General features: G+C 43.7%; 3 long non-coding RNA genes across 4 annotated transcripts; 2 read left to right on the top strand and 1 right to left on the bottom strand.

Moving 5' to 3' along the window:
- The first annotated feature begins 78,476 nt into the window (after positions 1-78,476).
- On the top strand, positions 78,477-450,953 carry LOC138669637 (uncharacterized). 2 transcript variants are annotated; one of them, XR_011319206.1, is made up of 7 exons: positions 78,477-78,518; positions 146,850-147,204; positions 294,918-295,013; positions 299,448-299,534; positions 387,471-387,557; positions 423,060-423,268; positions 449,383-450,953. It is a non-coding gene; the product is annotated as an uncharacterized lncRNA (long non-coding RNA). The 2 variants fall into 2 exon arrangements; XR_011319205.1 differs by lacking the exons at positions 78,477-78,518; positions 146,850-147,204; positions 294,918-295,013; positions 299,448-299,534 and adding an exon at positions 380,696-381,198.
- LOC138669638 (uncharacterized) lies at positions 199,665-381,787 on the bottom strand. The gene is made up of 4 exons (XR_011319207.1): positions 381,730-381,787; positions 286,784-286,887; positions 202,606-202,739; positions 199,665-200,291 (listed from the first exon to the last, which is right to left on the bottom strand). It is a non-coding gene; the product is annotated as an uncharacterized lncRNA (long non-coding RNA).
- Positions 450,954-472,200: 21,247 nt separating the features above from the next.
- Positions 472,201-475,343, top strand: LOC138669639 (uncharacterized). The gene is made up of 3 exons (XR_011319208.1): positions 472,201-472,778; positions 473,244-473,429; positions 475,285-475,343. It is a non-coding gene; the product is annotated as an uncharacterized lncRNA (long non-coding RNA).
- Positions 475,344-539,545: the final 64,202 nt, after the last annotated feature.

Here is a 539,545-nt window from a genome sequence, read left to right as displayed (position 1 = left end):
GAGCACCCAAGTGCTTCACAGAAGTTTATAACGTAGGGCCGTAAAAATAAAAAATCATATTTTTTTCCACAAAAATTATCTTTTCGCCCCCAATTTTTTATTTTTTCATGGGTAACAGAAGAAATTGGACCCCAAGAGCTATTGTACAATTTGTCCTGAATACGCTGATACCCCATATGTGAGGCTAAACTACTATATGGGCACATGGCAGAGCTCAGAAAGGAAGGAGCGCCAGATTTTTCTTTTATGGTTTGCAGGTGCTATGACCCACTGGGAGAGCCCATGAGGTGCCAAAACAACAAAAAAAAACAAATTGACCCCATTTTACGAATTACACCACTCAATTAATTCATCTAGGGGTGCAGTGATCATATTGACACCATAGGTGTGTCATAGAATTTTATACCATTGGACAGCCATGCAGAGAGAGTTGGGAGGAATGGAGCGCTATTTGCCTATTCAAGCAGAAGGTTCTGTGCACATGTCAGTGTGTGTCCACGGACCATGTGTCCGTGGGCAAAACACGGTCACATGTCCATTTTTGAGTGTCAGCAGGGGCCACAAAACATCTAGCACACGTGCATACGCATAACACACTTGGATTTTTTCCAAGTGACACGCATCGGCACCGGGGAAGATGCGTTACAGTAAGCGCTGTTCCGCAACGCCAGGTGCTGAACATGGCTCTCATCATTCTCCCCTGCTCTGCCAGTGATCAGCACAAGCAGGGGAGAATGCCGATACAGATGAAAAGCAATAATGGAGGAGAGGCATCAGATGACACTCCCTCCCCCAACATTTCCCTCTGCCTTTGAAACAGACGGTACGTGATGACTTAACTTCATCATGCACAATGCTGTGTCAGGCAGACAATAGTACAGTAATAGCTGCTGAGATTGGATCAGGGGGAACGAGGAAGAGAGGAGGAGTGCATATACAGTATATATATGTGAGTGGTGAGTACTGGTGGCCATAATACTGTAGGACTATAGGGAGGGGTTATATTCTATAGAGGGGCCTACATTATTACATTATTCTATGTGTGGCTGCATACTCTGTGGGGAGCTGCATTATACCCTATGATGGTGCTACATTATATTCTGTGGGGGGCTGCGTTATACCCTATGAGTGAGCTACATTACATTCTTTGGGGGACTGCATGATACTATATGAGGGGGGATGCATTATATCCTATGAGGGGGCTACATTATATTCTGTGGAGGGCTGCATTAAACCTTATAAGGGGGCTCCATTACACCCTCTGAGGGGGCTGCATTATATTCTATGGGGAGGCTGCATTATACCATATGAGGAGGCAGCATTAAATTCTATGGGGGGACTGCATTATACCCTATGAGGGGGCTGCATTATACTATGAGGGGCTGCATTATACTCTATGAAGGGGCTAAATTATATTATATGGGAGGCTGCATTATACTCTATGAAGGGGCTATATTATATTATATAGGGGGCTGCATTATACTCTGTGAGGAGGCTACATTATATTCTATGGGGGGTGCATTATACCCTATGAGGGAGCTAATTATATTCTACGGGGAAGGCTGCATTATACCAATGAGGGGGATATATTATATTCTATGGAGGTGCTGCATTATACCCTATGAGGGGGCTGCATTACACACTGAGAGGCTACATTATATTCTATGGGGGGCTGCATTATACCCTATGAGGCTGCATTATACTCTGAGGGGCTACATTATATTCTATGGGGGCTGTATTATACTCTATGAGGGGGCTACATTATATTCTATGTGAGGTTGCATTATACTCTATGAGAGAGCTACATTATATTCTATGGTGGGCTGAATTATACCCTAGGAGGGGGCTGCATTATACCCTATGAAGGGCTCCATTTTATTCTGAGGGGGCTACATTATTCTATGGGGGACTGCTTTATATCCTATGAGTGAGCTGCATTATACCCTATAAGGGGGCTATGCTATATTCTATGGGGGGCTGCATTCTACCCTATGAAGGGGCTGAATTATACTCTATGAGAGGGGCTACATTATATTCTACAGGGGGCTGCATTATACTATTTGAGGGGGCTACATTATATTATATGGGGGCTGCATTATACCCTATGAGGGGGCTGCATTATACCATATGAGAGGGCTACATTATATTTTATGTGGGGGCTGCATTATACTCTGAGAGGGCTGCGTTATATTCTGTGAAGGAGTGCTGCATTATACCTTGTGAGGGGGCTGCATTATACTCTATGAGGGGCTGTATTACATTCTATGGGGGCTGCTTTACTCTATATTACGGGGGCTGCATTATATTCTATGGGGAGTGGTACATTATACCCAATGAGGGAGCCGCATTATACCCTATGAGGGGGTTGCATTGTACTCTATGAGGGGGCTACATTGTATTCTATGGAGGCCTGCATTATACCCTATGAGGGGGCTGCATTGTACTCTATGAGGGGGGCTGCATTATATATTATGAGGACTGCATTATATTCTATTATATTCTGTGAGGGGGCTACATAATATTCTCTGAGAGGGCTACATTACATTCTATGAGGGGGACTATCCTAACCCCTGCTATATCATTAAAACATGTACTACCTTACAATATATCCTGATATTACCATGTTTTACCTCACAATTGGTGGTCTTGTATTTATTTCTATGTAGTTACATAGTGGGCCCCAAGAATGATTTTCTTTGGTGGGCCCAAGGTGCTCCAGTCCATAACTAATTTCACCTGTTATCTCACACCACCAGGCTGGTTGTTTAATCCCCAACCACAGCTCCTGAGTGGGGTGGAATTTTTCCCACAAACATATGATTTGAAAAACAGCCTGCTGTAGTTTCCCCCTAACTGTGTTGAAGTAGGTCATGCAGGTGTTACATTGACTGCAGGATGAGACGGTGGAGTAAGAGGAGGCAACATGGACAGAAAAACATCCAACAATCCTCGGTGATGGTAGGACAGATATGCGCAAAAATACTTTCCGCCTAAGGTCCAGTCACCACTACCTTTTTCACAGTGGATAGTTAGGAAGATATTATATCCCTTATGAAACAGTTTGATGACTTATCTGTTTTATCCTCTGCAAGACTAACTTACAGCACAAGTCTTGCAGAGATTAGACAGCACCCCTTTCAATTCCTCCAATTCATATTTATTAGGAATAGCAATCACCCATTGGCACCCATGAAACATGTAAATCATTTCTACTTGTTTTAACTAAAATGGATTGATATGTACCATTTTTCTTCTGAACTATTTGATAATACTCAAATGTGTAGGTGCAATATGGCTCCGCATAGCAATACCAGATTACTGTTTATAAAAAGCTCCACCATGACCTTCTGCAGCTCGCACAGTCTCTCCAGCATATGCAAGGTGGAGTTCCACCTTGTGGCCTTGACTCCATGTTGGGTCTAGAACCTCATCATCCCCTATGGCATCATCACACCTCTCCAGTCTGTCCGTAACTATGTTTCACTACTAATCCACTTTTGTCCTCATTACTCCTCCGCTTCTTCCGTTGTCAAATCCCTTCATTGTCTCCCAATTCCAAAAATGTTTCCACTTCAAGCTAATAACACTGACCTATAAAGCCATCCATAATCTTTCTCCCCAATATATCTATGAACTTATCTCCCAATATCTCCAACAGCGTAATCGATGGTCCTCCCAAGATCTCCTTCTCTCCTCCACAATCGTAGTTTCTTCATCCAATCGCCTGCAAGACTTCCGATTATCCAATACATTCGGAACGTTCAAGTGGAACTTGAAAACCCATGTCTTCAGAACAGCTTACAGCCTGCAATGACCCCGCTGCCTCCTTACCAAGATCAGAGCTGCTGCAACCCCTGAACCTCCTGTCTCCTTCCCCATTATCCTGTAGCATGTAAGGAAGGGTCCTCTTCCCTCTTTACCTGTCTGTCACTATTACCGTATATACTCGAGTATAAGCCGAGATTTTCAGTCCATTTTTTGGGGCTGAAAGTCCCCCTCTCGGCTTATACTCGAGTCATATACCCGGGTGTCGGCAGGGGAGGGGGAGCGGGGGCTGTGTAGTCATACTTACCTGCTGCGGCGCGGTCCCTGCAGTCCCTGGCTTCTCCGGCGCTGCAGATTCTTCCTGTACTGAGCGGTCACATGGCACCGCTCATTACAGAAATGAATAGGCGGCTCCACCCCCATAGGGGAGGAGCCGCATATTCATTGCTGTAAATGATCGGTGCCATGTAACCGCTCAATTACAGGAAGAAGCTGCAGCGCCGGAGAAGCCAGGGACTGCAGGGACCGCGCCACAGCAGGTAAGGGGAGCGCAGCGCTATAATTACCTGCTCCTCGCTCCGGTGCGGCTCCGTCTGCAGCGTCCTCTAGCAGTGACGCTCAGGTTAGAGGGCGCTGTGACGTAGTCAGTGCGCGCCCTCTGCTGAGCGTCAGTGCTGGAGACGGAGCCGCAGAGGAGCAGGTAATTATTGAAAGCGCTGGCGTCCTGAGAAGAGAGGTGAGTATGTGATTTTTTTTTTTATTGCAGCCGCATTCTATATGGCACAGCATTATAAGGAACACCTATGGGGCCATAATCAAAGGTGCAGAGCATATATGGCACAGCATTATAAGGAGCACCTATGGGGCCATAATCAAAGGTGCAGAGCATATATGGCACAGCATTATAAGGGGCATCTATGGGGCCATAATCAAAGGTGCAGAGCATATATGGCACAGCATTATAAGGAGCACCTATTGGGCCATAATCAAAGGTGCAGAGCATATATGGCACAGCATTATAAGGAGCATCTATGGGGCCATAATCAAAGGTGCAGAGCATATATGGCACAGCATTATAAGGAGCACCTATGGGGCCATAATCAAAGGTGCAGAGCATTCTATATGGCACAGCATTATAAGGAGCACCTATGGGGCCATAATCAAAGGTGCAGAGAATATAATGCACAGCATTATAAGGGGCATCTATGGGGCCATAATCAAAGGTGCAGAGCATATATGGCACAGCATTATAAGGAGCACCTATGGGGCCATAATCAAAGGTGCAGAGCATATATGGCACAGCATTATAAGGAGCATCTATGGGGCCATAATCAAAGGTGCAGAGCATATATGGCACAGCATTATAAGGAGCACCTATGGGGCCATAATCAAAGGTGCAGAGCATATATGGCACAGCATTATAAGGGGCATCTATGGGGCCATAATCAAAGGTGCAGAGCATATATGGCACAGCATTATAAGGGGCATCTATGGGGCCATAATCAAAGGTGCAGAGCATATATGGCACAGCATTATAAGGAGCATCTATGGAGCCATAATCAAAGGTGCAGAGCATATATGGCACAGCATTATAAGGGGCATCTATGGGGCCATAATCAAAGGTGCAGAGCAGATATGGCACAGCATTATAAGGAGCATTTATGGGGCCATAATCAAAGGTGCAGAGCATATATGGCACAGCATTATAAGGAGCATCTATGGGGCCATAATCAAAGGTGCAGAGCATTATATATGGCACAGCATTATAAGGAGCATCTATGGGGCCATAATCAACGGTGCAGAGCATTCTATATGGCACAGCTTTATAAGGAGCATCTATGGGGCAATAATGAACGGTGCAGAGCATTCTATATAGCACAGTTGTATATGGAGCATCTATGGGGCAATAATGAACGGTATGGAGCATCTATTTTTATTTTTGAAATTCACCGATAGCTGCTGCATTTTCTACCCTAGGCTTATACTCGAGTCAATAAGTTTTCCCAGTTTTTTGTGGCAAAATTAGGGGGGTCGGCTTATACTCGGGTCGGCTTATACTCGAGTATATACGGTAGTTTGTTCACTGTAATTTCTATTTATGTTTTGTATGCAACCACTTTTCATTTATAGCACCATGGAATGCTCTAAAAATAAATAATAATAGCCCGCATGATGTTCCACCCAGTCTTCACACCTTCCATCCTTGTCGGTGTACATGTAAGAGGAAGCAGTGATACAACTGACCGTTCCTGCCTTGTGTTATCTGTGCATTGCATTAGATACACACAGCAGAAAGCTGCAGCAGTTGGCATCTGTGTTTCATCATCAGCATCTTGAGAGATGTGCTGCGGTGGTCCGCTGACCTGTTTGCACTACACCTCCCACGCACTCATCCACCAACAGAACAAATGACTGGGCATCAGTGCACTCAATCTCTTCAAATTCTGGGGCAGGGACAGGTGGATTGCCCTGAACCACAGCCAGCAATGTCATCAAAAAGCAGAAGTGAATGATCAGTGGCTTGGGGCTCAGACTGCTTGCCTAATTTGCAAGGAGGTGAGGTGGAAGAGAGATGCCTATGAACTTCAGGTTCCAAATCTGCGCTTTCAGCAGGGAATGGAGCAGAAAACAAAGCAAAGGAACTGAAGGCACTTTCAACCAACCAATCTAAAACCACCTCTACTTGCTATGGTCTCATCATTCATCCAAAGGTACTCAGGCCTACAAAATTACACAGAACATCCTATCGCCTGTCTGCAGCAGAGGAAGGTGTTTCATTTGGGCGCATAGCAGGCACAGATCGATCATGCCCTGTCTCTCCTTGAAGCAGCTACATCACCTACTAGCAACATGGTCACATCTCCTATTTGATGCTCTTGTAAGGAGGAGAGCCAGACTCGGCGTGCTTTATCCGGGACGAATCCGGAACCACTGGTGCTGTCACCCGAGTTCAGGGGGAAGAGTTTAGTTCCCCAGACTGACTCTTGAACCCAGAACGATGGGAAGTGGATAGGACAAAAGGGCGGCAGTGTGTGGGAATGCGGGCAGTTACGCGGGAAGTTGCAGAGCGCAGAAGCTAAGTGTTAGGCTCCTTGCACTGCAGTGTCAGGAGAAAGCAGGCCCAAGCCATAGGGGCCCACAGGTGGCTGCCACAGATGGGGACGCATCCAGATATCGCTGTCCCTGCCTACTTCTGTGACATCGCTTAGCTTGAGTGACTTTCCCCCACAACCGGGCCCTGATTTGTGGATTCCCAAACGGGGAAACCAGGCTGCACGCAGAGTGTGGCTGTCTTATCTACCTGCTCCCAGACACTTGCGGCCAGTGCCAGTTGTGAACAAGAAGAACTGCTCTCCTCCCGGATTTTCTTCTTCTGAATGCAAGGACTGTGACTGGACATCAGAGGACCACCAACAATGCCGGAACCCCAGACCCCTTCCTCAGCGGGACGACTCCGGATCCTTCAAGCATCCAGGCCGGGATGCCACCATCATCATCTCAGACACTGCTCCTCTGCATCGTCGGACTGATAAGTTTGATTCCTTTGAACTCTACCCTCCCTCCGTTTACACTTGTTGCCCCTAAGTTTCAAATTCTTAGTTTTACCACACTGTCTATCTCACACCTCCTTCCTGTGCGGAGTATACCTGTTATATTAAATCCCCACGTTAACCCTTGCTCTGCCTCTGACCGTTACTGCATTTCTGTGCCTGTTTTCACTTGGCGTAGTTGGCAGGATAAAGTCTTCTAGTGCAGAGGGGGCAGACCAAGCGTCTGTGAGTACCCCAGGTCTAACATCTCCTTGGGGGCCATGTTAACCAACCTACCAAAGTTCAATGGGGGGCGTGGCTATGTAACTGAGGAAGAAAGACGCACCTTATGTGAGCTCCAGCAATCCTGAACCTATCCTGCCACTTGGACCCTTAATTAACACACTGTGCCGGCTGGTACTGATACCGCATAGTCTCAGGAACCCAGCGAGCCCTCCGGACGGCTGCGGTGTGGATCTGAGACGAAGGAGCGGCGGTGGCCTGGACGGGCGGCAGACTCCACATGCAGCGGCGGCCATCTTGTGAGTGCACGCGCTGAGGAGACCAGACACAGCGCCGGCTCTTCCTGGTGCCGAGCGTCCTCCCTTTTGGAAGCGGCGCTCCCCGAGCACAGCGGTGATCGCTGGAGTGTACCGGTGTAGCGGGGACGGAAGGACCGGAGGTGGACGGCAGTGTCCGCGGGGGGGCACATCAATATAGCGCGTGCCCTGACAGTGGGGGAAGCGGCGCTCTCAGCCTCATCTGCGGCGCAACTCAGGAGGTGAAAGATTAGCCTGACACAGCAAGGAGGTGGCACGGTGTGTGTGCCCTGAAAGATTGGGCCCCGTGCCCCCTGCCATACAAGCACTCCTCCTGCCAGCGCCATAATTTTAGAGGGGTTAACCCTCCCCCCCCTCGCTCTGCTGTTCCCCCTGTGGAGCCTGTGGATCTGCTCTAACATACAGAGCCTGGGTGCATATTAAAACTGCTGCATATAACACTCTCAATATCCCAGATGCCCATCTAGTGGTCTCTCTGGAATACAATTCTACATTTAACCCTGCTGTGACTGGATCTGGAGAGTGCACTGTATACACATATAACTGTAATTAACCAGTGGAGCCCTCTAGCTGCCTGCCATGCATCACTCTAAGGGAACAGGGGCTGCTGATAAACTAAGGAAGTATGCCAGGGAGGATCCTTCTGATAGTACACGCACTCTCAGAAATAACCCTGCACAAACCCAACGTAAAAATCGTCTTTCTGATAGTAATGAGGAGGGAGAACAAGATGAACTGACTCTTAAACAGGCGTCAGAGCAGCTAATGCAAGCTATATCCCTCACTAGATCATCTCTCACAGAAAAAATTGAGGACGTACATACTGAGGTGGGTCGACTGCGGCATGATATGCAAGCTATGAGAGGGCGTATTTCGGAGGTTGAAACAAGAGTGTCTCATATAGAGGATACCATCACCCCTATGGAGGCTAAGCTGACAAAAGCCGCTGGCTCAGTAAACGCCTGGAAACAAAAGGCAGATGACTTGGAAAACAGACTGCGTCGTAATAATATCCGAATTATTGGTCTGCCGGAGCGTTCGGAGGGTCAGCAACCCGAACAATTTCTAGAGGACTGGCTTAAGGCCTCCCTGGGGGAAGAATTTTCTTCAACTTTTGCAGTGGAGAGAGCCCATAGGGTCCCAACAAGACCTCTTCCCACTGGAACTCCACCCCGACCCTTCCTGGCACGTCTTCTCAACTGTAGAGACAGAGATGCTATTCTTCGTCTGGCGCGGCAGAAGGGCCCTATTAAATTCAACAATGCTACCATATCGATTTTTCCGGATTTTTCCATGGAACTCCAAAAGCAGCGAGCGCGGTTCATGGACATCAAGAAACAACTTAGAGATAAGAGTATCATTTACTCCATGCTTTATCCGGCTCGACTGCGCATTGTTCATGATGGCTCCACCTTATTCTTCACGGATCCAGCGGAGGCGGCCAAATGGTTGCGGTCTCACAGGGTGTCTAATGTGAAAGACTCCTAATTTATGCTCCTTGTCCAATGGTAACATAAATGGAGCTCTCTAAGTGGGTGCTAAGGTTGTTAACAATACCGGACGCTGGATTCAGTGAGGGTATCCCCTTTTATATTTGACTGTAGGAGTACAGGATCTTACTCCTCTACTGTTCAATTTTTGTTAAATTGTTTTTTTCTTCTGTTAAATTTAATTAGTTTTAGTAGGTATTTGGGTAAGAACCGCCTCCAAAGCCATTATGACTTCCCATGCGTAATCAGCGGACTTTTCTCACCATCAATGCATACCATGTTTTTAATGGCTAGATATGGGGTCTGAGTTGATATGTATGACATGGAACATTCGGGGTATTAAATCACCCCGGAAGAAAATCAAGGTGTTCTCTCAAATTAGATGATATCATCCTCATATTGTGGCCCTGGTAGAGACACATCTAACTAGAGATACAGCCAGAGGTGTACAGAAACCATGGGTACAGTGGTATGCTCACGCGTTTCACACTAGTTACTCGAGAGGGGTGTCACTATTAATACACAAAGACGTCCAATGGGAGGCCCGGACGACTCGGCGAGATCTAGAGGGACGTTTTGTTTTTGTTCATGCATTAATTAATTTCCGCGAATACGTCATACTATGTATATATAACCCCCCCCAGCTAATACTTCAGTACTTAAGATGGCAATGAACTTTGCGTTAAGCTACCCGGACGCACATGTTATTTGTATGGGTGACTTCAACTTAGTTATGGACAGTGACTTAGATAGGATGCGATTGGGAGATGGGTCGCTTGGGGAATCTTTGTCCTCTTCCTCTTCTTCGACCCCGACTCAGTTAACATTGTTCATGGAAGGTAGCGGCTGGATAGATCTATGGAGGATGCATCACCCCGGAGAGAAGGGATATACCTGCCACTCATCCACTAGAAGTTCCCTTTCTCGCATAGATTATATCTTCGGATCCGGTGACCTGGTGCGGTGGGTGGATAGTGTGGAACTCGGTAATAGAGGGGCCTCGGATCATAGTCCGATTATTCTTAAACTTGTGTTTGGGACGTTAAATAATGGCAGAGTATGGAAATTGAATCCCTTTTGGCTTAAACTAATAGATTCGGATGATAGGACAGTTGACCAGCTGAACTGCTTTATTCAGTCCCACTCAGAACTTCAGAACATTAACTTATTTTGGGATACACTTAAGGCATATCTGAGGGGTTGTCTGTCTTCTACGATCTCATACATTAAAAGGGTAACATCGAGGGAGGATGATGAGATTGAACAACGTTTGAAAGATGCTGAGGCAACATATACAGCTGACCAGACTAATGATAATAGGGTTGAGTGGTTGAATCTACAAAGAATATACACCCAACACATAGACACCAAGTCTAAACGTAAGTTATTTTTTACGTGACAATCGTACTTCGAAATGGGGAATCAAGCGGGGAAATTTCTGGCCTACTTGGTGCGTCAACATAATACATCTAACATGATATTGCAAATTCGCTCGCCGGACGGCTCATTGAATTCCACTACTGAGGGAATACTACAATGTTTTTATAACTATTATAAGGGGCTGTATGAATCTAAGAGCGGTTTTGATGTTTCCGATTGTCTGGGATATTTGTCCGATATAACACTCCCTGTGCTGAGTTCCGCCCAGCAGACCTTTATGGACGCTGAATTTACCCTGGAGGAAGTGGAGCAAGCTATAGCAGACATGGCCTCTGGAAGGGCTCCTGGGCCAGATGGCTTCCCTGTAGAGTTGTATAGGAAATACCGGGGGATACTGGCTCCGCTTCTACTGAAAGTATTTAAAGAGATATGGAAGGGAGGGTGTCTACCAGATACTTTTTACGAGGCACATATCATTGTACTTAAGAAGGAGGGGAAAGATCCTTTGGAATGCGGATCCTATCGTCCTATATCCTTGGTTAATGTGGATTATAAGATCCTTGCCAAGATACTGGCTACCAGGTTGAACTCCATTATACTGGATATTATACATCCAGATCAAACTGGCTTTATGCTCGGTAAGAGCACCTCTATAAATATTAGACGGGTCCAGTCGGTGATTCAGTACAGTTCTTTGTTACTAGACAGTACCTGGGCATTGGCGTCACTGGACGCAGCCAAGGCGTTCGACTCACTTGAATGGCCCTTTTTGTCCGCTTGTCTGCAGAAATATGGCTTTGGGGAGAAATTTTTGAAATGGGTTGGTGTGTTATATCTGAAACCCAAAGCCTGTATAGTTATTAACGGCTCTATGTCTGAACCTTTTTCACTATATAGGGGAACTCGTCAAGGGTGCCCCCTCTCTCCGGCCCTATTTGCTTTAGCAATAGAGGCATTAGCTGTGCGCTTGCGTTCAACTCCTGGTATTGATGGTATTAAGATAGCGGACCGCACTGACATCATTGGTTTGTATGCTGATGATATGATAATATTTATGGATAGGGCAGAAGAAACGTTGCCAAAAATAATTGCTACCATAGATAAATTTAGTGGGTTCTCGGGCCTATATATTAATTGGGATAAATCTGCCCTATTACCTTTATCTCAACACCCAGCACCCAGTCTTAGTACTCTTTCTTTACTGCCCATAGTGTCCAAATTTAAGTACCTGGGCATCTACATGTCCCAATGCAGTGGGTTGGACCTACAGCTCAATGTTCTCCCCCTGTTGGAATACACTAAATTGAAATTTGCATCATGGAGTAAGCTTCCATTGTCCGTAGCAGGCCGCATTAATCTTATAAAAATGATTTTGCTCCCTAAATTCAACTATTGTCTTCAACATAGTGCAGTAACCATACCAAAATTCTTTTTTACCAGTTTAAATTCTCACGTTACTTCATTTGTGTGGGGGAAAGGCAGGCCCAAGCTCAAACTGACTACTCTGCAAAGACCTAAACAGGAGGGAGGAGCGGCACTGCCAGACTTCTTTTTATATTATTTGGCGGGACAGGTTGTCTTCTCGTTTTGTTCCTATGAAGGTCTCTTCTCCTAAGTTCAAGCCTCGGTTCATCGGTCCCTATAGGATCTTGGAAATTCTTAACCCTGTGTCGTTTCGTTTGGATCTCCCGGCATCGTTTGCTATTCATAATGTGTTCCATCGGTCGTTGTTGCGGAAGTATGAGGTACCTGTCGTTCCTTCGCTTGAGCCTCCTGCTCCGGTGCTGGTGGAGGGTGAATTGGAGTATGTTGTGGAGAAGATCTTGGATTCTCGTGTTTCCAGATGGAAACTCCAGTATTTGGTCAAGTGGAAGGGTTATGGTCAGGAGGATAATTCTTGGGTGATTGCCTCTGATGTTCATGCTGCCGATTTGGTCCGTGCTTTTCATAGGGCTCATCCTGGTCGCCCTGGTGGTTCTCGTGAGGGTTCGGTGACCCCTCCTCAAGGGGGGGGTACTGTTGTGAGTTCTGTTTTTGGGCTCCCTCTGGTGGTTACTGATGGTACTGGGTGACTTGTGTTCTCTGCGGTCTCTGGTGTCCACCTGTTCCATCAGGTTATGGGAGTTTCCTATTTAACCTGGCTTTTTTGTCATTTCCTCGCTGGCTATCAATGTAATCAGCGTGTCTTTTTACCTCTGCTCCCTGCGTCTGTTATCTTCAGGACAAGCTAAGTTTTGATTTTCCTGTTCCACGTTTTGCTTAATTTTTGTCTTAGTCCAGCTTGCAGATATGTGATTCCTTGCTGCTGGTTGCTCTAGTGGGCTGAAATTACTCCTCATGTTCCATGAGTTGGCACATGAGTTCAAGTAATTTCAGGATGTTTTTTTTGAAGGGTTTTTCGCTGACCGCGCAGTTCACTTTTGTATCCTCTGCTATCTAGCTTTAGCGGGCCTCATTTTTGCTGATTCTATTTTCATAACTACGTATGTGCTTTCCTCTCATTTCACCGTTATTACATGTGGGGGGCTGCTATTTCTGTGGGGTGTTTCTCTGGAGGCAAGTGAGGTCTGTGTTTCTTCTTATAGGGGAAGTTAATCCTTCGGCTGGCGCGAGACGTCTAGGAATCATCGTAGGCACGTTCCCCGGCTACTGCTAGTTGTGTGTTAGGTTCAGGATCGCGGTCAGCTCAGGTTCCATCACCCTAGAGCTTGTTTTGTTTTTGTGCTTGTCCTTTTGTGATCCCCTGCCATTGGGATCATGACAGGTATCAATGCATTGTATAAATCTGAGAGAAGAACAGTTCACCTTGTACCCCATGAATGAGATAGGACATCGGCATGCCAGAGGAGTTGATGCTGCCGCAAAAAGGCCAACTGACCACAAAAAAAAAGGAGGATCCTTGGACTACAGCCGTAGAAGCACTTTCTGCGTCAGAACCGCTGCAGCAAAAAGAAGGGTGGAGTATCCTGGATCAAATGCGGGCTGAACTTACAGGGCTTACACCATGACAGATACAACAGGTGGAAGCCCTACTTGGACGCTATCAGGATGTGTTCACACGGCATGAGGACAATTTTGGCTGCACCACCGCAATCACTCACGAGATTCCAACAGGACAGGCAGCACCCATAAAAGGACTCTATCATCAATTTCCTCCACAATTATACTAAGAGATGAAGGGGATGCTCTCCCAGATGTTACAGAACAGTGTCATACGGGAAAGCCAGAGCCCGTGGACTGATCCTAATGTCCTAGTAAAAAAAAATGGGGCTCTTCGATTCTGCGTAGATTACCGCAAGTTGAACACCTGCACTGTCCGAGATTAGTATCCGCTGCCCCGAGTTGAGGAGTGTCTATCTGCTCTGGGACATGCAAAGTATTTCTCCACACTAGACTTGGTGAGTGGCTATTGGCAGGTACCAATGTCGGAGCAGGACCGAGCGAAGATGGCCTTTATACTACCCATGGGGCTGTTTGAATTTAATCGCATGCCGTTCGGCCTCGCAAATGCTCTGGGAACTTTTCAACGACTCATGGAGAAGTGCCTGGGAGACCTGAATTTTGAAGCCACACTGATCTATCTGGATGACATAATTGTCTTTGCTGGCACATTCGATGAACACTTGCAGCGCTTACAGCAAATACTGATCCGGCTCCAAGGACACGGCTTGAAGGTAAAGCCTTTTAAATGTCACCTGTTCCACACCCAGATCAAATACTTAGGACATTTGGTTTCAGCTGAAGGAGTGAGGCCATCGGAAGACAGTAAAAGATGTTAGAACTTTCCTGGGATTGACTGGATATTACCGTCAGTTCGTGAAGAATTTCACTCACATCGTGAATCCGATACTGGAGCTGTTGAGAGGAGTCCCGTATGGAGCAAGGAACAGAGAGATTCAGTGGGGAGTACAACAGGAGCAAGTATTTCAAGCTCTAAAAATGGCTCTGATGGAGGCTTCGGTGCTGGCCTACGCTGAATTCACGCAACCCTTCATCCTCCATACGGATGGTAGCTTGCAAGCATTAGGAGCAGTGTTGTCACAAATTCAGGATGGAAGAGAGCTGGTGATTTCATATGCAAGTCGCTCCCTCTATGATTCTGAACAAAATCCGGACAACTACAGTTCCTTCAAGTTGGAGCTAATGGCACTATTGTGGGCTATGACGGAGAAGTTTGCGGAATATTTGGTGGGGTCTGAAGTATTGGTACGTACCAACAATAACCCCTTGGCCCATCTGAAAAATGTGAAACTAGGGGCCCTGGAACAACACTGGGTGGCCAGAATGGCAAAGTATCAGTATAAAATCGCCTACCGTCGATGAGCCGAAAATACTCATGCGGACGAGTGACACATGAGAAGATGAGGAAATCCCTGGCTTCCAGAGTACTGTCAGGACTATGAGAGCAACGCAGGATCGATTACAGATGGACACTTCGGGAAGCATTCTGAGGAAATCTCGTGATGAATAGGTACGAATCCAGCAGGAAGATGGGGAACTTCCACAGATCTGGCTTTGGCCCAAAAACAGCTGCCCAGCAAGATTGAGAGGGGGGCCCTGGCCATCAGGGCCTTACAGATACTACAGCAATGGGAAAGACTACACATGAGAAATGGACTCTTGTATCGGAAGATCCAGCCACAGACAGCTTTATCTGTCACCTGGCAAGTGGTGATTCCTGAAGTACTTTTACACGAAGTGGCCAAGGAAGCCCATGAGAAAGGAGCACACTTTGGCGCAGGGAAGACCCTACAATGGTTACATAGGACAGTCTATCACCCCCTGCTGAAAACAGCGGTCAAAGAAGTATGCCGACAATGCAGGAGCTGTGAATTGTCCAAACCTCTGGAACAGAGGGCTCCTACACAGACTATTGTGACCTCGGCTCCGCTGGAAGTTTTGATGATTGACTATTTGACAGTTGGACCAGAATATCAGGGATATGAAGATTGCCTGGTAATGGTGGATCATTTCACCAAATCTGCGGTAGTGACCCTGACCCGAGACCAAACTGCTGAGTCCGCAGCTCACGCCATCTGTAAAAATTTTATTCAAGTATATGGCTGCCCGAAAATGATACACTCAGACCAGGGAGCCTGTTTTCTGAGAAAAGTGATGGAAGAACTGCATCGGTTATAGCAGATCGAGAAGTCTCTGATGACTCCCTGCCAACCTCAGGGCAACAGGGCCTGCGAACATTTCAAGCGAACCCTCATCCAAATGTTGAGAACCCTGGAAAAAGATTGCAAGGGCCGCTGCTGTCACCAGCAACGCTATGTGGGAAAATTCTCAAGCAGCGGTCCTGTATAGTGAGACAACGAACTCCGGTGACCTCTTCAGTGATGCACTGCAGGAACCATTGTCTCCTGTCAATGCATCGCCGGAGATCATCGTTATTAAATGGATTACATCGGAACAGGGAGTATACTGTTGGCTTATTATTTTATTCTTTTTGCTGGAGATCGAGGGTGTCGCATGGATTAGCTGTATAATAAATATGGGAAACTGAGTAGTGTTTTATTTCATTAAAGGGAACCTGTCACCCCAAAATCGAAGGTGAGCTAAGCCCACCGGCATTAGGGGCTTATCTACAGCATTCTGTAATGCATTCCAGAATTCTGTTGATAAGCCCCTGATGCCGGTGGGCTAAGCTCACCTTCGATTTTGGGAGTGACAGGTTCCCTTTAAAATACTTTATTCTTGCTGTGTCTTTATTAAAACTTCAACAACTATAGGATTAGTAATGGATAGGTGTCTTATTGATGCCTCTCCATTACTAAGCCGGCTTGATGTTACCTTACAATACAAAGGTGACATCAACCCCACAACTATTACCCCACTTGCTACCACTACAGGACAAGTGAGAAGAGAGAGGCTAAGTGTCAGAATTGGCGCATCTTAGATATGCGCCATTTCTGGGGTAGCTGAGAGCTGTTTTTTGTAGCCGGGGGGGCAATATCCATGGCTCCTTCCTAGGCTATTAATATCAGCCCACAGCTGTCTGCATAATCTTTTCTGGTTATTAATTATAGGGGGACCCCACATCATTTTTTTGGGGGGGCTCTATTTTAATAGCCAGTAAAGGCTAAATATACAGCTGTGAGCTGATACTAATAGCCTGGGAAGCTCCATCAGTATTACCCCCTTCTCAGGCTATAAACATCGGTCCCAAGTCGCTGGTTTTCCCTCTCTGGTTTGGAAAATTGCACGGGAGCCTACGCCATTTTTTTCCTTTTTTTAATTAAACAGATATTGCATTTAAGGCTGGGATCACACTGGCGAGAAATTTGCACGAGTCTCAGACCTCAGTACCCGACACTGCCATCGGCACTTGGGACCGGAGTGTGCAGCTACATGTATTTCTATGCAGTTGAATGCTCTGGTCCTGAGTGCCAGTGGCAGTGACGGGTATTGAGGTATGAGACTCGTGCGAGTTTCTCGCAAGTGTGATCCCGGCCTAACGCAAATTTTGGGTGTGTGCGTATTTACCTCTTTATGTACCATTTTATTATGTTTATTACTAAACAATCGGGCTTGGCATTATCTATCTATCAATCGATAGATATATCAATCTATCTACCTATAGATCTATCTATCTATCTATCTATCTATAGATATATCTATCTCTATCGATCTATCTATCTATAGCTATATCTATCTATCTAGATAAATCTATCGATCTAGATCTTTCTATCTATCTATATATCTATCTTTCGATTTATCCATCTATAGATATATCTATCGATCTAATTATATATCTATCTGTGTGTAAACATTATTCTTCAATGGAGTATATAAAGAGGTTGGACAAAGAAATGACATCACAATTCTTTTTTTTTGTTGTTAAATAATAGATCTTTATTTAGCTTACAAAAATGCATACAAATCCTCATGAAAAAAACGCATGAAAATCTGCATCAAAAACACAACAAATCCGCGCGGATTTTCAACTGCGTTTTCTATCAAGCGAGGAAGAATCTGTGCAGAAAATTCCTCAGGCAAATCAGCAACGTGTGCACATACCCTAACAATGCAGGGAGACAAATGCAAATATTTTATAAACTAAATTGTACATAGTGTAATAAAAATCCAACATAAGAGCTCTAGTGCCATCTAGGGATGACAGATTAAAATATACCTAGTACTAATAGCTTGCATAGGTTTGTATATTTTTTATAATGATCATATTTCGAAAATTACATATTTACTCATAGACTGATATTTACAGTTTATCTTTTGAACATCAGCATTGGGGCAAATATATGGTTGCATAAAGAAAAATATTTTACTTAATAGTTGAGGCTAAACAACAAAATTACCAAAAATGGGTAGTCAAAGTACATTTGTTTCTTTGCTTTTAGTTGTGTGGGCAAAATAATTCTGTATAGAAATGAGTGGATCATTTGAAATTAGAATTAGCTTGCTTTGACACATTTTCTCCAAAAATTCACAGGGAATCTCATAAATACAAGCCTCTAACTGCCTGTTTATAACACGCAGAGTTCCAATTGGAGAGTATTCAACCAACTTTGAGCTTTGTAATGCAATTACAGCCTTTTTAATGCCCAAGTGACAGCAACCCATTTGTATAAAGGAAAACGGATGGTAAGCGGTGTTAACTAGCAGCCTATTTTACAAATACAGCTATTTCAGACTATGTACGCTACTTAAATTGCATAAACAACCCAAAAATTATTCCTTATTGAGGGCGGATGCCCTGCTGTTGTTTATAACCGTTTAATGCAAGCGGACAGTTTTTGCACAAGCAGTAGAAAAATTACCTCTTTTACTTGGGAGATTCAACAGGTGTTATGTTTTGAATATCAAGACATCAAGTAGGATTGGAAAATTATCCCTTTTGGGGATCTGCAACTGGATACGTATTCACAAAATGATTAGGCAATTATAAAGCAGGAACAACACATTGCAAAGCTTGGATGAGACAGTCAAAATGTGTGGCATTTTAGGGCCAGCAATGGTGGCCCTGGCTGCAGCAATACTAGAGCATACATGACATGATGGACAGGACGTAAATGTCAAACTGAGCATGGCCCTTTGGCACTAGTGTTAGCGGTTGCAGCAGAACAGTGCAGAAGACACAAGAGACAGGCAGACAAGCAAGGGGTACAGCCGATTTAAGGATTGGCAACAGCCATAGTTTGGCAACTATTAGGTTTTCTGCTCTTGTAGTGAATAATCTGCTGTTTTTGAGTGTGACAAAGACACTGGACCAGTTCTTGTCACTAGTCCAATCTGATTACCTAGACATCGATGGTATACAAGTACAGGATATCTGCTGGAGAAAGAACACAGAGCAAGTAAGCCTGGACCTGGCTGTTTAGGTGTTGCAACTGTATTTGCTGATGTACATCAGTTTGCTGTATTGGCAGATAAACCTTTTGGTCCATCATGTCTTATACAGTTATGCTCAAAACTTTACATACCCCAGCAGAATTTTGGCTTTCTTGTCCTTTTTCCAGAGAATATGAATAATACATGTATAACACCAAAACTTTTTCTCCACTTATAGTTAGTGGTTGGGTGAAGCCATTTATTGTCAAACTACAGTGTTTTCTCTTTTTAAATCACAATGACAACCCAAAATATCCAAATGACCCTGCTCAAAAGTTCACATACCCCATTTCTTAATACCGTGTATTGCTCCCTCTAACATCAATCACAGCTTGAAATCTTTTGTGGTAGTTGTGAATGAGGTTCTTTATTTTATTTCACTTTGTTCTGCTGTAGTCAATGACAGGTCGAATTGGCTCGCCACACAGCCGGCGGCAGGACAGTGGGAGCCAGGAGACCAGAGCGCAGCATTTCCACTTCTATTAGGCACCAACAGAGCGGGACAGCAGAGCGCTGTGTGTGTCACCGCCCACATAGTATGTTAGGGTCCTTATCGTGTGGTGACAGTGAGGGAGCCAGTGTCGCCGTTGTCAGAGCTATGGTACGTGCGCACAACACTGCAAAAACTTCAGACGTGCTTTTAAAGGGCCCATGCTTTTAAAGGGCCCCCCGCGACCTATTCTCTCATTGGGGCCCACCGGGCATTTACCCGCTACCCCGCCAGGCCAGTCCGACCCTGGTGTTTTCTCTGCATGACTGATCTTACATATCCCCATGAAGGTAAAGAAATTATCTCTCATCTCTGGTTTACTATGGAAGCTGTGCCTGAGGGAGACAAATTGTTTGTAAATTGTTTGTTCTTTGTTGTTAGGCAAGCGTTGTCTTTGAGGCTTCAAGTGTAGAGGTGTAATACAGCTCCTTGTTTTGTCCTGCACCATTCCTTGCTCCATCATCTCTAGGAACAGTCTATCTTCAAATGACATTGCTGCACGATTATCCTCCCTCTTCTTGCGGAAGACTGTACACCCAAGGTGATCTTGGTCTCCATTCAGGATGCAATCATCGTAGGCATGACTTGCTAAGATACTTGGTGCTGAAGTGCTGTGTGGCAACTCCTTTATGAAGTAGTGATTTTCACATGGTTCAAGGAGAGATGGATGTCCATTCTCGAGCGTACTGGTAAGCATGTTGTTAACCATTGTGGGTTTCTGCGCTCCTCCTGAACAGTCCTCTTCTACAATGACCACCCAAGGTCGAGTCTCTGGGCATACGGAGCATTGTGAGAGCCATTGATATGCTATCTAATCTTGTGGATTTGTAGAATATCTCTCCCAAGGAGCAAGACTATTTGACCCTCTGGGTCAAGGCTGGAAATCAGACATTCTATGCGCTTCAGATGATTATGATGGGATGTCACTTCAGGCGTTGGTATCTCTGAGCTCTTGTCAGGAATCTGATTACATTCCGATATGGATGGTAAGGGCAGACACATTTGGCCATCTGTAGACTCGACTACGTAGCCTGTTGCTCTTCTAAAGGTACCTTCACACATAACGATTTCATTAACGATATCATTGCTTTTTGTGACCTAGCAACAATATCGTTAACTAAATCGTTATGCGTGACAGCGACCAACGATCAGGCCCCTGCTGGGAGATCGTTGGTCGCTGGGAATGATCAGGACCTTTTTTGGTCGCTGATCACCCACTGTCATCGCTGAATCGGCGTGTGTGACGCCAATCCAGCGATGTGTTCACTGGTAACCAGGGTAAATATCGGGTTACTAAGCGAAGGGCCGCGCTTAGTAACCCGATATTTACCCTGGTTACCATTGTAAAAGTTAAAAAAACAAACAGGACATACTCACATTCCGATGTCTGTCACGTCCCCCGGCGTGAGCTTCCCACACTGACTGTGTCAGCGCCGGCCGGCCGTAAAGCAGAGCACAGCGGTGACGTCACCGCTCTGCTTTATGGCCGGCGCTTACACAGTGCAGGGAAGCTGACGCCGGGGGACGTGACAGACACCGGAATGTGAGTATGTAGTGTTTTTTTTTTTTTACATTTACAATGGTAACCAGGGTAAACATCGGGTTACTAAGCGCGGCCCTGTGCTTAGTAACCCGATGTTTACCCTTGTTACCCAGGGACTTCGGCATCGTTGGTCGCTGGAGAGCTATCTGTGTGACAGCTCTCCAGCGACATATAGAAAACAAGTGACTAGCACACTCCTAGGGATTGTGATGCAAAATGGAGGGGTTTATTTACATACAAAGTCACAAACGTTTCGGTCAACTCTAGACCTTCATCAGTGTGCTAAGTACACCTGTATGTAAGGTTGAGCCCCAAATGGAATGTAAATAAATGGCATCAAAAAATATAACTGGTAAACTCGAACCAGGACAAACAAATTGGAGATGTCTAATGGAAAGGGTTAAGCCAAGGGGAGGGGAGAAAACCCCGGAGTTTGGTCTCTCCTGTGCGCTGATTTGCATCATAGCTCTTTAGCTATAAGGGTTTTCTCCCCTCCCCTTGGCTTAACCCTTTCCATTAGACATCTCCAATTTGTTTGTCCTGGTTCGAGTTTACCAGTTATATTTTTTGATGCCATTTATTTACATTCCATTTGGGGCTCAACCTTACATACAGGTGTACTTAGCACACTGATGAAGGTCTAGAGTTGACCGAAACGTTTGTGACTTTGTATGTAAATAAACCCCTCCATTTTGCATCACAATCCCTAGGAGTGTGCTAGTCACTTGTTTTCTATATATCAAGGTTTGGGCACCTATCGACTGTGCACCTCCCCCCTCGGCTGTGCTTTGCATTTTCTATATCAGCTCTCCAGCGACCACACAACGACTTACCAACGATCACGGCTAGGTCGTATCGCTGGTCGTGATCGTTGGTAAATCGTTTAGTGTAACGGTACCTTAACAGTTGTCTCTACTTTACCGGCACAAGTTTTTAAAGAGTAGGGGGCACTGGTTCCTCTGACATTAAAGCTTTCAATGGGGCTGCAGTACCTCAGACTACAGGTCCCTTCAGACCTTCTGACACTCTATGTCGGTCTGCTCTCTTCTGTGTCTCTCACTTTCTGAACTGAAATTGAAACTGAACTTCTTTCCCTCCAGAATAGAATGTCTTTTTTAGGGGAGTTCACTTTAAACAAGTTTAGAGCTCCCCCTTCTGGCCTGGATTGTGAACATGTTGTATGCATTGTGGTTACCTGATAAAAGATCTCCTTCATCGCTTCCAAACGTAACATCACTCTCCCCGTGAGGAAAGCAATGCTACTGTGATGACCAGGACACTGAGACGCCACTGAGATTTGCTGTGTCTACATATGACTCTGGTGGCACAGCTTTTTCATGTTCACTGCCTCAGCAATAAGGATTCGGGCTGCTGTTATTGCAGTCGAGTTCTTTTTTATCCTTTATAGGGCTCACTAGTCTCTATGGACCATCACGTTACATGGTAGAGACATAGCCGTTTTTCTGGTTTATTTTTCACTTGGGTGATGTGTGTTTTTTACTTTTTAGTATTAAAAGTTACGTTTTATTATTCCTTTCTGCTGTATTGGGATTATTGTTTATAGGATTATTTATATGATTGTATTTATTACACAGATTTTGCTTTGTTATTATTGAATCTGTTGGTGTAAAGTCTCTTCTGCTTCAGGATGGTTCTGAGTCACTTCTTCTTGTATTTCCGGCTGGGGAAAGGTCAAGACAGGTATCACTATGGCTGATGTACTTGAGTCCAAGACTGGGGAAAATCTCCAAGAACGGTGTGAATTTTCTTCTCTTCATCTTCCATGGGTGGAGATGTTCTTGGGTCTGTTTCTCAATTTATCAGGGCATACTTTGAGATGGTCTCTGGATACTGAAGTTGAAGTTTCTCCTCCATCTTTACTGATAAGGCAGACTTTCGTGTTGTCAAAGTTTGAAGGTAGGATAGTATATGGTTATGCTTCCCACTGGTCGTCAAGTTTGTGCAGTCTTCTTTTATGTTTTAGCACTTGTTCGCCTGGTGACAAGGGAATTGCAGGTGCTCGTAGGTTATAGTCTCTCTCTTGTTTCTGTCTCACCTGTGATAGACTTCTTTCAACGCACTCTTGTACTTGGCGGTACCTTTGTTGTCTCTCGGTATCCCAATCTGCATCAGATGAGGTATTTTCTGTGGTTAGGACTCCCATGTCTAGATCAACAGGTAGTTTGCTGGATCTTCCTCTCATCAGGTATGCTGGAGTCCAGTTGGTGGAATTCACTGGAATGTGGTTGCACAAGTCTACTAAGGGTATGTTCACACGTTCAGGATTTCCATCCTTTTTTTTCAGGACAGTTTTTTTAAAAAACTGCAGCTCTTGACAAAAAACGCAGGTCCTTTTTTTGGTCCTTTTTTTGTCCTTTTTTGATGCGTTTTTTGATGCGTTTTTTTATCTTTTTTTTATGCAGTTTTCTATGCAGAGACTGTGTGTTTCCTAGGAAGCTTTTTAGGGCTAAAATGGCTGAAAATACCCTAACCCTACCCCTAACCCTAACCCTACCCCTAACCCTACCCCTAACCCTACCCCTAACCCTAACCCTAACCCTAACCCTAACCCTACCCCTAACCCTACCCCTAACCCTAACCCTACCCCTAACCCTACCCCTACCCCTATTCTAACCTTAGTGAAAAAAAAAAAAAAATTCTTAATTTTTTTATTGTCCCTACCAATGGGGGTGACAAAGTGGGGGGGGGGTGTAATTTACTATTTTTTTATTTTGATCACTGAGATAGGTTATATCTCAGTGATCAAAATGCACTTTGGAGCGAATCTGCCGGCCGGCAGATTCGGCGGGCGCACTGCGCATGCGCCCGCCATTTTGCAAGATGGCGGCGCCCAGGGAGAAGACGGCCGGACGGACACCGGGACGCCGGGTAAGTATAAGGGGGGGAGATTAGGGCACGGGGGGGCATCGGAGCACTGGGGGGGGCATCGGAGCACGGGGGGGGCATCGGAGCACGGGGGGGCGGGATCGGAGCACGGGGGGGCAGCCACACTCCGCCCACGCACTTCCGCCCGCTCCCCCGCACTTCCTGCTGCAGCGGTTCTGCACATCAAATCGCAGTAAAACCCGCAGATATATTTTTGATCTGCGGGTTTTACTGCGATTTTGACCTCACAATGGAGGTCTATGGGTGCAGAACCGCTGCGGTTCAGGAAAAAGAAGTGACATGCTCCTTCTTTTTTGCCGCAGCTATTCTGCGCGGCTTTTTAAACGAAATTACGGACCATGTGCACAGCAGTGACTGTTTTCCATAGGGTTACATTGTTATGTACCCTGCATGGAAAACTGCTGCGGAACCGCAGCGGCAATACCGCTGCGGTTCCGCAGTAAAAAACGCACTGTGTGAACAAGGCCTAAGTCTGGTAACTTTTCTGGCCATAAGTATCTTTCATGTAAAGGCAAGGTCTTCAGCAAGTCAATCACTACTTGGTTCATCTTTTCACACATGCCGTCGGTTTGTGGGTGGTACGGTGTGGTTCTGATCTTTTTACATCCGTAGAAGTTGCAAAACTCTTGAAACACTTCCGCTTTGAAGGCTGGTCCTTGATCAGTGAGTACTTTTTCAAGATAACCATGTGGTCTACAGAAGTGTTGTTGGAAGACTCTGGCTGCCGCCTTTGCTGTCTGATCCTTGACAGGTACAACTACCAGGAATCTGGAGTAGTGATCCACAATAGTCAAAGCGCAGACATAGCCAGACCAGCTTGGAATTAGCTTCACGTCGTCTAAGGCCACTAGTTCAAGTGGCTGTTTGGTGACTATGGGCTGTAGGGGAGCCCTCCGGCTGTCACGGTCCTTTCTGCGCAAGCTACATGGCCACACTCTCGGCACCACTTTTTTTTGGCTTTCCTCATGCCAACCCATTAGAACCTTCCATGAAGTAGGGTCTCTAACTTCTTCCATCCGAAGTGTCCTGCTCCATCGTGGTATGCTTCCAGAACCATTGGCGCATCTTGTCTTGGGACCACTATCTGCCAGACCAGCTCATGAGTGCGTGGGTCAATACTCCTCCGACACAGCTTACCATCGTACATAAACAGTTTGCCTTTCTCTCTCCACAGCTGTTGAGTCTCTTGTGGAGCATCCGGACAAGGGTGCGAATTGGCTTGCGTCAGCAACTCTTTGACCAGATGGACTGCGGGGTCACTGTCCTGCATCTCTGCCCATCCATGGTGGGGCAATGGGTTCAGCGTGGCATCTTGCTTGTTTCTGTGCCTCTTCCTCACATGATGGGAATACTGAGCAGCCTTAGGGCGATGGAAAGCTGGCAACTCTATTTCTTCGAGTGTTTCTGAATCTTCTCCCAACTCTGGCAAGTTGGGCATCCTAGAAAAGGCATCGGCACTTGCATTCTTGTGCCCCGCACGGTACTTGATGGTGAACTCGTAATTGGACAACCGAGCCATCCATCGCTGCTCCAAAGCACCTAGTTTTGCTGTCTCCAGGTGTGTTAGTGGGCTGTTGTCCGTGAAGACAGTAAACCTTGCCATGGCCAGATAGTGTTTGAACCTCTCTGTCACCGCCCAGATGATAGCGAGGAACTCCAGCTTAAAGGAACTGTAGTTCTCGGGGTTCCTTTCAGTGGGGCGAAGTTTCCTGCTGGCGTAGGCAATTACTCTTTCTTTGCCTTTCTGTACCTGGGACAGCATGGCTCCCAGTCCCATGTTGCTGGCGTCTGTGTACAGCACAAATGGTTGGTCATATTCGGGGTAAGCCAATACCTCATCTCCTGTGAGAGCCAACTTCAATCGAGTGAAGGACCTCTCAAGCCCGTCGTCCCAGTCAAATGGGGTATTCTTACCCTTGGTCTTCTTGGATTGACCCACTAGCAGGTCTTGTAGTGGTGCGGCTATCTTGGTGAAGTCTTTGATAAATCTTCTGTAGTAGCCTACCAACCCGAGGAACTGCCGGACTTCATTGAAGTTGCTGGGCTTTGACCAGTTCTTGATCGCAGTGACCTTGTCAGGGTCTGGAGCTACTCCTTCGGGCTCACCACATGGCCCAGGTACTGCACTTTGGGCTTTAACAGATGGCATTTGAATGGTTTTACCTTTAAGCCAAAGTTGGACAAGGACAGAGCTTCGAACACCTCGGCTAGGTGCTTCAGATGATCCTCATAAGTCTTGGAGAAGATGATGACATCGTCCAGGTACAGTAAGACGGTCTCGAAGTTCTTGTGCCCGAGACAGCACTCCATCATCCTCTGAAATGTTCCTGGGGCGTTGCACAGTCCGAACGGCATGTAATTGAATTCACTGAGACCCATCAGTGGGGTGAAGAACGTCTTTTCCTTATCCGCCTCTGCTACGGGAACCTGCCAGTACCCACTGGTGAGATCCAAGGTGGAAAAGTAGTTAACAGATTTTAAAGCAGCTAATGACTCTTCTATTCTAGGCAATGGGTATGCATCTTTGTGTGTAATGCGGTTTATCTGCCTATAATCTACACACATTCTCATGGTGCCATCCTTTTTCCTGACGAGGACTAACGGAGCTGCCCGGGGCTACAACTATCTCTGATTACCCCAGCCTCTTTCATCTCTCGTACCATGTCTTTGGCACACTGATAATGAGCTGGAGGTACAGGTCGGTATCTCTCCTTAATGGACGGATGATCTCCCGTGGGGATATGATATTGAATCCCTTTACCTGCCCAAAATCTAGTGGGTGTTTGCTGAATACTCGCTCATACTCATGGACCATTCGGTAAGCCCCTTGTTTTTGGTGTGATGGTGTAGAGTCAGTGCCCACGTGTAATTTCTGGAACCAATCTTCCATTTGTCCTGCAGAGCCATTGTCCTTCGCCTGGTTGGATGGGACCAAGGGTTCTGTTGCCTGTATTGCATTATTATCAACAGTAAACAGTTTGGCAAGTGTGGTATATTTGGTTAGGTGGACCTCCTTCTCCCCACAGTTAGGGACACGTACTGGTACCCTCCCCTTGCTGACTTCGACCACCCCTCTGGCTGTCAGGATTGTGGGCCTACTATCTGAATACACAGGTTCTACTAGGGCCTGGTAGTCTTTACCTCTGAGGCCTATTTGTGCCTGACACCATATTTACATTTTACTCCTGGGAAGTATTGCGATGGGGATTGAATCACTCACTGTGGCACGGCCAATTTCTCCACCAGATAGTTCTACCTGCTGTCTCTGCACCAGAGCTCTGATTTCTTTCTGCAGTACATATTGTTCACTGGAACTAGAAGTTTCGGCCACCTGTTGCAATAAGACCTCTGCAAGACAATTTTCTATGACATTAGTACCAATGGTCATCATGGGGTTACGTTCACGTCGGTCAATATCAACAATCACCATTCCTTGGGACTTTAATTCTACCCGCCCCACCTTAATGGTGACCTCTTTGTACCCTACCTGTGACAACGGCTGACCGTTACTGGCTACTATGTCAAATCATCATCTGGGCCTCGATTAATGTCTGTGTCAGCCCAATAACGCTTATAAAGAATGAAAGGCATAGTTGTCACCTGAGAACCGGTGTCCAATAAAGCATTCATCGGGATGACGTCGATCACAATGGGGAGGGCAGGTCGTCCTCCGACGCACTTGGCTCGCCAATTTTGTGGGCCTGGTCATCCTATTCCTAGGGGTTGGCCCTCTGCCCCAGGGGTCGCTCATTTAAATGACAGTACCTTGCAATGTGTGCTCCCTGGTCGCAGCGGCAGCAGATGGGTCGTCCGTCCTTATGATATCGTCGTCTCTCCCTCTGGTCGGCGGGATCCTCTTCTGTCATCGCCAGGGGACGTCCACAGGTCTGGAAGCCAGCTTGATCTTTTCTTTCATGCAGGGACTACATGGTTTTAGCTAGTGCAGCTACGCTTTTAGTCAGTTCCTGGATCTGGAGGCGTAGTCCTGTGGGAGAATCATCATCCAGGATCTGTGCGTCAGCCTCAACTGGGACCTGAAGATATGATGCCACCTATGGTGGTACATGAGAGCTCGACGCCTGTGGTGCACTATGCGGCTGGGCTGAGGTTCGTGCAGCACCCGAATGGCTCTGTCCTTAAATTGCGCAAAGTCCAGATCAGGGTTTTGCAAGGCCAGGATGCGCAGCTGTGTCCTATGGTTGCTGGACAGGAGACCCTCAATGAACTATTCCTTTAAGAGTTTGTCTCCATCCTGCATGCTGTTAGGGTCAACCTGTCTGACAGCCCGCAGTGCCTCCTGGAGATTAAGGGCATAGTCTAGTATGCTATCCTGTGCTCTCTGCTTGCACCCAAAGAACTTCATTTTGATTTCTGCAGCGGTGCGGGTGTCAAAGGTGGTCTTAAGTTTAGCAAATATCTGCTGCACAGTTCCTTCTTCCATATTTGGCCAGGATTTCACTTCTCTTAGAGCTGCACCTATCAATTGTCCAATTAAGATGCTGACCTTTTGATGCTCGGTCAGGGGATATACCTCAAATAGGCTGCAGAGTCTTTCCTTAAAGTCACTTAATGTATGGGACTCCCCAGAATACTGTGGAAGCCAGGCCGCTCCAGGAATATAGGGCATGGACAGCGGCATGATGGGCACTGTAGCTGCAGCGGGGCCTGTTGGTAGAAGCTGCGGGGCCCGGGGGTGCCAGGAGTCTGGCGGCTGAGTCCACCCCGTGTTCTTGGGGCATCACAGGGGCTGCGGCAGCATCTGCTGCCATTTCCCCTCCTGGTCTGACATAGCTCCTCCCCCTTGCTAACCTTATAGGGACCGGTCTCTCTCCTCCGGAGTCTGTAGCGGTTCCCGATCCTCAGCACTTCTGGCGTTCCTCTCGCAGTGCGGCAGTTTTGGCGACAATTCTCAATGCACAGTCTCAATAAATCACAGCTAGGCACAGTCTCTTAGGCGCACATGACCCGATTTGCTGGGTCAGTCCATCCTGTTCGTGATGCCGATATGAGTCGCCTGCCAGGGCCGTGTGGTACTCGGTACCAGGTCCGGTGTTCACAGGGGGATGTCACGGTGGCGGTGACCCAGTGCGTGGCCCTGGGCACCCATGTAAAAGGGAACTGTCTTTAAAGGGAATAAAGTTTATGTTCATGACGCCACCTGTGGTATTCGGTCAGTGGGGACCGACGCTGCTTTAAGGGGTCCTGTCACGATTCACACCGTGACTGTCTCCAATATGTCGCAGATCCGGGTGGATCTTTGGCCAACACACGGCTATCACATGTGCAGGGGCTTATCTTAGTTACCCCTCCACTGCTACACTGTGATGAAAACATACACAAGGCTAATGACCTCTTACTTTACCGCAGGGGCTTATTTTAGTTATCCCACTGCTCTACAATATAACACGAACTGCAGGGATTTATGTATATCCCGCTTTACAGTTCCGCTTGAAAACCTGCAGCTCTCTGGCGCCCCACTTACCCGCAGGTCAGATTAGGTACTGCACCTAGGGTAATTAGTCGTCAGAAAGGCTGCCTACTATGTACTGGCTATTAGGCACGCTGCAGCGAGGCGATATAACTACTCCAACTCAGGCAGGAATAATTATCAATGCCGCTGTCGCTACAACGACTCCCAAAGGCACAGAACAAGGTATGCTGCCACCAGCTTCGATTAACAGGTCTGTAGCTAACCCAAAACAGTAGCGTAATTCCCTTCCAGAGACTTAGGGTATGTTTTAGAGCAGGAGAACAAAACTAGTAATTGAAATATTTTACTCCGAAAGATTAGGCAGTGTTTATAAAAATATTAAAAGGATGTTACAATAAGAGACAATTGAAAGTATGTACAAAGCAATTATAAAGTAATAGGGATTAAATGAGAAAGTAACACTTACATGTGCTCAGTTTATTTCAGGCAAAACCATGCTGGTAGGCGGAGCCAAATATCCCAATTCATGAGATAGTCTTTCTATAGTGAGATCCATGGCAAAAACTGAAGGCTGGGTGAAGTGCAGAGACTTATACCTGGTCGGCTGTATTATCACTAAAAAGGCTGATTTCCCTGGACCGTCCCCTCTCCTCAGACTACAACTTTTAACCCCTTTCTGCCATTGGACGTACTATTCCGTCCATGTGGGGTGGGCCCTACTTCCCAAGGACGGAATAATACCTCCAGAGCGATCAGCCGTGCTCACGGGGGGAGCGTGGCCGATTGCGGCCGGGTGTCAGCTGACTATCGCAGCTGACATCCGGCACTATGTGCCAGGAGCGGTAACGGACCGCCCATGGCACATTAACCCCAGGCACACTGCGATCAAACATGATCGCAGTGTTCCGGCGGTATAGGGAAGCATCACACAGGGAGGCGGCTCCCTGAGTGGTTCCCTGAGACCCTCGGAGCAACGCGATGTGATCGCATTGCTGCGAGGGTCTCTCCCTCCTCCTCCTCCCTGCAGGCCCGGATCCAAAATGGCTGCGGGGCTGCATCCGGGTCCTGCAGGGAAGTGGCTTACCAGCGCCTGCTCAGAGCAAGCGCTGGTAAGCGTCCCTGCTGTGCCTGTGTGATCGCTGATCTGACACAGTGCACAGCAAAGTGTCAGATCAGCGATCTGTCAATAAAATGTGATACTTCCCCCCCGGGACAAAGAAAAAAGTAAAAAAAAAATGTTTACATTTGTGAAAAAAAAACAAATTCCTAAATAAATAGTAATAATAAAAAAAAAATATTGTTCCAATAAATACATCCCTTTATCTGTATTAAAAAAAAACCAATAAAATTACACATATTTAGTATCGCCGCGTCCGTAACGACCCGACCTATAAAACTGTCCCACTAGTTAACCTCTTCAGTGAACACCGTAGAAAGAAAAAAAACAAGGCAAAAAACAACGCTTTATTATCATACCGCCGAACAAAAAGTGGAATAACACGCGATCAAAAAACGGATATAAATAAGCATGGTACCATTGAAAACGTCATCTTGTCCCACAAAAAACAAGCTACGATACAGCATCATGAGCGAAAAAATAAAAAAGTTATAGTTCTCAGAATAAAGCGATGCAAAAATAATTATTTTTTATATAAAATAGTTTTTATTGTATAAAAGCGCCAAAACATAAAAAATGATATAAATGACGTATCGCTGTAATTGTACTGACTCGAAGAATAAAACAGCTTCATCCATTTTACCAAACGCGGAACGGTATAAACGCCCCCCCAAAAGAAATTCATGAATAGCTGGTTTTTGGTCATTCTGCTTCACAAAAATCAGAATTAAAAGCGATCAAAAAATGTCACGTGCCTGAAAATGTTACCAATAAATACATCAACTCGTCCCGCAAAACACAAGACCTCACATGACTCTGTGGACCAAAATATGGAAAAATTATAGCTCTCAAAATGTGGTAACTAGTGTTGAGCGATACCTTCCGATATTCGGAAGTATCGGTATCGGATCGGATCGGCCGATATAGACAAAATATCGGATATCGCCGATACCGATACCCGATACCAATGCAAGTCAATGGGACAAAAATATCGGAATTAAAATAAACCCTTTCTTTCCTTGTGGTTAATTCCACATGAAGGAAAACAACAAAGAATAACGTAGAATGTATCGGGGGAGGTGGAGGAGACATTAAAGGCATAGAGGTTTAGCCCAAATGAAATGGAAGAGCAGGAATTTTTTTTTTTTAAGACGTTCGGAGTTACAAAGATATTGACTATGTTTAGATTTTTTATATTTTGTCAGATATTTATGTTTCACTACTTCCATGCTCTGCACCTTTTTTTACTTCTCCCACACTTTCCTTTTCATCATCCTCAGCAGCAGCATCTTTTTCATCAACATCTTCTTCACCTTATTCATCTTCTTCTTCAGCTTCTTCCTATTATTCTTTTTGTAAAAATTCTCGATATTCTTCTTATTCAACTCTTATTCTTCTTCATATTCTACTTCTTCATGTTCTTCATACTCTTCTTCTTCATAATATTCTTATTTGTGACAGGCATTCCTGTAGTTGTTATCTATAAAAGTTTGAAGATTACACCTTCCATTCTGCCTGTCACAAAAGATTTACAACAGTATTTGCCCGCGTTCAGTTTTGCCTGCAGCAGCAGGTATTTTCCAGGGGCACCACGAGAAGGAACGGACTCACCCCCATACACTGCTTAGTCTTCCTCTGCTTATAATTTAGATAATATCTTTTGCACTGATTTTTAGTCTTATGCTTAATGTTCTTCTGCTTTTTGTTCTGCAGCTTCTTTTGCTTCTCTGTCTTTAGGGTCGTCATCTTTAGGGTGTTGAACTTGGAACTGTAGCAGGAGGTACAAGAAGGCTGAGGAAATGCCGAGAACCAGCTGACAGTACTGGAACCTGGATGGCTACCCGAAGGTAGAAGAGCCAATGGCACGTCTGAGGACCAGCTGATGGTACTGGAACCCGGTTACTAAGCAGGAGGTACCCGTGCCTGAAAGCACTACCAAGGACCACCTGACGTTGGTGGAACTCGGATACCCAGAAGGAGGCACCTAAGCCAAAGGCTCTGCTCTGAACCAGCTGACGGTGCTGGAACCAGGATGGGGAGCAGAAGGCAGAAGAGCAAAAGACACTGCCGAGAACCAGCTGACGGTACTGGAACCCGGATGGCGACCCGAAGGTAGAAGAGCCAATGGCACGACCGAGGACCAGCTGACGGTACTGGAACCCGGTTACTAAGCAGGAGGTACCCGTGCCTGAAAGCACTACAAAGGACCACCTGATGTTGGTGGCACTCGGATACCCAGAAGGAGGCACCTAAGCCAAAGGCTCTGCCCGGAACCAGCTGACGGTACTGGAACCCGGATGGCGACCCAAAGGTAGAAGAGCTAATGACACGACCGAGGACCAGCTGACGGTACTGGAACCCGGTTACTAAGCAGGAGGTACCCGTGCCTGAAAGCACTACCAAGGACCACCTGACGTTGGTGGAACTATGACACCCAGAAGTGGGCACCTAAGCCAAAGGCTCTGCCCGGAACCAGCTGACTGTGCTGGAACCAGGATGGGGAGCAGAACGCAGAAGAGCAAAAGACACTGCCGAGAACCAGCTGACGGTACTGGAACCCGGATGGCGACCCAAGGGTAGAAGAGCTAATGGCATGACCGAGGACCAGCTGACGGTACTGGAACCCGGTTACTAAGCAGGAGATACCCGTGCCTGAAAGCACTACCAAGGACCACCTGAAGTTGGTGGAACTCAGATACCCAGAAGGAGGCACCTAAGCCAAAGGCTCTGCCCAGAACCAGCTGATGGTGCTGGAACCAGGATGGGGAGCAGAACGCAGAAGAGCAAAAGACACTGCCGAGAACCAGCTGACGGTACTGGAACCCGGATGGCGACCCAAGGGTAGAAGAGCTAATGGCATGACCGAGGACCAGCTGACGGTACTGGAACCCGGTTACTAAGCAGGAGATACCCGTGCCTGAAAGCACTACCAAGGACCACCTGAAGTTGGTGGAACTCAGATACCCAGAAGGAGGCACCTAAGCCAAAGGCTCTGCCCAGAACCAGCTGATGGTGCTGGAACCAGGGTGACCTAGTCAAGATTGTCTTCCCAAGAACCAGCTAATGGTGCTGGAACTCAGATAGGCAGCAGAAGGTCCACAGGAAAAGAAACAATAGCTAGGCCGCGAGCTGGCCACAGTTACCAAAAAACCACAGTCCTACAGGGGGAGCTTGTCCTATTGGCACTACTGAACCAGCCTTGATTGCCACTTCCTGCAGCCCACATAGGAAGCACCTAAACTGCAGGCACCATGGAGTCGGCTAACCCGACCGAAACACGACAGGACAATGTTTTGGAGTCTAAGTGACCTTGACACAACCCAGAAACAGCAGGCGTGCTGGAACCAGGCTGGACAGGAGGGAGTACCCGTGCCAAAGACACTGCTGAGAACCAGCTGACAGTACTGGAATCCAGATGCGTTGCCCAAGGTGCAAGAGCCAATGGCAGGACCGAGGACCAGCTGACGGTACTGGAACCCGGATGGCGACCCGAAGGTAGAAGAGCCAATGGCACGACCGAGGACCAGCTGACGGTACTGGAACCCGGTTACTAAGCAGGAGGTACCCGTGCCTGAAAGCACTACAAAGGACCACCTGATGTTGGTGGAACTCGGATACCCAGAAGGATGCACCTAAGCCAAAGGCTCTGCCCGGAACCAGCTGACGGTGCTGGAACCAGGATGGGGAGCAGAAGGCAGAAGAGCAAAAGACACTGCCGAGAACCAGCTGACGGTACTGGAACCCGGATGGCGACCTGAGGGTAGAAGAGCCAATGGCACGACTGAGGACCAGCTGACGGTCCTGGAACCCGGTTACTAAGCAGGAGGTACCTGTGCCTGAAAGCACTACAAAGGACCACTTGATGTTGGTGGCACTCGGATACCCAGAAGGAGGCACCTAAGCCAAAGGCTCTGCCCGGAACCAGTTGACGGTGCTGGAACCAGGATGGGGAGCAGAAGGCAGAAGCGCAAAAGACACTGCCGAGAACCAGCTGATGGTACTGGAACCCGGATGGCGAACCGAAGGTAGAAAAGCCAATGGCATGACCGAGGACCAGCTGACGGTACTGGAACCCGGTTACTAACCCGTGCCTGAAAGCACTACCAAGGACCACCTGACATTGGTGGAACTCGGATACCCAGACGGAGGCACCTAAGCCAAAGGCTCTGACCGGAACCAGCTGACGGTGCGGGAACCAGGGGGACCTAGTCAAGATTGTCTTCCCAAGAACCAATTAACGGTGCTGGAACTCAGATAGGCAGCAGAAGGTCCACAGGAAAAGAAACAATAGCTAGGCCGCGAACCGGCCGCAGTTACCGAAAAACCACAGTCCTACAGGGGGAGCTTGTCCTATTGGCACTACTGAACCAGCCTTAATTGCCACTTCCCGCAGCCCACATAGGAAGCACCTAAACTGCAGGCACCATGGAGTCGGCTAACCCAACCGCAACACGACAGGACAACGTTTTGGAGTCTAAGTGACCTTGACACTACCCGGAAACAGCAGGCGTGCTGGAACCAGACTGGGCAGGAGGGAGTACCCGTGCAAAAGACACTTCTGAGCAGCAACTGGCGGTGTTGGAGCCCAGGGTCATAGCTAGAAACTGACTGTAATAATTGCCGCCCACACAGCTGGGGATCAGCTGACGCTACTGAACCCCAATAACAGAGGAGCAGCTGTTAACTGTGCAGACAGCACTTCCGAGCACGAACTGGCAATGTAAGTGCCCAGGGACAGCAGGAGGAGCAGAGTGTAGGCCGAAGCCTGCACTGGAGGGAGTTTAATATCTGATGTTGTGCCAGCGTGGCTGTCGCATGACACATTGCCGAGAGGGTTACCTACATCTGTACCCTGGGTCCTCCGGCCCCTGGTAAGCCTTGCCTTTCTGTTGATCTCTGTCTGATGGCACTAATGATTTAAATACGGATTTACAATGGCAATCTTACCATGGTAATTAAAACGTATGCATAGTCACTTTATCTATGGATTTTTGTACCTACTTATATGGGCATGTGCAATGGTGGACTTTTTGGATATATCTGTGTCTATCCTGTATCTGTACTTTATTTAATATTCTGGTGTTATGTGTCGATTTATATTTTTTTATATTATCTTCAATAAAAAATGAACTTTTTACCTAGTTGCTCTGGTTTCTCCTTCTATGACTTTTGGAGCAGGTATTTGGGGAGTTGCTCTTTACCCCCATTTCTATGACATGTAAAATGTCGTGAGGTTTTGTTATGCATTATGTGTTAACTGTGTAGACAGCACTTCCGAGCACGAACTGGCGGTGTAAGTGCCCAGGGACAGCAGGAGGAGCAGAGTGTAGGCCGAAGCCTGCACTGGAGGCAGTTTAATATGTGATGTTGTGCCAGCGTGGCAGTCGCATGACACATTGCCGCACACACAGCTAGGGATAAGCTGACGCTACTGAACCCCAATAACACGGCAGCAAATGTTGACTGTGCAGACAGCACTTCCGAGCACGAACTGGCAGTCTAAGTGCCCAGGGACATCAGAAGGAGCAGAGTGTAGGCCGAAGCCTGCACTGGAGGCAGTTTAATATGTGATGTTGTGCCAGCGTGGTGGTCGCATGACACATTGCCGGATACACAGCTGGGGATCAGCTGATGTTACTGAACCCCAATAACAGAGGAGCAGCTGTTAACTGTGCAGACAGCACTTCTGAGCACCAACTGGCGGTGTAAGTGCCCAGCGACAGCAGGAGGAGCAGAGTGTAGGCTGAAGGGAGTTTAATATCTGATGTTGTGCCATCGTGGCGGTCGAATGACACATTGCTGCACACACAGCTGGGGATCAGCTGACGTTACTGAACCCCAATAACACGGCAGCAATTGTTGACTGTGCAGACAGCACTTCCAAGCACGAACTGGCGGTGTAAGTGCCCAGGGACAGCAGGAGGAGCAGAGTGTAGGCCGAAGCCTGCACTGGAGGCAGTTTAATATGTGATGTTGTGCCAGCGTGGCGGTCACATGACACATTGCCGGATACACAGCTGGGGATCAGCTGACGTTACTGAACCCCAATAACAGAGGAGCAGCTGTTAACTGTGCAGACAGCACTTCCGAGCACCAACTGGCGGTGTAAGTGCCCAGGGACAGCAGGAGGAGCAGAGTGTAGGCCGAAGCCTGCACTGGAGGGAGTTTAATATCTGATGTTGTGCCAGCGTGGCGGTCGCATGACACATTGCTGCACACACAGCTGGGAATCAGCTGACATTACTGAACCCCAATAACACGGCAGCAAGTGTTGACTGTGCAGACAGCACTTCAGAGCACAAACTGGCGGTGTAAGTGCCCAGGGACAGCAGGAGGAGCAGAGTGTAGGCCGAAGCCTGCACTGGAGGCAGTTTAATATGTGATGTTGTGCCAGCGTGGCGGTCGCATGACACATTGCCGGATACACAGCTGGGGATCAGTTGATGTTACTGAACCCCAATAACAGAGGAGCAGCTGTTAACTGTGCAGACAGCACTTCCGAGCACCAACTGGCGGTGTAAGTGCCCAGGGACAGCAGGAGAAGCAGAGTGTAGGCTGAAGCATGCACTGGAGGGAGTTTAATATCTGATGTTGTGCCAGCGTGGCGGTCGAATGACACATTGCCGCAAACACAGCTGGGAATCAGCTGACGTTACTGAACCCCAATAACACGGCAGCAACTGTTGACTGTGCAGACAGCACTTCCAATCACGAACTGGCGGTGCAAGTGCCCAGGGACAGCAGGAGGAGCAGAGTGTAGGCCGAAGCCTGCACTGTAGGCAGTTTAACATGTGATGTTGTGCCAGCGTGGCGGTCGCATGACACCTTGCCGGATACACAGCTGGGGATCAGCTGACGTTACTGAACCCCAATAACAGAGGAGCAGCTGTTAACTGTGCAGACAGCACTTCCGAGCACCAACTGGCGGTGTAAGTGCCCAGGGACAGCAGGAGGAGCAGAGTGTAGGCCGAAGCCTGCACTGGAGGGAGTTTAATATCTGATGTTGTGCCAGCGTAGCGGTCGAATGACACATTGCCGCACACACAGCTGGGGATCAGCTGCCGTTACTGAACCCCAATAACACGGCAGCAATTGTTGACTGTGCAGACAGCACTTCCAAGCACAAACTGGCGGTGTAAGTGCCCAGGGACAGCAGGAGGAGCAGAGTGTAGGCCGAAGCCTGCACTGGAGGCAGTTTAACATGTGATGTTGTGCCAGCGTGGCGGTCGCATGACACATTGCCGGATACACAGCTGGGGATCAGCTGACGTTACTGAACCCCAATAACAGAGGAGCAGCTGTTAACTGTGCAGACAGCACTTCCGAGCACCAACTGGCGGTGTAAGTGCGCAGGGACAGCAGGAGGAGCAGAGTGTAGGCCAAAGCCTGCACTGGAGGGAGTTTAATATCTGATGTTGTGCCAGCGTGGCAGTCGCATGACACATTGCCGCACACACAGCTGGGGATCAGCTGACGTTACTGAACCCCAATAACACGGCAGCAAGTGTTGACTGTGCAGACAGCACTTCAGAGCACAAACTGGCGGTGTAAGTGCCCAGGGACAGCAGGAGGAGAAAAGTGTAGGCCGAGGCCTGCAATGGAGGCAGGTTAATGTCTGTTGTGTCTGCATGGCGGGCGCAGGACACGCTGCTGGCTATACAGCAGGGGAACAGTTGGCGTTACTGAACCCCACTGACACGAGCGAGTGTTTTTCTCTGTGCAGCCTGCACTTTCGAGTACCAACTTGTTGTGAATTCTGTGGCTGAGTTCACTTCTGTGGTCACAAGTGGTATTGCAGTCTCTGGGCTTCCTCCCTCAGGTGTTTTGGTGAGCTCGTTGGCTGCCTTGCTATTTAGCTCCACCTGAGTCTGTCTTCCTTGCTCCTTGTCAATGTTCCAGTGTTGGATCTGAGCTACTGCATCTTTCCTTGGGCCTGCTGCTCTGCTAGATAAGTGCTTCTAGTTTGTTTTCTGTTTTTTCTGTCCAGCTTGTTATTATCTTTTGCTGGAAGCTCTGAGAAGCAAAGGGGTGCACCGCCGTGCTGTTAGTTCGGCACGGTGGGTCTTTTTGCCCCTTTGCGTGGTTTTCGTTTTAGGGTTTTTTGTAGACTGCATAGTTCTCTTTGCTATCCTCGCTCTGTCTAGAATATCGGGCCTCACTTTGCTGAATCTATTTCATTCCTACGTTTGTCTTTTCATCTTGCTAACAGTCATTATATGTGGGGGCTGCCTATTCCTTTGGGGTATTTCTCTGAGGTAAGTCAGGCTTGTATTTCTATCTTCAGGCTAGTCAGCTCCTCAGGCAGTGCCGAGTTGCATAGGTAGTTGATAGGCGCAATCCACTGCTGCTTCCAGTTGTGTGAGGATAGATCAGGTACTGCAGTCTACAGAGATTCCACGTCTCAGAGCTCGTCCTATTGTTTTGGGTTATTGCCAGATCTCTGTATGTGCGCTGATTACTGCACGCTGTGTTGCCTGATTGCCAGCCTTAACAGTACAAGGAGCCTTTCAATGATTTCCAATAGAGGGAAAAAAGAAATCCTGACATCATTTTTTTTTCTTAGCTCTGTCTTCAGTCTTTTTTTTCCCCTAGACATTAGAGTGCTTCAGGACACAGCTGTGGACATGGATATTCAGGCTCTGTGCTCCTCAATGGATAATCTCGTTGTAAATGTACAAAAGATTCAAGATACTATTGATCAGAAATCGATGCTAGAACCAAGAATTCCGATTCCTGATTTGTTTTTTGGTGACAGAACTAAGTTCCTGAGCTTCAGAAATAATTGTAAGCTATTTTTGGCCTTGAAACCTCATTCTTCTGGTAATCCTATTCAACAGGTTTTGATTATTATTTCTTTTTTGCGCGGCGACCCACAGGACTGGGCGTTTTCTCTTGCACCAGGAGATTCTGCATTGAGTAATGTTGATGCATTTTTCCAGGCGCTGGGATTGCTTTACGATGAGCCTAATTCAGTGGATCAAGCTGAGAAAAATCTGCTGGCTTTATGCCAGGGTCAGGATGATGTAGAAGTATATTGTCAGAAATTTAGAAAATGGTCAGTACTCACTCTGTGGAATGAATCTGCACTAGCGGCTTTGTTCAGAAAGGGTCTCTCTGAAGCTCTTAAGGATGTAATGGTGGGATTTCCTATGCCTGCTGGTTTGAATGAGTCTATGTCCTTGGCCATTCAGATCGGTCGTCGCTTGCGCGAGCGTAAATCTGTGCACCATCTGGCGGTATTGTCTGAGAGTAAGCCTGAGCCTATGCAGTGCGACAGGACTATGACTAAAGTAGAACGGCACGAACACAGACGTCTGAACAGACTGTGTTTCTATTGTGGTGATTCTACTCATGCTATTTCTAATTGTCCTAAACGCACTAGGCGGTTCGATAGCTCTGCCGTTATTGGTACTGTACAGTCCAAATTCCTTTTGTCCATTACCTTAATGTGCTCTTTGTCATCATATTCTGTCATGGCGTTTGTGGATTCAGGCGCTGCCCTGAATCTGATGGATTTGGATTATGCTAAACGTTGTGGATTTTTCTTGGAGCCTTTGCGGTGTCCTATTCCGTTGAGAGGAATTGATGCTACACCTCTGGCCAAGAATAAGCCTCAGTACTGGGCCCAGCTGACCATGTGCATGGCTCCTGCACATCAGGAAGTTATTCGCTTTTTGGTACTGCATAATTTGCATGATGTGGTCGTGTTGGGGTTGCCATGGCTACAAACCCATAATCCAGTATTGGATTGGAACTCTATGTCGGTAACCAGCTGGGGTTGTCAGGGAGTACATGGTGATGTTCCATTTTTGTCTATTTCGTCATCCATTCCTTCTGACATCCCAGAGTTCTTGTCGGACTTTCAGGATGTATTTGAAGAGTCCAAGTCTGATGCCCTTCCTCCGCATAGGAATTGTGATTGTGCTATCGATTTGATTCCTGGTAGTAAATTCCCTAAGGGTCGTTTATTTAATTTGTCCGTACCTGAACACACCGCTATGCGCAGTTATGTGAAGGAGTCCCTGGAGAAGGGACATATTCGCCCATCGTCGTCACCATTGGGAGCAGGGTTCTTTTTTGTAGCCAAGAAGGATGGTTCGCTAAGACCGTGTATTGATTACCGCCTTCTTAATAAGATCACTGTTAAGTTTCAGTATCCCTTGCCATTGATTTCTGACTTGTTTGCTCGGATTAAGGGGGCTAGTTGGTTTACTAAGATTGATCTTCGTGGTGCGTATAATCTGGTGAGAATCAGGCAGGGAGATGAATGGAAAACGGCATTTAATACGCCCGAGGGTCATTTTGAGTATCTGGTGATGCCGTTCGGACTTGCCAATGCTCCATCTGTTTTTCAGTCTTTTATGCATGACATTTTCCGTGAGTATCTGGATAAATTCTTGATTGTTTACTTGGATGACATTTTGATCTTCTCAGATGATTGGGAGTCTCATGTGAAGCAAGTCAGAATGGTTTTCCAGGTACTGCGTGCTAATTCCTTGTTCGTGAAGGGATCAAAGTGTCTCTTCGGTGTGCAGAAAGTTTCATTTTTGGGGTTCATCTTTTCCCCTTCTACTATCGAGATGGATCCGGTTAAGGTTCAGGCCATCCAGGATTGGACTCAGCCGACATCTCTAAAAAGTTTGCAGAAATTCCTGGGCTTTGCTAATTTTTATCGTCGCTTCATCTGTAATTTTTCTAGCATTGCCAGACCATTGACCGATTTGACCAAGAAGGGTGCTGATTTGGTTAATTGGTCTTCTGCTGCCGTCGAAGCTTTTCAGGAGTTGAAGCGTCGTTTTTGCTGTGCCCCTGTGTTGTGTCAACCTGATGTTTCTCTTCCGTTCCAGGTCGAGGTTGATGCTTCTGAGATTGGTGCAGGGGCGGTTTTGTCACAGAGAGGTTCTGGTTGCTCAGTGTTCAAACCATGTGCTTTCTTTTCCAGGAAATTTTCTGCTGCTGAGCGTAATTATGATGTGGGCAACCGAGAGTTGCTGGCCATGAAGTGGGCATTCGAGGAGTGGCGTCATTGGCTTGAGGGTGCTAAGCATCGCGTGGTGGTTTTGACTGATCATAAGAACCTTACTTATCTTGAGTCTGCCAAGCGCTTGAATCCTAGACAGGCCCGTTGGTCGTTATTTTTTGCTCGTTTTGATTTTGTGATTTCATACCTTCCGGGCTCTAAAAATGTGAAGGCGGATGCTCTGTCTAGGAGTTTTGTGCCCGACTTTCCGGGGTTATCTGAGCCGGCGAGTATCCTCAAGGAAGGAGTCATTGTGTCTGCCATCTCCCCTGATTTGCGGAGAGTGTTGCAGAAATTTCAGGCTAATAAACCTGATCGTTGTCCGGCCGAGAAACTGTTCGTCCCTGATAGGTGGACTAGTAAAGTTATCTCTGAACTTCATTGTTCGGTGCTGGCCGGTCATCCAGGAATCTTTGGTACCAGGGAGTTGGTTGCTAGATCCTTCTGGTGGCCATCTCTGTCACGGGATGTGCGTGCTTTTGTGCAGTCCTGTGGAATTTGTGCTAGGGCTAAGCCCTGCTGTTCACGTGCCAGTGGGTTGCTTTTGCCCTTGCCGGTCCCGAAGAGGCCTTGGACACATATTTCGATGGATTTCATTTCTGACCTTCCCGTTTCTCAAAAGATGTCTGTCATTTGGGTGGTCTGTGATCGCTTTTCTAAAATGGTCCATCTGGTGCCCTTGGTTAAATTGCCTTCCTCCTCTGATTTGGTGCCTTTGTTCTTCCAGCATGTGGTTCGTTTACATGGCATTCCTGAGAATATTGTTTCTGACAGAGGTTCCCAGTTTGTCTCGAGGTTCTGGCGAGCCTTTTGTGGTAGGATGGGCATTGACCTATCTTTTTCCTCGGCCTTCCATCCTCAGACTAATGGCCAGACCGAACGAACCAATCAGACCTTGGAAACATATCTGAGATGTTTTGTTTCCGCTGACCAGGATGATTGGGTGTCATTTTTGCCGTTGGCTGAGTTCGCCCTTAATAATCGGGCCAGCTCGGCTACCTTGGTCTCTCCATTTTTCTGCAATTCTGGGTTCCATCCTCGTTTCTCTTCAGGACAGGTTGAGTCTTCGGACTGTCCTGGTGTGGATTATGTGGTGGACAGGTTGCAGCAGATCTGGACTCAGGTAGTGGACAATTTGACCTTGTCCCAGGAGAAGGCTCAGCTTTTCGCTAATCGCAGACGCCGTGTGGGACCCCGACTTCGTGTTGGGAATCTGGTTTGGTTATCTTCTCGTCATATACCTATGAAGGTTTCCTCTCCTAAATTTAAACCTCGTTTTATTGGTCCGTATAGGATTTCTGAGATTCTCAATCCGGTGTCTTTTCGTCTGACCCTCCCAGACTCCTTTTCCATACATAATGTATTCCATAGGTCGTTGTTGAGGAGATACGTGGCACCTATGGTTCCATCTGTGGAGCCTCCTGCCCCTGTTTTGGTGGAGGGGGAATTGGAGTATATTGTGGAGAAGATTTTGGATTCTCGTGTCTCTAGACGGAAACTCCAGTATCTGGTCAAATGGAAGGGTTATGCTCAGGAAGATAATTCCTGGGTTTTTGCCTCTGATGTCCATGCCCCAGATCTTGTTCGTGCCTTTCATGTGGCTCATCCTGGTCGGCCTGGGGGTTCTGGTGAGGGTTCGGTGACCCCTCCTCAAGGGGGGGGTACTGTTGTGAATTCTGTGGCTGAGTTCACTTCTGTGGTCACAAGTGGTATTGCAGTCTCTGGGCTTCCTCCCTCAGGTGTTTTGGTGAGCTCGTTGGCTGCCTTGCTATTTAGCTCCACCTGAGTCTGTCTTCCTTGCTCCTTGTCAATGTTCCAGTGTTGGATCTGAGCTACTGCATCTTTCCTTGGGCCTGCTGCTCTGCTAGATAAGTGCTTCTAGTTTGTTTTCTGTTTTTTCTGTCCAGCTTGTTATTATCTTTTGCTGGAAGCTCTGAGAAGCAAAGGGGTGCACCGCCGTGCTGTTAGTTCGGCACGGTGGGTCTTTTTGCCCCTTTGCGTGGTTTTCGTTTTAGGGTTTTTTGTAGACTGCATAGTTCTCTTTGCTATCCTCGCTCTGTCTAGAATATCGGGCCTCACTTTGCTGAATCTATTTCATTCCTACGTTTGTCTTTTCATCTTGCTAACAGTCATTATATGTGGGGGCTGCCTATTCCTTTGGGGTATTTCTCTGAGGTAAGTCAGGCTTGTATTTCTATCTTCAGGCTAGTCAGCTCCTCAGGCAGTGCCGAGTTGCATAGGTAGTTGATAGGCGCAATCCACTGCTGCTTCCAGTTGTGTGAGGATAGATCAGGTACTGCAGTCTACAGAGATTCCACGTCTCAGAGCTCGTCCTATTGTTTTGGGTTATTGCCAGATCTCTGTATGTGCGCTGATTACTGCACGCTGTGTTGCCTGATTGCCAGCCTTAACACCAACTGGCGGTATTGGAGCCCAGTGAATCTAGGAGGAGCAGAGTGTAGGCCGAGGCCTGCACGGGAGGCAGTTAAATGTCTGTTGTGTCTGCGTGGCGGTCGCAGGACACGTTGCTGGCTACACAGCAGGGGAACAGTTGGCGTTACTGAACCCCACTGAGACATGAGCGAGTGTTTTTCTCTGTGCAGCCTGCACTTCCGAGCACCAACTGGCGGTATTGGAGCCCAGGGAATCCAGGAGGAGCAGGATGGAGGCAGGTTAATGTCTGTTGTTGTGCCAGCGTGGCGGTCGCATGACACATTGCCGGATACACAGCTGGGGATCAGCTGACGTTACTGAACCCCAATAACAGAGGAGCAGCTGTTAACTGTGCAGACAGCACTTCCGAGCACCAACTGGCGGTGTAAGTGCGCAGGGACAGCAGGAGGAGCAGAGTGTAGGCCGAAGCCTGCACTGGAGGGAGTTTAATATCTGATGTTGTGCCAGCGTGGCAGTCGCATGACACATTGCCGCACACACAGCTGGGGATCAGCTGACGTTACTGAACCCCAATAACACGGCAGCAAGTGTTGACTGTGCAGACAGCACTTCAGAGCACAAACTGGCGGTGTAAGTGCCCAGGGACAGCAGGAGGAGAAAAGTGTAGGCCGAGGCCTGCAATGGAGGCAGGTTAATGTCTGTTGTGTCTGCATGGCTGAACCCCATTGACACATGAGCGAGTGTTTTTCTCTGTGTAGCCAGCACTTCCGGGCACCAACTGGCGGTATTCGAGCCCAGGGAATCCAGGAGGAGCAGAATGGAGGCAGATTAATGTCTGTTGTTGTGCCAGTGTGGCGGTAGCTGGACACGTTGCCGGATACACAGCAGGGGAGCAGCTGGCGTTACTGATCCCCATTGACACATGAGCAAGTGTTTTTCTCTGTGCAGCCAGCACTTCCGGGCACCAATTGGCGGTATTGGAGCCCAGGGAATCCAGCAAGAGCAGAGTGTAGGCCGAGGCCTGCAATGGAGGCAGGTTAATGTCTGTTGTTTTGCCAGCGTGGCGGTCGCTGGACACGTTGCCGGATACACAGCAGGGGAGCAGCTGGCATTACTGAACCCCAATAACACTGGGTCATGTGTTGACTGTGCAGCCGGCACTTCTGAGCAGCAACTGGCGGTGTTGGAGCCCAGGGATTAAAGTTCAGGTGGTAGAAACACAACAGGAGACCTGGATACTGTTGCCAACCAAGTAGTTAATCTGGAGGAGTGGCAAATTCCTATGAGATCCAGGCCTTGTTCATTTTCAGAAAAGTAAGCCGGTCGACGTTATCGGAGGATAGTCACATGCGACGGTCTGTTAGGACACCACCTGCGGCACTAAAGACACGTTCCAATAATACACTAACAGCAAGGCAAGCCAGCACCTCCAATGCATACTGGCTAAGCTCTGGCCATGTATCCAGCTTAGAGACCCAAAATTTGAAGGGGGAAGAGCCGTCTGGGAGTACACTGAGAGTGCAAGACATGTAGTCTGTCACCATCTGACAAAAACGTGGCCTCCTGCTGAGTGGACCCGTCTTTGATGGTGTAGACATTTGTGGCGGGCACACAAAACTTTGCCACTGCTGGGCCAGACTGGTCTTGCCTTGTGCTGAGGCACTGCTTCTGCTCCATCTTTGTGCAGAACTTCCTCCACTGCCTCGATGCACTGAGCTGCTTTGTAAAGCACTAGCAGCACTTCTCGATTGGACTGGCGAAGATGATGGACTGCACCAGTGTGTCTTGGTTCTCCTGCATTTTATGCTCCCGCTGCAACGGTGTTATGAGGGTTTGTTAGTTGTCCCAGTAGCGCGGATCTAGGAGGGTGTACACCCAATAATCAGCCGTGGTAAGAATGTGGGCGATGCGGCGGTCCTTTCTCAGGAACTGCAGCATCAACTCAACCATGTGCTGCAGACTGCCAACTGGCCAAGAAACGCTGTCCCCTGCTTGAGGCGTGATCTCTGCCTGCTCTGCATCACCCCACCCTCGCTCTACATACTGACTACTGGAGATTTGTGTAACTCCCTCCTCTGGACAGATCTCTTCCTCCTACATTGACTCCTCCTCATCCTCCTCACAGAGTGTCCCCTGCCTAGGCCTTTGTGAGGAACCATGTGGCGCAGACTGTCCAGAAGCAGATGGCATTTCTAACTCCTCATCCTCCACCTCTTCCACCATCCCTTAGCGCTTGCAGTGTTCTTTCAAGCAGGCAGATAAGGGGGACAGTCATGCTGACTAGTGCATCATCTGCACTCGCTATCCGTGTGGAATCATCAAAGGCACGCAAAACCTGGCAGACGTCCTTCATAGTGTCCCACTCAGTGGTTGTGAAGTCTGAACGGCGCGCAATGCGACTTTTTTGCGCCTGATGCAGCTGGTACTCCATTACTGCTGGCTGCTGCTCACACAACCGCTCCAACATAAGTAATGTTGAATTCCACCTGGTGGGTAGGTCACATATGATGCGATGTTCCAGAAGGCGGAATCGGCACTTCAGAGTTGCAATGTGCGATCTTGCCATGCTGGAACGCCGCAAGTGAGCACACTCTAGGCGGACATGGGGCAGCAGTGCATCAAGATCCGGATAGTCCCTCAAAAAACTCGGAACGACCAAGTTGAGCACATGTGCCAGACATGGAATGTGAGTGAGGTTGCCTAGGCCCAGAGCTGCCAACAGATTTCGGCCATTGTGACACACTACCATGCCTGGCTGGAGATTCGATGGCACAAACCACACGTCGCTCTCCTGCTTGATGGCATTCCAGAGCTCCTGCGCTGTGTGGCTTCAATTCCCCAAAGAAATTAATTTCAATACGGCCTGTTGACGTTTGGCCACAGCTGTGCTCATATCGGTCAGATCAGGTAAGCATTCACGGGTCCATGTGGTGGTGGACCGTGACGGCTCCTGCAGCGATGATTCTGAGGAACTGGAGTATGAGGAGTATGAGGAGGAGTCAATATGCACAGACTGGATTCCTGCAATCCTAAGAGTTGGCAGAACACGTAGAGCGCCACTCTCACGATCTGTACCCGGCTCCACAACATTAACCCAATGGGCGGTGAGGGAAAGGTATCGTCCCTGTCCATGGTGACTGGTCCAGCATCGGTGGTGAGGTGGACCTTGCTACTGACGGCGTTTAGTAGCGCATGTTTAATGTTTCCCTCCACATGCTTTTGCAGGGCAGGGACGGCTTGCCTGCTGAAATAAAAGCGGCTGGGCACATTGTATTGTGAGACTGCCAATGCCATCAAGTTACAGAAGCTGTCAGTCTCCACCAGCCTGAATGAGAGCATTTCAAGGGACAGTAGTTTTGCAATGCTTGCATTCGAGAATAGCCGCCTTTTCTCCCATGCCTGTGCTACCGATGGCTGTAGAGTGAGCTGGGAGTGTGAAGATGACTGGGAACGTGGTGCTGTGGGTGGAATTACACTGGATCTCTGGACAACGGTGCCAGAGGTTCTTCCATGGCGATCCTGTGAGCAGGAGGAAGAAGCTACAACACGAGCTGAAGAGGTGGTAGCTGCAGCTGTAGGTTACTTCAAGTCAAAGGTATAGACCGGTTACATTTGGGCAATAGAAGGGGGGATGTCAGCAAGAGACTTGCACAAAAAGAATGTAAGTGGATCACCCTGCTACAAAGCATGAATCCCTTAGGCCTTAATGAACAATGGGGTTTTTCTAGGTTTTTATAGACCTGGCTGCCTTCCCGCTATCTGTTTTGCGCTTCTTTGTGTAGGAATAAAGGAAAACATTTTTTTATTCAGTGAGTTATGATATATCACAGTGCATTCTGCACATTGTGGCTACTTGACACCTCTGTAGGCTTTCATAAATAGTTCTCTTGCTTTATTGATTTTTCTCCTGTAGGGATTAATTTCCTTCTTCTGTTTTTCTTATCATTATTATTCTTTATTTATTTTTATTTTTTTATTTCTCTGTTTCTATTCACATTACATTTTTTGCAACACCATTAAATTTAATTATTGATCACCTTGGTTACATTTTTCATTATATTATTTCCTCTTATTTTTTATTTATCTATTAATTTCATACTTTATTACACTTTTTTTATTTTATTTATTTATTTTTTTATTATTTATACATATACTTATACATCGTTATTTTTTCTATTTTCCCTGTATTATTTGTTTTTTATTTTTTTATTTTTATTTTTTATTTTTTGTTTCATTTTTCATTTTTCATATTTTGCGTTTTTAACTGTTTAATCGAAATATTCTTCCCATACAGTCTAGTCTTTATGAATAAATAAATAAATAAATAATTTTTTTGTGTTCCTCCTATAGTTGTAGATTCCCTTTGTCCGCATTTATAATATATAAATAAACTTTTTTTCAGTAGGTGTAATTGCATCTGGATTACTTTATTATTTTCATGAGCTCTTTATATGCTTAATCTACATTTCTTATTTTTATTTTTTATTATTTTTTGCATTTAATAAATATTTTTCTTATATTTGGTTTCTTTGGGCTGGACCTTATTTTTGTATATTATTTTTTATATTTTTTTCATTCATTTATTAATATTTTTTATGTATAATAAAAACATTCTCTTCATTTTCAAGTTATAATTATCATATTCTTTCCCCCTTGTTTAATGTATTTTTTATGCATTTTCCCAATAATAAAATTCTCTTGGATAAATTAAATCCTTACTTATATATATATTTCATATGACTTTCATGCTGTATATGTGGTAAATTTTATTCCAGGTTATTGTATACAAGTGGGGTATTAGTATTTCGGTAGCTGGTATACTAATTGCTATGATCAGTTATAATTCGTCTTATGCCCTTAGTTGCTCCCTTAATTAATATGGCTGTGGGTACGCTGAGCGCCGATCTGCGCGTGCGTGCGCTCCGTCCTGTTGCTGGGAACCCAGTGCGCCGCTGACTGTGACCTTTGGCCGCACTCGGTGACGTACTTCCGGTTTTCGGCTCCGGGGACGGAGGCGGATGCGTGCCCTGCTTCGGCGCCATGTAATCATAGCGTCCCGGTTTGCTTGATAGCTTACAGATGTTTGGATGCTATATTATGCGGTCGCGCCCTACACACGCCACTCCCTGACGAAGCGGTTGCGAAACGTGCGTTGGAGTGGTGTGTGAGGGGGCTGTGACACGCATATGCTGGTTGGTATACACGGCTTACATATTATTGTTGTTTCATTTGTGTTCATTTTTTACTCAGACCACTTATATGTCTACCTCGTGCAGGACTTTTTATGAGATCGAATTTCATCAGATGTCATTTCCATACTTTTGATATACTACTGGTTACTTATTAAATTATATATTATTTTTATATTATTTTTTCCTTATTTACTTATTATTGTTACATCATTGGATTGACAGTATATTATTTTCACTTCATTTTAATCATATAGCACTAACGCTATAATCATACATATTATATTACTCAACACTTTCATAGTCACATATCATTTATTACATATATCTTTTTATCACTTTATTATTTATATTTACATTGGATATATTTATACATGATATATATTTATATATTCATAAGATTTATTATCACGTACACTCTTTTATTAAATTCTATTTTTGTATGATTTATAGCATTTTTTGTATATAGCTGTTTTTCACTTATTTCATTTTTACACTGTTTTTTGTGTACATTATTCATACACATATATTGCCATACTGCCAATGATGTATCAATTATAGGCTTTTCGAGTGTGGATGTACATTTGATTATTATTGTATCTCATTGAAATACTTTTAGATTTGGTTTATGTGCACATATTGAATTGCAAAAAAATTTTTTATTGTATAACATGAAATATTATTTATTGAATGTTATTTTTATTTACATTTTGTATATTTCATTGTAAATAATTTTATATATATGTCAGCCGTGATATCATTTAATTTAATATATTTTTATATGATCATATTTGTATCCACTTGGTATATATTATTGGTCTTTGTATCAATCGGTTTTTGTGTGTCGTAGCCCCCCCACATACTGGTTTATATTTTATATATTATTTTCTGTCTATGTGTATTTTATTCTAGATTAATTATATATATATATATATATATATATATATATATATATATATATATATATATACAGTTTAATAAAAATGTTATTAATTGTGCTATGTCTTTCTTAAATAATAAAATTTATTAATGAAATTTCTGAACTTGTTGTCAGTAAATATTTTCTTTGGGGTATTTGCCGCTGTAGGTTGGCCTAGGTCTTCAGTGTGTTTTTGTAACTCCACCGCGTGCTTGGTCCGCACATGTTTCCACATATTTGTGGTATTGAGGTTGCTGACACTTTTCCCTCGTTTGATTTTCTGATGACACAGCTTGCATTTGACAAAGCAAATGTCAGCTGCAACTGTGTCAAAAAAGGACCAGGCACTGCAAGTCTTGGGAGCGCCCACTTTGGCTTTCGGAAGAGGCATGCTCCTAAAGGGTGCCGAAGTGGAGGCTACAGGCACCGCAGTCTTCCCCCTCCCTCTTTGGGCCGTTCGGGGAATCTCTTCCTCAGAGCTGCTCCCACCACCTTCCTGTACCTCACGCAATGATGGGTCAAGGACCTCATCATCTACGCTAACCTCTTTCACCAACTGCTTCTCCTGGGTAGTCTCGGCAGCAGAGTACGCACCAGAAAGTGGCACCTGAGTCTCATCATCAGATGGATACTGAGGTGTGCTGACCAGAGTCACTGTCCCACCCGCCTCTTCAGATTCAGAGAGACAAAGCTGTTGGGCATCACTGCATACTGCCTCTTTTTCACATTCTAGAATGCTGCTTGGCTGGCCCCCTATTTCCAAGCCAAGAGATTCAGAGAACAGAAGTAGAGATGGCTCCTGTCCTGGGCTCTCTGACTGCCTGGGAAATTTGGCAGGTGGTGAAGAGACAGATGGTTGCTCTTCAGTGCTCTGTACCTAAGAGGATGTGGCACTAATTGAAGTCGATGCGTTAGCTGCCATCCATCCGACAACGGCTTCAATTTGATCGTCCCGCAGCAGCGGGGTACGGCGAGCTCCTACAAAGCTGCGTATGGAGGTCTGTTCCCTGCTAAAACTGGGGGATGATGAGTCACCGGTGCCCGCAGCAGGCACAGAATCCCCACGTCCTCTCCCTGCTCCACGACCACGTGCCTAACTGTTGTGAATTCTGTTGTCGAACTCCCTCCTGTGGTCGTGAATGGTACTTCGGCGAGTTCTGTCTATGGGCTCCCTCTGGTGGCTATGAGTGAAGCTGCTGCTTCTGAGGTTCCTTACACAGGTGACGTGGTTTATCCTTTGGTTGGCTTCTCTATTTAACTCCACTCAGATCGTTACTCCATGCCAGCTGTCAATGTTTTAGCATTGGTTCAGTTCGCTCCTGGATCTGCCTGGTGACCTGTCTTCTCCTGCAGAAGCTAAGTTCCTTATTGTTATTTTTGCTCATTGTTTCTTTGTCCAGCTGGTTTTCCTGATTTTGTCTTGCTAGCTGGAAGCTCTGGGATGCAGAGTGGCACCCCGCACCGTGAGTCGGTGCGGAGGACCCTTTTGCACACTCTGCGTGGTCTTTTGTAGGTTTTTGTGCTGACCGCAAAGATTCCTTTCCTATCCTCTGTCTATTTAGTAAGTATGGCCTCCCTTTGCTGAAACCTATTTCATTTCTGCGTTTGTGACTTTCATCTTTACTCACAGTGATTATATGTGGGGGGCTGCCTATTCCTTTGGGGAATTTCTCTCGGGCAAGGTAGGCTTTATTTTCTATCTCTAGGGCTAGCTAGCTCTGAGGCTGTGACGAGGCGCCTAGGGAGCGTCAGGAGCGCTCCACGGCTATTTTTAGTGTGTGCGATAGGATTAGGGCTTGCGGTCAGCAGAGCTCCCACATCCCAGAGCTTGTCCTGTATGAGTTTAACTATCAGGTCGGGTGCTCCTAACCACCAGGTCATAACACCTTACTCCCTGCCTTCTTCATCTTGGTACACTGATAAAGATAGGCAGAAAAGTACTAAGGGCTTAGTGTGCTTATTCCTGAACAGCTGCTAATAGGGTATAAGAAACACTAATTTTATAAAGTGTGGACTACACTTTAATATGAGCTAATGTGGCCTACACAACTGTAAAGTGGTGTGTTTGGTGAACTTTATTATTATTTTTTTTTTTTTGCAGAACAGACTACAGAGTGAGCTGCACTTACACACAGACCGTGTAGACAGCCGTGAACGGTGCTGCAAGGCCAAAACAAGCTCCTCTATGTAATCCTATATAGTGTTTTTCCACAAACTAGCTGGATACGGAGGGAAAGCCACTAATAGGATTAATTTGAAAAACTGTGCAGCAGGCTGCACTAATTGAGAAACGGACAATGGAACGGTATGAGGCAGTGACGCACCCTGAGCTGACTACAATCGGCTGTGGCGGTAGAATAGACTACAGAGTGAGCTGCACTCACACACAGACCATGCAGACAGCCGTGAACGGCGCTGCAAGGCCAAAACAAGCTCCTCTACGTAATCCTATATAGTGTTTTTCCACAATCTAGCAGGATATGGAGGGAAAGCCATTAATAGGATACATTTGAAAAAATGTGCAGCAGGCTGCACTAATTGCAAAAAGAACAATGGTTTGAGCAGTATGAGGCAGTGATGCACCCTGAGCTGACCAAGACCGGCTGTGGCTGTGGACAGACTACAGAGCTGCACTCACACACACAGAGACCTTGCAGACAGCTGTGAACAGCGCTGCAAGGCAAAAGCAAGGTTCTCAGACAGCGGTTGCTAAATTAGCCTGGGTAAAGCACAATGAAGCAAATCGCTATCTCAAAACTGGCCCTCAGTCACAACACAGCGTCCTGTCCCTAACTGAATTCACAGCAGAGTGAACCCAAAATGGCGGCAGCGACTTTTATAGGGCATCGTGACATCATTTGAGCAGCCAATCACAGCCATGCCAGTAGTTACATGCCCACCATGCAGAACAGGATGTGCCCACACTTGTAATCATTCCTCATTGGCTGAATTAAATAAACTTAGCATTATGGGAACTTCCAATTCCAGTATCCGATATACTAAAAGTATCGGAACTCGGTATCGGAATGCTCAACACTAGTGGTAACGCAAAAAATATTTTTTGCAATAAAAAGCGTCTTTTAGTGTGTGACGGCTGCCAGTCATAAAAATCAGATAAAAACCAGCTATAAATAGTAAATCAAACCCCCTTCATCACCCCCTTAGTTAGGGAAAAATTAAATAATTAAAAAAATGTATTTATTTCCATTTTAACATTAGGGTAAGGGTTAGGGCTGGGGTTAGGGCTGGGGTTAGGGTTAGGGCTGGGGTTAGGGCTAGGGTTAAGGTTAGGGCTACAGTTAGGGTTGGGGCTAAAGTTAGGGTTAGGGTTGGGGCTAGGGTTAGGGTTGGGGCTAAAGTTAGGGTTTGGATTATATCTACGGTTGGCAATAGGGTTGGGATTAGGGTTAGGGGTTTGTCAGGGTTAGGGGTGTGGTTAGGGTTACCATTGAGATTAGGGTTAGGGGTGTGTTTGGATTAGGGTTTCAGTTATAATTGGGGGTTTCCACTGTTTAGGCACATCAGGGGCTCTCCAAACGCGACATGTCGTCTGACCTCAATTCCAGCCAATTCTGCGTTGGAAAAGTAAAACAGTGCTCCTTCCCTTTCGAGCTCTCCCATGCGCCCAAACAGGGGTTTACCCCAACATATGGGGTATCAGCGTACTCAGTACACATTGGACAACAACTTTTGGCATCCAATTTCTCCTGTTTCCCTTGGAAAAATACAAAACTGGGGGCTAAATAATAATTTTTGTGGAAAAAAAAAGGATTTTTTATTTTCACGGCTCTGCGTTATAAACTGTAGTGAAACACTTGGGGGTTCAAAGTTCTCACAACACATCTAGATAAGTTCCTTGGGGGGTCTAGTTTCCAATATGGGGTCAACTGTGGGGGGTTTCTACTGTTTAGTTACATCAGGGGCTCTGCAAATGCAATGTGATGCCTGCAGACCAATCTATCTGAGTCTGCATTACAAATGGCGCTCCTTCCCTTCTGAGCTCTGCCATGCGCCCAAACAGTGGTTCCCCCCCCCCACATATTGGGTATCAGCGTACTCAGGACAAATTGGACAACAACTTTTGGGGTCCAATTTCTTCTCTTACCCTTGGGAAAATACAAAACGGGCTAAAATATAATTTTTGTGGAAAAAAAGATTTTTTATTTTCACGGCTCTGCGTTATACACTGTAGTGAAACACTTGAGGGTTCAAAGTTCTCACAACACATCTAGATAAGTTCCTTTGGGAGTCTAGTTTCCAATATGGGGTCACTTGTGGGGGGTTTCTACTGTTTAGGTACATCAGGGGCTCTGCAAACGCAATGTGATGCCTGCAGACCATTCCATCTAAGTCTGCATTCCAAACAGAGCTCCTTCCCTTCCAAGCTCTGCCATGCGCCCAAACGGTGGTTCCCCCCACATATGGGGTATGAGCGTACTCAGGACAAATTGGAAAACAACTTTTGGCATCCAGTTTCTCCTGTTACCCTTGGGAAAATACAAAACTGGGGGCTAAAATATAATTTTTGTGGAAAAAAAAAAAGAATTGTTATTTTCACGGCTGTGCATTATAAACTGCAGTAAAACACTTGGGGTTCAAAGTTCTCACAACACATCTTGATAAGTTCCTTGGGGGTCTAGTTTCCAATATGGGGTCACTTGTGGGGGTTTTATTCTGTTTAGGTACATCAGGGGCTCTGCAAACGCAATGTGACGCCTGCAGACCATTCCATCACAGTGTGCATTCCAAACGGCTCTTCTTCCCTTCCGAGCTCTGCCATGTGCCCAAACAGTAGTTTTCTCCCATATTTGGGGTATCAGCGTACTCAGGACAAGTTGTACAACAACTTTTGGGGTCCAATTTCTCCTGTTACCCTTGGGAAAATACAAAACTGGGAGCTAAAACATAATTTTTGTGGAAAAAAAATAATTTTTATTTTCACGGCTCTGCGTTATAAACTGTAGTGAAACACTTAGGGGTTCAAAGTGCTCACCACACATCTAGATAAGTTCCTTAGGGGTCTACTTTACAAAATGGAGTCACTTGTGGGGGGGTTTCAATGTTTAGGCACATCAGGGGCTCTCCAAACGCGACATGGCGACCATCTCAACTCCAGTCAATTTTGCATTGAAAAGTCAAACAGCGCTCCTTCCCTTCCAAACTCTTCCATGAGCCCAAACAGTGGTTTACCCCACATATGGGGTATCAGCGTACTCAGGACAAATTGCACAACAACTTTTGGGGTCCAAATTCTTCTGTTACCCTTGGGAAAATAAAACATTGGGGGCGAAAATATTATTTTTGTGAAAAAATATGATTTTTTATTTTTACAGCTCTACATTATGAACTTCTGTGAAGCACTTGGTGGCTGAAAGTGCTCACCACACATCTAGATAATTTCCTTAGGGGGTCTACTTTCCAAAATGGTGTCACTTGTGGGGATTTCAATGTTTAGGCCTATCAGGGGTTCTCCAAACACGACATGGCGTCCCATCTCAAATCCCGTCAATTTTGCAATGGAAAGTCAAATGGCGCTCCTTCCCTTCCGAGCTCTGCCATACGCCCAAACAGTGGTTTACCCGCACATATGGGGCATCAGCATACTCAGAACAAATTGTACAACAACTTTTGGGGTCCAATTTCAACTGTTAATCTTGGTAAAATAAAACAAATTGGAGCTAAATTATAATTTTTTGTGAAAAAAAATTAAATGTTCATTTTTTTAAACCTTCTGAAAATTCCTGTGAAATACCTGAAGGGTTAATAAACTTCTTGAATGTGGTTTTGAGCACCTTGAGAGGTGCAGTTTTTAGAATGGTGTAACACTTGCGTATTTTCTATCATATAGACCCCTGAAAGTGACTTCAAATGTGATGTAGTCCCTAAAAAAATGGTGTTGTAAAAATGAGAAATTGCTGGTCAACTTTTAACCATTATAACTCCCAAACTAAAAAAAATTGGTTCCAAAATTGTGCTGATGTAAAGTAGACACGTGGGAAATGTTGCTTATTAAGTATTTTGTGTGACATATCTCTGTGATTTAAGGGCATACAAATTCAAAGTTGGAATATTGCGAAATTTTCAAAATTTTAGCCAAATTCCTGTTTTTTTCACAAATATACGCAGATAATATCAAAGAAATTTTACAACTAACATGAAGTACAATATGTCACGAGAAAACAGTGTCAAAATTACTGGGATCCGTTGAAGCGTTCCAGAGTTATAACCGCATAAAGGGACAGTGGTCAGAATTGTAAAAATTGGCCCAGTCATTAACGTGCAAACCACCCTTTAGAGTAAAGGGGTTAATAATGGATGTAGTTTATATTTTGAAATCTGAAATAATTTTCACTTTAAATATTAAAAAAAGTACTTTTATAATGTACTTAATAAACCTGCTTCACGTTTGTCTTATTTTACTATTTTACATGAGATCAAATAATTTCTCCAAATGTAATATGTACACATGACCAGCAGAGGGCCCTTCTGTTTTTTTTTTCGGTTTTGTCCAGCTTGCATTTGTACAGTTGAGGGTCAGTAGAGATGGCAGGTTCACAGGATATAATAGGTGCAAGATGTGAACATTGCCTAAAATACATAATCCAGACAGACATAGTGCTAAACACACTCATCACATTCATAACATTAATGTTGCAGTGCAGATGTATGAGGCTCACAGTGGAGGGCCTATGACCTACACTAGTGTGATTCACTGCTAAATGCATTTATAAATGCATTTATTTCCTATGTAGCTTATCCCCACATATGACACTATACAGGATTTTGACATGTACTTGCATACTGCACGGGCGGTACATATACAGGTGCTTCTCACAAAATTAGAATATCATCAAAAAGTTTATTTCAGTTCTTCAATACAAAAAGTGAAACTCATATACAGTATTTTATAGGGACATTACAAACAGAGTGATATATTTCAAGTGTTTATTTCTGTTAATGTTGATGATTATAGCTTACAGTCAATATAAATCCAAAAGTCATTAACTCAGTAAATTACAATAATTACCAAAAAAAACCTGCAACAGCTTCCTAAGCATTTAAAAAGGTCCCTTAGTCTGTTTCAGTAGGCTCCACAATCATGGGGAAGACTACTGACAGATGTCCAGAAGGCAGTCATTGACACACTCCACAAGGAGGTCATTGCTAAACAAGCTGGCTGTTCACAGAGTGCTGCATCCAAGCATATTAACCCCTTTCTGACCTAAGACGTACTATCCCGCCGAGGTGCCCTGGGTGTTATGATTTGGTGGTTTAGGAACAACATGAGACAAGCTCTGAAGGAGGTGGTATCTGTACTGACCGCAAACCCTGAACCTAGCAGCGCAACTAGAAATAGCCGTGGGGGGTACCTGACGCTCCCTAGACCCCTCGGCACAGCCTAAGATCTAACTTCCCCTAAAGATGGAAACAGGAAACCTATCTTGCCTCAGAGAAAATCCCCAAAGGAAAGATAGCCCCCCACAAATATTGATGGTGAGAGGAGGGGAAAATAACATACGCAGAAATGAAATCAGATTTTAGCATAGGAGGCCAGTCTAGCTCGATAGATAGGACAGGAAAGGATACTGTGCGGTCAGTATAAAAACTACAAAACAATCCACACAGAGTTTACAAAATCTCCACACCTGACTAAAGGTGTGGAGGGTAAATCTGCTTCCCAGAGCTTCCAGCTAACAGAAAAAATCCATACTGACAAGCTGGACAAATATAGAATGCACAGAACAATAAGTCCACAACATGTGGACTGAAATGAGCAAAGCCAGAACTTATCTTTGCAGAACTGGTCAGGAAACCAGGAGAATCCAATCAGAGATGTGAATCCAGCCAGGAACATAGACAAGTGGCACAGGATGAAGAAAGAGCCAGACTTAAATAGCGGACAATAAGTGGATGCAGCTGATGACAGCTAACTCCAAGGAGCAGCCATACCACTAGAAACCACAAGAGGGAGCCCAAGAGCAGAACTCACAAAAGTGCCACTTACAACCACCGGAGGGAGCCCAAGAGTGGAATTCACAACACCTGGGCCTATCTGACCCTCGACGGGATAGTACGTCATATGCGATCGGCAGCGCTCACGGGGGAAGCGCCGCCGATTGCGGCCGGGTGTCAGCTGCTTATCGCAGCTCACATCCGGCACTATGTGCCAGGAGCGGTCACGGACCGCCCCCGGCAGATTAACCCCCGGCACACCGCGATCAAAGATGATCGCGATGTGCCGGCGGTGCAGAGAAGCATCGCGCAGGGAGGGGGCTCCTTGCGGGATTCCCTGAGCCCCCCACAGCAACGCAATATGATCACGTTGCTGCGAGGGTCTTACCTCCCTCCCTGCTTGCTCCAGGCCCGGATCCAAGATGGCCGCGGATCCGGGTCCTGCAGGGAGGGAGGTGGCTTCACAGAGCCTGCTCAGAGCAGGCACTGTGAAGCCTGCAGCACTGTAAGTCAGATCAGTGATCTGACAGAGTGCTATGCAAACTGTCAGATCACCGATCTGTGATGTCCCCACCTGGGACAAAATAAAAAAGTTAAAAAAATTTTTTCCAAATGTGTAAAAAAAAAATAAAAAAAAATATTCCTAAATAATGAAAAAAAAAAAATTATTCCCATAAATACATTTCTTCATCTAAATAAAAAAAAACCCAATAAAAATACACATATTTAGTATCGCCACGTCCGTAACGACCCGACCTATAAAACTGGCCCACTAGTTAACCCCTTCAGTAAACACCGTAAGAAAAAAAAAAAACGAGGCAAAAAACAACACTTTATTATCATACTGCCGAACAAAAAGTGGAATAACATGCGATCAATAAGACAGATATAAATAACCATGGTACCTCGAAAAACGTCATCTTGTCCCGCAAAAAACGAGCCACCATACAGCATCATCAGCAAAAAAATAAAAAAGTTACAGTCCTGAGAATAAAGCAATGAAAAAATAATTATTTTTTCTGTAAAATAGTTATCGTATAAAAGCGCCAAAACATAAAAAAATGATATAAATGAGGTGTCGCTGTAATCGTACTGACCCGAAGAATAAAACTGCTTTATCAATTTTACCAAACGCGGAACGGTATAAACGCCTCCCCCAAAAGAAATTCATGAATAGCTGGTTTTTGGTCATTCTTCCTCACAAAAATCGGAATAAAAAGCGATCAAAAAATGTGACGTGCCTGAAAATGTTAACAATAAAAACCTCAACTCGTCCCGCAAAAAAAAAGACCTCACATGGCTCTGTGGACCAAAATATGGAAAAATTATAGCTCTCAAAATGTGGTAACGCAAAAAATATTTTTTGCAATAAAAAGCGTCTTTCAGTGTGTGACGGCCCCCAATCATAAAAATCCGCTAAAAAACTTGCTATAAAAGTAAATTAAACCCCCCTTCATTACCCCCTTAGTTAGGGAAAAATTAAAAAAAATTATTTATTTCCATTTTCCCATTAGGGCTAGGGTTAGGGCTAGGGTTAGGGCTAGGGTTAGGGTTAGGGCAAGGGTTAGGGCTAGGGTTAGGGCTAGGGTTAGGGCTATGGTTAGGGCTAAGGTTAGGGTTGGGGCTACAGTTAGGGTTGGGGCTAAAGTTAGGGTTAGGGTTTAGATTACATTTACAGTTGGGAATAGGGTTGGGATTAGGGTTAGGGGTGTGTCAGGGTTAGAGGTGTGGTTAGGGTTACCGTTGGAATTAGGGTTAGGGGTGTGTTTGGATTAGGGGTTTCAGTTATAATTGGGGGGTTTCCACTGTTTAGGCACATCAGGGGCTCTCCAAACGCGACATGGCATCCGATCTCAATTCCAGCCAATTGAAAAAGTAAAACAGTGCTCCTTCCTTTCCGAGCTCTCCCGTGTGCCCAAACAGGGGTTTACCCCAACATATGGGGTATCAGCATATTCAGGACAAAATGGACAACAACTTTTGGGGTCCAATTTCTCCTGTTACCCTTGGGAAAATACAAAACTGGGGGCTAAAAAATAATTTTTTGGGGAAAGTTTTTTTTTTTATTTTCACGGCTCTGCGTTACAAACTGTAGTGAAACACTTGGGGGTTCAAAGCTCTCACAACACATCTAGATGAGTTCCTTAGGGTGTCTAGTTTCCAAAATGGTGTCACTTGTGGGGGGTTTCTACTGTTTAGGTACATTAGGGGCTCTGCAAACGCAATGTGACACCTGCAGACCATTCCATCTAAGTCTGCATTCCAAATGGAGCTCCTTCCCTTCCGAGCCCTCCCATGCGCCCAAACAGTGGTTCCCCCCAACTTATGGGGTATCAGCGCACTCAGGACAAATTGGACAACAAATTTTGGGGTCCAATTTCTCCTGTTACCCTCGGGAAAATACAAAACTGAGGGCTAAAAAAATAATTTTTGTGGGAAAAAATTTTTGTTTTATTTTTACGGCTCTGCATTATAAACTTCTGTGAAGCCCTTGGTGGGTCAAAGTGCTCACCACACATCTAGATAAGTTCCTTAGGGGGTTTACTTTCCAAAATGGTGTCACTTGTGGGGGGTTTCAATGTTTAGGCACATCAGTGGCTCTCTAAACGCAACATGGCGTCCCATCTTAATTCCTGTCAATTTTGCATTGAAAAATCAAACGGCGCTCCTTCCCTTCCGATCTCTCCCATGCGCCCAAACAGTGGTTTACCCCCACATATGGGGTATCAGCGTACTCAGGACAAATTGTACAACAAGTTTTATGGTCCAATTTCTTCTCTTACCCTTGGGAAAATAAAAAATTGGGGGCAAAAAGATAATTTTTGTGAAAAAATATGATTTTTCATTTTTACGGTTCTGCATTATAAACTTCTGTGAAGCACTTGGTGGGTCAAAGTGCTCACCACACATCTAGATAAGTTCCTTAGGGGGTCTACATTCCAAAATGGTGTCACTTGTGGGGGGTTTCAATGTTTAGGCACATCAGTGGCTCTCCAAACGCAACATAGCGTCCCATCTCAATTCCTGTCAATTTTGCATTGAAAAGTCAAACGGCGCTCCTTCCCTTCAGAGCTCTCCCATGCGCCCAAACAGTGGTTTACCCGCACATATGGGGTATCAGCGTACTCAGGACAAATTGTACAACAAGTTTTGGCATCCAATTTCTTCTCTTACCCTTGGGAAAATAAAAAATTGGGGGCGAAAAGATAATTTTTGTGAAAAAATATGATTTTTTATTTTTACGGTTCTGCATTATAAACTTCTGTGAAGCACTTGGTGGGTCAAAGCGCTCACCACCCCTCTAGATAAGTTCCTTAGGGGGTCTACTTTCCAAAATGGTGTCACTTGTGGGGGGTTTCAATGTTTATGCACATCAGTGGCTCTCCAAACGCAACATGGTGTCCCATCTCGATTCCAGTCAATTTTGCATTGAAAAGTCAAATGGCGCTCCTTCGGTTCCGAGCTCTGTCATGCGCCCAAACAGTGGTTTACCCCCACATATGGGGTATCGGTGTACTCAGGACAAATTGTACAACAACTTTTGGGGTCCATTTTCTCCTGTTACCCTTAGTAAAATAAAACAAATTGGAGCTGAAGTAATTTTTTTGTGGAAAAAAGTTAAATGTTCATTTTTATTTAAACATTCCAAAAATTCCTGTGAAGCACCAGAAGGGTTAATAAACTTCTTGAATATGGTTTTGAGCACCATGAGGGGTGCAGTTTTTAGAATGGTGTCACACTTGGGTATTTTCTATCAAATAGACCCCTCAAAAGGACTTCAAATGAGATGTGGTCCCTAAAAAAAATGGTGTTGTAAAAATGAGAAATTGCTGGTCAACTTTTAACCCTTATAACTCCCTAACAAAAAAAAATTTTGGTTCCAAAATTGTGCTGATGTAAAGTAGACATGTGAGAAATGTTACTTATTAAGTATTTTGTGTGACATATCTCTGTGATTTAATTGCATAAAAATTCAAAGTTGTAAAATTGCAAAATTTTCATAATTTTCGCCAAATTTCCATTTTTTTCACAAATAAACACAGGTACTATCAAAGAATTTTTACCACTATCATAAAGTACAATATGTCACGAGAAAACAGTGTCAGAATCACTGGGATCCGTTGAAGCGTTCCAGAGTTATAACCTCATAAAGGGACAGTGGTCAGAATTGCAAAAATTAGCCCGGTCATTAACGTGCAAACCACCCTTGGGGGTAAAGGGGTTAATGGAAAGTTGAGTGGAAGGAAAAAGTGTGGTAGAATAATGTGCACAAGCAACAGGGATAACTGCAGCCTTGAAAGGATTGTTAAGAAAAGGCCATTCAAAAATTTGGGGAAGATTCACAAGGAGTGGACTGTTGCTGGAGTCATTGCTTCAAGAGCCACCACACACAGACGTATCCAAGACATGGCCTACAAGTCTTGCATTGCTTGTGTCAAGTCACTCATGACCAATAGACAACGCCAGAAGCGACTTACCTGGGCCAAGGAGAAAAAGAACTGGACTGTTGCTCAGTGGTTAAATGCGTTGTTTTCAGATTAAAGTAAATTTTGCATTTCATTTGGAAATCAAGGTCCCAGAGTCTGGAGGAAAAGCGGAGAGGCCTCAATCCAAGCTGATTGAGGACTAGTGTGAAGTTTCCACAATCAGTGATGGTTTGGGGAGCCATGTCATTTGCTGGTGTAGGTTCACTGTGTTTTATCAAGACCAAAGTCAGCGCAGCCGTCTACATGGAAATTTTAGAGCACCTCATGCTTCCCTCTGCCGACAAGCTTTTTGAGGATGGAAATTTCATTCACCAGCAGGACTTGGCACCTGTCCATACTGCCAAAAGTACCAATACCTGGTTTAAAAACACCAGTATCTCTGTGCTTGATTGGCCAGCAAACTCTCCAGACCTTAACAATATAGAGAATCTATGGGGTATTGTCAAGAGGAAGATGAGAGACATCAGACCCAACAATGCAGACAAGCTTAAGGCTGCTATCAAAGTAACCTGGGCTTCCATAACACCTCAGGAGTGCCACAGGCTGATCGCCTCCATGCTATGCCACATTGATGCAGTAATTGATGCAAAAGGAGCCCCGACCAAGTATTGAGTGCATTTACTGAACATACATTTCAGTAGGCCAACATTTCGGATTTTAAAATCATTTTTCAAGCTGGTGTTAAAAAGTATTCTAATTTACTGAGATAATGACTTTTGGGCTTTTCATTGGCTGTAAGTCATAATCACCAACATTAACAGAAATAAACACATGAAATAGATCACTCTGTAATGACTTTATATAATATGAGTTTCACTTTTTATATTGAAGAACTGAAATAAATTAACTTTTTGATGATATTCTAATTTTGTGAGAAGCACCTATACTTCTCTGAGATTGAGAAGGGGTAATGCACTTTCATGATTTGATGCCTTTTTAATGTAATCATTATTTGGCCTATCCTTTGGGCATTCATCTGCTCACACCCTGGTGCATGAAGGTCACAATAACAAAGAACCACAGGTTGGCTTTAGGGGTTATCAAGGACTTTTGGCATTTTTGCATATGGAGCTAATAACTACCGGCCCATTTTGCCCAATGAGTGCTTTCTGTCTGCTCAGTGTAGTCACGAACCATTCCCACTGGCCACTCAGTGGCTTCCGCTGATATCACATCGACAGACCTTCGTCTTCTCTTTCACTTTGCTCTGTTGACTGGGTGCCTCTTCCGATGTCATCTTGATTGACAGCTGCATCCGCCCTGCCTAGCTGCATTGAAATAGCTGTCAATCAGCATGATACCTGCAGAGGTGCGCCGTCGACAGAGAAAAGACCAAGAGGAAGAGCGCCTCTATTGACGAGAGGTGAAATGAAGCAGGAGACTTGCCAGCTGAGATCATCCTCACATAGGACAGCCACAATATACAGATTGGAGTGCTTCTTTAATGCTAATTTGCTGTACCATGCTAGGCCACCCTACTCAAACCATACTCGCTTTTCAAAAAGTTGCAGAAAAGATAAAAAATTTACCAAAATATTACAAATATATGGTATGAACCATAATTGGCAACTTTTTAAAGATTTAAAGGGAAGATGCAAATTATCCCAATGATCTATTATAATTGGTAAATGTCTCAAAAAATGGCAAAATATGTGTTTAACTTTCCATTTCCTCAATAAAAGTTAACATATATTAACCCCTTAGTGACAGAGCCAATTTGGTACTTAATGACCGAGCCAATTTTTGCAATTCTGACCACTGTCACTTTATGAGGTTATAACTCTGGAACGCTTCAACGGATCCCGCTGATTCTGAGATTGTTTTTTCGTGACATATTGTACTTCATGTTAGTGGTAACATTTCTTCGATATTACTTGCGATTATTTATGAAAAAAACGGAAATATGGCGAAAATTTTTAAAATTTTGCAATTTTCAAACTTTGTATTTTTATGCCCTTAAATCAGAGAGATATGTCACGAAAAATAGTTAATAAATAACATTTCCCACATGTCTACTTTACATCAGCACAATTTTGGAAACAAAATTTTTTTTTGTTAGGGAGTTATAAGGGTTAAAAGTTGACCAGCAATTTCTCATTTTTACAACACCATTTTTTTTTAGGGACCACATCACATTTGAAGTCATTTTGAGGGGTCTATATGATAGAAAATAATGAAGTGTGACACCATTCTAAAAACTACACCCCTCAAGGTTCTCAAAACCACATTCAAGAAGTTTATTAACCCTTTACGTGCTTCACAGGAACTGAAACAATGTGGAAGGAAAAAATGAACATTTAACTTTTTTTTGCAAACATCTTAATTCAGAACCATTTTTTTTATTTTCACAAGTGTAAAAACAGAAATGTAACCATAAATTTTGTTATGCAATTTCTCCTGAATACTCCAATACCCCATATGTGGGGGTAAACCACTGTTAGGGCGCACCGCAGAACTTAGAAGTGAAGGAGCGCCGTTTTACTTTTTCAATGTTGAATTGGCTGGAATTGAGATTGGATGCCATGTCGCGTTTGGAGAGCCCCTGATGTGCCTAAACAGTGGAAACCCCCCACAAGTGACACCATTTTGGAAACTAGACCCCTTAAGGAACTTATCTAGATGTGTGGTGAGCACTTTGAACCCCCAAGTGCTTCACAGAAGTTTATAACGTAGAGCCGTGAAAATAAAAAAATCGCTTTTGTTTACACAAAAATGATCTTTTTGCCCACAAATTCTTATTTTCACAAGGGTAACAGGAGAAATTAGACCACAAAAGTTGTTGTGCGATTTCTCCTGAATACGTCGATACCCCATATGTGAGGGTAAACCACTGTTTGGGCGCACCGCAGAGCTTGGAAGTGAAGGAGCGCCGTTTTACTTTTTCAATGTAGAATTGGCTGGAATTGAGATTGGACGCCATGTCGCGTTTGGAGAGCCCCTGATGTGCCTAAACAGTGGAAACCCCCCACAAGTGACACCATTTTGGAAACTAGACCCCTTAAGGAACTTATCTAGATGTGTGGCGAGCACTTTGAACCCCCATGTGCTTCACAGAAGTTTATAACGTAGAGCCGTGAAAAAAAAAAATCGCATTTTTTCTACAAAAATGATCTTTTTGCCCACAAATTTTTATTTTCACAAGGGTAACAGGAGAAATTAGACCACAAAAGTTGTTGTGCAATTTCTCCTGAGTACGCTGATACCCAATATGTGGGGGTAAACCACTGTTAGGGCGCACCGCAGAGCTTGGAAGAGAAGGAGTGCCGTTTTACTTTTTCAATGTAGAATTGGCTGGAATTGAGATCGGACGCCATGTCGCGTTTGGAGAGCCCCTGATGTGCCTAAACAGTAGAAATCCCCCACAAGTGACCCCATTTTGGAAACTAGACCCCCCATGGAACTTATCTAGATGTGTGGTGAGAACCTTGAATGCCCAAGTGCTTCACAGAAGTTTATAATGCAGAGCCGTGAAAATAAAAAATATTTTTTTTTTCCACAAAAAAGATATTGTAGCCCCCAAGTTTTTATTTTTACAAGGGTAACAAGAGAAATTGGACCCCAAAAGTTGTTGTCCAATTTGTCTTGAGTATGCTGGTACCCCATATGTGGGGGTAAACCACTGTTTGGGCGCACGGCAGAGCTCGGAAGGAAGGAGCGCCGTTTTGGAATGCAGACTTTGATAGAATGGTCTGCGGGTATTATGTTGCATTTGCAGAGCCTCTGATGTACCTAACCAGTAGAAACCCTCCACAAGTGACCCCATTTTGGAAACTAGACCCCCAAGGAACTTATCTAGATGTGTGGTGAGAACTTTGAATGCCCAAGTGCTTCACAGAAGTTTAGAATGCAGAGTCGTGAAAATAAAAAATATTTTTTTTTTCACAAAAAAGATTTTGTAGCCCCCAAGTTTTTATTTTCACAAGGGTAACAGGAGAAATTGGACTGCAATAGTTGTTGTCCAATTTATCCCGAGTACGCTAATGTGCCATATGTGGGGGTAAACCACTGTTTGGGCGCACGGCAGAGCTCGGAAGGGAAGGAGCGCCTTTTTGGAATGCAGACTTTGATAGAATGGTCTGTGGGCATTATGTTGCGATTGCAGAGCCCCTGATATACCTAAACTGTAGTAACCCCCCACAAGTGACCCCATTTTGGAAACTAGACCCCCCAAGGAACTTATCTAGATGTGTGGTGAGAACTTTGAATGCCCAAGTGCTTCACAGAAGTTTAGAATGCAGAGTCGTGAAAATAAAAAATATTTTTTTTTTTCACAAAAAAGATTTTGTAGCCCCCAAGTTTTTATTTTCACAAGGGTAACAAGAGAAATTGGACCCCAGAAGTTGTTGTCCAATTTATCCCGAGTACGCTGATGCCCCATATGTGGGGGTAACCCACTGTTTGGGCGCACGGCAGAGCTCAGAAGGGAGGGAGCACCATTTGACTTTTTGAGCGCAAAATTGGCTGTCGTGTTTGGAGACCCCCTGATGTACCTAAACAGTGGAAACCCCCCAATTCTAGCTCCAACCCCTAACCCTAATCCCAACCTGATCCATAATCCTAATCACTAACCCTAACCATAATCACAACCCTTACCCCAAAACAACCCTAATGTCAACCCTAACCATAACCCTAATCAAAACCCTAAATCCAACACACCCCTAATCCTAATCTCAACCCTAACCTCAAACCTAACCCTAATCCCAATACACCCCTAATCACAACCCTAACCTTAACCCTAATCCCAAACCTAACCCTAATCCCAAGCGTAACCCTAATGCCAACCCTAACCCTAATACCAACCCTAATCCAAACCCTAAACCTAATCCCAGCTCTAACCCTAACTTTAGCCCCAACCCTAGCCCTAACTTTAGCCCCAACCCTAACCCTAGCCCTAAGGCTACTTTCACACTTGCGTTGTTTGGCATTCCGTCGCAATCCGTCGTTTTGGACAAGAAACGGATCCTGCAAATGTGCCCGCAAGATGCGTTTTTTGCCCATAGTATTGCCGACGGATCGTGACGGATGGCCACACGTCGCGTCCGTCGTGCACTGGATCAGTTGTGTTTTGGCGGAGCGTCGGCACAAAAAAAGTTCAATGAAACGTTTTTTTGTACGTCGCATCCGCCATTTCTGACCGCGCATGCGTGGCCGTAACTCCGCCCCCTCCTCCCCAGGACATAGATTGGGCAGCGGATGCGTTGAAAAACTACAGCTGCTGCCCACGTTGTGCACAATTTTCACAACGTGCGTCGGTATGTCGGGCCGACGCATTGCGACGGCCCCGTACCGACGTAAGTGTGAAAGAAGCCTAACCCTAAATTTAGCCCCAACCCTAACCCTAAATTTAGCCCCAACCCTAACCCTAAATTTAGCCCCAACCCTAGCCCTAACCCTACCCCTAGCCCTACCCCTAACCTAACCCTACCCCTAACCTAACCCTACCCCTAACCCTACCCCTAACCCTAACCTAACCCTAACCTAACCCTACCCCTAACCTAACCCTAGCCGTAACCCTACCCCTAACCTAACCCTACCCCTAACCTAACCCTAGCCGTAACCCTACCCCTAACCTAACCCTAGCCCTACCCTACCCCTAACCCTACCCCTAACCCTAACCCTACCCCTAACCCTACCCCTAACCTAACCCTAGCCCTAACCCTACCCCTAACCCTACCCCTAACCCTACCCCTAACCCTACCCCTAACCCTACCCCTAACCCTACCCCTAACCCTACCCCTAACCCTAATTTTAGCCCTAACGGCTGTTCTCCTGCCGGCCGGCAGATGGAGACAGATGGCGGGCGCACTGGGCATGCGTCCGCCATGTTCTTCTGCCGGCGGCCAGGAGGAGCAGCAAGAGGATCCAGGGACCTAGGTGAGTATGCTAGGGTCCCCGAATCCCCCTATTTCTCTGTCCTCTGATGTGCGATCACATCAGAGGACAGAGAATTACACTTTACTTTTTTTTTTTTTTTTTTTGCGGTCGCCGGTAAACAGTTAATTACCGGCGATCGCAAAACAGGGGTCGCTAAAACCGACCCCCGATCATGCTCTTTGGGGTCTCGGCTACCCCCGGCAGCCGAGACCCCAAAGATTCTCCCGGTGCCGGCCGGCGGGCGCACTGCGCATGCGCCCGCCATTTTGAAGATGGCGGCGCCCACCGGGAGACACGAGGAGCATCGGGGGAGCTAGGTGAGTATTGGGGGACCACCTGGGACCCCTTTTCTCTGTCCTCCGATGTGCGATCACATCGGAGGACAGAGAAATTAAAAAGAGATCGCTTTTTTTTTTTTTTTTTTTTTTTTTTTGCGATCGCCGGTAAACGGTTAATTACCGGCGATCGCAAATGCGGGGAGGGTTAAAAACCCCCCGAATCATGTTCTCTGGGGTCTCGGCTACCCTCGGCAGCCGAGACCCCGGAGAAAATCGGCCTGTGGGGGGCGCTATACACTTTTTCCACAGCGCCGTTAATTAACGGCGCTGTGGTTTAAGTACCCTTAGCGGCCGCCGTTAAAAGGCGTATCGGCGGTCGCTAAGGGGTTAAACATTAAAGTATATGTATGACAAAATGTCAACTGAAAAACTTCCCACTCTTAAAAAACATGACCTGATATACAGTTATATGAAAAAGTTTGGGCACCCCTATTAATCTTTAACTTAATGTTTTATAAAAAAAAAAAAAAATTTGCAACAGCTATTTCAGTTTCATATATCTAATAACTGTTGGACACAGTAATGTTTCTGCCTTGAAATGAGGTTTATTGTACTAACAGAAAATGTGCAATCTGCATTCAAACAAAATTTGACAGGTGCATAAGTATGGGCACCCTTATCATTTTCTTGTTTTAAATACTCCTACCTACTTTTTACTGACTTACCAACGTACTTTTTTGGGTTTTCTAACCTCATTGAGCTTTGAACTTCATAGCCAGGTGTATGCAATCATGAGAAAAGCTACTTAAAGTGGCCACTTGCAAGTTGTTCTCCTGTTTGAATCTCCTCTGAAGAGTGGCATCATGGACTCCTCAAAACAACTGGCTAATGATCTGAAAACAAAGATTATTCAACATAGTTGTTCAGGGGAAGGATAAAAGCTGTCTCAGAGATTTAACCTGTCAATTTCCACTGTGAGGAACATAGTAAGGAAATGGAAGAACACAGGTTCAGTTCTTGTTAAGGCCAGAAGTGGCAGGCCAAGAAAAACATCAGAAAGGCAGAGAAGAAGAATGGTGAGATCAGTCAAGGACAATCCTCAGACCACCCCAAGCCATTCTTTACTATTCCTTCATGGTCTCTTGTGGAGGATATATTTAGGTGTTGTTAGTATATAGTATAAGCGTGAAAAACCACCAGTCACAATAATGCGGAATCCCAGAGAAAAATATAAACCAAAACCAAGAGACAGAGATCCCTAAAAAATAACTTTTAATAATACGATTAAAAAGACTATATTTATCCACAATATAAGTAAAACAGTATTAAATGTACCTAGTAGACCCTATGTCGAACTACAATGAGTCCTGCCTGGCAGTGGAGGTTGGCACCCTACTTTTCTGCGGTAGGCGCCCCCACTCCTCGACGGCTTGCCCTTACAGGCCCTAAAAAGACCTACAATCAGAAAAGGCTAATAAGCCCTACTAAACAGACCTATAATGGTCACCTGCCTAACAGTGGAGGTAGACACCCTAATTTACTGCGGTAGGTGCCCCCACTCAATGGCGGCTAGCCCTAGGGTCCCTAACAGTCCCTATATTTCGGGATAGACAAAAGATATTGTCCCACAAACACCACCGATACCCGTAAGAGAGAAAAAAAAAATTAGAAAAAGTAACCTAAGCAAAAAAATAAAAACAACAAAAAATGTATACTAACACTGTACTCAACCAGTGTACCAAAGGGAGCACAACAAGATGCTGTGATGGAGAAAAAATGCTCCCCTACAGGTAATGTACCGTCAAATGACTTAACCCTGATACGGGTATACAGAGTGCAATAATATTTTTGTCCACAAACAGATACCCAGCACTCAAATAAGGTCCAATCTTGTTTCACTATATAGTATGTCAGTGCTTGATGTAAAATGACAAGTAATGTATGTCCATAAATGTGACATAATAACAAGAGAAGGACAAAAAATAGGAAAAACCTCCAGGTAGCAAAAACAGGACCACAACCACCACTCCGTAATGATATGAGGAGGGCTCCCCAGAATATATATAATGAGGATTCAGGGACTCAGTCGTCCTATTAATGCAAATAGACAATCAAATTATTTATCACCAGTGTACTCATCTATTTGCTGAATTTCCATGGTGTGGATCCGGCTGCTACCAAGCAAACAAAGCGGTTTCATATAGATGAATGTAACCAGCATCTGTCAAATAATCCCCAAGCAATTCTTTATAAAACATTAAGCTTAAGATTAATAGGGGTGCCCAAACTTTTTCATATAAGTGTATGTAAGGCTGCGTTCATGTTTCGTTTTTCCTATACGTCAGTGGCCCTGAAAAATGGGATTTGGGCAGAAGCCCAACTGGGCCATTAGAGTCCTCTTAGTTCTCTAATTAGAGAATTAGATTCCATGAAATCGAAGCGGCTTCTATGTGGTTTATTATCAACACATTTCAAAGTCATCTGAATTCTTCATCAGAACAAACCAAATTTACACCTTCTTTATGCGGCACAACATCAAAGAGCAGGATAATGTAGGGAAAGAGACCCTTAATCCAATGATGTATCACTTATTTTACTGGGTGCAGCAGTTGTGATACAATCACAGTTTTTAGATGTAGCAGAGCACAGAAAGTTAACTCTTCCCACACCACTGATAAGCAGCTTTGTGTGTACACAGTATAGTGATAGTAAGATGCTAATCAGTGCAGGGGGTGGAGTTGGACCAGGATGCACATGTGACCTGGCCCGGACAGTGATAATCTCCTGCTAATAAAACACTCATTTTATTGAAACTACAGCACACAGCTGAATACGTGACACATACCTGAAATCAGTGTCTCAGCCCCTACCTCATGCTATCCTCAAATTACATAGCAAAAACCTGTTGACAGATTCCATTTAACATGAAAAGAATAAAATGTTACGGCTTAGAACATGAGATAAAAATCATGAAGAAATTCACCAGCCAAATTTTTGACACAAAAGATTGAAGGGGCTGTCTGCAGTCATTCCATAAACTGAGGGCTTGTTTTTTGCTTGGTGAGCTGAAGATTTATTGAAACCAATTTGAGGCATATAAGATGTTTTTGAATTTTTATTGATTTTTTCATTTAGGAAGAAGTGGTGATCAAAATTTGCAATTCTGGTGTTTTTTTCTTGTTACTTTATTTTATATTTTGATAGATATGACATTTATCGCCGAGGAGATACCAAATCCATTTATTTTTTAAATCTCTTTATATTTAATTGGGAATTTAGTCCGATTTTTATATTTAAAAAGAAAATATCATTATTTTATTTTTAGCCCATTTTACCTGCATTTGTCTGATTGCTTATACTATATACTAACAATACCTAATTATATCCTCCACAAGAGACCATGAAGGAATAGTAAACAAATCACCAAAGAAACCTTCACACCAGGCCAGTAAAATTACAAATCAACTTTATTAACCAAAATAGAAGTAATAGTCAGTAAAGGGTATCTACCCATAGCACAGGAAACAAAGTGGGCAACCCAGGACAGGGCTCCATAAGTAATGGTATCACAATACAAGTCATAATGTAACAATGCAAATTACAATTGTGGAAGTGACCATGTACAAGCATGCAACAAATAAATAAATAAATGAAATAATGATAATACAAGTGTATACAATATAATGATATAGTTACCAAATGGAGCGCTCCTGGGGGCCCACCACACCCGACACGTGTTTCGCACCGAAATGCTTCGTCTGAGGGTGGTTACATACTGGCCACTCGATACGCCCGTAATCCACGTGGACAGACAGCTGCCATATACCCAGACGATAACTGGAACTGCACACGCCGCACATAGCTGATGTAATATCCGGTGCGTCCTTTCAGGTAGTCATAGCAACCACCAGAAACATACGGTATCCTGCTTGACACGCTCTAAATTGGTGAATGTACCGCGCAGGTCCGAAAGTCGCTAGAAATTCCATACAGCAACAATGATAACAGTTGCTGAGGACAAACAGCAATCCATAATTATGCTACCTATGGTACTCGATAGAAAGATTGCCGCCATGCCTATCAAAACAATGAACAATATAAATAACTGAAGAGTGCGAAGTGAAATAATAAGTGCGCAGTGAAACCGAATAAGACCATAATCAAATGCTGTAAAGTAAAATAGTATTATTAGAAACAATCAAAATATACAAAACTAGATAACCCCAGTAATAAGGATGTATAAATATATATATATATATATTTATTTATATATATATATATATATATATATATATATATATATATATATATGAAAATCACATAAAATGCTCGTGTATAAAGAGGCATATATAAGACCTAAAAGTATGCCACACATTAAATTTATCGTTATAATAGATGAAATGTGGATTATATCCGCGCTGCTGCGACAAATAATAGACCCAGATATACTTGTAAGATGTTCGGGTGGTTTATTCAACGCGTTTCGAAGCTCATGGCTCCTTCTTCAGGAAGTTTCCACACAAAGATATAAGTTATATCTTTGTGTGGAAACTTCCTGAAGAAGAAGCCATGAGCTTCGAAACGCGTTGAATAAACCACCCGAACATCTTACAAGTATATCTGGATCTATTATTTGTCGCAGCAGCGCGGATGTAATCCACATTTCATCTATTATAACGGTTCTGAGAGGTCGCAGCGCCGACCTGTGGATCTGCAGCAGCTGACAAACTACACGCTTGTACTGTGTACCACCAGGTGAGCAGTTCTCTCACTATTGATTAGAAACAATCCTGGGGATAAGACCCTATTTGCGCTTTTTTTGTCTCCTATTTTTCTATACACATTAAATTTAAGAACAATAAATATTCATAATATAACTTCATACAACCCATATGTCATAATACAACAATATAAATATGCACATTTCTATTGGTTTCTATTTGATATATGATCATTGGCCAGTATGTAACCACCCCCAGACGAAGCATTTCGGTGTGAAACGCGCGTCGGGTGTGGTGGGCCCCCAGGAGCGCTTCATTTGGTAACTATATCATTATATTGTATACACTTGTATTATCATTATTTTATTAATTTATTTGTTGCATGCTTGTACATGGTCACTTCCACAATTGTAATTTGCATTGTTACATTATGACTTGTATTGTGATACCATTACTTATGGAGCCCTGTCCTGGGTTGCCCAGCTTGTTTCCTGTGCTATGGGTAGCTACCCTTTACTGACTATTACTTCTATTTTGGTTAATAAAGTTGATTTGTAATTTTACTGGCCTGGTGTGAAGGTAGTTTCTTTGGTGATTTATATACTGACTATACTACAGTATATACGGTACTTACATTAACACAGTATTGCAGTATTAACATCAACACAATTTTTTAACCCCTTCATGACCGGGGGATTTTTCATTTTTCCGTGTTCGTTTTTCACTCCCCTCCTTCCCAGGGCCATAACTTTTTTATTTTTCCGTCAATTTGGCCATGTGAGGGCTTATTTTTTGCGGGACGAGTTGTACTTTTGAACGACATCATTGGTTTTAGCATGTCGTGTACTAGAAAACGGGAAAAAAATTCCAAGTGCGGTGAAATTGCAAAAAAAGTGCAATCCCACATTGGTTTTTTGTTTGGCTTTTTTGCTAGGTTCACTAAATGCTAAAAATGACCTGCCATTATGATTCTCCAGGTCAGTACGAGTTCATAGACACCAAAAATGACTAGGTTATTTTTTATCTAAGTGGTGAAAAAAAATTCCAAACTTTGCTAAAAAAAAAAAAAAAAAAAAATTGCGCCATTTTCCGATACTCGTAGCGTCTCCATTTTTCGTGCTCTGGGGTCGGTTGAGGGCTTATTTTTTGCGTGCCGAGATAACGTTTTTAATGATAGCATTTCGGTGCAGATACGTTCTTTTGATCGCCCGTTATTGCATTTTAATGCAATGTCGCGGCGACCAAAAAAAACGTAATTCTGGCGTTTCGAGTTTTTTTCCCGCTACGCTGTTTAGCGATCAGGTTAATACTTTTTTTTATTTGATAGATCGGGCGATTCTGAGCGCGGCGATACCAAATATGCGTAGATTTGATATTTTTTTTATTGATTTATTTTGATTGGGGCGAAAGGGGGGTGATTTAAACTTTTATGTTTTTTTTATTTTTTTCACATTTTTTTAAACTTTTTTTTTTAACTTTTGCCATGCTTCAATAGCCTCCATGAGAGGCTAGAAGCAGGCACAACCCGATCGGCTCTGCTACATTGCAGCGATCTGCTGATCGCTGCTATGTAGCAGAATTGCACGTGTGCTGTGAGCGCCGACCACAGGGTGGCGCTCACAGCGACGGGCAATCACTAACCATAGAGGTCTCAAGGACCTCTATGGTTACAATATACAAGCATCGCCGACCCCCGATCATGTGACGGGGGTCGGCGATGATGTCATTTCCGGCGGCCCGGCCGGAAGCGGTAGTTAAATGCCGCTGTCTGCGTTTGACAGCGGCATTTAACTAGTTAATAGGTGCGGGCAGATCGCGATTCTGCCCGCGCCTATTACGGGCACATGTCAGCTGTTCAAAACAGCTGACATGTCCCGGCTTTGGTGCGGGCTCACCGCGGAGCCCTGCATCAAAGCAGGGGAGCCGGCATCGGACGGTATAGTACGTCCGATGCCGGTAAGGGGTTAAACAATTTTTTTGTTAGGAAGTTATAAGGGTTAAAAGTTGACCAGCGATTTCTCATTTTTACAACAAAATTTACAAAACCATTTTTTAGGGACCACCTCACATTTGAAATCACTTTGAGGGGTCTACATGACAGAAAATACCGAAACTGACACCATTCTAAAAACTGCACCCCTCAAGTTGCTCAAAACCACATTCAAGAAGTTTATTAACCCTTCACGTGCTTCACAGAAATTGAAGCAACATGGAAGGAAAAAATTAACATTTAACTTTTTTCACAAACATTTTACTTTAAAACCTATTTTTTTATTTTCACAAGTGTAAAAGGAGAAAATGAACCACAAAATTTGTTGTGCAATTTCTCCCGAGTACGCTGATACCTGGTATGTGGGGGAAAGCCACTGTTTGGGCGCATGGCAGAGCTCAGAAGGGAGGGAGCACCATTTGACTTTTAAAGCAAAATTGGCTGGAATCAATGGTGGCACCGTGTCACGTTTGGAGACCCCCCAATGTACCTAAACAGTGGAAACCCCCCAATTCTAACTCCAAACCTATCCCCAACACACCCCTAACCCCAAACTTAACCCCAACACACCCGTCACCCTAATCCCAACCCTAACCATAACCCTAATCTCAACCCTAACCGTAATCCCAACCATAACCTTAACCACAACCCTAACCACAACACAACACTAACCCCAACCCTAGCCCAATCTTAACACTAGCTCCAACAATAACCCAATCCAAGCACCAACCCTAGCCCAACCCTAACTCTAACCCAAACCTTAACCCTAGCTCTGGCCCCAACCCTAACAGTAGACCTAGCCCAACCCTAACCCAAATGGAAAAATGGAAATACTTTTATTAATTTTATTATTTTTACCTAAGGGGGGTGATAAAAAAAATTGTAAATCAAACACCACTTTATTTTGATCACTGTTTCAAGGTCTATTACAGGAATCAAAATGAACCAATAGGAAAAACTTCCTATTGTTGCCTGGTGCCGGCCACCAGGTCTCGGTGGGCGCACTGCACATGTGCCCGCCATTTTCTTCCCAGAATAAGACACCGGGGGACATGACCAGGGATGGCAGGAGGGTCCAAGGACACCGAAGGTACTGGGGGGCTTGGGGGACCCCATTTCTCTCAACTCTGATGTGCTAGATCACATCAGAAGAGAAATTAAATGTGAAATCGGATTTAATTTTTTGTGGTAGCTGTTATTCCATGAATAATGGTGAGCGCAATACTGGGGTCGGTATAAACCGACATGAATCATGTTCTCCGAGGTCTCGGCCACCCCTGGTAGCCGAGACCCCAGAGAATTTCCGATACTGGGGGGTGCTATACACTTAAACCTCAGCGCCGTTAAAAAGCGCGCTGAGAAATAAGTACCCTTAACTACCTCCGTTAAAAGGTGTATCATTGTAATCAGTAGAACAGCACTGACCTGACACTGTCTGTAGGTTACTGTGCACAATCCTGCTGACATGCTCCCTTTAAAGGGAACCTGTCACCCCCCAAAATCGATGGTGAGGTAAGCTCACTGTCATCAGGGGCTTGTCTACAGCATTCCGTAATGTTACCTGAAAGAGGAGAAAAAGAGGTTAGATTATACTCACCCAGAGGCGGTCCTGCTCTGATGGGTATCTCAGGTCCGGAACAGCGCCTCCCATCTTCATTCCATGACGTCCTCTTCTGGTCTTCACGCTGCGGCGCAGGCGTACTTTGTGTGCCCTGTTGAGGGCAGAGGAAAGTACTGCAGTGCGCAGGCGCCGGAAAGGTCAGAGAGGCCCGGCGCCTGCGCACTGCAGTACTTTGCTCTGCCCTCAACAGGGCAAAGTACGCCTGCGCCACAGCCGTGAAGCCCAGAAGAGGACGTCATGGAATGAAGATAGGAGGCGCCGGAGCGGACCTGAGTCACCCATTTGACCGGACCGCAGCGGGACCGCCCCTGGGTGAGTATAATCTAACCTCTTTTTCTCCTCTTTCAGGTAACATCGGGGGCTTATCTACAGAATGCTGTAGATAAGCCCCTGATGACGGTGAGCTTACCTCACCATCGATTTTGGGGGTGACAGGTTTCCTTTAAGGGGTTACAAGTATGTGAATAAGGTGTGCAGTTAGTCTCTTTGGGCATAGTATTCTGGCGATGCTCAAACTTTGGCCACTTTATTTTTAAAGGATTGTCCCTTTAAAACTGTTATCATAAAATAGTACTGCATAGCTTTAAAATATTGATCTCCCTGGGCACAGTGCCGCTCCAGTATTTCTTGATCGTCTGCAGCGGTGACTTCATGTCTATAGAGTACGTGACTGCTGTGGCAAATTTCCGGATTCAGTGGTTGTACAAATGCAGACGGGCAAGTTGCTGAGCCAGGTGACTGGCTGAAGTTACCGCTGCAGCCCATCACCAAATAAGCAAAGCAGCTAGGGAAGAGACAGCTGTGACCCTGGGGGGAGGGCATTTTACAGATGTGCGACCCTACGCTGTAACAGGAACAACCTGTTCAACTTTCCAAAAATTGCAATAACCCGTTCTGTGCTAAGAGCTGAGAAAGGTATTATCATTTACACTTTTACTTCATAAAATACCATTTTACCAATAAAAGCCATAGAAGGGTAAAGGGTTAAAAAAAATGCAGATAACGTATTACAAACAATGGTATTTAAAGTGTTAACACACGAGCAGAACACAGCGATAACCGTGCGATCAGGTAATGTAACACCCAGGACCGGAGACTGTGTACTCCTCCACACTGATACCCAATCACGTGTGACCGCACAGAAGTCTCGGCTATCACGTGCTGACCCCTGCGCGCCACGTGCAGCACCACGTGACCCAGGCTGTAATGTTTGTAAACAAGTGTCACAGGGCCACGTGAGTTTCAGGGCAAAATCTACAGCTGCTATGCCCAATCAGAAGGGCGAGTCTGATGACCGGCACCTAGAACAACCAATTAGGTAGCAGAATCACTAAGACGACGAACAGGAAGCGAAGCCGTGGTGAAAATGATTGATGCTTAAATAAACCAATCACAAGATCCGTAGAAGCGTGAGAGGCGGTACCGCCGCATGCTCGAGCCAATAACAGGAGGCATTGACTGTACACTGCAAAGTCAAGGATGAGAGAGGGCTGGCGATACGTGTGAGGTAAAGCATGACGTGCTGGTGACTGTGCTGGACACGTGACCGCTTGCGTTGTTATTAATGTGGGACTCCTCAATGACGGCTCAGGGTGAGGTGGACGACGGCGTGTGAAAACAACGCCATAATAGTCTCCTCACCACACAGCTGCAGATATATGTGTGCCATAGGAGGAAAGTATTTGTGCATATATCTTATTCAGCTTTACAGCAGTGTGGGTATGAAGATATATATCTACTATATAATTGTCTAAGGGTCACTTAAGTCTGTCCTCTCTATCTGTCACGGATATTCATTGGTCACAGCCTCTGTCTGTCATGAAAATGCAGGTCGCTGATTGGTCTCACCAGCTGCCTGTCATGGCTGCTGCGACCAATCAGTGAAGGCCACAGTCCGATTAGTCCCTCCCTACTCCCCTGTAGTCAGTGCCTGGCGCCCGCTCTATACTCCCCGCAGTCAGTGCCCGGCGCCCGCTCCATACTCCCCTCCAGTCACCGCTCACACAGGGTTAATGCCAGCGATAATGGACCGTGTTATGCCGCGGGTAACTCACTCCGTTACCGCCGCTATTAACCCAGTGTGACCAAGTTTTTACTATTGATGCTGTGTGTGCGTACACACGCACGCACGCACGCACGCACACACACACACACACGTAGCCCGATTCTAACGCATCGGGTATTCTAGAATATGCATGCCCACGTCGTATATTGCCCAGTTACGTAGTATATTGCCCAGTTACGTAGTATACAGCACAGAGCCACGTAGTATATTGCCCAGTTACGTAGTATACAGCACAGAGCCACGTAGTATATTGCCCAGTTACATAGTATATTGCACAGCCACGTAGTATATTGCACAGCGACCTAGTATACAGCACAGAGCCACGTAGTATATTGCACAGCTACGTAGTATATTGCCCAGTCACGTAGTATATTGCCCAGCCACGTATGTCACAGGATAAAAAATAAACATACTTACCTAATGATCCGAGGGCCCCTTGTAGTTGAACATACTCACCATTCTGGTCGCTGCTTCTCAGCGTCCCGTCTCTCGGCCTCCTGGGATCCAACGGCGCTGTGTCGATGGGCGCGCGGCTGCCACCATCTTCCGTTCCCAGGATGCTTTGCGAAATTACCCAGATGACTTAGCGGTCGCACTTGGTCTTCTGGGTAATTTCGCAAAGCATCGCTGGAAAAGGAAGATGGCGGCAGGCGCTAGCGCCTCAGCGGACAACGGAGGGTGAGTATAGCAGGTTTTTTGTTTTATTTTAACATTACTTTTTATTCTATTGATGCCGCATAGGCAGCATCAATAGTAAAAGGTTGGGGACACACAGGGTTAATAGCGGAGGTAATGGAGTGCGTTACCCGCGGCATAACGCGGTCCGTTACCGCCGGCATTAACCATGTGTTAGCGGTGACCGGAGGGGAGTATGGAGCGGGCGCCGGGGATAGTGACTGCGGGGAGCGGAGAGTATGGACCGAGCATCGGGGACACTGCGGGGAGTATGGAGCGGGCGCCAGCCACTGACTGCGGGGAGTAAGGAGCGGCCATTTTCTTCTGGACTGTGGCTGTCGCTAATTTGTTGTGGCTGTTTTGCGGCGACCAATTAGCGACTTGGATTTCCATGATAGACAGAGGCCACGACCAATGAATATCCGTGACAGACAGAGGAACAGATGGAAGTACCCCTTAGACAATTATATAGTGTGTGTGTGTGTGTGTGTCTCGCTGTACGGATTACATACGGAGGATGACATGCGCAAAATACGCTGCCACACCCTGCCTACGAATGACATACGGATCACTATTTTGGGAACATTTCTGCGTATTACGGCCGTAAAAAACAGACCGTATTTCCCTATGCTGAGTGTGACGCCGGCCTGAGGCTAGTTTCACATTTGCGTTAGAATCCGCAGCGTTTAATCCGCATCCGCAAGTGCAGGAAAAAACGCATATAAACACGTACAAATGTGGCATTTTTTAGATGCATGCAGTTAAAAAAACCGCTGCGTTTGCATGCTTTTCCATGCGTTTTTTTCTGCGTTTGTGTTTTTGGTGCGCATGGTGACAAATTTTACAGGAGAAAAATCTAGATAACCAGACACCGCCAATGTGACTACAGAGGGCGTGTATTTGGGGATATCTTTATATAGACCCTTGAACAGCTGAAATCAGATTTTGCGCCTGTGTCATGATGGATCTTCACATGGAGAGCTTTTATTTCAACCTGGATTTAAGCATCAAGCTGTTTCTTGCCTGTGCGTGTGCTTGGAAGCAAGACCGAAATCGCGAAAGATGGAGAAGGAGACAACGTAGACGTTTTTGGAGACACCCCATTATTGAACTACGTGAGAGCCGTGGAGCCTATCACACGCTGTATGGCGAGCTTAATGCCAACCCGGACAAATTCCCGGAATATACAAGGATGTCGCAAGAGTCTTTCCGGGATTTGATTGCTCGTGTCCAAGGAGCCATACGGAGACAGGGCACCCAGCTCCGTCGAGCGATTCCACCAGAGGAACGTCTGCTGGTTACATTAAGGTACGTAACAAATCTAAACAAATGGCAGTGCTAATTTTGGTTATTCTGACATGTATTTTCCTTTATGTCTTTAGCATAACAACACCACACATAGAATTGATTTATTTATTTATTTTTTTTCTTCCAGATTTCTGGCAACCGGAGAGAGTTTATCATCCCTCCACTTCCAATATCGGCTTGGAATTTCCACCCTGTCTGGATTAGTTGCGGACACCTGCCGGGTTTTGTGGAATGTTCTCCGGGATGAGTTTATACCCCTACCCACCTTGGACATGTGGGTGGCAGTTGCTGACAGCGGTGGATAGAAAGCACATCCGCATTATCAAACCAGCCAGAACAGGATCGGAGTACTTCAATTATAAAAAATATTTTTCTGTTGTCCTCATGGCAATAGCCGATACGGACTGTTGCTTCATCGTCGTGGCAACGATTCCCAGACTTTTTAAAAACTCTGATATGGGCCGCCATTTGTATGGCAAAAATTTTAATTTGCCACGACCTCTCCCCAACACTCAAGGTCCCCCGATGCCATTTGTTATGATTGGGGATGAGGCCTTTCAGATGTGTGAAAACCTATTGAAGCCATATTCCAGTCGGGACTTGAACCGCACTAAAAGGATCTTTAACTACAGACTGACCAGGGCCCAAAGAACTGTAGAGTGTACCTTTGGGATTCTAGTCTCAAAATGGCGCATTCTTGCATCAGCCATTAATCTAAAAATGGAGACAGTCGACCAGGTGGTCAAAGCCTGTGTGGTTCTGCACAATTACATAATGGCTAAGAAGCGGCCCAACATTGAACTGGATGAACCAGTTGCACACTCATTGCCCGATTACCAGCATCACCCGCTGCGGTCAACTGCTGAAGTTGGCCACATGCGGGACCAATTTGCTGCCTTTTTTGAATCAGATATTGGATGTGTGTCATGGCAGGACAATGTTATGTAAATGTCCTGTTGGGATTTTATCTGTACCAGTTATATTCTTAAATGTTACTAATATTTCTTGTTAATAAACTTAATTTTCTCGGTCTCCCAGGACAGCACTACGGAGAGAGGGGATCCGCCCTTCAGGGACAGGAAACCTACAGATAAAAGGGCGGTACCTCTCCCTCGCATCATTTGGTTTCCTGTCCCTGAACAGGGAACCTCTTTCCGGTGCTTTGGCGAGGTGGATAAAGGAGGCGATAGGCTTGGCATATTCATCCTCGGGGAATGAGATCCCAGATGGTATAAGAGCACATTCCACAAGAGCAGTAGCTACCTCATGGGCTGAGAGGTCAGAGGTATCAATAGAGCAAATCTGTAAAGCGGCCACCTGGTCATCACCATCGACCTTTTTTAGACACTACAGATTAAATCTAGCCTCTGTGTCTGACTTAACCTTCGGACGAAGGGTTCTCGAGGCGGTGGTCCCTCCCTAAGCTTAGTCTCTGCAATTCTCTCCGTAGTGCTGTCATGGGAGACCGAGAAAGTCGTAGTTACTCACCGATAACGGTGTTTCTCGGAGCCCATGACAGCACTCGCTTATTCCCTCCCATCACGTGTGCGGTGAGCACCTTTAATTACATATAATTTATATACTGTATATAGTTTGAGTATAGGCACGGGGTTCCTCTTTTAAGAAATGTTGTAATATGATTTTTTCTCTGTTGTAAACTAACCTGGAGGTCCTCCGATGCTCTGTAAACCAACTGATGCGAGGGAGAGGTACCGCCCTTTTATCTGTAGGTTTCCTGTCCCTGAAGGGCGGATCCCCTCTCTCCACACCGTTATCGGTGAGTAACTACGACTTTTTGGTATCTTGACCGTGTCTCCTATGTATTTCCTCTACAAACCAAGGCTCCCGTCACACTAGCAGTATTTGGTCAGTATTTAATATCAGTATTTGTAAAGCCAAAACCAGGAGTGGGTGATAAATGCTGAGGTGCTAAATGTTAATATTATACTTTTCCTCTAATTGTTCCACTCGTTGTTTTGGCTTACAAATACTGATATAAAATACTGACCACATACTGCTAGTGTGACGGCAGCCATGTTGTTTTAGTGGTAAGGTTGTTGACATAATTGCGTCCTGATTCTGTTCTGCAGTATCCATTGGACGCAGACTGAAGAGACAATGGCTGTAATACAAAACCGATCTATACTCATCAAGTCAGGTGTCAGAAATAATGAATTCATGATGCACATATAACAGCCTCATGAATTCACTATTTCTGACACATGTCCAGGTGAGCATAGATATGCCTTGTATGACCGCCATCGTCCCTTCACTTTGTGTGAAATAGATTACGTACACAGAAGAGAAAATGGAGGTTATACAAGGCAGTTCTCTACTCACCAGGTCAGGTGTCCTAACTAATTAGTTTTTGGACACCTGACCTGTTGAGTATAGTTCTGCATTGTATTGCCACCATTTTCTCTTCAGTCTGCAACACTAGTCACAGACTAAGCAGAACGAAGAGATATGGAGAAAATACAAGTCTTAATTTTTTTGGCCAACCTCATATATCTATACTAAAGACACAGAAAGCTGCAGTTTTTTACTTGCTAAGTACAGGAGCTATGATGTGGCCAAAAATTTTGGTGTGCGGCGAACGGTGTGCATTGCCGGCGGCAACAGACACAGTTGAACCGCACATAATTGGGGGCAAAAAACAATATTATTTATTTTTCATAGAAACCAAACTTTATTCGGACTCCCATGACAGCACACGAGAGAGGGGATCCGCCCTTAAGGAACAGGAAACCTACAGATACAAAAGGGCGGCACCTCTCCCCATGCATCAGTTGGTTTCCTGTTCCTGAAGGGACTGGATGCCTATAGAAACTACAGGAGTCCAGGCCGGCCGGACCGATTCTGGTGGCGAGAGGGTCTCCCACTTCGGCCGGTGCGGGTACCTGAAGTAGTCACGGTGGCCCTGGCAGGGCGGCACGGCGGTGACTAGGCAGCGAGGAGCGGTCGCCAGGGGGTGTCCGGTCTCCGGGGCCAGCATCTGGTAAGTCGCCCTTCCCGTGGGCTGTGGGTCTCTCTGGAGCAGGGGGGAGCGCGGCGGCATCTGGGGGGCGCCGATCGGATCGTAGCTGGCCGGCCTCGGCGTTCCACGAGAGCTGCAGCGCTGACAGGAAGCGCTGTAAGCTGTGGTGACGTCGGGGGGCGGAGCCGGCGACGTCTTCCGGATCGGTGAGCTCCTGCGCATGCGCGGGGGCTCCAAGATGGCGGCGCCCACCGGAGATCATGCCGCAATCCCTCCGGAGCGACGATTGATTCCCCACAGCTGCGGGGGGGCGGGAAAATTAAACAAACAAGCTGGGCAAGGTGCGCTGACCGAAGGAGGGGCCTTATAAGGCGGCTCCAGCAGCATGTTCCCGGGTTCTGGCTCCAATTTACTGAAAATGGATTCAGATCAGGATCAGCAGGTTGTGCTGCTGGAACAAGCATCCCAGAAACCCAAGGAGAAGGAACATGAAAAAAGGAGCGATGGTTCGGGCCGCAGAAGCTCCTCCAGACAGGGGTCTGGAGGGTCAGTCAAAAAGGATCCCCCTCGTGCTTCGGTATTTCTGGGTGTGAGCAGCCACTGGTAAGTGATCTTCGAGAAAGTTCACTTAGTGACTAGTCTCCCCTCATGTGTTTTATGCAGGGAAGGAAAAACGTCAGTAAGGCGAAGCATAGGGAATGTGCCATCTGCGGGGTTCCCTTGCCTGACTCACACCCTAAAAAACTATGTGACCCCTGTATCCAGCAGACGGTGAGGTTCTGGAAGGAGGGGAGGGGGTATAGCATGTAGATTTTACACTCTAGTCTACCTTACTTATCCCCGTAGGTAGCCGAAGAATCCTCCTCTATTACGGCCAGTCTCAAGGAGATGATTAGAATGGAGGTTAAAGAGTCCTTTAAAAACCTTTCACAGTCAGGAGGTTCTAGGCAGAGAACTGAGTGGGCATCTGATTCGTCTGTGGAAAAGGACAAGTCCGAAGAATCAGACAATTCAGCAGCATCATCCTCCTCTTCGGAAGAAGACGCTGCTCGGTTTTGCCTACCCCTAGAAAGGATAGACAAATTGGTAAAGGCGGTCAGAGGCACAATGGGTATATCGGAACCCAAGCCTCAACTATCCAAAGAACAAATGATGTTCAGTGGATTGGAGCAAAAGAAGCGCGGAGTGTTTCCTTTAAATGAGAAAATACAAGATCTTATTAATAGGGAATGGAGGAAACCTGAGAGAAAAGGCTCCTTACCACCTGCGCAAAAACGCCGATACCCTTTTGATGACCCAGCAGTAGGTAACTGGGAGAAAGCACCCAAGCTGGATGCAGCAATTGCCAAGGTAGCTAAACGATCTTCTCTCCCATTTGAAGATATGGGAACACTTAAAGACCCCCTGGATAGGAAAGTGGATACCTTCCTGAAGGGAACCTGGGAGATGGCAGCTGGCTCCTTAAGACCTGCGGTAGCTTCAACCTGCACGGCAAGGTCAATGATGGTCTGGCTGGACCAGTTGGAGACCCAATTAAAACAAGGGGCCTCTAGAGAGTCCATTCTCTCAGCATTACCTGTAATCCAGGAGGGGGCGGCTTTTTTATCAGACGCCTCAATTGACTCCGTAAAGTTGGCAGCTAGAGCAGCAGGACTTTCTAATGCTGCAAGGAGAGCCCTATGGCTGAAATGCTGGCCGGGGGATATGCAGGCAAAAGCGAAGCTCTGCGCTATCCCTTGTAAAGGCGAATATTTATTTGGGCCTACCCTGGATGAACTCCTGGAGAAAGCAGGAGATGATAAGAAAAAGTTTCCCAACCTGTTCAATCCATACCGTCGTCCCTTCAACAAAAGAAGGTTCAACCGGGGAGGAAAGCGAGCTTTTTCACCAGGGAGAGATCGTCCTAGATGGGAGGATAGGCGAAAGCGAGGTACAGGTCTCATGTTTCGCCGTAACCAGACGGAAAATAAAAAACAAGACCAATGACTGGCAATTCCAGTGGGAGGGAGACTATTGCATTTCTCGGCAGAGTGGTCGAAAATCACAAACAGCGTTTGGATAAAAGACACTGTTTCCCATGGTCTCAAGCTGGAATTTGTTCATATTCCACAGGACAAATTTAGGTTAACACCCTGGCGCTCATCTCCCACTGAACAATTCGCCCTAGAAGAGGAAGTGAGGACTCTCTGTTCCAAAAATGTTTTGGTAGAAGTGCCGTATTCTCAGGCAGGGGAAGGGTTTTACTCTCCCCTGTTCCTAATCCAGAAGCCTGATAAATCTTACAGGACCATTATAAATCTTAAGGGTCTCAATAAGTTTTTGGTGAAACATACTTTCAAAATGGAGTCCATCAATTCGGCAATAAAAATGCTTTTCAACAACTGTTTCATGGTAGTAGTGGATTTGAAAGATGCCTACTATCATGTACCCATTCATGCGGATTTCCAACGATACCTGAGGGTAGCGATACTAATGGGGGGTAGGATTCGACATTTTCAATTCAGAGCGCTCCCCTTTGGGATCACCTCGGCACCTAGGGTGTTTACTAAAATAATTGCGGAAGTTATGGCGCATTTAAGAGAGTCAAATATCCTTATAGTCCCCTACTTAGACGATTTCCTCATTGTAGGTAACTCGGTAGATCATTGTCTGTCACAATGGGAGATTGCTAAAACCAAACTAGAACGGTTGGGTTGGATCATAAACTTTGAAAAATCTAAATTACAGCCCCTAAATGTTCAAAAATTCCTGGGGTTAATGTTGAATTCAGTGACACAGCAGTGTCTCCTCCCTATAGAGAAAATGGACCAAATTCAGAGTTTTGTATTAAGAGCAATCAATACACCTTCCATGACACTTAGGCAAGCAATGTCTCTACTTGGGTCACTCACATCTTGCATCCCAGCAGTTAAGTGGGCTCAGTTCCACACCAGGTCCCTACAAAATGAAGTCCTGTTCCATGACAGAGCCTTAGGAGGCGCATTGAATGGAAAATTGACATTGAGGCCGATAACATTGAATTCCCTTAGATGGTGGCTAGATAAACAAAATTTATCAGCAGGGGTTCCCTGGATGATAGATGTCACCCACGTGATAACCACGGATGCCAGCTCTTCAGGGTGGGGAGCCTATATGGGGGACATGGTGGTCCAGGGACAGTGGGAACCCTTCACAACATTTTCATCAAATCAAAGAGAGTTGTTGGCGGTTGAACTGGCTGTTAAAAAATTCCTCGTATATCTGCAGGGCCAGCACGTCAGAATTCTGTCGGACAACAGAGTGGCGGTCGCTTACATAAACCGGCAAGGGGGAACTCGTTCCGAAACTTTAATGCAGATCACGGATCGGTTGTTCCAGGTGGCAGAGCTCAATTTTCTATCTTTGACAGCTCTTCACATCAAAGGAAAAGAAAATGTGGCAGCAGATTTCCTCAGCCGAAATGTGTTAAAACAGGGAGAGTGGTCTCTCAACGAGGACATTTTCAATCTTGTCGTCCGCAGATGGGGTCAACCAGTGGTGGATCTATTCGCCACCAGAAACAACAGAAAAGTAAAACTTTTTTGCTCCCTAAATCCCAGGGAGAATCCCCTGGCGGTAGACGCGTTTCTCATGAAATGGGATTTTCCACTAGCCTATGCTTTCCCACCACTGAACCTGATACCTCTAGTGGTGAGGAAAATCAGGGAGGATCGAGCGAAAGTCATCCTTATCGCCCCCTTTTGGCCCAGAAGAACCTGGTTTGCCTGGCTCAAGACAATGTCTGTAGCGGTCCCCTGGGTACTGCCAGAGATCCCGAACTTGCTTTCGCAGGGACCGATCTCCCATCCACAAGTGACGGGGCTCCATTTGACGGCATGGTGTTTGAACGGTCACTATTAGTGGGAAAAGGCTTCTCTCCAAACTTGGTGGAGACGCTCCTAAAGAGTAGAAAGCAAGTAACTACGAAAATCTACTCTAGGACTTGGAGAAAGTTCTTGTCTTGTTCAAAGTTTAATATCCAAGACGGGGTGCCAGTACAACAAATCCTAGAGTTCCTACAGAAGGGGTTCGAGTTGAAACTCTCTCCTAGTACCCTTAGGGTACAGGTCTCAGCTTTAGGTGCCCTGTTTTCCTGTAATATAGCGAATAACTACTGGATAGCGAGGTTTATGAAGGCAGTTAGTAGATCTACACCACTGCATAAAGACAGAACAGTTCCATGGGATTTAAATTTAGTTCTGTCCTCTCTAACTAAACCCCCCTTTGAACCTCTGCAGGAGGCCTCGATCAAAATGTTGACACTTAAGACAGCCTTCCTGATCGCCATAACCTCAGCTCGCAGGATAGGGGATATACAGGCACTTTCCAGAGCTCCTCCATACACTGAAATCTTGTCAGACAGAGTAGTCCTTAGACCAGACCCAGCATATCTGCCAAAGGTGGCGACACGGTTCCATAGATCACAGGAGATAGTTTTGCCGTCCTTTATTCCTAATCCCTCTAATCCTAAAGAGCAGGAGCTTCATACGTTAGACGTCAGGAGATCTCTTCTTCAGTATATTTCAGCTACTGATAATTGGAAGAAGGATGGGGCACTGCTTCTTTCCTTCCAAGGTCCAAAGAAAGGATTTAGAGTATCGAAATATTTACTGGCTAAATGGATTAGGGAAACTATCTCTCTAGCTTATACAGCAGGTGGGGGGCCAGCTCCGCAGAACCTAAAGGCACATTCCACCCGGGCCATGGCGTCATCCTGGGCAGAAAGATCTGGAGTGTCAGTGGAGCAGATATGTAAGGCGGCCACATGGTCATCCCCTTCCACTTTCTTTAAACACTATCGGTTGGATTTGGGGTCCTCCTCTGATCTTTCCTTTGGGTTAAGGGTGCTACAATCTATAGTCCCTCCCTAAGGTAGCTTACATCTCTGTAAATCTCTCGTGTGCTGTCATGGGAGTCCGAATAAAGCATTAAGCTACTTACTGGTAGCGGCATTTTTCGGAGGCCCATGACAGCACCCTTAGTTCCCTCCCTATTCACGTGGGGGTAGCACTTCCTGATATGTATATAGCGTAATATGTAAATCTCACGTATGGTGTCTTATTACAATAATGGGTTATTTTGTTTCAAATGTATATAATGTATATATGGTATATTTGTGTACCACTAACCGCGGCAGTCCTCTCAGGCTCTGAAATACAACTGATGCATGGGGAGAGGTGCCGCCCTTTTGTATCTGTAGGTTTCCTGTTCCTTAAGGGCGGATCCCCTCTCTCGTGTGCTGTCATGGGCCTCCGAAAAATGCCGCTACCAGTAAGTAGCTTAATGCTTTTTTAATTGCGCCTGCTTGGGGTACAGTGATGGAAATTGGGGGGGGGGGGGGGGGGAGGGGGAAGGTGTGAAGCTGTGAGGCCTGGCTAAGTGTGGACGATGCAGGGGTGGCAGGAGAAGGGGCAATTAAACTATTGGGGTCTGGTAGTTCGGGGATAGGACTTGACACATGAAAGGCCTGAGACGCACTGGAAGGGTGAGACAAACCTGATATTTCAGACACACTGGGAGGTGAGGGGGGAGGAATACTGATAGTACGCTGTTTTTTATTTTTTCTCCCTTTCTGGGATCGCCAGGTTCTGGGAAGCCTCGGTGGGCTCATATGTCGTAGCATGGTCGTGGTGGGTGACCTGTCAGGGTCCGGCTGCATTGTGCTCGTGGAGCCATGCCAGAGTCCATAGTTCTCGTAGAGCATGCAGTCATGCCAGTCCATAGTGCTCGTAGAGCGGAAAGCCGTGCTAGGGTCCTGCTGCTGCATCATGGTGTCAGTGAAGGAGGTCCAAGCAGGAGTAGCGGTTGTCATGGCGGTGGGCTGTCCTACAGCACTCGGCATGGTGGTGGTGTGGTGCTGTACTGGTGTCCGACAGTGCTAGGAATAGAGGTGGCCATGCAGTGGTATGCAGCGAGGTCGACATTGAGGTCAATCATGACAGTGTTGGCACAGGTGGATATGCCGCCACTGTCTGCTGAAAATACCGACTCCGCTGCATAGCCTGCACGTAAGCAGCATTGCAGGCCTGCATGACACTAAGCTGGAGATCAGGAGTAAGGTGTTCCGACATGCCCTGTTCAATTTGGTTAAAAAAATGATGTGCTGGCCTCTGGAGGTCAGCTTTTACTTGGTCAAGGCTTCTTGTGACCTCCTGGATACGTGTACTCATGTGGCTAATGGCAATATCCATTCGGTCACCCAAAGCCTTGAGTCCATCGTGAAAAACCGAGCTCAAGTGCAAAAACTCGGGCATGAGGGACCTGTCCGATGCCCTCTGCCACTGCCGAGGGGAGCCCCCCCCCCAAAAAAAAAGGGGCAGAGGACTGGGAAGGGGGAACACCTGATGGACCAGCTTCCTTGTCTCCAGTTAGTGTGGCAGGCCCACTTGCTGCAGCGCTGCTGGATGGCTGTAACGGGTCTGTGGCTGTCTGATGAAGCATATAACCAACAAAGATGCACCCCCGCACCGCTGCGATCAGCTGGCCCTTGAAAAAATCCAACCTTTTGTGCTATTGCCAAGAATATCCCTTATTCAAACCAATAGGGTGCTGCATCCAGAAAAAAGTGCACAATGTTCATAGAAAAAATGAAAAGGAATGGAGCACACTTACCTAGCTAAAATAGTCACCACTTTATTAGGACATGTATAAAAAGACACCAGGGAGGGATGTGAACAAGGAAGGACGACGGCCGTTTTGAGCCCACGGCACTTCAATGGGTCCTGACACTGAGCGAGAGCAGGGAGGGCTTTTTAACTAATACAAGCCAATTAACTCCTCCCTTCACTAAGCGTCGCGATGAACATAACCACCGTATATCAGGACGTGAGTAAAAATAAGTGAAGAAATACAGGGGTGGTCTGATACCATAGTACGCGCTGCGGACAAAGGAGGCAATACGGTCTTGCTGTCAAGGGAGTACTATGAAAGGGAGGCACTAAGGCAGTTGTCGGATGAAAGCACGTATAAAAAATTAAAGGGAGATCCTACATCTAAATTTAAGAATATATTTCGTTCCCTTCTAAGGCAGTATGTTGAAAAGAGTTCTTTCTAATAAACAGGCAGCTAAGCTTTTGCCAGAATTTCCAAGAAAGCCTCACTGGTACCATATACCAAAGTTGCACAAGTCTATGGTAGAACCCCCAGGACGCCCCATAGTGTCGGGGGTGGGCTCCCTTATGGAGCCCTTATCCTCCTACTTGGATTGGTTACTACGCCCACTTCTGCAAGACATTCCGTCTTTCATAAAAGATACAGGGATTTTCTGAAAATTATTAAGGATTCTGTTTGGCAGGATAATTTCTGTCTTACTTCCATAGACATCGAAGTCTTTATACTAGAATCCCACAGAAATTGGGGGTGGATACAATCAGAAAGATTTTGGAAAACACACCCACCGGGGCGGATACCACTGATTTCATCTGTGAGGGTCTCTCTTTCATCCAGGAACATAATGCCTTTCAATTTGATAATTCCTGGTACATGCAAACAGTGGGTACCGCAATGGGTACCCCCGTTGCATGTACTTTGGCCAATTTATTTTTGGCCAGATTTGAGGAGGAATATATTTACTCCACAAAAAATCCTTTTCTCAAACACATAAAATTATACGCCAGGTATGTGGATGACCTATTCATGGTGTGGGACGGGCACCAGGATACCTTCATGAATTTTGTGAAGTACCTGGGGACGTCCAACACCATGAATATGAAGTTCACTTCGCAGTTTGGAGGAGAGAATTTGGTGTTCCTGGACGTTGGGTTACAAGTAAGGGAGGGTGAGATCCATACAGAGGTTTACCGAAAACCATCGGCATCGAACTCTTTGCTACACTTTAGCAGCGCTCATCCCACATACACTAAACAATCTCTTCCCTACAGCCAATTTTTAAGGGTAAAGAGAATTAATAGCAGTCTTGAAGGGTTTAAACAGCAGTCGGTAGACGTTTTTGACAGATTAATTAAATGGGGGTATCCAGAAACGGTTTTGAACCATGCTTATGACAGGGCGGTTACAGCAGATGTCAGATCGAAAAAGAGGAGGAATGAGGAGAAAAAATTCACGTTTTGCTTTAAATTTGGACCGCTAGATAGCCAAATCCGGGCTGCCATTCAAAAAAACTGGCAGATCCTAGGTCAAGATAGTGATCTGAGGGAGATGGTCGATAGAGGTCCATTATTTGCCAGCCAACGCAGTAAAAATATCAGGGACTGTCTGGTTCATAACCGATATGTCTCTGTTCAGGAAAATTGGCTGGCGGATAATGCTCCAAAAGGAAATTTTAAATGTGGCCGGTGTAATTTTTGCGTTTATCATCTCACGGGTAATAAAATTAAAATTGGTTCAATACAGCACAGAGTACAAGATTTTATATCTTGCAGAACCACCTACATTGTGTATGTTATTTTTTGCCCGTGTGGCTTCTTTAATATCGGCAAAACAATCCGGCCTTTATTTGTTAGAATTAGGGAGCACTTCAACTCCGTACGGACAGGCAAGGGAGTGCCCAGGTTAATCAATCATGTCAAAGATCACCATGAAGGTAATGTTCAGACGCTGCGCTTTGCAGGATTAGAAAAAATTTCCTTACCACGAGAAGGAGGAGACTTGCATTGTCTCCTGTTGCAATGGGAGGCGAGGTGGATACTTCGCGCAGGCGCGTTGGGACCTCTCGGACTTAACGAGAGAAATGACATGTCGTTTTTTTTGTAAGTAGTTTATGGTTATGTATAATTCATGTATAACTCTTGTCACACATGGTGCGCTATGCAGAATGTTTTTATATGTATGTCGTTTGATTTTTTTTCACTTGTTTTTACTCACGTCCTGATATATGGTGGTTATGTTCACTGCGACGCTTAGTGAAGGGAGGAGTTAATTGGCTTGTATTGGTTAAAAAGCCCTCCCTGCTCTCGCTCAGTGTCAGGACCCGTTGAAGTGCCGTGGGCACGAAACGGCCGTCGTCCTTCCTTGTTCACATCCCTCCCTGCTGTCTTTTTATATATGTCCTAATAAAGTGGTGACTATTTTACCTAAGTAAGTGCGCTCCATTCCTTTTTCATTTTTTTTTTTCTATGAACGCTGTCTGATGAAGGACCGCTCCAGAACCTGGGCCAACAGTGCTGCTCCATGTGCTGTGAAAAAAGGGGAAAAAAATGAATACAAAAAATTTACCAAACGCCAACTCCTGTTGACTAGAAACATACAGATTATGGCAATACAACACAACCTAATGCACAGGAGAAGTACGTTCTCTGGGCAAGGACCGGTCTTAAAAATGCCAGAATGCGATGGTATTTATACTTTTCTCTTCGCCACGACAGCACCCACTTGAGAGAGGGGATCCGCCCCTAGGAACAGGAAACCCTATGGAGAGAATAAAAGGGGCGGTCCCCCTCGCTCCCACAGTTGGTTTCCTGTTCCTACGGGAGACCTGGAGAGAAGAGGATTCCCAGCCTGGACGCCGCTTGCGCGGTTTACCTGAATAGGGACGGCAAGGGCTCCAGAGCTGGAAGCAGCGTCGGGGGTCCTGTCTCAGCTTCCCCCCTCTGCTGGCAGGTACCGTGAGGCCAGGATCGGGGAGTCGCTTGGCTCACGGAGAGGCATCCAGCAGACCTGCGGGCCGGACCGCTGGGGTAAGATCCTGTGACGCCAGCCTCGGGTGGCGCACAGGCAGCATGGGGCCCAGTAATTCTCCCCCGGAAGTATTACTACAACTTCCGGGGTGATAGAGGAGGAGGACGGCGCCTGCTCGATCGCTGGGTGGGAGTGCATGCGCGCACAGCAGAGCCGCAACCCGGATGTAGTGGTCACTTCCGGGTGCGGCAGGAAGAAGATGGTGGCCCCCATAACAAAAGGACGCCGGCGCTGATTCCCGGCGTCCATCATGGCATCTCCTCAAGAGACAACGTTGCCTTCTGAGGTTAACGCTGTCACACCAGGAAGCCGGACTAGCAGCCGCAGATCATCCTCCAAGAGCACCAGGGAAAAGAGATCGGACCGGTCGGTTCCTCCATCTGTGCCTCCGTCTCCTCCTCTCCAGCCAGTATTATGACAGCTTCAGGGGTGAGTGTATGTCTACCCTATTCTAAGCTGATTATACTCCCTCTTTCGTCTAATTCCCTATGTTAAAAGAACAGGGAAATCAAAACATAAGCAATGTGCCTTATGCTCTCAGCCGCTCCTGGATACCTACTTAAAAAAGTTATGCCAGTCTTGCATCGAATCCACCTTACGAGAGGAGTCTTCAGTAAGGTCGGATGATATACGTAGTATGATAAGAGAGGAGTTGCGAGCCTTTCGAAACTCGGATAAAATTCCTGGAAGTAGGAAGAAATACAGCTCTCCTATATCTGAACAGTCATCTGAGGTTGAGGATAAAGAGTCGGACAGTTCCCAAGAGGTTATATCCTCGGAGGGTGAACAGGATACATGTTTCCCTACAGAAAGCATTGACAATTTAGTCAGATCAGTACGTAACTCCATGGGTATAGAAGATACTAAGACCCTTAAAACACCACAGGACGTGATGTTTGCTGGCCTGTCCGAGAAAAAGAGACCTTCATTTCCTATTATTCCAGCAATAAAGGAGTTAGTTAAAAAAGAGTGGGAAAGCCAGGGGCAAAGAGGGTTGCCGTCTTCCTCAAAACGTCGCTATCCCTTTAATGACGAGGATTTCTCCAAATGGGTAAAAGCCCCAAAAGTAGATGCGGCAGTGGCATCCACTTCTAAGAAATCTTTATTGCCTGTTGAAGATTCAGGATCCCTGCAAGACCCGCTCGATCGGAAAGCAGATTACCTTTTAAAAAGAGCTTGGGAATCCTGTACAGGAGCCTTTAGACCAGCTATCTCGGCCACATGTACTGCTAGGTCCCTGATGGTTTGGTTGAATGATCTGGAAGAAGGCTTAAAAGGTGGCCTTTCCCGCAATAAACTCGTGTCCTCCATTCCGTTAATTAGAGGAGCTACTGCCTTTTTGGCAGATTCTTTGGCTGATTCCATCCGACTAGCAGCCAAATCAGCAGGCCTAACCAACGCGGCTCGCCGCGCCTTCTGGCTAAAGGGGTGGAAAGGCGATCCACAAACAAAATCCAAGTTATGTGGTCTGCCCTGCCAAGGTGAGTACCTATTTGGTGCTCAGTTGGATGACATTCTTACCAAAGCGGGTGAGAGGAAGAAAGGGTTCCCCAATAACTCTTATCTTCCATCTTATAGGAGAGCATTCCGAAAGCCCATGTTCAACAGAAGACGGGACTATAAAAACCAGGACCGTTGGGCTAATAAGGACTTTAAGCAGAAGGGAGCCTTCTTCGGAAAACGCCCCTTCAAACCTGAAGATAAACCCCGCTAGGACAGATCTACCTGTTGGTGGTAGGTTGTCCTTCTTCTCCACACAATGGCTGGCAATAACCTCTAATTCATGGGCAACTAGCCTTATAACTACAGGCCTAAAACTAAGATTTTCTCAAGTTCCGCCGGACTCGTTTTGTTTGACTTCCTTAGGTTCACCTTCACAACAAGAGGCCTTGGAACAGGAAATAATAACTCTCCTGTCCAAAGGAGTATTAGTGGAAGTCCCTTTTCATCAAAAAGGAAGGGGATTTTATTCCCCTTTATTTTTGATTTCAAAACCTGACGGATCATATAGAACAATAATTAACCTCAAAAGACTAAACGTCTTCTTAGAGAACCAAACGTTTAAAATGGAATCCATTCGGTCAGCTGTCAAGCTTCTGTTTCCCCATTGCTTCATGGCAGTTCTTGACCTTAAAGATGCATACTATCATCTGCCAATCTTCAGAGAGCATCAACAATATCTACGGGTGGCAGTTATGGTCAAAGGTCAGATACGGCATTATCAATACACATCAATGCCCTTTGGACTATCAATAGCCCCTAGAGTTTTCACAAAACTGATGTCAGAGGTAATGTCATATTTGAGGTTAAAAGATACACTCATAATACCTTATTTGGATGACCTATTGATAGTCGGGAACTCTTTCTCAATGTCATCAACGCGTGTCTGATTCAATTTCATCCTTACAGGGGTTAGGGTGGTTAGTGAATTGGGAAAAATCTAGATTGTCCCCCACAACTGAGCAAAGATTATTAGGAATTATTCTAGACTCTACAAATCAAATGTGCTTTCTTCCCGAGTCAAAACAAATAGCAATCATAAAGTACAATCAGTGATTAACCACCCTCTAATTTCCCTAAGAGAAGGTATGTCCCTTCTTGGTTCCTTCACTTCCTGTATTCCAGCTGTTCCGTGGGCCCAATTCCATAGTAGGAAATTGCAGTATACAATACTTCGTGAGGAAGAAAGGTTACTTGGCCGATTAGATTCTCGTATTTCCTTAACGACAGACGTGATCCAATCTCTCACTTGGTGGTTAAATCCGAACCATCTTTCCAGTGGGGTCCCCTGGGTGGTAAAACCATCAAAAACTGTTTTCACTGACGCCAGTCCTAGTGGGTGGGGAGCATATTTAGAAGATCAAATAGTGCAAGGTCTGTGGTCTCCTACAGAATCAGATGATTCTTCTAATAAAAAAGAGCTGAAGGCTGTTTATCATGCCTTATCTGAATTTCTTCCGCAGCTACACGGAACACATACAAGAGTCTTCTCAGACAACATGACAGCAGTAGCCTATATAAACCACCAAGGAGGAACAAGATCGGAAGGACTCATGTCTATAGCCAACGATATTCTAGCCATGGCAGAGGAACACCTCCTGTCCATATCAGCGCTACATGTAAGAGGAATCGACAATTCGAGAGCAGATTTCCTCAGTCGCCACACTCTCCATCAAGGAGAGTGGGTTCTAAATCATCGTATCTTTTGTATGATAATAAAAAAGTGGGGCACTCCCGAAATAGATCTCTTTGCGACAAGACAAAACAGGCAAGTCAAAAAATTCGCATCATTGTTCCGATCTGACAATCCAGATATCTTCGACGCCCTACAGGTACCATGGGTATTCAAGAAGGCTTATGCCTTTCCCCCGCTGATACTACTTTCGACAGTGATCAGGAAGATAAGGGAGGACAGAGCAAACGTGATCCTAATTGCTCCATTCTGGCCCAAGAGGCCATGGTTTTCCTGGCTGAGAGCCATGTCAATCTCAGACCCTTGGATCCTCCCGGAGGATCGGGATCTTCTCTTCCAGGGCCCCTTCAACCACCCTCGGGTGAAGGGTCTACGGTTAACAGCCTGGAACTTGAGAGGCAGCTGCTAAAGATGAGGGGGTTCTCAAACAAAGTGATTGATAGGGTTGAGCGAAACGGGTCGAACATTTTCAAAAGTCGCCGACTTTTGGCTAAGTCGGGGTTTCATGAAACCCGATCCGACCCCTGTGCGGGGTCGGCCATGCGGTACGCGACTTTCGCGCCAAAGTCGCGTTTCAATGACGCGAAAAGCGCCTTTTCTCAGCCAATGAAGGTAAACGCAGAGTGTGGGCAGCGTGATGACATAGGTCCTGGTCCCCACCATCTTAGAGAAGGGCATTGCAGTGATTGGCTTGCTGTCTGCGACGTCACAGGGGCTATAAAGAGGCGTTCCCGCCGACCGCCATCTTACTGCTGCTGATCTGAGCTTAGGGAGAGGTTGCTGCCGCTTTGTCAGAAGCAGGGATAGCGTTAGGCAGGGTCCATTAACCACAAAACCGCTTGTGCTGCAGCGATTTGCACTGTCCAACACCACCCTCGGTGTGCAGGGACAGTGGAAGTTTTTTTTTTTTTTTTTTTCCCCTCAGCGCTGTAGCTCATTGGGCTGCCCTAGAAGGCTCCCTGATAGCTGCATTGCTGTGTGTACGCCGCTGTGCAAACCAACTGCTTTTTTCAAAGCACAAATCCTCTTGTTCCTTCCTTTCTGCACAGCTATCTTTTTTGTTTGTCCACACTTTTTATTTCATTTGTGCATCAGTCCACTCCTTATTGCTGCCTGCCATACCTGGCTGAGATTACTGCAGGCAGGGAGATAGTAGCTGCCTGCCATACCTGGCTGAGATTACTGCAGGCAGGGAGATAGTAATTGTAGGACATTCCCTGTTTTTTTTTTTTGTTTTTTTTTTGGTGGGAGATTAAGATTGGCAATTTGGCATTTCTGCTAGAGTGCCATCCCTGTGTGTGCCATCTCTCTCACATAGTGGGCCATAGAAAGCCTTTTCATTTTTCTGTATTTTTTTTTGTGGGGTGTATAAATTCTCCCTGATAAAAATACAGTGGGAGATTAATATTGGCCTTTGGGCTTGTGTGCCAGTCCTGAGTGTGCCATCTCTCTCACAAATAGTGGGCCATAGAAAGCCTATTTTATTTTTTTTTGGGTTTTATAAATTCTCCCTGAAAAAAAGGGAGATTAATATTGGCCTCTGGGCTTGTGTGCCAGTCCTGAGCGTGCCATCTGTGCCAGCCCTGAGCGTGCCATCTCTCTCACAAATAGTGGGCCATAGAAAGCCTATTTATTTTTTTTTTTGGTTTTATAAATTCTCCCTGAAAAAAAGGGAGATTAATATTGGCCTCTGGGCTTGTGTGCCAGTCCTGAGCGTGCCATCTGTGCCAGCCCTGAGCGTGCCATCTCTCTCACAAATAGTGGGCCATAGAAAGCCTATTTAATTTTTTTTTTGTTTTATAAATTTTCCCTGAAAAAAGGGAGATTAATATTGGCCTCTGGGCTTGTGTGCCAGTTGTGAGCGTGCCATCTGTGCCAGTCCTGAGCGTGCCATCTCTCTCACAAATAGTGGGCCATAGAAAGCCTATTTAAATATTTTTTTGGTTTTATAAATTCTCCCAGAAAAAAAGGGAGATTAATATTGGCCTCTGGGCTTCTGTGCCAGTCCTGAGCGTGCCATCTGTGCCAGTCCTGAGCGTCCCATCTCTCTCACAAATAGTGGGCCATAGAAAGCCTATTTTTTTTTTTTTTTGGGTTTTAGAAATTCTCCCTGGAAAAAAAAAGGGAGATTAATATTGCCCTTTGGGCTTGTGTGCCAGTACTAAGCGTTCCATCTCTCTCTCTCTCTGTCAGTGGGCCATAGAACGCCTATTTTTGGTTTTATTTGTTTTCTAAATTCTCCCTGAAAAAATCATTTTATTTTATTTGGTTTCTAAATTCTTCCTGATAAAATCATATTTTTTTTATTATTTTTTTTTCTAAAGTCTCCCTGAAAAAAAAAAAAAAACAACCAAAAAAAACAGTGGGAGATTAATATTGGCCTTTCTGCTTGTGTGCCAGTCTTGACTCCTGGGTGCGTCATCTCTCAGTCAGTGGGCCATAGAACGCCTATTTTTGGTTTTGTTTTCTAAATTCTCCCTGAAAAAATCATTTTATTTTATTTGGTTTCTAAATTCTTCCTGATAAAATCATATTTTTTTTATTATTTTTTTTTCTAAAGTCTCCCTGAAAAAAAAAAAAAAACAACCAAAAAAAACAGTGGGAGATTAATATTGGCCTTTCTGCTTGTGTGCCAGTCTTGACTCCTGGGTGTGCCATCTCTCTCTCTCTCTCTCTCTCTCTCTCCAATTGTGGTCCATAGAAAGCCTATATTTTTTTTCCTTGATTTGGGTTCCAAAATCTACCAGAGAAAATAACTACATCAATCATTGGTAGAAAAATATTGGCCTCTGGGCTTGTGTGCCACTCCTGACTCCTGTGTGCGTCATCTCTCAGTCAGTGGGCCATAGAACGCCTATTTTTGTTTTTATTTGTTTTATAAATTCTCCCTGGAAAAATCATTTTATTTTATTTGGTTTCTAAATTCTTCCTGATAAAATCATATTTTTTTTATTATTTTTTTTTCTAAAGTCTCCCTGAAAAAAAAAAAAAAACAAAAAAAAAAAACAAAACCCCCCAAAAAATGGGAGATTAATATTGGCCTTTCTGCTTGTGTGCCAGTCTTGACTCCTGGGTGTGCCATCTCTCTCTCTCTCTCTCTTTCTCTCTCCAATTGTGGTCCATAGAAAGCCTACATTTTTTTTCCTTGATTTGGGTTCCAAAATCTACCAGAGAAAATAACTCCATCAATCATTGGTAGAAAAATATTGGCCTCTGGGCTTGTGTGCCACTCCTGATTCCTGTGTGCGTCATCTCTCACTCAGTGGCCCATAGAAAGCATATAGTTTGTTACATTTGTTTTCTAAATTCTCCCTGCAAAAATCTATTTTTTTTTTTTGGGGGGTTTCTAAAGTGTTCCTGAAAAAAAAAAAAATAAAAAAAAAATAATAGTGTGACATTAATATTAACATTTGTGCTTCAGTGACAGTCCTGCGTGTGGGGCATCTCTCTAATTTGCAGCCACCAAAAAAAGAGTGTGTAACATTGGGCCTGATTTTCGCTGTGGTCTCACCAACCTGTAAAGGGGTAGCTAAATCATACTGAAGTTATAGCTCACCGTGTAAGTTGTGTGACTGCAACAAATAACGTTAGTTTGGTTACGTTTTTAAAACAATGAGGAAGTCTAGTGGAAGAGGTCGTGGCCGGGGGCGTTCATTGTCAGCTGGTAATGAGGGTAGTGGTAGTGGTGGAGCATCAGGTGGTCGTGGGGAAAAAAATATTGCACCTAAGTCTGGAGCTGTGGAGCCAGGTTCGTCGTCCGGCTACACAAGGCCTCGAACGCTCCCTTTTCTGGGATTAGGAAAACCGCTTTTAAAGCCGGAGCAGCAAGAGCAAGTTTTGGCTTATCTTGCTGACTCAGCCTCTAGCTCTTTTGCCTCCTCTCGTGAAACTGGTAAAAGTAAAAGCAGCGCGTCGTTAGTGGATGTTCACGGTCAGGGACAAGTCACTTCCTTGTCCTCTTCAGCAAAAACAACAACAGAGAAGAATGCAGCAGGCGACACAATGGGTTACTCCATGGAGCTCTTTACACATACCGTCCCTGGCTTAGAAAGTGAAGCAGTTAACAGTCCATGCCCATTACAAGTTGAATCTGACATGGAGTGCACTGACGCACAGCCACAGCCAGACTACTATGCTGGTCCTTTGACTCAGACCACAACATTGCCCTCGCAGGGTGCTGATCAAGAATCAGACCCTGATGAGACTATGTTGCCCCATCACGAACGCTATACCACCGAACGACACGGTGACACAGACGAAGTTGCGCAGGAGGTACAAGAAGAGTTATTAGATGACCCAGTTCTTGACCCCGATTGGCAGCCATTGGGGGAACAGGGTGCAGGCGGCAGCAGTTCTGAAGCAGAGGAGGAGGAGGGGCCGCAGCAGGCATCAACATCGCCACAGGTTCCATCTGCCGGGCCCGTATCTTGCCCAAAACGCGTGGCAAAGCCAAAACCTGGTGGAGGACAGCGTGGCCATCCGGTTAAAGCTCAGTCTGCAATGCCTGAAAAGGTATCCGATGCTAGAAAGAGTGCAGTCTGGCATTTTTTTAAACATCCAATTGATCAGCGCAAGGTCATCTGTCAAAAATGTTCTACTTCCTTAAGCAGAGGTCAGAATCTGAAAAGTCTCAATACTAGTTGCATGCATAGACATTTAACCACCATGCATTTGAAAGCTTGGACTAACTACCAAACGTCCCTTAAGGTTGTTGCACCCTCGGCCAATGAAGCTAGTCATCAACGCAACATCCCTTCCGGCAGTGTAGGACCACCATTTAGCGCACCACCTGCTGTATCTGTGCAGGTATCTTTGCCAGGCCAAAGCAGTCAGGGTCAGGGAATCACCAGTTTCGTAGTAGGAAACACTGCATCTAGGGCACCGGCGGCAACAATACCATCTCCCACCGTCTCTCAGTCTGCCATGTCCACCGGCACCCCCGCTAGTTCCACGATCTCCAGCTCTCCAGTCCAGCTCACCCTACATGAGACTATGGTTAGAAAAAGGAAATACTTAGCCTCGCATCCGCGTACACAGGGTTTGAACGCCCACATAGCTAGACTAATCTCGTTAGAGATGATGCCCTACCGGTTAGTTGAAAGCGAAGCTTTCAAAGACCTGATGGACTACGCTGTACCACGCTACGAGCTACCCAGTCGACACTTTTTTTCCAGAAAAGCCATCCCAGCCCTCCACCAGCATGTTAAAGAGCGCATCGTCCATGCACTCAGGCAATCTGTGAGCACAAAGGTGCACCTGACAACAGATGCATGGACCAGTAGGCATGGCCAGGGACGTTACGTGTCCATCACGGCACACTGGGTAAATGTGGTGGATTCAGGGTCCACAGGGGACAGCAAGTTTGGGACAGTTCTGCCTAGCCCACGGTCTAGTAAACAGTTGTCTGTAGCCGTTCGCACCCCCTCCTCCTCCTCCTCCTCCTCGTCCTCCTGCAGAAGCAAGAGCTCGTCCACAGACCGCAGTCGCACAAACACTCCATCCGCACCTGCCACTGTTGCACACCAGGTCTCCCATTATGGGGCAGCTACTGGCATACGTCAGCAGGCTGTATTGGCTATGAAGTGTTTGGGCGACAATAGACACACCGCGGAAGTTCTGTCCGAGTTCTTGCAGCAAGAAACGCAGTCGTGGCTGGGCACTGTAGATCTTGAGGCAGGCAAGGTAGTGAGTGATAACGGAAGGAATTTCATGGCTGCCATCTCCCTTTCCCAACTGAAACACATTCCTTGCCTGGCTCACACCTTAAACCTGGTGGTGCAGTGCTTCCTGAAAAGTTATCCGGGGTTATCCGACCTGCTCCTCAAAGTGCGTGGACTTTGCGCACATATCCGCCGTTCGCCTGTACACTCCAGCCGTATGCAGACCTATCAGCGTTCTTTGAACCTTCCCCAGCATCGCCTAATCATAGACGTTGCAACAAGGTGGAACTCAACACTGCACATGCTTCAGAGACTGTGCGAACAGAGGCGGGCTGTTATGTGTTTGTGGGAGGATACACATACACGGGCAGGCAGTAGGATGGCAGACATGGAGTTGTCAGGTGTGCAGTGGTCGAAGATTCAAGACATGTGTCAAGTCCTTCAGTGTTTTGAGGAATGCACACGGCTGGTTAGTGCAGACAACGCCATAATAAGCATGAGCATCCCCCTAATGCGTCTGCTGATGCAAAGTTTGACGCACATAAAGGATCAGGCGTCTGCACCAGAGGAAGAGGAAAGCCTTGATGACAGTCAGCGATTGTCTGGTCAGGGCAGTGTACATGACGAGGTACCGGGCGAAGAGGAGGTGGAGGATGAGGAGGATGATGGGGATGAGTATATTTTTAATGAGGAAGCTTTCCCGGGGGCACGGGAAATTGGTGGCGTGGCAAGGCCGGGTTCTGGTTTTTTGAGGGACACAAGTGACGTAGATTTGCCTGCAACTGCCCCTCAACCAAGCACAACCGCAGATTTGACAACGGGAACTTTGGCCCACATGGCGGATTATGCCTTGCGTATCCTCAAAAGGGACACACGCATTACAAAAATGATGAACGATGACGATTACTGGTTGGCCTGCCTCCTTGATCCTCGCTATAAAGGCAAATTGCAAAATATTATGCCACATGAGAACTTGGAACTAATATTAGCAACAAAACAATCAACTCTTGTTGACCGTTTGCTTCTGGCATTCCCTGCACACAGCGCCCGTGATCGTTCTCACACGAGCTCCAGGGGCCAGCAGACCAGAGGTGTTAGAGGGGCAGAAATCAGAAGTGGCGTTGGCCAGAGGGGTTTTCTGACCAGGTTGTGGAGTGATTTTTCTATGACCGCAGACAGGACAGGTACTGCAGCATCAATTCAAAGTGACAGGAGACAACATTTGTCCAGTATGGTTACAAACTATTTTTCATCCCTTATCGACGTTCTCCCTCAACCGTCATTCCCATTTGATTACTGGGCATCCAAATTAGACACCTGGCCAGAATTGGCAGAATATGCATTGCAGGAGCTTGCTTGCCCGGCAGCTAGTGTCCTATCAGAAAGAGTATTCAGTGCTGCAGGTTCAATACTAACAGAAAAAAGGACTCGTCTGGCTACCCAAAATGTAGATGATCTAACCTTCATTAAAATGAACCACAACTGGATTTCAAAATCTTTTGCCCCACCCTGCCCGGCTGACACCTAGCTTTCCTATGAAAAGGTCTTGCCTGTGGACTATTCTGAATGACTTTTCCAATCTCGTAATTTTCTTCACCTGATTGTCCAGCATACGACATGTTTCCACCTCACGAAATGGCCAAACTCCCCACACGGGGCCGTGCTATCGCCACTTTGCGCTTGGACCCTTGAGAGTGCTGTTTGTCTGAAGAGGTGGGTGTGGCCGCTTTTGGTCGACGGCACTGCCACTGGGTCCCTCATAGTACAATAAAGTGTCTCTGGCGGTGGTGGTGCGCACCCAACGTCAGACACACCGTTGTAATATGAGGGGCCCTGTGCCTGTACCGCCGGCCACAAGACAGTTCCCCCCCCCAGCTCAAACAGTGCTCTACCACTAGCAAAATTATCTCTCACAGCTTCACCAATGTGTAGTCTAGGCGCTGACATCCTTCAATGCCTGGCACTGACAATACCATTGTTTTGACATTTTTGTTATGTTAGGCCTTCGAAGCCTGTCTGCGGTCCCTTCTTTCTACAACTACTACACTGACCAGGCCACTGCTGGCCGTGTTACCCTGGAACCAATTTAAAAGTGCCTACAGTCAGCCCAATTTTGTTATGTTAGGCCTTCGAAGACTGTCTGCCGTCACTCCTTCCACTAGACTTCCACTGACCAGACCACTGCTGCCCGTGTACCCCTGCAACCAATTTAAAAGTGCCTACAGCCAGCCCAAGTTTATGTTAGGCCTTGGAAGCCTGTCTGCGGTCACTCCTTCCACTAGACTTCCACAGACCAGACCACTGCTGCCCGTGTACCCCTGGAACCAATTTAAAAGTGCCTACAGCCAGCCCAAGTTTGTTATGTTAGGCCTTGGAAGCCTGTCTGCGGTCACTCCTTCCACTAGACTTCCACTGACCAGACCACTGCTGCCCGTGTACCCCTGGAACCAATTTAAAAGTGCCTACAGCCAGCCCAAGTTTGTTATGTTAGGCCTTCGAAGCCTGTCTGCGGTCACTCCTTCCACTAGACTTCCACAGACCAGACCACTGCTGCCCGTGTACCCCTGGAACCAATTTAAAAGTGCCTACAGCCAGCCCAAGTTTGTTATGTTAGGCCTTGGAAGCCTGTCTGCGGTCACTCCTTCCACTAGACTTCCACTGACCAGACCACTGCTGCCCGTGTACCCCTGGAACCAATTTAAAAGTGCCTACAGCCAGCCCAAGTTTGTTATGTTAGGCCTTCGAAGCCTGTCTGCGGTCACTCCTTCCACTAGACTTCCACAGACCAGACCACTGCTGCCCGTGTACCCCTGGAACCAATTTAAAAGTGCCTACAGCCAGCCCAAGTTTGTTATGTTAGGCCTTCGAAGCCTGTCTGCGTCCCGTTCTTTCAACTACAACTACACTGACCAGGCCACTGATGGCCGTGTTCCCCTGGAACCAATTTTAACTTGCCTACAGCCAGCCCAATGTTAGGCCTTTGATGCCTGTCTGCCGTCACTCCTTCCACTAGGCCTCCACTGACCTGTCTATTGCTGCCCGTGTACCCCTTGAACCAACATCATTAAATATAAAAAAAATTAATTTGATTATAAAAAATAAGATCGTGTTGAGATCTCAAATGCAGACATTTTAACAATCAAAACAAACACACAACAAATATCTGGAACTGTACTACAAAGGTCCAACAGCTACAATTTCTTTCTCCTGCAAGAAGTTAACTGAAAGTTTTTTGGAGTTGTTAACACAGATATGGCATCCACAGAGTGTTGTCCTGTCGCGTCTCCTTTAAATTATTTCCAATAAGATGTTAAACTATTAATTTAATAAAATCAATAATTAAAAAAATAATTGAGTAAGTCAAAAGCACATTGCAAATAAACATTAATTACAAATCAAGAAGCATGGCGCGTCCGAGGGTGAGTAGATACCGAATAAGAATATAATCACCCTCGGACGCGCAATGCTTATTTACAACAGCCTTCCTTCCTAAGAATCAGCCCTTTCGTGGTGTAGAGAGAGGTTGTGTTACACTCCAAGGTGTTCCCCGGGTTGCCTTTCATGAGCTTCGATCTTCCGGCTCTCGTTTAGTAGTTGTAGAAAAGTACACTGCATTAGGCCTAAAAAATGGGTATGGGGTGGAGAGAGATGGTGTGTTACACTCCAAGGTGTTCCCCAGGTTGCCTTTCCTGAGCTTCGATCTTCATGCTCTCGTTTAGTAGGTGTCGGAAAGTAGGCTGCATTAGGCCTACAAATTGGGTATGGGGTGGAGAGAGATGGTGTGTTACACTCCAAGGTGTTCCCCAGGTTTCCTTGCCATTGCTTCGGTCTTCCGACTCTCGTTTAGTAGTTGTAGAAAAGTACACAGCATTAGGCCTACAAAATGGGTATGGGGTGGAGAGAGATGGTGTGTTACACTCCAAGGTGTTCCCCAGGTTGCCTTTCCTGAGCTTCGATCTTCATGCTCTCGTTTAGTAGGTGTCGGAAAGTAGGCTGCATTAGGCCTAAAAAATGGGGAATGGGGTGGAGAGAGATGGTGTGTTACACTCCAAGGTGTTCCCCAGGTTTCCTTGCCATTGCTTCGGTCTTCCGACTCTCGTTTAGTAGTTGTAGAAAAGTACACTGCATTAGGCCTAAAAAATGGGTATGGGGTGGAGAGAGATGGTGTGTTACACTCCAAGGTGTTCCCCAGGTTGCCTTTCCTGAGCTTCGATCTTCATGCTCTCGTTTAGTAGGTGTCGGAAAGTAGGCTGCATTAGGCCTAAAAAATGGGGAATGGGGTGGAGAGAGATGGTGTGTTACACTCCAAGGTGTTCCCCAGGTTTCCTTGCCATTGCTTCGGTCTTCCGACTCTCGTTTAGTAGTTGTAGAAAAGTACACTGCATTAGGCCTAAAAAATGGGTATGGGGTGGAGAGAGATGGTGTGTTACACTCCAAGGTGTTCCCCAGGTTGCCTTTCCTGAGCTTCGATCTTCATGCTCTCGTTTAGTAGGTGTCGGAAAGTAGGCTGCATTAGGCCTACAAATTGGGTATGGGGTGGAGAGAGATGGTGTGTTACACTCCAAGGTGTTCCCCAGGTTTCCTTGCCATTGCTTCGGTCTTCCGACTCTCGTTTAGTAGTTGTAGAAAAGTACACAGCATTAGGCCTACAAAATGGGTATGGGGTGGAGAGAGATGGTGTGTTACACTCCAAGGTGTTCCCCAGGTTGCCTTTCCTGAGCTTCTATCTTCAGGCTCTCATTAAATTGTGGTTAAATGGAACAACTGCATTTGGCGTACTAGTTGGTTTGGGGCCTACTATCGGTGTCTGCCACTCCTTGCTGTTCTCCTCCACTGAACAAAGCTGTGCCGCCTGTTTACTACGGTTGCCAATTTTGAACTGCATTTCGACTACTTACTGATTTGGCCCTACTCTCTGTGTCAGCCTCTCATTCCAGTTGTCCTCCACTGCAATGCCCCCTGGTTATTCCTGTGTTACCAATTTTGAACTGCATTTAGCCCACTTTCTTCTTTGGGCCTATATCTGTGTTTCCACTTCATCGTGCCCATTGCCCAGCCAGTGATAGATGAGTCTGCTGGTACATTGACCCATAACGCAACATTCCCCGTGCACGCTACACAACAACATTGTGACCCTGCTGAAAGTCAGGTTGCTCTTCCCGCATACCATACCACCTTACACGGGGACAAAGAGGAAGGTGCAGATGAAAGTGCAGGTTCCTTCATCAGGTGGGGGGAGGAATACTAGTTGGCGACGTCACTGGCACAGGGCCTCTCATAGTACGCAAAAGTGTTGCTGCCGGTGGGAGGCGCCCCCGCCGTGCAAACACACCGCTGTACTTTGAGGGGCCCTGTGCCAGTGCCAATGCCAACGAGTGGGCCCCCCCTGCTTGCTCAGGTTCACAGCACTTGCAAAGTTGAAATACTTACCTCTCCCTGCTCCACTGCCGTGACGTGGTCCAGATTTCCTGGGCCCACTAATTACTTGAACCAGCCCTACCCCCCACAACTTTAGCCAAATGACCCCCAATTTCAAATGCCTTCCAATTATTATAAGGTAAATTACGCTTGACAAGCTTCATTAAGAAGAATGGATGGTTTTGACATTAAAATGGGCACTCTAGGTGTTTTCCTGGCCCCCACTCACTGCCGACTATGCTGCCCCATTGACTTGCATTGGGTTTCGTGTTTCGGTCGATCCCGACTTTACGTCATAATCGGCCGATTTCACTCGACCCGACTTTGGACATAGTCGGGTTTCGCAAAACCCGGCTCGACTCTAAAAAGGTCAAGGTCGCTCAACTCTAGTGATTGACACTCTACTACTAAGTAGGAAAAAGTCCACTACCTCCATCTATGCAAGAGTGTGGAAAAAATTTCTAAACCTCTACCCAACGGCCCTGTCAAACGAAATTCACATTCCCATGATTCTAGAATTTCTTCAAAAAGGGCGCGATCTAGGTCTGGCAGTCAGTACCTTTAAAAGTACACATCTCTGCGCTGGGGGCTTTATATGGTCTTGATATCGCAGGTAATAAGTGGGTAGCCAGATTTGTTGCAGCATGCCAGAGGTCAGAAACAGTTCGAACTCCCCATGTACCACCTTGGGATGTTAATTTAGTTCTCGAAGCTCTTACAGATCACCCCTTTGAGCCTCTACATTCAGCTCACATAAAACATGTCTCCCTCAAGACGGCTCTTCTCGTCGCCTTAGTGTCAGCAAGAAGAGTAAGTGACATACAGGCACTATCGATAGATCCTCCCTTTATGTCAGTCTTCCCAGACAGAGTTGTCCTCAAAACAGACCCTTCATACTTACCCAAAGTATGCACTAAATTTCATAGAACACAAGAAATTTACCTTCCCTCCTTCTATGATAACCCTACAAGTCAGGAAGAACAAAGATACCACACATTAGATGTGAGGAGAGCCATATTAGCCTATTTGGATAGGACTAGCGCCTGGAGGAAGAGCAGGGCTCTCTTTGTTTCGTTCCAGGGTCATAGAAAAGGAGCTGGAATTACGAAGGGTACTTTGTCTCGGTGGATTCGAGATGCAATATGTCTGGCCTATTCATCCAAAGGGGAGAATCCGCCTGAGACCGTAAGAGCACATTCCACCCGGGCGATTGCATCATCCTGGGCTGAACGAGCGGAGGTTCCGTTAGAACAGATATGTAAGGCCGCAACCTGGTCTTCACCTACTACCTTCTATAATCACTATAGATTAGATCTATCTGCCTCATCTGACTTGTCCTTCGGTAGATCAGTCCTTAACACTGTGATCCCTCCCAAATGACTATCTCTGAAAGTCTCTCAAGTGGGTGCTGTCGTGGCGAAGAGAAAACACCGGATTACGTACCGGTAATGCTCTTTTATAGAGCCACGACAGCACCCCTTCACTTCCCACCCTTATAGGTTTTTATTTATAAGCACGGTTAAGGGTGTTTGGTTCTTATAGTTAGCCATGCTTAAGTTAACTAATTATAAATGATGATATTGAATGACCTACTAAAGTCTGGTGGGCGGTTCCTCGCAATCTCTGTAAACCCAACTGTGGGAGCGAGGGGGACCGCCCCTTTTATTCTCTCCATAGGGTTTCCTGTTCCTAGGGGCGGATCCCCTCTCTCAAGTGGGTGCTGTCGTGGCTCTATAAAAGAGCATTACTGGTACGTAATCCGTTGTTTCAGATCCTTGCACCTGAACTACTAGGAACACTGCTCTCTTGACGCAGGTCCTTGTTGAAGCGGTCCTTCATCGAACGCCAACGTGTTTTGACTATGAGCACTGGTGAAAAAACAAAACATAATGGTTAGACCATGGACTTTTGGCCGTGCTCACACAACTGTGTGTGATGAGAAAAACTCCTGAGCGTTTCTCTCATCACACACAGTTGTGTTGTGTGAGCACGGCCAAGGTCTCTGCTGCTTCACACTGCATTTTAATACTTACAAAATGCATTTCGGACCCGAGTCGGGGCGTTGTCCCAGCCATCCCACATCACTTTGTCCACCTCATTCCATAGGCGCTGGATCGTCACGTCGTCCGAGTGCTGTGGAACCTGGGTGTCCCACAACGGGACTCGCTCATGGACCAGGGAGATGAGGATATTGTTGTCAATGAGGTCCTCCTCCCTTCCTGGAACCTAAAACATAAATGAAGACATTAAATGTTGTATACATTAACATAAGGAAAAGAAAGAAAACAGAGGCTGAGAAATGGCATGAATAAGGAAAGTCAAGATAAAAAAGGAGTCCAGAAGAAAATTGTAAAGAAATAGTAAAGTAAAGAAAGGAAGATTCAAGAATACTAAAGTGAGGATACAGTAAACAATCAGCCTTGTATACTTACACGTTGCCGCCTTGACACTCGACCATGACCCCGCTGCTCCTGCCCAGCCTCTGCCGCAGTAGAAGTGCTCTAAAAAAAAAAAAATGAAGAAAAAAATTGTCATGTGTAGATGTGACAGTGAATACTTACCAATCTGAGGAGGTGAGTACTCCACTGACATGTTCGGCTTCAGAAGGCCCAGGACGTTGCTCCTCATCAAAAGAAGACATTCTGATGCTTGCAGAAAGAAATGGAAGAAATTAGGACATGTAGAGACAGAAAATTAGAAAATAAAGGCATTGGCTAGGATATACTCACATTGTTCTGAGTGTAGATTCCTTCCTGTGTTTGCTCTGCTGCGTCTGGAAAGCTTCTCTGTCTGCTGCGTAGTGACCTGCAACTGTCCACTCCCTCCCTTTATCACCTTGTATGTGGGGGTGGCAAATCAGTGTCTAGACATGTTTTTCTCTGGTGCAACGCATGCGTTCACGAACGCAAGCGAACGCATGTGCTTGCGGCCGCATGCGGTCACATAGACAGCAATGCGTTTTTTGGCGCATTTCTTCCGCTAACAACCGCATACGTTTCTATTCAGGAAATTGACACCTAAAATTACTACATATAGCGTTTACCGCACCAAACTGCAGACAACGAAACGACACATGCGGCGTCAAACGCGGGAAAACGCAATCAACCGCAGACACTTGCGTTCCTAATGTTAAATATAAGAATACACAACGCATACGGATTATTGCGGAAGAAACGCTGCGGACACAACCGCAAATGTGAAACCGGCCTAAGTCTGTAATTGTTTGTTTGCTTACTGTAAGTTATATCTGTAATTTGTATGTAACCCCTTATCATGTTCAGCACCATGGAATCAATGGTGCTATATAAATAAATAAAAATAATTCTGGTGCTTTGCCCGACTCTTTCCACTTGCCCGGTAGTGGTGGCAAGTGGGGTAATATTTGTGGGGTTGATGTTACCTTTGTATTGTCAGGTGACATCAAGCCCACGGCTTAGTAATGGAGAAGCGTCTATAAGACACCTATCCATTACTAATCCTATAGTTATATGGTAAATAAAGACACAGCAAGAATAAAATCCTTTATTAGAAATAAACAAAACACCAGTTTCCATTTTTATTTAAAAATAACAAACAGTTATACTCACCTAATGCCTAATTCCACTGATTCCATCGTCTTCTGTAAGAGAAACAAAACAAAAAAAACCCAACCATATCCCGCACCTGTCCGTTCTGTACCATTACGTAATCCATTTCTGGGGGATAAATAGTTTTCCACCTGGACGGTGCCATCCAGGCTGAGAACTGGTGAATGAGCTGCTGCCAGTGCAACATCATTGACCAGATGTGACATCGTGTTCCCAGCAGGGCTGTACTTCGGTGGCCTCAGCACCTTGGGAAAAAGTCAGTGATGAGGTCACCACGGTTCAGCTCAGTGACGTCACCGCAGATAACTATGAGAAATTCTCACCCAAAAAAGTTTCATCCAAAGTTCTGTTTTTTTTTTTTTTTTTCTTTTCTTCACAAACTTAAATCCTATTGAAGAGATCTTACCACTAGCATGAAGTACAGTACAATATGTCATGAAAAAAGTCTCCGAATCAGTGGGGTCCGTTAAAGCGTTCCAGAGTTATAACCTCATAAAGTGACACCGGTCACAATTGTAAAATTTAGCTTGGTCATTAAAGGGAACTGGTCAGTAGGATTGTACACAGTAACCTACACACAGTGTCATGTTGATGCCGTTTTACGGATTAAAATTATACATTGGTTGATGAAATCCGTCTTGTGGTTGTTGTTTAAATTTTATTTTCGGTTAATGAGATCCCCAGGGCGGCTTGTGGGGTGGGGGGCTTTTTATGAGGTGCTCTGCTTACATATGCAACTGTATGGCTTATTACAGGTCACTGACCTGCCCTCTATTTTACATACTGTATGTAATATGTATTAAAAAAAAAAAATCACAGCAGGGAGGCGCCGGCGCTGCAGCATGATCGCATGTATAATGTGCATTAAATTATCTTATTTAGTGATATACATTTATTCTGAAAAAAAAAATTGAGACCAATTTTTATTTTCAAAATAAATGTATATCACTAAATAAAATAAAATATAATTTAATGCACATTATACGTGCGATCATGCTGCAGCGCAGGCGACGCCACTGGCAGTATATTCTTTAAGTAAAATAGGATTGCAGGTCACTGGGAGGGGGGGGGATAAGTGGCTTGTCATAAGCCCATACAGATGCATATCTAAGCAGAGCATCACATATGACGTACTATCCCGTCGAGGTGACCTGGGACTCAATTCCCAGGGACGGGATGGTACGTCACTGGGGGAGCGCGGCCGATCGCCGCCGGGTGTCAGCTGATTATTACAGCTGACATCCGGCACTATGTGCCAGGAGCAGTCACATTGCCTCCCAGAACACTGCGATCAAGCATGATCGCAGCATTCCGGCGGCATAGGGAAGCATCGCGCAGGGAGGGGGCTCCCTGCATGCTTCCCTGAGACCCTCGGAACAATGCAATGTGATCGCGTTGTTCAGAGGGTCTCCTATGTCCTCCTCCCTGCAGGCCCTGGAGCCAAAATGGCCGCGGGGCTCCTTCCAGGTCCTGCAGGGAGGTGGCTTGCAAGCACCTGTTCAGAGCAGGCGCCGAGAAGCCTGGAGCACTGCCTGTCAGATTGCTGATCTGACACAGTGCTTAGCAAAGTGTCAGATCAGCGATCTGACACTATACTGTGATGTCCCACACTGGGACAAAGTTAAAAAAAAAATATATATATATATACCGTATATACTCGAGTATAAGCCGACCCCCCCCTAATTTTGCCACAAAAAACTGGGAAAACTTAGACTCGAGTATAAGCCTAGGGTGGAAAATGCAGCAGCTACCGGTGAATTTCAAAAATAAAAATAGATGCTCCATACCGTTCATTATTGCCCCATAGATGCTCCATATACAACTGTGCTATATAGAATGCTCTGCACCTTTGATTATGGCCCCATAAATGCTCCTTATAATGTTGTGCCATATATGCTCTGCACCTTTATGGCCCCGTAGATGCTCCTTATAATGCTGTGCCCCATATATGCTCTGCACCTTTATGGCCCCATAGATGCTCCTTAGAATGCTGTGCCCCATATATGCTCTGCACCTTTATGGCCCCATAGGTGCTCCTTAGAATGCTGCTGGTGCTGCCATAAAAAAAAAAAAATCACATACTCACCTCTTCTCAGGACGCCGGCGCTTTCAATAATTACCTGCTCCTCATGCGGCTCCGTCTCCAGCACTGACGCTCAGCAGAGGGCGCGCACTGACTACGTCACAGCGCCCTCTAACCTGAGCGTCATTGCTAGAGGACGCTGCAGACGGAGCCGGAGCGAGGAGCAGGTAATTATAGCGCTGCGCTCCCCTTACCTGCTGCGGCGCGGTCCCTGCAGTCCCTGGCTTCTCCGGCGCTGCAGCTTCTTCCTGTAATTGAGCGGTCACATGGCACCGATCATTACAGAAATGAATATGCGGCTCCTCCCCTATGGGGGTGGAGCTGCCTATTCATTTCTGTAATGAGCGGTGCCATGTGACCGCTCAGTACAGGAAGAATCTGCAGCGCCGGAGAAGCCAGGGACTGCAGGGACCGCGCCGCAGCAGGTAAGTATGATTACACGGCCCCCTCTCTCCCTCCCCTGCTGACACCCGGGTATATGACTCGAGTATAAGCCGAGAGGGGGACTTTCAGCCCAAAAAAATGGGCTGAAAATCTCGGCTTATACTCGAGTATATACGGTAATCTATATAATATAACGCTGGGAGCGTCACTGTCCGAAGCCTTTATAGACTGCGCAGGCGCAAGCGCCGGCGCAGTCTGGGCCTCAGTGACGCTCCCGGGAGATCGCGGTATGCATTCACACTGAACGCACACCACGATCTCCAACAGAGAAGCAGGGACCGCAGGAGGGTGAGTATTGGCCATATTCACCTGTCCCGTTCCACCGCTGAGCGCCGCCATCTTCCCGGTCTTCGGCCTGTGACCTTCAGTTCAGAGGGCGCGATGACGCACTTAATGCGTGCCGGCGCCGCCCTCTGACTGACCAGTCACAGCCAGGAGACTGGGAAGATGGCGCCCAGCGGTGGAACGGAGGACAGGTGAATATAGTAAGTGCTGGGGGGCCTGAGCTGGCGGCGATACCGGCACCTGACCCCCACAGTGCGCCGGTGTCCCCGCCTGTTCAGGCCCCCGGATGGGTGCAGCACATGACAGGATGGGGACGCAGGATGGGTTCAGCACATGACAGGATGGGGGCGCAGGATGGGGGCGCAGGATGGGTGCAGCACATGACAGGATGGGTGCAGCACATGACAGGATGGGGACGCAGGATGGGTGCAGCACATACCTGGATGGGGGCGCAGGATGGGTGCAGCACATACCTGGATGGGGACGTAGGATGGGTGCAGCACATGACAAGATGGGGACGCAGGATGGGTGCAGCACATGACAGGATGGGGACGCAGGATGGGTGCAGCACATACCTGGATGGGGACGCAGGATGGGTGCAGCACATGACAGGATGGGGACGTAGGATGGGTGCAGCACATGACAGGATGGGGACGCAGGATGGGTGCAGCACATGACAGGATGGGGACGCAGGATGGGTGCAGCACATGCCAGGATGGGGGCGCAGGATGGGTGCAGCACATGCCAGGATGGGGGCGCAGGATGGGTGCAGCACATGACAGGATGGGGGCGCAGGATGGGGACGCAGGATGGGTGCAGCACATGACAGGATGGGGACGCAGGATGGGTGCAGCACATGACAGGATGGGGACGCAGGATTGGTGCAGCACATACCAGGATGGAGACCATATACCAATATAAATGCTCACCACCCGGGCGTAGAACGGGTTCAATAGCCAGTATGTATGTATGTATGTATGTATGTATGTATGTATGTATGTGTATATGTATATATATATATATATATATATATATATATATATATATATATACAAAAAAAACCACCTAAATAATGGGGGAAAAGAATAATAAAATATTACCGTATATACTAGAGTAAGAGCGGACCCGAGCATAAGCCAGCCCCCCCCCCCCTCTTTTAATTTTGCCTCAAAACACTGGGAAAACTTAATGACTTGAGTATAAGCCTAGGCTGCGTAATGCAGCAGCTACCGGTAAATGTCAAAAGTAAAAACTGATACCAATAAAAGTAAAATTAATTGAGACATCAGTAGGTTAAGTGTTTTTGAATATCCATATTGAATCAGGAGCCTCATATAATGTTTATGATGGCCCCATAAGATGCTCCATAGACACATTTGCCCAATATAATGCTGCACAAATGTTGATTATGGCCCCATAAGATGCTCCATACAGACACTTGCCCCATTTGCTGTTGCTGCGACTAAAAAAAAAAAAAAATCTCAGGCCCCCGGCACTTTCAATATTCACCTGACTTCGTTCTGGCGCTGCTCCATCTTCAACGTCTTCTGCACTGACGTTCAGGCAGAGGGCACGGACTAACCACGTCACCGTGCCTTCTGACCTGATCGTCACTGCAGAAGATGCTGAAGCCGGAGCGGCGCCCGGAACAAAGAGCAGGTGAATATCGTGCAGCTCTGCGCACCACTCCCCATTATACTCACCTGCTCCTGGCGCTGTCCAGTCCCTGCTTCCCCTGCGCCGCAACTTCTTCCTGTACTGAGCGGTCACCGTTACCGCTCATTACAGTAATGAATATGTGGCTCCACCCCTATGAGAGGTGGAGCAGCATATTCATTACTGTAATGAGCAGTACCATGTGACCGCTCAGTACAGAAAGAAGCTGGGGACCTGCTGGGACCGCGCCAGGAGCAGTTGAGTATAATTAGACAGCCCCTGCTCCCCCTCCCCTGCCGACCCCTGGGAATGACTCGAGTATAAGCTGAGAGGGGGACTTTCAGCCCAAAAAAATGGGCTGAAAGGGACTCTGTCACCCCCTCCAGCTGTTCTAAACTAAAAGAGCCACCTTGTGCAGCAGTAATGATGCATTCTAACAAGGTGGCTCTTTTAGTTTTTGGTGCAGTTATTGCCAAAATAAAGCGTTTTATAATTTCGCCAAAATACCTTTCTTTAGACAGGGAGGCAGGTCTTAACCCCCCTGCTGGAAACCCACCTTGCCGTCACTCAAACCTTCTGGGGCTCCGCCCCCTCCGCGCTGTTTTCCCATGAAATCCGTTGCCTGCGCTGTTTAGTACTGGCTGGTGCAGTACTGGCGGCCTCGACCAATCAGACGCGGGATTTCCAGGACAGACAGACAGACAGAAAAACCCTTAGACAATTATATATATATATATATATATAGATAACTTCAGTTGCTGCTTGTTTGTGGGTCTTTCTGCCTAAAGTTGTGTCTTAAACATGTGAAATGCATGCTCAATGTGTTTGAGATCTGGTGATTGACTTGAACATTTCAGAATATTCCATTTCTTTGCCTTAAAAAAACTTCTGAGTTGCTTTTTCAGTATGTTTTGGGTCATTGGACTGTGCTTAAAAGTACAGATGGTCAGTCAAGCTTACTTGGTTGAATCTGAGCAGAAAGTATAGCCTTGAACACTTTTGAATTCATCCGGCTGCTTCTGTCCATCACACTAATAAACGTTAGTGACCCAGTGCCATTGGAAGCCTTGCATGCCCATGGTAGCACACTGCCTCCACCATGTTTTAAGGAGGATGTGGTTTGCTTTGATTCTCAAGCTGTTCCAAGCCTTCACTGTACTTCTTCCCATCATTCTGGAACAGGTTGATCTTGGTTTCATCTGTCCAAAAAATGCTTTTCTAGCACTGGACTGGCTTGTTCTGATGTGTTTTTTTTTTTTTTTTTTCATTTATTTATTGAAATCAAATTTAATCCAGCCACACTAAGCATGGAGAACAGAGGGGGAGAAGAGAACTGTCTGAGGACTTCAGAACCAAAATTGTTGAACAATTTCAACAATCTCAATGTTAAAGTCCATCTCCAGGGATCTTGATGTTACTTTGTCCAGTGTGCAACATAATCAACAAGTTTACAACACATAGCACTGTAGTTAATCTCCTGGACGGCAGAGGAAAACTGATGAAAGGTTGCAGCGCATGGTAGTCCGGATGGTGGATAATCAGCATCAATCAAGTTCCTTAGAAATTCAAGCTGTCCTGCAGTCTCACGATGCATCAGTGTCAGCGCGATCTATAAGTTGATAATTAAATTACAGTAAATGAAACGCTATAGCAGGAGCATCAAGAGGACCTCACTGCTCACACAGACATAAAAAGCTAGACTGCAGTTTGCTAAAATGTACGAGAGTAAACCAAAATCCTTTTGGTAAAGCATCTTGTGGACAGATGATACCAAGATAGAGCTTTTTGGTAAACCACATCATTCTACTTTTTACCAAAAATGGAATGAGGCCTACAAAGAAAAGAAAACCGTACCGACAGTCTATTATTGTACAGCTTCAAAAATGTTTTGGGGTTTGCTTTGCTGCCTCTGGCACTGAGTGCCTTGACTGTGTGCATTTTGAAATCTGAAGATTACCAAAGGATTTTTGGTCGCAACGTAGTGCCCAGTGTCAGAAAGCTGGGTTGGGGTCATTGGTCATTAGCAGGACAATGGCCTCAAACACACTTCAAGAAGTACCGTATATACTCGAGTATAAGTCTACCCGAGTATAAGCCGACCCCCCCCCCCCAATTTTGCCACAAAAAACTGGGAAAACTTAATGACTCGAGTATAAGCCTAGGGTGGAAAATGCAGCAGCTACCGGTAAATGTCAAAAATAAAAATAGATACCAATAAAAGTAAAATTATTTGAGACATCAGTAGGTTAAGTGTTTTTGAATATCCATATTGAATCAGGAGCCCCATATAATGCTCCATACAGTTCATGATGGGCCCCATAAGATGCTCCATACAAAACACGCCCCATATAATGCTGCACAAAGGCTAATAAAGGCCCCATAAGATGCTCCATAGAAACATTTGCCCCATACAATGCTGCATAAAGGTTGATGGCCCCATAAGATGCTACACACATTATGGCCCCATCAGATGCTCCATACATTATGGCCCCATGAGATGCTCGATACATTGTGGCTCCATATGATGCTCCACACATTTGCCCCATTTGCTGTTGCTGCGATTAAAATTAAAATCATACTCCCCTCTCCATCGCTCAAGCCTCCGGCACTTGCGATAGTCACCTTCCTCGTTCCACCGCTCCACTAATCGTGTCATCGCGCCCTCTGACCTGAAAAGTGCAGAGGATGGAAGACAGAGCGGCGCGCAGCGGTAGAACGAGGAAGGTGACTATCGCGCAATGGTCACCTCCCACGATATACTCACCTGCTCCCGGCGCTGTCCCTGGCAGCGTCTCTCTGTCAGATGGTCTCCGGGAGCCGGCGGCATCTTCCTATGTTCAGCGGTCACGTACCGCTCATTACAGTAATGAATATGCGTCCATACTCATTACTTTAATGAGCGGTACCACGTGACCGCTGAACACAGGAAGAGCTGCCCGGAGACCATCGGACATGCAGGGACAGCGCAAGGAGCAGGTGAGTATGTCACCGCGCCGCTCCCCCGCCTCGATGACAATGTATAAGCCGAGAGGGTCACTTTCAGCCCAAAAAAGTGGGCTGAAAATCTCGGCTTATACTCGAATATATACGGTACCTAGAAAGAAAGCACTGGAGAGTTTTGAAGTGGCCAGCAATGAGTCCAGATCTAAATTCTATTGAACACCTGTGACAAGATCTTAAAATTGCTGTTGGAAGAAGGCACCTTTCTATGTGAGGCCTGGAGCAGTTTGCAAAAGAAGAGTGGTCAAAAATTGCAGAGAGGTGTAGGAAGCTTGTTGATGGTTATAGGAAGCGATTCATTTCAGTTGTTTATTCCAGAGGGTGTGCAGCCAAATATTAAGTTACTAGATGGCAGCCCGATTCTAAAGAATCGGGAGTCTAGAATCCATATATACTTTATTTATTCAAATGTAAGAATAATACAATTAATAAATAATAGTAAGAAAGAACAAAAAATGGCTGCACTCACCAGCTCTTGACAATTCTTGTTATTTAAGGTACAGTTACACAGGATCCATGAACATGCTTATGAGGGGAGGGATGAAAGACATCAGACGACAACTTCTCCTCTGTACTCTTGTTAGCACGCTGTTTGCGCTTACGTGCGGCATTGGTGGCTTTTCGCTCTGCATCATTACCATACTTTATATCAGACCTGATCTTACGTGCGCCATCGTAAGCTTTGGACTCTGTGTCATTAGTATACTTAACAGTGTCCATGCGCTTGCATCTATCCTCTGTACTCTTGTTAGCACGCTGTTTGCGCTTATGTGCGGCATCGGTGTCTTTTTGCTCTGCATTATTAGTATACTTTCTATCAGACCTAATCTTACGTGCGCCATCAGCAGCTTTGGGCTCTGTGTCATTAGTATCCTTACTATTAGAGCTCATGTTGGCTAAGCTAAACAGCTTTAAGCGTGGTGGTGGCAAACAGGTTAATAAGAGGCAGTGTCAGGTAGTAGGAAAATAGCCAGTTAATAATAGGCAATAGTTCTTTGCAGGAATGCAGATATTAATAAATAGGCAGTTTATATTGCAGAGAAATTGCTGGGCAATAATGAACAATGTCCTTATGTGGCAAATAATAGAGCAATGTACCCAATGTGGCAAAGAAGAGGTTAATAAACGGCAGTCTCTCAGTATAACAGTCAGTGAATAATAGGCAGTATATGGAGAAAACACCAAACAAAAGTTCAAAATTGGTGTGAAAATGTCACTGAACCACTTCACAACTAAATATATATAGTTTTGGTAAATGGTATTATCATTTTTTTGACGAAATTCGGCAGGAGCTTGAAGAGCAACGTCACTGGGCCCGCCTCCACGCAGTAGAAACTTGCTGTGAGGTAAAAATTCAAAAATCACACCAAAATGGCGGGCGGAGTGTGTCACAGTACGGCACGTTTCTGATTGGTTGCCGCCTGCTGCGAGCGACCAATCAGACACTGGACACTGTTGACGTCACTTATCTCCGGACATTAGCTCCGGACATTAGCTCCGGACAAAGCCACGGAAGTTGGCACAAATTGCAAGTAGTATTCTAGGCAATTATATATTAGAAGAGTGCCAACAATTTTGTCCTATTCATTTTGGGGTTTTATAGTGAAATGATGTCCAATTTGCCTTTTTTCTGTCTTTTTTTTTTTTTCTGTTTCAATACACTCAAATGAAATCAACATGTGTAATTCTAATAATGTGAGAAACACTTTATTTTCTGGAACAATTTCAAGGGTGTCAACAGTTTTGGCCATGACTGTATATACTAAGACACCTTCTTCCTGGTGGTTCTCACCTGGGTGGATGTTATGGAGGGGTTTTTCTTCACCTTGGAAACGATTTTGCGATTATCCACTACTGTTGTCTTTCGTGGACGTCAAGGCCTTTTTGAGTTCCCAAATTCACTAGTGCATTTTTTTTTTTTTTTTTTTTTTTTTGCAGAATGTATGAAACTGTTTTGGCCACTCCTAACATTTCATATGCTTAACCCCTTAATGACCGCCGATACGCCTTTTAACGGCGGCAGTAAAGGGTACTTAAACCACAGCGCCGTTAATTAATGGCGCTGTGGAAAAAGTGAATAGCGCCCCCCAGAGTCGGATTTTCTCTGGGGTTTCGGTTGCCGGGGGTAGCCGAGACCCCAGAGAACATGATTCGTTTTTTTTTTTTTTTTTTTTTTTTTTTTACAGACCCCTGGGTTGCAATCGCTGGTAATTAACCGTTTACCGGCAGTCGCAAAAAACCCCGGGATTTCCCATTTAATTTCTCTGTCCTCTGATGTGATCGCAGATCAGAGGACAGAGAAATGGGGTCCCCGATAGCCCCCCGATACTCACCTGTCTCCCCCGGGGCTCCTCATGGCTCCCGATGGGCGCCGCCATCTTGTTCCGGACAAAAAATGGCGGGCGCATGTGCAGTGCACCCGCCGCCCGGAAAATCTTTGGGGTCTCGGCTGCCAGGGGTAGCTGAGACCCCAAAGAACATGATCGGGGTCAGTTTTCAACTGCGGCCGCAAAAAAACCCCAAACTGTCATTCTGTCCTCTGATGTGATCGCACATCAGAGGACAGAGAAATAGGGGGAATTCGGGGACCCTGCTATACTTACTGGTGTCCCTGGGTCCTCCTGCGTCCGCTTCTGCCCACCGGCTTCTTCATCCGGTAAGAAAATGGCGGGCGCATGCGCAGTGCGCCCGCCATGATCTGCCGGCCCGCAGCTAGAGCAGTTGGGGCTAAATTTAGGGTTAGGGCTAAATTTAGGGCTAGGGTTAGGCGTCTTTCACACTTGCGTCGGTACGGGGCCGTCGCAATGCGTCAGCCCGACGTACCGACACACGTTGTGAAAATTGTGCACAACGTGGGCAGCGGGTGCAGTTTTTCAATGCATCTGCTGCCCAGTCTGTCCTGGGAAGGAGGGGGCGGAGTTACGGCCACGCATGCGCGGTCGGAAATGGCGGACGCGACGTACAAAAAAAAACGTTACATTGAACGCTTTTTTGTGACAATGGTCCACCAAAACACAACGGATCCAGTACACGACGGATACGTGTGGCCATCCGTCGCGATCCGTCGGCAAAACAAGTCTATGGGCAAAAAACGCATCCTGCGGGCACATTTGCAGGATCCATTTTTTATCCAAAACGGCGGATTGCGACGGATGCCACATGACGCAAGTGTGAAAGTAGCCCAAGGGTTAGGGTTGGGCTAGGGTTAGGGTTGGGGCTAAAGTTAGGGTTAGGGTTGCGGCTGAAGTTAGGGTTAGAGTTGGGGTTAGGGTTTGGATTAGGGTTGGCATTAGGGTTACGCTTGGGATTAGGGTTAAGGTTAGGGTTGGGATTAGGGTTAAGGTTAGGGTTGGGATTAGGGTTAGGAGTGTATTGGGATTAGGGTTAGGGTTGAGATTAGGGGTGTGTTGGATTTAGGGTTTTGATTAGGGTTAGGGTTGAGATTAGGGTTGTTTTGGGGTTAGGGTTGTGATTAGGATTATGGATCGGGTTGGGATTAGGGTTGGAGCTAGAATTGGGGGGTTTCCACAGTTTAGGTACATCAAACACAACAGCCAATTTTGCGCTCAAAAAGTCAAATGGTGCTCCCTCCCTTCTGAGCTCTGTCGTGCACCCAAACAGTGGTTTACCCCCACATATGGGGCATCAGCGTACTCGGGATAAATTGGACAACAACTTTTGGGGTCCAATTTCTCCTGTTACCCTTGTGAAAATAAAAACTTGGGGGCTAAAAAATCTTTTGTGGAGAGAATTTTTTATTTTTATTTTCACGACTCTGCAATATAAACTTCTGTGAAGCACTTGGGCATTCAAAGTTCTCACCACACATCTAGATAAGTTCCTTGGGGGGTCTAGTTTCCAAAATGGGGTCACTTGTGGGGGGTTTCTACTGTTTAGGTACATCAAGGGCTCTGCAAACGCAACATAACGCCCACAGACCATTCTATCAAAGTCTGCATTCCAAAACGGCGCTCCTTCCCTTCCGAGCTCTGCCATGCGCCGAAACAGTGGTCTCCCCACATATGGGGTATCGGCCTACTCAGCATAAATTTCATAATAAATTTTGGGGTCCAATTTCTCCTGTTACCCTTGTGAAAGTAAAAATTTGGGGGTGAAAAGATCATTTTTGTGGGAAAAAATGATTTTTTTTTTTTATTTTCATGGGTCTACATTATAAACTTCTGTGAAGCAGTTGGGGGTTCATAGTGCTCACCACACATCTAGATATGCTCCTTGGGGGGGGGGGGTCTAGTTTCCAAAATGGGGTCACTTGGGGGTTTATAGTGTTTTTAGGTACATCAGGAGCTCTGCAAATGCAACATGACGCCCGCAGACCATCTCATCAGTCTGCATTCCAAGTGGCACGCCTTCCCTTCCGAGCCTCGATGGGTGCCCAAACAGTGCCCTCCCCCACATATGGGGTATCCGCATACTCAGGACAAACTGGTCAACAGATTTTGGCGTCCAATGTCTCCTGTTACCCTTGAGAAAATAAAAAATTGCAGGCTAAAAAATCATTTTTGAGGGAAAAAAAGATTTTTATTTTCACGTCTTTATAAATTTCTGTGAAGCACTTGGGGGTTTAAACTGCTCACCACACATCTAGTTAAATTCCTTAAGGGGTCTAGTTTCCAAAATGGTGTCACTTGTGGAGCGTTTCCACTGTTTAGGCACATCAGGGGCTCTATAAACATGACATGGCATCCGATCTCAATTCCAGCCAATTCTGCATTGAAAAAGTCAAACGGCGCTCCTTGTCTTCCAAGCTCTGCGGTGCACCCAAACAGTGGTTTACACATATGGGGTATCGGCGTATTCAGGAGAAATTTCACGACACAATTTATGGTTAAATTTCTGTTTTTACACTTGTGAAAATAAATAAAAAATGGTTCTGAAGTAAAATGTTTGCAAAAAAAAGTTAAATGTTCACTTTTTTTCCTTCCACATTTTCAGTTCCTGTGAAGCACGTAAAGGGTTAATAAACTTCTTGAATGTGGTTTTGAGCACCTTGAGGGGTGCAGTTTTTAGAATGGTGTCACACTTGGTTATTTTATACCATATAGACCCCTCAAAATGACTTCAAATGTGATGTGGTCCCTATAAAAGAAAAAAAAAAAAAAAAAAAAAAAAATTGTTGTAAAAATGAGAAATTGCTGGTCAACTCTTAACCCTTATAACTCCCTAACAAAAACAAATTTTGTTTCCAAAATTGTGCTGATGTAAAGTAGACATGTGGGAAATGTTATTTATTAACTATTTTTTTGTGACATCTCTCTGATTTAAGGGCATAAGAATACAAAGTTTGAAAATTGCAAAGTTTTAAACATTTTCACCATATTTCCGTTTTTTTCATAATCGCAAGTAATATCGGAGAAATGTTACCACTATCATGAAGTACAATATGTCACGAAAAAACATTCTCTGAATCAGCAGGATCTGTTAGTGTTCCAGAGCTATAACCTCATAAAGTGACAGTGGTCAGAATTGTAAAAATTGGCTCGGTCACTAAGAGGTTAACTGATGATGAATGAAGGAGGGAAAAGCTCATGCAGCCCACTAATCCCATCATGACCTTTTAAAGACCTATACGTCATGTTGTGAAGGGGTTCCCGACCTATGACGTACAATACGATCCTGCAGCTTAAGGGTATGTTTCCACGTTCAGGAAACGCTGCGTTTTTGACGCTGCGTTGAGCCGCAGCGTCAAAAACGCAGCATCCAGATGTTACAGCATAGTGGAGGGGATTTCATGAAATCCCATCTCCACTATGCATTAAGACGCATGCGGCATACCTGTGAAAACGCACATACGGCGCGTCTTTTAAGAACGCAGCATGTCCTTACATTGCAGAAAAAATGCAAGGACCGCGCAGGTGACCTGCCAGTGACCTCAGGTGCAGATTTGGTCAGGATTTTACCTACATAAAATCCTGACCAAATCCTGATGCAATCCTGATCGTGGACACATACCCTAAGGCACGGTGATTGCATGAAGGTGGTGGCTGTTTCTAACAGCAGGGCACCAAGACTCATTGCCACTGGAGGTTTCGTCATCCCCCTGCAATTACGATCGCTGTAATTGGCTGTTTAATTCTGAAATGGGCAGCACGGTGGCGCAGTGGTTAGCACAGCTGCCTTGCAGCGCTGGAGTCCTGGGTTCAAACCCCACCAAGGACAACATTTGCAAAGAGTTTGTATGTTCTCTCCGTGTTTGCGTGGGTTTCCTCCGGGTACTCCGGTTTCCTCCCACATTCCAAAGACATACTGATGGGGCTCACAATCTAAATTCCCTAACGGGGACAGCGTTGATAATGTGTGCAACCTGTAAAGCGCTGCGGAATATGTTAGCGCTATATAAAAATAAAGATTATTATGTCTAGCTATGATCAGTTTTTTATCACCGATCATAGGCTGGTGCTAGGGAACAGCAGCCCTTGTGCTGATTGGTGTGAACGGACAATATCGTTCAATTGCACCAATCAGTGAGTGAGGGCAGTCTAACCTCTCAATGACCGCTCTGCACTGCCTCATTTCAGCTTGGAAATGTATACAGGTCTTGGTCTTCTGCTAATCTGTTTGAGATGATCTGATCTCTGATCTGTTTGTGATGCCACAGACAATTTTATCCTGTGCCACCACATCTGCTAGTGGTTGAAGAGCTGAAGATCAGAAGATAGAAGACCTTCCTGACCTGTTCTTGTCCCCTGCTTTTTTTTTTCTAATCCACCCTAATCCCTCTTTCCCTAACTTCTTTCCCAGCCCCCCTTTGCTGCCGAGCCCTGATCAGTACTTGAGCGCTCAATTTTTGGCAATTTTTTTTCTGCACTACCTCCGTGCATGCATCCTGCAGCCGGTGAGTTCTCATCAGTCATGCACATCACTGATTGGCATTTGTGCCCACTTTTGACCAGGACAATTTTTTTTTTTTTCTGTCCATCCCCCCCCCCACCCATTTGTACCACATCCGTGAGTACGTCCTGCAACCACTGAACAGTAAACAATGATGCACATCACTGAACGGCATCAGTGTTCACTTTTGGCCTGGACTTTTTTTCTTTTTCCCCTTTGCACCACCTTCTTTTGTACATCCTGTAGCCATTGAGGATTGATCAGTGACTCACATCAGTAATCGGCATCCTTAGCACTGTACCTACTAGGATCCAAAGAAGCAGCCTCCTGGACTAGAAACAGAGGGAGGGTAACAGGATGCCTCTTATGGTCACATACAACCTACACATGAGCATCCTAAGGAAGATTAGTGCTGATCTTCAACCCATATTCCAAAGACCACAGACTGAAAGTAATATTTCCACATTTGCCACTTTTCTCTTACAAACCGCCTCCTATTACAAACCAGGGATTCAAGCTTGAGGAGGCTAATTTGCATATTCCAGGTGCCTTCTGGGAAAAGCGAAGAGTCTCCCTAAGCTAGAAGATCGTTGGGTACAGCCGGGACCAGCTGCTTGGAAAGAATCACCAAACCAGGGATTCAAGCTTGAGGAGGCTAATTTGCATATTCCAGGTGCCTTCTGGGAAAAGCGAAGAGTCTCCCTAAGCTAGAAGATCGTTGGGTACAGCCGGGACCAGCTGCTTGGAAAGAATCACCAAACCAGGGATTCAAGCTTGAGGAGGCTAATTTGCATATTCCAGGTGCCTTCTGGGAAAAGCGAAGAGTCTCCCTAAGCTAGAAGATCGTTGGGTACAGCCGGGACCAGCTGCTTGGAAAGAATCACCAAACCGCGCGCCTTATGGCGCGCGAATTTTTGCATGTAGGACATTATTGCAAGAGAGCTTGGCTGAGTAGATTACACAAGAAGGAAAACACACAGCAAGTCAGCAGGATCTAGGAGCAACATGGCAGATGTGACAACCTACATGGTGAGCTGCAGCATGTGCTACATGTTCACAGATCGACCAGAAGAAGAATTAAATTTCACCTGTCAGAAGTGTAGACTAGTGGCCCTTTTAGAAGAAAAGGTGCGGGGTCTGGAAGAAAGAATAGCAACTTTGAAACTCATCAAAGAGAATGAAGACTTTCTAGACAGAACAGAAGCATCTCTACTGGTCACAGAAGGTGAAAAAAGTGTCAGAGAACCTCCAAAAGCAGATGAGTGGAAGCATGTGACCAAAAGAAGCAAGAAGACCATGGAGAAATCACCAACCACACAACTGAAGAACCGATATCAAATCTTTGTAGAGGATGAAGATGGCACACCTAAGGATGAAGCAATACCAGCAAGCAAAAAAGAAAAGGGCACACAGCAACAAGTGACAGCAAAAAGTACAGCCAACAAGCAACGAAGAGTGGTGGTGGTGGGAGACTCACTACTGAGAGGCACAGAAGCAGCCATCTGCAGACCGGACATAACTGCAAGAGAAGTATGCTGCCTTCCAGGTGCGATGATCAAGGATGTGACCGATAGGATACCAAAGCTCTTCAACTCCAAGGACGTCCACCCATTTCTTCTGATACATGTTGGCACCAATGACACGGCAAGGAAGGACCTACCGACAATCTGCAAAGACTTTGAAGAGTTGGGGAAGAAAGTAAAGGAACTGGATGCACAGGTAGTTTTTTCTTCTATCCTTCCAGTAGACGGGCATGGCACCAGGAGATGGAACAGGATCCTTGATGCAAACAACTGGCTAAGACGATGGTGCAGACAACAAGGATTCGGATTCCTGGACCACGGTGTGAATTACTTGTACGATGGACTCCTCGCCAGAGACGGACTACACCTCAACAAACCTGGGAAACACACATTCGCCAGAAGACTCGCTACACTCATCAGGAGGGCGTTAAACTAGAAGAAGAGGGGACGGGAAGAAAAACATTAGACTTGAACAAAGAAGATCCAGGAAAACATACTCAGAAGGGAGGTAAGAACATTTCTAAAACAATCCACAGCGAGGAGATTGGAACAAAACAAAATCCTCTAAACTGCATGCTCGCAAACGCCAGAAGCCTGACAAACAAGATGGAAGAACTAGAAGCAGAAATATCTACAGGTAACTTTGACATAGTGGGAATAACCGAGACATGGTTAGATGAAAGCTATGACTGGGCAGTTAACTTACAGGGTTACAGTCTGTTTAGAAAGGATCGTAAAAATCGGAGAGGAGGAGGGGTTTGTCTCTATGTAAAGTCTTGTCTAAAGTCCACTTTAAGGGAGGATATTAGCGTAGGAAATGAGGATGTCGAGTCCATATGGGTCGAAATTCATGGAGGGAAAAATGGTAACAAAATTCTCATTGGGGTCTGTTACAAACCCCCAAATAACAGAAACCATGGAAAGTCTACTTCTAAAGCAGATAGATGAAGCTGCAACCCATAATGAGGTCCTGGTTATGGGGGACTTTAACTACCCGGATATTAACTGGGAAACAGAAACCTGTGAAACCCATAAAGGCAACAGGTTTCTGCTAATAACCAAGAAATATTATCTTTCACAATTGGTGCAGAATCCAACCAGAGGAGCAGCACTTTTAGACCTAATACTATCTAATAGACCTGACAGAATAACAAATCTGCAGGTGGTCGGGCATCTAGGAAATAGCGACCACAATATTGTACAGTTTCACCTGTCTTTCACTAGGGGGACTTGTCAGGGAGTCACAAAAACACTGAACTTTAGGAAGGCAAAGTTTGACCAGCTTAGAGATGCCCTTAATCTGGTAGACTGGGACAATATCCTCAGAAATAAGAATACAGATAATAAATGGGAAATGTTTAAGAACATCCTAAATAGGCAGTGTAAGCGGTTTATACCTTGTGGGAATAAAAGGACTAGAAATAGGAAAAACCCAATGTGGCTAAACAAAGAAGTAAGACAGGCAATTAACAGTAAAAAGAAAGCATTTGCACTACTAAAGCAGGATGGCACCATTGAAGCTCTAAAAAACTATAGGGAGAAAAATACTTTATCTAAAAAACTAATTAAAGCTGCCAAAAAGGAAACAGAGAAGCACATTGCTAAGGAGAGTAAAACTAATACCAAACTGTTCTTCAACTATATCAATAGTAAAAGAATAAAAACTGAAAATGTAGGCCCCTTAAAAAATAGTGAGGAAAGAATGGTTGTAGATGACGAGGAAAAAGCTAACATATTAAACACCTTCTTCTCCACGGTATTCACGGTGGAAAATGAAATGCTAGGTGAAATCCCAAGAAACAATGAAAACCCTATATTAAGGGTCACCAATCTAACCCAAGAAGAGGTGCGAAACCGGCTAAATAAGATTAAAATAGATAAATCTCCGTGTCCGGATGGCATACACCCACGAGTACTAAGAGAACTAAGTAATGTAATAGATAAACCATTATTTCTTATTTTTAGGGACTCTATAGCGACAGGGTCTGTTCCGCAGGATTGGCGCATAGCAAATGTGGTGCCAATATTCAAAAAGGGCTCTAAAAGTGAACCTGGAAATTATAGGCCAGTAAGTCTAACCTCTATTGTTGGTAAAATATTTGAAGGGTTTCTGAGGGATGTTATTCTGGATTATCTCAATGAGAATAACTGTTTAACTCCATATCAGCATGGGTTTATGAGAAATCGCTCCTGTCAAACCAATCTAATCAGTTTTTATGAAGAGGTAAGCTATAGGCTGGACCACGGTGAGTCATTGGACGTGGTATATCTCGATTTTTCCAAAGCGTTTGATACCGTGCCGCACAAGAGGTTGGTACACAAAATGAGAATGCTTGGTCTGGGGGAAATTGTGTGTAAATGGGTTAGTAACTGGCTTAGTGATAGAAAGCAGAGGGTGGTTATAAATGGTATAGTCTCTAACTGGGTCGCTGTGACCAGTGGGGTACCGCAGGGGTCAGTATTGGGACCTGTTCTCTTCAACATATTCATTAATGATCTGGTAGAAGGTTTACACAGTAAAATATCGATATTTGCAGATGATACAAAACTATGTAAAGCAGTTAATACAAGAGAAGATAGTATTCTGCTACAGATGGATCTGGATAAGTTGGAAACTTGGGCTGAAAGGTGGCAGATGAGGTTTAACAATGATAAATGTAAGGTTATACACATGGGAAGAAGGAATCAATGTCACCATTACACACTGAATGGGAAACCACTGGGTAAATCTGACAGGGAGAAGGACTTGGGGATCCTAGTTAATGATAAACTTACCTGGAGCAGCCAGTGCCAGGCAGCAGCTGCCAAGGCAAACAGGATCATGGGGTGCATTAAAAGAGGTCTGGATACACATGATGAGAGCATTATACTGCCTCTGTACAAATCCCTAGTTAGACCGCACATGGAGTACTGTGTCCAGTTTTGGGCACCGGTGCTCAGGAAGGATATAATGGAACTAGAGAGAGTACAAAGGAGGGCAACAAAATTAATAAAGGGGATGGGAGAACTACAATACCCAGATAGATTAGCGAAATTAGGATTATTTAGTCTAGAAAAAAGACGACTGAGGGGCGATCTAATAACCATGTATAAGTATATAAGGGGACAATACAAATATCTCGCTGAGGATCTGTTTATACCAAGGAAGGTGACGGGCACAATGGGGCATTCTTTGCGTCTGGAGGAGAGAAGGTTTTTCCACCAACATAGAAGAGGATTCTTTACTGTTAGGGCAGTGAGAATCTGGAATTGCTTGCCTGAGGAGGTGGTGATGGCGAACTCAGTCGAGGGGTTCAAGAGAGGCCTGGATGTCTTCCTGGAGCAGAACAATATTGTATCATACAATTATTAGGTTCTGTAGAAGGACGTAGATCTGGGGATTTATTATGATGGAATATAGGCTGAACTGGATGGACAAATGTCTTTTTTCGGCCTTACTAACTATGTTACTATGTTATTTTAAAGTAGTCCCACTATTTGGACAGCCGCTTCTCATACCCCATGCTTGGCCTTGCTAAAATAAGATAGCTTATACTCCCCTCCCGTACCAGTGCTGTTCCAGCATTGTTGGCACTCGCGTTCCCGGGGCCCTCATGTGGTTAAGACACATGAGCCCGGCACCCAATCAGTGCTGGTGTCACTGGCCCCGCCTTCGGACAAAAATGAACAGTCAGGACTGTGGCTGGATCATGGTTATCCACCCCTCAATGTGCTCAAAACCAGATTCAAGAATATTAACCCTTTAGGGGCTTCACAGGAATTGAAAGCATTGTGGAAGGAGAAAATTAAATGTTACTTTTTCAGACAAAAATATTGTTTTAGTCTGAAATTCTTTATTTTCACAAGCGTTAACAGAAAAAAAAATGGACCCCCAAAACTTGCTATGCAATTTGTACGCTAATACTTCATATGTGGTGGAAAACTACTTTTTGGGCGCACGGCATGGCTTGGAAGGGAAGGTGTGCCATTTGCCTTTTTAGAATGAAAAATCATCTGGAATCAATAGCGGATGCCATGTCACGTTTGGAGAACCCTTGATGTGCCTAAACAGTGGAAACTCCCACAAGTGACACCATTTTGGAAACTAGACAACTCAAGGAATTTATCTAGATGCATGGTGATCACCTTGAACCCAAGGGTGCTACGCAGAATTTTACGACACTGAACCGTGAAAATGAGAAATTAATTTTTCTTTTCCACAAAAGTGTTGCGTTATCCCAAAATTTTTTGATTTTCATAAGGACACCAGGAGAAAATAGACCCCACAATTTGTTGTGCAATTTCTCTTGATTACGTTGTTACCCAGTATGTGGGAGCAAAGTACTGTTTTGGCAGACTGCCGAGATTCAAAAGGAAGGAGTGACGTTTTGGAATGCAACTTCGATGGAATGGCCTGTGGGTGTCATGTTGCATTTGGAGAGCCCTTGATTTGCCTATACAGTGGAAGTGATCTTGTGTTTCTCTGGTATGTGAATATTATAATGTGTTGGCATACATGAGTTGTGTAGAAAATAATTTAATAGTCCATGGATGAGTGATAGACTTTGAAACATTCTTTTATGAATAGGCCAGGTTTGTGGGGTAGGTGTCACATTGTGCCCTTTCATCTACCCCTTCTGTAACACACTGGGAACTTTTTTTGTGACCTTCCTCTCTTTGCAGCTTGAGGGGCCTCCTCTGGAAAATATTGTCCTGGTACAACATGGGCACTTTCAGTCCCATAGCCCACTCCTTCCTGACTTTCAAACATTTGGGCCTTGATCGCTACCTCTTTGAATCTCAAGGAATGTGCCGATCTGATCTGCACAATGTGATTGCACGAAAGTGTTATATATATATATATATATATATATATATATAGTGCCATCTGTACGATCTGCACAGCCAGATTTTTGTACCACACTTTTGTTTTAGGCATGGCACTGTAGGGCTAGAGGACTTGATCAGAGAGATCAACTCTCCTCATGACATGACCCAAGGACAGTCTGTTTTGTGAAACTGTGTAGAGGTACCTCATACAGCGAGTGGGGGTACTTCCATCACCATGTATTGTAGTCAATAAAAAGACATCCCTCTTGTCCTTCTACTTGACCACCAACACGTAGTTCTGGCAGAGAGGGTTATGACGAGTGGGATGCTGGGGGGTGGGATGAGTGGGGTGTAAAAGTTATCTACATAGAGGTGACAATCCTTATCCAGCAGTGGGTGCACCAAGTCCCGCACAATTTTCCCACTCACTCCCAGGACAGGGGGGCATTCTGAGGGTCGAATTCAGGTGTCCCTTCCTTCATTAACCCTAAACTTGTGGTAGTAGTTAGGGGTCGAGTTCCTGCCTCTGCACAGGGGGAATCTCAAGCCATCTCCTCTGCAGTCTTCCATTCCTCTCCAGCCGCAGTGGAGCCTGCTCAGCTGAGACATCTGTCCCAGCGTCTGGCTCCGCCTGATACTGTGCGGATGGTTTCTGCTGCTTTCTCAAGTTCAGCCATTGTAGCCAGTACTGGTCAGCGGCGAGCAGATGTCTCTGGGACTAAGTCGTGCTTTTTCCCTTCTGAGCATGCCCAGGGTAAGACCTCTCATTGGAGGTCAGGGGTCACATGCTCAGGTACTGCTGCAGCTCCCATTGGTCCTCTAGGAAGGTCCTGAAGCTGCTGCAGCTATAATAGGTTTGCATGGCTGCACGGCCATGCGCTAATATCACTTCATGTTATGAGCTTGCTAATTGTGGTCATGCCTGAATGATTGTATTCAGGGACCCGGCTGAAATAAGCCCCTAGAATACCGCCACCTCTGGTGAGGAGTTTGTGTGCTTCTGTGTGCGTGACCACTGACTGCCATCAGCCCAGCAGTTAGCTGTGTTCCCCTGTAACGCTAACAGGGCACAGCGTGTTCTTTTCTGTGTGACTCAGTGAAGTAACTGAGTTCACTTTTACTGCCATATAGTGCCGTCCTTTTCCAGCAGCAGGTTGTCTCCTGCACGGTAGACCCCAGGCTGCGAACACACCAATTATAACATCCATATTAACTCGGTGCGTTCCGCCAGTCCTCACAGTAGTACCCTGAGGTATTTTCGCATAGCTTGTACAGTTTAATTCTGTACCTGGCCCTCTAACTTTTCAGGTATTGCTAAATTAGGGACTCATCCACTCAGATATCCATTTGAGGAATGTACACATCAGCAAATTTGTTGCTGAAGTGATCAATGACCAGCGTAACTTTGAAAAGTCGACCAAAGTTGGGGTCATCTCTGGGTGGACACTGTACATTATCGTTGTAATGCAAAAACTTGAGAATGGTCTCAAAATATGTCCGGGCATAGACCTGCACAAAACTGGAGGGTTATATAAAATATCAGCTCTCCGATATTGCTGAAATTCTGGCTTTTTCCACTATCTCCATGTGAAGAACAAGGTCTCCAAAACTTCATCATTTCTATTGCATGTACAGGAGTCCAATTAGCATACGATGAACAGGGGTTTCATTATTGGGATTACAAATTTGTCTGGACCATGAGATTTACAAAATCCTCAGAGAAAAAGACTTTTAAAAAGTTTGGTGGTATTAAATTGGATTCCTGATTGGGCCACAATCAGGAATCTGTGGCTCATAATTTTCAAGGACAGAGGTCCACAAGGATCCATTAAGTCAGAAAAAAACTTTTTTGGATTAGAAGAGAAAAGGATAAAAAAAAGATAAAGAATAGAAAAATATATGAAAGGAACAGAATAGAAAAATTAAATAAGAATATGAAAATTTTAAAATAATAAATATACTAAGCAAACGTCAGTAAAATCAATTACTGAGCATCCACAAATAACTTGCACTAACTGGAATTACATATTAGTAAAAAATTCTGTAGTATATGCTAATTGCTATAGTATATTTTACTAGATTCTGCTGTCCCTATATCTAACCCTATGAGCTAATTATTTTTTTCACTAAAAAAAAAGCGACAAAAATTGAGCACAGGTACCGTCACTGATCAGTGCTCAGCTCACACACCGAAGTGGTGCGAGAGTGAAAAGTAACAGAACGAAAACGGTTGTCTTTAAAAAAAAAAATTGCACACTGGCCGATCAGTGCTTAGCTTCCACACTGCACACACCGAAGTGGTGTGAGCGTAAAATGTAACAGAACAAAAATGGCTCTGGTCAAAAAAAAGAGCACAGATGCCATTCAGTGATGTACGTCACTGATCAGCACTCGGGTCATAAAACGCACACACTGAATTGGTGCGGAAAAAAAAATTGCCTCCCTAAAGAGTAACCCCTCCACAGAGAGAGAGAATTTTAGTCTTAAGAAGAGGTTTCACAGGTACCCATTCAGATGGAGACGTTTATTCTCAGCGAGGAATGGCAAGTGTAGGACCTGGTATAAGAGAGATGCCGTAAAGTGGCTACCAGGTACACATAAAATTGGCCATTTTTATGCGCTAAATGCTCTCATGTTTCATATTTCTAGTGCAGTAATGCAGTTCAATTTTCGTGTTTCATGTTTGCATGTTTTAGCACTGCAGTGTGCTGCCTTATTTACTTGACTATATACGAGTTGGTTACTCTAGGTTCAGCACCTGTTCATACTTAGTCTATGTTTGGATGTGACGGTCAGTTTTTTTTTAAATGGATTAGGTACTTACACTAAAGCTAGTACTCATCAGAGTACTGAAGGTGACCCTGATGATCATGAAGATCAACGATGAGGAAACAGTTGTTTTGCTTTTTTGTATTTACTGGCATGATATATGTTCATAGGCACTTTGTCATGGCACTGTGTGAGGGCAGTGGGATACAACTGCTTCTCACTAAATTAGAATATCATCAAAAAGTTAATTTATTTGTTTTTCAATACAGAGTGAAATAGGAAGGGGTGGGCAATTAATTTTCTTGAGGGGCCACATGAGAGACCATGACTCTTGTCGAGGGCCAAACCAATAGACTGAAATGAATTACCGTATATACTCGAGTATAAGCCGACCCGAGTATAAGCCGACCCCCCTAATTTTGCCACAAAAAACTGGGAAAACTTATTGACTCGAGTATAAGCCTAGGGTGGAAATGCAGCATTTACCGGTGAATTTCAAAAATAAAAATAGATCATTATTTCCCCATAGCTGTGCCATATAGTGCTCTACACCATTCATATTTCCCCATAGCTGTGCCCCATATAGTGCTCTGCACCGTTCACTGTGCCCCCTAGCTGTGCCATATACAGTGCTCTGCACCGTTCACTGTGCCCCATAGCTGTGCCATATACGGTGCTCTGCACCGTTCATTGTGCCCCCTAGCTGTGCCATATACGGTGCTCTGCACCGTTCACTGTGCCCCCTAGCTGTGCCTTATACGGTGCTCTGCACCGTTCATTGTGCCCCCTAGCTGTGCCTTATACGGTGCTCTGCACCGTTCATTGTGCCCCCTAGCTGTGCCTTATACGGTGCTCTGCACCGTTCATTGTGCCCCCTAGCTGTGCCTTATACGGTGCTCTGCACCGTTCACTGTGCCCCATAGATGCTCCACATTAATCTGTGCTGCCGCTGCTACTGCTGCAATAAAAAAAAAAAAACACATACTCACCTCCCTTGATTGCAGCTCCCAGCGTCTCGTTCCGGCGCCTCCATCTTCCCGGCGTCTCTGCTCTGACTGATCAGTCAGAGAGCGCAGACGCCGGGAAGATGGAGGCGCCGGCCGGGAAGATGGATCGGCGCCTGGCGGCTGGAACGAGGACAGGTGAATATAACATACTCACCTAGTCCTGGCGATCCTCGCGCTGTCCCCTCCTGTCTTCGGCGCTGCAGCTTCTTTCTCTATCAGCGGTCACCGGCACCGCTGATTAGAGAAATGAATAAGCAGCTCCGCCCCTATGGGAGGTGGAGCCGCTTATTCATTTCTGTAATGAGCGGTCCCACGTGACCGCTGAAGAGAGGAAGAAGCTGCAGCGCCGAAGCCCGTGGGACGGCAGGGACAGCGCGAGGATCGCTGGGACTAGGTAAGTATACCCCAGCGCCCTCAGCCCCTCACCTGCCGACCCCACCGCTACCGTGACTCGAGTATAAGCCGAGGGGGGCACTTTCAGCCCTAAAATTTGGGCTGAAAATCTCGGCTTATACTCGAGTATATACGGTAAGCTCAATATTAATATCAATTATAATTATTAATCTAATGTTTATAATATTTAATAATCACTCAATATTGAGCCTAATTAAGTATGCCAAAATTACCCTATATACTGTTTGAACCCGAATACAGCCTCTTCTATATATCGTATGAGCCCCATACAGCCTCCCCATATCCAGAATGAGGCCCAAACAGCCTCCCCATGTCCAGCGCATGAGCCCCACACGGCCTCCCCATGTCCAGCGCATGAGGCCCACACGGCCTCCCCATGTCCAGCGCATGAGGCCCACACGGCCTCCCCATGTTCTTAGTAAGACCTCCATAGCCTCCCTATATGCAGCCAAACATATATACATAAATAACTAAAAAAAAACAGTCACCTCGGTCTCATTCCCCAGCACTCTGCTCTTGCTCCTGTCTAAGTGTCTCTGGTGCGCTGACTCACTGCAGTACACAGCTGACGCGATGAAATGTTATCGCATCAGCTGTTTCACACGCAGATTGGTGGAGGAAGTGGGCGGAGGCCCTCCTCCACCAATGCAGTCAGCGTGGATATAGAATGTAGAGACAGCGAGTGGGCACAGTGTTGACAGTGGTCCATTGTTTTCAGCCCCTCAGCTCTCTCAGTCCGTGGGCCAGATTGAGACAGCCAGAGGGCTGGATGTGGCCCTTGGGCTGCACTTTGCCCAGGTCTGAGATAGAGTGATTACAAACACAGTGATCTATTTCGAGAGCTTATTTCTGTTAATGTTGATGACACTGGTCAACGCAATTTTTCTGGCAAAAGGTTTGAAAACATATATTTTAAGTCCATTTTGGCTGCTGATTACGAAGATGAACTCCGTTTTTGGCTATCACATCAGGATTTCGAGATTATCAATTTTTGATAAATTACTCCTAATGTTTTATGATAAAAACACATGATTTTTGGTACTACATTTTGTATATTTTTAATCAAGGAATAACAAAGATGACAAAGGCTATGTGCAGCAAATCAAATATACTTACAGAATTAAACTACAAAATATAAAACACATATACCGTATATACCCGAGTATAAGCCGACCCCCCCCCCCCTAATTTTGCCACAAAAAACTGGGAAAACTTAATGACTCGAGTATAAGCCTAGGGTGGAAAATGCAGCAGCTACCGGTAAATGTCAAAAATAAAAATAGATACCAATAAAAGTAAAATTGAGACATCAGTAGGTTGTGTTTTTGAATATCCATATTGAATCAGGAGCCCCATATAATGCTCCATACAGTTTATGATGGGCTCCATAAGATGCTCCATATTAAAATATGCCCCATATAATGCTGCACAAATGTTGATTATGACCCCATAAGATGCTCCATAGAGACATTTGCCCCGTATAATGCTGCACATGGCCACATAAGATGCTCCGTACAGACATTTGCCCCCGGATAATGCTGCACATGGCCACATAAGATGCTCCATACAGATATTTGCCCCGTATAATGCTCCACAAATGTTGATTATGACCCCATAAGATGCTCCATACAGATATTTGCCCCTATATCATGCTGCTCATGGCCCCATACAGATATTTGCCCCCATATAATGCTGCACATGGCCACATAAGATGCCCCATACAGATATTTGCCCCATATAATGCTGCACATGGCCACATAAGATGCCCCATACAGATATTTGCCCCATATAATGCTGCACATGGCCTCATAAGATGCCCCATACAGATATTTGCCCCCATATAATGCTGCACATGGCCACATAAGATGCTCCATACAGATATTTGCTCCATATGCTGTTGCTGCGATTAAAAAAAATGACATACTCACCTCTCAGGCCCCCGGCACTTGCTATACTCACCTTTCCCGTTCCACCGCTGACCGCCGCTGTGTCTTTCCATCCTCTGTGCTGACGTTCAGGAAGAGGGCGGCGCGCACTAATCACGTCACCGTGCCCTCTGACCTGAGCGTCACTGCGGAAGACACAGCGGCGCCGACTGTGGAACGAGGAGCAGGTGAGTATCGTGCACTGCCCCCATCATACTTGCCTGCTCCTGGCGCCGTCGCTGCCCGTCTGTTCCCCGGCGCCGCATTTTCTTCCTGTAGTGAGCGGTCACCGTTACCGCTCATTACAGTAATGAATATGCGGCTCCACCTCTATGGGACCTCTCACTACAGGAAGAAGCTGCAGCGTTGGAAGAAGCAGGGACCGTGCCAGGAGTAGGTGAGTATAATTAGACAGCCCCCGCTCCCCCTCCCCTGCTGACCCCTGGGTAAGACTTGAGTATAAGCTGAGAGGGGGATTTTCAGCCCAAAAAAGTGAGCTGAAAATCTCGGCTTATACTCGAGTATATACGGTATATGGAACACAGATGAATGGCAAATGGCAGTTATTTGAACTTTCTTTTCTTGGCTGATCTGTGATGTACAGCTTCTGGGTTGTCTCTCATCAAGCTCCAGCAATAGTCAGCCATCATATGTGAGTCCCCCCTGGCCTGGATACCGTTCTTCCATTGTTTTAATGTCCTGATGAAAACGCTCCCCTTGTTCCTCGCTCACATCCCCAAGGTTCTCTGGAGAAAAGTCCAAATGGCTGTGTAAATAGTGAATCTTGATATTCATTCTACATCCAAGATTTCGCAGACTCATTAGTAGCTCTTCCACAATCTCTTCATAGTTGTCTGCTTTCTTATTCCCTAGAAAATTCTGCACCACATTACAAAATGCATTCCAAGCTCTTTCTTCTGTCTCATTCATTGATGTGATAAAATTTGGGTCTCTCATAAGTGTTCTTATTTGAGGTCCATCAAATATTCCAGCCTTTTTCTTCTCTTCACTAAGACCAGGAAAACTTGAATATATATATATATATATATATATATATCTATCTAAAGCATTCTCCACTGTGATTGAGCGCTTTGACGAACTGCTTCATCAATCCAAGTTTTATGTGTAAGGGAGGAAAGACAATGTCCTTTCTATCCACTAGAAGATCATGGATGACATTCTTATCGCCAGATGCCAAACTCTGTCGCTGAGGCCATGCAGTTTTCACCCAATGCTCTGCTGTAGCTCTACTGTCCCAGTAGCACAGAAAACAAGGGTGTTATCATAACAAATGGGAATTATGCATGTTCAAAGAAAACAAAGATATTCTCACATTTATTGGGAGACTAAATGAAAACTAAATTTACCTTAGTGAACCGTATAAACCGGCACTTTTCATACACTATCTATATTTATCATGGAATTCATGATTATGGGCTATATACCTATAGCGCAAAAACGTGATGTGATAGAGAAATTATAAGATCAGATTTGAATTTAGCACCCTCAAATTAGTCTAAAACTGTTCTTAAACTCCATGCCGGAATTTTTTTTTTTTGTAGACCAGTGTAATGGCTTACAGCCAATGAAAATCCAAAAGTAATTAGTAACATAGTAACATAGTTAGTAAGGCCGAAAAAAGACATTTGTCCATCCAGTTCAGCCTATATTCCATCATAATAAATCCCCAGATCTACGTCCTTCTACAGAACCTAATAATTGTATGATACAATATTGTTCTGCTCCAGGAAGACATCCAGGCCTCTCTTGAACCGCTCGACTGAGTTCGCCATCACCACCTCCTCAGGCAAGCAATTCCAGATTCTCACTGCCCTAACAGTAAAGAATCCTCTTCTATGTTGGTGGAAAAACCTTCTCTCCTCCAGACGCAAAGAATGCCCCCTTGTGCCCATCACCTTCCTTGGTATAAACAGATCCTCAGCGAGATATTTGTATTGTACCCTTATATACTTATACATGGTTATTAGATCGCCCCTCAGTCGCCTTTTTTCTAGACTAAATAATCCTAGTTTCGCTAATCTATCTGGGTATTGTAGTTCTCCCATCCCCTTTATTAATTTTGTAGCCCTCCTTTGTACTCTCTCTAGTTCCATTATATCCTTCCTGAGCATCGGTGCCCAAAACTGGACACAGTACTCCATGTGCGGTCTAACTAGGGATTTGTACAGAGGCAGTATAATGCTCTCATCATGTGTATCCAGACCTCTTTTAATGCACCCCATGATCCTGTTTGCCTTGGCAGCTGCTGCCTGGCACTGGCTGCTCCAGGTAAGTTTATCATTAACTAGGATCCCCAAGTCCTTCTCCCTGTCAGATTTACCCAGTGGTTTCCGTTCAGTGTGTAATGGTGACATTGATTCCTTCTTCCCATGTGTATAACCTTACATTTATCATTGTTAAACCTCATCTGCCACGTTTCAGCCCACGTTTATGTAAGTAAATTAGAATACTTTATAACACTAGTTTGAAAAATTATTTTAAAATCTGAAATGTTGGCGTACTGAAATTAATGTTCAGGAAATGCACTCAATACTTGGTTGGGCTGCTTTTGCATCAAATACTGCATCAATGCAGCGTGGCATGGAGGCAATCAGTCTGTGACACTGCTGAGGTATTATAGAAGCCCAGGTTGCTTTGATAGCAGCCTTCAGCTCATCTGCATTGTTTCATCTGGTGTCTCATCTTTCTCTTGACAATACCATATAGATTATGGAGTTAAGGTCAGGCGAGTTTGCTGGCCAATCAAGCACAGTGATACTGTTGTTTTTAAACCATGTATTGGTACTTTTGGCAATGTGGACAGGTGCCAAGTCCTGCTGGAAAATGAAATTTCCATCTCCAAAGAGCTTGTCAGCAGAGGGAAGTATGAAGTGCTCTATAATTTCCTAGTAGACTGTTGCGCTGACTTTGGTCTTGATAAAACACTGTGGACCTATACCACCAGATGACATGGCTCCCCAAACCATGACTGATTGTGGAAACTTCACACTAGACCTCAAGCAGCTTGGCTTGTGTGCCTCTCCATTCTTCTTCCAGACTCTGGGGCCTTGATTTCCACATTAAATGCAAAATTTACTTTAATCTAAAAACAACACCTTGGACGACTGAGCAACAGACCAGTTCTTTTTCTCCTTAGCCCAGGTAAGATGCTTCTGGCATTGTCTATTGGTGATGAGTGGCTTGACACAAGGAATGTGACACTTGTAGCCCATCTCCTGGATATGTGTGTGTGGTGGCTCTTGAAGCAATGACTCCAGCAGCAGTCCACTCCTTGTGAATCTCCAATTTTTTGAATGGCTTTTTCTTTTGTGTAAATATATTTTTATTAAAGAGAAGAGAATTTTTCATAGTCATGAAAATACAGAAAAATCTTTAAATGAGAAGGTGTGTCCAAACTTTTGGTCTGTACTGTACGTTCCCATGTTCAGGATTTGCTGTGGTTTGACGCTGTGCATTTATGCAGCGTAAAAAAAATGCAGCGGCCAGATGTTACAGCTTAGTAGATGACATTTCTAGAAATCTCATCCACTGTGCATCTATATCTAGTTTTCGACATGCAGGATTAGCCCTCACATTGCCTCTACATATACTGTATAAACCCCTACAGAGCTCCTTATGTACAGTATAAACCCCCACATAGCCTCCCAAGATGCAGTATGAACACCCACATAGATCCCTATATACAGTATGAACCCCCACATATCTCCCTATATAGTGAGCCTCCACATAGCCTCTCTATTGACAGGATGAGCCCCTACATAGCTCCCTATATGCAGTATGTGCCCCCACACAGCCTCTATATACAGTATGAACCTCTACATAGCTCCCCAGATACAGTATGCGCGCCCACATAGCTCACTATATACAATGTGAGCCCTCACTTAGTTCCCTCTCCCTATATATAGTATGAACATAGTGCAGGCACTTGTCAGAGCAGGCGATGGAACCTCCCCTGGAACTGCGCTGCTATTCTGTAATGCCAGAAGTGCAGCGCCAGGCAAGCTCCTTGTCCAAAGACGTGCACCTGCCTAAGGCGACTTGCAAAACATTCTAATGGGGACAGTCTGGCCCCCAGGAGTCTTGCGCCCCCCAGGAGGTAGCCCAGATTGCCCTCATTATAATCCGTCTATGCAGAGAGAACACGAAAAGAGCTCATGTACTGCCCCTTTAGCTGGCTGATACCTGAGAGCACAGGAATAGAGCCCATGTACTGCCCCTTTAGCTGGCTGATACCTGAGAGCACAGGAATAGAGCCCATGTACTGCCCCTTTAGCTGGCTGATACCTGGGAGCACAGGAATAGAGCCCATGTACTGCCCCTTTAGCTGGCTGATACCTGAGAGCACAGGAATAGAGCCCATGTACTGCCCCTTTAGCTGGCTGATACCTGAGAGCACAGGAATAGAGCCCATGTACTGCCCCTGTAGCTGGCTGATACCTGAGAGCACAGGAATAGAGCCCATGTACTGCCCCTTTAGCTGGCTGATACCTGAGAGCACAGGAATAGAGCCCATGTACTGCCCCTGTAGCTGGCTGATACCTGAGAGCACAGGAATAGAGCCCATGTACTGCCCCTTTAGCTGGCTGATACCTGAGAGCACAGGAATAGAGCCCATGTACTGCCCCTTTAGCTGGCTGATACCTGAGAGCACAGGAATAGAGCCCATGTACTGCCCCTTTAGCTGGCTGATACCTGAGAGCACAGGAATAGAGCCCATGTACTGCCCCTTTAGCTGGCTGATACCTGGGAGCACAGGAATAGAGCCCATGTACTGCCCCTTTAGCTGGCTGATACCTGGGAGCACAGGAATAGAGCCCATGTACTGCCCCTTTAGCTGGCTGATACCTGAGAGCACAGGAATAGAGCCCATGTACTGCCCCTTTAGCTGGCTGATACCTGAGAGCACAGGAATAGAGCCCATGTACTGCCCCTGTAGCTGGCTGATACCTGAGAGCACAGGAATAGAGCCCATGTACTGCCCCTTTAGCTGGCTGATACCTGAGAGCACAGGAATAGAGCCCATGTACTGCCCCTTTAGCTGGCTGATACCTGAGAGCACAGGAATAGAGCCCATGCACTGCCCCTTTAGCTGGCTGATACCTGAGAGCACAGGAATAGAGCCCATGTACTGCCCCTGTAGCTGGCTGATACCTGAGAGCACAGGAATAGAGCCCATGTACTGCCCCTTTAGCTGGCTGATACCTGAGAGCACAGGAATAGAGCCCATGTACTGCCCCTGTAGCTGGCTGATACCTGAGAGCACAGGAATAGAGCCCATGTACTGCCCCTTTAGCTGGCTGATACCTGAGAGCACAGGAATAGAGCCCATGTACTGCCCCTGTAGCTGGCTGATACCTGAGATCACAGGAATAGAGCCCATGTACTGCCCCTGTAGCTGGCTGATACCTGAGAGCACAGGAATAGAGCCCATGTACTGCCCCTTTAGCTGGCTGATACCTGAGAGCACAGGAATAGAGCCCATGTACTGCCCCTGTAGCTGGCTGATACCTGAGAGCACAGGAATAGAGCCCATGTACTGCCCCTGTAGCTGGCTGATACCTGAGAGCACAGGAATAGAGCCCATGTACTGCCCCTGTAGCTGGCTGATACCTGAGATCACAGGAATAGAGCCCATGTACTGCCCCTGTAGCTGGCTGATACCTGAGAGCACAGGAATAGAGCCCATGTACTGCCCCTTTAGCTGGCTGATACCTGAGAGCACAGGAATAGAGCCCATGTACTGCCCCTGTAGCTGGCTGATACCTGAGAGCACAGGAATAGAGCCCATGTACTGCCCCTGTAGCTGGCTGATACCTGAGATCACAGGAATAGAGCCCATGTACTGCCCCTGTAGCTGGCTGATACCTGAGAGCACAGGAATAGAGCCCATGTACTGCCCCTGTAGCTGGCTGATACCTGAGAGCACAGGAATAGAGCCCATGTACTGCCCCTTTAGCTGGCTGATACCTGAGAGCACAGGAATAGAGCCCATGTACTGCCCCTGTAGCTGGCTGATACCTGAGAGCACAGGAATAGAGCCCATGTACTGCCCCTTTAGCTGGCTGATACCTGAGAGCACAGGAATAGAGCCCATGTACTGCCCCTGTAGCTGGCTGATACCTGAGAGCACAGGAATAGAGCCCATGTACTGCCCCTGTAGCTGGCTGATACCTGAGAGCACAGGAATAGAGCCCATGTACTGCCCCTGTAGCTGGCTGATACCTGAGAGCACAGGAATAGAGCCCATGTACTGCCCCTTTAGCTGGCTGATACCTGAGAGCACAGGAATAGAGCCCATGTACTGCCCCTGTAGCTGGCTGATACCTGAGAGCACAGGAATAGAGCCCATGTACTGCCCCTGTAGCTGGCTGATACCTGAGAGCACAGGAATAGAGCCCATGTACTGCCCCTTTAGCTGGCTGATACCTGAGAGCACAGGAATAGAGCCCATGTACTGCCCCTGTAGCTGGCTGATACCTGAGAGCACAGGAATAGAGCCCATGTACTGCCCCTGTAGCTGGCTGATACCTGAGAGCACAGGAATAGAGCCCATGTACTGCCCCTTTAGCTGGCTGATACCTGAGAGCACAGGAATAGAGCCCATGTACTGCCCCTTTAGCTGGCTGATACCTGAGAGCACAGGAATAGAGCCCATGTACTGCCCCTGTAGCTGGCTGATACCTGAGAGCACAGGAATAGAGCCCATGTACTGCCCCTTTAGCTGGCTGATACCTGAGAGCACAGGAATAGAGCCCATGTACTGCCCCTTTAGCTGGCTGATACCTGAGAGCACAGGAATAGAGCCCATGTACTGCCCCTTTAGCTGGCTGATACCTGAGAGCACAGGAATAGAGCCCATGTACTGCCCCTGTAGCTGGCTGATACCTGAGAGCACAGGAATAGAGCCCATGTACTGCCCCTGTAGCTGGCTGATACCTGAGAGCACAGGAATAGAGCCCATGTACTGCCCCTTTAGCTGGCTGATACCTGAGAGCACAGGAATAGAGCCCATGTACTGCCCCTGTAGCTGGCTGATACCTGAGAGCACAGGAATAGAGCCCATGTACTGCCCCTTTAGCTGGCTGATACCTGAGAGCACAGGAATAGAGCCCATGTACTGCCCCTTTAGCTGGCTGATACCTGAGAGCACAGGAATAGAGCCCATGTACTGCCCCTGTAGCTGGCTGATACCTGAGAGCACAGGAATAGAGCCCATGTACTGCCCCTGTAGCTGGCTGATACCTGAGAGCACAGGAATAGAGCCCATGTACTGCCCCTGTAGCTGGCTGATACCTGAGAGCACAGGAATAGAGCCCATGTACTGCCCCTGTAGCTGGCTGATACCTGAGAGCACAGGAATAGAGCCCATGTACTGCCCCTTTAGCTGGCTGATACCTGAGAGCACAGGAATAGAGCCCATGTACTGCCCCTTTAGCTGGCTGATACCTGAGAGCACAGGAATAGAGCCCATGTACTGCCCCTTTAGCTGGCTGATACCTGAGAGCACAGGAATAGAGCCCATGTACTGCCCCTTTAGCTGGCTGATACCTGAGAGCACAGGAATAGAGCCCATGTACTGCCCCTTTAGCTGGCTGATACCTGAGAGCACAGGAATAGAGCCCATGTACTGCCCCTTTAGCTGGCTGATACCTGAGAGCACAGGAATAGAGCCCATGTACTGCCCCTTTAGCTGGCTGATACCTGAGAGCACAGGAATAGAGCCCATGTACTGCCCCTTTAGCTGGCTGATACCTGAGAGCACAGGAATAGAGCCCATGTACTGCCCCTTTAGCTGGCTGATACCTGAGAGCACAGGAATAGAGCCCATGTACTGCCCCTTTAGCTGGCTGATACCTGAGAGCACAGGAATAGAGCCCATGTACTGCCCCTTTAGCTGGCTGATACCTGAGAGCACAGGAATAGAGCCCATGTACTGCCCCTTTAGCTGGCTGATACCTGAGAGCACAGGAATAGAGCCCATGTACTGCCCCTGTAGCTGGCTGATACCTGAGAGCACAGGAATAGAGCCCATGTACTGCCCCTTTAGCTGGCTGATACCTGAGAGTGTGGCAGTGTGTGGGCTGGTTAAGATTATGGTGAAAATACAATACATTCATGTCAATAATAATACGAATAGTGTTGCTTAGGTTGTAAATCCTTATCATGCATTGAGCAGATCCAGTATTTATAGTTGACACATCACTATAAGACGAGGCCCCTATATAAGCGAAGAGCATGAATTTGTTTCATTACTCGATAATCCCGCTGTGTAGTTTTCCATAGGCGCAGCCATACATTAAGACCTGATTTGTTATTAATAGGCTTGCGTGTGCATGTCTGGGAGGCTTTTTTAGCTGTTGCCATGCAGCAGTTCTCATGTTCTTCTGGATCTCCCTGCCATTGTTTCTAGCTGTGATCTGTGGTCCCATGGTAAACTATGGAGCAGAGATTGTGACCTGTTTTTCTTTTGAGATCCTGTTCAATGATCTTCATTTCTGTGGTTTTGTTTTGAACAGGAGAATGGGGCCAACCAATGAACGCACAGAGGTGTTTCTCCAGCAGCCAATCCCATTGTGAGCGTTCTCTGCAGCATTTCCTTGTCACACAGTGAGGGAGTGGTTGGATACACAGTGAAAAGAGGTAGGAAGATGCTGCAGGTTTCATCTTCTCTAAATCTGCTGTCTAAATCTCCAAAGTGTCACTTTGAAGCAGCTTCTGTGTAGTCACTTGGAATGAATAGTCTTGAGGTTCTGCGAAATTTCAGGAGGAAATTCAATAAATGATTATGTCTTTTAATGTTGAAGCTGATTTGAACTGAGGCTTCCCTAAACAGGCTGCGGCAATGAAGAGAGAAGAGCAATCTCTCCTCAGGCAAGTAAATGGTTAACTATTTAAAGCGTCAAGAGTAAAGATTCACCTTCGCACTGGTAGCCTTTCTATGTATCGTGATCGTGTCTTCCCATTAGCTATGCTGCAGAATGTTAGGTTTGTGTAAGACTATTGCAGCGATCAGCATGGAAAATACTGCGTATTCGATGAGTAACATGTCAGCCATGTGAAGATTCGGCATTGACAGCTGTTGAACCTCAAGTAGCTCTACTATCCTTATATTGGGCTGCTTTCGAGGGATAATGCTGGATGGATGATCTTCCTTGAGCGCATAGGAGCCTGCTCCCTCTCTCCCTCTTCTGTGGAATTGAGCCATTGGTCTGTTTTTTAGGTCTAGGAAATATGCTCATATTTTACTGTAATCTATGTGTTTTATGATAGTTACAGAATCCTGATGATTTTCATTCATGTAACAAGAGCTGTGTACACCGTAAAATCCTCATCTGGGAGGGGTAGAGCTGGACTGTTGGGCTATGGGTAATATTTTTATGGTATTGCGCAGTTTTAATATCTATTAGTACCAGAGGTCTATACTGAACATTACCCATTTGGCAGTGTGTTTATATACAAAGTCATTTCCTTTGCTTGTTATTTATTTCTAAAACAATATAAAATAACTTTGCTCCCCTTATAGGATACAATCATCATACATTTTTCAATTTATTTGTTTCTCTTTGCAAAAGAAAATAAGCCATGTTTCAGGAAGCAAAGATGATATTGGCAAGATTACAATCATGTTAGCTAAATGGAAAATATTAGTCTTTTTTTTTTTTTCTTAGTAACTTGACCATACGTAAAGGTATACAGCCAATCATAATGTGTTTGTGTATGTCTGCATACTGGTGATTTTTTTTTTTTAAAGATTTGGGTCAGGTACGCATTTAGCGCCATCGTTCCCGATGTGTCATGTACGTAGGCTAGGAAATAGTTACAGAAAATGAGTAATAGGATCCGGTGTGGGCTATGCAGCGACAGAAACAGGGCTTGGTCGCCATATTGAGCTTACGCCTAAGCCTTAAGACTGGCATAGTCCATTGCCGATTGTTTTTTCGAAGAAACCCACTGAACTTGCTGACATTTAGACTGTGCTCCTTTTTAATTGCAGCATTTGCTGTTGCCATTTGTTTCTTTCTCTGCAAACACTGACCTTTCTTGTGCACTAGAGATAATGTGCGTATAATCATTAGAGCTTTGTTACGGTTATCAATTGCTGCTGATCATGAGCAGCCAACAGAATGGCCCCACCCCAAATGGAAATGAAAATAGAAACTAAATATGGGCCCTGTCCACAGACAAAAATGTGTGAAAACGTCATACTTCTATATGAGACATCTAGAATTGATATGTTCTTTCATATTAAAGTAATCCATTACCATGTTATTATTGAGGTTTTATCATGGTTTGGTTATCCAGTATTTACCTTCTGTCATTCAATTGACTACTAAACTCAGTGGCTTATGATCGCCATTAGTGATGAGCGAATGTGCTCAGATAAGGAGTTATCCGAGCATGCTCATGTGCTAACCAAGTTCCTTTAGCCTGCTCGAAAAATATGTTCGAGTCCCTGGGGCTGCATGTCTCGTGGCTGTTCGACAGCCGCAACACATGAAGGGATTGCCTGTTTATTAGATAGCCACAACACATACAGGGATTGCCTACCGATCAGCTATGAGACATGCTGTCACAGGCACTTGAATATACAGTGGGTACGGAAAGTATTCATACCCCTTTACATTTTTCACTCTTTGTTTCATTGCAGCCATTTGGTAAATTCAAAAAAGTTCATTTTTTTCACATTGATGTACATTTTGCACCCCATCTTGACTGAAAAGAACAGAAATGTAGACATTTTTGCAATTTTAATAAAAAAGGAAAACTGAAATATTACATGGTCATAAGTATTCAGACCCTTTGCTCAGACACTCATATTTAAGTCACATGCTGTCCATTTCCTTATGATCCTCCTTGAGATGGTTCTACTTCTTCATTGGAGTCCAGCTGTGTTTAATTAAACTAATAGGACTTGATTTGGAAAGGCATACACCTGTCTATATATGACCTCACAGCTCACAGTGCATGTCAGACCAAATGAGAATCATGAGGCCAAAGGAACTGGCCAAGGAGCTCAGAGACAGAATTGTAGCAAGGCACAGATCTGGCCAAGGTTACAACAGAATTTCTGCAGTACTCAAGGTTCCTAAGAGCACAGTGGCCTCCATAATCCTTAAAGGGAACCTGTCACCCCCAAAATCGCGGGTGAGGTAAGCCCACCGGCATCAGGGGCTTATCTACAGCATTCTGGAATGCTGTAGATAACCCCCCAATGTATCCTAAAAGATAAGGAAAAGATTATACTCATGGTCTTCACGCTGTGGCTCCAGCGCAGGCGTACTTTGTCTGCCCTGTTGAGGGCAGAGCAAAGTACTGCAGTGCGCAGGCGCCGGGAAAGGTCAGAGAGGCCTAGCGCCTGCGCACTGCAGTACTTTGCTCTGCCCTCAACAGGGCAGACAAAGCACGCCTGCGCTGGAGCCGCAGCGTGAAGACCAGAAGAGGACGTCATCTGATGAAGCTAGGAGGCGCCGGACCCGGACCAACACGCCCCTGGGTGAGTATAATCTAACGTCTCTTTCTCATCTTTTAGGATATATCGGGGGCTTATCTACAGCATTCCAGAATGCTGTAGATAAGCCCCTGATGCCAGTGGGCTTACCTCGCCCGTGATTTTGGGGGTGACGGGTTTCCTTTAAATGGAAGAAGTTTGGGACCACCAGAAGTCTTCCTAGACCTGGCTGTCCTGCCAAACTGAGCAATCGTGGGAGAAGAGCCTTGCTGAGAGAGGTAAAGAAGAACCCCAAGATCACTGTGGCTGAGCTCCAGAAATGCAGTAGGGAGATGGGAGAAAGTTCCACAAAGTCAACTATCACTGCAGCCCTCCACCAGTCGGGCCTTTATGGCAGAGTGGCCCAACGGAAGCCTCTCCTCAGTGCAAGACATAAGAAAGCCCGCATAAAGTTTGCTTAAAAACACATGAACTTCCAGACTATGAGAAACAAGATTCTCTGTTCTGATGAGACCAAGATAGACCTTTTGGTGATCATTCTAAGCGGTATGTGTGGAGAAAACAAGGCACTGCTCATCACCTGCCCAATACAATCCCAACAGTGAAACGTGGTGGCAGCATCATGCTATGGGGGTGTTTTTCAGCTGCAGGGACAGGACGACTGGTTGTCATTGAAGGAAACATGAATTCTGCCAAGTACAGAGATATTCTGGATGAAAACCTCTTCCAGAGTGCTGTGGACCTCACTTGACCGAAGGTTCACCTTCCAACAAGACCATGACCCTAAGCACACCACTAAAATAACAAAGGAGTGGCTTCAGAGCAACTCTGTGACCATTCTTGACTGGCTTAGCCAGAGCCCTGACCTAAACCCAATTGGACATCTCTGGAGAGACCTGAAAATGGCTGTCCACCATTGTTTGATTATATACCATCCAACCTGAAGGGACTGGAGAGGATCTGCAAGGAAGAATGGCAGAGGATCCCCAAATCCAGGTATGAAAAACTTGTTGCATCATTCCCAAGAAGACTCATGGCTGCACTAACTCAAAAGGGTGCTTCTACTCAATACTGAGCAAAGGGTCTGAGTTCTTATGACCATGTGATATTTCAGTTTTTCTTTTTTAATAAATTTGCAAAAATTACTACATTTGTTTGTTTTTTTTTAGTTAAGATGGGGTGCATCAATGAGACATTACATTAATGAGAAAAAAATGAGACATTACATTAATGAGAAAAAAATGAACGTTTTTGAATTTACCAAATATCTGCAATGAAACAAAAAGTGAAAAATGTAAAGGGGTACGAATACTTTCCGTACCCACTGTATTTTTCGAGGACGTCAAAGCCACTCTGTTGGCACACGAGGATGCTCGGATAACGCCTTATCCATGTGCATTAGCTCCTCACTAATCTTCATTATAAAGAAAAACTGCATATAAAGACAGTTGTCATTTTTGAGCCATTATCCTAGAATAGTCGTCCAGGATGACTCCAATAAAGAACATGCATGGTTATTTGTCCCCAACTTTTGTTCTGATAGTCGAGGATCTTTTGACAATATCTTAATAAAAGTTTAAGGCCATATTACCAATTTCAATGCTAAAAAAAAACCTGTAGGATTCAATCTTTTCATAGTTTTTTTTTTAAGGTTGAAGGTAGACCCAAGTTAATCAAATTCATCCTATAGACGAACATGTTGATTCAGAGAAGGCAAAACGCCATGAGGCAGATTCTAATTGTCACATATTAGGAGAAAAATATGTAATAACAAAGGATAAAAACCTTAAAGGGAACCTGTCACTCCCCCCCCCCCCCCCCCCCCCCAGAGTTTTCAACTAAACGAGCCACCTTGTGCAGCACTAATGCTGCATTCTGTCAAGGTGGCTCTTTTAGTCCGTGTCCCTGCAAATGCTGAAATAATCGCTTTTATAATGTGCCCCTCATACCTGAATTTGTCAGGGGGGCATGTCTTTTCCTCCCTGACACAAACGCCTCCCAGCCGTCACTCAGGGCCTCCGGGCGCCGCCTCCATTTCCTTCATGAACGTCCCTGGCACCTGCGCTGTAAGTTCGAAGGGCAGCGCAAACAGCGCATGCCCGAAAAAATCTTACAGCGCAGGTGCGGGGGACGTTCATGAAGGAAATGGAGGCGGCGCATGGAGGCCCTGAGTGACGACTGGGAGGCGTTTGTGTCAGGGGGGAAAAGACATGCCCCCCTGACAAATGCAGCTATGAGGGGCACATTATAAAAGCAATTATTTCAGCATTTGCAGGGACACTGACTAAAAGAGCCACCTTGACAGAATGCAGCATTAGTGCTGCAGAAGGTGGCTCTTTTAGTTAAAAACGCCTGGGGGGAGACAGCTTCCCTTTAAATAATACAGAAAAGGACGTACAGATAATGAAGTATGCTTCTTAAAGTGTAATGGGAACAAAAAGTGCTTCATACAGTATAATGGGCCCCACATAGTGCTCCATACAGTGGAATGACCCCACATAGTGCTTCACAGTGTAATGGCCCCATGTAGTGCTTCATACAGTGTAATGGCCCCACGTAGTGCTTCATACAGTATAATGGCCTAACATGGTCCTCTATATAGTGTAATTGGCTCACATAGCGTTCCATACAGTATAATGGGCCCCAGCTGGTGCTCCATGCAGAAAAATGGCCCCACCTAGTGCTCCATGCCGCATAATGACCCCACGTAGTGCTCCATGTAGTATAATGGCCCCACCTAGTGCTCCATGCAATATAATGGCCCCACATAATGCTCCATGCAGTATAAAGGCCCCACCTAGTGCTCCATACCGTATAATGGGCCCCACATAGTGCTCTATACAGTCTTATGTATCCACATAGTGCTTCATGCAGTGTAATGGCCCCACCTAGTGCTTCATGCAGTATAATGGCACCACGTAGTGCTCCATACAGTCATGCAGTATAATGGCCCCATCTAGTGCTCCATGCAGTATAATGGCCCCACCTAGTGCTCCATGCAGTATAATGGCCTCACCTAGTGCTCCATGCAGTATAATGGCCCCACCTAGTGCTCCATGCAGTATAATGGCCCCACATAGTGCCCCATGCAGTATAATGGGCCCCACATTAAAAAAAAATAAATACTCACCTTTGCTGACCCCCTTCTCATGGTGTCTTCAGATCCTGTGTGCACATCTCGGTACAGCAGGCGCGTTATTATGACCTCATTGTTCCCGCTACTCTGAGACGTCCGACGCAGAGGGGAAAACTGTATTGGCATCTAGGTTGAAAGTGTGATGCTGGGCGGGAGACCCGCCAGCATTGCAGGCCAAATATACTCACCAGGGGGGCCAGAGTTGACATTTGCTCTACACGTTAAGGGTGTCCCTTTGTCACCATCACAAGCCTTAGCAAATAAATATCATTAAAAAGATCTCTGTACTGTCTATTCATATATATATGAACATTTTAAACAAGCACTCCTCCATCAAAGTTCTTATCCTCTAAATATATTGCAATCACCATATTATATAGCGCTATGTACTTACAATTGTTCATTTTGCCTTCCTACCCAGTTAACTTTTCTCTGCTTTATGTAGAAACAAAGTTTCATGTCACTGCAGAAATCACTTAGGCTATGTATACACGTTGTGGATTTTGATGTGGATCCTCAGCGTTGTCGGACGCACGGAATTGCATCAAATCTGCAGTCTAGTGCACAAGCAGTGTTAGGCTATGTTCACACATTGCGGTTTTTACTGCGGAACCGCGGCGATTTTGCAGCTGCGGGTCCGCAGCAGTTTCCATAGCGTTTACAGTAACATGTAAACCCTATGGAAACCGCAAACCGCTGTGCACATGCTGCGGGAAAAACCGCGCGGGAACGCAGCGGTTTACAACCCGCAGCATGTCACTTCTTTGTGCAGAATCACAGCAATTCTGCACCCATAGAAATGCATTGATCCGCTTACTTCCCGCATGGGGCTGTGCCCACCATGCAGGAAGTAAGCGGATAATGTGCGGGTGGTACCCGGGGTGGAGGAGAGGACTCTCCTCCAGGCCCCGGGAACCATATTTGTGTAAAAAAAAAAAAGAATTAAAATAAAAAATCATGATATACTCACCTCTGAAGTCTCAGCGCTGCATTCGTCCGTCCGGTCTCAGGTTTGCTATGCGACCAGGACCTGCGGTGATGTCGCGGTCACATGACCGTGACGTCACGAAGGTCCTGGTCGCACAGCATCTTTGGAACCGGACCGCCGCCTGCAGCGCCGAGGAGATCGGGACGTCAGAGGGTGAGTATATCATTATTTTATTATTTTTAACATTACTATTGATGCTGCATTTTGCTGCATATGCAGCATCAATAGTAGGGGTAAAATCCTGCAGCGGAACCCGCAGGACAAACTGCGATAAATCTGCAGGGATAACCTCAGCGGGTTTGCCCTGCAGATTTATCAAATCCGCTGCGGGAGAACCCGCAGGGACAGGACGCTATGTGTGAACATAGCCTTAGTGTATGTGAAATTGACATTTGGTGTGCACATGCATGTCAATTATTTTTGTGGATCTGCAGCGTTTCTGCACCCATTGACTTCCATTGTGTCAGGTCAATTCGCAGCAAAACCGCAGGTCTAAAAAGATCTGCGGATTTGCTGTGGAGTTGGGTGCGAGCAACGCTGCAGATTTGGAAGGGTTAAGGAATCGTGCTCACCACATGGCAGAAAATTAAGAAATTAATCATGACCGGAAATATAATCAGATAATACTATTTTATTAAGTACCAACTATTAAAATACATATTAAAATCAAAATTATTTCAGTATATATACATGCAATTATTGCTACGTGCCCATATCTGACTGGCTGACATAAAACATTGGTTTAAATCTCCATAAGGTCACTGATTTAGCCCACTTAAAAAACAAGAAAAAAATATAAAAATACCTTAATAAAAAATGGGGAATTTATATAAAAAGTGCCGCAATGTGCATATAAAGTGGCAAATATAAAGTGCAATATATTGCATTAGAACCAAAGTGCAGCAAAAAAATCTTGTGCAAAAGTGCAAGGAAGGTAGGCAGTAAGGGGACACTAAGGCCATGTTCACATGTTGCGTTGGGTCCCTGCGGGTTCTCCTGCAGCGGATTTGATAAATCTGCAGGGCAAACCCGCTGCAGTTATCCCTGCAGATTTATCACGTTTTGTCCTGTGGGTTCCGCTGCGGGATTTTACTCCTACTATTGATGCTGCATATGCAGCAATATGCAGCATCAATAGTAATGTTAAAAATAAAAAAATAATGATATACTCACCCTCTGACGTCCCGATCTCCTCGGCGCTGCACGCGGCGGTCCGGTTCCAAAGATGCTGTGCGAGAAGGACCTTCGTGACGTCACGGTCATGTGAACGCAACGTCACCGCAGGCCCTGCTCGCATAGCAAACCTGAGACCGGACTGCCGCGTGCAGCGATGAGAGGTGAGTATAACATTATTTTTTATTTTAATTCTTTTTTTTAACCACAAATATGGTTCCCGGGGCCTGGAGGAGAGTCTCCTCTCCTCCACCCCGGGTATAACCCGCACATTATCCGCTTACTTCCTGCATGTTGGGCACAGCCCCATGCGGGAAGTAAGCGGATCAATGCATTTCTATGGGTGCAGAATCACTGCGATTCTGCACAAAGAAGTGACATGCTGCGGGTTATAAACCGCTGCGTTTCTGTGCGGTTTTTCCCGCAGCATGTGCACAGCGGTTTGCGGTTTCCATAGGGTTTACAGGTTACTGTAAACGCAATGGAAACTGCTGCGGACCCGCAGCATCAAAATCGCCGCGGTTCCGCGGTAAAAACCGCAACGTGTGCACATAGCCTTACTTCAATCGATTCGTACATAAACCACTATGGACAGCCAGGGCAAACTGGGGCCCTGGCTGTCCATAGTGGTTTATGTACGAATCGATTTGAAGTAAGTGTCCCCTTACTGCCTACCTTCCTTGCACAAGATTTTTTTTGCTGCACTTTGGTTCTAATGCAATATATTGCTCTTTATATTCGCCACTTTATATGCACATTGCGGCACTTTTTATATAAATTCCCCATTTTTTATTAAGGTATTTTTATATTTTTTTTATTGTTTTTTTTAAGTGGGCTAAATCAGCGACCTTATGGAGATTTAAACCAATGTTTTATGTCAGCCAGTCAGATATGGGCATGTAGCAATAATTGCATACATATATACTGAAATAATTTTGATTTTAATATGTATTTTAATAGTTGGTACTTAGGAAATATAATCAGATAATATTATTTTATTGTCATGATTAATTTCTTGATTTTTTTTTTTTTGCCATGTGGTGAGCACGATTCCTTTAATCTTTTGTAGTGTTTCACTACGCCACTAGCACACTGGGTGGTTTCTGGGTAATTTTTAATAATATATTTATATATAGTTTTTATTACTTTATTAATTTATTGATACCCGGGCAACAGTAGTGTGCTTTATTAATTAAAGATTTGGAAGGGGAACAGTGTGTGGGCGGACTGTGGGCAGAGACTGTGTGTGTGCGGAGAAGATGTGCGGGGCTGTGTGCTGGTGTTTGTGTGTGTGCGCGGCTGTGTGTAGGCAGGCATCGTCCGATGGGACTACTAGTCCCATCTGGCTATGTCTGCTACAGTGACAGGTAGCCGGATGATGGGACAGTAGTATTCCCATCATCCGGCTACTGTGTTGTGAAGTGTAAAAAGAAACAAAACAAAAAAAACACACATGTAGACATACAGTACATACTTGCCATACACCTAGTCCACGAAGCCCTCGATCACCTGGAAAAAAGTTAAAAATAATAAACCAACAGTATACTCCCTGATCCGATGTAATCCATGTAATCACAAGTGTCCCACAACGATCTCCCGTGGAGAGCTTTCACATCGGCAGATGCGACCGCTCTCCAGGGGCTCCAGGATATAATGACGGAAGGTATCCTTCCGTACTGTATCGCTCCGCTGCTGTGAGTGCAGGATAATTCATACTGTCACTTGCGGCTCCGCTGCGTGGAAAATTCTCACGCACCAGTGCCGTAAAGTGAGAGGCCATTGAACCCTCAGTGATAACACTGCTGGAGCCATTGTCTCCTGTCAGTGTCACTGGAGGCCTATAGAGCTGTCACATCTCCTGATGTGACAGCTCTATAGGGGAGATCATCGTGGGACATTCGTTATTAAATGGACTGCGTCGAACCAGAGAGTATTTGTGTTGGTTTATTACTTTTTCTTTTTTGCAGGCGATCAAGGGCGTCGCGTGGATTGGCAGAAAAATAAAGATGGCAAAACTGTGTGGTGTTTTATTTCATTAAAATACTTTATTCTGCATGTGTGTTTATTTAACCCATTAACAACTAAAGGATTAGTAATAGGTGTCCTATTGACGCCTCTCCATTACTAAACCGGCTTGAGGTCACCTTACAATTCAAAGGTGACATTAACCCCCTATTACCACATATGCCACCACTACAGGGCAGTGGGAAGAGAGAGGCTAAGTGCCAGAGTTGGCACATCTTACAGATGCGCCATTTCTGGGGCGGCTGAGTGCTGGTGTTGTAGCCGGGGGGAGGCAATATCCATAGTCTCTTCCTAGGCTATGAATATCAGCCCGCAGCTGTCTGCATAACCTTTCCTGGCTATTGATTATAATGGGACGCCACGTCGTTTTTATGAGGGGTCCCCCTATTTTAATAGCCAGTAAAGCCTAAATATACAACTGCAGGCTGATATTCATAGCCTGGGAAGATTCATGGGTATGAACCCCTTCCCAGGCTATAAACATCGACCCCCCCCCAGTCGCTGGCTTTCCTTCTCTGGTCCAGAAAATTGCACGGGAGCCCACGCAATTTTTTTTTTTTCAATTTTTTGATAAATTAAACAGATATTGCGTTAAAGCTAGGGGTAAAACTTGTGAGAAACTCACACGAGTCTGTCGCATCAATACCCGACACTGCCACCGGCACTTGGGACTGGAGTGTGTGGCTGCATGTATTTCTATGCAGCTGAGCGCTCCGGCTCTGAGTGCCAGTGGCAGTGTCGGGTAATGAGGTGCGGGTTTCTCGCAAGTGTGACCCCGGCCTAACACAGATTGTGTGTGTGTGTCTTTAATTAACTCTTTATGTACCATTGTATTATGTTTATTACTAAACATAAGGGCTTGGTATTATTCTAATTTTGTGAGATGCACCTGTAGATAGATATCATCAAAAGTTAATTTAATTCGGTTCTTCAATACAAAAAGTGAATCTCATATTCTATAGTCATTACAAACAGAGTTATCTATTTCAAGTGTTTATTTCTGTTAATGTTGATGATTACGGCTTATAGCCAATGAAAACCCAAAAGTCATTATCTCGGTAAATTAGAATACTTTATAACTTATAACACCAGCTTAAAAAAATGATTTTAATTTCTGAAATGTTGGCCTGCTGAAATGTATGTTCAGTAAATGCCCCCTTTCCTTGGTCAGGGCTCTTTTGGCATCAATTACTGCATCAGTGTGGCGTGGCATGGAGGCGATCAGCCTGTGGCACTGCTGAGGTGTTATGGAGACCAGGTGGCTTTGATAGCAGACTTCAGCTCGTCTGCATTGTTGCATCTGGTGTCTCATCTTCCTATTGACAATACAACATAGATTATGGAGTTTAGGTCAGGTGAGTTTGCTGGCCAATCAAGCACAGTGATACTGTTGTTTTTGAACCAGGTATTGGTAATTTTGGCAGTGTGGACAGGTGCCAAGTCCTGCTGGAGAATGAAATTTCCATCTCCAAAAGGCTTGGTGGCAGAGGGAAGCATGACTTGATCTAAAATATCCTGGTAGACGGCTGTGCTGACTTTGGTCTTGAACCAGTGATGTTGACTCTGCTCTCCCAGGCAGGTCATGTGACAATGTTGTTTCACATTTCAAAAACCTGACGGTCAGGGTATGTGCACACGTCTGGATTTTTAGCGTTTTTTTTGCGGAATTTCGCCATAAAAACGCTATAATTCCGCATCAAAAACGCTAAAAATATGCATCCTATCATTTAGAATGCATTCCGGAATTTTTGTGCAGATGGATGCGTTTTTTTCTGCAAAAAAAACGCAATCCGCAAAAAAAATGAACATGCTCATTCTTTTTGCGGATTTTTTGCGGATTCCCTGATAAAAGGACATTCAGGGGAAAAAAAAAAAACCGCAAAAAAATCCGCAAAAATTCCGCGAAAAATCCGTACGGAAAAAAACGCAAATTTCTGCCAGAAAACTCCGGATTTTGTCAGGAAAATAACCTGACGTGTGCACATAGCCTCACATCCAAACATAGACTAAGGCTATGTTCACACTTTGCAGATTCCACTGCGGATTTTTCCGCAGCAGAATTCCAAAATCCGCAGTGAAAACCCGTCGCGGTTTTTACTGCGGATTTATCGCGGTTTTTACTGCGGTTTCTTCTGCGGATTTTCATCTGCAGTTTTCTATTGGAGCAGGTGAAAATCCGCAGAAAAGAAGTGACATGCTGCGGAATGTAATCCGCAGCGTTTCCGCACGGTTTTTTCCGCAGCATGTGCACCGCGTTTTTTGTTTCACATAGGTTTACATTGGACTGTAAACTCATGGGAAACTGCTGCAGATCCGCAGCGGTCAAATCCGCTGCGGATCCGCAGCGAAATCCACAAAGTGTGAATATAGCCTAAGTGTGAACAGGTGCTGAACCTAGAGTCGCCAACTCGTACATAGTCAAGTAAATAAGGCAGCACACTGCAGCGCTAAAACATGCAAATATGAAACACGAAAATTGAACTGCATTACTGCACTAGAAATATGAAAAATGAGAGCGTTTAGCGCATAAAAATGGCCAATTTTACGTGTACCTGGTAGCCACATTAGGGCATCTCTTATACCAGGTCCTAAACTTGCCTTTCCTCGCTGAGAATAAACGTCTCCATCTGAATGGGTGCATGTGAGACCTCTTCTTAGACTAAAATTCTCTCTCTCTCTCTGTGGAGGGGTATTGGACCTGCTGTAATTAAAACACATGTGGCTAGAAGGCGGAGTGCTCAATCAGAAGGCTGAAGAATACATTTCAAAAACCTGACCGTCACATCCAAACATAGACTAAGTGTGAACAGGTGCTGAACCTAGAGTCGCCAACTCGTACATAGTCAAGTAAATAAGGCAGCACACTGCAGCGCTAAAACATGCAAGGCAAGTTTAGGACTGCATGAAGACTGCAACTGATCAGGCTGATTTGTCTCCCAAATAAACTGACAAGTCAAACACAAGATTGTATGCAATGATACCAATAAAAGCAACTTCTTGCTCCTTAATAAAAAATAAAAAAAAATAAATCTTATTTTTCTAAGAAAATGGTGACAAAGCCAAATTTTTTGTAAGGTGCTTGTTTAGTTTTTGGTAAAGCAAACTTTGATATCTTGATTCTCTTAGAAAAAGTTAACTTCTCATATTTACAGCGCAGTGAGCGCACTACACACAACCTAAACAAGCCCCTCCCCCCCCCCAAAAAAAAAAAAAAAATAACAATATTGCTGTTTTTGTAAACTCCACACAACAAAAAAAATATTATTCAAAGCTTTATATGGTAGATTTAAATGAAAATGCAACTAGTCCTACAAAACAATAAACCTCCATACAGTTATATTGGGGGAAAAAAGCATTGATTTGCTGTCTGGTTTCTCTTCTTGACAGTGTTACGTACGTACGTGTGTGTGTGTGTGTATATACAGGTCCTTCTCAAAAAATTAGCATATAGTGTTAAATTTCATTATTTACCATAATGTAATGATTACAATTAAACTTTCATATATTATAGATTCATTATCCACCAACTGAAATTTGTCAGGTCTTTTATTGTTTTAATACTGATGATTTTGGCATACAACTCCTGATAACCCAAAAAACCTGTCTCAATAAATTAGCATATCAAGAAAAGGTTCTCTAAACGACCTATTACCCTAATCTTCTGAATCAACTAATTAACTCTAAACACATGCAAAAGATACCTGAGGCTTTTATAAACTCCCTGCCTGGTTCATTACTCAAAACCCCCATCATGGGTAAGACTAGCGACCTGACAGATGTCAAGAAGGCCATCATTGACACCCTCAAGCAAGAGGGTAAGACCCAGAAAGAAATTTCTCAACAAATAGGCTGTTCCCAGAGTGCTGTATCAAGGCACCTCAATGGTAAGTCTGTTGGAAGGAAACAATGTGGCAGAAAACGCTGTACAACGAGAAGAGGAGACCGGACCCTGAGGAAGATTGTGGAGAAGGACCGATTCCAGACCTTGGGGAACCTGAGGAAGCAGTGGACTGAGTCTGGTGTGGAAACATCCAGAGCCACCGTGCACAGGCGTGTGCAGGAAATGGGCTACAGGTGCCGCATTCCCCAGGTAAAGGCACTTTTGAGCTACAGAGAAGCAGCACTGGACTGTTGCTAAGTGGTCCCAAGTACTTTTTTCTGATGAAAGCAAATTTTGCATGTCATTCGGAAATCAAGGTGCCAGAGTCTGGAGGAAGACTGGGGAGAAGGAAATGCCAAAATGCCTGAAGTCCAGTGTCAAGTACCCACAGTCAGTGATGGTGTGGGGTGCCATGTCAGCTGCTGGTGTTGGTCCACTGTGTTTCATCAAGGGCAGGGTCAATGCAGCTAGCTATCAGGAGATTTTGGAGCACTTCATGCTTCCATCGGCTGAAATGCTTTATGAAGATGAAGATTTCATTTTTCAGCACGACCTGGCACCTGCTCACAGTGCCAAAACCACTGGTAAATGGTTTACTGACCATGGTATTACTGTGCTCAATTGGCCTGCCAACTCTCCTGACCTGAACCCCATAGAGAATCTGTGGGATATTGTGAAGAGAAAGTTGAGAGACGCAAGACCCAACACTCTGGATGAGCTTAAGGCCGCTATTGAAGCATCCTGGGCCTCCATAACATCTCAGCAGTGTCACAGGCTGATTGCCTCCATGCCACGCCGCATTGAAGCAGTCATTTCTGCCAAAGGATTCCCGACCAAGTATTGAGTGCATAACTGAACATTATTATTTGTTGGTTTTTTTGTTTGTTATTAAAAAACACTTTTATTTGATTGGATGGGTGAAATATGCTAATTTATTGAGACAGGTTTTTTGGGTTATCAGGAGTTGTATGCCAAAATCATCAGTATCAAAACAATAAAAGACCTGACAAATTTCAGTTGGTGGATAATGAATCTATAATATATGAAAGTTTAATTGTAATCATTACATTATGGTAAATAATGAAATTTAACACTATATGCTAATTTTTTGAGAAGGACCTGTACATATATATGTGGTGTGTATGTGTTTGTGTGTGTGTGTGTATATCTATCTATCTATCTATCTATCTATCTATCTATCTATCTATCTATCTATCTATCTATACTTTCTGTCAGTGCTACATTCCACTCCATTGGACACTAAAACACCAAAGGTAGCTCATTTTATTTTTATGGTAAAGTGTGTATACCATATGTGATCCTAAATAGACTCTCATCCGCAATATAGCAAATGATTCTTCAGCCTCTAGCAATGAACTTCATTTATTTTTATCAGTTTTGTGCTTTTTCTAATCTGTGTTTTTAAAGGTCGACATTTTTGCATCTTTAGAACCTATTACTAGTTTTATATAGCATTATTGTATCAACTTCCGCTATTGGCATGCTACAATAGCTGCCACCTGAATGTTTGTGTTGCATTCCCCTGTACAGCTAGTGGGTAGGAGCGCCAATGTGCAGGAGAAAACTGCAAAATGGCCATTGTAATGCAATCACTTTGGATTGGTGCAGGACAGGTCCCAGCAGTTGGAGCCACTCAGATGGGAAAGACCTGGCATGTGCAAGCAATAGTATCAGACAAAATAAAGGATATAAAAAAAATATTTACAGTGGGTGAAATAAGTATTGAACACATCACAAATTTTCTAAGTAAATATATTTGTAAAGGTGCTATTGACTTGAAATTCTCACCAGATGTCTCCACAGATGGTCCTTGGCTCTTGGACAACTCTTCTGATAATTCTTTTTACTCCTCAGCCTGAAATTGTACGGGAAGCACCTGGTTGTGGAAGATTTTGGCTATGTGCACATGTTGAGTATTTGCTTGCAGACATTTCTGCAAGGTTTCTGCACCTCTTGGCAGGAAAAACGCTGCAGAAAAAATGTGTATTTTTGCATGCGTTTTTTTTCAGCAATTAATGCTTTTTTTAGCTAAAGATATTTAAAAAAGTTTTGTGATGTAATTACTTGGTTCAGCATCATCTTTTTCATGCCAATATATTGTGGCATTAGGATACTGGAATTAGGGCTTGGTGTCAGCAGCTATCATCGACACCTAGCTCTAGGCTCAGTAATGAAAAGTTCAGAATGAAAGAAAAAAAGTTTGCGGCACTCACCATAGCATTTCTTCAGAAAGCCCTTTATTACATGTAGCGGTTACAAGGCTTTAATTTTAGATGGTCAGGTGCAGAGATGTGCAGAGGCATACCGAGAGATTGAGACAGACGACGATCTTTTCTCTTTTCCACGTTTCAAAGGAGTCCTGCAGTGTATCAGTCAGCTGCCATGAGAGAATTCACCAGAGTTCATCAGCTCTGGTGATCTCCCTTACAGCACCACTGCTTCATGAGAAAGTTCTCTCGCAGTGGTGCCTTAAGTGAGAGCACCGGAGCTGATGAACTCTGGTAAAGACTGACAGCAGCTCAGTGATACACTGCGTGAGCGATTACCCCCTGTCAATGTATCGCCGGCTAGAGCAGTCACATCTCCCGATGTGACTGTTCTACACGTGAGATCGCCATGGGACACTCTGGATTACGTGGAATACTGTAGACAGGTGAGTATATGTTGGTTAATTATTTTACATTATTTCTAGGAGACATGGTGTTATGGCTAGCGGAACGCACCAAATAATAAGATAGAATAAGGTGCGTTCGTAGCCCGGGGTCCACCGTGCAGAGATGGAACCTGCTGCCAAGTAATGACGGACTATATGGCGGTACAATGAGAATACACACACGGGTTAACTTCACCCTGAGTGTAGGAAGCGAACCCTGATGCGTCACAGGGCCGCAGTACCGCACGTAACAAAACTAATAATTAATTAGCACGAGAGTGCAAACTGTTCCGTACTGGCGGACGCCACTAACCACCTGACTTGGGTTAAAGAAGCGCTCTAATGGCGCGTGGCACCGTTCTGGCGGTCACAGCAGTAGGCGCTGTTTCGTGTGTTAACTCTGTGAGTTCAGCCGGGCGCTAGATTGCAGCCATACACCTTACGCGAACAATACACAAGGGATGGGTTTTTTAAGGAACGACTTGCACTCATCAACACCACACACGATTACAATTGTACACTAGCGCATGGCCGTGCGGTCATGCGAAGCTTATATAGCTGCAGCATGTATAGGACCTTCCAATAGAGGACCAATAGGAAGCTGCCACAGAAGTTTAGCACCTTCAGTACCTTCCTGGAGGACCAATGAGAACCGCTGCAGCATCTGAGCATGTGACCCTCGATCTCCAACGGGAGATCTCACCCTGGGCATGCTCAGAAGAGAAAAAGCAGGACTTAGTCCCAAAAGCGTCTGCTCGCCGCTGCCCAGCACTGGCTTCAATGGAAGAAGCAGGAAAAGCAGCAGTAACCCCATGCACAGAGTGAGACTGAGCAAGACGCTGGGACCGACGTCTCCGCTGAGCAGACTCCACTGCGGCTGGAGAAGAATGGGAGACCGCAGCAGAGATGGTTCGAGATTACCCCTGTGCAGAGGTGGGAACTCGACACCTAACACATGGGCGTCGGGGATTTAGCGTTAAGGTGAGTATAATGGGTTTTTATTTTTGTGTATGTAATTTTATTTTTTTGACTGTGAGCACAGGCGCCGGCTGATGATACTACGTCTCCCATCATAAATTGTAGAGAGCAAAAGAGACATGTTGAATAGGAGATCAACAGGACCACAAAGTTAGCAAAAAATATATATCCAAAGTTTATTACACAAACACTGTAAACAGACCATACATTAAAACCAATTAAAATACACCAAAAGTACCCGTAATGACGGTAGTACAAAACACAGCCCACAGACTAGAATGTATCTTGGCACAAGAGGTTGGAACAACTAATATAACATTTTAAATATATAACATATATATGGGCATAATCATAATGCAGAAATCTTTATCCAAAAGAAAGTACATATGTTTATGAATAAGTGCAATAAGATACCCATAGAGTGTACCTGTCCAAGTTAGTAACCACAGGACCTAATGGATAGGAAGGACATAAGTGTATACCACTATAAAAGGAAGTACCAACATGAGCACTATGCCCGCTAACGTGTGTAGTATAAACCAAGAAAAATCTTAGAGATACCATATCATCCTTATTATCATATTGGGCTGAGTATATAAATCAAAGCCAATGTAAATGACACACATAAAGAGACAGTCCTATAAACAAAGGTATCATACTTATGTCATGCCCATGAAAAGTGTAATGCTCCAAGACCCAAAATAAAGGAAAAAGAGCAGGAAGTCCAGTCCGTCCTGTCAGTCCGTCCTGTCAATACAGTGCCAAGGAAGTCCGTGGGGCACCATCCTATGCAAATTTATTTTTAGGGTGGTGGGAGGAGACACTCGTCTATAGATTGGATGCCTTTATTAAGGGGGTACAATTATGGCAACGTTATATAGATGATGTTCTTTTCCTATGGACGGGCTCTTGGGAGGACTGCAGCAACTTTATTGAAGATCTAAATCATAATTCCCTTAATGTGAAATTAACATCTGTCATTTCAGCCGATTCGGTGGACTTTCTGGACATCAAACTGTCCATTCAAGATTCCAGGATCACTTGTAATCTTTTCCGGAAAGCAACTGCCACAAACAGCCTACTCCACTATGGGAGTTTTCATCCGCAACATCTGAAAAATGGTATCCCTAATGGACAGTTTCTCCGTCTTAGAAGGAACTGTAGTGCAAAGACCGATTTCCTTGGACAAGCAAAAGATTTGACAAATCGGTTTAAACAAAGAGGCTATCCACCTGGGATTATTTCAAAGGCATTTCGAAATGCCCATGACAAGGATAGATCGAGCCTTCTGGAGAAAAAGGTACGTGAACCTCTCCGTACTGTACCTTTGGTTACCACATTTAACAATCAGTTGTCTGATATTAAAGGTATCCTGTCAAGGAATTGGGACATTTTAAGGAGTGACAAGAAAATTGTCCCCTTTATCTCTGAGACCCCCATTTTGGTAGCTAGGAGGGCAAAGAATCTAAAAGATGATCTATGCCACAGTCACTATCAAAGACCCTCTGGCAGGTTGAATCGTGGAACAAGAATCTTTGGCTCTTACCCTTGTGGGAACTGCAACGTCTGCCAATTTTTGATAGCCAGTGATGGTCATTCTGTGTCTTCTTTGCCATTCCAGATCCATCCCAGGGAATACTTTAATTGCCGGTCACGAAATCTGGTGTATGCCATCTTTTGTGGATGTCCTAAAATATATGTGGGCCAGACATCACAAGAACTCAGAAGAAGGATGCAACAACACCTTTCTAACATCGCCACTGCATCAAGAGATCAGAAAAGAAATAAAACTTTGTCTTCTGTGGCAGCTCATTTCCTGGAGGCACATCAGGGACATCCTTCTGGTTTCAAGGTCATGGGCCTGGAGAGTGTATCCACCAATATCAGGGGCGGAAATATCACAAATGCCCTTCTACGCTGTGAATCTAAATGGATTTATGAGCTTCAGAGTTGTACACCCAAAGGCCTAAATGAGGACCTGCTATTTACAGGATTCTATAAACAGCTATGATCTCCTTCTTTGGACTCTCTTTGGACCTTTGTAGTTTTTGTATTTATTGTCATTGGATTTGAGTAGTATCTAACCAATGTATCTTGGCACTTCTAGGTGGGAACTTCTTGACTATTTCACATAGTTTTACCTCTTAGAGCCATTTTGGTTCTGCTTTTTTGTATAGGACTATGTTGGTATGGTACAATAGTTGATATATTAACCATCTAAAAACCATCTAAAAATTATACTTATCTAACTCGGCACTTGATGTGTGTATATGGTGCCCTGAATAGGGCGAATCTATCATAGCCATGATACTGTTGATATTCAATATCAGGATTTGGACATCCCAATACACTTCTCTATGTAGGTCTAATACTATTAGCTATGCATCATGTAATATATATGATAAGCCACATCTGGGATGTGCCTGCAAATTTGACCAACTATCATTTTTTTTTTTTTTGGCAGCGTACATCTGGTGTCTGCAATTGTACAACGATATACAATGGTGACTTTTATTACTTCTGTAATGCTTGTACTCTGAGAGGGTTGTATATATACAGCCTTGTACCTTGATACCATCAGTGGGCAGTTGCCCATAAGTGCTTAAATTATCCATACTTCACTGTGGCCGTTTGGACCATTACAGTAACTACCTTCTCTGAGTGCTATTATTGTCACTAATAATAATAATAATTTTTTATAAGATTTTGATCTATTATATCTAGCACCGATGTACCAAATGTGGCTAGTTTATTATCGCCATGTTGCTTTTTGCTTCTTGTTTTTTGTTCATTATACCATCTGATGTCTGATGATACCCAATATTGTGGATCTTGCATTCTTTTATGCAAGTCTGATATTGTCTTTTTTGGCATCATGTGGCCTATATTAATGGCCATTTTTTTGAAGTTTTTGCTAATTGCACTAATGGATATATTTGGCATCATATATCCGGTGTCTGCAACTGTGTAAATGTACTAACTGCTACAATGGCGACTGCTATTGTTGTAATAAATATGTATATTTGGAGAGGGCTGTCTATAAACAGAATTTTTTTTTTTTTTTTTTTAGTAAGTAGTTGTCTATTAATGATTAATCTATAACCCATTGTGGCTATTTGGGTTACTATAGTAACCACTGGGCTCAGAATATGGTGATCGCCGCTATATCCAATATAAATACTACGGTCCTCAACATCTAGCACCGATGCACTTTTGCACATGTATTGGATATCCCGGCGCCTGAGCGCCTTTGAAACAGCAACACGATTTTTGTTTAGGGTTGCCATGGTTGCAGGATGACTTCTTCCTGCGGTTTGGCCCGCCTCCAATATTGTCTTTAGGTAGTACTTTTGGCGCCTGCGCTCTTTATGGGTAATGGTGCAGACACCTTCTTCCGGCCTGAGGTCACTATTTCGGTGGTTGCCATGGTATTTCCGTGACAACTTCCGGCCGCACGGCTGACTTTTGGTATTGCGGCGCCTGCGCATAACACAGGCAACAACGCGGCTGTCACTTCCGGTCTCATGCCCGAAGCTCCACTCCCAGCTGAGGCAGATCCATTTATAATGTAAGTTGTATTTAAACCACGAGGGTCTGTAAGCGGACATACTGGCCCCTGATGAAGCTGCTTTTTGCGCGGCGACACGCGTAGGGCAACATAGCCCCACGGACGTCCTTGGCACTGTATTGAAAGGACGGACTGACAGGACGGACTGGACTTCCTGCTCTTTTTCCTTTATTTTGGGTCTTGGAGCATTACACTTTTCATGGGCATGACATAAGTATGATACCTTTGTTTATAGGACTGTCTCTTTATGTGTGTCATTTACATTGGCTTTGATTTATATACTCAGCCCGATATGATAATAAGGATGATATGGTATCTCTAAGATTTTTCTTGGTTTATACTACACACGTTAGCGGGCATAGTGCTCATGTTGGTACTTCCTTTTATAGTGGTATACACTTATGTCCTTCCTATCCATTAGGTCCTGTGGTTACTAACTTGGACAGGTACACTCTATGGGTATCTTATTGCACTTATTCATAAACATATGTACTTTCTTTTGGATAAAGATTTCTGCATTATGATTATGCCCATATGATGTTATATATTTAAAATGTTATATTAGTTGTTCCAACCTCTTGTGCCAAGATACATTCTAGTCTGTGGGCTGTGTTTTGTACTACCGTCATTACGGGTACTTTTGGTGTATTTTAATTGGTTTTAATGTATGGTCTGTTTACAGTGTTTGTGTAATAAACTTTGGATATATATTTTTTGCTAACTTTGTGGTCCTGTTGATCTCCTATTCAACATGTCTTTTTTGCTCTCTACAATTTATGATGTCTTTTTCATGTTGAGGTAGATTCAGGACCGTGTATTTAGTGTTATATAATAGGTGGTGCCCTCCACGTTCTTGTTTATACGTCTCCCATCAGTGGCACCTGCTGTCATTGTTATCAGTGACTTGCAGACGTAGCCCGATGGGAACAGTAGTCTCATCAGCCCACACCTGCGCTAAGCTTTTTACCACAGGTCACTGGTGCGTATCACAGTCACAGCTGAGGAGTCACGCTGACTCTGACACGCTACCCCTTACTGCTCTGACTGACAGTGTGCAGTAGTGTTACCGCGGGTCACCATTACATCTGCAGGGTCACGCTGACATCTGACAGCATGACCCTGCAGCTCACTGACCGATGGTCTTACTGGCAGTTGTGTTACCGCCGATAACCACTGCACTGGTGTTTCCCATGCTTTCACACAGATTACAGCATGGGAAACACCATAGGAGGCCAGTAAAATGCAAAGCTAAAAATTTGCAAATCCACAAACCTTTTTATACATGCGTTTTTACTTTGGATTTGACTGACTCAGTTGAAGTCAATGGGTGAAAAACGCTGCAGGAACATGCAAAGAATTGACATGCTGCAGGAAAAAATGCACTGCAAATACTTAGGGAAATGTTCTGATCATGTGCACAACATTTCAGGATTTTCATTGAATTACCTTGCATAAGGATTCCATAGTGTTTTTGGCCCATTTCCACTCGAAAATGCATCAAAAATGCAATGTGTGCACATAGCCTTATGGTGAATTGATGTTCCTTCCAATGGAACCTTAAGTAATTTAGAAAGTCTTCTGTAACCAATTCCATCAGTATGTTTTGCAACAGTAAGGTTGGGAAGGTCTTGAGACAGCTCACTGGTTTTTCCCATCATGAAATGTATCTGGTGTGGCACCTTGGTAACAAGACACCTTTTTATAGGCCATCAGTTGAACCAGCTGATATTATTTATTTATAGGTTTCAGCTGGGGTCATGGCTTCTTGCACCTCTCTTCATGTGTTCAATGCTTTTTCCATATATCGTATCTCATTATTGCGCAAAACGTAATTTATGGACATATATGGTTTGATTGATTTGCCTGTGTGGATTGGATGGGTTGTTACTGACATCTAGTTGGAATTTCATGTCAATTTCATGTTCAATACGTGTTTCACCCGCTATATGTCTGATACTACAGGCGTTGGCCACAAATACAGTGGGGGGGAAAAAAGTATTTAGTCAGCCACCAATTGTGTACGTTCTCCCACTTAAACAGATGAAAGAGGTCTGTAATTGACATTTTAGATAGACCACGACTATGAGAGTCAAAATGAGAAATCAAATCTAGAAAATCACTGTCTGATTTGGCAAGATTTATTTGGCAGATTCCGGTGGAAAATAAGTATTTGGTTATTAACAAAAGTTCATCTCAATATTTTGTTATATATCCTCTGTTGGCAATGACAGAGGTCAAATGCTTTCTGTAAGTCCTCACAAGGTTGGCAAACACTGTTGGTGGTATGTTGCACCATTCCTCCATGCAGATCTCCTCTACAGCAGTAATGTTTTGGGCCTGTCGCTGGGCAACACGGACTTTCAACTCCCTCCAAAGGTTTTCTATGGGGTTGAGATCTGAAGACTGGCTAGGCCACTCCAGGACCTTCATATGCTTCTTACGAAGCCACTCCTTCGTTGCCCTGGCGGTGTGCCTGGGATTATCATCATGCTGAAAGACCCATCCATGTTTTATCTTCAATGCCCTTGCCGATGGAAGGAGATTTGCACTCAAAATCTCATGATACATGGCCCCATTCATTCTTTCATGTACACTGAACAGTCGTCCTGGTCACTTTGCAGAGAAACAGTCCCAAAGCATGATTTTGCCACACACCCCATGCTTCACAGTAGGTATGATGTTCTTTGGATGCAACTCAGCATTCGGTCTCCCCCAAACACGATGAGTTTGTTTCTACCAAACAGTTCTACTTTGGTTTCATCAGACCATATGACCTTCTCCCAATACTCTTCTGGATAATCCAAATGCTCTCTAGCAAACTTCAGAGGGGCCGAGACATGTACTGGCTTAAGCAGGTTGACACGTCTGGCACTGCAGGATCTGAGTCTCTGGTGGCGTACTGTGTTACTGATGGTAGCCTTTGTTACGGTGGTCCCAGCTCTATGAAGGTCATTCACTAGGTCCCCCGTGTGGTTCTGGGATTTTGCAGCTAATCGGAGAGCAATCTTGTGTAGGGCCTGGGACCCTTATTACAGTAATATATCACTTAATGTGCTACTTGCTGTGGTTTTCATAAAATCACAGATTTATCAGCAGGAGATTCACTAGAGGACTAGTAAACCTTTTGCCATGTAGTCCTCTGTATTCATAAGCTCTGTATAACCCCGCTCCCACAACTGATTGGCAGCTTTTTGACTATGCAGTGTACACAGCTGCCAATCAGTGGTGTGGGTGGGGTTGTACAGAGCTCAGTATTTTGAGAACTGGTAGATCTGCCTCAGATAAAACAGTAATTTTTATCAAATCGACAGCATGAAGTTCAGTAAGTGATACATTGCTGGAATCAGCATCCTTGCCCCTTCCTAATGATCCTCTTATATGGAGGAGTAAAAACCTGGTGACAGATTTTCCTTTGATTTAGATCAATATTTTACTGCAAAACTTTTCATCAATTAGGCTGGGTTCACATTGCGTTAGTGCAGTCCGTTCAAAGCATACGTTAAACGGACTGCGTTAACGCAAGTGCCGAAAAAGATTGCGTTTATGCGATCGCGCTAGCGCAGATGCTCTGGCGATGCAGAAAAGGTGAACGGATGGACTCTACATTCCTGGTTCCCACCGTGAAGCATGGAGGAGGAGGTGTGATAGTGTGGGGGTGCTTTGCAGGTGACACTGTTGTGGATTTATTCAAAATTGAAGGCATACTGAACCAGCATGGCTACCACAGCATCTTGCAGCGGCATGCTATTCCATCCGATTTGCATTTAGTTGGACCATCACTTATTTTTCAACAGGACAATGACCCCAAACACACCTCCAGGCTGTGTAAGGGCCATTTGAACCCAATCGACATGGTTTGGGGTGAGCTGGACCGCAGAGTGAAGGCAAAAGGGCCAACAAGTGCTAAGCATTTCTGGGAACTCCTTTAAGATTGTTGGAAGACTATTTCCAGTGACTACCACTTGAAGCTCATCAAGAGAATGCCAAGAGTGTGCAAAGCAGTCATCAAAGCAAAAGGTGTCTACTTTGAAGAACCTAGAATATGACATAATTTCAGTTGTTTCACACTTTTTTGTTAAGTATATAATTCCACATGTGTTAATTCATAGTTTTGATGCCTTCAGTGTGAATGTACAATTTTCATAGTCATGAAAATACAGAAAAATCTTTAAATGAGAAGCTGTGTCCAAACTTTTGGTCTGTACTGTATATACTAGCTATTGAACCCGTTCTACGCCCGGGTGGCGAGCATTTATAGTGGTATATGGTCTCCATCCTGGTATGTGCTGCTTCCATCCTGTGCCATAATCTTGTCATGTGCTGCTACCAACTTGCGCCCTCATCCTGTTTTATGCGCCTCCATCTTGTCATGTGCTACTCTATTCCTGAGCCATCATCCTGTCATGTGCTCCCATCCTGCACCCCAATCCTGTCATGTGGTGCTCCCATCCTGCACCCCCATGCTGTAATGTGCTGCTCCCATCCTGCGCCCCCATTCTGGTATGTGCTGCTCCCATCTTGCGCCCCCATTCTGTAGTGTGCTGCTCCCTCATCCTGTCATGTGCTGCTCCCGTCCATATGCCCCATATGCTGCTCCATAATGGTTGATGGCCCCCATAAGATGCTCCATATCATAATGACTCGTACACTGCTCCATAAAGGTTGATGGCTCCCATAAGATGCTCCATAGTATAATATGCACCGTATGCTGCTGTGATTAAAAAGGAAAAAAATGACATACTCGCCTATCATCGCTGGGTGCTGAGTGCTGGGGGCCTGAGCAGGCTGGGACACCGGCGCGCTATGGGGGTCAGGTGCCAGTCGCCGCTGGCTCAGTCCCCCGGCACTTGCTGTCCCCGTTCCACCGCTGCGTGCCGCTCCGTCTTCCAGGTCCTCTGGCTGTGACAGTTCAGTCAGAGGGCACGCTCTAACCACGTCATCGCGCCCTCTGACCTGAACGTCACAGGCAGAGGATGCGGAAAGCAGGGCGGCGCCCAGGGGTGGAATGGGGACAGGTGAATATAGCATACTCACCCTCCTGACACGTCCCTGCTTCTCCGTCGGAGATCGCGGAATGCGTTCAGTGCTTACGCATACAGCGATCTCCTGTGCTGCGTCAATTTGTGGGGCCCAGACTGCGCAGGAGTTTGCGCTTGTGCAGTCTATAAAGGGAACGGACAGAGTGATGCTCCTATTGTTATATTATATATAGATATATTCATTTTTGTTTTCTTTTTTAATGGCTTTATGGTATTTTGAGGGTGCTGAATTAAAAAATCACATTACTTTTGCTGAATTGGTTCTAGTTTTTAAGATGGTTCTTCCATAAAAATAATACATTCTTTCCCACAATGCGACTTGTGTGTCATAACAAATGCAATAGCTTTTGGGCTGTCTTTTAACAGTGTTTTAGGTAATGAAATATCCTCTATATTCATTTTGTATTTCACTTTGTAGGCTCACAGTGCTGTAAAAGCAAATTTTTGAGGCCAGAATTCTACTGTAATTAATTAACTATCAACTATGTCAGAAACTAGAGCCAGTCTGGCAAGACCGAAGTCGTATTCTTAATTGGCATCATAAACTTAATATAAAACCATCCAGACATCATTGGCCCCAAAATCACTGTATACCAGTGTAATCTTTTTTTTTTTTTTTTTTTTAATCCTATTCGATAATTGAATTGCTCAAAATTATTTTTATTTTAGTATTAAAGTAACTAAATATATTAGGCCTTTCCTTCTCAGAAACAGATTTTAACTATTGGTGAGTGTATGTGCTCGTTACTCGAGTTTGCCTATGGTGCTAGGGTATGTATCGAGGTTTGCGGGTATTCGAGTGACCTGTTTGAGTCCCCGTGCCCACATGTTTCTCGGCTGTTAAACAATCACAAAACATGCAGGATTGTATGTCAAAATATGTGGGCGCGGAGACTCAAACATATCACTCGAGCACCTTCGATACTCTATGCATACCCTTGCACAGTACTTCCCAAACTGCAGTCCTGATGGACCCCAACAGGTCATGTTTTCAGGATTTCCATAGTGCTGCACAAGTGAGAGAACTCCAACATGACCTGTTGGAGTCCGGGAGGACTGGAGTTTGGGAAATACTGCCCTAGCACCTTCAGTAATGAGCACTTTCTCTAATCATGAAGTACAACTTTTACCTAGCATTTCACCAAAAATAAATGTAATCCTCTTTTTTTTTTTAGAAGATTGTTTGGCAAGTATCTATTGTCCTTTTTTTGCAAATAGGAACCCAACAAAATTGAAACTCCAAAAATAAAATAAATTTAAAGGCCTGGTTTTCGTCTAACTTCTGATTTCTGGTTGTACGGTAATGGGTGATACTTCTGTATGGTAGGCAGGCCTATTGGATAATGTACCACAGTGTTTTAGAGGGCATATTACTGTCTGCTGTTGATATCTGATAATGAATGAACATGTATTTGTTAGGAGTCGAGTTTCCTCTGCTGCACAGGGGGAATCTCGATCCCTGTCTGCTGCGGTCTCCCATTCTGTACCGGCCGCAGTGGGGCCTGCTCAGCGGAGGCGTCGCTCCCAGCGTCTTGCTGGGACTGATTCTGTGCAAAGGGTTACTGTTGCCTTTTCTGGCTCTCCTGTTGTACCCTGTACTGATCTGCGGCGAGCGGGCTTCTCTGGGACTAAGTCCTTATTTGCACACACTGAGCATGCCCAGGGCAAGATCTCCCATTGGAGATCGAGGGTCACATGCTCAGGTACTGCAGCACATTCCATTGGTCCTCCAGGAAGGTCCTGAAAGGGCAAAACTTCAGTAGCAGCTTCCTGTGCTGCAACTATATAAACTGCGCATGACCGCACGGCCATGCGCTAGTATTGTCTTGATAATATGTGTGTGTGTTGTGTGTGAAAGTCGCTCTTTAAAATACCCTCCCTATTGGATGACTGTTCGCGGAAGGTGTATGTTTGCTATCTAGCGCCCGACTTATCCAACAGCACGTTACACACATAACAGCGTCTAGTTGCTGTGACCGCCTGTACGGCGCCGTGCGCTTCCTCTGCGCTTTCCTTACCCAAGCCTGGGTGGTTAGTGGCGTTCGTCAGTGCGGCACTGCATGCACTCTCGTGCCTTTATATACTATTTTAATAGTTTCCTTACACACCCAGTTGCGGTGTTGTGCCAGCAAGTGGTCTAATCAGACTTCAATCCTGTGTTGGGGTTGTTTGCTGACTTCTTGCTCGCGCTCTGTGTGGTACCGCGGTCCTGTGACTCAACAGGATCGCTTCCTTCACGCAGGGTGAAGTTAACCCATGCGTGTATACTTTTAGTACCGCCATATGGTCCGTCTTACTAGCAGCAGGGTTTTTACCTGTACGGTGGACCTCGGACTGCAAACGCACCTAGTTTCATATCATCTATACTTGGTGCGTTCTGCCAGTCCTTAACATAATACTAGCGCCAAGGTCTGGCTAGTAATGACGGCCGATCAGCGTTTACAGCGGTACATCCAGCAGCTGGAGGGAAGGTTGGCGGCTCTTGAGCGTTCAACCTCAGCTGTGGATGTTACTGCTGTCGCTGTTCAGGCTGCAAGTGTGGCTGCAGCTACCTTGTCCACTGCCGCCCCTCTACCGACGCTATCTCGCCTCCCGCTACCAGAGAAATTTTCTGGTGACAGTAAGTCCTGTAGGGGTTTCGTGAGTCAGTGCTCAATACATCTCGAGCTTCTGGCCTCTCGTTTCCCTACAGAGCGGGCTAAGGTGGGCTTTATCATATCTTTATTGTCGGACAGGGCGTTGCAGTGGGCTACGCCGCTGTGGGAGCGTGGCGATCATGTGGTGCAGAGTGCTCCGTTATTCCTGAGCACTCTGGAACAGGTCTTTTTAGGACCTCGTGTCACCCATGATACGGCGCTCCAACTGTTGGCATTGACTCAGGGCTCGTCCTTGGTCAGCCATTTTGCCGTCCACTTCCGCACTCTAGCATCTGAGCTGGAGTGGTCGGATAAAGCCCTTATTCCCATATTTTGGAGGGGGCTGGCTGACCACGTTAAGGACGCCCTGGCCACTAGGGAGATTCCCGCCACACTGGAAGAATTAATAACAGTATCTACTCGTATTGACCTCCGTTTTCACGAGCGGAGGTTAGAGCGAGCCCAGTGTAGGCAGAGGTTTCGGCTGGCTCCCACCTTCGCCAAACCTTTGGAATCTCCAGCCCAGGCTCCTGAGTCTCATGAACCTAAGGTAGTGTTACGAGCGGGATCTAAGTCCCGGACCGCTCGTGCACTCCAGGTTTGCCATATTTGCCAACAGTCAGGACATCTAGCCACCAGATGTCACCAGCGGTCGAGGAAACGTCAGCGTCTAGTGGTAGTAGGTGGAGGTGCACTAGACACGGCGACATTTGCCTCCAAATTGTCCTTTAAGGGGACAATAACGTTTGGCTCATCCTCCCACTCGGTGGAGGTCTGCGTGGATTCTGGAGCGGAGGGCAATTTTATGTCTTCTGCCTTCGCCCAACGTCACGCAATACCCCTGGTTATGCTATCTCAACCAGTAACGGTACGAGTGGTGAATGGGTCGACACTCCCCGCACAGATAACACATCAGACCATCCCTTTTACTCTGTCCATGTCACCATCCCATCAGGAGATTATATCTCTGCTCATCATTCCTGAGGGGATTGATGAGGTCCTGTTGGGGATACCTTGGTTACGGTACCACTCTCAGACAACTCGTATTTGATTACCAGAGTCTATACACCTATTGATCAGATACATACCTCTTCTCTTTCTCACCTGCCTATTCACCATCTTCTTCACCCCCTGCCACTATAGGGCCCTATAGGGTGAGCAGGGAGAGCCGTCGAGGAGCGGGGGCGCCACTGCGCAGGTTTTTAGGTTGCCAACCTCCGCAAATAGGTAAGGTCAGCTAGGCCAGTTTAGGGGCAGGCACGCCCCTGGTTGTTTTCTTTCCTGTGGTGTTTGGTGTGTTGTTTATTATTATATTTATTAAGATTTAATAAAGGTTTACATTTTAAATAAATAGAGTGGATATCTGTGAGATACGGTACCACTCTCCTCACATCGAGTGGTCCTCAGGCAGAATTCTGGGATGGGGTGAATCATGTGGGGGTAGGTGTCACCGAGAGTGCGTTCAGGTTGCTACTACAGAGGTACCCGCAGATCTTTCCTCTCTTCCCAAGCAATATTGGTCTTATGCAGACGTGTTCTCCAAAAAGGCGGCGGAGACCCTTCCGCCCCATCGCCCCTATGACTGTCCTATCGATCTCTTGCCAGGTGCGGAGCCTCCCCGGGGTCGAGTTTATCCATTATCTCTCCCGGAGACTGAGGCCATGTCTCAGTACATTCAAGAGAATCTGGCAAGAGGGTTCATCAGGAAGTCAGTGTCACCTGCTGGGGCAGGGTTCTTCTTCGTGCAGAAGAAGAATGGGGAATTACGTCCATGCATAGACTACAGGGGTCTTAACGCTGTCACCGTTAAGAACAAGTATCCTTTGCCCTTGATATCCGAGCTCTTCGATAGGCTTCGGGGAGCTAGAGTGTTTACTAAATTAGATCTGCAGGGTGCTTATAACCTGATTCGCATCCGTGAGGGGGACGAATGGAAAACGGCGTTTAACACCAGAGATGGGCACTATGAGTATCTGGTGATGCCCTTCGGGCTCTGTAATGCCCCAGCCGTTTTCCAAGACTTTGTCAACGACATCTTCCGGGATATGCTTTCCACCTCAGTTGTAGTCTATCTGGATGATATTCTCATCTTTTCTCCAGTTATTGACTCCCACCGGAGAGATGTTGGCAGAGTCTTCGACCTCCTACGGGCAAACTCTCTTTATGCTAAGTTGGAGAAGTGTATGTTTGAGCAGGAGTCCTTTCCTTTCCTGGGCTATATCATTTCCGCCCAGGGATTGGCTATGGATCCTGCCAAACTACAGGCTGTGATGGACTGGCAAGAGCCCCATTCTCTTAAAACGGTGCAGCGCTTTATGGGGTTCATAAACTATTACCGCCAGTTCATTCCCCACTTCTCAACTCTGGTAGCTCCCTTGGTAGCCCTCACCAAGAAGGGAGCGAATCCCAAATTGTGGTCGGAAGAGGTCTCCAAGGCCTTCACTTCTATTAAGTCCCACTTTGCTAGCGCTCCCATCTTACATCGTCCCGATGTGGATAAGCCATTCCTAATGGAGGTGGATGCCTCATCCGTTGGTGCTGGAGCAGTCCTCTATCAAAAGGATGCTCAAGGTCGGAAGCATCCATGCTTCTTCTCTAAGACCTTCACGCCAGCGGAGAGAAACTACTCCATCGGGGATAGGGAGCTGCTAGCAATGAAATTGGCCTTTTCTGAGTGGAGACATCTTCTGGAAGGTGCACGCTTTCCCTTCCAAGTTTACACGGACCACAAAAATTTGGTCTATTTGCAAACAGCCCAGCGGCTAAATTCTCATCAGGCCAGATGGTCCTTGTTCTTTTCCCGGTTCCACTTTTCCCTTCATTTTCTCGCCGGGGAGAAGAATATTCGTGCTGACGCTCTCTCTCGCTCCCTTATGTCAACTGAAGAGGAGGAAGAGGAGCCTCGGCTTATTGTCCCTTCCGAGAGCCTGAGAACCGTAGTGCCGGTTTCGCTGGAGTCTGTGCCTCCGGGCAAGACTTTTGTGCCCATTAATTTGCGACCGGAGGTTCTCTCTTGGGCTCATTCGTCCAGGGTGGGTGGACACTTTGGGACAAAGAGGACATCTGAGCTACTGGCGGGGACGTACTGGTGGCCGCATATGGCCCGGGATGTCAGGGATTATATTCTGGTGTGTGTCTCCTGCGCCAAAAATAAATCTCTGCGTCAAAGGCCAGCTGGGTTGCTCTATCCCTTGCCGGTGGCAGATAGGCCCTGGGAGATGGTCGGGATGGACTTTGTCGTGGGTTTACCCAAATCTCGCGGCTGTACCATCATTTGGGTCATCACCGATCATTTCTCAAAAATGGTGCATTTGGTGCCGCTACCACGGTTACCTTCTGCACGGGCCTTGGCAGCGTTGTTCATTAAACACATCTTCCGCCTACATGGTATGCCAGACAAAATTGTCAGTGACCGGGGTCCCCAGTTTGCGTCTCGGTTCTGGAGAGAGCTTTGTCGTCTTCTCAGTATTGAGTTGAATCTCTCTTCCGCTTATCATCCCGAGATGAATGGGTTGGTAGAGAGGGCCAACCAGACCTTGGTCACATACCTGCGACATCTTGTTTCAGCCAGGCAGGATGACTGGCATCCTTGCTATCATGGGCAGAGTTTGCACTGAACAACGCCGTAGCCGACTCCACTGGACAAACCCCATTCCTCCTCAACTATGGTCAGCATCCACGGGTACCTGTGCCTATGCCCGTGTCTTCCGCAGACTCCAGGGTGGCAGACTGGGCTGTGGAGGCACGGGATATTTGGGACCGCACTCAGGATGCCATTCGGGCCTCTAAGGAGAGAATGAGGTCCTCCGCCGAAGCTCATCGGCGCCCCGCTCCGACCTTTGCTCCTGGCGACTTGGTGTGGCTCTCCGCCCGTAACATCAGGCTGCGAGTTGAGTCCACTAAGTTTGCTCCTCGCTACTTGGGCCCCTTCAAAGTGCTCGAACAGGTTAATCCTGTGGTTTATCGCTTGGCTCTTCCGCCATGCCTGGGTATCACCGACACCTTTCATGTGTCCCTCCTGAAACCCGTGTATATGTCCCGGTTTTCCGAGTCATCTGCTGGGACATCGGGTTCGTCTTCGGACGATTATGAGGTGAATGCTATTTTGGGGTGCAAGGTGGTACGTGGCAAAAAATTTTTTTGGGTGGACTGGAAGGGTTATCGTCCTGAGGACAGGTCCTGGGAGCCTGCTGAGCACATTCGGGCTCTGCAGCTCATTGCTGCCTTCGAGCGTAGCGAGGCCCAAGGGTGGGGGGGCCCTGGGAGGGGGGGGTAATGTTAGGAGTCGAGTTTCCTCTGCTGCACAGGGGGAATCTCGATCCCTGTCTGCTGCGGTCTCCCATTCTGTACCGGCCGCAGTGGGGCCTGCTCAGCGGAGGCGTCGCTCCCAGCGTCTTGCTGGGACTGATTCTGTGCAAAGGGTTACTGTTGCCTTTTCTGGCTCTCCTGTTGTACCCTGCACTGATCTGCGGCGAGCGGGCTTCTCTGGGACTAAGTCCTTATTTGCACACACTGAGCATGCCCAGGGCAAGATCTCCCGTTGGAGATCGAGGGTCACATGCTCAGGTACTGCAGCACATTCCATTGGTCCTCCAGGAAGGTCCTGAAAGGGCAAAACTTCAGTAGCAGCTTCCTGTGCTGCAACTATATAAACTGCGCATGACCGCACGGCCATGCGCTAGTATTGTCTTGATAATATGTGTGTGTGTTGTGTGTGAAAGTCGCTCTTTAAAATACCCTCCCTATTGGATGACTGTTCGCGGAAGGTGTATGTTTGCTATCTAGCGCCCGACTTATCCAACAGCACGTTACACACATAACAGCGTCTAGTTGCTGTGACCGCCTGTACGGCGCCGTGCGCTTCCTCTGCGCTTTCCTTACCCAAGCCTGGGTGGTTAGTGGCGTTCGTCAGCGCGGCACTGCATGCACTCTCGTGCCTTTATATACTATTTTAATAGTTTCCTTACACACCCAGTTGCGGTGTTGTGCCAGCAAGTGGTCTAATCGGACTTCAATCCTGTGTTGGGGTTGTGTTCGCTGACTTCTTGCTCGCGCTCTATGTGCGGTACCGCGGTCCTGTGACTCAACAGGATCGCTTCTTTCACGCAGGGTGAAGTTAACCCGTGCGTGTATACTCTTAGTACCGCCATATGGTCCGTCTTACTAGCAGCAGGGTTTTTACCTGTACGGTGGACCTCGGACTGCGAACGCACCTAGTCTCATATCATCTATACTTGGTGCGTTCCGCCAGTCCTTAACAGTATTTTATTCCATTTTGTAATTATGAATAGTTTAAGTCCTATTTTTTTTTTTTTTTTTATCTAGGCCTATTTCTATTCAGTACAGGGTATATTGTTCATTTCATAGGGGCATAACTTTCTGTAAGCAAATAGAACCTGGGGGTTGAAAATTGCCGCCATCCGTGCTTGCTCTTTTGTTACTCTGACCCAGTTTTTCTCATCTGAATGAAGGTTTATATTCGGATCTGTAATCTGTAAGAAGATTAGTGGACTTTTACGCATACAGCCAGAATCTTCACACATTGCTCACGTCACAAGAACAATCTGCCCAGGTGTCATTGTGTATTGGGGCTTCTTACTTTCCAGCTGTATTTTTTAAAGGAAAATGATTCAACACAAAAATAAAATTATACCTGGTTTGTAACTTTTTTTATGGTTTTTTTTTTCTATGAATTGTATTTAAAAATGTTTAAAATTTCTGATTCACATTTTTGTAAGATCCTTAAAGTTAGATACTGTTTTTTTCTAAAAAGATTTTTTTTCTTAGTTCTTAATGCCCTTTTAATACAGTAATATCTTTATTGATAATATTTATCATCATCTTCCTGGCAGCTGTGGTGGTGAATAGGTTTCTTTACGGAATTTTCTTCCCATGTATTTACATATTTTAAGCCTCCTTTGTATGCTTTATGAAACCCCTTTTCCATCTCGCATGTTAGAAGCACAAAGGACACACATGTTATTTCCAACTCTTAAATATTTCTGTTTGTGCTGGATTAATTGGTGAGGTTCAGTTTCCCAAAATAAAAAAAATACATTATATAGCTTCTATTTAAAAATTGTAGATGTACTAATTTCCTACATGGTACCTTTGCCTATGTGTGACTCTGTTGCCAACTGTCTATAATTTTACAAACCATCCCCAAAAAATCATATGCTTTTTTTTTTCTGTTCATAATATCCATCAGAAAAAAAGCTTAATCCATGATTTTTTTTCTCAAAGGTTTATATTGTGCATGCACTTACATGCGCATTGCAAATACATCACATGTTCCAACTGCTGCCTTCCAGCCCCTCACCACCCAACCAACCGTCAATTCATGGTATCCAGTCATATCTAGCCAAATTAAATGTCTCATGTTTTCTTAGAATAACGGAATAGTCTAAACTCTCTTTTTTTCTCTACCGAGGAGATTATTTTACCTCCCAAAATGTTATACCTCTTTAGATGCATCCCCTTAAAAATCTGACTTAAAGGGAACCTGTCACCCCCAAAATGGAAGGTGAGCTATGCCCACCGGCATCAGGGACTTATCTACAGCATTCTGTAATGCTGTAGATAAGCCCCTGATGTATCCTGAAAGATGAGAAAAAGAGGTTAGATTATACTTACGCGGGCGGTCCGATCCGATGGGCGTCGCGGTCCATTCCGGGGCCTCCCATAGGATGACGTCCTCTTCTTGTCTTCATGCTCTGGCGCAGGCGTACTTTGCCCTGTTGAGGGCAGAGCAAAGTACTGCAGTGCGCAGGCGTCGGGAAAGGCGTCAGAGGCCCAGCACCTGTGCACTGAAGATGAGAGGCCCCGGACCGCGACACCCATCGGACCAGACCGCAGTGGGGAACACTGGAGGATAATCTAACCTCTTTTTCACATCTTTCAGGATACATCGGGGGCTTAGCTACAGCATTAGGCTGCCATCACACTAGCAGTATTTGGTCAGTATTTTACATCAGTATTTGTAAGCCAAAACCAGGAGTGGAACAAATGGAGGAAAAGTATAACAGAAACATATGCACCACTTCTGCATTTATCACCCACTCTTGGTTTTGGGTTGCAAATACTGATGTAAAATACTGACCAAATACTGCTAGTGTGACGGCAGCCTTACAGAATGCTGTAGATAAGCCCCTGATGCCGGTGGGCTTAGCTCACCTTCCATTTTGGGGGTGACAGGTTCCCTTTACGGTTATCTCCAAACTTGAAGCCCTAATTGGAAATTCATTTGGGCCAACAGGAAAACAAGTCCTTCTCAAAGACATGTTCTACCCTTACAACCTAGGAGGCCTCAGTAAGCCTAATATCTTTAGTATACCATAAATCCTCCATTCTGGTATCTGCTAAAGACTGGTGGTTCACCAACAGCTCTCATAGATGGATGCAAATTGAATCCTTTTTTGCAAATCATGGTTCCACTAGGCAAAGGAAGTGGAATATCTCAAACCTTCTTACTTTACTCCCTGCTTGCCAACTATGTCAGCCACCTTATTTCTCTGGAATCCATCTCTATGGAGTTTGTCCATTCCCCTTTCTGAAATACTATTAAGAACTTTGAAATCTCACATCCCATACCTTAACTTAGACCAGTGTTCCCCCAACTCAGGTCCTCAAGAGCCTCCAACAGGTCATATTTTCAGGATTTCCTGAGTATTGCACAGGTGATAAATGTATCACCTGGACAGGCAAGCATTCGGACCGGAGTTGGGAAACACTGACTTAGACCTTTGGAAAGAAACAGGGATTTATAACCAAGCGGATATTTAAAAAAAAAAAAAAAACATTCTCAAGGGCTTCGGGTCCCTCGAAATGTGTCGGTATTGGCCACTGTTTGTATCCATCAGTACGGGAAGGTGACGTCACCGCGAAAGCACGCCCCTCGCTCCCTACGCCACTACACGGCACTGCCATTCGGCCGAGGCTCACCACCAGATTATGCAGGTACAGGAAGGAAGGGGGATTCTTCTGCCAAAGGGAGGATGCTCGCTTTCTTGGAACTGCAAGCAGAAGACTCTCCGCACTAGCATGGATTGAACTATTGGAAAAGGAACAATTTCAGGCACGCATCAGTAAGTGCCCTTTTTTTCATTCAACTTCTACAAGCCACAGTGCACGGAGGCAAATCTTGCAGCACTAGTCTATCGGTTTCTAGCATGGCACCTTAATTTATACGTTCAATTTTGGGGTTTATTGCTCTTCAGGCAGGGCTGCACACGCCACTTGCCGAGGCGCCAGCGGTTTTTCATTAGCATTGTATCCAGTTCTAGCGCCTGTGTGACTTTGTGTATCAGGTGTTATTGACCTTTGTTGTCTGGTCAGTTTTGTTTGTTCTTATTATTATTTATTGTTATAGTGCCATTTATTCCATGGCGCTTTACATGTAAGGAGGGGTATACATAATAAAAACAAGTGCAATAATCTTAAACAATACAAGTCATAACTGGTACAGGAGGAGAGAGGACCCTGCCCGCGAAGGCTCACAGTCTACAAGTTGTATTCCTTTTCTCTTTTCTCTATAAACACTAATAAATAATTATTGGAATAAAAAAAAGTTACCTTGCAACCTCAGTCTAAAAAATAAAAATGCCCCCATTATACCTCCCCATTTAACCCCTTTTCGACGTTGGGCATAATAGTACACCCAAGTTAGAATCTCTCCCTTTGATGTGGGCTCCGGCCCTGAGCCCACATCTTTCTCGGCACATGTTTGTTGTTTTGAACAGCTGACATGTGCCTCTAACAGTTTCTGTCAATCTGTGACAGCAGCATTTAACTCGTGCTTACCGGAAGTACGCCTAAAATCCCGCCCATCAGTGACCCCATCACGTGATCGCTGGTCACCGATGGGTTGGCATGACAACGAGAGGCCTTCAGCAGACCTCTATGGTTGTCATTACTGGATTGCTATGAGCAGTCGCTGCTCATAGCAAGTGAGCATTTCTGCTACACACAGGCGATTTGATCATCTAGCAGAGCCGATCAGACAACTGCAGCTTCTAGTCGTGTTCAGAATTGCCCGATTTTATCAATATAAAAAAATTAACCTGATCGCTAAATGGCGTAATGAGAAAAAAAAATTAAAAACGTCAGAATTACGTTTTTTGGTCACTGCTACATTACAATAAAATGCAATGATCGTATCTACACCAAAATGGTATCAATAAAAAAGTCAACACGCAAAAAATAAGCCATCCACAGCACCAAATCACGAAAAATGGAGACGCCACAGGTCTCTGAAAATGGCGCCATTTTTTTTCACCAAAGTTTTTTCCACGAACACCGTCGAGCCCCATTGAAACCAGTGGCAGGCAAACATAACCACATACAAACACATAGAAAACACCTTAAAAAGTGTCCAAAAGCTCACAAACTGCTCAGAAGACACAACAAACACATGGAAAAGTCACAAGTTCATGCAAAAAGAAAAGAGGTGGAGGAGTAAAAGGAGGAGGAGACACAGATATAGGCATGCCATGCCCTTCTAAAATCAAGAAAGGCTGGAGTAAAAATCTAAAATCAGCCTACCAACACCCAGACGTCATGACAAAAAAATTTAAAAAATAAATATCTTTAGGTAGAATGGCGGCGGGTCCATTCAGAACACTTTCCTTATGATGTAGTGGTATCCCCGTTGGGAGTTGTGCCAAAAAAGGAACCCAATACATTCAGACTAATCCACCATTTGTCATATCCAAGGGGCAGGTCAGTAAACGACAACATCGACGCGGAACCAAGTACAGTACTATATACTGTACCTCCTTTGACGAGGCAATCAGGCGGGTGAAGAAGTTGGGAAGGGGCACCCTAATGGCCAAAACAGACATTGAGGGGGCATTCCGGTTGCTGCCTGTGTGAAGGAGCATACTATATAGATCGCTGTTTGCCTGTGGGGTGCTCCATATCCTGCTCACTTTTTGAGGCGTTTAGTTGCTTCCTCGAATGGGTCTTCATGGACGTTTCTAAGGGGGCACATATTATCCATTACCTCGACGACTTCTTATGCCTGGGCCCAAAAGATTTGCCACAGTGTGAATACACGTGGTAGTCCACCTGTGAGGAGAGAGCTGGAGGGAGAGCGGATACCTTAGAGTTGAGGGGTTAGATTGAGAAAGGAAGAAGGCGGTGTAGCTTGCTTCATGGGTGGGCTACTCTGCTGACTAGCAGACACTGAAGCTTTGGAGCAGACCTCTGAATCCCAGGCCATAGTATGAGTAAACAGCTCTGCAGACTCAACCATCTGTGTTACCCCAAGCCATAGTGTATGTAGTTTCTAAAAGTTAAAAGAGGAGGGGGGAGCGACCCCACCCACCTGGAATTGACAATGGCAACGTCATGTAAAACACAGCAAGGAGACTCCAAAAAGTCTCAATTTTTTTCCAAAAATTGGGCCACTGACACCACTTAAGTGGCATCAATTTCGCAAGTTTCTTAAAATGGTTGGAGGTGATTTTCAAAAATCATCAAGCTTTTAGTCTCCCCAGGATGACACAGGGGTAGAAAAGTCCTTGCGGATCCAGGATTTGTTAATCTTGATGAACGTTAGCCTGTCTACATTGTCACTGGACAGCCGCGTTCGCTTATCTGTCAGCACACCACCAGCAGCGCTGAACACACATTCAGAGAGAGCGCTGGCTGCGGGGCACGACAAGATCTCCAAGGCGTGAGTGGCGAGCTCAGGCCATTTTTTTTTCAGATTGGAAGCCCAAAATGAGCAAGGGTCCAGTTCCACAGTCATGGCATCGATGTTAACTTGGAGATACTCCTGTACCATCCTCTCTAGGCGTTGGCTATGCATCAGACTTCTTGTCTCCTGTGGCCTTGCAAAGGATGGTCTAAAAAATTCTTGAAACAATTGGAAAAAATTGCTGTTACCACCAGATTATTATTATTATTATTTATGTATATAGCACCATTGATTCCATGGTACTTTACATGAGAAGGGGTTACATACAAGTTACAGATATCACTTACAGTAAACAAATTAACAATGATACAGAAGGGTGAGGACCCAGCCCTTGTGGGCTTACATTTTACAGGATTATGGGGAAGGAGACAGTAGGTTGAGGGTTGCAGGAGCTCCGGTATTGGTGAGGCGGTAGCTTCGGTAGTGATGAGGCAGCAGCAGGGTCAGTGCAGGCTGTAGGCTTTCCTGAAGAGATGGGTTTTCAGGTTCCGTCTGAAGGATCCGAATGTGGTTGATAGTCGGACGTGTTGGGGCAAAGAATTCCAGAGGATGGGGGATATTCGGGAGAAGTCTTGGAGGCGGTTGGATGAGGAGCGAATAAGTGTGGAGGAGAGAAGGAGGTCTTGGGAGGACCGGAGATCACGTGAGGGAAGATATCGGGAGATTAGTTCAGAGATACATGGAGGAGACAGGTTGTGGATGGCTTTGTAGGTCAGTATTAGTAATTTGAACTGGATACGCTGAGGGAATGGGAGCCAGTGAAAAGATTTGCAGAGGGGGGAAGCAGAGGAGTAGCAAGGAGAGAGATGAATTAGTCAGGCAGCAGAGTTAAGAATGGACTGGAGAGGTGCAAGGGTGTTAGCAGGGCGGCCGCAGAAAAAGGATGTTGCAGTAGTCAAGGCGGGAGGTGATGAGGGCGTGCACAAGCATTTTAGTAGATTAAGGTTGAGGAAAGGACGGATTCTGGAGATATTTTTGAGCTGGAGGCGACAGGAGGTGGAAAGAGCTTGGATGTGCGGTTTGAAGGACAGGGCAGAGTCTAAGGTTACTCTGAGGCAGCGGACGTCCAGTACGGGGGAAAGCATGATGTCATTGATTGCGATAGATAGGTCAGGTAAGGAAGATCTATGGGATGGAGGAAAGATGATGAGTTCAGATTTGTCCACATTGAGTTTGAGGAAGCGAGAGAAGAAGGAGGATATGGCTGATAGGCACTCTGGGATTCTGGACAGCAGAGCGGTGACATCTGGGCCAGAGAGGTAGATCTGAGTGTCATCAGCATAGAGGTGGTACTGGAATCCATGGGACTTTATGACTTGTCCCAAGCCAAGTGTATAGATTGAGAAGAGTAGGGGTCCCAGAACAGAGCCTTGGAGGACTCCAACAGAGAGAGGGTGGGATGAGGAGGTAGTGTGGGAGTGGGAGACGCTGAATGTGCGGTTGGAAAGGTACGAGGAGATCCAGGATAGGGCGAGGTCTTTGATGCCAAAGGAGGAGATGGACTGTAGTAAGAGGCAGTGGTCAACTGTGTCGAAAGCGGAGGACAGGTCTAGAAGGAGGAGTACAGAGTATTGTCCATTAGCTTTCACGGTAAGTAGGTCGTTAGTGATTTTGGTCAGGGCTGTCTCAGTTGAGTGATGGGGGCGGAAACCAGATTGTAGATTGTTAAAGAGCAAGTTAGATGAGAGGTGGGAGGAAAGTTCAGAGTGGACGTGCTGCTCCAGTAGTTTGAAAGCGAATGGGAGCATCGATATTGGGCGATAGCTGGACATAGCAGTTGGATCGAGGGTTAGCTTTTTAAGGATAGGCGTGATTGTGGCATGTTTGAAAGCAGAAGGGAAGGTGCCAGAAGATAGTGATAGGTTAAAGAGGTGGGTTAGGGATGGGATAAGTGTGGAGGTGAGGTTGGGGAGGAGGTGGGATGGGATGGGGTCGAGCGCACAGGTGGTGAGGTGCGATTTGGAGAGGAGACAATTAAGCACCCCTTCAGTGATGTTGGATAGGGAGGTTATGGGGTTTGGGCATTGGTCTGGTATACAAAGGGGTTGTGGTGGTCGAACAATGAAGACTTGCCTTGTCTGGTCGATCTTATTTTTAAAGTGTGTGGCAAAGTCCTCAGCAGAGATGAGGGAGGTTGGAGCGGACAGTGGGGGGCGGAGGAGGGAGTTAAAGGTTTTGAATAACTGTTTGGGGTTGCAGGGTAGGGAAGATACAAGTTTGTGAAGTAGACCTGTTTAGCAGAGGTGAGAGCAGATTTAAAAGCGAGTGTTGCCTGTTTGAATGCAGTAAAGTCGTCTTGCGGGTGTGTTTTCTTCCAACGCTGCTCCGCAACCCTGAACACTTGCCGGAGCTTTTTTAATGCTGTTATTGTTCCAAGGTTGTCTATTGATACGTCGCACTCTGCCATGGACGAGAGGGGCAACTGTCAATAGCTGATGCGAGAGTGGCATTGTAGAAAGTAGTGGCACTGTCTGTTGTGGAGTGAGGATATGGATGCTAGTGGCAGGATAGTCAGAGAGTGTGTGGGTGTCTAGTTGTGCAAGGTTTCTGCGGGGGTGCGCATTTTGCTGGACATGGATGACCGGTGGGGAGGACAGGGATGAGAAGGTCAGCAGATGGTGGTCGGATAGAGGGAGAGGGGAGGTGATGAAGTTAGATAGAGCAGAGATCGGTGAATACCAGGTCTAATGTATGTCCGTCTATGTCGGTGGCTGCGGAGGACTACTGAGTAAGTCCAAAGGATGAGGTAAGGGACAGGCTGTTGACTGAAGGAGGAGGCTGTTGACTGAAGAGTATCAATGGGGATGTTGAAGTCACCCATGATGATGGTGAGAGTCAGAAGAGAGAATGTGTACAGCAGTAAGTAATACTATGCAACAAATGAATTTAACAAACATTCAGCAGGCACGTTAAAGGGAAGGTTGCAGGATCGTAGGTGGCAGATAACAGCGAGAAGAGATGTTTGTACCATTAAAGGGGAAGATACGATGTTACTGTTACGGTTTGAGTGATGACTCGACAGTCCCATGGTTGGCAAGTTAGAACTCAGAGATTCACTACGTGCACCAATGGTGTTTTGTGGAAAGGCATATATAAAATTCTGTAACCGTCTCTGCTGATACTCCTGCATGCGTGAATCCCTTTTTATGGCAGGAATTATTTCGCCAAATTATACTTTTGTACTGGGGATCTAAGAGTGTGGCAACCCAGTAGTCGGCATTACTTCAGATTCTGACAATCTGAGGGTCATGTTGCATGTAGTGCAGCAAGAAGGCAATCATGTGTCTTGCACATCCAGGAGGACCAAGTCCTTGTTGTCTTGGTGGCGGCGAGGTGAGAATCATGCTTCCTTTGTCTGCCCTCTCCCCCCAACCTTGCACAACAGAAATTTGATCAAGGTCTCCCTCATCTGATGAGTCTTCCATGCCCAGCGCCAGTTCGTCCTCCACTTCTTCCTCGCCTCCTGCACCTTCCTCAACAGTTTAGCTGCTACCATGCGCCCTCGGTAATCCCTCTCCCCCACCCTCCAATGCCAGCCGCCTTGGTGCTGCCGACCATCTGGACCTTGGAGATATTATCGCTTCTGCATACAACTCCTCCTGTTCCTCCTCCTCTTGTCCCACCACCTGACTCCAAATAGTGTTAAAGGTCTGCTCCAGCATGTAAATGCCCTGAATAGTCATGCTGATAATGGCATCGTCAGCACTAAACATCTTCGTCGCTATTTCAAAACTGTGCAGAAGGGTGCATAGGTCCCTGATCTGAGACCACTCCTGCAGCGTGATTTGCCCCACCTCTGGATCTCATTGGCCTAGGCTATACATCATAACATATTGCATCAGGGCTCGTTGGTGCTGCTACAGTTGCTGCAACATGTGCATAGTTGAATTCCGCCGTGTGGGCACATCGCATTTCAGCCGGTGAACTGGCAGGCCCAACGACTTCGGTAGAGATGTAAGTCGTTGAGCTGCGGGATGCGAACGGCGGAAGTGAGCACACAGCGACCGTGCCCTCTGCAGAACCCCATCTAGTCCGGGATAGTTGGATAAAAATTGCTGGACATCCAGGTTCAAAACGTGAGCCATACAAGGCACGTGTGTGACATTGCCCCGGTGAAGGGCCGCACCCAGGTTTGCAGCATTGTCGCACACGGCCTTCCCTGGCTGCAGGTTCAGTGGAGACAACCATTGATGGAACTTGGTCTCCAGAGTTGACCACAACTCCTCAGCTGTGTGACTCGCATTTCCCAGACATTTCAAGGTAAACACAGCCTGATGCTGTTGAGCCCTGGTAACAGCATAGTAAGGAAGTGTGCAGTTAGAACGCGGGTGGCATAACCAGACAGGCTTTGGGTGCAGGTGGAGGACCGAGAGGAGGTTGAGGAGGCAGAAGCAGTAGAGGAACTTCTAGATACAGAGGATTGACGAGCAACTCGTGGGGACGACAAGACTTGGACAGCAGCCCCTTCTCCTGATGTCACCATAGTTACCAAGTGCCCAGTCACCGACATATAACGCCCCATGTCTTCTCGTCAAAGTGTATGTGGTGAAATGCACCCTGTCACACACAGTTTCTCAAGGAAGCGGTGATGTTGTGTGCGACATGCTGGTGTAGCGCAGGCACAGCTTTCTTTGAGAAGTAGTGGCGACTGGGCATCTGGTACTGGGGCACTGCGACGGACATAAGGTCTCGAAAATCCTCTGTGTCCACCAGGCGGAAAGGCAGCATTTCTGTAGCCAACAGCTTGCAGATGGTGACATTCAACCTCTTGGCTTTGTCATGGCTAAGAGGAAATGGTCTTTTACTTGTCCACATCTGAGGGCTGGCTGCCGTGCTTAGACGGAGTTGAGTAGGATGTCCCCGGCAAACTGCTGGTCTGTGAGGAAGGTGCAGGTGGAGATATTATGTTGCCTTGATCAAAATGTGGTCTCGATGTCGGACAGTGCTCAACATCAGCAGGTGTTTCCACTTGCAAATGTCCTGACAACCTGCCACTCACACTAGCTGTTGCGGGTAAAAAAGGGGGAAGGTCTGCGTCCAAAACCACGTGCGACTGCTGTCCCCACAGTCACGGAGGATGAAGAGGCTGCGGATGCACTTGATGGGGCAGACAGTGGTTGGCCCGGCCCACTAGGGCGCATTATAGCCCAGTGAGCTTCCCACTGCAACTTATGCCTCATATCCATGTGACGGTTCGTGCATGAAGTACTCAAACTATTAATTTTTGGCCTCTACTGAGATTTTGGTGACAATTCTTACAAACATGAGTTGGGTCATCCTTTGCGATCTCAAAAAATGCCCAGGCTGTGAAAGGCTTAGAGCCCATGCGATCTGAAAAGCCACCGCGACTTGTGCTCAGAGGCACAGTTGTGGTTGAAGATGCAGTTGTTGACGTGCTTCCAGTACTCCGTCTCTGTCCAGGAAGGTGCAACCTAACCTCGTCATCAGACTCGTCACTAGCCTCCTCCTCCACCTCCTCTGCTGACCTCCTGGACTGGCGGACTGTGGGTTGACAGTAAGTGGGGTCTACAAACTCGTCATCATCATCCTGTGTGTTCTCATGCCCGTCGTCCTCAGAGCCAACCTCTTCCTGCCCCGACCGAAAAGTCAAGTTTTCGTTCCAATCAGGTATCTCAGTCTCATCTTCTTCCTCATTGTCTCCACCAACATGAGTTACAGTTTGGGAACGAGGGTCTACATTATGCTCAGAACCTTCATCTGGGCCTGGATCCGACTCCCAAAGATTCTGGGCATCCGTGCAGATCATTTCCTCATCTGGATTCACAGAAGCTCTGGAGCAGACCTGTGATTCCCAGGCTATAGTATGAGTAAACAGCTCTGCAGACTCAACCATGTGTGTTACCCCATGCTCAGACGGGTGGCTGGAGACTTGGGAGCTGTGAGGAAGCAAGTGCGATTTGGGTGACACTTCTGAGGACTGGAGTATTTCTGATGTTGAGGTGGAGGAGAGCCCACTTGAACGAGCACTTGATATCTGTTCAAGCATCTGCTGTTTTTGTGCCTCATCTGGAATTTGTAGCGATGCTCGTAGCGTAAGAAAGGGATCATATCAGATTGTCCACGAAAAGAAGTAGACATCTTACTTTGGCTGGAAGATGGTCTTTCTTCTGCAGATGTTACTGTTGCTTTACCACCTACCCCACGGACACAACCTTTTTTTCCCTTTCCAACATGCCTATTCCCCTTTCCACCAGCAGCAGGCCTTTTGCTACTCATTTTGGTGCTTTACTAATTGGCAACTCTGTATCTGTAGTTGTTGGCACAAAAAACGATGGATGAAAACCGAGCAGAGCTGAGTGGCCAAACTGTGCTCCTAGGCCCAAAAGGATTTACTGGGTTAGATGTAGTACAAATTTAGATACACAGGCGTTGTAGCTTCACAGGCGGGCTCCTTCGCTGACGTGCGAACACTGCTCCTAGGCCCAAAACTATTTACTGGGTTAGATGCAGTAAGAATTTAGATACACAGGTGTTGTAGTTAGCTTCACAGGCGGGCTACTCCGCTGACGTGCAGACACCATTTCTAAGCCCAAAATGATTGGCTGAGCTAGATTACAGCAAATGCTGTGACAAACACTTGCACAGCACTGGCACAGACCTGCCTGGCAAAAAGTGCTATGAACTGCTGTAACTTACCCTGAAAAGGGCTGATATTACAACTAGTCCCGACTCCCTAAACCTGGCATTCTCTTGATGAGCTTCAAGAGGTAGTCACCGGGAATGGTTTTCACTTAATAGGTGTGCCCTGTCAGGTTTCATAAGTGGGATTTCTTACCTTATAAATGGGATTGGAACCATCAGTTGTGTTGTGCAGAAGTCTGTTGGATACACAGCTGATAGTCCTACTGAATAGACTGTTAGCTGCTTTTTTCTTGCCATAATACAAATTCTAAGTAAAGAAAAACGGGTGGCCATCATTACTTTAAGAAATGAAGGTTAGTCAGTCCGAAAAATTGGGCAAACTTTGAAAGTGTCCCCAAGTGCAGTGGCAAAAACCATCAAGATCTACAAAGAAACTGGCTCACATGAGGACTGCCCCAGGAAAGGAAGACCAAGAGTCACGTCTTCTTCTGAAGAGAAGTTTATCCTTGTCACCAGCCTCAGAAATCGCAGGTTAACAGCAGCTCAGATTAGAGACCAGGTCAATGCCACACAGAGTTCTAGCAGCAGACACATCTCTGCAACAACTGTTAAGAGGAGACTTTATGCAGCAGGCCTTCATGGAAAAATAGCTGCTAGGAAATCACTGCTGAGGACAGGCAACAAGCAGAAGAGACTTGTTTGGGCTAAAGAATACAAGGAATGGACATTAGACCAGTGGAATTCTGTGCTTTGGTCTGATGAGTCCAAATTTGAGGTCTTTGGTTCCAACCACCGTGTCTTTGTGCAGCGCACAAAAGGTGAACGGATGGACTCTACATGCCTGGTTCCCACCGTGAATCATGGAGGAGGAGGTGTGATAGTGTGGGGGTGCTTTGCAGGTGACATTGTTGTGGATTTATTCAAAATTGAAGGCATACTGAACCAGCATGGCTACCACAGCATCTTGCAGCGGCATGCTATTCCATCCGGTTTGCGTTTAGTTGGACCATCATTTATTTTTCAACAGGACAATGACCCCAAACACCTCCAGGCTGTGTAAGGGCTATTTGACCAAGTAGGAGAGTGATGGGGTGCTATGCCAGATGACCTGGCCTCCAGTCACCAGACCTGAACCCAATCGAGATGGTTTGTGTGAGCTGGACCGAAGAGTTAAGGCAAAAGGGCCAAGAAGTGCTAAGCATATCTGGGAACTCCTTCAAGATTGTTGGAAGACCATTCCCGATGACCTACATCTTGAAGCTCATCAAGAGAATGCCAAGAGTGTGCAAAGCAGTCATCAAAGCAAAAGGTGGCTACTTTGAAGAACCTAGAATATTAGACATAATTTCAGTTGTTTCACACTTTTTTGTTAAGTATATAATTCCACATGTGCTAATTCATAGTTTTGATGCCTTCAGTGTGAATGTACAATTTTCATAGTCATGAAAATACGGAAAAATCTTTAAATGAGAAGGCGTGTCCAAACTTTTGGTCTATACTGTGTGTGTATATGTGTGTGTGTGTATATGTGTATATATGTATGTATATATATATATATATATATATATATATATATATATATATATATTAGTCATGGCCAAAAGTATTGACACCCCTGCAATTATGTCAGATAATACTCATTTTCTTCCTGAAAATGATTGCAAACACAAATTATTTGGTATTATCCTCATTTAATTTGTCTTAAATGAAAAAACACAAAAGAGAATGAAGCAAAAAGCAAAACATTGATCATTTTGCACAAAACTCCAAAAATGGGCCAGACAAAAGTATTGGCACCCTCAGCCTAAAAATTGGTTGCACAAACTTTAGCCAAAATAACTGCGACCAACCGCTTCCGGTAACCATCAATGAGTTTCTTACAATGCTCTGCTGGAATGGAATTTTAGACCATTCTTCTTTAACAAACTGCTCCAGGTCCTTGATATTTGAAGGGTGCCTTCTCCAAACTGCCATTTTTAGATCTCTCCACAGGTGTTCTATGGGATTCAGGTTTGGACTCATTGCTGGCCACCTTAGAAGTCTCCAGTGCTTTCTGTCAAACCATTTTCTAGTGCTTTTTGAAGTGTGTTTTGGGTCATTGTCCTGCTGGAAGACCCATGACCTCTGAGGGAGACCCAGCTTTCTCACACTGGGCCCTACATTATGCTGCAAAATTTGTTGGTAGTCTTCAGACTTCATAATGCCATGCACACGATCAAGCAGTCCAGTGCCAGAGGCAGCAAAGCAACCCCAAAACATCAGGGAACCTCCGCCATGTTTGACTCTAAGAACCGTGTTCTTTTCTTTGAATGCCTCTTTTTTTCTCCTGTAAACTCTATGTTGATGCATTTGCCCAAAAAGCTCAACTTTTGTCTCAGCTGACCAGAGAACATTCTTCCAAAACGTTTTAGGCTTTTTCAGGTAAGTTTTGGCAAACTCCAGCCTGGCTATTTTGTCTCTGGGTAAGAAGTGGGGTCTTCCTGGGTCTCCTACCATACAGTCCCTTTTCATTCAGACGCCGACGGATAGTACGGGTTGACACTGTTGTACCCTCAGACTGCAGGGCAGCTTGAACTTGTTTGGATGTTAGTCGAGGTTCTTTATCCAACATCCGCACAATCTTGCATTGAAATCTCTTGTCAATTTTTCTTTTCCGTCCACATCTAGGGAGGTTAGCCACAGTGCCATGGGCTTTAAACTTCTTGATGGCACTGCGCACGGTAGACACAGGAACATTCAGGTCTTTGGAGATGGACTTGTAGCCTTGAGATTGCTCATGCTTCCTCACAATTTGGTTTCTCAAGTCCTCAGACAGTTCTTTGGTCTTCTTTCTTTTCTCCATGCTCAATGTGGTACACACAAGGACACAGGACAGAGGTTGAGTCAACTTTAATCCATGTGAACTGGCTGCAAGTGTGATTTAGTTATTGCCAATACCTGTTAGGTGCCCCAGGTAAGTTACAGGTGCTGTTAATTACACAAATTAGAGAAGCATCACATGATTTTTCGAACAGTGCCAATACTTTTGTCCACCCCATTTTTTATGTTTGGTGTGGAATTATATCCAATTTGGTTTTAGGACAATTCTTTTTGTGTTTTTTCATTTTAAGACAAATTAAATGAAGATAATAATACAATTTGTGTTTGCAATCATTTTCAGGAAGAAAATGAGTATTATCTGATAGAATTGCAGGGGTGTCATTACTTTTGGCCATGACTATACTATAATATAAAATATTATATATATATATATATATTCCGTCTTTCTGTCCTCAACTTCCGTAACGAAAATCCCGCGTCACTGATTGGTCTCGGCAGCTGCCTGTCATGGCTGCCACGACCAATCAGCGACGGGCACAGTCCGATTAGTCCCTCCCCTACAATCACAGTGCCTGCCGCCCGCTCCATGCTCCCCGCAGTCAGTGTCCCCGGTGCCCGCTCCATACTCCCCGCAGTCACTGTCCCCGGCGCTCCGCTCCATACTCCCCGCTCCATGCTCCCCGCAGTCAGTGTCCCCAGCGCCCACTGCATACTCCCTGTAGTCAGTGCCTGCTCCATAATCCCCTCCAGTCACCGCTCACACAGGGTTAATGCCAGGTGTAATGGACCGCGTTATGCCGCGGGTAACGCACTCCGTATCCGCTGCTATTAACCCTGTGTGACCAAGTTTTTACTATTGATGCTGCCTATGCAGCATCAATAGTAAAAAGATCTAATGTTAAAAATAATAAAAAACAAAAAACCTGCTATTCTCACCTTCCGTTGTCGGACGATGCGCTTTCGCCGGCCGCCATCTTCCGTTCCCAGAGATGCATTGCGAACTTACCCAGGAGACTTAGCGGTCTCGCGAGACCGCTAAGTCATCTGGGTAATTTCGCAATGCATCCTGGGAACGGAAGATGGCGGCCGCATCACACAGCTTCGCTGGATCCCAGGGGTGAGTATATAACTATTTTTTATTTTAATTGTTTTTTTTTAATAGGGATATGGTGCACACACTGCTAAATACTGCGTGGGCAGTGTTATATAGCTACGTGACTGGGCAATATACTATGTGGCTGGGCAATATACTACGTGACTGGGCAATATACTACGTGGCTCTGTGCTGAATACTACGTCGCTGGGCAATATGCCACTGGGCAATATACTACGTGATTGGGCAATATACTACGTGGCTCTGTGCTGAATACTACGTGGCTGGGCAATATACTACGTGGCTGGGCAATATACTACGTGGCTGGGCAATATACTACGTGGCTGGGCAATATACTACGTGGCTGGGCAATATACTATGTGGGCTGTGCAATATACTACGTGACTGGGCAATATACTACGTAGCTGGGCAATATATTACGTGGTTGGGCAATATATTACGTGGCTGGGCAATATACTACATGGTTGGGCAATATACTACGTGGCTGGCCAATATACTTCGTGGGCTGTGCAATGCAATATACTACGTGGGCATGCATATTCTAGAATACCCGATGCATTAGAATCGGGCCACCATTATATATATAGATAGATAGATAGATAGATAGATAGATAGCAAAAAAGGAAAACTGCACTCAAAATAAGAAAAGAAGTGGACTTTAATGCCTGAACGGCGTGGCATGTGATGTGATGTCCTTTTTCAAGCACTGAACATACAAGTGAGATACGCTTATATAGAGAACACATATGTTCTTCATTAATCGATTATTGAACAATATTAAGAATTTGAGCATCAGTGTATACATAATCAATAATCACAAAAAGTGCATAAGTGCATTTTTAATACATTCATTAAAATATAATATTTATTTATAAATAGCATAAAGTGCAAAGTGATTACTAATAAAATTCATTAAACAATCAATTAAACCAAATCAGGTGTCTCTGTCTTATGAAACAAAATCACAGCACACTTACAGTGGGGCAAAAAAGTATTTAGTCAGTCAGCAATAGTGCAAGTTCCACCACTTAAAAAGATGAGAGGCGTCTGTAATTTACATCATAGGTAGACCTCAACTATGGGAGACAAACTGAGAAAAAAAAATCCAGAAAATCACATTGTCTGTTTTTTTAACATTTTATTTGCATATTATGGTGGAAAATAAGTATTTGGTCAGAAACAAACAATCAAGATTTCTGGCTCTCACAGACCTGTAACTTCTTCTTTAAGAGTCTCCTCTTTCCTCCACTCATTACCTGTAGTAATGGCACCTGTTTAAAATTGTTATCAGTATAAAAAGACACCTGTGCACACCCTCAAACAGTCTGACTCCAAACTCCACTATGGTGAAGACCAAAGAGCTGTCAAAGGACACCAGAAACAAAATTGTAGCCCTGCACCAGGCTGGGAAGACTGAATCTGCAATAGCCAACCAGCTTGGAGTGAAGAAATCAACAGTGGGAGCAATAATTAGAAAATGGAAGACATACAAGACCACTGATAATCTCCCTCGATCTGGGGCTCCACGCAAAATCCCACCCCGTGGGGTCAGAATGATCACAAGAACGGTGAGCAAAAATCCCAGAACCACGCGGGGGGACCTAGTGAATGAACTGCAGAGAGCTGGGACCAATGTAACAAGGCCTACCATAAGTAACACACTACGCCACCATGGACTCAGATCCTGCAGTGCCAGACGTGTCCCACTGCTTAAGCCAGTACATGTCCGGGCCCGTCTGAAGTTTGCTAGACAGCATTTGGATGATCCAGAGGAGTTTTGGGAGAATGTCCTATGGTCTGATGAAACCAAACTGGAACTGTTTGGTAGAAACACAACTTGTCGTGTTTGGAGGAAAAAGAATACTGAGTTGCATCCATCAAACACCATACCTACTATAAAGCATGGTGGTGGAAACATCATGCTTTGGGGCTGTTTCTCTGCAAAGGGGCCAGGACGACTGATCCGGGTACATGAAAGAATGAATGGGGCCATGTATCGTGAGATTTTGAGTGCAAACCTCCTTCCATCAGCAATGGCATTGAAGATGAAACGTGGCTGGGTCTTTCAACATGACAATGATCCAAAGCACACCGCCAGGGCAACGAAGGAGTGGCTTCGTAAGAAGCATTTCAAGGTCCTGGAGTGGCCTAGCCAGTCTCCAGATCTCAACCCTATAGAAAACCTTTGGAGGGAGTTGAAAGTCCGTGTTGCCAAGCGAAAAGCCAAAAACATCACTGCTCTAGAGGAGATCTGCATGGAGGAATGCGCCAACATACCAACAACAGTGTGTGGCAACCTTGTGAAGACTTACAGAAAACGTTTGACCTCTGTCATTGCCAACAAAGGATATATTACAAAGTATTGAGATGAAATTTTGTTTCTGACCAAATACTTATTTTCCACCATAATATGCAAATAAAATTTTTTTTTCTCAGTTTGTTTCCCATAGTTGAGGTCTACCTATGATGTAAATTACAGACGCCTCTCATCTTTTTAAGTGGTGGAACTTGCACTATTGCTGACTGACTAAATACTTTTTTGCCCCACTGTACGTGTGTTCCTTAATATGCGCTCGATCTTCGGCATCTCCCTAAAGCTACTGCGCATGTCTGTGACGCATACTTCAAACCTGACCCAAAGCACTATGGTCCGCATCTGCGCAGAGCTATTCTGAGGATAACGGCGCCATGTTGGTTAAGGTATACCCCATACTTGCAAACAAGCGCAAAGAGGAAACTCAAAAAAACAAAGTGGCGATCACAATCATAATCTCTTGTGATGGTTTAAAGGAATACACCCTACAGTTTTCAAAAAAACTAAAACATTATACTGCTGGCACAAATGGTCAGGACATAAGTCCAGTATATAGTGTCATTAGATACGAGACATCTTCCCCAATCAAGAGGGATGTCACGGACCAATGCAAAGATCTAGAGATCCTAAGGGGCGGACAATTCCCTGTGTTTCTCCTATCTATTACAAAGACACCAAGTGACCACATATATTTGCCCGGAATATCAGAAATGTTCAGATAAATAAAATCAAAAAGAGTGCTATTCCAATATTTCTTTATTAAGTCCTATTTTCTCAATAAGATTATCCAAGAGATTAAATAATTCCCAAAAAATAACATCACATTATTTATAAATTGTGCTGGTTTCATAGACCGGGACATCTGAAAAAATAAAGAAAAAAGATTATTTATAACAAATGAGAAAATATGTTTTTTTAAACATAAAACAACAAACATAGAATAAAAATCGCTATATTTCAAATAATTTGATTTAATTTATAGTCTACATTAAGACCATGTGGTTTCTAAGTATTTAATTTCATTATCCATTCCAATTCCCTCATTTTGAGTAACCGTACACGGTCACCCCCTCTTCTCTGAACAATTATCATGTCTATGATACGAAAGCGCAATTTCTCAGTAGGTAGCTTTTCTGCAAAATGTTGAGACTGGTAAGTCCATACGTTTCTTCCTTATGGAATGCCGGTGTTGATTAATCCACATTTTAAAATCACATGTTGTCTTACCGACATACCATAAGGAACAGGGACATTGCAATAGATATACAACAAATTCTGAATCACAAGTCAGATAGTGTTGTATCTTAAATTCTTTGAGTTATAGGATGGGTAAAGCTGGAGCCCTTGATCATTAAAGTACAATTAACGCAGGAAAGACATGGAAAGCACCCTTTTCTAACATGACCAGAAAGTGTAGTTTGGCTAGATTTTTTAAAAGAACCAATATCCGATTTTTCCAAAGTAGAAGCTATGGTACGGTTACTTATATATGAAAAGATTGATTTAGAAAATTCTGTGGAAGGCATTTATGCAACATACCCCATTGTTTACATATGATATTTGAAATCTTACTACTTTCCTCACAAAATGATTTAACAAAGGGGATATGATCAAGTACTTTTTTATTAGGGTTTTCTCTGGTGGAGGTCTTCCCTTTTCAACATAACTTTATTTTTTTGAATATTTAAAAGATTTTTCGGATAACTTCTGTCTGAAACCTTTTTTAAAGTGCCTTCCATAGATTTTTTTCAATGATTTATCATCACGCTCAATTCTTTTGGTTCTTAACAATTGACTAAAGGGGATAGATTCCTTAGTTTTTTTGGGATGTTGACTATTAAAAAGTAAAAGATCATTTTTATCTGTCATTTTCGAATACGACTGAGTGACAAGTCTGTCATTTTCAATTCCCACATCATGCATCCAAAAACTGGATGTCTGTGTTTGAGTACACAAGAGTGAACTTGATTGTATCATCAATTGTATTCAAGTACTCAAAACTCCAAAAGTAAATTCTCTGTACCAGTCTAAATGAGGAAGACATCATCTATGTATCTCCACCACGCAGCCACATAGCCATAGTGGTGGGACACATAGATGAAGTCCTCCTCAAGGACACTCAAAACGATGTTTGCATAAGTGGGCGCCATGTTGGCGCACATGGCTACCCCCCGGAATTGCAAATAAAAGGTATCACCAAAGAAAAAATAATTCCTAGTCAAAATCAATTCCAACAATTGTATAGATTTTCTGGTTTTTACAGGATATTGGGTGGTTAGCAATTTTTTATCAACTGCATCAAGACCTCTACTATGTTCAATAGATGTGTACAATGAGGTCACATCAAATGAGGCCAGTATCACCTCCTCCATCAATTCTATTCCACCAATTTTTTCATGAAAATCTGTTGTATCCCTAATGAATGATTCTGTACAATTGGTAATTGGATTAAGAATTTTATCAAGAAAAATCCCAATATGGGACAGAATGGAGTCACAACCTGAGACAATGGGCCTACCCGGTGTGTGTACGAGAGACTTATGTATTATTGGTAAAATATATATCACCGGAGTGATTGGAAATGTAACAGTCAAAAAATCATACAAATCTTGATCAATAATTTGCATTTCAAGAGCATCATCTAGAACGCTTTTTATATCCCTCACAATATCAAACTTCGGATCATGAGCAAGTCTCTCGTACACCTCCGGGTCACCCAGCTGCCTATGAATTTCCTCGAGGTAATCCTTTTTGTCCATAATGACAACTGCACCCCCTTTGTCAGCATTTATTATTTCATCATATGCTAAGTCATAGAGGGCCTCCATCTCCCCCACTGTCATATTAGGATATAAAAATTATTTTGTGCACTCTTTTTTTCAATTTCTCTGTCATTATTAACAGCTGCAATGAATGCTTCTATTACAGAGGAGTTCTCAGGTGGAATAAAATTGCTTTTTTTCTTTAAAGCTAATTGTTTCAAACTCAGATCACTATTGGGGATTTTTTCAACTTGTGGTTTATTACAAAACCATTCCTTTCATTTGATAGATCTAAAAAATCATTGTATGTCAATATTTAATTGGAACCCGTTCACATGTGTACTCAGCCCAAAAGATAACCCCTTGTTCAAAACTGATATTTGATTTTCAGTAAGGATTTTTTGAGATATTTACTATTAGACTTGTTCCTTGCTCCTTGTCGCCATTTGTTTTTCCACTGGTGATTTGTTTTTCCCTTTTCTCTCTCCGATGTTTTTTTTCATCCCCTTTTCCTGTTGTTTTCATTTTTTCTTTTGGGAGATCTGAACCTAAAAAAAATAGTCAGGTTACAAAATTTCATTATTAGAAAAATCCAAAACATCCCTTCTCATCCAGTAACCTTTTTTCCTCTAAGCTCCTGAATTTTCTTTCTGCCAATTATAGATGTTTCCATCTCTGTAGTCCTCCATATCTCGATTCCATTTCCTACGCTTAGTATCTTCCAGTTCCAAACGTAATTTATCCATTTTTATTTTTATAGACCCCTTAAAGCCATTCCATTCCTCTTCCTTTATGAGACTTTTTATTTCAGATTCTACTGATAATATTTCAGAGTTGAGTTTCTTAGTCTCCTGTTGCAAAAAATCAATATTCAAAAGGATGATATCCAAACCATATTTGTTGGAGATCATACTAAATCTTGCACATAAAATTGCATCATTAGACATTAAATTTGGGCGGATGTTGGAACGAAGTCCTCTTGGAATTTTTTTTAGCTTTATAGTATTCACTAAGAGTAACTAAATGTAATTGTGCTGTTGTAGGATTTTTTTTATCAAATTTTCATATTTCACTTTAAGATCATATAGTGATGGTGTACTCAGGAAGGTGGCATCCACCTCCAATTCCCCGAGAATTCTTTCTCCATCCTCACTAGCATAAGCAAAAACGCCAGGTTCAAACACATTATTTTTCCATAGTCCACACTGGAAAGTATAAAAAAACACAGAAAAATGGAAGAAAAAACAGAAGAAAAAATAGTTTGATGCAAATTTCCACAGAGCATAAGTATAGATACAAAACTGGAACAGCATCTAATATTACCGCAGTAATATTGCAGTAATATTAGATGCTGTTCCAGTTTGATCTATCTATCTATCTATCTATCTATCTATCTATCTATCTATCTATCTATCTATCTATCTATCTATCTATCTATCTTATAATCTCCCTAAGGTATGCTCACACCTACTGGGAATACTTATTCAGGTAAACACTACATATACACATACATATTTCCTCTCTTGAGTTCTCTGTGACAATTTTCTATATCCATGCAATTATTCCTTCAGATTTATGCTATGCATTTTGTATGCACTGAGCACTTTATTTCCTTTTTCACTCCAGGTATATAGGTTTTTAGGAGAAGAGGGATATAGTACTCACTGCTTGCATTACAATTTGTATTTGTGCATTTAGATTTCACCTTGGAGGAACCCCAATATCCCTATATTTTAAGTACTTTTTTTCCTGTTTACTTAGTGCACGTGATTTATGATCTCTATTAGGCTTGAATATTATTTATGATCTCTCCTTTCTTTCGTTTAATAGTATGACCATCCTCCCTTCTTTTAATCAGTTTTATTATGTACCAATTAAACAATAGATTTAAGATTTATTTTTATAATCGTGTTGCTTTATGCTTATAGGTTTTTATATTTAACACATGATTACTACAGTACTAGCCTATTGCTAACTTTAATAAACAGCAGCTCTTTATCTTTGACGTTGTTGTAGGGTGTTATTGCCATACTCATACTGACCCACAGAATGAAGATAATACTTCATTTGCACAGGACGGTGAATTGCGTAAAATTAATCAAGATGGTACAAAACAAATGGCAGAACTGCTGTTTCATAAAAAGGAAGGTTGCAGTAGGAAGGCAAGGAATAGAAAGTTTTATCATGTTACCAATTTGTCCATAAAGATTTATTTATTTTTGTAATATGCCTGTTAGTTGTTTTATATAGATTTTTATGATTATGACAATACCAAAATTTTTTTTTTAATTTATTATTGTTTTGTGTTGCCATATTCTGATATCTATGAGATTAAACTTGTTTTTATCAACAGAATTGTTGAGAGACCATTTTTTTTAAACTTTTTTTTTATTGCAAAATGTAGTTATCATTAGCACCATTTTGAGATGTACAACTTTGCAACTTTGGTATGAGTCTTTATTACTCTTTTGGGAAGACTGAGTGGAAAAAAAAACAAAAAAACAACTCTTGATTATAAATACAGGGTGGGCCATTTTATATGGATACACCTAAATAAAATGGGAATGGTTGGTGATATCGACTATTTTGGATCCAACTTAATTTTTTTCAGTGGGAAGAGGGTCATGTGACACATCAATCTTATTGAGAATTTCACAAGAAAAGCAATGGTGTGCTTGGTTTTAACACAACTTTATTCTTTCATGAGTTATTTACAAGTTTATGACCACTTAGAAAATGTGTTCAAAGTGCTACCACTTGTGTTGATTGTCAATGCAACCCTCTTCTCCCACTCTTGACACACTGATAGCAACACTGCAGAAGAAATGCTAGCACAGGCTTCCAGTATCCTTTGTTTCAGATGCTGCACATCTCGTATGTTCACAGCATAGACAGTTGCCTTCAGATGACTCTAAAGATATAAGTTTCAGCGGGTCAGATCGGGAAAGTGGTGGCCATTCAACTGGCCCACGACGACCAATCCACTTTCCAGGAAACTGTAGGAATGCTCGGACCTGACACCCATAATGTGGTGGTGCAAAAAAAAAAAAACTTGGATCCAAAATGGCCAACTTCAAAATGGCTGCCATGGTCACCACTCATCTTGAAAAGTTTTATTCCTCACAAATACTAATGTGCCACAAACAGGAAGTTGATATCACCAACCATTTCCATTTTATTTAGATGTATCCATATAAATGTCCCACCCTGTACATCTGTGAAGATACCATGTATGTGTAATAAAATATATATGTATGTATATGTGTGTGTATGTATGTATGTATGTATGTATGTATGTATATATATATATATATATATATATATATATACATATACACACACACTAGATGGTGGCCCGATTCTAACGCATCGGGTATTCTAGAATACGTATGTATATAGCAGCCACATAGTATATAGCACAGGCCACGTAGTATATAGGAGTACTACGTGGCCTGTGGTATATACCATGTGGCTGCTATATACATACATACATATTGTAGAATATCCGATGCGTTAATATAGGCCACGCAGTAAATAACACAGCCCACGTAGTATATAACATAGCCCACACAGTATATAGCAGCCACGCAGTATATAACAGCCCACGTAGTATGTAACACTGGCTACGTAATATATAGCACAGCCAACATAGTATCTAACAGTGGCCACGTAGTATATAGCACGCAGTATAGAACACAACCACGTAGTATATAACACTGCCCATGTAGTATATAGCATCCATGTAGTATATAACGCAGCCTACGCAGTATAGAAACACTGCCCACATAGTATCTAACACTGGCCACGTAGTATATAGCAGCCACGCGGTATCTAACACAGCCCAAGTAGTATTTTGCAGTGTAGGCACCATATCCCTCTTAAAAAAAATTATTAAAATAAAAAATAGTTATATACTCACCCGGCGGGATCCAGAGTAGATCCAGCAAACCTCTGGCGATGCGCGCGCGGCTGCCGCCATCTTGCATTCCCAGGATGCATTGCGAAATTACCCAGATCACTTAGCGGTCTCACGAGACTTCTGGGTAATTTCGCAATGCATCTCTAGGACCAGAAGCTGGCGGCAGGCGCGAGCGCATCGTCGTACTACGGAAGGTGAGAATAGCAGGTTTTTTTTTTTTTTTAATTATTTTTAACATTAGATCTTTGTACTATTGATGCTGCATAGGCAGCATCAATTGTAAAAACTTGGTCACACCGGGTTAATAGCGGCGGTAACGGAGTGAGTTACCCGCGGCATAACGCGGTCCGTTACCGCTGGCATTAACCCTGTGTGAGCGGTGACTGGAGGGGAGTATGGAGCGGGCACTGACTGCGGGGAGTATGGAGCGGGCGCCGGGCACTGACTGCGGGGAGTAAGGAGCGGCCATTTTTCCGCCGGACTGTACCCGTCGCTGATTGCCGTGATAGATATCCGTGACAGACAGAGAGAAAGACGGAAGTGACCCTTAAGGTACCGTCACATTTAGCGACGCTGCAGCGATCTAGACAACGATCCTGATCGTTGCAGCGTCGCTGTGTGGTCGCTGGAGAGCTGTCACACAGACAGCTCTCCAGCGACCAACGATGCGAAGTCCCCGGGTAACCAGGGAAACATCGGATTACTAAGCGCAGGGCCGCGCTTAGTAACCCGATGTTTACCCTGGTTACCAGCGTAAACGTAAAAAACAAACACACACTACATACTTACATTCCGGTGTCTGTCCCCCGGCGCTGTGCTTCTCTGCACTGACTGTGAGCGCCAGCCGGAAAGCACAGCGGTGACGTCACCGCTATGCTCTGCTTTCCGGCCGGCCGGTGCTCACAGTGCAGAGAAGCACAGCGCCGTGGGACAGACACCGGAATGTAAGTATGTAGTGTTTTTTTTTTTTTTTTACGTTTACGCTGGTAACCAGGGTAAACATCAGGTTACTAAGCGCGGCCCTGCACTTAGTAACCCGATGTTTACCCTGGTTACCAGTGAAGACATCGCTGAATCGGCGTCACACACGCCGATTCAGCGATGTCTGCGGGAGTCCAGCGACGAAATAAAGTTCTGGACTTTCTACGCCGACCAACGATGTCACAGCAGGATCCTGATCGCTGCTGCCTGTCAAACTCAACGATATCGCTAACCAGGACGCTGCAACGTCACAGATCGCTAGCGATATCGTTCAGTGTGAAGGTACCTTTAGACAGATAGATAGATATCTACTATATAATTATCTATCTATCTGCACTGCCTAAATGGATGCACAACGCCTCCAAGGAAACTGACAAAGCTTCCCATCATAGATGTAAACATCCAAAAAAGGAGGAAGAGCTTCCAAAATAGTGAAAAGGTGAGGATCCTTTATTTACTAACATCAGCCAGATTTCCACTCACTCTATGGAGCCTTTCTTGAACACTTTTTCATATATATGTACAGCGCTTTGAAAAAATATTCATACTACGTAAACACTTCGACATTACACCAGCAAACTTAAATGTTCTTTGTGTGAAATACCAGCACAAAGTATCAAATATTTGTGAAGTATAAAGAAAATTATACATGGTTTCCAAATTATTTTAAAAATATAAATCTGTAAATTGTGATGTGCATTTGCATTCCGCTTCCTGTTGTCTGATCCCGCTAAATAAAATCCTGAGTGCCCAATTTCCTCCAGAAGTCACATACTTATTAAATTGAGTCCACCTGTGTGGACTGTTCTGTGAAGGCCTCAGAGGTTTGTTTCACAGCATTAGGGATCAAACAGCATCATTGAAACCAAGGGACATACCACACAGCTCAGGGATTAAGTTAAGTTGTGGAGAGGAGTAAAGCATGGCTGGGATATATAAAGAAAAAAAACACACCAAGCTCTGAACATCTCATGAAGCGCTGCTCAGTCCATAATCCAAAAATGGAAGGAATATAGCACAACTGCAAACCTGCCAAGACATGGCTGTTCACCTAAACTGACATCCCAATCAAGGAGAGCACCAATTAGAGAAGCAGCCAAGAGGCCCATGTTCTTTTTGGAGGAGCTGCAGAGACCCACAGCTCAGGTGAGATAATTTGCTAACAGGACAACACTTAGTTGACAAATCTGACCATTTATTATTATTATTATTATTATTATACATTTTTTTTATAGTGCCATTTACTCCATGGCACTTTACATGTGAAAAGGGGCAAATATAGACAAATACAATAAACAGCAAAAAACAAGGCACTAACAGGTACAGAAGGAGGGGATGAGTGAGGATACACTAGGAGAAGGTAGAGCTGGTTGTGCGGCAGTTCAGTAGGTTGAGGATCACTGCAGGCTGTAGGCTTGTCGGAAGAGGTGAGTCTTCAGATTCCTTTTGAAGGTTTCTATGGTAGGCGAGAGTCTGATGTGTTGGGGTAGAGAGTTCCGGAGTATGGGGCAATCACGGGAGAAGTCTTGGATGCGGTTGTGGGAAGAAGAGATAAGGGGGAGTAGAGAAGGAGATCTTGTGAGGATTGAAGGTTGCATGGAGGTAAGCACCGTGAGACCATGTCACAGATGTATGGAGGAGACTGGATGTGGATGGCTTGGTATGTGATAGTAATTGTTTTGAACTGGAGTCTCTAGATGATCGGAAGCCAGTGAAGGGTTTGGCATAGGGGAGAGGCTGGGGAGTAGCTGGGAGACAGGTGGATTAGTCAGGCAGCAAAGTGTAGGATGGATTAGAGTGGTGCCAGAGTGCTAGAGGGGAGGCCAGAGAGTAGGAGGTTGCAGTAGTCAAGGCGTGAGATAAGGGTGTGCACTAGTGTTATTCAGTCGCCATGACGGCACCACGAGAGAGGGGATCCGCCCTTCAGGGACCGGAAATCTACAGACATAAAAGGGCGGCCCCTCTCTCCCGCATCAGTTGGTTTCCTGTCCCTGACAGGGGATCTTCTTCAGGCATACCTTGTGAAGAAGGTCGAAGAAAAGAAGATGGCCCAGTCCTGGCAGGCCAAATCCGGTAGCGGGGGTCCCTTACCTCGGTCTGTCCAGGATGCTGGAAGCACCACACGGCAGGGGAACTGCTGGTGTCGGTGTCAGCAGAGAGAAGCAGCCTTCAGAGAAAGTGCTTGCTTCTTAGTGACCCATCATCGCAGGTACCTGGTGAGTATGCGGGCAGCCCATCTTCTGAGGCTGTACCTGGCGGAGCCTTCCGGGGGCCTGGTCACATCCTAGCAAGGGTGTGCGCGTCATTCCGGGCGGTGGCCTTCATGCTCGGTGGCGCATCTGCTCGCAGCCTGCGTCCGTGACCGGACGGGGCAGATCCTGATGACACGGTCGGTGGCGTGGCCTGATGACATGGCCGGGCAAGCGCGGTAGAGCCGGGTCGGCCGATGGTGTTCCCGTAAGTGTCCGAGTCTGGCCGGTATGTGCGCTGAGGGCCGGAGATCGCGGGGTGAACGGCCAGACCTTGGAGAGGTCCCTATTATCAGCAGTCTTGGGAGGGGGAGGCCATCCAACATTAATCATTGTACCGGGCAGGTAACCTGGAGAACCTGCTGACCCCCATCAGGGGCAGTACCTTCGGAGCATATTTAATGAGATTGCTGTGGCTGCTTCATGCTTTCGACCCATTCCCAAGATGGAGTCACCGGAGCAAGGAGCACCGCAGCCTGAGAAGCAGCAGCAGCCTCAGCCCACAGAAGAGCCTCATGCTATCTCCCAGCAACAATCTAGTGGCAGTAGTCGCGCTGGTGTAGTTAAGAGTACTCAGAAATCAAGACCAACCAAGTCCTCAAGCCGTAAAGCATCACCGGCTAGAAAGGACCCCCCACTATCTACTGTACCACTCACTACACGTCAGGGGTAAGTGATCTACGTGAAAGTTCACTTGGTGATGTTCTGTTCCTCCTTATGTTCCCTCTCTCCTTATTAGGGGAGAAAATGTTTCGCCAAAGCTAAACACAGGGAGTGTGCCGAGTGTGGGGAATCACTCCCAGATGGTCATGAAAGAAAGTTATGTAAACCTTGTATACAGCAATTATTAGTGGAGGAGACCCCTGACCTTACTCCCAGCTTAAGGGATATGGTTAGACAAGAAATCAGGGGTTCTGTTAAATCCATATCCCAGAAAACAGATCTTAAAAAGGGGAAAGATCAGATCCCCAGTTTCGGATTTGGGATCGGATTTGTTTCCATCATCCTCTTCATCCATAGACACCGAGTCAGGTCACTCCTGTTTACCGCTGGATAGTTAATAGACTTCTTAAAGCGGTAAAAACTATGGGGATTGAGGAGCCCCAGTCAGAGTGGTCCATGCAGGACCTAATGTTCAAGGGGTTAGACCGGAAATCCCGAAGATCCTTCCCAGTGATTGATAAAATAAACACATTGATTACAAAGGAATGGAAAAAGCCCGAGAGAAAGGGTTCGCTCCCACCAGCATTTAAGAGGAGGTACCCATTCGAGGAAGAAGCATCATCCTCATGGGATAAGGCCCCGAAACTGGACGCGGCAGTAGCCAAAGCGTGCAAAAGGACCTCTCTTCCATTTGAAGATTTGGGAAATTTGAAAAGATCCACTAGACAGGAAGGCTGACGTTTTTCTTAAGGGTGCCTGGGAAACATCGGCAGGATCCCTAAGACCAGCAATTGCGGTCACTTTCACGGCACGACCACTAATGGTGTGGCTTGACCGCCTAGAGGACCAGCTAAAAAACAAAGTTCCTAGGAATGAAATTCTATCCTCCCTGCCTATAATTCAGGAGGCGGCAGCTTTTCTCTGATGCGTCGGCAGATTCTGTTAATTTGGCAGCCAGATCTTCAGCCCTTTCTAATGCAGCCCGTAGAGCCTTATGGATAAAATGTTGGCCAGGAGTCTTACAGTCCAGATCAAAACTGGGGCATTCCCTGTGAAGGGATGCATTTGTTTGGGCCAGTACTTGATGTACTGTTGGAAACGGCGGTGTCACGTCCGCTGCACATACTTACCCGGCTTCTTCCATCCCTCGGCGCACTCTCGATCCTGTCCCTCGCAGCTCTGCCTCCTCCTTCGCCGGCTCACGGCGTCCGGTCTCTCTGCGCATGCGCGGTCGCGTCTCCTCCGTCGCTGAGCCCTCTGGGAGGTCGCGACCCGATGGCTCCGCCCCAACATGGCGGAGCCCATCGGGTATTTCTTCCCGGCGTCTTTCGAGGCAAGACGCCTTTGCTTTGTAGGTGCACTGTCTGCCGTCAGTGTCCCTATGCCCTAGGCTCCCCAGTATTCGTATCTTTTCCCTGCTTAGTTCTCTCTTTGTCTCAGTGCTGTGTCCTGCCAAGTTCCGTGTTCCTGCTGTGTCCTGTCAAGTTCCGTGTTCCTGCTGTGTCCTGCCAAGTTCCGTGTTCCTGCCGTCTCCTGCCAAGTCCTGTGTTCCTGCTGTGTCCTGCCAAGTTCCGTGTTCCTGCTGTGTCCTGCCAAGTTCCGTGTTCCTGCTGTGTCCTGCCAAGTTCCGTGTTCCTGCTGTGTCCTGCCAAGTTCCGTGTTCCTGCTGTGTCCTGCCAAGTTCCGTGTTCCTGCTGTGTCCTGCCAAGTTCCGTGTTCCTGCTGTGTCCTGCCAAGTTCCGTGTTCCTGCTGTGTCCTGCCAAGTTCCGTGTTCCTGCTGTGTCCTGCCAAGTTCCGTGTTCCTGCTGTGTCCTGCCAAGTTCCGTGTTCCTGCTGTGTCCTGCCAAGTTCCGTGTTCCTGCTGTGTCCTGCCAAGTTCCGTGTTCCTGCTGTGTCCTGCCAAGTTCCGTGTTCCTGCCGTCTCCTGCCAAGTCCTGTGTTCCTACTGTATCCTGCCAAGTTCCGTGTTCCTGCTGTGTCCTGCCAAGTTCCGTGTTCCTGCTGTGTCCTGCCAAGTTCCGTGTTCCTGCTGTGTCCTGCCAAGTTCCGTGTTCCTGCCGTCTCCTGCCAAGTCCTGTGTTCCTGCCGTGTCCTGCCAAGTTCCGTGTTCCTGCTGTGTCCTGCCAAGTTCCGTGTTCCTGCTGTGTCCTGCCAAGTTCCGTGTTCCTGCTGTGTCCTGCCAAGTTCCGTGTTCCTGCCGTCTCCTGCCAAGTCCTGTGTTCCTGCCGTGTCCTGCATCATCTCGTGTTCCTGTCATTATCAGTTAAGTCCTGTTTTCCTATTGTTCCCCGCCATTCCAATAGCTCTGTGGTCTCCTTCTTTCTCTTGGGTCGTCCCTTTGGCTCTAGCTGTTGTGTCTCCATTCCCCTGAGGTCCTGCTCCTAACACTCCCTGTATAAGGGGTGATTCCATCTGGTCCGCTCGACCCCGGGGGCTCTAGAGTCACGACCCAGAGGGTCCACTCTCGGATTTCTGTCCGAATCCCTACAGGCGGGTGATAATAAAAAACTATTCCCTTTCCTAGGAAGACCTTCATACAGATGGGATTACAATAGAGGATGGTTTAACCGTAGAAGGTCAAACAGAGAGAGATCCCGATATGACAGTAATAGGAAGAAAGGTAACATACATAGTAACATAGTAACATAGTTAGTAAGGCCGAAAAAAGACATTTGTCCATCCAGTTCAGCCTATATTCCATCATAATAAATCCCCAGATCTACGCCCTTCTACAGAACCTAATAATTGTATGATACAATATTGTTCTGCTCCAGGAAGACATCCAGGCCTCTCTTGAACCCCTCGACTGAGTTCGCCATCACCACCTCCTCAGGCAAGCAATTCCAGATTCTCACTGCCCTAACAGTAAAGAATCCTCTTCTATGTTGGTGGAAAAACCTTCTCTCCTCCAGACGCAAAGAATGCCCCCTTGTGCCCGTCACCTTCCTTGGTATAAACAGATCCTCAGCGAGATATTTGTATTGTCCCCTTATATACTTATACATGGTTATTAGATCGCCCCTCAGTCGTCTTTTTTCTAGACTAAATAATCCTAATTTCGCTAATCTATCTGGGTATTGTAGTTCTCCCATCCCCTTTATTAATTTTGTTGCCCTCCTTTGTACTCTCTCTAGTTCCATTATATCCTTCCTGAGCATCGGTGCCCAAAACTGGACACAGTACTCCATGTGCGGTCTAACTCGGGATTTGTACAGAGGCAGTATAATGCTCTCATCATGTGTATCCAGACCTCTTTTAATGCACCCCATGATCCTGTTTGCCTTGGCCGCTGCTGCCTGGCACTGACTGCTCCAGGTAAGTTTATCATTAACTAGGATCCCCAAGTCCTTCTCCCTGTCAGATTTACCCAGTGGTTTCCCATTCAGTGTGTAATGGTGATATTGATTCCTTCTTCCCATGTGTATAACCTTACATTTACCATGGTTAAACCTCATCTGCCACCTTTCAGCCCAAGTTTCCAACTTATCCAGATCCATCTGTAGCAGAATACTATCTTCTCTTGTATTAACTGATTTACATAGTTTTGTATCATCTGCAAATATCGATATTTTACTGTGTAAACCTTCTACCAGATCATTAATGAATATGTTGAAGAGAACAGGTCCCAATACTGACCCCTGCGGTACCCCACTGGTCACAGCGACCCAGTTAGAGACTATACCATTTATAACCACCCTCTGCTTTCTATCACTAAGCCAGTTACTAACCCATTTACACACATTTTCCCCCAGACCAAGCATTCTCATTTTGTGTACCAACCTGTTGTGCGGCACGGTATCAAACGCTTTGGAAAAATCGAGATATACCACATCCAATGACTCACCGTGGTCCAGCCTATAGTTTACCTCTTCATAAAAACTGATTAGATTGGTTTGACAGGAGCGATTTCTCATAAACCCATGCTGATATGGAGTTAAACAGTTATTCTCATTGAGATAATCCAGAATAACATCCCTCAGAAACCCTTCAAATATTTTACCAACAATAGAGGTTAGACTTACTGGCCTATAATTTCCAGGTTCACTTTTAGAGCCCTTTTTGAATATTGGCACCACATTTGCTATGCGCCAGTCCTGCGGAACAGACCCTGTCGCTATAGAGTCCCTAAAAATAAGAAATAATGGTTTATCTATTACATTACTTAGTTCTCTTAGTACTCGTGGGTGTATGCCATCCGGACCCGGAGATTTATCTATTTTAATCTTATTTAGCCGGTTTCGCACCTCTTCTTGGGTTAGATTGGTGACCCTTAATATAGGGTTTTCATTGTTTCTTGGGATTTCACCTAGCATTTCATTTTCCACCGTGAATACCGTGGAGAAGAAGGTGTTTAATATGTTAGCTTTTTCCTCGTCATCTACAACCATTCTTTCCTCACTATTTTTTAAGGGGCCTACATTTTCAGTTTTTATTCTTTTACTATTGATATAGTTGAAGAACAGTTTGGGATTAGTTTTACTCTCCTTAGCAATGTGCTTCTCTGTTTCCTTTTTGGCAGCTTTAATTAGTTTTTTAGATAAAGTATTTTTCTCCCTATAGTTTTTTAGAGCTTCAATGGTGCCATCCTGCTTTAGTAGTGCAAATGCTTTATTTTTACTGTTAATTGCCTGTCTTACTTCTTTGTTTAGCCACATTGGGTTTTTCCTATTTCTAGTCCTTTTATTCCCACAAGGTGTAAACCGCTTACACTGCCTATTTAGGATGTTCTTAAACATTTCCCATTTATTATCTGTATTCTTATTTCTGAGGATATTGTCCCAGTCTACCAGGTAGAGTATGTTTAATACCTCTCGGGACTATAGAAAACCACAATGACTGCCGGACCAGGTGGGGGGCAGGCTTTCAGCCTTTTATCCTGCCTGGTTGAAAATTTCCAATAGCCCATAGATTCTCAGTATTATTGAATCTGGTCTAAAGTTCGAGTTCCAGAGGATTCCTCAAGACAAATTTCGTCTAACACCCATCCGTTCTTCTGCAGAGCAATTGGCACTGGAGTCGGAAATCCACGAACTTCAACAAAAAGTTCTGATTAGGGTGCCCGCATTACAGAGAGGTAAGGGGTTCTACTCCCCTCCTCTTTCTAGTTAAAAAACCTGATGGCTCCTTTCGTACCATCATCAATTTAAAAGGCCTAAATGAATTTCTGCTGGTTCATTCCTTCAAAATGGAGTCTGTAAAGGCAGTAATAAAACTTCTGTTTAACAATTGCTTCATGGTAGTCTTAGATCTGAAAGATGCCTATTATCATGTCCCAATACACGCAGACCACCAACAATTTCTTAGAGTGGCAGTGTCACTTAATGGTACAGTAGAAAACTTCCAGTTCCAAGCACTTCCCTTTGAATTAGCGGTCGCACCCCGGGTATTTACTAAAATAATGGTAGAAGTTATGGCACACCTACATGAACAAGTCATATTAATAATTCCCTACATGGATGACTTATTGATTGTGGGACACTCAGTCACATTGCACAGACCAATTGGGGAAGGTGACGTCAGCATTACAGAAATTGGAGTGGATCATTAATTTAAAAAAATCATAGACTCTAGGTGGCAGGAATGTCGCCTACCAGATTCGAAAGTGGATAGTATTCAACGGCTCGCAACCAGAGTGATTAATAATCCATCAGTCTCTGTAAGAGGGGCAATGTCTCTATTAGGTTCACTCACGTCATGTATCCCGGCAGTTCTCTGGGCGCAATATCACACCAGAACACTACAATGGGACATCCTATGTAATGCCCGTCGCCTAGGAGCCCATCTTGACAGTAAATTTTCTCTATCCACTGAGTCTATACAGTCTTTACATTGGTGGACACACATACCAAATTTACGTAGAGGTGTTCCCTGGATAAACCGTATATCTCGAATAATAACTACAGATACTAGCCCCAGGGGTTGGGGGGCACACATGGAGAGTAGTTGGGTCCAGGGACTATGGTCTCAATCTGAACAGAACTCCTCTTCCAACCTAAAAGAATTATTAGCGGTGGAACGGGCTTTAAGTAGTTTCCTTATACCCCTACAGGGTTGGCACGTCAGGCTTTTCTCAGACAACCAGGTAACCGTAGCCTCCATTAACAACCAAGGAGGTTCTCGATCCGGTTCGTTAATGGAGGTCACGAATCGTATCTTTCAGATAGCCGAAAATCATCTATTTCTTACGGCTCTTCATATAAAAGGAAAATTCAATATCATGGCCGACTACCTAAGCCGCAACAAACTCGGACAGGGAGATTGGACGCTAAATCAGACCATCTTCAACCAGATCGTGCAGTTGTGGGGGTGCCCAGATATAGATCTTTTTGCCAACCGAAAAACAGAAAATACATTGATTCTGCTCCTTAAACCCCAGAGAGAATCTGTATGCGGTGGACGCTCTCCTAATCCCTTGGCACTTCAATCTCACTTATGCCTTTCCCCCTTTAAACTTAATTCCGATAGTTCTGAGGAAGATGCGGGAGGACAGGGCCCGGGTAATTTTGGTAGCCCCGTTCTGACCCAGAAGAGCATGGTTTCACTGGCTGAGGAAGATGTCCATCTTCCAGCCTTGGATTCTCCTAGAAATACCAGATCTCCTCTCCCAGGGTCCAATTCTCCATCCAAGAGTGGCCAATTTACATCTAGCGGCATGGAATTTGAGAGGTCATTACTAAGGGGAAAGGGTTTTCCTGAGACCTTGTAACTACATTACTAAAGAGTAGAAAGGTTTCTACAACAAACATTTGTCAGAATTTGGAAAAAATTCTTAGCAGTCTCGGTAGCACAGATTGACCAGAAAATCTGTATGAACCAAATTTTGGAATTTTTACAGAAAGGGTTAGAAATGGGTCTAGCTACAAGCACTCTCAGGGTTCAAGTGTCAGCTCTAGGAGTGCTATACAATAGAAATTTGGCTGCAATCACTAGATAGCTAGGTTCTTCAAGGCAGCAATTAGGTCCAGGCCAATTATTAAACAAAAATTGGTTCCATGGGATCTAAATTTTGTACTCTCAGCTCTTACACAAGCTCCCTTTGAACCTATTGATACTGCCCCAATAAAAATCCTATCTTTTAAAATGGCCCTTTTAGTTGTGCTCACATCCGCAAGGAGGGTTAGTGACCTACAAGCGCTATCTAGACATCCTCCGTACATGCAGTTTAGAGAGGATAGAGTTATGATGAAGCCTGATCCTCTTTACCTTCCAAAAGTAGCTTCAAGATTTCATAGATTGCAGGAAGTTGTTCTACCTTTGTTCTGTCCTTATCCCACCAATGATAAGGAACGTAAATTCCATTCTTTAGATGTAAGAAGGTGTCTTCTTAGGTATATTTCAGCTACTAACACTTGGAAGAAAGATATTTCCCTATTTGTATCCTTTCATGAAGTTAGAAAGGGGCTTAGAGTGTCCAAAAACACGCTAGCTAGATGGATTAGAGAGGCGATCTCTTTAGCTTATACAGCAGGTGGCATGCAGATCCAGGAAGGTATAAAAGCTCATTCCACTGGAGCCATGGCAACATCCTGGGTGGAGAGGTCAGAGGTGTCGATTGAAGACATTTGTAAGGCGGCCACATGGTCTTCTTCATCTACTTTTTTTAAACACTATAGACTGGATCTGGGTAGCTCCTCCGATCTCATGTTTGGGAGAAGGGTGCTGGAAGCAGTTGTCCCTCCCTAGTCTCTTTTACTTCTCTGACAGTCTCTCGTGGTGCTGTCATGGCGACTGAATAATACGGAAGCTACTTAACGGTAGCGGTGTTTTTCAGGAGCCCATGACAGCACCCTTATATTCCCTTCCTTTCTCATATGGGTTAACACTTTTACTTTAAGTTCTAATTTACTTACATGGTGAATTATACCATATTTTAAGTTGATTATGTGCTACTAACCAAGGAGGCCCTCTCATGCTATGTAATCCAACTGATGCAGGAGAGAGGTGCCGCCCTTTTATGTCTGTAGGTTTCCTGTCCCTGAAGGGTGGATCCCCTCTCTCATGGTGCTGTCATGGGCTCCTGAAAAACACCGCTACCGGTAAGTAGCTTCTGTATTTTTGTGGTTTTGTTGTTGAAGAATGCGTGGATCTGGGAAATATTTTTGAGTTTGAGATGGCAGGAGGAGTCAAGGGCTTGGATAAGTGGCTTGAAAGAGAGGGCAGAGTCGAGGATCACCCCGAGGCACCGAGCATGCGGGACTGGGGAAAGTGAGCAGCCATTGACCTTGATGGATAGGTCTGGTGGAGGGGTAGAGTGAGATGAGGTAAAGATGATTAATTCTGTTTAGTCCATGTTCAGTTTTAGAAAGTGAGCAGAAAAGTAGGCTGAGATGGCAGGCACAGTGTGGGATTTTGGTGAGTAAGGAGGAGGTCAGGTCCGGATAGGTAGATCTGTGTGTCATCTCCATAGAGATGATACTGTAAACCGTGGGATTCTATGAGCTGTCCCAGGCCGAAGGTGTAGATGGAGAAGAATAGGGGTCCTAGAACTGAGCCTTGAGGGACACCAACAGACAAGGGTGAGGTGAGGAAGTGGTGTGGGAGAGGAAGACACTGAAAGTTTGGTCTGTTAGATATGACGAGATCCAGGATAGGGCCAAGTCTGTGATGCCAAGAGATGATAGAATCTGTAGCAGGAGGGAATGGTCCACAGTGTCAAAGGCAGAAGACTGGTCCAGGAAAAGGAGGACAGAGTAGTGTCGATTGCTCTTGGCAGTTAGTAGATCATTGGTGACTTTAGTTAAAGCAGTTTCAGTTGAGTGATGGGGTTGGAAGCCAGATTGTAACCGGTCAAAGAGGGAGTAGGAGGACAGTTCAAGATGGACATGCTGTTCCAGTAGTTTTGAGGCACAAGGGAGAAGTGATATCGGGCGATGGCTAGACACAGAGTATGGGTCGAGGGATGGCTTTTTAAGGATGGGTGTGTTAGGGCTATCGGAACGCACCAAGTAATAGAGAGATTGATACGAGATACGTTTGCAGCCCGGGGTCCACCGTGCAGAGATACCTGCTGCAAAATAATGGGACATGGACACTGAGCTCACACGTGGGTTAAACTTCACCCCGTATGAAATGAAAGCAAGCTCCGTTGCCTCACAGAGTCAAGCTGTACACAGAGAATAATACCCTAGCCAGGGTTGTGATTGCTCTGGTACTCTTCTGTGCTAACAGCACATGAGTGTACAGCCCCAAACCTAAATAGACTCACACCAGATATAACCTGAGTGTTAGAGTATCTACTGGCAACAGCCAAACACATGATACTAGCGCATGGCCGTGCGGCCATGCGAACCTTTTATAGTTGTAGCTCTCCAGGACCTTCCTAGTGGACCAATAGGAGCTGCTACAGGACCTGAGCGTGTGACCCCCGACCTCCAATGAGAGGTCTTCCCTTGGGCATGCTCAGGAGGAGAAAAGCAGGACTTAGTCCCAGGAGCGCCTGTTCGCCGCCGAACAGTACTTGTTATAATAGCTGAACCTAGAAGGGCAGCTGTAACCAAACGTGCAGTATCTGTCCGACCCAGGCGCTGGGACCGAAGTCTCCGCTGAGCAGGTTCCACTGCGGCTGGAGAAGAATGGGAGACCGCAGTGGACATGGTTCGAGATTCCCCCTTTGCAGCGGCAGGATCTCGACACCAAACATGCCAAGATCACACCCTGTTAGAAGGATGAGGGGAAGACACCAGTTGTGAGTGAGAGGTTGAAGAGGTGTGCTAGGGTTGGGATGAAGAGAGTGGTGAGGTTAGGGATGAGGTGGGATGGGAGTGGATCAAGCGTGCAAGTGGTGACATGTGATCAAGACAGGAGGGTGGAGAGCTGATATGTCATGGTGGAAAAGCTGGTTTTGGAGGAACAGGGTTGAGCAGCTAACAGGGGCATTGGGCGCTGCGGGCCAAAGCTTTCTCTGATCCTATTAATTTTCTGTTTAAAGAAAGAGGTAAAGTCTTCAGCAGAAATGAGAGGAGAGGGAGGAGGTGCTGGGCGATAGAGTAGAGAATTGAAAGTGTTGAAAAGCTGTTTAGGGTTGTGAGACAGGGAGGATATGAGAGATGAGAAATAAGTTTGTTTTGCGGCAGTGAGCGTGTACTTGAAGCTGGTGAGGGACTGCTTGTATGTGATGAACTGCTTGGCACAGTGGGATCTCTTCCATCTCCGCTTAGCGACCCTGGAAGCCCGTCTCAGTTCTTTGGTCAGGCTGGTCAGCCAGGGCTGTCTGTTGATTGTACGAGTTTTGCTATGTATGAGAGGGGCGGCCAAATCGAGTGTTGCTGTTATTAAGGTGTCATAAAAAGTGGCAGCAGCATCTGTGTCACAAAGAGAAGCTAGGTCTGTAAGAGGGAGAAGGGACTCAGAGTGATTGTAAAATGAGGTGTTTGAGATTTCTGCGAGGGTGGTTGATTTTGTGAAGTGGGGGTTGCGCACTAGGAGAGGATAGGGAAGAGAATGTCAGTAGGTTGTGGTCAGACTGGGGGAGGGGTAAGATAGTGAGATTCATAAGGGAACAGAAGCGGGTAAAGATGAGGTCTAGTTTGTGACCATTTTTGTGAGTGGCCGCAAAAGACCGTTGAGTGAGGCCGAAGAAGGCAGTAAGCGATAAAAGTTTAGAGGCAGCTGAGATGGAAGTGTCAATGGGGATATTGAAGTCACCCATGATGATAGTGGGGATTTCAGCAGAGAGGAAATGAAGTAGCCAGGTGTTGAAGTGGTCGAGAAAGGTGGAGATGGCGAGTTCTGGGGGCGGTAGATGACAGCCAACTGGAGGTTGCGGACGGAGTGCACCTCAAACGAAGGAAGAGTAGCGGAGGGTGGTAGTGGGATTGGTGTAAAGGAGCAGGTGGTGGACAGGAGCAAGCCAACTCCTCCACCACGTTCGGTGCTGGGTGAGGAGTGTGAGAGGTGGAATCCACCATAGGAAAGTGCAACTGGAGAGGCATATACAGATGTATGTATGTATTGTAGCATGGCTAAAGCTTGTATAGTCGATGGGAGGTATGTATCACAGAGAAGGCTTGCTGCTGTGATGTAACCCGGAGTGTTTTGTTTAATACACATAAGGCAATAAGGAATTGTTTAGGATGTTTGGGTCCGGGTTACGGGTAGCTATGAGAGATGGGAGGGTCTGGCTACCCATATACCTCACCCCTGGGTAAGGGGCATAACCATGCCTATTTGTGTTTGTTTAAGGACCTGTGGTGATGTCATAGCCACATGTCTAATCATGTGACGTTACTTCACCAATGGGTGTGGTTTCAGGCTACTTAATGGAGATGTGTAGCACATGGTGAGAGAGAGTGTTTGGAAGTCTGCCAGGGTGGACACACTTCCATGTGTCCTGGCTGGACACTGCATAGTGGCCTGTGTGTTGGACGGTTCCAAGTGGGGACAGACGTCCTGAACAACACACAGAGACCATCTTTAGGCTGGAGAGCCTACGTGCTGGACATAGCACGGTCTGTGTGCCCACAGACGTGAGAGAGAGCGGAGCTCTATTATGGACATTGAGGAAACATCGATCTGAAGTAAGACTGTTTACCTGTTGTTCCTGTCTTGCTGGTTTATGGAGCAATAAACCTGAGAACTTTTAAAGAAACGTGTCTCCTGAGTGTCACCCGCCGCACCTAAGCGAGTGTCCCCTAGACCCGTAGCGGGTGAAACGCTACAGTATATATATATATATAATGTATATGAAAAAGTTTGGGCACCCCTATTAATCTTAAGCTTAATGTTTTATAAAAATAGTTGTTGTTTTTTTGCAACAGCTATTTCAGTTTCATATATCTAATAACTGTTGGACACAGTATTGTTTCTGCCTTGAAATGAGGTTTATTGTTCTAACAGAAAATGTGCAATTTGCATTCAAACAAAATTTGACAGATGCATAAGTATGGGCACCCCACCAGAACAGTGACATTAATATTTAGTAGATCCTCCTTTTGCAAAAATTACAGCCTCTAGTCGCTGCCTGTAGCTTTTAATGAGTTCCTGGATCCTGGCTGAAGGTATTTTTGACCATTCCTCTTTACAAAACAATTCCAGTTCAGTTAAGTTTGATGGTCGCCGAGCATGGACAGCCCTCTTCAAATGATCCCACAGATGTTCAATGATATTCAGGTCTGGGGACTGGGATGGCCATTCCAGAACAGTGTAATTGTTCCTCTGCATGAATGCCTGAGTAGATTTGGAGCAGTGTTTTGGATCATTGTCTTGCTGAACGATCCATTCCCTGCGTAACTTCAACTTTGTCACTGATTCATGAACATTATTGTCAATAATCTGCTGATACTGAGAGGAATCCATGCGTCCCTCAACTTTTACAAGATTCCTGGTGCTGGCATTGGCCACACAGCCCCAAAGCATTATGGAACCTCCATCAATTTCTACTGTGGGTAGCAAGTGTTTTTCTTGGAATGCTGTGTTTTTTGGCCTCCATGCATAACGCCTTTTTGTATGACCAAACAACTCAATCTTGGTTTCATCAGTCCACAGGACCTTCTTCCAAAAAGAAATTGGCTTCTCCAAATATGCTTTTGCATACCTCAGCCGACTCTGTTTGTGTCGTGCTTGCAGAAATGGCTTCTTTCGCATCACTCTCCCATACAGCTTCTCCTTGTGCAAAGTGCGTTGTATAGTTGACCGATGCACAGTGACACCATCTGCAGCAAGTTGATGCTGCAGCTCTCTGGAGGTGGTCTGAGGATTGTCCTTGACTGATCTCACCATTCTTATCTTCCTTTCTGATATTTTTCTTGGCCTGCCACTTCTGGCCTTAACAAGAACTGTACCTGTGTTCTTCCATTTCCTTACTATGTTCCTCACAGTGGAAATTGACAGGTTAAATCTCTGAGACAGCTTTTTGTATCCTTCCGCTGAACAACTACGTTGAATAATCTTTGTTTTCAGATCATTAGACAGTTGTTTTGAGGAGCCCATGATGCCACTCTTCAGAGGAGATTAAAACAGGAGAACAACTCGCAAGTGGCCACTTTAACCCCTTCCCGACCTTTGACGCATACGCTGCGTCATGAAAGTCGGTGCCATTCCGACCCATGACGCAGCATATGCGTCATGGAAAGATCGCGTCCCTGCAGGCCGGGTGAAAGGGTTAACTCCCATTTCACCCGATCTGCAGGGACAGGGGGAGTGGTAGTTTAGCCCAGGGGGGGGTGGCTTCACCCCCTCGTGGCTACGATCGCTCTGATTGGCTGTTGAAAGTGAAACTGCCAATCAGAGCGATTTGTAATATTTCACCTAAAAAACTGGTGAAATATTACAATCCAGCCATGGCCGATGCTGCAATATCATCGGCCATGGCTGGAAACACTTATGTGCACCCACCCCACCCCTCCGATCGCCCCCCCAGCCCCCCGATCTGTGGTCCGCTCCCCTCCGTCCTGTGCTCCGCTCCCCCGTCCTCCTGTCCGCTTCCCCGTGCACCAATCACACCCCCCGCGCTCCAATCAAACCCCCCCGCACTCCGATCCCCCCCCCGCACACAGCGACCCCCCCCCCGTGCTCCGATCCACCCCCCCCCGCACAGCGATCCCTCACCCCGTGCTCCAATCCTTCCCCGTGCTCCAATCCTCCCTCCCGTGTTCCGATCCACCCCCCCCATGCTCCGATCCACCCCCCCGTGCTCCGACGCCCCCCCCCGTGCCCTGATCTCCCCCCCCTTATACTTACCTGGCCGCCCGAGGTCCGTCCGTCTTCTTTCCTGGGCGCCGCCATCTTCCAAAATGGCGGGCGCATGTGCAGTGCGCCCGCCGAATCTGCCGGCCGGCAGATTCGTTCCAGAGTGAATTTTGATCACTGAGATAGATTATATCTCAGTGATCAAAATAAAAAAAAATAGTAAATGACCCCCCCCCCCCTTTGTCACCCCCATAGATAGGGACAATAAAAAAAATAAAGAATTTTTTTTTTTTTTCACTAAGGTTAAGGTTAGGGTTAGGGGTAGGGTTAGGGGTAGGGTTAGGGCTAGGGTTAGGGCTAGGGTTAGGGTTTCGGTATGTGCACACGTATTCTGGTCCTATGCGGATTTTTCCGCAGCGGATTTGAAAAATCCACAGTGCTAAACCGCTGCCGATTTATCGTGGATTTACCGCGGTTTTTCTGCGCATTTCACTGCGGTTTTACAACTGCGATTTTCTATTGGAGCAGTTGTAAAACCGCTGCGGAATCCGCAGAAAGAAGTGACATGCTGCGGAATGTAAACCGCTGCGTTTCCGTGCAGTTTTTCCGCAGCATGTGTACAGCGATTTTTGGTTCCCATAGGTTCACATTGAACTGTAAACTCATGGGAAACTGCTGCGGATCCGCAGCGTTTTCCGCAGCGTGTGCACATACCTTTAGAATTAGGCTATGTGCACACGGTGCGGATTGGCCGCTGCGGATCCGCAGCAGTGTTCCATCAGGTTTACAGTACCATGTAAACATATGGAAAACCAAATCCGCTGTGCCCATGGTGCAGAAAATACCGCGCGGGAACGCTGCGTTGTATTTTCCGCAGCATGCCAATTCTTTGTGCGGATTCCGCAGCGTTTTACACCTGTTCCTCAATAGGAATCCACAGGTGAAATCCGCACAAAAAACACTGGAAATCCACGGTAAATCCACAGGTAAAACGCAGTGCCTTTTACCCGCGGATTTTTCAAAAATGATGCTGAAAAATCTCATACGAATCCGCAACGTTGGCACATAGCCTTAGAGTTGGGTTGGAATTAGGGTTGTGGTTAGGGTTAGGGGTGTGTTGGAATTAGGGTTGTGGTTAGGGTTAGGGGTGTGTTGGGGTTAGGGTTGTGGTTAGGGGTGTGTTGGGGTTAGGGTTGTGATTAGGGTTACGGCTACAGTTGGGATAAGGGTTAGGGGTGTGTTGGAGGTAGAATTGAGGGGTTTCCACTGTTTAGGCACTTCAGGGGGTCTCCAAACGCAACATGGCGCCACCATTGATTCCAGCCAATCTTGTATTCAAAAATTCAAATGGTGCTCCCTCACTTCCGAACCCCGACGTGTGCCCAAACAGTGGTTTACCCCCACATATGGGGTACCAGCATACTCAGGACAAACTGCGCAACAATTACTGGGGTCCAATTTCTCCTGTTACCCTTGAGAAAATAAAAAATTGCTTGCTAAAACATCATTTTTGAGGAAAGAAAAATGATTTTTTATTTTCACGGCTCTGCGTTGTAAACGTCTGTGAAGCACTTGGGGGTTCAAAGTGCTCACCACATATCTAGATAAGTTCCTTGGGGGGTCTAGTTTCCAAAATGGGGTCACTTGTGGGGGGTTTCTACTGTTTAGGCACACCAGGGGCTCTGCAAACGCAACGTGACGCCCGCAGACCATTCCATCAAAGTCTGCATTTCAAAAGTCACTACTTCCCTTCTGAGCCCCCACGTGTGCCCAAACAGTGGTTTACCCCCACACATGGGGCATCAGCGTACTCAGCAGAAACTGGACAACAACTTTTGTGGTCCAATTTCTCCTGTAACCCTTGGGAAAATAAAAAATTCTGGGCTAAAAAATTATTTTTGAGGAAAGAAAACGTATTTATTATTTTCACGGCTCTGCGTTATAAACTTCTGTAAAGCACTTGGGGGTTGAAAGTGCTCACCACACATCTAGATAAGTTCCTTTGGGGGTCTAGTTTCCTAAATGGGGTCACTTGTGGGGGGTTTCTACTGTTTAGGCACACCAGGGGCTCTGCAAACGCAACGTGACGCCCACAGACCATTCCATCAAAGTCTGCATTTCAAAAGTCACTACTTCCCTTCTGAGCCCCCACGTGTGCCCAAATAGTGGTTTACCCCCACACATGGGGTATCAGCGTACTCAGGAGAAACTGGACAACAACTTTTGTGGTCCAATTTATCCTGTAACCCTTGGGAAAATAAAAAATTCTGGGCTAAAAAATTATTTTTGAGGAAAGAAAACGTATTTATTATTTTCACTGCTCTGTGTTATGAACTTCTGTGAAGCACTTGGGGGTTCAAAGTGCTCACCTCACATCTAGATAAGTTCCTTTCGGGGTCTAGTTTCCAAAATGGGGTCACTTGTGGGGGGTTTCTACTGTTTAGCCACATCAGGGGCTCTGCAAACGCAACGTGACGCCCACAGAGCATTCCATCAAAGTCTGCATTTCAAAACGTCACTACTTCACTTCCGAGCCCCAGCATGTGCCTAAACAGTGGTTTACCCCCACATATGGGGTATCAGCGTACTCAGGAGAAACTGGACAACAACTTTTGGGGTCAAATTTCTCCTGTTACCCTTGGGAAAATAAAAAATTGCGGGCTAAAATTCATTTTTGAGAAAATAATTTTTTTTTTTTATTTTCATGGCTCTGCGTTATAAACTTCTGTGAAGCACTTGAGGGTTCAAAGTGCTCACTACACATCTAGATTAGTTCCTTTGGGGGTCTAGTTTCCAAAATGGGGTAATTTGTGGGGGATCTCCAATGTTTAGGCACACAGGGGCTCTCCAAACGCGACATGGTGTCCGCTAATGATTGGAGATAATTTTCCATTTAAAAAGCCAAATGGCGTGCCTTCCCTTCTGAGCCCTGCCGTGCGCCCAAACAGTGGTTTACCCCCACATATGGGGTATCTGCATACTCAGGACAAACTGGACAACAACATTTGTGGTCCAATTTCTCCTATTACCATTGGCAAAATATGAAATTCCAGGCTAAAAAATCATTTTTGAGAAAAGAAAAATTATTTTTTATTTTCATGGCTCTGCATTATAAACTTCTGTGAAGCACCTGGGGGTTTAAAGTGCTCAGTATGCATCTAGATAAGTTCCTTGGGGGGTCTAGTTTCCAAAATGGGGTCACTTGTGGGGGAGCTCCATTGCATAGGCACACAGGGGCTCTCCAAATGCGACATGGTGTCCGCTAACAATTGGAGCTAATTTTCCATTCAAAAAGTTAAAAGGCGCGCCTTCCCTTCCGAGCCCTGCCGTGTGCCCAAACAGTGGTTTACCCCCACATATGAGGTATCGGCGTACTCGGGAGACATTGCTCAACAAATTTTAGGATCCATTTTATCCTATTGCCCATGTGAAAATGAAAAAATTGAGGCGAAAATAAATTTTTTGTGAAAAAAAAGTACTTTTTCATTTTTACGGATCAATTTGTGAAGCACCTGGGGGTTTAAAGGGCTCACTATGCATCTAGATAAGTTCCTTGGGGGGTCCAGTTTCCAAAATGGGGTCACTTGTGGGGGAGCTCCAATGTTTAAGCACACAGGGTCTCTCCAAACGCGACATGGTGTCCGCTAACGATGGAGATAATTTTTCATTCAAAAAGTCAAATGGCGCTCCTTCCCTTCCGAGCCTTACCATGTGCCCAAACAGTGGTTTACCCCCACATGTGAAGTGTCGGTGTACTCAGGAGAAATTGCCAAACAAATTTTAGGATCCATTTTATCCTGTTGTCCATGTGAAAATGAAAAAATTGAGGCTAAAAGAATTTTTTTGTGAAAAAAAAGTACTTTTTCATTTTTACGGATCAATTTGTGAAGCACCTGGGGGTTTAAAGGGCTCACTATGCATCTAGATAAGTTCCTTGGGGCGTCTAGTTTCCAAAATGGGGTCACTTGTGGGGGAGCTCCAATTTTTAGGCACACGGGGGCTCTCCAAATGTGACATGGTGTCCGCTAAAGAGTGCAGCCAATTTTTCATTCAAAAAGTCAAATGGCGCTCCTTCCCTTCCAAGCCCTGCCGTGCGCCCAAACAGTTGTTTACCCCCACATATGAGGTATCAGCGTACTCAGGACAAATTGGACAACAACTTACGTGGTTCAGTTTCTCCTTTTACCATTGGGAAAATAAAAAAATTGTTGCTGAAAAATCATTTTTGTGACTAAAAAGTTAAATGTTCATTTTTTCCTTCCATGTTGCTTCTGCTGCTGTGAAGCACCTGAAGGGTTAATAAACTTCTTGAATGTGGTTTTGTGCACCTTGAGGGGTGCAGTTTTTAGAATGGTGTCACTTTTGGGTATTTTCAGCCATATAGACCCCTCAAACTGACTTCAAATGTGAGGTGGTCCCTAAAAAAAAATGGTTTTGTAAATTTCGTTGTAAAAATGAGAAATCGCTGGTCAAATTTTAACCCTTATAACTTCCTAGCAAAAAAAAATTTTGTTTCCAAAATTGTGCTGATGTAAAGTAGACGTGTGGGAAATGTTATTTATTAACTATTTTGTGTCACATAACTCTCTGGTTTAACAGAATAAAAATTCAAAATGTGAAAATTGGAAATTTTCAAAATTTTCGCCAAATTTCCGTTTTTATCACAAATAAACACAGAATTTATTGACCTAAATTTACCACTAACATGAAGCCCAATATGTCACGAAAAAACAATCTCAGAACCGCTAGGATCCATTGAAGCGTTCCTGAGTTATTACCTCATGAAGGGACACTGGTCAGAATTGCAAAAAACGGCAAGGTCTTTAAGGTCAAAATAGGCTGGGTCATGAAGGGGTTAAGTAGCTTTTCTCATGATTGCATACACCTGGCTATGAAGTTAAAAGCTCAATGTGGTTAGAAAACCAAAAAAAGTGCTTTAGTAAGTCAGTAAAAAGTAGGTAGGAGTATTTAAAACAAGAAAATGATAAGGGTGCCCATACTTATGCACCTGTCAAATTTTGTTTGAATGCAGATTGCACATTTTCTGTTAGTACAATAAACCTAATTTCAGGGCAGAAACATTACTGTGTCCAACAGTTATTAGATACGGTATATGAAACTGAAATAACTGTTGCAAAAAAAGTAATTTTTATAAAACATTAAGCTTACGATTAATAGGGTGTTGTGAATTCTGTTGTCGAGCTCCCTCCTGTGGTCATGAATGGTACTTCGGTGAGTTCGGTCCGTGGGCTCCCTCTGGTGGCTGTGAGTGGAGCTGCTGCTTCTGAGGTTCCTTACACAGGTGACGTGGTTTATCCTTTGGTTGGCTTCTCTATTTAACTCCACTCAGATCGTTTCTCCATGCCAGCTGTCAATGTTTTAGCATTGGTTCAGTTCGTTCCTGGATCTGTCTGGTGTCCTGTCTTCTCCTGCAGAAGCTAAGTTCCTGATTGTTATTATTGTTCTTGTTTCTTTGTCCAGCTGGTTTTCTTGATTTTGTCTTGCTAGCTGGAAGCTCTGGGATGCAGGGTGGCACCCCCGTGAGTCGGTGCGGAGGACCCTTTTGCATACTCTGCGTGGTCTTTTGTAGGTTTTTGTGCTGACCGCAAAGATTCCTTTCCTATCCTCTGTCTATTTAGTAAGTCGTGCCTCCCTTTGCTGAAACCTATCTCATTTCTGCGTTTGTGACTTTCATCTTTACTCACAGTCATTACATGTGGGGGGCTGCCTATTCCTTTGGAGAATTTCTCTGAGGCAAGGTAGGCTTTATTTTCTTCTCTAGGGCTAGCTAGCTCTTAGGCTGTGACGAGGCGCATAGGGAGCGTCAGGAGCGCTCCACGGCTATTTCTAGTGTGTGCGATAGGATTAGGGCTTGCGGTCAGCAGAGCTCCCACATCCCAGAGCTCGTCCTGTATGAGTTTAACTATCAGGTCGGGTGCTCCTAACCACCAGGTCATAACAATAGGGGTGCCCATTTTATTCTGTGGCGTGAAAGTGTTTGCCTCCTTCCTCATTTCCTATTCCTTTGGATGTTTGTCACACTTTATTGTTTCAGATCACCAAACAATTTGAAATATTAGACAAAGATAACAAAAGTACACTCAAAATGCAGTTTTTAAATGAAGGTCTTTATTATTAAGGGAGAAAGAAATCCAAACCTACAGGGCCCTGTGTGAAAAAGTGATTGCCCCTTAAACTTAATAACTAGTTGGGCCACCCTTAGCAGCAACAACTGCAATCAAGTGTTTGCGGTAATTTGCAATGAGTCTTTTACAAGCTCTGGAGGAATTTTGGCCCGCTCATCTTTGCAGAATTGTTGTAACTTAGCCACATTGGAGGGTTTCCGAGCATGAACGCCCTTTTAAGGTTATGCCACAGCATCTCTATTGAACCTTGACTAGGCCACTCCAAAGTCTTAATTTTATTTTTCTTAACCTTCGTCCGGCTGACTAGGTTCAATTGTAACTATTCCGTTTTTTGAAATTGCAATAACTTTTTTCGACAAGCCGTAGAGGGCTGAAATTTCGTGACATCTCTGCAGTTTTGGTCCAGAATATATTGGCCAAATATCACAGTGGAGGTATATATGAAGGTACAATTGTACCTCTGCAGCCTGTTAACGTAAAATTATGCAGCCTGACGAAGGTTAAGCCATTCAGAGGTGGACTTGCTGGGGTATTTTGGATCATTGTCCTAACCCAAGTGTGCTTCAGCTTGAGGTCACGGTCAGATGGATTTTTTGGTAGACTGCAGAATTCATGGTTCCTTTTACCACAGCAAGTCTTCCAGGTCCTGAAGCAAAAAATCAGCCCCAGACCATCACGTTGCCACGACCATATTTTATAGTTGGTATGAGCTTCCTTCTCTGAAATGCTGAGTTACTTCTATGCCAGATGTACAGGTCCTTCTCAAAAAATTAGCATATAGTGTTAAATTTCATTAATTACCATAATGTAATGATTACAATTAAACTTTCATATATTATAGATTCATTATCCACCAACTGAAATTTGTCAGGTCTTTTATTGTTTTAATACTGATGATTTTGGCATACAACTCCTGATAACCCAAAAAACCTGTCTCAATAAATTAGCATATTTCACCCATCCAATCAAATAAAAGTGTTTTTTAATAACAAACAAAAAAACCAACAAATAATAATGTTCAGTTATGCACTCAATACTTGGTCGGGAATCCTTTGGCAGAAATGACTGCTTCAATGCGGCGTGGCATGGAGGCAATCAGCCTGTGACACTGCTGAGATGTTATGGAGGCCCAGGATGCTTCAATAGCGGCCTTAAGCTCATCCAGAGTGTTGGGTCTTGCGTCTCTCAACTTTCTCTTCACAATATCCCACAGATTCTCTATGGGGTTCAGGTCAGGAGAGTTGGCAGGCCAATTGAGCACAGTAATACCATGGTCAGTAAACCATTTACCAGTGGTTTTGGCACTGTGAGCAGGTGCCAGGTCGTGCTGAAAAATGAAATCTTCATCTCCATAAAGCATTTCAGCCGATGGAAGCATGAAGTGCTCCAAAATCTCCTGATAGCTAGCTGCATTGACCCTGCCCTTGATGAAACACAGTGGACCAACACCAGCAGCTGACATGGCACCCCACACCATCACTGACTGTGGGTACTTGACACTGGACTTCAGGCATTTTGGCATTTCCTTCTCCCCAGTCTTCCTCCAGACTCTGGCACCTTGATTTCCGAATGACGTGCAAAATTTGCTTTCATCAGAAAAAAGTACTTGGGACCACTTAGCAACAGTCCAGTGCTGCTTCTCTGTAGCTCAAAAGTGGCTTTACCTGGGGAATGCGGCACCTGTAGCCCATTTCCTGCACACGCCTGTGCACGGTGGCTCTGGATGTTTCCACACCAGACTCAGTCCACTGCTTCCTCAGGTTCCCCAAGGTCTGGAATCGGTCCTTCTCCACAATCTTCCTCAGGGTCCGGTCTCCTCTTCTCGTTGTACAGCGTTTTCTGCCACATTGTTTCCTTCCAACAGACTTACCATTGAGGTGCCTTGATACAGCACTCTGGGAACAGCCTATTTGTTGAGAAATTTCTTTCTGGGTCTTACCCTCTTACTTGAGGGTGTCAATGATGGCCTTCTTGACATCTGTCAGGTCGCTAGTCTTACCCATGATGGGGGTTTTGAGTAATGAACCAGGCAGGGAGTTTATAAAAGCCTCAGGTATATTTTGCATGTGTTTAGAGTTAATTAGTTGATTCAGAAGATTAGGGTAATAGGTCGTTTAGAGAACCTTTTCTTGATATGCTAATTTATTGAGACAGGTTTTTTGGGTTATCAGGAGTTGTATGCCAAAATCATCAGTATTAAAACAATAAAAGACCTGACAAATTTCAGTTGGTGGATAATGAATCTATAATATATGAAAGTTTAATTGTAATCATTACATTATGGTAAATAATGAAATTTAACACTATATGCTAATTTTTTGAGAAGGACCTGTAATGGAGCATACACCTTCCAAAAAGTTCAATTTTTGTCTTGTCAGTCCACAGAGTATTTTCCAAAAAGTCTTGGGGATCATCAAGATGTTTTCTGGCAAAACTGAGACGAGTCTTTGTTTTTATTGCTCTGCAGTGGTTTTTGTCTTAGAACTCTGCCTTGCAAGCCATTTTTGCCCAATCTTTATTGTGGTGGAGTCATGAACACTGACCTTAACTGAGGCAAATGAGGCCTACAGTTCTTTGGATGATGATGTGGGGTGTTTTGTGACCTCTTGGATGAGTCGCCGTTGCTTTCTTGGAGTAACTTTGATCTGCCGGCCACACCTGGGAAGGTTCACTACTGTTCCATGTTTTGCCAATTGTGGATAATGGCTCTCAATGTGACTTGCTTGAGTCCCAATGGTGTAGAAACGGCTTTATAACCTTTTCCAGACTGATAGATGTCAATTACTTTGTTTCTCATTTGTTTCATAGTTTCTTTGGATTGCAGCATGTCTAGCGTTTGATGACCTTTTGGTCTACTTCACTTTTAAGTGATTTATTGATTGAGAACATGTGTGGCAGTAATCAGGCCTGGATGTGGCTAGGGAGTTTGAACTCTGCTTCCGAAAGATATGATAAACCACAGTTTATGTTTAAGGGTGATGGGGGCAATCACTCGTTCACACAGGGCCATGTAGGTTTGGATTTCTTTTTACCTTAATAACTACTTCATTTGAAAACTGAATTTTGTGTTTATTTTTGTTATCTTAGTCTAATATTTTACATTTATTTGGTGATCTGAAACATTTAAGTGTTACAGACTGTCACGCCAAAGCAGGCAGAGCAAGTTTAGTGAACCCAGTAGACCACAGAGGATTCTGTGGAAGCTGAACCCTAGAAACCAGCCGGACAAGGATGCCAGATGAATCAGCAAAGCATGATTCAGGTTATAAAGTATGTGAATCTACAAGGGAGAACCCCCTTGGCTGAAACACAGAAACCGTCAGTATCCGAAGGTAGATGGTAGGTATTCGGGACAACGGCACTAAAGGAAAAAACACTGGATATTCGTTCAGGCAAGACAAGTTAAGACAGAATAAGAAAGCGCTGATCTGGGACCTGAGAATGGCAACTAAAGACAAAACAAAGTTGCCCAGGCACCTCCCAAAGGAAGGGAGTTCCTTAAAGGGAGGGTGCCGTGATTTTAGTTTTTGTATTAATAATTATTGATTATATAATCAATTATTTTTAATACAAAAGTAAATGTAGTACTATACTTTTTTATTTATTCATTTTTACTTTTGCCACTGGAGGCCGCCATTTTCATTAGTGTGGGTGTAAGTGTCTGGACACGACACTTGCACACCTCACTTACGGCAGCCATGGGCATAGGAGCCAACAGTCGGGCTCCGACCGCTTCTCCTGCCTCTCAGCTGTGACTTGGGCACGCCCCCTGGGCTGCTACGTCACAGCTGTGAGAGGAGATCGCGGCCATTTTGTTTTTTATTTTCCTCTGTCATCGCACACACAGCTCAGTGTGTGCGATGGCAGGAGCTGCCAGGGAGAAGCTGCTGCTGGGAAGCGAGGGTCGGGGTGAGTATCGGCAGCCAGGAGATGTGATTGCAGCCTGTACTTAGTATTACAGCACAGGCTGCCATCACTGCTCACTGCCGTTCAGAGCAGAGCAGGGAGATCGTCACACTGCTCTGCCCTGAACATGATTCAGCACTTCCTGGGAGAGGACTGAAGGTAAGTACAGAGTTTTTATTTTCTTATGCATAGACCACTGCTAACTGTCCCTATATACCACTGCTACCAGCCCCTATATACCATCTACTACTAGCCCCTATATACCACTGCTACTAGCCCCTATATACCACTGCTACTAGCCTCTATATACCACTGCTACCTGCTCCTATATACCACTGCTACCTGCCCCTATATACCACTGCTACTAGCCCCTATATACCACTGCTACCAGCCCCTATATACCACTGCTACTAGCCCCTATATACCACTGCTACTAGCCCCTATATACCACTGCTACTAGCCCCTATATACCACTGCTACTAGCCCCTATATGCCACTGCTACCAACCACTATATACCACTGCTACCTGCCCCTATATACCACTGCTACCTGCCCCTATATACCACTGCTACCTGCCCCTATATACCACCGCTACCTGCCTCTGTATACCACCGCTACCTGCCTCTGTATACCACCTACCACTGCTGCCTGCCTCTATATACCATCTACCACTGCTGCCTGTCTCTATATACCATCTACCACTGCTGCCTGCCTCTATATACCATCTACGACTGCTGCCTGCCTCTATATACCACCTACCACTGCTGCCTGCCTCTATATACCATCTACCACTGCTGCCTGCCTCTATATACCATCTACCACTGCTGCCTGCCTCTATATACCATCTACCACTGCTGCCTGCCTCTATATACCATCTACCACTGCTACCTCTGTCCTGTGTAGCTAATCTAGTCTTGTGTAGCTAATCCTGTCCTGTGTACAGTATCACACAAGATAGGATTAGATACACGGCGCAGCACAGTATCACACAGGACAGGATTAGATACACGGCTCAGCAGTCAGTATCTAATCCTCTCCTATGCACTCCTCTCCCCCCTGCGTGTCTTTCCCCATTGTGGTTTATTATTTTTGTTGTGGGAGATGAGGGAGTCGAGGATTATGCGTTCGGTATGGTATAAAAAAGATTAATAAAGGACTTTATTCTGGCCGAGTCTTTATTTACAATACATGTGAGATCTATGTGGCGGCATTATGGGTGATCTATATGGCGGTGTTATGTGAGAAGCATATGGTGGTATGTGAGAACACTGGCGGTATTATGTGTGATCTATATGGTGGTATGTGAGAACACTGGCGGTATTATGTGTGATCTATATGGCGGTATGTGAGAACACTGGCGGTATTATGTGTGATCTATATGGCGGTATTATGTGAGAACTGTATGACAGTATTGTGTGATCTATTTGATAGTATTATGTGTGATCTATATGGCGGTATTATGTGAGAACACTATGGCAGTATTATCTTCAGAAAGCGGACCCATTCTATGGTGGTTCTGGCTGACCACCTGCATGCGGGTCTGGGGTAATAGAGGGGACAGCGTGACCTCCAGTTAGGTGCAGTCAGGGGAAGGCTGGTGAGGCAGCTGAAGAGAGGGGTCTCATTCTTATCGTTACTATATGGCTACATTTCCTTCCCAGCGTCACCCCGGACTGCGACTGTCGCCTCGCTTTCACACATTGCCAGGACAGGATGGAGAAGACAGGATCTGAGGAGGGGAATGGGGTCTGCATGCAAAGTCTGGATCAGACCAGGCCATCAATCCGCAGAAATGTTTCCTGGATTTCTGTGGAGCAGACGGTCCATCCATGTGTATAAAAGACAGCGCTCTATGTACAATCCCTGGCTGCTCCGCGCACCAAACAGGGGGCCCCCATAGACCAGCACACTGCTCTCCTGAAATACTCTGTGCTGCTGTCACCCTGCTCCCTCCACCACATATCTCCCAGAATCCTTGTGCTGCCTGCCATCCTCGGTGACTGTCTACTTGTCAGTATAAGGCTGCCTTCACACTATCAGTATTTGGTCAGTATTTTACCTCAGTATTTGTAGCCAAAACCAGGAGTGGGTGATAAATGCAGAAGTGGTGCATATGTTTCTATTATACTTTTCCTCTATTTGTTCCACTCCTGGTTTTGGCTTACAAATACTGAGGTAAAATACTGACCAAATACTGATAGTGTGACGGCAGCCATACTCTGCAGTCACCAACAAAATGGCTGCTCACTGGGTTCCTGAATATCATCCTCTCTAATCCCTTAGCAAACACCCAGAAGGAGAGGAGAGGAGACATCACATGTCAGCAGACTCCGCCCATAATTACTGCAGTGCTGTAATGTGAGCTATTTCTACACTAGGTTTTTCTGAAATTTCAGCAGCTGCTCCCCCTAGTGTTGAAAAGTGGAAATTCCAAAACTTTTCAAATTATTTTTCATATTTTACTAAATTATAAACAAATGATAATATTTTTTAAGAAAATGTAATCATTAATTCTTTACATTTTTACAATTTCTGAAAAAAAATTTTTTTTGATGGCACCTTCCCTTTAACCCCTTTACCCCCAAGGGTGGTTTACACGTCAATGACCAGGCCAATTTTTACAATTCTGACCACTGTCCCCTTTATGAGGTTATAACTCTGGAACTCTTCAACGGATCCTGGTGATTCTGACATTGTTTTCTCGTGACATATTGTACTTCATGATAGTGGTAAAATTTCTTTGATAATACCTGCGTTTATTTGTGAAAAAAAAACGGAAATTTGGCGTAAATTTTAAATATTTCGCAATTTTCCAACTTTGAATTTTTATGCAATTAAATCACAGAGATATGTCACACAAAATACTTAATTATTAACATTTCCCACATGTCTACATCAGCACAATTTTGGAACCAAAATTTTTTTTTGTTAGGGAGTTATAAGGGTTAAAAATTGACCAGCAATTTCTCATTTTTACAACACCATTTTTTTTTTTAGGGACCACATCTCATTTGAAGTCATTTTGAGGGGTCTATATGATAGAAAATACCCAAGTGTGACACCATTCTAAAAACTGCACCCCTCAAGGTGCTCAAAACCACATTCAAGAAGTTTATTAACCCTTCAGGTGTTTCACAGGAATTTTTGGAATGTTTAAATAAAAATGAACATTTAACTTTTTTTCACAAAAAATTGACTTCAGCTCCAATTTGTTTTATTTTACCAAGGGTAACAGGAGAAAATGGACCCCAAAAGTTGTTGTACAATTTGTCCTGAGTACGCTGATACCCCATATGTGGCAGTAAACCACCGTTTGGGCACATGGGAGAGCTCGGAAGGGAAGGAGCAACCTTTGACTTTTCAATGCAAAATTGAAAGGAATTGAGATGGGACGCCATGTTGCGTTTGGCGAGCCACTGATGTGCCTAAACATTGAAACCCCCCACAAGTGACACCATTTTGGAAAGTAGACCCCCTAAGGAACTTATCTAGAGGTGTGGTGAGCACTTTGACCCACCAAGGGCTTCACAGAAGTTTATAATGCAGAGCCATAAAAATAAAACACAATTTTTTTCCCAGAAAAATTATTTTTTAGCCCCCAGTTTTGTATTTTCCCAAGGGTAACAGGAGAAATTGGACCCCAAAATGTATTGTCCAATTTGTCCTGAGTACACTGATACCCGATATGTTGGGGTAAACCCCTGTTTGGGCACACGGGAGAGCTCGGAAGGGAAGGAGCACGGTTTTACTTTTTCAACGCAGAATTGGCTGGAATTGAGATCGGACGCCATGTCGCGTTTGGAGAGCCCCTGATGTGCCTAAAGAATTAAACCCCCCAATTATAACTGAAACCCTAATGCAAACACACCCCTAACCCTAATCCCAACGGCAACCCTAACCACACCTCTAACCCAGAAACACCCCTAACCCTAATCCCAACCCTATTCCCAACCGTAAATGTAATCCTAACCCTAGCCTTAACCCTAGCCTTAACCCTAGCCCTAAACCTAGCCCTAAACCTAGCCCTAACCCTAATGGGAAAATGGAAATAAATAAATTTTTTAAATTTTTCCCTAACTAAGGGGGTGATGAAGGGGGGGTTTAATTTACTTTTATACCAGGTTTTTTAGCGGATTTTTATGATTGGCAGCCGTCACACGCTGAAAGACGCTTTTTATTGCAAAAAATATTTTTTTGTGTTACCACATTTTGAGAGCTATAATATTTCTATATTTGAGTCCACAGAGTCATGTGAGGTCTTTTTTTTTGCGGGATGAGTTGACGTTTTTATTGGTAACATTTTCGGGCACGTGACATTTTTTGATCGCTTTTTATTCCGATTTTTGTGAGGCAGAATGACCGAAAACCAGCTATTCATGAATTTCTTTTGGGGAAGGCGTTTATACCGTTCCGCGTTTGGTAAAATTGATAAAGCAGTTTTATTCTTCGGGTCAGTAGGATTACAGCGATACCTCATTTATATTATTTTTTTATGTTTTGGCGCTTTTGTACGATAAAAACTATTTTATAGAAAAAATAATTATTTTGGCATCGCTTTATTTTGAGGACTATAACTTTTATTTTTTTACTGATCATGCTGTATTGCGGCTCTTTTTGTGCGGGACAAGATGATGTTTTCAGCGGTACCATGGTCATTTATATCTGGCTTTTTGATCCCGTGTTATTCCAGTTTTTGTTCGGTGGTATGATAATAAAGCGTTGTTTTTGCCTCGGTTTTTTTTCTTACGGTGTTTACTGAAGGGGTTAACTAGTGGGACAGTTTTATAGGTCGAGTCGTTACGGACGCGGCGATACTAAATATGTGTACTTTTATTGTTTGTTTTTATTTAGATAAAAAAATGTATGGGAATAATTTTTTTATTTTTTTCATTATTTAGGAATATTTTTTTTTTTTTTTTTTTTTTACACATTTGGAACTTTTTTTTTTTAAACTTTTTTACTTTGTCCCAGGGGGGGACATCATAGATCACTGATCTGACAGTTTGCACAGCACTCTGTCAGATCAGTGATCTGACTTAGAGCACTGCAGGCTTCACAGTGCCTGCTCTAAGCAGGCGCTGTGAAGCCACCTCCCTCCCTGCAGGACCCGGATGCCGCGGCCATCTTGGATCCGGGCCTGGAGCAGGGAGGGAGGTAAGGAGACCCTCGGAGCAACGCGATCACATCGCGTTGCTGCGGGGGTCTCAGGAAAGCCCGCAGGGAGCCCCCTCCCTGCGCGACGCTTCCCTGTACCGCCAGCACACCGCGATCATGTTTGATCGCGGTGTGCCGGGGGTTAATGTGGCGGGGCGGTCCGTGACCGCTCCTGGCACATAGTGCCGGATGTCAGCTGCGATAGGCAGCTGACACCTGGCAGCAATCGGCCGCGCTCCCCCCGTGAGCGTGGCCGATCGCTGTGACGTACTATCCCGTCGAGGGTCAGATAGGCCCAAGGTACCTCGACGGGATAGTATGTCTAAGGTCAGAGAGGGGTTAAGTATTCACAGACCATCACAGCACAGACAGCCCTAATAGAGAACAGGTGACCTGCTGCTTTAACTATGTGCAGGAAGCGGGGCGCGCCTCCTAAGAGCATTTCCAGGAGACCTGCCAAGGGAATGCATGTTCCTAGCAGGCAAGGGAGCCCGCGATTGTCTGGAGCCATGGACAGGGTGAGTGAGGTGCATAGTGCCGCCTGAGGAGCGCTGGTGTCCCTGTCCATGAGAGACTGGGCCCGTGACGGAGCGTATGACACAGACATGCAAAAGAATAGGAAATCAGTAAGGGGGCAAACACTTTTTCACACAACAATATATTTCATATACTGCTTAAAGGGAAAGTGCCAACCAACACCCCCCCCCCCGCCCCACCCCAGTCGTTTGCGACTAAAAGAGCCACCGTGTGCAGCAGTAATGCTGCATTCTGACAAGGTGGCTTTTTTAGTTATTGGTGCTGTAACTGCAGAAATAATCTGTTTTGTAATTTGTCCTAAATACCTTTCTTCAGTTCTGGAGGCAGGCCTTTCCCCCCCTGCTGCAGACGCCACACAGCCGTCACACAAGTCTTCTTGGAGCCGGGCGCCACCTCCTCATCACTGTTTTGAAATCAGCCGGCACCTGCTCTCTTTTCTCCTGCCTTGGGCAGGCACAGTGAGCGCTGCCCATCCTCTGTCCTCATATACAGTCCAGCTGACTGTGCCTGTGCGGCCGCCCTGCTTGTGAATCCCAGCCCCTCAGTGTCTTCTGATTTATTCACACTATAGGGCTGGGATTCACAGGCAGGGCGGCCGCACAGGCGCAGTCAGCTAGACTGCATTTGAGGACTGAGGACGGGCAGCGCTCACTGCGCCTGCCCAAGGCATGACAAAAGAGCGCAGGCGCCGGCTGATTTCAAAACCGCGCTGTGGAGACTTGAGTGACTTGTAAGACTTAAAACAAAATGTACAGGAAGGAATGATGTGCCTCAACAGCAGTCCCCTCTGTTGAGGTGTGTGATTGTCTGCAATGGTAGATTGACTGACTGACTGACTGACTGAATTTAACTTTGAGGACTCTTCTGAAATCCGTACATCTCAGTTTGCATGTTTTCATTCTTGACAGATTTAGCAGAATTGAGCTGAGGTTCTCACATGTGTTTTTTTTATGCTCAATACACTTGCCTTTGTCTAGCCTTATGGCCTCCATACACATTAGATGGCTGTCAGCTGAGCAATCCTTCGGCTAATTGTTCAGGCTACAACCATCTCTACCATCTCTCCGGTACTTGTTTGGCCAAGTATTCCTTTGTTCACTGTGAGAAAGCCATCAATAGATAAGTCTATAGGTGACCTATTTATGGGAGAACAAATAAATCGTCAGTCTGAAATCAGACATGTCCGATCAACATCTCCCCAGACAACAAATTTACCGGCGCCCCTGTACATAATTTGACTGTTGACTAACAAATAGATATCGGCAGGTGCAGCTAACATTAGTGCATGAGGGACTTCACCTCGTAGATTAGAAAAGGGCAATCTTCCCACACACCGTGGCATTTAAAATTTTGGACACCCCTTGTGAAAATTACTGTTATGGCGAACAATTAAGCAAGTTGAAGATTAAATGATCTCTAAAAGGCCTAAAGTTAAAGCTGACACATTTCCTTTGTATTTTAGGCAAAACAAAATGTATATTTTTATCTTTCATACATTTTAGAAATTACAAAAAGGAAAATGGACTGATGCAAAAGGGTGTGCTATTAGGTACTAACCATGCCGGGTGCCCAAACTTTTGCAAGTATCACAGCTTGTAAACACTTTTTGTAGCCAAACCTATAACATAATGCACAACTCATAGAATCATAATAAACGTAATTTTATTAATCATAAAAAAATCACATAGCATAAATAGAAGGGAAAAACAAAACCAGGCGGAAAAAAGAGGTACGGGATAACAGAGACCAAAATAGCATATATTATGACTCATAACATCGAATGATGAAGATAAGTAAATCTCCAATAAACATCCAAATATATGCAAATAATAATTCCAATATTAGTATCCACAAAATATAAAAATAACAGTCTCGTCTGTAACGGGATCACCAACTATAAAATACTACATAGTACCATAGTACCATGGGGCAGCACGGTGGCTCAGTGGTTAGCATTGCAGCGCTGGAGTCCTGGGTTCAAACCCCACCAAGGACAACATCTGCAAAGAGTTTGTATGTTCTCTCCATGTTTGCGTGGGTTTCCTCCGGGTTCTCCGGTTTCCTCCCACATTCCAAAGACATACTGATAGGGAATTTAGATTGTGAGCCCCATCGGGGACAGTGATGATAATGTGTGCAAAATGTAAAGCGCTGCGGAATATGTTAGCGCTATATAAAAAATAAAGATTATTATTATTATATAAGTAATTGTGGTGCCACAAGGTGTATAATTCCGGAGAATTTAATAGTTCCAGTATATTAATAAATATAAGGATGGGGTATAGATAAAATACCGTACAAAAGACTTTTTGTAAAAGTTATAAGCTATGTGCACAAATTATTATAGCAGCAAGATGCAATTATTTAAATGGCAACACAGCGTGGACATTGCACATTGAATCCATCTGGCAGAAAAGGAAAAACCCCTTGCACAATAATGTAATACAGATAGCAGCACAATATAGTCACTAATATAGCAGCCCAGTGTGCTCTTAATACACCTAGAGCCCATAAACCAGACAACAGTGCGGCTATATAAAGCAGTGGAATACTTAACTGTATGGGTGGTCCCGTGATAGCCCGCACCCGCCCGACGCGCGTTTCGCCTGAGCTTTGACGAGGGAAAGCTTGCTAGGCAGCTGCTTAGAAAAACCATGGCTACTGGTTTTTGGCACAAGATTAGAGAAGGCTGGGTTTATATAAAGCTGGGTAATTTGCATCACCTGGCCTTTCCTAAAAAGATGGTAAACAAGCTATAACCCTAAGGCTATATGTGCACGTTGAGTATTTGCTTGCAGAAATTTCTGTAAGGTTTCTGCATCTCTTGGCACCAAAAACGCATGTTTTGCCATGATTTTTGGTACATTTTTATTGCAGTTGTTTGTGTTTTTTTGCATGTGTTTTTGTGCAGCAATGAATGCATTTTTGCGCTAAAGATAATTAAAAAAAAAAATGTTTTGTGACATAATTTCTTGGTTCAACACCTTTTTCATTCTTATGGAGTAGCATCAGGGTAATGGGATTAGGGCTTGGTGCCACTAGCTGTCGTTGACACCATGCTCTAGGTTTAGTAATGAAGAGGTTTTAGCCATACGCTCATTACTAAACCTGTAAATCAGGCCGGGTGCCGATGATCCTGAACTAGCAGCACATTTTATGTTTTTATGCAGGGCATGTTCACTGCGTCCAAAGAGCTGCCATCTATTGAACACTAGTAAATCCGCATGTGTTCACTGAACCATGTAAACTCTTGTAAGTAAATATGCAATAAACACTGTTATGCAGTTAATAAGAAGAAATATATAAATTTGTCCTCAGAAAAAGTATTGCCTCTGCCAGATCCTCTTTCATGGATGCCCTCAAATCTGATCTAATTATTTTGAGAGCAGAGAGCAACCTCTCTACATTGACTTGGGTTGGTGGCAAAGCAGTAACCACTCGGGCAACATCTCTGACAATGTCAGGATACAGAGGAATCGCTTGTTGCACTGTTATTTTTGATGAACGGTCAAATTTCTCAATTTCTTTTAGTACACATGAAAAATTCTGCTGAAATGTACTGGCTGTGTTATGAAAGTTCAATTATTAAATATTAATACATTTTTTTTAAAGTCGGAGTCGGTACATTTCTACCGACTCCGACTCCAACCAAGACTAACTCCGACTCCACGACTCCGACTCCACAGCCCTGATGACCCCTTGTCAGACCACCCGCATCCCCGGCGGTCAGTACAGTGGTGCGATTCCCTTGCACCCATACCTCCTGTCTAGTCTGACTCTTTGTCATCACATCTGCTACAGGGTCTCCAGCCTAGGTCACTCAGCCCTGAGCTAACTGAGGCATCACTACCTCTATCTCTTCCATCAGGCCCTCTTCTGTTATCTCTCTGCTGGCCATTTCTCCTTTGGTCTTTATTGCCTGGACAGCAGTTCTTCCATTTGTCTCTATGTCCCCTGTTAGCTTCAGCTTGAAGACCTCCAGTCTTTAACGAACCTCTTCGCCTGTCTATACCGCGAGTTGAAGGTGGCGGCCATCTGTTTCCCATTTCCTGCAGCTCTCTATTGATCTGCTCCCTCTCAAGTCTTAGCTGCTCTCTCTCTTTTTGGCACGCCACGCGATACAGGCCCACCACGGATGTGACGGCCACCCCACTGGAGGTTCATCACTTACCGAGGAGTTCTATACCCTTCCTCGCTCCATGTCAAGTGACAGACTATGCGCTAAGGATATTATCCTCCTGCCCTACTTCTGCCACCTATATAAATTTAATCGTGAAACAAGTAACCCCATGAATAAGACCCGGGAGGATCGAAACGTTGGGTTTTTATCTTCACGTATTTTTTGGTGGCAACCTTGTTTAACTTAATAAACTTATGAAATACTTTTTGCATCATACCAGTTTTGAGTGTGCGGTAATTTTTTTGGTATATGACTATTTGGACCACATGGTCCGTTTTACCAGCACCACCTTGTTCCTGACCTGAGTGCACACCATTACTCCCTTATTGGGTTTGGTGTTTGACAGAAATGATGGAGAGAGTTTAGTGATGGAAAGCAGATTTAATGAAGTACAATATTCAAATGAAAAAGAACTAGAGCAATAAGGCTATGTGCACAAGATGCAGATTTGTTGCGTTTCCGTAGCGTTTTTTTCGCAGTTTCCGTAGCGTTTTTTCGGATGAAAATTCTCTAAAAATGCAAGTGATTACTGAAGCAATGTTAATGACATTCCTGAAGTGTTTTGCACATGACCTGGAAATTTCCGTCCATATTTGCAGCGTTTTATTTTCCGCAGCATGTTAATTCTTTTTGCGGATCTGTAGTGCTCCTGCACCCATTTCCTTCCATTAGGTCGGTCGAATCTGCAGCAAAACCGCAAGTGTAAAAAGGTTTGCAGATTTGCTGCAGATTTTCTGCCAAAAACGCTGCAGAGTTGTCAATGGGAAATGATGTGAGAATGTGCGTGTTTGCAGTTGTGTGCTGGTGTCTGCGGGGGGGTGTGTACCCATGCAACGAACAACCCATAGTGATTGTAGTTAGGTGTCATCTGATGGGACTACTACTCACATCCAGCTATGTCTGCTGTCACATATAACAGAGTCAGCATGAGCTGATGATGGGAGAATAGTCTCATCATCCGGCGCCTGAGCTTTATAAAGAAAAAAAAAACAAAAACATAATCACAAGCAATATACAGTACATACTCACCGAACACCTAATTCCCGATGCCGGTGTCTCCTGCAAGCAATCAAAAATAAACCAACATATACTCCGTCTGCCGTAGTCCATTTAACCCCTTACTGACATCGCCGATGTCGGTATCCCTCCCCCATTGATGTGGGCTCCGGTGGTGAGCCCACATCTTTTCCGGGACATGTCGGCTGTTTTGAACGGATGGAATTGTGATCCACCCGCAACTATTAACTCGTTAAATGCCGCTGTCAAACATACACATATTTGGTATCGCCGCGTTCAGTATCGCCCGATCTATCAATAAAAAAAGCATTAACCTGATCACTAAATGGCTTAGCGAGAAAAAAAGTAAAAATGCCAAAGTTACATTTTTTTGGTCGCTGCGACATTGCATTAAAATGCAATAGCGGGCAATCATATCTGCACCAAAGTGGTATCTTTAAAACCGTCAGCTTGGCGCGCAACAAATAAGCCCTCACCCAACCCGGGGTCACTAAAAATGGAAATGCTACGGGTATCGGAAAATGGTGCAAATTTTGTTTTTAGCTAAACTTTGGATTTTTTTCACCACTTAGATAAAAAAGAACCTAGACATGTTTGGTGTCTATGAACTCCATAATGACCTGGAGAATCATAATTGCAGATCAGTTTTAGCATTTAGTGAACCTAGCAAAAAACAAGTGTGAGATTGCACTTTTTTTGCAATTTCACCGTGGAATTTTTTTCCCGTTTTCTAGTACACGACATGGTAAAAGAAATGGTGTCATTCAAAAATACAACTCGTCCTGCAAAAAATAAGCCCTAACATGGCCATATTGACGGAAAAATAAAAAAGTTATGGCTCTGGGAAGGAGGGGAGTGAAAAACGAAAAAACAAAACCAAAAAAGCTCTGGTCATGAAGGGGTTAATACCGAGTGTTCCATGTCGATCTCACCCAGTCGCCAGCGATACACTGACAGGAGGTAATCGCTCCCACAGTGTATCACTGAGCCGCCGTGAGAGTTCACTGGAGCTCATCAGCTGATCAGCTCCGGTGCTCTCACTTACGGCACCGCTGCAATAAAAAGTTCTCATGCAGCGGTGACGTAAGTGAGAGCATTGGAGTTTATGAACTCCAGTGAACTCTCACGGCAGCGCAGTGATACACTGCGGAAGAGATTACCTCCTGTCAGTGTATTGCCGAAGGCCAGGTAGAGCAGTCATATCTCCCGATGTGACTGTTTTACACGTGAGATTGCCATGGGACACTCGTTATTGTGGACTACTTCGGACAGGATAGTATTATATGTTTGTTTATTATTTTATTTTTGTTGCAGGAGATGAGGGCGTTGGAAATTAGGCGTTCTGTAAGTATGGTTAACTAAGATTCAATAAATGTGTCTGTGTGAATATTTTAAATAATATGCAAATTGCCTCTTCAGAGAAAAAGAGGACTTGAACTCTATAGCGCCACCTATTGGAAGTAGCGATCCTACAAGTCACAATCAACCCTTTAATGAGTCTTGCAATATGACTTAGGATAAGAGCCAAATCAGTATCTCAATTCGCAGACACGGTGTTTTGGGCTGTTTGCCCTCGTCAGTGGGAAGCATGAGAACTGAGTTGGCTAGGTGAGAGGCTCTGGACTGAGGTCTAAGAGGTAAAGTTTCTCCTTGTGGAGAGTGACATACCAGCTCTGGCTTGTCAAGGTAAGGAGGCTTATTCGCCATGCAATGCTATAGAGTACAAGTCCTCTTTTTCTCTGAAGAGGCAATTTGCATATTAAATTTCCCAGAGGAGCATTGCACAGCGAATAAGCCTCCTTACCTTGACAAGCCAGAGCTGGTATGTCACTCTCTACAAGGCGAAACCTTACCTCTTAGGCAGGTTTCACATTTGCGTTTAAAAACGCAGCGTTTTAAACGCAAACGCATGTGGTGAAAAAAACGCATGTAAACGCGGTAAAACACTGCGTTTTTTAGACGCATGCGTTTTTGCATGTTTTATTACAAACGCGGCATTTTGACGCGTTTACATGCGTTTTTTCATGCGTTTGCGTTTTTTAAACGCATGATGAGAAGTGTGTGACAGCTGCCAATCATCAAAATCAACAAGAAAACCCACTATAAACAGAAATAGCTAGGGTTAGGGTTAGGGTTTGGATCCCTAGTAACCCTAGGGATCCTAACCCTTACCCTAACTCTAACCCTAAGGGATCTTAACCCTACCCCTAACCCTTACCCTAACCCTACCCCTAAGGGATCCTCACCCTAAGGGATCTTAACCCTAACCCTACCCCTAACATTAAGGGATCCTAACCCTGCCCCTAACCCTAAGGGATCTTAACCCTACCCCTAACCCTAAAGGATCCTAACCCTACCCCTAACCCTAAGGGATCCTAACCCTAAGGGATCCTAACCCTAACCCTTAGGGTTAGGGTTAGGATCCCAAGGGGTAGGGGTAGGATCCCTTTATCAATTTTATGGTGTGGGGTGGCTTGTCAGTGTGTGTTCTTGTTTTTTTTTTTTTTAAATGCATGCGTTTTTAACGCAACCAAACGCATGTGCTTAAAAACGCATGCGTTTACATAGACAGCAATACGTTTTTTGCCGCAAAAAAAGCATGCGTTTTTTGCGGCAAAAAAAGCCGCAAAAAATTACTACATGTTGCATTTCTATTGCTCCTTCCCAGGCTATTATCAGCCTGCAGCTGTCTGCCTAGCCTTTGCTGGTTCAAATTTATAGGGGGACCCTATGTCAATTTTTTTCTGTAAACTAGCCAGTAAATGCAAAGCAAACAGCTGTGAGCTAATATTAATAGCCTGGGAACCTTTATGGCTATTGGCTCCTTCCCAGAATATTAACCTCCGCTGTCGGCTTTCCCTCTGCTGGTTGTTAAAATTATGCGGGAGCCCACACATTTTTTTTTTTTTAATTTTTCGAAAAATAAACAGATGCATTTCACACAGATTTCCGGGGGGATCACCACACAATGGATTCAGCAAAAATAGACATGATTTTATTAATATACTACAGTACATATGAAACAAGCAATAAAGAAAACACACACTAAAAACAATTAAAAAGGGAACATTCTTGTTCCTTGAGAACACAGCCCATAATAGGGCTTACACCTGCGCCAAAGCAAATAGGTCTATACCCAATATGAAAAATGCCTATATGGACACCACTGTACATACACATACAATACAATAGGGCAGGGGTGTCAAACTGCATTCCTTGAGGGCTGCAAACAGGTCATGTTTTCAGGATTTCCTTGTACTGCACAGGTGATAATTTAATCACCTAAACAAATAATGAGTTGGTGATTAAATTATCACCTGTGCAGTACAAGGAAATCCTGAAAACATGACCTGCTTGCAGTTCTCGAGGAATGCAGTTTGACACCCCTGCAATAGGGTAAACCCTTAAATATTTATTCAAGGTAAACAGAGTGAAAGACAATCTTATCAACGTATAGCATTTGCACAGTTTATACCAAAAGTGCTGCCGCAAATGCAGCCCTAAATGCTACCCCTAATAAAGGCATGTCCCTTACTTAGGATCTCTGCCTCTGTGTAGGCCTGACTCGCATCACCAGATAAGGCTAATAGCGAGTAAACATACAAGGAGCCCCATGTGCAGCCATGCAATACAATACCATGAACCGATCGTGTATGACCCAGTCAAGTAAGCGCAGGTGAAGCGGAGACCCGACGCGTGTCGCCCCTCAAAGGAGGCTTCGTCAGGGGTGCCTACCGCTTTGTCTGTTTTACCTTATATACAAGTTCCATTAAAGTTTTCCAGTCGCAGCTGTGTGCGAGTCGCCACGTGTGGATTTCAGTGAAGCACTTCATGGTTGCAGGTTCAACTGCACAAGTGCGCAGAAATGCCTGCCCCGTATCTATGTACCAGGGTAACCCTGTGCAAACAAATGGATCCGCGCCTGCGTGTGAGGACAGAGCACCCGAGCACACTGAAATGATACTGTGCAGGCATTGATAATGCATGTCTTACACTGGGCTATAATGCTAGCGCTGTATGCAAAGAAGAAGATAAACAGGTTGAGCTGCGCTTGCGCAGGAGGTGCCTGCCCCACATCAAAGCACGATAGTTACTCTGTATAAACACACAAAACGGCGCTTATCAGTCATGCACACCACATCAGCGTGCACCGATGTACAATTTGTATAACCTAGCGCAGACGTTAATAGTGTCTGTCTTACATAGAGCTATATCATTGACGCTGTGTGCCTAGGACAAGGAGGAATAAACGGGAGATCGGCGCCAAAATCTTCAAACAAGACGCAAGCATATGATTAACCCATCATGGGGAGAAACAGGGCCATATAGCGTTTCCTAGGCAAGCCAAAGGAGCTAGAATATAAATAATTTGGACCACGAAAGCGCAAGAGGTGCCTACCCCGCATCACAGCACCGTAGTGACCCTATAAATACAAATAAAGCGGCGCTTTTGTATCACACAAAACATCAGAATATACAGTTAGGTCCATATATATTTGGACAGAGACAGCATTTTTCTAATTTTAATTATAGACATTACCACAAGGAAATTTAAACAAAACAATTCAGATGCAGTTGAAGTTCTGACATTCAGCTTTAATTTGAGGGTATCCACATTAAAATTGGATGAAGGGTTTAGGAGTTTCAGCTCCTTAACATGTGCCACCCTGTTTTTAAAGGGACCAAAAGTAATTAGTCAGATTAAATAATTTTAAATAAAATGTTCATTTTTAGTACTTGGTTGAAAACCCTTTGTTGGCAATGACTGCCTGAAGTCTTGAGCTCATGGACATCACCAGACGCTGTGTTTCCTCCTTTTTGATGCTCTGCCAGGCCTTCACTGCGGTGGTTTTCAGTTGCTGTTTGTTTGTTGACCTTTCTGTCTGAAGTTTAGTCTTTAACAAGTGAAATCCATGCTCAATTGGGTTGAGATCAGGTGACTGACTTGGCCATTCAAGAATATTCCACTTCTTTGCTTTAATAAACTCCTGGGTTGCTTTGGCTTTATGTTTTGGGTCATTGTCCATCTGTCGTATGAAACGACGACCAATCAGTTTGGCTGCATTTGGCTGGATCTGAGCACACAGTATGGCTCTGAATACCTCAGAATTTATTTGGCTGCTTCTGTCCTGTGTCACATCATCAATAAACACTAGTGACCCAGTGCCACTGGCAGCCATGCATGCCCAAGCCATCACACTGCCTCCGCCGTGTTTTACAGATGATGTAGTATGCTTTGGATCATGAGCTGTACCACACCTTCGCCATATTTTTCTCTTTCCATCATTCTGGTAGAGGTTGATCTTGGTTTCATCTGTCCAAAGAATGTTCTTCCAGAACTGTGCTGGCTTTTTTAGATGTTTTTTTAGTAAAGTCCAGTCTAGCCTTTTTATTCTTGATGCTTATGAGTGGCTTGCACCGTGCAGTGAACCCTCTGTATTTACTTTCATGCAGTCTTCTCTTTATGGTAGATTTGGATATTGATACGCCTACCTCCTGGAGAGTGTTGTTCACTTTGTTGGCTGTTGTGAAGGGGTTTCTCTTCACCATGGAGATTATTCTGCGATCATCCACCACTGTTGTCTTCCATGGGCGCCTAGGTCTGTTTGCATTGATGAATTCACCAGTGCTTTCTTTCTTTCTCAGGATGTACCAAACTGTAGATTTTGCCACTCCTAATATTGTAGCAATTTCTCGGATGGGTTTTTTCTGTTTTCGCAGCTTAAGGATGGCTTGTTTCACCTGCATGGAGAGCTCCTTTGACCGCATGTTTACTAAACAGCAAAACCTTCCAAATGCAAGTACCACACCTCAAATCAACTCCAGGCCTTTTATCAGCTTAATTGAGAATGACATAACGAAGGGATCGCCCACACCTGTCCATGAAATAGCCTTGGAGTCAATTGTCCAATTACTTTTGGTCCCTTTAAAAACAGGGTGGCACATGTTAAGGAGCTGAAACTCTTAGACCCTTCATCCAATTTTAATGTGGATACCCTCACATGAAAGCTGAAAGTCTGAACTTCAACTGCATCTGAATTGTTTTGTTTAAAATTCATTGTGGTAATGTCTATAACCAAAATTAGAAAAATGTTGTCTCTGTCCAAATATATATGGACCTAACTGTACCGATGTCTAGTTTGTATCACATTGTGCAGGCGTTGACAATGCCTGTCTTACACGGAGCTGTGTCAATAATGCTGTATACCTAGGGAGCAGAGGAGGAATAAGCAAAAGAGGGCGGCACCAACCTCTTCCAACAGGACACAAAAGTTTAATTAACCCATCATGGGGAAAAGGAGAGACAAATGCCGTTTCCTAGATAAACCAAGGGAGCTAACATATTCTTAACTGGGAAATCAGATAGCGATCAAAATAGTGACATCTTAGATATGCACAAGCACAAAAAAGTATTTCCCATGTAGGGACGGACTCTCGGTAAAGTTTTGCCTTATGCAAGCCTTTCTTCTCTTATGAATTTATTTACAGTATTGAGATTTCACCCTTGCAAATCCTTACGCTTGCCTGCACTTCTGCTGGGGTTTATTAACCTCCCTATGGTGGGAAATACTTTTTTGTGCTTGCGCATATCTAAGATGTCACTATTTTGATCGCTGATTTCCCAGTTAAGAATGTTAGCTCCCTTGTTTTTAGTGTGTGTTTTCTTTATTGCTTGTTTCATATGTACTGTAGTATATTAATAAAATCATGTCTATTTTTGCTGAATCCATTGTGTGGTGATCCCCAAGCATATGTAGGTTAATTATGTTAATGCTCCTACATAGGCTGGTGACTGTGTGGGTGTGTATTTAATATTAATGAGGCTATCTGGCTGAAGAGGGAAATGACATCACTTTTTTTAAAAAATAATATATCTTTATTTAGCTTACAAAATGCATACAAAACTGCATAAAACGCATCAAAACCGCGCAGAAGTTCCAGTGCGTTTCCTGCCAAAAAATGCAGAAACTGCGCAGAAATTTCAACAAGTAAATCCGCAATGTGTGCACATAGCAAGAGTTTTGGCCATCTCCACAGGATAAAAAAGTGGATTTCGGGGATGTTTTCGAATTGCAGGTAACATTGACAAATAAGGGATTAAATATTAGTAAATTAAAGTAAAATCTATTCCAACAGACAGCTGCTGTATCAGGTTTATGTAGATTTGTAGATGGGGAAATACAAGTTCTGTTTTTGAAATATTCTGTTTCAGAAAGAGTGATAATATCAACAGTAATGGGAAGAAGAGGAAAACTGAGGTGTCAAATGATACATTGAGTGCTTGTTTAGGGAGGTAAGACGAAGAAAAATATCTGTATTCTTAAAGTAATTGTCCAGTAATATTATATTGATGACCTATCCTATGGCAACCCTATACCAATAGCATGAAGCATACAAAATACAGTGTAGATGTGGTGGTCAAATGATGCAGGGAGATCCACGATAGTCAATAGAGTGTAAATGTTAACATTTAGTATTAGGAAATCATTTGATACCTCAGGATGGTTGCTGTAGAGTTTGAAAGCCAGATTATAGTAGAAAATTGAAAATGGACCAATTCATCTGTGAGTTAGCGTTGAAAATGAGATTGAAAACATGTCAGTAATTACCATTGCACAACAGGTTAAGATATGTTATTTTTTTTAGTAATGAAGAATAGGTCGATTAGTTTGCTTACAGAACATTATTTAAATTAGAAAATAATATGTGACTTTCTTAATCTCTAATCAACAATTCATTCTTTAATAGATGTTTGTATTTTGTTCACCCTAAGTAACTCAAATATAATCGTTCCTTTTTCTCACACTTGGTTTCCTTTATCACTCAAGTTTTGTCAATAAGGCTATCCAAAACATGTCATAATATTAATATTGTCAAGGGCATACTTTTCCATGGAGATATAGAAATTCCAGATTCTTACAGTATGCGTTTCAAAGAAAACATGTTGTAAATATATTAACATTTTTATTTTCTGTGTAAAATCTAAAGCCTATTTTTAAATTGCTGGTGACATGCAAATTTGCAATTATATTTAAAGATAATTTATTGCGTTTTAACCTCTTTACCCCACCAGCCTGTTTGCACCTTCATGACCTTGCCAAATTGTACACATTCAAGAGGTTTATTAGCGCTTCAGTTGTTTCACAGAAATGTTTGGAATGTGGTAGGAAAAAATGAAAATGTAACTAACTTTTTTTCACAAAAATTTTACTTTAAACCCCAATTTTTTTTCTGTTTTCGCAAGGGTAACAAAAAAAAAAGGACACCAAAATTTGTGCAGTTTCTCCTGAGCATGCCAATATCTCCTATGTGAGATTGCAGGACTTTAAGGGAAATGGCTCCAGTTGCCTTTTTGAATGTAAAATTTGCTGGAATCATTAGTGGATGCCATGTCGTGTTTGGAACGTCCCCGATGTGCCTAAACAGTGGAAACCGCCCACAAATGACAACATTTGGGAATATTAACCCTCAGGGAACTTATCTAGTGTGCATGCCTTTCTGACTCGCATATGGTATCTGAGGATATTTAAAAAGACCTACCAAACCAAATCAAAAAAATTTTTCAAAGTAAAAAATGCTAAGAAACATTATTTCCTTCATAATTACATGTATACAACGCAAAACAAAAATAACATAAAAAATGATACCCCCCTTTTAGCATAGGTTCACATGGAGCATTTTGGCATTATTTTTCACTTTAACATTTGCGAGGTCTCTCCTACGTTTAGGAGGACCCGCCCTCATGCCAAATAGCAAAATAGTGGAATACATATTGCCCATCCCTTTTCAATGCCATTTCAAACATGCCCATTTCAATTTTGGGCTTTGCCTGACACCACCACCATGTCCACCGCCATGTCATTATGCAGCCATCGCTGACCAGAGTGCCAGCAGGTGCCGTAAAACCTGAGTTTGGTAAGGGCCCTCATGTGGCCTTGTATCATACATTTGGGAGAGCTCTCACTCCTACACTCCTCATGCCAAATAGTTATCCAGATAGTGGAATACATATTCCCCATCCCTTTACAGTGCCAGCTAAAACATGCCCATTTGAATTTTGGGCTTTTCCCGCCACCACCACCATGTCCACTGCCATGTCATTATGCGGCCCTCACTTTTCATTTTCAGAGAGTCACCAGGTGCTGTGGAACCTACGTTTTGTAAGATGCCACTGGATCCCAATGGAACCACTGTCATAGCGGGTGAAGAAACTGTAAGGTGAATATAATACAGGAGTTGGGGGAGCTGTATGATCAATGTCAGTAAAGTGGATTCTACCAGACACCAAAAGCATTAGAAATTCGGAATATAGTGTATGCAAGCAGGGGCCTGCATTGTGGTAAGTTTGGTAACAAGACCAGGCAACATAATAGATATACAAGGGGAATTCAAAGCACTAAATAGTGCAGAAAGACCCCTCACCAAACGCAAGAACCAACTCCATAAAGATTTACAAGAAAGGAGTACACCAGGAGCATATAGGTAATAGAAAATAGTAACAATACTTTATTAAACCACATATGTTAATACAAAAGTGTGACTAGTATCATCAAAATAGTATCAAAAAATACAACGTACAAGGATGATAAAAACATGAGTGGGTATCCCCCCGGTGCGTGCTGACTATGGGGCCAATATAACAGTTAAAATATAAACGCATGTCACTGTAGGTTTAACTGTGTCAGGTATATACTACTTAGTCGACAACACCCAGTGGTATGACAATCCAAAAGTAAACCGGAGCAGCGCTTACCAATGCAGGGTCCCAGAGCCAGGCGCACCGGGAGAGATCCACCAACAGAACCCCCGACGCGCGTTTCGCCCACGAGTTAGATAGCTTTATCAAGGGGTAAGTTTGTCAGGCCTGAAACCCATGTCAGGAACATGTACAAGCCTCATTTTACTTGGAAGCAGCCTCCTCAAAGGAAAGAGACAGGAAAGAGACAGGATTGCCATTGACCAATCTGCACAAGCCTACGCACTTATTCTGGAAACTCCCCAACCAGGCAGAATGTATCTTTTGCATGGTTTTGAGCAAAAATGGAGTAATTACAGGATATGTCCCAGAGAGTGTCGAGGTCTGTGGAGTGTATTACTCAGGTGACAGGCAGTGCTACAGAACTCAGGTAAAGGCCTTAGCATGGCAATGACCATGTGTGACGCTGTAAGAATCTGGCTGCACTCGGATGTCACCCGAGTGCAGTCCTATTAGAGCATGTAGATTCAAACAGTGAAAAACGGAGAGTGGACCCACTGGACCGTGATGACGAACCCCTCTCGGACGAGCTGACCAGGTGGACCGCCCCCTATACAGGGAGAGTTAGGGGCAGGCCCGTGAGGGACTATCGCCACGGAAGCTGGAGGGTCGACTGAGATCAAATGGGTACACAGCAGGCACAAAGGGAAAGAGGGAGCAGAAAGGAACTACTGAGACAAGGGAGAAGATGGGAACGCTACGGAGGCACGGAGGCTGACAGGACCAGGAAAAGATATAGGAGCCGGGCAGGTACCACAGAGGAAAAGGAACTGAAGGAACTGAAGGAACAAGGCAGGAACACAGGAAACAGGCAGGCACTGCAGAGGGCGGAGGAGACCCAAAGTCAGAGAGCTAGGAACGCACAGAGTCCACAGGTGGCCAGAAGCACTTGTAAACACAAATGAACATCAGGCGCAGAGAAGCAGCAGGAAGCAGTTTACATAGCAGCATGGGAGCTACTTCCGGGTTACAGTCCTCCAGGATGACGGAGAGGACAGGAAAGAGCGCCAACAGAGGAATCAGATGTGCGCACGCGCAGAGCTGAATGCGACGCGCGCGCACACCCGGCGAGCTGCAGTGGGGAGAGGCGGTGGCAGCAACGGCATGACACCATGTTCCAATATGTGTAAGGCTATTGCCTGAATAGGTCTGAGGAGCGTATTAACCCAGTCTCTTAGACGTGTTTGAAATATACAGAAACTGGCCAATACCCCACCACCATTTTTTGTAAGGACCCAAATTTAGAAAATGTAAGGGAAGCAACAGTTTAATGAAGAGATACAAGTCTCATTTAGGAGCCTGGAAAAGTCAGCAATAGTCTTTGTCCAGCATCGGACAATGTAAATTGCTAACGAATATGTTTACCCTATCTAACTAGCAATTTGTGAATAGACATATATGCTGACAAGGGACAACTAAACTCTGCGCTGGGACAGCGAATTGGACGTGATTGCTGACTGTTGTGTCTGTGCAAAAGCAGAGTGTGGACAGGAGGCCTCAGAGCTTCCTTCCTGGACAGCAGAGTGGGAATGATGTAACAGAGGGGAAGGGACAGTGGTTTCACCATCAGACACATATTTTGTACCCAGGCGTTCCATCCACCTGCAGGGGTGCTGAGTATATGAGCAGTATGTGGCATATGCTAAGAGAAGTACCGTATATACTCGAGTATAAGCCGACCCGAGTATAAGCCGACCCCCCTTATTTTGCCACAAAAAACTGGGAAAAGTTAATGACTCGAGTATAAGCCTAGGGTGGGAAATGCAGCAGCTACCGGTAAATATCAAAAGTAAAAATAGATACCAATAAAAGTAAAATTAATTGAGACATCAGTAGGTTAAGTGTTTTTGAATATCCATATTGAATCAGGAGCCCCATATAATGATCCATAAGGTTTGATGGCCCCATAAGATGCTCTATATTAAAATATGCCCCATATAATCCTGCATAAAGGTTAATAATGGCCCTCAACACTTTTAATATTCACCTGACTTCGTTCCGGCGCCGCTCCATCTTCAGCATCTTCTGCACTGACGTTCATGCAGAAGTCGCGCACTAACCACGTCACCGCACCCTCTCACCTGAGTGTCACTGCACAAGACTGTGAAGACGGAGTGGCGCCCAGAACAAAGAGCAGGTGAATATCGTGCAGCGCTGCGCTCCCCCTCCCCATTATACTCACCTGCTCCTGGCGCTGCAGCTTCTTCCTTTATTGAGCGGTCACCGTTACCACTCATTACAGTAATGAATATGCGGCTCCACCCCATGGGAGGTGGAGCCGCATATTCATTACTGTAATGAGCAGTACCATGTGACCGCTCAGTACGGGAAGAAGCTGCCAGCGCCAGGGACCGCACCAGGAGCAGGTGAGTATAATTAGACAGCCCCCGCTCCCCCTCCCCTGCCGAGCCCTGGGTATGACTCGAGTATAAGCCGAGAGTGGGACGTTCAGCCCAAAAAAATGGGCTGAAAATCTCGGCTTATACTCGAGTATATACGGTATTATGTCAAAATTCCCTTTATAAAGGGATGTGTGAGTAAGATTTTAGAACTAGCATTATATAAAGAGAGCATGTTTCATTACTCATATTATTATTCTGTGTAAGGCTGAAACCTGTAGAATTGTGTGGAGCATATTAATCAATTTGGGTCTGCACTTGGACATTTTTGAACAAAAAACATCAGGCTACCAAATACACTGTTAAGAGACCGTGAGAAGGGCAACACAATCAAAAAGTATAATTGAGAGTAGAAAAAATTACCCCAAGGGGACTGTATCGGACACGCTGAAAGACAATGTGATGGGGACATCACAATAAACTTTTCAGTTATTAGAATAAGTAGAGATAGGGAGTAAAAGTTTCACTATTGCACAATGTGCAAAGGTTTTTTTTAAAAAAAATTAGCCAAGGGGTCTTTCTTAGACCAGCTGAAAGACGCCATGATGGGGACATCACAGTACACTTAGCAGTTATTACAAGAAGTAGAGATATTGAGTACAAGTTTCACCATTGCACAGTGTGCAAAGATTTCAATAAGTATAAAACAATACCCACGTGGGGTATACATAGATGAACATTAAGTACTTGTTGCAGAATCAGAAGTAGGAGGAGGAGTTGATTTCTTGAACAAAATAGTTTTAGATGGTAAGGGATGGGCATTAAGACAACTTAAATGCAGGCCAAATGTTTTTTGTTTTTTAAGTAACCTTGCTGTCATCCGTAGGGCTTACAAAGTCGGAGGAAATCCAGCCTTTGTTAAGTTTTTGAAGAGTCAGCCTTTTTGCATTTTCCTTGACAGATGTGTGCGGCTATCCGTAATGATTGCACCTGCCGAACTAAAAACCCGCTCAGACAACACTCTCGCGCCAGGGCATCGCAGCACATCCAAGGTGTGGAAAGAGAGGGCTGGCCAAGTGTGCAGCTTGGACAACCAATAGTTGAAGGGAACTGAAGAATCAGGAAGGACATTGGTATGATCACTTAAATAGTTCTTCACCATCTTGGTCAACGTCTCTCTCCTCGTCAAAGTTACACCCACAGATGGCCCTTGCTGATGTAACGGTGTCATGAAAATGGCCCAGTTGGCCGAGTGGCACCTGGTGTTTGTGGCCCTCCCCTGTAATCATTGTGGGAGAAAAGAGTTGGTACTTCTGCCACTAGCATTGTCTGAGGGTAATCGTTTGAGCAAGTCTTCCATTACGGCCCTCTGGCATGCATGCACTGAAAATGGCACATCTGCATTTGACATTAGAGAAGCAAATTTGTCCTTGTTCCGTGGGTCAAGAAAGGTGCACAAAATGTCTTTCACACGAGGGTCTTGGGAAAGGCATAAGGACGGGAACTCTGCCATGTGTGGCAGACTAGAAAGAGTCAAAATTCAGTGTCCTCACCAGGAACAACACTAACCATCCTATCCTCCTAGTGGAGAGCCACTAATCGGTCTGTTCTTATATCCCTTTCAACAGCTTGGCTGCATTGTGAGGTTTATCACTTAAAAGATGTGCTTTTAGCAGAGCGTGCTGCTGCTTTGCCAAGGCAGTGCTGCAGAGCTCCCACCTGGGGAGTGATGGGGAGGCTAGTTCCGCTGAAGATGAGGAGGAGAGACAGGGAGTGGAATACGAGAAGACTGAAACCTTGATGGAAGTTGGACCCGCTATTCTTGGTGTGGGTAAAATGTGTGATGTCCCTGCCTCTGACACTTTTCCAGACTCCACCAGGTTAACCCAGTGTGCCGTCAGGGAAATGTATTGTCCCTGTCCACAAGAACTTGTCCACGTCTGTGGTTAGGTGGACCTTACCTGTGACTGCTTTGGCTAGAGAACGACTGATGTTGTGTATCACGTGCTTATGTAACGCGGGGACGGCACACCGGGAAAAATATTGTCGGCTGGGAATTGAGTACTGTAGGGCTGCCACCGCCAAGAGGTCATGGAAAGACTCAGTTCCCAGAAGTCAAAACGGCAACATTTCCAGGGCTAGCAATCTGCTAATGTGGGTGTTTAGGTCTGTGGGTAGGTGGATATTTCTGCTTTCTAGGAAATGTCTGGGGTAGTAACAACTGAATGCTGTGCTGGGACAATGAAGTGGACGTGGTTGCTGACTATTGTGTGTGTGTGTGTCTGTGTGTGTGTGCAACCATGTCATGGGGAGGAGGAAGTAGCGCCTGCTTCATGGTCAGCAGATTGGGAAGGCCATGACACAGGGGAAGGGCCAGTGGTTTCACCCTCAGACACAGATTTGGTAGCCAGGCGTTCCGCCCACCTACTGGGGTGCTTAGCTGCTATGTGCTTTAGCATGCTGGTGGTGCTCAAGTTGGCAGTGTTATTGCCTCTTCTTGGCTTGGTTTTGCATGAGTGGTGGTGGTTTTGCATGAGTTTTGGATTAGTGGCTTCATCATCGACCAGGTCTGCTTCCAATTCCTCAATCTGATCCTCCCTCTGAGCTGTGATTTGAGGCTGACCTGATGACAACTGTGCCTCTTGATAATCCTTCAACTGTTCAGACATCAATTGACCTTCCCCAACGTGCTTTTCTCCTGGCTGTGGGTGCTCAAATGTTTGGACATCACTGCACTCCACCTCCTCCCGACCATCTTTATTGATGCACATTGAGAGGCCTGACAAATTACAAGGGAATGTAAACCGTCCCTCAGAGTGGCCACCGTTGGGTCATATGTCTCCTGGGACTCTTGATGGTGGAAGGAAGAAGGACCAGTTTCAGGATTCAGAGGCCCAGCCTCTTGGCTGCTGAGACTGGACCGTGTGGAATACTTCATGGTGATGCTTGTCAACACAATGGAGCCTTTGTCTGCCATCCAACCCACAATATTCTGGCACTTGTCTGGGTTCGCTAGTGGTATAGTGCGTGGACTATATTTTGACAGGATCCTAGAATCAGATGCAGTCCCCTTCGGATTCGTCACGCGTCCTTGGCGGGCACCACCACATCCACATTCCTTAACGTCACCATTTCTCATTTTGAATGAGTTATGCTTATGAAACAAAAATACTGGCTTTATTTTTCACAAGTACCCTTACAAAGGTCTTATGTACAAATGCACTGTATCTAGCATTGTGTGTGCTATTTTTTGGAGATCGGCTTGCTGACACACTCCAAATGCAGAGTAATGAAGATCATTGCCCCTGCTAAATTGTCACATACGATATAATCTACCCAGATTACGCCAGTCGCACAACTGCTTAATGAAGCTACGCTATTTTTTAAACCAATAGAAAATTATGATTTTTTTTTTCAATCGCCTTGCTGACTCACTCCAAATGCAGAGTAATGAAGATTATTGCCCCCGTTAAATTATTTCTACCTAGATTGCGCCAGTCGCACAACTGCTAGACAAATATTAGGTATTTTAAGTGGAAAATAGCAGACAGCTGCAGGATGTGTTTGCAATGATGAGAACACCCAGGTGCCTGCCTTTCACCCACCTTCCCTTCCTTCTATTACCGTATATACTCGAGTATAGGCCGACCCGAGTATAAGCCGAGACCCCTAATTTTGCAACAAAAAACTGGGAAAACTTAATGACTCGAGTATAAGACTAGGGTGGAAAATGCAGCAGCTACCGGTAAATGTCAAAAATAAAAATAGATACCAATAAAAGTTAAGTTAATTGAGACATCAGTAGGTTGTGTTTTTCAATATCCATATTGAATCAGAAGCCCTATATAATGCTCCATCCAGTTCATGAAGGGCCCCATAAGATGCTCCGTACAAAATACGCCCCATATAATGCTCCATAAAATTTATGATGGGCCCCATAAGATGCTCCATATTAAAATATGCCCTTTATAATGCTGCAAAAATGCTGATTATGGCCCCATAAAATGCTCCATATAACAATGTGCCACATATAATGCTGCAGCTGCAAGAAAAAAAGACATACTCCCCTCTCGTCGCTGCCTGCTGCTCCTCAGCGCCCCGTCTCTCCGCAGTGACTATTCAGGCAGAGGGCGGCACGCACAAAACTACATCATCGCGCCCTCTGACCTGAACAGTCACTGCAGAGGACGCGGAAGACGGGGCAGCAGTGGAACGAGGAACGGTGAATATGAAATACTCACCTTCTCCCAGCGCGGTCCCTGGCAGCTTCTCCTGGACAGATTGTCTCCGGCGCCGGCAGCTTTTTCCTCTGTTTAGCGGTCATGTGGTACCGCTCATTACAGGAATGAATATGCGGCTCCACCCCAATGGGAGTAGAGTCCATATTCATTACTTTAATGAGCGGTACCACGTGACAGCTGAACAGAGGAAGACGCTGCCGGAGACCATGAGACACGCAGGGACGGCGCCAGAAGCAGGTGAGTATGTGACAGTCGTCGCTCCCCCTCACACGCCGACCATGACTTTAGTATAAGCCTAGAGGGGCACTTTCAGCCCTTTTTTTGGGGGCTGAAAATCTCGGCTTATACTCTGGTATATATAGTAAATCTCCCCCTACTAAATCCCCTCTTAACAAACAACTAATCGTGACAATCTTCACCTCTTAAAAGAGCTTTTGGAATAAATAACACTCACTATAACCTCTTATCACTTTCCCTATGCTTCTTTCACTGTCCCTATGTGGAAACTACGGTCTCCCTAATCTGTTTCCGGTTGCAATGTGGGTAAGATGACCTTGACAGTCTTTAAATAATCCCTATGATGCTGGAAGGCCAGCCAATCACAGTAATGCCACACCAAAGATGACACTAGCATTACTGTGATTGGCAAGCCAGCGCAGCATGTTCATTGGCTGCAAATAAAGCGCCTAACATGCTGCGTGGGTCACTCGAATATACCGAGGCGAATACCTAATAACTTGCTCGCACTGTGCACTGTGGGCTGTGATGGGGGAATCAATAATTATTAATGCAAAAATAAAAATCGCAGCACCTTCAATTTAATCAAGTAGAAGGTCCTTCATGCAGCCTCGTTCAGGTCCCATCAGGACTAAAATTAGTGATAATGACCCCTGCTGTTTACAATGCCAGGAATTCTTAATTAGAAAAATGTTTTTCCTGTTTTCTGTTATCTAAACCTGTGGTGTATCTTTATGGTAAGGTGGGTTAACTTACATTATATATACAGCGTATTTTTTTACTATAACCTTTAGGCTGTCGTCACACTAGCCGTATTTGGTCAGTATTTTACATCAGTATTTGTAAGCCAAAACCAGGAGTGGTTGATAAATGCAGAAGTGGTGCATATGTTTCTGTTATACTTTTCCTCTATTTGTTCCACTCCTGGTTTTGGCTTACAAATACTGGTGTAAAATACTGACCAAATACTGCTAGTGTGACGGCAGCCTTAGGGTGAGGCAAAATAGTGCAGCTCAGGAAACAGAATAATATGCAGCATATGCAGTAAAAACTTCTTGGCTTTCTGTGCTCTCCTGTTTCCTGAGTGGCACACTTCAGAGGTCTTTTGAGTGAACAGTGGGAACTAAGATAACCACCAGTCTCCTGAGAATTAAAGAGCCAAACACATGTAGATATGTCTGAAAAGATAAGTTAATCTTTAACTATTGACTGCATCAAATAAGTACTGTGGTTTCTGTATGGTGCTGTATTCATGTACTGATTAGAATTCTGGTGCTATATTCAAATGATGGTGGTTTTGGTGCTTTGTTTATACATTGTTGGTAGTTCTGTTGATATATTCATGCACTTATAACACAGTTCTGGTGTTGTATTTATATTCTGTTCTGGTGCGGTGTTCATGTACTGATGGTGGTTTTGGTGCCATATTACTGTACTGATGGTGGTTCCTCTATATACATGACTGATGTTGGTTTTGATCCTGTAGTAATTTGGAGATGTGGTAATTCTTGAATTTGTCAGATCTGACAGTAGATTATTAGTGTTAGTTTTGTCTGTTACACATGTCAACAATGCAAAGACTTAAAATGCAGCCATCTGAAGGAGTCCATAAATGGTATCCGAATAAGTATCTAAAGTCCTCATATACTTTGGATAGCCTAAGTTCGGTCTGTCTTTCAGGCACCCATCTCTCAGACACACAGGTGTGCTCGCTTTTTGGGCGCTCCTGTGTTGTTTTTGAGAGAGCTGTTATCAATCATCTCTGGTGGCAGCTTATCTCTTAGATATCAAAAGGCTCTGCAGTCTGAAATCATATGTGCCGGATCCTTATCCGCAAAAATCATCTGTCAGGGGCCTCCTTAAGGTACCGTCACACTCAGCAACTTTGCAAAGAGAATGACAACAATCCGTGACGTTGCAGCGTCCTGGATAGCGATCTTGTTGTGTTTGGCACACAGCAGCGATCTGAATCCCGCTGTGATATCGCTTGAAGTCCAGAACTTTATTTCGTCGCCAGATCGGCGTGTATCGTCATGTTTGACATCAAAAGCTACGACACCAGAAACGAGCATAGGGCCCCTAGATGTGTGTCGGATCGGTACACTCTGGCTGTTTAACATGGAGCTAACAACCAGCGAGAGCGAGAAGTGAGTCGCCATTACGTCACTGGATCACTCCTGCATCGTTCTGGAGTTGCTGTGTTTGACATCTCTACAGCGACCTAAACAGCGACGCTCCAGCGATCTAGTTTAGGTCTGCTCGTTGTCTATATCGCTGCAGCGTCGCTGAGTGTGACGGTACCTTTACACTTTAGACTCTCGGCTGAACCCATCGATATTGGTGAGTTCTGCTGACATTAGTAGTTAAGGGCAGGCCCACATACAGTTTATACTATCTGAAGGGTTTGAACACTTTTAGCCTGACTTACCAGTAGGGGGCTGGACCACTTAAAGGGACTCTGTCACCCCCTCCAGCCGTTAGAAACTAAAAGAGCCACCTTGTGCAGCAGTAATGCTGCATTCTGACTAGGTGGCTCTTTTAGTTATTGGTGCAGTTAAAGCCAAAATAAAGCGTTTTATAAATTCGCCAAAATACTTCTCTTTAATCCTGGAGGCAGGTCTTAACGCCCTGCTGCAAACACCACTCTTCAGTCACTTAAACCTTCTTCGGCGCCGGGCGCCGCCTCCTCCGGGCTGTTTTCCAATCAAATCTGGCGCCTGCGCCGTTTAGTACTGGCTGTTTACACAAGCAGTAGTGTACAACATTGCAAAACTGACACATTTCACCAGATATAGCCTATATGTGTACTAAAGAATCATGGCAAGTTATGATAAAAAATGTGCAGTGTTGCTCAGCAGCCAACTAATATGCATGCAGACCCAGTCTTAGAAAATCGTTCTCATCTGCTGCTATTTTGTCATTAGTTCAACAGTTTATGGATTGCGTCTCACCAGTGTTGCTGGGCAACTATTTTAGGATTTCTCGGTAGAAAGTAGTGACGTTGTGTTGTCTGTGGAAACAAGTAGTGTTAACAACAACTAGGCTTTACAACTAGTACTTTGATGTCAGGGTTACTTGCTTTGTCTGTAAGTACAACTATAGTTCCCAGACTTCGCCGGAAACTAGACCATGAGAAAGAACCTCAGGCTTACGGAGTGATTGACAGCTTTTTTGTATGAGTTGGTTTATGTAGAGAGCTGTCAAAAATTCTGTGTGGGCAGTTGAAGCAGGGCTCACAAATTTTGCATAAAATACTGAATTAAATCACTGAAAGCTGTCTCTGAATGCAACATTTTTTCTGCTGTCAGATGGGAGAACTTTTGAGACAGACAAATTTAGTTTTAACAGTATGTTTAACAGTCATTTATTAGCCAGTTTTAGGAGGACAAAACATGGATTTGTGTGTGTGTGTGTGTGTGTGTATATGTATGTATGTATGTATGTATGTATGTGTGTGTGTATGTGTATATATATATATATATATATATATATATATATATACATACATACATACATACATACATACATACATACATATACATATATATATATATATATATATATATATATATATATATATATATATATATATATATATATATACTAGCTATTGAACCCGTTCTACGCCCGGGTGGCGAGCATTTATATTGGTATATGGTCTCCATCCTGGTATGTGCTGCTCCATCCTGCGCCCCCATCCTGTCATGTGCTGCTCCCATCCTGCGCCCCCGTTCTGTCATGTGCTGCTCCCATCCTGCGCCCCCGTTCTGTCATGTGCTGCTCCCATCCTGCGCCTCCATTCTGTCATTTGCTGCTCCCATCCTGTCATTTGCTGCTCCCATCCTGCGCCCGTTCTGTCATTTGCTGCTCCCATCCTGCGTCCCCGTTCTGTCATTTGCTGCTGCCATCCTGCGCCCGTTCTGTCATGTGCTGCTGCCATCCTGCGCCCGTTCTGTCATGTGCTGCTGCCATCCTGCGCCCGTTCTGTCATGTGCTGCTGCCATCCTGCGCCCGTTCTGTCATGTGCTGCTGCCATCCTGCGCCCGTTCTGTCATGTGCTGCTGCCATCCTGCGCCCGTTCTGTCATGTGCTGCTGCCATCCTGCGCCCGTTCTGTCATGTGCTGCTGCCATCCTGCGCCCGTTCTGTCATGTGCTGCTGCCATCCTGCGCCCGTTCTGTCATGTGCTGCTCCCATCCTGCGCCCGTTCTGTCATGTGCTGCTGCCATCCTGCGCCCGTTCTGTCATGTGCTGCTCCCATCCTGCGCCCGTTCTGTCATGTGCTGCTGCCATCCTGCGCCCGTTCTGTCATGTGTTGCGGCCATCCTGCGCCCGTTCTGTCATGTGCTGCTGCCATCCTGCGCCCGTTCTGTCATGTGCTGCTGCCATCCTGCGCCCGTTCTGTCATGTGCTGCTGCCATCCTGCGCCCGTTCTGTCATGTGCTGCTGCCATCCTGCGCCCGTTCTGTCATGTGCTGCTGCCATCCTGCGCCCGTTCTGTCATGTGCTGCTGCCATCCTGCGCCCGTTCTGTCATGTGCTGCTGCCATCCTGCGCCCGTTCTGTCATGTGCTGCTGCCATCCTGCGCCCGTTCTGTCATGTGCTGCTGCCATCCTGCGCCCGTTCTGTCATGTGCTGCTCCCATCCTGCGCCCGTTCTGACATGTGCTGCTGCCATCCTGCGCCCGTTCTGTCATGTGCTGCTCCCATCCTGCGCCCGTTCTGTCATGTGCTGCTGCCATCCTGCGCCCGTTCTGTCATGTGTTGCGGCCATCCTGTGCCCGTTCTGTCATGTGCTGCTGCCATCCTGCGCCCGTTCTGTCATGTGCTGCGGCCATCCTGCGCCCGTTCTGACATGTGCTGCTGCCATCCTGCGCCCGTTCTGTCAAGTGCTGCTGCCATCCTGCGCCCGTTCTGTCATGTGCTGCGGCCATCCTGCGCCCGTTCTGACATGTGCTGCTGCCATCCTGCGCCCGTTCTGTCATGTGCTGCTGCCATCCTGCGCCCGTTCTGTCATGTGCTGCGGCCATCCTGCGCCCGTTCTGTCATGTGCTGCTGCCATCCTGCGCCCGTTCTGTCATGTGCTGCTGCCATCCTGCGCCCGTTCTGTCATGTGCTGCTGCCATCCTGCGCCCGTTCTGTCATGTGCTGCTCCCATCCTGCGCCCGTTCTGTCATGTGCTGCTGCCATCCTGCGCCCGTTCTGTCATGTGCTGCTCCCATCCTGCGCCCGTTCTGTCATGTGCTGCTGCCATCCTGCGCCCGTTCTGTCATGTGTTGCGGCCATCCTGTGCCCGTTCTGTCATGTGCTGCTGCCATCCTGCGCCCGTTCTGTCATGTGCTGCGGCCATCCTGCGCCCGTTCTGACATGTGCTGCTGCCATCCTGCGCCCGTTCTGTCATGTGCTGCTGCCATCCTGCGCCCGTTCTGTCATGTGCTGCGGCCATCCTGCGCCCGTTCTGACATGTGCTGCTGCCATCCTGCGCCCGTTCTGTCATGTGCTGCTGCCATCCTGCGCCCGTTCTGTCATGTGCTGCTGCCATCCTGCGCCCGTTCTGTCATGTGCTGCTGCCATCCTGCGCCCGTTCTGTCATGTGCTGCTGCCATCCTGCGCCCGTTCTGTCATGTGCTGCGGCCATCCTGCGCCCGTTCTGTCTTGTGCTGCGGCCATCCTGCGCCCGTTCTGTCATGTGCTGCTGCCATCCTGCGCCCGTTCTGTCATGTGCTGCTGCCATCCTGCGCCCGTTCTGTCATGTGCTGCGGCCATCCTGCGGCCGTTCTGTCATGTGCTGCGGCCATCCTGAGCCCGTTCTGTCATGTGCTGCTGCCATCCTGCGCCCGTTCTGTCATGTGCTGCTGCCATCCTGCGCCCGTTCTGTCATGTGCTGCGGCCATCCTGCGCCCGTTCTGTCTTGTGCTGCGGCCATCCTGCGCCCGTTCTGTCATGTGCTGCGGCCATCCTGCGCCCGTTCTGTCATGTGCTGCGGCCATCCTGCGCCCGTTCTGTCATGTGCTGCTGCCATCCTGCGCCCGTTCTGTCATGTGCTGCGGCCATCCTGCGGCCGTTCTGTCATGTGCTGCGGCCATCCTGAGCCCGTTCTGTCATGTGCTGCTGCCATCCTGCGCCCGTTCTGTCATGTGCTGCTGCCATCCTGCGCCCGTTCTGTCATGTGCTGCTCCCATCCTGCGCCCCTTCTGTCATGTGCTGCTGCCATCCTGCGCCCGTTCTGTCATGTGCTGCTCCCATCCTGCGCCACCATTGTATTATATGCCCCCCGCTCCAGTGTGTATGCCCCCGAATGCTGCTGCCATATAAAAAAAAAAAAAAATACCATACTCACCTATCGTCCGGCTCCACTGCAGGTATGTCTTCAAGAAAATGGCGCCAAAAAGCGGGGACTGCGCAGGCGCCGATTCCTGCTGCCGGAATCGGCGCCTGCGCAGTCCGCGCTTTCCGGCGCCATTTTCTTGAAGACACACCTGCAGTGGAGCCGGAGAGTGTCTTCAAGAAAATGGCGCCGGAAAGCGCGGACTGCGCAGGCGCCGATTCCGGCAGCAGGAATCGGCGCCTGCGCAGTACGCGCCCTCCGGAGCCGGGAGCAGAGGAGCCGGGAGACGGAGCCGCAAGCAGCGCTGGAACCGGGAAAGGTGAGTATACTTACCCTCCCTCCTGGCGGTCCCTGACTCTCCGGTGGAGATCGCGGTATGCGTTCAGTGCTTACGCATACCGCGATCTCCTGGGAGCGTCGCTCTGTGAGGCCCAGACTGCGCCGGCGCTTGCGCTTGCGCAGTCTATAGAGGCTTCGGACAGAGTGACGCTCCCAGCGTTATATTATAGATATACACACACATACATACAGTGGGGAATCTTAAGTATTTGATACACTTCAACTGTGAGAGACAGAGTCTAAAAAAAAAAGAAAACAGAAAATCACATTATATGATTTTTAAATAATTACCGTATATACTCGAGTATAAGCCGACACCCCCCCCCCTAATTTTGCCACAAAAAACTGGAAAAACTTATTGACTCGAGTATAGGCCTAGGGTGGAAAATGCAGCAGCTACCGGTAAATGTCAAAAAAAAAGGTTACTGTACTAAATATTAAGTTCTGTTTTTCTATTGTATAAAATACTTATTTCATACAATAAAGTGCAAATTATGTAAAAATCATACAGTATGATTTTCTGTATTTTTTTTTTTTTTTTTTTAAAGATTCTGTCTCTCACAGTTGAAGAGTTATATATAGCGCCAACATATTACACAGCGCTTTACAAATTATAGAGGGGACTTGTACAGACAATAGACATTACAGCTTAACAGAAATCACAGTTCAAAATAGATACCAAGAGGAATGAGGGCCCTGCTCGCAAGCTTACAAAGTATGAGGAAAAGGGGAGACACGAGAGGTGGATGGTAACAATTGCTTTAGTTAGTCGGACCAGCCATAGTGTAAGGCTTGGGTGTTCATGTAAAGCTGCATGAACCAGTTAACTGCCTAAGTATGTAGCAGTATAGACACAGAGGGCTATTAACTGCATAAAGTGTATGAGAACATAATGCGAGGAACCTGATTATGTTTTTTTTTTTTAATGGGCCACACAGGGATAGTTAGGTTAATGCGTTGAGGCGGTAGGCCAATATGAACAAATGAGTTTTTAGGGCACGCTTAAAACTGTGGGGATTGGGGATTAATCGTATTAACCTAGGTAGTGCATTCCAAAGAATTGGCGCAGCACGTGTAAAGTCTTGGAGACGGGAATGGGAGGTTCTGATTATTGAGGATGCTAACCTGAGGTCATTAGCGGAGCGGAGGGCACTGGTAGGGTGGAAGACTGAGACGAGCGAGGAGATGTAGGGTGGTGCTGAGCCATGGAGTACTTTGTGGATGAGGGTAGTAGTTTTGTACTGGATTCTTGAGTGGATGGGTAACCAGTGTAATGACTGGCACAAGGTAGAGGCATCGGTGTAACGGTTGGTGAGTAATATGATCCTGGCTGCAGCATTCAGGACAGATTGGAGCGTGGAGAATTTGGTAAGAGGGAGGCTGATTACTAGAGTTACAATAGTCCAGATGAGAATGAATAAGTGAAACAGTAAGAGTTATTGCAGAGTCGACAGTAAGAAAAGGGCGAATTCTAGAAATGTTTTTGAGATGCAGATAAGAAGAGCGAGCCAGTGATCGGATGTGGGGGGTGAATGAAAGCTCGGAATCAAGTATGACCCCAAGGTAGCAGGCATGTTGCTTTGGAGTAATGGTGGAACCGCACACGGAGATGGCACTGTCAGGCAAAGGTAGGCTAATAGAGGGAGAAAACATGAGTTCAGTTTTTGACAGGTTCAGTTTCAGATAGAGGGAGGACATGATGTTGGAGACAGTGGTAAGACAATAACTGGTGTTTTCTAAAAAGGTCAGCGTGATATCAGGAGAAGTGTATAATTGGGTGTCGTCAGCATAGAGATAGTACTGGAAACCAAATCTACTGATTGTATACTGCCCCTATTGGACAAACAATGAGAAGAGGAGGGGGCCTAGGACTGATCCTTGAGGAACCCCAACAGTAAGGGGAAGGAGAGAGGAGGAGGAACAAGCAAAAGATACAGTGAAGGAGCGGTCAGAGAGATAGGAGGAGAACCAGGAGAGAACGGTATCCTTGAGGCCGATGGAGTGGAGCACAGTGAGGAGGAGCTGATGATCCACAGAGTCGAATGCTGCAGAGAGATCCAAGAGAATTAGCATGAAGTAGTGACCATTAGATTTTGCTGTTAGTAGGTCATTACTTTAGTGAGGGCAGTTTCAGTAGAGTGTAAAGAGCGGAAGCCAGATTGAAGAGGGTCGAGAAGAGAGTTATCTGAGAGATAGCGGGTGAGACGGGAGTGGACCAGGTGCTCGAGGAGTTTAGAGATGAAGGAAAGATTAGAGACAGGTCTATAATTAACGGCACAGTTTTGATTGAGGGATGTTTTTTTAAGTAATGGATGTATGATGGCATGCTTAACCCCTTAGTGACAGAGCCAATTTGGTACTTAATGACCGAGCCAATTTTTGCAATTCTGACCACTGTCACTTTATGAGGTTATAACTCTGGAACGCTTCAACGGATCCCGCTGATCCTGAGATTGTTTTTTCGTAACATATTGTACTTCATGTTAGTGGTAACATTTCTTCTATATTACTTGCGATTATTTATGAAAAAAACGGAAATATGGCGAAAATTTTTTAAATTTTGCAATTTTCAAACTTTGTATTTTTATGCCCTTAAATCAGAGAGATATGTCATGAAAAATAGTTAATAAATAACATTTCCCACATGTCTACTTTACATCAGCACAATTTTGGAAACAAAATTTTTTTTTGTTAGGGAGTTATAAGGGTTAAAAGTTGACCAGCAATTTCTCATTTTTACAACACCATTTTTTTTAGGGACCACATCACATTTGAAGTCATTTTGAGGGGTCTATATGATAGAAAATAATGAAGTGTGACACCATTCTAAAAACTACACCCCTCAAGGTTCTCAAAACCACATTCAAGAAGTTTATTAACCCTTTACGTGCTTCACAGGAACTGAAACAATGTGGAAGGAAAAAATGAACATTTAACTTTTTTTTGCAAACATCTTAATTCAGAACCATTTTTTTTTATTTTCACAAGTGTAAGAACAGAAATGTAACCATAAATTTTGTTATGCAATGTCTCCTGAATACGCCAATACCCCATATGTGGGGGTAAACCACTTTTTGGGCGCACCGCAGAACTTAGAAGTGAAGGAGCGCCGTTTGACTTTTTCAATGCAGAATTGGCTGGAATTGAGATCGGACCCCATGTCACGTTTGGAGAGCCCCTGATGTGCCTAAACAGTAGAAACCCCCCACAAGTGACCCCATTTTGGAAACTAGACCCCTTAAGGAACTTATCTAGATGTGTGGTGAGCAGTTTGAACCCCCATGTGCTTCACAGAAGTTTATAATGTAGAGCCGTGAAAAAAAAAATCGCATTTTTTCTACAAAAATGATCTTTTTGCCCACAAATTTTTATTTTCACTAGGGTAACAGGAGAAATTAGACCACAAAAGTTGTTGTGCGATTTCTCCTGAATACGTCGACACCCCATATGTGAGGGTAAACCACTGTTTGGGCGCACCGCAGAGCTTGGAAGTGAAGGAGCGCCGTTTTACTTTTTCAATGTAGAATTGGCTGGAATTGAGATTGGACGCCATGTCGCGTTTGGAGAGCCCCTGATGTGCCTTAACAGTGGAAACCCCCCACAAGTGACACCATTTTGGAAACTAGACCCCTTAAGGAACTTATCTAGATGTGTGGTGAGAACTTTGCATTATAAACTTCTGTGAAGCACTTGGGCATTCAGAGTCGTGAAAATAAAAAAATATTTTTTTTTTCCACAAAAAAGATTTTTTAGCCCCCAAGTTTTTATTTTCACAAGGGTAACAGGAGAAATTGGACTGCAATAGTTGTTGTCCAATTTATCCTGAGTATGCTGATGCCCCATATGTGGGGGTAAACCACTGTTTGGGCGCACGGCAGAGCTCGGAAGGGAAGGAGCGCCGTTTTGGAATGCAGACTTAGATAGAATGGTCTGTGGGCGTTATGTTGCGTTTGCAGAGCCCCTGATGTGCCTAACCTCTAGTAACCCCCCCACAAGTGACCCAGTTTTGGAAACTAAACCCCCCAAGGAACTTATATAGATGTGTGGTGAGAACTTTGAATGCCCAAGTGCTTCACAGAAGTTTATAATGCAGAGTCATAAAAAATTAAAAAAAAAATATTTTTCCACAAAAAGGATTTTGTATCCCCCAAGTTTTTATTTTCACAAGGGTAACAAGAGAAATTGGACCGCAGAAGTTGTTGTCAAATTTATTCCGAGTATGCTGATGCCCCATATGTGGGGGTAACCCACTGTTTGGGCGCACGGCAGAGCTCAGAAGGGAGGGAGCACCATTTGACTTTTTGAGCGCAAAATTGGCTGTCGTGTTTGGAGACCCCCTGATATACTTAAACAATGGAAACCCCCCAATTCTAGCTCCAACCCTAACCCCAACACACCCCTAACCCTAATTCCAACCTGATCCATAATCCTAATCACTAACCCTAACCATAATCACAACCCTTAACCCAAAACAACCCTAATGTCAACCCTAACCATAACCCTAATCAAAACACTAAATTCAACACACCCCTAATCCTAATCTCAACCCTAACCTCAAACCTAACCCTAATCCCAATACACCCCTAATCACAACCCTAACCTTAACCCTAATCCCAAACCTAACCCTAATCCCAAACCTAACCCTAATGCCAACCCTAACCCTAATACCAACCCTAATCCAAACCCTAACCCTAATCCCAACTCTAACCCTAACTTTAGCCCCAACCCTAGCCCTAACTTTAGCCCCAACCCTAGCCCTAAGGCTACTTTCACACTTGCATCGTTTGGCATCCGTCGCAATCCGTCGTTTTGGACAAGAAACGGATCCTGCAAATGTGCCCGCAGGATGCATTTTTTGCCCATAGACTTGTATTGCCGAAGGATCGTGACGGATGGCCACACGTTGCGTCCGTCGTGCACTGGATCAGTGTTTTGGCGGACCGTCAGCACAAAAAAACATTCAATGTAACGTTTTTTTGTACGTCGCATCCGCCATTTCTGACCGCGCATGCGTGGCCGTAACTCCGCCCCCGCCTCCCCAGGACATAGATTGGGCAGCGAATGCGTTGAAAAACTACATCCGCTGCCCACGTTGTGCACAATTTTCACAACGTGCGTCGGTATGTCGGGCCGATGCATTGTGATGGCCCCGTACCGACGTAAGTGTGAAAGAAGCCTAACCCTAAATTTAGCGCCAACCCTAACTCTAAATTTAGCCCCAACCCTAACCCTAAATTTAGCCCCAACCCTAACTCTAAATTTAGCCCTAACCCTAATCCTAGCCCTAACCCTACCCCTAACCCTACCCCTAGCCCTAACCCTACCCCTAACCCTTGCCCTAACCCTACCCCTAGCCCTAACCCTACCCCTACCCTAATTTTAGCCCCAACTGCTCTTCTCCTGCCGGCCGGCAGATGGAGACAGATGGCGGGCGCACTGCGCATGCGCCCGCCATTTTCTTTTCCCCAGAAGACTCCTGCGGCCAGGAGGAGCAGCAGGAGGACCCAGGGACACCAGTAAGAATGATAGGGTCCCCGAATCCCCCTATTTCTCTGTCCTCTGATGTGCGATCACATCAGAGGACAGAGAATTACACTTAGCTTTTTTTTTTTTTTTGCGGTCGCCGGTAAACAGTTAATTACCGGCGATTGCAAAACAGGGGTCGCTAAGACCGACCCCGATCATGCTCTTTGGGGTCTCGGCTACCCCCGGCAGCCAAGACCCCAAAGACTTTTGCGGGGCCGGCCGGCAGGCGCACTGCGCATGCGCCCACCATTTTGAAGATGGCGGCGCCCACCGGGAGCCACGAGGAGCATCGGGGGAGACAGGTGAGTATCGGGGGGCTATCTGGGACCCCTTTTCTCCCCTTTTCTCTGTCCTCTGATGTGCGATCACATCGGAGGACAGAGAAATTAAATATAAATCGCGTTTTTTTTTTTTTGCGATCGCCGGTTAATTACCGGCGATCGCAAAAGCGGGGTGGGTAAAAAAAACCCCGAATCATGTTCTCTGGGGTCTCGAGACCCCGGAGAAAATCTGACTCTGGGGGGCGCTATTTACTTACTTTTTCCACAGCGCCGTTAATTAACGGCGCTGTGGTTTAAGTACCCTTAGCGGCCGCCGTTAAAAGGCGTATCGGCGGTCTTTAAGGGGTTAAAAGAGGATGGAAAAATACCGGAAGTGAGAGAAAGGTTGAATATTTTTCTTAGGTGAGAGGTGACAGCCAGGGAAAGGGACTGGAGGAGATGTGACGGAATGGGGTCACTGGTGCAAGTGGTTGGGCGAGAAGATGCAAGGAGCCTGATTACTTCTTCTTCTGTAACTGGTTCAAAGTCAGAGAGTGAACTAGATGCAATGGGGGAGGGAGGACAGTGCATGGTATGAAGAGATTGGGAGATGATTTCCTGTCGAATGTGGTCAGTTTTTTCTTTGAAGTAATTGGCCAGATCGTCAGCGTGGAGATCCGTGGTTGGGGCCTGCACTCTTGGGTTGAGTAGGGACTGGAAAGTGTCAAAGAGACGTTTAGGGTTATTGGACAGCGAGGTGATGAGGGTGTTGAAATAGGTTTGTTTGGAGAGGTGAAGGGCAGAGTTGTATGTTTTTAGCATGAACTTATAATGGATGAAATCTTCGGGTAGATTAGATTTTCTCCACAGACGTTCAGCGCACCTGGAGCACCGCTGCAGGAAACGTGTCTGCAGCGTGTGCCACGGTTGTCGCCGTCTGTGCTGAGTTGCTTTATGTATAGGAGGAGCAGCTTCATCCAGGGCACTTTGTAGGGTTTCATTGTAATGCTTCAGAGCAGAATTAGGACATGAGATGGAAGAGATTGGGGCCAATGAGGACTGCAAGTTCTTCATAAGTTTCTGGGTGTTAATGGCCTGTATGTTTCTATAAGTGTGGAAAGTGGGGGTGACCTGAGCGGGATGGCAGTTCTTGATAGAGAATGAAAGAAGGTTGTGACTCGGATAAACTTATCCTCAGAAGCATCGGAGACTCTTGGTCTTACTTTCCTGGGGTGGTCCTCATGTGAGCCAGTTTCTTTGTAGCACTTGCTGGTTTTTGCAAGTGCACTTGAGGACACTTTCAAAGTTTTCCTAAATTTTTGGACTGACTGACCTTCATTTCTTAAGTAATGATGGCCACTCGTTTTTCTTTACTTAGCTGCTTTTTTCTTGCCATAATACAAATTCTAACAGTCTATTCAGTAGGACTATCAGCTGTGTATCCACCAGACTTCTGCACAACACAACTGATGGTCCCAACCCCATTTATAAGGCAAGAAATCCCACTTATTAAACCTGACGGGGCACACCTGTTAAGTGAAAACCATTCCAGGTGACTACCCCTTGAAGCTCATCAAGAGAATGCCAAGAGTGTGCAAAGCAGTCATCAAAGCAAAAACCTAGAATATAAGACACAATTTCAGTTGTTTCACAATTTTTTGTTAAGTATATAATTCCACATGTTAATTCATAGTTTTGATGCCTTCAGTGTGAATTTACAATTTTCATAGTCATGAAAATACAGAAAAATCTTTAACCCCTTCATGACCCAGCCTATTTTGACCTTAATGACCTGGCCGTTTTTTGCAATTCTGACCAGTGTCCCTTTATGAGGTAATAACTCGGGAACGCTTCAATGGATCCTAACGGTTCTGATATTCTTTTTTCATGACATATTGGGCTTCATGTTAGTGGTAAATATAGGTCAATAATTTTTGCGTTTATTTGTGTAAAAAATGGAAATTTGGCTAAAATTTTGAAAATTTTGCAATTTTCAAAGTTTGAATTTTTATTCTGTTAAACCAGAGAGTTATATGACAAAAAATAGTTAGTAAATAACATTTCACACATGTCTACTTTACATCAGCACAATTTTGGAAACAATATTTTTTTTGCTAGGAAGTTATAAGGGTTAAAATTTGACCAGCGATTTCTCATTTTTACAACGAAATTTACAAAACCATTTTTTTTAGGGACCACCTCACATTTGAAGTCAGTTTGAGGGGTCTATATGGCTGAAAATACCCAAAAGTGACACCATTCTGAAAACTGCACCCCTCAAGGTGCTCAATACCACATTCAAGAAGTTTATTAACCCTTCAGGTGCTTCACAGCAGCAGAAGCAACATGGAAGGAAAAAATGAACATTTAACTTTTTAGTCACAAAAATAATGTTTTAGCAACAATTTTTTTATTTTCCCAAGGGTAAAAAGAGAAACTGGACCCCAAAAGTTATTGAACAATTTGTCCTGAGTACGCCGATACCCCATATGTGGGGGGGAACTACTGTTTGGGCGCACGACAGGGCTCGGAAGGGAAGGAGCGCCATTTGACTTTTTCAATGAAAAATTGGCTCCAATCTTTAGCGGACACCATGTCGTGTTTGGAGAGCCCCTGTGTGCCTAAACATTGGAGCTCCTCCACAAGTGACCCCATTTTGGAAACTAGACCCCCCAAGGAACTTATCTTGATAGTGAGTACTTTTGCTTCACAAATTGATCCTTAACAATGAAAAAGTCCTTTTTTTCACAAAAAAATTATTTTGGCCTCAATTTGTTCATTTCCACATGGGCAACAGGATAAAATGGATTTTAAAATTTATTGGGCAATTTCTCCTGAGTACAGTGATACCTCACATGTGGGGGTAAACCACTGTTTGGGCACACGGGCGGGCTTGGAAGGGAAGGAGTGCCATTTGACTTTTTGAATGAAAAATTAGCTCCAATCGTTAGCTGATGCCATGTCGCGTTTGGAGAGCCCCTGTGTGCCTAAACATTTGAGCTCCCCCACATGTGACCCCATTTTGGAAACTAGACCTCCCATGGAAATAACCTAGATGTGCGCTGACCACTTTAAACCCCCAAGTGCTTCACAGAAGTTTATAATGCAGAGTGAAAATAAAAAATCATTTTTCTTTCGTCAAAAATTATTTTTTAGCCCGCAATTTTTTATTTTCACAAGAGTAACAGGAGAAATTGGACCCCAAAAGTTGTTGTCCAGTTTGTCCTGAGTACGCTGATACCCCATATGTGGGGGTAAACTACTGATTGGGCACACGTCGGGGCTCGGAAGGGAAGTAGTGGCGTTTTGAAATGCATACTTTGATGGAATGGTCTGCAGGCGTCACGTTGCATTTGCAGAGCCACTGATGTGCCTAAACAGTAGAAACCCCCCACAAGTGAACCCATTTTGAAAACTAGACCCCAAGGAACTTATATAGATCTGGCTGACGGGATGATGTGGGCTATTATGGGTAGTAGTCCAGTGACTCTGGCTGATGGGATGATTGGGATATTAGGGGTAGTAGTCCGGTGGCTCTGGCTGACAGGATGATGTGGGAAATCTGTTCATCTTTGCATCAGAAGGAAAAACCAAAAATGCTGTTTTCAAAAAGGCTCTTGAATGAGTTGAAAATATTTGGGTAATCATTTACTTAATTCGTGTTGTATATCTGTAGTGTTGAATATATGATGTGAAATGTTTTTATGTGCGATATAATCATTATAATTTGTTATAACTAACCACACTTGATTATTATGACCGGGCAACGCTAGTACACTATAACCATGAAGGTTATACATATACAATAGTCAAATAGTCAGATATGCAAACACAATAGTAGCAGGACAAGAGATGTAAGCAGATAGTTGATGTACGACCATGTATGCACAGGGGCCATGGGCTGCCAGCTGGCTCCTAGGTCCTTCACAGAATGGTACTCGACTAGATCCCCCTTTTGAAGCAGACCGCGTGCATAACAGAGAGTGCCTCATGGCCTTACATTCACCTTTATCCCCTTTGGGTCCTCTGGACTGAACCTAAATTCCCCCTTACCTCTGACAGCTAAAACTCCAAAACCTAAGCTGAGTCATAACTCTTTAATGGACGGTCCCAGTGAGGCAGTTTTGGCACCATCAGATCCGGCCGATCCCCTGCTACGCGCTGAGATTTTTCACACCTTTGCCATCTGGTTCCTATAGCCATTTTATTTATCTACCCTGCCTGGGGTGCTAGAGCGGATCGAGACCCTGAGAGGTGTTAGGTCCATTCTAGATATCTCGAATATGTACACGATGTACGGCTAGGACATATAATATCTCCATAACTCCTTATGGATCATGTTTCTAGAATGTTCTTTGGCACCTTCAGCATGACTCTATATTGCAAGAAAGCCTTTGTCCTGCTCTGAGCTGGCTGGCTTCAAGGTGTGAGATATGTCACTCACAGCCTTTTGGATGTTTCACCCCCTCCAAGCGAACTGCCAGTTTTCGCTTTGAGAATATTCGACTTCCTGCTGAGTCCCTGCTGGACTAAGGAAAGAGAGTTTTATAATCCCAGGCGAAATGGGATACAAATGATTGACATGAATTGACATCTTCAATATTCTTCACACAGGATAAAAGTGATTAAGTGGCCAAGATCTGAACCTAATCAAACACCTATGGGTGACTCTGAAAAGACAAGTTAACCATCACTCTCCATCCAGCATCTAGGCTCTAAAAGAGGTTATCATTAAGAATGGGAAAAAAGAAAGATGTTGCAATTTGTCCCCGTCTAACTCATTCCATTCCTAGAAAACTTGATGCTGTCCACAAAAGAGGAAACCCAGCATTTGGTGACATCGATGGCTTCTGTACTTCCGACAGTCATTGCCTGCAAAGGATAACATACGAAGTACTACAAATTAACATTTTATTTATGGTAAAGTTAATCTGTTCAATTATTTTTAAGACCCTGAAATGATGAAGATTTGTAGAAAAATGGTTGCAATTCCTAAATGTTTCACAGGATATTTTTGTTCAACCCCTTTAAACTTGAACGTTCACAAGCCTACACTTTAATTGCATCTCCATTGTTTCTTTTTAAATACAAAATAGTTGCATTCAGAGCCCAAATAACAACGATTCGGTCACTGTCCAAATATTTTTGGACTGAATATAACGTGTTTTATTAATAAGGTTCATATTACATACAAGTTATAAAAGAATAGTCCGTCAAGTAGAAGAAAAAATGTTTTTAATCTCCTGAATCTTTATCCAGGTGTTACTAAAATAAAATCGATTTCTGTTAGTGATAGTTTACCTAAAATTGTATAGGAAGTTTAAAATAAAGATATGTACTGCCTATTCATATAAGCATATAAAGATATACAATATATAGTCAAAGATATAAGCAAAGATCATTTCATGCGGAGGTAGATAGTGAACCAACCTGATAGCAACATTACATATTATACCTGGGAGAAGGTTCAAATAGATGATGGAAAACATCCAGAGTAAATCTCAAAACAAACATTGTACTTTGTATTTTTCTTAATAAAATGGCCACCCATATGGAAAGAAAAGATTACAGCATATGTGTGTGCTAGAACAACTGAGTACCACATGATTAGGGTAGCATCTCAAAAAAAGTTTCATAACCACATCTCACAGTAATGTCTCAAAATAGTATCTTACAATGACAACTCAAAAATGACATCTCCAGTATTAGTCCTTCATCTGTTAATGGAAATACAGGGGTCTTCCACGTTACCGGTAGTACAAAGACTCTGGCTCCTCGAACTTCAAAAAAAAATCGACAAATTTTATGCTCCAAAATCCAAATAACCCCTCCCTCCTGAGCTAAACCTCATTTAGCGTCCAGTGTTTGGCATTTCTGTAGTGATGAGAGCTTGCTTAATATACCGGTGCATGTATCTACAAGCGTGAGCTTGGTATAATGTACTGGTGACTGCCATGTACTTGTCACTACAGCCTACTGGTCACTACCATGGCAGTTTGCAATTTTATCTCAACAACCACTGCTGCTTGTTTCTGGAAAGCAGAAATTATGGGACAAATTTTGATGCCATTTTTACCCATTTCCACATGTAAAAATGAAAAATCTGGGGCTAAAACAAAATTTTGGTGGTAAAAATGTAATTCCTTTTTCTTCACTGCCCAATGGTATAAACTTCTGTAGCATAACTGTGGTGTCAATATGCTCACTGCACCTCTAGATTAATTCATTGAGAGGTGTAGTTTGTAAAAAGGTGAGCTCTGCTGTTCTGACACCTCACGGGCTATCCCAGTGGGTCGCGGCAGCCACAGACCAGAACAGTAAAATCTGCACTATAATATTGTGCTCCTTCCCTTCAGATCTCTGCACTATGCCTGAAGTATTTGTCGATTACATGTAGGGTCTTAGCGCACCCAGGAGAAATTTTTATAACAAAGCGAGGTCCATTTTTTCCTCTTAGGCTACTTTCACACTAGCGTTTTTTTTAATACGTCGCAATGCATCGTTTAGGGGAAAAAACGCATCCTGCAAAGTTGTTTGCAGGATGCGTTTTTGCCCCATAGAGTAACATTACTGACGCATTGCGACATATTGACACACGTCGCAACCGTCGTGCGACGGTTGCGCCGTGGTGTGGCGGACCGCCAGGAGCAAAAAACGTTGAATGTAACGTTTTTTGCTGCCGACGAACCGCTTTTTCCGACCGCACATGCACGGCCGGAACTCCACCCCCACCTTCCTGCACCTCACAATGGGGCAGCGGATGCGCCGGAGAAATGCATCCGCTGCACCCGTTGTACGGCGCATCAAACGCTAGCGTCGGAATCTCGGCCCGACGCAATGCGACGGGCCGAATCCGACGCTAGTGTGAAAGTAGCCTTAGCCCTTAGAAGAGTTAAAGACTTGGGGATAAAACAACATTATAGTGGTAAAAATGTACTTTATTTTTTCTTCACTTCCCAATGGTATAAAATTCTGTGAGGTACACGTGGGGTTAACATTCTCATTGCACCCCTAGAGTAATTCATTGGGGGGTATAGTTTGCAAAATTGTGTCACATATGGGGGGTTTCTGCTGTTCTGGCACCTCAGGGGCCCTGCCAAAGTTACAGCACCCTCAAACCATTCCAAATAAATCTGAACTCCAATATTGCTCTTCTTCCCTTCTGAGCTTTGCACTCTGCCTCAAACGTAGCATGCAATCATATATGGGGTATCGGTGTACTCAGGAGAAATTAATTATACAAATTTTGGGGTCCATTTTCTCCTGCTATCATTGTGAAAATGAGAACATTTGGGGCTAAACATTTTTGTAGGAAAAATGGTTTTTTCATTTTCACAGATCAATGTTGTAAAATTCTATGAAGCATCTGGGGGTTCAAGGTGCTCACATGTCTAGTTAAATTCCTTGAGGTGTCTAGTTTCCAAAATGGGGTCACTTGTAAGGGGTTTCCACTGTTTAGGCAAATTAGAGGCTCTCCAAATGCAATATGACACTCGTAGAACATTCCATTAAAGTCTGTGTTCCAAAACATCACTCCTTCCTTTCTGAGCCCGGCCGTGCGCCTAAACAATAGTTTTCCCCCTGGTATGGGATATCTGCATACTCAGGAGAAATTGCACAATACAAATTGTTCTGCAATTTCTCCTGTTAACCTTGTGAAAATAAAAAAATTGATACTAATGTCCAGTCCTAGTGTTGCTTGGCCCAAAAAAGTTTATTCTTCAGGTTTGCAGTCTTCAGTAGCGGCTATTTCTGCAGCACTGACTATAAAGGCCTACTTTTTGCGATCACCTCTGGACAATGTATGTTGATATGTGTCAACTACTTCATGTCTTTGCATCATTTATGAGGATTGTTATCTGAGGTCCTGTCAATTAGATTTTTTTGAGGCAAGTACGTTTAATGAAATTATCCTCTGCAGAGACAATTCTTATGCTCAAAAAAGAGAAAGGACAGCACCTCCAAAAATCATACAATGATCTAATGCCTCCCGGCAAAAATATAAATAACTGAACATGAGGTTCTTAGTTTAACATTCTGATCAGACTGTATGAAGCCCACTGCCATGTCACGGCAAACCTCATAGTGGGTCCTACCGCCTAACGAAGCGGAGCCGTGCGCCAACCATCGCTACAGCGGCATTGCACCAGCAGGGCAGACAGTCTGGTGCCCCACAGCACCCATGCTGCAAGACTGAGTCCCCATGACTCCAGACTGCGCCGTCCCACCTGCACAAAACCATAGCAACAACGGCCATCACACAGCACCCACACCAAATGAAAGGAGTAATGAAACACCTTCCTCCCATCGCTTCAGTGAGAGCAAAAATGGGATAGACCCAGGGGTGAACCTAGCCTCTCTGCTGCCTGAGGCGAACGGAAAAATGGCGCCCCCCCCCACACACACACACAGTCCCTGCTGGAGGGGGGGCGGGAAGGAGGGAGGGAGGAGGGGGGGCGGGCACTTGACCCCGGAGTTTTATAAAAAATAAAAAAAACCTAGCAGCGCAAATCCAGTTACCGTATATACTCGAGTATAAGCCGACCCGAGTATAAGCCGACCCCCCTAATTTTGCCTCAAATAACTGGGAAAACTTAATGACTCGAGTATAAGCCTAGGGTGGAAAATGCAGCAGCTACAAGTGTTTTTGAATATCCATATTGAATCAGGAGCCTCATATAATGCTCCATAAAGTTTGATGGGCCCCATTAGATGCTCCATATTAAAATATGCCCCATATAATCCTGCATAAAGGGTAATAAGGGCCTCATAAGATGCTCCATAGAGATATTTGCCCTATATAGTGCTGCACAAGTGTTATGGCCCCATAAGATGCTCCATACAGTCACTTGCCCCTTATAGTGCTGCACAAGCGCTATGGCCCCATAAGATGCTCCGCACAGCCACTTGCCCCTTATAGTGCTACACAAGTGTTATGGCCCCATAAGATGCTCCGCACAGCCACTTGCCCCTTATAGTGCTGCACAAGTGTTATGGCCCCATAAGATGCTCCGCACAGCCACTTGCCCCTTATAGTGCTGCACAAGCGTTATGGCCCCGTAAGATGCTCCGTACAGCCACTTGCCCCTTATAGTGCTGCACAAGTGTTATGGCCCCATAAGATGATCCATACAGTCACTGCCCCATATAGTGCTGCACAAGAGTTATGGCCCCATAAGATGCTCCGTACAGCCACTTGCCCCATATAGTGCTGCACAAACGTTATGGCCCCATAAGATGCTCCGCACAGCCACTTGCCCCATATAGTGCTGCACAAGTGTTATGGCCCCATAAGATGCTCCGCACAGCCACTTGCCCCTTATAGTGCTGCACAAGTGTTATGGCCCCATAAGATGCTCCGCACAGCCACTTGCCCCTTATAGTGCTGCACAAGTGTTATGGCCCCATAAGATGCTCCGTACAGCCACTTGCCCCATATAGTGCTGCACAAACGTTATGGCCCCATAAGATGCTCCGTACAGCCACTTGCCCCTTATAGTGCTGCACAAGTGTTATGGCCCCATAAGATGATCCATACAGTCACTGCCCCATATAGTGCTGCACAAGAGTTATGGCCCCATAAGATGCTCCGTACAGCCACTTGCCCCATATAGTGCTGCACAAACGTTATGGCCCCATAAGATGCTCCGCACAGCCACTTGCCCCATATAGTGCTGCACAAGTGTTATGGCCCCATAAGATGCTCCGCACAGCCACTTGCCCCTTATAGTGCTGCACAAGTGTTATGGCCCCATAAGATGCTCCGTACAGCCACTTGCCCCATATAGTGCTGCACAAACGTTATGGCCCCATAAGATGCTCCGCACAGCCACTTGCCCCATATAGTGCTGCACAAGTGTTATGGCCCCATAAGATGCTCCGCACAGCCACTTGCCCCTTATAGTGCTGCACAAGTGTTATAGCCCCATAAGATGCTCCGTACAGTCACTTGCCCCTTATAGTGCTGCACAAGTGTTATAGCCCCATAAGATGCTCCATACAGCCACTTGCCCCATATAGTGCTGCACAAGTGTTATAGCCCCATAAGATGCTCCGTACAGTCACTTGCCCCTTATAGTGCTGCACAAGTGTTATAGCCCCATAAGATGCTCCATACAGCCACTTGCCCCATATACTTTTGCTGCGATAAAAAAAAAAAAAATCACATACTCACCTCTCTTCGCTCAGGACCCCACCACTTTCAATATTTACCTGCTCCTCGTGCGGCTCCATCTTCGGCACTGACGTTCAGCAGAGGGCGCGCACTGACTACGTCACCGTGCCCTCTGACCTGAGCGTCACTGCCAGAGGACGCTGAAGACGGAGCCGCACTGGAACGAGGAGAGGTAAATATCGTGCACACATGCATATTCCGTATATACACACACATACCGTACACACACATACCGTACATACATATACTGTACATACACACAGATACACATACCGTCATACATACATGCATATACCGTACATACACAGATACACATACATATACTGTACATACACACAGATACGCATACCGTCATACATACACGCATATACCGTACATACACATATATATACCGTACATGCATACAGGTACACATACTCGTACCGTACATACATATACAGTTATATACACAAAGTATACACATACCGTACACAGACATACACATATACTGTACATACATGCACATAAACATACATACCGTATATACATACAAATATATCGCACATACAGATACACACATATTATACACACAGACATACACATATACTGTACATGCATACACAGATACACACAGAAGCATACACATAGATACACACACACTGTACATACACAGATGCACATACATACATATACAAGCATATACATACACACATACTAATCTTGTATAGGTGATCAGAGGAGCCTTGGAGGAGGTCAGTTCAGCTGGAGAGGGCTGCAGAACTCACTGTGGGGGATGGGGCACAGAGCAGACTGATAACAGCCTCCTGGTGCTGCTGTGCTGTCCCGTGCAGTGAGCTCCTCCCCATCTCTTCACAGTGAGGAGGACCGAGATGCTGCAGCCTGCTGGGGACAGAACAGTGGAGGAAGAAGACACACTGTAAGTCCTGCTTTTCCTCCACTGCTATCCCTGTGTGCTGTGCGGCGGGGCCCCCGACTGTACTGTAAGGGAGGAAGTACTCACCAGTCACCAGGGACACGCCATACAGGAGGACAGACAGCAGCCAGTGAGCGCTCTCCTCAGTCTGGTGAGGAAAGCGTTCATTGGCCAGTGTCTCTCCCTGCATGACACGCCCCCCTTTTGAACTCCTGCACTTCCCGTGCCGCTCTCTACCCAGCTGAGGGTGTTGGCAGGATTACAGGAGCGAGTGACAGGGGCCTGATGCTACATGATACCGGGCCTGCCTGCAGGGGTCACCTTCCACCTCTCAGCCCCAGAGCAGTGGCATTGGCGGTATGTCCACTCCTGGCTGGGGGCCTCTAGGGGCCGGGTACTACAGAATCTGCCGCCCCCTCTCTTCTGCCGCCTGAGCCAAAAAGCTCAAATCGCCTAATGGTAGCAGCGTCACTGGATAGACCCCTTATGTTGTAGTTTCCTGCTAATTAAAATCACCTGTGCCAAATGGGAGGAGTGCACATCCGAAGGAAAAAAAGATAGAACATGCAATATGCTCAAAAAAGAGAAAGGACAGCACCTCCAAAAATCATACGATGATCTAATGCCTCTCGGCAAAAATATAAATAACTGAACATGAGGTTCTTAGTTTAACATTCTGATCAGACTGTATGAAGCCCACTGCCACGTCACAGCAAACCTCATAGGGGGTCCTACCGCCTAACGGAGCGGAGCCATGCACCAACCATCGCCACAGTGGTAATGCACCAGCAGGGCAGACAGTCTGGTGCCCCACAGCACCCATGCTGCAAGACTGAGCCCTCATGACTCCAGAACAGCGCTGTCCTACCAGGCCGGAGTCACACTAGAGCGTAATACGGACGAGTGCTATGCTACAAACAATCGCATAGCACTCGGACCAATGTTAATCTATGGTAGCAGCTCTCATCATCCGTTGTTTTCTCGTCCATATTATACGTGTGAGTGAAATCGCAGCATGCTGCGATTGTCAGTGTATCTCGGCTGTGACTCGCCAATGAAAGTCTATGGGTGTGAGAAAAACTCACACACCACACGGACCATCAGTGTGACTTGCGAGAAATATGTGCCTGTGTCCTTTAGAAAAGTCGGCAGTTCAGTGCGGTGTAATGTAAAATCACACTGATAGGTTAAAATAGAATAGATAAAATAAATGTCTACATATACTATATATATGTGTGTGTATATATATATATATATATATATATATATATATATATATATATATATTATATAGTATGTATGTGTGTGTCATTGACACATACTTATATTTACATTTCATAGAGAGTTAGGTAGCAGTCCAAGCTTGTGTTGTAAAGTATTCTAATTTACTGAGATAATAACGTTTCCATTGGCTGTAAGCCATAATCATCAACAATAACAGAAATAAACACTTGAAATAGATCACTCTTTGTAATGTCTTAAATGGTGTTCCCCCAAGAGCTGAGAGATGATAATCGTTTTCGCAATTGGCCAGACATGAGCCTTCCACTCAGGTCAATTTAAGCCTTGTATATACTGGGGGAGGGTGGTGGTTAGCAGGTGATCAGCCCTCAGCTGTGGGCATGGGAGGGGATATAGCAGATCCAGGTAGGGTGGGGTTAAGTCCTAGCACTGCTCTTAATTATATACATCTGACTAGTTTTGACAAAAGACCAGAAAGTGGGTTCACCTTGTGTCAGTCTGCTGGATGTTGAGCAGAAGGGAGCATGTTGAAGCTGGTGAGCGACCAGCCAAAATGTGAGCTGTTTCTGAGAGAGACAAAGCAGAGTCTCTCTCTGATTGGAGACTGCACAGGTCAGCTAGGAAGATGAGCAGTCTGTGTGTTGGAACGGTAACATGTGGAAGCTGCCGCCTGTTCAGTGTGAACTATGCATGAAGTTGAACAATTCTATTTGGCACTGGAAGTTGCAGGATCTCAAGCTGAAGGGGAAGACTGGCAGGACCATACATCTGCTCTGGGAGAAAGGACTATAATCTGATTGGGTAAGCCTGCACTGACAGATGTGTGTCTGCTTGATGAACTGTTGATTTGCTGTTGTACCTTTTGTCGGAGGGGAGACATCTGATTGGTCAACCTCAGCTGTTACATCACAATAAGAACAACCCAATCACTGTGCAAGCACAGAATGAGAAATAAACAGGAACCTAAAACACAAAATTATGTAGGTAAAACACAACATTTGTACATCATTCCAGAACATTTGTATCCAATACACATCTACAGTTGATTTATTTTTATTTTTTTACGTGCTATTATTGATATGTATAAGTGTTGGATGCATTGTTTCTGGGTTTTGCGCTTGTAATAACAAAATGGTTAAATTATCTAGCAGAATGACTGCCTACACTTGTCTTTCTTCCACCCTGTGAAATCAGAAACCTTGAACATACAGAGGGGGCCTCTGAGTGAGAATAGTCTTTTTTTAGCATGTCAACAAGCAGTGTGCTACTCTGGCAGTATCCGAATTCAGCTGATCCTGTTGCAAAGGCTGCTGGGATTTCATTCAGTTACTTATTTCTCTTTTGTTTATCATGACACTGTTGTGCTTCTGGCTTGTTTTGTCGTTCTCATTTTACCAATTTCAGCAATTTTAAAAATAGTCTGTGGTGTGGTATAGAGTTAGCAGCTGGGGCAAATGTATTCTAGAATAGCTATATTTTAAAAATAAACATTGTATTATGTTGTAGTTACATGCAACCTTTTATACTCATTTGTATACTTTGTTGTACTTTACTTTTCCAGAGTCCTCAGTTCATAATTATTTTTTTCTTCTTAACCAGTTAACTCACCTCAGCATATATACGGCCAGTTTGGAGTGTGTGGGCCCCAGGACTCTATGTATCATATGACATGTCACATGATCTTTTTGATATTATGTGATAGGTCACATGATGAACAAGCAGGTTCTCTGGTGCACATCTGTCAATGTAAGGAGACAGAGGGAGCAGTACATGTTGTGCAAATGTTTTGTCTTATGTACAGATCTATATATAACAATAGAAGATACACTGTAATAAGGGGATGGTGTTGTTCATTATGAAGGGACAGCACTATACAGGACAAGGGGTGCTATGTAATAAGAAACAGCATTATACATAACAAGAAGTGACGGTATATAGTAAGGGACATCTCTAGTCATAACAAGAGGGGGATGCTATGTAATAAGGGGCAATGCTATACATACCAAGAGGGGACACTATGTAATAAGGGACAGAACTATACATTACAAGGGTATGTTATGTAATAAGGGACAGTGTTCTACATAGCAAGAGGAGGCATTTTGTAGTGAGGGAAAGCTCTAAACATAATAAGATTGGATACTCTATAATAAGAGACAGCGATAATTATAGTAAGGGGTCGCGATTTAATAAGGTGCAGCGCTATACATACCGAAGGGATGCCATGTAATAAGAGTGATATACATAAGAGGAGGTGCTTTGTAATAAGGGATGGAGCTATATATAATGAGGGGATGCGAAGGACAGCGATATACATAATAAAAGGGAACTCTGTGTAATAAGGGGCCACTCTATGCATAACAAGAGGGAATACTATGTAATGTGGGACAGGACTATAACAAGAGGGGACACTGTAATAAGGGACAGAGCTATACATAACAAGGGGATGCTGTGTAATAAGGAACAGTGATATGTATATAACAAGAGGAGACACTTTGTAATGAGGGAAAGCGGTAAACATAACAAGAAGGGATCCTATGTAATAAGGGACAGCGATATACTTAAGAGGGAATTCTATTTAATATGGGACAACACTATAAATAACGAGGGGACACCATGTTACAAGGGACAGCTATACATAACGAGTGGATGCTGTGTAATAAGGGATTGCGATATGCATAAAAAGAGGAGGCGCTTTGTAATAAGGGTAAGCTCTAAATATAACAAAAAGGGATCATACGTTATATGGGACAGTGCTATACATAACAAGAGGGAATGCTATATAATATGGGACTGCACTATAAAAGATGACAGTATGTAATAAATGACAGAGATATACATAACGATGTTATGTAATAAGAGACAGTGATATATACATGGGAAAAGAGGCACTATGCAATAAGGGACAGCCGCCCTCTACATAAGTGGGGATGCTATGTATTTAGAAACTATGATATACATAAAAAAGAAGGTGCTTTGTAATAAGGGACAGTTTTAAACATAGCAAGAAGGTATCCTATCTAATGGGGAAGCTATATACATAGCAAGAAGGGATGCTATATAATAAGGGACAAAAGTAAACATCTCTAGGGGATGCTATGTAATAAGGGACAGTGCTATGTGTAACAAAAGGGGATTCTATGTAATAAGGGACAGCTCTATTTATAACGAAGTGACGCCATGTAACAATGTATAGCTAGCTATATACATAACAAGAGAAGACTCTATGCACTAAAGGAGAGCTCTTTATATAATAAGGAGATGCTATGTAATAAGAGACAGCACTATACATAACAATACCAGATACTGTATACTAAGGGATCCCACAATGCATAATAAGGGAGTTTATTTTACGAACAAGAGCATTACCTCATTTCTTTGCAATTCTACCTTTACACTGAAAGATAACTGCAAACGATCATTCTTAAGAACGCTTGTTCACCACAATCTTTCAGTGTAATCAAGTTACCGATCAACCGACGAACAAGCAAAACGCTAGTACATCAGGTAAAATCTTTTGCACAGCTCAAAAATCAGTTATAGGCAGGACAATCACCCTGTGTAAACAGGACTTGCACTACTGAGAACTATGGCAGGCTATGTGCACTGTGTGATCTATTACAGATTGCAGACTGTGCATCATTTACTGCGGTCTGCCTATGTAAACAAACTATTAAATTACCGTCAAATGATAAAAGTATACTCATCGTGAAATTATTTAGTGCTATCTGTTGTTCCATTTAAACAGACCCTTATTTAGGGTAGATAAAGAATAAATACCGTATATACTCGAGTATAAGCCGACCCCACCCCCTAATTTTGCCACAAAAAACTGGGAAAACTTAATGACTTGAGTATAAGCCTAGGGTGGGAAATGCAGCAGCTACTGGTAAATGTCAAAAGTAAAAATAGATACCAATAAAAGTAAAATTAATTGAGACATCAGTAGGTTAAGTGTTTTTGAATATCCATATTGAATCATGAGCCCCATATAATGCTCCATAAAGTTTATGATGGCCCCATAAGATGCTCCATACAATCCTGCATAAAGGTTAATAATGGACCCATAAGATGCTCGATAGACACATTTGCCCAATATAATGCTGCACAAATGTTGATTATGGCCCCATAAGATGCTCCATAAAGATATTTGCCCCATATAGTGCTGCACAAACGTTATAGCCCCATAAGATACTCAATACAGACATTTGCCCCATACAGACAGTTGCCCCATATAGTACTGCACAAACGTTATAGCCCCATACAGACACTTGCCCCATATAATGCTGCACAAATGTTATGGCCCCATAGAAGCTCCATACAGACACTTGTCCCATTTGCTGTTGCTGTGATAAAAAAAATAAATCACATACTCACCTCTCCATTGCTCAGGCCCCCGGCACTTTCAATATTCACCTTCTCCTCCTTCCGGCGCCGCTCCACCTTCAGCGTCTTCTGCACTGACGTTCAGGCAGAGGGTGCGCACTAACCACGTCACCGCGCCCTCTGACCTGAGCGTCACTGCTGAAGACGGAGCGGTGCCCGGAACGAGGAGCAGGTAGATATCGCGCAGTGCTCCCCCTCCCCATTATACTCACCTGCTCCTGGCGCTGTGCAATCCCTGCTTCCCGGCGCCGCAGCTTCTTCCTGTACTGAGCGGTCACCTTTACAGCTCATTACAGTAATGAATATGCAGCTCCACCCCTATGGGAGCAGGCACTGTGAAGCCAGGAGAAGAGCACGTCAGATCGCTGATCTGACACCATGCACAGCAAAGTGTCAGATCAGCGATCTTACACTATAACATGATGCCCTCCCCGACCCCCTTACCAATAACAACGTCAACTCGTCCCACAAAAAACAAGACCTCACATGACCCTGTGGACCCAAATATGGAAAAATTATAGCTCTCAAAATGTGGTAACACAAAACATTTTTTGCAATAAAAAGCATCTTTCAGTGTGTGACGGCTGCCAATCATAAAAATCCGCTAAAAACCCGCTATAAATAGTAAATCAAACCCCCCTTCATCACCCCCTTAGTTAGGGAAAAATTAAAAAAAATGTATTTATTTCCATTTTCTCATTAGGGTTAGGGCTAGGGTTAGGATTAGGGCTAGGGTTAGGGTTAGGGTTAGGGCTAGGGTTAGGGTTGGGGCATGGGTTGGGGCAAGGGTTGGGGCTAGGGTTAGGGTTGGGGCTAGGGTTAAGGCTATAGTTAGGGATGGGGCTGCATTTACGGTTGTGATTAGGATTAGGGGTGTGTCAGGGTTAGAGGTGTGGTTAGGGTTACCGTTGGGGTTAGGGTTAGGGGTGTGTTTGGATTAGGGTTTCAGTTATAATTGGGGGGTTTCCACTGTTTGGGCACATCAGGGGCTCTCCAAACGCTACTTGGCGTCCAATATCAATTCCAGCCAATTCTGCGTTGAAAAAGTAAAACAGTGCTCCTTCCCTTCCGAGCTCTCCCGTGTGCCCAAACAGGGGTTTACCCCAACATATGGGGTATCAGCGTACTCAGGACAAATTGGACAACAACTTTTGGGGTCCAATTTCTCCTGTTACCCTTGGGAAAATACAAAACTGGGGGCTAAAAAATCATTTTTGTGGGAAATTTGTTTATTTATTTTTTCACGGCTCTGCGTTATAAACTGTAGTGAAACACTTGGGGGTTCAAAGTTCTCACAACACATCTAGATAAGATCCTTGGGGGGGTCTAGTTTCCAATACGGGGTCACTTGTGGGGGGTTTCTACTGTTTAGGTACATAAGGGGCTCTGCAAACGCAATGTGATGCCTGCAGACCAATCCATCTAAGTCTGCATTCCAAATAATGCTCCTTCCCTTCCGAGCCCTCCCATGCACCCAAACGGTGGTTCCCCCCCCCCCCACAAAAAGTAAAACAGTGCTCCTTCCCTTCCGAGCTCTCCCGTGTGCCCAAACAGGGGTTTACCCCAACATATGGGGTATCAGCGTACTCAGGACAAATTGGACAACAACTTTTGGGGTCCAATTTCTCCTGTTACCCTTGGGAAAATACAAAACTGGGGATAAAAAATTTTTGTGGGAAAATTTTTATTTTTTTATTTTTACAGCTCTGCATTATAAACCTCTGTGAAGCCCTAAGTGGGTCAAAGTGCTCACCACACATCTAGATAAGTTCCTTAGGGGGTCTACTTTCCACATCAGTGGCTCTCCAAACGCAACATGGCGTCCCATCTTAATTCCTGTCAATTTTGCATTGAAAAGTCAAACGGCGCTCCTTCCCTTCCGAGCTGTCCCAAGCGCCCAAACAGTGGTTTACCCCCACATATGGGGTATCAGCGTACTCAGGACAAATTGTACAACAACTTTTAGTGTCCAATTTCTTCTCTTACCCATGGGAAAATAAAATATTGGGGGCGAAAAAATCATTTTTGTGAAAAAAATATGATTTTTTATTTTTACGGCTCTGCATTATAAACTTGTGTAAAGCACTTGGTGGGTCAAAGTGCTCATCACACATCTAGATAAGTTCCTTAGGGGGTCTACTTTCCAAAATGGTGTCATTCAGAGTAGAATTTCAATATTTGCAGATGACACTAAACTCTGCAGGGTAATCAATACAGAGGAGGACAATTTTATATTACAGGAGGATTTATGTAAACTAGAAGCTTGGGCTGATAAATGGCAAATTAGCTTTAATGGGGATAAATGTAAGGTCATGCACTTGGGTAGAAGTAATAAGATGTATAATTATGTGCTTAATTCTAAAACTCTGGGCAAAACCGTCAATGAAAAAGACCTGGGTGTATGGGTGGATGACAAACTCATATTCAGGGGCCAGTGTCAGGCAGCTGCTACAAAGGCAAATAAAATAATGGGATGCATTAAAAGAGGCATAGATGCTCATGAGGAGAATATAATTTTACCTCTATACAAGTCACTAGTTCGACCACACTTAGAATACTGTGCACAGTTCTGGTCTCCGGTGTTTAAGAAAGACATAGCTGAACTAGAGCGGGTGCAGAGAAGAGCGACCAAGGTTATTAGAGGACTGGGGGGTCTGCAATACCAAGATAGGTTATTACACTTGGGGCTATTTAGTTTGGAAAAACGAAGACTAAGGGGTGATCTTATTTTAATGTATAAATATATGAGGGGACAGTACAAAGACCTTTCTGATGATCTTTTTAATCATAGACCTGAAACAGGGACAAGGGGGCATCCTCTGCGTTTGGAGGAAAAAAGGTTTAAGCATAATAACAGACACGGATTCTTTACTGTAAGAGCAGTGAGACTATGGAACTCTCTGCCGTATGATGTTGTAATGAGTGATTCATTACTTAAATTTAAGAGGGGACTGGATACCTTTCTGGAAAAGTATAATGTTACAGGGTATATTCACTAGATTCCTTGATAGGGCGTTGATCCAGGGAACTAGTCTGATTGCCGTATGTGGAGTCGGGAAGGAATTTTTTTCCCCAATGTGGAGCTTACTCTTTGCCACATGGGTTTTTTTTGCCTTCCTCTGGATCAACATGTTAGGGCATGTTAGGTTAGGCTATGGGTTGAACTAGATGGACATATAGTCTTCCTTCAACCTTACTAACTATGTAACTATGTAACTTGTGGGGGGTTTCAATGTTTAAGCACATCAGTGGCTCTCCAAATGCAACATGGCGTCCCATCTTAATTCCTGTCAAATTTGCATTGAAAAGTCAGACGGCGCTCCTTTGCTTCCGAGCTCTGCCATGCGCCCAAACAGTGGTTTACCCCCACATATGGGGTATCGGTGTACTCAGGACAAATTGTTCAACAACCTTTGGGGTCCATTTTCTCCTGTTACCCTTGGTAAAATAAAACAAATTGGAGCTGAAGTAAATTTTTTGTGAAAAAAAGTTAAATGTTCATTTTTATTTAAGGGGTATCATTTCTCCTTATGGAGAGTGACATACCATCTCTGGCTTGTCAAGGTAAGGAGGCTTATTTGCCGTACAATGCTCCTCTGGGAAGTATAATATGTAAATTGCCTCTTCTGAGAAAAAGAGGACTTAAACTCTATAGCGCCACCTGTTGGAAGTAGCGATCCTACAAGTCACAATCAACTCTTTAACGAGTCATGCAATATGACTTAGGATAAAAGCCAAATTAGTATCTCAATTCGCAGACACGGTGTTTCGGGCTGTTAGTTTAAGTCCTCTTTTTCTCAGAAGAGGCAATTTGCATTTTTATTTAAACATTCCAAAAATTCCTGTGAAACACCTGAAGGGTTAATAAACTTCTTGAATGTGGTTTTGAGCACCTTGAGGGGTGCAGTTTTTAGAATGGTGTCACACTTGGTTATTTTCTATCATATAGACCCCTCAAAATGACTTCAAATGAGATGTGGTCCCTAAAAAAAAAAAATGGTGTTCTTAAAATGAGAAATTGCTGGTCAACTTTTAACCCTTATAACTCCCTAACAAAAAAAATTTTTTGTTCCAAAATTGTGCTGATGTAAAGTAGACATGTGGGAAATATTACTTATTATTTTGTGTGACATATCTCTGTGATTTAATTGCATAAAAATTCAAAGTTGGAAAATTGCGAAATTTTCAAAATTTTCGCCAAGTGTCAATTTTTTTCATAAATAAACGCAGGTAATATCAAAGAAATTTTACCACTATCATGAAGTACAATATGTCACGAGAAAACATTGTCAGAATCACCGGGATCCGTTGAAGCGTTCCAGAGTCATAACCTCATAAAGGGACAGTGGTCAGAATTGTAAAAATTGGCCTGGTCAATAACGTGCAAACCACCCTTGGGGGTAAAGGGGTTAAGAGAAAATTATTTGTGCTAGTCTAAATATTTAACAGCTATCCTAGTTATAAGTTCTCTCTGAACATTGATGACCAATAGAATTTCATTACTGTTTGTAATAGTTTCTATTTTTTAAATTAGTATTATTAAATATTATACAGTATAAATTAATGTTTCTTTTTCCTAGCTGATAATTGTTTTTACATCATCTTAACAGGACAGCTGACACCCAGCAAAGGACTCCATGGTTTGCAAGAGGAAATGCAAAAATTCATCCTTTATATCTTTGCATATATCACCTGAAAAATTAAAGGTACGCAGTTAATGCATTTATTAAAATTGATTTACATAATTGAATATGGAACAAAATGAAAATATACATTTTCTATAGGAGAGCATACTGTGTAAAAGAAAAAAAATCACAACCATATTTTGTACACCTAATATGTGCTATTTAACCTAGGGGCATACACAGACTGCTTGGGGCCCCTGTGCAAGAAATGTGTCTGCATTCTTGTATTCTCCTTTTTTGGACTGCTTGGGGGCCCCTGTGCAAGAAATGTGCCTGTATTCTCCTCCTTTTTTGTTTTGGCAACCAAGCTACAGATATATATATATATAAATATATATATATATATCCGCCCCTTATTACATAGTGCCCTCTCTTTATGAATAGCGCCGTCCCTTATCACATAGTTCCCTCTTGTTATATACAGCACCATCCCTTACATATCAGATTCTCGTTCTTTTTGTTCTTTACAGCTCTCCGTTTTTTAGTGCATACCATCCGCTCTTATTAGATATAAACTGAAATGTCGGCTGATGGAGCCTGGGAAAGCTTTTTTCGTGATGGATGCGGCTGATGGACTGGTCTTCCAGTCAGCTGCTCTATCTGCTGCCATTTTACAAGAGAGCACTCTATGTAATAGAGAGGGTTCTGTGAATAACAAACATAATGAGAATACTCAATGTAAGGGATGGTGCTATAGATGACAAGACAGGATAATATGTAATAATGGATGATACTCCACATAATAGGACGCTATATAATACAGGACGGCACCATACATAAATAGAGAGGATGTTACGTAATAAGGGATGGTAGGGTACTGATACCGCAGACGCGATTTTGTGATACGCACACCACCAAAGCAGTCACAGGAAGTGAGACCTAATAAGAGGACATAAGGTATGCGATATGGGATACTATATCAGACTAGGGATCGGGGACCTGGCAACATACACACCAACCACCTTACAACTATAGGGATTGCTCAGGCGCCTCCCTTGTGGAGGATGCCTTTTGTACAAGATGTCTCCCAGCTATTGTCTGGGAGATACCTTGCAAGTGAACATAGATTTAACTAAATGCCTCCCAGCTATGTAAAGTCTTGTCTAAAGTCCACTTTAAGGGAGGATATTAGCGAAGGGAATGAGGATGTCGAGTCCATATGGGTCGAAATTCATGGAGGGAAAAATGGTAACAAAATTCTCATTGGGGTCTGTTACAAACCCCCAAATATAACAGAAACCATGGAAAGTCTACTTCTAAAGCAGATAGATGAAGCTGCAACCCATAATGAGGTCCTGGTTATGGGGGACTTTAACTACCCGGATATTAACTGGGAAACAGAAACCTGTGAAACCCATAAAGGCAACAGGTTTCTGCTAATAACCAAGAAAAATTATCTTTCACAATTGGTGCAGAATCCAACCAGAGGAGCAGCACTTTTAGACCTAATACTATCTAATAGACCTGACAGAATAACAAATCTGCAGGTGGTCGGGCATCTAGGAAATAGCGACCACAATATTGTACAGTTTCACCTGTCTTTCACTAGGGGGACTTGTCAGGGAGTCACAAAAACACTGAACTTTAGGAAGGCAAAGTTTGACCAGCTTAGAGATGCCCTTAATCTGGTAGACTGGGACAATATCCTCAGAAATAAGAATACAGATAATAAATGGGAAATGTTTAAGAACATCCTAAATAGGCAGTGTAAGCGGTTTATACCTTGTGGGAATAAAAGGACTAGAAATAGGAAAAACCCAATGTGGTTAAACAAAGAAGTAAGACAGGCAATTAGTAGTGCAAATGCTTTCTTTTTACTGTTAAAGAAGGATGGCACCATTGAAGCTCTAAAAAACTATAGGGAGAAAAATACTTTATCTAAAAAACTAATTAAAGCTGCCAAAAAGGAAACAGAGAAGCACATTGCTAAGGAGAGTAAAACTAATCCCAAACTGTTCTTCAACTATATCAATAGTAAAAGAATAAAAACTGAAAATGTAGGCCCCTTAAAAAATAGTGAGGAAAGAATGGTTGTAGATGACGAGGAAAAAGCTAACATATTAAACACCTTCTTCTCCACGGTATTCACGGTGGAAAATGAAATGCTAGGTGAAATCCCAAGAAACAATGAAAACCCTATATTAAGGGTCACCAATCTAACCCAAGAAGAGGTGCGAAACCGGCTAAATAAGATTAAAATAGATAAATCTCCGGGTCCGGATGGCATACACCCACGAGTACTAAGAGAACTAAGTAATGTAATAGATAAACCATTATTTCTTATTTTTAGGGACTCTATAGCGACAGGGTCTGTTCCGCAGGATTGGCGCATAGCAAATGTGGTGCTAATATTCAAAAAGGGCTCTAAAAGTGAACCTGGAAATTATAGGCCAGTAAGTCTAACCTCTATTGTTGGTAAAATATTTGAAGGGTTTCTGAGGGATGTTATTCTGGATTATCTCAATGAGAATAACTGTTTAACTCCATATCAGCATGGGTTTATGAGAAATTGCTCCTGTCAAACCAATCTAATCAGTTTTTATGAAGAGGTAAGCTATAGGCTGGACCACGGTGAGTCATTGGACGTGGTATATCTCGATTTTTCCAAAGCGTTTGATACCGTGCCGCACAAGAGGTTGGTACACAAAATGAGAATGCTTGGTCTGGGGGAAAATGTGTGTAAATGGGTTAGTAACTGGCTTAGTGATAGAAAGCAGAGGGTGGTTATAAATGGTATAGTCTCTAACTGGGTCGCTGTGACCAGTGGGGTACCGCAGGGGTCAGTATTGGGACCTGTTCTCTTCAACATATTCATTAATGATCTGGTAGAAGGTTTACACAGTAAAATATCGATATTTGCAGATGATACAAAACTATGTAAAGCAGTTAATACAAGAGAAGATAGTATTCTGCTACAGATGGATCTGGATAAGTTGGAAACTTGGGCTGAAAGGTGGCAGATGAGGTTTAACAATGATAAATGTAAGGTTATACACATGGGAAGAAGGAATCAATGTCACCATTACACACTGAATGGGAAACCACTGGGTAAATCTGACAGGGAGAAGGACTTGGGGATCCTAGTTAGTGATAAACTTACCTGGAGCAGCCAGTGCCAGGCAGCAGCTGCCAAGGCAAACAGGATCATGGGGTGCATTAAAAGAGGTCTGGATACACATGATGAGAGCATTATACTGCCTCTGTACAAATTCCTAGTTAGACCGCACATGGAGTACTGTGTCCAGTTTTGGGCACCGGTGCTCAGGAAGGATATAATGGAACTAGAGAGAGTACAAAGGAGGGCAACAAAATTAATAAAGGGGATGGGAGAACTACAATACCCAGATAGATTAGCGAAATTAGGATTATTTAGTCTAGAAAAAAGACGACTGAGGGGCGATCTAATAACCATGTATAAGTATATAAGGGGACAATACAAATATCTCGCTAAGGATCTGTTTATACCAAGGAAGGTGACGGGCACAAGGGGGCATTCTTTGCGTCTGGAGGAGAGAAGGTTTTTCCACCAACATAGAAGAGGATTCTTTACTGTTAGGGCAGTGAGAATCTGGAATTGCTTGCCTGAGGAGGTGGTGATGGCGAACTCAGTCGAGGGGTTCAAGAGAGGCCTGGATGTCTTCCTGGAGCAGAACAATATTGTATCATACAATTAGGTTCTGTAGAAGGACGTAGATCTGGGGATTTATTATGATGGAATATAGGCTGAACTGGATGGACAAATGTCTTTTTTCGGCCTTACTAACTATGTTACTATGTTACTATGTATTTACCATATGTGCGTGCTGCCCCTATTAGAACAGTTGAGTTCATACACACGCACCGTAGGCATGCTGCTGGGACACAGCGTGCAGCGTGCACAGAGGAGGGAGGAGACAGGAGCACACCGGCGAACGCGCCGTGGGCCGGTGAGTAAGCTGTTTTCCATGGAGGGAGGAGGGGACACCATGCCGGGCATAGTGCTTCATGCCCCTTTCTCTGATCATTTATTTTGTTCTTCTGCAACACATAAAAAAAATATATATTCTTCTCGCCTTTCTCTGCTCCCACTCCATGCGTCCCCACCATCACTCGTGACGTCACTACCATATGCCCCCAGTCATGGGCACACCGAGGTCAGGTGTTGGACGCAAATTGGACAGCGGTGTGTACTACAGTGCAGGTTGCTGGCGGATTCTTTGTGCTGCAATATATTTCAGCTGAATGTGTGTCCGATGATGCATATCTAGCTGAAATTTTAGCTGGTGTCAGAGGGCCTCACTCCACCTCTGGACCGATTTTAAGATTCACTTTTTTGTGTTTATAAAAATTTAAAGTTTGAAATGTTATAATTTTTCACACTTTTAAGCAAACTATGTTCTCATGTTAAAAACATCTTTTCATTATTTTAAGATGCTAAGTCTTAAAAGTTTATTACCAATTTTCTACATTTTTAAGGATATATCCAAAACAAATTTTTGGTGACCAATATTGAAGAGGCTTCAAAGGGAAGCTGTCATCAGGATTTTATGCTCCATACTAAAGGTAAGGTAAGGATTTAATCATTAATTCACCTTTAACTGTTATTTTTTTTGTGGTATAAAATTCTTATGATGTTGATGATGATTTATAAAGTGCAGCCACCAAAGTTTTCAAAACCACATTCAAGATGTTTTTTAAATCTTTTGGCATCTTCTGAAGGCACTATGCATCAATCATCATTTTTACTGCATGGACTCGATTGTATGGTAGCTATGGAAAACATTTGTGCTACAGTTTTACCACTTTAATGACCCCATATGCAGCACCAGGCCCCATTATGTCATTGTCTCTGTTGCCTCCACGTAGTGGGGGTCTAGCAAATGATTACTATGATTTTAGGGGGTATCGGTAAAAATTTTGGGGGTGAGGAATGGTAAAAAATAGTAACCCCAACATTGTTTTTTATTGTTTTTCCATTTGCGGGAAAAAGCTTCTTAACTAGAATGTACTAGTATGTTAGGAAGTTATTAAAAGCAATATCTCATAATTTTAATTTCATTAGCGCTGTTGGGAGGCGAGATACAGGGTAATGAAGTTTGAAGGCAACTTTATCTTCTGGACAATGTCCTGCCCATATCCTGGAAGAGGTAATTTACTTAAAGTAATAAAAGATGATTTATCAATAGCAAGGCACCTGATATGAGACTCAGGCCGGGATCACACATGCGAGAAACACGGCCGAGTCTCGCATGTTAATACCCGGCACTGCACCCTGCACTCTGGAGCCGAGCGTGCGTCTCCATGTATTGCGAGACTCGGCTGTGGAGGTGGAGCCGCATATTCATGACTGCAATGAGCGGTAACTGTGACCGCTCAATAGAGGAAGACGATGCAGCGCCGGGAGAAGCAGGGACCGCGCCAGGAGCAGGTAAGTATACGGGGAGGGGAGCACTGCGCGATATTTACCTGCTCCTCTTTCCGGTGTGCCTCCGTCTCCAGCATCCTCTGGCAGTGACGCTCAGTTCAGAGGGCGCGATGACGTAGTCAGTGCGCGCCCTCTGCTGGGCGTCAGTGCTGGAGACGGAGCCGCACGAGGAGCAGGTAAATATTGAAAGCGCCGGTGTCCTGAGCGAAGAGAGGGGAGTATGTGATTTTTTTTTTTTTTTATTGCAGCAGCAGCATTATATACTGCACAGCTTTCTATGGAGCATCTATGGGGCCATAATGAACGGTGCAGAGCATTATATATGGTACAGCTTTCTATGGAGCATCTATGGGGCCATAATGAACGGTGCAGAGCATTATATATAGGCCACAGCTTTATATGGAGCCTCTATGGGGCCATAATAAACGGTGCAGAGCATTATATGTGGCACAGCTTTATATGGAGCATCTATGGGGCCATAATGAATGGTGCAGAGCATTATATGTGGCTCAGCTTTATATGGAGCATCTATGGGGCAATAATCAATGGTGCAGAGCATTATATATGGCAGAGCTTTATATGGAGCAGCTATGGGGCAATAATCAACGGTATGGAGCATTATATATGGCACAGCTTTATATGGAGCATTTATGGGGCCATAATGAACTGTGCAGAGCATTATATGTGGCACAGCTTTATATGGAGCATCTATGGGGCAATAATGAACGGTATGGAGCATCTATTTTTATTTTTTGAAATTCACCGATAGCTGCTGCATTTCCTCCCCTAGGCTTATACTCGAGTCAATAAGTTTTCCCAGTTTTTTGTGGCAAAATTAGGGGGTCGGCTTATACTCGGGTCAGCTTATACTCGAGTATATACGGTAATCAATAATGCCTTAAAATTTTGTGATATCGCTGTTGCAGAAATCATTTATTTCCAAACAATCAGAATAATATTTGCTTTGTGTAAATGCTTAAAAGGATAAATGATTAAACTGTCATTGGAAAGCTGTTGCTACACAATTGTCATTCTGTTGGCTTAGAGGAAAGACCTTCATGACAATGGTACTGACAATTTCTACTTTGAACAATTGTGCTTTTTACCCTTTGTAAAGGGACCCTAAATAATCTATTTGTGTGTGCAGCAAGCAGTTCTATTTTTCATAAAACGCTGGTCTTGGTATAAGGGCTCAGAATAAGTTTTTTATTGATTATGATGATTTATTATTATTAATAAAATAATTGTTATGATTAAGTATAATTCATCTGCTGACGAGATCTTGTAGAAGATATTAACTGTCTTCAGCTATAGTGATTATGTCAGAAATGAATGATTCCCAGTTGCGAGATGCATAATGCTCGCTGGTAACATAACATACAAGGCTTGTCTTGTTTCAAAGGCGGAAGGAGAAGTGAATATAACCTTGAACTTTGGTAACGTAGTTGCATAAGAGCTGAGTTATTGTAGAGAGCCAGACTGATTAGGTTAAACCCTTCTAGCTATGTAAGTGTTATGCTTGTTTCTGCTGTGTGACATCTCCGAGCTATAGGCATTCCAGTCTGGAATGTGGCATGCTGCAATGGTGGATAAATTTTCCTTTCCTAATTGTTTCTCGCCTTCATTTGCTAATGCCAATTGTTTTTAAATTCTTATGTGACGCCCGAGAGACCGGGGTACCCGGCACCGGACCAATGGGGTCTATCTCTTGAGGGGGATGTCACGGGTGGCTTGACCCGGTGCTGTGGCCTCAGGCAATGCACAGTGTAAAGGGTATCGTGAGGGAACAGGCACTTACTTGATCAGCAGCAGGTTCTCCCAGCGGTGATGATCCCAATCCTGGATAGATGGCTATTGTCCAAATGAAAGACTGAGGCACTGAAACGTTTAACCAGTTTACTTTAACAAAAAAGGATTTACAACCAGTCCTGTCACCGGAGTCTGTATGGGAACTCTGAGTTACTTTGACCCTGCCGGGGTCTTCGCCTCTTATTGTACGCAATATCTGTGTGGCCCTGCTGCTGTATGTGAACTGGCTGCCGGCCCAATCTGTCCCCTCCGGGTCCTGGTTCGACGGGCAACCCGAGTCCTTTTATCGGCTTACCCCCTCCGGGAGTACCGCTGAACTCTGTGTCTGTTGCTGCGTCCGACCCTAGTGAAGCTGATATCACCTCACGTTTTTCCGGTTGCTGTATTATATGTAATGAATACAGCCACGGATCCGGTATCCGTCTTTGCGCCTGTTCTGGGTAGTGATTAATGCTACCCGGTTCTCACAATGTCCTTTTTCTCTATCTCTCTTCTTCTCAGGCCGGTGATTTGGGCCTGGAAACCGTCATAGGGCTGTTAGAAATTCAGCTGTATGACCCCTCACTTTCAGCTCCTTAGCCCAACTGCCCAACTGCCAGTTCTTCTCTCAGACCAGAATGGATCAAGGGAAGTCTCTGGAGCTCCCCCTTCTGGCCGGAGGAGGTAGTGCAGTCTTGCTATTTTAGTATTTGTATTCAGTGTCAGTAACTATATTTGTGGCAAATACCTCTAGGGGTGCCACATCCCCCCTTAGTTAAGAACAGTACTCCGGGACTGTGGGACGATAACATTTTGAAATAACAATTAATATGTACAGAGTCTTAAAAATTAAAAGTTACAAAAACCACTCAAGGAAACAAAAATAGCGTTCTGTAAAAAGTCACTTCAAATAGCGTCCATTAATACAGTTCTATCCTTGAAGGTACTAGAAAAGGCACTGCACTTTGTGTCCCAGAATTTAGTTCCATTTTTCCAACAGAGTTATCAATATAACGTCTAAAGAAAGTTCAAAAAGAGCAAAAAGCAAAGTTCAAAAAGCAGTCTTTCCGGAGCTTTGATTTAGTGCCTCCGGGCTGATAAAAAGTTCAAGAATATGCAAGAAGTTCATACAGACAAGTCTCTGTAGGTACTGGGCTTAAACGTTGCAGAATGATAACAATGACTATAGTTTTATAGTTGGTAATCTGCATACCTGGCCGGTAATTGACCCTGGGTACTACGCTGTGATCTACGTAACAGCGGTATCTCTCCATGTGGTGTACTACTGTCTACTGCGGATGTAGTATCTGCCCGCTCTGCTAAAGATAATTCCACGACTATGGAGTTGGCAAGTCCACCGTGAATGGGATCACTCTGATCAGGAATCTGTTCTTCCTGGCCTGGAATCTCCTGTAGTACGGGGTCAGCCTCTTCCTGTCTTGGGACTTCTGGTATTGGGTTCGGTGTTGGGTAAAAGGCCACTACTGCACCATGGTATGTTAGTAGGGTTTTGGGAAAGTCTCCTATACAGGTGTGATACATTTCCTCTTCTTTTTCCTTTACTGGTTGGACCTGCATGGGTTGAATAACTTCTGGTTCTGGCTGGACAACTTCTGTCTCTTTCAATGCTTCCGGACATAATTTAAGATTGTCTCTTGACACTAGTACAGATGATAAGCCCCCGTTTTTGCTAATGAGACACATTTTAGGATTATCCATTCTTGTTGGTAAAACTGTGTAGGGTACGGCTTCCCACTGATTGTCTAGTTTATTGGTTCGACGATTTCTCTTGAGCACTTGGTCACCCGGTCTTAATGGGGTCGCTAGAGCATTCTGGTTGAAAGTTCGCTCTTGTCTTTCTCTAGTTTGCTGAAGGCTTCTTTCCACACTCTCTTGCACTTGGCGATACTGCTTTTGCCGTATGATATCCCAATTGGAGTCTTGGACTTCTGCGTCTGGTTTCAGAATTCCCATTTCTAGATCGATTGGTAATTGGCCGGGTCTTGCACGCATAAGGTAAGCTGGGGTGCAATTGGTGGAACTCACCGGGACATGATTATACAGATCCACCAAGTCAGGCAATTTCTCTGGCCATTGATTCCTTTCTGCCTCAGTTAAAGTCTTTAGTAGTTCTATTACAATATGGTTCATCTTCTCGCATAAGCCGTTTGTTTGTGGATGATAGGCCGCCGTCCGGATCTTTTTGCAACCATACATATTACAGAATTCTCTGAAGATCTCTGATTCAAAGGCTGTACCTTGGTCGGTGAGAACCTGTTCCGGATATCCATGGAACATCCTCTCTACGGTTTGCGAACTCTATCTTGGGTCCTCTCATCTCCTGCATGGTTTTAGCCATTGAAGCAAAAACATCAGTTAAAGAGTCAAGCTTTTGTTGAAGAGCCTCATTAGTACTGGGCCCCAGGGGCTTAGCAATGGCCCCGGACATAGCTGATGTCAATGGCACTCCCTGTTGTTGAGGTGCCTCTGCCATAGGTTGCGCAGGATCCTGATCCCGAGGTGCCTCTGCCAGCTGGAGACGTATAGCGCTCTCCTTTAATTGAGCAAATGTCAATTCAGGGTTCTTAAAAACAAGCATGCTCACATGCCCCCAGTGAGAAGGAGTGTAGAGTACCTCCATAAATTGATCTCTTAGCAGTTTATCCGCTCCGGTGTTAAAAATGGGTTCAGCCAGTGTAAGTGATTTAAGGGCTTCCTGCAGGTTTAAGGCAAAGTCTCTCACGCCCTCATTAACTTTTTGTTTGCAATTAAAGAATCGTATTTTAGCTTTGCTGCTGGCAGTGGTTTCAAATGTAGCTTTTAATCCAGCAAATATGCGTTCAACAGTGCCTTTTAGATCAGCTGCCCATGCTGTGACTTCTCGCTTAGCATGGCCACTTAACTGCATCATCAGGAGACTAACATGCTGAACTTCACCCACGGGGAACATGTTAAAATGGGCCAGCATCTTTTCTCTGAAATCGTCAAGGGTATTAGGCTCACCTTCATACATTGGAAGCCACGGGCCACCTGGGGTATATGGCATCAGCACCGGCATGATGGGCGCCACTCCTTGCACCGCTGCGCTACCAGACGCTCTATCGACACTCTGTCTTTCAGCTGCATTAGCGCCGCCGGGTGCTGCGGCGTCTCCGTGCTGCGACATACTGTGCCCCCTTAGTTAATCCGGACCCTTCCGGTCCTCCGCTTCCGTCGGGATAGTGTAGATTCGTTCTGCTGTGCAGCAGGATTGGTTTTCCCCTTGCTCTGACGTCAGAGCGCTCAGCTTGGTGCCGCCCACAATGACACGCCCCCTGCTGCTCCCGCCCGCCGCGCGCTCTGTAATGGCGGATTCTGAAGTTTTTCAGTTAGACTGGGGCTCAGGTAATGGCGTAGCTCAATTAACAGTCTCGCGCCTAACGGTTATGAGGTGATTACCTCAGGGGATGGCGGCCATCTTTACTCCATTATAACCAATGGGGAAAAGTCACTTTCAATAGTTTTTAATGGGAAATGGAATTTTCTTTAATAAAGTCAATTTTCACGATTTTTCATCCAAGTTTTCAAAGTTTTGGGCTCCAATCACGGCACACAATACCCGGTATATGGGCTGGCTCTATCCTGTTCGTGACGCCAATTGTGACGCCCGAGAGACCGGGGTACCCAGCACCGGACCAATGGGGTCTATCTCTTGAGGGGGATGTCACGGGTGGCTTGACCCGGTGCTGTGGCCTCAGGCAATGCACAGTGTAAAGGGTATCGTGAGGGAACAGGCACTTACTTGATCAGCAGCAGGTTCTCCCAGCGGTGATGATCCCAATCCTGGATAGATGGCTATTGTCCAAATGAAAGACTGAGGCACTGAAACGTTTAACCAGTTTACTTTAACAAAAAAGGATTTACAACCAGTCCTGTCACCAGAGTCTGTATGGTAACTCTGAGTTACTTTGACCCTGCCGGGGTCTTCGCCTCTTATTGTACGCAATATCTGTGTGGCCCTGCTGCTGTATGTGAACTGGCTGCCGGCCCAATCTGTCCCCTCCAGGTCCTGGTTCGACGGGCAACCCGAGTCCTTTTATCGGCTTACCCCCTCCGGGAGTACCGCTGAACTCTGTGTCTGTTGCTGCGTCCGACCCTAGTGAAGCTGATATCACCTCACGTTTTTCCGGTTGCTGTATTATATGTAATGAATACAGCCACGGATCCGGTATCCGTCTTTGCGACTGTTCTGGGTAGTGATTAATGCTACCCGATTCTCACAATGTCCTTTTTCTCTATCTCTCTTCTCCTCAGGCCGGTGATTTGGGCCTGGAAACCGTCATAGGGCTGTTAGAAATTCAGCTGTATGACCTCTCACTTTCAGCTCCTTAGCCCAACTGCCCAACTGCCAGTTCTTCTCTCAGACCAGAATGGATCAAGGGAAGTCTCTGGAGCTCCCCCTTCTGGCCGGAGGAGGTAGTGCAGTCTTGCTATTTTAGTATTTGTATTCAGTGTCAGTAACTATATTTGTGGCAAATACCTCTAGGGGTGCCACATTTACATAAGAAAAAAATATCTAGCATCATTTAAAAAGATAACTATATATTGAACAAATCAGTTATCTGTATGTTTTTTGTTATTTTTTAACTTTTATGTTTTTAGGTATAAAAATGACAAAATACCCCAACTACTTATTAATGTTCTTGTCTAAGCCATTGCTTGCTCCTTTACCATAAAATACATGGACCATCATGGTAGAGTAAAGGACTGATATTCTAAAGCTACAGCTTGTTAGAGGCTTTCTGCTCTGTCTTCTGGACCCTACTGAAGACTCCCTACCTACAAGAGCCATATGTCCTAACAGGGCATAAGGAAAAAACCCATTGAGATTAGAAAACACCTTTGACCCCTTTCTGATATTTTTCACAATAATACTGTACATCCCTGCGCCTTGGGTCTATTTGACCAGTGACAAATTGTTACGTTATTGCTATCGCCCGTGCACACGGTCAGCGGACACCAGGCACGAAGTGCCACAAGCGGTCCCGCACCGCTCCTGGCACTTTAACCCCCTAATGTGCGTTTGATGTAATCACAGTGTTCCGGAAGCCGGCAGGGGGGGTGACAGCCCTTCTGCCTTCGGATTAGAGACCCCGCCGTGTGACGCGGGGTCCCGATCGTTGCCATGATGACCTGATGTCGTCATGACGACATCCGGGTCACCAGAGCTAGGAAAGTTGCTAGATCATTATGAGAGCTGCGGTCCACAATGACCCGACCTAAAAAAAACAATGTTTTATCATCATACCGCGGAACAAAAAGGGGGAAAAAAGCGATCAAAAAGACGGATGTTAATAAACATGGTACCACTGAAATGTCATCTTGTCCCGCAAAAAAACTAGCCACCATACAGCTCCATCAGCGGAAAAATAAAAAAGTTATCGCTCTCAGAATAAAGCGATGCAAAAGTAATTATTTTTCTATAAAATAGTTATTATTGTGTAAGAGCGCCAAAACATATAAAACAAAATAAAAAATGAGGTATCGCTGTAAGCGTACTGATCTAGGAGAATAAAACTGCCTTATCAATTTTACCACACATGTAACTGCATAAACCCCTCACCTCAAAATAAAATAAATTCCTGAATTGCTGATTTTTGTTCATTCTGCCTCCCAAAAATTGGAATAGAAAGCGATCAAAAAATGTCACGTCCCGCAAATATCAAGCCCTCACATGACTCTGTGGGCCATGTGACAGCAGTCAAACATAAAAACCTGATAGTAATCTGGTATCGCTGTAATCTCACCGACCCGAAGAAGTCGCCTAATCACTTATACCACACGAGGAACAGCGTAAAAAATAAAACCAATTCTTCATATGTTGTTGATTGTTTTTTTTTGTTTTGTTTTTTTCATTTTGCCTCCCAAAGATTGCAGTATGGCTCGGTGCACAGTTATCCTGCGCATTGAGCTGAGGCCTTTCATCAGGGTTTCCGTGTAAACCTCTGAAATATGTGATTCAGACGGAACCCTTGACGGAAGATTCCCTATGATGAGGCAGATGGAGGCACTGTGGATGCTGTCTGATCTGTCTATCCATCTTTTTAGGGTTGTATATGGAGTCTGCAAACTGTTCTAGGAACATCTGCGCTCCAGGAGGCAAATAGCGCTCCATTCCTCCCGATTCTCTCCGTATGGCTAAGTAGTATTGTACAGCCACATATGGGTATTGCCACGTTCAGTAGAAATTGTGGGACAAATTGTGGTGCCATTTTTACCCACTTCTTGTGTGAAAATGTAAAATCTGGGGCTATAGTAAAATTTTGCTGGTAAAAATGTAATTATGTTTTCTTCACTACCCACTGGTATAAAATTCTGTGACACATCCATGATGTCAATATGATCACTGCACCTAGATAAAATCATTGAGATGTGTAGTTTGTAAATTGGGGTCATGTATGGGGGATTTTGCTGTTCTGGCACCACATGGGCAATGTGCCGGAAATTATTTCTCGATTTACATGTAGGGTATTGGTGCTCTCAGGAAAAAATGGACCTCAGTTTGTTGTAAATGTCCTATTAGCTCTTAGAAAAATTAAAAACTTGGGGCTAAAACAACATTTTAGTGGTAAAAAAAAAGTAATTTATTCTTTCTTCACCGCTCAATGGTATGAAATTCTGTGAGGCACATGTGATACCAATATGATCACTGCACCCCCAGATGAATTCATTGGGGAGTGTAGTTTGTAAAATTAGTTCACATATAGGGGGTTTCTGTTGTTCTGGCACCTCAGGGGCTCTTCCAATGTGACATGGCACCCTCAAACAATTACAGCAAAATCTGAACTCCAATATGGCGCCTCTTTCCTTCTGAGCTTTGCACTGTGCCTCAAAAGCAGTATTCCCACACGTATGGGGTATTGGCCTACTCGAGAGAAATTGTGCTACAAATTGTATGGTGCAATTTCTCCTGTTACCCTTATTAAAATGCAAATTTTGGGGCTAAAATAATATTTTTGTGAGGAAAATGTGATTTTATTTATTTTAACGGCTCAACGTTATACATTTTTGTGAAGCACCTGGGGGTTCAAGGTGCTCGCCACACATCTAAATACATTCCTTGAGGGGTCTAGTTTCCAAAATGGGGTCACTTGTGGGAGGGAGGTTTCACAGTTTAGGCACATCTGGGGTTCTGCAAATGGGACATGACATCCGCTAATGATTCTAGGAAGTTTTACATTCAAAAAGTCACATGACGCTCCTTCCCTTCAGAACCCTGCCGTGTGCCCAAACATTAGTTTTTTCTCCCTCATATTGGGTATCGGCGGACTCAGGAGAAATTGTACACCAAATTGTATGGTGCAATTTTTTTTTTTTATAACAATATTTGATGAGGCAGATTCGACAAATCAAACAAGTTATGTTCACACGTTTTTCAAGACATGCACTAATGCAACCAGTGCAACAATCCACATCATTGTACATAAATGTCAAAAACCTCCCATCATTTTCTTTTTTGTCATAACAATTAAATTTAACATTTTAAATTTCCAATCTTTAAAGGGACACTGTCACCTGAATTTGGAGGGAACAATCTTCAGCCATGGAGGTGGGGTTTTTGTGTGTTTGATTCACCCTTTCCTTACCCGCTGGCTGCATGCTGGCTGCAATATTGGATTGAAGTTCATTCTCTGTCCTCCATAGGACACGCCTGTGCAGGCGCGTAGGGCCTGTGATGACATCGCGGTCACATGACCATGACGTCATGGCAGGTCCTTCTCCCATACCATCGTTGGCACCGGAACCTGCCACTTCCATGGAGGGGTCAACGGAGCGTCGCGAGGAGCGGGAAAGGTGAGTATATAATAATTTTTTATTATTTTTAACATTAGATCCTTTTACTATTGACGCTGCATAGGCAGCGTCAATAGTAAAAACTTGGTCACACAGGGTTAATAGCGGCGGTAACGGAGTGAGTTACCTGTGGCATAACGCGGTCCGTTACAGCTGGCATTCACCCTGTGTGAGTGGTGACTGCGGGGAGTATGGAGCAGGCACTGACTGCAGAGGAGTAGGGAGGGACTTATCGGACTGTGGCCGTCGCTGATTGGTTGCGGCAGCCATGACAGGCAGCTGCCGAGACCAATCAGCGAGTGAATATCCGTGACAGAAAGAAAGAAAGAAGGACAGACGGAAGTGACCCTTAGACAATTATATAGTAGATGCTGAGAGACTATTTGTCTAATGTACTGTATATACTCATGTACAGTTGTGGCCAAAAGTATTGACACCCCTGCAATTCTGTCAGATAATACAGTTTCTTCCTGAAAATGATTGCAAACACAAATTCTTTGGCATTATTATCTTCATATAATTTGCCTTAAATGGAAAAAAAAAGAGAATGAAGCAAAAAGCAAAACATTGATCATTTCACACAAAACTCCAAAAATGGGCCAGACAAAAGTATTGGCACCCTCAGCCTAATACTTGGTTGCACAACCTTTAGCCAAAATAACTGCGACCAACCACTTCCGGTAACCATCAATGAGTTTCTTACAATGCTCTGCTGGAATTTTAGACCATTCTTCTTTGGCAATCTGCTCCAGGTCCCTGATATTTGAGGGTGCCTTCTCCAAACTGCCATTTTTCGATCTCTCCACAGGTGTTCTATGGGATTCAGGTCTGGACTCATTGCTGGCCACCTTAGAAGTCTCCAGTGCTTTCTCTCAAACCATTTTCTAGTGCTTTTTGAAGTGTGGTTTGGGTCATTGTCCTGCTGGAAGACCCATGACCTCCGAGGGAGACCCAGCTTTCTCACACTGGCCCTACATTATGCTGCAAAATTTGTTGGTAGTCTTCAGACTTCATAATGCTATGCACACAGTTAAGCAGTCCAGTGTCAGAGGCAGAAAATCAACCCCAAAACATCAGGGAACCTCCGCCATGTTTGACTGTAGGGACCGTGTTCTTTTCTTTGAATGCCTCTTTTTTTCTCCTGTAAACTCTATGTTGATGCCTTTGCCCAAAAAGCTCTGCTTTTGTCTCATCTGACCATAGAACATTCTTCCAAAACGTTTTAGGCTTTTTCCGGTAAGTTTTCGCAAACTCCAGCCTGGCTTTTTTGTGTCTAGGGGTAAGAAGTTGGGTCTTCCTGGGTCTCCTACCATACAGTCCCTGTTCATTCAGATGTTGACGGTAGTACGGGTTGACACTGTTGTACCCTCGGACTGCAGTGCAGCTTGAACTTGTTTGGATGTTAGTCGAGGTTCTTTATCCAACATCTGCACAATCTTGCGTTGAAATCTCTTGTCAATTTTTCTTTTTCACCAACATCTAGGGAGGCCAGCCACAGTGCCATGGGCTTTAAACTTCTTGATGACACTGCGCACGGTAGACACAGGAACATTCAGGTCTTTGGAGATGGACTTGTAGCCCTGAGATTCCTCATGCTTCCTCACAATTTGATTTCTCAAGTCCTCAGACAGTTCTTTGGTCTTCTTTCTTTTCTCCATGGTCAATGTGGTACACGCAAGGACACAGGACAGAGGTTGAGTCAACTTTAATCCATGTTAACTGGCTGCAAGTGTGATTTAGTTATAGCCAACACCTGTTAGGTGCCACAGGTAAGTTACAGGTGCTGTGAATTACATAAATTAAAGGAGCATCACATGATTTTTTGAACAGTGCCAATACTTTTGTCCACCCCCCTTTTTTATGTTTGGTGTGGAATTATATCCAATTTGGCTTTAGGACAATTCTTTTTGTGTTTTTTCATTTAAGACAAATTAAATGAAGATAATAATACCAAAGAATTTGTGTTTGCAATCATTTTCAGGAAGAAACTGAGTATTATCTGACAGAATTGCAGGGGTGTCAATACTTTTGGCCACAACTGTATAAGCAGAGATTTTCAGCACATTTTTTGTGTGCTGAAAACGCCCCCCTCGGAAAACTAAGGCTAGTTTCAGATTTTCGTCCAGGAGGGCTGCGGATGGCTGCGCATTTCCTCCCTACTTTCTCCCTGAAGCTCCGCCTACGTTCCGCCTACTTCTGTATGCGTCCTGCGTTTCCCTGCATACCTATCTTTAACATTGAGTACGCAGAGACATGCGTTGTATACGGATTCGTCCGCATGCGGCGATTTGATGTGTGCGGCGACCGCACGGAAATGAAAAATTGTGCGTTTACGTGCGTTTGCTGCACAAGTCAAATCGCCGCATGCGGACGCATCCGCATAAAACGTAAGACCCTGTCTACCCACTGTTAAAGATAGGTACGCAGGGAAACGCAGGATGCATACAGAAGTAGGCAGAGCTTCAGGGAGGAAGAAGGGAGAAAGTACGCAGCCATCCGCAGCCCTCCTGGACGCAAATGTGAAACCAGCCTTAGTTTGCCTACTGTAATTTATATTTTGCATGTAAACCCCTCTTCACATGTAAATCACCATGTTTTTTTCCTAATGTCAAATCTGTGTCTTCTCTCTTTGTTTCATTCAATTGCTTCTCATGTTTCCATGCCCTAATGAGAATAAGGATGATCCCTCTACACTGTGACATCCCTACAGATATTTGTAGACCGCTATTAAGTCTCCTCTTAGCATTCTTTTTTTGCAAGCTAAACATTCCCAGATTTTGTAATCGTTGCTCGTAGGACATACTTTGCAGTCTGCTCACCATCTTGGTTGCTCTTCTCTGAACTTGCTCTAGTTTTTCCATTTCTTTTTTTAACCCCTTTAGTCCAGTCAAAATACGAAAAAAAAATACTTTACCCTGAATAAATTCCAAGAAAGCGTTTTATAGTTTTTTTTGGTAGTATTACATGTAGGGAAAAACATACTAAAAGTTTACCAAGATAGGGCTACCACAAAGGGTCCAAATGTGACGTCAAAGAATATGGCCGCCAAAGCTGTAAAATGTTAAATGCGACTCGCCTTGCAGTGTCTATCAAATTGTTCACCTCTTGTCCACCAAAAGAAACGGATTATCCGCTCACTCTCATACCAGTATACTATGGCTGAATTACCAACAGATGGTTGGAATAGCAAGGGAGCTTATCGAGGCCGATCGTACAGGATGCAGGCTGATGCACCTTCATGCTGTAGCCGAATGTTTGCCCATTCTTGCAGCTGCTGGGCATGAGAACTATGTGAAGCCCGCCTACCTTTACCTCCAGTCTATGATCACTCTGGAAGATGATATGCCACCAGTCTTCCATAGATTTATGAATGGCTTGCATGTTGTAAGGCGGACTGATCAGTACTGGGCAGGCCTGGGTGGTGACCTAGTCATCGAGCAAGCTCTGATGTACTCCCTAAAAACTGCAGGAGGACTCACCAGAGGAAGTGGAATGTCCGAACATCAGAGGGCCTTGTGGACTCTGTCTGTGCCAGTGTCCTCTTCCTACAGTGATGCAATGCAGGGTTTCACTCGCCAGAGCTTTGTCACCAGTGAACAACACAAGGAGGCAAGAACGTCAAGGACGAGAAGAGATTGTGGAGACCTGGAGAAAATTGTAGATAAACTCAAGACCTTTTCACCTTTCTCTGATGAAGTGTCTCTTCGCAACATTATCACCGGTGTCAATGCAAATAAGGATGTGAATGTTCATAACCCTTTCACCATTGGCAGATAAATAGTGGCAACAATGGAGGGTCAATCACTGTTTTCAGTTAAGTACAAGCAGTCAATGAAAGCCAAGACCCTGGCATCCAGTGAGGCTATTGACGTTGATAAGGACAAAACAATAGACCCCGCTCTTTTGTTCCAAAAGTTTCTTGTGGTGTCTCAAACTGCTGATCTTTCCCTTGATGAGGTAACTATGAACTTTCACCATACCCACCATCCCTCTTTGAGGCAAAACATCTCTTACGCAAGCCAAACAAAGCACAACTGATGGCTGCTATAAAAGAACAGAGTTCACATTACGCAGTACTCAAGGATGTACCCGAAGTGGAACATTAAGTTCTTGACGGAGGTTCTCTTCTCCATCGACTGAAGTGGTCAGAAGGAAAGACATATTGTTCAATCGCTGAAGACTATGCATCTTTCACACTAAAGCACTATGGTAAGGCTACGATAGTATTTGATGGTTACATTGGAGGACCAAAGACTAAGGACATTACCCATCAGCGACATCGCAAAAAACAAACAAGTAACAAAGTGAACATTGCTAAAGGAACAAAATTTGTCGGGAAAAAGGAAGAAATCCTTTCGAAAGTGGAGAACAAACAGTCTCGTATCAATCTCGTTTCACAGCGCATGAATGACAGAGGTTGCCACATAAAACAATCAGAGGGGGATGCAGATGTGGAGATTGCTAAGGCAGCAGTGTCATTGTCATCCAACAAAAGTACTAGTCTCATTGGCGAAGATACAGATCTTTTGGTGTTGTTACTTCATCACGCGTCAACCAGCGATGGCAGCAAGCTGTATTTCTACTCAGATAAAGGGAGTCCTGCAACAGTATACGACATTAAGGTTATGAAGAAGTTCCTGGGAAACCATGCCTGCAGCAGTCTTCTGTTGCTTCATGCATTCACGGGTTGCGATACCACTTCCGCGGTTTTGAAGGGAGACTCGGTCTTAAATAGCTGTGCTAAAATCTTTTCCACACCTAACAAAAACAGAGCTGAGATTGAAGACGCTGGGTGTAAAGCGATGGTGGCATTGTTAGGGGGCAAACCTGGAGACAATCTGACTGCAATCAGGTATTCTACTCTCTGCAAAAAAGTTGGTTCAGCCAAAATCTTTGTTACACCTGAACGACTGCCACCGACCTCCTCTGTAACGAAGTATCATGCCCTTTGGAGTTACCTCCAAGTCATGCTTTGGATGGACAATGGTGAGGCCATGGACACTACTGAATGGGGATAGGAATTGCAGAACAACAGTCTAGTTCCAGTGATGATGGATACTTCACCCGCGCCAGAAACTCTTCTGAAAAAAATTCACTGCAATTGTTCTCGTGGTTGTAGTACACTTCGGTGCACTTGCAAAAGACACAGACTTACCTGTGCACGGCTATGCGGACCATGTCAAGAATGGCATTGTGACAATATGAGTGAGGAATCAGTGTCTGATGATGAAAATAGTGACTATTGACCTGACACGCTTATTCAGTGATGAAGTAGGTCTTAAAATGCACTGTGTATTAATTCTATAATTTGTAGAAATGTACATGTATGTCATGACGTCATGGATGACGTCATGACCTCGCCTGTCCATGTACAGTACAGACCAAAAGTTTGGACTCACCTCATTTAAAGATTTTTCTGTATTTTCATGACTATGAAATCTGTACATTCACACTGAAGACATCAAAACTATGAATTAACACATGTAGAATTATAAACTTAACAAAAAAGTGTGAAAGAACTGAAATTATGTCTTATATTCTAGGTTTTTGCTTTGATGACTGCTTTGCACACTCTTGGCATTCTCTTGATGAGCTTCAAGAGGTAGTCACCGGGAATGGTTTTCACTTCACAGGTGTGCCCTGTCAGTTTTAATAAGTGGGATTTCTTGCCTTATAAATGGGGTTGGGACCATCAGTTGTGTTGTGCAGAAGTCTGGTGGATACACAGCTGATAGTCCTACTGAATAGACTGTTAGAATTTGTTTTATGGCAAGAAAAAAGCAGCAAAGTAAAGAAAAACGAGTAGCCATCATTACTTTAAGAAATGAAGGTCAGTCAGTCCGAAAAATTGGGAAAACTTTGAAAGTGTCACCAAGTGCAATGGCAAAAACCATCAAGCGCTACAAAGAAACTGGCTCACATGAGGACCGCCCCAGGAAAGGAAGACCAAGAGTCACCTCTGCTTCTGAGGATAAGTTTATCCGAGTCACCAGCCTCAGAAATCGCAGGTTAACAGCAGCTCAGATTGGAGACCAGGTCAATGCCACACAGAGTTCTAGCAGCAGACACATCTCTACAACAACTGTTAAGAGGAGACTTTGTGCAGCAGGCCTTCATGGTAAAATAGCTGCTAGGAAACCACTGCTAAGGACAGGCAACAAGCAGAAGAGACTTGTTTGGGCTAAAGATCAGAAGGAATGGACATTAGACCAGTGGAAATCTGTGCTTTGGTCTGACGAGTCCAAATTTGAGATCTTTGGTTCCAACCACCGTGTCTTTGTGCGACGCAGAAGGGGTGAACGGATGGACTCTACATGCCTGGTTCCCACCGTGAAGCATGGAGGAGGAGGTGTGATGGTGTGGGGGTGCTTTGCTGGTGACACTGTTGGGGATTTATTCAAAATTGAAGGCATACCGAACCAGCATGGCTACCAAAGCATCTTGCAGCAGCATTCTATTCCATCCGGTTTGTGTTTAGTTGGACCATCATTTATTTTTCAACAGGTCCATGACCCCAAACACACCTCCAGGCTGTGTAAGGGCTATTTGACCAAGAAGGAGAGTGATGGTGTGCTACGCTAGATGACCTGGCAAGATGATGGTTTGGGGCAAGCTGGACCGCACAGAGTGAAGGCAAAAATGCCAACAAGTGCTAAGCATCTCTGGGAACTCCTACAAGATTGTTGGAAGAACATTCCCGGTGACTACCTCTTGAAGCTCATCAAGAGAATGCCAAGAGTGTGCAAAGCAGTCATCAAAGCAAAAGGTGGCTACTTTGAAGAACCTAAAATATAAGATATATTTTCAGTTGTTTCACACTTTTTTGTTAAGTATATAATTCCACATTTGTTAATTCATAGTTTTGATGCCTTCAGTGTGAATGTACAATTTTCATAGTCATGAAAATACAGAAAAATCTTTAAATGAGGTGTGTCCAAACTTTTGGTCTGTACTGTAGCTAGTATAAAACTTTGCATAAAAATTGTTATATGAAAATGTATAGTATACAAAATGCAAACTCTTCTGTAACCTAAAGCTACAGCTTTGAAATATGGAAATATTCGTTATTTTTAGTTTGATGACTGTCATCGTCTTATGACATCATAGTTAGGACCTTTGTGGTGATCAATTTTTGGAAAACTTTTAATATGTTGTTCCCCACATATAATAGTAATAAAAAAAAATCATAAAACGCTTTCTTGGAATTTGTTCCGGGTCAAACCTTATTTTGACTGGACTACTTTACCCCCAAGGGTGGTTTGCACTTTAATGACCGGGCCAATTTTTACAATTCTGACCACTGTCCCTTTATGAGATTATAACTCTGGAACGCTTCAACGGATCTTGGCTATTCTGACACTGTTTTCTCGTGACATATTGCACTTCATGATAGTGGTAAAATTTATTCGATATAACTTGCGTTTATTTGTGAAAAAAATGGAAATTTGGCGAAAATTTTGCAATTTTCCAACTTTGAATTTTTATGCCCTTAAATCACAGAGATCTGTCATGTAAAATAATTAGTAAGTAACATTTCCCACATGTCTACTTTACATAAGCACAATTTTGGAACCTAAATTTTTTTTTAATAGGGAGTTATAAGGGTTAAAAGTTGACCAGCAATTTTTCATTTTTACAACACCATTATTTTTTAGGGACCACATCACATTTGAAGTCATTTTGAGGGGTCTATGTTATAGAAAATAACCAAGTGTGACACCATTCTAAAAACTGCACCCCTCAAAGTGCTCAAAACCACATTCAAGAAGTTTATTAACCCTTTAGGTGTTTTACAGGAATTTTTGGAATGTTTAAAAAAAATGAACATTTAACTTTTTTTCACAAAAAAAGAGTTCAGCTCCAATTTGTTTTTTTTTCCCAAGAGTAAAAGAAGAAATTGGACCCCAAAAGTTGTTGTGCCATTTGATCTGAGTACGCCGATACCCCACATGTGGGGGTAAACCACTGTTTGGGCGCATGGCAGAGCTCGGAAGCGAAGGAGCGCCATTTGGAGAGCCCCTGATGTGCCTAAACATTGAAACCCCCCACAATTGACACCATTTTGGAAAGTAGACCCACTAAGGAACTTATCTAGATGTGTGGTGAGCACTTTAACCCACCAAGTGCTTCACAGAAGTTTATAATGCAGAGCTGTAAAAATAAAAAAATCATATTTTTTCACAAATATGATCTTTTCGCCCCCAATTTTTTTATTTTCCCAAGGGTAAGAGAAGAAATTGGACCCCAAAAGTTGTTGTGTCATTTGTTCTTAGTACGCGATACCCCACATGTGGGGGTAAACCACTGTTTGGGCGCATGGCAGAGCTTGGAAGGGAAGGAGCGCTGTTTGACTTTTCAAAGCAAAATTGACTAGAATTGAGATGGGACACCATGTTCCGTTTGGAGAGCCCCTGATGGGCCTAAACATTGAAACCCCCCACAAGTGACACCATTTTGGAAAGTAGACTCCCTAAAGAACTTATCTAGCTATGTTTTGATAGCTTTGAACCCCCAAGTGTTTCAATACAGTTTATAATGCAGAGCCATGAAAATAAAAATTATTTTTTTTTCCCAAAAATTATTTTTAGCCCCCAGTTTTGTATTTTCCCAAGGGTAACAGGAGACAATGGACCCCAAAAGTTGTTGTCCAATTTGTCCTGAGTACGCTGATACCCAATATGTGGGGGGGGGGAACCACCGTTTGGGCGCATGGCAGAGCTCGGAAGGGAAGGAGCGCCATTTGGAATGCAGACTTAGATGGATTGGTCTGCAGGCGTCACGATGCATTTGCAGAGCCCCTGATGCACCTAAACAGTAGAAACCCCCCACAAATGACACCATTTTGGAAACTAGACCCCCCAAGGAACTTATCTAGATGTGTTTTGACAGCTTTGAACCCCCAAGTGTTTCACTACAGTTTATAACGCAGAGTCGTGAAAATAAAAATTAATTTTTTTCCAACAAAAAGGTTTTTTTAGCCCCCCAAATTTTTATTTTCCCAAGGGTAGCAAGAGAAATTGGACCCCAATAGTTGTTGTCCAATTTGTTCTGAGTATGCTGATACCCCATATGTTGGTAAACTCCTGTTTGGACGCACGGGAGAGCTCGGAAGGGAAGGACCACTGTTTCACTTTTTCAATGCAGAATTGACTAGAATTGAGATCGGACGCCATGTCGCGTTTGGAGAGCCCTGATGTGCCTAAACAGTGGAAAACCGCAATTCTAACTGAAACCCTATCCCAAACACACCCCTAACCCTAATCCCAACCGTAAATCTAATCGAAAACCTAACCCTAACTTTAGCCCCAACCCTAATCTTAGCCCCAACCCTAACTTTAGCCCCAACCCAAACTCTAACTTTAGCCACAACCCTAACTTTAGCCCCAACCCTAACCCTAACTTTAGCCCCAACCCTGGCCCTAACCCTAGCCCTAACCCTAATAGGAAAATGGAAATAAATACATTTTTTAATTTGTTTCCCTAACTAAGGGGGTGATGAAGGGGGGTTTGATTTACTTTTATAGCGGGTTTTCTAGCGGACTTTTATGATTGGCAGCCGTCACACACTAAAAGACGCTTTTTATTGCAAAAAATATTTTTTGCGTTACCACATTTTGAAAGCTATAATTTTTCCATATTTTGGTCCACAGTCATGTGAGGTCTTGTTTTTTGTGGGACAAGTTGACGTTTTTAATAGTAACATTTTCGGGCACGTGACATTTTTTGATAGTTTTTTTTATTCCAATTTTTGTGAGGCAGAATGACCAAAAACCAGCTATTCATGAATTTCTTTGGGGGGGGAGGGGGCGCGAGCACATCGCCTTGTACCGATCGTCTCAGGGAAGCCCGCAGGGAGCCCCCTCCCTGGGCGATGCTTCCCTCTACCCCTGGCACAATGCGATCATGTTTGATCGCAGTGTGCCGGGGGTTAATGTGCCGGGAGCGGTCCGTGACAGCTCCTGGCACATAGTGCCGGATGTCAGCCGACACCCGGCCGTAATCAGCCGCGCTCCCCCCGTGAGCGCGGCCGATCGCGTATGACGTTCTATCCCGTCGGTGGTCATATGGGCCCACCCCACCACGACGGGATAGTACGTCATATGTCAGAAAGGGGTTAAAATATGATGCCCATATCTGGACACAGTATTCCAGATGAGGCCTGGCCAAGGAGGAGAAGAGGGAGATAATTACTCCAAGTGATCTAGATTCTATGCTTCTCTTAATGTATCCTAGAACTGTGTTTGCCTCTTTTGCTGCTGCATCACACTGTTGACTGTGATCTAATAATATACCCAAGTCTTTTTCGCCTGTGCTGCTGCTTAGTTCTATTCCTTCCTTCTGTAGATATAATTTTTGTTTTTCTTGCCAAGATGTAGAATCTTGCATTTCTCCCTGTTAAATACCATTTTATTAATCGGTGCTCATTGTTCAAGCTTGTCTAGATGATTTATAAAAAATGTTGAACAACACCTGGGGCCTGGAGAGAGCCTTTTGTGATACACCACTTGAAACACTCTTCCAATTGGATGTGCAACCATTTATCACCACTCTTTGAGTACGATCACTGACCCAAGTATGAATCTACCTAACCGTAGCCTTGTTAATTCCATAATTGATCATTTTTTTCAATAAGGATGGTATTAAATACTTTATCAAATGCTTTGCTGAAGTTGAGATATACTATATCTATTGCATTTTCCAGATGCACCCAGTCAGTGACTTAATCATAGAAGGAAATTATATTGGTCTGGCATGACTTGTTTGCTACAAACCCATGCTGGCTCTGGTTAATTACTGTATTCTTATCCAAGTACTTGCATACATGCTGTTTAATAATTTGTTCAAATATATTTACTGGTGTAGAAGTAAGGCCCACTAGTCTGTAATTTCCTGGCTCCATGGCATTATATTCTTTTTTAGATATGCCCCCCTCAGTAGCTTCAGGGGTTGCAATAGCTCTAGTCGAGGTGAGGTGGCAGCAGTGAGGTCATTGCAGGCTGTAAGCTTTCTTAAAGAGACAGTTCACCCCTTCCCAACATGCGCCGTACTAGTACTGCTCTGTGGGAACTGCGTTCCTCTCTAACAGCAGTACTAGTACGGTGCACCAAACGCACGGTCTCAAGCTGAACTCTGCGACGATTGGGTGTAGGTGTCAGCTGAATGTTACAGCTGACACCCCACAGCAACGCCCACAATTGGTGCTAGCATGGGCATTTAATGCCTCTGATGCCGCTATCAGTAGTGACATTGACATAGAGGGGCATCTCACAGGGAGTGGGCTCCCTGCGTGCTTCCATCAGGACAACACGATGTGATCGCGTTGTCCTGATGGTCTCTGATATAAATCGAGGAGCAGTGTAAAAAAGAAAATAAAACCAATTCTTCACAATGCATTTGATTTTTTTCATTCTGCCTCCCAAAGATCGCAGTAAGACTTGGCGCACATTTATCCTGTGCTGAGCGCTTACACCAGGGTTTCCGTGTAAATCTCTGAAATACCTGATTCAGACAGAACCACCTATGTAAAATTCCCTATAATGAGGCAGATGGAGGCACTGTGGATGCCATGTGACCTGTGATCCGGCAGTGTCTGTCTTTTTCGGATTGCATAACAGTGCCATCAGCCACAGTTTTGTGCGCTTCTGAAAAGGACACCGCTGAACAGAGGCCAAAACGGAGTCCAGGGTAACTCTGCTGCGTCATTATAGTGAATGGATCCATCGGGGGTTTCATCTGTCACGTCACTCAGAGATTTAGATGGAAACACCAAAGTAAGTGGTCAGCGTAGAGTGCCGGATAAATGTTCCCAATAAAAGCTACAACTCAATCCACAAAAAAGCAAGTCTCCAATCAGATCTTTCGTCTGTTAACGGAAATATAGGGGACTTCACATTACTGGTAGCACAAAGGTTCTGGAAAAGTTAAATGGCTCCTCGCTCCCCAAAAGAAATTCAGCAAATTCTCCGCTCCCAAATCCAAATGCCCCTCCTCCCTTCTGAGCTCCAGTGTGCCTAAACCACATTTAGCGCCCACATGTTTGGCATTTCTGTAGTCCGGATAATTTACAGGTGTGTGTCTCCAGAAGCATGAGCTGGGCATAATGTACTGGTGACTGCAACGTACTGGTCACTGTAACGTACTGGTTACTACAACGGCAATTTTCACTCAGCAACATCCACTGCTTCCTGTTTCTGGAAAACACCCATGGAGTCAAAATAGTCACTACATCTGTAGATAAATTTCCAATGGGTTATAATTTCCAAAATGTAATCACTTGAGGCGGGATTTTGCTTTTATAGCACTTAGGGGCTCTTTATATGGAATCTGAAAACTTGTCAAGGAAAATCTGTGCTTCAGGAGGCAAATAATGCTCAGTCTCTCCTGAGTCACTCCTTATGGCAAAGTAGTACTGTACATCCACATATGGGGTATTTCTACATTCAGCAGAAATTATGGGACAAATTCTTGTGCCATTTCCCAGTGTGGAAATGCAAAACTTGGGGCTAGCACACTCTTGGTGGTAAAAATTGTAAAATATTTTTTCTTCACTGCCCAATGGTATAAAAGTCTGTGACACACCTGTGGTGTCAATATAATCACTGCACCCCTAGATGAATTCATTGAGAGGTTTAATTGGTAAAATGGGATCACTCATGGGGGGTCTGCTGTTCTGGCACCTCAGGGGCTCTGCCAATGTAACATGGCACTCTCAAACGGCTTTACGTTATAAACTTATGTGAAGCACATGTGGGTTCAAGGTGCTCAATACACATCTAGATAAATTCCTTAAGGGGTCTAGTTTCCAAAATGGTGTCACTTGTTGGTGGTTTCCACTGTTTAGGCAAATCAGGGGCTCTCCAAACATGACATGGCATCCGCTAATTATGCCAGCAAATTTTCCGTTCAAAAAGTGAAATGGCGCTCCTTCCATTCTGAGCCCTGCCGTGTGCCCAAGCAGTAGATTTCTGCATGCTCAGGAGCAATTGCTCAACAAAATGTATGGTTCATTTTCTCCTGTTACTTTTGCGAAAGTAAGAAAAAATTAGGTCTAAAAGAATTTTTTTGTGAAAGAAAAGTACGTTTTTTTTCCTTCTCCATTCCAAAAATTCCTGTGAAGCACCTGAAGGGTTAATAAACTTCTTGATTGTAGTTTTGAGTACCTTTATGGGTGCAGTGTTTAGAATGGTATAACCTTTGGGTATTTTCTGTCATTAAGGCCCCTCAAAGTCACTTCAAATGTGAGGTGGTCCCTAAAAAAATGTTTTTTTCAAATTGTGTTGTAAAGATGAGAAATCGCTGGTCATTTTTTAACCCTTATAACTTCCTAACAAAAAAATTATGTTTCCAAAATTGTGCGGATATAAAGTAGACATGTGGGAGATGTTATTTATTAACTAATTTGTGTGATATGACTCTCTGATTTAAGGGCATAAAAATTAAAAGTTTGAAAATTGCTAAATTTTCGCCAAATTTTCTTTTTTTCACAAATAAACGCAAGGCCTATGAAAGAAATTTTACCACTGTCATAAAGTACAATATGTCACGAGAAAACATTCTCAGAATCACTGGGATCCATTCAAGCGTTTCAGAGTTATGACGTCATAAAGTGACAGTGGTCAGAATTGTAAAAATTGGCCTGGTTAGGAAGGTGAAAACAGGCTTCGGGATGCAGGGGTTAAAAGTTCAGTCTGAAGGTTCCAAACATGAAAGGCAATCAGACTTGTTGAGGCACGGAATTTCAGAGAATGAGGGACGCTCTGCTGAAGTCTTAGTTGCGATTCGGTGAGAAATGTACAAGTTGCCAGCATGGGTTTGTAGCAAGTCCTATGGGAGGTGGAGCAGCATATTCATTACTGTAATGAGCGGTACCATGTGACCACTCAGTACAGAAAGAAGCTAGGGAGCCAGGGACCTGCAGGGACCACGCCAGGAGCAGGTGAGTATAATTAGACAGCCCCCCTCCCTACTTGAATGTGGTTTGAGTAACCTGAGGAGTGCAGTTTTTAGAATAGTGTTACTTTTGGGCATTTTCTGTCATATATACCACTCAAAGTCACTTCAAATGTGAAGTGGTCTCTAAAAAAAAAATTGTTTTGTAAATTTTGTTAGAAAAAGGAGAAATCGCTGGTCAATTTTAACCCTTGTAACTTACTAACAAAAAAAATGTTGTTTAAAAAATTATGCTGATGTACAGTAGATGTGTGAAATGTTGTTTATTAATGATTTTGTGTGACACCTATCACTGATTTAAGGGCATAAGAATTCAAAGTTTGAAAATTTACACATTTTTTTTTTTTAAATTTTCAACAAATTTCCTTTTTTTTCCACAAGTGAACACAAGTTATAAGGAAGAAATTTTACCACTATCATGAAGTACAATGTCACAGAAAAAACATACTCTGAATGAATGAGATCCGTTGAAGCGTTCCAGAGTTATTATCTCATAAAATGACACTGGTCATAATTGTAAAAATTGGCCTGATTGGTAAATTTTTATTATTACCCTTTAGTTTTTATTTACATTTATATATTCTTCCTTTTTATGATATTAGGACAGCAAGAAAAATATGCAATGTGTTCTCTATGAATTACCTAATATCAGTCCTTTCACGCCAGAAAACTCAAGAGTTTTTGGAGTTTTCATGCTAGTTTCTCCCAGCTCCGCCAAAATGGGTTGAGCTGGGGCAGGGTGAGTCCGCCACAGTTTCTTTAATTCATAATGAGCTGTGGTGTTCTATACGCCAGAATTCCCATTTGAGTCCCTTACTGGAATTAAATTTCTGCATAGCGTAGCGTAGCACACGGGGCTGTATACCACTCATCAGACGCTCCGGATTCACATCTTTATGAATCCAAAGCATCTGACTCTAGCAATGCAAACACCAGTCTTGATTAGTTGGTCATACAGTGCTCAGTTTGAATTTTGAGTTTAAGTATTGTAATAGTAAAATAAAATGATTTTATTTTAATGTTTCATACCAAATGATGTACAGTATGTGTTTCAAGCTAATGGTAGATCATTGAAGGGTGTAATTTATGTATACAGTATATATGAATGTTAGGCAGTTAACATTTTGTTACATTTCTACATTCTTGCATACATAAAACAGTGAACATAAGCAATTATGTTTTTGGAAGTTCTGGGGATTATCTCTTTAAATTACTTGCTATCACATTTTGTTGTCATATCTCTGGTCTGGATCATTTTGCGGAAGCTTGGAGATGACTTGCAAATATATTTAAACATTTTTCCAATTTAAAATTTAGATCCATATCTGATCACAAACTATTTAAAATGAATCGGATACAAAATAAATTCTAAAGGTATCCACTTTTTTTTGTATATTGGCAGTGGTTTATACTATATGTTCACTGATTTTATGGTCACTCAGAGAAATAGCTAATCTTGGAAATCTATAATATAATGCTGGGAGCGTCACTCTGTCCGAAGCCTTTATAGACTGCGCCGGCGCAGTCTGGACCCCACAGAGTGACGCAGCCCAGGAGATCGCGGTATGCGTAAGCACTGAACGCACACCGCGATCTCCAACAGAGAAGCAGGGACGTGCCACGAGGGTGAGTATGCTATAGTCACCTGTCCCGTTCCAGTGCTGCGTGCCGCTCTGTCTTCCGGGTCCGATATAAATGCTCGCCACCCGGGCATAGAATGGGTTCAATAGCTAGTTATAGTATGGTCATGGCTGAAAGTGTTGGTACCCTTGAAATTGTTCCAGAAACGGAAGTATTTTTCCCAGAAAATTATTGCCGTTACGCATGTTTTTCTATACACATGTTTATTTCCTTTGTATTGAAACAACACAAAAAAAATTAAATAAAAAGCAAATTGGACATAATTTCACCCAAAATAACAAAAATAGGCAGAACAAAATTGTTGCCACTTTTCCAAAAATGTGGGTAAACAACTTTGTTTCCAGCATGTGTTGCTCATTCAAACTCACCTGTGGCAAGTAACTGGTGTGGGCAATATGAAAATGTGTCACACTAAGCATGAAGAACAGAAAGAGAAGAGAACTGTCTGAGGACTTGAACCAAAATTATTTTAAAAAATCATTAATCTTAGGGCTTGTTTTCACTTGCGAGGAACACGTCCGTGTCTCGCATGTGGAAACGAAGCTCTGGCGCAGGCACTGTGGAGCGGAGCGTGCGGCCGCATAGCAACACATGGAGCCGCACGCTCCGCTCCGGAGTGCTGGCACCAGAGCTTCGTTTCCACATGCGAGACACGGACGTGTTCCTCGCAAGTGAAAACAAGCCCTTAAGGTTACAAGTCCATCTGCCGAGATCTTGATGTTCCTTTGTCCACTGTGCACCACCTAATCAAGAAGTTTGGAACCCATGGCACGGGAGCTAATCTCACTACACGAGGACCACAGAGAAAAATTGATGAAAGGTTGCACTGCAGGAGAACCCGTATAATGAATAAGCATCCCCAATAAAGTTCTAAATAAATTCAAACTGACCTGGAGGCTCAGGGTGCATCATTGTCAGCACGAACTACACATCGACATTTGACTTAAATGAAATGCTATGGCAGGAGACCCAGGAGGACCCCACAAAAAATGCTACTCTGCAGTTTGCCAAAATGTGAGTAAGCCAAAATCCTTTTGGAAAAGTGTTTTGTGGACAGATGAGACCAAGATAGAGCTTTTGTTAAAGCATATCATTCTGCTGTTTACCAAAAATGGAATAAAGTCTAAAAAGAAAAGAACACAGTACCTACAATCAAATATGTTGGAGGTTCAAAGATATTCTATGGTCGTTTTGCTGCTTTTGGCACTGGGTGCCTTGACTGTGTGCAAGGCATCTTGAAATCTGAAGATTACCAAAGGATTTTGGGTCGCAATGTAGTGCCCAGTGTCAGAAAGCTTGGTTTGTGTCCTAGTTTATGGATCTTCCAGGAGGATAATGACCCCAAACATACTTCAAGAAGCACCCTGAAATGGATGGAAAAAAACCGCTGGAGAGTTCTGAAGTGGCCAGCAATGAATCTGGATCTATATCCCATTGAACAACTGTGGCGAGATCTTAAAATTGCTGTTGGGAGAAGGCACCTGTAGAAGGGAAGTGCACCCAAAATGAACATCTTTACATAGAGATGTGTTTAGTGCATGTTTTGGGTATATCCCCCACATGTAACCCACATGGAGAAAAGCCCCCCCCCCTTCCAGCCTGCTGTACAACAAAGCTGCCATGAGCTATAAAAACAAGTTTCATTTTTTGGAATTATGATGGACCCACATGGCTTAAAGGGAGGGTGCCGTGATTTTAGTTTTTGTATTAATAATTATTGATTATATAATCAATTATTTTTAATACAAAAGTAAATGTACTACTTTCATACTTTTTTATTTATTCATTTTTACTTTTACCACTGGAGGCCGCCATTTTCATTATTGGGGGCGTGTGTGTCTGGGAACGACACTTGCACTCCTCACTTACGGCAGCCATGGGCATAGGAGCCAACGGTCGGACCCGACTGCATCTCTTTCATTGAGGCCGCTTCTCCTGCCTCCCTGCTGTGACTTGGGCACGCCCACTAAGCTGCTACGTCACAGCTGTGAGAGGAGATCCCGGCCATTTTGTTGTTTATTTTCCTCTGTCATCGCACACACAGCTCAGTGTGTGCGATCATAGCAGGAGCTGCCAGGAAGAAGCTGCTGCTGGGAAGAGAGGTTCGGGGTGAGTATCTGCAGCCAGGAGCTGTGATTGCAGCCTGTAGCTGTACTTATTATTACAGTACAGGCTGCAATCACTGCTCACTGTCGACCTGTTCAGAGCAGAGCAGGGAGATCGTCACACTGCTCTGCCCTGAACATGATTCAGCACTTCCTGGGAGAGGACTGAAGGTAAGTACAGAGTTTTTATTTTCTTATGCATCTACCACTGCTACCAGCCCCTATATACCACTGCTACCTGCCCCTATATACCACTGCTACCTGCCCCTATATACCACTGCTACCTGCTCCTATATACCACTGGTACCTGCTCCTATATACCACTGCTACCTGCTCCTATATACCACTGCTACCTGCCCCTATATACCACTGCTACCTGCCCCTATATACCACTGCTACCTGCCCCTATATACCACTGCTACCTGTCCCTATATACCACTGCTACCTGCCCCTATATACCACTGCTACCTGCCCCTATATACCACTGCTATCTGCCCCTATATACCACTGCTACCTGCTCCTATATACCACTGCGCACTGCCCCTATATACCACTGCTACCTGCCCCTATATACCACTGCTACCTGCTCCTATATACCACTGCTACCTGCCCCATATACCACTGCTACCTGCCCCTATATACCACTGCTACCTGCCTCTATATACCATCTACCACTGTTGCCTGCCTCTATATACCATCTACCACTGCTGCCTGCCTCTATATACCATCTACCACTGCTGCCTGCCTCTATATACCATCTACCACTGCTGCCTGCCTCTATATACCATCTACCACTGCTACCTCTGTCCTGTGTAGCTAATCTAGTCCTGTGTAGCTAATCCTGTCCTGTGTACAGTATCACACAAGGTAGGATTAGATACACGGCGCAGCACAGTATCACACAGGACAGGATTTAGATACACGGCTCAGCAGTCAGTATCTAATCCTCTCCTATGCACTCTCTCCCCCTTGCGTGTCTTTCCCCATTGTGGTTTATTATTTTTGTTGTGGGAGATGAGGGAGTTGAGGATTATGCGTTCGGTGTGGTTTTAAAAAAGATTAATAAAGGACTTTATTCTGGCCGAGTATTTACAATACATGTGAGATCTATGTGGTGGCATTATGGGTGATCTATATGGCGGTATTATGTGAGAAGCATATGGTGGTATGTGAGAACAGTGGCGGTATTATGTCTGATCTATATGGCGGTATGTGAGAACACTGGCGGTATTATGTGTGATCTATATGGTGGTATTATGTGAGAACTGTATGACAGTATTGTGTGATCTATTTGATAGTATTGTGTGTGATCTATATGGCGGTATTATGTGAGAACACTATGGCAGTATTATCTTCAGAAAGCGGACCCATTCTATGGTGGTTCTGGCTGAGCACCTGCACGCGGGTCTGGGGTAATAGAGGGGGCAGCATGACCTCCAGTTAGGTGTAGTCAGGGGAAGGCTGGTGAGGTAGCTGAAGAGAGGGGTCTCATTTTTATCGGTACTATATGGCTACATTTCCTTCCCAGCGTCACCCTAGACTGCGCCTGTCGCCTCGCTTTCACACATTGCCAGGACAGGATGGGGAAGACAGGATCTGAGGAGGGGAATGGGGTCTGTATGCAAAGTCTGGATCAGACCAGGCCATCAATCCGCAGAAATGTTTCCTGGATTTCTGTGGAGCAGACGGTCCATCCATGTGTATAAAAGACAGCGCTCTATGTACAATCCCTGGCTGCTCCGCACACCGAACAGGGGGCCCCCATAGACCAACACACTGCTCTCCTGAAATACTCTGTGCTGCTGTCACCCTGCTCCCTCCACCACATATCTCCCAGAATCCTTGCTGCCTGCCATCCTTGGTGACTGTCTACTTGTCAGTATAAGGCTGCCTTCACAATATCAGTATTTGGTCAGTATTTTACCTCAGTATTTGTAAGCCAAAACCAGGAGTGAGTGATATATACAGAAGTGGTGCATATGTTTCTATTATACTTTTCCTCTAATTGTTCCACTCCTGGTTTTGGCTTACAAATACTGATGTAAAATACTGACCATACTCTGCAGTCACCAACAAAATGGCTGCTCACTGGGTTCCTAAATATCATCCTCTCTAATCCCTTAGCAAACACCCAGAAGGGGAGGAGAGGAGACATCACACACATCAGCAGACTCCGCCCATAATTACTGCAGTGCTGTAATGTGAGCTATTTGTACACTAGGTTTTTCTGAAATTTCAGCAGCTGCTCCCCCTAGTGTTGAAAAGTGGAAATTCCAAAACTTTTCAAATTATTTTTCATATTTTACTAAATTATAAACAAATGATAATATATTTTAAGAAAATGTAATCACTAATTCTTTACATTTTTACAATTTCTGCAAAAAATTTTTTTTTGATGGCACCTTCCCTTTAAGTATACTCTGTATCCCCTTTTCTTAATAGGCCCAGTACTATTTATTAGGGTTAGCTAACCATAGGTGGGAGGGCTGATATTGTATGTGTGATTTGGGTAATCGTGCAGTTAATTGTTTTTTATATTGTGTGATGTTGTTGTGATATTACTGGTTATTGTGGGTAATTACTGCGTGATACTATTGGGATATCACTGTGATATCCGTATATTTGTGTATATATATATATATATATATATATATATATATATATATATATATATATGTAGATGGAGAGATAGATATATAGAGAGAGATATATATATACAGTGGGGCAAAAAAGTATTTAGTCAGTCAGCAATAGTGCAAGTTCCACCACTTAAAAAGATGAGAGGCGTCTGTAATTTACATCATAGGTAGACCTCAACTATGGGAGACAAAGTGAGAAAAAAAAAATCCAGAAAATCACATTGTCTGTTTTTTTAACAATTTATTTGCATATTATGGTGGAAAATAAGTATTTGGTCAGAAACAAAATTTCATCTCAATACTTTGTAATATATCCTTTGTTGGCAATGACAGAGGTCAAACGTTTTCTGTAAGTCTTCACAAGGTTGCCACACACTGTTGTTGGTATGTTGGCCCATTCCTCCATGCAGATCTCCTCTAGAGCAGTGATGTTTTTGGCTTTTCGCTTGGCAACACGGACTTTCAACTCCCTCCAAAGGTTTTCTATAGGGTTGAGATCTGGAGACTGGCTAGGCCACTCCAGGACCTTGAAATGCTTCTTACGAAGCCACTCCTTCGTTGCCCTGGCGGTGTGCTTTGGATCATTGTCATGTTGAAAGACCCAGCCACGTTTCATCTTCAATGCCCTTGCTGATGGAAGGAAGTTTGCACTCAAAATCTCACGATACATGGCCCCATTCATTCTTTCATGTACCCGGATCAGTCGTCCTGGCCCCTTTGCAGAGAAACAGCCCCAAAGCATGATGTTTCCACCACCATGCTTTACAGTAGGTATGGTGTTTGATGGATGCAACTCAGTATTCTTTTTCCTCCAAACACGACAAGTTGTGTTTCTACCAAACAGTTCCAGTTTGGTTTCATCAGACCATAGGACATTCTCCCCAAACTCCTCTGGATCATCCAAATGCTCTCTAGCAAACTTCAGACGGGCCCGGACATGTACTGGCTTAAGCAGTGGGACACGTCTGGCACTGCAGGATCTGAGTCCATGGTGGCGTAGTGTGTTACTTATGGTAGGCCTTGTTACATTGGTCCCAGCTCTCTGCAGTTCATTCACTAGGTCCCCCCACGTGGTTCTGGGATTTTTGCTCACCGTTCTTGTGATCATTCTGACCCCACGGGGTGGGATTTTGCGTGGAGCCCCAGATCGAGGGAGATTATCAGTGGTCTTGTATGTCTTCCATTTTCTAATTATTGCTCCCACTGTTGATTTCTTCACTCCAAGCTGGTTGGCTATTGCAGATTCAGTCTTCCCAGCCTGGTGCAGGGCTACAATTTTGTTTCTGGTGTCCTTTGACAGCTCTTTGGTCTTCACCATAGTGGAGTTTGGAGTCACACAGTTTGAGGGTGTGCACAGGTGTCTTTTTATACTGATAACAAGTTTAAACAGGTGCCATTACTACAGGTAATGAGTGAAGGAAAGAGGAGACTCTTAAAGAAGAAGTTACAGGTCTGTGAGAGCCAGAAATCTTGATTGTTTGTTTCTGATCAAATACTTATTTTCCACCATAATATGCAAAAAAAATGATAAAAAAACAGACAATGTGATTTTCTGGATTTTTTTTTCTCAGTTTGTCTCCCATAGTTGAGGTCTACCTATGATGTAAATTACAGACGCCTCTCATCTTTTTAAGTGGTGGAACTTGCACTATTGCTGACTGACTAAATACTTTTTTGCCCCACTGTATATATAGATATAGATATATTTATAGTCGCTAGCTTGGGTATAAATATATATGTATGTTATAGACTGTAGACTTGTGTGTGTGTAATAAATACCCTTTATTGTTACTGTTTTGTCTCAGTTAGTATATAGTATAAGGTAAAGATAACGTTGTGGTATTAAGTGGATATTAATTATTAGTGGTCAATTTTGGCGTTAATAGTTGATATCGGACCTCAATAGAGGTGTAGGGAGAGTTGCTCCTTTGATAAGTATAACGCCAGCGACCAACGATCAGGGGAATGACTTCGGCATCGTTGATGAAACTGTCTTCAACGATGCCGAAGTCCCCCTGCAGCACCCGGGTAACCAGGGTAAACATCGGGTTACTAAGTGCAGGGCCACGCTTAGTAACACGATATTTACCCTGGTTACCATTGTAAAAGTAAAAAAAAAAAAAAAAAAACACTACATACTCACATTCTGATGTCTGTCACGTCCCCCGCCGGCGTCCACAGGGTTAAAACTGCTTTCGGCAAGAGCGCTGCTAATGCACGCACTGTTGCCGAGAGTTTTCCTGTACTGACTGTGTCAGCGCCGGTAGTAACAGCGGTGATATCACCGCTGTGCTCTGCTTTACGGCCAGCGCTGACACAGTGGATGCCGAGGGACGTGACAGACATCAGAATGTGAGTATGTAGTGTTTTGTTTTTTTTACTTTTACAATGGTAACCAGGGTAAATATCGGGTTACTAAGCGCGGCCCTGCGCTTAGTAACCCGATATTTACCCTGGTTACAAGTGAACACATCGCTGGATCGGCGTCACACACGCCGATCCAGCGATGACAGCGGGTGATCAGCGACCAAAAAAAGGTCCTGATCATTCCCCAACGACCAACGATCTCCCAGCAGGGGCCTGATCGTTGGTCGCTGTCACACATAACGAGATCATTAGCGGGATCGTTGCTACGTCACAAAAAGCGTGACGTTGCAACGATATCGTTAACGAAATCGTTATGTGTGAAGGTACCTTTAGGGAGTTATAAGGGTTGACCAGCAATTTCTCATTTTTACAACACCATTTTTTTTTTAGGGACCACATCTCATTTGAAGTCATTTTGAGGGGTCTATATGATAGAAAATACCCAAGTGTGACACCATTCTAAAAACTGCACCCCTCAAGGTGCTCAAAACCACATTCAAGAAATTTATTAACCCTTCAGGTGTTTCACAGGAATTTTTGGAATGTTTAAATAAAAATGAACATTTAACTTTTTTTCACAAAAAATTTAATTCAGCTCCAATTTGTTTTATTTTACCAAGGGTAACAGGAGAAAATGGACACCAAAAGTTGTTGTACATTTTATCCTAAGTACGCTGATACCCCATATGTGGGGGTAAACCACTATTTGGGCGCATGGGAGAGCTCGGAAGGGAAGGAGCTCCATTTGACTTTTCAATGCAAAATTGACAGGAATTGAGATGGGACGCCATGTTGCGTTTGGAGAGCCACTGATGTGCCTAAACATTGAAACCCCCCATAAGTGACACCATTTTGGAAAGTAGACCCCCTAAGGAACTTATCTAGAGGTGTGGTGAGCACTTTGACCCACCAAGTGCTTCACAGAAGTCTATAATGCAGAGCCGTAAAAATAAAACATTTTTTTCCCACAAAAATTATTTTTTAGCCCCCAGTTTTGTATTTTCCCTAGGGTAACAATAGAAATTGGACCCCAAAAGTTGTTGTCCAATTTGTCCTGAGTGCGCTGATATCCCATATGTGGGGGAGGAACCACCGTTTGGGCGTATGGGAGGGCTCGGAAGGGAAGGAGTGCCATTTGGAATGCAGACTTAGATGGAATGGTCTGCAGGCGTCACATTGCATTTGCAGAGCCCCTTATATATCTAAACAATGGAAACCCCCACAAGTGACACCATTTTGGAAAGTAGACCCCCTAAGGAACTTATGGAGATGTGTTGTGAGAGCTTTGAACCAAAAAAAGAAGAAATGTCCAGAAATGTCATGAAGTCATGATTAAGGGAGTTTAATCTCAAGAAACGCGTTGAGATTCACACCCATATGGTTCGTGCTGAAGTCTGTATCCTCCATGTTTATAGTTTGTGAATAAAGAAAATTATTTTTTACGGATTCGGTGAAGCTGGACATTTCTTCTTTTTTTGATTCTACACGCCTGGACACAGCGGGTCCGTGCTCCCGAAGATTGGCTTATGCATCAAGGGTGAGCTGGCTTATTTTTCCTCTTTCAGAGCTTTGAACCCCCAAGTGTTTCACTACAGTTTATAACGCAGAGCTGTGCAAATAAAAAATATTTTTTGTCCACAAAAATTATTTTTTAGCCCCCAGTTTTGTATTTTTCCAAGGGTAACATGAGACATTGGACCCTAAATATTGTTGTCCAATTTGTCCTGAGTACGCTGATACCCGATATGTGGGGGGGGGGGACCACCGTTTGAGCGCATGGCAGAGCTCGGAAGGGAAGCATCATTTGGAATGCAGACTTAGATGGATTGGTCTGCAGGTGTCACATTGCGTTTGCAGAGCCCCTAATGTACCTAAACAGTAGAAACCCCTCACAAGTGACCCCATATTGGAAACTAGACCCCCCAAAGAACTTATCTAGATGTGTTGTGAGAACTTTAAACCCCCAAGTGTTTCACTACAGTTTATAACGCAGAGCCGTGAAAATAAAAAAATAAAAATTTCCCCCCAAAATTATTTTTTAGCCCCCAGTTTTGTATTTTTCCGAGGGTAAGAGGAGGAATTGGACCCCAAAAGTTGTTGTCCAATGTGTCCTGAGTACGCTGATACCCCATATGTTGGGGTAAACCCCTGTTTGAGCACACGGGAGATCTCGGAAGGGAAGAAGCACTGTTGTACTTTTTCAACGCAGAATTAGCTGGAATTGAGATCGGACGCCATGTCGCGTTTGGAGAGCCCCTGATGTGCCTAAACAGTGGAAACCCCCAATTATAACTGAAACCCTAATCCAAACACACCCCTAACCCTAATCTCAACAGTAACCCTAAACACACCCCTAACCCTGACACACTCCTAACCCTAATCCCAACCGTAAATGTAATCCAAATCCTAACCCTAACTTTAGCCCCAACCCTAACTTTAGCCCCAACCCTAACTGTAGCCTTAAACCTAACCCTAGCCCTAACCCTAATGGGAAAATGGAAATAAATACATTTTTTAAATTTTTTAATTTTTTCCTAACTAAGGGGGTGATGAAGGGGGTTTGATTTACTTTTATAGCGGGTTTTTTAGCGGATTTTTATTATTGGCAGCCGTCACACACTGAAAGACGCTTTTTATTGCAAAAAATATTTTTTGCGTTACCACATTTTGAGAGCTATAATTTTTCCATATTTTGGTCCACAGAGTCATGTGAGGTCTTGTTTTTTGCGGGACGAGTTGACGTTTTTATTGGTAACATTTTCGGGCACGTGACAATTTTTGATCGCTTTTCATTCCGATTTTTGTGAGGCAGAATGACCAAAAACCAGCTATTCATGAATTTCTTTTGGGGGAGGCGTTTATACCGTTCCTCGTTTGGTAAAATGGATAAAGCAGTTTTATTCTTCGGGTCAGTACGATTACAGCGATACCTCATTTATATCATTTTTTTTATGTTTTGGCGCTTTTATACGATAAAAACTATTTTATAGAAAAAAAAATAATTTTTGCATCGCTTTATTCTGAGGACTATAACTTTTCTTTTTTCGCTGATGATGCTGTATGGCGGCTTGTTTTTTGCGGGACAAGATGACTTTTTCAGCGGTACCATGGTTATTTATATCCGTCTTTTTGATCGTGTGTTATTCCAATTTTTGTTTGGCGGTATGATAATAAAGCGTTGTTTTTTGCCTCGTTTTTTTTTTTTTACCGCGTCCACTGAAGGGGTTAACTAGCGGGACAGTTTTATAGGTGGGGTCATTACGGACGTGGCGATACTAAATATGTGTACTTTTATTGTTTTTTTTTTTTAATTTAGATAACTAAACTCCCTGCAGTACCCGGATGCCGTGGCCATTTTGGATCTGGGGCCTGCAGCGAGGAAGGAGGTAAGAGACCTTCGGGGGGCTCCGGGGGTCTCAGGGAAGCCCGCAGAGAGCCCCCTCCCTGCGCGATGCTTCCCTGTACCGCCGGCACACTGCGATCATGTTTGATTGCGGTGTGCCGGGGATTAATGTGCCGGGAACGGTCCGTGACCACTCCTGGTACATTGTGCCGGATGTCAGCTGCGATAGGCAGCTGACACCCGGCCGCGATCAGCCGCGCTCCCCCCGTGAGCGCGGCCGATCGCTATGACATACTATCCCGTCGGTGGTCATACGGGCCCACCCCACCTCGACGGGATAGTACGTCAGATGTCAGAAAGGGGTTAATAGGCCCAGTACTATTTATTAGGGTTAGCTAGCCATAGGTGGGAGGGCTGATATTGAATGTGTGATTTGGGTAATCGTGCAGTTGTGTTTTTTTTTATATTGTGTGATATTACTGGCGATTGTGGGTTATTACTGTGTGATACTGTTGGGATGTCACTGTATACTGTAGGGATATTACTATGTCAGAGTTGTGATATCCGTATATTTGTGTGTGTGTGTGTGTGTGTGTGTGTGTGTATATATATATATATATATATATACACACTAGACGGTGGCCCGATTCTAGCTCATCGGGTATTCTAGAATATGCATGTCCACGTAGCATATTGCCCAGCCACATAGTATATTGCCCAGCCACGTTGTATATTGCCCAGCTACGTAGTATATTGCCCAGCCATGTAGTATATTGCCCAGTAACGTAGTATATTGCCCAGCCACGTAGTATATTGCCCAGTCACGTAGTATATTGCCCAGCCACGTAGTATGTAGTATATTGCCCAGCCACGTAGTATATTGCCCAGTCACATAGTATATTGCCCAGCTACGTTGCCCAGCCACGTAGTATATTGCACAGCCCACGTAGTATATAGCACAGCCCATGTAGTATTTAGCATAGCCCTGGTAGTATATTGCCCAGCCCACGTAGTATATAGCAATGTGGGTATCATATCCCTGTTAAAAAAAAAAAAGAATTAAAATTAAAAATAGTTATATACTCACCTTCCGGAGGCCCCGGATCCAAGCGAAGCGGTTACCGATGCTCCTCGCGTGCTCCGGCATTGCGGTCTCGCGAGATGATAACGTAGCGGTCTCGCAAGACCGCTACGTCATCATCTCGCGAGATCACAGCATGGACCGGTTACCGGAGCGTCGCGAGCGGGAAAGGCCTGTTGTGGATCCAAGGGGCCGACGGACGTTGAGTATATAACGATTTTTTACTTTTTTTTAATTATTTTTAACATTAGATCTTTTTACCGCATAGGCAGCATCAATAGTAAAACGTTGGTCACACAGGGTTAATAGCAGCGTCAACCGAGTGTGTTACACCGCGGCATAGCGTGGTCGGTTAACGCTGCCATTAACCCTGTGTGAGCGCTGACTGGAGGGGAGGAAGGAGCCGCCATGTTGCCGCCGGACTGTGCCCGTCACTGATTGGTCGTGGCTGTTTTGTCGCGACCAATCAGCGACTTGGATTTCCATGACAGACAGAGGCTGCGACCAATGAATATCTGTGACAGAGACACAGAAAGACGGAAGTGACCCTTAGACAATTATATAGTATATATATATATATATATACCGTATATACTCGAATATAAGCCGAGATTTTCAGCCCAAATTTTTGGGCTGAAAGTGCCCCTCTCGGCTTATACTCGAGTCACGGTGGGCGGCAGGGTCGGCGGTTGAGGGGGAGAGGGCGCTGAGGCATACTCACCTAGTCCCGGCGCTCCTGACGCTGCCCCTGCCTGTCACACTGTCTCCGGGTGCCGCAGCTCTTCCCCTGTTCAGCGGTCACGTGGGATCGCTCATTAGAGAAATGAATATGGACTCCACTCCCATAGGGGTGGAGCCACATATTCATTCCTCTGAGTGGTGCCAGTGACCGCTGACAGGAAGAGCTGCGGCACCCGGAGACAGTGTGACAGGCAGGGGCAGCGTCAGGAGCGCCGGGACTAGGTGAGTATTTTATATTCACCTGTCCGCGTTCCACACGCCGGGCGCCGCTCTGTCTTCGCGTCCTCTTGCACTGACTGTGCAGGTCAGAGGGCGCGATGACGCATATAGTGTGCGCGCCGCCCTCTGCCTGATCAGTCAGTGCAGAGAGACGCCGGGACGAGCTGCAAGCAAGAAAGGTGAGTATGGCATTTTTTTTTTATTATTGCAGCAGCAGCAATGGCACAGCTTTATACGGAGCATCCATGGGGCAAAAATGAACGGTGCAGAGCACTATATGGCACAGCTATGGGGCAATAATGAACGGTGCAGAGCACTATATGGCACAGCTATGGGGCAATAATGAACGGTGCAGAGCTCTATATGGCACAGCTATGGGGCAAGAATGAACGGTGCAGAGCACTATATGGCACAGCTATGGGGCAATAATGAACGGTGCAGAGCACTATATGGCAGAGCTATGGGACAATAATGTACGGTGCAGAGCACTATATGGCACAGCTATGGGGCAATAATGAACGGTGCAGAGCACTATATGGCATAGCTATGGGGAAAGAATGAACGGTGCAGAGCACTATATGGCACAGCTATGGGGCAATAATAAACAGTGCAGAGCACTATATGGCACAGCTATGGGGCAAGAATGAACGGTGCAGAGCACTATATGGCACAGCTATGGGGCAAGAATGAACGGTGCAGAGCACTATATGGCACACCTTTCTATGGTACATCTATGGGGCAATAATGAACGGTGCAGAGCACTATATGGCACAGCTATGGGGCAATAATGAACTGTTGAATTGTGCAGAGCACTATATGGCACAGCTATGGGGAAATAATGAACGGTGCAGAGCACTATATGGCACAGCTATGGGGCCATAATGAATGGTTTGGAGCATCTATTTTTATTTTTGAAATTCACCGGTAGCTACTGCATTTTCCACCCTAGGCTTATACTCGAGTCAATAAGTTTTCCCAGTTTTTTGTGGCAAAATTAGGGGGTCGGCTTATACTCTGGTCGGCTTATACTCGAGTATAAACGGGGTATATATATATATATATATATATATATATATATATATATATATATATATATATTTATATATATATATATATTGTATAAATATATATGTATGTTATAGCCTGTAGACTTGTATGTGTGTGTGTGTGTGTAATAAATACCCTTTATTGTTACAATGTTTTGTCTCAGTTAGTATATAGTATAAGGTAAAGCTAACGTTGTGGTATTAAGTGGATATCAATTATTAGCAGTCAATTTTGGTGTTAATAGTTGATATCGGACCTCAATAGAGGTGTAGGGAGAGTTCCTCCTTTAATAACTATAAACCTAGTGATTTGGGGGGGGAAACCCTGTTCCTTTTACAGCACCCTTCAAATATGTGAGACCTGGAGCAGTTGGCAAAAGAAGAGTGGTCTAAAATTCCAGATCAGAGGTTTACGAAGCTTGTTGATAGTTATAGGAAGCGATTGATTGCAGTTATTTATTCCAAGGGCGGGCAATCAATCGATAGTCAACAATTTTCTCAGGGCAGTTTTTTCTTTGTTTTTTTCTGTTGTGTTGTTCCAATACACACAAAGGAAATAAACATGTGAATAACAAAACATGTGTAATTTCAATAATATTTTTGGAAAAATTGGTCATTCTTCCAGGACTGCGTAATGAAAGCCAATCGTTAGTTTTCTTTCGGAAGTATAGTGTTTTTTTATTATGTGTAAAGGGTTTAATGTTTGGTTCTACAGTAGTGACTAATTGTGTTACCATGACAAAGTGTATGAAATATATACTAACATCTTTTTATATATTCTACTACTTTGCTTAGTTTCGTGTTCTGGAAATTAAAGACCCAGAGCCAGAGATTGCAATGAAAATGTTTCTTCTGTTTGTTGTTTTCATAGAAAAATTTCTTTAATCCATATCACAATCTGTATCATTGTCCACCCCTAACTGCCATGAATATTGGAATTTTTGTGTATAGTTGTATTCACATTTACGAGGGGCGATCCAAAAGTAATGATAATCGGTTATTTCTATTGCACACAGAAATTAAAATAAAATGTTTTCTTCTCTCTTAGGTACCCACTAGTCCAGGAAAAAAAAATTACTTAAATAGACCACGATTCCCGGGAGCTACATTCATTTGAATATGAACTGCCGTGGAGTGAACATCAAAATGGAAAAAAACGAGCTCAGAGCTGTCATCAAATACCTCTGCTTGAAAAAAATGACTACCAAAGACATACACAGCGACTTGGTGGAAACATTGGGGGACTCTTCTCCTCCATATTCCACAGTTGCATGCTGGGCCAAGGAATTTAAGCTGGGAAGAACATCGACGGAAAATGAACATCGTGAAGGACGCCCATCCACGTCCCTCAATGAAGAAAACGTGAAAAAAGTTGAAGTTGTATTGGCAGATCGAAGAGTGACTATCAGGCATGTAGCTGAGGTCACAGGGATCTCATATGGCAGTATTCAAAGAATCCTTGCAAAAGAATTGCATATGAGAAAGGTCTCCGCGCGTTGGGTGCCAAAAATGTTAACTGACGAACAAAAGAAGAAACGAGTTGACTTTTCAATAGCAAATCTCGAAAAGTTCCAAGCAGACAAGAAAAATTTTTTGTCACGTTTTTTGACCATGGACGAGACCTTGATCCACCACTTTGATCCCGAAACTAAACAACAATCGATGACATGGAAACGAGCCGACGAACCGATGCCGAAGAAATTCAAAGTGTCAAGCTCAGCAGGGAAGGTTATGGCGTCCGTTTTTTGGGACGCTGAAGGAATTATTATGGTGGACTATTTGGAGAAGGGAGCCACTATTACGGGCTCCTACTACGCAGAACAAATAAGAAGATTGCGGGAGGCTATCAAGGAGAAAAGGCGTGGCAAACTGCGGGCTGGAGTGTTGTTTCACCAAGATAACGCACCGGCTCACAAAGCTGCTGTTGCCATGGCTACCATTCAAGAAGCGGGCTTTGAACTGGTGGAACACCCCCCCTATTCACCAGATCTAGCCCCCAGTGACTTCTTTTTCTTTCCTCGGCTCAAGGAACACCTCCGGGGCAAGAAATTTGACAACAATAGCGACGTGATAACCGCTGTTTAGGATTTTTTTGAGGGTCAAGATCAAGAATTTTTTTCGAAGGGAATTCTAAGTTTAGAAAAGAGATGGACTAAATGTATAGACTTGTTAGGAGACTATGTAGAAAAATAAATTTATTTTTTTACTATATTCACTGTGTTTAGTATTGATTATCATTACTTTTGGATCGCCCCTCGTATATACCGTAAATGGTGGTTTGGATTCAAAGAATATTGTCATGACAATGCCGAACAACAAGCCATACTAGCATGTAATCCAAGTACAGACTATGGGCCTGTAACATTTAACCCTGCTGTTGTCTTCGGTCAAAAACAACCGACCTTGAACTTCAATATTCTTTAAAATATTCAAGATGCGGCTCTGAAACCCGTGGCCGACCGACCCATCCTCATTTAAGTCAATCAACCACAAGTTTCAGAACCGCATCTTGAACACCCCCAAAAATACCAAAGTTCAAAATCGGTCTCCCCAGACCAAAGACAACAACAGGATTAAAAGGACCTATCGCCATATAAATAGTAGCCAGTTTTTGCTCTTTTTATTCTTGCTTTTCCACTGACCGTTCCATTGTTTTTCCAAATCGGCCATATGGTTCCAGAGCTATGGATCTTTTTGCTTAGTTTTATTATCCCCCATGCTGAGCCTTTCCTTTACTAGTGTTCACCATCTAGGGCCCATTCCTCGTATAATGTCCCCCATTCTGGGCCTTTCTTGCTATAATATACCCCATCCTGAGCCCCTTCCTGGTCTGTCTCCCATTCTGGACCTCCTCCTGTTATAATGTGCCCAATCCTAGGCCCCTTCCTGGTATAATGTTCCTCATCTTGGGCTCTTTCTGTTATACGGTCGTCCATCCTGGGTCCCTCACAATAATAGTGTTCCCTATTCTGTAGTCCTTACACTATATAATGTATCCCATTCGGCCATTCTTCTTCAAGAAATTAAAAAATAACCAATTCTTCTTACTTTCCCCTGTGTTCTCTTCCATAGGCTGCGCAGAAACCTGCATCTGACTTTGGCGTGTGCACCACAAGTAGCACATGACGTCACTGCCACGCATCGCTCGTGACGGGTATAGCAAGGTCAGCTGCCGGCCTTTGTTTGGCCAGTGGTGTTTATTGCAGTAGAGGAAATCGACAGGTCTCTGCCCCACAATACATTACAGCTGAATGTGCATCCTCTGGGACACACCCAGCTAAAATAGGTGCTGGCGTCAAAGAACCCCTCCTGCACAGACTCGGAAACACCCCTGAGCTTAAGACTCACACTTAAAAGGGTATTCCCATCTCCATGATCTTTTCCAAATATGTAGTAGGTGTAATAATTATTATTATTTTTAGCAAATACTGCCAATTAGAAATGTATTATAGCTTTTCTAATTCACTATTCACAAAAATATGCGGCTCCCCACACGTTTTTTTATTTAGTTATTTTAAAAAAAGACTTGGGATCCCCACCGATTTTGAAAGCCAACCAAGCTAAAGCAGACAACTGGGGGCTGGTCTTCTCAGACTGGAAGCGGACATGGATATTATCTCTTCCCAGCCTAAAATGAGCAGCCAGCAGATGTCCAGAAAAGGCGCATCCATTAGATTCTGGCACTTTGCCCTGCTCTTCCCACTTGCCTGGTGGCAAGTGGAGTAATAGTTTGAGGGTTGATGTCAGCTGTTTTATGTCCGCTGACATAGAGCCCAGCGGTCAGTAATGGAGAAGAGTCTATCAGACACCCCCATTACTAATCCCCAGAATTAAAATGAATAAAGACGCACATAAAGAAAAGTCCTTTAATTGAACAAAATCCTCCCCAACAAATCCCCTCTTTTACCCATTTTTTAAGTTAAAAATAAAAAATTTAATTCATGTTCACCTGTCCACCGATAATCTATAATGCTGATGTCCCATGACGATCTCCCAAACCTGCTACGCCTTGTTGCATTGCTGAGCGGTAACATCAGTAATGTTACCGATCAGCAAGACAGCCAGATGATGCTGAGCGTGAGAATGCATTTGCGTGTGACCAGCGATACCCATAATGATGTCACACGCTGGCGCATCCTCAGCTCAGTGTGAGCTGGTTGCTGGGCTGAGCGGTAACATTTGTCACCGCTCAGCAATGCAACCAGATGTAGCAGAGTTGGTGATCGTCGTTGCTCTGTGTGTTTTTTTTACTTAAACTTGGAAGGTTAGTGATGAGGGTGTCTTATAGATGCTTTTCCATTACTAATGCCTGTGCTTGATGTCAGCAGACATAAAACAGCTGACAACAACCCCAAAACCATTACCCCACTTGCCGACGCACCAGCGCAAGTGGAAAAAGCCAAGGCTAAGAGCCAGTATTGGCACATTTAACAAATGCACAATTTCTGGGGCGGCTGAGGGCTGATATTAGTTTGGCACCTTTCCAGCCGAATAATATCAGCCCGCAGCTGTCTGTTTAGCCTTTGCCAGTTATTAAATATATGGGGAACTCCAGATAATTTTTTTGGGGGGGTCACAATTTTTAATAACCAGTAAAGGCTATGCAGACAGCTGTTAGCTGATATTAATAGATTGGGAAGATTCTTGGATATTGGCCCATTCCCAGAATAACAACACCAGTCTGCTTTTCCTAAGCTGAATAGTAAAAATAATGGGGACTCTACGCAATTTTATTAATATTTATATATTCAAGAAATACAACTACAGAAAACTACACACACACTGGACTAATTATATATTATTATTATTATTATTATTTATATAGCACCATTAATTCCGTGGTGCTGTACATGAGAAGGGGTTACATCAAAATAAAAATATCACTTACAGTAAACAAAACTAACAATGACAGACTGGTACAGAGGGAAGAGGACCCTGCCCTTGCGAGCTTACATTCTACAGGATTATGGGGAAGGAGACAGTAGGTCGAGGGTTGCAGTAGCTCCAATGGTGTTGAGGTGGCCGTGTGGTCATTACAGGCTGTAAGCTTCCTTGAAGAGGTGGGTTTTCAGGTTTCTTTTGAAGGATCCAAAAGTAGTGGATAACCGGATGTGTTGGGGCACTGAATTCCAGAGGATGGGTGATATTCGGGAGAAGTCTTGGAGGCGATTGAGTGAGGAGCGAATAAGTGTGGAGGAAAGGAGGAAGTCTTGGGAGGACCGGAGATTACGTGAGGGAAGATATTGAGAGAGTGTGGAAATATACGGAGGAGAAAGGTTATGGATGGCTTTGTAGGTCAGTGTTAGTAGTTTAAACTGGATACGCTGGGAAATTGGGAGCCAGTGAAGGGATTTGCAAAGAGGTGAAGGAGGAGTGTAGCGAGGAGAGAGATTAATTAGTCGGGCAGCAGAGTTAAGGATGGACTGGAGGGGTGCGATAGTGTTAGAAGGTAGGCCACAGATGAGTATGTTGCAGTAGTCGAGGCGGGAGATGATTAGGGCATGCACAAGCATTTTGGTAGAGAGTGGGTTGAGGAAAGGACGGATTCTGGAAATATTTTTGAGCTGGAGGCAACAAGAGGTGGCGAGAGCTTGGATGTGCGGTTTGAAGGACAGGGCAGAGTCAAGGGTTACTCCGAGGCATTGGATTTTGGGGACAGGGGAAAGTGTGATTTCATTTATTTTGATAGATTGATCAGGTAGGGAAGATATGCATGATGGAGGAAAGATAATGAGTTCAGATTTGTCCACATTGAGCTTGAGGAAGCGAGAGGAGAAGAAGGAGGATATGGCCGATAGACACTCTGGGATTCTGGAGAGCAGAGAGGTGACATCTGGGCCAGAGAGGTAGATCTGAGTGTCATCAGCATATAGATGGTACACTGATATCTTTATTACTATGTAAAGGCGCAAGCTGGTGAATACTCACATTAGTGTAGCCTACTCTTACTGCTATCAGCGCGACCAGGCGTAAACTGATGAGAGTAGTGGTCATCAGCCGATGCCTGACCGTCGGTAACCTTTTCACCGCTGGTCACAGCAGCTGACACACACGCTGTCATATGTGTGACAGCATGGAATCCACAACCACACATATTACCGCCCATCAGAGTTGCTTTTTCCCACTCTCGCACGTATGACAGCGTGGGAACATCAACCTTACAGATTACCGCCTGTCAGAGTTGCTTTTTCCCACTCTCACATGTATGACAGCGTGGAAACCACCCCATTTGAATGGGGTTCGAGTTCGGGTACAGTTCTGGTATCCAAACCAAACTTCTTTATCAATTTCGGCCTAATCTGAACATCCACAGGTCCGCCCACTCCTAATAGAGATAATTTAATTTTTAGTATAGACCTCCACTAGAGATGTTGAGGCTCAAACCGTATCTTGGTATAACGCTTAATGTGGGGGACTGAAAAAGCAAGGAACCATTGATGCTTGGGCATCTTTGCTTCACAGTTATTTCTATAGAAAAATTCACACCACTATATTTCTTTGCTGAACTCGCTCTACTTTACACATGTATCTCTCCACTTACAACTCTGATGACCACTTCCACTAGAATTGTTACTAGTGATGAGCGAATATACTCGTTACTCGAGATTTCCTGAGCACGCTCGGGTGACCTCCGAGTATTTTTTAGTGCTCGGAGATTTAGTTTTCATCACCGCAGCTGAATGGTTTACATCTCTTAGCCAACTTGATTACATGTGGGATTCCCTAGCAACCAGGCAACCCCCACATGTACTTATGCTGGCTAACAGATGTAAATCATTCAGCTGCGGCAATAAAAACTAAATCTCCGAGCACTAAAAAATACTCGGAGGTCACCCGAGCGTGCTCGGGAAATCTAGAGTAACTAGTATATTGGCTCATCACTAATTGTTACCTTTTTCACAATTTTTTTTATTTTTTATCAAAAGTAAAAAAAAAAAAGCCGTGTACTTTACAGATGTTGCTTAACAGGGAGTGCAATTTCAAAATTAGATACAGAATCAATCAATTTTTATCTGACCATTTACACAATGCAAAGGAAAAATATCTGCATACAATTCTGCCCTTCACCTCTCCAAACAAACCTACTTCAACACCCTCATCACCTCCCTGTCCAATAACCCTAAACGTCTCTTTGACACGTTCCAGTCCCTACTCAACCCAAGAGAGCAGGCCCCAACCACGGATCTCCGTGCTGACGATCTGGCCAATTACTTCAAAGAAAAAATTGACCACATTCGACAGGAAATCACCTCCCAATCTCTTCATACCATGCACTGTCCTCCCTCCCCCACTGCATCTAGTTCACTCTCTGACTTCGAAGCAGTTACAGAAGAAGAAGTAAGCAGGCTCCTTGCATCTTCTCGCCCGACCACTTGCACCAGTGACCCCATTCCATCACATCTCCTCCAGTCCCTTTCCCCGGCTGTCACCTCTCACCTAACAAAAATATTCAACCTTTCCCTCACTTCCGGTATTTTTCCCTCCTCATTTAAGCATGCCATCATACATCCATTACTTAAAAAACCATCCCTCGATCAAAACTGTGCCGCTAATTATAGACCTGTCTCTAATCTTCCCTTCATCTCTAAACTCCTCGAACGCCTGGTCCACTCCCGTCTTACCCGCTATCTCTCAGATAACTCTCTTCTCGACCCTCTTCAATCTGGCTTCCGCTCTTTACACTCTACTGAAACTGCCCTCACTAAAGTCTCTAATGACCTACTAACAGCTAAATCTAATGGTCACTACTCCATGCTAATTCTCTTGGATCTCTCTGCAGCATTCGACACTGTGGATCATCAGCTCCTCCTCACTATGCTCCGCTCCATCGGCCTCAAGGACACCGTTCTCTCCTGGTTCTCCTCCTATCTCTCTGACCGATCCTTCACTGTATGTTTTGCTGGTTCCTCCTCCTCTCACCTTCCCCTTACTGTTGGGGTTCCTCAAGGATCAGTCCTAGGCCCCCTACTCTTCTCGTTGTATACTGCCCCTATTGGACAAACAATCAGTAGATTTGGTTTCCAGTACCATCTCTATGCTGACGACACCCAATTATACACTTCTGCTCCTGATATCACACCGACCTTTTTAGAAAACACCAGTGATTGTCTTACCGCTGTCTCTAACATCATGTCCTCCCTCTATCTGAAACTAAACCTGTCAAAAACTGAACTCCTCGTGTTCTCTCCCTCTACTAACCTTCCTTTGCCTGACATTGCCATCTCCGTGTGCGGTTCCACCATTACTCCAAAGCAACATGCCCGCTGCCTTGGGGTCATCCTTGATTCTGACCTTTCATTCACCCCCTACATCCGATCACTGGCTCGCTCTTCTTACCTGCATCTCAAAAACATTTCTAGAATTCGCCCTTTTCTTACTTTCGACTCTGCAAAAACTCTTATTGTTTCACTTATTCATTCTCGTCTGGACTATTGTAACTCTCTACTAATCGGCCTCCCTCTTGCAAAACTCTCCCCGCTCCAATCTGTCCTGAATGCTGCAGCCAGGATCATATTCCTCACCAACCGTTACACCGATGCCTCTACCCTGTGCCAGTCATTACACTGGCTACCCATCCACTCCAGAATCCAGTACAAAACTACTACCCTCATCCACAAAGCACTCCATGGCTCAGCACCACCCTACATCTCCTCCCTGGTATCAGTCTACCACCCTACCCGTGCCCTCCGCTCCGCTAATGACCTCAGGTTAGCATCCTCAATAATCAGAACCTCCCACTCCCGTCTCCAAGACTTTACACGTGCTGCGCCGATTCTTTGGAATGCACTACCTAGGTTAATACGATTAATCCCCAATCCCCACAGTTTTAAGCGTGCCCTAAAAACTCATTTGTTCAGACTGGCCTACCGCCTCAATGCATTAACCTAACGATCCCTGTGTGGCCTATTTATAATAAAAAAAAAAAAAGGTTCCTCGCATCATGTTCTCATACACTTTATGCAGTATTAGCCCTCTGTGTCTGTACTGCTACATACTTAGGCAGTTAACTGGTTCATGCAGCTTTACATGAACACCTGAGCCTTACACTATAGCTGGTCCGAATAACTAAAGCAATTGTTACCATCCACCTCTCGTGTCTCCCCTTTTCCCCATAGTTTGTAAGCTTGCGAGCAGGGCCCTCACTCCTCCTGGTATCTGTTTTGAACTGTATTTCTGTTATGCTGTAATGTCTATTGTCTGTACAAGTCCCCTCTATAATTTGTAAAGCGCTGCGGAATATGTTGGCGCTATATAAATAAAAATTATTATTATTATTATATTATCTACCGTATATTCATCCCTGACGTCCTATATTTTATATGTAGAATCCAAGGCAACCCAAAGATAGTTATGGAAACTAATAAAGCGTAACCTTAATCGGGGCTGTTTAGTTTCAATTAAGGTATCCAACATTTGGTAAATACCCTAATGGAAAATAAACAGACCCCCGTTATAAATAAAGGGATACGTCTGATGGAATATGTCATGGGACAAATATAGCTTGCACAAAACTGATGGTTTTGGTAATGTATTCTGCTTCTGGTTACATATTCATGTAGTGATGGTTGTCCTGGTGCTGTATTCATGTAGTGATTATACTATACGATACGATACACTTTATTGATCCCGTGGGAAATTATAGTATCACAGCAGCACAACTTAAATCATAAAAATCATAAAAGAATTACATAGTTGACATGACAGTGGAGTTGACTGAAGAACATTATACATTATACATTAGAATAGCACATACACAACGAGTGAACTTAAATGTAGAGAAATAAGTAGACATTCACCTTGGTGGTTTAACCCTAATGTTATTGTTGGACATTCCCATGGCAGTTGGCACAAACGATTTACTATATTTTTCCTTCTTACACCTCAGAAGTATTAGCCGGTTACTGAAGGTGCTCTTCTGTCTCATGAATAGATCATATAGTGGATGTGCATTATTGTTCATAATTGCCATACACTTTTTCAGAGTTCTTTTCTCAACTACCTCCCCAAAAGAGTCCAGATTACAGCCCACAGCAGAACTTGCCTTCTTAATAATCTTATTCAGCTTATTAGCATCAGAGGCCTGCACACTACTACCCCAGCATGTGATTGCAAAAAAGATGGCACTTGCCACTACAGATTGGTAGAACATTTCTAACATTTTGCTACATACATTAAAAGACCTCAGTTTCCTTAGGAAATACAGTCTGCTCATACCCTTCTTGTAGACAAACTCTGAGTGGCATCTCCAGTCCAGTTTGCTATCCAACTGTACCCCCAAATATTTGTAACTCTCCACCTGCTCTACCTCCTGACCAGCAATAGTGATCGGTAAGCATTCCATCTTTATCCTGCTATAGTTGGCCACCAACTCCTTAGTTTTCTTAACATTTAGATGTAGATAGTTACCATTGCACCAATCCATGAAATTCGACACCACCCTTCTGTATTCCTCATCCCCCTGATCTCCCCTAATGCATCCCACAACCACGGAGTCATCCGAAAATTTTTGAAGGTGGCAAAGATCAGATTTATACTGAAAGTCTGAAGTATACAGAGTGAAAAGAAAGGGCGCAAGCACCGTTCCCTGGGGGGCACCTACACTGCTCAGTAATCTGCTTGACACAACTGCTCCCGTCTGTACAAACTGTAGCCGATCTGATAGGTAGTCAGTTATCCAATTTCTCATCCCCACCTCCACCATGATTCTGGTGATATATTCATCGCTAGAGCCATCAGCAGTACAGGAATACAAAGCCAAAATCATCATCAGTACATAATTAGAGCACCAAAGTCATGAATAGTACATCACCAGAACCGCCATCAGTACATGAATGTCACCAGAAACATCATTAACCCCTTCATGACCTTGGGTTTTTCGTTTTTCCATGTTCGTTTTTCACTCCCCTCCTTCCCAGAGCCATAACTTTTTTATTTTTCTGTCAATATGGTCATGTGAGGGCTTATTTTTTGCGAGACGAGTTGTACTTTTGAACGACATCATTCGTTTTAGCATGTCGTGTACTAGAAAACGGGAAAAAAATTCTAAGTGCAGTGAAATTGCAAAAAAAGTGCAGTCCCACACTTGTTTTTTGTTTGGCTTTTTTGCTAGGTTCACTAAATGCTAAAACTGACCTGCCATTATGATTCTCCAGGTCATTACGAGTCCATAGACACCTAACATGACTAGATTCTTTTTTACCTAAGTGGTGAAAAAAAATTCCAAACTTTGCTAAAAAAAAAATTGCGCCATTTTCCGATACTCGTAGCGTCTCCATTTTTCATGATCTGTGGTCGGTTGAGGGCTTATTTTTTGTGTGCCGAGCTGGCGTTTTTAAGGATAGCATTTTGGTGCAGATACGTTCTTTTGATCGCCCGTTATTGCATTTTAATGCAATGTCGCGGCGACCAAAAAAACGTAATTCTGGAGTTTCTAATTTTTTTCTCGCTACGCTGTTTAGCGATCAAGTTAATGCATTTTTTTTTGTATTGATAGATCGGGCGATTCTGAACGCGGCTATACCAAATATATGTAGGTTTGATTTTTTTTTTATTGATTTATTTCGATTGGGCGAAAAGGGGGTGATTTAAACTTTTATATTTTTTTTATTTTTTTCACATTTTTTTTAACTATACTACATCACCAGAACCACCATCAATAAATTAATACATTGAGAACCTCCATCAGTACATGACTGTCACCAGAACCACCAGAAATACATGAATACATGACCAGAACCAAGAGTACTTGAATATAAGAACCAAGTTTAGTACAACAGTCAATTGTAATATCAAGGCAGCCAAATAAATAATTGTATTGCATGAATCTACAACTCACAGTATACCCTTAACCCCTTAATCCCATATGACGTACTATCCCATCAAGGTGGGGTGGGCCTTAATTCCCACCGACGGGATAGTACGTCATAGCGATCGGCCGCGCTCACGGGGGGAGCGTGGCCGATCGCGGCCGGGTGTCAGCTGCCTATCGACATCCGGCACTATGTGCCAGGAGCGGTCACGGACCGCTCCCGGCACATTAACCCCCGGCACACCGCGATCAAAGATGATCGTGGTGTGCCGGCGGTGCAGGGAAGTATCGCGCAGGGAGGGGGCTCCCTGCGGGCTTCCCTGAGACGATCGGTACACGGTGATGTACTCACCATGTACCGAGCGTCTTCTCCCTGCAGTCCCCGGATCCAAAATGGCCGCGGGGCTGCATCCGGGTCCTGCAGGGAGCACTTCCGGGTCAGGAGCAGGCTGCAGCTGCAGCTCTAATCCTGCCCGGCTGTTTGTGTGCTGTGCACACTGTCAGATCAGTGATCTGTGATGTCCCTCCCTGGGACAAAGTGAAAGAGTAAAAAAAAAATTTCCACACGTGTAAAAAAAAATAAAAAAATTCCTAAATAAAGAAGAAAAAAAATATATTATTCCCATAAATACATTTCTTTTTCTAAAAAAAACCAAAACAATAAAAGTACACATATTTAGTATCGCCGCGTCCGTAACGACCCAACCTATAAAACTGTCCCACTAGTTAACCCCTTCAGTGAACACCGTAAGAAAAAAAAAAAAAAAAACAAGCCAAAAAACAACGCTTTATTATCTTTATTATTTATTACCGCCGAACAAAAAGTGGAATAACACGCGATCAAAAAGACGGATATAAATAACCATGATACCGCTGAAAACGTCATCTTGTCCCGCAAAAAACGAGCTACCATATAGCATAATAACCAAAAAAATAAAAAAGTTATAGTCCTCAGAATAAAGCAATGCCAAAATAATTATTTTTTCTATAAAATCGCTTTTATCGTATAAAAGCGCCAAAACATAAAAAAATGGTATAAATGAGATATCGCTGTAATCGTACTGACCCGAAGAATAAAACTGCTTTATCAATTTTACCAAATGTAGAACGGTATAAACGCCTCCCCCAAAAGAAATTCATGAATAGCTGGTTTTTGGTGATTCTGCCTCACAAAAAAATCGGAATAAAAAGCGATCAAAAACTGTCACGTGTCCAAAAATGTTATCGATAAAAACGTCAACTCGTCCTGCAAAAAGCAAGACCTCACATGACTCTGTGGACCAAAATATGGAAAAATTATACAGGTCCTTCTCAAAAAATTAGCATATAGTGTTAAATTTCATTATTTACCATAATGTAATGATTACAATTAAACTTTCATATATTATAGATTCATTATCCACCAACTGAAATTTGTCAGGTCTTTTATTGTTTTATTAGTGATGATTTTGGCATACAACTCCTGATAACCCAAAAAACCTGTCTCAATAAATTAGCATATCAAGAAAAGGTTCTCTAAACGACCTATTACCCTAATCTTCTGAATCAACTAATTAACTCTAAACACATGCAAAAGATACCTGAGGCTTTTATAAACTCCCTGCCTGGTTCATTACTCAAAACCCCCATCATGGGAAAGACTAGCGACCTGACAGATGTCAAGAAGGCCATCATTGACACCCTCAAGCAAGAGGGTAAGACCCAGAAAGAAATTTCTCAACAAATAGGCTGTTCCCAGAGTGCTGTATCAAGGCACCTCAATGGTAAGTCTGTTGGAAGGAAACAATGTGGCAGAAAACGCTGTACAACGAGAAGAGGAGACCGGACCCTGAGGAAGATTGTGGAGAAGGACCGATTCCAGACCTTGGGGAACCTGAGGAAGCAGTGGACTGAGTCTGGTGTGGAAACATCCAGAGCCACCGTGCACAGGCGTGTGCAGGAAATGGGCTACAGGTGCCGCATTCCCCAGGTAAAGCCACTTTTGAACCATAAACAGCGGCAGAGGCGCCTGACCTGGGCTACAGAGAAGCAGCACTGGACTGTTGCTAAGTGGTCCCAAGTACTTTTTTCTGATGAAAGCAAATTTTGCATGTCATTCGGAAATCAAGGTGCCAGAGTCTGGAGGAAGACTGGGGAGAAGGAAATGCCAAAATGCCTGAAGTCCAGTGTCAAGTACCCACAGTCAGTGATGGTGTGGGGTGCCATGTCAGCTGCTGGTGTATAATATATGAAAGTTTAATTGTAATCATTACATTATGGTAAATAATGAAATTTAACACTACATGCTAATTTTTTGAGAAGGACCTGTAGGTCTCAAAATGTGGAGATGCAAAAACTTTTTTGCTATAAAAAGCGTCCTTCATAGTGTGACAGCTGCCAATCATAAAAATCCGATATAAAAAACGCTATAAAAGTAAATCAAACCCCCCTTCATCACCCCCATAGTTAGGCTAGGTTCACATTGCATTAATGGGTTAACGCTAACGGACAGCGTTGCACGGCGAAAATGTCGCAATTATCGCCGTGCAATGGGTCCGTTAGCACACCCATTGACAGCAATGTGATTTTCGGGTGTAGCGCATCGCTAGAGCGTGCCATTTTCGGCTCGCGCTAGCAAGGTGCCGTTCTTTTGTGGCGCGCCTCGGACGCTGCTTGCAGCGTCCGCGGCGCGCCCGAGGTCCGATCCCCGATCTTCCAGAGCGGGGACGTTAACGCGACCACTAAACGCGACACCTAAAAAGACATTGCGTTAGCGCAATCCGCTAGCGCTAAACGGATTGCCCTAACGCAATGTGAACCTAGCCTTAGGGAAAAATAATAAAATTTAAAAAAAATGTATTTATTTCCATTTTCCCATTAGAGTTAGGGCTAGGGTTAGGGCTAGGTTTAGGGTTTGGATTACATTTACGGTTGGGATTAGAATTAGGGGTGTGTCAGGGTTAGGTGTGTGGTTAGGGTTACCGTTGGGATTAAGGTTAGGGGTGCGTTTGGATTAGGGTTTCAGGTAGAATTGGGGAGTTTCCACTGTTCAGGCACATCAGGGGCTCTCCAAACGCGACATGGCGTCCGATCTCAATTTCAGCCAATTCTGCATTGAAAAAGTAAAACAGTGCTCCTTCACTTCCGAGCTCTCCTGTGCGCCCAAACAGGGGTTTACCCCAACATATGGGGTATCAGCGTACTCGAGACAAATTGGACAACAACTTTTTGGGTCCAAGTTCTCTTGTTATCTTTGGGAAAATAAAAATTTGGGGGGCTAAAAATCATTTTTGTGGGGAAAAAAAAGGATTTTTTATTTTCACGGTTCTGCGTTGTAAACTGTAGTGAAACACTTGGGGGTTCAAAGTTTTCACAACACATCTAGATACAGTGCCTACAAGTAGTATTCAACCCCCTGCAGATTTAGCAGGTTTACACATTTGGAATTAACTTGGTATTGTGACATTTGGACTGTAGATCAGCCTGGAAGTGTGAAATGCACTGCAGCAAAAAAGAATGTTATTTCTTTGTTTATTTTTTTAAAAAATTGTGAAAAGTCTTTTCAGAGGGTCATTTATTATTCAACCCCTCAACCCACCAGAATTCTGTTTTGTTCCCCTAAAGTATTAAGAAGTAATTCAGGCACAAAGAACAATGAGCTTCACATGTTTGGATTAATTATCTCTTTTTCCAGCCTTTTCTGACTATTTAAGACCCTCCCCAAACTTGTGAACAGCACTCATACATGGTCAACATGGGAAAGACAAAGGAGCATTCCAAGGCCATCAGAGACAAGATCGTGGAGGGTCACAAGGCTGGCAAGGGGTACAAAACCCTTTCCAAGGAGTTGGGCCTACCTGTCTCCACTGTTGGGAGCATCATCCGGAAGTGGAAGGCTTATGGAACTACTGTTAGCATTCCACGGCCTGGACAGCCTTTGAAAGTTTCCTCCTGTGCTGAGGCCAGGCTTGTCCGAAGAGTCAAGGCTAACCCAAGGACAACAAGGAAGGAGCTCCGGGAAGATCTCATGGCAGTGGGGACATTGGTTTCAGTCAATACCATAAATAACGTACTCCACCGCAATGGTCTCCATTCGAGACGAGCCTGTAAGGTACCTTTACTTTCAAAGCGTCATGTCAAGGCTCGTCTACAGTTTGCTCATGATCACTTGGAGGACTCTGAGACTGACTGGTTCAAGGTTCTCTGGTCTGATGAGACCAAGATCGAGATCTTTGGTGCCAAAAACACACGTGACGTTTGGAGACTGGATGGCACTGCATACGACCCCAAAAATACCATCCCTACAGTCAAGCATGGTGGTGGCAGCATCATGCTGTGGGGCTGTTTCTCAGCCAAGGGGCCTGGCCATCTGGTCTGCATCCATGGGAAGATGGATAGCACGGCCTACCTGGAGATTTTGGCCAAGAACCTCCGCTCCTCCATCAAGGATCTTAAGATGGGTCGTCATTTCATCTTCCAACAAGACAATGACCCAAAGCACACAGCCAAGAAAACCAAGGCCTGGTTCAAGAGGCAAAAAATCAAGGTGTTGCAGTGGCCTAGTCAGTCTCCTGACCTTAACCCAATTGAAAACTTGTGGAAGGAGCGGAAGATTAAAGTCCACATGAGACACCCAAAGAACCTAGATAACTTGGAGAAGATCTGCATGGAGGAGTGGGCCAAGATAACTCCAGAGACCTGTGCCGGCCTGATCAGGTCTTATAAAAGACGATTATTAGCTGTAATTGCAAACAAAGGTTATTCCACAAAATATTAAACCTAGGGGTTGAATAATAATTGACCCACACTTTTATGTTTAAAATTTATAAAAATTTAACTGAGCAACAAAACTTTTTGGTTTGTAAGATTTATGCATCTGTTAATAAATCCTGCTCTTGTTTGAAGTTTGAAGGCTCTAACTTATTTGCATCTTATTAAACCTGCTAAATCTGCAGGGGGTTGAATACTACTTGTAGGCACTGTAAGTTCCTTGGGAGGTCTAGTTTCCAATATGAGGTCACTTGTGGGGGGTTTGTACTGTTTGGGTACATCAGGGGCTCTGCAAATGCAACGTGACGCCTGCAGACCAATTTATTTACCGTATATACTCGAGTATAAGCCGACCCGAGTATAAGCCGACCCCCCTAATTCTGCCACAAAAAACTGGGAAAACTTATTGACTCGAGTATAAGCCTAGGGTGGAAATGCAGCATTTACCAGTGAATTTCAAAAATAAAAATAGATCATTCTTGCCCCATAGCTGTGCCATATAGTGCTCTGCACCGTTCATATTTCCCCATAGCTGTGCCATATAGTGCTCTGCACCGATTATTATTGCCCCATAGCTGCCATATAGTGCTCTGCACCGTTCATTATTGCCCCATAGCTCTGCCACATAGTGCTCTGTACCGTTCATATTTCCCCATATCTCTGCCATATAGTGCTCTGCACCGTTCATATTTCCCCATAGCTCTGCCCCATATAGTGCTCTGCACCGTTCATATTTCCCCATAGAGCTCCACATATATCTGTGCCATATAGTGCTCTGCACCGTTCATATTGTCCCATAGCTGTGCCCCATATAGTGCTCTGCACTGTTCATATTGTCCCATATCTGTGCCCCATATAGTGCTCTGCACCGTTCATATTTCCCCATAGAGCTCCACATATATCTGTGCCATATAGTGCTCTGCACCGTTCATATTGTCCCATAGCTGTGCCCCATATAGTGCACTGCACCGTTCATATTTCCCCATAGAGCTCCACATATATCTCTGCCATTGCTGCTGCTGCTGAAATAAAAAAAAAAAAAGCCATACTCCCCTTTCTTGCTTGCAGCTCCCAGCGTCCGGTCCCGGCGTCTCTCTGCTCTGACTGATCAGGCAGAGGGCGCCGCGCACACTATATGCGTCATCGCGCCCTCTGACCTGCACAGTCAGAGCAAGAGGACGCGAAGACAGAGAGACGCCGGTAAGATGGAGCGGCGCCCGGCGGCTGGAACGCGAACAGGTGAATATTACATACTTACCTGCTCCCGGCGTCCGGCTCCCTCTGCCTGTCACAGCTGTCTTCGGTGCCGCAGCCTCTTCCTCTATCAGCGGTCACCGGCACCGCTGATTAGAGAAATGAATAGGCGGCTCCACCCCTATGGGAGGTGGAGCCGCTTATTCATTTCTCTAATGAGCGGTCCCACGTGACCGCTGAAGAGGGGAAGAGCTGCAGCACAGAAGACCGTGGGACGGCAGGGGGAGCGCCAGGATCGCTGGGACTAGGTAAGTATGCCTCAGCGCCCTCACCCGCCGACCCTGCCACCCACCTTGACTCGAGTATAAGCCGAGAGGGGCACTTTCAGCCCAAAAATTTGGGCTGAAAATCTCGGCTTATACTCGAGTATATACGGTAAGTCTGCATTCCAAATGGCGCTCCTTCCCTTCCGAGCTCTGCCATGCGCCCAAACAGTGGTTCCCCCCCACATATTGGGTATCAGCGTACTCAGGACAAATTGGACAACAACTTTTGGGGTCCAATTTATTCTGTTACCCTTGTGAAAATACAAAACTGGGGGCTAAAAAATAATTTTTGCGGAAAAAAAAAATATTTTCACGGCTCTGCGTTATAAACTGTAGTGAAACACTTGGGGGTTCAAAGCTCTCAAAACACATCTAGATAAGTTCCTTAGGGGGTCTAGTTTCCAAAATGGTGTCACTTGTGGGGGGTTTTAATGTTTAGGCTCATCAGGGGCTCTCCAAACCAACATGGCGTCCCATCTTAATTCCAGTCAATTTTGCATTGAAAAGTCAAATGGCGCTCCTTCCCTTCCGAGCTCTGCCATACGCCCAAACAATGGTTTACACCCATATATGGGGTATCAGCGTACTCAGGACAAATTGGACAACAATTTTTGAGGTCCAATTTCTTCTCTTACTCTTGGGAAAATAAAAAATTGGGGGTGAAAAGATCATTTTTGTGAAAAAATATGATTTTTTATTTTTACGGCTCTGCATTATAAACTTCTGTGAAGCACTTGGTGGGTCAAAGTGGTCACCACACATCTAGATAAGTTCCTTATGGTGTCTACTTTCCAAAATCGTGTCACTTGTGGGGGGATTCAATGTTTAGGCACATGAGGGGCTCTCTAAACGCAACATGGCGTCCCATCTCAATTCCTGTCAATTTTGCATTGAAAAGTCAAATGGCGCTCCTTTCCTTCCGAGCTCTGCCATGCGCCCAAACAGTGGTTTACCCCCACATATGGGGTATCAGCGTACTCAGGACAGATTGTACAACAACTTTTGGCATCCATTTTATCCTATTACCCTTGGTAAAATAAAACAAATTGGAGCTGAAATAAATTTTGTGTGAAAAAAAGTTAAATATTCATTTTTATTTAAACCTTCCAAAAATTCCTGTGAAACCCCTGAAGGGTTAATAAACTTCTTGAATGTGGTTTTGAGCACCTTGAGGGGTGCAGTTTTTAGAATGGTGTCACACTTGGGTATTTTCTATCATATAGACCCCTCAAAATGACTTCAAATGAGATGTGGTCCCTAAAAAAAAAATGGTGTTGTAAAAATGAGAAATTGCTGGTCAACTTTTAACCCTTATAACTCCCTAACAAAAAAAAAATTGGCTTCCAAAATTGTGCCGATGTAAAGTAGACATGTGGGAAATGTTACTTATTAAGTATTTTGCGTGACATATCTCTGTGATTTAAGGGCATAAAAATTTGAACTTGGAAAATTGCGAAATTTTCAAAATTTTTGCCAAATTTCCAATTTTTTCACAAATAAACGCAAGTTATATCGAATAAATTTTACCACTACCATGAAGTACAATATGTCACGAGAAAACAATGTCAGAATCGCCAAGATCCGTTAAAGCGTTCCAGAGTTATAACCTCATAAAGGGACAGTGGTCAGAATTGTAAAAATTGGCCCGGTCATTAACGTGCAAACCACCCTCGGGGCTTAAGGGGTTAACAATGGTAAGAATCTGAGAGTTGTTATTAACAGCCACCATCAGACTACGGACTATACAAGAACCACAGTACTGATGAGAATTAGTAGTGCAAATAAAAATTTACATCCAGTTACTGTTAGGGCTGGCAGAATGCACCGAGTAAATATAGAGATGTTATTTGGTGCGTTCGCAGCCCGGGGTCCACCATGCAGGAAAAAAACCTGCTGCTGGCAAACGGCGGCACAATATGGCAGTAGAAGCGAACTCTATTGCTTCACAGAGTCGCTATAAAGAAAGGACTGTGCAGATAGCAGCTTGTGGTCACGCAGTCCAGGAGGCAAACATACAATCTCCTCACCGGAGGAGCCGGTATTCTAGGGGCTTATTTTAGCCGGGGCCCTGAAACCAAACACACAATCTCCTCACCGGAGGTGCCGGTATTCTAGTGGCTTATTTCAGCCGGGTCCCTGAATAGACACAAGCGTGACCACACTGACGCAAAACTCATGTCATGCATTGATACTAGCGCATGGCCGTGCGGCCATGCGAACCTTATATAGCTGCAGCACGTACAGGACCTTCCTAGAAGGACCAATGAGAGACTGCCACAGAGCCTGAGGAACTTCAGGACCTTCCTGGAGAACCAATGGGTCTTGCTGCAGTATCTAAGCATGTGACCCTTGATCTCCAATGAGAGATCTTACCCTGGGCATGCTCAGAAGGAGAAAAGCAGGACATAGTCCCAAAAGCGTCTGCTCGCCGCTGCCCAACACTGGCTTCAATGGCAGAAGCTGGAAAAGCAGCAGTAACCCTTTGTACAGAGTCAGACTGAGCGAGACGCTGGGACCGACGTCTCTGCTGAGCAGGCTCCACTGTGGCAGGAGAAGAATGGGAGACCGCAGCGGAGATGGCTCGAGATTCCCCCTGTGCAGAGGCAGGAACTCGACCCCTAACAGGTACTTTATAGATTACATCTTCTCTGGAATTGTTCCTTTCTTTTTATCTCCATCTTGTCTAGATGCCGTGATGACTTTTCACATCCGCAGCAATTATCTGCAGACCTCCATCTTCTAAGGTCTTCATCAAAACATTCCGACAGTGCTCGTAAAAATGAAAGTGTTATTAAAATGTTCTCTGCATAAAAATAACTGTCCATATTATGATCCTAAATAAGCCTCCTATGGTATATAGCGTCCACATTGTCTACTATTGGATACAAGGGGGGAAGGAGTGAAGTCCAGCATTGTTGTCCAGATGATTAAAAGTTTATTAAAATGTTATTTAAAAAGAAGACCCCCATTAAAATTAGACACATGACGCGTTGCAGGCACAAACTGTGCCCTTAGTCATAGGATGTATTGCAAAATAAAGAGCTTATTATATACATTGAAGAAACCAATCACTGTTGACCAAGCTCGATTGCTTTATGCAGACAAAAGCTGTGTGGTTTCAGAGCCATTTCTACCAAAATGATGCAACAAGGTTAAAAGGTCCCTTAGTCTGTTTCAGTAGGCTCCACAATCATGGGGAAGAGTGCCGACTTGACAGATGTCTAGAAGGCAGTTATTGACATACTCCACAAGGAGGGTAAGCTACAAAAAGTCATTGCTAAAGAAGCTGGCTGTTCACAGAATGCTGTATCCAAGTATTTTAATGGAAAGTTGAGTGGAAGGAAAAAATGTGGTAAAATGGTGCCCAAGCAATCAGGATAACTGCAGCCTTAAAAGGACTGTTAAGAAAAGGCCGTTTAAAAATTTGGGGTAGATTCACAAGGAGTAGACTGCTTCTGGAGTCATTGCTTCGAGAGCCACCACACACAGACGTATCCAGGACATGGGCTACAAATGTCGCATCCCTTGTGTCAAGCCACTCATGACCAATAGACAGCATCAGAAGCGTCTTACCTGGGCCAAGGAGAAAAAGAACGGGACTGTTGCTCAGTGGTCCAAGGTATTGTTTTCAGATGAAAGTAAATTTTGCATTTAATTTGGATATCAAGGTCCCAGAGTCTAGAGGAAGAGTGGAGAGGCACACAATCCAAGGTGCTTCAGCTCTAGTCTGACGTTTCCACAATCAGTGATGGCTTGGAGAGCCATGTCATCTGCTGGTGTAAGTCCACTGTGTTTTATCAAGACCAAAGTCAACGCAGCTGTCTACCAGGAAATTTTAGAGCACTTCATGCTGCGCTATGCCGACAAGCTTTTTGAAGATGGAAATTTAATTATCCAGCAGGACTTGTCATCTGTCCACACTGCCAAAAGTACCAATAGCTAGTTTAAAAACAGTATCACTGTGCTTGATTGGCCAGCAAACTCTCCTGACCATACCCCCATAGAGTATCTATGGGGTATTGTCAAGAGGAAGATGAGAGACACCAGACCCAATAATGCAGATGAGCTGCAGGCTGCTATCAAAGCAACCTGGGCTTCCATAACACCTCAGCGGTACCACAGCATGATCGCCTCCATGCCATGCCGCATTGATTCAGTAATTGATGCAAAAGGAGTCTCGACCAAGTATTGAGTGTGTTTACTGAGCATACATTTCAATAGGCCAACATTTTGGATTTTTGCGGCTGCAATGAAACAAAGTTGATTTTTTTTCACATTAATGTACACTCTGCACCCCATCTTGACTGAAAAAATAGGAATGTAGAAAATTTTGCAAATATAATAAAAATTTAAGACTGAAATATCACATGGTCATAAGTATTCAGACCCTTTGCTTAGTATTGAGTAGAAGCACCCTTTTCTCAGTCTCCCATGACAGGCCCACGGAGAGAGGGGATCCGCCCTTCAGGGACAGGAGACCTTCAGATAAAAGGGCGGTACCTCGCCCTCACATCAGTTGGTTTCCTGTCCCTGACGGGGAACCTTCAGTGCGGTAAGTGCATGAAGATGCCGTCTGATGAAGATACCGGAATCCGGGTCCGGTCAGTCGGAATCCGGCAGCTGGGAGGCCCCTGCCATGACTGGTACGGTGCCTGAGGCCACCACCGCTGGAACCGATGGGTTCTTCAGGGTGAGTGGGGAGGAATCGCTGCCCCACTTCGGAGAGGATGGAGATTTCGGGTTCCTGAGGCGCATGCATGCGCAGTGAGACGCTCCCCTACTGACACGGCGGCGCGTGAGGAGGAGCGGGACCGAAAGAGAACGCAGGATGCGTGGCAGTTTCAAAAGGAGGGGGAGTGCAGATATCCTTGCTGCACACAGTCCCCCGTGAACCATGGAGGACAGCGATAACCAGCAAGACCTCGAACAGCAGCCTACGCAGCAGCGCCACCACAAACAGCAATTGGATGTTCCAAAAGACAAGCGAAGTCGGTCCAGTAGCCACGCTACACAGTGCAGCAGATTTTCTGCAGTGAGCAAGTTGTTATCCCTGGATCTTCCTCCACAACACCCTATCCCCCCTCCAGAACCGGTTCCTGCGACCACATCTAAATGGTGAGTGATCGTTGAGAAAGTTCACCATTGTAATAGGGTTCCTTCTCTTCCCTTACTAGGGAATTAAGAGATTAGGGAAAATGAAAAATAGGTGCTGTCCCAGTTGTAACAAAGCTTTACCGGAGTCCTGGAACAAAAAGCTTTGTAATTCCTGTATACAACAACTGTTATGTGAGGAAACCCCAGAATTTGCCTCTGAACTAAAATCTGTAATCATATCAGAAGTCCAGCGTGCTTTTGCGTCCCTTAGTAAGGGGGAAAAAATAAAGAAAAAGGAGGCTGCAGTATATTCCCAATCTGACCCCTCTACTTCAGGAGACGCTGACTCAGATAGATCAGACTCCTCATCATCATCCTCGGACAAAGAAACAGGTCGTCATTGCTTTCCCTTAGATGAAGTAGATGCTCTGGTGAAAGCCGTGAGATCTACTATGGGAGTAGCAGACCCTCGTCCTGATAGAACTGCTCAGGATATAATGTTTGGGGGATTGGGACAGAAAAATTGGAGAGCATTTCCCTTAAACCTGAATGTCCAAACTATAATTAAAAAGGAATGGGATAAACCAGACAGGAAAACTCCTCAGTACCCTCTCTCAAAAGGAAATATCCTTTCGAAGAGGAAGCATTTACATCCTGGGACAAAGCCCCTAAGCTTGATAGTCCTGTGGCCGAAGCCTCAAAAAAGTTTGCCCTCCCCCTTGAGGACATGGGTACACTTAAGGATCCCTTAGGTATAAAAGCTGACACCTTTCTTAAGGGGGAATGGGAATCAGCAGGAGGGAACCTGAGGCCGGATATAGCAGCCACATGCACCTCCAGATCCCTAATGGTATGGGTGGATCAGCTGGAAAAACAGCTAAAGGAAGGCATACCCAGAAACAAAATCTTTGAATCCATTCCTTTAATAAGAGGTGAAGCGGCTTTCCTAGCAGACTCATCGTCGGATTCTGTTTGCTTGACATCTAAAACTGCAGCCCTCTCAAATGCGACGAGAAGAACCTTATAGCTTAAAAGCTGGCCAGGGGATTTACAAACAAAGCTGAAACTATGTTCGATTGCGTGTGAGGGGAAATTACTGTTAGGAGAAACTCTGGATGACATACTACAGAAAACAGGGGATAAGAAGAAGGGATTCCCGAACTTAGGACCGATGCCATTTAAACGGTCCTTTCAGAGCAGGAAATATTTCCGTAGAAAACCCCCCAGGGAACAAAACAGATGGGAAAAGGGAAGAAGGAGAGATAGAGGATTCCTCTCTGGTAACTCTTCCCCAGACAAAAAACCCTCCAAGTGACGGTCTCCCCAGGGTAGGGGGGAGATTAACTCTTTTCCTTCCGGCCTGGGAAAAAATATCAAACAACTCATGGATTCTATATCTAATCAGGTCCGGCTTGAGAATAGATTTCTCTCCCCCCCTCCCGCCCCCTTCTCCCAAAAAAATTATGTGGTAACCCTCCTAAGATCTTCAGCAACAGAACAAAAAGCTTTAAAGGGCAAAATCCTAAACCTTCTAGGGAAATCAGTCCTACAGGAAGTTCTCCCTCAAGAAACTGGGAAGGGGTTCTAGTCCCTATTCTTTCTAGTGTCAAAACCAGATGGCACCTATCGAACAATAATAAATTTGCGAAAATTCAACAGTTACTTCAGGAACCAAAAATTCAAGGTGGAATCAATAAGATCCACCATCAAAATCTTGTCCCTATACTATTTTATGATCATCTTAGATTTCAGCGATACATATTACCACGTCCCTATCCACAAACCATTCCGGAAATTTGTCAGACTAGCAGTTTCCATAAATGGTCAAATATGAGAATTCCAATACAAAGCCCTCTCCTTTGAGATATCGATAGCTCTCCACATGTTTACAAACCTGGCAGCAGAAATAATAGCTCATCTGAGGGAACAAGACATCCTAATAATCCCTTACCTAGACGATTTTCTCATAGCAAGCGACTCAGCCCAAAACTGCAGAGAGCAGAGCGACAGAGTGATACGCACCTTGACAGACCTGGACTGGCTTCTAAATTTAAAAAAGTCAAGGCTAGAACCCAGCAGAATCCAAGAGTTCGGAACTAACATTGGACTCTCAAAAACAAGAGTGTCGCCTCCCACTGCGCAAAAAATAGAACATTATGCACATGGTAGCGAAGACCTTACAGAATCCATCCATGACACTAAAAAAACATTGTCACTGCTAGGCTCCCTTTCCTCGTGTCTACCAGCAGTACAGTGGGCACAACTACACACGAGATCTCCAGTGGGATATACTAGGAAATCAATCAGTACTAAGAGGTCAGTTAGAGAGTCACATAACTCTAAATTCTTCTTCTACTCATTCCCTACTCTGGTGGACAGACCTCAACAACCTATCCAGAGGGATTCCACGAGTAACAAAACTGTCCCACATTATAACTACTGATGCAAGTCCTACAGGTTAGGGAGCTCACATGAACAATCGGGTTGCTCAGGGGATTGGGGAAATCAGTAATTAAAAGCCTCCTCGAACCAGAAAGAACCCTGGGCTGTGGGTCAAGCTCTCTCAAAATTTCTACCTTTCATACAGGGATGTTATGTCTGCATATTTTCGGACAACCAAGTAATGGTGGCTTATATAAACCATCAGGGGGGAACCAGGTCCAGAACTCCAATGGACACCTCCTCCAGAATCTTCAGCTTAGCAGAGGAAAACCTTTTGTCTCTGCACTACTCATTCGGGGGACAGAAAACCAGAAGGCAGACTATCTGAGCCACACTCAACTAAAACAGGGCGAGTGGGTTCTAAATCAGTCCATTTTCAACCAAATCGCAAAAATGTGGGGGACTCCGGAAATAGATTTATTTGCCGACTTCAAAAACAAAAAAGTAAACGCATTCTGCTCCCTAAACCCCAAAGGGAACCCTCGGGCACTAGATGCTTTTATGCTCCTATGGACTCTCAACTTAATGTATGCCTTTCCCCCAATCGTCCTGATTCCAGCAGTCATACGGAAAGTCAGAGAAGACAAAACAAGGATGATACGAATAGCTCCATTTTGGCCAAAAAGAACCTGGTTCTCTTGGCTAAGGATACTATCGATCACCGACCCTTGGATCCTACTGGATCTCCCAGACCTTCTATATCAAGGACCGGTATTACATCCTCACACAGCGAACCTTCATTTAACAGCATGGAATTTGAAGGGGCGCTGCTGAGAGAAAGAGGGTTTTCAGAGCACCTGGTTTCTACGTTACTTAAAAGCAGGAAACCAGTTACTACTAAGGCGTATGGCAAAACTTGGAAAAAGTTCTTGTCTATCTCCAAAGTAAGAGTCCAGGATGGGGCCTCAAATACTCGAATTTCTACAAAAAGGTCTACAAATATCTAGACCCCTAGTTAGTCAAAAGCTACCATCGTGGGATCTGAATCTAGTCCTATCCGCTCTAACAGGTCCCCCATTTGAGCCCATAGAGGCAGCCGCCCTCAAGATCTTATCCTTAAAGACTATTCTCCTGGTAGCACTAACATCTGCCCACAGAATAAGCGACATTCAAGCTTTGTCTGCGAGCCCCTCTTTTACAAAGATCTTGGATGATAGAGTTTTCCTAAAGCCTGACCTTGCCTATCTACCTAAGGTAGCATCTCAATTCCATAGATCTCAAGAAGTGGTCCTTCACTCCTTTTGCCCAGATCCTAGAATTAGGAAAGAGCAACATCTCCACACCCTAGATGTTAAAAGATGTCTAGTTCAGTACCTAGAATCTAGCCAGAGGTGTTGGAAGGAAGGATCTCTGTGTGTTTCCAGGGACCTAGAAGAGTACCCTGACAAGGTGGATAAGAGATGCGATAGCCTTGGCCTATTAATCTACGGGGAATACCATTCCAGATGGCTTAAAAGCTTATTCCACAAGGGCCATAATGACCTCATGGGCAGAGAGGTCCGAGCTATCGATAGAAGAAATCTGTAAGGTGGCCACCTGGTCATCTCCTTCAACCTTTTTTAAACACTATCGATTAGATCTGGCCTCTGTGTCTGACTTGACCTTCGGAAGAAGGGTCCTTCAGGCAGTGGTCACTCAATAAGCTTCCAATCTCTAATTATCTCCGTGGTGCTGTCATGGGAGACTGAGAAAAGCATAGTTACTCACCGATAACTGTTTTTCAGAGCCCATGACAGCACCCGCTTATGCCCTCCCGTCATGTGTGTGGTGAGCTCCTTTTTATTGTGCGTTGTGTGCTTTTGAATAGACATGGTGCGTACTCCGATAAGCAAAATATAATGTACATACAATTTTTTGTTGTCACTAACCTGGAGGTCCTCCGATGCTCTGTAAACCAACTGGGAGAGGTACCGCCCTTTTATCTGTAGGTTTCCTGTCCCTGAAGGGCAGATCCCCTCTCTCCGTGGTGCTGTCATGGGCTCTGGGAAACACCATTATCGGTGAGTAACTATGCTTTTGAGCTAGTGCAGCCATGAGTCTTCTTGAGAATGATGCAACAAGTTTTTCACACTTGGATTTGGGGATGCTCTGCCATTCTTCCTTGCAGATCCTCTCCAGTTCCATCAGGTTGGATGGTGAACGGCATTTTCAGGTCTCTCCAGAGATGCTCAATTGGGTTTAGGTCAGGGCTCTGGTTGGGCCGGTCAAGCATTGTCACATAGTTATTCTGAAGCCACTCCTTTGTTATTTTAGCTGTGTGCTTAGGGTAATTGTCTTGTTGGAAGGTGAACCTTCGGCCATGTCTGAGGTCCAGAGCACCCTGGAATAGGTTTCCATCCAGGATATCTCTGTACTTGGCCAGATTCATGTTTTCTGCAATGACAACCAGTCATCCTGTTCCTGCAGCTGAAAAACACCTTCATAGCATGATTCTGCCACCACTGTTTCACTGTTGGGATTGTATTGGGCAGGTGATGAGAAGTGCCTGGTTTTCTCCACACATTCAGCTTAGAATTAAATCCAAAAAGGTCTACCTTCGTCTCATCAGACCAGAGAATTTTATTTCTCATGGTCTTGGAGTCCTTCATGTGTTTTTTAGCAAACTCTATGCAGGCTTTCATATGTCTTGCACTGAGGAGAGGCTTCCATCTGGCCACGCTGCCATAAAAGCCCGACTGGTGGAGGACTGCAGTAATAGTTGACTTTGTGGAACTTTCTCCCATCTCCCTACTGCATCTCTGGAGCTCAGCCAAAGTGATCTTGGGGTTCTTCCATACCTCTCACACAAAGGCTCTTCTCCTCCGATTGCTCAGTTTGGCTGGATGGCCAGGTCTAGGAAGACTTCTGGTGGTCCCAAACGTCTTCCATTTAAGGATTATAGAGGCCACTGTGCTCTTAGGAACCTAGAATACTGCAAAAATTCTGTTGTAGCCTTGGCCAGATCTGTGCCTTGCCACAATTCTGTCTCTGAGCTCCTTGGCCAGTTCCTCATAATTCTCATTTGGTCTGACATGCACTGTGAGCTGTGTGGTCTTATATAGACAGGTGTGTGCCTTTCTAAATCAAGTCCTATCAGTTTAGCTAAACACAGCTGGACTCCAATGAAGGAGTAGAACCATCTCAAGGAGGATCACAAGGAAATGGACAGCATGTGATTTAAATATTAGTGTCTGAGTAAAGGGTCTGAATACTTCTGACCATGTGATATTTCAGTTTTTCTTTTTTATTAAATTTTCAAAAATTACTAGAGTTCTGTTTTTTTTCAGTCAAATTGGGGTGAACTTTTTTTAATTTACCAAATGGTACAATAAAATGGAGTGAAAAATTTAAAGGGCTATGAATAATTTCCGTACCCTCTGTAAATGCCAATGTAAAGATGTCATTGTTAAAACAGTGCAGATTGTAAATCTGGCCATACATATGAACTATCTGTTAAACGGTTGTCCAGCGGACAGCTATTTCTTCCATCTATCCCATGTGACTCGGTTGAGCACTCATGTGTTTTCAATGAAGAGAAAGCATTCCTGGAAACAGAAGGATCAGGCTTTCTAATTCCAACTGCCTTATCATTTTCTTCCCTCTATATCATCTGCAATTGAAGAGTCAGGAGGCTCCCATACACATCAAGTGGTCCAAGGTTCCCACCAAAATCAAAGAGTTTTTCATTTAATATGTACAGGTCCTTCTCAAAAAATTAGCATATAGTGTTAAATTTCATTATTTACCATAATGTAATGATTACAATTAAACTTTCATATATTATAGATTCATTATCCACCAACTGAAATTTGTCACGTCTTTTATTGTTTTAATACTGATGATTTTGGCATACAACTCCTGATAACCCAAAAAACCTGTCTCAATAAATTAGCATATTTCACCCATCCAATCAAATAAAAGTGTTTTTAATAACAAACAAAAAAACCATCAAATAATAATGTTCAGTTATGCATTCAATACTTGGTCGGGAATCCTTTGACAGAAATGACTGCTTCAATGCGGCGTGGCATGGAGGCAATCAGCCTGTGACACTGCTGAGATGTTATGGAGGCCCAGGATGCTTCAATAGCGGCCTTAAGCTCATCCAGAGTGTTGGGTCTTGCGTCTCTCAACTTTCTCTTCACAATATCCCACAGATTCTCTATGGGGTTCAGGTCAGGAGAGTTGGCAGGCCAATTGAGCACAGTAATACCATGGTCAGTAAACCATTTACCAGTGGTTTTGGCACTGTGAGCAGGTGCCAGGTCGTGCTGAAAAATGAAATCTTCATCTCCATAAAGCATTTCAGCCGATGGAAGCATGAAGTGCTCCAAAATCTCCTGATAGCTAGCTGCATTGACCCTGCCCTTGATGAAACACAGTGGACCAACACCAGCAGCTGACATGGCACCCCACACCATCACTGACTGTGGGTACTTGACACTGGACTTCAGGCATTTTGGCATTTCCTTCTCCCCAGTCTTCCTCCAGACTCTGGCACCTTGATTTCCGAATGACATGCAAAATTTGCTTTCATCAGAAAAAAGTACTTGGGACCACTTAGCAACAGTCCAGTGCTGCTTCTCTGTAGCCCATTTCGGCACCTGTAGCCCATTTCCTGCACACGCCTGTGCACGGTGGCTCTGGATGTTTCCACACCAGACTCAGTCCACTGCTTCCTCAGGTTCCCCAAGGTCTGGAATCGGTCCTTCTCCACAATCTTCCTCAGGGTCCGGTCTCCTCTTCTCGTTGTACAGCGTTTTCTGCCACACTGTTTCCTTCCAACAGACTTACCATTGAGGTGCCTTGATACAGCACTCTGGGAACAGCCTATTTGTTGAGAAATTTCTTTCTGGGTCTTACCCTCTTGCTTGAGGGTGTCAATGATGGCCTTCTTGACATCTGTCAGGTCGCTAGTCTTACCCATGATGGGGGTTTTGAGTAATGAACCAGGCAGGGAGTTTATAAAAGCCTCAGGTATCTTTTGCATGTGTTTAGAGTTAATTAGTTGATTCAGAAGATTAGGGTAATAGGTCGTTTAGAGAACCTTTTCTTGATATGCTAATTTATTGAGACAGGTTTTTTGGGTTATCAGGAGTTGTATGCCAAAATCATCAGTATTAAAACAATAAAAGACGTGACAAATTTCAGTTGGTGGATAATGAATCTATAATATATGAAAGTTTAATTGTAATCATTACATTATGGTAAATAATGAAATTTAACACTATATGCTAATTTTTTGAGAAGGACCTGTATAAGGGGACTAAATATTTATTTTACTGTTTTAAGATCTTGGTTACACAAATAGTAGGAATAGATATCAACTGTAAATGTTCTATACTGCGAGTGAGGTAGTGGGACACCTTATACACTGTGTGCAGAATTACCATATATACTCTAGTATAAGCCGAGATTTTCAGCCCAAAATTTTGGGCTGAAAGTGCCCCTCTCGGCTTATACTCGAGTCACGGTAGCGGTGGGGTCGGCGGGTGAGGGGGAGAGGGCGCTGAGGTATACTTACCTAGTCCCAGCGATCCTGACGCTCCCTCTGCCCGTCCCACGGTCTTCTGTGCTGCAGCTTCTTCCCCTCTTCAGCGGTCACGTGGGACCGCTCATTAGAAAAATGAATAGGCGGCTCCACCTCCCATAGGGTAAAGAGTGTTGTGAATTCTGTGGCTGAGTTTACTTCTGTGGTCACAAGTGGTATTGCAGTCTCTGGGCTTCCTCCCTCAGGTGTTTTGGTGAGCTCGTTGGCTGCCTTGCTATTTAGCTCCACCTGAGTCTGTCTTCCTTGCTCCTTGTCAATGTTCCAGTGTTGGATCTGAGCTACTGCATCTTTCCTTGGGCCTGCTGCTCTGCTAGATAAGTGCTTCTAGTTTGTTTTCTGTTTTTTCTGTCCAGCTTGCTATTAACTTTTGCTGGAAGCTCTGAGAAGCAAAGGGGTGCACCGCCGTGCTGTTAGTTCGGCACGGTGGGTCTTTTTGCCCCTTTGCGTGGTTTTCGTTTTAGGGTTTTTTGTAGACTGCATAGTTCTCTTTGCTATCCTCGCTCTGTCTAGAATATCGGGCCTCACTTTGCTGAATCTATTTCATTCCTACGTTTGTCTTTTCATCTTGCTAACAGTCATTATATGTGGGGGGCTGCCTATTCCTTTGGGGTATTTCTCTGAGGTAAGTCAGGCTTGTATTTCTATCTTCAGGCTAGTCAGCTCCTCAGGCAGTGCCGAGTTGCATAGGTAGTGATAGGCGCAATCCACTGCTGCTTATAGTTGTGTGAGGATAGATCAGGTACTGCAGTCTACAGAGATTCCACGTCTCAGAGCTCGTCCTATTGTTTTTGGTTATTGCCAGATCTCTGTATGTGCGCTGATTACTGCACGCTGTGTTGCCTGATTGCCGGCCATAACAGTACAAGGAGCCTCATCAATGATTCCCAATAGAGGGAAAAAAGAAATCCTGACATCATTTTTTTTTCTTAGCTCTGTCTTCAGTCTTTTTTTTCCCCTAGACATTAGAGTGCTTCAGGACACAGCTGTGGACATGGATATTCAGGCTCTGTGCTCTTCAATGGATAATCTCGTTGTAAATGTACAAAAGATTCATGATACTATTGATCAGAAATCGATGCTAGAACCAAGAATTCCGATTCCTGATTTGTTTTTTGGTGACAGAACTAAGTTCCTGAGCTTCAGAAATAATTGTAAGCTATTTTTGGCCTTGAAACCTCATTCTTCTGGTAATCCTATTCAACAGGTTTTGATTATTATTTCTTTTTTGCGCGGCGACCCACAGGACTGGGCGTTTTCTCTTGCACCAGGAGATTCTGCATTGAGTAATGTTGATGCATTTTTCCAGGCGCTGGGATTGCTTTACGATGAGCCTAATTCAGTGGATCAGGCTGAGAAAAATCTGCTGGCTTTATGCCAGGGTCAGGATGATGTAGAAGTATATTGTCAGAAATTTAGGAAGTGGTCAGTACTCACTCTGTGGAATGAATCTGCACTAGCGGCTTTGTTCAGAAAGGGTCTCTCTGAAGCTCTTAAGGATGTAATGGTGGGATTTCCTATGCCTGCTGGTTTGAATGAGTCTATGTCCTTGGCCATTCAGATCGGTCGTCGCTTGCGCGAGCGTAAATCTGTGCACCATCTGGCGGTATTGTCTGAGAGTAAACCTGAGCCTATGCAGTGCGACAGGACTATGACTAAAATAGAACGGCAAGAACACAGACGTCTGAACAGGCTGTGTTTCTATTGTGGTGATTCAACTCATGCTATTTCTAATTGTCCTAAACGCACTAGGCGGTTCGATAGCTCTGCCGTTATTGGTACTGTACAGTCCAAATTCCTTTTGTCCATTACCTTAATGTGCTCTTTGTCATCGTATTCTCTCATGGCGTTTGTGGATTCAGGCGCTGCCCTGAATCTGATGGATTTGGATTATGCTAAACGTTGTGGATTTTTCTTGGAGCCTTTGCGGTGTCCTATTCCGTTGAGAGGAATTGATGCTACACCTTTGGCCAAGAATAAGCCTCAGTACTGGGCCCAGCTGACCATGTGCATGGCTCCTGCACATCAGGAAGTTATTCGCTTTCTGGTACTGCATAATTTGCATGATGTGATCGTGTTGGGGTTGCCATGGCTACAAACCCATAATCCAGTATTGGATTGGAACTCTATGTCGGTAACCAGCTGGGGTTGTCAGGGAGTACATGGTGATGTTCCATTTTTGTCTATTTCGTCATCCATTCCTTCTGACATCCCAGAGTTCTTGTCGGACTTTCAGGATGTATTTGAAGAGTCCAAGTCTGATGCCCTACCTCCGCATAGGAATTGTGATTGTGCTATCGATTTGATTCCTGGTAGTAAATTCCCTAAGGGTCGTTTATTTAATTTGTCCGTACCTGAACACACCGCTATGCGCAGTTATGTGAAGGAGTCCCTGGAGAAGGGACATATTCGCCCATCGTCGTCACCATTGGGAGCAGGGTTCTTTTTTGTAGCCAAGAAGGATGGTTCGCTAAGACCGTGTATTGATTACCGCCTTCTTAATAAGATCACTGTTAAGTTTCAGTATCCCTTGCCATTGATTTCTGACTTGTTTGCTCGGATTAAGGGGGCTAGTTGGTTTACTAAGATTGATCTTCGTGGTGCGTATAATCTGGTGAGAATCAGGCAGGGAGATGAATGGAAAACGGCATTTAATACGCCCGAGGGTCATTTTGAGTATCTGGTGATGCCGTTCGGACTTGCCAATGCTCCATCTGTTTTTCAGTCTTTTATGCATGACATTTTCCGTGAGTATCTGGATAAATTCTTGATTGTTTACTTGGATGACATTTTGATCTTCTCAGATGATTGGGAGTCTCATGTGAAGCAAGTCAGAATGGTTTTCCAGGTACTGCGTGCTAATTCCTTGTTCGTGAAGGGATCAAAGTGTCTCTTCGGTGTGCAGAAAGTTTCATTTTTGGGGTTCATCTTTTCCCCTTCTACTATCGAGATGGATCCGGTTAAGGTTCAGGCCATCCAGGATTGGACTCAGCCGACATCTCTAAAAAGTCTGCAGAAATTCCTGGGCTTTGCTAATTTTTATCGTCGCTTCATCTGTAATTTTTCTAGCATTGTCAGACCATTGACCGATTTGACCAAGAAGGGTGCTGATTTGGTTAATTGGTCTTCTGCTGCCGTGGAAGCTTTTCAGGAGTTGAAGCGTCGTTTTTGCTGTGCCCCTGTGTTGTGTCAACCTGATGTTTCTCTTCCGTTCCAGGTCGAGGTTGATGTTTCTGAGATTGGTGCAGGGGCGGTTTTGTCACAGAGAGGTTCTGGTTGCTCAGTGTTCAAACCATGTGCTTTCTTTTCCAGGAAATTTTCTGCTGCTGAGCGTAATTATGATGTGGGCAACCGAGAGTTGCTGGCCATGAAGTGGGCATTCGAGGAGTGGCGTCATTGGCTTGAGGGTGCTAAGCATCGCGTGGTGGTATTGACTGATCATAAGAACCTTACTTATCTTGAGTCTGCCAAGCGCTTGAATCCTAGACAGGCCCGTTGGTCGTTATTTTTTGCTCGTTTTGATTTTGTGATTTCATACCTTCCGGGCTCTAAAAATGTGAAGGCGGATGCTCTGTCTAGGAGTTTTGTGCCCGACTCTCCGGGGTTATCTGAGCCGGCGAGTATCCTCAAGGAAGGAGTCATTGTGTCTGCCATCTCCCCTGATTTGCGGAGAGTGTTGCAGAAATTTCAGGCTAATAAACCTGATCGTTGTCCGGCCGAGAAACTGTTCGTCCCTGATAGGTGGACTAGTAAAGTTATCTCTGAACTTCATTGTTCGGTGCTGGCCGGTCATCCAGGAATCTTTGGTACCAGGGAGTTGGTTGCTAGATCCTTCTGGTGGCCATCTCTGTCACGGGATGTGCGTGCTTTTGTGCAGTCCTGTGGAATTTGTGCTAGGGCTAAGCCCTGCTGTTCACGTGCCAGTGGGTTGCTTTTGCCCTTGCCGGTCCCGAAGAGGCCTTGGACACATATTTCGATGGATTTCATTTCTGACCTTCCCGTTTCTCAAAAAATGTCGGTCATTTGGGTGGTCTGTGATCGCTTTTCTAAAATGGTCCATCTGGTGCCCTTGGTTAAATTGCCTTCCTCCTCTGATTTGGTGCCTTTGTTCTTCCAGCATGTGGTTCGTTTACATGGCATTCCTGAGAATATTGTTTCTGACAGAGGTTCCCAGTTTGTCTCGAGGTTCTGGCGAGCCTTTTGTGGTAGGATGGGCATTGACCTATCTTTCTCCTCGGCCTTCCATCCTCAGACTAATGGCCAGACCGAACGAACCAATCAGACCTTGGAAACATATCTGAGATGTTTTGTTTCCGCTGACCAGGATGATTGGGTGTCATTTTTGCCGTTGGCTGAGTTCGCCCTTAATAATCGGGCCAGCTCGGCTACCTTGGTCTCTCCATTTTTCTGCAATTCTGGGTTCCATCCTCGTTTCTCTTCAGGACAGGTTGAGTCTTCGGACTGTCCTGGTGTGGATTCTGTGGTGGACAGGTTGCAGCAGATCTGGACTCAGGTAGTGGACAATTTGACCTTGTCCCAGGAGAAGGCTCAGCTTTTCGTTAATCGCAGACGCCGTGTGGGACCCCGACTTCGTGTTGGGGATCTGGTTTGGTTATCTTCTCGTCATATTCCTATGAAGGTTTCCTCTCCTAAATTTAAACCTCGTTTTATTGGTCCGTATAGGATTTCTGAGATTCTCAATCCGGTGTCTTTTCGTCTGACCCTCCCAGACTCCTTTTCCATACATAATGTATTCCATAGGTCGTTGTTGAGGAGATACGTGGCACCTATGGTTCCATCTGTGGAGCCTCCTGCCCCTGTTTTGGTGGAGGGGGAATTGGAGTATATTGTGGAGAAGATTTTGGATTCTCGTGTCTCTAGACGGAAACTCCAGTATCTGGTCAAATGGAAGGGTTATGCTCAGGAAGATAATTCCTGGGTTTTTGCCTCTGATGTCCATGCCCCAGATCTTGTTCGTGCCTTTCATGTGGCTCATCCTGGTCGGCCTGGGGGTTCTGGTGAGGGTTCGGTGACCCCTCCTCAAGGGGGGGGGGTACTGTTGTGAATTCTGTGGCTGAGTTTACTTCTGTGGTCACAAGTGGTATTGCAGTCTCTGGGCTTCCTCCCTCAGGTGTTTTGGTGAGCTCGTTGGCTGCCTTGCTATTTAGCTCCACCTGAGTCTGTCTTCCTTGCTCCTTGTCAATGTTCCAGTGTTGAATCTGAGCTACTGCATCTTTCCTTGGGCCTGCTGCTCTGCTAGATAAGTGCTTCTAGTTTGTTTTCTGTTTTTTCTGTCCAGCTTGCTATTAACTTTTGCTGGAAGCTCTGAGAAGCAAAGGGGTGCACCGCCGTACTGTTAGTTCGGCACGGTGGGTCTTTTTGCCCCTTTGCGTGGTTTTCGTTTTAGGGTTTTTTGTAGACTGCATAGTTCTCTTTGCTATCCTCGCTCTGTCTAGAATATCGGGCCTCACTTTGCTGAATCTATTTCATTCCTACGTTTGTCTTTTCATCTTGCTAACAGTCATTATATGTGGGGGGCTGCCTATTCCTTTGGGGTATTTCTCTGAGGTAAGTCAGGCTTGTATTTCTATCTTCAGGCTAGTCAGCTCCTCAGGCAGTGCCGAGTTGCATAGGTAGTGATAGGCGCAATCCACTGCTGCTTATAGTTGTGTGAGGATAGATCAGGTACTGCAGTCTACAGAGATTCCACGTCTCAGAGCTCGTCCTATTGTTTTTGGTTATTGCCAGATCTCTGTATGTGCGCTGATTACTGCACGCTGTGTTGCCTGATTGCCGGCCATAACAAAAGAGGCTGCGGCACCGAAGACCAGCTGTGACAGGCAGACGGAGCGTCAGGATCGCTGGGACTAGGTAAGTATGTAATATTCACCTGTCCACGTTCCAGCCGCCGGGCGCCGCTCTGTCTTCCCGGCGTCGCTCCGCTCTGACTGTTCAGGTCAGAGGGCGCGATGACGCATATAGTGTGCGCGGCGCCCTCTGCCTGATCAGTCAGTGCGCAGAGACGCATGGACCGGACGCTGGGAACTGCAAGCAAGAAAGGTGAGTATGGCATTTTTTTTTTTTTTTAATTGCAGCAGCAGCAGCAATGGCAGAGCTTTCTATGGCACAGCTATGGGGCAGTACTGAACGGCACACAGCAGTATATGGCAGCTATGGGGCAGTACTGAACGGCACACAGCACTATATGGCAGCTATGGGGCAGTACTGAACGGCACACAGCACTATATGGCAGCTATGGGGCAATAATGAACGGTGCAGAGCACTATATGGCAGAGCTTTCTATGGCACATCTATGGGGCAATAATGAACAGTATGGAGCATTATATATGGCACAGCTTTATATGGAGCATCTTATGGGGCAATAATGAACAGTATAGAGCATCTATTTTTATTTTTGAAATTTACCAGTAGCTGCTGCATTTCCTACCCTAGGCTTATACTCGAGTCAATAAGTTTTCCCAGTTTTTTTGTGGCAAAATTAGGGGGGTCGGCTTATACTCGGGTCGGCTTATACTCGAGTATATGCGGTATTAGGCAAGTTGTATTTTGATCACATGATACTTTTTATACATGTTGTTTTACTCCAAGCTGGCTTGAGAGCCAACTACCAATTAAGTAAATCAGTTGATGTGCATCTCTGTAATGAAGAAGGGTGTTGTCTAATGACTTCAAAACTCTATATAAGGTGTGCTTAATTATTAGGCAACTTCCTTTCCTTTGGCAAAATGGGTCAGAAGAGAGATTTGACGGGCTCTGAAAAGTCCAAAATTGTGAGATGTCTTGCAGAGGGATGCAGCAGTCTTGAAATTGCCAAACTTTTGAAGCGTGATCACCGAACAATCAAGCGTTTCATGGCAAATAGCTAACAGGGTCGCAAAAAGCGTGTTGGGAAAAAAAGGCGCAAAATAACTGCCCATGAATTGAGGAAAATCAAGTGTGAAGCTGCCAAGATGCCATTTGCCACCAGTTTTGCCATATTTCAGAGCTGCAACGTTACTAGAGTAACAGAAAGCACAAGGTGTGCGATACTCAGGGACAATGCCAAGGTAAGGAAGGCTGAAAAACGACCACCTTTGAACAAGAAACATAAGATAAAACGTCAAGACTGGGCCAAGAAATATCTTAAGACTGACTTTTCAAAGGTTTTATGGACTGATGAAATGAGTGACTCTTGATTGACCAGATGGATGGGCCAGAGGCTGGATCAGTAAAGACCAGAGAGCTCCAATCCGACTCAGACACCAGCAAGGTGGAGGTGGGGTACTGGAATGGGCTGGTATCATCAAAGATGAACTTGTGGGACCTTTTCGGGTTGAGGATGGAGTGAAGCTCAACTCCCAGACCTACTGCCAGTTTCTGAAAGACAACTTCTTCAAGCAGTGGTACAGGGAGAAGTCGGTATCGTTCAAGAAAAACATGATTTCCATGCAAGACAATGCTCCATCACATGACTCCAACTACTCCACTGCGTGGCTGGCCAGTAAAGGTCTCAAAGAAGAAAAAATAATGCCATGTGGCCCCCTTGTTCATCTGATCTGAACCCCATAGAGAACCTGTGGTCCCTCATAAAATGTGAGATCTACAGGGAGGGAAAACAGTACACCTCTCGGAACAGTGTCTGGGAGGCTGTGGTGGCTGCTGCAGGCAATGTTGATCATAAACAGATCAAGCAACTGACAGAATCTATGGATGGAAGCTGTTGAGTGTCATCATAAAGAAAGGTGCCTATATTGGTCACTATTTTTTTTGAGTTTTGTTTTTGCATGTCAGAATTGTTTATTTCTAAATTTTGTGCAGTTATATTGGTTTACCTGGTGAAAATAAACAAGTGAGATGGGAATATATTTGGTTTTTATTAAGTTGCCTAATAATTCTGCACAGTAATAGTTACCTGCACAGACAGATATCCTCCTAAGATAGCCAAATCTAACAAAAAAAACCCAACTCCAACTTCCAAAAATATTGAGCTTTGATATTTATAAGTTTTTTGGGTTGATTGAGAACATAGTTGTTGATCAATAATAAAAATAATCCTCTAAAATACAACTTGCCTAATAATTCTGCACACAGTGTAGTATAATGTCATAAAAAAACTGGATAGAGTTATCTTAACTAGAGTTGAGTGAATATGTTCAGAATCTGTCGCCAAATCTGAATTTGCCATATTTGTGTCATATTGGTTCCCTATTTGTGCCAAATTTATGTTTTACAATCGATTCTGAACTTATTCATTAATTTCTACTACCACTGACTCCAATGACGTTTGGCTGTGTACGGTGAATATTGCAAATACAATTTTCGTCGCCGATCGTAATCGAATTTTGGAAAAATTTCCTCAACTCTAGTCATAACATACCATATTAACTACTCAGTGATATCACATTTTTATAATGCCTATACAGTGACATACATAACAGCCATAGTATATAGTGTAAAGGAAGTATTATCTAGTTAAGTGGTGAGCCCAGGTAAACTTGTATTTACACTGCCATATTATCAGAAATGAGTATTCCTAGGAATGTTCATTTTCTGACAAACAGGTAGTGTATACAGACTGTTGATCTGTAAGCAAAACTCTTGTTAGTCAGGTGAAATTATCTTTTTGCTTGCCAAAAATGTTTTCGTTCTTGTCGGAAAGTCCTTTTGTGTAAACAGTTACCGGGAAGTATGGCAGCTTATGTGTATCTATTACTAACATTCTGTATGGATAGTGCTTTGTACTCTTGTCCAAATGGGATATTAAATGACCACCGACCATCAAATATGTAGTCATTGGCGAACATTTAACGGCACATATCGCACAATGTAAATTAACCTTAAAACTTATGTATAATCTTTTGACTTATTTTTCTTGGTCATTCCTGGCCGGTTGTTGGTGCGCTCTTGTCTTTTGTGAACTACCAGCTTCCACTCGCAAACGTCCAGCCTGATGGGACTTTACATTTTTTGTACTTCAGTAGTTTCATAATCAAGTAATATGGGTAAATATGATAGCACAACGAGTTTTAGAATTTTCTTCCATTTCTGTGCTGCTGCTATCCAGTTGTTAACAATACCCATTCACTCACCTCACTAGGCCGCTCTATGGATACCCTTGAATTATACAGATAGCACAATCAGCTATCTTCAGGTGATAATGAGGTTATTCAGTTGCAATGTAGGCTGTAAACTATGTCAAACTTGGGGGTAGAGGGGGGCAAGGGCTCACCAGTAATATTGACTCAGGGGGCCCACTGTTCAGCTACATGCAAATATAACTTTACTCTCAGGAATGTTCTTATGCTTATCCACTCTTGGCCTCCTACCAATCTAAATCAGATCTCATTCTTTGCACTGATGAGAGGCAATAGACCGAAACACTGATTGCAAATTGAGATTCTGATTTGGCTTTTATCCTAAGTCAAATGGCGAGGCTCATTAACGAGTCGATATTAACTTGTACAATCGCTGCTTCTTATAGGTGGCACTATAGTTCAAGTCCTCTTCCTCTCTGAAGAGACAATTTGCCTATGCTTATCTATAATAATAAACTGGTCACTTTGTTGAATGAATGATAAGCTATTTTTATCTGTACATATGAATCAACGTATTCGGCCAACTACTGTTCATGTTGGGGGGTGAATGGCTTACTCCTGCAAAGGGGCCCACCGGGGAATTCACATGTTCTCCTGTGGGCCAGTCCGAGCCTGGCTGTAAAGCAAGATGCCCCCTTTACTTCCGTTTCTCTGCATTATAGGCTGTGTGGCCACTAGATGTCAGCAACTGTGAATACAGCTATATATTTTACTTTGTTTTTACATGGATTATCAAAAATGAACAATGTGATTGTAAATTTGCACTGTTACAAAAAAAAAAGAATAATGGATGCTTTCTGTCATATAGTTGCCTGAACGGTAAAGCCGTCAAAAGTGTTGAGAACCAATGAGATGTTGAAAAGACGTTTAAGTTACCGTATCTTAACATGTTAGATGATGAAAATGCAATATTAAATCAAAGTTGAGCTATGACCATAATGGGTGATTTGCACTGATGTAAAGCATAAGTTAAGAACAATTATTTTTAGTGGACAGAAATAAATGTTTCTCTCATCCCTTGTATGTTTGAGTAAATTGCAGCTGCTCCAACTACATTATAATATCCAAATTTCCATTATAAATCCAATTATAAATAAATTTCTCTTTTGTTAAGTCATTGCTATGATAAAGCATTAACGTTTAGTAACATTCTAATTTCCTAGATGATGAATCATGGCTTAACCTTGGATTACTTTTAGCAGAAACCTTGTCACCCTTTCTATCTAGTTGTGCAGAACTAGGAAAACATTTTTTCCAAAATGCAGTTCCCTAAAATGACACTGGGAGCAGAGCTGAGAATTTTCAGCTGCGTCACAGAGCAGAGAGAGAAGAAACAGTCTGTGTCGACAGGTCTCTGAAAATCAGCTGCTGCTGCTACAGCAGAGAAGAGAGCTGTGGAAGTATCATGGGCTGGGTCCTGTCATAATCTTAACATCGTCTCATAACCCAACCAATGCCTCATCACCCAATTTTTCTGTTTTCATATCTGAGCTGATGGAAAGGCGTCAAATTTTAAGCCCGCAGGGGGAGGAGGTGAGGTGATGGTGTACTCGGAATAAGGGAGGGGGGGGGGGGGGCGCAGAACGTCAAGATTCGGAATCGGGAATCGGGCTTACGAATGGGTTAATGGCAATTCTGGAACCTTCTACCCGTACATGGAGGTCACGCGGTTACCCAAACCTACGCAGCAGCAATTGGGGCAAGCATTCTCATATTCCGAGAGTCTGGCTTCTTCTACAGACGTATTACAGAACCCCGGAGGTATTAAAAGCTGCGTCACCTTCTACCACGACATGACCGGATGGCTGAAACGGTAAAACCTATACCCAAAATTCACTTTTTCTATGGGATACATTAGTGAACTGCAATATTTTTTTTCTAAGTGGTAGGTTGCATAGCTAATAGGTCTTACCAATGTGTTTTATCCTCTTTACTAAAGCTCGAGGTCATTAAATCACGTAAGATGTTTTCTGTTTACTTGCCTTTGTATATTTGTTTGTGTTTGGATGCTGCTCGTTTCTATTATTTATTTCATTGCATGTCGCAGTTACATCCCATACTGTGTTTTATTGCCGTTTCTCCATTATGTAGAAGTATGATGGCGCAGCATCTCATTTGTCCAAGAGCTGATGAGAGATTGGGATTTACAGTGTCAATAAAGGGGGCAAGGGAAAAGTGCAGTCTGTTTAAACATCCCCAATAGATACAGGTTGTTTTATGTGTTTTTTTTTCATTTCTGCAATTGAGGGTTAACAAGCATTTGAAGGCAGTCGGACAGTAAGACAGCACAGACCACTGTTTTAAGAACTAAATGTCATATCTCCCTGCTCCAGAACTTGTTTACCTGTATGTTTCTTTCTCTAACCATCTCCATGTTGGCAGCTTTCCAGGCTCCATGTGATATACTTGCCTAGGCGTCTGCATTAGTTTAGAGGATGAGCTGAAATAGGATTGGCTGGGGGTGGGCTTCAAGCCCAAGCACTGCATTTTATTGGTGGGCAGTGACACTGGCAGGTGAATTTCTGGTTTCTATTGGCAGAGATCATCCTCTAAAATGACATCTACTTTGTTTTTACTGCGTATATTGTTTGTAGCATTACTATTTAGTGGATTTTGTATTTTATATACGTTTGGTTATGTTTATGCATTTACCTTTTAGCCTTTACATATATATATAATCAGGCAAGAATCAAAATGTGAATGCTGGAATTTATAGAGGAAATAATTTAAGGTTGACCAGTAGGTATATAGCAGTCATATAATAAAAGTTCACTTGTATATGTTTCTCTTTGCATTGCTCAACTTTTTTCCAAGATAAGCATATAGATTTAATAAAGGCTCAGTCTAAAGTGTCAGCCTAATTAGTCACCAATCTGGAAGTCCGGTTAACCCCTTGGGTTCTAAATTCAATATCTACATTCAAGCAAAGTCATCATGCGTAGAGAAGAAAATGTCACATAGCAGCCTCCTATTAGACATATCCTTCCTGCTGTAAACTTTTAACCCCAGTATTTTCCGAGCAGTTGGCGGAGCTGTATTTATAGATTTATAGACTGTTTAACCCATGTAATAGCCATAAGGCATCTTGCAATGATCTTCCAATATGATACACTTGACTTGTGGAGTCTTTGTATGCTGTGATTTCGCTTCGGCAGGTTGCTGAACACCCACTGAAACATTAGCTGTTTTATGTCTTTTTTATAGTTTATACAGCTGTGTAATTGAATGATCAATGTTGGACAACTCTGAAAGGCTTACACAGGATGACCTACATTTGTGAACTTTTAGAATAGCTTTTCGCCGGAATAACTGCCAGTGTGTGACCGAATAGATGTTCATGTCTGGCATCATGTTAAAATAGTAAGACAGTAGAGGCTCTGACAGTTCGGAAGGCTTGTGGAGCCACAGAAAAAATCTTTAGAAATGTCATGAAGGGCTATCTGTTCCTAATTACCCCTACTAATGTTTAATATAAAAAGCTAGAGACAACTCTGGAGATACTTTCTTTTGTCAAAATGTATATGATCTGATAAATTCAGTGATTTTTTACATTATTCTATGTACGTACTTCATCCAGTTTAAACATCTCTCGCCTTAAGACAATTAACCAAACCATATTTTTGTGCAGTGAAGCAATTCTTGTGCTGTCTCAGGGTAATAAGATTACAGTAAGTTCTGTTTTATTATGTTTCGTAAAGTAATGGCGATATAATTTGCAATAGAGGATCACAAAGAGTTAACTGCCAAATAAATATTGTGTAGGAGTGTGAATCTGCACAGATCGTGTATGGTAGCCTTTTTCTTTTGTGAAATATTACCAACAATAGTAAGATTCGCCTTTAAAGAAACAAATCTGTGCTTGTGTAATGTTGCTGCGTAGCATCTCCCTGTGCTGAGTCATGGCCGTCACGATGCAGGCATTGCAGCAACTACCTGTAGGGGGTGTAGCAAAACATCCAAGGTGCTTCCTCAACATAGTAATGAGCTGGCAGGTATTCCTTCTATAGCAGTATGTTATTACAATTGCCATGCTTTCCGCTATATATGTGTCCAATTTTTTAACATTCCGTGTCTGTAGTCATACGAGAAAATGTTCAATGCAGCATAATCTCAGACTTCATAGTCCGAAATAATCTCATAGTCTGAAATCTTACTTTGGTGACAAGATGTAATGAAGTCTAAACACATTATTCTAGTACTTCCATGTGAAAAAGCAGCTAACACTTAACCTAAATGTTGAGGCCAGCTACTGGGTATTGATTTTAAGGAAACCAGTCAGCACGTTTTTAGATCACACATGAACGCCATCTATGTAATGTTCCGGTAATGTTGATTATGTCCATACTGTTGTTTTATATGTCTGTCTCGGTTGTATAGAACTTTATTGGCATTTTTTATGCAAATGAGGATTGGCCCTGCACTTACAGCTCTCTGGCCTCTCTCCCAATTTCCACACCCACCAACGGCCTCCTATCAGTGATTAACGGGTTATTCTTCTCTGTGACCTGCTCCCTCACCCAAGATTTCACACAAGTGATGTCAATTGCAGTGGTGGCAAATGTGCCGATCGATAGTCATGATGAATGTGGTGATTCAGAATCCGCACTGCCAAAAATCCAGTGTACGATCAAAGACAAAGATGAGGTATGAATGCGGTTTATTTGCGCTCTAAGGTTTTCAAACCTCTTCATCAGGACAAAATTACAATCTCATTGTGGTTTTGGCCTGATGAAGAGGTTTGAAAACCATGAAATGCGTTGAAAAAATAAACCGCATTCATACCTCATCTTTGTCTTTGATAGTACTCTGGATTTTTGGCAGTGCATTTTCTGAATCACCACATTTCTCATTTATTTGCATCAGACCCTATTGGTGATCCTGCAGCAGCCTTTGCTTGCTTTCTATAGGAGTTGTGACTATCACTACCCTACCAGGTAAATGCATTTCTTAACTTTTAATACCCTTTTGTCATCAGATAAGACTCTGTTTTGCTTTTCTTGTCTCTCCAGTTTCTCTATTTTATTTCCAATCGATAGTCAGGCTCCCTCAACATCATAAGGACCTTACTGTGCCAGGAATCATGCTTCTTCTATTCGATCTCTGCCGGGGAAGGCTGGCACAGAGAAGAGGGGTCTGTCAGTTATAAACAGGAGGTTGAGGTAGGTGAGGGGAAAGAGTCTGGAGAGCTGTAAGTTTAAGCCAAACCCCCCCCCCCCCCACACACACTTGCGGCTCATCTGAATAACAATTAGCAGATTGATTTTTATAAAACGTAGACATGGACTTATAGAACAAATGTATAGACATATTAAACATCACATGGACTTTATAGATGGCCTTAGTTTGTGATCTAAGACAGGGTTCCCTTTAATTAATATACTTGGGTCTGATAATTAGTTCTGCTGCAAAAAAAATCGTTTCAGCTCAGTTTTAAAGTGTTGTGATGGTTTTCATGGAATATTTACTTGATTTCTCCGCAGTAGATTAGTGATGAGATTTGGTATGCTGTTTTCCAGCATGGAAATTTCTGTTAATGTTTTCATAACTCAGAACTTTACACCCATGCTTGAGACACCCTGGTGATGTCATGTGAGAGTTTCATATCAGAAGTGACTGCTGCTATAGGATGGCCATCCTAGCCCAGTTTTTGCAAGGTCATAGCCAAAACCTTGTAGATACTTGCAAAAGAAGGAGGTAGACCGTTGAATGTATGTATTGAAGTCTTGGTTTGGGATTTGTTCTTGGTGATTATACTATGTACTGTATAATATTTATAAACTGGAAAAATATTTTTTTTACAAAAAGTACATTTTCCAAAACGATGTATCTCATATTATAAGATGTTTTCAGTATATTTCAGCAACAGTGCGCTATTTCTCTTCTATTTTGAATAAAGGTACCTTCACACATAACAATATTGTTAACGATATCGTTGCATTTTGTGACATAGCAACGATATCGTTAATAAAATCGTTATGTGTGACAGCGACCAACGATCAGGCCCCTGCTGGGAGATCGTTGGTCGCTGAACAAAGTCCAGAACTTTATTTTGTCGCTGGATCTCCCGCTGACATCGCTGGATCGGCGTGTGTGACACCGATCCAGCGATGTCTTCACTGGTAACCAGGGTAAACATCGGGTAACTAAGCGCAGGGCCGCGCTTAGTAACCCGATGTTTACCCTGGTTACCATCCTAAAAGTAAAAAAACAAACACTACATACTTACCTACCGCTGTCTGTCCCCGGCGCTGTGCTCTGCACTCCTCCTGCACTGGCTGTGAGCGTCGGTCAGCCGGAAAGCAGAGCGGTGACGTCACCGCTCTGCTTTCCGGCCGCTGTGCTCACACAGACAGTACAGGAGGAGTGCAGAGAAGCAGAGCGCCGGGGACAGACAGCGTTAGGTAAGTATGTACTGTTTGTTTTTTTTACTTTTAGGATGGTAACCAGGGTAAACATCGGGTTACTAAGCGCGGCCCTGCGCTTAGTTACCCGATGTTTACCCTGGTTACCGGCATCGTTGGTTGCTGGAGAGCGGTCTGTGTGACAGCTCTCCAGCGACCAAACAGCGACGCTGCAGCGATCCGGATCATTGTCGGTATCGCTGCAGCGTCGCTTAATGTGAAGGGGCCTTTACTCCACTTTTCAAAATCTCTGCCTCCCCTGTCACTGCTACTAAACTACCTGTAATTAATTACCTAAAAGGAAGCCTATTGTTCTACAAAGGTATTGGATCTCTAGTGATCACAGCATCTCCATTCCTTTAAAATTTGAAGTAATGAAAAGGACGCGGCAGTGGTTCACAGAACTACATTCTGTTACTTGATGGTTGTTGCACCCCTCTTTATTACCCAAGGTGTTACAATGGGAGATGTGCGCAACTTTTGTGCTGAGTTGATGCTTTCTTAATGTGTGGCATCTACATTAGGAAGGATCAGTAAGGAGACATTTCATTATATTGTACTTTTTGGCAAATCTTATTAATTATGAATGAATGGTACTTCCCAGATGAAAACAAAATGTTACATCCTATGATGTTAGATTCTACATTCTATTACTTTTGTGAAGCCTTTCACTTGCTTGGCACTTTGTGCATTACTCTTCTCTTTTTACTTAAAGAAGCACTCGCGTTATTTTCTATTTTTTAGAACCTAAACTCGAACTGTAAAAGTCGGGGTTTGTACCAGCCACCTAGTGTCCAGTACTGAACCTTTAACACGGACTTATGGAAGTTCAGGAGACCGGGGATGAGAGAGAGAGACTCCCAATTGATTTCGATGGAGTTCAGTTCAAGCTGAACATAGAGTACAGTTGTGGTACCCGAATCAAACTGTACCAGAACCCGAACTTACATAGGTCTGCTCATTCCTACTGCCTAAACCTGTGTAAATGTTATTGTCAGTGCTTTAATATACTCACCGATCGTCACCTTCTCAGTATCCAGCGCTGCTCCACTCCTTTTCTAAGTCACATGACGGTCATTCAGACTTTTCGGATCAAACCGTGTTCTCTGTGACCCTGAAGTAAATTTTTCATTGTAGGCCTATGAAGCGTCAGAACTATGCGCCACAGGCTAATATTGTAAGAGAGACTTCCGGCTCACACACAATATAGAGTGAACCAGATAGTCTGAATCGCCGTTATATGACTAAGTAGAGGAGGGAGCAGTGTTGGATACTGGAAAAGGCGGCGAGCAGTGACTATATTAGCACACTATACATATATGCTAGCCACCTTAGGGAGAGACCCAAGTTGGGCTAAATGTAGCGGGACGAAAGAGACCGAAAAGCCCTCTACTTAAAGGAAATACATAGTGGATGCTTTCCTGAAACGGAAAGTACTTGCAAGCAGCATAATACAAAGAATAGCAGGTTTACCCAGAATCCTTTGCAGTAGGCACACTGACACTACACGACACTAACATTTACACAGATTTAGGGAATTAAACAATGAGAGGGCGTGCTTCTTTAAATAACCAACAGAAATCCTTATTGTGTTGTACACTAAAGCTGCAGCCTGGTCATGGTCACTTTGTCTACAAGCCTGCGAGTTCACATTACATATGCCTTCTTCTACCTTACATTGCAGGGAGAAAGTGAGAAAGACTTCTTGAATCAGTGGCGATGATGCGGCAGTAACTGGACATAGAAAATCAAAATGTTATTCCCTGTTTAGGTAACGTACTTCTGTTATTGTCTATTTTTCTGTCACTTATCTGTCGGTCTGTTTGTCTGTCCATCTGTCTCTGTAATTCAGATAGTGTATGTAGCCTTTAAGCAAATTAACAGCATAGAGCACACATTTTATTGTAGTCTACAAAGTTGAACTTAATTCTACACACTGAAGTGTTTTCCTATCATGTTTTAGTTGAATCATTGCAGGTACAATTTAGATTTGTATTGGTTATATATTAAGTTGCAATTTCAGCCTCAGATTGCATCATGCTTGACTCGTGAAACTCTTCAGTATGTCCTCTATGCTTATATCACTCTGGACAGGGCTGTTATGCCAGTAATTAATATAATGTTAAAAAGTCTTTAAAGGGAATCTGTCACCATACTTGACCTATCTAACCTATTAATATGGTCACACAGGTTATAGACTGCTGAAAATAGTCCTCCTTGTGTGTCTCATTTATCAGATGACTTGTTGAGAAATCATCTTTTATCACTTTATGTAAATGACCTCTACCATGGTATGGGTAGGATATTAGCTGGAAAAGAATTCTGGCTCCAGAGCATAATTTAAAAAGAAGGGGACATTACCAGTGTGATGTATAATGGCCTTGTAATGCTGCTGCAGTGCAGTATAGCGTAAATTCCACCAGGGGATGCTGGTGAGGGAAGAAAGGTTGCACACAGGTGCCACCAGGTGGTGAAAAAGCAGTCAGACCAGCCGAGTCAGCAACAATCGGAAACAGAAGTACCAGAGGTAACAACAATACACGTGTTCAAATACAAACCAGAAGTCAGAGCCAGACAGGAGCAGAGATAACCGAGACATGAGACAGTCAAACAGGTCAGAAGACAAGCCGGGTCACATACCAAGAGGTCCAAGCACAAGGAGCAAACACTAAGACAAGCTGGGTAGCAGGAACGCGAAATCACAGGAACAGAGCAAATGGGCAGAGGACAAAACACGGTATCAAGGGGTCAGCTGATCTAGCCTGGGAGCATGAACCATCACTGACATTGGTCTGCAGGCCACAGCAGACTGAAATAGCCACACAGAACCCAAAACGAGGCAGAGAAGGTTAACCCCCGCATGAGCAGACCGGGGAGAGAATAACCAGAAACAAACCCCGTCCTGGATCATGTCAGGCCTCTCTCTCTGCTCTCCTGATATCTCACTGCAGAGCTGTGTTTGATTATAACTGTAAGCGGTTCCTTTCAACTTCCATTTCACAGACAGACAGGGTTGCAATACAGCAGAGCTCAGAGATAAGTAAAAAATATATTTGCAAGAAGATAAAGTTAATTCTCCTGTTTTTGTTAGTTACTTGTCTCACTCTGGTAACTTCCCCTTCATGTAAAATAAGCTCTGGAGGAAGAATTACCTTCCAGACACTGTCCTACCCCCAGAGCCTGGAAGAGATTATTTACATATAAGAAAAACATGGATTTCTCTGAAATAGGACATCAGATCACAGATATCAAGGACTCATTTTATTTAGCTTCTTATGACCTGCATGCTCATATAGACCGCTTAGGAGAGTTGATTCTACTGACAGATTCTGTTTAATACCATGGGGAGAATTTACTTAAAGAAGCAGTCCAGTAATAAGAAAACAAATACCATTGTCATGCCCTCCATCTGATTACCTGTCACTTTTCCATCTATTTATGTGTATAGTGTGCTTACTGCCATGCAATTCAGTCTTTTCTTTGCATCTCATCGGATTTCATCTTGATTACCAGATTCCAACACAACATCAAATAGGCTTCTGCAGCCAGTATTATGTCTACTGGTATAGCGGAGTGATTATCCTTTCTGTTATATTTTCCTAAAAAAATCTAGCGTATTATAAGTATACACTTAAGAAGGCTGAACTATCATCTCGTTCATCATAATTGTGTGACGGGAGCTGTCTAATAATCATCCGTAATTAAGATAGGAGTTTCCATCCTCCCTGTGAAAAATGTTTGGTACAGTCAATGCAGTTTCATCATACATGAACTACTGGCAACTGAGTAGCTGACACCCTTCAGAGAACAAAAATACATGAAATTCATAGGGGTCAACATGTGGTCACGTGACCTGAGGAGAAAAATACAGTATATATTGAACTTTATAATATATCTTAATAGAGAAAAATACCTCCTTCTCTACTCACCAATCTCTTTTTGTCTCTTGCAAGCAATTCACTCTAAAAAAAACTACCCAAATCTGTCTGCAGTAAGTGATCAAATTACACCTTATGCCTATAAAACTCTACAGGGAAACATAAGCAGAATTACCGAAGGAGAAACTGTTGTGATTTTTAGTGCAGAGGAGACTACTGCTAATAATGCAGGATACAAGTCATATAATAGAAATAGTGGCATTCCTCATGTACACACACAATAGCTTTTGCTGATAAGTTACCCGCACTAACACTATAGTCTACCCATCATTTATTTGGCTTGCCAATCAAATAGAAATGTATGCATGAGGCCTTATGTTATGTTTTCTTTCTTAGCAGTTTTATTTGAAATGTTTGACTGTATTAAACATGGATGCTAGTAGATGCTGGGTATTGCCCAGATAACCTCGCAGCCTAGCTGTGTGTCGGCTGTGTTCCCTTTTGTTATTGTGTGAAATCTGCTGATATTGGCATAGGCAGTATATTGAATAGATCTCTCGTCTGATCATCTTGTCAACACAATCCAGCTACTAGTAATAATGTAGCTATAATATGTACTTTCACTGTAGGCTGTAAAACAAGATATGTTTTAGCCAGTCCGAAGACTTTTATAGTGCTAAGCATTAAATCATGAAGTGTGGGAGGTCCAGGTACAGGTTTCCAAACTAGATACTTGTATTTAGTAAAGTACCACATGTCTAAAATTCATATAATTCTTGCTCTATTCACACAAAGTTATAGGACAATCAATACACAGTAAACATTTCTTGTTGTAAGACATTTTTCCGACTGAATAGTCCTATGCCCCACACTCGAAATCAAAGTAATTATATAGGTAAATGAAGCACTTGCAGTTACATTTAGGGTGCTTTCACATGGCGATTTGGCTTCAGTAAGACTACAATGGTGCCTACAGAGTGGACCTGTGCTCGGTCGTGCATCATTTTCAGGTATGTACACCTACTGGAGAAGGTAATTTGAAAGTCATTACTGACCCTTTAATGAGTCTTACTACATGACTTAGGATACAAGACAAATCAGAATCTCAATTTGCAGACACAGTGTTTTGGGGTATTGCCCCTCGTCAGTGCAAAGTATGAGAACTGAGTTGGCTAGGTGAGAGGCTCTGGACTGAGGTCTAAGGAGTAACATTTCTCCATGAGGACAGTCACATACCGACTCTGGCATGCCAATGTAAGGAGGCAATTTGCATATTAAATTTCCCAGAGTAGCATTGCATGGCAAATAAACCTTCTTATATTGGCATGCCACAGCTGGTATGTCAGCCTCCACAAGGAGAAACGTTACCCCTTAGAACTGGGAATAAATGAAGAGACAGAAGGATTTAAAACAAGCCTGCATCCACAGAGGATTTGTGTGCAGTTCTCCAAAATGCTTGGAACAACCTCCTTGCTGAGTTTCTTCGAAAGTTTTGTGCAACTCCACCTAGAATATTCGATGTTCCCATTAGAGGCAAAGGGAAGTCACACCAAATATTGATCTGAATTACATTTCCTTTTGTTAATTCACTTTGCATTGTGTTAATTGATTAAAAAGATCTATTAACACAGCTATTTTTGAAAGCATTCTTACTTTGCAGCATTTATTCAACAACTGCCTACATGTTTTGTTCAGTTCTGTATATATTGGTTACAGTGATTTAAAATAAGTTTATAAACTACAGCTCTCATTGTGTTTCAACTGGGTACACGGTTTTCCTGTGAATAAGGTCTCTGTGTACTCGGACTAAAGGTGCAGTATACTGTGTCCAGCAGAACAATGAAATAATAAAAATAGCAATGTTTTCTCACTTTGAATACTGTTTCCTATTTTTGGTAACATGATTGATTTCAGTTTAGGTGGCAAAAGAAGCATTATGAAATGTTACAAAGATGGACATATATATATATATATATATATATATATATATATATATATATATATATATACTGTATATATATATAGATTTTCAAAATAGAGGCAGCACTCCATAATTCAAGTGAAAAAAATGTGGAAGGTTTTAATCAACCCACATAGCTGGGCGACGTTTCAGCTCCATCTGAGCCTTTTTCAAGGCTTGAAAAAGGCTCAGATGGAGCTGAAACGTTGCCCAGCTATGTATTATGAATTATGGAGTGCTGTCTCTTTTTTGAATCTCTGTGAATCTGGTGCAATCATTGGACTGGTTGCCTGAGGCCCTGCACCTGAAGATAAGTATAAGCGTGGTGCTGTTCCTTTTCTTCTATTATATATATATATATATATATATATATAATATATTTTATCTGTAGTTTTCACATCCAGTTTGCACACTGATTAACGTTATCCACCTGCTGCCTCTATGTACACTAGAGACTATGCCCAAAGAGGCAGATGTGAGGAAATGTGTGTATAACCAGTCTGTGTGTGTATGCTAGTGCATCACATTTCATAAAGGGTAAAAATAGCTCTTTTATTAAAAACCTCTTTCATTATTGTTTTCATTTATTTTATAATTTCTACAAATACAAATAGAAATGGTGAGATTTTGTTATAAACTTTATTTTCTATTATAAAGCCCCAATGCACTTCACAACGCTCTACAGAGATTGTGACAATTTACATTAGCATAATCATAAACTTTTATATTAGCCACAATATGATGGCAATATAGACGGAATATACCCCAGCAATCAAGCATGTATCGTTTATACTGGGAAACCCTTTTCAAGGGGTTGTCCATTACTTTTATATTGATGACCTATGCTTGGGACACCTGGCACCCCCACCTTTCAGCTATTCTCCCTGGCAACAGCTGAGTGAAAATGGCATGCAGAGAGAAATACCACAGCGCCATATGCTGTTTTGTGGCCACTGATGGGTACTGCAGATCAGCTCTATTGAATAAAACAGAATATGATTTGCAGTACCCTGCTGCAGCCACTAAACACATATAATAGCAGTCCAATATGACTAACTACACCATGTTCCAAATTATTATGCAAATTGGATTTAAGTGTCATAAAGATTTAATTGTTTTGTTTTTCAAATAAACTCGTGGATGGCATTGTGTCTCAGGGCTCAATGGATCACTGAAATCAATCTTAAACACATGTGATAATTAGTTTTCCAGGTGATTGTAATTAAAGGAAAACTACTTAAAAATGATGTTACACATTATTAAGCAGGCCACAGGTGTTATGCAATATGGGAAATAAAAAGGATCTCTATGCTGCTGAAAAGCATTATAGTGCAATGCCTTGCACAAGGTATGAAAAAATTTGATATTTCATGAAAACATAAGAGTGATCATAATACTGTGAATAGATTTGTGACTGAAACAGAGCACAGACAGAGTTCATGCAGATAAAGGCATAATGAGGAAGGTTTCTGCCAGACAAATTAATTGGACTAAGAAAGCACCTGCCAAAATACCATTACAAAGCAGCAGTTATTTGAAGCTGCTGGCGCCTCTGGAGTCCCTCGAACCTTAAAGTGTAGAATCCTTCAAAGGCTTGCTGTGGTGCATAAACCTACTATTTGGCCACCCCTAAACAGTGTTCACAAGCAGAAACAGTTGCAGTGGGCCCAGACATACATGAAGACTAATTTTCAAACAGTCTTGTTTACTGATGAGTGTCGAGCAACCCTGGATGCTCCAGATGGAAGGAGTAGTGGATGGCCACCATGTCCCAACAAGGCTGCGACGTCAGCAAGGAGGTGAAGGAGTCATTTTTTGGGCCAGAATCATGTGGAAACAGCTGATAGGGCCCTTTAAGCTTCCTGAAGGTGTGAAAATTACCTCTGCAAAGTATATAGAGTTTCTAACTGACAGCTTTCTTCCATGGTATAAAAAGCAGAAACGTGCCTTCAGGAGCAAAATCATCTTCATGCATGACAATGCACCATCTCATGCTGCAAAGAATACCTCTGAGTCATTGGCTGCTATGGGCATAAAAGGAGATAAACTCATGGTGTGGCCACCATCTTTACCTGACCTCAACCCTATAGAGTACCTTTGGAGTATCATCAAGCTAAAGATCTATGAGGGTGGGAGGCCATTCACATCAAAATAGCAGCTGTGGCAGGCTATTCTAACTTCATGCAAAGAAATGCAAAGAAATACAAGCAGAAACTCTCCAAAAACTCACAAGTTCAATGGATGCAAGAATTGTGAAGGTTCCTATGTTAACATGTAACAGCCTGTTAGGATGTTTTGGAGTCAAATAGCTTTTTTGTTCAGTGAATGTGACCTCCTAATGCTGAAAATTCCACAAATGAGCATTTTCAGTTCTTTAAAACATATCAAATGTTTAGAAATTCTGCTGTGCCTAATAATTAAGAACAGTGCTTTTTGAGTTTTTATTACTTTTGGAGATTATACGTTTATCATTGGGAGGTTTCTTCAATAAAATTCTATGTATACTCTAATGGGTGATAACCTTTATTAGACTGACTGTCATTTGCACCGACCATTTAGGAAAATCCGAAAAAAATGTCATTTGCATAATAATTTGGAACATGTTGTAGATTGATCACTGTTTTTGGTATAAATTATATTACCACATGTCAAACAATTTAACAGTTGGTACATTAGATTCTAAGAAAACCAAAAGACTCAGCATTCATGAGCTGCATGTTTTTGAGTCTGTGTATTAGGTCTGGATCACACATGCGAGAAACACGTCCGTGTCTCACATGTGAAAACCAAGCTGTGGCGCCAGCACTCCAGAGCGGAGCGTGCAGCCGCATAGCAACACATGGAGCTGCACGCTTCTCTCTGGAGCGCTTGGTTTTCACATGCGAGACACGGACGTGTTTCTCGCTTGTGTGATCCCGGCCTTAGAATGATTAATTGAAAGTGGGTGTGTTCAAAATAATAGAAGTGTGGAGGTCAATTCGTGAGGTCAATCATTCTGTGAAGAAACAGGTGTGAATCAGTTGGCCCTGATTTAAAGGTGAAGCTAGGATATGTTGTACATGCATTTCTCTTTGAAAACCTGTGAACTATGGGTCGTTCGAGACATTGTTCAGAAAAACTGCCTGCTTTGATTAAAAAGTTGATGGGAGAGGGTAAAACTTATAAAGAAGTGCAGACACTGATAGGCTGCTCAGCTAATATGATCTCCAGTGCTTTAACCCCTTCACCCCCGGAGCTTTTTCCGCTTTTTCATTTTCATTTTTTGCTCCCCTCCTTCCCAGAGCCATAACTTTTTTGTTTTTCCGTCAATATGGCCATGTGAGGGCTTATTTTTTGCGGGACGAGATGTACTTTTGAAAGATACCATTGATTTTACCATGCCATGTAACAGAAAACGGGAAAAAAATTCCAAGTGTGATGAAATTGCAAAAAAAGTGCAATCTCACACTTGTTTTTTGTTTGGCTTTTTTGCTAGGTTCACTAAATACTAAAACTAACCTGCCATTATGATTCTCCAGGTCATTACGAGTTCATAGACACCAAACATGTCTAGGTTATTTTTTATCTAAGTGGTGAAAAAAAATTCCAAATTTTGCTTAAAAAAAAAAAAAAAATGCGCGATTTTCCGATATCCGTAGCGTCTCCAATTTTCGTGATCTGGGGTCAGGTGAGGGCTTATTTTTTGCGTGCCGAGCTGGTGTTTTTAATGATACCATTTTGGTGTAGATACGTTCTTTTGATCGCCCGTTATTGCATTTTAATGCAATGTCGCGGCGACCAAAAAAACGTTATTTTGGCGTTTTGATTTTTTTTCTCGCTACGTCATTTAGCGGTCAGGTTAACCCCTTCATGACCCAGCCTATTTTGACCTTAAAGACCTTGCCGTTTTTTGCAATTCTGACCAGTGTCCCTTTATGAGGTAATAACTCAGGAACGCTTCAACGGATCCTAGCGGTTCTGAGATTGTTTTTTCGTGACATATTGGGCTTCATGTTAGTCGTAAATTTAGGTCAATAAATTCTGCGTTTATTTGTGATAAAAGCGGAAATTTGGCGAAAATTTTGAAAATTTCGCAATTTTCACATTTTGAATTATTATTCTGTTAAACCAGAGAGATATGTGACACAAAATAGTTAATAAATAACATTTCCCACATGTTTACTTTACATCAGCACAATTTTGGAAACAAAATTTTTTTTTGTTAGGAAGTTATAAGGGTTAAAATTTGACCAGCGATTTGTCATTTTTACAACGAAATTTACAAAACCATTTTTTTTAGGGACCACCTCACATTTGAAGTCAGTTTGAGGGGTCTATATGGCTGAAAATACCCAAAAGTGACACCATTCTAAAAACTGCACCCCTCAAGGTACTCAAAACCACATTCAAGAAGTTTATTAACCCTTCAGGTGCTTCACAGCAGCAGAAGCAACATGGAAGGAAAAAATGAACATTTAACTTTTTAGTCACAAAAATTATCTTTTAGCAACAATTTTTTTATTTTCCCAATGGTAAAAGGAGAAACTGAACCACGAAAGTTGTTGTGCAATTTGTCCTGAGTACGCTGATACCTCATATGTGGGGGTAAACCACTGTTTGGGCACATGGTAAGGCTTGGAAGGGAAGGAGCGCCATTTGACTTTTTGAATGAAAAATTATTTCCATCGTTAGCGGACACCATGTCGCGTTTGGAGAGCTCCTGTGTGCCTAAACATTGGCGCTCCCCCACAAGTGACCCCATTTTGGAAACTAGACCCCCCAAGGAACTTATTTAGATGCCTAGTGAGCACTTTAAACCCTCAGGTGCTTCACAAATTGATCTGTAAAAATGAAAAAGTACTTTTTTTTCACAAAAAAATTCTTTTCGCCTCAATTTTTTCATTTTCACATGGGCAGTAGGATAAAATGGATCATAAAATTTGTTGGGCAATTTCTCCCGAGTACGCCGATACCTCATATGTGGGGGTAAACCACTGTTTGGGCACACGGCAGGGCTCGGAAGGGAAGGCGCGCCATTTGACTTTTTGAATGGAAAATTAGCTCCAATTGTTAGCGGACACCATGTCGTGTTTGGAGAGCCCCTGTGTGCCTATGCATTGGAGCTCCCCCACAAGTGACCCCATTTTGGAAACTAGACCCCCCAAGAAACTTATCTAGATGCATATTGAGCACTTTAAACCCCCAGGTGCTTCACAGAAGTTTATAACGCAGAGCCATGAAAATAAAAAATAATTTTTCTTTCCTCAAAAATGATTTTTTAGCCTGGAATTTCCTATTTTGCCAAGGATAATAGGAGAAATTGGACCCCAAATATTGTTTTCCAGTTTGTCCTGAGTACGCTGATACCCCATATGTGGGGGTAAACCACTGTTTGGGCGCACGGCAGGGCTCGGAAGGGATGGCACGCCATTTGGCTTTTTAAATGGAAAATTAGCTCCAATCATTAGCGGACACCATGTCTTGTTTGGAGAGCCCCTGTGTGCCTAAACATTGGAGATCCCCCAGAAATGACCCCATTTTGGAAACTAGACCCCCAAAGGAACTAATCTAGATGTGTGGTGAGGACTTTGAACCCCCAAGTGCTTCACAGAAGTTTATAACGCAGAGCCATGAAAATAATAAATACGTTTTCTTTCCTCAAAAATAATTATTTAGCCCAGAATTTTTTATTTTACCAAGGGTTACAGGAGAAATTGGACCCCAAAAGTTGTTGTCCAGTTTCTCCTGAGTACGCTGATACCCCATGTGTGGGGGTAAACCACTGTTTGGGCACACGTCGGGGCTCAGAAGGGAAGTAGTGACTTTTGAAATGCAGACTTTGATGGAATGGTCTGCGGGCGTCACATTGCGTTTGCAGAGCCCCTGGTGTGCCTAAACAGTAGAAACCCCCCACAAGTGACCCCATTTTAGAAACTAGACCCCCCAAGGAACTTATCTAGATATGTGCTGAGCACTTTGAACCCCCAAGTGCTTCACAGACGTTTACAACGCAGAGCCGTGAAAATAAAAAATCATTTTTCTTTCCTCAAAAATGATGTTTTAGCAAGCATTTCTTTATTTTCCCAAGGGTAACAGGAGAAATTGGACCCCAGTAATTGTTGCGCAGTTTGTCCTGAGTATGCTGGTACCCCATATGTGGGGGTAAACCACTGTTTGGGTGCACGTCGGGGCTCGGAAGTGAGGGAGCACCATTTGACTTTTTGAATACAAGATTGGCTGGAATTAATGGTGGCGCCATGTTGCGTTTGGAGACCCCCTGATGTGCCTAAACAGTGGAAACCCCTCAATTCTAACTCCAACACACCCCTAACCCTTATCCCAACTGTAGCCGTAACCCTAATCACAACCCTAACCACAACCCTAACCCCAACACACCCGTAACCCCAACACACCCCTAACCCTAACCACAACCCTAATTCCAACCCAACCCTAGCCCTAAGGCTATGTGCCAACGTTGCGGATTCGTATGAGATTTTTCAGCACCATTTTTGAAAAATCCGCGGGTAAAAGGCACTGCGTTTTACCTGCGGATTTACCGCGGATTTCCAGTGTTTTTTGTCCGGATTTCACCTGCGGATTCCTATTGAGGAACAGGTGTAAAACGCTGCGGAATCCGCACAAAGAATTGACATGCTGCGGAAAATACAACGCAGCGTTCCCGCGCGGTATTTTCCGCACCATGGGCACAGCGGATTTGGCTTTCCATATGTTTACATGGTACTGTAAACCTGATGGAACACTGCTGCGGATCCGCAGCAGCCAATCCGCACCGTGTGCACATAGCCTAATTCTAAAGGTATGTGCACACGCTGCGGAAAACGCTGCGGATCCGCAGCAGTTTCCCATGAGTTTACAGTTCAATGCAAACCTATGGGAAACAAAAATCGCTGTACACATGCTGCGGAAAAACTGCACGGAAACGCAGCGGTTTACATTCCGCAGCATGTCACTTCTTTCTGCGGATTCCGCAGCGGTTTTACAACTGCTCAAATAGAAAATCGCTGTTGTAAAACCGCATTGAAATGCGCAGAAAAAACATGGTAAATCCGCCATAAATCCGTAGCGGTTTAGCACTGCGGATTTATCAAATCCGCAGCGGAAAAATCCGCAGAGGAACAGAATACGTGTGCACATACCGAAACCCTAACCCTAACCCTACCCCTAACCCTACCCCTAACCCTACCCCTAACCCTACCCCTAACCCTAGTTCTTACCCCAACCTTAGTGGGGAAAAAAAAATATTTTTTTTATTGTCCCTACCTATGGGGGTGACAAGGGGGGGGGGGGGTTCATTTACTTTTTTTTTTTATTTTGATCACTGAGATATAACTTATCTCAGTGATCAAAATTCACTCTGGAACGAATCTGCCGGCCGGCAGATTCGGCGGGCGCACTGCACATGCGCCCGCCATTTTGGAAGATGGCGGCGCCCAGGAAAGAAGACGGACGGTCCCCGGGAGGCCAGGTAAGTATAAGGGGGGGGAGATCAGGGCACGGGGGGGGGGCGTCGGAGCACGGTGGGGTGGACCGGAACACGGGGGGGGTGGATTGGAGCACGGAGTGGGGGATCGCTGTGCGGGCGGGTGGATCGGAGCACGGGGGGGGATCGCTGTGCGGGTGGGGGGGATCGCTGTGCGGGGGGGATCGCTGTGCGGGGGGGGGGATCGGAGTGCGGGGGGGTTTGATTGGAGCACGGGGGGTGTGATTGGAGCACGGGGGGAGCGGGCAGGAGGACGGGGGAGCGGAGCACAGGACCGAGGGGAGCAGACCGCAGATCCGGGGGCTGGGGGGGCGATCGGAGGAGTGGAGTGGGTGCACATTAGTGTGTCCAGCCATGGCTGATGATATTGCAGCATCGGCCATGGCTGGATTGTAATATTTCACCATTTTTTTAGGTGAAATATTACAAATCGCTCTGATTGGCAGTTTCACTTTCAACAGCCAATCAGAGCGATCGTAGCCACGAGGGGGTGAAGTGGGTGCACATTAGTGTGTCCAGCCATGGCCGATGATATTGCAGCATCGGCCATGGCTGGATTGTAATATTTCACCATTTTTTTAGGTGAAATATTACAAATCGCTCTGATTGGCAGTTTCACTTTCAACAGCCAATCAGAGCGATCGTAGCCACGAGGGGGTGAAGTCACCCCCCCCTGGGCTAAACTACCACTCCCCCTGTCCCTGCAGATCGGGTGAAATGGGAGTTAACCCTTTCACCCGATCTGCAGGGACGCGATCTTTCTTTTTTTTGGGTCGGAATGGCACCGACTTTCATGACGCAGCGTATGCGTCAAAGGTCGGGAAGGGGTTAATCCTTTGTTTTTATTGATAGATCAGGCGATTCTGAACGCGGCGATACCAAATATGTGTATGTTTGATTTTTTTTTAATTGTTTTATTTTGATTGGGGCGAAAGGGGGGTGATTTGAACTTTTATATATTTTTTATTTTTTTTATATTTTTAATCACTTTTTTTTTTTAATTTTGGCATGCTTCAATAGCCTCCACAGGAGGCTAGAAGCATGCATAACTCGATCGGCTCTGCTACGTAGAGGTGAAGTACAGATCACCTCTATGTAGCAGAAATGCAGGGTTGCTTTGAACGCCGACCACAGGGTGGCGCTCAAAGCAATCGGCCATCAACAACCATAGAGGTCTGAAGGAGACCTCTGGTGGTAATGACGATGCACTGCTGACCCCCGATCATGTGACGGGGGTCCGCAGTGCGAGGATCTCCGGCCGCGCGGCCGGGAGCGCTAGTTAAATGCCGCTGTCAGCGCTTGACGGCGGCATTTAACTAGTTAATGGGCGCGGGCGGATCGCGATTCCGCTCGCGCTCATTGCGCGCACATGTCAGCTGTACAAAACAGCTGACATGTCGCGGCTTTGAGGTGGGCTCACCGCCGGAGCCCACCTCAAAGCAGGGGATCTGCCAGCTGACGTACTATTCCGTCAGCTGGCAGAAAGGGGTTAAAATGGAATGCCAAACCAGAGAGATGTGGAAGAAAATGGAAGACTACCATTTGAATGGATGGAGGAATAGCCAAAACGGCAAAGGCTCAGCCAATGATCAGCTCAAGGATGATCAAAGACAGTCTCACGTTACCTGTGAGGACTGTGACAAAAGATGCCAGTGTGAAGCTAATCTCTTAGCAAGATGTTCCTTTCAAAGTCCGACTGTTTAAAAAACAAACTTGTACTGAAGCGGATACAATTTGTCAAAGAACACATCAACTGGCCTAAAGATAAAAGTAGAAACATTTTGTGGACTGATGAAAGAAAAATTATTTTTGGGTCCAATGGCCGCAGACAGTTCGTCAGACGACCCCCAAATTCTGCATTCAAGCCACAGTACAATCTGAAGACAGTGAAGAATGGTGGTGCGAGCATCATGATATGGGCATGTTTCTCTTACAATAATGCCGGATCTATTGACCAGGACTCATGGACCAGTTTGCATATATTAGAAAACTTGAAGAGGTCATGTTGCCTTTCGCTGATAGGAGATGCCCTTGAAATGGGTGTTTCAACAATACAACAACCTTAAACTCACCAGTAAACAAGCAAAGTCTTGGTTTCAGTCCAACAAAATTGAGGTTTCGGAGTTGGCAGCCCAATTTCCAGACGTTTATTCGATAGATCACTTGTGGGGTGATATTAAAAATGTCATTTCTGAGGCAAAGACAACAAAAGCGAAAAAAAACTGTGGAATGTACTCCAAGCATCCTGGGCTGGAATAACAGTTGACATGTGACAGAAGTTGGTTGATTGTATGCAACATAGATGTGAAGCAGATCTTAAAAAAAACTGTGGCTATACAACTAAATATTAGGTTAGTGATTCACAGGAATGCTAAATCTACAAAAAAGTACATACTGTGAGTCTGTAAAGACAAATGCAAACACTACTATTTTTTTTTTTTTTTGAACAGCCAAATGTTAATTTTTTTAATTTTCTGTAAAGTAGTTAAAATTATATACATTTCTCTTCATATTTTGGATTAGAAAACAGTGTGCAATGTTCCCAGTTCATGTAAATAAAACACTACTATAAAGATATTGTGATTAACTCATGTTTTTGAGCACACTGATATTATTTTGAACACTACTGTACAAAGCTGGGGTGTTCCGCTTCACACCGTTTACATCCAGTAGCTGCTGGAGGTGAAAGCTGATTAGTTGGGATCTTCTATTGATGACCTATCCCAAGTGCAGGTCATCAACATAATTGTAAGCAAACCGTTAAAGTTCTCTGCTACTATCTCTTGCTGGGTTGTTTTTATTGATCCACACATGGAGTGCTCTATTCTATTACGTTTCTTAACTGATAAATGGGGCTATACATTTGTTACATTTGCATGCATTTTACTGTACAATAGAATTACCAAAAATCAGTCAGTTCCTAAATGTAACCTGTTCCCATGACTGTTGTAATATGCAGGTGTTTCATATAATTGTAATGGTAACCAGTCGTTGAAATTAATTAGTATTAAGTGAAGTGTTAAAAAACTAAAACAAAACCGTTCCCTTGCATTTTGTCTCATTTAAGTCGGTTTCACATTAGCATTTCTGTGCGCAGCGTATGATCCGCATACATCCACCTGCATCATGCGTACATATCTTTAACATGGTGTACGCAGGGACCTGCTTTTGCATGCCGATGCGTACACCTGCAGTGTGCGGCTAACGCAACATGTTTCATTTTTGAGGTGTGAAATATTTCGCAATCGTCCGCATGCGGACGATTGCGTTTAATTGCATCAGTAAAGCATTACTGTCTATGGGAAAGCATTGGTACGCAAGAACATGCTTACGCATGTGTTCGATACTCATGCGTACTTTAGACTGTGCATGTCCAGAAAATTGTCACCTCCTTCACCATGCCTATAAAAAATGCAAACTCGTTCCAAAATGTATTTAAACGCATGCACGCAGTGTTTTTGTTTGCGTCATGCGCAAAATGATGCGCAGGCGTAAGCATGCTTTTGCATGCATTTTGGCTTGCGCATGCTGATACGCTACGCACATAAATGCTAATGTGAACCTAGCCTTACTAACATGTAGTACTTTAAAATGAGTGAAACTCAAGATTTCAGCTGCCAAAGGCATTAAGTAAAACGATCCCCAACCTTTCATATTATTGTACATAAGGAAGTTCAATTCATGTTGAAGGTCCAACTCCTGTGTATTCTACTTACAGTTTCTTGGTCATACCAGAAAATACTAACTATGCTTATACTACCCAAACTATGGTGTAGTCTTGTTAGGGTTGGCGGAACGCACCGAGTGTATATATATATATATATATATATATATATATATAAATAGGTGCGTTCGCAACCCGGGGTGCACCGTGCAGGAGAGGAGCCTGCTGCTGGCAAATGGTGGCGCTATATGGCGGTATAAGCGAACTCTGTTAACTCCACAGAGTCACTGGAAATAAGATGCTGTGCCCTGTTAGCGTCACAGGGGAACACAGCTAACTGCTGAGCTGGAGGCAGTCAGTGGTCACGCACCCAGAAAAGCATACAAACGGTCCTCACCGGAGGAGCCGGTATTCTAGGGGTTTATTTCAGCCGGGTCCCTGAATACATTCATGCAATACTCCTCACCGGAGGTGCCAGTATTCTAGGGGCTTATTTCAGCTGGGTCCCTGAACACACACATACAGGCGCAACCACAATTAACAAGCTCATGACATGAGGTGATACTAGTGCATGGCCGTGCGGCCATGCGAACCTTCTATAGCTGCAGCATGTACAGGACCTTCCAAGAAGGACCAATGGAAGGCTGCCACAGAACTTGATCAGGTACAGGGCCTTCCTGGAGGACCAATGGAAGTCGCTGCAGTACCTGAGCATGTGACCCTAGACCTCCACTGAGAGATCTTACCCTGGGCATGCTCAGTGTGTGCAAAGCAGGACTTAGTCCCAGAAAAGCCTGCTCGCCGCAGACCAGTGCAGGGTACAATAGCAGAGCCTGAAAAGGCAGCAGTAACCCCTTGCACAGTATCAGGCTGAGTGAGACGCTGGGACCGATGTCTCCGCTGAGCAGGCTCCACTGCGGCTGATGCAGAATGGGAGACCGCAGCAGACATGGTTCAAGATTCCCCCTGTGCAGCGGCGGGAACTCGACTCCTAACAAGTCTTATCATGCTATGTTTAAATTGCAAGAATTGTAGTTGTATTGCAAGAATTGTAGTTGTGCCCATTAAACATTCCTATTCCATACTGCCACGCAGTTCTCTAATCCACGATCAGCTGCCACAACATTAGATGTGATCAGCAGCTGTTGCATGTAACTTCTACTTCAAATCTCATGTCAATAGGACTGGTTTTTAACCCCTTCCCGACCTGTGACACAGCGTATGCATCATGAAAGTCGGTGCCAATCCGACCTGTGACGCATATGCTGTGTCACAGAAAGATCGCGTCCCTGCAGATCGGGTGAAAGGGTTAACTCCCATTTCACCCGATCTGCAGGGACAGGGGGAGTGGTAGTTTAGCCCAGGGGGGGTGGCTTCACCCCCTCGTGGCTACGATCGCTCTGATTGGCTGTTGAAAGTGAAACTGCCAATCAGAGCGATTTGTAATATTTCACCCATTATAACGGGTGAAATATTACAATCCAGCCATGGCCGATGCTGCAATATCATCGGCCATGGCTGGAAATACTAGTGTGCCCCCACCCCACCGATCGCCCCCCCAGCCCCCCGATCTGGCCGGTACACTGCTCCGGCTCCCCTCCATCCAGTGCTCCGGTCCCCCCCGTGCTCTTGTCCGCTCCCCCCGTGCTCCAATCACCCCCCCGTGCTCCAATCACCCCCCCTGCATTCAGATCCACCCCCCCGTGCTCCGTTCCACCCCCCATGCTCCGTTCCAGCCCCCCCGTGCTCCGTTCCACGCCCCCCCGTGCTCCGTTCCACGCCTGCCGCGCTCCTATTCCCCCCCCCGTGCTCCGATCCCCCCCCCGTGGTCCCCCCCACCCCATCATACTTACCGATCCAGCCGGGGTCCCGTCCGTCTTCTCCCTGGGCGCCGCCATCTTCCAAAATGGCGGGCGCATGCGCAGTGCGCCCGCCGAATCTGCCGGCCGGCAGATTCGTTCCAAAGTGCATTTTGATCACTGAGATAGATTATATCTCAGTGATCAAAATAAAAAAAATAATACATGACCCCCCCCCCCCCTTTGTCACCCCCATAGGTAGGGACAATAAAAAAATAAAGAAATTTTTTTTTTCCACTAATGTTAGAATAGGGTTAGGGTTAGGGTTAGGGCTAGGGTTAGGGTTAGGGGTAGGGTTAGGGCTAGGGGTAGGGTTAGGGGTAGGGTTAGGGGTAGGGCTAGGGTTAGGGTTAGGGCTAGGGTTAGGGCTAGGGTTAGGGGTAGGGTTAGGGGTAGGGTTAGGGCTAGGGTTAGGGTTTCGGTATGTGCACACGTATTCTGGTCCTCTGCGGATTTTTCCGCTGCGGATTTGATAAATCCGCAGTGCTAAACCGCTGCGGATTTATGGCGGATTTACCGCGTTTTTTTCTGCGCATTTCACTGCGGTTTTACAATTGCGATTTTCTATTTGAGCAGTTGTAAAACCGCTGCGGAATCCGCACAAAGAAGTGACATGCTGCGGAATGTAAACCGTTGCGTTTCCGTGCAGTTTTTCCGCAGCATGTGTACAGCGATTTTTGTTTCCCATATGTTTACTTTGAACTGTAAACTCATGGGAAACTGCTGCGGATCTGCAGCGTTTTCCGCAGCGTGTGCACATACCTTTAGAATTAGGCTATGTTCACACGGTGCGGATTTGGCTGCGGATTGGCCGCTGCGGATTCACAGCAGTATTCCATCAGGTTTACAGTACCATGTAAACATATGAAAAACCAAATCCGCTGTGCCCATGGTGCAGAAAATACCGCGCTGAAACGCTGCGTTGTATTTTCCGCAGCATGTCAATTCTTTGTGCGGATTCCGCGGCTTTTTACACCTGTTCCTCAATAGGAATCCGCAGGTGAAATCCGCACAAAAAACACTGGAAATCCGCGGAAAATCCGCAGGTAAAACGCAGTGCCTTTTACCCGCGGATTTTTCAAAAATGGTGCGGAAATATCTCACACGAATCCGCAACGTGGGCACATAGCCTTAGGGTTAGGGTTGGTTGTGGTTAGGGTTGTTATTAGGGTTATGGCTACAGTTGGGATTAGGGTTAGGGGTGTGGGGGGGTTAGTGTTGGAGGTAGAATTGAGGGGTTACCACTGTTTAGGCACATCAGGGGTCTCCAAACGCAACATGGCGCCACCATTGATTCCAGCCAATCTCGTATTCAAAAAGTCAAATGGTGCTCCCTCACTTCCGAGCCCTGAAGTGTGCCCAAACAGTGGTTTACCCCCACATATGGGGTATCAGTGTACTCAGGATAAACTGCGCAACAATTACTGGGGTCCAATTTCTCCTGTTACCCTTGTGAATCTAAAAAAAATGCTTGCTAAAACATCATTTTTGAGGAAAGAAAAATGATTTTTTATTTTCACGGCTCTGCGTTGTAAACGTCTGTGAAGCACTTGGGGGTTCAAAGTGCTCACCACATATCTAGATAAGTTCCTTGGGGGGTCTAGTTTCTAAAATGGGGTCACTTGTGGGGGGTTTCTACTGTTTAGGCACATCAGGGGCTCTGCAAACGCAACGTGACGCCCGCAGAGCATTCCATCAAAGTCTGCATTTCAAAACGTCACTACTTCAATTCCGAGCCCCGGCATGTGCCCAAACAGTAGTTTACCCCCACATATGGGGTATCACCGTACTCAGGAGAAACTGGACAACAAATATTGGGGTCAAATTTCTCCTGTTACCCTTGGGAAAATTAAAAAATTCTGGGCTAAATAATTATTTTTGAGGAAAGAAAACGTATTTATTATTTTCACGGCTCTGCATTATAAACTTCTATGAAGCACTTGGGGGTTCAAAGTGCTCACCACACATCTAGATAAGTTCCTTTCGGGGTCTAGTTTCCAAAATGGGGTCACTTGTGGGGGGTTTCTACTGTTAAGCCACATCAGGGGCTCTGCAAACGCAACGTGACGCCCACAGAGCATTCCATCAAAGTCTGCATTTCAAAGCGTCACTACTTCACTTCCGAGCCTCGGCATGTGCCCAAACAGTGGTTTACCCCCACATATGGGGTATCAGCGTACTCAGGAGAAACTGGACAACAACTTTTGGGATCCAATTTCTCCTGTTACCCTTGGGAAAATAAAAAATTCTGGGCTAAATAATTATTTTTGAGGAAAGAAAACGTATTTATTATTTTCACGGCTCTGCATTATAAACTTCTATGAAGCACTTGGGGGTTCAAAGTGCTCACCACACATCTAGATAAGTTCCTTTCGGGGTCTAGTTTCCAAAATGGGGTCACTTGTGGGGGGTTTCTACTGTTAAGCCACATCAGGGGCTCTGCAAACGCAACGTGACGCCCACAGAGCATTCCATCAAAGTCTGCATTTCAAAATGTCACTACTTCACTTCCGAGCCCCGGCATGTGCCCAAACAGTGGTTTAACCCCACATATGGGGTATCATTGTACTCAGGAGAAACTGGACAACAACTTTTGGGGTCAAATTTCTCCTGTTACCCTTTGTAAAATAAAAAATTGCAGGCTAAAAGATCATTTTTGAGAAAATAATTTTTTTTTTTTATTTTCATGGCTCTGCGTTATAAACTTCTGTGAAGCACTTGGGGGTTCAAAGTCCTCACCACACATCTAGATTAGTTCCTTTGGGGGTCTAGTTTCCAAAATGGGGTCATTTCTGGGGTATCTCCAATGTTTAGGCACACAGGGGCTCTCCAAACGTGACATGGTGTCCGCTAATGATTGGAGCTAATTTTCCATTTGAAAAGCCAAATGGCGTGCCATCCCTTCCGAGCCCTGCCGTGCGCCCAAACAGTGGTTTACCCCCACATATGGGGTATCAGCGTACTCAGGACAAACTGGACAACAATATTTGTGGTCCAATTTCTCCTATTATCCTTGGCAAAATAGGAAATTCCAGGCTAAAAAATCATTTTTGAGGAAAGAAAAATTATTTTTTATTTTCATGGCTCTGCGTTATAAACTTCTGTAAAGCACCTGGGGGTTTAAAGTGCTCAATATGCATCTAGATAAGTTCCTTGGGGGGTCTAGTTTCCAAAATGGGGTCACTTGTGGGGGAGCTCCAATGCATAGGCACACAGGGGCTCTCCAAACGCGACATGGTGTCCGCTAACAATTGGAGCTAATTTTCCATTCAAAAAGTCAAATGGCACGCCTTCCCTTCCGAGCCCTGCCGTGTGCCCAAACAGTGGTTTACCCCCACATATGAGGTATCGGCGTACTCGGGAGAAATTGCCCAACAAATTTTATGATCCATTTTATCCTACTGCCCATGTGAAAATGAAAAAATTGAGGCGAAAAGAATTTTTTTGTGAAAAAAAAGTACTTTTTCATTTTTACAGATCAATTTGTGAAGCACCTGAGGGTTTAAAGTGCTCACTAGGCATCTAAATAAGTTCCTTGGGGCGTCTAGTTTCCAAAATGGGGTCACTTGTGGGGGAGCTCCAATTTTTAGGCACACGGGGGCTCTTCAAACGTGACATGGTGTCCGCTAAAGAGTGGAGCCAATTTTTGATTCAAAAAGTCAAATGGCGCTCCTTCCCTTCCAAGCCCTGCCGTGCGCCCAAACAGTGGCTTACCCCCACATATGAGGTATCAGCGTACTCAGGACAAATTGCACAACAACTTTCGTGGTTCAGTTTCTCCTTTTACCATTGGGAAAATAAAAAAATTGTTGCTAAAAGATAATTTTTGTGACTAAAAAGTTAAATGTTCATTTTTTCCTTCCATGTTGCTTCTGCTGCTGTGAAGCACCTGAAGGGTTAATAAACTTCTTGAATGTGGTTTTGAGTACCTTGAGGGGTGCAGTTTTTGGAATGGTGTCACTTTTGGGTATTTTCAGCCATATAGACCCCTCAAACTGACTTCAAATGTGAGGTGGTCCCTAAAGAAAATGGTTTTGTAAATTTCGTTGTAAAAATGACAAATCGCTGGTCAAATTTTAACCCTTATAACTTCCTAACAAAAAAAAATTTTGTTTCCAAAATTGTGCTGATGTAAAGTAAACATGTGGGAAATGTTATTTATTAACTATTTTGTGTCACATATCTCTCTGGTTTAACAGAATAAAAATTCAAAATGTGAAAATTGCGAAATTTTCAAAATTTTCGCCAAATTTCCGTTTTTATCACAAATAAACGCAGAATTTATTGACCTAAATTTACCACTAACATGAAGCCCAATATGTCACGAAAAAACAATCTCAGAACCGCTAGGATCCGTTGAAGCGTTCCTGAGTTATTACCTCATAAAGGGACACTGGTCAGAATTGCAAAAAACGGCAAGGTCTTTAAGGTCAAAATAGGCTGGGTCATGAAGGGGTTAAGAATGACATGTTACCGGTATATGGTATGTGTTATAATAGGGATATTTAACTGTGCTCAGCTGATTGCATTGACAGCTTGTCTACCCCTGACGAAGCGGCTTTTTTCTGCCGCGATACGCGTTGGGCTCATCTGCCTCCCGGGCCTGTCACACTCTTGGCTGCCGTTTTCACCCTCCCTACTTCAGGTGATTATTGGGTGATTAGGTTGCACACTGCCATGTCTGGGGTATTTTTCCTCATGGGACTACTCTGTTTGTTGCCTCTATTAGGAGGTGGCATGGGCTATATCCTCTTCATCATACTCTGATTTACTATGGTGCGCCAACTTTTGGGCTTATATCTGTGCATTAGCTAGGGATATAAAAGACCCTTCATTTATGCACACTGAGTTTTGATGTCCCTTACTTGCGGTTGTACCCTTGTCTAGGAGTATACTTTGATCCTGTGTAGTGTGTCCCAATAGTGATATATATCTCATATTTTGTATAATATTCGTTACCACTTTGGTGCCATATCTGCAGCATATGCAGTGTTGTACAGGCCTTATGTGTGTGGGGAGGGGCAGTTGTTGTTTGTATTGGTTTTAACTGTTTTTAATTATGCTTCCAATAAAGTTGTTCCTTTTTGATATGCAATATTGGTGGTGTGCGAATATGTTTCAGTGGCTTCTTTTTTTGTTTGTTCTTCTTGTCTACCAATATGACACCCACTGCAGTCACCCATTTCTAAATTAATTGTTTTCATGCATTATACGGCACTAGTGAATGATTTCTATACAACTTTATTATAAAGCCATCTCATACCTATCCCTTTATAAAGAGGGACTCTACATAAAGGAAGTTATTATCAAAAAATGACCTATTGTTTCAGTCCAATATTTGTGTTACATGTATTTAAATGGCAGTTTTTTTATGCCATGACCTTTATGAAAAAAAAAGTAATCTGGCTACTTTCAAATTGGCCACTGGGCTTATTTAGACTCATATTTCCTGTCTTTTCATTAAGAGTTTTCAGCAAAGCTGTGGCTCTTGGAAGAAGGGGAAGAAAATACAAAAGCATAAAGCAATGAAAAAAAATCTGCTCATGAATGGGTTAAAATAATGCTGTCTGTATTACAAGTTTTGAAAATGTTGACATTTTTCATTCAAAACTACTTGGCTTCTATTATTTCCTTAGGGTATGTTCACACTGTATCTTTTTCCTGGAGTCAAAATTTCCAAGACATCCCTCCCATGGAGGTCGTCCTTCTTATCCTTTCAGGGACCGGAAACACACAAGAGGTTAAAAGGCCTCCCACCCACCTCACTCAGTGCATTTTCCAAGTAGTACACCAGGATTGATGCAACATTAGTAGTAGGAATTCATAAGGGAGGGAACTTCCCGTGCTCTCAGGATGGACTCCTGGAAACATAATTGCTGGTAGGTCTAATACCCGTTTTCCAGGACTTCCCTCCTGACAGCTCAATTTAGAATACCAAAGTATTTAATTCTAGGGTGGGACTACTGCCTGGAGAACCTTGCTTCCAAAATAAGTTTGTTGATTTTTAAATTTTACCACAAACCTTAGAAATTTCTAACAGCGGGGGTGTATTGGTACATGATAATATTCACTTTTTAGGTCTAATGTGCACATAATCGAACTGGCTGTTAGAGGGCAAGGATTTGTTATAAATCTTTTAGGTGGTGGCCCTGTAAATTCTATCATGTACCCCTTCGAAATGGTTTTTAATGTCCATTGGTCCTGGGATATTTTCTTCCAGTTTCCGGCGAACTGCCTGAACTGCCCCTACCTGACTGGCGTCACTGTCTCCTTGAGCCTGAACCTGAGCCAAAAAGGGGATCTTTACCCCTACCCCTTTGGGGTAACTGCACCTGCTCGACGTCCCTTTCTCCTATAGTCCTGTTTCTGGGACAGGGCTAAGATTTCCTGGCTCTATCTTCAGGAAACCCCATCTTTTTTATCTGAGGTCTTGTCAAAGATCTAATCTAATGCTGGCCCAAATACTCTCAACCCGGAAAAGGGAATGAAGCAAAGTTTGTTATTGGATGAATTGTCCCCTGTCCTCATCCAAATAGCTCGGCAGACTGTATTGGAAAAATAATTATTTTGAGGGGCAAATCTGACCAATGCAGCATCTGCCATAAACCCTGTGGCTGAATTTCATTAATGGAAGGGAAACTAAGATTTCCTCCCTAGATGTCTTGTTTCTTAAGTATTCCTCCAGCTGCCCGATCCACAAGAACATGGATCTGGCTACTGAGGTGGCAGCTATGTTTGTTTTCATTATTGCTGCTAATGCCTCCCAGGCTCTTTTTAGAAGGTTGTCCGCTTTCCTATCCATTGGCTACCTAAGGCTTGAAGAGTCTTCAAATGGAATGGACTTCTTCTAATCCACTTTAGCAACTGGTAGGTCAATTTTGAGATTTCTTCCCAATTTTTAATGTCCTCAGGCTCGAAGGTTAACTGAATCCTGAATTTGCGGGTTATGACCAGCCGTTTTTCTGCATCCTCCCATTCTTCCAGGATCACTGCCTGGATTTGGTTATTTACTGAGAACCACCCTATGCTTTTGGGATCTCTAACCCCCAAACATTTCATCCTGGATTGACTGTGGCTTCTGAGCTTCCTCCACCTGTATAGTATTCCTGACCGCACAAAGGAGATTGTCAGTATCATCAGAGGAGAAGAGATTTGTTTTACCCATATCCTCCGGTTCTGAAATTATTTCATTCTCAGCCTTCTGATCCGATCCTAGGGATTATAGCTCCTCCTCTGACCCTTGCTCCATCTCCCATCTTGGTCTTTTAGCCCATGGACATAGTTGGGGAGTTTGTGGATGAGCGAGGCTAGAGAGCGAGGCCTGAACCTCCTTTCGATTCATGGACCTCATTTCTGATAGAAACGTGGGCTGTTCATCCCTAATGATTTTAGTGGTGCAGCCTTCACATAACTGCTTCCCATAAGCTGCAGGCAATTTTATGCTGCAAATGGGGCATCTGTTGGATTTCCCTGAAGCCTTGCCTGTCCTCTTGGGAACAGGGACTGATGTAGCACCCTCAGGATCCTGCACAGATAGTGATACTGACTACTTCCTACTCACGAATGCCATGCTGATTACCATGCTTGGCAGGGGAGAGGAGTGGACGTACCGCCAGGTTCCCCTGATAAGCTGATCTGTTCTTCCTACGTGTCCTCTCGTATCTGTCTTTACAGGGACAGGAAAAAACACTGAGGGAGGTGGGTTGGAGAAGCATTTTAACCTCTTGTGTGTCTCCTGTCCCTGAAAGGATAAGAAGGACAACCTCCACGGTGCTCTCAGGATGGACTCCTGGAAAAATAATTACTGGTAGGTCGGATACCTGCTCTATCAAGCAGAAAATTCTACAAGAAATGTTCCTTTTCTTTGACATTTTGCTATTGTGAAGCGTTATTTTCATGGTTGTTTTGTGAGCATTTGTCTTTTTTTTTCCCACCCTTGTTTTTTACGTGGTTTTTTTTGCCCTTTTTTCCAACCATATTTTTTAATCCATTAAGAAATGAATAAAAAGCTAACATCCATTACAAGCCTTGCCACTAAACATCTTATTAGTGCCAACACCTGATGGATGATTAGACATTACTTCTTTTTACTTGCGTCTTTTGAAACCCTGAAGCATTCAAAAGAAGCTCAAAAGCCTGAACATATGAGTGGCAAGTTGTTTTTACATAGAAAAGAGTATGGCCATTCTTTCGAGAGCTCTTTAATTTTATTTTTACATCATTTTCCCAAACAAAAACACCTGGAAAAAGAGGCAGTGTGAACATACACAAACTCTGCCACTTCTTTGGCAGTCTTCAATTTGCACCACTCCTTGTTTTCAAAATACAAACACCTGTTGCTGATCCCATACAAAAAACTTTGCCTCTTACTAAAATATTTATTAGTTTTTACCATTGTGTGATTTTGTGCTGTGATTTGTTTAATTTTAGGGATATTTCCTCCTCCAGCACATTGACCCATGTTGGTCAATAGGGTTGTACTAAAAAAGGATTTTTCTCTTGGCCCGACATGTCCATCTTTTCAGCGTAGGGCCATCCCATGCTCTATTCACACATGTAGCCTGTCCAGGTGCTATCTAGGACAATCATCCAACACCCAGGCCACCAGGTCCAAAGCCCCACTATGTGCTATTCGCACATAGGCACCACACCTGTTAAGGTAGCCATACACATTAGATGATCAAAATGTAGTATTTTAAACAAAATAACTGTTCCTCTGGGGGTATCGATGGATATAAGTTGCTGTCTGATACTTCTGATAGCGCTCATCTCCTCCTGAAACAGTCTACCCCCTTATACATGTATCTGATGTGTTTATCCCTGATATATTGTCCTTGTGTTTCATAAGGAAGTTTCTTTTTCTTTTTGGCTCAAATGTTCCTATATGTTGAGTACAGTGGCTCTAGCTCCGAGGCCTACTGTTTTGTGATTACCTATTTCTAATTATTTACATTGTCATTTGCAATAAATGGATTTACTTTGCCTTAGGTCACTATTAGCACAACTAAAACACTAACCCACTTTGACAACTCATTACTTATTTGCTTCCTGTTTCTCAGTGGTTACCTGTTTTGGTTTTTAAGATGAAGATTCCAAATTTTTTTACTCATCTACGGACCTTTCCACAAATGTTTCAACTACCCACATTAGTTTCCTCACTTTTGTCTGCCAATCTACTCGTATTCTCTGTTTAATTTCAGTTCAGACGAGACTATGAAAAATCATTTGAGTTTCATCCAAAAAAATCTGACAATTTTTATCCAGATTGTCAGCCATGTGTCCGATTTATACAACCATGTGAGATCCATTTTTATACAGTTGGTATGGAAAGTTTTCAGACCCCTTTACATTCTTCACTCTGTTTCATTGCAGCCATTTTGGTAAATTCAAAAAAGTAATTATTTTTTCTCATTAATGTACACTCTGCACCCCATCTTGATTGGGAAAAAAAACAGAAATGTAGAAATCTTTGCAAATTTATTAAAAAATAAAAACTGAAATATCACATGGTCATAAGTATTCAGACCCTTTGCTCACACACTCATATTTAAATCACATGCTGTCTATTTCCTTGTGAATCTCCTTGAGATGGTTTTACTCCATCATTGGAGTCCAGCTGTGTTTAATTAAACTGATAGGACTTGATTTGGAAAGGCACACACCTGTCTATATAAGACCTCACAGTGCATGGCAGACCAAATGAGAATAGTGAGGTCAAAGGAACTGGCCAAGGAGCTCAGAGACAGAATTGTGGCACGGCACAGATCTGGTCAAGGTTACAACAGAATTTCTGTGGTACTCAAGGTTCCTAAGAGCACAATGGTCCCCATGATCCTTAAATAGAAGAAGTTTGGGACCACCAGAAGCCTCCCTAGATCTGGCCGTCCAGCCAAACTGCGCAATTGTGGGAGAATAGCCTTGGTGAGAGAGCTAAAGAAGAACCCCAAGATCACTGTGGCTGAGCTCGAGATATGCAATAGGGAGATGGTAGAAAGTTCCATAAAGTCAGCTATCACTGCAGCCCTCCACCAGTCCGGCCTTTATAGCAGAGTGGGCCGACAGAAGCCTCTCTTCAGTGCAAGACATATGAAAAGCCTCATAGTTTGCTAAAAAACACATGAAGGACTCCCAGACTATGAGAAATAAGATTCAATGGTCTGATGAGACAAAGATAGACCTTTTTGGTGATTATTCTAAGCGGTATGTGTGGAGAAAGGCAGGCACTGCTCATCACCTGCCCAATACAATCCCAACAGTGAAACATGGTGGTGACAGCATCATGCTAAGAGGGTATTTTTCAGCTGCAGGGATAGGATGACTGGTTGCCATTGAAGAAAACATGAATGTGGCCAAGTACAGAGATATCCTAGATGAAAACCTCTTTCAGAGTGCTCTGGACCTCAGACTTTGCCGAAGGTTCACCTTCCAACAAGACAATGATCCTAATTACACAGCTAAAATAACAAAGGACCGATAAAGGAACAGTCCTGTCTTGTTATAAGCACATGCAGCCGATTATTGGTCTGTACAGTCCTCATTGTGTGGTGACTCTGGCTATCACCATACTTTTGCTGGGCAATAAGGTTTTTTAAACCTATTCTGGGGCTGCGGTGTTTATAAGTATCCATCACAATAACTGTAATTCACTGTGGTTCATTTTTTATATTGGGGCACAATGTGTATTTCATTCTGTATTTCTGCTCCATACCTTGTTTACCACATTCATACTGAAATTGTCCATTATAGACATATATCAGACACTCACTATGGTGATTATCTGTGTGGATTTCTTTAGATAGCTATATTTCTTCTCGGATCATTCGGATCAGTTCTACATCTAGCCTGGTTTTTGCCTGGGATTCTGGTCCTTGGGCTTCTGTACCCACCCTGGGACCTTTACTTTGGTATTCTCCATGGTGCTGTCCGGAGGGACGTAATGGAAAAAGGGAATTAGACCTACCAGTAATTCTGTTTCCAGGTAGTCACTCAGGACTGGACTCTTATTTTCCTCCCTTATGTTTGTCTTTAGGCTTGCATGGGATCAATCTTCTGGCAGATCGTTCGTCCGTTGGGTCGCCATGGCTCGAGATTAAGATGAAGCTGTTAAATGGTTTATTACATACGTGTTTGTAAGGGCGCTTTTAGACCATTTCCTTCCATCCTTCTGTGGTACTTTGAAAAAACACTGGAGGGTGGAAGTCGGAGGGGTCTTTTAACCTCTCTGTGATCCTGTCCCGCTATAGGTCAAGGAAGGACGACCTCCATGGTGCTGTCCTCAGGGACTACCTGGAAACAGAATTACTGGTAGGTCTAATTCCCTTTTTTTAGGTTTGGCAATGTGCTACAATCTGTCAATTTGACAATCTGATGCTACACAGATAATTAATATTGGTTCCAAATTTTGTTTATGCACCCACTGCTTGTATAAGAGATTTTCATCTGATATGCGAAAGAGAATAGTACATGTAGCACATGTGAAAAAAATGGCATCTGAACAGCACTATTGAGCTACATTGATTGTTTACTGTCAGATTTTTACTCATATCCATATTATACACTTGTCTGAACGAGCCCTAAAGATTGGGCAATGGCTATTCCCGGGTCACAAAGATCTTTTGATATAGAAAATAAAATATAAACCTTCAGGTGCATTTAGAAAGGTCAATTTCTGCCCATAAAAAAGTGCCGATAGTGTATATAGAAAAAAAAAAGTTTATCTGTGCTCGTTTATGGCCCTGTTTACACAGGATTATACGAGCTGTATGGTGACAGAATGATTTTTAATGCGGTACCTTGTTTACATAGAGCAATGTACTTCTGACAACAGTGATTTTAATTCCCTGCATGAACAATCCAGTGTGAATGGGCCTTTATATTGGATGGAAGAAGGAACATAAAAATGGCCTGTGGATAATTACCGGTATGCTCTATAGATAAAGTATATAGGTAAGCTGTCACATTGATTTGCCACCCTTAGTTATGATAGTGATACCCTTCTCTTTTACAGCCATGCTGTTATATAAACATTCAGAAAAGGCATAGTTTAAAACCCGTGTGTAATCCTGCATAATTAGCGTATTGCACATGTCAGATTATATTATTTGTTTTTTAAAATATGCACCTTTTAGAAAGTTGATATAAAAACATGTCTGTAACATTGTTAATGTGGCAGTTTAGTGTATCAAATCCACGTGACAGGTTCCATTTAAACAATGTGTCATGAAATGTTCGTCCGCCCTCTGGTATACACTGTGAATTTACTGTACACGGAAACAATTGTTAACATTGTAAGGTTTTGAAACCGTTTTGACTGAGCCCTTATAACACAATTGAAGTGCTTGTTACATTGTGTTACTCTTTGAACTAAGCAGAGAGCTGACTCGTGTCCAGAGAGTTTGCTGCAATGTATCAGTGTAGATAAAACAAGATAAATCACGCAACCATGTAAACCAATACTAGAAGTCTTCTCTTTAGCCCTGGGATAGGCAACTGATAGTCAACAGGGCTGTACAGATAAGCGGTATTTCTCTCCGCCTGACTGTCCATGAGAAAATAAATCGCAGCATACACTACTTTCTGCCCAGTGTATAAGACTCAATCATTCAAGTCTATGTATGTGTTAGAAAAATTGGATACCACATGGAACATCCGAGCGGAATCCAATTTTTTTCAGATACATTTCTATTAAAAATCTAAGAAGCTGTATTTGATCATGTACATTTTTTAGTGTAGATATATGAAAACAGACCGCACAACAATGTCACATGGAGGTAAAAACCGTAAGAAAATGTAGAAAAAATAGAGTTTTCTGCATGAAACTCAGATTATTTCTCATAAGCTCGTCTGTAGCGGCCTAACCTGTTTGACAATCCTATTAAAGGGACACTGTCACCTGAATTTGGAGGGAACAATCTTCAGCCATGGAGGCGGGGTTTTCGGGTGTTTGATTCACCCTTTCCTTACCCGCTGGCTGCATGCTGGCTGCAATATTGGATTGAAGTTCATTCTCTGTCCTCCATAGTACACGCCTGCGCAAGGCAAAATTGCCTGGTGCAGGCATGTACTACGGAGGACAGAGAATGAACTTCAATCCAATATTGCAGCCAGCGGGTAAGGAAAGGGTGAATCAAAAACCCCAAAACCCCGCCTCCATGGCTGAAGATTGTTCCCTCCAAATTCAGGTGACAGTGTCCCTTTAAGGTAGCCATACACATTAGGTGATCAAACAAAAATAACTGTTCGGCTGGGGGTATAGAGGGATATAAGTTGCTGTCTGACACTTCTGATAGTGCGGAGTTCCTGCTGGAAGAGTCTATCCACTTATACATGTATCTGATATGTTTCTTCCTGATGTCATGTCCTTGTGTCTCATAAGGAAGTTTCTTTTTCTTTTTGTCTCAAATGTTCCTAAATGTTGTGTACAATGGCTCTAGATCCCAGGCCTACTGTTTTGTGATTAACTACTTTTCATTATTTACAATAATTTGGTTGACTTTGCCCTATGTCATAATTAACACTACTAAAACACTAATCCACTTTGACAAATCATTACTTATTTGTGGCCACTGATTGTCCTCAGTGGTTATTACATTTTCTTTTGTCAAGAGACTCATTGACTTGCTTGGGTGAGTGCATTGGAATAACATTGGTTTATGTGTGATCTGATGTTTTGTTGGATCGCACTTAGACAGCAAATGCGCTCGTGTGCACCTGGCCTTAGGAAGAGCAATACGATCACTAATTCAGATAATAGTGTCTGGATCTCAGATTTCAAAGAGCATATTATGACATGGACAATCCTAAACATATTACACCATATTGTAAGTTTATCTATACTGTTTTGTAATTGTTTTCAAGCTACAGTATACTTTTATAACATAGGCTTAGAAGACAATGAAATGAACATAGACACAATTTTACATAGTCATAGTAACATCAATATATTTTGTATGATAAACAATTTAATGCCATTCATAATCTTTTCCGTTTTTGTGAATGGAGGTGGGGTGACAATTGTTTTGACAACAGACCTAGAGCAGTGGAAAAGATTGCAGCATTGTCCCAACTGATCTGACATTGTAAGTGTAGTGCCTGCTCTATTAAAAATGTTGTACAATTAGAAAGAATAACAAAATTAGTATTACCTATCTGCTGTAGCCACTGCCACTTCGGTGGTGCTTCTCGAATGTTCCTTGACTGTCTTTGTAGACACAACATTGACAACACATCTACAAAATTTGAGTGCTGCAGTCCAGTCGGACTGGAGCACCCTGGGCCCACCAGAGAAAATCATTCTTGGGGCCCACTATGTAGCTACATAAAAATAGATACAAGACCACCAATTGTGCGGTAAAAAGCGCTAATATCAGGGTATAATTTAAGGTAGTTCACGTCTTAATTATGTAGCAAGGGTTGGGGTAGCCCCCTCACAGAATATAATGTAGCCCCTCATAAAATATAATGCAGTCCCCTCTCATAGAGTATAATGCAGCACCCCACAAAATATAATGCAACCCCCACAGGTATAATGCAGTCCCCACCATAGAATATAATGTAGCACCCTCATAGGGTATAATGCAGCCACCACAGAATATAATGTAGTCCCCTGAGAGAATGCAGCCCCACCCCAGAATATAATGCAGCCCCCCATAGTATGATGTAGCCACCATAATATAATGTAGTCCCCTGAGAATAATGCAGTCCCCCACAGAATATAATGTAGCCCATCATAAAGTATAATGCAGCCCCTCTCCACCCCCATCATTTTCCTCATCACCACCTCCATCATTGCCTTCTCCCCCACCACCCCTATCATTTTCCCCCACTACCTCCATTACTGCCGATTCCACCACCTGCATCAGTGCCTCCTCCCCCACCATCATTGTCCATTTCATCACCTCCATCATTGCCTCCCCCACCACCATTACCCATCACCTCCATCATTGTCTCCCCCATCATCATTGCCCATCACCTCCATCATTGCCTCCCCCACCACCATCATTGCCCATCACCTCCATCATTGACTCCCATACCATTGTTACCCATCACCTCCATCATTACCTGCCCTCACCCTCATTGCCCATCACCTCCATCATTCCGTTCCTCACCATGATTGCCCATCACTTCCATCATTGCCTCACCTCCATCATTGCCTCCCCACCACCACCATCATTGCCCATCACCTCCATCATTGCCTCCCATACCATTATTTATCACCTCCATCATTGCCTCCCTCACTATCATTGCCCATCACCTCCATCATTGCCTCCCCCACCATTATTGCCCATCACTTCCATCATTGCCTCCCCCACCGGTGCTGTGTGTGTTTGTGGGTGTGCGGTGCTTTGTGTGTGTGGTGCGGCTTTACATGCGGGCAGAGAAATGGTATTCATGCCTCTCCACGCCCATAGGAGCGTGAATATTCATTTTGCTTTAGCAGCGGGGACAGGATCCTGTCTCCAGCTGCTGCTACTGGCACAGGGCGGGCCCCCTTGACTCAGGGAAAACCAACAAAAAATGGACACAGGAGCTAAAATAAACAATTTTATTGAAGAAAAAAGATTTTTTCTAAAAAGGTATAAATACATAAATACAAACAACAATAAGAACGATGCAATGATAAAAGAAAGGCAACACTAGTGCCACGCGCAAGCACAATAAACAGGTGGGCCGTACAAAGAATACATTTGTGTATGGTAATATATTGATAAGTACTTATGAAAGATCCAAATAGGTGAGCTGGTTACTATGCATACAATTAAATCATACTGAGTAACAGTGCCAATAAATAACAGAGCATACACCACCAAAGTACGGCTCCAGGATGTAATATATCTGTAGGGAGGTTCAAAGCCTGCGTACATACACATAAAACACTCCGAATACCATGGGGAACCCTATGCACCCTATACACAACAGTATGTATTACGAAAGTTCCGGGTAGTCCCTCTATAAGTGTATAATAAGTAAGGCCAGAATTATTCTACCATGGTAACAGGGAGTAAGAATAAATAGAGAGTGAAAGTAGAGCTAACGGCAAAAGAACCAACCTTATGCTTGTGCGTGGAAAAGGAAGGCCCCGACGCGCGTTTCGCACACGTTGCTTCCTCGGGGGGCGCTCAAGCCATAGCCACTGGCTGGGGGCCCCTGGAGCAGTGGAGGCCCTAGGCAGCTGCTGGCCAGTATGCCAGCAGGTGTCAGTGCCTGGGCCCACCGGAGAATCCTCCGGTTCTCCGGTGGGCCAGTCCGAACCTGCTGCAGTCAATCACTGGACTAAACAGCGATGCCCAGGTAGAAAGAACAAAATTGCTGAGTTCAGTGATTGCGGGCTTTTGCAACTCAAAACAGGCATACATTTAATTAGCCTGGCTTGCTGTTGTCTGAAACTTCTGATCGGTTCAACAGAAGATACAAGCGCTTCTCAATAAATTAGAATATCATCAAAAAGTTAATTTATTTAAGTTCTGCAATACAAAAAGTGAAACTCCATATATTAAATAGTCATTAGAAACAGAGTGATCTATTTCAAGTCATTATCTCAGTAAATTAGAATACTTTATAACACCAGCTTGAAAAATGATTTTAAAATTCAAAATGTTGGCCTACTGAAATATATGTTCAGTAAATGCACTCAATACTTGGTCGGGACTCCTTTTGCATCAATTAATGCATCAATGCAGTGTGGCATGGAGGCGATCAGCCTGTGGCACTGCTGAGGTGTTATGGAAGCCCAGGTTGCTTCCTTCAACTCGTCTGCATTGTTGGGTCTGGTGTCTCTCATCTTCCTCTTGACAATACCCCATAGGCTTTCTATGGTGTTAAGGTCAGGCGAGTTTGCTGACCGATCAAGCACAGTGATACTGTTGTTTTTAAACCAGGTATTGGTACTTTTGGCAGTGTGGACAGGTGCCAAGTCCTGTTGGAAAATGAAATTTCCATCTCCAGAAAGCTTGTTGGCAGAAGAAAGCATGAAGTGCTCTAAAATTTCCTGGTAGACTGCTGCGCTGACTTTGGTCTTGATAAAACACAGTGAAGCTACACCAGCAGATGACATGGCTCCCCAAACCCTCACTGATTGTGGAAACTTCACACTAGACCTCAAGCAGCTTGGATTGTGGCCTCTCCGCTCTTCCTCCATACTCTGGGATCTTGATTTCTAAATGAAATGCAAAATTTACTTTCACCTGAAAACAACACCTTGGACCACTGAGAAACAGTCCAGTTCTTTTTCTCCTTGGCCCCAGTAAGACGCTTCTAGTGTTGTCTATTGGTCATGAGTGGCTTGACACAAGGAATGCGACACTTGTAGCCCATGTCCTGGATATGTCTGTGTGTGGTGGCTCTTGAAGCAATGACTCCAGCAGCAGTCCACTCCTTGTGAATCTCCCCCAAATTTTTGAATGGCTTTTTCATAACAATCCTTTCAAGGCTGTGGTTGTCCCGGTTGCTTGTGGTTTTTCTACCACACGTTTTCCTTCCACTCAACTTTCCATTAATTTGCTTGGATACAGCACTCTGAACAGCCAGCTTCTTTAACAATGACCTTTTGTGGCCTACCCTCCTTGTGGAGTGTGTCAATGACTGCCTTCGGTTCATCTGTCAAGTCAGCAGTCTTTCTCATGATTGTGGAGCCTACTAAAGCATGACATTTGGGTTTTCATTGGCGGTAAGCCACAAGCAACAACATTTACATAAATAAACACTTGAAATAGATCACTCTTTCACTTTTTGTATTTAGGAACTGAAATAAATTAACTTTTTGATTATATTCTAATTTACTGAGAAGCACTTCTAGTGCTTTCTTCTGGATTGGTGCTATCCTTTTCTTGAAAATGTTTTGGTACAAACCTGTTCTGATGCTGATGACTTCTAATTTTTTTAGTAACTTAGATTAACCCCTTTCTGACGTTGCGTCGGAATCCCTCCTTTTGATGTGGCTCCGGCGCTGAGCCCACACCTTTCCTGGCACATGTTAAAGTGTTTGTCCTGGACTATGTTATTAATGAATTTTCTATTGGATAGGTCACCGATATCAGATACGTGGGGTGCGGAGTATCCCATTGAAGTGAAAAGAAGCTGAGGTGTGTTATCAGCCATTACACAGTCTATGCACCTGTTCTGTTTTGACTCCACACACTGTATTACTGGCCACTGCGGGACCTGCTAACAGCCCTTAGGCAGGGCACCCGGATATCAGACCTGCACCGATCTTTTTATTGATAACCTACTCAAGTATTAGTATTATAGTCCTGGTAACTTATGATTATTCATATGTAATTTATACACTATGTATATGAAAGCTACAGGCATAAAAAAGTAGTTGTTAGTGGTTGTGACGTCTTGTAAATAGTGATAAAGCAATAGTCTGTTTTTTGATAAGTTCAGTTTTCTTTGTTGCTCACTCTGTTTCCTACATTTGTCTCTTTTATACAGAAATACTGCTATAAGCTGAATTGGCTGGCATGGCTTCCTGTCTACTGAAACAATCAAGATTAGGTGACATATTGAGGATCTGGTTCTGCAGATCACGACTTCTGAACTGCATTTAAGAAGTGAGCTGGCGAGGTTACAGGATTGTATTTTCAGTATGGTCTTCCATTGTAGAGAAACAAAAGCCCATCGTGTCCATAAAAAAAGAAAAGGTTTGTAGCTCCACTTTTACAGCAGTTATCAGTTTTCTCATATTACCTTTACACTGGCTGTTGCAGGCACTTACACAGGGTACGTGACAGGTTATCCTCTTGTCAGTCTTCCTACAAGAGATAAAAATGCTAATATGAAATTAATATCTGGTATAAATTGTCTGACAGCGAATTTGTCTGAATACTTGGATCATATTTTACATAATTTTTACAGAAATTTGTTCCCAACCTTCCTACATGTATTAAAGATACTAAGCATATATTACAAATTTTAAAGACCATTAGATGAGGCCACATTATATTTTAGGCACATTAGATATAACATCCCTTTACACCGCCATTGATAGTGCAAAGGGATGTGAAGTAGCCAATTCTTTTTTTAAATAAGGGAGAAGATGATGTGATAATACCAGTAAAACAAATACATTTAATCACTCGGGCAATAGATTTCAGTTTAACACACAATTACTTGAAATATGATGATCAGTTTTATCTATAGACGTGGGGTACTGCCATGGGGACCGGATTCGCATCAGGTTTTGCTAATCTATACGTTGTTAGGCGAGAGGACATTACACTTTGGTCCTAACCGAAGCCCCGTGCGGGTCTGGTCCTATGGAAACAATTCATATATGAAATTTTTATTTGGTCAGGGGGTCCATTATCACTGGATATATTTTTAACTGATATTAATAAAAATAATTTTAATTTACATTTTACATCAACCATCAGTGATAAAGCCATTATTTTTGGGGATATTACTGTATTTGTAGGAAAGGGCAAAATAGCAACTAAAACATACAGTAAACCCACCGATAGCAACAGCTGCAGTATATTAGAATGGACAGTTTCCATTTTCCAGTATGGCTGGAAAATATACCCAAGAGACAGTTAATGAGAATCAGGAGAAATTGAACTAATCAGGAGGATTATCAGGAAGTATCAAAGAAAATGTTAAATAAATTTGTTAAGAAATGATATAATAGAAATAAATTACAAACTATAAATAAAGTGGTAGAAAAATACACCCAGAGAATCATTACTGAAGGCACAGTCAAAGAAAAAAGTAGAAAAAGAAGATGATTCCTCTGAATTAAGTATCCTCATAATAACACAGTACAATCAGGAATGTGGTCATTTAAGAAGAATTGTCCAAAAACATTGGTCACTTTTAAAGGGGGATTAAGTAATTGGAGATTTTATCCCTTCCAAACCAAGCTTTGTATATAGAAAAGCAAATAATCAGGTGTTAGAGTTGGCGGAACACACCGAATATATATTTATTAGAAAAAGTTGGTGCGTTCGCAACCCGGGATCTACCGTGCAGGAAAGCACCTGCAGCTAGATATGGCGGTACAATATAGTAGTATAAACAGACTCTGTTACTTCACAAAGTTTGTTAGCAAAGATAACGCTGTGCCCTGTTTGACTCACAGAGGAACACAGCTACTTAGTAGAGCAGATGCTGGTCATGAAGTCAAATGCAAACATGAAACTCCTCGCCGGTGGTGCCAGCATTCTAGGGGCTTATTTCAGCCGGGTCCCTGACTGCATACAAACATGACCACACTGGCGCTGAGCTCATACATAAATTGATACTAGCGCATGGCCGTGCGGTCATGCACACCTCTTATAGCTGCAGCACCTACAGGACCTTCCTAGAAGGACCAATGAGAGGCTGCCACAGACGTTGAACACCTTCAGGACCTTCCTAGAGGACCAATAGGATTTGCTGCAGTACCTGAGCATGTGACCCTTGATCTCCAATGAGAGATCTTACCCTGGGCATGCTCAGAAGGAGAAAAGTAGGACTTAGTCCCAAAGACGTCTGCTCGCTGCTGACCAGTACTGGCTACAATGGCAGAAGCTGGAAGGACAGCAGTAACTGTTTGCACAGTGTCAGACTGAGCATGACGCTGGGACTGACGCCTCCGCTGAGCAGGCTCCACGGCGGCAGGAGAAGAATGGGAGACCGCAGCGGAGATGGCTGGAGATTCCCCCTGTGCAGAGGCAGGAACTCGACCCCTAACATCAGGCCAGCCAAATAGCTACAACAGTGGTCAGAAATAAAAGGACCAGTCAGAAAAAATGTATAACATTATTATAATGTATGTGCAGAACAACGCAACACACAATTATCTTCCCACATTTGCTTTTTCTAACTCGTGACAAAACATTCATGATCAACACACATATTACTTGTCATGCTAGAGGCATTCTATATTGCTTACAATGCCCTTGTCAGAAGCTTTATATAGAAAGGACAAAGCCTGAATTAAAAGTGAGGATGAAGGAGCATCTTTACAATATCAAAATACAATTTGTGGGATATTTATTCTGCTATCATTATAAAACAGTACATGATGGACTAATGATAGGAAGTCAATTTTGGGGGATAGAACATGTGGAAGAACACTGGAAAGGATGAAATTTTATCTGCCATATGTCAAGAAGAGAGAGTAAATGAATCTTCACATTAAACTCCTTAAAACTATGTTTTGAATAGTGAGATTGAATTATTTGCCTTTTGAGCATTATCATCAATTTCACCAATCACTGTAGATGCATGGATATAAATATCTGTTCCTGTGTACCTCATCCCTCTAGAAAGTCACATCCAATGGTCAGTCTCATTAATTGTTCTGTGCCCATGGAAGATAGTTTGCATCTCAAGTGACGTCACATAGACATGGGACAGCAACTCCCGTATGTCAGTGAGAAGACAGACGTGACCGGCAGGCACATTGTCTTTAACATTGGTGGAGGATTTGTTCTGCACAAATCCTCAGTAGCTGATTCATTACCTGGGGTGGATCCAGGTCAAGCCGCCCGCACATCTCCTTATCCTCAAAAAGCTCCAGACACAGAGGGAGACACATTGCAGCAGTTTAAAAAAAGGAGACAAGGTAGGCTATATTCATCTATAGTTAAATGTAGCGCATACTATTTCAATTTAATATGAAAATGAGTTACTGCATTGTAATATAGTAACATAGTTATTAAGGTTGAAGGAAGACTTTAAGTCCATCTAGTTCAACCCATAGCCTCACCTAACATGCCCTAACATGTTGATCCAGAGGAAGGCAAAAAAAAAACCCGTGTGGCAAAGAGTAAGCTCCACACTGGTAAAAAAAAAAGTTCCTTCCCGACTCCACATACAGCAATCAGACTAGTTCCCTGGATCAACACCCTAACAAGGAATCTTGTATATATTCCCTGTAACATTATACTTTTCAAGAAAGGCATCCACCCATACTCCCAGGTCTTTTTCATTGACGGTTTTGCCCAGAGTTTTAGAATTAAGCACATAGTTATAGATCTTATTACTTCTACCCAAGTGCATGACCTTACATTTATCCCCATTAAAGCTCATTTGCCATTTATCAGCCCAAGCTTCTAGTTTACATAAATCATCCTGTAATATAAAATTGTCCTCCTCAATATTGATTACCCTGCAGAGTTTAGTGTCATCTGCAAATATTGAAATTCCACTCTGTATGCCCCCTACAAGATCATTAATAAATATGTTAAAAAGAAGAGGGCCCAATACTGACCCCTATGGTACCCCCACTGCTAACCGCGACCCAGTCCGAGTGTGTTCCATTAATAACCACCCTTTGTTTCCAATCCCTGAGCCAGCTCTCAACCCACTTACACATATTTTCCCCTATCACCATTATTCTCATTTTATGTATCAACCTTTTGTGTGGCACCGTATCAAAAGCTTTTGAAAAGTCCATATACACTACATCCACTGGGTTCCCTTGGTCCAGTCCGTAACTTACCTCTTCATAGAAATTGATCAGATTAGTCTGACAGGAACGGTCCCTAGTAAACCCGTGCTGATACTGGGTCATGAGGTTATTCCTCTTCAGATACTCCAGTATAGCATCCCTTACAATGCCCTCCAGGATTTTACCCACAGTAGAGGTTAAGCTTACTGGCCTGTAATTTCCGAGTTCAATTTTTGTCCCACATTTGCTATATGCCTGTCCTCTGGTACAGACCCTGTTATTATGGACTCTTTAAAGATTAAAAATAATGATCTATCAATGACCCCTTCCTTTCCAGAAGATATTCAAGTAGGCTGCAAAATAATATTCTGGTACGTTGTGCTCTTGTATAGATAAAATCAGATCATTTTTGTTAGGTTCCCAGGAAAAGGAAGGCCATGACAAATAGCTGTGACATTCAGATGAAAACATCATTAGTGGAAAGTGTGATTTGATACTTGGAAGTTCTAACAACTTGGTTTATTGTGCATCTGTCATAGCTGCAATCTGCTGTGAAAATACACTAAACACAGACTAGTATGCTGTAGTAGGAGTTCCTTGACTATGTGCAAGGCATAATGAAGCCCGAAGGGTATCGAAGGTTTTTGGGGTCGCAATGTAGTGTCCAGTGTCAGAAAGCTGGGTTTGCGTCATAAGTCATGGGGCTAACAGCAGAACAATGACCCCAAACATTCAGTGGGTACGGAAAGCATTCAGACCCCTTTAAATTTTTCACTCTTTGTTTCATGGTAGCCATTTGGTAAATTCAAAAAAGTTCATTTTTTCTCATTAATGTGCACTTTGCATCCCATCTTGACTGAAAACAAACAGAAATGTAGACATTTTTCCATATTAAAAATCTGAAATATCACATGGTCATAATTATTTAGACCCTTTGCTCAGATTTAAGCCACATGCTATCCATTTCTTTGTGATCCTCCTTGAGATGGTTCTACTCTTTCATTGCATTGGAGTCCAGCTGTGTTTAATTAAACTAATAGGACTTGATTTGGAAAGGCACACACTTCTATATAAGACCTCACAGCTCACAGTGCATGTCAGAGCAAATGAGAATCGTGAGGTCAAAGGAACTGGCCAAGGAGCTCAGAGACAAAATTGTGGCAAGACAGAACTGGCCAAGGTCACAACAGAATTTCTGCAGTACTCAAGGTTCCTAAGAGCACAGCGGCCTCCATAATCCTTAAATGGAAGAAGTTTAGGACCACCAGAAGTCTTCCTAGACCTAGCCATCCAGCCAAACCGAGAAAACATGGGAGAAGAGCCTTGGTGAGAGAGGTAAAGAAGAACCCCAAAATCTGAGCTCCAGAGATGCAGTAGGGAGATGGGAAAAAGTTCCATAAAGTCAACTATCACTGCAGCCCTCCACCAGTCGGGCCTTTATGGCAGAGTGGCCCGACAGAAGCTTATCCTCAGTGCAAGACATGTGAAAGCCTGCATAGAGTTTGCTAAAAAACACATGAAGGACTCCCAGACTATGAGAAAAAAGATTCTCTGGTCTGATGAGATGAAGATAGACATTTTTGGTGATAATTCTAAGCAGTATGTGTGGAGAAAACCAGGCACTATGGGGGTGTTTTTCAGCTGCAGGGACAGGATGACTGGTTGTCATTGAAGGAAACATGAGTACAGAGATTTCCTGGATGAAAACCTCTTTCAGAGTGCTCTGGACCTTAGACTTGGCCGAAGGTTCGCCTTCCAACAAGACAATGACCTTAAGCATACAGCTAAAATAACAAAGGAGTGACTTCAGAACAACTCTGTGACCATTCTTGACTAGCCCAGCCAGAGCCCTGACCTAAACCCTATTGAGCATCTCTGGAGAGACCTGAAAATGGCTGTCCACCAACGTTCACCATCCAACTTGACTGAACTGAAGAGGATCTGCAAGGAAGAATGGCAGAGGATCCCCAAACCTAAGTGTGAAAAACTTGTTGCATCATTCCCAAGAAGATACATGGCTGTACTAGCTCAAAAGGCTGCTTCTACTCAATACCGAGCAAAGGGTCTGAATATTTATGACCATGTGATATTTCAGTTTTTCTTTTTTTAATAAATTTCCAAAAATTTCTACATTTCTGTTTTTTTTTTTCAGACAAGATGGAGTGCAGAGTGTACATTAATGAGAAAAAAATGAACTTTTTTGAATTTACCAAATGGCTGAATGAAACAGAGTAAAAAATGTAAAGGGGATGGAAGAAAAAGGCTGGAAAGTTCTGAAGTGGCCAGCAAAGAGTTTGGATCTAAATCCTAGTGAACACCTGTGGAGATGTCTTAAAATTGCTGTTGGGAGAAGGCACCCTTCAAATATGAGATACCTGGAACAATTTGCAAAAGAAGAGTGGTACAAAATTCCATTTGAGCGTTGTAAGAAACTTGTTGACATTCATACAGTATGAAGCAATTGATTGCAGTTATTTATTCCAAAGGCTGTGCAACAAAATATTAGAGGTTGTCCACTACTTTTTCATTGATGACCTATTGAACTAATGTCAGCTAAACCTGCCCATATCGAAGGGTTCGGCCGACCGTGTAATGTGTATGGTGCCCCAGAGATTTGATTGTTGAGGAAGTTCTGGATCTTGGATACTTGATTTTCTATCGCCGATCCTTTTGTGCGTTTTACCTGCGGATTTTTAAAAAGTGGTGCAGAAAAATCCGCACACGAATCCGCAATGTGCGCACATAGCCTTACACCTCATAATGAAATTAACAGTACTAAAGACCCCAGTAGGTAGTTGGTGTTATCTCACAATTAGCAGAAACTGGTATGCCCAAAGGCAAGAAAAAGTATTCATTGACACTCTACATTTCACATTAGGCACTATAGAAATATAAAACTGCACTTTTGCTATTGTAGCCTATAAAAGTGTGCATTTAAAACCCAGGCAGGTTTTTAGTCATATGTTTTTGAATGGTATTGAACATCTTTTATATGTAAATGAATACTACTGTAAATTCCAAACCAGTTATTGCTCACTGGATTGCCTCTGCAATGAGCTGTCTGCAATACAGGTCATCAATAAGATAGGACCGAACTCTGGACTGATAAATAAAAGCTGATACCTAGGGGTCAGCTGCTAACTAAAGGCCCCAGGCAGTTTTGATGGGTTCGGCCTGTGGTGTAGTGTGTATAGGGGAGTTGGCTGACTGATTTTTGAAAGAGATATCGATCGTGTATGTCCGATTTCAGACTGCCGATCACATTGTACTGCCAACAGCTAACGTTTCAGCGTTTTCTTAGAAAATACAAGAACGCTCAACCAAGAGAGCACTTTTGTATATGTGAGAGTCGGCTGAGATGGCTGTCAGCCAAACAATCGACCAAAACATTGTTCTGCCTGCAGCCATCTAATCTATATAGCCAGATTCACTCAAGTAAGTAGTGTTAATTAAGAAATGATTCAGTAGAATAGAACGGGTACATTCACGCTACTTAGCAGATGTCTATAGGCTTGACGTTACTGGCTCCACTCAACTTCCATGCAGAAGTCAGCTGAGCCAAATTACCAATTTAAAACTTCAAAGACCACATATGAAAATGTAAAATCCCCTGGATTAGCAAGAGAAAACAACGGGGAAACTCTTACTGTTGCTAAAATCACCTATTGTGGTCCTAAGCTAGGAAAGCAGCTAGTAAGTCAATGAAATGAACAGTTGTATTTTTGATACAAATTTTGTGTCATAGATCTTTTTTAGTTGTCAAATCCTCATCCAGAGTCCATTAAACCCAAGCAAACCATCTGCCCATACTGATGGAGTGATGAATCCATGTATTGTTTCAGCTTCTTCACGCATACAATCACCCAATTCACAGATCGTGACATGACCGTGCTGAGAAGCTGGTATAATAAAGACAATGTTTTATCACTGGAAAATAATGAGTTACAATTTCCTCCTGGATCAGCCTCAAGGCATGTATCAGCTGGAATAAAGAATAGAGGGTGTTAAGTTATCTTGGCAACATGAACGGCGTCACAGCTTGTGATGTCAGCAGAGATATTATTGGCAACATGGAGTTTCTTGTAGGCAACGAGAGAGCTAAAATACCATAATTATCATGTAGTAAAGGCTATTTTCATTCCAAGAGAGGTTGTACATATGCTAGATCCAAAATATCATTGCTCCTTCATTAGGATAATGGGAGAATGTCTTCTTGCCCTTACAGCTTGGTGTGTCAGTAGAAATATTGGAATGCATGATTTATATTTCATGTTTTATTTTTCATTATAGGCACATATCATTTAATGCAGAGCAACTCTGGTTTCTTTTGGCCTATTGCTTTCACAGTGCCTTGAAGCAGAAGTCTATAAAATGAATGATTATAATATACAGTGAGCACAAAAAGTATTCATACCCCTTTAAATTTTTCACTCTTTGTTTCATTGCAGCCATTTGGTAAATTCAAAAAAGTTCATTTTTTTCTCATTAATGAACACTCTGCACCTCATCTTGACTGAAAAAAAAACAGAAATGTAGTAATTTTTGTAAATTTATTAAAAACTAAAAACTGAAATATCACATGGTCATAAGTATTCAGACCCTTTGCTTAGTTATTGAGTAGAAGCACCCTTTCAGCTAGTACAGCCATGAGTCTTCTTGGGAATGATGCAACAAGTTTTTCACACCTGGATTTGGGGATCCTCTTCCATTCTTCTGTGCAGATCCTCTCCAGTTCCGTCAGGTAGGATGGTGAACATTGGTGGACAGCCATTTTCAGGTCTCTCCCGAGATGCTCAATTGGGTTTAGGTCAGGGCTCTGGCTAGGCCCATCAAGAATGGTCACAGAGTTGTTCTGAAGCCACTCCTTTGTTATTTTAGGTGTGTGCTTAGGGTCATTGTCTTGTTGGAAGGTGAACCTTTGGCCAAGTCTGAGGTCCAGAGCACTCTGGGAGAGGTTTTCATCCAGGATATCTCTGTACTTGGCCACATTCATGTTTCCTTCAATGACAGCCAGTCGTCCTGTCCCTGCAGCTGAAAAACACCCCATAGCATGATGCTGCCACCACCATGTTTCACTGTTGGGATTGTATTGAACAGGTGATGAGCAGTGCCTGGTTTTCTCCACACATACTGCTTAGAATTATCACCAAAAAGGTCTATCTTTGTCTCATCAGACCAGAGAATCTTATTTCTTATAGTCTGGGAGTACTTCATGTGTTTTTTAGCTAACTCTGTGAGGGCTTTCATGTCTTCCACTGAGGAGAGGCTTCCGTCAGGCCATTCTGCCATAAAGGCCCAACTGGTAGAGGGCTGCAGTGATAGTTGACTTTGTGGAACTTTCTTCCATCTCCCTACTGCATCTCTGGAGCTCAGCCACAGTGATCTTGGGGTTCTTCCTTACCTCTCTCACCAAGGCTCTTCTCTCACGATTGCTCAGTTTGGCTGGACGGCCAGGTCTAGGAAGACTCCTGGTGGTCCCAAACTTCTCCCATTTAAGGATTATGGTGGCCACTGTGCTCTTAGGAACCTTGAGTACTGCAGAAAATCTGTTGTAAACTTTGCCAGATCTGTGTCTTGACAACAATTCTGTCTCTGAGCTCCTTGGCCAGTTCCTTTGGCCTCATGATTCTCATTTGGTCTGACATGCACTGTGAGCTGTGAGGTCATATATAGACAGGTGTGTGCCTTTCCAAATCAAGTCCTTTCAGTTTAATTAACCCCTTAGTGACAGAGCCAATTTGGTACTTAATGACCGAGCCAATTTTTGCAATTCTGACCACTGTCACTTTATGAGGTTATAACTCTGGAACGCTTCAACGGATCCCGCTGATTCTGAGATTGTTTTTTCGTGACATATTGTACTTCATGTTAGTGGTAACATTTCTTCGATATTACTTGCGATTATTTATGAAAAAACCGGAAATATGGCGAAAATTTTTAAAATTTTGCAATTTTCAAACTTTGTATTTTTATGCCCTTAAATCAGAGAGATATGTCACGAAAAATAGTTAATAAATAACATTTCCCACATGTCTACTTTACATCAGCACAATTTTGGAAACAAAATTTTTTTTTGTTAGGGAGTTATAAGGGTTAAAAGTTGACCAGCAATTTATCATTTTTACAACACCATTTTTTTTTTAGGGACCACATCACATTTGAAGTCATTTTGAGGGGTCTATATGATAGAAAATAATGAAGTGTGACACCATTCTAAAAACTACACCCCTCAAGGTTCTCAAAACCACATTCAAGAAGTTTATTAACCCTTTACGTGCTTCACAGGAACTGAAACAATGTGGAAGGAAAAAATGAACATTTAACTTTTTTTTGCAAACATCTTAATTCAGAACCATTTTTTTTATTTTCACAAGTGTAAAAACAGAAATGTAACCATAAATTTTGTTATGCAATTTCTCCTGAATACGCCAATACCCCATATGTGGGGGTAAACCACTGTTAGGGCGCACCGCAGAACTTAGAAGTGAAGGAGCGCCGTTTGACTTTTTCAATGCAGAATTGGCTGGAATTGAGATCGGACACCATGTCACATTTAGAGAGCCCCTGATGTGCCTAAACAGTGGAAACCCCCCACAAGTGACACCATTTTGGAAACTAGACCCCTTAAGGAACTTATCTAGATGTGTGGCGAGCACTTTGAACCCCCAAGTGCTTCACAGAAGTTTATAACGTAGAGCCGTGAAAATAAAAAAATCGCTTTTGTTTACACAAAAATGATCTTTTTGCCCACAAATTCTTATTTTCACAAGGGTAACAGGAGAAATTAGACCACAAAAGTTGTTGTGCGATTTCTCCTGAATACGTCGATACCCCATATGTGAGGGTAAACCACTGTTTGGGCGCACCGCAGAGCTTGGAAGTGAATTAGCGCCGTTTTACTTTTTCAATGTAGAATTGGCTGGAATTGAGATTGGACGCCATGTCGCGTTTGGAGAGCCCCTGATGTGCCTAAACAGTGGAAACCCCCCACAAGTGACACCATTTTGGAAACTAGACCCCTTAAGGAACTTATCTAGATGTGTGGCGAGCACTTTGAACCCCCATGTGCTTCACAGAAGTTTATAACGTAGAGCCGTGAAAATAAAAAAATCGCATTTTTTCTACAAAAATGATCTTTTTGCCCACAAATTTTTATTTTCACAAGGGTAACAGGAGAAATTAGACCACAAAAGTTGTTGTGCAATTTCTCCTGAGTACGCTGATACCCAATATGTGGGGGTAAACCACTGTTAGGGCGCACCGCAGAGCTTGGAAGAGAAGGAGTGCCGTTTTACTTTTTCAATGTAGAATTGGCTGGAATTGAGATCGGACGCCATGTCGCGTTTGGAGAGCCCCTGATGTGCCTAAACAGTAGAAATCCCCCACAAGTGACCCCATTTTGGAAACTAGACCCCCCATGGAACTTATCTAGATGTGTGGTGAGAACCTTGAATGCCCAAGTGCTTCACAGAAGTTTATAATGCAGAGCCGTGAAAATAAAAAATATTTTTTTTTCCACAAAAAAGATATTGTAGCCCCCAAGTTTTTATTTTTACAAGGGTAACAAGAGAAATTGGACCCCAAAAGTTGTTGTCCAATTTGTCTTGAGTATGCTGGTACCCCATATGTGGGGGTAAACCACTGTTTGGGTGCACGGCAGAGCTCGGAAGGAAGGAGCGCCGTTTTGGAATGCAGACTTTGATAGAATGGTCTGCGGGTATTATGTTGCATTTGCAGAGCCCCTGATGTACCTAACCAGTAGAAACCCTCCACAAGTGACCCCATTTTGGAAACTAGACCCCCCAAGGAACTTATCTAGATGTGTGGTGAGAACTTTGAATGCCCAAGTGCTTCACAGAAGTTTAGAATGCAGAGTCGTGAAAATAAAAAATATTTTTTTTTTCACAAAAAAGATTTTGTAGCCCCCAAGTTTTTATTTTCACAAGGGTAACAGGAGAAATTGGACTGCAATAGTTGTTGTCCAATTTATCCCGAGTACGCTGATGTGCCATATGTGGGGGTAAACCACTGTTTGGGCGCACGGCAGGGCTCGGAAGGGAAGGAGCGCCTTTTTGGAATGCAGACTTTGATAGAATGGTCTGTGGGCATTATGTTGCGATTGCAGAGCCCCTGATATACCTAAACTGTAGTAACCCCCCACAAGTGACCCCATTTTGGAAACTAGACCCCCCAAGGAACTTATCTAGATGTGTGGTGAGAACTTTGAATGCCCAAGTGCTTCACAGAAGTTTAGAATGCAGAGTCGTGAAAATAAAAAATATTTTTTTTTTTCACAAAAAAGATTTTGTAGCCCCCAAGTTTTTATTTTCACAAGGGTAACAAGAGAAATTGGACCCCAGAAGTTGTTGTCCAATTTATCCCGAGTACGCTGATGCCCCATATGTGGGGGTAACCCACTGTTTGGGCGCACGGCAGAGCTCAGAACGGAGGGAGCACCATTTGACTTTTTGAGCGCAAAATTGGCTGTCGTGTTTGGAGACCCCCTGATGTACCTAAACAGTGGAAACCCCCCAATTCTAGCTCCAACCCCTAACCCTAATCCCAACCTGATCCATAATCCTAATCACTAACCCTAACCATAATCACAACCCTTACCCCAAAACAACCCTAATGTCAACCCTAACCATAACCCTAATCAAAACCCTAAATCCAACACACCCCTAATCCTAATCTCAACCCTAACCTCAAACCTAACCCTAATCCCAATACACCCCTAATCACAACCCTAACCTTAACCCTAATCCCAAACCTAACCCTAATCCCAAGCGTAACCCTAATGCCAACCCTAACCCTAATACCAACCCTAATCCAAACCCTAAACCTAATCCCAGCTCTAACCCTAACTTTAGCCCCAACCCTAGCCCTAACTTTAGCCCCAACCCTAACCCTAGCCCTAAGGCTACTTTCACACTTGCGTTGTTTGGCATTCCGTCGCAATCCGTCGTTTTGGACAAGAAACGGATCCTGCAAATGTGCCCGCAGGATGCATTTTTTGCCCATAGTATTGCCGACGGATCGTGACGGATGGCCACACGTCGCGTCCGTCGTGCACTGGATCAGTTGTGTTTTGGCGGAGCGTCGGCACAAAAAAACGTTCAATGAAACGTTTTTTTGTACGTCGCATCTGCCATTTCTGACCGCGCATGCGTGGCCGTAACTCCGCCCCCTCCTCCCCAGGACATAGATTGGGCAGCGGATGCGTTGAAAAACTACAGCTGCTGCCCACGTTGTGCACAATTTTCACAACGTGCGTCGGTATGTCGGGCCGACGCATTGCGACGGCCCCGTACCGACGTAAGTGTGAAAGAAGCCTAACCCTAAATTTAGCCCCAACCCTAACCCTAAATTTAGCCCCAACCCTAACCCTAAATTTAGCCCCAACCCTACCCCTAACCTAACCCTACCCCTAACCTAACCCTACCCCTAACCTAACCCTAGCCGTAACCCTACCCCTAACCCTAACCTAACCCTACCCCTAACCTAACCCTAGCCGTAACCCTACCCCTAACCTAACCCTAGCCCTACCCCTACCCCTAACCCTACCCCTACCCCTAACCCTACCCCTAACCTAACCCTAGCCCTAACCCTAACCTAACCCTACCCCTAACCTAACCCTAGCCGTAACCCTACCCCTACCCTAACCCTACCCCTAACCCTAACCCTACCCCTAACCCTACCCCTAACCCTACCCCTAACCTAACCCTAACCCTACCCCTACCCCTAACCCTACCCCTAACCCTACCCCTAACCCTACCCCTAACCCTAATTTTAGCCCTAACCGCTGTTCTCCTGCCGGCCGGCAGATGGAGACAGATGGCGGGCGCACTGGGCATGCGTCCGCCATGTTCTTCTGCCGGCGGCCAGGAGGAGCAGCAAGAGGATCCAGGGACCTAGGTGAGTATGCTAGGGTCCCCGAATCCCCCTATTTCTCTGTCCTCTGATGTGCGATCACATCAGAGGACAGAGAATTACACTTTACTTTTTTTTTTTTTTTGCGGTCGCCGGTAAACAGTTAATTACCGGCGATCGCAAAACAGGGGTCGCTAAAACCGACCCCCGATCATGCTCTTTGGGGTCTCGGCTACCCCAGGCAGCCGAGACCCCAAAGATTCTCCCGGTGCCGGCCGGCGGGCGCACTGCGCATGCGCCCGCCATTTTGAAGATGGCGGCGCCCACCGGGAGACACGAGGAGCATCGGGGGAGCTAGGTGAGTATTGGGGGGCCACCTGGGACCCCTTTTCTCTGTCCTCCGATGTGCGATCACATCGGAGGACAGAGAAATTAAAAAGAGATCGCTTTTTTTTTTTTTTTTTTTTTTTTGCGATCGCCGGTAAACGGTTAATTACCGGCGATCGCAAATGCGGGGAGGGTTAAAAACCCCCCGAATCATGTTCTCTGGGGTCTCGGCTACCCTCGGCAGCCGAGACCCCGGAGAAAATCGGCCTGTGGGGGGCGCTATACACTTTTTCCACAGCGCCGTTAATTAACGGCGCTGTGGTTTAAGTACCCTTAGCGGCCGCCGTTAAAAGGCGTATCGGCGGTCGCTAAGGGGTTAAACACAACTGGACTCCAATGAAGGAGTAGAACCATCTCAAGGAGGATCACAAGGAAATGGAAGCATGTTGACTTAAATATGAGTGTCTGAGAAAAGGGTCTGAATACTTATGACCATGTGATATTTCAGTTTTTCTTTTTTAATAAACTTGCACAAATTTCTGCAGTTCTGTTTTTTATCAGTCAAGATGGGGTACAGAGTGTACATTAATGTGAAAAAATGAACTTTTTTGAATTTACCAAATGGCTGCAATGAAACAAAGAGTGAAAAATTTAAAGGGGTCTGAATACTTTCCTTACCCACTGTACCTCTAGTGTGGCCAATCTCCTCTCTCCAGTGGTAATACAGGCACACTGTAACTGCAGTTCCTAAATGTATAAGGACTTCTCCCCTAAAGATGAATCCTTGCTTTTAGTCATATTGCCTAATTAGCATCATAATTGGCATAATTCTAGTAGGAAGAGTTAATAGTGTCCACAATAAGTATTTACACTCTACAGACAACATTTTAACTATGGTATAGTAATTACATATGGGGAAAAAACTAAATCTTTAAAGGGCTTAATCTGACTGCAGTGTACTGTATGGTCCGAGACCCTGATTGTAGCGATTTGTAAAAACAAATAATTAGTATCAGGTTGTATAAGTGTTTGTACCCTCCCCCCAAAAAAGGCCTTTCCTTTGCATGATGTATGTACAGTGGGGCAAAAAAGTATTTAGTCAGTCAGCAATAGTGCAAGTTCCACCACTTAAAAAGATGAGAGGCGTCTGTAATTTACATCATTGGTAGACCACAACTATGGGAGACAAACTGAGAAAAAAAAATCCAGAAAATCACATTGTCTGTTTTTTTTAACATTTTATTTGCATATTATGGTGGAAAATAAGTATTTGGTCAGAAACAAAATTTCATCTCAATACTTTGTAATATATCCTTTGTTGGTAATGACAGAGGTCAAACGTTTTCTGTAAGTCTTCACAAGGTTGCCACAAACTGTTGTTGGTATGTTGGCCCATTCCTCCATGCAGATCTCCTCTAGAGCAGTGATGTTTTTGGCTTTTCGCTTGGCAACACGGACTTTCAACTCCCTCCAAAGGTTTTGTATAGGGTTGAGATCTGGAGACTGGCTAGGCCACTCCAGGACCTTGAAATGCTTCTTACGAAGCCACTCCTTCGTTGCCCTGGCAGTGTGCTTTGGATCATTGTCATGTTGAAAGACCCAGCCACGTTTCATCTTCAATGCCCTTGCTGATGGAAGGAGGTTTGCACTCAAAATCTCACGATACATGGCCCCATTCATTCTTTCATGTACCCGGATCAGTCGTCCTGGCCCCTTTGCAGAGAAACAGCCCCAAAGCATGATGTTTCCACCACCATGCTTTACAGTAGGTATGGTGTTTGATGGATGCAACTCAGTATTCTTTTTCCTCCAAACACGACAAGTTGTGTTTCTACCAAACAGTTCCAGTTTGGTTTCATCAGACCATAGGACATTCTCCCAAAACTCCTCTGGATCATCCAAATGCTCTCTAGCAAACTTCAGACGGGCCTGGACATGTACTGGCTTAAGCAGTGGGACACGACTGGCACTGCAAGATCTGAGTCCATGGTGGCGTAGTGTGTTACTTATGGTAGGCCTTGTTACATTGGTCCCAGCTCTCTGCAGTTTATTCACTAGGTCCCCCCGCGTGGTTCTGGGATTTTTGCTCACCGTTCTTGTGATCATTCTGACCCCATGGGGTGGGATTTTGCATGGAGCCCCAGATCGAGGGAGATTATCAGTGGTCTTGTATGTCTTCCATTTTCTAATTATTGCTCCCACTGTTGATTTCTTCACTCCAAGCTGGTTGGCTATTGCAGATTCAGTCTTCCCAGCCTGGTGCAGGGCTACAATTTTGTTTCTGGTGTCCTTTGACAGCTCTTTGGTCTTCACCATAGTGGAGTTTGGAGTCAGACTGTTTGAGGGTGTGCACAGGTGTCTTTTTATACTGATAACAAGTTTAAACAGGTGCCATTACTACAGGTAATGAGTGGAGGAAAGAGGAGATTCTTAAAGAAGAAGTTACAGGTCTGTGAGAGCCAGAAATCTTGATTGTTTGTTTCTGACCAAATACTTATTTTCCACCATAATATGCAAAAAAAATGATAAAAAAAACAGACAATGTGATTTTCTGGATTTTTTTTTCTCAGTTTGTCTCCCATAGTTGAGGTCTACCTATGATGTAAATTACAGACGCCTCTCATCTTTTTAAGTGGTGGAACTTGCACTATTGCTGACTGACTAAATACTTTTTTGCCCCACTGTATGTGGTATATAGAGCTCAGTATGAAAAATGATCAGTTTGCATAGAAGTTGGGTAGCATTTCTTATATTGCTCTAATTAGGCCTCCTCATTCTCCGAAACCATTCTTCTGATCAAATGTGGCTGGGGGTAGAAACATCCAGGCAAGCCTTTGTATAAACTCCCGACCACTGCCAAGTAGATAGCTGCTCATGCTGTGGCCACCCGGGGACACTGGCCTTGCACTGTGGATCTCCTACTCCATAACTACACCACCGTCCTTCGAGGACACCTTCACTGAAAATCTATGTTGTATTTACAACTAACTGAAAAAATTATTGCTATACTATATGCAAGTCATAACATAATTTAGGGTCCAAATACATCCATCATGCCATAATTAAATAATACTGTTGCACAATATTCAAATAATGAGGCTAACCAATTGTATGTATAGTATATCTATATATATCTATGGATGTAGAGCAAAATTAAATTCTGTGATGTAAAATTTCTAAAATGTTTGACTATGACAGCTTAAGAGTAGACAATTTTAAGGGTTTAAATTCATTGTGACAAATGACTGACATGTCTGAATGGGCTCATTGCTCACCATCCCTGATTGAGTGCATATGTGTGCAGTCCATTCGTGTGGTAGCTGCATGAGGCCAAAGACCTTCTCCACCAGCCAAGACAAATGACTGCACAAGTTATGCACTAACAAGTTAGTATTAGCACAGTGGGTGTATCTTCTGCACCATGCAACTATAACTAGTAAGCCCCATCCTGTTGATTACTTTAATCAGGTAAACTTGTTTGCTTCTAGTTAAAATTTCATAAAAAGTTTAAAAAAATAAGGGCAAACAGCCATGAATCATCAAAGTGTTTCCGTGAGAAGACTGGAGTAAAACACTTTTGAAAATTGATAAATTTTTGTAAAATGCAGAGCTGCGTAAACATTGCAACTTTTTGGGCTGCTCTGGCAAAATGGGTGGAGCTGGGGAGGCCATGGGGCAAGGTGGAGTATGACTATGCCCACCAGTCAAATAATCAAAAAGTGGCAGCATTTCTTACACCAAAAATGTTACTCCAGTCCCTAACTGGAGTGATCTTTCTGGTAAGCTGCATGGAGGCAGACACCTCTGATAAGATTATTTTTATTATTTATTTTTAGAGCACCGTTGATTACATTTTGTTGTACATCAGAAGGAGGTTATATACAAAATTAGAATGAACAAAACAACAGTGACAAACTGGTACAGAAGAGAGAGGCTCCTGCCCTCGCGGGCTTACATTTTACAGGGTAATAGGGAAGAAGACAGTAGGTCGGGGGTTGCAGCAGCTCTGGTGGTAGTGCTGTTATAGCGGGGTCATTGCATGCTGTAAGCTGTCTTGAAGAGAGAGATTTTCAAGTTCCACTTGAATGTTGCAGACAATCGGACCTGTTGGGACACGGAATTCCAGAGGAAGGTATATGATTGGGAGAAGTCTTGAAGGCGATTGGGTGAGGAACGTACGAGAGTGGAGGAGAGAAGGAGGTCTTGTGCATACCGGTAATTACGTGTGGGGAGCTATCGGGAGATTAGTTCAGAGATGTACGGCAGAGACAGATTATGGACGGCATTGTGGGTCAGTGTTAGTAGTTTGTGCTGGATACACTTGGGAATTGGGAACCAGTCAAGAGATTTGCAGATGGGAGAGGAGGAGTAGCAAGCAGAGAGGTGGATTAGTTGGGCAGCAGAGTTAAGGACGGACTGGAGAGGTGCGAGAATGTTAACAGGAAGGCCACAGAGTAGGATATCGCAGTAGTCTAAGCATGAGATGATGAGGGAATGCACTAACATTTTAGTAGGTTGAGGAAGGGATGAATTCTGGAAATATTTTTGAGTTGGAAGTGGAAGGAGATAGTAAGACCTTTGATTTGTGGTTTGAAAGTCATGGGAGAATTTAATAGTTACTCCGAGGCAGCGTACTTCCGGTACAAGGAAAAGCATGGTGTCATTTATAGTGATAGATAGATCTGGTAAGGGAGTTAAGTGAAATGGAAGATAAGTTTGGTTTGTCCTCATTAAGTTAAGGAGCATAATGAGAAGAAGGAGGATATGGCTAATGAACATTCTGGGATTCTAGGCAGCAGTGAGCCAGAGCAGTAGATTTCAGTGTCATCCGTGTATAGATGATACCAGAAGCCATGGGACTTTAAGAGTTGTTCCAGGTCAAAGTTATAAGTTGAGAAGAATAGACGTCCCAGAATGAGCCTTATGGGACATTAGCAGAGAGAGGGCAGGATGATTAAGTAGTATGGTAATGTAAGACACTAAATGTGCGGTTAGAGGGGTATGAAGAGATCCAGGAGGGGCAAGGTCTTTAATACCAAGGAAAGAGGATCTGTAGCAGGAGTGAGTCATCAACTGTGTTGGGGTCAGAGGATGGGTCTAGAAGGAGAAGTATATAGAATTGTCTGTTAGCTTTAGCATTAAGTTGTTTCTTCATTTCTTCAAGATAGGAGGAGGAAGTTACATAAGTTGAAAAGGACTTAGTTCGATCAAGTTCAACCTTTCTCTACCAATTATTAAAAGTGTTGACTAATTGATTTGGCTAATGGGATAAAGAAGATATGAGGGTCGTGAAGTATTCCTGTTTAGCGTAGGTAAGGGCCAACTTGAATGTGAGAGTTGCTTGTCTGAATGTGGTGAAGTTTTCCTGTGAGTGCCTTTTCTTCCATTGCCTCTTCGTAACCCAGGAAACTTGCTGAAGCTTTAATGAATTCGGCACATCTTATTTCTGAAAGCCCCTCATTAAGACAGGAACATAAAAAGCGAGGCTTAATGAATCTAGGCGAACATGTATTGCCCTCAAAATATCATAAACTAACATTTGTTCTAACGCATACTGTTTATTACAGGCATGTACTTTTTATGATTACTTCTTGTATTCATTGGACTCCTAAGAGTTAATTTCTTTTTGTGACTTAATCTGCCTACAATGCAGCCTGCCACAGTACATTAACTTACTGCCTAACTTACATCAGAGAAAATGTCCTACTCACTCATCTTCCTTATGATTGTCCCATGGGCTATTTTTGTCTCTTACGTCAATGTAAAGAATAAGCAATGACTCACTGAGCGAAGCTGAGATATTCAGACTTCCACATCACAATTAATAAAAACCTACAATGTACTTATGGGAACTTTTCTCTATGATGAGCCACAAAGTGGTTTACATGACTTCTAAAGTTATCAAGTGACAAGTGAATTTCAATTTACTGTAGTCAAGTTACTAATGTCACGCACCGCACCCTGTTTCCAGGAAAGGAGGAGCAATCCATGCCACTTCTCCCCTGTGTTATGATTCTCACTACTGATTAGCACAGAAATATAAAGATGTTTCTGAATTTTAGAAAAGTTGAATATCATAGTACAGAAAATAGTCCAAACTAAAGACTCATTGTATCCAGATGTTAACCTGTCAAACTGATGCCAAGAGGACTTTCTCTTTTACCTCCTAAACGACCCATTCAGACATAACTAATAAACATGGCGTGAACGTTGCTTGGTTTTGAACTTCTTCCCTGGCCATTTTTTAGAGCTATAGACTATCCTGATACATGCTAGCTATGCAGATAGTGTAGTTGTTCATCTTATAGTGGTCTTCTTCTGAGTTCCCCATAGACATGCTATCTAAGTGTGAAGCATACATATTTATTTTGATAGGGAAATTATGCAATGGCATACACTTCTAAGGCCTCTTTCAGCTATTGATTATTTTTAATTTATGCAAAGAACTAGAGAATTTAAGTTTGATCAGTGTTTTGGATCCAATTTTCCTCAGTGTTTGGTAAATGTTTCACTTTTTAGGGCTCAGGCACAAAACCGATTATATTGGATCAGTGATATCCGTGGTTTTGACACATAGCACTCGTACCCTTGATATTCTATGGGACTGTGCACATCTGAATTTTTTCCTCAGGCCAAGTGGTCTGAGTAAAAAATTGGAGACATAAGATTTTGATCCGAGTGTCAGCTCAAAATCAGCAATGTAACTACATGGGTCCGTGTGCAGTCCAATTTTCACGGACTGATAGAATTGGGGAGGGTAGAGAAACTTTTTTTTTTTCTCACCTCTGAGAAAAACTGATGCAAAGTGTGCACTTGCTCTTGGTATCAATGTTTCATCAGTGATTTTCACATCTGAAAAAATTATTGTATTGCACACCTTCACTTATCCATTACAATGTTAATCAGTGTGTTCATGGATCACACACTGATGGCAGATGATTTTTACAGACCCCAAAAATTGCACTGGAGACTTAATAAGTAAGTGTTTGATCTGTGAAAATTACCGATAGAACATGTATGTGAATTAGGGACCTGAAGGAGATTCCTATACACATTAGGCTCTGTACTCAGTTCATATCTGCTGCCAAATTAGGAAACTTCACCTATAGAACCTCAATGAAAAGTTTAAATGAGTCTGCTATGCTATTCCATACACCAGAAAGTTTTACACTGGTTTATGTCGAGTGAATTGAGCCATATAGATATGCTCACCATGAATGTAAACTAACTGATCCTGCTGGCTTCATTCACCATTTACATAGTGTGTATTGCAAGCGGTCGATAGGTGGCGCTAGAGTTCTAGTCCTCTTCCTCTTTGAAGTGACAATTTGCATGTTTAATTTCCCAGAGGAGCATGTATGACCTATAGGTCTCCTAACTGTGACATGCTAGGCTTGGCTTGTCACGCTCCACAAGGAGAAAAGTTATCCTTTAGACCCCAGTCCAGAGCCTCTCGCCCACACTTTGCACTGATGAGAGGCAACACCCCAAAGTACTGTCTAATAATTGAGATTCTGGTTTGACTTTTATCTTAATTCATATTGCAAAGCTTATTAAAGGGTTAATATTGACTTTTAGGTTTGATAATTCCAATAGGTGACTCTTGCTCTGTGAAGAGAAAATTTGCATATTTAATCAGTAGTTACAGATTCACCGAATAGGCCGAATGCCATTGATAAACACTCAATAAGTGTACTGTACATCTAATTTATAGTATCTGTGTGTCATAGTAAACTTTGTACCGCAAAGAGTTCATTCTACGCGTGAGGTTCTGTGCAGCATGAGCTGCTCATGATGTCGTTAACAGAGCTTGGATGAGGAAGTTCCATAAATGGGGATTAATGTGAAAAAAGGAAGTAGCAATACATATAGGGTTCTAATATTGTATCCAATTTATTGCTCCAATCATCACAGCAGTCATTGTTTTTAATTTCCCCTTTCCAAATAATAGATTGTATTTGGCCTTTAAGCAGTATGTCAATCTACAAACCTGTTCATCATCAATTTGTTGGAAGATCAGAGAATTTGTAATCCTATCTGATATGCCGTGTAAATTTAGGACTTATTGAGAAAAGCTGAAAATAGGGAAGACCGCTTGTTCACTGATTGGCTTGTGTAAACATGCCAGCATTCATCCAGCAAACAAGCATAATACTTATTCATCAGGTGATTGGATCGTTCATGCCAGCAACGAAAACATTGTTATCAGCAGGGATGGTGATGTGTTGCGGGTAACAATGCTATGCTATGCGTGGAGATTGATCGCTTTAGCAATCATTCTGTCTACATAGAATTGTGGTCAGCCTGTTTAATCAAGCCATTAAATGATCATTGATCAAGCTGAATGACTACTTGTTTAAAGAAGCACTCCTCCCATCAAAGTTTGTACCCTCCTAATATATTGCAGTCATCATATTATAGAGTACTTACAATTGCTCATTTTGCCTTTCTACCTAGCTAATTCGTCTCTATTCTCTGCTCTATGTATAAACAGGAATTATCTTGTCTCCACTTTTATCACCCTCCATCCTCTGCACTCATGACTTACACAGGGAAAATTGACCTCCTGGTTCTAAATAGAGCTTAGAAGAATTCAACTAGTCAGTTTTTGTTCACGCATGTCATAGACCTAATGGAAAGCTGAAGAATTAGCGGAGTAGAAAGGCAAAATGAGCAATTGTAAATACACAGTGCTACATTATATGATTATTTCAATATATTAAAAGGCAAAAAATTTTGATGGGAGGAAAGATCCTCCAAAAACGAAATATGTAAAAATTCATCTTTATTTAGTTACCAATGTAAGTTTATAAAAACACATTAAATGACATAAAACAAAGGAGATGGCAACACCTGCTATGCAGAATACAAAAGACACTATGCAAAGAAATAAATCATTAGTATCATAAATATTTTGTTGGAAAAATGGGTAAACACCTAATGCAAACAATACTAATATAGCAGCAGTGAACTACTGACAGGAGACAAATATTCTGCTTAACATCTCAGGAAGCAGCAAAATATATAAAGTGCTGAGCGATATTATGAAAGTGTCAAGTGCTTGAGAGGTGGAAATAATGCAGAGTGATGCTGGAAGATGTCCCAAACCTGTGTTGCAGATCAAGGGGGACGGATGTCAGAAATAAAGCATGCAAATTGCCTCTTCAGAGAAAAAGAAGACTTAAACTCTGTAGCGCCACCTGTTGGAAGTAGCGATCCTACAAGTCACAATTAACCCTTTAACAAGTCATGCAATATGACTTAGGATAAAAGCCAAATCAGTATCTCAATTCGCAGACACGGTGTTTCGGGCTGTTGGTCCTCGTCAGTGCGAAGCGTGAGAACTAATTTGGATAGATGAGAGGCTCTGGACCTCAGAAATAAAGCATTAATCCGAACCCTAAGTCTGCAAGCAGGCCAGAGAGTGCCTATAAAAATGACACTTTTGGCAAGGGTTATCCATGACTATATTTACCCAGAGTTGGATTTGCGACATTGGACCCATGTACTCTCGTTTTGGCTGTTCTTCCTCAGAAGGAGTGCTTGAGAGCAATTGATTTTAGCTTACAGCAGAGTTTTCTAACCTACAGTGGCATATAAAAAGTTTGGATACGTCTGTTCAAAATGGCTGTTATTGTGAAACAGTTTAGCCCTTTTAGAGATCATTTCATCTTCAATTTGCTTAAGTTAAAGATGACACATTTCCTTTGTATTTGAGGCAAAAAAAATATATACTGTATATACAGTATATTGCCATGTTTTACTTTTTAAAAATTACAAAAAGGAAAATGTGTCAATGCAAAAGTTTGGGCACCCTTGGAAATTTGTGTGCCCAGAAAATATTGACCAAGCTTTCAGACCTTAATTAGCCTGTTAGGGTTATGGCTTGTTTACTATCATCTTTAGGAAATGCCAGGTGATGCAAATTTCCCATCTTTATAAAAACCTAGCCTCCTGTAACCTTGTACCAAAAACAGCAGCCATGGGTTCTAATAATCAGCCTCCTAGCATTCTGAAAATGAAGGAGGCCCACAAAGCGGGTTATGGCTATAAGAAGATTGCAAAGCATTTTCAAGTTGCCCTTTCCTCAGTTTGAAATGTAATTAAGAAATGGCAGTCAGTTAACAAGAACAGTGGAGGTCAAGAAAAGGTCTGGAAGACCACACAAAATTTCAGTTAAAGTTGTTCATAGGATTATTAGAGAGGCAAATCAGAACCCCTGCTTGACTGCAATAGACCTTTTGAAAGATTTAGCAGACTCTGGAGTTGGGGTAGACTGTTCAGAGACACCTACACAAATATAGCCTTTATGGAAGAGTCATCAGAAGAAAACCTCTCCTGCATTCTCACCATAAAATTCAGCATCAGAAGTATGCAAATGAACATCTAAACAAGCCTGATGCATTTTGAAAACAAGTCCTGCAAACCGATGAGGTTAAAATAGAACTCTTTGGCCACAACCATAGACCTGAGACAGGGACAAGGGGGCATCCTCTACGTCTGGAGGAAAAAAGATTTAAGCATAACAACAGACGCGGGTTCTTTACTGTAAGAGTAGTGAGACTAAGGAACTCTTTGCCATATGATGTTGTAATGAGTGATTCATTACTTAAATTTAAGAGGGGACTGGATACCTTTCTTGAAAAGTATAATGTTACATGTTATACTAGATTCCTTGATAGGGCGTTGATCCAGGGAACTAGTCTGATTGCCGTATGTGGAGTCGAGAAGGAATTTTTTCCCCAATGTGGAGCTTACTCTTTGCCACATAGGTTTTTTTTGCCTTCCTCTGGATCAACATGTTAGGTTAGGGTATGGGTTGAACTAGATGGACTTAAAGTCTTCCTTCAACCGTAATAACTTCAACCGTAATAACTATGTTACTATGTTACAATGATCAAAGGCTTGTGTGGAGGAAAAAAGGGGCCCACAATTTAAGGATAGGAATATCTCGACAACTATTAAGCATGGAGGTGGATCAATCCTGCTTTGGGGTTGTGTTGCAGCCAATGGCATGGGAAACATTTCACGGGTAGAGCGAAGAATGGATTCAATTAAATGTCAATAAATTCTTGATGTAAACATAGAACCATCTGTAGAGGATGGCTTCTACAAATGGATAATAATCCTCAACACAAGTCAAAATCCACAATAGGCTACCTCAAATGGTGCAAGCTGAAGGTTTTCCAATGGCCCCCACAATCTCCTGATATGAACATCATTGAAAATCTGTGGCTAGAATTCAAAATAGCAGTGCATGCAAGATGACCCAGGAATCTCACAGAACTGGAAGCATTTTCCAAGGAAGAATGGATGAAAAGCCCTCAAACAAGAATTGAAAGACTTTTGGCTGACTAAGCATTTACAAATTGGGATACTTGCAAAAAGGGGTGCCACTAGATACTAACCATGCAGATACGCCCAAACTTTTCCATTGGTCCATTTTCCTTTTTGTAATTTTTCAAAGGTAAAATATGACTTTACAAAGTAAGTGTGTCATCTAACTTTTGCCCTTTTAAAAATAATTTCATATTCATCTTGCTTAACTGTTTCACAATAACAACAGTAATTTTGACCAGGGGTGCCCAAACTTCTACATGCCACTGTATAACGACTTTGTTTTTGTGTATTAGGTTTTTGCTTACTTATCTTAAATTTCACCTTTATCTCATTTTGAGTTGATATTTTGTAAACATCAGAACTATTTTAATATATTAATCACCTAACATTATGGTATTTTCAACTTGTAATGGTCGTCCCTGAACGAATATTATGACGTGAGAGACCACTTTATGGATGCATTTAGACTGGCCAACCTGCGGGTGTTAAAACGACTGCTGATTTTCTACACAGACGCCGAATGACAATAGTTTAATAGCCTTTCATACTACACTTCCATGAGCACAGAACGATCATTGGTACAATCATTCTGTGCTCACAGAGTGACATTTTTCTCAGTAGCACAAGTCTTGTTTAAACAGAACAATGTAGCCTATTTAGACAGGATGATTGTCTGGTAACAATCAGTCCTAGGAACACGTCCTAGTCAGCCAGTCTAATTGCACCCTGTAAGTATAACATATAATGATTTTAAGAGTATCTAGTTTCTGGTATTGCATCAAAAATAAATATTGAACACTTATAGTATTGTAAAAACTTATCTATTCCCTTGTTTTTTTTCAGGAATTGCTGTCTACAGTGGACCATTTTGTGTAAGACTTATTCTCCATGTCAGCTGTACTCTGTTAATGTGTTTGTATTCTCAAAAGTCTCTCAATGACTTGAAGGAAATTGAAAATCGAAGTCCATTTCCTTGAACGATTGCACACATCCATAACTTTACTAAAAGAAGTTATGTCATGTTGGATAGTTATATTCTATCCATAGGGTAGGGGATAACTTCCCAATCGTTAGGGGTGCAACTGCTGGGACACTCATTGATCCCATGAACTGGGGCACTGTACTACCTCGTGTGAATGACGAGTTGGTCAATCATGTGCACCTCTGCTCCATTTATTCTGTGTGGGACCATCAAAAATTGCCTAGCTCAGCGTTCAACTGGTCATCAGCATTTCCATTAAGAATAAATTGAGCGGATATGTGCATGATTGAGCTCACTTCTTTCAAACCAGCCCTTGTGATCAGTGGGGGTCTTAGCCATCAGACACTTGGCAGTTGAGAAGCTACCCTTTATCCTGTGGCTAGAGTATGACTACCAAACTTAGTACAACCCCTTTAAATGCTTTCTTGTTAATTTCTTGGTACATAGTAGATCAATATACTCTAGCCTTATTTATAGTACATTGCATTCAAGTAGTGATTTTGGTAAGCCTTTGTCTTAACTTCCTTTAAATATACACAGTTGTAAAAAATAACTAAAATAGTCAAGTGTGAGATAATAAAACTTTAATTTACTTTACGTCACTCAGCCCAGGGTTGGATTATAGGAAGGTACATGAGACAGATACACTGGATAGCCACTATATTACTCATCGAGGGGCAGCAGCCATCCAACCTACCAGGGTGTGGCTGTGGCAGGTGTTTATTAGCTTCATATGCTTGCCTGTCTCCTCTATGATCTCCAAGTCTCAGTAAATGCAAGGTCTATTGACCATTTAGCAAATTGTATCCAATTAAGAAGAGGTGAAGAGGGAGCCATATACCAGGAGATCTGGTGGGGTATAGTGACCTCTACCAAGCTTAATCCTGCCCAGGGCAAAGTTATGTGGTGCAATGGTAACTGTATAGGATGTAAGCACTCACTAGTAGTGAATGTAGGCCGCAAGAAATTCATCATTTAGCTGCGAAAATTAACAGGAAATTGGAAGCTTATAAAGATAAATTATAAATCGGCGCATAAGTTAATGCCTAATTAAATGAAAAAAATAAATGTAGCCTTAAAAGTTATGCGGCTGGACACTGTCAAACTAACTGCTTTTGGAATACTGTGGATTTGAGAAGCTGGACAGTTTTTACTACAAAGCTTATGCAGGAAGATTACCTCTTATTTGTTTGTTTTGGAACCTTTTTCCATTGAAGTAGTCAATGCAAAATGTTTTAGTTGTGCCCACTCAGACGCTGACCCAGGTTTGCATGAAATACCAATTTAACCCTTTATGCATATGTAAAGTTATTTAGTTCTAAATTCTTTACTCATGTCAGATGTATTTCTGTACGGTTTATGGTCATTTTCTTTCTATAACATATATGTAGAATTCCAATCATTAAAGGGAGTTTCCTGTTTTTCTGAAAAATACATTTACTTTATCATCTGGATTTCCGCATACAATCCTCATCTCACTTTTAGCATTTGAGCAGTCTTTGTATGTTTTTTTTTAAACGACAAAAATGATAAGTATAATATATACATATTTTGCGTATGATCCAATCACCATAAACATATTTGTATCATAGTGTATCGAGCGGGTCATACAAATCTTAAAGCATCACAAATTGTCTAGGATACCTATACTAAAACCTTAGAAAAAACAAAAGGAGCAAAACATAACCATATCCTGCTGCCAAAACCATCCCCATCATATCGATTGTTTAATATTGATACTAGGCATGATCCAATGTTCATTACATCTTATTATAGTGGAGTTAGGCTATCTACCATGAGTCGACACAGTGAGAGGTGATGAATTCCATATATCCCATATTTTGCTAAATTTCCCCAAGCAGCCTCTATTTTGGTATAACGTTCGTTCGTAGGGTGTAATAGAATTTACCAAATCAAGCCAGGCCCTAAGAGATGGATGAGTATTTCCCATCCAGTAAAGAGCTATTACTTTCCGTGCCAGAAAAAGTGTCTCCCTCAAGAAAATTTGAGTATGATATGCCCATGTTTCTTCCTCCAGTACCCCAAATAAACAAACTAAAGGATTCACAGGAACGGGAATATGCACAAGGGAAGTCCGTATCGTAGTTATCTCACTCCAAAATGATTGGATAATTGGACATCCCCAAATCATATGAATAAAGTCCGCCTCCATTGCGTGGCATCTTAGACATTCTGAGGAGTTAGACCATCCCATTTTAAATAACCGTATTGGGGTTAGATGTACTTGATGTAAGATATACATTTGGATCATTCTATTATTTGCCGAAGGAGACACTCCCATTGGGGATTCAAGAAACATCTCCCAATCCTCTTCTTGAAGATCAGGAATTAGGAATTTCCTTTTTTCTTTAACTGCCAATACAACGGAATCAGCACCTACAGCCAACATATGTGTGTACAGTAGGAAGATAAGACCTCTGGGTCCCTGAGATTTAAGGATCCCTATTAATGGGAAAGATAATATTATTTGACTGGCCCTGATCCCATGTATATGTGATTGTATTGCCGATCTGAGTTGTAAATAGCGAAAAAATTGAGGTCTCGGAATATTGTATTTAATTTGTAATTGTTCAAAAGGCTTTAAAGTGCCTTGTTCATATAAATCGTTAACTGAAGCAACACCATGTGAAATTCAAAATTGTGTAGATGGGCGATTCAATAGCCCTGGAAAGTACATATTATTCCATAAAGGCATTTCGGCTACAATACCATCAAAGTGGGTCACCTTCTTTGCCTGTTTCCAAACCAGCCTCGCTAACCGGAGTAATGGTAGTAATCTAGGAGTAGTGGGTCTATCTATTTCCAAAAAACCTATCGGACAATCAAATCTTGCAGCCTGGATTAAATGGCTCTCCATATTTGGTAAAAAGTTTTCTGGCATCCATTTACTCAATGCCCTAAGCTGTCCAGCTAAATAGTATAGGAAAAAATCAGGCAACGCCGACCCCTCCCATTTGCTTAGATCTATGTAAAGTAGATAATTTGAGTTTAGGTCTGGCTTTCCCCCAGATAAATGATGAAATTAAAGAGTTTAAATATGAAAAGAAGATTTTGGGAACAGGAACTGCACTATGTTGAAGGGAGTAATTAAGCTTCGGGAGCAATATCATCTTAATCAGATTTATACGGCCAGAGACAGATAGTGGTAACTTACTCCAGACTGCAAATTTATACTTAACCAAGTCTAGTAATGGGAGAATATTAAAATGTAAATCAAGCCTACTATATTTTGGTATAATTATTCCTAAGTATTTAAAGCTAGATATTACTGGTAATGAGGAGAGCCCTTCAGGGTGATCTGTTGAATCATGGGTAAGAGGCATCAAAGCAGATTCATCCCAAAATATATATAACCCCGAACGCTTACTAAATCTGTTTATAATAGTGATCACATGCGGCAAGGTCTTTTCTACATTATCCATAAATATTACCATATCATCCGCATATAAACCAATGACATCCGCAGTCTTTGTATGTTGCACAAACCTTTTCTTTAGCAATTTGACCATCAGGCTGTGCATGGTACACATTCAGCCACTCATGTCAATCTCAAGCCATATCCTTCACGCCCATGACTTGTCAATCATCTTTATTTGCACAGTACAAAGGCAGATGAGCTTGTGCATAACAATTCTGAAATAGGCATATAGGGGCAAAAAAGTCACTAAGTTTTAAAGTTTTTACAAAAAAATATGAAAGTATAGACAAATATGTTTATTTTTACATGCATCAATTTAGCAGTTTTTAATTGGGAAAACGCCTTTAAAGGGTTTTCTTCATGACGAAAATAATAAACTGAGCGGTTACTCACCTTTCAACAATGTGGTGACTCCTCACTAGAGTTGAGCGAATATGTTTGGAATTAGTCGTCGAATCTAAGTTTGCCATATTTGTGCCACATAGTTACCCTATTCGTGCTGAATTTGTTTGATGATCGGTTCCGAACATATTCGTTCGTTTCTACTCCCATTGACTCCAATGACATTCGTCTGTGTTCGGTGAATATTGCAAAAATAATATTCGCCCCAATCATAATCAGAACCAAATTTTGAAAACTTTGCTCAACTCTACTCCTCACCACAGCTGCTCATTTCTCTGTTGACAGACTACAGCAGTGACATCATGATTACTGCTTATGTAACTGTTGTAGCCAAACGCTAAGCTCAGTGTGTGACTGTAGTGGTTATATTAGCATTGACATCACCACTGCAGACTTTCAGCAAAGATCGGAGCAACAGTGAGAGGTGACGCTAAAGAGGGGCAAGGTGAATAACATTATTTTCACCTAGATGAAGCACATCAGCATATAAAGAATTATACATGGAAAACATCTCTAAATAGACGTTAGACCAGAACAACTCACAAAGTGGCCAACATTTTATGGTTTTATTGTATTTAGATTGTTCCTAATAGATTTCTTAGCTCCTGATTCACGCCGGTCTTGATGAGAAGAAGTGTTGGACAATTATCATACACCTCTGCCTGCACCTTGCCACAAATCCTACTTCAGTCCCTGCTGGAGTAAGATTTGTGGTGTAACATTAATTTCTCGAGCAGCCGTCACCTCGTCCCTGTCCCACCCCATCTCTGCCAACTTTGAGCTGAGTGAAGCTGACGTGTTAACGACAAAAGATGCAACATTTTCGGTATAGCCTCGAGCCTCGAGACACATTTCTAAGTTCATACAACAGAATACTGGCGTAAAAGCTTTGATGAATCAGGCCCATAATGTCATGTTTTCCAACAGATACCAGTTAAAAAAAACAAATACAAGCGCCAAGTACGGTAACTTTAGGACTAGTCTGCTTTTGTGAAGAGGTCCTTGATTAAGCAAAGTTTCTATATTAACCTGTTTATCAAAGATTTTCTTCTTTGCCCACAGCAATATCATTGTATGGTATAATGCTAGGGCTCTGCGTGTCTACAGCAGCTGTACTTCAGCTCTGAGCTGGCACGCCTCGTTTTCTGTGGAAGCTTTTTCCATGATCTTCCATTTGTGCTGCGTCACAACCTCTCACAAGTTTATTCTGTGCGCTGTGACCTTGACTCAGCTGGTATTACAAGTTTCCTTAACTGTTTTGATACAGGATACTTTTTGATGCACGAGAGACATAATGCTAGTAAGAGCATCTGTAGATATTTCAAGATGGGCAATCTTAAAAGTTTCAAATCTGTCGGCAACATTCAGAATATATAATTATTAATAATATATTTGTCACAGTTTGGGCTGGAAAATGATGGGTTAACTTCTACATACAATCTGCCTCTTTTGTCAATACGCTTCTGTCATCTCATATGCTTGGTTACATGTTTTAGATTAAGGAGCATTAAGCCAAAAGCACAACACCCCTTAAGCTAAAGGTTATAATGAAATTGCTAATACGATTACAGATATTTAATAGATGCTTCTCTAGGTTATCAGAAATGGAGGTATTTGAGATAAAGTAGTTATCACACTTTGGGTCTTGTGGCATAAAGTCTAATAATCAGCTTTTTTCAAGTCTAAAGAATAATTTTACCTATATTGATCTGCAATTTTCAAGAAAAACTCAAGGAGACGTGAATTTTTTATTCAGAATTTTATAACCAAGCCCACAATATTTCCCAAAAGCAAAGTTCAAAGTTCAGCAACGCTCTAAAAATGGGTAAGCAGGTAAAATAGTCTTACAAATATATAATGTGTTATAGGGTATAGAACAATTGCTTACTAACAAAAACCCTATCTAAAATATAACTTTTATTCAGTTGATAATAAAAACAACCTAAATACCCACTCAGTGAAGGTGATACGGTGTGCGCAAAGAGAACACGAAAAAAAAATATAAAATATATATTAAACAGGGCTATCCACCACCACCCAAAGAAGTCTGCAATGATAATAAACACTTAACCTCCTAGGGTTAAAATTATTCTAATATATTGTTTTTATAGCTCATAAACAAATCTCTGCTTATAGAGGATAATATGCAGAGTATAGCCCCTACGAACACCAAGCCTCTAAAAAATAGCCCTGTGGTCCTGGGTACTAGCTGAAAAATTACCAATTTATACTAAAGACGCATCCCAGTGTTGACCTGTGATAGTGCTCCATACATCACAATCTTACCCAGCCGGGGTGCCGAAATGAGTGATATAACCCTATATTTGCATCTGACCGGACACCTACCTAGATACGGAGGTTGGCACCCTAAGATTGCGAGAAATGACGCCCCCGCTCGTACGTTGGCTGTCCCTTCGCTCCTGTCTGACCCTGTAAGGCTATATTCACACTTAGCGGTTTTTACCGCGGAACCGCCGCGATTTTGATGCTGCGGGTCCGCAGCAGTTTCCATAGCGTTTACAGTAACATGTAAACCCTATGGAAACCGCAAACCGCTGTGCACATGCTGCGGGAAAAACCGCGCGGGAACGCAGCGGTTTACAACCCGCAGCATGTCACTTCTTTGTGCAGAATCGCTGCGATTCTGCACCCATAGGAATACATTGAACCGCTTACTTCCCGCATGGGGCTGTGCCCACGTTGCGGGAAGTAAGCGGATAATGTGCGGGTGGTACCCGGGGTGGAGGAGAGGAGACTCTCCTCCAGGCCCTGGGAACCATATTTGGGGTTAAAAAATAAAAAATCTGGTTATACTCACCCTCTGATGTCCGGAGCTCCTGGGCGCTGCACGCGGCCGTCCGGTCAGAGTTGCTGTGCGACCAGGACCTGCGGTGACGTCGCGGTCACATGACCGTGACGTCACGAAGGGTCCTTCTCCCACAGCATCTTAGGAACCGGACCGCCGGGTGCAGCGCCCAGGAGATCCGGACATCAGAGGGTGAGTATAACCAATTTTTATTATTTTTAACATTACTATTGATGCTGCATATTGCTGCATATGCAGCATCAATAGTATAGGCGGAAACCCGCAGCGGAAAACGCGGAACAAACCGCGATAAATCTGCAGGGAGAACCGCAGTTGTTTTGCCCTGCAGATTTATCAAATCCGCTGCGGGAGAACCCGCAGGGACCCGACGCAAGGTGTGAACATAGCCTAAGACGTTCAGTCAGAAGAAGGCCAGATGGCCTGTATCGAATATATGTACACAGTATGTTAGTACAAAAAAATGAAAAAATGGTGTAACAAAGGAAAGCATTTCAGACAGGTGCAATTCATTCATACCAGATGCCAGAGTTACATACCCCCATATTTGCTGAGGTACCCTATGAACCAAGGACAAAAGATAATTTACTGATATCTGGATGTTATTTAGCACTATACCAATATGTGACCAATTACAAATAGATATATCCGGTATCCACAGATCGGATGACAATCAAATATTATATACAGTGGGGCAAAAAAGTATTTAGTCAGTCAGCAATAGTGCAAGTTCCACCACTTAAAAAGATGAGAGGCGTCTGTAATTTACATCGTAGGTAGACCTCAACTATGGGAGACAAACTGAGAAAAAAAAATCCAGAAAATCACATTGTCTGTTTTTTTAACATTTTATTTGCATATTATGGTGGAAAATAAGTATTTGGTCAGAAACAAAATTTCATCTCAATACTTTGTAATTTTGTAATATATCCTTTGTTAGCAATCACAGAGGTCAAACGTTTTTTGTAAGTTTTCACAAGGTTGCCACACACTGTTGTTGGTATGTTGGCCCATTTCTCCATGCAGATCTCCTCTAGAGCAGTGATGTTTTTGGCTTTTCGCTTGGCAACACGGACTTTCAACTCCCTCCAAAGGTTTTCTATAGGGTTGAGATCTGGAGACTGGCTAGGCCACTCCAGGACCTTGAAATGCTTCTTACGAAGCCACTCCTTCATTGCCCTGGCGGTGTGCTTTGGATCATTGTCATGTTGAAAGACCCAGCCACGTTTCATCTTCAATGCCCTTGCTGATGGAAGGAGGTTTGCACTCAAAATCTCACGATACATGGCCCCATTCATTCTTTCATGTACCCGGATCAGTCGTCCTGGCCCCTTTGCAGAGAAACAGCCCCAAAGCATGATGTTTCCACCACCATGCTTTACAGTAGGTATGGTGTTTGATGGATGCAACTCAGTATTCTTTTTCCTCCAAACACGACAAGTTGTGTTTCTACCAAACAGTTCCAGTTTGGTTTCATCAGACCATAGGACATTCTCCCAAAACTCCTCTGGATCATCCAAATGCTCTCTAGCAAACTTCAGACGGGCCCGGACATGTACTGGCTTAAGCAGTGGGACACGTCTGGCACTGCAGGATCTGAGTCCATGGTGGCGTAGTGTGTTACTTATGGTAGGCCTTGTTACATTGGTCCCAGCTCTCTGCAGTTCATTCACTAGGTCCCCCCGCGTGGTTCTGGGATTTTTGCTCACCGTTCTTGTGATCATTCTGACCCCACGGGGTGGGATTTTGCGTGGAGCCCCAGATCGAGGGAGATTATCAGTGATCTTGTATGTCTTCCATTTTCTAATTATTGCTCCCACTGTTGATTTTTTCACTCCAAGCTGGTTGGCTATTGCAGATTCAGTCTTCCCAGCCTGGTGCAGGGCTACAATTTTGTTTCTGGTGTCCTTTGACAGCTCTTTGGTCTTCACCATAGTGGAGTTTGGAGTCAGACTGTTTGAGGGTGTGCACAGGTGTCTTTTTATACTGATAACAAGTTTAAACAGGTGCCATTACTACAGGTAATGAGTGGAGGAAAGAGGAGACTCTTAAAGAAGAAGTTACAGGTCTGTGAGAGCCAGAAATCTTGAGTGTTTGTTTCTGACCAAATACTTATTTTCCACCATAATATGCAAATAAAATGTTAAAAAAACAGATAATGTGATTTTCTGGATTTTTTTTTCTCAGTTTGTCTCCCATAGTTGAGGTCTACCTATGATGTAAACTACAGACGCCTCTCATCTTTTTAAGTGGTGGAACTTGCACTATTGCTGACTGACTAAATACTTTTTTGCCCCACTGTATAATCATCAACCCTACCATGGATAGATGGCAGACATTTTCTTCTAAAGATGATAATAACCACACAATGAGAGACCATGGTATAGAATAGGTCTACATATTAATAGATAGTGTGTGTTAGGGTTGGCGGAACGCACCAAATATATAATTTATTAAATGGAATTGGTGCGTTTGCAACCCGGGATCCACCGTGCAGGAAAGCACCTGCTGCTAAATAATGGCGGCTCTATATGGCGGTATATACCAACTCTGTTAGCTTCACAGAGTAACCGCGAGAGGAAAGCTCTGTGCCCTGTTAGACTTTCACAGAGGCACAGGCCAACTACCCAGATGTGAGCAGTGAGTGGTCATGCATGCATACAAAACTCCTCGCCGGAGATGCCAGCATTCTAGGGGCTTATTTCAGCCGGGTCCCTGAACACACTTAAACACAATCTCCTCGCCGGAGGTGCCAGCATTCTAGGGGCTTATTTCAGCCGGGTCCCTGAACACATTCAAACACATAACCACATTGGCGCAAAGCATATAGCATAAGACGATACTAGCGCATGGCCGTGCGGTCATGCGCAGTTTATATAGTTGCAGCACAGGAAGCTGCTACTGAAGTTTTTGCACTTTCAGGACCTTCCAGAAGGACCAATGGAAAGTGCTGCAGTACCTGAGCATGTTTTGCCCTTTCAGGACCTTCCTGAAGGACCAATAGAATGTACTGCAGCACCTGAGCATGTGACCGAACATGTGGCCCTCGACCTCCAATGGGAGACCCTGCCCTGGGCATGCTCAGTGTGAGCAAACAAGGACTTAGTCCCAGAGAGGCTCGCTCGCCGCAGATCAGTGCAGGGTACCATAGGAAAGCCAGAAAAGGCAGTAGTGACCCTATGCACCGAATCAGCCCCAGCGAGACGCTGGGAGCGACGTCTCCGCTGAGCAGAGCCCACTGCGGCCGATACCGAATGGGAGACCGCAGCAGACATGGATCGAGATTCCCCCTGTGCAGCAGAGGAAACTCGACTCCTAACATTACCCCCCCTCCTAGGACCCCCCCTCCTTGAGCCTCACTACGCTCAAAAGCTGCGATAAGCAGCGGAGCCCGAATGTGCTCCACAGGCTCCCAGGTTCTATCCTCTGGGCCGTGACCCTTCCAGTCCACCAGATAAAATTTCTTGCCACGTACCACCTTGCACCCCACAATAGCATTCACCTCAAACTCATCCGTGGATGAACCCGATGTCCCAGCAGATGACTCGGAAAACCGGGACAAATGAACGGGCTTTAAGAGGGAAACGTGGAAAGTATCGGTGATACCAAGGCGTGGAGGAATAGCCAAACGGTAGACCACAGGGTTGACCTGTTCCAGAACCTTAAACGAGCCAATGTAGCGAGGAGCAAACTTAGTGGACTCAACTCGCAGCCTGATGTTACGGGCGGAGAGCCACACTAAGTCGCCAGGAGCAAAGACCGGAGCGGGGCGCCGGTGTGTATCAGCCGAAACCCTCATTCTCTCCTTGGAGGCCCGGATGGCATCCTGTGTGCGGTCCCAGATGTCACGTGCCTCCACCGCCCAGTCTGCCACCCTAGAATCGGTGGATGACACGGGCATGGGCACAGGGACACGCGGATGCTGGCCGTAATTAAGGAGAAAAGGAGTTTGACCAGTGGAATCGGCTACGGCGTTGTTCAGGGCAAATTCCGCCCAAGGTAGCAAAGATGCCCAGTCATCCTGCCTAGCAGAGACGAAATTTCGCAAATATGTCACCAGAGTCTGGTTGGTTCTCTCCACCAACCCATTCGTCTCGGGATGGTATGCAGAGGAGAGGTTTAACTCTATGCTGAGTAAACGGCAGAGCTCTCTCCAAAACCGAGATGCGAACTGGGGACCCCGATCGCTGACAATCTTATCAGGCATACCATGCAAACGGAAAACGTGTTTAATGAACAACACCGCCAAGGCCCGTGCTGAGGGTAACCGAGGAAGCGGCACCAAATGCACCATCTTGGAGAAATGGTCGGTGACAACCCAAATTATGGAGCAGCCACGCGACTTGGGTAGACCCACCACAAAGTCCATCCCGACCATCTCCCAGGGCCTGTCTGCCACCGGTAGAGGGTAAAGCAACCCAGCAGGCCGTTGCCGAGGAGACCAATTCTGGGCGCAAGAAACGCACGCCTGAATATAGTCCTTGACATCTCGGGCCATATGCGGCCACCAGTATGTTCTCGCCAGAAGCTCAGATGTCCTCTTGGTCCCAAAATGCCCACCCACTCTGGAGGAGTGAGCCCAAGAGAGAACCTCCGGTCGCAAGTTAGCTGGAACGAAAGTCTTGCCCGGGGGCACAGACTCTAGCGAAACTGGAGCTACAGTTCTCAGGCTCTCAGAAGGGACAATAAGCCGAGGCTCCTCCTCCTCCTCCTCCGATGACACCACGGAGCGGGAGAGAGCGTCAGCACGAACGTTCTTCTCCCCGGAGAGGAAATGGAGAGTAAAATGGAACCGGGAGAAGAACAGGGACCATCTAGCCTGGCGAGAATTCAGCCGCTGGGCCGTTTGCAGATACACCAAGTTCTTGTGGTCAGTGAAGACTTGGAAGGGAAAGCGAGCTCCCTCCAAGAGATGTCTCCACTCCGAAAAAGCCAACTTCATGGCCAGCAACTCCCTGTCCCCGATGGAATAATTCCTCTCCGCTGGTGTGAAGGTCTTGGAGAAGAAGAAGCAAGGATGCTTCCGACCTTGAGCATCCTTTTGGAAAAGGACTGCTCCAGCACCAACGGATGAGGCATCCACCTCCAAGATAAATGGCTTATCAACATCGGGGCGATGTACGATGGGAGCGCTAGCGAAGTGTGACTTGATCGAGAGAAAGGCTTTGGAGACCTCCTCTGACCACAACTTGGGATTGCTCCCTTCTTGGTGAGGGCAACCAAGGGAGCTACCAAAGTTGAGAAGTGTGGAATGAACTGGCGATAGTAATTAATGAACCCCATAAAGCGCTGCACCGCTTTAAGAGAATGGGGTTCCTGCCAGTCCATTACAGCCTGTAGCTTGGCAGGATCCATAGCCAAACCCTGGGCAGAGATGATATAACCAAGGAAAGGCAAGGACTCCTGCTCAAACACACACTTCTCCAACTTGGCGTAGAGGGAGTTTGCCCGTAAGAGGTCGAAGACTTTGCGAACATCTCTCCGATGGGAGTCAATATCTGGAGAGAAGATGAGAATATCATCCAGATAGACTACGACCGAGGTGGTGAGCATATCCCAGAAGATGTCGTTCACAAAGTCTTGGAAAACGGCTGGGGCATTACAGAGCCCGAAGGGCATCACCAGATATTCATAGTGCTCATCCCTGGTGTTAAAAGCCGTCTTCCATTCATCCCCCTCACGGATGCGAATCAGGTTGTAAGCACCCCGCAGATCTAACTTTGTAAATACCCTCGCTCCCCGTAGCCTATCAAACAGCTCAGATATCAGGGGTAGTGGGTACTTGTTCTTAACGGTGATGGCGTTAAGACCCCTGTAGTCTATGCATGGACGTAAGTCTCCAGTCTTCTTCTGTACGAAGAAGAACCCTGCCCCTGCCGGTGACACTGACTTCCTAATGAATCCTCTTGCCAGATTCTCCTGGATGTACTGGGACATTGCCTCCGTCTCCGGGAGAGATAACGGATAGACTCGACCCCGGGGAGGCTCAGCACCAGGCAAGAGGTCAATAGGACAGTCATAGGGGCGGTGAGGCGGAAGGGTCTCCGCAGCTCTTTTGGAGAACACGTCTGCATAGGGCCAATAGTGCTTGGGGAGAGAGGAAAGATCTGCGGGTACCTGTGTAGTAGCAACCTGAACGCACTCCCTCAGACATCTACCCTCGCAAGATTTACTCCATCCCAAAATTCTCCCAGAGGACCACTCAATATGAGGAGAATGGTAGCGAAGCCATGGTATCCCCAACAGGACCTCATCAATTCCCTCAGGAATGACTAATAGGGAGATTATCTCCTGATGTGATGGAGACACAGATAGCGTGAAAGGAATGGTTTGGTGGGTAATCTGTGAAGGTAGTGTTGACCCATTTACCACTCGAACGGTTACCGGTTTGGCGAGCATCACCAAGGGTATTGCGTGACGCTGGGCAAAAGCGGAAGACATAAAGTTACCCTCTGCCCCAGAATCCACGCATAGCTCGACCATAAGAGTGGATGGGCCTATGGTAATTGTCCCCTTGAAGGACAACTTTGAGGCAAACATCGCCGTGTCTAGTGTACCTCCTCCAACTGCCACTAGACGCTGACGTTTCCCCGACCGCTGAGGACCCTTGCAGGCAAGGTGTCCTGACTGCTGGCAAACATGACGAACCTTATGTGCACGGGCAGACTGAGACTTGGATCCCGCTCGTGTCACCTCTAAGGCCTCATGTGACTCGGATGCCTGGACTGGAGATTCCAAAGGTTTGGCGAAGGTGGGAGCCAGCCGAAACCTCTGCCTACACTGGGCTCGCTCCAACCTCCGCTCGTTAAAACGGAGGTCAATACGAGTAGATACGGCTATGAGCTCCTCCAGTGTGGCGGGAATCTCCCTAGTGGCCAAAGCGTCCTTCACATGGTCAGCCAGCCCCCTCCAAAATACGGGAATGAGGGTTTTATCTGGCCATTCCAACTCAGACGCTAATGTCCGGAAGTGAACAGCAAAATGGCTGACCATGGTTGAACCCTGAGTCAAAGCCAGCAGTTGGAGCGCTGTATCATGGGTGACTTGAGGTCCTAAAAAGACCTGTTTCAGAGTGTCCAGAAACCTAGGAACACTCCGCACCACATGATCGTTGCGCTCCCACAGCGGCGTAGCCCACTCCAACGCTCTGTCCGACAGGAGAGAGATTATGAATCCCACCTTTGCCCGCTCAGTAGGGAAACGTGCAGCCAGAAGCTCGAGGTGTATACCATATTGGCTCACGAAACCCCTACAGGACTTACTGTCCCCAGAGTATCTCTCAGGCAAAGGAAGGTGAGATAGGGTCGGAACAGAGGTGGCAGTGGGTAAAGCTGCTGCAGCCACGCTAGCAGCCTGAACAGCTATTGCGGTAACATCCACCGCCGAGGTTGCACGCTCAAGAGACGCCAACCGGCCCTCCAGCAGCTGGATGTACCCCTGCAATCGCTGTTCATCCGCCATTACTTAGCCAGATCCTGGCGCTAGTATACTGTTAGGGTTGGCGGAACGCACCAAATATATAATTTATTAAATGGAATTGGTGCGTTTGCAACCCGGGATCCACCGTGCAGGAAAGCACCTGCTGCTAAATAATGGCGGCTCTATATGGCGGTATATACCAACTCTGTTAGCTTCACAGAGTAACCGCGAGAGGAAAGCTCTGTGCCCTGTTAGACTTTCACAGAGGCACAGGCCAACTACCCAGATGTGAGCAGTGAGTGGTCATGCATGCATACAAAACTCCTCGCCGGAGATGCCAGCATTCTAGGGGCTTATTTCAGCCGGGTCCCTGAACACATTCAAACACATAACCACATTGGCGCAAAGCATATAGCATAAGACGATACTAGCGCATGGCCGTGCGGTCATGCGCAGTTTATATAGTTGCAGCACAGGAAGCTGCTACTGAAGTTTTTGCCCTTTCAGGACCTTCCAGAAGGACCAATGGAAAGTGCTGCAGTACCTGAGCATGTTTTGCCCTTTCAGGACCTTCCAGAAGGACCAATGGAATGTACTGCAGCACCTGAGCATGTGACCGAACATGTGGCCCTCGACCTCCAATGGGAGACCCTGCCCTGGGCATGCTCAGTGTGAGCAAACAAGGACTTAGTCCCAGAGAGGCTCGCTCGCCGCAGATCAGTGCAGGGTACCATAGGAAAGCCAGAAAAGGCAGTAGTGACCCTATGCACCGAATCAGCCCCAGCGAGACGCTGGGAGCGACGTCTCCGCTGAGCAGAGCCCACTGCGGCCGATACCGAATGGGAGACCGCAGCAGACATGGATCGAGATTCCCCCTGTGCAGCAGAGGAAACTCGACTCCTAACAGTGTGTATATATATACAGGTCCTTCTCAAAAAATTACCATATAGTGTTAAATTTCATTATTTACCATAATGTAATGATTACAATTAAACTTTCATATATTATAGATTCATTATCCACCAACTGAAATTTGTCAGGTCTTTTATTGTTTTAATACTGATGATTTTGGCATACAACTCCTGATAACCCAAAAAACCTGTCTCAATAAATTAGGATATTTCACCCATCCAATCAAATAAAAGTGTTTTTTAATAACAAACAAAAAAACCAACAAATAATAATGTTCAGTTATGCACTCAATACTTGGTCGGGAATCCTTTGGCAGAAATGACTGCTTCAATTCGGCGTGGCATGGAGGCAATCAGCCTGTGACACTGCTGAGATGTTATGGAGGCCCAGGATGCTTCAATAGCGGCCTTAAGCTCATCCAGAGTGTTGGGTCTTGCGTCTCTCAACTTTCTCTTCACAATATCCCACAGATTCTCTATGGGGTTCAGGTCAGGAGAGTTGGCAGGCCAATTGAGCACAGTAATACCATGGTCAGTAAACCATTTACCAGTGGTTTTGGCACTGTGAGCAGGTGCCAGGTCGTGCTGAAAAATGAAATCTTCATCTCCATAAAGCATTTCAGCCGATGGAAGCATGAAGTGCTCCAAAATCTCCTGATAGCTAGCTGCATTGACCCTGCCCTTGATGAAACACAGTGGACCAACACCAGCAGCTGACATGGCACCCCACACCATCACTGACTGTGGGTACTTGACACTGGACTTCAGGCATTTTGGCATTTCCTTCTCCCCAGTCTTCCTCCAGTCTCTGGCACCTTGATTTCCGAATGACATGCAAAATTTGCTTTCATCAGAAAAAAGTACTTGGGACCACTTAGCAACAGTCCAGTGCTGCTTCTCTCTAGCTCAAAAGTGGCTTTACCTGGGGAATGCGGCACCTGTAGCCCATTTCCTGCACACGCCTGTGCACGGTGGCTCTGGATGTTTCCACACCAGACTCAGTCCACTGCTTCCTCAGGTTCCCCAAGGTCTGGAATCGGTCCTTCTCCACAATCTTCCTCAGGGTCCGGTCTCCTCTTCTCGTTGTACAGCGTTTTCTGCCACATTGTTTCCTTCCAACAGACTTACCATTGAGGTGCCTTGATACAGCACTCTGGGAACAGCCTATTTGTTGAGAAATTTCTTTCTGGGTCTTACCCTCTTGCTTGAGGGTGTCAATGATGGCCTTCTTGACATCTGTCAGGTCGCTAGTCTTACCCATGATGGGGGTTTTGAGTAATGAACCAGGCAGGGAGTTTATAAAAGCCTCAGGTATCTTTTGCATGTGTTTAGAGTTAATTAGTTGATTCAGAAGATTAGGGTAATAGGTCGTTTAGAGAACCTTTTCTTGATATGCTAATTTATTGAGACAGGTTTTTTGGGTTATCAGGAGTTGTATGCCAAAATCATCAGTATTAAAACAATAAAAGACCTGACAAATTTCAGTTGGTGGATAATGAATCTATAATATATGAAAGTTTAATTGTAATCATTACATTATGGTAAATAATGAAATTTAACACTATATGCTAATTTTTTGAGAAGGACCTGTATATATATATATATATATATATATATATATATATATATATTATATATTCAAAGAGTCACATACTAATGGGGTTCCCATATATGAGATAATTAGCTCTCACATAGGTAAAAAGCAAATATTCCTTCATGGAAGGATTTTTTGACCACACAAGGAAACCACAATACCCATTACAGTTTATAGTTTGACAGATAAAGTCTCCGAAACGGGATCAGTCCTTCTAGCGTTAGTAAGTCAGCAGGTAAAATAGACGCAAGGCCTATTGGCCTGGTAACAAATTGAAGACTTCTGTTTGGAAAATTTGTAGAACAATGACATAGCTTCCAGCCTCTGCATGTTTACATTCGGATAGGTGCAGACAATGTCGTTTTTATAGCGGATTCCACTTGAAATCCGCCTGAAAACGCTCAAAATAATGAAAATATGCTCATTTATTTATCCATATGTGAAAAATACTGATGACACACTGATGACACATGTTCCCTTTTTTGCGCACATGAAAAAGACTGACGTCTGAATGAGAAATGGAATGACTACGCATAAAGAGAAACACTCTGGTCCTACATAAATATTAGCCTTGCCAGATCATGTTATGCTCACTGTACTTTGACATTTTTCCCCACACTCTTGGCTTTACTAGTGTGGGTGATTGTGTATGCAGAGAAAAGGTTAAACAGTGACTTTGTTTTAAACAAATAGCTTTTTTATCATATTATATAATTTGGATTTTTAATTCTTGTGGTTGTGCTGTAGCTAGCCAAAAAGCTTTTGTTGCTGCAACCAAAATACCATTTAAATTCCAAAATATTTTCATAATCGGTTTCTTTATAGGTTTTGACTAAATGAGGAACTAAACCAGCATTTCATCAATTTGATTTGTCAGCATTAATGGGAGTTCCTAAAAGGTTATACCCCCACCAGTCATAAAGTGATGGCTTATTCTAGTTTTCTAAACATTTTTAATCATCATAAAAATATTTGTTGCAAAAATTATGATAAAAATATTTATCAGATGCCAATTTTATTTCTGAGATCTAACAACCTTTTAATACAATGAAAATTTAACACAGAACAATCCACATGTGAATCAGATGGTCTGTGGAATTCTTATCTTCTGAGCAGGGGCGTACAAAAAAATCATGGGACCCCATAGCAGAAGTCCTAATTGAGCCCCCTAACTTCCCCCTCTCCATAAAAAATGTCTCCACATTGACCTCAACACAGTATGATGTTGCTACAGTGGCCCAACACAGAATGATATTTCAACAGTGACCTCAACACAGTATAATGCCCCAACAACACCTCAAACATAGTATGCAGACCTTAAACACAGTATGATGCCTTTAAACAACCACCCATGCTATTATTACCTCAAATTCACCACACCTACAGTGTGATGACCACTACAGCTGTACACACAGTATGATAGTCTCACACACAGTATGATGACACCATGTTGTCAGTATCAGGTCCAACACATCCCCCACACATAGTATCATGGCCCTAACAGACTCCTCTTATAGTGTCATGGTCCCCACAGCCACCATACATTATATTGACCTTCGCAACCTCCTACTCTGCATCATGGCAAACACAGCCCCCACACAGTGTCTTGGACCCTACAGTTTTCTCTTACAATATCACTGCCCTCAAAGCCCCCACCACATACAGTATTATGGCTTTCATAGCCCCCTCACAGTATGATGGCATGACACCCTCTTTCCCTCACACACAGTATCATGGCCCCCAGAGCTGTTCCAACTCAGTTTCATGGCCTAAAGAGCCTTTCACATAGTTTGATGCCCAAACAACCCCTACACAGTATGAAGTCCCATACAGTCCCCACACAAAGCATCATGGCCCCTAAAGTCCCTCACACACAGTATCATAGGCCGCCACGCACCATATTATACGCACACACTTTGACATTTAAAAAAATGAAACTGATCACTTTACTCTGTTCAGCAATGCACTACTATTCTTTGCAGCATCTGAAGTTACTCTATATGCATCAGGCACGTTCTATAGACCTAATCATGCCTGCTGCACTGATACTCAGACACAGAGGTTGAATGGTGGCTCCCTGTTCCGCCATTGGATTCAAAGGTGCAGATTGAGATGCTGGGCTGGGAATAGAGCTGAGCTGGCAGAAGCTTCAGATCTATACCCTTAATGAATAGTTTTGGAGAATGAAATCCTGCTGACATGATATCCTTTAATAAAATGAAAATCTTCTCGCATCACTCTTCAGTAGCCAAACTTGAGATCAGGGCATTTTACTATATAGAGACGCACAGTCCAAAGTCCCAAAGAACCCACTTTGAGGGAATAAATATGTATAAAAATGTAATAGACAGCATCCAAAAGAAAGTGATGAAAAATCAAAACCTCTTTATTCCGACATATTAAGGATGCAATGTTTCAACCTCAATTGGGTGGGCCAAATTGCAAAGTAATTTTCATCATAAATCCCATTCATCTTCAAAATTCCATATCCTTTTCTAACTACACTTTCTAACAGTTTTTTTACTTCATTATTGATGAAGCATCATTTGAGAATCCCAGTGCATGCTGGGTTACTTAAACAAAGCGTCATTAGAGGGCACAGGCTTGTGGTCACTGCTGCAATCCCTGCCCCCTATTTGAAATGAAGTGTTATCATTGATGCTCCTTTCAGGGACTGAGCTGGTCCCTCGGCAATGTGCACTGTGTGATGTGCACAGTGACAGCGCACTCTCTGTTGCCAGCTCAGATCAGCAGTAATGAGCCAGCAATAGAGCATGTTGTCAGAATACCCAGCATGCAGCGACCAGCGCCGCCCCCTCAAGTGGCATCACTGGTCTTTGAAAGTCGAGTATTCTGACAACACGCTATGTTGCCAGCTCGTTACTGCTGATCTGAGCCCTCAACAGAGAGCATTCTATCCTTGTGCACGGTGCCACGTGGTGCTGGGACTAGTCCAGCCCTTGAAACAAGTGTCACCGATGATGCTTGTTTCAGGCAGTGGGCAGTGATCGCATCCTCTGCCCCCTGATGGCTCTTTGTTTGAGTATCCCAGCATGCACTGGGATTCTCAACCGATGCGTCATCAAAAAGGAAGTGAAAAAAAAAGGAATTTAGGAGAAAAATTACTTTAGAGTTCAGACCACCCCTTTTAAGTAGTTCCTGCTAAATTTAGTTATAATGTAATGTATTTCAGAATGCTTATATAATATTCATTAAGCGGCTTGGTTAAAAATGGGATAAGGTCTAAAAAAGTGTGTAGACCAACAAAGATTATTGGTACTGTACAAGTGAGGCCTGACCTGCCTGGACGATCCATTGCATCTATTGTTCACTTGTGACGCTTTTACGTCTACTGCTCACCTGTAAACTTCAAAAAAGTAAAAAAAAAAAAAAAAAAAAAAAAAAAATGGTAAAAAAGAGAAAATATAAAAGATTTTAATATGTAGTATTTTTTTTACAAAAAGTAAACAAGTTTAAACAGTTGCTACATGACTTCCAGGATACTTAAGAGAGTAATTAGCAGAAAGGTGTTAATAATCAGATACCCAAGATTTGTTGAAGAGTCTGGAACACTCAGGTACATGCTACATTATGCCAAGAAGAAAGGACTTCAGATGTGACGTCAGGGGATCTATTGTTGCTGCTCATCAACCTGTGAAGGCCATCTTCAAACAATTACAAATCCATCTTTGTACAGCAGAATGGATTTTTTTACCAACAGTCAGCGTTACACTGCAAATTTCGGCAACTAAAAATCAGCTCCATTTTTCTGAATAGAACAGTTTTTTGCAGCACGTGGTTTTCTGGAAGTTTCATTTGGACAAATAAGACCATCATAGATATTTCTGCAGCACAATCACAGCATATGAATACCTTCTTATCAATCTTCCTAGTTTTGGATGTTCCATCAACATCTTGTGTGTATGGCCTACATGTCTACAAGTATCTGTCTTGTTTATTTTCATGACCGTACAATTGTTTCCTGGAAAGCACTCTCCCGCCAGACAAAATGCGTTAGCGTTGGTTTTCAAATGTGTTTCTAAACAATTCACAAAAGTTTTGGAAAATCCTTTACACAATGAGACCAAGGTAAGGCTACTTTTGCACTAGCGTCTTACGACGCACGTCGCAATGCGTCGTTTTGCAGAAAAAACGCATCCTGCAAAGTTGCCTGCAGGATGCGTTTTTTCCACAAAGGCTTTCATTAGCGACGCATTGCCACTCGTCGCAACCGTGCAACGGTTGCGTCGTGTTGTGCCAGACCGTCTGCACAAAAAAATGTTCCATGTAATGTTTTTTTGTGCGTTGTGTCCGCCATTTTCGACCGCACATGCGCTGCCGAAGCCCCGCCCCTCCTCCCCGCAACTCACAATGGGGCAGCGGATGCATGGAAAATCTGCATCGGCTGGCCCCGTTGTGCGGCGCTTCCACAGTATGCGTCGGTACCTCGGTCCGACGCACTGCGAAGGGCCGAGCCCGACGCTAGTATGAAAGTAGCCTTACATATAAACTGTAAAGCATGATGGTGGATGGGTTAATGATTTGAACAATTAGCAGCACTTTATACCAGAATATTCTTATAACAATATTTTTTATTGTAAGGCTATCAGTTGAGTGGCTTAAGTAGGGCTGAAATTGCAAATCAATATTAGAGTTGCTAAAGAAGACAAAAATCATGGTGATGGAATGGCGGAGTCCAGGTCTCCAGAGAGCGTAGAACATGAATTAAGAATATGAGGACCAAAAAAATTCCACAAAAGCATCTTATTTATCAGTCAGGGTCGGACTGGCATACTAAGGATCCACTAGTAACATCGTTTCTGGGGGCCCATCCTATAGCTACATATTACATGAATTTTGTTCGCTAATTTCCATCCAATACATTCTCCATACTTTTGAATGGAAATATGGTTGTGTTATGTGTGCAGCCACATCTCCACTAAAACATATGGAGGATGCAGTGAGGACAAATTGGTGGATCGCTGTCTTCTTAATAAGTGAGGATGTCAGAGGTTATCATGCATATTCCTACTGCAGAAGGTGCCTTGCCTGTTTATAGTGCATCAAAAGTACTTGTGCTGTGCCAAATACTGCTCATTAAGAGAGCCTACTTCAGGATAGGGGCCCACCAGAGGATACACTTAGTCCCCTGTGGGCTGGTCCAGTCCTGATTGCTTTGGCTCATGTATGATAAATTTAGTGCATTTTTAGACTGTCTGGTCTTAGTTGGTGTACTTTGTGCCATAAATTTTCACACAAACTGTGGCACATTTTGGCTAACAGAATTCATGTTATCCCACACCACTTTTTATGAAGCCATGTTAGTATCTCATGAGACCATCACTCCGTGACAAACAAGTACCTACAAATGTCTAAGTCACACATATACTGCCTCTGTACAAATCCCTAGTTAGACCGCACATGGAGTACTGTGTCCAGTTTTGGGCACCGGTGCTCAGGAAGGATATAATGGAACTAGAGAGAGTACAAAGGAGGGCAACAAAATTAATAAAGGGGATGGGAGAACTACAATACCCAGATAGATTAGCGAAATTAGGATTATTTAGTCTAGAAAAAAGACGACTGAGGGGCGATCTAATAACCATGTATAAGTATATAAGGGGACAATACAAATATCTCGCTGAGGATCTGTTTATACCAAGGAAGGTGACGGGCACAAGGGGGCATTCTTTGCGTCTGGAGGAGAGAAGGTTTTTCCACCAACATAGAAGAGGATTCTTTACTGTTAGGGCAGTGAGAATCTGGAATTGCTTGCCTGAGGAGGTGGTGATGGCGAACTCAGTCGAGGGGTTCAAGAGAGGCCTGGATGTCTTCCTGGAGCAGAACAATATTGTATCATACAATTATTAGGTTCTGTAGAAGGACGTAGATCTGGGGATTTATTATGATGGAATATAGGCTGAACTGGATGGACAAATGTCTTTTTTCGGCCTTACTATGTTACTATGTTACACATACAAATTGTGGCAAAAGGCTGGTAAAACAGTTTTAAGCTGTATTTAACATTGTAAATCTCCCTTAGAGAATTTATTTTGCCAAGGCCTACTTCACCTGTTCTGTGTGTGAAGGATTGTGTTATACACCTGCCCCAGATCCCCCTGGCTCCATTTCCTTCTCCTGGGTCCGCTGCCCTCTGCTGTGCTCCAAGCCGGGAATGCAAATTGTCCGGAGTGGATCAATGACATCATCTCCCTAGACATATTTTAGGTCAAATTAGATAAACACTTGTGACTTTGGATTAAGACTCTAGTGATAGGTTTTGTGCGTGCCACCATCTGTGCTTTTTGTGTGTTTGTGTTTACATTTATTCCTGCCGGATTCCACTTCATCCATCCTGCTTCTAAGGTTTCTGTGTGTGCCAAGTCCTTGCTGCCCATGTGCCTTCCATCTTGCTGCATCAATGCACTGGGTCCGTGTGCCCACCTAGACCTGAGGCTTCATGGATCCACCTGAAAGGTGAGCCTAACAGATAGCCGATAACGGAGGCTGGCATGGCTATTTAAATGAGCCAGTAAGCCAGCCCCACTCACACACAGCACAGCTGATCCTTTCCTGTGTCGAAGGCAAGCTGCAATCAAACCTGTCAGGGCTCAAGACTGGAGCAAGTATCTGAAGATTGAGACGCCTTTGGTAATTGAAGCATATCAGTAAGTTGTAGAATAAACTATTTAAGTGTTTAAAGAAAATGTAAGTATTTTTACTTACCTGGAAAGCCCTTTTAAAAGTTAGACACAGGAAGAAACCTTAGACTAGCTGACCAAGTGTCTTTCAGTCTACAAGGAAAGATGGTGGGCTTATTATGTTGCAGTGAAAAAATACATAGATCTATCTAGTCTTATAAGGAGACTTCTAAAGGCATGAGGCATTTACACCGTGAGGTGTTCAGGAAGAATAATCTACATCTGACTGCATCTTTGGACGTAGTCCAGCATTCTTACGTATACACTGCATTCTAGAGCACTTAACCATAACCACTTAACCATAACCAGCTTTTGATTCTTGGTAGTCCAAGTATTAGGTAACACCAGGACATCTTGCAGCTTGTTCAGGTATATTGAGTTGTATGGCAAAACGCAGCACCGCACATTATGGTTTTATGCTTTTATGTGTAGGAAACCTCCCATAGGACATTAACTGAAGAACATGAGAAGGTGACATTGCGTACTGAGCAGGAGACATGAGCCTCTGCCAGGTGGAAATGTACCCACTTGTTTTGTCAGTCGTGAAAGACGCACCCACTTGACTTAACCTGCGTCATAGCTGCTGAGAAGGAACAGGAAGAGGAACAAAACGTTCAGGTACGATACACGCAAAACAGCACTTTTTAAAGTTCATGTCAGCTAGAGCTTAGATCAGTGATGATAGTGGACATTGGGACATTGATAGCCACATCTGTCATTAAATTGTGTTCCACTAAAATATCAACTTTGCCTGTGCCTTCTGGTGATCCAAGGCGGGAATGTAGTCGTTTTACGACATTTATCTTCACTCCAAGTATAAAAAACTGCATTTCTATTGTTGCTTATCCCAAATAAGATCTGTACATATATTGTACACTCAGAAAAAAATGGGGCTCTTTTGCTTGTATATATGTGTTAGCCCAATGCTGAGTAAAAACTAAGAATTTACATACGGAATTGATATTTAAAGGGATGTCCCATTTTTAGAAAAGAGACCCCCAAATGATTCCCGTGATGTAAAATAACAAAGGTGGACAGTAATCACCCTTCTCATCCCCACCACTGCTCCAGTGTGTGTTTTTAATTGCAGCAGTGATGATTGAAAGGTCACATCACTGCTGCAGCCAATCACTGGGCTCTCAGTATAGGCGGCACAAGATGCTGAACTACGGTAATTAATTTGCAGCAGTTTTGATGTGAACTGCCAATGTGATGTCATCACTAAAGTCAAAACACAGAGACCGGTGGGGAGTGAGGGTTAGCACTATCTGGCTTTGTTATATTTTACATTACAGGAATCATTTGGGTCCACTATTCTAAAAGTGGAAAAGCCATTTAAATAGGAGACTGTATTGGATTAGCCTGCTATTAAGTGAAAGTTGTGTGATCTTTATATCAGTTTACAAAAACAGAGATTACCATGAAGATCTAAACATTAAAGACATTCACATAATATTTCCAAGAGAGACTCTGACTCCCCACAGCATTTCCTTCCGAAAATGAATATATCTGAAAGTGCAATGTGTCCTTTTTTTTCCCTAAAATCCCAGTACAATTTGACATTGAGCTAATTCCAAGCATCTCCTAGCTCATCAGCCCTATTTTTGGAAGACAAGTACCCCATTCCTTTTAAAAGTTTGTGAGAGGAAAGTTACAGGATAAGTAATAAAAAAACAAATTGAACATTACTTATGTTTCCCTGGTGCAGCGTCAACACCTCCCCCATCTCTGTTGTTTGTCTTGCTTGTTATGTTGATAGCGCTGCATTCAATCAGTGACCTCCACACCTCTGCCCAAGTAAGCGGCACAAGCCACTGAATTCAGTGATCGACTGCAGTGCTGTCGACATGATATCAGAGCTGCAGACAAACAACAAAAACGGAGACGGTGTCTGAAAACAGACACTGGACCAGGGAAGATTAAATAATAGTCAATTTGTTGTTATTTCAACTATCACCACTTATAGAAGAAAGATTTCTGAAAAGGAAATGGCCGTTTGTTTTAGTTTTTATTGATTCATGTTCCTGAATGTGATGCTGACCAATAAGTAAATACCGCGCTCGTGCTGTATGTATTTTGTGTAAGTTTCCAACAAGTGCAATACTTCATTGTGACCCTGTCAGTCAGTAAAATCTAAGTGGTTATATAATATATAATGTAATTTTTATCTTAAGCCTTGATCTTATGGATCATGTAACTATTTGCTTATAACTTTAGCTCCCCCATGTGGAAAGAAAGTGTAGTGCAATGTAAAAAAGGAACGTATAAAATGATGTAGTCAGTCACTAACACATAACAGCACCTAGAAGACACTTTCTTCCCTAGACTTTACATGTGATTGTATTGTATAGAGTATATGTGCTGAGTGCAATGCTTTGTTCTTCTGTGTATGTGTCACGCTGTGGATTGCCATCTTGGGATATCTTAGAACTTGTCCATTTTGCTAAATCACTTTCATTGTTTGTTTCTTCAGGATTCTATGGTCTTCTGATTTATCTTTTGAAGATTTGAGAATATAATCTATTCCTGGAAGCTGGTTTCTTGTGGTGACTTAGATTTAACCATCGATGTATCTAGCACCATTTGAAATCAGTGTTTTAGGAGTATGAAACTCATCTGCTTTACTACCAGAAAACTGCATGGACATTTTCACACCAATAAGTAAGGATTATAAAAAATATCCAAAGAAATGCAGACAAATACATAAACTTTTGCCATGATTATCAAAAGTTTCAATCCAAATGCCTTGCTTAAAGGCTATGTATTCCTATTCTCATGGTAGCAGCCAACAACCCGAAGTAGTATGATGCTGGCAACAAGTACAGATGTTCACTACTTTTTATTAACATTTGTCTATTTGTAAGATGTGGGAACAAGTATTGCAGTTGCTTCCCCCAAATGAGGTTATACCTCCCCAATTTCTCTGTAGAGGAAACATGCATGTCTCCAGTGGCCTGACCGCCTTAACCCCTCAGCGTCATTACCTCCTCCCATCGACGCCTGTGTCACATGACCGCGGGTCACCGATGGGTCGGCATTACAACCAGAAGTCTCTTGGAGACCTCTATGGTTGTCACTGCTGGATTGTTATGAGCGCCGCCTGGTGCTCATCGCAAGTGAACAATTTGCTACATACAGGTGATCTGATCATCACCTGTATGTAGCAGAGCCAATTGGGTGGAGGCTCTTGAAGCATGCCAAAAGTTATTTAAAAAAAAGTTTAAAAAAAGTTCAAATCCACCCCCTTCCTCATTCAAAATAAAACTGTATAAAAAAAAATCACACATACACCTATTTGGTATCGCCGCATTCAGTTTCACCCGATCTATCAATAAAAAAAAGGATTAACCTGATCTGGCGTAATGAGAAAAAAAAGTCAAAACACCAAAATTACTGGTTTTTTTGCCGCTGTGACATTGCATTAAAATGCAATAACGGGCAATCAGAAGATTGTATTTGCACCAAAATGGTATCATTAAAAACGCCAGCTCGGCACGCAAAAAATAAGCCCAACCAAACCGAGATCACAAAAAATGGAGATGCTACGGGTATCTGGACATTGGCACAATTTTTTTTTTAACAAAGTTTGGAATCTTTTTTCACCAATTGAATAAAACAGAAACTAGACATCTTTGGTGTTTATGAACTCGTAATGACCTGGAGAATCATAACGGCAGGTCTTTTTTCACATTTAGTGAACCCAGTAAAAAAGCCAAACAAAACAAGTGCGGGATTGCACTTTTTTTTGCAATTTCACTGCACATGGAATTTTTTCACGGTTTCGAGTACACGACATGGTAAATCTAATGTACATCTCATCCCACCAAAAAAAACAACCCTCACATGGCCATATTAACCAAAAAATAAAAAAGTTATGGTCGTGGGAAGAATGGGAGCAAAAAATGGAAGCACAAAAGGAAATACCCCTGGTCCTTAAGGCGTTAAATAGAGTATATAAGCAGGTTGTTGTTTTTAATCTGAGAACATCATGATGTAGGTACAGAAACCCTGATTTCAGTGATGTGTGATTTATTAGACTTCTGGTAATTTAAATAAAATCAGTGTTTTATCAGCAGGAGATTATCCCCGCAGGACTAGTTGTCTCCTGCCATGTAGGCTTTCAGAGTTATACTGAGCTTAGCATTCAGAGACCAGTTATATCTGCATCCGATAAAACTGTTATTTTATCAAAACTACACCAAACAGCCCAGTAAGTGATACATCACTGGAATCATGGTCTACAGTGGGTACGGGAAGTATTGATACCCCTTTAAATTTTTCACTCTTTGTTTCATCGCAGCCATTTGGTAAATTCAAAAAAGTTCATTTTTTCTCATTAATGTACACTCTGCACCCCATCTTGACTGAAAAAAAAAAACAGAAATTAGTAATTTTTGCAAATTTATTAAAAAAGAAACGCTAAAATATCACATGGTCATAAGTATTCAGACCATTTGCTCAGTATTGCGTAGAAGCACCCTTTTGAGCTAGTACAGCCATGAGTCTTCTTGGGAATGATGCAACAAGTTTTTCACTCCTGGATCTGGGGATCCTCTGCCATTCTTCCTTGCAGATCCTCTCCAGTTCCGTCAGGTTGGCTGGTGAACGTTGGTGGACAGCCATTTTCTGGTCTCTCCAGATATGCTCAATTGGGTATAGGTCAGGGCTCTGGCTGGGCCAGTCAAAAATGGTCACAGAGTTGTTCTGAAGCCACTCCTTTGTTATTTTAGCTGTGTGCTTAGGGTCATTGTCTTGTTGGAAGGTGAACCTTCGGCCATGTCTGAGGTTCAGAGCACTCTGGAAGAGGTTTCCATCCAGGATATCTCTTTACTTTGCCGCATTCATGTTTTCTGCAATGACAACCAGTCATCCTGTCCCTGCAGCTGAAAAACACCTCCATAGCATGATGCTGCCACCACCATGCTACACTGTTAGGATTGTATTGGGCAGATGATGAGCAGTGCCTGGTTTTCTCCATACATACCGTTTAGAATTATCATCAAAAAGGTATATCTTCATCTCATCAGACCAAAGAATCTTATTTCTCATAGTCTGGGAGTCCTTCATGTGTTTTATAGCAAACTGTATGTGGGCTTTCATATGTCTTGCACTGAGAAAAGGCTTCCGTCAGGCCACTCTGCCATAAAGGCCCGACTGATGGAGGGCTGCAGTGATAGTTGACTTTGTGGAACTTTCTACCATCTCCCTACTGCATCTCTGGAGCTCTGCCACAGTGATCAGTCACTCGATTCTCATCCGCTGCTCATGTCTGGAGCTCAGCCACAGTGATCTTGGGGTTCTTCTTTACCTCTGTCACCAAGGCTCCTCTCCCACGATTGTTCAGTTTGGCTGGACGGCCAGGTCTAGGAAGACTTCTGGTGGTCCCAAACTTCTTCCATTGAAGGATTATGGAGGCCACTGTCCTCTTAGGAACCTTGAGTTCTGCAGAAATTATTTTGTAACCTTGGTCAGATATGTGTATCTTGCCACAATTCTGTCTCTGAGCACCTTGGCCAGTTCCTTTGACCTCATGATTCTCATTTGCTCTGACGTGAGCTGTGAGGTTTTATGTAGACATGTTTGTGCCTTTACAAATCAGGTCCTATCAGTTTAATTAAACACAGCTGGACTCTAATGAAGGAGTAGAACCATCTCAAGGAGGATCACAAGGAAGTGTCTGAGCAAACGGTCTGAATACTTATGACCATGTGATGTTTCAGTTTTTCTTTTTTATTAAATTTGCAAAAATTACTACATTTCTGTTTTTTTCAGTCAAGATGGGGAGCAGAGTGGACATTAATGAGAAAAAAAATGAACTTTTTTTAAATGGCTGCAATGAAACAGAGTGAATAATTTAAAGGGGTCATGTTGCTCTCAGACCCTTAAAGAAATACACCCAACAAAAATGTTATCCTCTAAACGTTGTAAATGCATGTACAATGTATTCTAAGCGTGCTGAAACACTTACCGAACGTCCGTTGTCTTCCATTGTTTCTAGCACCACTCTTGTCCTCTTCAGAGTCTCATGACTTCACTTTTGATTAGCCAATCACAAAGGTGATTATGTGTGAAAAAGAAGTCGCTACATGTAAGTCTGCAGAGCTTTGTCCTCACCTGATATGCTTACACTTTAAGAGTGACTTCTAGTCTACACCTAAACCCCTGTGTTATCAGGCGAATCGGAGATGAAGTCACGACACTCATCCGAGAACCGGAGCGGTGCTGGAAACCAAGGAAGATGATGATCAGAACGAGGCTCCATTGACTTACATTATAAAAGCGACGGGTAACACAAACTCTTATGTGAAGTTTTGTGACTTAGAAGAGGACCGGAGCAGCACTTGAATCTGAGGAAGATGGAGATTGGTAGGTATTTAATTACAACTCGCTACATTACATACATATTTAATAAGGTTTAGAGAATAACATTTTTTGGGGGGAGTGCTTTTTTATTTCATTTAACTTGGCTCAGTACAGTTCCTCTTTGTTTAGTAATGTCAGATGTCCAGCATCTTTTATCTACGTCCCAGCAGTACTTTAAAGGTTTTTTTCAGGGTCTAGACAAAAATGATTGTAGCAGTCACTCAATTCTCATCCGCTTCTCTTGAAGATCTTTTGAGAGATGTGAAGAAGAATCCAGTTGGCATGTGACCACCCACTTGTACTTGGAATCATGGCATTGTGCGCATTGCACACTATCACGATCCGGCAATTTGCAGTCACATAGATTGCCTGGGAAAACCCATTCAAGGTCTGCACTAGAAGCATCGAGCTGACCCTGCAGACTCCTAGATTTATCAATTTCTGCTGTCCCCAGCGTGACTCTGCTGGTGGGGCCCAGTTGTTGTTTCTTCCCCAGCAATCATAGTATCTAAGGCGAGGCTACCTCAATGCCATATTGAAAAAAAAAAAGTGTGATTACTGATTAAGCGCTGAAGACCTACCAGAGACCTGTATAATAGAGTTGGCAGATGAGACAGGCTAAATATCAGAGCTCTCTGCTAGCTTGAGGACTTCTTTGGGTAGGTAGAGGGGTCACGTGTCTCTAAAAGTCCTGTCTGCTCCAGGAAAATAACAGGAAAATGACAGCATACTATTTATATACTGACAATGCAGAACTTTGTGTTTAGTGTAGAATACCTTATGCTAGTATGATAGTCACATTCCTTGCTATGCTACCTCTTAGTGGTTAAACTGTATTATTAGATAAAATAGTGTTATGAGGTTGCATGGGAAGAAGCTACTGGAGTGAGAGAGAAATGCTAAAAAAAAAAACACACCGATACCATTCTTTTGCTTTCTAGAATGTGTTATCTTACCCCAGTGTTAGATTCACAGCTACCTTTCGCTGTACTAATATATAATGTCTTCATGCTACTTCTATTTCTGAGGATGTGCTACAGATAGAGCAATAGGATCTCCTCTGTCCTTTATGGGGTCCATCGTGACAGCTAGTCTCCACCCACTTACTCAAAGAAAACTGACAGCTAGAGATGGAGAATGCAAAGGCTGAAAAATGTAAGATTCAAGTCAATGGATACATATGGTGCTATTCCTCATGTACACACATGACAGTTTACTCAAGTCCGGTGAAATACCAGGTACATATTAATGTTTCCATGTGAAAAGTTACATGCGGATTAGTTGCTTTTAAAATGCCTCAGAAATTTTGGATACAGGCCACTTAGCAGTAAATGAATAGTTATCATCTGACCACCCCAAAACGGTAATAAGGGGGATGAAGAGCTTTTCCCCTTAAGTTACAAAGTTATATCACTAGGTAATTCTAAGTCTGTACAAAATACTGCTTTTATATAACATTTATCACAATTTAAGTGGGGAATCTTCATTTAAAAGTAAAGTTTTCCATTTAACAAGACTTTAAAATGCATATCCATCCTCAGTTTAAAATTTAAGAAAAAAAGACACACCAAGTATACATTTGGGCCCAAAAGTATTTGGACAGTGACAAATTTTTCATAAATTAGTCTTCGTACCCCAGTACAATCAATTTAAAACACGATTTGATTGAGATGTCTACTTTCTGCTTTAATTCAAGGTGTTTTACAAAAATATATCATTAAAGGGGTTATCCTGGGCTATGTACGTTTTTTACTAAGGACCTAAAAGATAACATGAAAGTAGTTGCTATCTATCTGCCTGTTGAGCCTGGTGCAGATCTCTAGCAACAGAGAGCGGTCACAGACTGCTCCTGCTGGCGATTTAGCAGCTTTCTGTGACGTCAAGTCTCTTCAGCTTTGCTCTGTTGATGGGGCGTGACTGCCGACGTCATGCTGATTGACAGCCGCCTCCTCGCTACCTAACTACGGGGATCCAGTTGTCGATCAATCAGCATGACCTCAGTCATCACACCCTGTCAATAAAGGAGCCCAAAAGAAGAAGAGCTGCTTTGTTGATGTGGAGTAGCTAAATCACCGGCAGGAGCGCTCAGTGATTGGTCTTGAGCCTGCATCAGGTAGAGCAGACAAGTATAACAAAACAATTAGACAGCAGAAATTTTGGAGTGGTCAAATCGACAATTTATTTAATTTCTAAAAATTAGAAATGGCCTTGAGAAAAATAATTGTCTGCTTGATTTGTCAGAAAAAGAATTCAATACTCTGTATGGGTGGAGGTATCACCTCTATAAGCATTGATTCTGTGTATCCCTCTGAGAGTCTGTATAAAATAGAGCTGTAATGGCTGTTCATCTTGTTGAGATGAAATAATTATGATAAAAAAGATTCAGGGACACATATCTAAAGGGCTTATATAGAATGTATAATTTTATTTTTGCTGATTATATATTTGATTCCAAATATAAATCCTCATTTATTGCTTTTAAGACTGTAGAGTGCAAAATATTATGACTGAACAGAAAAGGTATCTTCTATCACGTTTCTTTTTTTTTGCCAGCGTTTTCAGACCAGTACTCCCTTACACTGAATGACCGATCTCTTTTGGTGTTTAGAGGCTGAAGTTGTAATCTAGCACCATTTGAAATCGGTTATGACAGAGGGCAAAAAGCATCTACTTGAAAAATCCGAATGTACTCATCATTTCAGAAGAATTTTAACTGAATGTCTTGCATTTTGTTATTTCTACATGTAATCTGGACCTCAAAACACTCAATAAATTGAATGAATCCTGTATTGCAAGTGTTAATTCTTATCAAAAGCCAATGAAACATGGTTTGAATTTTACATATATATTATGTTTTTTAGTTTGTTATTAGTTTTGTTTTGTTATAGTCTCATATAGGAATACTCTGAAATATGCTATTTTGGAATATATTGTAGACCTATTTATGTTGACACTTTTAAAATTACACTGAAAAATTAAACTTTTACACCAGATTGTAACTATGCTTTAGAATTCATCCTGCCAAAGACAAAAATACAAGCTAGTGTAAAAATCTAGAAATAAATGGAGTGGCCAGTAAAGATGACGGCCCCCAAAAATTAATGTAACCCTTTTTTCTTCCATGACATACTATTACATGAACAGGTAATAGTCAAACCAATCTAATCAGTTTTTATGAAGAGGTAAGCTATAGGCTGGACCACGGTGAGTCATTGGACGTGGTATATCTCGATTTTTCCAAAGCGTTTGATACCGTGCCGCACAAGAGGTTGGTACACAAAATGAGAATGCTTGGTCTGGGGGAAAATGTGTGTAAATGGGTTAGTAACTGGCTTAGTGATAGAAAGCAGAGGGTGGTTATAAATGGTATAGTCTCTAACTGGGTCGCTGTGACCAGTGGGGTACCGCAGGGGTCGGTATTGGGACCTGTTCTCTTCAACATATTCATTAATGATCTGGTAGAAGGTTTACACAGTAAAATATCGATATTTGCAGATGATACAAAACTATGTAAAGCAGTTAATACAAGAGAAGATAGTATTCTGCTACAGATGGATCTGGATAAGTTGGAAACTTGGGCTGAAAGGTGGCAGATGAGGTTTAACAATGATAAATGTAAGGTTATACACATGGGAAGAAGGAATCAATATCACCAATATCACCATTACACACTGAATGGGAAACCACTGGGTAAATCTGACAGGGAGATTACGACGATACACGCTGATCTGACGACCAAATAAAGTTCTGGCCTTCTAGCTCCGACCAGCGATATCACAGCAGGATCCAGATCGCTGGTTCGTGTCAAACACAACGAGATCGCTATCCAGGACGCTGCAACGTCACGGATCGTTGTCGTTCTCGTGGTAAAGTTGCTAAGTGTGAAGGTACCTTAAGACCCCCACTGATCACAAGGGCTGGTTTGAAAGAAGTGAGCTCAATCATGCACATATCCGCTCCATTTATTCTTAATGGAAATGCTGATGACCAGTTGAACGCTGAGCTAGGCAATTTTTGATGGTCCCACACAGAATAAATGGAGCAGAGGTGCACATGATTGACCAACTCGTCAGTCACACGAGGTAGTACAGTGCCCCAGTTCATGGGATCAATGAGTGTCCCAGCAGTTGCACCCCTAACGATTGGGAAGTTATCCCCTTTCCCATTACACACTGAACGGGAAACCACTGGGTAAATCTGACAGGGAGGACTTGGGGATCCTAGTTAATGATAAACTTACCTGGAGCAGCCAGTGCCAGGCAGCAGCTGCCAAGGCAAACAGGATCATGGGGTGCATTAAAAGAGGTCTGGATACACATGATGAGAGCATTATACTGCCTCTGTACAAATCCCTAGTTAGACCGCACATGGAGTACTGTGTCCAGTTTTGGGCACCAGTGCTCAGGAAGGATATAATGGAACTAGAGAGAGTACAAAGGAGGGCAACAAAATTAATAAAGGGGATGGGAGAACTACAATACCCAGATAGATTAGCGAAATTAGGATTATTTACTCTAGAAAAAAGACGACTGAGGGGCGATCTAATAACCATGTATAAGTATATGAGGGGACAATACAGATATCTCGCTGAGGATCTGTTTATACCAAGGAAGGTGACGGGCACAAGGGGGCATTCTCTGCGTCTGGAGGAGAGAAGGTTTTTCCACCAACATAGAAGAGGATTCTTTACTGTTAGGGCAGTGAGAATCTGGAATTGCTTGCCTGAGGAGGTGGTGATGGCGAACTCAGTCGAGAGGTTAAAGCGAGGCCTGGATGTCTTCCTGGAGCAGAACAATATTGTATCATACAATTATTAGGTTCTGTAGAAGGACGTAGATCTGGGGATTTATTATGATGGAATATAGGCTGAACTGGATGGACAAATGTCTTTTTTCGGCCTTACTATGTTACTATGTTACTAGGTTATTAAACTTGGGTTTACCCAATTTGGAAATATGAAAGCTTGGGACCCAATTTGGAAATATGAAAGCTTGGGACGGATCTTATTACAATGTACATATATACTAATGAACAGTACACATCTTTCTAATGATCTCTTTACACCTGGTCCAATGACAAAAGGAGCATCATCTATGTCTAGAGGACAAAAAGTTAATCATGATCACAGACGGCCAATCTTTACTGTAAGAGCAGTGACACTATGGACCTCTTGGCCACTTACATGTTGTACTGGTTGATTCACTACAAAAGTTCAATAAGGGCCTGGATGGCTTTTTTGAAAAATATAATATTACAAGGTTATGGGAACTAGACTCTGTTATGGGATGTTGCTTCAGGACTCGTCTGATTGCCGTATGTGGAGTCTGGAAGGACTTTGCTCCCTAATATGGAGCAATTCGCATCTACCTCATGGTATTTTTGCCTTTCTCCAGATCAAGCATATTAGGTCATAGATTAAAGTCGGTGGACTTACAGTACAGTATGTCTACTTTCAACCTTAAACACAATGAAACATAGTAAAATCTAAAACTGTATGAATTTTGTATCATCCTTAACCCCTTTCTGTCATTTGACATACTATTCCGTCCATGTGGGGTGGGCCCTACTTCCCAAGGACGGAATAGTACGTCCAGCGCGATCAGCCGCACTCACGGGGGGAGCGCGGCCGATCGCGGCCGGGTGTCAGTTGACTATCGCAGCTGACATCCGGCGCTATGTGCCAGGAGCGGTCACGGACCGCCCCTGGCACATTAACCCCCAGCACACTGCGATCAAACATGATCACAGTGTTATGGCGGTATAGGTAAGCATCACGCAGGGAGGGGGCTCCTTGCGTGCTTCCCTGAGACCCCTGGAGCAACGTGATGTGATCGCGTTGCTGCGAGGGTCTCTTACTTCCTCCCTGCAGCAGGTCCGGATCCAAAATGGCTGCGGGGCTGCATCCGGGTCCTGTAGGGAGGTGGCTTCACAGCTCCTGCTCAGAGCTAAAAAAAAATAAAAAATAAAAGTACACATATTTAGTATCGCTGCGTCCGTAACGACCTGACCTATAAAACTAACCCACTAGTTAACCCCTTCAGTGAACACCGTAAAAAAAGGCAAAAAACAGCGCTTTATTATCATACCGCCGAACAAAAAGTGGAATAACACTCGATCAAAAAGATGGATATAAATAACCATGGTACGGCTGAAAACGTCATCTTGTCCCACAAAAAACGAGCCCACTATACAGCATAATCAGCTAAAAAATAAAAAAGTTATAGTCCTCAGAATAAAGCAATGCAAAAGTAATTATTTTTTCTACAAAATAGTTTTTATTGTATAAAAACGCCAAGACATAAAAAATTAAATAAATGAGGTATTGCTGTAATTGTACTGACCCGAAGAATAAAACTGCTTTATCCATTTTACCAAACCCCCCCACCTCCCCCCCCAATAGAAGTTCATGAATAGCTGGTTTTTGGTCATTCTGCCTCACAAAAATCAGAAGAAAAAGCGATCAAAAAATGTCACGTGCCCAAAAATGATACCAATAAAAACGTCAACTCGTCCTGCAAAAAACAAGACCTCACATGACTCTGTGGACAAAAATATTGAAAAATTATAGCTCTCAAAATGTGGTAACGCAAAAAATATTTTTTGCAATAAAAAGCGTCTTTTTTAGTGTGTGATGGCTGCCAATCATAAAAATCCGCTAGAAAACCCGCTATAAATAGTAGATCAAACCCCCCTTCATCAACCCCTTAGTTAGGGAAAAAATTTAAAAATGTATTTCCATTTTCCATTTAGGGTTGGGGCTAGGGTTGGGGCTAAAGTTAGGTTTAGGGTTAGAGATAAAGTTAGGGTTTGGGTTGGGGCTAAAGTTAGGGTTAGGATTACATTTACGGTTGGGAATAGGGTTGGGATTAGGGTTCGGGGTGTGTCAGGGTTAGGGGTGTAGTTAGGGTTACCGTTGAGATTAGGGTTAGGGGTGTGTTTGGATTAGGGTTTCAGTTAGAATTGGGGGGTTTCCACTGTTTAGGCACATCAGGGGCTCTCCAAACACGACATGGCGTCCGATCTCAATTGCAGCCAATTCTGCGTTGAAAAAGCAAAACAGTGCTCCTTCCCTTCCGAGCTCTCCCGTGCTCCCAAACAGGGGTTTACCCCAACATATGGGGTATCAGCGTACTCTGAACAAATTGGAAAACAATTTCAACTGTTACCCTTGGAAAAATACAAAACTGGGGGCTAAAAAATAATTTTTGTGGGAAAAAAAAGGATTTTTTTATTTTCACGGCTCTGCGTTAGAAACTGTAGTGAAACACTTGGGGGTTCAAAGTTCTCACAAAACATCTAGATAAGTTCCTTGGGGGGTCTAGTTTCCAATATGGGGTCACTTGTGGGGGGTTTCTACTGTTTAGGTACAATAGGGGCTCTGCAAACGCAATGTGACACCTGCAGACCATTCCATCTAAGTCTGCATTCCAAATGGCGCTCCTCCCCTTCCGAGCTCTCCCATGCGCCCAAACAGTGGTCCCCCCCCCCACATATAGGGCATCAGCGTACTCGGGACAAATTGGTCAACAACTTTTGGGGTCCAATTTCTCCTGTTACCCTTGGGAAAATACAAAACTGGGGGCTAAAAAATAATTTTTGTGGGAAAAAAAAGGATTTTTTATTTTCACGGCTCTGCGTTATAAACTGTAGTGAAACACTTGAGGGTTCAAAGCTCTCACAACACATCTAGATGAGTTCCTTAGGGGGTCTACTTTCCAAAATGGTGTCACTTGAGGGGGATTTCAATGTTTAGGCACATCAGTGGCTCTCCAAACGCAACATGGCGTCCCATCTCAATTCCAGTCAATTTTGCATTGAAAAGTCAAATGGCGCTCCTTCCCTTCCGAGCTCTGCCAAGCACCCAGTGGTCTTCTCTTACCCTTGGAAAAATAAAAAATTGGGGGCGAAAAGATCATTTTTGTGAAAAAATATGATTTTTTATTTTTACGGCTCTGCATGATAAACTTCTGTGAATCACTTAATGGGTCAAAGTGCTCACCACACATCTAGATAAGTTCCTTAGGGGGTATACTTTCCAAAATGGTGTCACTTGTGGTGGGTTTCAATGTTTAGGCACATCAGGGGCTCTCCAAACTCAACATGGCGTCCCATCTCAATTCCAGTCAATTTTGCATTGAAAAGTCAAATGGCGCTCCTTCGCTTCCTAGCTCTGCCATGCGCCCAAACAATGGTTTACCCCCACATATGGGGTATCAGCATACTCGGGACAAATTGCACAACAACTTTTGGGGTCCATTTTCTTCTGTTACCCTTGGTAAAATAAAACAAATTGGAGCTGAAGTAAGTTTTTTGTGAAAAAAAGTTAAATGTTCATTTTTATTTAAACATTCCAAAAATTCCTGTGAAACACCTGAAGGGTTAATAAACTTCTTGAATGTGGTTTTGAGCACCTTGAGGGGTGCAGTCTTTAGAATGGTGTCACGCTTGGTTATTTTCTATCATATAGCGCCCTCAAAATGATTTCAAATGAGATGTGGTCCCTAAAAAATGGTGTTGTTAAAATGAGAAATTGCTGGTCAACTTTTAACCCTTATAACTCCCTGACAAAAAAACATTTTGGTTCCAAAATTGTGCTGAGGTAAAGTAGACATGTGGGAAATGTTACTTATTAAGTATTTAGTGTGACATCTCTGTGATTTAATTGCATAAAAATTCAAAGTTGGAAAATTGCGAAATTTTCAAAATTTTCGCCAAATTTCTGTTTTTTTTCACAAATAAGCGCAGCTAATATCAAATTTTTTTTACCACTATCATGAAGTACAATATGTTACGAGAAAACATTGTCAGAATCACCGGGATCCGTTGAAGCGTTCCAGAGTTATAACCTCATAAAGGGACAGTGGTCAGAATTGTAAAAATTGTCCCTGTCATTAACGTGCAAACCACACTTGGGGGTAAAGGGGTTAATCATACTGACTCAGAATAAAGTTAATATGTCACTTATACCACAACTAGGGAAACATTTTAGTTTTCACTTTTGTCATCAGCTGTACATAAATTTCTGAAATACACTTTTGGGGTCAAAATGATCAGTACACCACTTAAAAAATGTTTGAAGGGGTGTAATTCCAAAATAGGGTCACATTTAGTAGGTTTAATTTATTTATTCAACATAGAGCCTCAGCAATTGTCGGCCAGCACATTGTAAATAACACCATAAGCATTTGAGGTTAGGCTTCAAATGCCTACTGCTTTTTCATACTTAAGCCTTTCAATATTTACAACCCAACCATTAGAGCCGCACGTAAGGAATTTGTAAACAATTGGCAAAGGCAGCATAATAATTGAAGACCGTTTTTTATTACAGAAGCTGGGCACAACCTATTGGATAATAAAATGGCATTTCCTTGGTGAGATTTCAATTTTCAGTTTGCAAAATCAATTCCATAGTACTTTCTGGAAAACTGCAGTCAAAATTCTCACTTCACAACTTGATAAATGCTTTGTCTTATTTAGTTTCTGATATGTGTACTGGTTCGCCAGTGGCTCAGCAAATGCGTTGAGGCGATCAAAATCAATTCTGGAAAAATTTGTGCTCCAAAAGCCAAACGGTGCTGTTTCCTTTCTGAGCTCTTTCATGTGTTAATGTATCACCCACCACCTGGCATGTTTTTTGTGTTTTTGCATCTTAAGACCTCAGCAATCTTATGGCCAGAAAAAATAATGAAAAGAACAGTGTTCACGCACACTATAGATGCACAAGGGATTTATAAAAACTATATAAACAGTGAGCATTGAGTTGCATTTTTCCTTGTTTGCTTGATGTGTTAGGGTATGTGCACGCAGAGTTTGGTTAAAAACAATACATTTTTTATTGGAAACTGCTTCAGGAGACTCTCCTTTTGTGGAGTTTTTCATTTTCTGAAGAATTTGCTGAAGTTTCTCAAGTGCTTTTGCATATTTTTTTATCATGAAGGATTTTTTCTGCAGCCTTTTGAGTTACCTGTATTGGACCATTTTTTATCAAGAGATACTTAACAGAAGTGACGTGCATTTCTTTTCTCTCATTAGGCGTTTTCCAAAATCGGAATAAAAATGTCTAGAAGACTGAGTGTATGAACAGAAAGTTGTTTTGTAATCTAAATTAATAGGAAGAGTCTATCAAGTGGTTTTTGGGCAATTTTTCAGGTTTTCGAACAGACCAGATGCAGAAAACTCCTCTAAGGCTGCCGTCACACTAGCAGTATTTGGTCAGTATTTTACATCAGTATTCCTCGGCCAAAACCAGGAGTGGGTGATAAATGCAGAAGTGGTGCATATATTTCTATTATACTTTCCCTCTGTTGTTCCACTCCTGGTTTTGCCTCAGGAATACTGATGTAAAATACTGACCAAATACTGCTAGTGTGACGGCAGCCTAAAACTACTGGTGCATATACCCTTGTAGATAAAAATCAATAAACATTGAAAATCTGAAAAAAAGGGTTACATTCAAGTGCATATTGCGACAAAGGGTTATTCCCTCATTCACATTTTTTATTAATCACAGTAAATGCATACTTATTGTTAATATACAGATTGAACCCAACATAGTTTTTTTTTTCTTGTATCCTTGCTTATTTCTCTATGCATCCAGCGTTGGATAGCTGAAAAGGTGGTCCTATTCTTTTATTGCTAAAACTACATTTCCCAGAAACATCTTCTACCCAATGTTGCAGACTTCATCTCCTGTGTGCTCCTGATTAACCCCACTTGTCTGAGTTATCATCAGCAAATCTAAGTCTGGAATTCACCTTAGGCTTCTGTGCACTCTGTTACTAAGGAGACCAGAGAAACAAGAAAACAATCTGACATTCGAAGTAATAGTATACAAAAACTTTAGGCCGGGATCACACACAGCGAGATACGGCCGAGTCTCGCAGGTTAAAATCAAGCTCTGGCAGCGGCACTCCAGAGCGGAGCATGCAGCCGCATAGCAATACTTGGAGTTGCACGCTCTGCTCCGGAGTGCCGGTGCCAGAGGTTGTTTTTAACCTGCGAGACTCGGCCGTATCTCGCTGTAGTGTGACTCCGGCCTTATTCAGAGAAACAGATACAAGGAAAAAGAGGGAAGGAGTAAAAATGCAGAAAATTGCCGCACGAATCCGGTATATGACACTAAAGTCAACTCAAAAAATATTTAGAATTGAGAGTCCTCAGTCCTCAAAATAAAGTCAACTCAAGCATTACATCAATGTAGGTATAATAGTCTACTTATACATTGTAATTATAAAACCAAAAACACATGGGCCACCTGCATAGCGAACAAGTCTGTAGGAACCTGTTGACACCACCAAAGAACTTGAAAACACAAAAGCGCACAGAGAGGTCAAAAATACTCTGTTGTAAAAAAGTCACAGTAAATAAGCAAGTGCTAGTCAAAAAATGAAAAAATACAGGGTATTTAGTTAATACATTTTTTTGCAAAAAAAAGTATGTTAAGCTGCTCCACCAATCGCCAAGGTATACCCATAATAGAGCAGTCCTGTCTAATGTATATATTTTTTTACCTCTCTGCGCTTTTGTGTTTTCAAGTTCTTTGGTGGTGTGAACAGGTTCCTACAGACTTGTTCGCTATGCAGGTGGCCCATGTGTTTTTGGTTTTATAATTGTTCTCTTGTTTCTACAAGACTGGGGAGTTCACCACTCCTCTGTGGGTCATTTGCATTGTAGCTGTTCCATCTCGCATGTTCAACGTGGATATTTTCTCTCTGAGCCCTGTTCATACAGGTACTATACGGATGATCAGGTTTTTAAATACATCAGATAGGGATTATATACATTAGACAGGACTGCTCTATTATGGGTATACCTTGGCGATTGGTGGAGCAGCTTAACATACTTTTTTTTGCAAAAAAACGTATTAACTAAATACCCTGTATTTTTTCATTTTTTGACTAGCACTTGCTTATTTACTGTGACTTTTTTACCACAGAGTATTTTTTGACCTCTCTGTGCGCTTTTGTGTTTTCTTATACATTGTAATTGCAACATCCCACATGGCCTTTATCGGTGTCTGTATCGCCTGATCAGAGGTACACCAATTTAGAAATTAAAAGTTTGTAAGGAAAATAACTTACCTCAATGAGTGTAGCCAATTGGGGCAGTGAGATCCATGAGTGGATGTGCGCTCACCCCAATGCGTGTTTTGGCGGAGCCTTCATCTGTTCCTGTAATTTACAACGCCTGACCAATTTTATCTTCTGTCATTTTAATCAGTTTAAAACAAAAATGGAGACAAGCGCATATAGGGTAATAATGTATTTTAAAAGTGAAAGGGGGTGGTGAGGGCGTTGCTCTCCTTTATTGGATTGTGTATGTCACAACTTCAATAAATGAACATAGATTATTCAGCTGCTGCAGTCATGTCTTCAGATTAAAGAGGATTTTTTTATGCCTGTTGATTGAAGAGATAGGCATTCTAGTAGACTGCACTGCTTTTAACTAGTTCCATGTGTACCAATACTTCAAGCACCTTTTATTACGGCGTTTCAGGCTTATGCCAAACCCGTTCTCAAAACTGAACAACATAAATTTATGTACCGTAGTTCAATTTTGAGAAATGGTGCAGTACAACTTACAAACTTAAATGTATTTTATTGGGATTTTATGTGATATACAGGTGCTTCTGTCAAAATTAGAATATCATCAAAAAGTTAATTTATTTCAGTTCTTCAATGCAAAAAGTGAAACTCCTATATTATATAGATTCATTACAAACAGGGTGATCTATTTCAAGTGTTTAGTTCTGTTAATGTTGATGATTATGGCTTACAGCCAATGAAAACCCCAAAGTCATTATCTTAGTAAATTAGAATACTTTATAACTCCATCTTGAAAAATGATTTTAAAATCTGAAATGTTCGCCGACTGAAATGTATAGTATGTTAAGTAAATGCACTCATTACTTGGCCGGAGCTCTTTGTACATCAGTTACTGCATCAGTGAAGCGTGGCATAGAGGCAATCAGGCTGTGGCTCTGCTGAGGTGTTATGGAAGCCCAGGTTGCTTTGATAGCATCCTTCAGCTCGTCTGCATTGTTGGGTCTGGTGCCTCATCTTCCTTTTGACATTACCCCATTGAGTCATGACTCCCCAAACCATTACTGATTGTGGAAACTTCACAATAGACCTCAATCAGCTTGCATTGTGCGCCTCTCCATGCTTCCTCCAGACTCTGGGACCTTGATTTCCAAATGAAATGCAAAATTTACTTTAATCTGAAAACAACACCTTGGACCATTGAGCTACAGTCCAGTTCTTTTTCTCCTTGGCCCAGATAAGACGCTTCTGGCGTTGTCTATTGGTCATGAGTGGCTTGACACAAGGAATGCGACACTTGTAGCCTATGTCCTGTATAGGTCTGTGTGTGGTGACTCTTGAAGCAATGACTCCAGCAGCAGTCTTCTCCTTGTGAATCTCCACCACATTTTTGAATGGCCTTCTCTTAACAATCCTTTCAAGGCTGTGGCTATCCCGGTTGCTTGTGCACCTTTTTATACCACACTTCCTTCCACTCAACTTTCCATTAATATGCTTGGATGCTGCACTGTGTGAACAGCCAGCTTCTTTAGCAATGACCTTTCGTGGCTTACCCTCCTTGTGGAGTGTGTCAATGACTGCCTTCTGGACTCCTGTCAAGTCAGCTGTCTTCCCCATAATTGTGGAACCTTTAGCAGGTGTTTTTTTCTGTAAATTATTCTAATTTAGTGAGATAATGACATTTGGGTTGCCATTGGCTGTAAGCCATAATCATCAACAGAAATAACACTTGAAATAGATCACTCTGTATTGACTCTGTATATTATGAGTTTCACTTTTTGAATTGAAATAAATTAGTTTTTTGATATTCTAATTTTGTGAGAAGCACCTGTACCAACACAAATGTATTAAATATTTGGAAAAAGTATAAAATAAATGATACATGGTTTTCTAAATATTTTAAAAATATAAATCTGAAAATTATGACGTGCATTTGTATTCAGCCCCTTTGTTCTGATACCTGTCAATAAATTCCTGAGTGATCAACTGCCTCCAGAAGTGACATAATTAGTAAACTGAGTCAATCTGTATGTAATGTATTTTCAATATGACTACTGTTCTGTGAAGGCCTCTGAGGTTTGTGTGAGAACATTAGAGATCAAAGCGCATCATGAAAACCAAGGAACACAACAAGGTCTGAACATCTTACGGAGCACTGTTCAGTCCATTATCAAAAAATGGTAGGTTTGCAGTTTTGCCATACTCTTTCTAAGTCATGGTTGTCCACATAAACTGAGCAAGGAGAACACTAAATAGAGAAGCACCTAAGAGGCCCATAGTCAATCAGGAGCAGATACAGATACCCACTGCTCAGATGGGAGAATCTGTCCACAGGACAGGGTATGTGCACACGTTGCGGATTGTGCTGCGGATCCGCAGCGGATTGGCCGCTGCGGATTCGCAGCTGTTTTCCATGCGGTTTACAGTACCATGTAAACCTATGGAAAATCAAATCTGCTGTGCCCATACTGCAGAAAATACTGCTCGGAAATGCTGCGTTGTATTTTCCGTATGTCAATTCTTTTTGTGGTTTCTGCAACGGTTTACACCTGCTCCTCAATTGGAATCCGTAGGTGTCAAACCGCAGGTGGAATCTGCACAAAACCCGCAGGAATTCCACGTTCAATCCGCAGGTAAAACGCAGTGCGTTTTACCTGTGGATTTTGCAAAAATGGTGGGGAAAAATCTGCACACAATTCCGCAATGTGTGCACATAGCCTTAGTCATATACTCCACAAATGTGGCCTCTATGGAAGAGTGGCAAGAAAAAAAAAAGCCATTTTTAAAAGCAAGCCATAAGAAGTCTTGTTTGCAGTTTGTAAAAAGACATGTAGGGGACACAGCTAACAGAAGAAGGTGCTCTGGTCGGATGAGACCAAAGTAGAACTTTTTGGGCTTAATGCACAACGCTACATGTGGTGGAAAACTAGCACTGCACATCACACTGAAACTATCCAATTCTTTAACCCCTTTACCCCCAAGGGTGGTTTGCACGTTAATGACCAGGCCAATTTTTACAATTCTGACCACTGTCCCTTTATGAGGTTATAACTCCGAAACGCTTCAACGGATCCTGGTGATTCTGACATTGTTTTCTCGTGACATATTGTACTTCATGATAGTGGTAAAATTTCTTTGATAGTACCTGCGTTTATTTGTGAAAAAAACGGAAATTTGGCGAAAATTTTGAAAATTTCGCAATTTTCAAACTTTGAATTTTTATGCAATTAAATCACAGAGATATGTCACACAAAATACTTAATAAGTAACATTTCCCACATGTCTCCTTTACATCAGCATAATTTTGGAACCAATTTTTTTTTTTTGTTAGGGAGTTATAAGGGTTAAAAGTTGACCAGCAATTTCTCATTTTTACAACACCATTTTTTTTTAGGGACCACGTCTCATTTGAAGTCATTTTGAGGGGTCTATATGATAGAAAATGCCCAAGTGTGACACCATTCTAAAAACTGCACCCCTCAAGGTGCTCAAAACCACATTCAAGAAGTTTATTAACCCTTCAGGTGTTTAATAGGAATTTTTGGAATGTTTAAATAAAAATGAACATTTAACTTTTTTACACAAAAAATTTACTTCAGCTCCAATTTGTTTTATTTTACCAAGGGTAACAGGAGAAATTGGACCCAAAAAGTTGTTGTCCAATTTGTCCTGAGTACGCTGATACCCCATATGTGGCAGTAAACCACTGTTTGGGCGCATGGGAGAGCTCGGAAGGGAAGGAGCGCTATTTGACTTTTCAATGCAAAATTGACAGGAATTGAGATGGGACGCCATGTTGCGTTTGGAGAGCCACTGATGTGCCTAAACATTGAAACCCCCCACAAGTGACACCATTTTGGAAAGTAGACCCCCTAAGGAACTTATCTGGATGTGTGGTGAGCACTTTGACCCACCAAGTGCTTCACAGAAGTTTATAATGCAGAACCGTAAAAATAAAAAATCATATTTTTTCACAAAAGTTATATTTTTGCCCCCAATTTTTTATTTTTCCAAGGGTAAGAGAAGAAATTGGACCTCAAAAGTTGTTGTCCAATTTGTCCTGAGTACGCTGATACCCCATATGTGGCAGTAAACCACTGTTTGGGCGCATGGGAGAGCTCGGAAGGGAAGGAGCGCAGTTTGACTTTTCAATGCAAAATTGACAGAAATTGAGATGGGACGCCATGTTGCGTTTGGAGAGCCACTGATGTGCCTAAACATTGAAACCCCCCACAAGTGACACCATTTTGGAAAGTAGACCCCCTAAGGAACTTATCTAGAGGTGTGGTGAGCACTTTGACCCACCAAGTGCTTCACAGAAGTTTATAATGCAGAACCGTAAAAATAAAAAATCATATTTTTTCACAAAAATTATATTTTTGCCCCCAATTTTTTATTTTTCCAAGGGTAAGAGAAGAAATTGGACCTCAAAAGTTGTTGTCCAATTTGTCCCGAGTACGCTGATACCCCATATGTGGCAGTAAACCACTGTTTGGGCGCATGGGAGAGCTCGGAAGGGAAGGAGCGCCGTTTGACTTTTCAATGCAAAATTGACAGGAATTGAGATGGGACGCCATGTTGCGTTTGGAGAGCCACTGATGTGCCTAAACATTGAAACCCCCCACAAGTGACACCATTTTGGAAAGTAGACCCCCTAAGGAACTTATCTGGATGTGTGGTGAGCACTTTGACCCACCAAGGGCTTCACAGAAGTTTATAATGCAGAGCCATAAAAATAAAACAAAATTTTTTTCCCACAAAAATTATTTTTTAGCCCCCAGTTTTGTATTTTCCCTAGGGTAACAGGAGAAATTGGACCCCAAAAGTTGTTGTCCAATTTGTCCTGAGTACGCTGATACCCCATATGTGGGGGGGAACCACCGTTTGGGCGCATGGGAGGGTTCGGAAGGGAAGGAGCGCCATTTGGAATGCAGACTTAGATGGAATGGTCTGCAGGCGTCACATTGCGTTTGCAGAGCCCCTAATGTACCTAAACAGTAGAAACCCCCCACAAGTGACACCATTTTGGAAAGTAGACCCCCTAAGGAACTCATCTTGATGTGTTGTGAGAGCTTTGAACCCCCAAGTATTTCACTACAGTTTATAACGCAGAGCCATGCAAATAAAAAATATTTTTTTTTCCACAAAAATTATATTTTAGCCCCCAGTTTTGTATTTTTCCAAGGTTAGCAGGAGAAATTGGACCCTAAATGTTGTTGTCCAATTTGTCCTGAGTACGCTGATACCCGATATGTTGGGGGGAACCACCGTTTGGGCGCATGGGAGGGCTCGGAAGGGAAGGAGCATCATTTGGAATGCAGACTTAGATGGATTGGTCTGCAGGCGTCACATTGCGTTTGCAGAGCCCCTAATGTACCTAAACAGTAGAAACCCCCCACAAGTGACCCCATATTGGAAACTAGACCCCTCAATGAACTTATCTAGATGTGTTGTGAGAACTTTGAACCCCCAAGTGTTTCACTACAGTTTATAACGCAGAGCCGTGAAAATAAAAAATCTTTTTGTTTTCCCACAAAAATTATTTTTTAGCCCCCAGTTTTGTATTTTCCCAAGGGTAACAGGAGAAATTGGTCCACAAAAGTTGTTGTCCAATTTGTCCTGAGTACGCTGATACCCCATATGTTGGGGTAAACCCCTGTTTGGGCACACAGGAGAGCTCGGAAGGGAAGGAGCACTGTTTTACTTTTTCAACGCAGAATTGGCTGGAATTGAGATCGGACGCCATGTCGTGTTTGGAGAGCCCCTGATGTGCCGAAACAGTGGAAACCCCCCAATTATAACTGAAACCCTAATCTAAACACACCCCTAACCCTAATTCCAACGGTAACCCTAACCACACCTCTAACCCTGACACACCCCTAACCCTAATCCCAACCCTATTCCCAACTGTAAATGTAATCTAAACCCTAACCCTAACTTTAGCCCCAACCCTAACCGTAGCCCCAACCCTAACCCTAGCCCTAACCCTAGCCCTAACCCTAGCCCTAACCCTAACCCTAGCCCTAACCCTAGCCCTAACCCTAGCCCTAACCCTAGCCCTAACCCTAGCCCTAACCCTAACCCTAGCCCTAACCCTAGCCCTAACCCTAGCCCTAGCCCTAACCCTAGCCCTAACCCTAGCCCTAACCCTAGCCCTAATGGGAAAATGGAAATAAATACATTTTTTTTTATTTTTCCCTAACTAAGGGGGTGATGAAGGGGGGTTTGATTTACTTTTATAGCGAGTTTTTTAGCAGATTTTTATGATTGGCAGCCGTCACACACTGAAAGACCCTTTTTATTGCAAAAAATATTTTTTGCAATACCACATTTTGAGAGCTATAATTTTTCCATATTTTGGTCCACAGAGTCATGTGAGGTCTTGTTTTTTGCGGGACGAGTTGACGTTTTTATTGAAAACATTTTTGGGCACGTGACATTTTTTTATCGCTTTTTATTCCGATTTTTGTGAGGAAGAATGACCAAAAGCCAGCTATTCATGAATTTCTATTGGGGGAGGCGTTTATACCGTTCCGCGTTTGGTAAAATTGATAAATCAGTTTTATTCTTCGGGTCAGTACGATTACAGCGACACCTCATTTATATCATTTTTTTATGGTTTGGTGCTTTTATACGATAAAAACTATTTTACAGAAAAAATAATTATTTTTGCATCGCTTTATTCTCAGGACTATAACTTTTTTATTTTTTTGCTGATGATGCTGTGTGGCGGCTCTTTTTTTGCGGGACAATATGACGCTTTCAGCGGTACCATGGTTATTTATATCTGTCCTTTTGATCGCGTGTTATTCCACTTTTTGTTCGGCGGTATGATAATAAAGCGTTGTTTTTTGCCTCGTTTTTTTTTTTTTTTTCTTACGGTGTTTACTGAAGGGGTTAACTAGTGGGACAGTTTTATAGGTCGGGTCGTTACGGACGCGGCGATACTAAATATGTGTACTTTTATTGGTTTTTTTTTTTTATTTAGATGAAGAAATGTATTTATGGGAATAATATTTTTTTTTTTTTTTCATTATTTTGGAATATTTTTTTTTATTTTTTTTACACATTTGGAAAATTTTTTTTTTACATTTTTACTTTGTCCCAGGGGGGGACATCACAGATCAGTGATCTGACAGTTTGCACAGCACTCTGTCAGATCACTGATCTGACATGTAGCGCTGCAGGCTTCACAGTGCCTGCTCTGAGCAGGCTCTGTGAAGCCACCTCCCTCCCTGCAGGACCCGGATCCGCGGCCATCTTGGATCCGGGGCTCGAGCAGGGAGGGAGGTGAGGAGACCCTCGCAGCAACGCGATCACATCGCGTTGCTGCGGGGGGCTCAGGGAAGCCCGCAGGGAGCCCCCTCCCTGCGCGGTGCTTCCCTGCACCGCCGGCACATCGCGATCATCTTTGATCGCGGTGTGCCAGGGGTTAATGTGCCGGGGGCGGTCCGTGACCGCTCCTGGCACATAGTGCCGGATGTCAGCTGCGATAAGCAGCTGACACCCGGCCGCGATCGGCCGCGCTCCCCCCGTGAGCGCGGCCGATCGGCTATGACGTACTATCCCGTCCAGGGTCAGATAAGCCCAGGGCACCTCGACGGGATAGTACGTCTAAGGTCACAGAGGGGTTAATTGTGGTGGCAGCATCATGCTGTGGGGATGCTTTTCTTCAGCAGGGACAGGGAAACTGATCAGACTTGATTGGAAGATGGATGGAGCTAAATACAGGGCAATCCTGCTGGAAAACCTGTTAAGAGGCTGCAAAAGACTCTTACAAACTACACCTCTCAATTAATTCATCTAAGAGTGCAGTGATCTCATTGTCACCACGGGTGTATTACAGAATTATTTTTACCACTAAGCAGTGAAGGAACAATAATTACATTTTTACAACACAAATTTCGTTTTAGCCCCAGATTTTACATTTTTACATAGAGAAAATTTTTGATTGACAGGTCTTCTCTGTGACCTGTCTTTCCTGCCCAACATTCTGTGATGACACTGTCATTGTCTTAGGTCAACTCAGTGGGGTGGCGCATGAGCAGATCAATAGGCTGGCTCTTGCAATGCCATTAGGAGCTTACTGTGCGTGTACTGCCTCATTTGATGAAGTGACCCTGGGTCAATGATGGCTCAAAATTATACAAGAAGAGGAGCTGAAGAGGAATCATATGAGTGACTATTCCTCTTACCTTACCCAGATGTGAATATTTCGATGTTGAATGACATCAATTTTGCTCACATCCAATATTCTGACAAGTGGGTATGTGTGTGTTGGTGGTGTTTTATATCGGCAGCAAAGCAGAAAACTATTTTTATAGAAATTATTTTGTTGATAGTTGTGAATGGACAAAGATTAAACTTCTTAGGCTTCCGTCACACTAGCAGTATTTGGTCAGTATTTTACATCAGTATTTCTCAGCCAAAACCAGCAGTGGGTGATAAATGCAGAAGTGGTGCATATGTTTCTATTAGGCCACATTCACACGTTGCGTCCTGTCCTGCGGGTTCTCCCGCAGCGGATTTGATAAATCTGCAAGGCAAACCCGCTGCGGTTATCCCTGCAGATTTATCGCGGTTTGTCCTGCGGGTTCCGCTGTGGGATTTTACCCCTACTATTGATGCTGCATATGCAGCAATATGCAGCATCAATAGTAATGTTAAAAATAATAAAATAATTATATACTTACCCTCTGACGTCCCGATCTCCTCGGCGCTGCAGGCGGCGGTCCGGTTCCAAAGATGCTGTGCGACCAGGACCTTCGTGACGTCATGGTCATGTGACCGCGACGTCACCGCAGGTCCTGGTCGCATAGCAAACCTGAGACCGGACGGCCGCGTGCAGCGCTGAGAGGTGAGTATATCATGATTTTTTTATTTTATTTCTTTTTTTTTGTTACTCAAATATGGTTCCCGGGGCCTGGAGGAGAGTCTCCTCTCCTCCACCCCGGGTATAACCCGCACATTATCCGCTTACTTCCCGCATGGTGTGCACAGCACCATGCGGGAAGTAAGCGGATCAATGCATTTCTATGGGTGCAGAATCGCTGCGATTCTGCACAAAGAAGTGACATGGTCCTTTTTTTCCGCAGCAATTCAGCGCGTTTTTTTTCAGGATTTTCCGCATCATGTGCACTGCGGTTTTTGTTTGCCATAGGGTAATATTGTACTGTACCCTGCATGGAAAACAGCTGCGGACCCGCAGCGGCAAAATCGCGGCGGTTCCACAGTAAAAACCGCATAGTGTGAACATACCCTTATACTTTTCCTCTAATTGTTCCACTCCTGGTTTTGGCTTACAAATACTGATGTAAAATAGTGACCAAATACTGCTAGTGTGACAATGGCAGCCTTACCCTTTTTTAATAAGAGATGTTTGAAAATTTGCTATAGAATGTAATACCAGGGGTGGACATACAACCGAGGCAGCTGGTTCAGCTGCACAGAGGTGAAGGGGGGACCATACTTAGGCTAGGGTCACATTGCGTTAGTGCAATCCGTTTAGCGCTAGCAGATTGCGCTAATGCAATGTTTTTAATGAGGCCGCATTCCGGGGTCGCGGTAACGTCCCCGTTCTCGCAGATCCCCGATCTGCGAGAGCGGGGAACGGACCGCGGGCGCGCCTCGGACGCTGCAAGCAGCGTCCGCGGCGCGCCAGGAAACACCGGTGTCCGTTAGCGCGTTCCCATTAACGCAATGGGAACCTAGCCTAACTGTGCAGGGTCAGATTGCAATGAAGTCCAATCTGGCCTGCCTCCCGGGGCCCAAGACTCTGGGGACAAGGTGGGCCATGTTCTGATTGCACTCATTATACTCTACCACCATCACATACATTGCCAGGCAGGGTGCGTTCCTGCAACTCTACTGCCACCAATAGAGGAAAACCACTCTCAGCTTTCAGCCCAATACTTTCTCTGTGACTCAGCTAACACAATGATGTTATCACGCTGCTTACATCATCAATCAGGTTCATGGCACGAAGAGGAAGAAAGTGGTGCAGTGCAAAACCATTTGGAGCTGTGAGTAATTTATTTTCTTTTTTTAATGATTATATATATATACATATATATATAATCAGTGGGAGGAAAGCATGATGGGGTAGAGGACACAATACAGAGACTTTTAATAAATTTGGGGAGGTGGGAAGAAAGGATACTATACATAGAATTATAATCAATTGCAGAGGAGGACATAGTGCAGAGCTTTATAATGAATTGGGAAGAGAGAATAATATGGGGACTTGTAATGAATAAGAGAGGGAGAAGGAGCATTACTGGGAATTAAAATGAATTGAGAATGGGGAGTGAGCCATACAGGGAGTTATAATGAATTTAGGGATAGAAGAGGAAAATATACAGGGACATTTAATGAATTGTGGAGGTGGAGAGGACAGAATACAAGGACTTATAATGAACTGGGGAGTGTGACAGGACTACAGGACATAATGAATTGGGAAGGGGGAAAGAACAGTATAGATAGTCTTATAATGACTTGGGGATGGGGAGAACACTACAGCAATTTACAGTGAAGTGGAAAGGGTAGTGGACAATTCAAGCACTTATAATGGATGGAGGAGAGATAATGCTGTACAGGGATTTAAAATGAATTAGAGAGGTGAATAAGGTGGACACTATACAAGAAATTATGAATTGGGGGGTTATAGAGGGACTTGTAATACATTGGGTGGGAAAAAGGACAAAATATAGGGACATATAACAAATTGTAGGATGGAAGAGAGGACGCAGTACAGACTTAGAATGAATTGTTGGGTTAGGGGAGAAGGACTTGCAATGGATTAGAAGGTGGAAGAAAATGCTAAACAGGGCCTTATAATGATTTGGGCCATGGTAGAGGTAATGCATTAGGGAAAAAGGAACTCTATACAAAAACTGACAATGAATTGGGGATATACAAAAACTGACAATGAATTGGGGAGTCATGACACTACACATGGAATTATAATGAGTTGAGAAAGGAGAGGACACGATTCAGGGACTTAAAATGAATTACAGGTATGGTGAGGACACTATAAAGGGACTTTTGAACAGACAACGTGGGGAAAGGAAACTTGTCAGGGACTTGTAATGAACTAGGAAAGGGGCGGAAAGACACTATAGAGGGTCATAATGAATTGGAGAGGAGAGGACACTATATAGGGATTTTTAAAGAATTGTGGAAGGGGAGAAAGAACAAAATACAGAGATGTATAATAAACAGTAATGGCAAAAGACAATACAGGGGCATAATAAATTGGGGATGGGAGAGGATACGATACAGGGAGTTATAATGAATTGGGGCGGCAGGGAGGAGAGAGGACACAATACAATAATTTATATTGAATTGTAAGGGAGGAGAGAACAAAATGCAGTGATGTACAGTGGGTACGGAAAGTATTCAGACCCCTTTAAATTTTTCACTGTTTCATTGCAGCCATTTGGTAAATTCAAAAAAGTTTAATTTTTTCACATTATGGTACACTATGCACCCCATCTTGACTGCAAAAATACAGAAATGTAGAAATTTTTGCAAATTTAGAAAAGAAAAACTTAAATATCACAGTCATAAGTATTCAGACCCTTTGCTCAGACACTCATTTAAGTCACATGCTGTCCATTTCCTTGTGATCCTCCTTGAGATGGTTCTACGCCTTCATTGGAGTTCAGCTGTGTTTAATTAAACTAATAGGACTTAATTTGGAAAGGAACACACCTGTCATTATAAGACCTCACAGTGCATGTCAGACCAAATGAGAATCATGAGGTCAAAGGAACTGGCCAAGGAGCTCAGATACAGAATTGTGGCAAGGTACAGATCTGGCCAAGGTTACAAAAGAATTTCTGCAGTACTCGCGTTTCCTAAGAGCACAGTGGCCTCCATAATCCTTAAATGGAAGCATTTTGGTACCACCGGAAGTCTTCCTAGACCTGGCTGTCCAGCCAAACTGAGCAATTGTGGGAGAAGAGCCTTGGTAAGAGACGTAAAGACGAACCCCAAGATCACTGTGGCTGAGCTCCAGAGATGCAGTAGGGAGATGGGAGAAAGTCCCACAAAGTCAACTATCACTGCAGCCCTCCACCAGTCAGGCCTTTATGACAGCATGGCCCGATGGAAGCCTCTTCTCAGTGCAAGACATATGATAGCCCGCATAGAGTTTGCTAAAAAACACATGAAAGACTCCCAGACTATGAGAAATAAGATTCTCTGTTCTGATAAGCGGTAAGTGTGGAGAAAACCAGGCACTGCTCATCACCTGCCCGATACAATCCAAACAGTGGAACATGGTAGTGCCAGCATCAAGCTCTGGGGGTGTTTTTCAGCTGCAGGGACAGGAAGACTGGTTGTCATTGAAGAAAACATGAATGCGGCCAAGTACAGAGATATCCTGGATGAAAACCTTCCAGAGTGTTCTGGACCTCAGACTTGGCTGAAGGTTCACCTGTCAACAAGACAATGACCCTAAGCACACAGCTAAAATAACAAAGGAGTGGCTTCAGAACAAGTCTGTGACCATTCTTGACTGACCTGAAAATGGCTGTCCACCAAAGTTCACCATGGAACCTGACGGAACTGGAGAGGATCTGTAAGGAAGAATGGCAGAGAATCCCCAAATTCAGGTGTGAAAAACTTGTTGCATCATTCCCAAGACGACTCATGGCTGTACTAGCTCAAAAGGGTGCTTCTACTCAATATTGAGCAAATATATAATTTTCTTTAAATGAATGAGTCACATACATTTTTTTAGAATGACCATTAATACCACATACAAGGGACAAATACAGTTACACCATGACCAGACCACATATTACCACCACAAAGTGACCGAATACTAACACATACAAGGGAGAAATACCACCACACCATGACAAGACCACATAGTGACCGAATACTACCAAACACGGGGAAATACAGCCACACATGACTAGATCACATACAGTGGGGCAAAAAAGTATTTAGTCAGTCAGCAATAGTGCAAGTTCCACCACTTAAAAAGATGAGAGGCGTCTGTAATTTACATCATAGGTAGACCTCAACTATGGGAGACAAACTGAGACAAAAAAATCCAGAAAATCACATTGTCTGTTTTTTTAACATTTTATTTGCATATTATGGTGGAAAATAAGTATTTGGTCAGAAACAAACAATCAAGATTTCTGGCTCTCACAGACCTGTAACTTAGTAACATAGTAACATAGTAACATAGTAAGGCCGAAAAAAGACATTTGTCCATCCAGTTCAGCCTATATTCCATCATAATAAATACCCAGATCTACGTCCTTCTACAGAACTTAATAATTGTATGATACAATATTGTTCTGCTCCAGGAAGACATCCAGGCCTCTCTTGAACCCCTCGACTGAGTTCGCCATCACCACCTCCTCAGACAAGCAATTCCAGATTCTCACTGCCCTAACAGTAAAGAATCCTCTTCTATGTTGGTGGAAAAACCTTCTCTCCTCCAGACGCAAAGAATGCCCCCTTGTGCCCGTCACCTTCCTTGGTATAAACAGATCCTCAGCGAGATATTTGTATTGTCCCCTTATATACTTATACATGGTTATTAGATCGCCCCTCAGTCGTCTTTTTTCTAGACTAAATAATCCTAATTTCGCTAATCTATCTGGGTATTGTAGTTCTCCCATCCCCTTTATTAATTTTGTTGCCCTCCTTTGTACTCTCTCTAGTTCCATTATATCCTTCCTGAGCACCGGTGCCCAAAACTGGACACAGTACTCCATGTGCGGTCTAACTAGGGATTTGTACAGAGGCAGTATAATGCTCTCATCATGTGTATCCAGACCTCTTTTAATGCACCCCATGATCCTGTTTGCCTTGGCAACTTCTTCTTTAAGAGTCTCCTCTTTCCTCCACTCATTACCTGTAGTAATGGCACCTGTTTAAACTTGTTATCAGTATAAAAAGACACCTGTGCACACCCTCAAACAGTCTGACTCCAAACTCCACTATGGTGAAGACCAAAGAGCTGTCAAAGGACACCAGAAACAAAATTGTAGCCCTGCACCAGGCTGGGAAGACTGAATCTGCAATAGCCAACCAGCTTGGAGTGAAGAAATCAACAGTGGGAGCAATAATTAGAAAATGGAAGACATGCAAGACCACTGATAATCTCCCTCGATCTGGGGCTCCACGCAAAATCCCACCCCGTGGGGTCAGAATGATCACAAGAACGGTGAGCAAAAATCCCAGAACCACACGGGGGGACCTAGTGAATGAACTGCAGAGAGCTGGGACCAATGTAACAAGGCCTACCATAAGTAACACACTACACCACCATGGACTCAAATCCTGCAGTGCCAGACGTGTCCCACTGCTTAAGCCAGTACATGTCCGGGCCCGTCTGAAGTTTGCTAGAGAGCATTTGGATGATCCAGAGAAGTTTTGGGAGAATGTCCTATGGTCTGATGAAACCAAACTGGAACTGTTTGGTAGAAACACAACTTGTCGTGTTTGGAGGAAAAAGAATACTGAGTTGCATCCATCAAACACCATACCTACTGTAAAGCATGGTGGTGGAAACATCATGCTTTGGGGCTGTTTCTCTGCAAAGGGGCCAGGACGACTGATCCGGGTACATGAAAGAATGAATGGGGCCATGTATCGTGAGATTTTGAGTGCAAACCTCCTTCCATCAGCAAGGGCATTGAAGATGAAACGTGGCTGGGTCTTTCAACATGACAATGATCCAAAGCACACCGCCAGGGCAACGAAGGAGTGGCTTCGTAAGAAGCATTTCAAGGTCCTGGAGTGGCCTAGCCAGTCTCCAGATCTCAACCCTATAGAAAACCTTTGGAGGGAGTTGAAAGTCCGTGTTGCCAAGCGAAAAGCCAAAAACATCACTGCTCTAGAGGAGATCTGCATGGAGGAATGGGCCAACATACCAACAACAGTGTGTGGCAACCTTGTGAAGACTTACAGAAAACGTTTGACCACTGTCATTGCCAACAAAGGATATATTACAAAGTATTGAGATGAAATTTTGTTTCTGACCAAATACTTATTTTCCACCATAATATGCAAATAAAATGTTAAAAAAACAGACAATGTGATTTTCTGGATTTTTTTGTCTCAGTTTGTCTCCCATAGTTGAGGTCTACCTATGATGTAAATTACAGACACCTCTCATCTTTTTAAGTGGTGGAACTTGCACTATTGCTGACTGACTAAATACTTTTTTGCCCCACTGTATTACCATCGCGTAGTGATCGAATAATACCACATACAGGGAACAAATACACCCACACCATGACCACCAAATAGCAGCTGAATAATACCACATGCAAGAAATACCGCCATACCATTGTCAGACTACATATTGCCACCACATAGTGACTGATTACTATAATACTGATCATTAATGAAAAAAAAATAATACTAAGTGCCATTAAACACAGAAGCTCTGTATTTACTGTCAGTGTACAGATAATACAGTGATCACTGGTGACATACACAGGAGCTCTGTATATAGTGTCTGTGTACAGGTAATACAGTGATCACCAGTGACATTATACACAGGAGCTATGTATATAGTGAAGACTGTACAGATAATAAAGTGATTACCGGTGACATTATACACAGAAGTTCTGTGTATAGTGTCAGTGTACAGGTAACAGGGATAACCAGTGGCATAATACACAGGAACTGTGTGTCTGTCAGTGTACAGGTAATACAGTGATCACCAGTAACATTATGTACAGGAGCTCTATACATTGTTTATAGTGTAGTGTCAGTGTACAGGTAATACAGTGATCACTGGTGACAGTATGCACGGGAGCTCTACAGTCATGGCCAAAAGTATTAACACCCCTGCAAATCTGTCAGATAATACTCAGTTTCTTCCTGAAAATGATTGCAATCACAAATTCTTTGTTATTATTATCTTCATTTAATTTGTCTTAAATGAAAAAAACACAAAAAGAATTGTCCTAAAGCCAAATTGGATATAATTCCACACCAAGCATAAAAAAGGGGGTGGGCAAAAGTATTGGCACCTTTCGAAAAATCATGTGATGCTTCCCTAATTTGTGTAATTAAAAGCACCTGTAACCTGTGGCACCTAACAGGTGTTGGTAATAGCTAAATCACACTTGCAGCCAGTTGACATGGATTAAAGTTGACTCAACCGCTGTCCTGTGTCCTTGTGTGTACCACATTGAGCTTGGAGAAAAGAAAGAAGACCAAAGAACTGTCTGAGGACTTCAGAAACCAAATTGTGAGGAAGCATGAGCAATCTCAAGGCTACAAGTCCATCTCCAAAGACCTGAATGTTCCTGTGTCTACCGTGCGCAGTGTCATCAAGAAGTTTAAAGCCCCTGGCACTGTGGCTAACCTCCCTAGATGTGGACGGAAAAGAAAAATTGACAAGAGATTTCAATGCAAGATTGTGCGGATGTTGGATAAAGAACCTAGACTAACATCCAAACAAGTTCAAGCTGCCCTGCAGTCCGAGGGTACAACAGTGTCAACCCGTACTATCCGTCGGCGTCTGAATGAAAAGGGACTGTATGGTAGGAGACCCAGGAAGACCCCACTTCTTACCCCGAGACATAAAAAAGCCAGGCTAGAGATTGCCAAAACTAACCTGAAAAAGCCTAAAACGTTTTGGAAGAATGTTCTCTGGTCAGATGAGACAAAAGTAGAGCTTTTTGGGCAAAGGCATCAACATAGAGTTTACAGAAGAAAAAAAGAGGCATTCAAAGAAAAGAACACGGTCCCTACAGTCAAACATGGCGGAGGTTCCCTGATGTTTTGGGGTTGCGTTGCTGCCTCTGGCACTGGACTGCTTGACCATGTGCATGGCATTATGAAGTCTGAAGACTACCAACACATTTTGCAGCATAATGTAGGGCCCAGTGTGAGAAAGCTGAATCTCCTTCAGAGGTCATGGGTCTTCCAGCAGGACAATGACCCAAAACACACTTCAAAAAGCACTAGAAAATGGTTTTAGAGAAAAGCACTGGAGACTTCTAAGGTGGCCAGCAATGAGTTCAGACCTGAATCCCATAGAACACCTGTGGAGAGATCTAAAAATGGCAGTTTGGAGAAGGCATCCTTAAAATATCAGGGACCTGGAGCAGTTTGCCAAAGAAGAATGGTCTAAAATTCCAGCAGAGCATTGTAAGAAACTCATTGGTGGTTACCGGAAGCGGTTGGTCGCAGTTATTTTGGCTAAATGTTGTGCAACCAAGTATTAGGCTGAGGGTGCCAATACTTTTGTCTGGCCCATTTTTGGAGTTTTGTGTGAAATGATCAATGTTTTGCTTTTTGCTTCATTCTCTTTTGTGTTTTTTCATTTAAGACAAATTAAATGAAGATGATAATACCAAAGAATTTGTGATTGCAATCATTTTCAGGAAGAAACTGAGTATTATCTGACAGAATTGCAGGGGTGTCAATACTTTTGGCCATGACTGTATATAGTGTACAGGTGATAAAGTGATCACCAGTGACATTATACACCGGAGCTCTGTACATTGTATAAAGTGTATAGTGTCAGTTTAGAGGTAATACACTGATTTACCAGTGATGTCTCTAGCTGAAGTCCTTCATCTTTGCTTTTCTTTTTCATACAGCGCAAACCGCCATCACTTCTTCCAGCCAGGACTCGTCTCTGCATAAAATAACACATAGTTACCTAGAGAACTACTTCCAGAGCACATTCCCCACTTTTTCCCTTTCTTCTACACTACACAGCTGAATACAGAGGTGCGCCCACCATTAATATATAATTAGTTAATATGCAATCTACCAGTTCAAATATAAATTATAATCCAGCACTGTGCCCCCACTAACTATAAATAGCCACTTTCCTCAACTAATAAATATATAAATTAATATTCTGTATTCTCCAATTCATTACGTCACTGCATCCTTAACGCCCCCGATTCATTAAATTTACATGCCCCAATTCATTGTCATGTCTGTTCTCTCTACCATCCCACCCTCTATTCATTATCAACTGCTCTCCCTCACATTAAATTTATCATTTACACCCCCCCCACCTTCAAAATTCATCATTATTTGTTCTCCCAGGTTATCATTTGCTCTCCCCACCCTTCAATTTAATTTCTGTCCCTGTCCCTCACCCTCAATTTATCATTTGTAGTCCCCCATTCTTGTCTCACTTCATCATTTGCAGCCCCCTTCCCCCACTTCATTATTTGCAGCCCCCCATCCACCCCTCACTTCATCATTTGCAGTCCCCCTCACTTCATTTGCCATCCCCCTCACTTCATCATTTGCAGTCTCCCTCACTTCATCATTTGCATTTGTCCTTCACTTCATTTGCAGTCCCCCATCTCCCACACTTCATCATGTGCAGTCCCCTGTACCCCCTCACTTCACCATGTGCAGTCTTCCTCACTTCATCATTTGCAGTCCACTTCAGACACACTTTATCATTTGCAGCCCACCTTTCAGTATGAGGCCCCCCTTTCATTATTTGCAGCCCCCCTTTCATCATTTGCAGCCCCTCATTTAATTCATTTCATAAATGCACGATGGGGCCAGTTGAGGCAATACATAAGGGGGCCCAGGCCCCCCTATGTACTACGGCTCACTGGGCCCCATACAGCCCTGATGGCGGCCCTGTGACCAGATGAAGAAACAAAGGAAAACAGCTCTAATCAGATCAATCATCACAGTAAGTTACTGGGTGTAAATATTTATTCAGTATCAATACTGTATGACTTGCAGAGAGGTTGATGGGAGTAATACCCTTGCTTGTAAAACGACCTGCCTTATGTATTGCACCATCCCTTATATAGTGTACTCTCTTGTTATGTATAGCACCACCCATTATTCACAGCTTCCTCCCTCATTATGTATAGCGCTGTTCCATTATTGCATAAGTAGTATAGATATCAGTAGATTAGTTGCTATCTCTTATTATATAAATATTGTTATTGATATTTATAGCTCCATTCCTTTTTGCATAATGTCCTCTCTTATGTATAGTTACGTATTTTCCTCATTCTGTCTAGTATAGTACTATATATGATATATATTTAATATATATGTTAAATATAATCAGCAGCTCTCACCATAAAAGGACAGAGGTGTAGACTAGACACATTTCTTGTACAGGCGTCTCAGGCTGTCAGGGTCCTCTGTATAAAGCACAGTGTATTATTATTATAGCACCATTTATTCCATAGTGCTTTACATGTGAGGAGGGGTTTACATAAAAACAGGTACAATAATCTTGAACAATACAAGTCACAACTGGTACAGGAGGAGAGAGGACCCTGCCCGCGAGGGCTCACAATCTACAAGGGATGGGTGAGGATACAGTAGGTAAGGATAGAGCTGGTCATGCAGTGGTTTGGTCGATCGGTGATTACTGCAGGTTGTTGGCTTGAAGACACAAAAGAGCACAGTGAGGCCAAAAATACTCTGTTGTAAAAAAAAATCACAGTAATAAGCAAGTGCTAGTCAAAAGATGGAAAAAAACAGGGTATTTAGTTGATACTTTTTTTGCAAAAAAAGTATACTAAGCTGCTCCACCAATCGTCAAGGTATGCCCATATAGAGCAGTCCTAACTAATGTATAGGTTGAAGGCTTGCCGGAAGAGGTAGGTCTTCCGGTTCTTTCTGAAGGTTTTGATGGTAGGTGAGAGTTTGATATGTTGTGGTAGAGGGTTCCAGAGTAGGGGTGATGCGCGAGAGAAATCTTGTATGCGATTGTGGGAAGAGGAGATAAGAGGGGAGTAGAGAACGAGATCTTGTGAGGATCGGAGGTTGCGTGCAGGAAAGTACCGAGAGACGAGGTCACAGATGTATGGAGGAGACAGGTTGTGGATGGCTTTGTATGTCATGGTTAGGTTTTGTACTGGAGTCTCTTGGCAATGGGGAGCCAGTGAAGGGTTTGACAGAGGGGAGAGGCCGGGGAATAGGGGGGGGGGGTGGCAGGTGGATTAGTCGGTCAGCTGAGTTTAGAATAGATTGGAGGGGTGCAAAAGTGTTCGAGGGGAGGCCACAGAGCAGGAGGTTACAGTAGTCAAGGCGGGAGATGATGAGGGCATGGACTAGGATTTTTGCAGATTCTTGGTTTAGGAATGTACGGATCCGTGAAATATTTTTGAGTTGAAGGTGGGAGGAAGTGGAAAGAGCTTGGATATGTGGTTTGAAGGAGAGATAAGTGTTAAGGATTACCCCGAGACAGCGAGCTTGTGGGACTAGGGAGAGTGGGCAGCCATTTACTGTAATGGATAGGTTCGTTGGGGGGGGTCGCATGAAATGGGGGAAAGACAATGAATTCTGTTTTGTCCATGTTAAGTTTTAGGAATCTAGCGGAGAAGAAGGATGAAATAGTGGACATACATTGAGGGATTCTGGTTAGTAGGGTGGTGATATCTGGTTCAGAGATGTAGATCTGTGTGTCATCAGCATACAGTGTACAAGTTTATTCTGAAAACACCACCTGGCACCTTAACCCCTTTCAATTACAAGCCTGTTTTTACCTTCCTCACCAGGCCACATTTTACAATTCTGACCAGTGTCAGTTTTGTATGGTAATAACTCTGGAACGCTTCAACGTGATTCTGAGGTTGTTGTCTTTCATGTAAGTGGTAAATTTAGGTCAATATGATTTGAGTTTATTTATGAAAATATAGGAAATTGTACCAAAAATTTGAACATTTTGCAATTTTCAAATTATGAATTTTTCTACCCTTAAAACAGTTATACCACACAAAATACAAAACAAATAACATTTCCCACATGTCTATTTCACGTCAGCATCATTTTTTAAACATATTTTTTTGTTAGGAAGTTAGAAGGGTTAAAAGTTTATCAGCATTTTTTTATTTTTCCAACAAAATTTACCAAACCAATTTTTTTAGGGACCACATTACATTTGAAATTATTTTGAGGCTATGTGCCCATGTTGCGTATTTTAAGCGTTTGTTAAGCTCTTTTCCACTTCGGAAACTTAAAAAATGCTAACATAAAGCATCACATTATTTTCATGCATTCAGCAATTGTTGTGCTCATGCTGTGTTTTTTTCCTGCAGCGGAAATACATTGTGGAAAAAACGAGCATGTTCATTAGTTTTGCGTAAAATCTGTGTTTTGGCCGCTATAGAATTGCATTTGGACACATGAAAAAAAAGCGCATGAAAACAGCAAAAAAAACGAGACAAATACGTGATAAAGCCGCGAAAAAAATGCTAGAAAAACGCAAGTGGATTTCCTGGCAAGGGAGTCCGGTTTCGATGCGCAAAATTCTGCATACATTCTGCAACGTGGGCACATAGCCTGAGGAGTCTATGTGGCAGAAAATACCCAAAAGGGACACTATTTTAAAAACTGCATCCCTCAAAGTTCTCAAAACCACATACAAGAAGTTGCTTCAAAAGAATTTCAGCAATGTGGGAGGAAAAATATGAACATTTTAATTTTTCCCACAAAAATATTGATTTGCCCCAAATTTTTCATTTTACAAGGGTAATAGGAGAATACGGACCATACTTTTTGTGCAATTTCATTTGAGTACATGGATACCCCATAAGTAGGGGAAAACTACTGTTTGAGCACATGGCAGGGCTCGGAAGGGAAGGAGCATCAATTGCATTCTGTAGCTTAATTTTGACTGGAATAGATTGCGGACGCCATGTTGCATTTAAATAGCCCCAAACATGCCAAAACAGCAGAAACCTCCCTCAACTGACCATACATTAAAAACTAAACCTCTTGGGGAATTCACCTAGTGGAGTAGTGATTATTTTTAACTCTCAGATAATTCACCGAATTGTATAACATTGGGCTAAGTAAATAGAAAAGTACAATTTTTTCCACTAAAATGTTGCTTTGGCCCCAAGTTTTTATTTTTCAAATGGCTAAAAGGAGAAAATGTAAAAGGTAACTAAGCAATTGTTACCATCCACCTCTCGTGTCTCCCCTCTTCCTCATAGTTTGTAGGCTTGCGAGCAGGGCCCTCATTCCTCTTGGTATCTGTTTTGAACTGTGATTTTTGTTATGCTGTAATGTCTATTGTCTGTACAAGTCCCCTCTATAATTTGTAAAGCGCTGCGGAATACAGGTCCTTCTCAAAAAATTAGCATATAGTGTTAAATTTCATTATTTACCATAATGTAATGATTACAATTAAACTTTCATATATTACACTGGTCAACAGCATTTTTGGTGCCAAAGATATTTCATCGAATTTAGGGTAACTTTGGGGTGCTGATTCTGAATATGTCATCAGTTTTGCCAGATTGGCTCAAGTTTTTGAGATTTTTGGTATCTTATTTATAGCACTTGTTGGTAAATGCGACGCATCATCTCATTAATTTCTTTGGATTAGTACTTGAACTGAGCAGTTCTCAATATAGTTTTGTGTTAATTAGTGTTCTAAAAGTTTGTTCATAGCTTGATTTTTGCACTAACTTTATGTTGTTGTCTGTTTTCCAGTGAAAAGCATGAACTCATCAAGAAGAAGTTGTCTTAACGATCCAGACTCATTCTGTTACATTTGTGGTGAATACACACTGCCAAAACATAGAAGAAACATAACAGACTTCGTAAAAAAAGTGTATTTTGCCTATTTTGGGGTTATGCTTGGGGACCAAGACAAGTTTTGGGCACCACACATAGTGTGCAAAGCATGTATCGTATTATTACGAAAATGGAGCAAAGGACAAAGAAAAAGCTTCAAATTTGGTGTTCCAATGGTGTGGAGAGAGCAAAAAAATCATCATGATGACTGTTATTTCTGTGCAGTGCAAGTGCAAGGATTCAATAAGCATAAGAAACGAAAATGGGAGTAACCTAACATGGAATCTGCAAGAAGGCCTGTCCCTCATTGTGAAGATGTGCCTGTACCTGTGTTTACCATGTTACCTGACCTTCCCCCACCTGATGATGATGAAGTGTGTATTGGCAGTGTGTATTCACCACAAATGTAACAGAATGAGTCTGGATCGTTAAGACAACTTCTTCTTGATGAGTTCATGCTTTTCACTGGAAAACAGACAACAACATAAAGTTAGTGCAAAAATCAAGCTATGAACAAACTTTTAGAACACTAATTAACACAAAACTATATTGAGAACTGCTCAGTTCAAGTACTAATCCAAAGAAATTAATGAGATGATGCATCGCATTTACCAACAAGTGCTATAAATAAGATACCAAAAATCTCAAAAACTTGAGCCAATCTGGCAAAACTGATAGCATATTCAGAATCAGCACCCCAAAAATACCCCAAATTCATTAAAATATTTTGGACACCAGAAAAAAATTTTTTTTTGTTGTTGACCTGTGTTATAGATTCATTATCCACCAACTGAAATTTGTCAGGTCTTTTATTGTTTTAATACTGATGATTTTGGCATACAACTCCTGATAACCCAAAAAACCTGTCTCAATAAATTAGCATATCAAGAAAAGGTTCTCTAAACGACCTATTACCCTAATCTTCTGAATCAACTAATTAACTCTAAACACATGCAAAAGATACCTGAGGCTTTTATAAACTCCCTGCCTGGTTCATTACTCAAAACCCCCATCATGGGTAAGACTAGCGACCTGACAGATGTCAAGAAGGCCATCATTGACACCCTCAAGCAAGAGGGTAAGACCCAGAAAGAAATTTCTCAACAAATAGGCTGTTCCCAGAGTGCTGTATCAAGGCACCTCAATGGTAAGTCTGTTGGAAGGAAACAATGTGGCAGAAAACGCTGTACAACAAGAAGAGGAGACCGGACCCTGAGGAAGATTGTGGAGAAGGACCGATTCCAGACCTTGGGGAACCTGAGGAAGCAGTGGACTGAATCTGGTGTGGAAACATCCAGAGCCACCGTGCACAGGCGTGTGCAGGAAATGGGCTACAGGTGCCGCATTCCCCAGGTAAAGCCACTTTTGAACCATAAACAGCGGCAGAAGCGCCTGACCTGGGCTACAGAGAAGCAGCACTGGACTGTTGCTAAGTGGTCCCAAGTACTTTTTTCTGATGAAAGCAAATTTTGCATGTCATTCGGAAATCAAGGTGCCAGAGTCTGGAGGAAGACTGGGGAGAAGGAAATGCCAAAATGCCTGAAGTCCAGTGTCAAGTACCCACAGTCAGTGATGGTGTGGGGTGCCATGTCAGCTGCTGGTGTTGGTCCACTGTGTTTCATCAAGGGCAGGGTCAATGCAGCTAGCTATCAGGAGATTTTGGAGCACTTCATGCTTCCATCGGCTGAAATGCTTTATGGAGATGAAGATTTCATTTTTCAGCACGACCTGGCACCTGCTCACAGTGCCAAAACCACTGGTAAATGGTTTACTGACCATGGTATTACTGTGCTCAATTGGCCTGCCAACTCTCCTGACCTGAACCCCATAGAGAATCTGTGGGATATTGTGAAGAGAAAGTTGAGAGACGCAAGACTCAACACTCTGGATGAGCTTAAGGCCGCTATTGAAGCATCCTGGGCCTCCATAACATCTCAGCAGTGTCACAGGCTGATTGCCTCCATGCCACGCCGCATTGAAGCAGTCATTTCGGCCAAAGGATTCCCGACCAAGTATTGAGTGCATAACTGAACATTATTATTTGATGGTTTTTTTGTTTGTTATTAAAAAACACTTTTATTTGATTGGATGGGTGAAATATGCTAATTTATTGAGACAGGTTTTTTGGGTTATCAGGAGTTGTATGCCAAAATCATCAGTATTAAAACAATAAAAGACCTGACAAATTTCAGTTGGTGGATAATGAATCTATAATATATGAAAGTTTAATTGTAATCATTACATTATGGTAAATAATGAAATTTAACACTATATGCTAATTTTTTGAGAAGAACCTGTATGTTGGCGCTATATAAAATTATTATTATTAAAATGAATGGTACCATTTGTTATGCAATTTCTCTTGAGTACACCAATTCCCCATATGTGGTCGAAAACTACTTTTGAGACACAGTGCAAAGTTCAGAAGGGAAGAAGCGCGATAGTGAAGTCCAGATTTTGCTGTCATATTGGCAGAGGCCCTTAGGGTATGTGCACATGCAGCGGATTACTCTGCGGATATTTCAGGACTGATTTTGGTAAATCCGCAGGTAAACTGCACTGCGGAAATCTTGGTTGCTAGGGAATCCCCACATGTACTTATGCTGGCTAACAGATATAAATCATTCAGTTGTGGCAATAAAAACAAAATCTCCGAGCACTAAAAAATACTCGGAGGACCCCCAAACATGCTCGAGAAATCTTGAGTAACGAGTATATTCACTCATCACTAATAACGAGTCTATTGTAATCCATCTATCATCCACTAGGTGTCAGACTTATTCCATTAGCAGAAAACTTCCTCAGTAATATCATTGAGACTATGTGGACAAATTGTTTCTAGTTTGTACAACGAGAAAATTTCTGAGAAATACATTTATGAAACGCAGTGTATCCAAACACTGCACACTTCCTCACCTAACCACTCAAATCCATATCGATAATCCATAGATCAAGTATGTGAATAGGCACAAAACAGATAAATCTCCCACCACCAATGGAATATTTCTATTCTGTGACTGACAGTGAGAACAAGGCAGAAAATGAAGTCAAAGAAGACGCCAAGGATGAATAAGTACAGTGTCCACACAGAATGGCTAATGCTCATTATTGAAGTCATTACATCCTATTGTCTTTGTTTTTCTCCAGGATTTCTCAGATCAGCGAACGCTTGGTATAAATGGCTGTCGGAAAACATGTGAGTGATATTTTTACTACAGATTTTGGGGTCTTCTCAATTTCAGGAGAAATATTCCCCTCTTGTAAATCACAGGGAGTAGACATAGTCATCATGAGGGATGATGGCGACCATATATACCATGATTCAGAGCATGGAGCTGCTGTCACAAGGCCACTAGTGATGGGCGAGCACTAAAATGCTCGGGTGCTCGTTGCTCGGGTCTAGTAAATTGGAATACTTGGGTACTTGACCCGAGCAACGAGCCTAGTGTAAGTTTATGGGAAACACGAGTATTTTTACCGCGATCCCCCCCAGGGGTCATTTTAGGGTCTAAAAACATCTGAAATCGATGAGAACAGTGCTCAAATGACACGGGAACATCATGGGGAAGACCACTGGAAGCATTTCTGACTCTTAGGGCACAGCTGTGACCAATGTTGTCAAGAGTGTGACACACTTTTACATCCAAGAAGTATTGTTTCTCCTTGCGGAGATTGACATGCTAAGCATGCCGAGATGAGGAGACTTAAAGCTGCAATGCTTCTCTGGGAAATATGCTAATTATGTAAATTGTCTCTTCAGAGAGGAAGCCACCTTTACTAAAACATACAACTAATTCAAAATGGATTTTCCTGGGGAATATGTTAAGGAACATCCTTTCCAGGGTAATAATTTGTATGTAACGCAAAATAAAGAGCCTCCTCACAAAAAAAATGTACCTCCACCACTTGGGCTATGTTCACACGTAGTGTTTTTGATGCATTTTTCAACTTTAGCATTGCTTTCAACCAATACAAATGCATTCACTGGGAAATGTCAAGGTAACATTTAACAACCTTAGCTGGGCCTTGTGGTGTGTGACACATCATCAGACACATCTTGTTTCATTTAATGAAGGAGGGACTCTTAAAGTCACAGAGCATATTTTTATAGGGGTATCAGGCAGCATTAATATTCTTAAAGGGCCATTATTATACAGTGGGTCTCCTATACTGTTATTGCCTATGCAGTGAGTGTCTGGGCTGCCAAAAATTAGGACGCACCCCAATACCCCTTTCATGAAACGTACAGGAGGGCTTCCTGAAAAAGTGTTCCTATTATAAGAAAGTGGGTCTCCCATAGTTTTGGCCTATGCATTGAATGCAAGGACTGCCCTGCCCCAAAGTTACAGGCACCCCAATAAGCCTTTGAAATGACGTAGTGGATGGCCACAGGAAAACCAAGTTCACATTCATTTGGTACTGCCATACTGTTTGCTTATCCATTAAATGCAAGGCCTGCCCTGCACCAAATTCACACACACGCCAATAAGCCTTGGAAGAGACGTAGAGATGGACTTCCTGAAAACAATGTTCCCATTATTAGGAAGTGGGTCTCCCATGGTGTTTGCCTATGCAGTGAATGCAAGATCTGCAAAAAATTAGGAGGCAATCCAATGCCCCTTGAAAGAGATGTTGAGGATGGCCTCTACCTCTACATTTTCCCCATTATAAAGGAGCGTGTTTCCTATACTTGGAATGCCCATACATTAAGTGTATGGGATGACAAACATTTTCCCCTGGGGGGTACACATGTGATTTTTTTTATTAATTTACGGACATCATAAACACCCTTGCCAAAAGCTAGAGTGGCTGTTGATTTACGGAATACATTCAGCCTGGTGTTCTAGTGGTGGTGTCTGAAGAGACGTGGAGAATGTCCTCCTATGAATCTTTTCCGAATTTAAAGGAGTGGCTCTTCTATACTTGGAATGCGACAAACATTTCCCCCTGGGGAATACATTTTTTTTAAATAAAATATTTACGGGCATCATAAACACCCTTGCAAAAAAAACGCGTGGCTGTAGCATCACGGAACACGTTCACCATGGTGTTCTAGTGGTAGTGGATGATGAGGATGAGGAGGAGTGCCACACATGCAGGGCAGGGACCCGAGCTCCCACCGAGCAAATCCGGAAATGCTCGGTGCTTGCCGAGTACTGCGAATACAGCGATGCTCGGGGCCTACCGAGCACTACCGAGTATGCTCGCTCATCACTAGTGGCCACTTTTTTATTCAGTCCTTCTTACTCTGATCATAGTGATTGGCTGAGGAAGGGAGGATGGAATAGAATGGCTGTCTGTACACAGTTACATACTAGTTCTGTCTAAAGGCCCTGTAGGGGAGAAGACCGGGCTGTGGATGCTGACAGGGCACTGGGTCCGGAACTGCTGGGGCCGAATCTACTGTTACAGGGGAGATTGAGGATGGAGCAGACCCTTGACCTGTGTAGAGGGGGCGTGGGGAGCTAGAGGAGTATAAGAGGGTTTGTGCGGGAAAGGAGAGGGGCTTCCCACCAGAGAGAGTCAGTGAGTACTGGCGCTGAGCCGTGGGTAGTCACAGGCCATGTGGCAGCGATAAAGGCTGGGTGCAGCAAGGACTCTCAGACCTTGCCGACCGTGCGGAGGAGCGCACGATGGGTGGAGAATAGCCGTTGACGACTCTTGGCTGCGCAGCAGCACAACGGACAAGGGCAGCGTCGGATGGGAGCACCTTGGGCCCACCAGAGAAAATCATTCGTGGGGCCCACTATGTAGCTACATAGAAATAAATACAAGACCACCAATTGTGTGGTAAAACACACTAATATCAGGGTATAATATAAAGTAGTACACATCTTAGTTATGTAGCAGGGGTTGGGGTAGCCCCCTCCTAGAATATAATGTAGCCTCCCTCATTGAATATAAAGCAGCCCACCTCATGGAATATAATGTAGCCCCCTCACAGAATTTAATGCAGCCCCCCCCATAGAATGTAGTGCGGCCCCCCTCATAGGGTATAATGCAGCACCCCACAAAATATAATGCAACCCCCTCAAGGTATAATGCAGCCCCTCATAGAATATAATGTAGCACACTCATAGGGTATAATGCTGCTACCACTCATATAGTGTAATGCAGCTCCACAGAATATAATGTAGCCCCCTCAGAGTATAATGCAACCCTCATAATTTATAATGCAGCCCCATAGAATATACTGTAGCCTCCTCATAAGGCATAATGCAGCCCCCATAAAGTATGATGTAGCCCCCTGGGAGAAAAATGCAGCCCCAACAGAATATATTGCAGCCCCCCACAGAATATAATGTAGCCTCCTCAAAGTATAATGCAGCCCCCCTCCACCACTATCAATGTCCTCATCGTCACCTCCATCATTGCCTTCTCACCCACCACCCCTATCATTGCCCTTTCTACCACCTCCATCATTGCTTTCTCCCACACCACCCCCATCATATAAATTCCTGGGCTGTCTCGCATGAACTGCGTGCTTGAGGTCTACACAGAGTGGCTCAGTGATATTGAGGTCAGGAGACTGAGATGGCCACTCCAGAACTTTCACTTTGTTCTGCTGTAGCATGTTGGAACATCCAAGTACTTCCAATGTGTAGCTTCCAGGCTGATGATTGCAAATTTGCCTCCAGTATTTGCTGATAACGTGCTGCATTCAGCTTTCCTTCAACTTTGACCAAGCTTCCTATGCCTTTGTAGCTCACACATCCCCAAAACATCAGCCATCCACCACCGTGCTTTACAGTAGGAATGGTGTTCCTTTCACTATAGGCTTTGTTGAACTCTCTCTAAATGTAATGTTTATGGTTGTGGCTAAAAAGTTAAATTTTGGTCTCATTACTCCAAATTACCTTGTTCCAGAAGTTTTGCGGCTTGTCTCTGTGCTGTTTTGCGCATTGTAGGCGAGATACTTTGTGGCATTTGTGCAGTAAGGGCTTTCTTCTGGTGACTCAACCATGCAGCCCATTTTTCTTCAAGGGCCTTCTTATTGTGCATCTTGAAACAGCCACGCCGTTAGTTTTCAGGGAGTCCTGTATTTCAGCTGATGTTGTTTGTGGGGTTCATTTTTCATCCCAAACAATTTTCCTGGCAGTTGTGGGCAACATTTTTGTTGGTCTACCTGACCGTGGTTTTGTTTTTACAGAGCCTCTGATTTTCCATTTGTTAATCACAGTTTGAATTCTACTTACTGGCATTATCAGTTCCTTGGATATCTTTTTGTATCTTTTTCCTGTTCTATATAGTTCAACTACCTTTTCCCGTAGATCCGTTGACATTTCCTTTGCTTTCCCCATGACTCACAATCCAGAAACATCAGTGGCTGGATGAAAAATGCAAGAGTCTGTCTGGATCCCACAAACTTACTCAGCTTTTATTCACACACACTGATTAAAAGCAAACAGGTCACAGGTGAGGATGTTACCTTTATTAGCCATTCAAACCCATTTGTGTCAACTCCTGTGCATGTTATCAGGCCAAAATCGCCAGGGTATATGAACTGTTGATCAGGGTAATTTGGATGTTTTGGGTTGTTATTATGATTTATAAAAAGAAACACAGTAGTTTGACAATAAATGGCTTCAGCCAACCACTAACCGTGAGTGGTCAAAAAGTTTTGGTGTTATTCATATTCTCTGAAAAAAGGCCAAGAAAGCAAAAATTGAACAACTGTAACGGTGGTGTATCACATATTTGGGAAGCTGAGTTCAAACTCCCTAGCCACACACAGGCCTGATTACTGCTACACCTGTGCTCAATCAAGAAATCACTTAAATAGGACCTGCCTGACAAAGTGAAGTTGACCAAAAGATTCTCAAAAGCTAGACATCATGTCGCAATCCAAAGAAAATCTGGAACAAATGAGAAACAAAGTAATTGAGATCTATCAGTCTGGAAAAGGTTATAAAGCCATTTCAAAAGCTTTGCAACACCAGCAAACCACAGTGAGTTCCACAAATAGCAAAAACATGGAACAGAGATGAACCTTCCCAGGTGTGGCCGGCCGACCAAATTACCCCAAGATCGCAGCAACGTCTAATCCAAGAGGTCACAAAAGACCTCACAGCAACATCCAAAAAACTGCAGGCCTCACTCTCCTCAGTTAAAGTCAGTGTTCATGACTCCACCATAAGAAAGACACTGGGCAAAAAATGGCTTGCATGGCAGAGTTCCAAAACAAAAACCACTGCTTAGCAATAAGAACATAAAGGCTCATCTCAGTTTTGCCAGAAAACATCTTAATTATCCCCAAAACTTTTAGGATAAAACTCTGTGGACTGACAAGACAGAAGTTGAACTTTTGGAAAGTGTATGTCCCATTACATCTGGTGTAGAAATAGCACAGCATTTCAGAAAAGGAACCTCATACCAGCAATACATTTTGGTAGTGGTATTGTGATGGTCTGGTGCTGTTTTGCTGCATCAGGACCTGGAAGACTTGCTGTGGTAAATGGAACCATGAAATCTTCTGTCTAACAAATTATCCTGAAGGAGAATGTACGGTCATCTGTTTGTGACGACAAGCTGAAGCACCTTTGGGTTATGCAGCAGGACAATGAAAAACACACGAGCAAGTCAACCTCTAAAGTGGCTTAAGAAAAACAAAGTTTAAACTTTGGAGTGGCCTTGTCAAAATACTTACCCTAATCTGATTGAGATGCTGTGGCAAGACTTTAAAAAGGCGATTCATGTTCGGAAACCCTCCAATGTGGCTTAATTACAACAATTCTGCAAAAATAATTGGGCCAAAATTTCTCTAGAGCATTGCAAAGATTCATTACCAGTTCTAGCAAACGCTTTATTGAAATTGTTGCTGCTAAGGGTGGCCTAACCAGTTATTAGGTTTAGGGGGCAATCACTTTTTCACACAGGGCTCTATAGGTTTGGATTTATTTTTCCTTTAATAATAACGACTTTCATTTACAAACTGCATTTTATGTTTACTTGTGTTTTGTTTGGTGATCTGAAACACTGAAGTGTGACAAACATGCAAAAGAATAGGAAATCAGGAAGTGGGCAAACACTTTTTCACACCACTGTGGATATCCTGTAGATATATAATTTCACAAGCCCCTACATATAATAAATTTGCAATCTCTAGTGCCTTTCATGTGGCACTAAAGTGTTTTTAGCCTTGTTTAACCTAATAAAGAATTAAAAAAATACAGCTCTGGCAAAAATTAAGAGACTACCGCATCAAAACCCTGTCATGGGCAGCCCAATCTCCAGACCTGAACCGCATTGAAAACCTCTGGAATGTAATCAAGAGGAAGATGGATAGTCACAAGCCATCTATCAAAGAAGAACTGCTTAAACTGCAGCGTGAAAGACTGGTGGAAAGCATGCCAAGACGCATGAAAGCAGTGATTAAAAATCATGGTTATTCCACAAAATATTGATTTCTGAACTCTTCCTGAGTTAAAACATTAGTATCGTTGTTTCTAGATGATTATGTACTTGTTTTCTTTGCATTATTTGAGGTCTGAATGCACTGTTTGTTTGTTTTTAAAATTTGACTATTTTTCTTTGTCAGAAAAAAATACAAAATTTATTGCTTAGAAATTTGGAGAAATTTTGTCAGAAGTTTATAGAAAAGAACAATTTACATTTTACTCAAAAATCTAACTATAAAGAGAAAAATCAGACAAACTATTTTGCCAAAGCTGTATGTGGGGTCCCCCTATTTTCATAAACAGATAAGGCAAAGTAGACAGCTGGAGGCTTATATTATCATACTGAGAAAATCTAAGGTTAATGGTCGCTTCCCAGCCTACAAATACCAGCCTTAATCGTGTAGACTGGGACCATGTCATGGTAACTGGAGATACTGAACATAAATCGGGCATGTTTAAGGACACATTACTGATGTCACCGCTTAACACACTCCGGATGTAGCAGAGTTGTAGATCGTCATGGGACTTCCTTATTATGGAATTACAGCAGACAGGTGAGTATATTATTATTATAGTGTATATATTCTATGGGAATAAATTGTTAAAACTGGGTCGGGAAGTGATTTTTTTTTTCAATTAAAAGGACTTTTTTTTAGTGTTTCTTTATTTCTTTTGACTATGGGGTTAGTAATGGGGATGTCCAATAGACACGTCTCCATTACTAACCCCTGGGCGTGATGTCAGACGACATAAAACAGCTGACATCAACCCCAAAACTATTACCACACTTGCCAACACACCAGGGCAAGTGGGATGGGAAGAGCTAAGGCTAAGGGCCAGAATTAGGACATCTAATGATGCGCCTTTTCTGAGGAGGCTGAAAGCTGATTTTATTAGTTTGGGATGGGCCAATAACCATGACCGCTTTGCAGCCTATCAATATCAGCCTGCAGCTGTCTTTTTAGCCATTGCTGATTTAGAATTGGGGTGACCCCACATCATTTTTGGGGGGTCTTTCCCAATTTTTAATAACCAGTAAAGGCTAAGCAATCAGATGTGAGCTGTTAATAGGCTGGCAACCTTTATGCTGTTGGCCCCTTCCCAGCATAATAACTCCAGCCCCAAGCTGCTTTCCTTCAGATGGTTAGTAACATTAAGGGGAATGCCATTTTTTTTTAAATTATTTATTTCATACGAGGTATTCAGACAGGGTGCTAGCTACAAATGTCATCAGCATCACCTGGTCGCGCTGATTGCAGGGAGACCAGGTGACGATTATGAAAGTTCGATTCAGCACATGGTGCCTGGGAACAGAGCTAACTGTACTGCTTTTCCTAGACGCAGGTACAGGTTACTCTAACACCTGGATGTCATCCGTGTGTCATCAGTGTGCACGTGTGCTTGATGTATTGCAGTCCGTGCTGCCGTAAAAAAAAAAAAAAAAGAGGACGTATCTATGTGTTTGCACACGGACATGTTGTCTGTGTGAACACACTGACATGCGTGCAGACCAATAGATTTGACTGGGTCTAAGTGTGTGAATCTCACCACACATAGTGGAGACACTGATATGTGAAGAGGGCTTAAGAAGGTGGATCCTGGTAAATACCATCTGGGAAGTCAAACATCAGTAGTATGCAAAGTTTTTGAGGGCATTATAACAGATGACCTGCAGAGATATATTGCAGAGAATAATGTAATAACCGATAACCATTCATGAAAGATAAGTTGTGTATAACATGTTGGGTTTCAATGAGGAGGTAAGTGCAAAACTCGAGGTTGGCAATGCGTCTGATGTGATTTCTGTGGATTTTGCAAAGGCATTTGATACTGTACCACATAACACTGAAGCTACAGAAGCAAGGACTGGAGAAAAGTATATGCAGATGGTAAGGAACTGGCTAAAAGACAGAAAACAAAGTGTCATCATAAATGGTACTTTCTCTTAATGGGATATAGTCAGCAGTGTGGACCGCAGGGATCTGTAATAGGACTGATTCATTTTAACCTCTTTATTAGTGACCTTGTGGATGGGATTGTGAGAAACGACGCCAAATTATGTAGGATATTAAGATCTGACCTTGACATTACAATATTGCAAAATGATCTGAATAAGATACCTGAATGGGTAAACACTTGGCAAATGAGGTTTAATATAGATAAATGTGAAGTAATGCACCTAGGACGGAGTAATCCTATTGCAGAATATATATTAGATGGGAGTATACTCGGGACTACAGAACAGGAGAATGACTTGGGTATTCTAGTTAGAAGTAAGCCGACTATCGTCTTTTTTGTCCCTTTATCCTCTGGACATCCTATATGTATTGGACAATCCTGTCCATCACTGAGAATTCTATTTTTGCACTACTCTATTATGATTGACTTTTTGATTCTTTATCAATGGTTTAATAACAAGTACAAACTATTCTATTGTCTGTGGTCTTACGTACTGTATGTTGTAGTGTTCCTTTATTGATGACATGTTTTCGTTCAGAAATTGCTTGGTGAATACTTACTGTGAAACATTGGTTGCATTAGTTGTTCTGTAATCTTCTCTGATTTTTCCGTTTGCCTTTTGGACATTTCATAACCTATGGATTTTTGTGCCCATATTTAGCTGATATATCGCTCTATTTTTATTGTCTTTCTAGTTTTTTGACAATCGTTCAATAATGGGTACTTCAAATGATTTGTATGCTCTGTGGACTTTGTTGCTGTAGTGCTCCTCTTTTGGGTAATAAACGGTCGTTTATTAACTGCATGGTGCAAGACACTGTGAGATCACTATTTTATCATGAGGTGTTGTGACTGAATCCTCCGTAAGGTCACAGAGGTATGGGCCCGGTTCTGTGATGTGATTGGTTCAGGTGGAACCGATCGCATCTATGTCTAGGTGTGATGTCACTGATGGGGAGTGGCTATGTTATTAAACGTTCATCGTGTCACCGGCACCATTAACTATACAGCTTTTGGACAGGACGCACATGTTTCAGAGATATTCGCAATCATAGCTAGGTAGATCGAGCAGGATTTCACATCCAGAGGAAGATATGTATGTGACCCGAGATGTTAATGTGTCCAAACCAGGAATAGTTTCTGAAACAGACTCGATTTATATATAGAGTAAGGTGTATCAGTGTTGCAGGGAATAAGTGCAATATTAATATAAAGATTAGAGATATGTGCAATCATAATGCAATAAAATGAGTGAAAATATAGGAATGAGCTTTTGTGCCATTAAGTGTCCTATATGGGGTACCTAGATGGCTAGCTGAAAAGTGAGTTAAGTTTAGAACAAATTGCACAAATGACTGATCGCTGCTCAAATTAGTAATTATTGACTATATACCAGATACTGTACCTGATCGTTATAAGTCTAATTAACCGGGAACGTTTTTGGATATTCAAGCTAGGCACATTGGCACCTGAGAGACTGAACCTAACCATCGAAAAAGTGACGAGATAATTTTATTCATTTCTTTTATTCATATGCATTTTCTCTTCCCTTTTTTTTATATATTTTTTAATCCTGTTTTAGGTTTTTAATTATGTATTTTTAATCTTTTAATGTTTCCTCCCCCTTTTTTCATGTGTCTTGTTAATCATGTGCTTTGACCATTTGATTGGTCGCCTGTCACATATATACCTTCCTGTCTTTTAATTAATAAATTGCCACCTGATGATGATGGTTTACAGTCGAAACACGTTGTGGGCTTAAGAAATTACTACCTTGTCCTTGTGTTCTTTGCGCTCCTTTGACCCTTGTTATTTTCAGGGCTGCGGTGATCAGTGTGACAAGATGAGTTATAGCTGGAAGATGTCACATGAACGCCTCACAAGATGGAGAAGAAACAACAGAAAATGACTCTAATCAGATGAGATGTCACTAAGATGTAAATATTCTACTATACTGTATGACTTGGAGTAATTGTTATTTGTAAAACAACTTCCCTTAGGCTACATTCTCATATCTACATATATAATTGTCTAAGGGGTACTTCCGTCTGTTTGTCTGTGACTTCCGTGATGGAAATCCCGGGTTGCTGGTTGGTTGCGGCCGGCCTTTAACTTTATCCCTAGCAATGGTGAAGTTCGTAAGTGATGGATTGAATGTCGGTTAGAATTAGAGGGTGTTTTTTCCCACAGCCAACTTAGGTACTGTGACATCACTCCCTAATCCATAAATTCTGACCTGCCTAGTACTCTTCATAAATCTGGCTCCAACTTTCTCTGATTGCTGTTGCCAGATCAGCTTTGCAGGTTGGAGCCTTGTCATGAACCATTTTCTTCTACTTCCACCAAAGATTTTCAATTGGATTGAGATCCAGACTTTTGCAGGCCATGACATTGACCTTATGTGTCTTTTTTCAAAGAATGTTTTCACAGTTTTGCTCTATGGGGTCATTCCATATCAAGTGAACCAATGATTTTTACCTCTATATTTTTAATTCTTTTGAGATTTTGTTATTTGGTAATAGTGTGCGAGAATACAAAATGCGAAGGAAAAAAATTATATATATATATTAATTGATTTTCAAAGTTCGGAAAAAGTGTGAATTTCGGTGATGCCTGCCTTTACATTTCTCCCCATAACTCAGGCTAGAAAAAAGCTAGAGAAACAAAATAAACACCATTCTAATCAGAGCTTTGTTAATATTTTACCCATGCAGACGCAAACGCAAAATTTTAAAATGCATTTCCAAAGAAAACCCAAAAACGTTTAATTTAAAAATTTCCAAAACTGCAAATGTGCCTGCTATGCTCCTAGCCACATCTGTACTAAAATACAAGTTGGGATCGTGATGGGATCATATTTAAAAAAAAATAATTTATTAGTGCCAGTTTGCAAATCTTGAATTCAGATCTGTTCAGCCTGTGGTGTAAAAGTGTGGTCTATATTTACCAAATAATCCATGATTTTTAGATATCACTGTATTATTTTATTATTTTACAGCTTAGAAGCAGGAGAGGTCAGAGGAGAAAGCATTGTTAGGGCTATGGGGTAGACAGTGAATGTAGGGGTAGCAGGGGTAGACAGTGAATGTAGAGCAGATGACAGGCCGGCAGCTCGAGCCTCCAGAGGCCATATTCACACCAAATCTTAACACCCATGCAGCTTTTCAAATGGAGTGAGAAAAATATTCTTAACATCCAGTTCATGTATTGTACAAACCAGGACTACGAAGAGGACAGTTTGTTAAAAAAAAAATCGGTTACAGGAAGCAGAACCCATCAAAGGGACTCAGCAATACCACACTGTCATCCCATGTAGTGAAACAGAAATAAAAACAAAGATTTTTTAATTCAGCAAAGACAGTGAAGTCCATGAAGTGGTAGAAGAAGGCACAAGATTGGCAAAGGATGACATAACTGGTGATGTGACCTGTGAATATGATCGGCGCTGGTGGTGGCTACTGTACTCTCCAAAGATTGTAAAAATAAAGAAATAGAAAGGACTTTTCTGCAGCTTCTGGTCCAGCGCCATCCTTTGTGTATCCAAGAAAACCAGACATTGTAAAAGTTACAAAAATCAGATATTAACTCAGGTGGAGCCAAACACCATGACCGTCCGTACATACTGACACAAAGGAAATGGCCATTGCTAGTAAGCGCTTATGGACAAGATTACATTTCACCCACTAGAAGGGGCACATTGATGATAAAAGGCCAGTTTAAAAACCTACTATTAATTGTTTGATTAGTTCATATGTTATAGAACGAGAATTTAACTACTGTACTATTCTTCTTAAACACTTCATAAATTACATGTTTTGTAATATAATAGAAAAAAATTGTTACATGTATAAATAGGTGGTAAAAATATTGGTTCTTTTAATCTGGTTTTTAACATATAATTAGGATGAGACTGTATTTAGAAAATCACACTTGATATGATCACCTTTTTTCTTTTGTTTATTTTCAATGTATTCAGGTTGAAAATGCTGAGCAAGTTGTGTTATAATGATTAAGATGTATTTATTCTGGCACTTCGGTATTTGTTTTTTGTATTTCTTTATTGTTGCATATAAATGTTGAATTTAATAAGTTGTAATTTGAAAATAAAAAAGGAAGAAACTCACACAAACATAAAATCAGATGATTCAAGACTTAAAAAAAAAAAAAAAAATTGGTAGGTCCCAAGTTGAATCCCTGTAGAAATATAAAGAAGAACACAAATAACACACATGCATTTTTTCACAAATTTAAAACATACTTTTTTTCACAATTGCGCATCAAAATTTGAATTTGATTTCTCCAAGACAAAATATAAAGAAATATAGTCTTGTGACATATTAAATGAAAGCCAGTACCGTTCTGAGAAAAATGATGCCTCTCCCACCTCTTTATCTTAATTCTAGCCCGAGATATGATACAAATTGTAAAGCCATACCAGGCCAAAATTCACGCTTTTGTCTGTAAAAAATTAACTAATGAAAAAAAAAAAATCAAAACTTTTTAATTTGAAATTAACTAAAGTTGTATATCATTAAAAAAAAAATCCAAAGACGTCAGGTAAAAAAAAAAATCATATTTGGATCACTTGACATGGAATGACCCTATGACAGGATGCATTATCATCTTGAAAAATTATTTCATCATCCCCAAACATCTTTTCAATTGATGGGATAAGAAAAGTGTCCATAATATCAACATAAGCTTGTGCATTTATTGAAGATGTAATGACAACCATCTCCCCAGTGCCTTTACCTGACATGCAGCCCCATATAATCAATGACTGTGGAAATTTGCATGTTCTCTTCAGGCAGTCATCTTTATAAATCTCATTGGAACGGCACCAAACAAAAGTTCCAGCATCATCACCTTGCCCAATGCAGATTCGCGATTTATCACTGAATATGACTTTCATCCAGTCATCCACAGTCCACGATTGCTTTTCCTTAGCCCATTATAACCTTGTTTTTTTCTGTTTAGGTGTTAATGATGGCTTTCGTTTAGCTTTTCTGTATGTAAATCCCATTTCCTTTAGGCGGTTTCATACAGTTCGGTCACAGACGTTGACTCCAGTTCCCACCCATTCGTTCCTCATTTGTTTTGTTGTGCATTTCCTGTTTTGGAGACATATTGCTTTAAGTTTCCAGTCTTGACGCTTTGATGTCTTCCTTGGTCTACCAGTATGTTTGCCTTTAACAACCTTCCCATGTAGTTTGTATTTGGTCCAGATTTTAGACACAGCTGACTGTGAACAACCAACATCTTTTGCAACATTGTGTGATTTACCCTCTTAAGAGTTTGATAATCCTCTCCTTTGTTTCAACTAATATCTCTTGTGTTGGAGCCATGATTCATGTCAGTCCACTTGCTGCAACAGCTCTCCAAGGTGTGATCACTCGTTTTTAGATGCAGACTAACGAGCAGATCTAATTTGATGCAGGTGTTATTTTTGGGTATGAAAATTTACATTGTGATTCCATAATTTTTTCCTCAGAATTGAGTGATTCCACAAATTTTTCCCTATGTTTGGTTAAAAAAAGTAACCATTACTACCACATTTTTTGTTCTTGATTTATTTTAGTGTTTCTTAAATCCAAAAAGTTGCCATTTGAAATGACTTTAGTTTTGTGCCATGTCTGTGATCTGCCTTTTTTCTACAAAATCAAACTACTGAATGAACATGCTCCAAGGCCGGTGATTCCATAATTTTTGCCAGGGGTTGTATGTCCCTGGCCTTGTCAGTGATGGAGCTGCGTAGTGCACACCTGATATAGGTATGGCCCACTTGAAATAGTGCCGGATGGGAACCATGTACTGTGGGACAGCGATTTGCATCAGTTTTTTAAAACGGTCTATCTCCACCAGCCGGAATGGGAGTATTTCAAACGGCAGGAATTTTGAAACTTTGTCATAAAGGACCAGAGCTCATGCATGGGGCTTTATCTCCAATGTTTGGGGGATGGACAGCTGAACACTTCCATGGGATGGTGTGGGGATACTCAGTGACACTACTGGTGGTACTGTCACATTCTCACTTTGCAGAGAGCCAGGTGGCCCTGTTGATTGGGAGCAGGAGGAAGAGGCCAACATGACAGAAGAGGGAGGAGTCCCAGATATTCCTTGGTTTTTCAGGTATGTACAACACTGCTGCTCGTGCTTTGAATTTAGATGCGCCTTGTCATGCAGGCGGTTCTCAGCTTCAAACACTTATAAAATGAAAAAAGTTGCTAGCTCACCGCATAAGGTCCAGTATGCACGGAACACCACAATCTAACCGCTCGTGAAATATGTAGGGAAAAGGAAGAATTTCCAGCTCCACGTTAAAATCAGTAGAAAAACTTTATTTCATCCAAAATCCAATAATATTTCCCAAGACAGACAGCATGGGAAACAAGCGACATGTGTTTCGAATGAGACAGTTCTTTCTTAGCTTATCTACTGATTTTAACCACTTATGTCTCACTTCATGCTTTGAATGCACAGAAGTCAAGAAGATGACTTCTACAAATGGATAATGATCTTAAAATACAATAGACTATCTCAAAAGGTTTTACAATGGCCCTCGCAGTCCCCTCACCTGATTATCATTGAAAATCTGTAGATAGACCTCAAAATAGCAGTGTATGCAAGATGATCCAGGAATCTCACAGATTTTGTACCCTTGGAAAATTATTCCAGAAGTGTTTACAAGCTTTGACACTTGCAAAAGGGGGTGCTACTCGGTACTAACCATGCAAGGTGCCTGAACTTTTGCATCGGCTCATTTTCCTTTTTGTAATTTCTTAAATGTAAAAGATATATATATAATTTTGCCTAAAATATAAAGGAAATGTGTCAGCCCTTTTAGAAATGTCATCTTCGACTTGCTTAACTGTTCACAATAACTAATTTTGACCAGGGGTTCCCAAACTTTTACATGACACTGTATCTTACTTCAGATGTATTTAACCCCTTAACGACCGCCGATACGCCTTTTAACGGCGGCCGCTAAGGGTACTTAAACCACAGCGCCGTTAATTAACGGCGCTGTGGAAAAAGTAAATAGCGCCCCCCAGAGTCAGATTTTCTCCGGGATCTCAGCTGCCGGGGGTAGCAGAGACCCCAGAGAACATGATTCAGGGTTTTTTTTACCGACCCCACATTTGCGATCGCCGGTAATTAACCGTCTACTGGCGATCGGAAAACGCGATTTATTTTTAATTTCTCTGTCCTCCGATGTGATCGCACATCAGAGGACAGAGAAATGGGGTCCCAGGTAGCCCCCCAATACCTGTCTTCCCCGATGCTCCTCGTGGCTCCCGATGGGCGCCGCCATCTTCAAAATGGCGGGCGCATGCGCAGTGCGCCCGCCGGCCGGCACCGGGAGAATCTTTGGGGTCTCAAAGAACATGATCGGGGTCAGTTTTTACCGACCCCTGTTTTCCGATCGCCGGTAATTAACTGTTTACCGGCGACCGCAAAAAAAAAAAAAAAGCAAAGTAATTCTCTGATGTGATCGCACATCAGAGGACAGAGAAATAGGGGGATTCGGGGACCCTATTATACTTACCGGTGTCCCTGGGTCCTCCTGCTGCTCCTCCTGGTCTTCTTGGCAAAAGAAAATGGCGGGCGCATGCGCAGTGCGCCCGCCATGTCGCCATCTGCCGGCCGGCAGAAGAGCAGTTGGGGCTAAAATTAGGGTTAGAGCTAGGGTTGAGGCTAAATTTAGGGTTGGGGCTAAATTTAGGGTTAGGGTTGGGGCTAAATTTAGGGTTAGGGTTGGGGCTAAATTTAGAGTTAGTGTTGGGGCTAAATTTAGGGTTAGGGTTCTTTCGCACTTACGTCAGTACGGGGTCGTCACAATGCGTCGGCCAGACATACCGACACACGTGAAAATTGTGCACAACGTGGGCAGTGGATGTAGTTTTTCAACGCATCCGCTGCCCAATCTGTCATGGGGAGGAGGGGGCGGAGTTACGGCCACGCATGCGGTCAGAAATGGCGGACGCGACGTACAAAAAAAGTTACATTGAATGTTTTTTGTGCCAACGGTCCGCCAAAACACAACTGATCCAGTGCACGACTGACGCGACGTGTGGCCATCCGTCACGATCCGTCGGAAATACAAGTCTATGGGCAAAAAACGCATCCTGCGGGCACATTTGCAGGATGTTTTTTGTCCAAAACGACGGATTGCGACGGATGCCAAACGACGCAAGTGTGAAAGTAGCCTTAGGGCTAGGGTTAGGGTTGGGGCTAAAGTTAGGGCTAGGGTTGGGGCTAAAGTTAGGGTTAGAGTTGGGATTAGGGTTAGGATTAGGGTTGGTATTAGGGTTAGCGTTGGCATTAGGGTTACGCTTGGGATTAGGGTTAGGTTTGGGATTAGGGTTAAGGTTTGGGATTAGGGTTAAGGTTAGGGTTGTGATTAGGGGTGTATTGGGATTAGGGTTAGATTTGAGGTTAGGGTTGAGATTAGGATTAGGGGTGTGTTGGATTTAGGGTTTTGATTAGGGTTATGGTTAGAGTTGACATTAGGGTTGTTTTGGGGTAAGGGTTGTGATTAGGATTATATATTGGGTTGGGATTAGGGTTAGGGGTGTGTTGGGGTTAGGGTTGGAGCTAGAATTGGGGGGTTTCCACTGTTTAGGTACATCAGGGGGTCTCCAAACACGACAGCCAATTTTGCGCTCAAAAAGTCAAATGGTACTCCCTCCCTTCTGAGCTCTGCCGTGCGCCCAAACAGTGGTTTACCCCTACATATGGCACATCAGTGTACTCGGGATAAATTGGACAACAACTATTGCGGTCCAATTTCTCCTGTTACCCTTGTGAAAATAAAAACTTGGGGGCTACAATATCTTTTTTGTGGAAAAAAAGTATTTTTTATTTTCACGACTCTGCATTCTAAACTTTTGTGAAGCACTTGGGCATTCAAAGTTCTCACCACACATCTAGATAAGGTCCTTGGGGGGTCTAGTTTCCAAAATGGGGTCACTTGTGGGGGGTTACTACTGTTTAGGTACATCAGGGGCTCTGCAATCGCAAAATAACGCCCACAGACCATTCTATCAAAGTCTGCATTCCAAAACGGCGCTCCTTCCCTTCCGAGCTCTGCCGTGCACCCAAACAGTGGTTTACCCCCACATATGGCACATCAGTGTACTCGGGATAAATTGGACAACAACTATTGCAGTCCAATTTCTCCTGTTACCCTTGTGAAAATAAAAACTTGGGGGCTACAATATCTTTTTGTGGAAATTTTTTATTTTCATGACTCTGCATTCTAAACTTCTGTGAAGCACTTGGGCATTCAAAGTTCTCACAACACATCTAGATAAGGTCCTTGGGGGTCTACTTTCCAAAATGGGGTCACTTGTGGAGGGTTTCTACTGGTTAGGCACATCAGGGGCTCTGCAAATGCAACATAACGCCCACAGACCATTCTATCAAAGTCTGCATTCCAAAATGGCGCTCCTTCCTTTCCGAGCTCTGCCGTGCGCCCAAACAGTGGTTTACCCCCACATATGGGGTACCAGCATACTCAGGACAAATTGGACAACTTTTGGGGTCCAATTTCTCTTGTTACCATTGTGAAAATAAAAACTTGGGGGCTAGAAAAATCTTTTTTGTGGAAAAAAAATATTTTTTATTTTCACGACTCTGCATTCTAAACTTCTGCGAAGCACTTGGGCATTCAAAGTTCTCACCACACATCTAGATAAGTTCCATGGGGGGTCTAGTTTCCAAAATGGGGTCACTTGTGGGGGGTTTCCACTGTTTAGGCACATCAGAGGCTCTCCAAACGCGACATGGCATCCAATCTCAATTCCAGCCAATTCTACATTGAAAAAGTAAAACGGCGCGCCTTCACTTCCAAGCTCTGCGGTGCGCCCAAACAGTGGTTTACCCTCACATATGGGGTATCGACGTATTCAGGAGAAATCGCACAACAACTTTTGTGGTCTAATTTCTCCTGTTACCCTTGTGAAAATAAGAATTTGTGGGCGAAAAGATCATTTTTGTGTAAACAAATGCGATTTTTTATTTTCACGGCTCTACGTTATAAACTTCTGTGAAGCTCTTGGTGGTTCAAAGGTTCACCACACATCTAGATAAGTTCCTTAAGGGGTCTAGTTTACAAAATGGTGTCACTTGTGGGGAGTTTCCACTGTTTAGGCACATCAGGGGCTCTCTAAACGTGACATGGCGTCCGATCTCAATTCCAGCCAATTCTGCATTCAAAAAGTCAAACGGCACTCCTTCAATTCCAAGTTCTGCGGTGCGCCCAAACAGTGGTTTACCCCCACATATGGGGTATTGGCGTATTCAGGAGAAATTGCATAACAAAATTTATGGTTACATTTCTGTTTTTACACTTGTGAAAATAAAAAAAATGGTTCTGAATTAAGATGTTTGCAAAAAAAAGTTAAATGTTCATTTTTTCCTTCCACATTGTTTCAGTTCCTGTGAAGCACGTAAAGGGTTAATAAACTTCTTGAATGTGGTTTTGAGAACCTTGAGGGGTGTAGTTTTTAGAATGGTGTCACACTTCATTATTTTCTATCATATAGACCCCTCAAAATGACTTCAAATGTGATGTGGTCCCTAAAAAAAAAGGTGTTGTAAAAATGAGAAATTGCTGGTCAACTTTTAACCCTTATAACTCCCTAACAAAAAAAAATTTGTTTCCAAAATTGTGCTGATGTAAAGTAGACATGTGGGAAATGTTATTAATTAACTATTTTTCGTGACATATCTCTCTAAGGGCATAAAAATACAAAGTTTGAAAATTGCAAAATTTTAAAAATTTTCGCCATATTTTTGTTTTTTTCATAAATAATCGCAAGTAATATCGAAGAAATGTTACCAGTAACATGAAGTACAATATGTCACGAAAAATCAATCTCAGAATCAGCGGGATCCGTTGAAGCGTTCCAGAGTTATAACCTCATGAAGTGACAGTGGTCAGAATTGCAAAAATTGGCTCGGTCATTAAGTACCAAATTGGTTCTGTCACTAAGGGGTTAATTGACTTATACACCCCTCCTTTACTTGTCTTGTATTTTCCAGTCCTGCTAATCATTATTGGCTCCAATAAAGTTTACGTACATAATGTGGAATGTCTCCTGAAAAAACTGAATCATTGAAAGTTGTTTTTTTTTGCATAGGGCACCCATGTTAAATACAAAAGAGCAAATGATAAACAATAATAAAAAAAATTGAAGAGAAAAACAGAAAAACCTAAAGCTTGCTGTGACACTGGTATTGGCACTGTTTACATTAAATTAGTATGGAAACACATTTTGACTCACCTGTGCTAAATAACAAATGAGAATCACCTGTGATTATCAATGCCCATGTGACATGAATTAGCCAATGAATGATGACTTCAGTGTTTTTAAAAGCCTCATGGTAGGCTCTGTTCCTTTGTAACAATAGTGAAGACAAAGGAGGTTGAGCACATCAGAACTGCTATTATTAGCAAACAATACTTCCAAAGGGTAAAAACCCAACTCCAAAGATCTTGATATTCCAGTTTCATCAGTGCACAAGGCTATTAAGAAGTTTGCCAAGCATGAAGCAGTCAAGAACCTCCCTGGACATGGGGGAAAGAGGAAAATTGAAAAGAAATGTCTCCAAAAGTTGGTTCAAATGGTGGAAAAAACACGTCAAACATCCAAAGACCTGAAGGCCAACCTGGAACAGTTTGGGGTCATGGTTTCTACAAGTACCATACACCACACACTAAACCAAGCAGAACTTTATTGGCAAAAGCCAAGGAAGAAACCATTGCTAAAGAAAATCTTTGCCAAAGAGTAGCTTGACAAACCACCATCCTTCTGGGAAAATGTTCTGTGGACAGATGAAACAAAAAAAAAGAGCTTTTGGGCAATGCAAAGCTAGTTTTTTTTACAGATTGCACAATGAAGCTTATAAAGAAAAGAACACCCTATCAACATTTAAGAATTGTGGAGGATCCATAATGTTGTGGGGTTGGGTTGCTGCGTCTGGTACTAGAGACCTTGATCATATCACAGGAATCATGAAAATCAGAGAATCATCTAGAGATTTTAGAGAAAAATGTCCTACCTAGTTTAAGAAATCTTTGTTTGAGTTGAAGATCATGGGTCCTCCAGCAAGAAAATGACCCAAAGAACACTTCCAAAAGTACACATGAATGGTTGAAAAATAAAAAAATGAATGTCCATTTTTAAATGGCCAGCAATAACTCTTGACCATAATCCCATTGAAAATCTTTGGGACGAGCTAAAATCTTCCATTAGGAAAAAGAATCCTGCAAGCATTAAAGACCTTGAACAAACTACAAAGGAAGAATGGGAAAAAATACCAGCTGAGATGTGTAAGAAGGTTATAGATGGCTACAAGACATTTGTTGGCTGCCATCAATGCCAAACAGTGTGCAACCAAGTATTAATTAGGGGTGCCTTTATTGCTACACATGCTGATTTATTGTTTCTTCTTTGAAATTGCAACATGTAAGTGGAAAAACAATGTTTATTGTTATATTACTTTGGACCACAAATGAAAAAATCCTGAGAATATAACTATGGCACAGTTCCATTTATTTCTGACAATATTGTACAGTGTATGAAAAAAATGAAGGGGTGCCAATAATGGTGAGCAGCACTGTATTTACTTCATCTGGTGGTTAATCGTTACTCCATCAGTTATTTATAGGTATATTCTATTCAAATTATCTACCCAATATTTGGGCACTGTGCTACATGAATGTTGAAATAGTCATGTCTGTATGGTCATGTTGCTCTCTTAAGGTCATCCACATCTTTACTGAGGCAACCTATTGCTCTCTGACTTAAAAATAGTTTTTTATTCATATGCAAATGAGTTTTAAGTGCTCTGGAAATTTTAAAGCACTCCCTAAGCCTCTAACTCCTTGGGTCTAGTCCCCGCCATCTTAACCTTCCTCTACACCAGTATTTCCCAAACTCCAGTCCTCCCAGACCCCAACAGGTTAATAAGTGGCTCAAGAATTGGTGTAGGAAGGAGGGGTTTGGGTTCCTGCAGAACTGGGCCGACTTCTCAGCTGGCTACAGGCTCTACACTAGGGATGGGCTGCATCTCAATGGGGAAGGTGCAGCTGTGCTGGGGGAGAAAATGGCTAGAAGGTTGGAGGAGTGTTTAAACTAGGGAATGGGGGGAGGGTATTCATTTTATAGGAGGGGAAGATAGTGCAGATAGAGACCTGGGCACAAATAAGGAAGTTGGGGAAGGTGGTGGCATGGGGAGTGGGGTTAGAACAGTTAATAATTTGAGAAGGAATAGAGGTACAGAGAGGAACAAGTGCATGTATACTAATGCCAGAAACCTCGCCAACAAAATGGACGAACTAGAACTAATGTTGTTGGAGCATAATTATGACATGGTGGGGATATCTGAAACATGGCTGGATGAGAGCCATGACTGGGCTGTTAACTTGCAGGGTTATAGTCTGTTCAGAAATGACCGAATGGATAGGCGAGGGGGAGGAGTGTGTCTATATGTAAAATCGTCCTTAAAACCCATCCGGTGTGATAATATAGGTGAATCTAATGAAAATGTAGAGTCCCTGTGGGTGGAGATAAGGGGAGGGGGAAAAAATAATAAATTACTGATAGGGGTTTGTTATAAATCTCCAAAAATAATGGAAGCAATGGAGAATATCCTCGTAAAGCAAATAGACGAAGATGCGACTCAAGGAGAAGTCATTATTATGGGGGACTTCAACTACCCTGAAATAGATTGGGGAACAGAAACCTGCAGTTCCAGCAAAGGTAATCGGTTTTGACAACTATGAGAGACAATTACCTTTCACAACTGGTTCAGGACCCAACAAGAAGGGGGGCACTGCTAGACCTAATATTAACCAACAGGCCAGACCGCATATCAAATATAAGGGTTGGGGGTCACTTGGGGAATAGTGATCACAAAATAATAAGTTTTCATGTATCCTTTAAAAAGATGTGTAATAGAGGGGTTACAAGGACACTAAACTTCAGGAGGGCAAATTTCCAACGGATGAGAGAGGATCTTGGTGCAATTAACTGGGACGATATCCTGAGACATAAAAATACGCAAAGAAAATGGGAGACGTTTATTAGCATCCTGGATAGGAACTGTGCACAGTATATACCGTATGGGAATAAACATACTAGAAATAGGAGGAAACCAATATGGCTAAATAGAGCAGTAAGGGGCGCAATAAGGGACAAAAAGAAAGCATTTAGAGAATTAAAGGAAGTAGGTAGTGAGGAGGCATTAAATATAGAAAATTAAATAAATCCTGTAAAAAGCAAATCAAGGCAGCAAAAATTGAGACAGAGACTCATTGCCAGAGAGTAAAAATAATCCCAAAACTACTACGTAAATAGTAAGAAACTAAAAAATGATAGTGTTGGCCCCCTTAAAAATAGTCTGGGTGAAATGGTGGATGAGGATGAGGAAAAAGCCAATATGCTAA

The sequence above is a fragment of the Ranitomeya imitator genome, chromosome 3 (genome assembly GCF_032444005.1).
Source record: "Ranitomeya imitator isolate aRanImi1 chromosome 3, aRanImi1.pri, whole genome shotgun sequence".
NCBI lineage: Eukaryota > Metazoa > Chordata > Amphibia > Anura > Dendrobatidae > Ranitomeya > Ranitomeya imitator.
Note: the sequence above shows the minus strand (reverse complement) of the source record. Positions and strands in the feature narration are given on the sequence as shown.